Raw genomic sequence first — 452,105 nt, forward strand, 5'->3', positions numbered from 1 at the left:
TCTATATAAACAGTGGTTACTCTAGTGAAGTGGCTTCTCGACAGAAGGGTGACCGTGGGCACATAAGCTTATCTGCCCCTTAGTAAATTCCCGATGATGGTAGTAACTCCCGCCTGCAGTAGAGTGCAGGTTCAATGAGCTCATGTATATAAGCCCCTTAGTGCAGGGCTGTTCAACATAAAACACTGGAAGTACTAGCTATTATTAAATCTAACAAAGTGCAGTATTTGGCCCATTTTTAAAAGGGAGTTCCTTATGTTAGCAATAGAATGTGGCTTTTTCCTAGAATCCCTAAATGTTGCTAGAAGCCAGTCAGAAAAATAGTGTCTGGTGCTCTGTGGCCTTTTCTCCCATCCTCTAGTTGGTCCTTCTATGTCATTCATTTAAGTCTAGGGTTGCAAATTGTCAGATCCATGCTCTGTGGGACAAGAGACTAGCTGAGATATGGAACAGCGAAAAGCATTTTAAAATACCACTGTAGGGGTGCCTGGGTAGCTGAGTCAGTTAAGCGTTTGCCTTCAGCTCAGGTCATGATCCCGGGGTCCTGGGATTGAGTCCCATGTCAGTCTCCCTGCTCAGCGGAGAGTCTGCTTCTCTCCTTCTGTCCCTCTCCCCTGCTCATGTTCACTCACGCTCTCTCAAATAAGTAAAATCTTTAAAAATAAAAATAAATTTAAAAAATCAGTGTAATTCTGGGGGCTTCCCAGAATACTGTCCAATATCAATATGGACTGCAGGTCTCCCCTGCTTGTGCTGGTGACTGTCCACTTGGGGAGTCCCTCCAAGGGAGTTTAGCAGCCTCTCAACGTGGGGAGCAAGGTGGTGCCACGTTTCCATGTATTAGGGTTGCATGTGCCTGCAATACACTTCTGTTGGACTCCGGGCAGGCAGTCTCAAAAACTAACTTTACAGACTCTTGAAAGAAACTGATTTTAACACTTTTTTTTTTCTCCCAAATTCATGACTGTTAGAATTAACAAACTGGCTGCTTTTTTTAATATCCAAATGGGCAACACTATTATACCTCCGTCTCTTCCGCCTGGAAAACGCCTTCCGGGGAAGGAACTGGTGTTGCTGGGTCCCACTGTGCTGGGCGCAGGCCCTCCCTGTGCTTCGCTAGGCAGTCCTCACCCAAAGGTGAATGCCGGACTCCCCGCCACGTGACAGAGGAGGACCCGGGCTGGGGACTTGACCTCTGAGCCCCGAGTCCCAGGCGGGGCTGCCACTGCCCAGTTCCAGTCGGTACCAGTCCTGAAGCACCGGGGTGGCCTGCACCCCACGGCCCAGCCTGGCAGCCCTGGTCAGCTGCTGAATGGATTTAGGATTCGAGTACGTCAGTGACTCAGCCTTTCCCACCCCAGCTACCCCATGTTTCCTGTTTTAAGGGGAAAAAAAAATTCCAGTCAGCTTCTGTTCAGAGCTGTTCAGCCAGCAGGTACGGAGCAACGAGTCTGCGCTTTCACACCATTTCATCCTCACAACAGACAGCCTGTGAGGAAAATCCTGCCATCATCCATCCCAGTTGTAAAACGGCAGGGAGAAGTAAATGAGGTCCTCTAGAGGGAATGCCAAGAGTCTGCTTTTTTTATTTAAATGAAAATCGCTTTTGGTTCTAAAAATTATATATGCTCATTATAAGTAATTGAAACAGAAAAACACAAAGTCCCCGAATCCCACCACCCGGGACAACCGCAGTGAACTGGCGCATACCCCCCACCCCCCGGTCGTCTCCCGCACACGGATGATAAGTTCACATAAAATGTCCACGCTGCGCATGTTGCTTTGTAACCTTTGTGACTTGGACTGCAAACAAGCACCTGCCTGTGTCATACACACAGATGAGCCCCATCCTTTTTAACGACCACCTGTACTTAATCTGTGGACAGCGAACAGTCCGTGGTCTGCAGATGCCAGTTTATTTAGGCAGGGCTTGCAGATCGTGCATCCTCCTCATCACAATGGCTGGAATCATGTAGGACATGAGGGCTGCCCACGTACGTGGGTTCAAGCCTAAGATTGGCCTCTTTACACTTGTTTCCTAAAGCATTCCCTCCTCCAGGGCAGGCTGCTTCTGTGTCTACCGCAAGTCCTTCAATCCTTCATTCACAGGCCATCTTGCAGGAGCTGGGGAGGGAGCAAACCCGTCTGGAGCTTGCCCTTTCTCATTCAGAAAGCGGCAGCGCACTTGATTGTGAACAAGGCCCATGATGAAAAATGTCAGGCTGCCGGTTCACGGAAAGGCACTGGAGCGTGAACGGAGATTAGAGGTGACTGGGCCTTATCTTTTCTCCCCTGATGGAAGTTACGGCTTCGAGTCCGATTTCTTTGCCAGAAAAGGTTATCCTCTTGTCTCGGGCCGATCTTGTGTGTGAGGTTAGCGGCTATGAGGGCAAGAAGGTGACCGCTCCTGCTGTCCCAACCAGGGCAGGTGGAGGCGGGCTCAGCACCTGAACCTCTAGGAAAAGCCAGCCTGGCTTTTAGCTGCCTGGGTTCAAGGCTTGTTTCCACCTGTTGTCAAGCTTTACAAGAACTAGGGTCTCAGGCCACCATGTATCTGGGGTGCTGGGGCAGCAGCAAAGGATCCTTTACATCCATCTGGGGAAAGGAAAGGAATGCTAGGAGAGTGGGGGGAGAGCAGAGAAAGAGAAGTAGTACCTGTTGAACAGGTAGTCGTGGTGTTGCCCCCCACCCCCAACAACCTTTGGAGAAATTATGGCCTCCATTTTACAAACTACAAAACAAGGCCCCAAATAGTTAAGTAAGTTAACCAAGGCCACAAAACTAGGAAATGAAGGGCTGAACATAAAGACAACAAATTGGCATTCACCTAAGGACTCTGAAACCTATGAGCAGTGGTACCTGTAGAATTTCTAAAACAGGGTTTCAGGGGCGCCTGGGTGGCTCAATGGCTTAAGCATCTGACTTTTTTTTAAGGTTTTGTTTATTCATGAGAGATGCAGAGACACAGGCTGAGGGAGAAGCAGGCCCCTCACAGGGAACCTGATGTGAGACTCGATCCCAGATCCCAGGATCATGCCCTGAGCCACCCAGGTGTCCCAAGTGTCTGACTCTTGATTTCAGCTCAGGTTGTGATCTCAGAGTTGTGAGATTGAGCCGCATGTCAGGCTCCACACTCGGCAGGGAGTCTGCTTGAGATTTTCTCCCTCTGCCCTTCCCCCACCCCTCCACCTCCATGCTCACTCTCTCTAAAATAAATAAATAAATCTTTTTAAAAAATAAAAAAGGGCTTCAGGCTGGCAATTAGGTTAGACAGGGATTTTTTTTAAAGCTACATTTGCCTAGCAGATACTGTCTGCACTCACCCCACCTACCTCAGGCTATCTCTTGGCACAATTGCCAGTAAACTCTTCCTTAAAAAACAACTTGATGGGGCAGCCCGGGTGGCTCAGCGGTTTAGCACTGCCTTCAGTCCAGGGTGTGATCCTGGAGACCTGGGATCCAGTCTCATGTAAGGCTCCCTGCATGGAGCCTACTTCTCCCTCTGCCTGTGTCTTCTCTCTCTCTCTCTCTCTCTCTCTCTCTCTCTCTCTTCTCTTCTCTTTTTTTCTCTCTCTCTCTCTCTCAAATAAATAAAATCTTAAAAAAAAAAAACTTGATGAAGAAACATAGCCAAGAGATACATCCAAATAAAGAACCTGGGACTAGAGGCAATATGGAAAGAAAGAACCAGCAATAAGTAATCAATCTACTTAATTAGAGAATTGACACTAACTCTGAAAGTTATTGCTACAGAAAAGAATGGGAGCTTCTGGGTTAAAATGGAGGATTGAGCACACCGATCTAGTTTTGCTTCCACCTGGAAGCTCAAAACACAGAGTAAAGGGGATTTTTTTTAAAAAAAATCCATACCACAGAAATGACAGAAGAGACCAAAGTGATAAGATTTTAGAAGCTATAGAGCAGATCATAGTAACTCACTTAGTAGTTGAAACAGCAATGGAGAAAGTTCACAGCCAATACAGCTCATACCACAGAAACCAAAAGCCACAGGAACAGGCAGCTGCAAACACTGGAGAAGAAGGGAAGAGACCAAAATCAGGACTATGGAAATCATTTGATAGCAGATAGGTCCCTGGGTCCCTGTACCAGCTCCTTCCACGAAGCAGATGCTCTGTTCCCATGTCAGCAATAGTCTGGAGGTTTATTTTCTGAAGAGCATCAAACAGAGGATCTTTGAAAGAGAGAACCCTGACGAAGTCGAAGGTTGGGTAATATAATTGAAAACAGAATGATTAAGTGAACCCATGCACACCGAACAGTGAGCCCTAAGAGTTCCAGCCATCTTCTCCAACTCCAATTTTCAGAGCGCAAGCAGCTGAAACTTTTCCCTACAGACCAGAAATTGAAAGGCTCTTTTGGAGATTCTAACCAGCCCTAGACAAAAGACCTAAAAGAGACGTCGTTTGGAGTTCCTCAGGAAACAACTCAGATAGCTACTCCACAGCAAGATCAGTAAGCCCCAGTGTCAGGGGCTGAATGTTTGTATCCCACCCCCCCACAACCAAATGTATATATTGAAGCCTCAAACCCCAGTGTAACTATATTTGGAGATAGAGGCTTTTATTTATTTTTTTAAAACAATGATTTTTTTAAAAGATTCATTTATTTATTAGAGAGAGAGAGACAGAGATAGTTACAGAAATAATAAGCTAGGAAGAGAGGGAGAAGCAGGCTCCCCACTGAGCACGGAGCCCAATGTGGGGCTTGATCCCAGGATCCTGAGATCATGATTTGAGCTGAAGGCAGACACTTAACCAACTGAACCACTCAGGTGGCCTAGAGATAGAGCCTTTTAAGGAAGTAATTAAGGCAAAGTGAGGTCACAAAAGATAGAATCTTGATCCAATAATATTAGTGTCCTTACAAGTAAAGAAAACAGAGGAGAGTAACATCAACAAGATGGTAGGTTGTTCCTGATCCGCTCCCCCCTCACAAGGAGAACAGCTAACAATTATCCATAGACAAGACACCAATGAGAGATTCTAGAACATGGGGATGGGGCTGAAGCATCCCCCTGCACCACAAGTGACCAAGATAGACTGCATTAGAAGGGTGAGAGGAGTAGCCCATGTGAACGATATCGCCCCTCACCCAGGCTGGCGCAGCACTGCACCAAGAGGCCTGCCCTGAGCCTATGGTGCCTCCAGTGAGAAAAGAAAGCCTATGGCGGACCTTCAGCTCCCCAGCATTTTGGGTGGCTTCTTGGGAGCCCTACAGGGATTGCAGGGGAATGTGAGGAGCTCAACCACTGGAAATCCATCCAATGATGATGGAGAAAGGAGAGGAGTTTACAACTACTAGCACAAGGATCCTGACCCAGTTCATATCTGCAGCATCCTACTAATAGGACCAATGACTACAGCTGCTTTGTTTATTTGCAGAGCCAAGATGGCACAGTCTGACCAGGGAACTTGGCAGGATGCAGATCTACCTGATTTGGGTCCTCAAATGGAGAGTTTTGCTGGCCTTGGAGCCTGGTCTGCCTTCGCCCACACAGGGAAGCTAAGGTGTAGCCCAACCCATTACTGAGGGTAGCCCCGGGCCCTTCTCAGCCAGAAAGTCGCATCAGGAACACATGGAGGCTGCATAGCCCAACTTGCTGAAGCTGAGCAGAGAGAACGGAAGGCAGAGCTGATCTGTAAAGCCAAGCTGGTGGCACCATTCAGCCAGGGGACTTAGGGAGCAGGTTGGCTTGAGTCAAAACCACAAACAAAAAGTTTTGCCAGCCTCGGAGGGTTCCTCTGCTTTGCCCAGGCTGGCAAGCTGAATCATAGTCCAGTTCACTGCTGCATGTGGCTCCTGGGGCCTCCCGACCAGAAAGCCTGACAAGAACACCTGGAAGCTGTGTATCCCAACAATGCTCTAGCAGAGAGTATGACAGGCAGAATTGATCACAGAGCAAAGCCAGTAACACCATTGGGCCAGGAAACTCGGGACATAGGTTGGCATAAGCCAAGACCACAAAGATCCTTGTTGGACAGAGAAGCTAATTTATATCCCCACCTACTGCTAAGTACAGCCTTCAGCCACATTATCAGGATCCTAACCAGAGCATATGGGAAGCTACATAGCCTATTAATGGCCCTGCTGACAGAGGCACTTGAACAAAAAGTACCCTGTTACTTTCCCCATTTGCAGAACAAAACCAGTGGCCCCAGCAGGCCAGAAAACTCAGTGCACAATCTTGCCAAACAATTAGCCATGTAGGGCTTGGGGCCTATCCCTGTTTTAATGCCAGGGCAAGGAAGTAAATTCATAGCTCTACCTACTTCTGAGTATAGTATCCAGTCCTCACCATATAGTAAGCCTGACTAGAAAACCCAGGCAGCCACAGATCTCATCCTACACTACTAGTTGAGCTGGGAACCAGGCCAGCAGTCCTATCCAACTGTTCTAAACCAGTGACATATCCCCCAGCCTCAGAGGTTAGGCAGTGGCCTCCCCCGCAAAATAGACCCTGTTTAGCAAGCTCCACCTGCCCACCAGCACACACATTCAGAAACCCAAACTGAGCTAACCAGTAAGTAACTATGTCTGCCAAAGGGAACCTATAAAGGCTGGATGAGACCACTCACTTACCCAAATGTACAGGCACCAGTGTAAGGAATCAAGGATTATTAAAAAAAAAAAAAAAAAAAAAAAAAGACAAGTAAACATGACTCTACCAAAGGAAACTTAATAAAGCTCTAATAATTGACACTAAGAAAAATGGAGATCTACGAACTGTCAAAATATTCAGAACAATTCTCTTGAAGAAGCTTAGTGAACTATTAGGACACACAATGAAATTAGGGGAAAAAGCATTAAAAATAAGTTCAGTGAGGAAGTAGAAACCATCAAAAAATTTGTTTCAATCTGGAGCTAAAAAATTACAATGACTGAAGTGAAGAATTCAATTCAATAGTGAGCTTCAAAAGTAGATCTGACCATGTAGAAGAAAGAATCATTGACCTAGAACACAGAACATTTGAAATTATCCAGTCAGAAGATAAAAAGGAAAAATTTATGGAAAGAGAGTGAAGAAAGCCTATGGGATTTATGGAACACAATCAAAAGTAACAATACCCACATTGTGGGAATTCCATAAAGAGAAGGGTAAAAGGAAGAGACATAGCATATTGAAAGCAATAATGGCTGAAAACTTCCCAAACCTGGAGAGAGATATGGACATCAAATCCATGAGGCTCAAAAGGCCCCAAATAAGTTGAACCTGAATAGGGCTACACCAACACATACTGTAAATTGTCAAAAATCAAATGCAAAGAATTTTAAAATGGCAAGAGAAAAGAGAAAAGTTATGTATAAAAGGACCCCTCTAAGATTACTGGCAGACTTCTCTATAGAAGCTTTTCAGACCAGGAGAGAATAGGCTGAGATATTCAAAATATTGAAAGACAAAAACTGCCAACCAAGAATTCAAGGACCTGCCAAAGCTGTCCTTCAGAAATCAAAAAGAGATAAAAACTTTCCCAAACAAAAGCTGAGGGAGTTCATAACCACTAGACTTGCCTTATAATAAATGCTAAAGGGGGGTCTCTAACTTGAAGTAAAAGAATGTTAACTAATGTCATAAAAATATAAAATGGTACCATAAAACTCACTAATATTGGTAAATATACAAAGTTAGATTCTATAAAATGGTAATAGTGGTGCATAATTCACTTATAACTAGTTTAAAAGTTAAAAAACCAATGTAAAAATAAAACTATGATAATCTGTTATTGGTTGCACAATATAAAAGTATATGAACTGTGACATCAATAACATAGAATGTTAGGGGCAGGAGAAGTAAAATTATAAGGTTTAGGAATACCATTGAAGTTTTAATCAGTTCAAAATAAGCTGTTATAATTTCAAGTTAATGTAAGCCTCATGATAACCACAAGGGAAAAACTTGCAGTAATTACATATAAGAATATGATGAAGTAAAAGCATACTGATACCAAAAGACATCAAAACACAAAGACAACATGATTAGAAACAAGGAACAAGTTTACCAAATATCTGGTAAAAACAATTAATAAAATGACAGTAGGGAGTCCTTATCTATCAATAATTACTTAAAAAGACACAAAGTAGCTGAATGGATTTTAAAAACAACATTCAGTAGTATCCTGCCTATTAGAGACTCAGTTTAGCCTCAAAGACACACTTAGACAGAATGAAGGGATGGAAAAAGCTATTTCCAGGAAATGGTAACCAAAAAAGCAGGAACACGTATATTAGACAAAATAGACCTTAACTAAAAATGGTAAAAAGAGACAAAGCCATTATCTAATGACAAAGTGCTCAATCCATCAAGAAAATATAATTGTATATTCAAACATGCAGCAGCAGAGAATATATATATATATAAATGCAAAATTGGAATAGACTTAGGGAACTCAGGGACTTTATCAAACATAATGACATTTGTATAATAGGAGCCCAGAAGAAGAAGAGAGAAAGGGGGAAGAAAATTTATTTGAAGTGATACTAGTTGAAAACTTCTCTAATCTGGATAAGGAAATGGATATCCAGATCCAGGAAACAAAGAGAACCCCCCCAAAAAAATCAAAAGAAGTAGATTATACCAAGACATATTAATTCAATTGGAAAATACAGTGATAAAGAAAAAAGTATTAAAAGCAGTCAGACAGGGAAGCCCAAGTGGCTCAGCGGTTTAGCCCTGCCTTTGGCCCAGGGCATGATCCCGGAGTCCCAAGATCGAGTTCTGCATCGGGCTCCCTGCATGGAACCTACTTCTCCCTCTGCCTGCGTCTCTGCCTCTCTCTCTCTCTCTCTCTCTCTCTCTCCTTCTGTGTGTTTCTCATGAATAAATAAATAAATCTTTAAAAAAAAAAAAAGCAACCAGACAACAGAAGACAGTAATATAAATGGGAAGCCCCATAAGACCATCAGCAGATTTTTCAGCAGAAATTTTCCAAGCCAGAAGAGAACGGCATGATATATTCAAAGTGCTAAATGATAAAAATCTGCAGTCCAGATTATTCTATCCAGCAAGGCTATCATTCAGAAGAAAAAGAGAGATATAGAGTCTCAGACAAACAAAAACTAAAGGAGTTTGTGACCACTAAACCAGCTCCGTAAAAAATATTAGAGGGGCCTCTCTGAGTGAACATGAAAGAACAAAAGTAACAGTATGAAGGTAGGAAACACAAAAGCAGTAAAAATGAATATTTCTATTAAAAAAATCAGTCAAGTAGCCCACAAAATAAAAGGAGGTAAAAAAAAATGACACCGTATACCTAAAATGTGGGGAGGAAAGGAGTAAAGAATAACTTTTAAGTTTTCAAGTTAATATAAACTGCTATATGCAGAAGATGTTATATGGTAACCACAAATCAAAAACCACTTATATGCAAGGAGTAAAGAGAATGGAATCCAAATATATCATTAAAGAAAACCAGCAAACCATGTAAGAAAGCAAGACAAAGGACTGGAGAAAAACATCAGACACCACCACAAAACAAGGAAAAAATGGCAATAAATACATATCTATCAGTAATGCTTTGAATGTAAATGGATTAACTGCTCCAATCAAAAGACATGGGGTAACAGAATAGATAAATAAAACCCAACAAGACCAACCTATATACTGCCTACAAGAGACTCTTTTTAGACCTAAAGACACATGGGGATGGAGAAACATCTATCATACAAACGGATGTCAAAATAAAGCTGGCATAGCAATATTTATATTAGGGAAAATAAACTTTAAAACAAAGAACAGGGACACCTGGGTGGCTCAGCGATTGAGCATCTGCTTTCAGCTCAGGGCGTGATCCCGGGATCCGGGATCGAGTCCCACATTGGGCTCCCTGGGAAGAGCCTGCTTTTCCCTCTGCCTATGTCTGCCTTTCTCTCTCTGTCTCTCATAAATAAATAAATAAAATCTAAAAAAAAAAAAAAAAGACTATAACAAGAAACAACGAAGGACACTATATAACAATAAAGGGGACAATCCAACAAGAATATATAACATTTGTAAATATTCATGCACCCAACAAAGGAACACCCAAATACACAAAACAATGGATTATAAACATAAAGGAACTAATACAATAATAGTAAGAGATTTTAAAACCCCACTTACATTAATGGACAGATCACTGAAACAGAAAATCAACAAGAAAACAGTGGCTTTGAAGGACAAATTGGGCTCAATGGATTTAACAAATATATTCAGAACATTCCATCCTAAAATAGCAGAATATGCATTATTTTTAGGGGCATATGGAACATTCTTTAGAATAAATCTTGCATTGGGTCACAAAACAATCCTCAACAAACTCAAGAAGATAGAAGTCATGCCATATAGCTTTTCTGATCACAACAGTATAAAAAAAAAATCACATACAAGAAATCAACCACAAGAAAAAAATCTGGAAAGGGATGCCTGGGTGGCTCAGTGGTTGAGCATCTTCCTTCGGCTCAGGGTATGATCCTGGGGTCCAGGATTGAGTCCCACATTGGGCTCCTTGTGGGGAGCCTGCTTCTCCCTCTGCCTATGTCTCTGCCTCTTTGTGTTTCTCATTAATAAATAAATAAAATCTTAAAAAAAAATCTGGAAAGACCACAAATACATGGAGGTTAAATAACATGCTACTAAACAACAAATAGGTCAACAAGAAAATAAGTTAAAAAGTACATGAAACTAACGAAAATGAAAACACAACAGTTCAAAAATCTTTGGAATGCAGCAAAAGTGGTTCTAAGAGGGAAGTTTGTAACAATACACACCTACCTCAAGAAGCAAGAAAAATCTCAAACAACCTAACCTTACACCTGAAGGAGCTAGAAAAAAAAAGAATAAAATAAAATAAAAAGGAATGAAATCTTGCCATTTGCAATGACATGGATGGAGCTAAAGTATAATGCTAAGCAAAATAAGTCTATCAGAGAAAGACAAATACCCTATGATTTCACTCACATGTGGAAATTATGAAACAAAACAAATGAATAAAGGGAGGAGGAAAAAAGAGACAAATCCAGAAATAGGCTCTTAATTATAGAAAATAAACTGATGGTTACCAGAAGGGAGGGGGTGTAGGGTTACAGATTAAATAGATGATGAGATTAAAGGAGTGCACTTGTCCGTGATAAGTATTGGGTGACATATGGAATTATTAAATCACCATATTGCACACCTGAAACTAATATAACACTATGTTCATTAGTTGGAATTAAAAAGTTTAAAAAAATAAGAAGTTTCTCAAACAATTTAAATCTCTGCCTTAAGGAACTAGAAAAAGAACAACAAACTGAACTCCAAATTTGCAGAACAAAGGAAACAATAAAGATTAGAGCAGAAATAAATGAAATAGAGAACAGGAAAACAATTTTTAAAAATTAACAAAACTAAGAGTTAGTTCCATGAAAAGATAAACAAAATTGACAAACTTTTAGGTAAACTAACCAAGGAAAAGAGAGAGGACCCAAATAAAATTATAAGTGAAAAAGAAAATTTTACAACTGATACCACAAAAATACAAAGCTTCATCAAAGTTACTATGAAAAACTATATGCCAACAAACTGGACCACATAGAAGAAATGAAAATTCTTAGAAACATACAACCTACCCACAGCAAAGCAGGAAGAGAAATAGAAAACCTGGACAGACTAATTACTTTTAGGAGGATTAAATCAGTAATCAAAAATTTCTCAACCATGAAAATCTTAAGACCAAATGGCTTCATTGGTGAATTTTACCAAACATTTAAAGAAAAATTAACACCAATCCTTCTAAAACTTTTCAAAAAAAAAATCGAAGACAATTCCAAAATTCCTTTTTTGAGGCAGCATTACCCTGATACCAAAGCCAGAATAGGACACTTTTCAAAAAGAAAACTATAGGCCCTATTCCTGGGAATATAAATGTAAAAATCTCTATAAAATATTAAAGCAAACCAAAATTAGGATCTCATTAAGATGATTATCCACTGTAATCAAGTAGGATTTATCCATGGGATGCAAGGATGGTACACGATATATAATTTAACCAATATGATACATACCATTAATAAAATGAAAGAATAAAAGATGTAATGATCATCTCTATAGATGCAGAAAAATCATTTGACAAAACTCAATATTCTAAAAACTCAACAAATTAGGTATAGAAGGAGAATATATCGATAAGACCATATATGACACCTAACATTATATTCAATGGTGAATATAGAAATACATAGTCAATGGTGAATCAGATGCAGAAAAAAAATAAAGGCAACAGAATTAGAAAGAAAGAAGTAAAATTGTCTCTATTTGCAGATGACATGATTGTATATATAAAACATCCAAAAGATTCCCAAAAAACTGTTAGATGTAATCAACGAATTCAGTAAAGTTGCTGGATACAAAATTAATGTACAAAAAATCATTAGCATTTCTATACACTAACACATTATCAGAAAAAGAAATAAAACCATCCCATTTACAGTAGCATCAAAAGCAATAAAATACTTAGGAATAAATTTAACCAAGTAGGTGAAAGATCAGCAGACTGAAAACTAAAAGACACTGATGAAAGAAATCAAAGAAGATATAAATGGAAAGGTATTTCATGTTCATGTAGCAGAAGAATTAATATTGTTAAAATGTCCTTATTATCCAAAGCCATCTATAGCTGAATTCAATGCAATCCTTATCAAGATTCCAATGGCATTTTTTTTTACGGAAGTAGGAAAAACAATCCTAAAATTTATGTGGAATCACAAAAGACCCGAAACACCCAAATCAATCATAAGAAAGAATAAAGTAGGAGGCATCACACTTTGATTTCAAGCAATATTATAAACTTTTAGTAATCAAATAGAATGGTTCTGGCATGAAAATAGACACATTGACAAATGGAATAGAATTAAGAGTCCAGAAATAAACCATACAGTCAAGTAATATTTGACAAGGATGCCAAGAATACTCAATGGAGAAAAGATAGTCTCTTCAATGGTGCTGAAAAAATTGGATATTCATTTGTAAAGAATGAAACTAGACCCTTATCTTGCACCACTCACAAAAAGTAACTTGAAATGGATTAAAGACTTGAATGTAAGACCATAAATCATAAAACTCCTACAAGAAAACGTAGGGAATACCTCTATGACATGGATCTAGGCAATGATTTGAGGGATATGACACCTAAGGCACAAGTGACAAAATAAAAAAATAAACAAGTGGAACTAAAAAGCTCTACACGGCAAAAGAAATGATCAACAAAATAAAAAGACAACCTATGGAATGGGAAAAAAATATTTGCAAATGGTATATCTGATAAGAGGTTAATACCCAAAAAATCTAAAGAACTCATACAACTCAATAGCAGAAAAAAACCCCCAATAATCCAATTTTAAAATGGGCAAAGGATCTGAAGGACATTTTTCTGAAGAAAATACACAAATGGCCAACAGATACACAAAAAGATGCTCATCATGCCTTATTACTAAGGAAATGCAAATCAAAACCACAATGAAATATCACCTCATGCCTGTTAGAATCACTAAGAAGACAAGACAAAACAAATGCTAGTAAAGATATGGAGAAAAAGGACCTATGTGCACTGTTGGTGGGAATGTAAATTGCTGCAGCCACTATGAAAAAGAGTATGGAGTTTCCCAAAATATTAAAAATAGACCTGCCATATGTTCCAGTGATTCCATTTCTGGGGATATATCTGAAGGAAATGAAACCACTTTTGTCAAAGAGATATCTGTACCACTTCCATGTTCATAGCAGCATTACTTACAATAGCCAAGACATGGAAACAACCTAAATGCCCATCAACGGATGAGTGGTTAAAGAAGTTGTGGTGTGTGTGTGTACACACAATGCAATATTATTCAGCCATAATATAGAAGGAAACCCTGCCATTTGTGACAATGTGAATGGATCCTAAGGGCATTATCCTAAGTGAAATAAGTCAGAGAAAGACAAGTACTATATAATCTCATTTATATGTGGAATCTGAAAGAAAAGAAAAAAACCAAACTCATAGAAAAAGAGATCATATTTATGATTACCCAAAGCAGGAGATGAGAGGAGCAATTGGATAAAACCAGTCAAAAGGTACAATATAAATAAGTACTAGGGATGTTATGTACAACATGATGACTATAGCTAACACTGCTGTATGATAGTATAAATGAAAGTTCTTAGAATAAATTCCAAGAGTTCTCACACAAGGAAAAACAATTTTTTTCTTTCTTTTGTTTTTGAATCTATATGAGATGATGGATTTAACTAAGCATATTGAGGCAATCATTTCACAATATATGCAAACCAAATCATTACACTATACATCTTAAACTTCTATAGTGCTGTGTGTCAATTATATCTCAATAACAGGGATTGAGGGAGAAGAAACAATAGAAAACTCTCTCTCTCTCTCTCTCTCTCTCTCTCTCTCTCTCTCTAACACACACACACACACACACACATACACACACATACACACACATACACACAACCATGTTGAGATCACAATGAGATATGTGAGCCATTTGTAAGCCAGAGAGTTCTCATCAGGAACCAAGTCTTACCAGAACCTTAATCTTGAACTTCCCAGCTTCCAGAACTGCAAGAAAATAAATTTCTGTAATTTAAGCCACTCAGTCTTGTGGTATTCTGTTATAGCAGCTGAAGCAACAGAAACACCAGGAAAGAAAAGTATGGTGCTAAAATGAAAAGCTAAAAAAATTGGAAGACCAACTCATGTGGTCCGACAACTGAATAGGAGGTACAGATGACGGAACAGAGAGAAAAAGAGAAAAAGGACTCTTACAAAAGCATTCAAAATATTTTCCAAAATCTGAAGGATATGAATTTCCAGACAGAAATGGAATTGGGATTTTCAAGTGTGATAGTTTGAAAGCAGACCCATACCAAAGTACAGAACTGAAATTTTAGAACAGTGGAGAGTACAAGACAACCCAAAAGGTTTTGATGGGGCTGTAGAACAAGTTATAATATACAAAGGACCAAAAATCAAACTGGCTTTAGGCTTCTTAGCAGCAACACTGAAAACAAGATAGAAAGGAAGCAATAACTTCAACATTCTGAAGGGAAATTTTTCCAAATTCTATTCTCAGTCAGATTATCAATTCAATGTAAGGACAGAATAAAGACATTCTCAGATATTTAAGGAGTAAAAATATTTACTTCCCATGTACTCTTTCTCAAGAAGCTACTGAGGATTTGCTCTACCAAAGCAAAGAAGCTATTTTGCTACTCCAGAAAAAAGATGCCATTAGAGACAAGTTAAAGGATACCAAACATACGAGAATAGAGATGAAAATCTTCCACATGATGGCGAAGGGAAGGTCCCAGAATAATGGTTGTATCCAGTACAGAGAGAAACAAATTCTGACTGAAGTGGGATGACTTAAGACAATCATTTTGGGGTACCTGGGGAATTCAGTTGGGGGAGTGTGCAACTCTTGATCTCGGGGTTGTGAGTTTGAGACCCATGCAAGGTGTAGAGTTGCTTAAAAATAAAATCCTTCAAAAAAAAAAAAAAACAGTCCTATTGAGGAACATTGCCTTCAATTCTTCACTGCAATTATACCCTCTTTACAGTGGGAGGCCAGAATGCCCATAAGAGCCTGTTCCAGATTCTCTTCTGTACTGAGCTACTCTTTGCCACATACTGATGAGGTTTGTGCTCCCTCCTTGTCCTGCTGCCCAAATCCTCTGGGGTCAGTGGTGAAGACATTAGAAACAGAAAACACAGAGTAACCTCCTCTCCCTGGCTATGTTTATGCTAGTTCTCTAATACCTGTCTCAGACTACAATCCTGCCAGACACCCAACTATGGGAGTCCTAGATTTCCCAAGACTCATTCATAAACCTAACTCAATGACTTTTCCAGAAGAGACACCCATAAAGTCTCAAGGTGGCTACAGCCACACTATGGCTAGTCTCTGTTCAGCTTATCTTCTGGGAGCCTTTCTCTCAGAGTAGCAAATTTCCCTGTCTTTACACAGTTGGATAAAGCTATAAAAAGTACATACACACAGACACACAGATGTAAGGGATGATTAGCACAAAGTCAGAGAGATGGAGAATAGGGAATTGTGATTGGGGAAGGATGCAAAGGGTTCTTCTAAGGTTGTGGCAAGGTAAGAGCAGGCGTTTATTTATTTTTTTCCTCTTCATACTTTATATTTTTTATATACCCTAAAATATATTTCCCACTTATTAAAATGGATTAAAAAGAATCATACAATGTGAGAGAATTGTAATATAATCATAAAGGACTTAGTGTACTATGCAAAAAATTAGGAAAAAAAGAAACAAAGGGAAGGAAGATATAAATATGAGTGCGCTGATTTCCTCATATTTAATAACAAGAATCAATAGATTCAACTTCATTTTTTACCTTGACAAACCAAGAAATAGAGGTCAAAGTTATAATGGTCATTAACAGAAGAACTAAAAATAATCTATAGACTTCCAATGTGCAAGGAACACAGCAGGGGAGAAGGATATAGAAAAGACCATGAGCCTCTGGAAAGCAAGACTGAAGAGGAGGCCAGGAGACCTGAGGTGCATACAGACTTTTCTGAACTATTTTATTGTACTTGATTTTACTTGGAAAATAGAATTGTTAAAAAAAAAAAAAAGTAATAAAGGAGGGCACCTGGGTGGCTTAGTCCATTGAGCATCTGCCTTTAGCTCTGTCCTGATCCTGAGCCCCAAGTTGAGATCCCTGCTTGGTGAGGAGTCTGCTTCTCCCTCTCCCTCTGTCCACCCTTCCCCCTCACTCATGCAATCTCTCTCTTTCACTCAGTCTATCTCAAATAAATGAAATCTTTTTAAAAGTATTAAGGAAAATCACAAGGAAGTATTGAAGATAAAACAAAACAAAAAGATAACAGCATTAAGACCAACCACATATTTTAATGTTAATATATAAATGGAAAAAACTCATATTAAGTCAAATAATAAACCCCAAGTAAATGTTCAATAGGAGATATTTAAGATCAAGTGGCTCAGAAAGATGGAAATTAACAAGTTGTATTTAACCCATGATCTATTAAATATCAACCAAAAGCAGGTTTATGTTAATATCAGACAAAGCTCAATTTGAGACAAAAAGTATTAAACACATAAATGAAAACTTTATCATGAAAGAGCTGATATTCTACAATGAGGTCATAACTGACATAAATTATTATGTACCCAGAAGAATACCAAATAAATGGTTAAAGTATAATTTTCAAAACGGTAAAAATCTGAACACTCAGGTAAATATAAGAAGAAGATGTGTCAAAGATTTTATTTGACTAATTAATGAGAGAACCAGAAAAATGTAAAACTAATCAAAAGACCATCTGAGAAGCTAGATACATGCATACAGTTCATTTACTAGGTTATGAGTTAGACACAAAACTAGTTATATCCAGCAGGACCATAAGCTGTATGTAACCTTTGGTGTTATCCATTCCTCTGCAGAGAAGTGATTTCCATCTCCACCTGACAACCGGCTACAAGTTAACTTCTGCCCTGTCAGACTTAGAAAATATCTAGCAAATAGAGTCAAGCCCAGCATTGCACTGGAAAAACACCTAGTAACCTCTTTTGCCTCTTTCCAAGTTTCAGGTAACTTTTCTTGCAAAAGTACAAAAAGCCAGACCTGCAAGGAGAAATTAACAAAACACAATAGCAATGGGAGACAAATTCATCTTTGTCAGAGCAAGATCAAGCAATCTTTTTAAAACGAGTATAAATGCAGAGCAGAAGTGATAATTTCAAATGCTGTAGGGGCTGAGGGATTAACATAAATGAGTGAAGTCGGTTTAAGAAAAAGATCAACCATCAAAACTATAGTGTAAATATGTATTTCAAACAAGATGTGAGGATATTCTTCCTGTTGTCACAAAATTTTGCCCAAAGTCCCCAAGCTGAGTAGGATAGTGATAAATACCTCCACAGAAAGTGGACATTCAACAATCTAGAGGGGTTTAATAAACTAGAGTAGAACCAACCTAGCTAGACATCCTCAGCCTAAAAAGAGGAGGCTGGGATAGAAAAGGAGAGCTTTTGGAAGGGATTCATGGGAAAAGAGGGAGGCAGGGACCTTCCACAAGTGAAGGGTCTCTAAGAGAACCACTAGGTAAGATGAGGGTGTGCCTTGGAAAGGGGAGCCTCATGTTTCCCTCCAGCTGTAGAAACTAATGGGCTGATCTCTTTGCTGCCACCAGGGCATACATGGTGAGAGAGGGTTTAGGGAGAAATGGGATACATGTGACTATGAAGCCTGGTGCCTGCCTGGAAGGAGAATTCTCAAGTGGGAGCCAACTGGGGCAGCCAGGACAGCAGAGGGGAAGGGACAGCAGTGAGTACCAGTGTAGGGATGAATGTGCCCTCATGAAGTCACAGATCCAGGGAACACAGATGGCTTGAGACATCTTGAAGTTGGTCCTCCCAAGAGCAGTGTCTAGAGTGGTAAGGGGTCTCAGTAGGAAGAGACTGTTCTAGTCTATGTTACAAATACCACTGGGTGGCTTAAAACTAACAGACATTTATTCCCATTATAGACGCGGGGAAGTCTAAGATCAAGGTACCAGCAAATTTGGTGTCTGATGAGACCCTACATCCTGGATCATAGATAGCCATCTTCAACAGAAGAGGTAAGGGATCTCTCCAGGGTCTCTCTTATATGGGCACTACTCTCATTCATGAGGGCTCCATCCCCATGACCTAATCACCCCAGAGGCTCCACCTCCAGATATCAACCACAGTAAGGCTTAGAATTCCAACATATTCTAATATGGTTGGAGGGATACAACCTTCAGACCATAGCAGTAGCTCTATACAGATGGGTTGGGAGGATCAGGGTAGGAGATAATTTGCCAGATGGCAAGAAGCAGTGTGGCACAGAGGTCCTTATAAAAGTCTTCTCACAACCCAGAAATGCACATCATGCACTCAAAGGTGCCTGGTGGCCTGATTGCAGCATGTCTTCTGTCATTGAGAGCTTTACCCCTTCTTCTCTATGGCCCCTGCCCTCCCCACACCTTTAAGGAGCCTGCAACAGGGGGAGCAAGATGGAGCAAGAGTAGGAGGACAGCTAGGTCCCTTCCTCACAGCTAGCAGGGGGGACAGGTCTAGAACTGGAATTATAGTGCATTGCTGACTTAGACCATTTTTTAAATGTCTACAAAAGAGACTGCTCTTAGAAATAAAACAGGGAAACCATGCATCTGAGATGTCACTGGGGAGCAGGGAGGAAGAGGCTGGAACCATGTGAAGGTGGAAAAAAGAAAGAAAAGGAAAGCAAGCAAGCAAGCAAGCAAGAAAGCAAGCTGTTTCCTGACAGTGCTCACTGAGCTGGTCCATATAATAAAAGGTAAAACAGAAGCTACAGCAGAGTTCCTTAGAATGGAGCTTTCCAGATGAGATACTCAGCTTACATTGTTGGATATCATTACACTGATCTTGAACCTCTCATCCAGATCAGGAGTATGGAAAGTCAGATCGGAGACTAAGAGATTTTTTTTAAAGGATTTTTTTTTATAAGAGAGACCCACTCCTTTTCTCAAAGAAGAGAGGTAGAGGGTTGCCTCTCACTTGAATGAAACTTCAACAGAACCGTCTGAAAGCTAGCTATGTGCCTCTCCCCCACGAGCATAGTACCTCTCCCTTGGGAAATCCGGAAGGTTCTGGACCTCCAGGGAAAGTGGAAAGAATAGGAATAAGGAGATAGATGAGGGCTCTCAGGATGTGTCTGGATACAGGTGTTTGAATGTTCCCAGTAAGCAAGGCAAGCCACACAGGACAGGAAGCCAGCATGGGTTTCCCAGAAGCACAAATAGGTCTTAGCCAGGAGAAACTGAAAGCATCCCCAGATTCCAAAAACTGCAGAAAGAGCAAGTAGCCAATCAACATAGAAATGCATGACCTTCTGTCAAGTTGGCTTAACCCCCTGCTGGCCCAGGGAGCACAAAGCCTGGTCAAGACAAGCTTATCCTATTATAACCCCTCCCCCACACCTGACTTGTTTCTAGACCCAGCCATTCATCTTGCAGGGAGTAGAGCATGAGAAGGAGACATTGCATCCCGGTACAGTAGGCCACCACGAGGGAGAGGACAGAGGTCACACATTTGAAGTGTGGATATTGTATGGGATGGGACATTCTAATTGTTGAACTAAGATTGTATTGAGTGACTCAAATAAAAGGCAGGACATTTTATTACCTAAGCGAGGTCATAAAAATCATGGGTGTCCCTTGAGAGCCTTCCATCAACTGGGCTCCTTCAAGATAACTGCATCATTAGGGTCTTGCTCCATCTGCTCAGCCTATTTGATTAGCATAGACAACACTAGATTTCCACTTTAAATTGAAAATCGAAAGAAAATGAACAAATATTTACCTATCATTTTTTGTTTCATAATTCATTACCCCTATTGATGTTGTCTGGTGTAGAATTTGACATTGCTCTGTAACTACAGAATTCAGCCTTTAATCCTGTGACTGGGGTTATGTAATGTGTGAAATCATTTTTTAACAACAGAAAAGTTTATAATGAAATGAAATTCTTACTACCAATACTTTGGAGTTAAAGATAGTCTGTGTATTTAAAGTGTCATTTTTCAGACAATTTGACATTTTAGATTATATGACAGTTGAGCTTGTGATTCCAATTTAAAATGTGCAGTTGGTTTTTAGACATGATTTTAAGTTGGAAGGTGTGAGAAAATTTGACTAAATTTGTAAACAATCCTGAAATATTTAAATTGAGATTTGCTACATTCACATTTTTAGGTATTTAATTTATAAGATTGTTTAAAAATTGCTTGGGAAGTTGTTGCTTGTTGAGGTCATGAACTGACCAGTCTGGCACTGGAAGTGCATACAAAAAAATCAAGTTTACCAAATTTATATGAATTCTGACTGATTTACAATATTTAAGGAAATCTCATTAACTGAGTTCAAAATAGGATTTTGAATATCCATCCTTAAGCTGCACATCAAATATGAAACATCTTCTTATACTCTATAAACTCATTTAATACTCTTGCCTTCATCTAGAAACTATGTGGCAGGTTTAGCTACCTTGGGGAAGCCAACACTCTCAAACTGTCCTCTGGAGATCAGTTGATGACATCATTCATATATTACCAAGAACTGACTATAGCAGAAAGTCTACAGAACACGAGGGATTGCACTCAATGAGAAGAATCCAGAAAGCTTTCTATGGGGAGGGCCAGGAGGGTGAACAAGAGTTTGCCAGGGAAGCCGAGATGCAGAGACAATTCCAGGCTGAAGGAATCTCACAAGCCTGTAGCATGTACCCCAGAGGTGACTGGAGCTGGTGAGAGGATGAAAAGAAAAGACCAGTTTTAGACAAAAATAGGCCAAAGGCAAAGGAAAGAAGGCAGTTGAGAACTCAAAATACAGCAGCAAATGCACAAAGGGCAAGGGAGGAGGGGTGGCATGCACAGGGAGACATAGACCTGCAAATGCAAATTTACCCCCATTTACTCAGGCCCCATGACACCAGTGTTTTACAGTCCCACCAAGCAGGGCCTGGAGGCTCACTTGCTTTCCAGACCCGCAGGCTGTGAGCTGCTGCAGGCCTGGAGACCACACCACCTCCACCTTTGTATTCCCAGAGCCCCACAGGCACCCAGGAGGCCTCAGGAAGTGTTTGTGGAAGAATGGCAGTCAGTGTGTTCTGCTGCAGAATGAGAGAGGCTCTAGAAAGAAGCGGAGGGTATTGCGCTCAATCAAAATGGTGTTTCTCTGAAATCTTTTTGCATTGCCTTGCCAACCACAAAATTAACCACGGCTGCTGGAGATTTTGTAGCTTGCTTTTAACATTGTAAGCCAGGGAAATTCTACTTCAAATGCTTCTATGAAAAAGTTTTCTGTGCTTTAATGTGAACACTGATCTCCAACTTTGAACTCCAGTGGCCTTTCCTCCATGGTTATCCTCCTGGGCCTCTTTGCCCAGGATTACGATGGTCCTTCCCACTTTCCCTGGCCTTATTTGACATTATACATTTTACGACTGAACATCCACCACTGCCTTCCCCTCCGCCTCCTCCCATCCCCTTTCCACACTGACAGACAATGCATCCACTCTGGTCTAAGGTGCTATGTGACTCTATTAGTGACAATCATGTCACCTCCTCGTGAGCTCCAGTCACCCATTTCCAATTGCATACTTGACATTTCTACTGTAATGGCCCACTGTTACCTCAAAGTCATCTGAAATTAAACCTGACTCCATCTATCCCCATAAAAGTGCTGCCCTGCCTGACTTCAATTTCTGTTAATGGCTTCGATACTGTCCCAACAACCCAGACTAAGTCTGTGGTCACCATGGACTTCGCTCCTTGACTATCCTCCCTCCCCACTGCATAGGTAGCCAATTTCTGAGTCCTTTCCTCAACCTTTATCATTCATCTAAATTTTCACTGCCTTGACCACTTTCATATTAAAAAGAAAACCATAGGCCCAGAATGGTGTCACTTAGACCAGTCTCAAAACTGGGCCTTACCACATAATCTAATTGCAATTTCGACCTCCCCCAGAAATGTAGTCTCAACTCATCAGTCAAGAGTTTTTCTAACAGTGACAATGAATCCACCACAGGGCCCTCTCCAGACCTACACCACCCCCAGAATGATGAGGCAATCCGCGTGATGAGAGCCCTCGCCTTTCCCCCTCACAGAAAGACTTGCCTAGAACAATCCTTGTCTTTCACTAATAACTTTCTTGCAAAAAAAAAAAAAAAAAAGTTCTTGCCTAAAATCTTCCATTTTGTACGCATCCTCGGAGCCCCCCTAGTTACTAGATGAGATGCTGCCTCATTCATGAATCATTCAACAAAGCCAATTACATCTTAGAATATACTCAGTTGAATTTCTGTCCTTTAACCAGGGGTCTGTTATGCCCATGACTTGAATTTCTTTCTTCTCAGCTACTTTAATTTTTCTTATTAGGATATGCAAGCACACAGTACAAAATTCCAAAGCTATGAAGGGATAGATCATGAAAAATAAGCCTCCTTTACCACCCTGTCCCCCATAACCCATTCTCTTCCCAAAGCAACTATTTATCTTTTCAAAGATATCCAGGGAATATGAAAGCATATCAATGTATATGCTTGATATATTTTTAAAAGATTTTATTTATTTATTCATGAGAGACAAAGAGAGAGGCAGAGGGAGAAGCAGGCTCCCTACAGGGAGCCCAACACTGGACTCCATCCCAGGACCCCAGGATCACGCTCTGAGCCAAAGGCAGATGCTCAACCACTGAGCCACCCAGGCATCCCAATATGCTTGATATTTTTAAAGATGAAAGTTCAATTCTTTGTTTTCTGAAATTTTGGTGGTCAAGACACAGATATTAAAAACTGCCTGGATGTTGAGGGAATTTGTGTTTAAGGAGCATCACATTTCAGTGTTGCAAGATGAAAATCTTCTAAAGATCTGTCACATAACAATGTGAATATACCGTATGTCACTGAATTATACACTTAAAAATGGTTCATGGTAAAGTTTATGTTATATAGATTTTATTTCAATTCCAGTGTAGTTTACAGTATTATATTTGTTTCAGATGTTCTATATAGAGATTCAACAATTCCATGTATTTGTCAGTGCTCATCACAGTAAGTGTACTCTTAATCCCCTTCACCTATTTCACTCATCCCTCCATCTACTTCCCCTCTGTAACCCTCCTTTTTTTCCCTATAGATAAAAGTCTAGTTTTTGGTTTTTCTTTTTTTCTCTTTGTTCATTTGTTTCTTAAATTCCACATACGAGTGAAATCATTTGGTATTTTTCTTTCTCTATCTTATTTTGCTTAGCATTACACACTCTAGATCCATCCATGTCATTGGAAATGGCAAGATTTTATTCTTTTTTTATAGCTGAATAATATTCCATTGTATGTGTACACGTATATATATATTTATGTGTGTGTATGTGTGTACACATACAACCACCTCATCCTTATTCATTTATCAATCTATGGACCCTTGGGCTGCTTCCATAATTTGGCTATTGTAAATAATGCTGAAATAAATATAGGGGAATATGCTTCTCTACTAATTTGTGTTTCTGTATTTGGGTAAATATCCAGCAGTGCAAATACTGGATCGTAGGGTAATTCTATTTCTAACTTTTTGAGGAATCTCTATACTGTTTTCCACAGTGGCTGCACCAGTTTACATTCCCACCAACAGTGCAAAAGGGTTCTTTTTTTTCCACATCCTCACCAACACTTCTTATTTCTTATGTTTTTTATTTTAATCATTCTGACAAATGTGAGGTGATATTTCATTGTGGTTTTGATTTGCATTTCTCTTATCATGAGTGATGTTAGGCATCTTTTCACGTGTCTTTTGGCCATCTACTGTGTCTTCTTTGGAGAAGTGCCTATTCATGTCTTCTGCATACTTTTGAATGGAATTTTTTTCCTATTGAGTTAATATAAGTCATTTATATATTTTGGATACTAATCTTTTATTGGATATGTCATTTGCAAATATCTTCTCCCATTCAGTAGGCTGTTTTTTAGCTTTGTTGGTTGTTTCTTTGCTGTGCAGAAGTCTTTTATTTTGATGTAATTCCAACAGTTTATTTTTGCTTTTGTTTCCCTTGCCTCAGAAGACATATCTTGAAAGAGAGTACTACGGCTGATGTCAAAGAGGCTACGGCCTGTGCCTTCTTGGATTTTTATGGCTTTAGGTCTCATACTTAGGTCCTTAATCCATTTTGAGTTTATTTTTGTGTATGTTGAAAGTGGTCCAGTTTCATTATTTTGTATGTAGCTGTGTCCAGTCTTCCAAATACCATTTGTTCAAGAGACTTTTTCTCATTGCATATTCTTGCTTCCTTTGTCAAAGATAAATTGAGGGCAGCCCAGGTGGCTCAGTGGTTTAGCGCCTGCCTTCCGCCCAGGGCATGATCCTGCAGTCCAGGGATTGAGTCCCACATCAGGCTCCCTGCATGGAGCCTGCTTCTCCCTCTGCCTGTGTCTCTGCCTCTCTCTCTATCTCTCTTTCTCTCATTAATAAATAAATAAAATCTTAAAAAAAAAAGATAAATTGATCATATAATTGTGGGTTTATTTCTGGGCCTTTTATTCTGTTCCATTGATCTATGTCTGTTTCTGTGCCTGTACTGCTTTGATTACTACGACTGTAATATAACTTGAAGTCTGGAATTGTGATGCCTCCAAGTTTTGTTTTTCAAGATTGCTTCAGCTATTTGGGGTCTTTAGTGATTCAATACAAATTTTAGGATTGGTTTGTTTTAGTTCTGTGAAAAATACTGTTGGTATTTTGATAGAGATTGCATTACATCAGTAGATTGCTTTAGGTATTATAGAGATTTTAACAGTGTTTGGTCATCCAATCTATAAGCATGAAATGTCTTTCCATTTCTTTGTGTCCATCTCAATTTTTTTCATCAATGTTTTATAGTTTTCAGAGTTGAGGTCTTTTGCCTCCTTGGTTAAGTTTATTCCTAGGTATTTTATTATTTTTGGTATAATTGTAAATGGTATTTTTAAATTTTCACTTCTGCTACTTCATTATTAGTGTATAGAAATGCAAATGAAATAGATTTCTGTACATTGATTTTGTACCTGATATTTTACTGAATTCATTTATCAGTCCTGGGAGGGTTTTTTTGGTGGAGTCTTTTAGGTTTCCTATATACAGTATTGTGTCATCTGCAAATAGTGAAAATTTCACTTCTTTCTTATTTATTTGGATGCTTTCTATTTCTTTATATTTCTTTATATTGTCTGAGTTCTCTGATAGGACTTCCAGTACTAAAAAAAAAAAAAAAAAAAAAAAGGACTTCCAGTACTATGTTAATAATAGTGGTAAGAGTGAACATTCTTGCCTTATTCTGACCTTAGGAGGAAAGCTCTCAGTTTTTCCCTATTGAGGATATTATTAGCTGTGGATTTTTTATATATGTCCTTTATTATGTCGATGTATGTTTTCTGTAAACATACTTTGTTGAGGGTTTTTTTTTTTATCATGAATGGATGTTTTACTTTGTCAAATCCTTTCTTTGAATCTATTGAAGCAAATAATATGGTTTTTTATCCTTTATCTTATTGATGTGATGTATTGCTTTGCTAATATTGAACACCCTTGCAAACTGGGAATAAATCCCACTTGATCATGGTGCATGATGTTTTAATGTACTGTTGGATTTGGTTTGGCAATATATTTTTTTAAGATTTTATTTATTTATTCATGAGAGACACACACACACACAGAGAGAGAGAGAGAGGCAGAGACACAGGCAGAGGGAGAAGCAGGCTTCATGCAGGAAGCCTGATGTGGGACTTGATCCAGGGACCCCAGGATCACTCCCAGGGCCAAAGGCAGGTGTCAAACTGCTGAGCACCCAGGGATCCCTGCTTTGGCAATATTTTATTGAGAATTTTTACATCTATGTTCATCAGAGATATTGGCCTATAATTAGTTCTCTGTAATTTATGGAATCTTTATCTGCTTTTGGTATCAGAATAACGCTGGCCTCAAAGAATGGATTTAGAAGTTTTCCTTCCACTTAAGTTTTTGAGATAGTTTGAAGATAGGTATTATCTCTTCTTTAAATGTTTGGTAGAACTCATCTGCGAAACCATCTTGTCCTGGACTTTTGCTTGTGGGGAGTTTTTTGATTACTGATTCAATTTCATTGTGTCCAACTCTTGATTTGGGCTCAGGTCATAGGATCAAGTCCCACATTGGGCTCTGTGTTCAGTATGGAGTCCGGTGAGATCTCTCCTTCTCCTTCTACCCCTTTCCCCACTCAAGCTCTAAGATAAATAAATCATTTTAAAAAAATAAAGTCAGTTTTGTCTGATATAAGTATTGCTACCCCAGCTTTTTCTTCACATCCATTTGCATGACAGATGTTTCTTCATCCTCTCACCTTCAGTTTCCATGTGTCTTTAGGTCTGAAGTGAGTCTCTTGTAAGCAGCATGTAGATGGATCTTGTTTTTTTTATCCATTCCATTAATCTGTGTCTTTTGATTGGAGCATTTAATCCAATTACGTTCAAAGTAATTATTGATAGGTATTCATTGACATTTTGTTATTTGTTTTGCATTTGTTTTTGTGAATCTTCTCTGTTCCTTTCTTCTTCACTCTCTTCTCTCACAGTAGGTTGGCTTTAGTGATATACTTAGATTTCTTTCTCTTTATTTTTTGCATATCTATTTATTGGTTTTTGATTTGTGGTTACCATTATGTTTGTATATAAATATATAGCATATAGCAGTCTATATTAACTTGATGGTTACTTAAGAAGTTTGAACACATTCTTTACTCTTCTCCTCCCCATGTTTTAGGTATATGATGTCATACTTTACATCCTTTTATTCTGTGAATCCCTTGACTGATTTTTAAGATTTATTGATTTGAGAGAGAGGGTATGTGCACAGGGGAGAGGGAGATAGAAACCTAACCAGACTCCAGGCTCAGTGTGGAGCCTGACTTGGGCTCAATCTCATAACCCTGAGATCACAGCCTGAGCTGAAACCAAGAGTTGGCCTTCTAACCAAGTGTGTCACCAGGTGCCCCCCTTGACTAATTTTTTTTTTAAGATTCTATTTATTTGAGAGAGTGAGCAAGTGAGAGAAAGAGAGCATGAGCAGGGAGAGGGAGAAGCAGACTCCCCACTGAGCAGGGAGCCCAACAGGGGGCTTGATCTAGGACCCTGGGATCATGACCTGAGCCAAAGGTAAATGCTTAATCAATTGAGCCACCCAAGCATCCCCCCTGCCCCGACCCCAACTGATTTTTACAGATATACTTATTTTACTGCTTTTGTATTTCCCACCTTTCGTACTCTTATTTGGGGTCTTTCTTTCTCAAAGAGTCCCCTTTAATATTTCTTATAGGGCTAGTTTAGTGGTCATGAAATCCTTTAAGTTTTGTTTAGAAAACTCTCTCTCCTTCTATTCTGAATGATAGCTTTGTTTCATAAAGTATTCTTAGCTGCAGATTTTTCCCTTTCAGCACTTTGAATATATCATACCATGCTCTTCTGGTCTGCAAAGCTTTGCTGAAAAATCAGGTGATAGCTTTGTGAGATTTCCATTGTATATAACTGTTTTATTTTCTCTGGTTTTAAAATTTTTTATCACTGCTTTTTGCCATTTTAATTACTATGTGTCTTGATGTGGACATCTTTGGGTTGATTTCGTTAGGGGATCTCTGTGCCTCTTAGATGTGAATTTATGTTTTCTTCCCCAAATTCAGGATGCATTCAGCTATTGTTTCTTCAAATAAATTTTCTATCCCTTCTCTCTTTTTCTTCTGGGATCCCTATAAAGTGAATATTATTATGCTTGATTGAGTCACTGAGTTCCTTAAGTCTATTTTTATTTTACATAATTTTTTCTCTCTCCTACTCCAGCTTGATTACTTTCCATTACTCTGTCTTCCAGGTCACTGATTTGTTCTTTTGCTTCCTCTAGCTGGCTATTTATTCCATCTGTGTATTTTTACTTTCAATTATTGTGTTCTTCATCTCTGATTGGTTCTTTTATTATGCCTTTGTTAAACATCTAAGGTCTTCCACTCTTTTCTCAAATCCAGTGAGTATCTTTATAATCATTACCTTAAATTCTCTATTAGTTGTATTGGTTATCTCCATTTTCACTTATATCTTTGGCTGTGATTTTGTTCTGTTTTCTTTTATTCATTTAGGACATATTCCTCAGTTTCCTCACTTTGTCTAACTCTCTGTTTCTCTGTGTTAGGAAATTCATCTACATCTCTTGCTCTTGAAAGTTCTGGATGGGGCATGCAGTTTTATCAAGGCGCATGATCCCTTCACAGGATGTGATCAGCCCCCATGAGGACCAAGGCCCAAAGTGTGCAGTCAGGAAATACAATGTTGGTAAGGTTTCCAGTGGTCTTCTGGGGGAGGGAACCCACAGCACAGGGACTGAGGGAAGTTTGGCTGGAGGGGGCAGGGCATAGGGTAAACAAGTTAAGTAGGGAGTGTCTGCACAGTGCTGGTTTCTACAGTTTGTTTATGCTGGGGCTGAGGGAGGGAAATGGTCCTACCAACTCCTTTGTCCCTAGAGAGCTCCCTCAGCTAACTCTGAGATTAGTAAATAACTACCTCCTATATGTCTCAGGCATTTTTCAAACTATCGTTCCTACACTGTGTCTCTATGGGCTGTTTGTCGTGCTATCTCTTTAAGGGCAGGGACTCCATTTCCTATCATCCTCCCAGTTCTCCTAGAGCTGAGCCTGAACTTTTCTAATATTCCAGGCTTTAAGTACTGCTGGTTATAAGTACTCATGAAATTCCTGAAATTCGGCCCCTCTGGTTTTCAAAGCCAGATGTTATGTGGATTCACCTTCCCTTTGCAGACTCCCCAGGGTGTCTTTCTTTCCTCTCTATGCCAGTGGCTCCCTCCCTCTGATGATCACACCCATGGAATTTAGCTCCCCATTGTATCTCCATCCTTCCTACTCTCTTCGATGTGGTCCCTCCTCTATATTTAGGTTTGGAATTTGTTCTGCCAGTTTTGGGATCATTTTTTGGGGTTATTTACATTGATGTGGGTGTTTTCTAGTTGTATCCATGTGACAAGTGAGATTAAAATCCTTCTACTCTGCCATCTTCCCCAGAAATCTAATATATTTTTTACTATAATTTCAAGAAATTTTCCTGATATCAAATGGTGACATTGGTATGTCATACATCTGTAAAAAGTACTATGTCTTATAGAGTAGTCCTCCATTATCTACAGTTTTGCATTGCCTGGTTTGAGTGACCCTCAATCAACCATGCTCCAGAAGCAGAGGATTCTCTTTTCCGTGTATTGTCAGGTCAACAGTAACCTAATGCTACATCACAACACCTGAATCATTCACTTTACTTTCTTTCATCATATAGGCATTTTATCATTTCACATCATCACAAGAAGGAGTACAGAACAATAGAGAGTCATAGTCTTCATACAGCATATTCTTATAATCATTCTATTTTATCATTTTTATTGTTAATCTACCTTGCCTAATTTATAAAATAAACTTTATCATAGGTATGTATGCATAAGGAACAACATAGTATATTTAGGGGTCAGTACTATCTGTGGTTTCAAGCATCCACTGAGGGTCTCATCAACCCATGGATAAGGGGGTCATGTGATTTGGGGGGCCCAAGAGTGATTTGTCAAGAAAGAATTCTTGAGATATTTTTGGTGCAGAAAAATATGGTTTTATTAAAGCACAGGGACAGAACCTGTCTGCAGGAACAGCTCCCCTAGAATTACGAAGAGAGATTGGTTATATACTTTTTTTTAAAGATTTTATTTATTTATTCATGAGATATACACAGAGGGGGTGGGGGTGGGGGACACAGGCAGAGGGAGACGTAGGCTCCATGTAGGGAGCCTGACGTGGGACTTGATTCTGGGTTTCCAGGCCAAAGGCAGGGCTAAACTGCTGAGCCACCCGGGCTGCCCTGGTTATATACTTTTAAACTGGATGGGGAGGGTAGAGACAAAGGAAATTTCCAAAAGGATTTTCATATATTAAAGAAGACTTAACAGAATCCTGGAGGCCTGGCTATTGTCAAGGTAAGGTTGTTTGTTGTTGGGTTTGGTATTTTGTTTTGTTTTATTTTTGCCTCTAGCAAAACATTAAGACAGTTGGGAGTTCCTGGAGGTAGGGCATACTCTGCCTGTCTCAAGCATTTGTCAGTGGACTGCAAGATGTAAGGAAATTTAATTTTATCTACATTTCCTTTTGTCTTTGTTCTCCACATCAGGAAACACTACTATACATTTCTTTACCTCTGTTCCCATTTTTCTCAATACTCATAGCTGATCCAGTGTCTGGGCTCAGAGCATATACTCAATCTAATTTGAGTTGGGGGCTCAATGAAGACTCCAATCTACATCAAGGGAATGAAGTGAGAAGCAGAGTGGGAAGAGAGGGGCAGGAGAGAGGAAAGATGAAAGATAAACCCAGGAAAGAAACAGAGACATAAGAAAAGTAGGACTGGTGTAGAAAAGTGATTTCCATTGCTTGCTAGTACTTACCATACCATCTACAACTACACTGATGGGCCATGACAGTACACCATTCAAGAGGCCCCACAATACTTCCTGCTGAAATTTTATTCATCCACCCTGACCTCCTAAGGGAAAGGAACACCAGCATGGCCCACCTTCAATGTCATTTGTTCACTTTGCAGAACTGGGCTCAGCATGGCTTAACCAGGCCCCATTCCTCAAACACTCCTCAGGAATCCTTTGAGAAAATTGTTTCTGTGATGACTCACAGAGAAGGAGCCATACTGCACTGATTCACCAATGCCCCCTTCCTGCCCTGCTCAGTACCTTCTGCTTTATGTTTTCCCTTCCAGAGACAATTTAGGATCTGCTTCTGTGCTTTTGGCTCCATACAACATCTGCCACAGCTGGCTAAACGAAAATCAGCAGTAATCTTTTCCCCCACTCATTGTTTACCTGAAACTGGTTGTCACTGATAAATGCCCTGCCTTGCCTGGCTACTAACCAAGTTGAAATAGGAAGGAAAATCAGATCAACAGGAGAACAGATCTGTGCTTGGCTGATGCCCATGCTGTTTCTAAATGATAAGCAAGAAGTTCACGCCCCTGACTGAGACTCTGAAAAACCTTTCTCCGTATTTGAAAACTGTTTAAGAATTATTTGAATGATGTAACTTTGAAAAGGCCCACACTGAAGGGGAATGAAACATTCCTTTAAAACAAAATTTAAAAACAAATAAAATACAAAAGTAAAACAATTTTTTTCTAAAAATTGCCCAGCAATCTACATACACAAAAAACTAATCTAGACACAGATTTTAGAGCCTTCCCACAAATTAACTCAAAATGGATAAGAGACTTAAGTGTAAAATGCAAAACTACAAAAATCCTAGAAGATAACAGGAAAAAACCCAGATGACCTTGGATATGTGAGGAGTTTTTCGATATGACACCAAAGACACAATCCATGAAAGAAAGAATTAATAGAGTAGAATTCATTAAAATTAAAAACTTCTGCTCTGAGAAAAACACTAACAAGAGAATGAAAAGATAAGTCACAGACTGGAAAAAAATATTTGCAAAAGACACAACTAAGGGGAGTGAAGTCACAAAACAAAGAGTCTCCACTAAATGAGTGAAAAGGCTCTTTCCAGGGTTGGAGATGCTGGTGAGGACCTTTTTTTTATATTTCTCCCTCCACCTTGACAGCTCATGAAGAAGCAGGGTCCATGCACAATAGCAAGCTAGGGCTGCCCCAGCATACCCCAGCCCCTTGGCCTACATGACCTCTGGCTTCCCCCACAAGGCAGCCTTGTCACAGAATGCTCCATACCCCCAGGCTATGCCTGATCCAGCTATCCCACCAGGGCAGCATTAGCAGAGCATATCTAGGATCCCCCTACCCTGTACCTGCTCCAGCTCCAGCCATCCCCTCAAGGCAGCCCTGGCACCATATGCCCTGGGACAAACCTGATCTGCATCTGATCCAGCTGTCCAGCCAAGATGGCCCCAGCACAGGATCCTGCTGGCATGTATACCTGCTCAAGCAATCCCACCAAGGCAACCTCAATGTAAAGACCTCATAACACCCAGCCTATGTCTTCTCCACCTGCAGCTGACCTGCCAAAGCCACCAGGCACACAAACACACATGCATAATGAAATATTATTCAGCCATTTAAAAAAATACATTGCTATTTGTGACAATGAGGATGGACCTAGAGGTTATAACACAAAGTGAAATATGTCAGAGAAAGACAAATACCATAGGATTTCACGTATATGTGGAATCTAAAACAAATGAACAAAAATAGAAATAGACTCCTACATATAAAGAAAAATCTGGTGGTAGCCAGAGGGGACAAGTTGGGGGATGGACAAAATAGGGAAAAGATATTAAAAGGTACAAATTTCCAGTTTTAAAATAATTGAGACACGGAAATACATGTACCGCATAGTGAATACAGTTAACATGTAACAAGTTTGGTGACAGATAATAGCTAGATTTACTATGGTGATCACCTCATAACTTATATAAATGTTGAATCACTATGCTATACACCTGAAACTAATAATACAGTATGTGAACTACGCTTTAATTTTTAAAAAGAGAGAAATAATTGTAAAAGCAGCAAGAGAAAAAATAGTCTCATACGTGGGAGAAACCATTCTTGCTGAATTTCCAGCAGGGAGTGGCAGGATATATTTAAAATCCTGAAATGGGAAAACTTAAAACCAAGACTACTCTACCTAGCAAGATTATCATTCAAAATTGAAAGAGATATAAAAGTTTCTTAGACGAGCAAAAGATAAAGGAGATAATTACCACTAAACTGGTGTTATGAGAAATGTTAAGGGATTTCCATTAAAGAAAAGATAAGGCCAAAACTAGAAATAAGATATTTGTAAAAAAGTCTCACTAGTAAAGCAAATATATAGTAAAGGCAGTGGAATAGACACTTAAAAAACTAGTACAAAATTAAAAGGCAAATAGTAAAGTCAACTAATTAGGCAGAGGACTTGAAGACACATTTTCCAAAGACGACATACCTGTGGCTAATAGTCACATGGAAAGATGTTTAACATCAACAGTCAGGGAAACGCAAATCAAAACCACAATGAGATCACCTCACACCTGTCAGAATGGCTAGTATCTAAAAGACAAAAACAAATGTTGGCAAAAATGTGGAAAAAGAGAACTCTCATGCGCTAATGGTGAGACTGTAAATCACTGCAGCCACAATGAGAAACAATGTGAGAGTTCTTAAAAAAAAAAAAAAAAAAAAAGAACTACCATATAATGGCAACTTCATTTATAGGTATTTATTCAAAGAAAATTAAAACACCAAATCAAGGAGATATATGCACCCCTATATTTATTGTAGTGTTATTTACAAGAGCCAAGATATGGAAGCAGTCTAAGTGTTCATTGATAGATTAATGGATAAGTCATGGTATATGTGTATATATATATGTATTTATATATATAAATATGCATGTATGTATATATGTTTACATATATACACACACTTCTACACACACACAATCGAATATTACTCAGCCATAAAAAAATGAAATTTTGCCATTTAGGACAACATGGATGGACTTAGAGGGTATTAATAAGAAATCAGACATAGAAAGACAAATACCGTATGATTTCATTTATATGTGGAATCTTAAAAAAAAAAAAGACAAATTAGAAAACAAAGCAAAACAAAAACAACCTCAAAGATATAGGAAATGAACTGTTGGTTACCTGGGGTGGGTGGGGCAGGGGGATGGGCAAAATAAATGAGGGGTTTAAAAGGTTCAAATTTCAACTTATAAGTTATGGGAATGTAATATACAGCATAGGGAATATAGACAATAATAGTATAATAACTTTTATGGTGATGGATAATAACTAGACTTGTCATGGAGATCATTTCCTAATGCAGAAAAATATCAAATCACTATGTTGTATATCTGAAACATAGGGTATTGAATGTTGATTACACTTCAATTTTTAAAAAAGATATCTGATAAAGAACTTTTACCCAAAATATACAAAAAGAAACTATAAATCACCAAAAACCCAATTAGAAATAGGAAATGAGATCTAAACAGACACTTCACCAAAGAAGATATACAAATGGCAAGTAAGTATATAAAAAGATACTCAACATCATATTCATTCAGGAATTGTAAATTAAAAAACCAGTGAGGAGTGCCTGGCTGTTTCAGTTGGCGGAGCATGTGACTCTTGTTCTCAGGGTTGTAAGTTCAAGCTCCTCACTGGATGTAGAGATTACTTAAGAGCATGGGGACCAAATCCTGTCCAGTATGCTCACAGCAGGCAAAGCAGATCATTGCAGCTGACAGGACAGAAGACAAACACAGCTCAGCCACAACAATGAGCCATATGTGGCCCATAGGAGACTCTGGAGTTTCTGGTTCTGGTGATGAGGGGTAATGGTTCTACAGAGCACCACAGGAACTCTTATGGAAGCCCACTGCTTCAAGACCAAGAGACATGGCTGACCTCTCTAGCACACAGAAACAAACACAGAGTTAGACAAAAATAAATAGAGAGAAGTGTGGCCCAAATCACAGCAAATGAGCTAAATTAAACAGATATAAGCAATATGCCTGATAAAGAAATCACAGTAATGGTGATAAAGTTACTCACTAGACTTGAAAAAAGAATGAAGGATCCCAATGAAAATATCAACAAACAAAATATAAAAAAGAATCAGAGATGAAGGACAATAACTGAAATACACTAGAGGGAATCAATAGCAGATTAGAGGATGCAAAAGAACATATCAGTGATCTGGAAGACAGGGAAGGCAACAAAGCTGAGCAGCAAAAATAAAAGAAAATAATAAAAAATGAAAATATATTAAGGGAATTCAGTGACATAAGTGTAATAATATTCACATTATAGAGATTTCAGACAGAGAAGGGGGTGGGGGCAGAAAATATTTGAAGAAATAATAGCTGGATAATTGCCTAATCTGGGGACAGAAACAGGCATCCAGATCCAGGAGGCACAGAGTCCCTAACGAGATTAACCCAAGGAAGTCCACACAAAGACACATAATAATTAAAATGGCAAAAAGTAATGGTAAAGAGAAAATTTTAAAAGCAGCAAAAAAAAAAACAAAAAAAAAACAAAAAACAAAAACAAAAAAAAAAACGATTCCATACAATGGAAACCCCATAAGGCTATCAGCTGATTTTTCAGCAGGAATTTTACAGGCCAGAAAGAAGTAGCATGTATATTGAAAATGCTGAAAGGGAAAACCTGCAAGTCTGTGCAGAAAGTTTATCACTCAAAATAGAAGGAAAGACAAAGTCTCCCAACAAACGAAAGTCAAAAGAGTTTATCACCACTAAACCAGCATTACAATAAGTGTTAAAGGAAATTTGTGAGTGGAAAGAAAAAGCAATAGCTAGAAGTAAGAATACTATGAAAAGAAAAAATTCCATAGGTAAGTGTTAGCATATAATAAAGGTAGTAGAAAACCAGTACTGAAGTTAAAACACAAAAGAAGTAATGAATTATATCTACCATAATTAGTCAAGGGATACACAAAAGGGTGTAAAAAATAACATTGTATACATAAAACATGGAGGAATGGAGTAAAAATTTAGTGCTCTTAGAATGTACTTGAACTTAAATGACCATCAACCTAATATAGACTGCTATACACATAAGATGTTATATATCAACTTAATAGTAACCACAGATCAGAAACCTGTAATAGACACACAAAATATAAAGAGAGAGGAATCCAAGCATAATAGCACAAAACGCTGTCAAACCACAAGGAAATAGAACAAGAGAAGAGGAAAGGAACAAAGAAAAACTATAAAAATAATCAAAAAACAAATAACAAAATAGCAAGAAGTACATACCTATTAATAATTACTTTTCATGTAAATGGACTAAATGCTTCATTCAAAAGGCATAAATGGACTTTAAAAAGTAACACCCAGGGATTCCTGGGTGGCTCAGCGGTTTAGTGCCTGCGTTTGGCCCAGGGCGCGATCCTGGAGTCCCAGGATTGAGTCCCATGTCAGGCTCCTGGCATGGAGCCTGCTTCTCCCTCCTCCTGTGTCTCTGCCTCTCTCTATATATATATGTCTATAATAAATAAATAAATAAATAAATAAATAAATAAATAAATAAATAAATAAATATTTTTTTAAAAAAGTAACACCCATCTATATGCTGCGTAGAAGAGAGTCATTTCAGACCTAAAGACACCTGAAGACAGAAAGTGAAGGACTGAAAAAAAACATATACCATGCAAATAGAAGCAGAAAAAAGAAAGCTAGGGCAACAATACTTACATCAGACAAAATACAGAGTTAGACAAAAACTATGACAAGAGACAAGGGAGACCCCTATATAATAATTAAAAAGGCAATCCAATAAGAAGATATAACAATTGTAAATATTTATACCTCTAACATGGGAGCAGCCAATTATATAAACCAGGTAATAACAAAATTAAAGAAATACATTGATAATAATACAATAATAGTAGGGGGCTTTAACAGCCTGCTTTCCTCGATGGACAGACCATCCAACCAGAAAAATCAACAAGAAAACAATAGCTTTGAATAACACACTGGACCAGATGAATTTAGCAGATATATTCAGAACATTTGATCCTAAAATAGCAGAATACACATTCTTTTCAAGTACACTTGGAACATTTTCCAAAATAGATTACATATTACACTACAAAACAAGTCTCAACACATTCAAAAAGCCTGAAGCTATACCGTGCATCTTTTTTTTTTTTTTTTTTTTTTTTTTTTTTTTTTTTTTTTTTTTTTACCACAATGCTATGAAACTAGAAACCAACCACAAGGAAAAAATGTGGAAAGAGTACAAATGCATGGAAGTTAAATAACATGCTACTAAACAATGAATGGGTCAACCAAGAAAGCAAATAAGCATCCCAAAAGCATGTGGAAAGAAATGAAAATGAAAACACAACGGTCCAAACCCTTTGGGATGCAGCAAAAACTGTTCTAAGAGGGAAGATTATAACAATACAGGCATAATTCAAGAAGCAAGAAAAATCTCATACAACCTGACCACACACCTAAAGAAGCTAGAACAAACAAAACCCAAATCCAGCAGAAGGAAGAAAATAATGAAGATTAGAATGGAATTAAATAAATAATATAGAAATAAAAAAAGCAGAACTGATCAATGAAGCCAGGAGCTGGTTCTTTGAAAAGATAAACTTAACTGATAAACCTCTACCCAAACTCATTAAAAAAGAGGAGGAGGGGCAGGGAGAGAGAGGACTCAAAATCATAAGTGAAAGAGAACCAACACCATGAGAATACAAAGGATTGTAACAGAATGTTATAACAAATTATATGCTGACAAATTGGACAACCTAGAAGAAACGGGTAAATTCCTAGAAACATATAACCTATCAAAACTGAAACAGAAATAGAAACCTTGACAGACCATTACCAGCAATGAAATTGAATCAGTAATCAAAGAACTCCCAACAAATAAAAGTCTAGGGCCAGAGAGTTTCACGGGCAAATTCTACCAAACATTTAAGAAGAGTTAATAGCTATGTTTCTCCAACTATTCCAAAAAATAGAAGAGGAAGAAAAACTTCCCAATTCACTCTTTGAGGCCAGCATTATCCTGATATCCAAACTTGAAAAAGACTCCATAAATGAGAGAACTATACGCCAATATCCCTGATGACACAGAACCAAGAATCCTCAATAAAATGCTAGCAAATAAAATCCAACAATACATTAAAAAATAATTTACCACAATCAGGTGGGTTTTATTCCCAAAATGCAAGGGTGCTTTGATATTCACAAATCTATCTATATGATACATCACATCAACAAGAGAAAGGATAAAAACCATATGATCATTTCATAGATGCAGAAAAAGCATTTGACAAAGTACAACATCCATTCATACTAAAAATCCTTAGCAAAATAGGTTTAGAAGGAACATATCTCAACATAAAAAAAGGCCATATAGGAAAATCAGCAGGTAACATCATACTCAATGGTGAAAACCTGAGAGCTTTCCCCGAAGGTCAGGAACAAGACAAGTATATTGACTCTCACTACTTTTATTCAACATAGTACTGGAAGTCCCAGCCACTGCAATCAGACAACACAAAAAAACTAAAAGGGATCCAAATTGATAAAAAATAAAACATTCACTATCTAAAGATAGCATGATACTATATGTAGAAAACTCTAAAGACCTTATCCCAAAAAACTACTAGAACTGATTAATGAATTCAGTAAAGTTGCAGGATACAAAAATCAATGTATGGAAATCTGTCACGTTTCTATACTGTAATAATGAAGCTGCAAAGAGAAATTAAGAAAACAATTCCATTTACAGTTACACCAAAAATAAAATATCTAGGAATAAACTTAACCAAAGAGGTAAAAGACCTGTACTCTGAAAACTGCAAACATTATGAAAGAAAATGAAGATGACACAAAGATATTTCATGCTCACGGATTGGAAGAATATTGTTAAAATGTCCATAATACCAAAACAATCTACACATGTGATGCAATCCCTATCAAAATACCAACAGCATTTTTCACTGAACTTGAACAAATATTACTAAAATTCATATGAAACCACAAAAGACCCTGACCTGCCAATGCAATCTTGAGGAAGAAGAATAAAAACAGAGGTATTACAATCCCAGATTTTTAAAAAAAGATTTTATTTATTTAAACATGAGAGACACACACAGAGAGAGAGGCAGAGACACAGGCAGAGGGAGAAGAAGCAGGCTCCATGTGGGGACCCCGATGTGGGACTTGAACCCGGGACTCCAGGATCATGCCCAGAGCCAAAGGCAGACTCTCAACCACTGAGCCACCCAGGCATCCCATAATCCCAGATTTTAAAATATACTACACACCTGCAATAATCAAAACAGTATGGTGCTAACACAAATACAAACACATAGACCAAGAGAATAGAGAACCCAGAAAAAATCCATGTATATATGTTCAATTAATCTGTGACAAAGGAAGCAATCTATGACAATGGCAAAACGACAGTCTCTTCAATAAGTGGTGTTGGGAAAACTTGACAGCTACATGCAAAAGAAGGAAACTGAACCACTTTCTCCCACCATACGCAAAGAGAAACTCTAAGTGGATTAAAGACCTAACTGTAAGACATGAAACCATTAAACTCCCAGAAGAGAACATAGGCAGTAATTTGACATCGCTTTAGCAATATTTTTCTAGATACGTCTCCAGCAAAAATAAAAGCAAAACAAAACAAAACAAAACCCTATTGGGACTACACCAAATAGAAAGCTTTGGCACATTGAAGGAAACCATCAACAAGTCAGCCCTACTGGATGAGAGAAGATAATTGCAAATGATATTGTCAATAAGTTGTTAATATCTAAAATATATCAAGAACTTACAAAACTCAACTTCAGAAAAACAAATAATATGACAAAAGAATGAGCAGAGGACCTGAATAGATTTCTTTCCAAAAAAGACATAAGGTGTCCAACAGGCACATTAAAGGATGTTCAACATCACTTATCATCAGGGAAATGCGAATCAAAACCACAATGAAATATCATCTTGCACCTAGCAGAATGGCTCAAATCAAAACGAAATAAGTGTTGGCAAAAATTTGGAGAAAAAGCAACCCTCAAGCACTGCTGGTGGGAATGTAAATTGGTGTAGCCACTGTGGAAAACAATATGGTGGTTCCTCAAAAAAATAAAAATTGATCTCCTGGCAGGGTGATAATTAAAGGGTTCAGGATTTCTGTTTGTAGAGATGAAAACATTCTAAAGTTGTAATTCCACTACTGCGTATTTATCCAATGAAAATGAAACACTAATTCAAAAAGGTATGTGTGCCCCTATGTTTATTGCAGCATTATTTACAGTAAACAAGATATGGAAACAACCTAATTATTCATCATTGAATTAATGGATAAAGAAGATGTGGCATACCTATGATGGAAAGTTAACAATAAAAAAGAATGAGATCTTGTCATTTATAACAACACAATGGACCTAGACAGTATCATGTGAAGTGAAATAATTCAGAGTAAGAAAAGACCATATAATTTCATTTATATGTGGAGTCTAAAAAAGGAAATAAACTCTTTTTTTAATAATAAATTTATTTTTTATTGGTGTTCAATTTGCCAACATACAGAATAACACCCAGTGCTCATCCCGTCAAGTGCCCACCTCAAACTCTTAAATACAGAGAACAAACTAATGGCTGTCAGAGGGGAGGTGGTGAGGAGGATGGGTGAAATAGATAAAGGAGATTAAGAAGTACCAACTTCCAGTTATGAAATAAATAAGTCACAGAGCTGAAAAGTACAGCATAGGGAATATAGTCAATAATACTGTAATAGCATTTTGTTGACAGATGGTAACTACACTTAGTGCTCTTAAGCATTACATGTTGAGTTGTTGAAAATGATATACACCTGAAACCAACATAACGTATGTTCATTTTACTTGTATCAAAAAACTAAAAAAAACACACAAAACAAAAAATTATGGAGATAATAAAAAAGATCAGGGATTGGGGGGAGGAAGGGATAAATTTAGGTGGAGCACAGAGATTTTTAGGGTAGTGAAACTGTTCCGGATGGTACTAGAATGGTGGATACAAACTCCCCAACAGTGAACCCTACTGCAAACTAGAGACTCTAGGGGATAATGATGTGTTAATGTAGACCCACTGATGGTTAAAAATGTACCATTCTGGTGAGGCACATTGGTTGTGAAGAAGCTGTATATGGGACAGGGAATATAAGAAAACTGTACTTTCTGCTCAATTTTGTGGTGAACCTAAAACAGCTCTGAAAAAGAAAGGTATTTTTTTAAGATTTTATTTATTTGTTCATGAGAGACAGAGACAGAGAGAGAGGCAGAGACATATGCAGAGGGAGAAACAGGATCCATGCAGGGAGCCAGATGTGGGACTGGATCCCGGGACTCCAGGATCACTCCCTGAACCGAAGGCAGATGCTTAACCGGTGAGCCACCCAGGCATCCCAAGAAAGGGCATTTAAAAATAATAATAAGGGCAAAGATTTTTTAAGAATGCTACTCCAGGTCATGTGGATAAAAGTACATGCCTCTATGATAAAGGACCACAGGTATGATCACATGAAATTCTCAGGCCAAGAGGCACAGTATTCTTTACATACCTCAGGCTCTTTCTGGACCTGTTGAAACATGTGTGCTCTCATTCTGGCCTTTTAAGCCAAACTATGAAAATGCAGCAAAAAAATTTTTCTGAAAATTTGCTTTTCTCCTCATGTTTTTCCCTTTGATTCTTTCCCACTCTAATGGGCTCCATTCTAAGTCTCAGGATGTAAATTTCCATCACCAGTTTTTTGGCTGAAATAACAAATAGATTGGCCAGACTGTGAAAGACTTTAGGGAGACAGGAGCCGGAACCCAGAAGGAATTAGACACTGTGCATAGGAAGTTTCCACACAAGAATCACCAGTTGCTTATGATTATTCACTTAATCAAGAGCTTTCTGCACATAATGCAAGTAAAGAGAACCAGAGTAGCCACTAAGGAATTAAAAAGGATCTGTCCAGCAATTTGCATATCTCTGAGTATATCTAAAACATCTATAGAGCTTGCATGTATATGTATGCATCTTAGCTTATACATAAATTATATGCACAATATATGTAGATGTATACTCATGGGCACATACATATATGGAAGAGATCAGAAAATGTTCTCCTGGGGCACCTGGGTGGCTCAATGGTTGAGCCTTTGGCTCGGGTCGTGATCCTGGGGTCCTGGGATTGAGTGCCGCATCAGGCTCCCCGTGGGAAGCCTGCTTCTCTCTCTACCTATGTCTCTGCCTCTCTCATAAATAAATATATTAAAGTCTTTTTTTAAAAAAAGATAAGATAATATTCTCCTGAGTATGTACCTTTAGCCAAAAAGCAAAAGAAAATATTTCTAGTTTTCATCACCATCTAATTTTAACAAGCAAATTTATTGCAATTGAATGTTAGCTGGTAGGTTTTTTGGACAACAAGCTGTGCACTCATACACAGCTTTTTTGCTGCTTTGTTTTCTGCAGGTATTCTATTACTTTTTCTTTTAAAATTATAAGCAGAGTTCCACATCAATAATTATCTTGATTCTTTTTTAAGTTCCTCTGAATCTGGAATGTAAGCTATAAATGTATTTAGACTAATTACTTCTTTCTTTTTTAAAGCAGCTTATTGAAATATGATTTACATAATACAATTCACCCATTTAAAATATACAATTTAATGTTTTTCAGCATACTCACGAGTTGCACAACTACCACCACTAGTAATTTTAGAATGTTTTCATCTCCACAAACAGAAACTCTGAACCCTTTAGTTATCACCCTACCATATCCCTCCTCCCATCAACCCTCCGTAAACTATTCTATTTTCTGTATCTCTACATTTGCCTATTCTGGACATTTTATAGAAATGGTATCCTAGAATATTTGGCCTTTTATCACTGCCTTCTTTCTCTTAGCATAATTTTTTTAAGGTTCATCCGCATTGCAGCATGTGCCATTCGGCTGGATGTGTGTATATACCACTTTTTGTTTACCCACTCAATCGTTGATGGACACTTGTTTCCATCTTCTGGCTACTATAAATAATGCTGCCATGAACATTGGTGAACAAGTATCAGTTTGAATGTCTGTTTTCAATTCTTTGGAATTGCTAGGTTCTATGGTAGTTCTATGCTTTTTGAGAAACTGCCAAATAATTTTCCACAGTGGCTATACCATTTTATGTTCCCACCAGCAGTGAGCTATAATTTCTCCACATCCTCACCAGCACTTTTTAATTTCCAATAATAATGATGATGGTAGATCACTATAGCCATTTTAGTGAATATGAAATGGTATTTCACTGTGGTTTTAATCTAGATTTTCCTAATGAATAATGATGCTGATCATTTTTTCAAGTAGTTATCATCCATTCAGAAAAATGTCTATTCAAATCCTTTGCCCATTTCTTAGCATTATTTTTGTGGAGTCCAATTTTTTCTTAATGGCCATTGTTTTTAGTCCAACTGCCCATATCCATTAGTAAGGCCCTGATGTACAGGTTACATTTCATGTCTCCCACTGTGGTGACTTCAGTAAGATGAACAAGTCTATTTTGGACTGCGATGGCACAGTGCATTGCCCCATGGTAATTAACTACAAGTACTGCCTTTACATCATTTGAGGGCTCAGAGTAAAGACTATTTACTCTGTGCACCACTCTAAGACAGGTCTAGTCAAAGCATAATCATTGCTTGAAGAGGGTCCAACAGAAGACTATGGCTAATTTTGTGAAATAAAGTGTCGAATTCTCCTCTTTTAATGAACTGAAACTAAGAAAAAATTTTAATTTGTACCTTCCACAGAAGGGGTAGTCAGTAATATCTGCTATCATTCACAACTTAATCTTGATGTCAAATGGGAGCTTCCATGAAAGATAAGTTATATTTAAATGGGGGAACAAATCTGATTGACTCATCACTAACTGCTGAGGCATGGGAGAAATATTCCATGATGAATCGACTTGAACATGCAGGGCATGTACCCATCCATTTGGCAGAAGATACTCCATTAACAAACATAGTTCCCTGGAGTGGGTTCATGTCTGGCATGCCTTAGAAGCACCTGGGGTGCTAGATAAGAATGCATATTCCCAGGTCCCATCCTAATCTCACATCAGACTTTCTGCAGGTGGGCTCAGGAGTCTACATTTTAACATATTTCCTAGGTAATTCATTTGCAGAGGACAGTTTTACAACACGAGACTGTAAGGACTTTAACAGCCTCTAAGGAATCTTGCACATTTAATGTACAGGAAGAATGATCATTTTTTTAATCCTTAGATTGAATAGGTACCTTAAGAGTCCCTCCTTCAAACACATGCTCAAGACTTTAAGGATGTTGTCCGGTTAGAATTATCCTGATTATCTTATTTCGAGTTATTACTGATCTATTAAAGTGAAGTGCAGCCTCAGGCTAGGAATACATGTTAATCATGAAATATTGTTTCCACATTTCCAGCATATACATCCTTTAGAGGACCTTTTTCTTTCCCTGTCTGTATCTCATACAGTGAAAGAGTAGAAACAACCACATATTCAACAATAGGGGAATGCAAAACTGGCACATTAATACAATTACACGGCTATTAAAATTGTATTTATGAAGACTATGCGGTAACAAAGAATGAGTACAGTCTGGTAAGGAAAACAGCCTACACAGACTATTTTATAACTTTATATTTTAGAAATAACACCAAAAAACTAGAAATAAGTTACCTGAAATGTTAACATCTTTAGATAGATATCAGGACTACAGAAAAATTATTTTAGATATCAGGACTACAGAAAAATTATTTTCTTCCTACTCTTCAAAATGCCCAGCTTTCAGGACTATTATTTTTAAAATGTAAAAACTTTTTTCTAATAAAATGGACATTTTATTGCCATGAATAACTACTACTCCTCAGTTCAATTTCTCTGCGCATTGGTTTTAGCAGCAGCCACTATCTTGCCCGCAGGATAGTTCACCTAATCAAAATGTCATGGAAGTTGAGTCCACCAGATATTGAGAGCTTGAGTTTTTCTCTTTCATCTTTCACTGGGCTGGTTTCCCATGAGCAAAATACTAAAGACATTTACCCTGAATGGTGACTTTCACCAAACTGAAGAATATCACCTAGGCAGGGTGTAGTGCTTTGCAGAGATTAAATGAAACAGTTGAAGGGACTGCACTCAATTCATCTGAAAGCACAAATCCAGTGAAACTTGCATTCTGGGCCCTGATCAGTGCTCAGCTGGCTATGTCATGTTGGGGAATTACTTCCTCTCTCTTGGCCTTTGTTTATGTGAAAGTGATAAGGTTTGGCCGGATCTGTAAGGTCTTTCCAGCTTAAGCAATGTATGAACCCCACTTAGAGAAGTCAACAGTCCAAGCAGATCACTATTTTGTAGGAAATATCCTCTTGGGTGTATGGAAAAATGAGAGGGTGGCCAGGAGAATTCATCATTAAGAAATCATAGACATGGGGCACCTGGGAGGCTCAGTCAGTTAAGCATCCAACTCTTGACCTTAGCTCAGGTCTTGATCTCAGGGTTGTGAGTTCAAGCCCTATGGTTCAAGCCCAGTGTGGAGTCTACTTAAAAATCATAGACAAAGGGCACAGAGATATATGCAAGGATGTTTCTCAGTGTTGTTTGGAATAATGAAAATAGTGAGACACTATAATCTTCCAGTACTAGGGGAAGGATTAAAGAAGTTATGGTTGAGCCAAAAATATAATATTTGGTAATCATTCAAAATTATCCATATCTGTACCTTCTGACATAGAAAGATATTCATGATATATTAAGTGGAAAATATGTAAAATATACCTCTTTGAAATATGTATACCTACACACAGCTCTTGAAAGGTTAATAGTGATTATTTTACAATGGTGATAAAATTGCTGGTAAGATTTTCTTTTGATCTGTAGTTTTCTATACTAAACATGCCTCATCTACATAATTAAAATAAACAGGGTATATCAAAGTTCTCCAGAGAAATCGAATCAGTAGGATGTCGATAAAACCAATAGGAAAGAATAGGTAGATAGGAGATGTACATATATATAGCAGACATTCATATGTGTATATGTATCTCTGTGTGTGTATATATGTATAAGGATTTATTTTTAAGGGGTTGTGTCACATGATTGTGGGTCTGGCAAGTCCAAAATCTGTAGGGCAGGGCTGGCAGGCTGGAAACTCCAACAGTTAATGTTGCAATCTTTTTTATTTTTTTAAATTTATTTACTCATGAGAGACACAGGCAGAGGGAGAAGCAGGTTCCATGCAGGGAGCCCGACATAGGACTCGATCCCAGGACTCCAGGATCATGCCCTGGGCCGAAGGCAGCACTTAACCACGGAGCCACCCGGGCTGCCCAATGTTGCAGTCTTAAGGTAGAATTTCCTTTCAGGAAAAACCTCAGTTTTTGGTCTTAAAGCCTCCAACTGATTGTGTGGGGTCCACCCATATTGAGGGTCTCCATTTAGGTCAGCTGATGGTAGATGTTAGCCACACCTACAAAATCCTCACAGCAACACCTAGATTAGTGATGGATTAAATAATTGGGTACAGTAGCCCAGCCAAGGTGACATATAAAACCAGCCATCACATAAAAGCATTCTTTTCCAGTAATAAAGTGAAAAAACAAGTTGGAGACATTTTAATTTCCTGGGACCTCAGTGGGCTGAAGATAAGCAATCTGGTGTGCTGAGAACCACTGGGAGCCTGGAGGGGTTACCCTTTCCAAGGCCCTGCATGTGGGTGGTCAGGCAGGTGTGAGTGTGGGGAAGCATGGAGGGTGAGGTGGAGGGGAGACAAGACAGTGGGTGGTAGGTGAGTGATACATGGAAATGGTCCCTCCCTGTGAAACTTCAGTTACCAGTCGTCAAATGCCTGTGAATCAGCGCTGCTGATGTGAAGTGGGAACACAGAAGAAAGTCACAAAAAAATAAGGACAGGAAGTATAAGGAAGCCCAATGTCCTGGGCTGTGGAAAGGATTTTGGGTCAAGTTCCACCAGACCTTCAAGGGGTGCACAAGACCCTTGAAGACATCTGGTTTTCATTGATAAATCATGGGTCTAAATGGCTTTGCAGAATTCCTTTTCTCCCCATTGTGATGGCAATCAAGTGGCACAGACTGATGTAACATACATTGCATATAGATTTTTTTTTTATTTGAGAGAAGGAAGAATCCCAAGCAGACTCCCCCACTAAGTGCAGAGCTTAACATGGGGCTTGATTTCACAACCCAAGATCATGATCTGAGCGGAAAGCAAGAGTGGGATGCTTAACTGACTGAGCCACCTAGGTGCCTCTCATATAGGGTTTTTAGTTGTTAGCAGTTCTAAATGAACCAGCTGAATGATATCCCTGCATGAAAGAACAGGCATGGTCAGCGGGTTCCAGGGTATGGGCTGATTGTTTGGTAGCACTGCAAGGCCAAAGAAAGATACTGGGGAAAGTGAAATCGTAGGAGCACCAGTGATCACAGGAAAATACTCAAATAAACCTTGCTACTTCAGTTGGGAAAATTACCAAGCAAAACTGAATGATCCTGGCCTCTCAATATTTTTGGCAAACAAAAGGGAGAAAGAGGTGGTTTCTTTCCCATTTCTCAGTGCTGGCAGATGAGATACCAAGAAGGCTCCTCACCAACTCTCCATAGAACAGACTGCTCTGGCCAGGATGCTCCTATGTCTGGGCCTTTTCAAAAGCTCAGGTGTTTTCTCTTCACTTCACACTGTTTCTAGAATGAGTATGCATTACTTTTATAATTGGGAAAAAAATACCAATTTACATTTTTAAAAGCTGGTGGGGGCCTTCTGCTTTCAGGATGGTAATTTAAGGACATACACTTTACCACTCACCTAATACAAAAATAATTTGAGATATTCCAATAAATAGTAATAGACGGTGATCTATCTGGGGATAGGGCTGGAAAACAGAGAAGGATACCATAAACAAGTCAGAAATTCTGGGGATTTCCTAGAGCTGAAGCAGATAGGAGCAGGGACACATACTAGAGAGGATAAACTGGTACATTTTTCTGGATGGGGATTTAACCGTGTATTCATTCTAAGTGTGCACTCTTATTTGCAGCCACTCAGTCCCTGGGAATTTATCCTAAAGAAATAATGGGACATATGGACAAATACGTATATTATGAGGATAGCTGTAGAATTTTCACTTTTTAGAATATTTTTTCAAGCCTAATTAAACTTTACTTCTGTCCATCAACTAAGTGTTTCCCCATCCATATGCACACTCTAAAAGTCGAAATCCATAAAAGTGTTTTATTACTATGACTATGCAAATACTTTCCCATGTAGGGCTGCACAGTGTGATAGAATTACATTGATTCTCCTGTGGATTCAATTTTACAACACCAGACACTTGAAAGACAGTACCTCTAGCGTCAAGGGAAAACAAGATTCTCTATTTTTACACCCCATTAATTCCTTATAATTATGTTGCATTTTATGTTGGCTTATAGTTTTCTTGTGCAGTTTTATCCTTGACATTTTCACTTTTCTTTTTCTTGAACAATCTGCCTTTTTCCCCGCCAAGGTTTCAGCATACCCTCCATTTGGTGGACTACCTCCAATATTTTTTTCTAAAGAAGACCCCTGGTTCTCTTCTCCTGTGTGGGTTGAGAATTTGAAAGTCCCTCACACAGTTATCCCCCAGAACTTTCCTGCCCTACTCTTCAGGGCTACAGTCTACCAATTCCATGTTTTCCCTTTTCCTGGTTTACACTCTTGTTTTGCTGGAGAACATCCTCATCTACATTCCTAAGAAAAGTAGATAAATAATATTGGAAATGAAAAAGGAAACACTTCCCAGTGCTGCTGAAATAGAAGAAGACAGAACATATATTGTGAGCATATTTATTAAGTTTGAAAAATTCCTTGAAATGGATCAATTTCTTTAAAAAGTGGAGCCTACCAAAATTGCTGAGAAATAAAAATCCTGAATCATTCCATAGGCACTTAACAAATTGAATTAATAGTTAAAAATCCTTCTACCACGGAGCAGTGAGAAATCTACCAATTATTTTAAAAATAGGTAAATTTCAGTCTTACCCAAATGTTTCCAAGAAAAAAAAACTACTCCTCCCAATTTATATCCTTTTAGGACTGCATAACCTAGTCTAAACTTGAATGTCAAACACCAGATGAGAAACCTATGAAAAGGAAAGTTAAAAACCAATCTCATTCATGTAAACACTATGGTAAGGATGGCTGCCAGCCAACAAAATCTATGCTCCCTTTTCTTCCTGGGCACCAACATTATCCTATCCAGTTTCCCTTGCTGTTTGTGTGGCCAGGGGATTACATTCTAATCAATGAAATGTGAGTAATGTATGCAATTTCAGGCCAAGGCTTTGCAGCACTCATACTTTCCCTACACTTCCCCACCCCACCCCACACAATGGATGTCTGCAGAGGATTATAGGGCCCTAGGGGATATTGGATCCCCCAAACAGAAAGGAGCCTCATTCCCACCAGCTGGATTGTTATACGAGCAAGAAATAAATTTCAATCATAATTTGAGGGTGGGGGTGGGGGGATTATTAGAGCAGCTAATATCATCCCTTGTCAGAAATTCCTACTTTGAAGTGGGGTGCTGCAATACTAAAACCAAAATGTATAACCAAATCTTGGCAACTGAGGGTAAGCTGCAAGAAAACAGATTTCATAGGTCAAACCAACATTTGGTAAACCATTGGTGAAACCATCACCTAAATAACTTGGAAGGTTGACTGAGTGTCCACTCGAGCCTCTAGTCATAAGAAGAATTATTGGACAAGTCACAGCGCTAGTACATGTCAGTTTTTATTTGCTGCATTCAGCAAGGATTATGAGGGAGAGTTGAGGACAGATGACAACCTTTGGTTTGAGTACAGAGACAAGGAAAGAGCATAAAAATTTGGATTGGAAAAGCTGAACCAAGAATCTAAACCCTAAGAGCTTCACTAGTACATCCAGTTTCTTAATTACTCAGAGGGACTCAGCAATACAGCAAAATCAGATGAGGAAGCCACTATCCACACCACAGCTTACACGGTGGCCAGGTCAGTCTCAGTAAGTTGAAAGAGGCTGGGAGTAGGGGGTGAGGCAGCAAAAAAAGAACTTTTGAGATTTACATCTAGACCTATGTGGTCTCATACAGGTGGTGAACTCTAGAAAGGTGGCTAGTCAAAATAGTCAGTTTTAGATGTACTGAAAGCACGAAATAAACACCAGATTTCAAAGACTCGGTTAAAAAAAAAAAGCTAAAATATCTTAAGTTTTTATATTGGTTACATGTTGAAATGATAATATTTTAGAATAGTCTTGCCACCAGGAAAAAAATAATAATCAGGCCTAGCCTTATGAAGCCATGACTATACTGTTAAGTACCTGCCTTCTGCTCAGGTCATGATCTCAGGGTCCTTGGACCTGCCCCTCCCCCAACCCCATGCTTCCACTCTCCCTTTCAAATAAACAAATGAAATCTTAAAAAAAAAAAAAAAAAAAAAAAAGCATCACCAGCAGCTCTGACTATATAACAAACTCTAGACCTCTAAATTTACAACAGGAAGAAATCCCCATACACATGTACACATGTGGTTCTGTTTCTGGGCTGTCAAAAATGTCTTAAGGTGAAACTCCCAAATCATGTATGATTAGTCACCTTTGGTTTAGGCTAAAGAATATGAAACATATGAAGACATTAGGAACATGATACTGAAAAATGAGGTACCTATTTTGTGTTTCCTCATCAAATTCAGAATAGACTTCATAAGAATACTTTAAGAAGACAGTTCCCTATAGTGTGTGATCTAGAGAAGCTGAAATTTTAAAATAAAAGGTGTGTAAATATGGTCACTGGAGAATGCTGCCCGCAGGTAAAGATGAGGGGCTTTTAGATTGGCTCAAGCTATGACCCCTTGGTACCCAGTTACTTCTAGAAAACATGCTATTTAAAATACTATTTTCTGCTATGCCTTCGGCCTCTGAGCCATAAGTGGCCTCAACCACTTATGAGAACACACACCTTGTTTTAAGAAATACCTTCGTTCCAGAACAGGGCTTCCTGAGAGCCATCCTCTCAGAGTTCTGTGGATCAGGCCTAGAGGAAGCAGCATTTCGACAGCTGTACGGCCAACTCGTGACACTGTGCGGGATGGAGGGACCGTCGTGGCCTGCCATGTCAGAGACTGTGGCCATGTGCGCTCACCTGGGCTCCTGCCATTGCCTTCTCCTCACGGAGCCCAGAAGGAATGACCTGCTCCTTTCCATGAGGCTTAACATCAGCCCGGTTGCTGTGCTGTAAGCACTGAAGTAACACAGAGCTTCACAAGGAAGGCCTGTGATCTGCAATTTTTAAAGAGCAAAAGTTCCTTTTTCTAAGCACATGATAGCAAAGTATAGTGAATAGAAATGGCTGTCCTATATTTTAGAATTTTCCATGACATAATTTGCCTTTTCCAGGGGAAAAAATCCAAAACACGGTGATCCTTTTCTTGGTCAGTTGCTGCTATACCCAGTGACATACGGTCGGCACAGGTGTGGACCTTCTGGAAGGCCCTTCAGGGCTCTACAAGATGGTGCCAGCCCAGGTGGCACAGGCACAGGTATCTTCCAGAGCACCTTGTTTTTTCAGTTTTCTCATGGTTGTTGCTGAGGTACATCTTGCAATCCCGGGAATCACGCTGATGCAGCCACAACGTTGGCTCCAAAAGCAGAAATGTCTGTAAGGGCTCACCATAAAAGGATTCATTACATTTTTTTTGAAGTGCCATTAAAAGCCAGCACCTAATTGGTGTTGCCAATGCGCTGTGCAGCAATAAGAGGAAGGATGTAGGTGCTACATGTGAGGCAATATTATTACTCCTGCACTAGAGTGTTATACTTTTAGAATTTGAGTTTGAAATTTCCAGTAACAAAAATGTAATAATATTCATTTGTAGGCTTGGTCTTGAGGTTGTGGGGGCCAGTGTGGACACTTATCCTGAAGTCCTGGCAGAGATTCCTCCTGCAGCAATATTATGGACAAGCGACCTTGTATGTTCTGGGATTGTCCCTCCAGCAATGTTAATGCCAGTGCCCACTCAGATACAGGCCATTATGACAGTTCAGTCCCTTGCATTCTCAAACCTAAATGCCCTTAGATGGGGATATTTTGACATATTTAGTGTAGCTTTGAAAATATACCTTAGACATTTAATGACCCTAGGCAAGTTTTGGTTATAGGCTTTAGGCTGAAGCCTAAATCTCTGGCTTTGAACTAGAGATTAACTCAGAACCAGAGAAGTCTATAAACTCACAGCACCTTCACCACTGAAAAAAACACTAGGATTCTCACTGAGTTAATTAGAAAAATGATTATAATTTTTTATCCTTCCCTAGATTGTTTTAAAATTGAGGTATAACATTATAGTAGTTTTAGGTACACAACACATGATTCAATATCTGTATATATTGCAAATAATCACTGCAATTAGTTGTTGTTAACATCTGTCACCATATATAGTTAATACATCTCTTCTTATGATGAGAACTTTTAAAATTTGCTCTAGCAGCTTTTTTTTTTAAAAGATTTTATTTATTTATTCACAAGAGACACAAAGAGAGAGGCAGAGACATAGGCAGAGGAAGAAGCAGGCTCCCCTTGGGGAGCTTGTTGTGGGGCCCAATCCCAGGACCCCGGGATCATGCCCTGAGCCAAAGGCAGATGCTCAACCTCTGAGCCACCCAGGTGCCCCAGCTCTAGCAACTTTCAAATATGCAATATGGTATAATAACTATAGTTTCCATGCTGTACATTACATCCTTATGACACTTTATTTTTTTGTGGGTTTTTTTTTGACACTTTTTTTTAAAGATTTCATTTATTTATTCATGGTAGACATAGAGAAAGAGAGAGAGAGAGAGGCAGAGACACAGGCAGAGGGAGAAGCAGGCTCCATGCAGGGAGCCTGATGTGGGACTCGATCCCGGGACTCCAGGATCACGCCCTGGGCCAAAGGCAGGCACCAAACTGCTGAGCCACCCAGGGATCCCCTGACACTTATTTTGCAACTGCAAGTTTGTACCTTTGGATTCCCTTCACCTATTCTCCTGCCCTTTACCCCTCACTTGTGGTAACCACCAATCTGTTCTCTATAACCCTAAGCTTATTTTTTTGTCTTGTTTTGTTCTCTTGATTCCAAATATAAGTGAGATCATACTGTATTTGTCTTTCTCTGTCTGATTTATTTCACTTAGCATAATACCTTTATGGTCCATCCATATTGTAGCAAATGGCAAGATTTCATTCTTTTTTTATGGTTGCATAACATTTCAGTGTGTGTGTGTGTGTGTGTGTGTGTGTGTGTGTGTGATCTACTTTATCCTTTCATCCATCAATAGACACTTCAGTTGTTTCCATATGTGGGCTATTGTGAATAATGTTGCAGGGAACATGGGAGTACAAATATATTTTCAAGTTAGTGTTTTCATTTTCTTTGGATAAATACCCAGAAGTGGAATCACTGTATTTTATGGTGATCTATTACCAATTTTTTTGAGAAAACTCCATACTGTTTTCCAGTCGCTGCACCAATTCACATTCCCACCAACAGTGCTTGAACTTTCTCTTTTCTTCACATTCTTGCTAACACTCTTTATTTCTTGTCTTTTTTTATATTATCCATTCTGACAGGTGTGAGGTGACATTTCATTGTGATTTTGATTTGTATTTCCCTGATGATTAGTGATGTTGAACAGCTTTTCATGTGTAATTTTTTAATTAAATTTTTATTTTGGAGTAATTTTCACTTTACAGAAAAGTTGCAAAGATAGTTCAGAGTTCTTATATACCCTTCACCTAGATTCCCCTTATGTTAACATCTTACATAGCCATTATACACTTGTCAAAACTAAGAAATTAACACTAGCATAATACTATTAATTAAACTACAGACACTATGTGAATTCCACTAGTTTTTCCATGAATATCCCTCCTCTGTCTCAAGATCTCATCCTGAATTCAGTCACTATGCCCCCCCCCCTTTTTTTCAGGGCAATTCAATTTATTTAATTCTCTTAATTTAAATTCAGTTAGCCAACATAGAGTATATCAGTAGTTTGGGATGTAGAGTTCAATAATTCATCAGTTGTGTATAACACCCAGTGGTCATCATATTGCGTGCTCTTTAGTCTCCTCTGGTCTGTGACAGTTTTTCAATCTTGTTTTCATGACCTTGAAAGTTGAAATATATTATAGAAGTTCCTCAAGTTGGGTTTGTCTGTTTTCTCATTATTAGACTGGGGTTGTGGGTTTGGCAAGAATGCCACAGATAAAGGGCCGTTCTCATCATTTCATGTTGAAGGATACACATCAACATAATTTAACCAAAGTTAACACTTTGGTCATTTAGTTAAGGTCGTGCCTACCAGGTTTCTCTGCTGTCAAGTTACTAATTTTTCCTTTCCACACTATTCCACACTATTTTTTTTTTTTTGAAGCAAGTCACTAGGCCCACACTCAGGAGTAAGGGACTTAAGCTCTACTCTCGGAGGGAAGAGAATCCACATATATAATTTGATATTCTCTTTAAGGAAGATTTGTCCCTTCTCCCACATTTATTTCTTCAATAATTTATGTCAGTATGAATGTATGGATAGTTACTTTATTCTTTAGGTTATAATCCATTACTATTATCATTTCTTTTGTTCAAAGTTTTTTAGCTTTGGCCATTGGGAGTTCTTTCAGTTTGCTCCTATGTCCCTTTGACACTCCCCCATCCTTCCTCTCTTCCTCCTTTGCTTTTCTTTACTTTTTTCTTTTTCTCCTTACCTCTCTCCCTCCATTTCTGTTTCTCTGTCTCCCTTCCGCTCTTTTCATTCCTATTTCCTTATTTTATTTATTTAGTGAGAGCTTCCTTACTTCCCTGACTCAAGATGCTCCAAGCTCATCTTGCATTTCTCTGCTCAGTTCTATTGATAGTAATTTTGATATTAAGATTTTTAAATAAACAGAGAGCAGGATACAAAGCAGCCATAGTTCATAAGATTGATACTGATTAACTTAATTTATAGGGAATCCATATAATGTGTTTTATTGGGGAAAAAAGTGATATTCCTTCTGCCTTTATTGGGGAAGTATCAGAGAACTCTCTGAAAGATGAATTCACATATGAAGAAAGAGTTGGCCTTGTCTCAGTTCCAGAATTAAGCTGACTGAAATTTACCTTCTTTTTCATATCAGGCATTTATCTTATCTACACACTCATTTTCATAATCACACAATTTTTCCAGCACAGGCATCCAACTAGGAGAAATATTTTATAAAGATCATCTTAATAGACTTTGTCTATATAAATTCCAGGAAGGAGATGGGTATGATACATGTGCCATGTTCTTAGATGAATGTGGAGGTGGGACCAACAACTCAGCAACCTTCTCAATTTCCATGTTTATCACTGCAAACATGTAGTTGGGTAAACACATCCAAAAACAATTTGATCTGTAAACAAACAAAAAAAGTGTGCCTTCTCAGGGGAATTGATTCTGACACACAGTGGTCATGAACTTTCCAAGCAGGCCCCACAGACCTTTAACTTGGGTCAGAACCTAGCTGTGAGCTGAATTGTGTCATCCCGCAAACCACATGTTGAAGTCCTAACCCCATTACCCCAGAATGTGACTGTATTTGGAGATATTTTAAGGTGTAATTAGAGTGAAACGAGGTCATTAGAGTGGGCCCTAATCCAAAGACTGGTACCTTTATAAGAGGAGATTAGGACACAGACACTAAAAACACAGGGAGAAGACAGCCGTTGATAAGCCCAAGGAGAGAGGCCCCAGGAGAAACCAACCCTGATTTTGGACTTCAGCCTCCAGAACTGTGAGACAATAAGTCTCTGTTGTTGAAGCCACCTAGTCTGTGGTACTTTGTAAGGGCAGCCCAAGCAAACTAATATACTAGTCACCTGGGGCTCTGTGGGAATCCTGCTCCTAATGGAACATGACAGCATCTTCAGTCTATGAGGAAGATGATTTGTAGAATTCCAACAGTGTTGACACAACACAAAAGTAATAAACTCAATATCATGATCTAACCACAGCCCAGTGGGGGAACACGATGACAGCGTAGCAAACATTGACCTTCAGAAGCTGTTCAACTTATCTCTCTTTAAAATGTTATTTAGGGGGGCATCTGGGTGGTTTGGTCAGTTAAGCATCTGCCTTCTGCTCAGGTCATAATCTTGGGGTCCTGGGATCAAGCCCATGTCAGGCTCCCTGCTCAGTGGAGAGTCTGCTTTTCCCTCTCCCTCTGCCTCCTCCCGAGCTTGTGCTCCCTCTCCCTCTCCCCCCACCCCCAAATAAATAAATAAATAAATAAATAAATAAATAAAATCTTTTTAAAAATAAAAAATAAAATGCTATGTAGAAATATTATTTGAGGTACGCCTGGGTGGTTCAGCAGTTGAGCATCGGGCTCCCTGCATGGAGCCTGCTTTTCCCTCTGCCTATGTCTCTGCCTCTCTCTGTGTCTCTCATGAATAAATAAATGAAATCTTAAAAAAAAAAAGAAATATTATTTGATTTCCTTTCTCCTTTAAGTGTTTCTATAAAATAACTTACATTAGCATTCTATAGTTTAAACATATTATTGAAAGGAGAGCTTTACTTAGGTGTTTAAGAGTAGGACTATGGGGGCACCTGAGTGGCTCTGGTTGAGCATCTGCCTTTGGCTCAGGTCATGATCTTGGGGTCCTGGGATCGAGTCCTACATCAGGCTCCCCACAGGGAGCCTGCTTCTCCCTCTTCCTATGTCTTTGCCTCTCTCTCTGCATCTCTCATGAATAAATAAAATATTTTTTAAAAAGAGTGTGACTATGCTTCATTTCACTAGTAAGTATATTTTTGTCAAGTAGACTTTATTTTTTGAGTAGTTTTAGGTTCAAGAAAAACTGAGTAAAATGTACAGAGATTTCCCACATACCTCTGCCCCATGCATGCATAGCCTCCCCTATTATGAACATGTTTTCCAGTTGTACATTTATTACAACTGATGAACCTACATTGACACACTTAATCTACATTGATTACCCGAAGTCCACAGTTTACATTAGGGTTCACTCTTGGTGTACATTTTATGAGTTTGTGCCACCATGTATAATGACATATTCATCACTGTAGTATCATATGGAATAGTTTCCTTGCCCTGAAAATATTCTGTTTAATCTATTCATTCCTCCTCCTGCTTATACCTGGTAACCACTGATCTTTTTACCACCTCCATAGCTTTGCCTTTCCAGAATGCCATGTAGTTGGAAGCATATAGTATGCAGACTTTTCAGATTTCCTTCTTTCAGTAATATACATTTAAGTTTCCTCCACATCTATTCATGGCTTAATAGCTCATTTCTTTTTATTTTATTTCTATAACATTCTTAGTTTATTAATCGTCTCATGAAAAATTTACACAATCACCAAAGCTAAAGCCACTGCAAAATCTTTACTCCTTCTGTTGTCCAATCTCCAGCTCACTTTTTGCCAGCACCAACATTGGTTTTGCAGTCCCCCTGACTTTCTTCATTCTGTTCTTGCATTTCTTTTGCTGTTTTCTTGACATCTTTTTACCTTATTTGTTTTATTTAAATTCAATTTGCCAACGTATAGTATAACACCCACTGCTCATCACAGCATGTGCCCTCCTTAATGCCCATCACGCAGTTACCCCATCCCCCCACCCCCCTCCCCTTCTGCAACCCTTTGTTTCCCAGAATCAGGAGTCTTTCATGGTTTGTCTTCCTATCTAATTCCCTCCCCCTTCCTCATCTTCCCTTATGGTCCCTTTCACTATTTCTTATATTCTACATATGAGTGAAATAATATAATAATTGTCTTTCTCTGATTGACTCATTTTACTCAGCATTTTACTCAGCATGATACCCTCTAGTTCCATCTGCATCAGTGTAAATGGTAAGTATCCATCCTTTCTGATAACTGAATAATATTCCATTGTGTGTGTGTGTGTGTGTATATATATATCACATCTTTTTTTATAAATTAATTTTTATTGGTGTTCAATTTACCAATATACAGAAAAACACCCAGTGCTCATCCCATCAAGTGTCCGCCTCAGTGCCCGTCACCCATTCCCCCCCACCCCCCGCCCTCCTCCCCTTCCACCACCCCTAGTTCATTTCCCAGAGTTAGGAGTCTTTATGTTCTGTCTCCCTGATATTTCCCACACATTTCTTTTCCCTTCCTTTATATTCCCTTTGACTATTATTTATATTCCCCAAATGAATGAGAACATACACTGTTTTTCCATCTCTGATTGACTTACTTCACTCAGCATAATACCCTCCAGTTCCATCCACGTTGAAGAAAATGGTGGGTATTTGTCGTTTCTAATGGCTGAGTAATATTCCATTGTATACATAAACCACATCTTCTTTATCCATTCATCTTTCGATGGACACCGAGGCTCCTTCCACAGTTTGGCTATTGTGGACATTGCTGCTAGAAACATCGGGGTGCAGGTGTCTCGGCGTTTCATTGCATCTGAATCTTTGGGGTAAATCCCCAACAATGCAACTGCTGGGTCGTAGGGCAGGTCTATTTTTAACTCTTTGAGGAACCTCCGCACAGTTTTCCAGAGTGGCTGCACCAGTTCACATTCCCACCAACAGTGCAGGAGGGTTCCCCTTTCTCCACATCCTCTCCAACATTTGTGGTTTCCTGCCTTGTTAATTTCCCCCATTCTCACTGGTGTGAGGTGGTATCTCATTGTATCACATCTTTTTTATCCACTTGTCTGGATGGAACTGGAAGGTATTATGCTAAGCAAAACAAGTCAATCAGAGAAAGATAATTATCATATGATTTCACTCATATGTGGAATTTAAGAAACAAAACAGATGAACACAGGGGAAGAGAGGAAAACAATAAAACAAGGTAAAATCAGAGAGGAAGACAAACCATAATGGACTCTTATCATAGGAAACAAACTGAGAGTCGCTGGAGGGGAGTAGAGGTAGGAGGATGGGGTAACTAGGTGATGGACATTAAGAAGGAAATGTCTTAAATATAGATGGTTTAAAAATATTTCTTGGACATATGTCAAAGTTTTTGATGCTGTAAAATCCCCCCACCCCTTGAAAATTAAATGTTTGGTGTTAAAATAAAATTTTAAAAAAAGAAAGAAATGTGATGTAGACCACTGGATATTATACAAGACTGATCGGGACTCCTGGGTGGCTCAGTGGTTGCATGTCTGCCTTTGGCTCCAGACGTGATCCCAGGTCCAGGATCAAGTCCTTCATTGGGCTCCCTGCAGGAAGTCTGCTTCTTCCTCTACCTGTGTCTCTGCCTCTCTCGTGTTTTTCTCATGAATTAATAAATAAACTCTTAAAAAAAAAGACTGATGAATCACTCTGACCTCTACCTCTGAAACTAATAATACATTATATGTTAATTAACTGAACTTAAATTTTTAAAAATTAAAAATAAATTAAAATAAAATTCTCAGATAAACAAAATAAAGGATGTCCTCGTTGCTTTCAAGTTTTGGCCTTTGAGAATAAAGCTATTTTATACATCTGTGTGCTGTTATCTGTGTAGACATAAGTTTTCAACTACTTGAGTAAATACCAAGATGTATGATTGCTGTGTATCATATAGTAAGAATATGTTTAGTGTTGTAAGAAACTTCTAAACTGTACTAAGGATAATTTAAAGATGTGGTCCAATAAAATTTCTATTTGGAATGAAATGTAGCCAAAATGTGCTTGTAAATGCCTAGAGGAGCTTTCATATAAGACCTAGATCAGAGTACACAGAGGCGTTTTGCATATAGATCCATACAGCTTCCACTATGCATGGCCTAAGCCAACTCCCAGCACAATAAAAAAAAAAATCATCTGGATTCACTGAATTGGAAATTGTTTGTTCCAGGACTTCCTGAAATTGCCATCATTCAGGAAAGAAGGCAAACTAATTTTGTATTTTTCTTCAATGGAACACAAAAAAGAAAGAAAGAAAGAAAGAAAGAAAGAAAGAAAGAAAGAAAGAAAGAAAGAAAGAAAGAAAAGAGAGAAAGAAAGAGAAAGAAAGAAGAAAGAAAGAAAGAAAGAAAGAAAGAAAGAAAGAAAGAAAGAAAGAAAGAAAGAAAGAAAGAAAGAAAGAAAAAGAAAAAAGAAAAAGAAATATACTCAGCAAGTGTCTTTCTCTTTTCTGTTCCCAAAGCAAGAACAGGCTGTGTTGGGGCAGATCTTGAAATAGTAATTTAAAGAAACTTTTACGTATTACTGGATTATGCATGAGTTTGATTCAGCAGCTAAGTGAATACACTCTGGCCTTTATCACCTAAACTTCAGTATCCTGAAGCATTTTGTGGGTATCATCAAAGTGCAAGATGGAAACCCCATGGGGAAATTCAGAACTTCAGCAACTGAAGTTCTCACACTAAAGCATATGGGTCCATCAGCTTAACTATGTGCAAATTGTACACCTAGAGTATCAGATTTGAAAATGAGTGCTCAGGGATCCCTGGGTGGCTCAGCAGTTTGGCACCTGCCTTTTGCTCAGGGCGCAATCCTGGAGTCCCAGGACCAAGTCCCGCATTGGGCTCCCAGCATGGAGCCTGCTTCTCCCTCTGCCTGTGTCTCTGCCTCTCTCTCTCTCTCTGTGTCTATCATGAATAAGTAAATAAAATCTTTAAAAAAAAATGACTGCTCATGTATAACAGAACTTGTGATTTTTCTAAACAGCATATTACCAAAAGCTAAATTGTTATGCAAAATTGTAACTGTGCAAGCTATATAGACTTGTTTAACCAAAATGCCAAGAATTTTAACATGGTAGTAGTTTGTGGCTATATACAATAAATGCATGTTTTTCACTTTAAGTAGAAGTTTAAAATTTGCAATTTTTAATAAAATGTTAGATTCATTCTTATCTCCCATAAGCTCTTACTATGATAGTGATAACTGGCTTCTGCCTCAATGTTAGCTGAATGTTGAATTTTTGCCCTTAGTTATGTGAAAAGCAACCAAAATGACTCTTCAGTGCACCTCAGTGAAGTCCACTTAAGGCGCCCGTCCTCCTGCAGTATTAATTTAAAGAAGCTGGGACTTTCATTTCTATGTCAGTTCAACACCACAGAGCAGGGTATATGAACAGCCAGAGATGTTGTAGGGAGTCCAAATGCCCAGAGTTCTAGCCTCTGTTAGAATTATTCCCTACACCACAGGGAACAGGGTTTGTGGGGGCCCCCCCACCAGAAGCCAGGCCAGTTTTTCTGTCTCCCCTGCACCAGTGATGCACATAGGAAGAAGCCTCTAAAACTACAGAGACTGATGCCTGGGCTTTAGGGACCTAGACATACAATCTCTCTCCACATTCAAGCAAGCAGAACAGTATCTTATTGACTGAGCGGAAAGAGATTCAGGGGGCGCAATGGACTCTCCTGGGGTACTTTTGAAGTTCCTAAAATTGGGTGATTTTGTTTCTCACATGTGTGGTTGTGCAATTTCCCCCACAAAATAAAACCAAGAATAAATAGGGTGTAGAAACTAACAGAATCTTCTGTGTCTCTTCCTCAGGTAAGACAATAAAACTTGATTAAGGCAAAAGAAATTGTATGAGTCATCATTTTTGCAAGATGAGAGGTGATATGGTTAAGCAATATATGTTTTTTGTTTTGTTTTGTTTTGTTTTTATTGTCCTGCTATTACTTTAATTTGGGAAACTTTGCTTTGCAGACCAGGAAATTCCAGATTGACATTGCCCCGAAGGGAAAGGAGTGATGGAGAAACTGGAGGGAACATTTAGATTTACAAAACTCCAGGTAATTAAAAACAAAACAAAACAAAACAAAACAAAAAAACCACCTAGGTAAATTCTGCATACACTGAGTTATGCAGAACTCAACCCCTTCTGAAACAACAAAAACTGGACAAAATACATGAAAAATTATTTTTTAGACAATGGATGTCAGATAGGGAAGGAGTGATCCCTGAGACAGGAAATCTACAAGTGAGCCCTAAGACTGCTCCAGGTAAGGCCTTGGGACAGTTTCCGAGACATGGTACAGAGTAGGGGACCAAGTGAAAGCTAGCAGACTTCCTAAACCGGAAAGACAGATCTGAGAACCTAGAAAGATCAAGAAAGCTAGAGTGCAGGACATAGAACTGTACAGGAAGAGAACTCCGGAGCTCTGCAGAGGATCTCCCTCAAGTATTCAGCAGAGCACTGATAGTGCGCATCAGAGAGGAAACTCCACAGGCCACCAGACAGGATTAGAGGGAACAGTGCCCAGTGATTACACTGGGCTGGGAATAGGGCCTGGGATTAACGGCAAATTGAATACCAAAGCTTGACAATAATAATTTCAGATGATGGGGTACCCCCAAAACAGTACCCATTTTTAATCAAAATCCTTATATAGAGATGTGTCCCCCAAAGGAAGAATACATGGCCTGGGAACACTTTCTCTTTCTTTCCTTTCTTTCTTTCTTTTTTTTTTTTTTTTAATGAATATATATATATATATATATATATATATTTTTTTTTTTTTTTTTTTTTTTTTTTTACTGGAGTTCAATTTGCCAACATACAACATATAGCATATCACCCAGTGCTCATCCTGTCAGGTGCCCCCTCAGTGCCCATCACCCAGTCACCCCATCCCCCCACCCAGCTCCCCCCTTTCTTTCTTTCCTTTCTTTCCTTTTTCCTTTCTCTCTCTTTCTTTCTTTGTTTCTTTCTTTGTTTCTTTCTTTCTTTCTTTCTTTCTTTCTTTCTTTCTTTCTTTCAATGCTGAGCATGGAGCCCTACATGAGGCTTGAACTTAAGACACTGAGATCAAGACCTGAGCTGAGGGAATCCATGGGGGGATCAGCGGTTTAGTGTCTGCCTTCGGCCCAGGGTGTGATCCTGGAGTCCCAGGATCAAGTCCCACATCAAGCTCCCTGCATGGAGCCTGCTTCTCCCTCTGCCTGTGTCTCTGCCTCTCTCTCCCTCTCTCTCTCTCTCTCTCTCTCTCTCTGTGTGTGTCTCTCATGAATAAATCAATAAAATCTTTTAAAAAAAGACCTGAGCTGAAATCAAGAGTCCTGCTAGGGACTCCCTGCTTAACTGACTGAGATTACCCAGGTGCCATGGTCTGGAAACCCTTAGCTGGTGCTGTGCCCCCAAATAAAGAATACATGGCCTGGTAACATCACTTGCCATCATATCCAGTGACCCACATGGGAAATTTGTGCTTCCTGTCCTTGCAGCTCTGAGCTCTGCAACTCAAGGTTCCCAAAGGGAGAACACCTCTTCCAGGAGACATAGCAAAATTCCTTGTAAGTTTAAGCTGTGACTACCACCCGTGTAATTCAGATCCTTGACCCAAAGGACCACTAGGAAGGAGAGACACCAGCCTGGCAGGGCTAATTTTTTTTTTTTTGAGGTACAATTGATATATAAGATTATGTTGGTTTCAGGTGTACAATATAATGATTCTATATCTGTATATGCTGCAAAATGATCACCACAATTAGTCTAAATTACCATCCATTATCATACAAAGTCACAAAATTTTTTCTTGTGATGAGAGCTTTTAAGATTTACTCTCCCGGTAGATTTCAAATATGCAATACAATATTGTTGACTATCCTCACCATACTGTACATTACCATACATCTCCGTGACTTATTTATTCTATAAATGGAGGTTTGTATCTCTTGACTCTTCATCCATTTCACATACTCCCTAGCTCCCAGGGTCCTCTCTGCAAACTACCATTCTGTTCTCTGTACTTATGAGGGGTTTTTTAAATTTCTCATTTGTTTTTCAGAATCTACATATAAGTGAAATCATATGGTATTTTTCTTTCCCTGTTTGACTTATTTCACTTAGCATAATATCCTCTAGGTTCATCTATATTGTTTCAAATGGCAAGCTGTGATTTTTTTATAGCTAAGTATCTATACTTAACCATTGTATATATACCATGTCTTTATCCATTTATTTGTCAATGAACAATTAGATTGTTTCCATATCTTGACTATTGTAAATTATGCTGCAATGATCATACGGGTGCATATATCTTTTTGAACTAGTGTTTTCATTTTCTTTGGGAAAATGCCCAGAAGTGGAATTGTTGGATCATATGCTAGTTCTAGTTTTAATTTTTTAATTTTCCATAGTGACTGCACCAATTTACATTTCCACCAATAGTGCACAAGGATTCCCTTTTCTCCACATCCTCACCAACACTTGTTATTTCTTGTCTTTTTGATACTAGTCATTCGAACAGGTGTTAGTAACTAACACTGCAAGTAACATCTCATTGTGGTTTTGATTTGTATTTCCCTGATGATTAATGATGTTGAGCATCTTTTTATGTGCATGTTTGTAATTGTTGTCTTCTTTGAAAAAATGTCTATTCAGATCCTTTGCCCAATTTTTAATTGTTTGTGGTTGTTTGGGGTTTTTTGTTATTGAGTTGTATGAGTTCTTTATGTATTTTGGATATTAACTCACCAGATAAATTATTTGCAAGTATCTTCTCTCATTCAGTAGATTACTGTTTCATTTTACTGATGGTTTCTTTTGCTGTGCAGAAGATTTTTAGTTTAATATAACTACACTTGCTCACAGTTGACCCTTGAACAATGTGGGGGTTGGAGCACTGATACACAGTAGAAAATCTATGTATAACCTTTGGCTCCCTAAACACATAGCTACTAATAGCCTACTGTTGGCAGAAACCTTATTGATAACATAAACAGCTGATAATACTTATTCTGAAAAAAAAAATACTTATTCTGTATGTTTGTATACATAGTACATATGTACTGTATTCTTACAATAAAGCTAGAGAAAAGAAAATATTAAGAAAATTATAAGAAAGAAAAAATACATTTACAGTACTGTATTTATTGAGAAAAATCTACATGTAAGTGGAGCCATACAGTTCAGAGTCAACTGTACTTTTGCTTTTGCTGCCTTTGCTTTTAAAGTCAGATCCAAAAAGTCATCTCTAAAATCGATGTCAAGGATTCTACTGTCATTGTTTTCTTCTAAATGTTTTATGGTTCCTGGTCTTACATTCAAGTCTTTAGTCCATTTTGAGTTAATTTTTGTGTATGGCATAAGATAGTCTAGTTTTATTCTTTTGCATGTAGATGTTCAGTTTTCCCAACATCGTTTATTAAAGAAATTGTCTTTTCCACTCTGCATACTCTTGAATCCTTTGTTGTAAATTAATTGACCATATATACATGAGTTATTTCTGGGTTCTCTATTCTGTTCCATTAATCTATGTGATAATCTATAATGTCTATGATATTATGCCAATATCATACAGTTTTCACTGCTATAGTTTTGTCACATAGTTTAAAAAAAAAAAAAAAAACAAGTATCATGATGCCTCCAGCTTTGTTCTTTCTCAATATTGGTTTGGCTATTTGGGGTCTTTTCTGGTTTCATATAAATTATAAGATTGTTCTCATTCTATAGAAAGTGCCATTGGGATTTTGATAGGGATTGCATTGAATCTGTGGATTGCTTTGAGTAACATGGACATTTTAACAATATTAATTCTTCCAATCCATGAGCATGGACTATCTTTCCATTTATGTGTGTCCTCTTCAATTCTTTTCATCAATGTCATAATTTTCAGTGTATGGGTCTTTCATTTCCTTGATTAAATTTATTCTTAGGTATTTTATTCTTTTTGATGGAATTAAAATTGTTTTCTTAATTTCTCTTTCCGATGCCTAGCTCATGGCTACTGTATAGAAACAGCAGATTTTTATACATTGATTTTGTATCCTGCAACAGTACTGAATTTGTTTATTAGTTCTGACAGTTTTTTCATTGATTCTTTAGGGTTTTCTATGTATAAAATCTTGTCATCTGCAAGTAGTGGCAATTTTACTTCTTCATTTCTGATTTAGCTGCCTTTTTTTTTTTCTTGTCTAATTTCTCTGGCTAGGCTTTCCAATAAATACTATGTTAAATAAAAGTGGCAAAAGTGGGCATCCTTGTATTGTTCCTGATCTTAGAGGAAAAGCTTTCAGTTATTCACCATAGTGTATGTTAGGTGTGGGCTTATCATATATGGTTTTTATTATATTGAGGTACATTACCCCACATCCACTTTTATTGAGGATTTTTATCTTAAATGGATGTTGAATTTTGTCAAATGCTTTTTCTTCATCTACTGAGATGATCATATGATTTTTATCCTTCATTTTGTTAATGTGGTGTATCATGTTGATTGATTTGTGGATGTTGAACCATCTTTGCATCCCTGGAATAAATCCCACTTGATTATGGTGTATGAGACAATTAATGCTTTGTGGAATTCAGTTTGCTAATATTTTGTTGACAATTTTGCATCTATTTATATCAGAGAAATTAGCCTATAATTTTCTTTTTAGTGGTGTTCTTATCTGGTTTTGGTCTGGCAAGTTAACTGACACTGTATCTGCTGTGACAATATGTGGGGAGGAAGGATCCATTTAGGTACCTTTCTCAGCAGTCCCTTGTAATGGACAAGTACAGCCGGGAGCTAGGATGGCAGAGTAGTGGGTGGGCCCTGGCCTTGCCTCGTCCCTCAAACACAGCTACGTAAGTATCAACTCATTCTGAATACCCAAGAAATCTAACTGAAGACTGACAGAACAAACTGCACAACTAGAGGGAGAGGGGAAGCCACATCATGGAAGATAGGAGGTGCAGAGAGGTGGTTTGGGGGAGAAAGGGATCATGGATGATGTGGAGGGTTGGGAACCCTGGTCACAGAGAGAGGCGAGACAGAGAGAGCAGTGCACAGAAAATCACAAAAGGAAAACATTTCCCCAAAGCCATTGACTGGGAAAACAGAGGGGCTGATTTTCATGAGTTTTTGCAATCAGCAAGCCTCAAAGACTGGAGTTTTAGAGGTCTGCTGCATGTCCGATATAGAGCCCTAAAGGCACTACAGTGATCCTGTAGAGAAAGCAGGCAGGTAACCTGGGGGCAGAAGGCACAATCTGAGGATCACCTGAGACACAGCGGGAGAGATGGTTCCCCATTCTTGAAGTGCCTCTGAGTCAGGTGGCTTTGCTTCTCTGGGAACAAAGGAGCCAGCAGGGACCATTTTCCTTCCCCTCTCCTCAACATAGACACCAAGACACCTGCTGAGGGTGGCTAACTTGGACATTGTTTCTTTAGTGCTTTGCTCCAAACCCCACGCTCTTGTACGATGGTGCAATTCCCCTTCTGGGTCCAAACCACATCAATCCCACCACAGCAGACCCTAGAAGACCAGTGTGGGTCCCCGCAACAGGTTGTTAAAGTTTGGAGTCTAAATACTCAGGCAGCCTGGCTAGAGGAGAGCCCAAAGTTCACTGCACTGTCTCAAGCAAGCAAGCAATCTGGACACAGACAGTGTGGAAAAAGCAATCTGAAAAACACCTAGGACACAGGAGGAAAATTATTTGCTTTTCTGGGAGGGCTTCCTTGCCATCAGCAAGCACAAACTCCTCTCTCTAAGGACAAAGAAGCTAGTTGGTTCCATTTCCCTCCCCCACCCCTCAACATAAACTAACTTCAGTAAACAGCATAAGGCCAAAACTGGCTGCCTAATCTGCTCACACCACGCCTCGTTCCCTGCACTCTGCAGGTGCTACTTTTCTCAGACAAGTATGCTGAGGGCCAGTGCACTGGCCCTTCCCCCAGAAGACCAGCACAAACCCCCATACTCAGCATCTACTGACCATGGAGTTCTGCAAAGCTTCAGTTCTAATGGAAATAGTATCAGGCCTCTCTTAATAAGGAAACACAGCACACCTAGTTAAAACTTGCCACACTCTCGCCAAGGTCCAAACACTCCCCACTACAAGCGAGGAGAAACTCTGCAGAGGATTGAACTGAGGGAAAGAGCAACCATAACACAGCAGCAGTGTGCACTCAGCACACACCAGAGACACTTCCTGCAGTGCCAGGCCCTGGACGGTATATGACCTCTTTTTCATTAAGCTGTTACTCTGAAGAGCAGAAAACATAAAGAGCTTTTTTTTAATGCACAGAAGACAGAGACCTAGACAAAATGCCAAGACAGAGGAATTCATCCCAAAAGAAAGAAGAAAAGGTCAGAGCCAGGGATCTCATTGAAACAGATATAAATAATATGTCTGATCCAGAATGTAAAGCAACAATCAGGGCAGCCCAGGTGGCTCAGTGGTTTAGCACTGCCTTCAGCCCAGGGCCTGATCCTGGAGACCCAGGATCGAGTCCTACATCAGGTTCCCTGCATGGAGCCTGCTTCTCCCTCTGCCTGTGTCTCTACCTCTCTCTCTCTCTCTCTCTTAATCTCTCTCTCTCTATGTGTGTGTGTGTGTGTGTGTGTGTGTGTGTGTGTGTGTGTCATGAATAAATAAATAAATTCTTTAAAAAAATAAAGCAACAATCATAAGGATACTAACTGGACGTGAGAAAAGCACAGAAAACATCAGGAATACCTTTACTGCAGAGATAAAATACCTAAAAACCAAGAAGGCCAAAATGAAAAATGCAATAACCAAGATTTGAAACTGACTGGATGTAATCACCACAAAGATGGAAGAAGCAAAGGAATGAATAAGTGATATAGAAGATAAAATCATGGAAAATAATGAAGCTGATCAAAAGAAGGTAAGAAAAATCATGGATGATGAAAGTAGGTTTAGGGAGCTCAGTGACTCCACGAAACATAATTACATTCGTATCATAGGAGTCCCAGGAAAATAAAAGAGAGAAAGGGGGCAGAAGGTTTGTTTGAGGAAATTATAACTGAAAACTTCCCTAATCTGGGGAAGGAAACAGACTTCCAAATCCAGGAGACACAGAAAACTTCCATCAAAATCAACAGAAGCAGGCCAACATCAAGACATATTATAGTTAAATTCGCAAAATATAGAAATAAAGAAAAAATCCTAAGAGCAGCAAGACAAAAGAAGTCCCTAACTTACAAGGGAAGATCAGTAAGGCTAGCAACAGATCTCTCCAAGAAACTTGGCAAGCCAGAAATGAGTGGTGTGATATATTCAATGTGCTGAATGGGGACAATCTATAGCCAAGAATACTTAATCCAGCAAGGCTATCATTCATAATATAAGGAGAGATAGTTTCCCAGACAAATAAAACTAAAGGTGTTTGTGACCACTAAACCAGCCCTGCAAGAAATATTAAAGGGGACTCTTTGAGTGGGAAAGAAAGACCAAAAGTGACAAAGACTAGGAAAGAATAGAGAAAATCTCTAGAAGCAATAACTTTACCGCTAATGGAGTGGCACTAAATTCATATCTATCAATAATCACTCTGAATATAAATGGACTAAATGATCCAATCAAAATACATAGAGTGTCAGAATGGATAAAACAAACAAACAAAAACCACAAAAAACAAGACCCATCTATATGCTGCCTATAAGAGTCTCATTTTAGATCTAAAAACATCTGCAGATTGAAAGTGAGGGGATGGGGCAGCCTGGGTGGCTCCACGGTTTAGCACCTCCTTCAGCCTGGGGCCTGATCCTGGAGTCCCAGGATTGAGTCCCACGTCAAGCTCCCTGCATGGAACCTGCTTCTCCCTCTGCCTGTGTCTCTGCCTCTCTCTCTCTCTCTCTCTCTCTCTCTCTCTGTCTCTGTGTCTCTCATGAATGAATAAATAAAATCTTTTTTAAAAATTAAAAAAAAAGAAAGTGAGGGGATGGAAAACATTTACCATGCAGACGGACATCAAAAGAAAGCTAGAGTCACAATACTTGTATCAGACAAGCTAGATTTTAAGCCAAAGACTGTAACAAGAGATGAAGAAGGGTACTATATCAGAAAAAAGGGGTCTGTCCAACAAGAAGCTCTAGTAATTGTAAATATTTTTACCCCAACTGGGGAGCACCCAAATATATAAAATAATTAATAACAAACATAAAGGAACTACTTGATAATAATACAATAGTAGGGGACTTTAGCACACCACTTACATCAATGAACAGATCATCTAAGCAGAAAATCCACAAGGAAACAATGGCTTTGAATGACACACTGAACCAGATGGACTTAACAGATGCATATAGAACATTTCATCCTAAAGCAACAGGATACACATTCTTTCAAGTGCACATGTGACAATATCCAAAACAAATCACATACCAGGTCACAAATCAGGCCTCAACATGTACAAAAATATTGAGATCATGCCATGCATATTTTCAGACCACAGCACTATGAAACTTGAAGCTAACCACAAGAAAAAAATTTGGAAAGACCACAAACACATGGAGGTTAATGAACATCCTACTAAAGAATGAATGGGTCTACCAGGAAATTAAAGAAGAAATTAAAAAACACATAGAAACAAATGAAAATGAAAACACAATGGTCCAAAACCTTTGGGATACAGCAAAAGCAGTCTAAGAAGGAAGTGTATAGCTATATAGGCCTACTTCAAGGAGCAAGAAAAATCTCTCATAAACAACCTAACTTTACATCTAAAAGTGCTATAAAAAGCCACAAATGAAACTTAAAGTTATCAGAAGAAGGAAAATAATAAAGATTAGAACAGAAATAAATGATATAGAAACCAATAAAAACAATAGAACAGATCGATGAAATCTGGAACTGGTTCTTTGAAAAACACTGTAAAATTGATAAACCCCTAGACAAACTAATCAAAAAGAAAAGAGAAAGGACTCAAATAAATAAAATCACTAATGAGACAGGAGAAATAACCAATACCACAGAAATACAAACAATTATGAGAGAATATTATGAAAAATTTATGCCAACAAATTGGGCAATATGAAAGAAATGGATGCATTCCTAGAAACTTGTAAACTACAAAAACTGAAACAGGAAGAAATAGAAAATTTAAACAGACTGATAACCAAAAAAGAAATTACATCAGTACTCAAAAATCTCTCAAGAACAAAAGTCCAGGGCCAGTTGGCTTCACAGAGGAATTCTACCAAACATTTAAAGAAGAGTTAATATCTGTTCTTCTCAAGCTTTTCCAAGCTATTTCCAAAAATACAGAAATGGAAAGAAAACTTCCAAACTCATTCTACAAGGCCAACATTACCCTGATTCCAAAACCAAAGACTTCACCAAAAAAGAGAACTATATGCCAATATCCTGATGAACATGGATGCAAAAATTCTCAACAAAATACTAGCAAATCAAATCCAATAGTACATTAGAACAATCATTCACCACAATCAAATGGGATTTATTCCTGGGTTGAAAGGGTGGTTTAATATTTCCAAATTAATCAATGTGATACACCATATTAATAAAAGAAAGGATAAGAACCATATGATCTTCTCAACAGATGTAGTAAATTCATTTGACAAAGTACAGCATCCATTCTTGATTAAAAAAAAACTCTCAACAAAGTAGGGATAGGGGGAATATGCCTCAACATCATAAAGGCCATATATGAAAAATCCATAGCAAATATCATCTTCAATGGGGGAAAATTGAGAGCTTTTCCTCTGAGGTCAGGAACAAGATAGGGTTATCCACTCTCACCACTGTTATTACTGGAAGCACTAGAAGCCCTAGCCTCAGCAATCAGACAACAAAAAGAAACAAAAGAAAATGGAAAAGTCCAGGAATCTCAGCCTGAGAAGGGCTTAGTGACAATGTCTCAGATTCCCTCAGAGGTGGAAGTCTGTGTTATGCCATCAGGTTAGCCACTGGGACCAGCAAAAGTGCTAGCCGAGGTTGAGGGGAACCTCGAATGGAGAGTAGAGGAGGGAGATAATGAGTGTCAGTGAGGCCCAGAGGCCAGCTCAGAGGTAGCATTGTAGCTCATCCCAGAAACATTCCCTTTATAAATTTCCCCAGGAGGAAAAGTGCACTGGCATCCTGGAGTAACTGCTCCCAGAATATAGGTGGAAAAGTGGATCCAAGCCTGATGGACTATAATGGACACTGTAAGCACTGTAAAGCGCTGCCCAGTTCTGCAGCTACTGGGTGGGCTATTAGCAGATAGCCTTCAGTTGTCAGCCCCTGAAAAGACTGCCTCAACTGCAGAGACCTGCCTTGCCTAAGATCACATCACTTCCCAGGTCAGCCCACACCCAATGACCAGTCAATGAGAGTATAAAGATCTGGCCATCTGGGCCCAACTTGGGAAAACTCTGAAGGCTTTCCTAGCTCTAGAGCTCTCTGTGAGGTTGACCAAAGCTGGCATTGGGCTTGCATCTCATTTGGACATTTTCTTCTGTACACTCCTGCTCTCTACTCCTCCTTTAAGGGTATTGACCCTAAAGACACTCCTTAGCAAACATCTCATATCTCACAGTTTGATTGCACAGCTACTAAGTAAAGATGCTGGTTTTCAATGTAGGTAGAACAAGTTTGAAGGCTGACTCGTAACCATTATACTCTTTGGCCTGCCTAAGCTGGGAACTTAGAATCAATCCAGCAGAGAAGAAAGAGAAGTAGGAGAAATCCTTAATTAACTTTAAATCTAAAAGGACAGAGAAATCACTAAAGGGATTAAGTGTTTAGAAGTGGCTTGATTGAATTTTGGGCAAGTAAATAGAAATTATAGGGAAACAAAAAAATAAAAGAAATTATAGGGAAACAACTAAGGCCTTCTTTTTTGCATATTTTGAGTCCTAGAAATCATATGCATTACAAAATATTTAGAATCAGTGAGATTTCACTATTAGAATTGAAGAAATAATCAGAATTGCAGCACTTACAGAGTTACATAACTATTGTGTACTTTCTCAGGAACTATCTACTATGTTAGTCTATGAAGATCTTTCTGCCTCCCAAACATCAAGACATGGAGCTAATAAGAAAATATCTAGGGCAGCCCCTGTGGTGCAGCAGTTTAGCACCACCTGCAGCCTGGGGTGTGATCCTGGAGACCTGGGATCGAGTCCCACGTCAGGCTCCCTGCATGGAGCCTGCTTCTCCCTCTTCCTGTGTCTCTCTTCCTGTGTGTCTCTCATGAATAAAGTTTTTTTAAAAAAGAAAATATCTATAAGATATGCAAAGGTCATTATTAGTCCTCTGTGATAGGCTAATGCAGTGACCCTCCAAAAGATACCTACATCAGATCTGGAACCTGTGAATCTGATCTTATTTGGAACAAAGGCTTTTGCAGATATAATCAAGGATCTTGAAATGAGGATTATTCAGGTGGGCTCTAAATCCAAGCACAGGTGTTTTTATCAGAAAGAGGCAGAGGGAGACTTGAGACAGAAGAGAAAACACAAATACACAAAGGAGAGGACAACGTGAACATGGAACAGAGACTGGAGTGAGGCAGCCCCAAGCCCAGGAATGCAGGTAGACTCAGGGAATGGACTCTGCCAGGGTTTCTAGAGGAGCACCACCCTGGTAGATTTCAGACTTCCGGCCTCCAGAATTTTAAGAGAACGAAGTTATTTTAAGCTATCAAGCTTGCAGTAGTTTGTTACAGCAGCCACAGGACACCAACATACCCTCCCACCTTCTACGTCAGAATACATCCTTGACTGCTTGTGAAATATACAGCTTTATGTTCCTCAACTGGCCAAAGAAACAGCTGGAATAATAGGACTTTCCCCTAGGCATAAGTGCTATGGGTACAATCGTTGTGTAAAAAATGTGCACAGCTGAAGACACAGCAGTATTGATCTGCCTGTGGACATGAATTACAGTTCCTTTCCTGAGAGAATGTACAGGGCAGTGAGGGCAGGTAGATTTTTATATCTAGAGTCTATTTCAGCCAGAACTATGCTCAAGGTCAAACAATTTAAAAACCCATAGACAATCAGTCTTAGTTCCAAAGAATTGATCTTACTGGCATCCTGATAATAAAATAAAAAGTAAATCATTTATTATTCCATGACATGCAACCAATTAATGCCAGTCAGGGAATCAGACCTTCACTTTGATCCCATTTTCTACTGTAGAAAAAGTATTGATACACTAGTAAAGCTATTTGAATAAGGTAGAGGACACTTGGAAAGAAAGCCAAAGAGATATATTGTTCTTTCACTTAGAGTAACAAGGAGATTCATTCTACAATGCACCATTTTAACAGTGACATTGTATATTGAGCCTATTGTTATCTCTCCCTCTGGTTGCATACAGAAAGATTTGGCCTTATCTGTGAGGCTCAGGAACCTCTCAGGCATTGCTTAGGAGTCCCAAAGCTCAGCATCTTTTACTCCAAGGAGTGTGGGGGCAGGTGGAGGTGGGAGCAAATAACTAGTAAAGATTTTTTTTAAGGCCTTACATAAATTTTCCAAGTGATGGCAAATTATTTAGTGCAGAAGCACTAAATAAGAATTAAGTAACAAAAATAAATGAATCAGCATGAAAAAAGAAATAATATTTAACTCTCTGGACAATCCTGAGAGGTAAGTGTTATTGTTCACATTTTACATATGGGAAAAAAGAGGTCCTAAGAAACTGAGGGACTTGAAGTCACAGGAAGAGAGGAGGCCAGGTTAGAATGCAAACTTGTGTGATTCCAAAGGTCTTGGTCCTTGAATCCTACTACATCTATCCAAAGGCAAATATACACATAATGGGGTACATGGACCCGCCGCTGGTAGGGAAGATAGTCTACCTCACTGCATATAGGGTAGAGGATCAAATAAGATGATTAACTCATTTATATAACATAATGAGTTCTTCCCATGTTTAACTAGTAAGTACATGGGGCATAGAAAGATGAAAAGGAAAAAAAAATGATTAAAAGGCACAGTTGTCTCTACCTTTAAGGAATATGTAATCTAGAAGGGGAAATGTGAAATACAGAAACACATGTGTGAGTGCTAGAACACAGGTACAGATCTAACACAGAAGCTCAGAAGAGAGAGGTTACTTTTAGATAGAGGTGGCATTCTAACACCTGGGAGGAATTTGGTCACATGGGGAAAGAAATTTCATACTAAAGAAAGCATACACAAAGCTAGAAAGGCAAACTGGGCTATGAAAGTGCTTTGAAAATGTATAAAAGGTAAGTAATTATTTGGAGAGAAGCCCATAAGAAAATAAATATTGAACAGACTCCAACTTTTGAAATATCCCGGGACAGAGCTCATATATAGAAAAGTTTGGGTCATGAAGACAATGTTGAAATATAAACTATTGTGTGATATAATCTGCGGTACAGCTTTCCACTTCTGGAAAGATGAAGAAGACATACTTTTTCCTATCCTTCCTACTAAGTACAACTATAATTAGGAACATTATATATGAAAACACAACAAAACATAAAAAGACCCTGAAAGGTGGAGAGAAGATGGCCAAATACATAGGGATTTTGGTTACCAAGAAATCTAGAGGTGAACTCTCTGGGGTTTTCTTTTTGCCTCATATATCACAGACCCTGGAGCTAAGAAGCTGCCAACTCAGAAACACAAATGAGGGCAGACAAAAAAAGCCCAAACACAAGCTTGCTCTTTCTATCCAAAGGACCAGAAAAATAGCATCCTAGTATGATAGAAAACATTTAGACAACAATCACTCTTTTCCAGCCAAACATCCCATTTAAAAAAATGTGTGATCCCACCCCGACCCATGCCAGCAATGGCCAAGTGGAGAGCCTAGATTTCTACCTTGCCAGGCTGTTACAAAGCATTCCAACACATATCCTGTTCAACTGTAATGGTGTCAGAGAAGGCTGAGTACTGACCAGGGTGTTTAACCCTGCCAGGTGATAATGATCTTCACCACCATCACTTCTTCCCAGTGTGTCAATAGAGACTACACTGGGAGCCTGAACTTCTACTCCTACCTGGTAGCAAAGAGGCACCTTACCTCTGCTCTCTGGAATGCCATCGAGATATCCCAGTGGAGAATCAGGACTTTCATCACCTTTCAGCAAAAACAAAACCGGTTCCTCCAACAAAGAATCAGTGGAGACCACATGGGAAGCAGTAACAAGGCACTCTTGACCTCACAGCCAAGTTAGTATCAGTGGAAGCCTAGTAGAAAGATACAGCTCTTACATCTCTCCAGTAGCAGTAAGGAAGTCTCTATTGAGGTATCATCAGAAGCTGAAAGATGAATATGTGGACTTTTACCTCCACCCAGCAATAGTGACACAACATCTCCCCTTCACCTAATGGAGTGGCATCACAGTAAGACAACAAAAAACAGAAGGCTTAAAAAGATTCAGTCTCATAACATAATACCCAAGTGAAGGTTTCCATCAAAAATCACTTGTCTTGGGGTGCCTGGGAGTCTCAGTCAACTAAACATCTGCCTTCAATTCAAGTCATGGTCCTAAAGTCCTGGGATGAAGTCCTGTGTCAGGTTCCCTGCTAGGTGCCTGCCTATCCCTCTGCCCCCACCCTGGCTCATGCTCTCTCCCTCACTCTATCTCAAATAAATTTTTAAAAAATCGTTTTTAAAAAAAATCACTTGTCTTACCAAGAAACAAGAAGATCTCAAACTGAACTAAAAAAGAAAATGCATAGATGACCACAGAAAAATGACACTGATGTTAGAATTATCTGACAAAGGTTTTGAAAAAATTCAGCATGAAAATGCTTCAATAAGCAATTAAAAGCACACTTTAACAAACAAAATTTAATTTTGTTCAGGAAATAAGTAGAAGATACAAGGAAGAATCTAATAAAAAATTTAGAACTGAAAATTAAAATAACTGAATAAAAATTCAATGGGTGGAGCCACAATACAGAGGGCCTGTGTCCTGAGCCCTGGAACCACGATTGCTCCACACACACCCTCACTTTGGATTCTGTATGCATCTAATCTAAGCATACCACTACAGAAAATCATCAAATCATAAAGGAAGAGAGCAAGAGAAAAGAAAGAACAAAAGAATTACAAGGCATCCAGAAAACAATGAACAAAATAATGATAAGTCCATACCTATCAATAATTATCTTAAGTGTAAATGGACTAAATTCTTCATTCAAAAGACATAAAGTAGCTGAATGTATAAAAGGTAAGACCCATCTATATGCAACCTATGAGACAGTCACAGACTTTAAGGACACACACAGACTAAAAATGAAGATATAGAAAAAGATATGCCATGCAAATGGAAACCAAAAGAAATCTGGGGTAGCTATACTTATATCAAATAAAATAGACTTTAAGACAAAATCTGTAATAGAAGACAAAGAAGGTCATTATATAATGATAAAGGGGTTAATCCAATAAGAGGCTATAACATTTGTAAATATTTATGCACCCAACATAGGAGCACTTAAATATATAGAGCAAATATTAACAGAGCTAAAGAGAGAAATAGATAGCAATATAAAAATAATAGGGAATTTTAATATCTGACTTTCATCAATGGATTATTCAGACAGAAATCAATAAGGAAATATTGGATATAAACTATACCTTACCAAATGAACTTAGCAAATATGTGCAGAACAATTCATCAAAGAGCAGCAGAATACACATTTTTCTCAAGGGCACATGGAACATTTTCCGAGATAGATCATACATTAGGCCACGAAACAAGTCTTAATAAACTGAAGAAGATTGAAATCCTATGAAACATTTTTTTCCAATTATGAGAGTATGAAAGTAGAAATCGATTACAAAGAAAAAATTGGAAAATCCACACATACGTAAAGAGTAAACATGCTAGTGAACAACCAATGAATCAATGAATAAAGCAAAAGATAACTCAAAATCGAGACAAATAAAAATGGAAATATAATACCAAAACATATGAGATACAGCAAAAGCAGTTCTAAGTGGGAAATTTATAGATATGAATGCCTATATGAAGAAATAAAAAAGATCGTGGGGATTTTGGGTGGCTCAGTTTGTTGACTGTCCAACTCTTGATTTTGGCTTAGGTCATGATCCCAGGGTCATGAGACTGAGCCCCATATCAGGCTCCACATTCAGCATGGAGTCTGCTTGAGAGTCTCTCTCTCCTCCTCCTTCTGCTCTTCCTCCTCACTTACTCACTCTCCCTCTCTCTCTCATAAATAAATAAATAAATAAATAAATAAATAAATAAATAAATAAAATATTTTAGAAAAAAAGAAAGATCTCAAATAAACAACATAATTTAGCACCTGAAGGAACTACAAAATGGAGAACAGATGAAGCCCAAAGTTAGCAGAAGGAAGGAAATAACAAAGATCAGAGTGGAATAAATGAATAAAGACTTTAAAAAACAATAGAAAAGATCAATGAAAATAAGATCTGGCTCTCTGAAAAGGTGAACAAACTAGACAAACTTGAGCCAGACTCACCAAAGAGAGAGATAGAAAGGAGAAAAAGAACTTGAATACATAAAATTAGACATGAAAGAGAAGATTTTACAATTGATACCACAGAAAAGAACATGAAACTATTATGAACAATTACACACCAACTCATTGGAAACCCTAGAAGAAATAGACAAATTCCTAGAAACATGCAAGCTACCAAAACTGACTCATGAGGAAACAGAAAATCTGAACAGACTAATTACTAGTAAGGAGACTGAATCAGTAAAAAAAAAAAAACAAAAAAAAAAAAACAAAAAAAAAAAAACCTCCCAACAATGAAAATCCCAGAATCAAGTGGCTTCATTGGTGAATTTTACCAAACATTTAAAGAAAAAGTAACACCAATCCTTCTCAAGCTCTTCCAAAAGATCAAAGAGGAGAGAATATTCCAAACTCATTCTACAAGGCCAGTCTAACCCTGATACCAAAGCCAGATAAAAACACTAGCAGAATTAAAAAAAAAAACACTAGCAGAAAAGAAAGCTACAAGGATTGTTCAACATTCACAAATCAATCAATACAACATATTAACAAAATTAACAATTACCAAGAATGAAACACATGATCATCTCAATAGACTCAGAAAAAGCATTTGATAAATTTCATTATTCATGTATAATTAAAACTTTGAACAAAATAAGTATAGAAGGAACTTGTTTCAACATAATAAAAGCCATATATGAAAAATCCACAGATAACATGAAAATTGATAGGGAAAAACTGAAAGCTTTCCCCCTAATATCTGGTAAAAGGCAAAAATGCCCACTCTCAACATTTATTTCGAATGTGGTACTAGAAGTCCTAGCCAGAGCAATTAGATAGAAAAATAAATAAAGGCATCCAAGCCAGAAACAGCAGTTAAAAATTATCTTTTTTTCCAGATGATATGATTATATACATTGAAAATCCTAAGATTGAATCTTAAAAATTGTTAGAACTAACAAATCCAGTAAAGTTGCAGAATACAAATAAATATACAAAAATCAACCACATTTCCATAAACACGGACAACAAATTATAAGAAAAATAAATTTAGAAAACAATACCATTCACAATAGCAACAACAAAAAATAAATCTACGAATAAAAAAAGAGGTGAAAGATTTGTAAGCTAAAAATTAGAAACCATTAATGAAGGAAAGAAAAGAAGACATGGATAAATGGAAAGACATCCCATGTTCATGGACTGGGGGAATCAATTTTGTCAAAACATCCATACTACCGAAAGCAATCTACAGATTCAATGCAATCTCTATAAAAATTGCAATGGCATTCTTTATAGAAATAGAAAAAATAATCCTGAAATTTATGTGGAACCACAAAAGTCCCTGAATAACCAAAGCAATCTTGAGCAAAAAGGACAAAGCTGGAGACGTTACATTTCCTGATTTAACAATATATTACAAAGCTATGTTAATCAAAACAGTAAGGGTACTAGCACACACACAAAAAAAGGTATATTGCCCGATGGAACAGAATGGAGAGCCCAAAAATAGGTCCACACATTTATTATCAACTCTCTTCCACTTATATGTGGAATCTCGAAAACAAAACAAATGAATAAAAAAACAAAAATCAAAATTGGACCCGTAAATATAGAGAACAAACTGATGATGGCCAAAGGGGAGGAAGATGGGGAAATGGACATAATGAGTGAAGGAAAGTGGGAGATACAGTTATGGAATTAAGAATTCATGGAAATAAAATGTACAGCATAGGGAATATAGTCAATGGTATCACAATAGCATTGAATGGTGACAAAAGTTAACTATACTTTTGGTGAGAATGGCATAATGTATAGAGTTGTTGAATCACTATGGCATATACCTGAAACTAATATAACATTGTATATTAACTATACTTGAATTTTTAAAAATAATAATACTAAGAATATAGAATAGGAAAAAAAGATAGGCTCTTCAAAAAAATTTTGTTGTGAAACTGGATATCCACAAGCAGAAGAATGAAACTGGAATCCTATCTCACACCATACACAAAAATCAATTCAAGTTGGATTAAAGACTTAAATATGTGACCTGAAACTGTAAAAAAAAAAAAAAAAAAAAACTAGAAGAAAACATAGGGGGAAAGCTTCTTGACATTAGTCTGGCCAATAATCTTTTGGATATAACACCAAAAGCACAGGCAACAAAAGCAAAAATAGACAAATGGGATTGCATCAAACTAAAAAGTTTCTACTCAGCAAAGAAAACAATCAGCAGAGTATAAAAGAAAACTATGGGATAGGAAAAAATATTTGCATATTATATACCTGACAAGGGTTTTATATCCAAAATAGATATGGAACTCATATGGCTCAAAAGCAAAAATACAAATAACCCAATTTAAAAATGGGCAAAGAATTTGAATAGATACTTCTCCAAAGGAGACATACAAATAGCCATCAGGTATGTGAAAAAGTGTCCAGCTTCACTAATCATCAGGGAAATGCAAGGCGAAACGCATCATACCTGTTAGAATGGCTGTCATCAGAAAAATTGAAAGATAACAAGTGCTGATGAGGATGTAAGGAAAAGGGAACCCTTCTATACTGTTAATGTGAATGTAAGTTTGTACAGCCACTATGAAAAGCAATATAGAGGCTCCTCAAGAAAATAAAAAAATAGATCTATGATATGACCCAGCAATCTTACTTCTGTGTCTATATCCAAAATAAATAAAATTTGTATCTCAACGGTTTATCTGGACTCCCCATGTTCATGGAAACATTATGACAATAGCCATGATATTAAAAAAAAAAACCTAAATGCCATTAATAGATGAATGAATAAAGAATTTTAAATGATATTATATATATGATCACTATTATACATATGATAGATGATGATGATGATGATGATAGATGATAGATAGATGGATAGATAGATAAAATTCAGCCTTTAAAAAAGGAAATCCTCCCATTTGTGATATCATGGGTGGACCTGGAGGACATTCTGATAAGTAAACTAAGCTAGATGCAAAAAAATAAATACTGTGTGGTCTCACTTATATGTGGAATCTAAAACAGTCAAATTCATAGAAACAAAGAATAGAGTGGTGGTTATCAGGGGTTGAGGGGAGGGGAAAATGGGGAGGTGTTGGTCAAGAGGTACAAAGTGTGTTTTGCAAGATAAATAAGCTCTGGGGATCTAATGTACAATAATGTGACTATACTTAGTATCCTATTTTATACTTGGAATTTGCTAACAGGGTATACTTTAAGGGTTCTCATCACCAAAAGAAAAGAAAGAAGATGAAAAAGATAGGAGTAAAGGATATGTTAAGTCCCCTGATTGCAGTGAATATTTCATGATGTATATATACATCAAATCATCAAGTAGTACACCTTACATATATATAATTTTAAATTGTCAACTGTACCTCAATAAGGCCATGTAGGGGGAACTCGATAGATGGATTCAACAACAGAATGGAGGGCAGCCCCGGTGGCGCAGCGGTTTGGCGCCGCCTGCAGCCTGGTGTGTGATCCTGGAGACCCAGGATCGGGTCCCACGTCGAGCTTCCTGCATGGAGCCTGCTTTCTCCCTCTGCCTGTGTCTCTGCCTCTCTCTTCGCTCTCTCTGAATGAATAAATAAATAAATCTTTTAAAAAAGAAGTAAAAAAAAAAAAAAACAGAATGGAGAAACAGAAAAGAATCACTGAACATGAATATAGAACAATAGAAATTCCCCAGTCTGAACATCAAAGCAAAAATAGAGTAGTGAAAAATTAACAAAGTGTAGAACTAGAACAAAAGATCTAAGATTTGTGTCATTGAAGTCCCAGAAGAAGAGAAGTAAAAGGGCTGGGTTGGAAAATTACTTGGAGAAATAATGGCTGAAAACTCCCCAAATTTGGCAAAAGACCTAGGCCTAAAATTCAAGAAACTTAGCAAATCCCAAACAAAATAAAATTTAAGAAATCTATATCAAGACACATCATAGTCAAATTTCTAAAAACTAAAAATGAAGAATAAATCTTAAAAACAGTGAGAAAAAAATGACACCTTGTCTATAAAAGAGGAAACATTTCAAATTACAGTGGATTTCTCATGGCTAAAGAAAGTTTTCTAAATAGAAAGGAAACAAAAAAATAATAAATAAATAGAAAGGAAACAATGAAAAAAAGAAAAGAACTCTTGGAACACCAGGAAGTAAGAAAAAACACAATAAACAAAAATATTAGTAAATAGAGACTTCTCTTCTCTCCTAAGCTTTCCAAATTATATTTGATGGTTGAAGCAAAAATAATAACATTATCTGATGTGATTCTATATGTAAAGGAAATATTAAAGACAATTCTATGGTAAACAGGAAGGATAAAGGATAGTTAAGAGGGCTAAGTTTTCTATATTTTACTTGAACTGGTAATGTGTTAATACCAGAAGACTGTGATGAGTTGTGTATTATGTATACACATTACAAACAATATAGATAATAAAGATAAAACTCTAAAACATGTCCAAGGAAAAAGAAAACGGTGGGGGGGGGGGAGGAGACAAAGAGAACAAACAAAAAATAAAATGAAAAACGTTAAGACCAAAATCTCAATAATTACATTAAATATAAATGGTCTAGATAACCAATCAAAGGGCAAGACTGACAGAATGAATTAGAAAGCATGACTCAGGGACACCTGAATGGCTCAGTGGTTGAGCATCTGCCTTTGGCTTGGGTCATGATCCTGGAGACCCGGGATCGAGTTCCGCATTGGTGTCCCTGCATGGAGCCTGCTTTTCCCTCTGCCTGTGTCTCTGCCTGTCTCTCATAAATAAATAAATAAAATCCTAAAAAAATAGAAAACATGACCCAACTATATGATGAACTACAGGAAATATTTTAAATATAATGAAGCAAGCTGGTAGAAAGTAAAAAGTTGGGAAAAAATATATAACACAAACATTAATCAAAGGAAAGCAGGAGTGGCTATATTAATATCAGATAAAATATACTTCAAAGCAAGAAAATTAGTAGAGACAGAGACATTACATAATGACAAAAGGGTCAATCAAGACATAAAAACAAAACAAAATTTAAAAAAATACAATTAAAATAAATGAATCCACAATTATTGGAGATCTCAACAATTGAGAGAATAGCTACACAGAAAAATCAACAAGGTGATTAAAAAAAAAACCACCACCAATCAATGGGATCTGATCAACAGTAGAATACACCATCAAGCAACAGAATACACATTCTTTTCAAGTACCTATGGAACATATATCAAGATAGGCCATCTAGGGCAGCCCCAGTAGTGCAGCGGTTTAACACTGCCTGCTGCCCGGGGCGTGATCCTGGAGACCAGGAATTAAGTCCCATGTCGGGCTTCCTGAATGGAGCCTGCTTATCCCTCTGCCTGTCTCTCTCTCTCTCTCTCTCTCTCTCTCTCTGCATCTCTCATGAATAAATAAATAAAATGCTTAAAAAAAAAAAGATAGGTCATCTAGTAATCCAAGGGAGGAATGATATCTTTTTTAACAATCGATGTGGGAGCAACTGGACCACCTCAGGTTAAAAAATGAACTTTGAAAAGACAGGCAAAGCTGGGGTGGAGGAGAACTATTAAAAAGAATTACACAGTTTTTCACATAAAAACAGGAAGCCCAAAAGACCAATAATCATATGAAAAGAGATGCTAAGTTTCATTAACAAACAGAGAAGTTTTAATTAAATCACCGTGGGTACCCACTTCATCCCCAGCAGATAGACAAAAATTAGAATTCAGAGAATAAATATGAAGGCTTATAAAAAATGTGGAGCAACAGAAATTTATATTGTCAGTAGGAGTGTAAATTGGTGTAATCAATTTGGAAAGTAATTTGTTGCTATATAGTATAAGTAAAGATACACCTACTTTATCAATTCCACTCTTGGGTATATATTCCAGAGAGACACATGTACATGCGCAACAAAAAAGGATATACCAGAAAGTTATATACTGCATGAGCCATTTTTTATAGCATTCTTGAAACAACAAAATTAAAGAATCAGATCAAATTATAGAATGAAAATTATAGATCATATTAGTGGAAATGGCAGTGGCTATCAAAGAGCACCATGAGGGATCCTTGTGGTGATGAAAATGTTCTGTACTTTAATTATATAAATGCCAATATCCTAGTTGTTATCTTGTACTAGATTTTTATAAGAAGTGACCATTGCGGGAAAATGGAGAGTAAAAGGAATGAGTAAAAGGAACATGGAATTTCTCTGTATTATTTACAACAGCATGTGATTCTACAAATATCCCAAATAAAAAGTAAAACCAAAAATGCAGTGAAAATACAGATTATCTACACAATAATTGCAACAATTTAAAAATACATGCAAAGATTAGAAAAAAATACATAAAACTGAAAATAGTTGTAGTTGGAATAGAATCCCAGAGAATATTTTTCCAAAAATTATAAAACCGTTATTATTCCATATCTTTAATAATTTATCTAAGGTACATAGAACAGCACTCTGCTGAATGGTTCAATATTTTTTACCTTCACAAGCAACCATCAAGTTTTACTTTTTGTTGCGAGTATACCAAAAACTACACCCAACTTAATCTGTCCATGAATGAGTCATATGAAACCTCTAAGCCTTGTTTTCTTCAGAAGATTAATAACATCTCTCCTATATGCCTCACAGCATTGTTAAATGAGGCTCAAAATGGCAAGGTGTTTCCAATCTGTAAATTCACTGTAAATCTAATGTAGTATGCAATTACAAAGTAGTTCTGTTTCAGATAAATTCAATGTACACAATTCTGTTGACTAAAATTGACTGAAGCAAGGCATGAATTCATTCTGTCTACTGCTATGGGATGAATTTTGTCCCCTCCAAATTCCTCTGTTGAAATTCTAATCTCCAGGACCTCAGAATGGGACTGTATTTTGGAGATAGGTCTTTAAAGATGTATTAGGTCAAAATTAGTCATTAAAGTAGGCCCTATTCCCATATGACTGGTGTCCTTATAAGAAGATAATAGGACACAGACATACAGAGGAAAGACCAGGTGAGGACACAGGGAGAAGACAGCTATCTATAAGCCAAAGAGAGGGATCAGAGGAAACCAACCCTGCTGACACTCTGATCTCAGACTTCCAGCTTCCAGAACAATGAGAAAATAAATTTCTATTGTTTAACCCACCCAGTCAATAGCACTTTATAACGGTACCCTCCCAAACTAATACAACCTCCCTCCATTAAAAATTTTCAGATTTATTATTAGCTAGTGTTATACAGCAAAGGGTCCCAAGGATCCTGACCTGGATGTAGCCTGGACTCAGAATCAAACCAACCTGGGTTATAATTCTGTATCTGCCATTTCCTAGCTGTGTGACTTGGGGAAATGACTCACTGTCTCTGGATCTTAGTTCCTTCATGTATTAAAGGTGGGCTTCTAACTCACAAGGTCAAATTAGAATCCAATGAAGCTGGATTAAAGGAGGCAAAGTGTAAGAAGTGCCTGAGACCTTCAAGGCATATAATCACTTGCCTTTCCTAATCTTAAAGATTCTATATTCCCCAGGTAAATCTACCTTCACTTAGAGATTGCTTGGTACCTTTTACATAGGTTTTCATCTTGTGTACTACTTGATTTTCAGTTAAAATAGAAAGGGTGAACATAGAGAGGAAAAAATAAAGGATTTAGACAAAATACAGAGCTACATGGTAGAGACTACAACCCAGGCTTTCTGTTTTTCTGTGATAGAAAAATGCAGGTTCCAAATGTGAAAATGAACATCCTCATGTAAGATAGGAATTTCTACCATTGAAGTAAAGGGAAAAGGAGGCAATGACCATGTTTGCAAAATACTTCCAAACTACCCAGAAGTATCTAAAGTTCTATAAAAGTATTTGTATTCTTGGACCTAGTAATTCCACTTTGGGGAGCAGCCTCCAAGAAAATCCAAAAGAAAAAAGATAATTTGTACAAAGAGGTTCACAATGGTTTCATATAGACAACTGAAAGTTTGAAAATTATTCAAATAACCCCCTCAACATGTATCACCACTCCCCACTCCATACTCCCCACCTCTACCCCCATTGAAATTAGAGAAATTGTGGCACTGACAGACCCACGATGAAACTGGAGCAATAGAAAGAAAATGTTTGATTGATTAAGTTCTTTGATTCGTAAATTTGCTTAAATTTTTTTGAAAGAGAGAGAGGGCATGAACATAAGGGGAGGAAGAAGAAGGAGAGGGAGAGAGAGAATCTTAAGCAGTGCAGAGCCCAATGTGGACTTGATATCATGACCCTGAGATCTTGACCTGAGTGAAATCAAGAGTTGGATGCTTAAACGACTTAGCCACCCAGATGCCTCTAAACTTGCTTAAACTTTTAAATGTAAAAGCAAAGGAGTTCTCCCAATACACCGGGCAATAGCCACTATTTTAACGTTTTTTGTTTTTTTTTTTTTTTTTTTTTTTTTTGCTATAGCTGTGAGTGTAAAGAGTCCCTCACCATCTTTTGAGTATTAGATTTACCAATCTTCATAAAAGCAGGACACAAGCTTGAAAGAAAATGTTTCATTGATTAAGTTATTTGATTTGTAAATTTGCTTAAATTTTTTTGAGAGAGAGAGGGCATGCACATAAGGGCAGGGGGAAGAAGGAGAGGGAGAGAGAGAATCTTAAGCAGTGCAGAGCCCGATGTGGACTTGATATCATGACCCTGAGATCTTGACCTGAGCGAAATCAAGAGTTGGATGCTTAAATGACTTAGCCACTTGAAACGACTCCTTTCAAGTACAGGAGGTGTACTTCCATTCCTAAAGCTCTTGGAAGCCTGCCCTGCCTCTCTAGGTCTTTTGGCTAAAAGCTCCAGTGAGCACTGTCTCAGGAGCCCTAAGCAAACATAACCCTGTTCTCCAAAGCCCAAAATTCTATACTGAGTCTCTCCCTCACTTCTGTTCCACAGAACCTGCTCCTCTCCCAAAAAATATTTTGAAAAGAAGGAACATAAATACGATAAGACAAAGAATTTTCCCAGATATTTTTTTTTCTTTGTGTCGAGGTAAGGGGATCTTGAGAATCTGAATTCTGACTTTGAATCTTTACTTGCCTTGACTCAAGGGGAAGGATTCCAAGTTGACTCTGGACCAAGATATTTAAGTCTAATTTCTTCATATGCAAAAAGGAGGATACCGCCATCAACCATCAGCCTGACGGGGTAATGTGAGTATGTGTAAAAGACTGAGTCCATGAAGAAGAACAATCAATGCATGCTGCCCACCCGCACACACACCCTTTTTCTACTTGTGCTCAACAGTTCCTAATCCAGTTTTCAGTAGCTCCTCAATGGTGTTGCATTCCATAGAGATTTTAGATTTGCTGATGACAAAAGGAACCTGGGAATATGCTATCTCCCAGAAACATCTCTAATTCTTTAAAAGCTCCAGATGAAGGAAACTGTATCCCCAAACAGGGAACAATAAACGAGTCTTTCCCAGAACAAGGAAGGCAATAAATGACCATGCATTTCCTCTCACACATGCCTTGCTTAGAGGAGATGCCTGTCAAGTACCTGGAGACTGGTCTCTTTCTGCCAATCTTCTCACCCAGGAGAACCCAGACCAGGAGTCTAGAGACATGAGTTCAAGTCCTGGTTCTGGTGTGAGTGGAGTCTTTGGGCAGATTGCCAACAAGGCAATTTGTTCTTTGGGTGTTGAGTTTGATAAGTTCTTTACAGATTTTGGATACTAGCCCTTTATTTGATAAGACATTTTCAAATAGCTTCTCCCACTCTGTAGGTTGTCTTTTGTTTTTCCCAACTGTTTCCTTCACTGTGTAGAAGTTTTTATCTCGATGAAGTCCCAATCTTATTAGTTATTTCAAAGAACCAGCTCCTAGTTTCATTGATCTGTTTTACTGTTCTTTTGGTTTTTATTTCATTGATTTCTGCTCCAATCTTTATTAATTCTCTTCTTCTGCTAGGCTTAGGCTTTATTTGCTATTCTTTCTCCAGATCCTTGAGGTGTGAGGTTAGGTTGTGTATTTGAGGCTTTTCTTGTTTCTTGAGAAAGGCTTGTATTGCTATATACTTCCCTCTTAGGACCGCCTTTGCTGCATCCCAAAGGTTTTGAATACTTTTGTCTTCATTTTCATCTGTTTCCATGAATTTTTAAAATTCTTCTTTAATTTCCTAGTTGACCTATTCATTTGTTAGTAGGATGCTCTTTAATCTCCATGTATTTATGTTCCTTCCAAATTTCCTCTTGTGATTGAGTTCAAGCTTCAACACATTGTAGTCTAAAAATATGCAGGAAATAATCCCAATCTTTTGGTGCCAGTTGAGACCTGATTTGCAACCCAGTATATGATCTATTCTGGAGAATGTTCCATGTGCAATGGAGAAGAATATGTGTTCTGTTGCTTTAGGGTGGACTGCTCTGAATATATCTGTGAAATACATCCAATCCAGTGTGTCATTCAAAGCCCTTGTTTCCTTGTTGGTCTTCTGCCGAGTTGATCTGTCCATTATTGTGAGTGGGGTGTTAAAATCCCCTACTATTATTGTATTATCAATGCGTTTCTTTAATTTTATTATTAATTGGTTTATATAATTGGCTGCTCCCATGTTAGGGGCATAAATATTTATAATTTTTATATTATCTTTTTGGATAGACCCTTTAATTATGATACAGTATCTTTCTCCATCTCTTATTACAGTCTTTGGTTTAAAATCTAATTTGTCTGATACAAGGATTGCTACCCTGGCTTTCTTCTGATGTCCATTAGCATGATAAATGGACTCCACTCCAATACTTTCAGTCTCGAGGTGACTTTGGTCTAAAATGAGTCTCTTGTAGATAGTGTATCAATGGATCTTGCTTTTTTTTTTTACCTAATCTGATACCCTGTGTCTTTTGATTAGAGCATTTAGCCCATTTAGATTCAGAGTAACTCTTGAAAGATATTAATTTAGTGCCATTGTATTACTTGTAAGGTCACTGTTTCTATCTATTGTCTCTCTTCCTTTCTAGTCTATATTACTTTTGGTCTCTCCACTTAAAGGATCCCCTTCAATATTTCTTGCAGGGCTAGTTTAGCGATCACACATTCTTTTATTTTCTGTTTGTCCTGAAAACTCTTTATCTCTCCTTCTATTCTGAATGACAGCCTTGCTGGACAAAGTATTCTTGGCTGCATATTTTTCTGATTTACCACCCTGAATATATTTTGCCAGTCCTTTCTGGCTTACCAGGTCTCTGTGGATAGATCTGCCACCAGTCTTATGCTTCTACCCTTGTAGATTAAAGACTTCTTGTCCCAAGCTGCTTTCAGAATTTTCTCTTTGTCTCTGAAATTTGCAAGCTTCATTATTATATGTCGAGGTGTTGACCTATTTTTATTGATTTTTGAGGGGAGTTCTCTGCACCTCCTGGACATGAATGTCTATTTCCTTCCCCAGATTAGGAAAGTTCTAAGCTATAATTTGCTCAAATATACCTCCTGCCCTGCCTCCTCTTCCTCTAGGACCTTAATTATTCTAATATTGTTTTGCTTTATGGTATCATTTATCTCTCAAATTCTCCCCTTCTGACCCAGTAGTTGTCTCTTTTTCTCAGTGTCTTTATTCTCCATTTTTTGTCTTCTATATCACTGATTTTCTCTTTTGCCTCATTTATCCTAGAAGTTAGAGCCTCCATATTTTTAAAAAATAATTTATTTATTTATTCATGAGAGACACAGAGAAAGAAGCAGAGACATAGGCAGAGGAAGAAGCAGGCCCCTTGCAGGGAGCCTGATGTGGGACTCAATCCCTGGACCCTGGATCACGGCCTGAACTGAAGGATGATGCTCAAACACAGAGCCACCGAGGCACCCCTAGAGCCTCTGTTTTTATTGAATCTTATTAATAGCCTTTTTTATTTTCAACCTGATTAGATTTTAGTCCTTTTATTCCCCAGAAAAGGATTCTCTATTGTCTTCTATGCTTTTTTCAAGCCCAGCTAGTATCTTTTAAATGGTCATTCTGAATTCTTACATCTGTGCTCACCTCGGCAGCACATATACTGAATTCTTACATCTTATCGTGACATCTTATTTATATCCATACTGATTAGGTCCCTGTCAATGAGTACGGCTTCTTTTTCTCTTTTCTGAGGTGAGTTTTTCCTGTCTTGTCATTCTGTCCAGAGAAGAATAGATGAACAAGAAAGTAAAATACAAAATAGCAACAAAGACCCAGAAGAATATACACTAAACAAATCAGAAGAGATCAGAAACCAAAAAAGAAAAAAAGAGAGAATAAAAACAGAAAGTGAACAGAACACAACAATAAAGTAGATCCTGGGTGTATTTTGGTCTATTTGTTAGAAGAAAGTAGACCCCAAAATTATAAAGAAAAAAACCTTATATATATATATATATATATATACACACAAAAATAAAGTTAAAAAAATAAAGTTGAATACAATTAAAGGAAGCCAAAAATATGAAAATATATACAATATAAATGTAAAAATTAAAATTAAAAAAGACTTTTTTAAAAAATTTTAAAAAGGCTTTTAAAAAGAATTGATAAAATAAGAAATTAGTTGAAAAGGAAAACAATTTTACATTGAAAGACTAAAGAATCATGAGAATAAACCATGAATTCTATAGCCTATTTTCCCCTAGCGCTGGAGTTTTGCAGTTCTGTGTGTCTGATGAGCTTGGTATTAGCTGGAAGTTTCTGCTGGTCTTTAGGGGGTGGGGCCTGTTGTGCTGATTCTCAGGGGTCTTTGCTTCAGCCACATTTTACCCCCCTTGCCAGGGGACCAGGCTCAGTGCAAGCGGTTCTGCAGCTGGAGCCAATGTAGGGGTTAAAAATGACTGCACCCCAATCTCTAGCCCCAGAGCTGGAAGCTCACACCCCTCACTCCTCAGTGTGCTCTCAGGAAAAAGCAGCCAATTACTATTGTTTCTCTGGTTTTTGTCTGCACTCTGTTCACCCAGCCTGTGACCAAGCATTTCTATCTCAGACACCCGACCCCAATTCAGTCTCCAAACTCTGCAGACACCTGTGGTGGGAACCTGCCAATCCTCCTGGGAAGGAAAAGGAGTCTCCACAGTTCTGCTACCTGCCAGGGTTTGTGGTTTATGGCAACCCTCATAGAGGGTATCAAAAATCCAGGACAAACCACAGACATTTATTGCGAATTGAGCAGATGAATTTGGAAATAAGGTCAATTCACCTTGATGTCCTGTCACTACAAGATCCTGTCAGAGATCCTTCCATACTCCTTCCCAGGGTCAAGCACCAGGGACCATCAGGTAAGTGGTTTATTATCAATCCTCTTATTCGAGGTAAGCACAAGGGCTCCAGAGCCAGAGAACTTGGCACCATCATTTGCTGGCTCTGAGAAGGGACAAGGGATATGTTCTCATTTTTGAAATGAAGATATTACCAGACTTACAGGGTGACTGCAATGCTGTATGAAAGAAAGTGATACCAGCCGCTCACCCTAATTTAGCACTGTTTGCAAGACAACTCCTAGGACCCTTCATATGGGGAAAGAAAATCCCCTTTAGTTGTCACCACCAGCGTCCAATGTAGGGGTCCCCAGAACTGTGAGGAAGAGCTAATTTTCACATCCTAGAAAGCAGACCCCTTAGGGGAAAAATTGGCCAAGACATGGTGATCCACAGTAAAGTCTTTGAGGAAGACGAAATTGGATTCCAGCAGGTGAAGCAGTAGGGCTAGGGCAGAATGTTGCCATAGCACCCTCCCCACAAGGAACCCCACAATCCTTAAAAGGGGGCGGGAAGGGGAACTCAGCAGGCTCCAAGATAACAACAAGCCACTTCATAATTATTACCTTATTTGATTCTCACAGCAATCCTCCAAAGGGCAATTAGACCATCTTAATTTTTTCTTTTATAGATAAAGAAATTAAGGCTCCCAGAGGTTGAGCCTTGGCCAAGTTAAGATTGTAAGAGGTGACCTGGAACCTGCACACAGGCACAAGTGAATCTATCCTGGTCCCCTCTCCACAACACTTGTGTTCTCATTCACAACTTCAGAAAGTGCTTGTTCTGTGCTAGAGCCCTATTAGGCACTGCGGCACAATGATAAATGAGATGAACAAGACCCAAGACCCACAAAGACAACAATAAACAGGTAAACTATCTTTTTAACAAAAGATTTTTTTTTTCAAAGAATGATCAAGAGTGAATAAAACAGGGGCACCTGGGTGGCTCAGTCAGTTAAGCATCTGCCTTTGGCTCAGGATCCCAGGGTCCCAGGATAGAACCCCACACTGAGCTCCCAGCTCAGTGGGGAGTCTGCGTCTCCCTCTCCCTCTGTCTCTTCCCTTGCTCCTTCTTTCTCTCAATCTCTCTCTCTCTCTCTCTCTCTCTCTCAAATAAATAAATAAAATCTTTTTAAAAAACATTAAAAAACAATTTATTTTTAAAAAGTGAACAAAACATCTCACCCTTATGGACCTTCTACTGAACAAGGAAGATAGATGTTAAATAGAGATGTGTTAGGTCTTCAACGGAGAAGGGCAGGATGTTTGGGTGCACATGGTAGGCAGGAGTGTGTTGGGGTGTGGCAAAGGCTTCTGGAAAGAAGTGAGGTTAATCTGAGAGCTGGAAGATGAATAGGGGTTGTATGGACAAGGTCAAGGTGGGCGAGGAGTAGGTCTGTGTTCCAGGCTGTAGGAAGGATACCAAGGATGCCCCCAAGATAATAAAGGGTCTACAAAGAGAAGAAAGAATTTCACACTGAGGAATAAACCCCACGCAGCACCCATGTGGCAGGCCAGGTATATACAGCCAAAGGCTGACAGGGCCAGTCTTACCCTAGAGACCCAGCTTAAAGCATGTTTAAATTAAAACAAAACGAGGGCACGTGGATGGCTCAGTCAGCTGAGCATCCCACTCTTGATTTTGGCTCAGGTCATGATCGGTATTGAGACCAAGCCCCACGTCAGGCTCTGCACTGGGCATGGAGCCTGCTTAGGATTCTCTCTCTTACTCTCCATCTGCCTCTCCCCTGCTCCCCACTTGTATGCTCAATCTCTCTCTAAAAAACAAAAACAAAAACAAAGCTATGTTATGGCATGAAGTGTGAAAATCTGCACATATTTTAAATGCACTGTGAGCCCTCAGAGAAATCCCCAGCTTGGTACTGGCCCCTGGTGGCTCCCTGTTCACCCTCATCCACACTGTTGGGGGTCGCAAGTCCTACAGACCAAACCCAACCAAGCCCTCAAAGCAAATGGGTAAGATGCAAGAATTTCAACTTCAAAATGCTTTATTTCAAAGAACTAAGTCATTGGCCATTTTCTTCACAGGTACCTGCTTGATATAGCCCTGGAGTTAAATGTCACATAGCATTTCCTATGACAGAAGGCCCGCATACTGCAGGGAAATCTGAATTGCTCATCTGGCATTTCCTTTTTCTTACCTCCTAAAGGACTTTACACTGGGATTCTCAAGCCCTGCTGGACTAACCAGAATGAGTACACGCAAGTGCCTGAGTATAAAAGAGAAATGACTCAAAGTGATGTGCTTATATCAGAAGCAGCAGAAAATGTCAGTGATTAAAAAGTCAGTTTTAATTCTGGGAATATGTAACTCAAAGCCCATTTGATGTCAGATTGAGCTAATAGGTTAATAATTCAATCAGAAACTGTAAGGACTTGCCAATGTTCGAAGAAGGCCCCCTCCTAAGCCCTTCTGTGACAGTAGGCAAGTGAGGCTGGTAAAAATGCAAATCAGCTCTACTCACACCTCTGCTCGAAACCCTTCTGTGTGCACTTAAAATCCAAACGTCCCCCCTGCCTCTTTTCTTCCAGCTCACTGTCCACCAGGCACACTGACCTCTCAGCTCTATGCCACACCAAGCTCCTTTGTGCCTCTGAGCCCCCATGGAGGCTGTTCCCCCTGCCGGCAATGGACTTCCTTCAGGCTGTATGTTTTGCCTCTGAGCATCCATGTAGCCTCCTGAGAGAGGCCTTCCTGATGATGGCATGTAAGCACACTATTCCCTGTGTTGCTCTTTATCTCTACAACCTATTTATCAGCTTCAGAGCACTGAAGATAATCCGTTTCATTTGTGTATTTGTGACTTGTTTCCCTACTAAAACGTCCACTCATTGAGCACAGAGCTCTTGCCCCCTACCTTGTCTGCTGGTAAATTTCTGTTGAAAGACACTTATCTGTGGGTTTCTCACATTCCTGTGTGCCTTACAAGAAAGGCAATGATGGCTTTTTTGTGCCTATTTCTTTTTCCGACTATTTTTTCAAGGATATTCGCTTAGTGAATAGCCTTGGAAGATCTGGGAGTGCCTCCCTCCAGATCACAGTTTTGCTTCCTGTCCAGTGTGATAAAGATAATGTCTCCTTCTGGAGCAAAGTGCAGACCGACTTATGGCCCACTGGTTATTCAGCTCAAAGCAACCGAATCTAAACACATACTAAACAAAATCATCTTTAGGCTACATACATATGTAGTAAAAACTCTTTTTTAAAAAGCCAGGGACTAACCAACATGAAATTCATGATGACAGCTGCCTCCTGGAGCAGGTGATGAGGAAATGAAGAGCTGGGAGTGGTGAGAAGTTGCCAGTAGTTTCCAGACCCCTGAGGATTTATTGATAATGTTCTAGGTGTTGAGTGGTGGGCTGACAAGTGTTCATATTATTACCATGTGTCACAACCCATATATACTGACAAGTATTTTGCATTTTCAAATATTTTTTCATTAATATTTTATTATATAATATTAGAAGTGGCCATCTCAAGGTAGTAAGATTATGGGTGATTTCCTTCTTCTATATGATCTTCTGAATTTTCTAATTGTTTTTCAAATAATAGATATTATTTCTAGAAACAGAAAACATAAACCTTGTGAAATATATTATTTAAATATATTTAAATATTTAAATAATATATTATTTAAATATTATTTTAAATGTATTATTTAAAATAATATATTATTATTATATACTGACAAATTACAAGTGGAACTCTGAAATCTTTCCTATTTAGGAAGAACAATAATCAACGTTTCTCTGCTGGTTATGGAATAGAAGTCCAAAGAACCTCAAGATCCCTCTGTAACGTTGGCTTTCAGATTTCTCCTCCTACTATATACACTGTGTGTTCATGACACTGTTCTTATTTCCCAAATACATCATGAAATTTATTTTATATCTAGGTATATATGTGTATATATAAATAACACTGTATATGTATTATATAACAAAAATATATGATGTTTGCATTACATATAAATAATACTATATGTGGATTACATAATACATATATATTGCTATGGATTGAATTTTATCACCCAAAAAAGATGTGGAAATCCTAACCCCCCAGTACCTCACAACATCATCTTATTTGGAAAAGAGTGTCATTGTACATGTTAATTAAGATAAAGCCCTTACTAGATACTGGAATAGCATGAGCCTCTAATCCAATGTGACTGATGTCCTCTCATAATAGAATGTTGAACACAGACACTAACGGAGGGAAGACAATATGAAGGGACACACAGGGAGAAGATGGCATTGTGATGACAGATGCAGAGATTGGGTGATATATCTACAAGCCAAGGAAAACAAGGGCTTGCAGGCAATTACAAGAAGCCAGAAGAGGCAAGGAGGGATTCCACTTATAGTTTTCAGAGAGAGCATGGCCTTGCTGATACCTTGTTTTTAGACTTCCAGCCTCCCAAACTATGAGAACATAAATTTTTGTTGTTTCAAGTCACCCAATTTGTGGCACTTTGGAGGCAACCCTAAGAAACTAATACACATGCATAAATAACATACATAGTACTGATGTACATGAATAATATATATCATACATATACATGGCATATATTATCTAAATTATGTATAACATATATAGAAACACATACAATATGTAGTATATTACATATTATACATACATGTTAAACTATATATATGTATGTATGTAAAACACACAAGCACCTGGGAAAAGTTTAAGCCTTACAGAAATGTACAAAATAAATAAAAATCTCCCGCCCTTCTCAATCCCCAGCCCCACAGGAAACTACAATTAATAGTACCCTTCTGATACATTTTCAAAAATCCTTTATGTATATATTAGTATATGTACTGTATGTGTGTGGTAGGCAAAAGATGGCCCCCAAAAGATGTCCACATCCTAACCTCCAGAACCTGGGACTATGTTGTGGTATGGTAAAATGGACTTTGCAGGTGTCATTAGATTAAGGGTGTTGAGATAGAGAGATTGTCTTGGGATTATCCCTGTGTGCCCAGTGGAATTACAAGATTCTATCTAAGAGTGAAACAAAAGCATCGGGGTCAGGGGGAGACTTGAAGATGTTAAACTTTCAAGATAAAGGAACCAAGGAACGCAGGCAGCCTCTGAAACTTGAAAAAGAAGGAAACAGATTCTCCCCTAGAACCTCCAGAAACAATGCAGTCTTTCTTGGTTTTAGAGACCCATTTCAGATTTCTGACATCCAGAATAGTAAGAGAATAAATTTGTGTTTATTTAAGCCATTATATTTATGGCGATCTATGACAGCAGCAATGGGAAATTCATATGACTTGGGGGAAAAAACTTATTTGAGATGGGGAAAAGTTATTTCATATCTATAATCCATCACCAATTTGCACAGAATGATGGTTGCCATGATATAGCCTGGAGAAGCAGAGATGGTTTGCTTGAGGAAAGGAGAACATGAGAGAAGCCCCTGGAAGACCCTGGTGAAGGAGTTGGGAAGGGAAGAGACAAGGTGCAGATGAACAGCTTGGTAGTTCAAGAAGAACCAACAGCCTGGGGTGGAAGGGTGGAATGAAGTGATTATGTGGGATTTTTTTAAGTTAAATTTCATTATGCAGCAAATGTTATAACCATCTCTTCCATCTCTCCAGGACAATTTGAGTAAAATTTACATTATTTACTCATGTCTTGTGGAGTTAGAGTTGACTTAGTAAATGTGACAAAGCATGATCCTGTCTCAAGATGAGTTCAGGGTTTCAAAGTATGCCATAGGGGCTCAGAAACGGCATGGATTAAACAATCATTCTAGAACTAAGGCAAGAGTGTCCCTCAACCAGATGACCAGATGGAAAGTGTCAGGTCCAAGGGGAGTGGAGACCCTGTCTGTGTGAGCCACAGTGATCTTCAGAGAGAACCTAGAGCAACAAGTCTGAGGTCAGCATGACATAAAAAAAAAATGCCCTGCACATGCTGAAATATTTTTGGATGGACAGGCAGACATAAGGTGCATTGTGCAAACTTAGTAGAGTGAAAAAGTCTAAGAAACGCCTTTATGAAGCCCCAGATTGGAAGTAAATTGGTGTTTAATCATGCACCAATGGATGTTGTAATTCCCAGGAATTTGAATTCTTCTTTAGAAGGGAGAGGAGACCCCTGAAGATGCCATACACAGAGTCTCTATTCTGGACCCTGTCCCATCCACAGAGAGTATGGGCTGGGTGTCGAGCAAATGTGGGAGCCCAGGTTGAGGCTGCCTGCTTTAGAGCCTGGAGACTTTTTCTGGAAGGACAGGGCCAGGGATGCTAAAAGAAGCCCCTGGGAATGCTATTGGAAGTTCGGAAGCTTTGAAATCATGGCCACAGCATTTTTCAGCATCTCCCACCAAGAGGTGATGTCTATTTCCTCACCCCTTGAACCTGGGATGATCTTGCTATGTGCTTTGGTCAACTGAATGTGGTAGAAGGAACACGGCGGGGGGAGGGGGGCTCTAGATCTTAAGAGGCCTGCAGCTTCTAGTTTCTCTTTCTTTTTACACAACCACCATGTAAACAAATCCAGGCTCTCCTGCCAGAGGAAGACATATACAGCGAGAGACCCCCAAGGATGAGAGATCATAGAGTGAGGGAGGTCACATGAAAGAGCCCCAAGATTCCCCAGCTGACAGCCACACTGCCACTCCATCCATGTGAGGGAGGTATATGGGATCCCAAATGACATCACATGAAACAGACGAGCTGGACTCCCTGAGCTCTGCCCAAATTCCTGACCCACAGATTCATAAGTAACAAAATAGTTGTCTTTACCCACAGAGACTCAGCGTGCTCTGTTATAGCAATAGATAACTGACCTAGCGTCAGAAAACAAGAAAATGAATACATCTCAAATAATTGAAAGTTTTCAATTATTTGAGTGCCTGGGTGGCTCAGCTTGTTAAGCATCAGACTTTTGTTTTTGTTTTTTTTTTTTTTGCATCAGACTTTTGATTTCAACTTGGATTATGATCTCAAGACCCTGGGAATGAGCCCCAAGGCAGGCTCCATGATCATTGGAAAGTCACCTGTAGATTCTCTCCCTCTTCCTCTGCCTCTCCCCCCACTTGCTCTTACTCACACATGCACTCTCTCTCTCTAACAAATAAATAAATCTTTTTTTCAAAAAAAAAAAGAAAGAAAAAAAGTTTTCAGGACCCAATCTTAGAAAGCACATAGGAAATCAGACTATAATGGGCCACCTGACTCTGCATGTCAATTCATCCAAAAACAGCAATTATCTGACACCAAATTCTTGAAGGATAATCTTAAAGGTGAGAAAAAATGGTTTATGGATTTTGTGAGGTATGTCATACAGAAAGTTTCCTAGAACCCTCTTTAGAATATCTCTTTATCAAATATTTTTCACAACAGCAACTGCCAAAAATCAATCTCTCTCCCTCTCTCTTTCTGCTCATACACATACACCCATGCACACACATGTACACATGTGGATGCACACACATATACACATGTGGATGCACACACACAGTTTCCCACCTCCCTGCCATATCACTCTCCTTATATGTCCTTCTCCATCACTGGCTACCATCTCTGTGTCTAGGGACCCTCACTGCTTTCCAAAGCCCTGTGGGAAACATAACCTCTTCTCCTTCACTGCTCTTCTTTTTCTGTGGGGAGGAGCCACTTGGAATTCAGAGCGACCCTTCTCTTTTTCATTACTTACTCAAGCATGACAGCCATCCTTGCCAAGACCAGTATCATGTATTTTTCACATATTAGCTTTCCTTTCTTAGGATTACAGTTAATGCCAAGGTACGCTTTCAGTTCCAGCTCAACACCACTTCTCAAAAACCTCCTTCCTGGGATGCCTGGGTGGCTCAGTAAGTTGAGTAGCCAACTCTTAATCTCAGCTCGAGTCTTGATCTTGAGGGTCATGAGTTCAAGCTCCATTGAGCTCCATGCTGGACATGGAGCCTACTTTAAAACAATAACAACAACAACAACAAAACACCTGTCTGTGTACTTCACCCTCATCCTGCCCGTGAACATATCAACTGAAATTACCTTGTTTCTTTGTTGATCCCCATATTATCCTTCTTTCATGTTCTACACAGGTCTGGCTGTCTTACTAGTTTATAACCTGCTTAAGTCAAGTGCTGTGTCTTATTAATCTTTGTAACTACCATAGGATCTAACTCAATATCATGTATGTGGCAGGCATTCAAAAGATAACATCAAATTGAATGTAATCTACACTAGGTCATCAATTTAGTTCAAATTCAAAAAAAAGTCAGAGGTAAGCTTATCTCCACTTAGTTTAGCGAAAAGTCAACTTATCTTCGCTGAGATAAGCTGGGGACATTTGCGTACTGAGCCTGTCCAAACAGGAAACAACATCAAATAATAAATTATTTAAAATATAAACATTTTCAATTTTAAAACCAGAAAGTAATGGGCTATGTCTGGGAAGTAATAGGAATGACCTTTTAGTTCTGCTTTTCAGTGTTTTCCTAATTTACTTACAGAGGTGTGTGTTGGGGGTGCCCGGGTGCTCAGTGGTTGAGTGTTTACCTTTGGCTCAGGTCATGATCCTGGGGTCCTGGGATCGGGTCCCACACTGGGCTCCCTGCGGGGATGGGAGCCTGCTTCTCCCTCTGCCTATGTCTCTGCCCTCTATCTGTGTGTCTCTCATGAATAAATAAATAAAATCTCTAAAAAGAGAGAGAGAGAGACGTGTGCTTATTTATAACAAAAATTAACTTTTAAATGAGTAAATCTGAAAAGAGAAATTATATTATCTTTTATGTTTAATCCACTGGATGCTCCTTCTCAAAATGATACTAAGGCATATATATATTGTTTCTTGAGCCTGAAAGAATTGGTCACCAGTTTTCTGACTCAATCAACTGAAAATTCTACAGGAGTGAAAAATATATTTGGTCCAGCTCTATGATAGACAGAAGCCAAGCGTCTAAAAGCCAAGCAACCCAAATGCCCAGCCAGCCAGCTTTCCAGTCTCCAGCTGATCCTTGGAATTAAGCTCAGTCCCAGATTTATGGGTGAAATTCCCCCATCACATTTCCATCCAGATGAATTATCAAAATGGCTCTAGTTTCATTATTTGAAATCTCTTCAAAGTTAAACTTCAAGAAACTCCTCTATTCTTATTTGAGGAGCCTTCATCTTGATCTCTGTCCTTAGAGTCTAAAGTTGTCATTAGAATAAGATCTTAACTTCTCAATCTAGCATAAAAAGTCTTCACCACCTGATGCAGTCTGCCCTTTCAGCTTCATCTCCAGGTACTTTCTGGAACCAAGTTTCTCTACCAGACAGCTGGTAGACCATCTGTATCAGGATCACCTGGATGTTGCTCAAGATGCAGACTCCTAAGCCCATCGACGATGGTAAAATTGAAAACAACTTTCCCAGGTGATGTCCTGGTCTCCATAAGCTTGAGAGTCACTGTTCAGAGCCAGGAGACTGCTCATGTTCCTCCAGCATAGCACTTGGTTTTATGCTCTCCACCTATAACTCTCATTCTCCTTCCTTTGCTGATGCCTGCTTATTTTTCTAAACCTAGCTTATGGGACACTTGGGTGGCTCAGTGGTTGACCATCAGCCTTTGGCTCAGGTGATCCTGGGGTCGGGATCTAGTCCTGTATCGGGCTCCCTGCAGGGAGTCTGCTTCTCCCTCTGCCTATGTTTCTGCCTTTCTCTGTGTGTCTCTCATGAATAAATCAATAGTCTTTTAAAAATAATAAAAATTAAAAAAATAAACCTCGCTTAAATGTCACCTGCTCCATGAAGCCTTCACCATCTCTCTTATATGGACTGAATGTTTGTGCCCTCCCAAAATTCCTATGTTAAAGCCCTAATCGTCAGTGTGGCCACATTTAAAGAGGGGTTCTCTAAGGAAGTTGTTAAGGTTAAATGAGGTCATAAGGATGAGGCCCTGATCTGAAAGGATTCATGTCCCTTATGGGAAGAGAAACCAGAGAGTGCTCACGCTCTCTCTCTCTCTCTCTCCCCCTGTCTGCATGTGCACAAAGAATTGGTCATATGAGCTCAGAGTGAGGTGGTGACCACCTGCAAGCCAAAAGAGGCCTCAGAATGAACTTTACCTTGCTGGCAACTTGATCTTGAACTTCCCAACCTCCAAGACAGAAAGAAAACAAATTTCCATTGTTTTAACCACCCACTCTATGGTATTTTATTGGACAGAATAAATTATTTCCTCAACTGGTCCCCTCACTTTATCACTTTGTACTATAAGAAGCTGGATCCTTACCTGCCAACCCCCAACCCCCGAATGGGTGCTTCTTGAGGACAAGGATGCCCTGGCAGCCAGCAGAGTCCTGCTGGAGCTGAGCACAGGAGAGGTGAGGTAAGACTGGAGGGAAGTTAGCGCCAGGTCAGGAGGGTTCAAGGAGTAGTCTAAAGGATATAAACACAATATGCTGGCAAGATCATAAACTTGAAAGTCCAAAAGACTGTGTTTACATCCCATACTCGTCCACACTGGCTACATGACCCAAGGAGGTCACATAAGCCTCCCTAAATCTCCCATTTCCTCTTGTGGAAGATGAGGATGGTACCACCTACTTTTCAGTAGAGGTTACCAGATAAGACGCAGGATGCCTGGTTAAACTTGAATTTCAGATAAATAACATTCTTTTAGTATGAGTATGTTCTATGCAATATCGGGGACATGCTTTTATTATGGGAAAATATTTATCTGAAATTCAAGTTTAACCAGGCATGCTGTATTTTATTTACTAAATCCAGGAACCTTATCCAAGGGTATTGTGAGGTTTCAGTAAAATGATTACAAGGGCCTGTCAGCCTCGTGCCTGCAGTAGGCACTTGGTGGTAGCACTTATTAAACAAAAGAAACCATTAACATTACCTGAGTGAGAGCATGACAGAACTATCTATCTTAGGGGTTCTAAATTTAGCTCGGGCCAAAAACAATTATTTGAGATCCCTTAACATGCCTAGAAGCAGAAGGTCAAACTCATTTTAAATATATCACGTAAGTGGTTTTCAATTATAACTTTATCTTTTGCAGGTTCTACCCCAGCAACTTTGTAATCCAGAGGTTTTGAAGTATCTAAAATCTTTGCATATAATGAATGGGAATAATCATTCTCTTCCAAAACGCCTTGGCTTTGATGATACAGTGTGTCAGACATATGGTCTGACTTGAATGACAATTGACTAAGTCATTGTTTCCGCTCAATTAACTTACAGCCCCAGGTAGCATCCCGAGCTTTGGTCTCCTGACGAGCCCATCCCCATCAACAGCCTTGAATCTTACCCCAAGGCTTCACTCTAAGAATAGAATACATCTTCCTTCCACAGATGATTCCTGGAGCAAACAAAAAATTTAATCAATTAACAGAGAAATCATGTAAAACCTAATAGAGATATACTCTCCTCTAGCATCACTCAACAAGATGTGACAGATTCCACCAGGCCACTTGTCCCCACAGTTTTTCCCCCCTCTTTCCAAGATACATGGTTGGACAGCTAGAGTCACCATCTCCCAGTTTCCCTTACTGCCAGGTGTGCCCATGGGACTTGTCCTGGCCCAAGGGTTGTAGTTGAAAGTGATGTGTGCAACTTCCATGTCACTTATTGAGAATGACATCTGCTAGCCTGGGCTCCTGGATGAGGCCATGGTGCAAGGGCCTACCTACTTTGGACCTTAATATGAGAGAAGAATAAATGTCTGTGTTCTTGAAGCCACTAAGTGTGCTTGGGTTGCTTTGTTATGTCAGCCTAGCCTTTATGCTAACTATGACAAAGTTCACGTAATTCAGTTGCCTCAGATTAATTACTAGAACAAAATCCAAATGCCTTGACCATAGCCTTTAGGACTTGACATGATCAACAGCTCCTCCCTGACTCTGCAAATGAGATCCCGTGTTTGTTCTTCAACTGCCCCCCTCTGACTCCTCCCCTGGAAGGTCTTACCTGCTGCTGTGGACTCACTGTTTCTGTCCCCACCCCCCCACCCCACCCCTGCCAAATTCATATGTTGAGGCCCTAATCCCCAATATGGTTGTGTTTGGAGGTGGGGCCTTTGGGAGTAATTGGATTTGTTTTTTTGTTTTTTTTTTTAATAAATTAATTTTTTATTGGTGTTCAATTTACCAACATAGAGAACAACACCCAGTGCCCATCCCGTCAAGTGTCCCCCTCAGTGCCCGTCACCCACTCACCCCGACCCCCTGGGCCCTCCTCCCCTTCCACCACCCCTAGTTCGTTTCCCAGAGTTAGGAGTCTTTATGCTCTGTCTCCCTTTCTGATATTTGGATAAGGTCGTGGGGGTGAAGCCCTCTTGATAGGATTAGTATATTTATAAGACAATGAAGAGCTCTCTCTCCCCCATGTGAGAAGACAGCAAGAAGACATCTCTCTGCAAGCCAGGAAGAGGGACCTCACCAGAACCCAACCACAGTGGCACCCGGATCTCAAACTTCCAGGCTCCAGAACCATAAGAAATAAATGTTTATTGTTTAAGCCACCCAGTATATGGTTTATGTTACAGGAGCCCCAGCAAATGAAGCCACCTGGCCAGTCTAAGTTAGTGTCTTCTTGGCATGGATCAAACTCAGTAATTATCTTACTGACTTTTTCTTGTACTTGCCCATTGGCTCACTCTGCTACTAAGTAGGCTACCTGACAGCAGGAATGTTACCTTTCTTGTCCCTCTTGTATCCCAACATATAAAGTAATGCCTGACACATAAGGTTGCTCCCTAAGCATGTGTCAAAATAATGAATTGCTGATTATTTAGATTCAGAGATATACAAATACATCAAGAGAACTAGGATGGCTCAGCAGAAGACAATGTTGAGGGAAATAGTTTTTTTTTTTAAGATTTTATTTATTTATTCATGAGAGACAGAGAGAGAGAGGCAGAGACATAGACAGAGGGAGAAGCAGGCAGGGAAATGAGTCTTCTACTGCTTTGTAACAAATGACCACAAATGTAGTGGTGTAGAACAGCACATGTGTATTATCACAGTTTTTATAGGTCGGAATCCAGGTGTGGTGGTGCAGGGTCTCACCAGGTAAGGGTTGCCGTTCTCTTCCAAGGCTCAGGCTCTTCCTTCCAGTTCACTGACTGTTGGCAGAACAGCCATTGCCTTGCAACTAGAGAACTCAGGCCCCCATTTTCCTTCTAGCTGTTGACGGGATGGCTTTCAGATCCCGAGGCTCCCTGCAGTTTCTGCCACATACACTTTTCATGGGCAGTTCCCAATATCGAGGTTTGCTTTCTTCCAGACCAGTATGTTCCAGACTTTTTCTTTTATAGTCAGCTAGAGAAAACTCCTTGCTTGTAAAAGTTGCATAGGATTAGTTTGGGACTACAGATAATCTCCATTTTAAGGTCAATTGATTTGAGACTTTAATCATATCTGTAAAATCCCTTCACAATGGTACATAGGTTAGTGTTTACTAATACTACAGGAAAGTGTGTGTACACCAGGGCCTGGGAATTCTGCCCATAAGTGAGGGAACTTAGATTTCTGCCTACTACTGGGGGGGATGGGATTTGTATTTTGTGGCTTGCACACTATTCATGTGCTGTCTGCATTCAGATATAAGTACAGAGCGCTCCTGTTTCTATCTCGATCCATCATGGTTCCAGAGTGGATTTGTCTGAAATTGACATTGTATGAAATTAATATGCTCAATAGGAGAATACACAGGTCTTGCTAATAGTACTAGGCCAGCATCTGGATGTCAGGGGATGCTTTTTCTCTTTATCAGAGAGAAGGTGCTAATCACATCCAATAGCAAAAATGGGCAGAGGATGATAGACAGTTCCCAGTAGAGAAAACCCAAGTAGCCAACAGACACACGAAAAGATGTATAACACCGCTATCAATGAGGAAAATACAAAATAAAATAACAGTACCCTCCGCCCATCAGATTGGCAAAACATGTAAAATCTGATGATGAAGTGGTTAGCAAAGATAAAGAAAGCCAGGAAACACCATATACTGCACAGAGGAGTATAAATTATTCTGACTTTGGGGAGCTATCTGGCATTATCTAGCCCAGCTGAAAATGTGCATGCTCTTTGATCTGCAAGTTTAAAATCTATAAATGCCCTAAAGAAACTCTAACATATGTGCACAAAAGGACATGTGTAAGAATGCTGATTGTATGTAATAGAAACAAAACAACTCCAAAAAAATGTAAATAACCTAATGGCCACCCACAGGAGAATGAATGGGTAAATTATGTTATATTCAGACATTCCAACACCATCTGGCATTTAAAAATGAAAGCACTAGGGCTACATCTATCAACTCTGAATAAATCCAGAAACAATTTTGAGCAAAGGAACCAAGATACAGTGTGACATTTCCAATAAGACATCGTTTATATAAACTTTTACAACAAGCAAAACGTTTTATGATTTTTATGGTTATATAGCATATGTGGCAAAAATATAAAAACATAGATGGAAATGATAAAGGCTGAATTCATGAGTATGATCCCCTCTGGGAAGAGAGAGAAGGAAAGATCTGAAAAGGGTACACAGGAGGCCTCCATTATAGCTATAACATGTAACTTCTTTTAAAGAATTCTCCTGAAAATATAGCTTAATATAGAGATTTGATGAAGCTGGATAATGGGTATGTGGGTTTTCAATATATTATTCTGTATTTATATCTCTATGTTTGAAACAATAAAGTTGCTCTTTGAGTGGGAAGAGGCAAGTTCATTTTTTTTAAGTGGGACAAGAGCAGCAGAAAGAGCAATGAAGGAACCAGGAGAATGGTTCAGAAGCTATAGAACTGGGATTGTAGGGAAGAGGGATACTGGATACTAAAAGGATTTGGAGGTACAATCTAGACACTTGGCCTCATTAGGCATGTTGGCAAGAAGCAGCAGGAACCAAGTCAAAGCCCATAGGACATGACATGAGGAAGGCCACTTCCAAATACAGGGTAAATCTGTCTACACACTGCACAGGGTATGTGTGTAAGGTTCCATCTATGCTCATGGCTGCATGCCCCATACTGTCCGTTCATGCATGGGTGTGGGTGTGAACTGATCAGAATAAATTTCACTACTGCCTTAGACACAACTCTAATGTTAAAACCTAGAGAAACATCTGTCTGTGAACTGGCAGCTGAAGCTTCTATGCCTTGAGCCAAGTCTTTGTCAACACTGACAAAAAAGAATTTGAGACCCAGTTGAGAGGCAAAAGCTCTTCCTTGCTACCTTGAATTCCACATTCTTGCTCATTGACAACTTCCCTAAGATACCTCTATTTCATTCCCCAGTACCTTGGTCCATGCTTTTGTCAGTTTGGGGGGGCTAATTCATTCCAGGAGCCCAAGAAAATTCTATATTCATTTCACAATTCCAATGTATTAACCATGGGCTAAACAAATGACCACACAGGACCTCTAGAAAAACTAAACCATTTTTTTCTGTTGTTTCTTTTCCTTTCTGATACCATCTGCAGGGACATGCTACAGTGAAAAGTTAAGACTCCCTGAAATGAAGATTCTTCCCTCTGCTGAACTGCTCTCTGAGTTCCCCAAAATATAATCATATCTGAACAGCAAGGTCATACTGCTTACCCAGTAACTCCTTCTCAGGACCTACTTCCCTGAAAGTAACTCTCTCAGCCATAGCTCAGCATAATATCAAGGTAAAAGATATTCAGTGCAACAAGTCTTCTCTCACTCTTGCTGCCTTGTAAAAGATAAGAGAACCATGGCGCATATGGAAGAAAATGAATGGTGACTGATATTTGCTTTCTCCTGGCACACTCTACTCAAGACAAAATGTGTTCTTGCAGAAAAAAAGTATTCATTAGTTTGAGTATGAGCAACCATTTCAACAAAGAAAGATTTCCAAATCATCAAGTCTAAAGAGTAGTCTGGAGTCCCAACCATTATGCATCAGATAACATGCAGAAAAACACAAAATACGGAGACAAAAGGAAGAATGAGCCACAGACACAAAAGGAAAAAAGAGAAAAGAGAAAATATATCCAGGAAAGTAAAGTATAGTATGCACAGCAGCAGCAAAGGGCTTGGAGGAGAAATAAGGGAAGGGGGGAAATGAATGACAGGTAAGACCTGGAAATAAAAATGATAGTAAAAATCAACCAGAGACAGCCAATAGAGACAGACATGGGGAGACAAGTGCAAAAAACATACAAAAACTAATAAGCAAAACACCACTGGCAGAAGTTCACTGTCTTAGCCCAAAATCATTAGTCGAAAGCCCTTGGTGACAAGTATGTCATTGAAATGACTATCTTTCAGGAATGACTTCAAGTGAAAGTCTCTAAGGTATAATTGGATCTGCCCTGTGTCTTCAGTAAGCTACCCTTGTGGAGAAGGTTGGATAGAGAGCCCTTGGCCTCACACAGTCAAGTGAATCTTGCATAAGTCTTCATACTCTTGAGGAATAATGGGTAATTAGTCACAGGTAGCATCAGATGATTTCACTCCAAGGTAACGTCAGATGTTCTTTCCCACCCATCCTCTACCCTTTAAGCCAAGGATACGCCCAAGCACATATATGTATGTATATGTGAACATAGACGCAACAGGGAGCATATACACAGTATCCTCTGGAAGATTCCAAGGAGCACTATCGCGGATAGAGATGTGACAGTCCTGAAGGTGGTGTGTGGGTGGAATGTGGAACATAGGTGGAGTTTTAGGGATATTTTTCCTCAGTGATTGTTAGGTTTTCCCCGTATTTTTCTAAACATTCTGTTTTCTATGCCTAAACCCTGTACTGCTGATAAATACAGAGGTTGGATGCTATAACCAGGTTGCTAACCTCATTCTTTTTCTGGCTTAACCATAATATACTCTAAAGCTCTTACTGGTTGCTAAAAATCCCTCATTTGGAGAACTCTCAACAGTCTTCATAACGTATTCGTATACATATAAGATGTTCACAGAAACACTTTAAAGAAGTTATGGCTAAATATGACTTTCTCCATTCTACAAAAAGAAGAAATTCATCCAAGGTCTCACAACCTCACTATAGCAGAGACAAGACTTGGTTGGATTTCTGTCCCCCGCCCCCACATCATCCACTGCCTGCTCCACCCAGTTCCACTCACTTCTCACTGTCACCTTGGCTGTATCCATCCATAAGGTGAAAGAGCTTCTGTCCTCACACATTTTTCTTCCATTTGCTTCAAATCTTTGTTATTTTTAATTAAAGTATGATAATACTTGAGTCCCTTCCTAGATTTCATCATCCTTCCTTCCTTCTGGAATTAACTACTGTCCTGAATTCAGAATGTGTATTTCCATGTATTTTTGATAGTTTTCTTACTTGGGTATACACACATAAATATCATAAAGCATTGTATTGCAGATTTGAAAATCTTTTACATTATTCCACAACTTGCTTTTCCCATTCCACAATGATTTTGAGCTTTGTCCATATATTTGCTCTAATTCATTCATTTAAACTGTTTAGTATTACATGGCTTTACCTCTTTTCAACAGCTAAAGACTCGCTGGAAGTCCAATGTCTGTCTTCTTTTGACTTTCCTCCTCAGGACTGAGTGTCAGATTTTGGAGCCAGATGGGCTCAGCAATCCCTCCTGTGCTTCCGGTGGGCCAATCCCCTGCTACGTTATAGCCTTCACTAATTTCCATCCGGTTTATCTCAAGTGATTGTGTTAATGAGACTGTTGATATAGTAATTTCATTGCCATCTTCATAATTAGTTCTCAGTGGAAATTGTTACAGTCATGATCCTTCTCAGTAGGAAAAAGCTGAGATGAAACTCGGGAATAGAGCTTTTCAAAACTACATGAAGCAGGAAATTTGAGATGGGACCTGACTAATTCCTACTCAAGAAGATCAGGAGACAGGTAAATAGAAGTAAAGTGAAAGTTGTGGCTTGAGCATGCTGATAAAGCATGTGTAGGGATGTCATCTTCCAAAAATATTCTGATTAAATATTTAAATTAAACATCATTATCTGATCACTCATATTTTTGGAAAACCCCTAGGAATTACATAGCATAAAAATGGAATAAAATGTCATCTGTTGAACTCCTAGGACAGATGGCCATGAGAGCTGCTCATTGTCTGTGCTTACCTCTACTGCAGCACTTACTATTATACATTAGCAATTTACAAGCCCATCTCTCCTATTACAACTACACATTCCTTGATGGTAAGATTCATGTAATTCATCCCTAGAGCCTGGCACATATCTGGTGTTCCATTTGTCAAATGAGCTGTTTAGTAAATGAAGAAAAAGTAGCACCAGTGAGGTCCTTTTGGCGTGTAAAAACCTCCTTAAAGCTGTCATGAAAAAGGGAACTACACCAAACTACCAAAACTGCTACAGAGATCAGCTCAAATATGGTAGGAAGGAGTAGAAGCACACCTATAGATGTGATGAAGCTAAGTTCATTCATTCCACAAACACCAGTCAAGTGCTTTCTAAGCCCAGTGCAAGACCTCAGGAGGAAACAGAAAGGGCCTAAATAAAAGGTAATGAGAGAATACTTACTGAATATCTACTCTCTAATCCTACTTATATTGGGTATAATATTTACCAAACAGAAAAGTGGGTGCAATCTCCATTTTACTCACAAGGACACCAAGACTCAAGAATGGCTGCCTTATACAACCACTATCATTTAGCTAATCAGTAGACCCAGGATTCAAGCTCAGTTCCATCTGACTTGAATGCAAACTTTCCATAGCAAACATGATGTCCTCTCCCAGGCAAGGAATGCTCTTTGATTTTGAGGAGATTGGCCTAATAGGGGTTTAATTAAAAAAAAAAGTGATGATGACTAAACAGAAAAGAAACACAGAGAGATTGAGATTTCAATACTCCTTATAACCAGGTAAAGTTTAGACTATTAATTTTGCCTCCTACTATTCTTTCTACATTTTAGAACAATACCACTTAAATATTTTCATTTCTTCTATTTTCTTCTAAGATTTTTTGTTTGTTTGTTTTTTGTTTTGTTTTGTTTTTTACTAATTCTACCCAACCACATGTTTTGAAGATTTCTCATGGACATTTTGACTTGAGGAATTCCCAACTTTACAAATGTTAGTGAGAAGCAGAGCCCACCTCACACTATAGAGGCTAAAAATGCCAACTAGTAATGTTTTTAGCCCCCCATGCAACCGGAGCATGGCCATACAGCCTAAGCTCTGTCAATCAGCTATACTCACTCTAGACTTTGAAACAGGGGCAAATGAGGTAGAGACTCAAGGATCACAGACAAATCTGTCCGGAAGTTAAACAAGATTGAAGTTCTAGAGTAAGAGTGGTGCAGGGCTAGTGGTGGCTGCTCATGTCCAGAGTCATTTCTGGTGCTGCAACAGATGGCCCTGTGCTCAGAAGTCCAGCAGTGGTGCCCTCCTCAGGCCAGCTCTGTACTGGGATGTACTGGGGTCTCATCCTTTGGTCATGGCCTGGTGGCCTCAGAGCCCACATCTGTATTCCTCTACCACTCCAGTAAACTAACCAATATATTTCTTACAAAATTTTGATTTAGAAAGCAAAATGTAAGGCATAAAGGGTATAGAGAAGATAAACCTTAAAAGTAAAACTTTGAGGAGGAGGGGCAAGATGGCGGCGGAGTAGGGTCTCCAAGTCACTTGTCCTCAACAAATTACCTAGAAAACCATCCAATCATCCTGAAAATCTACGAATTCGGCCTGAGATTTAAAGAGAGACCAGCTGGAACGCTACAGTGAGAAGAGTTCGCGCTTCTATCAGGTAGGAAGACGGGGAAAAAGAAATAAAGACACAAAAGGCCTCCGAGGGGGAGGGGCCCCGAGGAGCCGGGCTGAGGCTGGGGCGAGTGTCCCCAGGACAGGGGAGCCCCGTCCCCGGAGGAGCAGGAGCTGCACCGACCTTCCCGGGGGAAAGGCCTCCCGGGGAATTGGAGCAGGATCCCCAGAAAGGCGGGGATGCCCTCGGGCTCCCTGGGACAGTAACAGAGGAACTGCGCCCCGGGAGAGTGCGCCGAGCTCCCTAAGGGCTGCAGCGCTCGGCGGGACCCGGAGCAGCTCGGAGGGGCTCGGGCGGCGGCTCCGCGGAGGGGGCTGCGCGGCTCCGGGAACAGCTCAGTGGCGGCGGCTCGGGCGGAGGAAGAAGCTCCGTGCGGAGGGGGCGGCGCGGCTCCGGGAACAGCTCGGAGGGGCTCGGGCGGCGGCTCCGCGGAGGGGGCTGCACCGCCAGGAGCGCGAATCCAACAGCGCAGCCCCGGAGCACAGGGCGCCGGGACACAGCCCAGGATCCGGCCTCCCCCGGAATAGGCAGAGGCCGGGAGGGCCCAGGACAGCAAGGACGCTCCTGCCTGGAGCTGAGCAGATCAGCGGCCCCGCCCCGGAGCCCCCAGGCCCTGCAGACGGAGAGCCCCGGAGCTACTGCGGGGGCTGACTCCAGGGCCCCAGAGCTGCCCCGGCCACTGTGGCTTCCTCCCGGGGCCTCACGGGGTGAACAACCCCCACTGAGCCCTGCACCAGGCAGGGGCAGAGCAGCTCCCCCAAGTGCTAACACCTGAGAATCAGCACAGCAGGCCCCTCCCCCAGAAGACCAGCGACACGGACCAGTTCCAAGGGAAGTCAAGGGACTTAAAGTACACAGAATCGGAAGATACGCCCCCGTGGTTTTTTTTTGTTTTGTTTTGTTTTTTTGTTTTTGTTTTTGTTTTTTTTGTTTTGTATTGTTTTGTGCTTTTTTTTTCTCTCTTCTTGATTTCTGATTGCTTCCCCCACCCCCCCTTTTTTTTTCTTTTTTCTCCTTTCTTTCTTTTTCTTTCTTTTTCTTCTCTTTTTCCCCTATTTTTTCTTCTTTCTCTTTTTTCTTTTTCTCTTTTATTTCCTTCTCTCTCTTTTTCTCCTTTTCCCAATACAACTTGTTTTTGGCAACTCTGCACTGAGCAAAATGACTAGAAGGAAAACCTCACCTCAAAAAAAAGAATCAGAAACAGCCCACTCTCCCACAGAGTTACAGAATATGGATTACAATTCAATGTCAGAAAGCCAATTCAGAAGCACTATTTTACAGCTACTGGTGGCTCTAGAAAAAACCATAAAGGACTCAAGAGACTTCATGACTGCAGAATTTAGATCCAATCAGGCAGAAATTAAAAATCAATTAAATGAGATGCAATCCAAGCTAGAAGTCCTAACGACGAGGCTTGACGAGGTGGAAGAACGAGTGAGTGACATAGAAGACAAGTTGATGGCAAAGAGGGAAACTGAGGAAAAAAGAGACAGGCAATTAAAAGACCATGAGGATAGATTAAGGGAAATAAATGATAGCCTGAGGAAGAAAAACCTACGTTTAATTGGGGTTCCTGAGGGCGCCGAAAGGGACAGAGGGCCAGAATATGTATTTGAACAAATCCTAGCTGAAAACTTTCCTAATCTGGGAAGGGAAACAGGCATTCAGATCCAGGAAATAGAGAGATCCCCCCCTAAAATCAACAAAAACCGTTCAACACCTCGACATTTAATAGTGAAGCTTGCAAATTCCAAAGATAAGGAGAAGATCCTTAAAGCAGCAAGAGAAAAAAAGTCCCTGACTTTTATGGGGAGGAATATTAGGGTAACAGCAGACCTCTCCACAGAGACCTGGCAGGCCAGAAAGGGCTGGCAGGATATATTCAGGGTCCTAAATGAAAAGAACATGCAACCAAGAATACTTTACCCAGCAAGGCTTTCATTCAAAATGGAAGGAGAGATAAAGAGCTTCCAAGACAGGCAGGAACTGAAAAAATATGTAACCTCCAAACCAGCTCTGCAAGAAATTTTAAGGGGGACTCTTAAAATTCCCCTTTAAGAAGAAGTTCAGTGGAACAATCCACAAAAACAAGGACTGAATAGATATGATGACACTAAACTCATATCTATCAATAGTAACTCTGAACGTGAACGGGCTTAATGACCCCATCAAAAGGCGCAGGGTTTCAGACTGGATAAAAAAGCAGGACCCATCTATTTGCTGTCTACAAGAGACTCATTTTAGACAGAAGGACACCTACAACCTGAAAATAAAAGGTTGGAGAACCATTTACCATTCAAATGGTCCTCAAAAGAAAGCAGGGGTTGCCATCCTTATATCAGATAAATTAAAATTTACCCCGAAGACTATAGTGAGAGATGAAGAGGGACACTATCTCATACTCAAAGGATCTATCCAACAAGAGGACTTAACACTCCTCAATATATATGCCCCGAATGTGGGAGCTGCCAAATATTTAAACCAATTAATAACCAAACTCAAGAAACACCTTGATAATAATACACTTATACTTGGTGACTTCAATCTAGCTCTTTCTACCCTGGATAGGTCTTCTAAGCACAACATCTCCAAAGAAATGAGAGCTTTAAATGATACACTGGACCAGATGGATTTCACAGATATCTACAGAACTTTACATCCAAACTCAACTGAATACACATTCTTCTCAAGTGCACATGGAACTTTCTCCAGAATAGACCACATACTGGGTCACAAATCGGGTCTGAACCGATACCAAAAGATCGGGATAGTCCCCTGTATATTCTCAGACCATAATGCCTTGAAATTAGAACTTAATCACAACAAGAAGTATGGAAGGACCACAAACACGTGGAGGTTAAGGACCATCCTGCTAAAAGATGAAAAGGTCAACCAGGAAATTAAGGAAGAATTAAAAAGATTCATGGAAACTAATGAGAATGAAGATACAACCGTTCAAAATCTTTGGGACGCAGCAAAAGCAGTCCTGAGGGGGAAATACATCGCAATACAAGCATCCATTCAAAAACTGGAAAGATCTCAAATTCAAAAGCTCACCTTACACATAAAGGAACTAGAGAAAAAGCAACAAATAGACCCCACCCCCAGCAGAAGAAGAGAGTTAATTAAAATTCGAGCAGAACTCAATGATATCGAGACCAAAAGAACTGTGGAACAGATCAACAAAACCAGGAGTTGGTTCTTTGAAAGAATTAATAAGATAGATAAACCATTAGCCAACCTTATTAAAAAGAAGAGAGAGAAGACTCAAATTAATAAAATCATGAATGAGAAAGGGGACATCACTACCAACACCAAGGAAATACAAACGATTTTAAAAACATATTATGAACAGCTGTATGCCAATAAATTAGGAAATCTAGAAGAAATGGACGCATTCCTGGAAAGCCACAAACTACCAAAACTGGAGCAGGAAGAAATAGAAAACCTGAACAGGCCAATAACCAGGGAGGAAATTGAAGCAGTCATCAAAAACCTCCCAAGACACAAAAGTCCAGGGCCAGATGGCTTCCCAGGGGAATTCTATCAAACGTTTAAAGAAGAAATCATACCTATTCTACTAAAGCTGTTTGGAAAGATAGAAAGAGATGGAGTACTTCCAAATTCGTTCTATGAGGCCAGCATCACCTTAATTCCGAAACCAGACAAAGACCCCACCAAAAAGGAGAATTACAGACCAATATCCCTGATGAACATGGATGCAAAAATTCTCAACAAGATACTAGCCAATAGGATCCAACAACACATTAAGAAAATTATTCACCATGACCAAGTAGGATTTATCCCTGGAACACAAGGCTGGTTCAACACTCGTAAAACCATCAATGTGATTCATCATATCAGCAAGAGAAAAACTAAGAACCATATGATACTCTCATTAGATGCAGAGAAAGCATTTGACAAAATACAGCATCCATTCCTGATCAAAACCCTTCAGAGTGTTGGGATAGAGGGAACTTTCCTCGACATCTTAAAAGCCATCTACGAAAAGCCCACAGCTAATATCATTCTCAATGGGGAAGCACTGGGAGCCTTTCCCCTAAGATCAGGAACAAGACAGGGATGTCCACTCTCACCACTGCTGTTCAACATAGTTCTAGAAGTCCTCGCCTCAGCAATCAGACAACAAAAAGACATTAAAGGCATTCAAATTGGCAAAGAAGAAGTCAAACTCTCCCTCTTCGCCGATGACATGATACTCTACATAGAAAACCCAAAAGCCTCCACCCCAAGATTGCTAGAACTCATACAGCAATTTGGTAGCGTGGCAGGATACAAAATCAATGCCCAGAAATCAATGGCATTTCTATACACTAACAATGAGACTGAAGAAAGAGAAATTAAGGAGTCAATCCCATTTACAATTGCACCCAAAAGCATAAGATACCTAGGAATAAACCTAACCAAAGAGGTAAAAGATCTATACCCTAAAAACTATAGAACACTTCTGAAAGAAATTGAGGAAGACACAAAGAGATGGAAAAATATTCCATGCTCATGGATTGGCAGAATTAATATTGTAAAAATGTCAATGTTACCCAGGGCAATTTATACGTTTAATGCAATCCCTATCAAAATACCATGGACTTTCTTCAGAGAGTTAGAACAAATTATTTTAAGATTTGTGTGGAATCAGAAAAGACCCCTAATAGCCAGGGGAATTTTAAAAAAGAAAACCATAGCTGGGGGCATCACAATGCCAGATTTCAGGTTGTACTACAAAGCTGTGGTCATCAAGACAGTGTGGTACTGGCACAAAAACAGACACATAGATCAATGGAACAGAATAGAGAACCCAGAAGTGGACCCTGAAATGTACGGTCATCTAATATTCGATAAAGGAGGAAAGACTATCCATTGGAAGAAAGACAGTCTCTTCAATAAATGGTGCTGGGAAAATTGGACATCCACATGCAGAAGAATGAAACTGGACCACTCTCTTTCACCATACACAAAGATAAACTCAAAATGGATGAGAGATCTAAATGTGAGACAAGATTCCATCAAAATCCTAGAGGAGAACACAGGCAACACCCTTTTTGAACTTGGCCACAGTAACTTCTTGCAAGATACATCCACAAAGGCAAAAGAAACAAAAGCAAAAATGAACTATTGGGACTTCATCAAGATAAGAAGCTTTTGCACAGCAAAGGATACAGTCAACAAAACTAAAAGACAACCTACAGAATGGGAGAAGATATTTGCAAATGACATATCAGATAAAGGGCTAGTTTCCAAAATCTATAAAGAACTTATTAAACTCAACACCAAAGAAACAAACAATCCAATCATGAAATGGGCAAAAGACATGAAGAGAAATCTCACAGAGGAAGACATGGACATGGCCAACAAGCACATGAGAAAATGCTCTGCATCACTTGCCATCAGGGAAATACAAATCAAAACCACAATGAGATACCACCTCACACCAGTGAGAATGGGGAAAATTAACAAGGCAGGAAACAACAAATGTTGGAGAGGATGCGGAGAAAAGGGAACCCTCTTACACTGTTGGTGGGAATGTGAACTGGTGCAGCCACTCTGGAAAACTGTGTGGAGGTTCCTCAAAGAGTTAAAAATAGACCTGCCCTACGACCCATCAATTGCACTGTTGGGGATTTACCCCAAAGATTCAGATGCAATGAAACGTCGGGACACCTGCACCCCGATGTTTCTATCAGCAATGGCCACAATAGCCAAACTGTGGAAGGAGCCTCGGTGTCCATCGAAAGATGAATGGATAAAGAAGATGTGGTTTATGTATACAATGGAATATTACTCAGCAATTAGAAACGACAAATACCCACCATTTGCTTCAACGTGGATGGAACTGGAGGGTATTATGCTGAGTGAAATAAGTCAATCGGAGAAGGACAAACAGTGTATGTTCTCATTCATTTGGGGAATATGAATAATAGTGAAAGGGAATATAAAGGAAGGGAAAAGAAATGTTGGGAAATATCAGGAAGGGAGACAGAACATAAAGACTCCTAACTCGGGGAAACGAACTAGGGGTGGTGGAAGGGGAGGAGGGCGGGTGTTGGAGGGGAATGGGTGACAGGCACTGAGGTGGACACTTGACGGGATGAGCACTGGGTGTTTTTCTGTATGTTGGTAAATTGAACACCAATAAAAGTTAATTAAAAATAAAAATAAAAATAAAAATAAAAAAATGGAAAAGAAAAAAAAAAAAGTAAAACTTTGACAAATCAATTTGATCCCACTTGGCTTTCCCTAGTGAGGCAGACACTGCTCTCAGGTGGTATTAGCCATTTCATGCATATTTAATACTTGACTACATATGTATGTAACCCTAAGTACTAGATAGTGATCATCTTAAATATTCTTTAACTTTTTATAAATGGTGTCTTACTTTCTGCAACTGGCTTTTTTCTCACTCAATGTTACAATTATGAAATTCTACTAGGATGATATATTTGGCTCTTAGTTCATTCATTTTTACTGCGACTTTATAGGATTCCACTGAATGAATATACAATTTATATATTCTCCTATAGGCAGACATTTAAGTTATTCTAATTTTATGCTAATATAAATAATACTGCTACAGACCTTCTTATATAGGTCTCCTAGTGTGTGTACAAGGGTTCCCAGAGGGTATAGTTCTAGAAGTTCTAGGTCATACCATATGAGCATTTCCAAGTCGACTATATACTGTCATATATCCAATCCTCTATAGTGGCTGCATTTTATATCACTTTAACAAGTTTATTCTGCTGCCGACACCATCCAGAGTCAACTTGTAACTAAGAATGTAGAATGAAAAAAAAAAAAAGAATGTAGAATGATGGTAAGGAACAATTATCCACGGGTTTCCCATATTTTTGCATGTCTTAGAGCAGAGAATTCTGACTTATTTCAAACTACTTGTCCAAGAATGTTTGTATAGTCAACAACCTTGGAAAACATAGGGTCTTCTTCAAGAGCAGAGGACAGGGCAGATTTATTATTGTCTGGTATAATGAAGACAATATCTCCCTCCAGGGCAAGTCAGGCAGACTCACATCCATTATAAAATATTAAGTTTACTGAAAGTTGGGATTCCTTTCTTGAAGTGCACCTCAATGTTTTTGCAGACATCATCTGGACCTCTTTACTTTATCCTATGAGAATTGAGGCTCAGAGAATTAGTGTAAATGTGGATATTCTGGATATTTCCACTACAGTGAATAGTAGTCCTCTGTCTATGACCCAGGAGTCTCATGTCCATGAAATGTGGGCAAACTGGCTTATTAGCTTATAATTAGGCAAAATCTCATACCTTTCAGAGTTTCTGACAACTGACACAAGAAGTAGGGTGGTTTGGGCAATAGGCCATTAGGGAAACCAGGAAAGGGAGCTGAGGGGTTGGTTATCCAGAATGGTCAGAACCAAAGGTAGTCCAAAAAAAAAAAAAAAAAGTCCTTCTATTATTAACGAATGGGACTTTGGCAGTACATACATATCCATTAGGAATGCTTTATAATGCTGGAAGTTATAGAATATTCATGTTAAGGGGATCCCTGGGTGGTTCAGTAGTTTAGCACCTGCCTTCAGCCCAGGGTGTGATCCTGGGGTTCCAGGATTGAGTCCCACACAGGCTCCCTGTGTAGAGCCTGCTTCTCCCTCTGCCTGTATCTCTGCCTCTCTCTCTCCCTCTCTGTGTCTCTCATGAATAAATACAATCTTTAAAAAAAAGAATATTCATGTCAATAGTAGCTTAAACAATAAAGGCTTTAACTATATCATATTTTAAAAACCTGGAAATAAGAATTACAGGGCTGATGTAGAAGTTCAGTGAGGCCAAAGACCCAAGCTTCTTTATCATGTTCTGGTCTATCATCCTTATTCATCACCTCACTGTTACAAGGTAGCTGTTGTAACACTATGCATCTTGTGTGCATCAAGGTAGGAGAGAGAAGGAAAGGACTTTACCAGTACATCTGTTCTATTTATCAGAAAAGCAAAACATTGCTCTGAGGTTCTCTGGATTATAGTGAATCCATCATGACTCATATTGGCAGTTGGGCAATCCCTACCATAACCCCTCAACCTCCTCAACAAAATTAGAGTTATAAAAGCAAGAATAAAAGACCAAAGGAAAGTGGGATAAATGTTTATCAAAGATCCACCAATATCTGCCACAGTCTATACATGAGACCAGCCAACTTCTCAATATCTGATCCAGTTACCAGCTCCAAGTCCAGGATCTTGAACCCAATTGTGCCTTCTCAAGGTCTAATGATCTATAAGCTAAAAAACGCATTATTGAACTCACCCAATAAGCAGTGATAATGAAGGAATAGGATAAGTGAATAATATTTTCCTGAAAAGAGGAGAATGGAAAACATAAAGCAATCACCACACTGCTATATCCATCACATGTGCTATAGTCCATCACATGTGCTATATTCTCCTGAAGAGGAATAGAATTGACACTCATTAGCAGAAGAGTGAGTTCCTTGGTCAGGTAACCTGGAAATCCCTGGTTCTGCTCTTAGGATAGTTCTCTTTGTCCATTGGCTTCTGTGACCCCTTTTCCTGGCCCCTGAGAGAAACTTCCCTGCCCATTCTCCTCCACAGTCCTCTCTGAGTTAGATGCTGAGGAAGATGGCTTTCTGGGAACTGCATGACTTTCACAGCCTTTTAAAGCTGCATGTGGGTTTTACTATTATGAGTAAGACTACTGTGTACATTCTTGTACAAGTCTTTCTGTGGTTATCAGAAACCATTTTTCACCTAACGGATTGGAAGAGACTAGAAATTTTGTGTGTGTGTGACACTAGAAACTTTGGTAACACACTGTGTGACAAGGCCATGCAGGCAGGCACTCTCATATATATGCTGATGGGAGCATAAACTCGACTACTTCCCTGAAGGGCAATTTGACTAAATATATTACTCATACATAGATATGAGTAATTTTGAGATATATATAGATATCTTTCTATATGCATTTGGTTATATACATATACATTACTCATGCAATATCTGTTGACTAATTCTACTTCTAGGAATTTATCGTACAAATGTATACACAAAATGACATTTGTACAAGATTATTCATTGCAGCTGTGTTTCCGAAGCACAGGATTGGAAACCACCTAAATGACAATCAATAAAGATTAGTTAAATAAAGTATGATATACAATGATATACCATATGACTATAAAAAAAGAATGGAAAAGCTCTTAATTTGGGACTTGAAGAAATCCAAATTTTCAAAAACAGGTGCAGAACAGTGCATATAGGATAGTTAAGTGTCATTTGTGTCAGAAAGAAAGTCATCTATCTCTGGAAGGACACACAAGAAACTGATAACAAAGACAGCCATGGGGAAGGGAACTGGGTGGCTGCAAGCATGAGTGAGAGCAAGACTTTTCATTGTGTACTCATTCTTTTGTACTTGAGCCATATGAATATATTAGCTATTTAAAATTCTAAAGCAGGCACTTAATAGGCCAATGTTTATAGCAGCATTATTCAAGTTGCCAAAAAGAGAAATTACCCAAAATTTCCAAATGAATGAACAATATATGAAATATCCATATAATGGGATATTATTCAGCCTTAAAAAGGAAGGGAATTCTAACACAGCTACAACATGGGTGAATCTGGGGATATTATGCTAAATGAAATAAGCCAGTCACAAAAGGATAAATACTATATGATTCCATTTACACAAGGTACCTAGGGTATTTAATTTGTAAAGACAGAGAGGTAGAGTGGAAGTTACCAGGGTCTAGGAGGGTTAATGGGATGTTGTTTTTCACCGCAGACAGAGTTTCAGTTGGGGAAAATGAAAAGTTCTGGAGATGGATGGTGATGATGATTACACAATAATGTGAATGTACTTAATGCCACTGAATTGTACACTAAAAATGATTAAAACCTCCAGTTTTATGTTATGTAAATTTTGTCACAATGAAAAGATTCTAACTTAGCAGGCCATACTACAAGCCATTGAATTATACACTTTAAATGGGTGAAATGTATGGTTTATGAGTTATATCTCAATAAAATCATTTTTTAAAAACTTAGATTCATCCAATTTATTTGCTTCTGATCAACCTTACATGGAAGTAACCACAAAGATGTTGTTTAAACAGAACCTATAAGATTGAAAATTCATGACTTTTATGTAATAGTTCCTATGTTCAAAAAAAAAATACTTCCTATGTTCCACCCATTCCTCTGGCCCAAGACTTCTCAAACTGTGGTCCTTGGACCAGCAATATCAGCATCACCTGGAAACTTCAGAAATGCACATTCTCAGGCCCCACCCAGATCTACTGAACCTGAAGCTCTGGGTAGGCGACCCAGTAATTTGGGTTTTAACAAACCCTCCAAGGGAGGCTAAAGTTTGAGAAGCACTGCCATGGCACAGGCTCTGAATAATAACCATTGAAATATGGGGCCTTGTATTAGTGAAGAAATGAACTCAGGTGCTAATAACTGAAACCAAGAATTAACAATGGCTTACACCATACAGTTTATATCTCTACCACATAAAACAAGTCCAAAGGTATGGTATGGTATGGTAGCTCTGACCACTCTGCTCTACCACACTTGATTCTTAACCCAAGGTTGCCTCATAGTCCAACATGGGTACTGGAGTGCCAGTCATCACATCTAAGTGCAGAGAGAATAAGCATGAAGAAAAGATAAAAGATAATAATTATTTCCCTTTAAAATAGCCTTTACAGAAATTCTCATATCTCATTGATAAAACCTAAATCCTAGCTTCATAACTATAAAGAGGGATGAGAAATGTAGCCCTTCAAAAAGCAATGTGCTCTGCAACACAACAGTAAAGAAGAGGGGCAAAATGGATTTGGGGATAAATAACTTTTAGTCTTCTTGCTAACTGGTAAGGCTACTGCTAATACTAGCTTCATCTTGGCCTAAAGAAGTTGGTTTTCCTAATCCCTCAAGGCTCCAAATGGTAGAAGTTTCAGTTAAGATAGATTTTAGGTAGCTGAAAATGAGAATCTCTCTTTAAAGAGTCATATTTTCTTTTCTCTACCTCTCCTTTACATTATTCCCTCTCTTGTAGGACTTTGCTGAAATCTATATGCAAACTAACACAATATAGTATCTTGATTTTCTCCTGATATTTGCCCCAATATTAGAGCCCCAGTGTTTAGAGGAAGAGGTCCCCTTACTTCACAGAAGCAACAATGCAACTTGGCCTATCTCATGACTCAGGGCATCCAATGGTGTTCCATGTGCTTATTCTCCCAAGACGGAGAATCTTAGCAGCAGCCCCAAAGTTGTGAGGCAAAGCTATATTCCCCTCTTTAGTATATAACACTTCTTTTTGAGGAATAAAACACCCGTAATGGAGCCCCAGGAGGCCATGAGAGCTGAAGGGCCTATGAACTAGACCTTCTCTCAACCGCCTAGAGGTGACCTTGGTTGAGCCCAGCATATCAGAGGAAAGGAGTAAATGCAGCACTAGACCAAGCCACTGGGAGCTGGATTTCTCAATGTTACATAAGGAAGTTACAGATTTAAAAAAAGGGGGGGAGGGCTAGAATGAAGATACTGGATTAGAGTTGAAGACATCAGTATGAACTCATGTCAACCTTATTACAGATACAAAAACAATTATATACTTATATATAATTGTGCACATATAATTATGTACACGTGAGCTAATATATAAACATGTATTTCCTGGCTTTGTCTGTAGAAGAGCCCAAAAGCAGTAACACCCAACTAGGAACAAGATCATCCAGCACCTAAATACCATTCTCCAGTAAAGGAACCAGGATTCCTTACTGAAATGGCTTATTCTAAGGCTGAGGCAAAGAAAACACAAGATGAACCTGGAATATCTTGCAGTGCCAGAAAGTAACAAAATGCCAAAAATAAATAAATAAATAAATAAATAAATAAATAAATAAATAAATAGGACATGCCAAGAGACACAAGAGCCAAGCTAAGGAAGCTCCCAAAGGCCAAAGCTGGAGCAATTTAAGCAATGAGATGAATATCAAAGTACTAGATTATAACCTAAAGTAAATCATTTTGGGCACCTGGGTGGCTCAGTTAAACATCTTCCTTTGGCTAGGTCATGATGTCAGGGTCCTGGAACTGAGTCCTGCATTTGGCTCCCTGCTGAGAGGGAAGTCTGCTTGTCCCTCTCCCTCTGCTGTTCCCCTCTGCTCAAGCTCTCTCTCTCTCTCTCTCTCTCCCTCTCTCTCTCTCTCAAATAAATAAATAAAATCTTAAATAAAGTAAATCATTTCATAAATAAATAAATGTGAAAAAAAAGAGCAAATCTTCCTTGCAGAAGAATTCTAAATAATTTATGTAGATACCTCCTCCCAGAGGTGGAGTTTAATTAACCACTCTCATCTTTGCCCTCCCAGACCCCAATGTGGACTGGATTTACAACTTGAGTTCAAAGATCAGAATGTGGAAAGGGGGAGAGGACAGCAACTCAATACTGAAGAAACCTGGCAGATATTACCTTGATCAAGGTTAACACCATCAGGGATAAGAGTCCGCGCTTCTATCAAGGTAGGAAGACGGGGGAAAAAGAAATAAAGAAACAAAAAGGCCTCCAAGGGGGAGGGGCCCCGCGAGGAGCCGGGCTGAGGCCGGGGCGAGTGTCCCAGGACAGGAGAGCCCCATCCCGGAGGAGCAGGAGCTGCACCAACCTTCCCGGGCGGAAAGGCGCGCAGGGAGTTAGAGCAGGACCCAGGAGGGCGGGGATGCCCTTGGGCTCCCTGGGACACTAACAGGCACCTGCGCCCCGGGAGAGTGCGCCGAGCTCCCTAAGGGCTGCAGCGTGCACGGCGGGACCCGGAGCAGCTCGGAGGGGCTCGGGCGGCAGCTCTGCGGAGGGGGCTGCGGGGCGGGAGCGCGAATCCAACAGCGCAAGCCCCTGAGCACTGGGCGCCGGGACACAGCCCAGGATCCCGCCTCCCCCCGGGACAGGCAGAGGCCTGGAGGGCCCAGGACAGCAAGGATGCTCCTGCCCCAGCTGAGCAGATCAGCGGCCCCACCCCGGAGCCCCCAGGCCCTGCAGACGGAGAGCCCGGAGTTACTGCAGGGGCTGACTCCAGGGCTCCAGAGCTGCCGCGGCCACTGCGGTTGTTCCTCCTGGGGCCTCACGGGGTAAACAACCCCCACTGAGGCCTGCACCAGGCAGGGGGCAGAGCAGCTCCCCCAAGTGCTAACACCTGAAAATCAGCACAACAGGCCCCTCCCCCAGAAGACCAGCTAGACCGACAAGTTGCAGGGGAAGTCAAGGGACTTAAAGTATACAGAATCAGAAGATACTCCCCCATGTTTTTTGGGGTTTTTTTTTTCCTTTTTGATTTGTTCGCTTCCCCCACCCTTTTTTTTCCTTTCTTTCTTTTTCTTTCTCTTTTTCTTCTCTTTTTTTCTTTTTTTCTTCTTTTTTTCTTTTTTCTTTTTCTCTTTTCTTTCCTTCTTTCTCTCCTTTCTTTTTCCCTTTTCCCAATACAACTTGTTTTTGGCCACTACACACTGAGCAAAATGACTAGAAGGAAAACCTCACCTCAAAAGAAAGAATTAGAAACAGTCCTCTCTCCCACAGAGTTACAAAATCTGGATTACAATTCAATGTCAGAAAGCCAATTCAGAAGCACTATTATACAGCTACTGGTGGCTCTAGAAAAAAGCATAAAGGACTCAAGAGACTTCATGACTGCAGAATTTAGATCCAATCAGGCAGAAATTAAAAATCAATTGAATGAGATGCAATCCAAACTAGAAGTCCTAACGACAAGGGTTAATGAGGTGGAAGAACGAGTGAGTGACATAGAAGACAAGTTGATGGCAAAGAGGGAAACTGAGGAAAAAAGAGACAAACAATTAAAAGACCATTAAGGTAGATTAAGGGAAATAAATGACAGCCTGAGGAAGAAAAACCTACATTTAATTGGGGTTCCCGGGGGTGCCGAAAGGGCCAGAGGGCCAGAATATGTACTTGAACAAATTCTAGCTGAAAACTTTCCTAATCTGGGAAGGGAAACAGGCATTCAGATCCAGGAAATAGAGACCCCCCCCTAAAATCAATAAAAACCGTTCAACACCTCGACATTTAATAGTGAAGCTTGCAAATTCCAAAGATAAAGAGAAGATCCTTAAAGCAGCAAGAGGACAAGAAATCCCTGACTTTTATGGGGAGGAGTATTAGGGTAACAGCAGACCTCTCCACAGAGACCTGGCAGGCCAGAAAGGGCTGGCAGGATATATTCAGGGTCTTAAATGAGAAGAACATGCAACCAAGAATACTTTATCCAGCAAGACTCTCATTCAAAATGGAAGGAGAGATAAAGAGCTTCCAAGACAGGCAGGAACTGAAAGAATATGTGACCTCCAAACCAGCTCTGCAAGAAATTTTAAGGGGGACTCTTAAAATTCCCCTTTAAGAAGAAGTTCAGTGGAACAATCCACAAAAACAATGACTGAATAGATATCATGATGACCCTAAACTCATATCTTTCAATAGTAACTCTGAACGTGAACAGGCTTAATGACCCCATCAAAAGGTGCAGGGTTTCAGACTGGATAAAAAAGCAAGACCCATCTATTTGCTGTCTACAAGAGACTCATTTTAGACAGAAGGACACCTACAACCTGAAAATAAAAGGTTGGAGAACCATTTACCATTCAAATGGTCCTCAAAAGAAAGCAGGGGTAGTCATCCTTACATCAGATAAACTAAAATTTACCCCGAAGACTGTAGTGAGAGATGAAGAGGGACACTATATCATACTTAAAGGATTTATCCAACAAGAGGACTTAACATTCCTCAATATATATGCCCCGAACGTGGGAGCTGCCAAATATTTAAATCAATTAATAACCAAAGTGAAGAAATACTTAGATAATAATACCCTTATACTTGGTGACTTCAATCTAGCTCTTTCTACCCTGGATAGGTCTTCTAAGCACAACATCTCCAAAGAAACGAGAGCTTTAAATGATACACTGGACCAGATGGATTTCACAGATATCTACAGAACTTTACATCCAAACTCAACTGAATACACATTCTTCTCAAGTGCACATGGAACTTTCTCCAGAATAGACCACATACTGGGTCACAAATCGGGTCTGAACTGATACCAAAAGATTGGGATTGTCCCCTGCATATTCTCAGACCATAATGCCTTGAAATTAGAACTTAATCACAACAAGAAGTTTGGAAGGACCTCAAACACGTGGAGGTTAAGGACCATCCTGCTAAAAGATGAAAGGGTCAACCAGGAAATTAAGGAAGAATTAAAAAGATTCATGGAAACTAATGAGAATGAAGATACAACCGTTCAAAATCTTTGGGATGCAGCAAAAGCAGTCCTGAGGGGGAAATACATCGCAATACAAGCATCCATTCAAAAACTGGAAAGAACTCAAATACAAAAGCTAACCTTACACATAAAGGAGCTAGAGAAAAAACAGCAAATAGATCCTACACCCAGCAGAAGAAGAGAGTTAATTAAGATTCAAGCAGAACTCAACGAAATCGAGACCAGAAGAACTGTGGAACAGATCAACAAAACCAGGAGTTGGTTCTTTGAAAGAATAAGATAGATAAACCATTAGCCAGCCTTATTAAAAAGAAGATAGAGAAGACTCAAATTAATAAAATCATGAATGAGAAAGGAGAGATCACTACCAACACCAAGGAAATACAAACGATTTTAAAAACATATTATGAACAGCTATACGCCAATAAATTAGGCAATCTAGAAGAAATGGACGCATTCCTGGAAAGCCACAAACTACCAAAACTGGAACAGGAAGAAATAGAAAACCTGAACAGGCCAATAACCAGGGAGGAAATTGAAGCAGTCATCAAAAACCTCCCAAGACACAAAAGTCCAGGGCCAGATGGCTTCCCAGGGGAATTCTATCAAACGTTTAAAGAAGAAACCATACCTATTCTACTAAAGCTGTTTGGAAAGATAGAAAGAGACGGAGTACTTCCAAACTCGTTCTCTGAGGCCAGCATCATCTTAATTCCAAAACCAGACAAAGACCCCACCAAAAAGGAGAATTACAGACCAATATCCCTGATGAACATGGATGCAAAAATTCTCAACAAGATACTAGCCAACAGGATCCACCACTACATTAAGAAAATTATTCACCATGACCAAGTAGGATTTAGCCCTGGGACACAAGGCTGGTTCAACACTCGTAAAACAATCAATGTGATTCATTATATGAGCAAGAGAAAAATGAAGAACCATATGATCCTCTCATTAGATGCAGAGAAAGCATTTGACAAAATACAGCATCCATTCCTGATCAAAACTCTTCAGAGTGTAGGGATACAGGGAACATTCCTTAACATCTTAAAAGCCATCTACGAAAAGCCCACAGCAAATATCATTCTCAATGGGGAAGCACCGGGAGCCTTTCCCCTAAGATCAGGAACAAGACAGGGATGTCCACTCTCACCACTGCTGTTCAACATAGTTCTGGAAGTCCTCGCCTCAGCAATCAGACAACAAAAAGGCATTAAAGGCATTCAAATTGGAAAAGAAGAAGTCAAACTCTCCCTCTTCGCCGATGACATGATACTCTACATAGAAAACCCAAAAGCCTCCACCCCAAGATTGCTAGAACTCATACAGCAATTTGGTAGCGTGGCAGGATACAAAATCAATGCCCAGGAATCAGTGGCATTTCTATACACTAACAATGAGCCTGAAGAAAGAGAAATTAAGGAGTCAATCCCATTTACAATTGCACCCAAAAGCATAAGATACCTAGGAATAAACCTAACCAAAGAGGGAAAGGATCTATACCCTAAAAACTATAGAACACTTCTGAAAGAAATTGAGGAAGACACAAAGAGATGGAAAAATATTCCATGCTCATGGATTGGCAGAATTAATATTGTGAAAATGTCAATGTTACCCAGGGCAATTTACACGTTTAATGCAACCCCTATCAAAATACCATGGACTTTCTTCAGAGAGTTAGAACAAATTATTTTAAGATTTGTGTGGAATCAGAAAAGACCCCGAATAGCCAGGGGAATTTTAAAAAAGAAAACCATAGCTGGGGGCATCACAATGCCAGATTTCAGGTTGTACTACAAAGCTGTGGTCATCAAGACAGTGTGGTACTGGCACAAAAACCGACACATAGATCAATGGAACAGAATAGAGAACCCAGAAGTGGACCCTGAACTTTATGGTCAACTAATATTTGATAAAGGAGGAAAGACTATCCACTGGAAGAAAGACAGTCTCTTCAATAAATGGTGCTGGGAAAATTGTACATCCACATGCAGAAGAATGAAACTAGGCCACTCTCTTTCACCATACACAAAGATAAACTCAAAATGGATGAAAGATCTAAATGTGAGACAAGATTCCATCAAAATCCTAGAGGAGAACACAGGCAACACCCTTTTTGAACTTAGCCATAGTAACTTCTTGCAAGATACATCCACGAAGGCAAAAGAAAGAAAAGCAAAAAGGAACTATTGGGACTTCATCAAGATAAGAAGCTTTTGCACAGCAAAGGATACAGTCAACAAAACTAAAAGACAACCTACAGAATGGGAGAAGATATTTGCAAATGACGTATCAGATAAAGGGCTAGTTTCCAAGATCTATAAAGAACTTCTTAAACTCAACACCAAAGAAACAAACAATCCAATCATGAAATGGGCAAAAGACATGAAGAGAAATCTCACAGAGGAAGACATAGACATGGCCAACTCGCACATGAGCAAATGCTCTGCATCACTTGCCATCAGGGAAATACAAATCAAAACCACAATGAGATACCACCTCACACCAGTGAGAATGGGGAAAATTAACAAGGCAGGAAACCACAAATGTTGGAGAGGATGCGGAGAAAGGGGAACCCTCTTACACTGTTGGTGGGAATGTGAACTGGTGCAGCCACTCTGGAAAACTGTGTGGAGGTTCCTCAAAGAGTTAAAAATAGACCTGCCCTACGACCCAGCAATTGCACTGTTGGGGATTTACCCCAAAGATTCAGAAACACCGGGACACCACCGAAAGATGAATGGATAAAGAAGATGTGGTCTATCTATACAATGGAATATTACTCAGCCATTAGAAACGACAAATACCCACCATTTGCTTCAACGTGGATGGAACTGGAGGGTATTATGCTGAGTGAAGTAAGTCAATCGGAGAAGGACAAACAGTGTATGTTCTCATTCATTTGGGGAATATAAATAATAGTGAAAGGGAATATAAGGGAAGGGAGAAGAAACGTGTGGGAAATATCAGAAAGGGAGACAGAACATAAAGACTCCTAACTGGGAAATGAACTAGGGGTGGTGGAAGGGGAGGAGGGCCGGGGGGTGGGGGTGAATGGGTGACGGGCACTGAGGGGGACCCTTGACGGGATGAGCACTGGGTGCTATTCTGTATGTTGGTAAATTGAACACCAATAAAAATAAATTTATTAAAAAAAAAACACCATCAGGGATAAGTCATGTTGATATTGTGTATCCTGTGATATGATGTGATAAGAAGAATGCTTTACCTCTCTGGTAGTCTTCCTCCAAACCAATAGCCCAGCCTAATCATAACAAAAATATCAGACAAAATCAAATTGAGAGGCATTCTACAAAATATCTAACCAGTGTTCCTCAAAACTGTCAAGGTAACGAAAAGGAAAGACTTTTATGAATCTGCTATAGACTGAATGTTTATGTCCCAAATTCATATGTTGAAATCCTAGATGGATGGCCCCTAGAGGATGGGGCCTTTGGGAGGTGACTAGATCATGAGTGGAGCCCTCATGATTGGGATTAATGCCGTTACAAAAGAGACCCCACAGAGCTCCCTTGCCCTGTGAGGACACAGCAAAAAGACAGCCATCTATGGAAAAGGAACTGGGTCCTAACCAGATATCAAATCTGCCAGTTCCTTGACCTTGAAAATCCCAACCTCCAGAACTATGAGAAATAAATTTCTGTTATTTATATTACCCAATCTATAGTAATCTGTCTCAGCCTGAGCAGACTGAGACAAGATCAGAAGGAGTCATAAGAACCAAATGCAATGTGGTATCCTGGATTGGATCCTGGAACAGAAATATGATATTAGTTTAAGACTAATGAGATCTGAATAATATCTAGAGCTTATTTAATCGTAATATGCCAATGCTGGATTCTAGTTTTGACAAATGGACCATTCTTATGTAAATTGTTAACAATAAGGGAAACTGGATGAGCAGCAAACGGGAACCCTCTGTACTAGCTTGGCAATTTTTTAAAAAAAATATTTTATTTATCTATTAGAGAGAGAGAGAGAATGACCGGGGGGGGGGGGGGCAGGGCAGAGGGAGAAGCAGACTCCTCACTGAGCAGGGAGCCTGATGCAAGACCCTATCCCAGGACCCCGGGATCATGACCTGAGCCAAAGGCAGACGCTTAACCATTTGAGCCTCCCAGGTGCCCCAAGCTTAGGCAATTTTTCTGTAAGCCTAAAACTATTTTAAAATGAAAAATTTATTTTAAAAAATTAATTCGACATTTTTATTTTCAGAAACAGAGTTTGTCAGAATAATTTAACTCACCTTAATATGAAAATGGTAGCTCTTCCCCCAGATATTCTCAGAACCCATTCCCTCATTGCCTTCAGGTCTCTGCTCACACATCACCTAATCAAGGAATCTTTCTTTGACCACACTATTAAAAATAGTGATCCTACCTCACTCAGTTACTCTAACCTGCTTTGTGTTTCTCCCTGGCCCATATCACTAGTTAAAACCCTATATATAGTTTATTGGTTTGTTTTCTTCCTTCCACCTCCTCCAACCAGAATTTTTTATGAAGGCAGGAAACTGTTCACTGCTAAATCCTCAGCGCCTGGATGTGTATCTAGTTTACAGTTAGCACCCAATCAACATTTTTCAAATGACTGAATGAATAAATGTCATCTTCTTTTAAGCCACTTAAGTGGACTTTCTATTACTTGCCAACAAAAGTATCCTAATGCACATGTACAGTGGCTTATAAGTTTTTTAGAATTATTTTTATTATTTATATTTTTTCTTTCTGTACTGAGGTATAATTGACATATTCATTTTAGGTATACAACATAATGATTTGATATATATAAATTCTTGCTTGCTTCGGCAGCACATATACTAAAAAAATGATAGATGTAAATTCTCACCATAATAAGTTTAGTTAACACCCATCACCACATATAATAATTTTTTTCTTATGCTGAGAACTTTTAAGATCTTCTGTCTTAGCAGTATTATTAACAGTACAGTATTATTAACTATAGTCACTAGGCAGTAGATTATATCTCCCGGACTTAGATCTATCTTATAAGTAAAGGAAGTTTGTATCTTCCAACAACTGTTACTCATTTCCCTCACCCCCACCCCAACCCTTTGCCTCTGGCAACTACCATCTGTCCTCTCAGATCTGTGAGTTCTAGTTGGTTTGTTTTTCAGATTCCACATACAAGTGAGATCACACAGTATTGTCTGGCTCTGTCTGAACTATATTTAGCATAATGCCCTCAAATTCCATTCATGTTTTCACAAATGGCAGGACTTCCTTTTTATGGCTAAGTAATACTCCATTATATGTATACACCACATCTTCTTTATCCATTCACCTATTAATGGACATTTAGGTTGCTTCCATGTCTTGGTTATTGTAAATAATGCTGCAATGAATATGGAAGTGCAGGTATCTTTTTGAGCTAGTGACCATTTTCTTTGGATAAATATCCAGAAGTAGAATTGCTGAATCATATAGTAGATCTATTTTTAATATTTTAAGAAACCTCAATACTGCTTTCCATAGTGACTGCACCAATTTACATTGCCACCAATAGTACACATGAATCCCCTTCCCAGTATCCTTTCAATAGGTGACTTTGCCATTAGCACAATCAGAATCAATTTCTTTTGATTGCCATTAAGAACCATGGTACATAAGTCCTTTTCTGAGGAGGAGAGATCCGGAAACATCTAGAGTCTAGGCACCCCTAGGAAGTTGATGGCATGGTCATGGCAAAGCCTATTAGTACAGTAATTATATAGGCTATGGTGCCTCTTGGAAAGAAATTTTAAGCTCTATTCCCTGCTGGATTTCATCATATCTTCTATAGCAGACTAATGGAATGGCCACACATAATCCTCTGTTCAGGAGGGCTGAGAACCTTGTGATGCTTAATTTTATGTATTAAACCTGACTGAGTCATGGGGAACCCTAATAGTTGGTTAAATATCATTCTGAGTTTGTCTGTGAGGGTGAATGGGGATAAAATTAGCATCTGAATCAGCAGACTGAGTAAAGCAGATTGTCCTCCCCAATGTGATGGGTCCCATCTAATCCATTGAGGGCCTGAATGGAACAAAAGGCTGAGTAAGATAGAATTTGCTTTCTATCTGATAGTCTTTATACTGGGACATCAGCCTTCTGCCTTTGGACTCAAATTGGAATTTACAACACTGATTCCCCTGGTTCTCAGGCCTTCAGACTGTAGATCTAGAGACTTCTCAGCCCCCATAATCACATGAGCCAATTCCTAAATACAAAAATACTCTATTTGTTCTGTTTCTCTGGAGAATCCTAATACAGACTCACTTGAAAGAAAAATGATCCTGGGGAATAAGGAAATGTACTTGACCCAGTAAAGAATGGAAGGGCAATTCTTTAGGAGCCATTACATTAAATCAGGATTTCTCTGACTTTGGGGATCCACATATCACTTAATGGGTCAAATTTTCAATCATTGCTGAAGAGATCGTCATAATTTTAATAATAAAAATTAACACTTTAAAATCAATACTGTTTATTCAGATCAATTGAAAAGGATGACAACTTGAAATCTTTCACTTTTTGGCTTTATAACATAGTTTGTGCCACCAGATTCTACTCTAATTGGTTTCTTCACTCTATTCCCACCTAATTACAAAATTCTAAGTTTCTATGATGTTATTGAGCACATAGTGCTAGGTATTTGGGTTGAATAGGGACACAGAAATCACGAAGAGATGACTCACTGAAGTCTTTCAGCTCTCCATCAGATGCTAAGTCAATAAGTACATCACACTCAAAAACTGGAGGGATGACTCTCAGCTTGGGAATTGGCACTGAATGGATTCCTAATCTACCCTTTGGAAAGTAGCTTTTCATGCTCCATTGCAGCCCTTGGAGGTAATTTTAAAATATACCAAATAATACATCATTGATTTCTTTCTCCCTGAGAAGAAAATCAGCAAGTGCTAGAAAAAAGACAAACCTTCTGCAACTGAGCTATTTTGCACCATGGACACATTCTGATATTTTATCCTCAATATTAAAATTCATGATCATTCAGCCCTTAGGCAATAGGCTCAAGCTTTAAAGACAATAAATACATTGCTGAGAAACAGTTGAGCAAAACACATGAAGTCTTAGAAATGGAGTTTATGACATTATCAGTGTCCTGAAGAAATGTTTTTATTTTATTCCTGATTTCAAAAACTCTTAAGAGCTGCTTTCTCTGACAGCTCGGGTACTTCAATGTGGAAAAAGTCCTGTAAGTAGAAGTCCATTTCTTGACACAGCACATTAAAAAGATATGCTGCCAGTGGGCATAATTTGGATGGATTTACCATTTTTGCTATTTCTATTAACCTTGAATCAAGGTCAAGTTGTGTTTGAAATGCAGGCTTTATTATTATTCAGGTACAGTGAAGCCAACAGATCAGGAGAAAATTGCCATTGAAAAGACAGACTGTTTTATAGATGGTGGGGAAGGATGGCACATGAAGAAGCACCAGGGCTGGTCATGAGGCAAAGGCACAGGGAGGAGAAATGTGGGCAAGAGCCTTTATTATGGCTTGCTTGGAAAGGAAGAGGTGTAAACCAGACAGGGATTGGCTAGTTTGAATAATTTCACCAGACTCTGGGGCATAGGGGCTGTCCCTAGTTATCTGCTACATGTTCCTAGAGTGATTAGCATGTAGATGGTGACCCCAGGGTGTGAGAGCCAGGTAAAGGAGGAGCTTGGAAATAAGGGCTTTGGATTGGTTGGTTTGCATATGGAAGTCATGCTCACAGGGAATCATTTCCTATCTCTAGGAATTGGCCAGCCCTGGGAGAGCAGGGGCAGTCCCTCCAGTGTTAGCAAGGCCTTAGATGTCAAAGCATCAGCAAAAAGAAAACAAAAGACATGCTTAACACAGGATGCAGACTGCTGGCCACCAATTGTTCTGAGTGAATAGGGCAATGTGTGGATGACATTACTGAGCAAACTTTTTGCAGAGCAAGAATCCCCCTTCTTGCTTTATACCTAGTTAAGCATGTTCAGAGAAGATCTCAACATTTCATTTCCAATCTAAACCATCACTGATGAACTAATTAGAAATGAAATGAAAAATCTCTTCTGCAGCATGTGCTTTTCAAAAGACAAAACGTCTCAAAGCACTTCTCCCTTATGTGTAACATCACACAGTAGTTTCACCCAACCATACACGATGGTAATCACTCTTTCATATTGCCTCTGCTGTCCAATAGCATCATTTTTTTCAACAGCAGCAATTTTTAAATAAATTTTTAATTAACTTGTTATTCTTTCTCTCCAACCATATTTACCATCAGCTTTTGTCTGGTTCTACAAATATCCCATCAATAATGTAACTAATACCTATTTTTTGCTATGAGGATTGCAATTCTGAAAGATGCAGCTAGATTTGGCCTATCTTCTGCCTTTTGCATCAAAATCAATCAGTTGAAGGTTTACTAAAGAGGTTTCTGATTTTCATTTACAAGAACTTTGGTGGCTCTGCACCTACTTGACAAAGTTTCATAGCAGTCAACATATTAGAGACTGGAGGGAAATGGATTACCTGTCCAACAAAATCCAATTTCTAATTTATTGTCATACTTTTTATTTGTACCTCCCTTCTAACAAATTGCGCGGTTTCACTTGTTCCAGCACATTCCACATTTGAATTGTAGTGTTTACATTATCATTTTCACCTCCGTTTTTATGCTTCATTGAACCATTTCCAAGCCATCTATCCTTCTTTGTAAACTAGGAAAATACCACAACACATTTTACAACATAAATATTCCTTTGAATGTTGGTTTCACTGTTTCTAATTGATTTTGATATAAAATGTTCTTCTGTTCTCCATTCCACTGGTTTTCCAGACATTATAATACAAATTAACTATAATGAATGCAAAATTCAACAAATGTATACAATAACATGTAAATATATAACCCTAGAAAAACTGAAATCTATTCACTGAAATATTACAGAAGATGACATCACAAAATGCAATCCAAACACAAATTTTGAGAAAGGAACAATAAAGCAGTAAGGTTTCATTTAAAATAACAATTGGACTTATAAACTTATAAAATGCATATGAATCATATGGCCCACTGGTTTTCCCCTTGAAAATCCCTTTTGATCACATGAAGGGTGAAGCAGGGAATCACAATAATTTATAGACCTGGTTCCCCTTTTGGTCTTCCAGATTACTAAATCAAACATGTTTGCTCCATTTTTTTAGGTATTATGTTCACTTTTTTCAGTTTAGAATAATTTTATATTTCCAGAAACTTCTTTTCAGCTCTTTGACCATTCCTTTGCAATATAGTCTAATATCTCCATAAGATTTATATAATTTTTTAATCTCTTGTTTCTTCCTGAGTTTTAATCAGAAACAAATCAGGTTTTGCTTAGATTTGTCTTCAAGCTACTGAGACCTTTAAGTAACTTAGGAGCTTTCTTTGCCTACTTGTGTCACTTAATGTAGGTTAGGATATTGGGCTCTTGCAGGTAATGGGGAGCCAGCTGCTTAGAAAGGAACCAATTATGTGTGTCAGAGCCAAATGGCATGGCATGCTGGGACCTGTTTTGTTTTTTTAAGATTTTATTTATTTATCTAGAGAGAGAGAGAGCATAAACAGGGAAAGAGGGAGAGGGAAAGAGAATCTTAAGCAGATTCCCTGCTGAGCACAAACCCTATCACAGGGTTCAATCTCACCACCCTGTGATCATGACCCAAGCTGAAATCAAGAGTCTGACGCTCAACCAGTTGAGCCACCCAGGCACCCCCATGCTGGACCTCTTGATTGAGGGACCTGAGAAAGCACTCAACTTCTTAGAAACTACAGGAAGAACAATCTCCTCACAACTACATGGAAAGAAAGCAGTTAAATGAGCAAAGAAGTTCCATTTGAAGAAGACAGGATGATGGAACCAGTAGTCCATGCCATTTGCATCAGTGGGCTCCAGCTTAGCATTGGCCAGAAAGACTGGCTTCCTCCCAAGTCCTTCAGCTTGTCCCCAATATTGCAAATAATAGTGCCCATACCTGCACTTTTTCCCGTACTCAGGGCTCCAGGTGTGTTTGTAATTCCCCTCCAGGATCCAGCAGTGAAACATAATTTTCTTACTAGTTGATGATCCCAGTAGAGGAAAGGGGACAGGAGGACACAAAAGGGCGCTCCAGCCAACATCTTTCCAGAGTCATCTGCACCCAGTCCTATTTCCATTGAACTTATCTTTTAGATGGTCTCCAAAGAGATTTATCTAACACATAAAAATATACCCTGATGAGAACCCTTCCTGATATCCCATCAGCCAAAGACAAGGTGCAAGCTCTACACCACAGTTTACTAGTTTTATTCTACCAATCATGGATGTACATTTTACACCTGAATAGGATACAATTTCTTATATTTCCAACATTTATGTATTATTGCTGATGCTGCCACATCTCACTTCCAAGTTGTCTTTTATCTCAAGATTAGCTCAGGTGTCACCTCCTTTAAGAAGTTGTCCCTAAACCCCCAGGTTGGGTTGCATACTCTTCATCAGTACTCCCATAGCACTTTGTGAAGCCTCTCTTATAATGTTTATCCTCCATTCGGAGGAGCAGAAGCCTTGGCTTTAGGTCCCTCCTTGGCCGCATGGGCAACGACTTCTTTAGGGACACGGTTTTCCTTCTTGGCTGGAGAAACAGCACCATTCATGCCCTTGGGGATGGTGGATTTTGAATTCTGACTCCCAGCTTTTGTTTTCCTGTGGGTCTCACCACCTTGTATTGATCTTCTGTTGCTTTGGCTCCTTCTAAGCCATTAGCTCCTCAAGGTGAAGGACTTTGTCTTATTCATTACATATTTCCAGTGCCTAGCATGGTGCTGGCCATTTGGCATATCCACAAAACATGTCAAATTATTTGTTGAGTTAAACAGTCTCCAAATGAACTGAAATTTCTACTTCCTTTTTTACAGTCCTTCCACAAGTGTTCCCTGATTACTACTATAGATTGAATATTTGTGTCCCCCAAAATTCATATATTTGAAACCTGATTCCCAATATAATAACATTAGGAGGTGGGGCCTTTGGGAGCTGATTAGTTCACAAGGGTGGAGCACTCATGAATGGGATTAGCACCCTTCTTAGAGAGATCCCAGTGAGTTTTCTTGCTCCTTCTGCCATATTAGGACACAGCAAGAAGATGGCCACCTATTAACCAGGAAACTGGCTCTCACCAGACAGTGGATCTACTGGTGCCTTGATCTTGAACTTCTAGCTTTCAGGACTGTGAAAAATAAATTTTTGTCATTTATAAGCCATCCAGTCTATGGCATTCTGTAATAGCAGCCCTGCAGGACTAAAACAATTACTTAATGAATTAAATCAAAGTATTTAATGTGAAACTCACATGATAATAAAGAATTTTCTATTATTTTACACGTAATGTTGGATTTCAAGAGCCATTTGAGATTGTAATATTACTCAGGTTTCTGCACATAAATATTTCAGCCAAAATGATGCCATACTGCATATCCAATATTTGACACTCTTCTTCATCTAGACCAGAAAACCTCATTCATATTGTCAATGTCACAAAATTCTATAACAAACCATGTGAAGTGGCCAATATGTGCTATCAGCAGTAAATGTTTCTCACTCCAGCAAAACACTTGGCTGCTTTGCCAGAGGATTCCTTAAACCAGACCACAGAATTAGTTTTTCTTTGAATATTCCACATTTTCCAGTCCATTTTGGCACATTATTTTCAAAACCTTTTTTCCCAGCCTGATTAACAACTGTCACATCACCACCATATAATTTCCATGACCTATCTCCTATAGGGAATTAGATTTGGCATTAATTCTCATTGTTCACTCATGCTGATGTGAAGGCAACTTTAAAAAAAAAAGAACACTTTGAAGAAGAACACTCATTTCCTAAGTTTGAAAGAGAGAAAGAAAGAGAAAAGCAACACAGAGTAAATTTTAAAACTTAACCAAGAGGATAGATTTTATATCAGCATGACACAGAGCCACCACATTATTACATGGTTTTTCAAAAGGTGAGGATTCACCAATTTAGATAGTCATCATCTTAATCTGCAATATAGACACCACCACTACAGGCCACTGTCAGAGAATATAAACTTGATTCACATATTCTGGCTGTTTTAGAAAGCCTTGTTAAGAGATGTGATATTTAAATAAGGCTTTGGAGTCATCCACTTCTAACTTCAATCTACCTATTGTCCAGGTCAAATCACCAAAAGGCCTTATACTTGGTACCCATTAGCCTGAGCTACAGAATCATCTTTACTAAAGTGCACTTAAGTGTTTTAACATCAACTCTTATTGAGCATCATTACAAGAAGTGTTATATGAAATGTGATTCTGTTTTTGTTAAAATCTTGTTACTAAGGAAATTATTCAACATTCCCAATCATAAAGGCAGCAGTAAAAACCCTATGTAAAGCCTGACAAATTCACAAACCAGAGATTAGAGAAACCAAATGACCAAATTCAATGTGGTATTCAGGATTGAACCATAGAACAGGAAAAAAAAGATATTACTGGGAAAACTGGAAAAAATCCAAATAAATTCTGGAGTTTAATTAATAGTTGTGTACTGTGAAAATGAATATAGGAAATCTCATTTAAAATGGAATCAGGAGACCAGGAAGGGGAGCTCATGCCTTTCCACGTGTTGCAGTTCTCTGCAGACCCAACAGGAGTCAGTCTGTGCTTTACTACACCAGCAGAAGGAAGGAAGATTTTCTCCTGCCCAGCAACAGCTCAGCCAGTGAGGAACTCTCACAACTCAGCCAATGAGAAGCCGCTATACTTCAAGATCCTAGTTTACACCAAGGGACTTTTTGTTTATAACAGCCCTCCCAACATTCCCCTTTCCTCTACTGATAAGCGTTCCTCTTGTTCACTGGACTTGCCTATCGCTTTTGCAATAGCTTGCTTGTCCTGAATTGTAATTCCTCTGCTATTCTTGAATAAACTCATTTTGCTGGTAAAATAACTGGCTGTTTTGCTTTAAAGGGTGACATTATTTGGTATCAGAGACTCCAGAGAAGACCCCCCCACACACAGCTCTGAGACTGGTGAGCAAATAGGTGCCAGTATCCACTGAGCCTATTGAGCTCACTTCTTTCTCACAGACTCTTGAATTTGAGGATCATTTTTCTCCTGGGCTGAGGCTTACTCTCTTACTCTCTTTGCATCTTGAGCTCTCCAGGTTTTACTTGGGACCTATTTTGGGGCCAGGGGAGGGTGGAGGATTAAAGACTTTGTCTTTTTTGTAAGTACTCATTTGGCATTGGCCCGACTCCTTTGGAATCAGGCTGTTCCCACTGGAACTGTGCTAGCATTTGGCCCAACTGCTTTGGAATCAGGCTGTTCCTATTGGAATTGTGCTAATATTTGGCTTCACTCCCTTGGAACCAAGCTGTTTAGTTTTTCTTTTGTTCTAGAGGACAACCCTGGGAAACCCTAGAGAAAAATCCCAGCCATCTAAATGCTCTGAGGGCACCCCCCCCCCTCAGGGACATTGGCCAACTTTATCTTTAAAAACTATGATCCCTTCTCATGTTCATTCTTAACTAAATGGACCAACTTGGCTAAAGATGATTTAAAACTTAAATGGCCATTATGGGGAACTTTTGATTTCCCCAAACTTCTTTTTCTCAAAATTAAATTAGAAAGCTCCAAAATTAAAAACAAAAACTGAATGGAATGCCTATTTTAATTGGTACATTGAGGCTTCAAATATTTCCCAGATTCTAAAATTGCCTCTTTGCAAAATACAATTTCTAAATTAACTGAGGCAAATAAGCAATCAAAAGAAATCAAGGGGGACCTGGTTGGTTAAGCACCTGACTCTTAATTTCGGCTCCAGTCATGATCTCAGGGTCCTGAGATTAAGCTCTGAGTTGTGTTCCATATTCAGTCTGCTTGAGACTCTCTCTCTCTCTCTCTCTCTCCTTCTCCCTCTGCCCCTTCTCTCTCTCTCTCTCTCTCTCTCTCTCTCTCTCTCTCTCTCTCTCTTCTCTCTCAAATAGAGGGATATCTGGGTGGCTCAGTGGTTGAGCAGCTGCCTTTGGCTCAGGTCATGATCACAGGGTCCTGGGATTGAGTCCTGTGTCAGGCTCCCTGCAGAGAGCCTGCTTCTCCCTCTGCCTATGTCTCTGCCTCTCCCTCTGTCTTTCATGAATAAATAAAATCTATTTTTAAAATAAATAAATAGATCTTTAAAAAAAGAAAGTCAAAATGGCTTCTGAAGTGTCTCCCCTTCCCTTGAAGCAGTCATTCTGTACTCAGGACCCATTTCTGGTGCCATTTCCTCTGTTCCCTCTGCTCTGTCCCACTTCCTCTATAACCCTCCTCCCTCATTCTAATCTTTTTGCCAAACTTCCCTTTTCCTCCAAAACTCTCCCTGCTCCCTCCTTTCCTGAACCTCTTAAAACCTCTCCCTTTAGAGTTAAGTCTTCTGAGGATCCAAATAAATCTCAAACTTCTTATGCTCCTCGGACTAAAGCTGAACTGTAAGTCATAAAGTGTGTCCTAAAGTAACTGAGGACACCCACAGGTTTGCAGAAGAATTCAATATAGTCATTCAAACTTACCAATATGGTTTCTTAGAGTATATTAATTAGTCCACATTCTTGTTTGTAAGGGTCAGGCCAAGATTGTATGAAACTAGCCCCAATGGGAACATCTCCAAAAAGATTTAGAGAAATGGATCCCTAACTTTGGCGAGAAGCTAGAACACTCACTGCAAATCTCCAACCAAGCAATTAACAGTAGCTTTCTCTAAGCCTGTTGATTGAAATAAAATTCAGGCTTGCACACATAAGCCTGATGAACGTCTTCATGACCATTATAAATCTGGTGTTCCTTTAGATGTTGAATCCACTCTGGTAGAACTCTGTTTATTGAGAGACTAAGGATCTTTCTGTCCAGGATCTTTCTGTTTTAGTTAAAAGGACCAGGGTAGAATGGGAAACTATAATCCACTCCAGATTTAGTTAATTTGGCAAATCGGCTCACCCACACCCTCCTTGAGTCAACTAAAAGGGAGACCCTCAAAATTCTTAATTTTCAACTCTGCTGAATGGAGGACCCAAAATAAAACCAAAAGCCTCATAGTCTCCACAATTGTTGCAAAAAGCCAGAACATTGGGGAAAAGATTTTTATAAACTTGTAGCCTTCAGCCCTCTAACCATCCTTTCCAACACCCTCCTAATTCCCAATGATGGGGTTTGAGGAACAACAGGAGCTTTTCCCAATATTCCCTCTTAATAAGCGTGGAGAAAATAACTCTCCAGATTGGGAATTAATCTCTCTCTTATCTCTTGGTGTCTTATTGACACCGGAGCTATACTCTTGATCTCAACCCAACTTCTATAAGGTGGCCCTGGATTTGGAGTACTAAAATGCCCAAATACTGGGGGTCTCTAATAAACCTCAATAATTTCCTGTCTCTGAACCTATGCCATTTGGTTAAGGCCCTTTGAGTGATACCCATCTTTTTCTCCTTAGTTCCTCTGCCACTATTCATTTATTGGGTCCAGATTTCTTAGAAAAATATTATGCTGGGATTTCTTTCTCCCAAAAGTGGGTAGCAATTCTAGAATTTTACAGTAATAATCAAAATAGCCAACAAGGTGAGTTAAATGACCCCTTCACGTCTTTTATTTGCTCCATTTCTGACAGCATTATGGCTAAGTCTGGGGATACCAGTCATTTATCCCTATGGGATCAGCTACTATCCTTTTTATGGGCAAAATCTTCAACTGATATTCATCTGAAACATCACTACCCCAGCAGAAGGAAAGAAGATTTCCTCCTTGCCCAGCAATAGCCCAGCCAATGAGAAACTACCACAACCCAGCCAATGAAAAGTCACTACACTTCAAACTTCTAGTTTGTGCCAATGGGCTTTTTGTGTATAATAGCCCCTCCCAACTTCCTGCTTTTGCTATAGACTGCTTGTCTCAAATTGCAATTCCTCTATTCCCAAATAAATCCATTTTCCTGGTAAAATAACTGGCTGCTTTACTATTAAGGCCAACAATACCAATGTTATCTCCTTACTTTGGGCAAATGTGCCATGGTTATGTAAAATGTTAACATTAGGAAAAATTAAGTGAAGAGTCTGCAGGAACACTGTACTATCTCTGCTAATTTTCTGTAAATCTAAAATTATTCCAAAATTAAGTTTACTTAGAAAGAAAAGGCTTGCATGATAAGCTTACAGTTAAAAAAAAATCTCCCAAGAGAGCTGTATATCCTTCCTTCTTTTTAAACAATAAATACAACTTATTGTCCTTTTGTTTTTACTTTTGCTGTTCAGATGCTCAAAGCCAAATTCTATGCTCGATTATATCAGCTACATTAATCCTTAGAGTTCTCATACTGTTTTCCTCATTTCCCCTTATCCTGGTTTCCCTTTAATATAAGGAATAAAGCCTAACCTTGTTGCATTTTTTGCTGTTGTCATCACAAACCATTTCTAATCCTTTCAGGAAGGATACTCTGCATTAATTACAGACCTGAAAATTGTTCAAAGGAAGGCAAGATTGTGAAGGCTCAGGAAGTCGTGGGTCAACCGAAGCGATCGGGCTCCTTTAGACAGAAAGATGACTCAGGGGGAAAACGATGGGTGTCTTCAAATACCTGAAAGATTGCTCTTGAGAAAGTAGGGAAGACCATGTTTGTGTGGCACCAAAGGGCAAACCCCAACCTAGGGACGCACATCACTAGAGGAAGACTTAGACTCAGCATAAGGAAGAACTAACAAAGCCAACCAATGGGGGAGTAGTTAGAACTGCTGCCCTACTTAAGGGTATGGTATCTAGATTGTTTTAACGGGATCTCCTATTTTTAGAAATCCTATTAAAATGCAATAGGTCTGATTCAATGGATAGCAAGACTCTAGACTGTCCGTCAGGAAGTCCTCTTTGAAGAGGTTAAACTAGATCTTGAAAGCTTCTTCCAGCTGTATATTCTGAGATGATATAAAAGTAGTTTATGCTACAGTTCTGGAATGTGGAGTGAATAAACATGACAACAGTGGGTGACATTTATTAAATGCTTCCTCTGTATTGGGAGCTGTGGAGTGCATTTTGCATCCACTATCTCTTAACCTTTCAACAACTCTCCAAGCTGGCTCAACAGGAGAGCTTATGTCTTCCTGGCCATGTCTTTTCACACGCTGTTGTCCATAGCAGCAGCATTTGTAAGCTAGCTGCAGCATGATACCCCAAAGGCTAGGTCTCAATTGTGTTCATTTGGAAAGATGTATGGGTGAGTCAGGTGACCCAGTTAGTCAATAGCCATGGCCTCAGCAATCAGCTTAATAACCTGTTGAGAAGATGCCAGGTCTAATTGTTCAGGAAGGAAATCTTGCCTTCAGCATTGCTAGCTTCAGTTAGAACTTCCTTCTCTCTGTATTTGGGTTAATGCTGTGTCATGTATATAGCAACACCCACTAGTTGTGTGACCTTGGGCCAGTCTCCTAACTTCTGTCCACCCCTCACACTCTCCAGGGGGTCAGACAATTCTTCTGAGGATGTAGAGTTCTAACATTATAGATGATAAATGGAGGTGAACTATATTTTCAACAGCATCCAAAAAATCAAATGATGAGCAAAGGATCATCTAAATGTTTTATCTTGAGGTTTAAACTTTTGTTTTTTTTTTTAAGATTTTATTTATTTAATCATGACAGAGAGAGAGAGAGAGAGAGAGAGAGGCAGAGACACAGGCAGAGGGAGAAGCTGGCTCCATGCAGGGAGCCCGACGTGGGACTCAATCCCGGGTCTCCAGGATCACACCCTGGGCTGAAGGCAGCGCCCAAACTGCTGGGCCATTGGGGCTGCCCTAAACTTTTATTTGTAAGTGCTTGTTTGCCCATGATTTTATTGTTATCCTTGACACCCCTCGAGAAGTAGTTATTAATGTCCATTTTTAATATTTTCAAAAGGGGATGGGGCCTTGCCCAGTGATTCAGCCCTTCTGATCCTAGTGGGTTACCATTTGGTCTTCAAAGACAGTGCAAATGAATCTTGTGTGAATTCACAGCTTCTGCCACAGTAGTGGGGCTGAAGATATAATCTGTTATCACACATACAAGGGAACATTGGAAGTAGAGTAGCACTGACCCTGTAGAGAATCAAAATCAGGACTTTGGGGAAGGGGCCTTGGTCCCCAAGAAGAATAGCATATAGGACAAGAATAAATGATGCCTGTGGTTTGAGGGAGAGAGTAGTAACACTTATAATGATTTGTCTCTGAGTCCCCAGGTACCATGCAGCATACACAGATCAATCTGATGCCGTCCTTGCCATCAATTACCAGCACTTCATGAAGGAGACAGAAAATAACCAATAAACAAGGAAAACTACATTACATGCTATTATAGTGCTATAGCAGCAGAGGAGATTAAAAAAAAAAAAAAAAACAGATTCTGCCCAGAAAAGTTGGTCAGCTTTTTAACAAAGTCACATTAGAACTCAGCTTTAGGAATAGTAAGAGTTCTATAGCTGAGGTCAGGGAGAGGGAAGAAAAAGGAGGTTCTAAACCAGAGGAAAGCTGTAAATAAGGACACAGAAGCAGCAAAATTAAAATTGTGACTTTCTATAAGATCAGGGGAAGGGGAGATTATAGGACATAAGCATAAAAAATCAAGCTAAGGACTTAGTGCTTGCTAAGGAAATCACCACACTGAGAGGGGTTGGTGGGATTCAAAGACATGGTCACCAGAGGGGGGATCACAGCTGTGTTTTAGTAGGACAGCTCCAGGCACAGTAAAGGAGTCATAAGCAGAATGAATTGAGGCAAGAAGCCCAGGTAGAAAGCTTGTATAAGAGTCCAAATTCACATTATTAATGGGCTCAATTAGGGCCAGGGCAGTGAAATTGGAAATGGTTCATTATGGAGCTCTTTGGGATATTATCAGGGTTTGAGGTCCAGGTTTCTGGAGGTATTGATGACATTATGCAAAAGAGGACACACTTATGTGGCTCCTCCCCTCCCCCTCTCTCCTACCTGGGCTCCATGGGTTTCCCTCAGGTGCCACTCCCCTACCCATCAGTCTTTTCCACAAGGTGATCCATTCCCAAGAGGCTACTAGAATCACACTGCAAATGAATGTACCCACTGGCTCAAGAACCTAAAATGGTTCCCACTTCAACCCCTCAGATTCCTAGCAGAAAATGGTCATTCTATTTCATCTATGTCCTGTGCCCCCTTGGGCCTTGCTGCCAACCAAGGTCTGTTTTCTGACATATATGAGTGACTGGCTGAGTCCTGCCACTGGTGCTTCTTTATGTCATTTGCCCGACTCCCCTCTATTCATCTATATCCCTCTCCTTCAAAATCCAGCCTGCAACCCATCCCCAGGAAACCTAGGATTCACATACAGATGACCATTATCAACTAGACATGCCCCCTATGGGTTCCCTATCTCCCCTCCCATCACTGAAGACCAGCAGCACTAGAGGTGGCCCTTTTACCAAAAGGGACCCTTTCTATTCTCCCCCAACCTGGCAGGAATCATAATTCTCTGAATCTCTCCCTAAGAGAATTCCACATGCTTCAGAGACGTACACCTCCCAAAGTCCCCAGTTTTCCCTTTATCTTCCACCTGTTCTCAGGGGAGTCAGGGGGCAAAATGTTCTAAGATGCTGGCCAGGGCTCCCACCTCACCCTCATTTAAACCTGACTATCCAGAAAGCTTGCAGGATGACCTGCCATCCTTCCTACCAGCAATCTGCCAGAAATACTGAAGGTGCCAACCTTTCTTCAGCTAGTGGAAAGAGGATATTCAGCTGCACAGAGAAAGATCAAAACTGTAGATAACTGGATAAAGCACTTGAAATCACTCAATGACACAGCCATCTTTTAATTACCTTGGGAACAGGAGATAAGAATAATGGTAAGCTACAGATAATCCATTTGCTTCCAAAAAAAAAAAACAAAACAAAACACTTCCACGTCAAATGTGCAATTTAAAGTTGATGCTTGCAAGACACAAAAGAGGCCAGTGACAGGTTTTCAGGAAGGAAGTAAAATCCAAAGGACAGGAAAAACACAAAAATGTTCTCCGTAAATGCTAAGGATGGCACACTGCAGTTATTAACCACAACTCTACACACTTTCCCATTAATGGAAAGGCTAAATCTTTCCCAAGTGTGACAAGTGGCATCTGATCACTCCCTAGGGATTCTGTTCTTTAGCCATTTAACAGTCACAATAAATTTTCTGTAGTTCCATTTAAAACATTATTCTCCGGGGAGTATTCTAGTTTACTTTGAACAGCCGGTGACAAATATCCCCAACCAAGAGCAAAAATGCTTAATTCAACCCACAGTAGGAATAGAAAATCCTTCCTAGCCCAGGTAACTTTGAGCTGGAAGTGCCTTGTTTGGAGGCAAGCTCCAACTCTAATTGGGTTTTCTCACTTTTACAGGTGAAAACTATGAATCTGGGGAGAGGCAAAGACATGCCTGGGGTCACATAATTAATTCGTAGTGAGTCTGCACCAGATCTGGGTCTCTTAAATCTGAGACCATGCCTACTTTAAAGTAGAAATTTCTTCCTTTCTTTTCTCTTTCTCCTAGAACAGCCAGGGTGGTCATGGACAAGTACCACCCAGAATTCCTCTCAGCAAGGACTGTGGTCCAGTTGTGGGAAGCATGGTCAGTACACAGCCTAAAGCTCTCAGTGCCTTCAGGGTCTGCCTCAACTGTAGAAGTCCATGCTACCCAAGGTCACAGTCTTCCCATGGCAGCCTGTATCCATTGACTATATGAGGCAGGGTATAAAGACCCAGACATTTCTGCCTAATGGGGGCAATGTTGGTGGGTGGTATTCACTCCAGAGCTTCCACTGGACTAGCCAGACCATTAGAAAATCCTATTTTATCAGACCTGCATCACACTGTGACTTCTTCCTCTGCCCAATCCAGTTTCCTTCCTTCTCTTTCATAGAGCTGGTTCCTAATAAACATCTTACATCCCAGATTCCTCCTCCTCAGCATCTGCTTCTGGAGCACCCAACCTGCCACACCTGCCTTTCCAGGCTATGCCACACCCACACTCAATTGGCAACCACCTTGTCGTCAATTTTTGTTCATCCCTGACTTGCCCACCCTAATTCTAGGCTGGCTTTTAGTTCTTACCCTTACCAACCAAGTCACCCCCTTCACCCTTAACTCTGGCTCTCGAGATTGTGGTCTTCCTGTCTCCCCAGCCAACAATGCAGCACAACAGAAGAGAAGTCCAGAACAACTGGACAGGCTCCCTATAGGCCCCTGTCCATTGATCCAAATCCATCCTGGGGCCTCCACTCATGTGGGATGAGCCAGGTATGGGGATCTGATCATGCAGTTGTGTAGAAGCAGTAGGTGCCCCTGTGCCTTATCTGGGGAGGCTGTAGATCACTCATATGCTGATGGCTCTCTTAGTTGTTGTGGGGTTTGCTTTAAGAAATGAGAAGTTTAAAAATTAAGACAAGATTTTGGTGGAAAAATACAGGATGTTTAGGTCCCAATGAAGTTTGACTATGTGGATAGGGTGACCATTTGTCCTGATTGCCTGGAACGTTTCTGATCTATGTCTGTCATCACAATATAGGGACCCCCGGGTGGTTCAGTGGTTGAGCATCTGCTTTCAGCTCAGGGCATGATCCTGGAGTTCTGGGATCAAGTCCCGCATCAGGCTCCCTTCATGGAGCCTCCTTCTTCCTCTACCTATGTCTGTTTGTGTGTGTGTGTGTGTGTGTGGTGTGTGTGTGTGTGTGTGTCATGAATAAATAAAATCTTTTTTTAAAAAAGCAATATAATTATTAGTAGCATTGCTTTCCACTCTCAGGTGTCCCTGTTTGGTGATAATGTAATCACCCAGTACATAGAACATATGACTTCAGAGCAAGCCTGGGCACCTCAATCTTAGACATTTTGAGAGAAAGGGATATGGTGGTGCTGTGGGTAGTAACTGGAAAGAACATGGTCCCAGGACAGACTTGGGTTGTTTTTTTTTAAAAGATTTTATTTATTTATTCATAAAGAGACAGAGAGAGAGAGAGGCAGAGACATAGGCAGAGGGAGAAGCAGGCTCCATACAGGGAGCCCGATGTGGGACTCGATCCCCGGTCTCCAGGATCACACCCTGGGCTGAAGGCGGCGCTAAACCGCTGGTCCACCGGGGCTGCCCAAACTTGGGTTTTAACGATCTCTGGACCAGGCATCAGCTAGGGACTATGGATGAGTTCCTTAGTCTCTTGCTTTATCTGAAAAAACTGAAGTAATAAAATATGCTCAGCCTATTATACATGACTGTTGAGAATATCAAGTGAAAGTGTAGATAATGCTTTGAAACAATAAAGCCCCATTGAGATGTCAAGTGTGGACAATATACCAACATAATAAATATTTGCTGAGTGAATGATTAAATGGCAAGAGAGAGATGTTAGGTATAATTATTATCAATATGTGGTAATGATAACCAGCATTTTTTTAAGTCAATGAGCCTCCTGTCAAGAGGTAGGGTCTAATTCCCCTGTCCTTGAATTGGGCTGGACTTAGAGACTCACTTCTAAGGAAGGGAATGGACAGAAGTGGCATTGTGTGACTTCCTAGGCTAGACCATAAAAGACCATCTTTTATGGTCTAGCCTGGCTCTCCCTTTCTTGGGATGCTCTTCAATCCCAGCCACGGTAATGTGAGAAAGCCTAGGCAAAAATGGAGAGGCCAAGTCCTTACTCCAATCTAGGTCCTAACAAACAGAGAGCATTAACAACCTTTGAGATAACTCCAGCTCCACTCACTATCTGATCGCAACCTCATGAGGAACCCCAAGTGAGAACCACTTCCTAAGCCCAGTTAAAAATAAATGATTGTTTTGGGAAGAAGGAAAGAAATGAAGGAAAGAGCCTGTGTTCTGAGTTACATCTCTTGATGAAGATTGCCTCCCAAGAATGTACGAAGGGCCATATTAGTTGTGACTCTGCCTAAGCAGCTGGAAATTACTGCCCTGACAATAGCTTCTAGGGGAGTGCCACTCAAGACACTTTGGTTTCTTTAATAGCCAATTATGACTGTCATCGTCACATTTCTTAATCTTTGAAATTACTTTGTCAGGCAGTACCATCACTTGGGATAATAGTTCCATAAGCTTCTTCCTTATGAAACTCTTCCAGAACTAGAAAAACAAATGTGTTTTCTTTTCTTTTTTTAAAGATTTTATTTATTCATGAGAGAGAAAGAAAGAGAGGCAGAGACACAGGCAGAGGGAGAAGCAGGCTCCATGCAGGGAGCCCAACATGGGACTCAATCCCCGGTCTCCAGGATCATGCCCTGGGCTGAAGGCAGCACTGAACCGCTGAGCCACCTGGGCTGCCCAACAAATATGTTTTCAATTTATCTACTGCTTTTACCATTTCAGAACTTACAATCACATTCACTCTTAAATTTTACCTTTCAGACTGCAAAGTCTAGAATCTCTCATCACATTCCCTACTGGCAAACCAGTTTGGCACCTGAAACATTCTAGGCCTTTGGAGTCAGTGCAAAGTCCCAAAGAAATGGGGTATAACTAAGAAATTTGTTAATATGTGTATGGTTTTAATTGGCTTGGAAGACAGCCTGTGGGTTTTTACTTTGTATAAAAGAAAAAAATACATACTGAAGGACTAGAAAAATAGATACATAAATGCTCTGAATTAAATATTAAGATTCTTATGTATGATTTTCTTACATGTTAAAAGTTATTTTTTACCTTGGGAATATAGCTTTACAATTATAGTAGAAAACAGCCAGAGAATATTTGCATGTTCTATGCCACCCCTGCTCAAGACCTTTTGAAATTACTGTGCCATGCCTTACAGAATAGAGTCCACACTGTTCAAGGTGATAGTAGCCATCAGCAGCCCCCTACTTTCCAACAAAACATCAGCTGTGATAAATCTCATCTACTCACTGGCTCCCATATACACACTGCTGTGTTGCCTCTCCCTGTTGTGTTTGCCAGCCCTGCCCCACACAGCTGGGAGTCCTCTTTTGTGTTTCTTTTCTCAATTCTAACTGTTTATGAGGATTGATAATTTGTGACTTCCTTTTTTCCTAAAGGTCTTCCAAAGAACAAAAAGGGAATTTACATATTTTTTAATTACACAGAACTTATTCTAGCTTGCAATTACCATATGAACCATTTTATCCAAGGGCAATGTGTCTAAGATACAATGTGAGATCTTAATGATCTTATTTTTTCCTATATCTTCAAACACGTTACTCTTCCATTACCTGGGATTATTGTTATTCATCATCCCTCATCATTACTCATCACCTGTTCCTAACTATACTAAAAAAAAATCATCATAATTTTTAAGTGGAAGAATGATGGAATTGTCTAGAAAGATGAACCTGTAGTGAAATAATCACCATCCTTTAGTTTTCTGACTGCTAAAAGAAATATATCATCTTTCAAGGGGCATGAAAGAAGGCAGTACACACCATATTCGTAGTCTGTGTTTAGCCTTCACAGAAAACAAATGACAATTCAGAATTTTTCATTTTCTACTCTTAAAGGCAAAGAAAAGAAAATGAACAGGGAAAGACCTTTCAAATTATTAGACAACCAGAAGATGAAATGAAAAGAGACAGCAGCACTCTAGACTCTAATGATGATGGTAAAATTTACCCTGTAAGTGAAATCTCAGACAGTGAGTCCTCGGATGACAATATTCTAATGATCTTTCTCAAATTTAAGAATCAACATATGAACAATGTACTTTTTCAAGATTTATTTATTTATTTGAGAGAAAGAGAGATAGGAAGGTGGGGAGGGGCAGAGGGAGAGAGAATCTTCAGCAGACTCCCCACTGAGCGCAGAGCCTGACTTGGGTCTCAATCCCAAAACCCCTGAGATCATGACCTGAGCCGAAATCAAGAGTCTGACCCTTAACCAACTGAGGCACCCAGGTGCACCTGAACAACGTATTTTTAAGGACAAGAAGAGAATACAGTATTTTTATCCAATTAGTCAAAGGAAAGCCTCTTCATGCAATCATTTGTGACAAGAACCTGACTTATCCCGTTTTGCTAAAAGGACATATGATAGCATTGTTTCATTTTCATTGATGTTTGTGCTCAAAATTTACTTGCTACAAAGAGGTTTATTATGTTTGAATTCTTATTAAAAATCTAATAAAGTTGTTTTTCACTATCTCTTTATTTTCACTTCTATATTTACAGGATGACTTAAAAATATAAAAGATAAATAGATAAGCCATTGAGCCTTCTCAATGGTAACTATTTTTCCTCATATTCTGAGAGTTCTGGTCCAGCTGGAGCTTCATCCACCTCCTGGACCTGTTTCTTCTGTTCCAGCCCACCCTGAACTTTCCCTCCCTAGAAGTATTGTTCTGAGAAGCTCTTCCATAACAGTAGTTTGATGTGAGTTATGCATTTGTTTCATTTCTTATCTAAACCAAATCATGAAGTTCCTTAGGGCAAGGATTATTTTGCCCACAAACACTTGAGTGCTGTGGCTAGTACTATAGCAGGCCATAGAGACACAGCAGTAAGCAAATTAAGCATCATCCTTGCCTTCTTGGCATGTCCTTCAACTGCGGCAGGGCCCAAACATGATCAAAGGAGAGTGAAGTGAAAAGAGTCATAGCTTCTGCTATGGGTCAGATAGACCTGGATTCGAATTCTGCTATCACTACTTCTTATTCACAGGAACTTAGGGAAGTTTCTTTGCCTCTCTGAACTTTGTTCTCTTAGTCTGAGACGTGGAGGTCTATATTAGCTTGCTAGGACTGCCCTAACAAAACACCGCAGACTGAATGCCTTAAAAAACAGAAATTCATTTTCTCACTGTTCTGGAGGCTGGAAGTGCAAGATCAGGGTGGCAGCAGGGTTGATTTCTCCTGAAGCCTCTCTCCTTGCCTTGCAGATGACTACCTTCTCCCTGTGTCTTCACCTGGCCTTTTTCTCCATAGGCACACATCCCTGAGGTCTCTTCCTCTTCTTACAGGAGCATCAGTCATATTAGACTAGGGCTTTACCCTTACAACCTCATTTAACTTGAATTATCTCTTTAAAGGCCTTACCTCCAAATATAGTTACGTTATGGGTCAAGGCTTCAACATATGAAGTCTGGAAAGATACGACCCAGTCTGTAGGACGGTGCCATGAGGGTTAGAGTGTATGCTGTATATAACATACCTGGTTGTAGTGTAAGCCCTGATGTTGCCTTTTCTTTTTTGCAATGCAAGTGCCTGACTTAGGCTTTGATTTTGGAGGTATCTTCAAAGAGGGTTATCTCAGATAAACACTTTACCATCCACATGAGTAGATAAAGAGCCAGACTACCACTCTCAACTGAGGCTACGTTGTTTTAGTGCTTTCAGTAACTGACCATTTGGACCACTTGTTCTTTTCTCTTCTTTCACTTTAAATCCCACTCTTATATTTTAGAATCACCAATAGAGAGTGAGCCTGTAAAACCCTAGGGCCCCACCATTTACCCCAATGAAAGCTAAACCCCAGACCCCACGCATTCTCTCTCTCTTTCTCTCTCTCCCTCCCTCCTTCCCCAAAATAATAAACCTGTATTTTTTTTAAGTTTCCTAATGTTTCTTGCTGAAGGGGATCTTGCAATCATAATGAGACTCTCAGGAGCTAGTCCAAATACAACACTGGTTATTGATAGGCTGAGATTGGCACACAACACTGTACACAGAAGAAGTTCAATTCAAAAGTATCCAGGGACAGCTGGGTGGCTCAGTTGGTTGAGCATCAAACTCTTGATTTCAGCTCAGGTCATGATATCAGGGTCATGATATGGAGTCCCTTGTCAGTCTCCATGATTAGCAGGGAGTCTGCTTGGATTCTCTCCCTCTGTCTCTCCCTCTGCCCCATTCCTCCCCTCTCTCCCAATAAATAAGTAAATCTTTAAGAAAAAAAATACAAGTATCAATAAATAAATAAATAAATCTAATTTATATATAACATCTTCTTTATGCATTCATCTATGGACAGACACTTGGGGGGTTTATCTACAATAGACAAGAGATAGAAGCAACCCAAGTGTCCATCTATACATGAATGAGTAACAAAAAAATGGTGTATATATATATATATATATATATATATATATATATATATATAAAATGGAATATTACTCAGCCATAAAAAAGAATGAGATCTTGCTATGTATGACAACAGGGAGAAACTAGAGGGTATGAAGCTAAGTGAAATAAGTCAGACAAGAGAAAGACAAATATCATATGATTTCACTCATATGTGGAACCTAAAAAAACAAGCACATAAACAAACAAAAATAAACTCAAATACAGAAAACAAACTGGAGGTTGCCAGAGAAGTGACTATGAGGATGAGCAAAAATATATATATATATATAATTTATTTATTATTTATTTATTTATTTATTTATTTATTTATTTATTTATAAAGAGGGTTAAGAGCTATAAACTTCCAGTTATATGTCACAGAGATGAAAAATACAGCATAGGAAATATAGTCAATAATATTGTAATAATGTTGCATGGTGACTACACTTATCATGTTGAGCACTGAGTTATATATAGAATTGTCAAATCAATATGTTGTACACCTGAAGCTAGCATTACACTGTATGTTAATTATATTTCAATTCAAAAGAGGGGGTTATCCAAGATGTATAAAGAACTTATCAAACTCAACACCCAAGAAAAAAACAATCCAGTCATGAAATGGGCAGAAGACATGAAGACATTTCTCCAAAGAAGACCTACACATGGCCAACAAGCACATGAAAAAATGTTCCACCTCAGTTGCCATCAGGGAAATACAAATCAAAACCACAATGAGATACCGCCTCACACCAGTGAGAATAGCTAAAATTAACAAGACGGGAAACAATATATTTTGGAGAGGATGTGGAGAAAGGGAAACCCTCTTGCACTGTTGGTGGGAATGCAAGCTGGTACAGCCACTCTGGAAAACAGTGCACAGTTTCCTCAAGAAGATAAAAATAGAGCTACCCTATGACCCAGCAATTGCACTAATGGGTATTTACCCCAAAGATACAGATGTAGTGAAATGCTGGGACACCTGCACCCCAATGTTCATAGCAGCAATGTCCACAATAGCCAAACTGTGGAAGGAGCCATGATGTCCTTTGACAGATGAATGGATAAAGAAGATGTGGTCTATATATACAATGGAATACTACTCAGCCATCAGAAAGGATGAATACCCACCATTTGCTTCAACGTGGAAGGAACTGGAGGGTATTATGCTGAGTGAAGTGAGTCAGTCAGAGAAAGACAATCATCATATGGTTTCACTCATATGAATATAAGAAATAGTGAAAGGGACTATAGGGTAAAGGAGGGAAATTGAATAAGGAAAAATTAGAGAGGAAGACAAACCATGAGAGACTCCTAACTCTGGGAAACAAAGGGTTGCAGAAGGGGAGGGGGGTGGAGGATTGGGGTGACTGGATGACAGGCACCAAGGGGAGCACTTAATGGGATGAGCACTGGGTGTGATACTATATGCTGGCAAATTGAATTTAAATAAAAAAAATTTAAAGAACATATCATACTAGACCATAGAAATTTAAAAAAAAAATAAAAAGAGTGGGATTTTCTAATTATCTTTAAAGTCTTTTGTCTCCTAGGTCAATACATTTTTTTTTTTTACAAAATTCTTCAAACAAGTTGAAATAACATATCATGGTTGTTCCAGAATCTACTCATTAGACATTCTTATGATACTTTTTCACATTGTCCAAGCTAACCTACACTTATTTCTTTATATAAGTCTTTCCATGTATGTCTCCCCTCACCCCAAAGTCAGAGTATAAAGTCCTGAATGATGGGAATCACACCTTCCATTCATTTGCTACATTAACAAATTTAATACTCTACACACAGTGCTTAATAAATGATATATCCTTGAACATGCCTGATACAGTGGTGAATACATAGTAGACATTCAGGTCATACTTGGTGATTGACTATATCAGAGCACAGGTTGTTTTCACATTCAGGCTTACAAGGAATAGGAGACCTCCACATTTGAGGTCTGAAGAATGGGTTCAAGCCTGGACTCTGCCATTTACCGGCATATGACCTTAAGCATGTTACTTAACCTGACACTCCTTCCCTCGTGTGTAAAATGAGAATAATAGTATGTATTTGGCAAGGTTGCCTTCAAGTCTAAAGAAATGATATCTGTGAAATCAGCTATCCTGGCACATAGTGAGAGAGTAGTAAATATTGGCTGAGGTTATGAGAGTCTGTTTGAATGTGGGTCTCTAGGGAGGTGAGGGACCCAAATAAATAAAACTGTTGTGCTTCCATCAACATTTTCAAACAGGTAAAATTTGGTCCAAATGAACATCAGAACTAGATGTGAAGTGGAAAGATAGGATGGAGATGTCCCAAAAGAGTAACATGAGAAAAGCTTGGGCGAGGCACCAGTCTCAATCTTGGTGTCCTGAAATATTAAACATACCAGATTTTTCCAGCACCCATGGGCATTCCAACTCCCACCAGACACTCACACACACCTAAACATATGCGCGCACACACACACACACACTCAACTCACTCACACACATACAGGCAGAAAGGTTTGTTCTATCGGACCCTTACCCCCTATCCCATGCCCTCGATAGCCAGTTAGGCCAAAGGTGAGGGGTAACAGATTCATCTTAAGCCATCTAGATTCTCTCTTTTGGTTGATTTTAGATCTGGGACAAGGAACTACAAGATAATTCTGGAACATATTGTGCACGAAAACATAAAGTGTTCAAAGATTAACAGCATCGGCTCAGGACACAGAAGCCAACTTGAAGGATTCTCACTAGCCAAATTTGGGAGCAGTCAGAGTATCAAAAAAGAAAAATTGTGGTGTTTACAATACTTTGAGGTTGGGGTTTTTTGAGATGTACATTCTATAATGCTCCTGAAGAAGAGGTGGGGGCAGAGAGAGGGAAGGAAAATGAGGAAAAATCTTCTTTACAACAATGCCATTTAAAAATAAAAAAGTAATGAGAGAGAAAATATATTATTTTGCAACCTCCAAAATAATAATTTATTCAGGTAAAGATCATCTGAAAATATTGAATAAAACTCTTAGGGACACAATCTCAAGGTTATTACACCACAGAGTTCTTATTGATTAGAAAATCAAAATATACCATTACAATGGAAAGACTTTGTGGTTATTGTATTGATAAGTCATCAAACCAAGTCATCAACTTGGTATTACCAGAAATTGCCCCCTGACATGATGAAATAAGGAATGTACATCACCTAGATAATTGTTTTATCAAAAAATATTTTTAATCTGAATCTAATCATGGAAAAATATCAGTCAAACCCAGAATGAAGTTCATTCTATATGACAACTGGCCAGAATATTTCAAAACAGTCAATATCAAGAAACACAAGAGAAGGCAGAATGACTGTTCTGGATTTTTTAAATGCCCGAAGATACGCAGTATAAAAACTTTGATTGGATCCTTGTTAAACAAAAAATTATAGGGGCACCTAGGTGGCTCAGTCAGTTAAGCATCCAACTCTTGATTTTGGCTCAGGTCATGATCTTGTGATCCTGCAATTGAGCCCTGAGTCAGGTTCCACATTCAGCTTTGGGATTCTCTTTTTCTCTCTCTCTGTCCCTCCCCTCACTTGCTCTCTAAAATAAATAAATAAATAAATAAATAAATAAATAAATAAATCTTTTTAAAAATTACAAAGGAAAATTTGGGACACTTTGGAAATTTTGAATATATACTGGACATTAAATGATGTTGTTGAATTGTGGTTAATTTTCTTAGGTGCAATAAGAGTATAGTGGTTCAAAAGACCATCTCTATGTTAGGAGATCATGCTGAAGGTTTCAGGAGAGAAGCATCATGGTATCTACAACTTACTTTCAAATGGTTCAGCCAGCCACAGCTGGTGATCTATGATCATACCACCCTGAGCACACCTGATCTCAAGTGTGTCATCCACAAAACAGTGTATGTGTGTGGAGAGAGAGAAAGCACATGAACATGGAAAAATGTTAACAATTGATTAATTTTGTGGAAGGTTTATTGTTCTGTTCTTCCAACGTTTCTATGGGTTTGAATTTTTTTTTAGAATAAACTTGAGAACAAATCATCTCTTTCTTGGGAACTCGCCATTGGGATTTAGAAATGTTAAGCCAAAAAAAAAAAAGACAGAAAGAAAGAAATGTCAAGCCATTCTAGGTTGATTACTGAAACCCAAAAATTGAGTTGTTGGTTTATTTTAAGGGAAAAAAAAAAGGTTAAAGGACAAGTCAACCCAGAAGCTGAGGGCAGTCACCTTCTTCTACTACATGCTTGGAAAAGCAGAGAAAACTAGCCCAGATGGAAAAATGGAAGAAACAGATGCCCAGAATGATGCAGAAAAGAGAGAGACCATGCAACCTCAGATGTAGAAAAGACAGAGAGCCTGAGAGCGGGGCTCCTTGTTTCTGAAGCTTTGGTTCTTGGTCCCATCCCAGTCCCTTAGAAAGCTAGCCACATGCCTACCATTAGGTTCTGGGAGATGTTCCTGTATCTGAACTCCTCCTCTTTGTTAAAACCAATTTGAGTGAGTTTTTCTGTTATTTGCAATCAAAGTGTGTGTGTGTCCCCACAGTTTCTCCTTTTCCAGAATGTCTTGTAGTTGGACTCATAAAGTAAATAGCCTTTTCAGATGGCCTTCTTTCATTTAGTATTAGGCATTTAAGCTTCCTCTGTGTCTTTTCATGGCTTGATAGCTCTTTTTTTTTTTTTTTTTTTTTTTTTTTTTTTTTTTTTTTTAGCACTGAATCATATTGATTGATTCATTCATTCACCTACTAGAAGACATGTTGGCTGCTTCCAGTTTTGGCAATAATGAATAAAGCTGCTATAAACATCCACATGCAGGTTTTTGTGTGGACATAAGTTTTCAGTTTCTCTGGAAAAATACCAAAGAACACAACTGCTGCATCATGTGATAAGAGTATGTTTAGTTTTATAAGAAACTACCAACCTGTCTTCCAAAGTGGCTGTACCATTTTGGATTCCCAACCAGCAATGAATGAGTTTCTGTGGCTTCACATCCTCACCAGCATTTGGTATGGTCAGTGTTCTGGATTTTGACCATCCTAATAAGTATATAGTGGCATCTCATTGTTGTTTTAATCTGCATTTCATTGATGACATATGTTATGGAGCATCTTCTCATGTACTTGTTTGCCATCTATATTTCTTCTTTGTTAGGTATCTATTAAAGCCTTCAGCTCATTTTTAATCAGGTTTTTTGTTTTCTTATTGTCGAGTTTTAAGAGTTTTATATGTTATGAGTAATAGCCCTTTATCAGATGTGACTTTTGCAAATATGTTCTTCCAGTCTGTCACTTGTCTTCTCGTTCTCTTGACATTGCCTTTTGCAGAAAAGAAGCTTTTAATTTTAATGAAGTCCAGTTTATCAGTTCTTTCTTTCATGAACTGTTCCTTTGGTACCATATCTAAAATGTTATCTCCATAGCCAAGATCATCTAAGTTTTCTCCTATGTCATTTCCTTGGAGTTTTATAGTTTTGTGTTTTACATTTAGGCCTACAATGGATTTTGAGTTAATTTTTGTAAAGGGTGTAAGGCCTCTGTCTACATTTATTTTTTGCATGTGGATGTCCAGTTTTTCCAGCACCATTTGTTGAAAACATTATCTTTGTTCCATTGTATTGCCTTTGCTTCTTTGTCAAAGATCAGTTGACTTATATCTGTATGGGTTTCCAGATGTATTTTTACTTTCGTTTTTATACTTTTTTGGGGTAGAGTCTATTTTTTGAACACACATTGCTTGTAGAGTCAGAAAAATGACTACATTCATTTTGGGGAAAAATACCATTTTCTATTCCATAAGTTGTCTTTCCATCTCTGCAAATGATTGAGATAATTGTTTGTCTGATGAAACAAATTCCTTTAGCAAATATTTCAGTATGAGAGAATACTGTGTTGCTTACAAAGGCCCTGGATACATCTTGAAGTTCTCATCTAACCTTAAGTGTTTTCTTCCTATTTTACAATGTAAATATTATTGTAACAACATGTAACAAAATTTTGAAAAGAAGGAAAAATCACCATGTCAATGATTTCTTTCTTTTTGTTTCCCACTAATCTGTATCCATATGATTTACCCAGTTGTCATCATCTGGACTTCCTTTTACTTCTCTCCTCTGAATCTTCAGTTCATTAATGTAAAATCCTCTGCAATCTATGAATATTTGGCATATAAGTGTTTTGCATTTATCCTAAATGTCTTTTTCAAGCTTCAGGGGCTACGGTGTGCTGCAGCCAGGATCCTGTCTCATTCTCATCTGTGTGCCCAGCACCTAGCACAGTGCTTGCCACTGAGTCTGTGTTTGTTGAATGAATTAATCAAAATCTCTGTACAGTTATGTTGGCGGGGAGAGTCTGTGTGTATTTAGACTATGCACACATACAAAGCTATGGAATGCAAATAAGAATGTTTCCACCCCAACCCTGAGCCCTGACTCAGAGCCCTCTGGTGCCTTTTGTCTCCAAGCAGCAAGGAAACCAAGCAGAAAATTCACTATTAATGCTTCAATAAAACATTCAGGTCCTGGATGCAGCACCATGGAGGCCTCATGGCAGCCTGGAATACAGATGTGCTACCTCAGAGGGGAGTCCCATTCTCATTTACTCTTATCTGTCATTAGGATAGGAGCCTGAACTCCCGGGGCCTAGGCCTGGATAACTCTTTTACATTGGTGGGCAACACGACAAAAAAAAAAAAAAAAAAAAAAAACAAAAAACAGAGCCAAGCTTTGGCAAGCACCAGTTAGCTTCTGAAAAAGTTCCTCTCCTGGTGATCTGCTCTCAGTTTTATTATTATGTGACACAAGAGGTTAATCACCTACCTTTCCCTCAGAGAAACAATTTCATTATCCTAAGCAACCAAGTAGCTTTGGATTTTTTTTAGGCACTGTGCTCTTGTGATTCAACGAGATACATTTTGCAAGCAATTCTAATGGCACCAGCTCATGTGGGTGCTGGTAAAAGCTCTTTGATTGTAATGATGGTAGACAGAGCTGGAAATACCAGCTGTGTGTGTGTGTGTGTGTGTGTGGCCAGCAGATACCCAGGGTGGGCAGAGGGCATGCAGGAGGGAGAAGATTACAACAAGTTCTTAGGAAATGTCTTTTAATTGATGCAGAAAAATTGGACTTGGAGATCCATTTTTTTATTTTACAAAGGACTAAAACAATTTTCTTTCTCAAAAAAAAAAAAAAATCTGTTTCCTATTTTGCCCTTCCAGAACCACAAAATGGCTTTGGAAAGGTAGTCATCTTGTGTGAACAACAACACAATTTCCTGAAATGGCATTCTATGATCCTTAAGCCAGCACTTGTTTGGAGAGAGGAAGGAGGGACCCTTCTTCATGAGGCACAGGTTCAGACTGTGTCTGGCTGTTAGGGCTCTGAGGATGGTGGTGAAGAGAGAGGTGAGTTGGTCTGGAAACTGGAAATGTCAAGAGATTAGGAGATTTTCATGTGGCATTATTTGCTGAAAAAATACTAAGCTTTCAGTGCAGTTGCTTGACTATTTGTCTATTTCTAGTGGGGTTTTGAGGCTGCAGTCATCCATAAGAACTAACTACACAGAGACTGATGAACACCTACACGGATAAATACCCTCCTGCTTTCTCTAATCAGTAAGTATTTAGTGTCAGCCTTAGCTTTGCAACCTCCAAAGACTGCCCTGAGCATATCACCCCTTGGGCAAAAATCTTTAATCTCTTCTAATTGCCAAGGTACTAATTACTGAGGCCATCATTCAAGGCCTTTCACTGTCTCATCCAGTCTGCATATCTAGCCCCTTCTCCTACCACTCCCTTCTGTTCCAGTTCACCCGGCCTGTCCACTGGCTCCTACACCCCCCCCCCATCTCCACCAATCCAGATATCACCCATCTTTCAAGTCCCAGCTTAAATCTTCCCTGTTGGCCAAGGCTTTCCTACCATCCCAGCCAGAGGGGAATTATCACCCTTGAATGTCTTTTGCTGACATTGTAACAGCCTGAACAATACAGATTGGAACTATGTAGGTCCATGAAAACATGGGTCCACTTATATGCAGATTTTGTTATAGTATAGTACCATAAATACATTTTTCTCTTATGATTTTCTTAAAAACATTTCCTTTTGGGGGACACCCAGGCGGTTCAGTGGTTGAACATCTGCCTTTGGCTCAGATCATGATCCCAGGGTCCTGGGATCAAGTCCTGCATCAGGCTCCCCACAGGGAGCCTGCTTCTCTCTCTGCCTATGTCTCTGCCTCTCTCATGAATTAAATAAAATCTTTTTTAAAAATGTTCCTTTTTCTATAGCTTACTTTGTTGAAAAGAATACTATATGTAATTAATATAACACATAAAATATGTGCTGTTTTTTCTATCAGGAAGGCTTCTGGTCAACAATAGGCAATCAGTAGTTTTGAGAGAGTCAAAAATTACATGTGGGTTTTCAATTCCAGAAAGGGGGATGGTTGGCACTCTTAGCACCCACGTTGTTCAAGGGTCAACTGTACATCCTTGTTGGTGCTTGCAGCCCATCTTCCAAGCTAGACGGTGAGCTCTTTGAGTGCTGGGATTTTTACCATATTTAATTTAGTCTCTTGCCTATAATATGTGCCTTGTGTGTATCACCAAAGAAGTGGTACTCAACCATGTGGGACTGGTTGACCTCAGCATGCTTGGCACTGTGCTCAAAGAGAAATAGGAGAGACTATAAATTGCTTCCATCGGGTGGTTTACAGTCCTCCTATGCAGGTAAGATGAGAACCACCACCCAGCAAAACTGCCTGGGTTTTCCAGGCACACTGTGATATGGCAAGGCAGGATGGACACTGTTGGCTTGGTGATACCAGTGCCTGGGCCTGGAGGCTAGAGGACAAAAGAAACCCACTGTGCTCACTAGTCACCCACCAATCCATAGTGATCTCTCATTCCCTTTCTGGGTTTTTATCCACATTACTTGATGGGCATAGTATCATTTTGCCCCTATTATAGGCTGAATTGGGCTCTCTGCACACTCACACACTCAAGAAAAATTGTATATTGTAGTCCTAATCCCCAGTACTTCAGAATATGACTGTATTTGGAGATAGGGTCTTTCCAGAGATGATTAAGGTTAAACAGTCACTAGGATGGGCCCTAATCCAATCTGGCCAGTGTCCTATACAAAGAGCACATTGGGACACAGACTCACAGAGGGAAAGCTGTGTGAGGACACAGGGAGGAAAAAGCCACCTGCAAGCTGAGGACAGAGGCCTCAGGAGGAACCAACCCTGCTGACACCTTGAGCTTAGATTTCCAGCTTCCAGAACTGTGAAAAACTAAGTGTCTGTTGCTAAGCACACACCCCCACCCAGTCCATGGCACTCTGCTGTGGCAGCCCAGGCAGACTGCAACCTCCCTAATCCTCATACTCTTATCGAAGCCCTGCAGTCACTTTTCTGCCCACTCAGATCCTGCTACTGATCCTCAACATCTTAACATTTCATCCAAAAAGAGAAGATAAACATCATGTCATCCTCCCTTCTCACTTGAACTCCTTAACCTCTAGTCTAATCTACAATTAGCACCTTACGTTATTGTGTGCTTTCTAATTCCTAAGTTCTCTGGGCCACTATAATATACACTGTCCAGGCCACCATTTATTAGCATATGTCTTATCCCCTGGGACAGCTCTTGAGGGCAAGGACCTGCATCCAAGTCTTTCCCTTGTTCTCACCTCACCTAGCACAGCACTAAGCTGGGTACTCTGAGTAGTCAAACCTATACTTGTTTGCTTTGAAATTGTATTTGATGAACTCTTCATTTAAAATTTATCTTTTGGAATCCCTGTGTGGCTCAGCAGTTTAGCGCCTGCCTTCGGCCCAGGGCATGATCCTGGAATCCCGGGATCGAGTACCATGTCGGGCTCCCTGCGTGGAGCCTCTTCTCCCTCTGCCTGTGTCTCTGCCTCTGTGTGTGTGTGTGTGTGTGTGTGTGTGTGTGACTATCATAAATAAATACATTTTTTAAAAAATAAAAATAAATAAAATAAAATCTATCTCTTACTGATCACTAAAATTCCACTTTCCCTCAATAACTCAAAGCCCATTCATGGTTGGAAGTAAAGTTGTGGAGAAATATGAGTGTCCCTTTATTTTAAAAATCCATTTCCCCAGGAGCACCTGGATGAAATGCATAGTTGGTTAAGCATCCAACTCTTGGTTTTGGCTCAGGTCAGAATCTCAGGGTCTTGAGATTAAGCCCCGAGTCAGGCTCTGGGCTCGGCACAGAGTTTACTTGACTTTCTCTCTCCCTCTGCTCCTCCTCCCTCCTTCTAAAATAAATTTTTAAAAATCCATTTGTCCACAGCAACATTTTTCTAGATATGTCTCCTAAAGGAAAAGAAACAAAAGCAAAAACAAACTATTGGGCATACACTAAAATACAAAGCTTTTGCACAATGAAGGAAATCATCAACAAATGAAAAGGTGACCTATTGAATGGGAGAAAATATGCAAAGGATATATCCAATAAGGGGTAGTATTCAAAGTATATAAATTATTTATACAACCAAACCAACATACACACACACACACACACACACACAAACAACAACAACAACAACAAACAATCCAATTAAAAATGGACAGAAAGGGGGATCCCTGGGTGGCTCAGCGGTTTAGTGCCTGGCTTTGGCCTAGGGCGTGATCCTGGAGTCCCAGGATCAAGTCCCACGTCAGGCTCCTGGCATGGAGCCTGCTTCTCCCTCTGCCTGTGCCTCTGCCTCTCTCTCTCTCTCTCTTTCTCTCTCTCTCTCTCTCTCTCTCTCTCTCTCTCATGAATCAATAAATAAAATAAATTTTAAAAATGGACAGAAAACCTGAATAGTTTCTCAAAGGAGACTGATGGCCAACAGATACATTAAAAGATGCTCAACATCACTCATCATCAGGGAAATGCATGGTCAGAATAAAAAAGATGAGAAATAACAAGTGTTAGTGAGGATATAGAGAAAAAGGAACCCACGTTGGTGGGAATGCAAACTGGTGCAGCCACTGGGGAAAAGAGCACAGAATTTCCTCAAAAAAATTAAAAATAGAAATACTCTATGATCCAGTAAATCCACTACTGGGTACTTACCCAAAGAAAACAAAAAGACTAATTCAAAGATATATATGCCCCCTAATGTTTTATTGCAGCATTATTTACCATAGCCAAGATATGGAAGCAACCCAAGTATCCATCCATAGGTGAATGAATTTAAAAAAAAAAAATGTGGGATTTATATTGTGTGTACTATTACTCAGCCATAAGAAAAGAATGAGATCGTGCCATTTGCAATAACATAGGTGGATCTAGAGGGTATTATACTAAGTGAAATAAGCCAAAGACAAATATTATATGATTTCACTTATATAGGGAATCTAAAAAAAAACAATAATGAATAAACTAACAAAACAGAAACAGACCCATAAATACAGAGAACAAACTGGTGATTGCCAGATGTAAGGAGGGTAGGCGGATAGGGAAAATGAGTGAAGAGGAGCGAGAAGTACAAACTTCCAGTTACAGAATAAATAAATCTCAGGGAGGAAAGGTATAGCTTAGGGAATATACCCAATGGTATTATAATAGTGTTGCACGATGACAGGTGGTGGCGACACTCGTAGTGAGCGCAGCAGAAAGTATAGACTAATCACTATGTTGTAGACTTGAAACTAATGTAACATTGTATGTCAACTATACTTTTAAAAAAAAGAAAAACATAGACAAAAATAAATTAAAATAAAATAAATAAAATAATAAAATAATATAAAATAAAAGCCTGTGTTCAGATTGGAGGTGTTTTAAACTGTGAAGAGGGAAATAAGAAGCAGCTTTTCCAGCTGGGACCCTGCTAGAGTGGTTACTAAGGAGACCAATTGGCTGTAGGTGCTGTAATTAATCAGTAAATTCTGAGCAGCCAAATACCTGATGGTGAGAGGCTCTTCACTTTGAGAGGGGAAAATTGCTGGGTGGGTGGAGGTTCCAGGAGTTCAACGTGGGAGCCCAGCCATGACTGCCTTCTTCCCTTTATACTTCTTCTACTGAAATTTTCTGGTGGCTGTTTAGAGGGTGTCTTTTTTTTTTTTTTTTAAGATTTTATATATTGATTCATGAGAGACACAGAGAGAAGCAGAGACATAGGCAGAGAGATAAGCAGGCTCCCTGCGGGGAGCCCGATGCAGGACTCGATCCCGAGATCCCGGGATCATGACCTGAGCCAAAGGCAGATGCTCAGCCACTCAGGCACCCAGGCACCCCTGTTTTAAGAGCTTCTAAAGCTGCCTCAAAATGTACCCATCTGAATGGAATAGAGTCTAATTCTTGTAGAATTAGATTGGGTGTCTTCACTGCAAGAGGATGGCAAGCTGGTATGAGCAGAAGTGAACAACCATCACCCCCTAATCACTAGAAATAGGCTATGTGACTTTCCTCCTCAAGGATTTTAATTAACGTATACTGTCAGAAGAACAGAGGGCAGCTTGCTTCCCTAGGACCAGTTATCACAGCCGAGGGAAGCCCGCAGACCTGGACATGCTGATTCAGGGGCAAAGTGCCCAGGAGAAAGCCTTTGCATGATTCCAAATACCAGGCAATTTGCACCCTTTCTAATTCGCTCTGGCTGTTCCAAGAGACAAGGTTCTTCTACCCCCAAACAGCAATTGGTTGTAAAGTCCCTTCCTAGATTCATCCCTGCCCTTCCCCTCCAGGCATTATAGGAGACAGCCCATCTGAATCCGAATCCATAGCTTTATTTACCCCGAAGAGAACGTCCAGGTCATTTGGCTCAACTCTTTCATTTGATGACTAAAGAAAGAAAAGTTCAGAGTTGTGACTTCTGTCTTGCTTTTTCTTTACCTCAGCTGCACGGGGATTAAAGCAGTTGGCTACCAAACACTCTGGGAACGATTAGGTGCTCCAAGGTGGGTGTCTCATTTAATATGATTTTCTTATGGGATGTAACAAAAAATCCAAATCGGCTTAAGCAAAACTTGGTAGATTAAAGTTACAAATGGCTCAGGGGCGCCTGGATGGCTACGTCGATTAAGCATCTGCCTTTGGCTCAGGTCATGATTCTTGGGGTCCTAGGTCAAACCCCATGTTGGGCTCCCTGCTCAGCAGGGAGTCTGCTTATCTCTCTTGCTCTGCCATTCTCCCCCCTCACCGCCCCATTCCTTTTTTCTTTCTCAGATAAATTTTTAAAAGAAAGAAAAGTGTCAATGGCTCCAGGGAATGGCCTCTCTCTAGCCACCTGCTTTGTCCTGTGACTTTGTAATCTCCACCCAACCTGACTCTGGACTGCCCTCGTGACTGCCTTAAGGCAGTAAATGCAGCAAAAGCAATGGAGCGCCAGTTCCGAACTTGGGCCTCCAGGGATACCTGATTCGGCTTGTTTCCCTGCTTGATTGTACTTGCTTGCGCTTGCACCTCAGCCTTGCTAGGAGACCATGCCAGACCAGCCTGTTGAAGGGATATAAGAGACATGTGAAGGATAAGACACATGCAGGAGAACCAAGTGCCCCCAGGTGACAGCAGCCAACTTCTTGAAGCCAACACATAGCTGACTGCAGATTCACGAGGAAGCCAAACTGAGCCAAAAGAATCTCCCTGCTGACCCCAGCCTGATATTGCCAATTTGCAGTGTCACAAGCCAAATAAAAGATTTGGTGTTTAAGCCTCTGGCTTTGGTGTGGTTTATTATGCAGCAACAGCTAACTGAACCCTGACTGATATTTGAAATTAAATACCTGAGGTTTTTCTCTTTTAAAAAAAAAAGTTGGAGTTTGGAAATCCAGGATTGGTGTGGCATTTTCATAGTCATGAGGGACCCAGAATCCTTCTGTCTCTATGCTTCATCATCTTTAGTCTATGGCTTTCACCCTCAAAGTTGTCTGATGACCCAAGATAGCTACTAGAGCCCCAGCTGTCATATCCATGTTCCAGGCAGGAAGGAAAGAGGGTAGAGAAGAGGCTTTTTCTGGTTGCACCAGCCCCCTTTAGAAGAGATTTCTTGGAAGCACCGCCCAATGACTAGCAGCTTGATTCTCATTGGCTACCCCTAGCTGCAAGGAAGGTTGGGAAATGTGGCCTTTTAGCACAGCACATTGCCCCCTGGAATAAATTCAAGGGTACTGTTTAGAAATGAAGAACAGAGGAACGGGTATCAGGGAGGCAACCGAGAACATCTGGCCCAGGATGAGTGAAATCATGCTCCAGGCCTAGGATCCCCACATAGGGCAGGATGCAAAAGTGACCACAGATCATGCTAATTTCTCAGTTCCTACTGGGGGCTTTGACCTATGGTAACAAAGTGTAAGTTTCTAGCAATCAAGATCTAAGTGGAAAATCATGGACATGTTGGTCTCCTGGATCCTTTTGCCGTTGAATACGAATGGAAGGGAAGTTTTATTCTTAGAACTTGTTGCTCTTCATTCGAGGCAAGTGCTTACTTGCTTGCTTTCTAGTTTTTTTATTGAGATGTAATTTACATAACATAAAACTCACTATTTTAAAGGATAGAATTCAGTGGCTTTTAGTATATCCACTATGCTGTGCAACCCTCAGCACTATCTAATTCCAGAACATTTCCATCAGCTCCTCCTCCCAGAAAAAAAGAAAAACACCATGCCATTAGCAGTCAAAGCAGATGCTTTCTTTCATTTTCCACCGCCATTCTCAGGTCCACGAGAGGGCCAGACTTGCCACAGGAGAGGGCCCAGCACAACATAGGCTCAAATCAGGATTCTGGAACATTTTTGCATCTTTATGGGAGGACCAAGGAGGAGGTCATGTTGCGATATGTGCAGGGCAAAGAGAGGAGGAGGGATGCACAGGACGCTGGGGATCGAAACCTTGCCTGCCTGGGCTGACCGTGAACCACCTCCCCATGGGCAAGGGAAGGAGGCTCCACACTGAGCAGTGGAGGCATCTTCCACAGCTTCTGACACTCCAAGGCCCTTGAGGGGTGACACCCTAAGGTTCGGCATCAGCTTTGAAAGTACTCTTCTGTGACACTAGATGTTGACAGGGGATTTTTAGATTCGGTGGGTGTTATTTAATGCGAAATGGATGGGGGGGTTGCAGAACACATTTATTAAGGGTCTCCTGTGTTCCAAATGCAAATGGAATCTCGTTTTTCTACTCAGGAGGCACCATACCCATTTCACAGAAGGAGGACCTGAGGTTCTCGAAGAGCAGTAACTTGCTGTGACAGTAGAGCCAGAGTTTCAGACACTTCATTCTGAGAGTAAGGGCTCAGCATCTTACATTGTGCCCTGCTGTGGGCACCTGTGAAAATGCCCCCGGACCTGACCGGTGGCAGGTCAGAGCCACTCCCTTGAGTGGCCTAGCTGTTGCTGCCTGTGGGGCAGTGACAAGAGCGGGGGCTTGGCTTTAGCTCGGCTCTGGGCTTCTCTGTGCCGGTGGGAGCTTGGCGTGAGATTCCCCTCCTTCTGCCCGCTTCCTCTTCCTTACTCTTCAGGCAAAAAAAAAAGAGGTTGTTCAAGGAGACTCCGGGATTGGGGTCTGCTTCGTTGCTGTCACCAGGAGTCTTTTTTTCCTCCCAGAGCTCCCCATCAGTGCTCGCCGTGCCTCTGGAAGCAAAGAGAAGGCAGCTGTGGGATCCTGGCTGAACAGAGTCCAGGTAAAGCAGGCTCGAGAATGGATGGATGGGGGGGCGGTAGGGGTGTCACAGGTCTGAGCTCAGAGCCAGGGGGGCGGGGAGCAGCCAGGGAGGATTGTAGGTTCTGCTGTTCGCTTGATGAAGGGGGTCAGCGTGTGTATGTGTCATCGAGGTGGGCAGGGAAGGGGAGGGCTGTGCGTGGGGGGGTGGGGGGAGGCTATATATATGCTGGTGTGGCTGGTACGGCGGACTGAGCCTCACATCCGAGGGAGCCGGGCTACTGACAGCTCTCAGGTAGGCAACTGCATGCGAACCCCAGCCCCGGATGCACAGCTGAGAGGCCGGGGAAGGAACACAGCAGCCAGGGGCTCTCCCCTCACCCTGTCTCCTTTGTCCAGGGTGGATGCTGCTGGCCTCCTGCAAAATTATTTCTCCATTCATCTTACTTTCAGCGCTCACATAGGGGGTGGGAGGCGAGGGCTGAGGTTTTCATCCTGAAGAGAGCTGCAGAAGAAGAAAGAGCTGAACTTGGAAATGAGAAAAAGTTTTGATTCCCCAGATGCGGCCCCCACTATGTCGTTGTTCTCTGTTGAGAAGAGGTGGATGCAGGCGTGAGATTAGGGGGGGAGCAGGTACCGGGGCAGGGGGCTGGCCTTTCGGGGCACCCTGGTGAATGATTTCTCTCTGTGGCTGACTTCCTTTCTTTCCTTCCCTCCGAGTGTGTTCGGGCTGGTTTTCAACATACCTCTGAACTTGATTTGGATTTGGGTTTCTCCGTCCTGAGGGAACCCTTCTCCCTGATGCACTGAATAGAAATTGCCAGTAATGACGTGGGGAAAAGTGGGACCCGGGGCGTTATGCTCGACCGGTGCTGATCGTGGCCACGGTGCGCGAAACCCATGTAGATTTCTGCAGGGCTGACCTTGGGCTCCCAGCCCCTGAATTATCTGGGGGTTTCTTCTCTTCCTCTGCATGTTTCTCCTCCTGCCCATCTCGCCCACTTAAAGGTCTCTGCTAGGTCCTGCTGAATATGACGTTCAGAAGTCATCCAAACTCTCGCTCTTTCTCAGCCTCCTTTTCTGTCTCCGTTGTGCATCCATCTCTCTCTCTCTCTCTCTCTCTCTCTCTCTCTCTGTCACTTTCTGCATGTGTCGTTTCCCCTCCCTTCATTATCCATCCCCTCCTCCCCCCATCTCACTCTGAACATGGGTAAGTTCTGGGGGAATTTCAAGTAAAGCAGGATGATTCGGGAAATGGACTATTTAAAGCAAGCTGCTTGGACTTGAATACCCTGATCCCGGGCTTAAACATCTGTGTTTCGCTTCCTCGAGCAGCCCATAATTGCCCCAATTATAACCAATAACATTGTTCGGCAGACTCACAAAAGATGAGCTTTGCATGGCATTTGCCAGCAAGCCTAAACCAGAGTTCTCAACATAGATGGGGGAAAGTAACTGCCTGGCTTCTTATCAAAACCTCCCAAAGAAATTGCTGTTCTTTCTCATTGCCTGTGGGTGGCTGCTGCACGCACACTCCTTTTTCACATTTACGAAGTGAGGCAGGGAAATATTCAATACACTTCCACTGATGCTGCGATACCTTTAACAGGAAGGATTAGTGTTCCTTTGGGCTTGCTGAGTCCTCTGTGGGCGAGGGTGCCTGGAAAGACTGTCCTTACCCACCACGTCAGTAAAAGGAGCAGCTTCCTTCCCTAGGCCATGTGTGCTGCCCCGTCGAGGGCACTGTGTGCGGTCCAGCCCCGGGGTTGCTGGGGGGGTGCTGTTCTGTTCTCCACGAGGCAGCAGCCTCTGCTTTATCAGCTGAGGGCTGAGGGTACTCGGGGGATTTAGAAAATGCAGGAGATTTTGCATTGTCAATGAAGGGAGTAATTGCAGGATTAGGCTCTACCCCGCGCTCTCTGGAGCCTGTGACGGGAGCTGTCACAAAGCCATTCTGTATTCCATCAATCAGGTATTTATCATCTACACTCCATCAGGCAGGGGAGACATGTGGGGGCTCCGGTGGATCCAACAGAGGTGATAATAACAGCCCTTTATGTTCGCACAACGATTTACATCTTCACGATTTCACACCCATTGTCCCCAGCAACAGCCCCGTGAGCTGGTGTCATCGTCTCCACGTTGCGAAACTGAAGCTGAGAGCTCAGCTAAATACTGTGTTAGGGACTGAACTGAACCAGGCCCTGTGAGGACCGAGTCCAGCCTTCCCGGCTTCTGCACACCACCCTCTGGTGTCAGGGGGGCTCACCAAGTAATGGGGGTGGGGGTAGGACAATGCAAACACAGTGTAACAATTAGAGGACGGATGCAAGGCTGGGGGTAATTAAGTCCTAAATTGTGTGGTCCACACAGCAAGTGCTGGACGAATTTGGAAGAAGGAGCACTTGCTCCAGAGATTCCAGGGATTCAGACTGAGCGGGCAAGGAGGTAGGATTGGGATGGGTGGAGGGCTTTGGAGAGGGAGGTGGCTCCCAGGACAAAGCCCAAAAGGAGGGCAAGGGAATTAACCTTTATTGAAATCCTCATTGCCCGGAAGTGAGCTAAGCTTGTCTACATGCTTGTTTCATGCTAACACACGCTCCCCACCCCCCCCCCCCCCCCCACACACACACAGTAGAGATGTGAGGTTTAGGGTGAGTGTTCTATGCTTTTATCAACAGAGCTCAGGGAGCCCCACCCCATGGACCCACAGCTCCTGAAGCCTGAGATGGAAACTTTGCAATCTACCCCTCCTGCGTCTGGGTGGAGCTACTCATCAGACATCCTAGGAAGGGGATGGGCCCTTCTCAGAAAACAGGAGTCCTTGTGACAGCATCTTGCAGTGGCTTCAATGGCTGACAACTCATTCATTACGCAAACTGGATTTTCTAAACGCTTTTATTTAAATGCCTGTAGGTGCTCCCAGTACCTAACATGAAGGTTTCCTATTGGCCACAAACCTTGAGATTTGGGGCATGTCAATTTGAGGGGCAAGCCAATTTTCTGGGCATCTCCCTAGACCAGCTACAATCACATTCAGTCTTGACTTTCAAATATTAGCTGCTACCTCAGCATTGCAGAAACAAGTGTTGCCAGCTCTGAAGGGCCTGGCTTGGCAGGCGAAGTGTAAAGCTTGCTTCCAAGAAGTCTAAGTCTTGGTGAAAATGTCAGTGAATCACCATACAGCCAAGCTCTCCTCTTCCCACACCGGGCCTGTGCTCCCTCTCCACCCCCCATCCCCATTCATCATTTCATTCATCCAGCCAAGAAACGTGTGTGACATTCTGATAGGATCCCGTAGTGCTTTGTGCCAGAGAAGACTGTCAGAATGTCCTCGGCTTCGTAGCAACTCACATCAATGTAGCTGAACGGCAATGAGTTTAGGCCAGGGGTCTCCAAAAGGGGTGTGTGCCCCACAATCCACTGGGCTTTGGGAAACTGAAGTCTTGCTTTTTATATTATCTTTCTTAATTTGCCCTTTAGTGGGCTTTATAATGTACCTAGCTTATAAGTCAATTGGGAATGTCTGCTTAAAACGGTTTGATTGCTGGAGATATAAAACTAAAGAAGTTTGAAGCTTATTGGTCTAGATTCATAGCCCTTTTGCTTACATGTACTTTCTAATCTTTTTGAAAGAACATTAGGTAATTCTAATATAAAAGTAAATGTAAGCTTTTAAAAATCCACTTATTTTGACAGCATCTGTGGAACTATGGGCCAGAATCCGGAAAATCAAAGTTCAGAGTGATACCTTTCCAACTTCCTGGCAGCCCTGACAGGGAATATGTCTGTTGCCCCCTCCCAGCCCTCTCCTGAGCTGGAGCTGGGCTGTTCGGCCTCTGTTCTGTGCTGCCCTGAAGCTGCTTCCTCATGAAACCCTCATCTTCACTCCTCCTTCCCTCCTTCCTTCTTGCTTCTCCTTATTAGAAGAGCCCAAATATCTGGCCACTTATAAAATAAAAAATATTAACCATCTAACCTAACTGACTCTTTCTGGAGAAGGAGAAACTGAGGCCCAGAGAAAGAAAGAGATTTGCTCCAGATCCCACAGGTAACGAGAGAGCCAAAGCTGGAATCCAGGACTCTCGTTTCTAAGCACAGGGCTCTTGCTCATTCATTGTTCACCAGCACCAGGCACGCTGGGGTGGGGGACCTGCTTTGCCCTCCACCTCCTCTCTGCTCATTCCCTCCTTCCAGGTGGAAATTTAGAGCAGAAGAAGGACCTTTTTGAACACGAGCATATTGGTGAGAGGACGAAAAGCCACTAAAGGAGGCTCTCTTAGTAACAGCTGGTGAACAAGCAAAAATCCAGTGGAGGAGTCCTCTGTCTACAAGGGGTCAAAGAGTGAGGCATGCAGAAGACAAACCCCCATGCCTGTGGGCAATGAAAAATTTCTCTATGAAGGAGAGACAACAATAAGGACGTTGCAATCAGAGGGAAAGCCCAGAGTCGGGATAAAAGGGAGTTCTTAGGGACACCTTGGTGGCTCAGTGGTTCAGGTCGTGGGATCAAGTCCCAGGGGGAGCCTGCTTCTCCTTCTGCCTGTGTCTCTGCCTCTGATGAATAAATAAATAAAAACTTAATAAAAGGGCAGGGGGCAATCCTTAGAATGAATCCACCTACCCAGAGACAGCTGCAGAGATCACTGAGTGGCCTAGTGAGAGCAGGAGCCTGGAAATCAGCTGGGCCTGAGGCTCACCTCTGGCACTCCCTTCAAGTCTCAGTCTTCTCAATGGTAAAATGGGGATAACACCACTTACCCCATAGGATGGATGCTTACAAAGCCATTAACACAATGCCTGGCACATCGTATTCTAAGTATAGCGGTAATGTGATTACTGTCAAATACAAATAGAGACTGGCCCAGTGAGATTCCACCAGAATTGGCCAACCCTTCCGAAGCAGAAGCAGTATATAAAGTTTACAGTTTCCCAGAACACACAGTTTGACGTCAAAACATCTGAGTTTAAGTCCTGGCTCTGCTATTTATAAGCTGGATGATCTTAGGCAAGTTGCTTAACCCCTATGAACTTACATTCTTCTCAAAAAGAGACATATTATTAACCCTCGGTTATAGGGTCGTATATGAATATAAAAATATTTTGTCAGCTCTAAAGAAGAATACCTACACACGTGGCTGATGAAAAGAACAGAGAAGTATGTGGCTCTCACAGAAAGGCTGCCCCTCCTCTTCTCCACTAAAAGCACCAAAATTACAGCCTTTCTCATAGGTCATAAGACAAAACTCAATTAACTTTTAGCTTCATACGTAATCCTCCAAACAGATAAGCACCTAATTATATTGCCCTGGGAAGCAAGATTACATGCAAATAGATTAAGACTAAAACACAGTGGTATTTTATCTTCATAAACAACGAGACACAATTATATTTATAAGGTGTCATTACTGAAATAAGAGGTAATTAAACATTCCTTTATTCAATAAGAGATGTCCAGATGATAGCATCATCACACGGAAGTGTTAACCAAGCTTGGTTCACCAAGTGAAATACAAGCCAGGTAAAATTCAAACATATTCCAGGCAGTTTTATTTACTGAGGGTCAGTATTCTTGCAATAAACAAAAACCACCACCTGTCATGTTCCCCATTTTGCAGTGAAGAAGACAAACTCTCTCAGATAAAGAGTTTGAGCTCACCCCAAATCAAACAAAGTATAAAACTTATAAATATAATCCATGAAAATAAATAAATAAATAAATAAAATCCATGAATTAACTAATTACTCACCTTCACTTACATGACATTAACTTATACACAGAGCTACAAGACAAAGCATAGCGATGTTGCTAAGATTTCTTAAAAATGAAAGTATTGATTTTTCAGTACAGTTCAAAATCTGACTTAACCTAGAACACAATGATGCTAGGTGTTGTGAGGAGTACCAAAAAGTACAAAATATGGTCCCCTCTGTAAGGATAATTAGATTTATTTTGAGCTTTCACTTATATTGGTCTCATTAAAATATCACTACCTTTGAGATAGACCTGCGTTGGTCCCATTTTAAGGACTCTTGGAATTGCAAAGAATAAATAGCTTCGTGTATGGATGTTTTTTTTTTATGGGTTTTAAATAATAGGTGGAGTTACTTGTTCAGAGCGAGGAGTAGGACACAGAGGGTAGGGAGGCTGGAGCCTGTAAGAGAGGTGTATGGTGGGCCACCCCAGAGGGGAGCAGGGGGGTGGGGGCAAGCTAATGCCAAGTGCATATGATAAGATTTTCCAAGTGCCAAACCAAGGACGGCTCACATTTTACATGTGGCAAGGCTATCAAATACATTTTCCATGCTAAATGTCCCAGGAGCTCATCTTCTTTCTTCACCTCATCCTAAAAACCCATTTACCCAGAATTTGAGATAACAAACATCAATCAATCCACCGGGCATTTCCTGAATGTGCAAGTAGCGACAGTTAATGAGGTTCATGAAAAACCTCAGCCAGAGAGCATTTCATTAACATCTGTCACAACTTATCAGCTCAGCCTATGCAAACGTTATGTATGGCAGTTGTGTATTAGGAAGGATCCGGTCCCTCTCCGCCGAGCCTTCTCTTTCCTTGGTGACATACAGCTACTGCCACCATGTGGCCATAGAGGGCACAACCATGCCATTCTGGACAAATTCTACAAAAACGTCTCCCAACTAGGACGAAAATGTATTTATTTTTTTAAGATTTCATTTATTCATTCATTAGAGACACACAGAGAGAGAGACAGACATATAGGCAGATAGAGAATCAGGTTTTCTGCGGGGAGCGCAAGGTGGGACTTGATCCCAGGACCCAGGGATCACCCAGGGATCACCACCTGAAGGGAAGGCAGTTGCTCAACCACTGAGCCACCCAGGTGCCCCTAGAAGGACTAAAATTTAAGAAAATAATAAATGTAAAGGCAAGTCTCAGAATAAACAAAGGCATATTCGAGCAGTCCTCAATTTGACATGTGCTTATGGGGTGGTTGTTTGGAACTCAAGGACACATTTTCTCTTCAAAAGAACTGGTGTGATGAGCTTCTATAGCTTGTGCACCAACAAGTATTTAACCTGCAGACTTAGCACGTGACACTATTCCAGCCACGCCTCACAGCCTTTTGCAACCATAGCAGAGCAGGCATGGGGCTACAGCTTAGGATGGTGTCTTGCCTCGCTCTGGAGTGACACAAGTCCCACTCCTGCCCCCATGAACTGAACAATTAGCTAACAGACATGCTGTCAGTTACACAGTCGAGAAGTGGCTCCTGTGCCATTAGCTTCTCAGACCCCAGCGAGGCAGATGCTCCTAGATGCTCTTCAACTCTACATTGGCTAAAAAGAAGGAATAATGCTCCAGAGATACTCTTCTGCCTCTTATCAAACATTCTGAGCACCTCTTAAGTGCCTCCTCACTCTGTGCTCAGGGCCAGAAATACAGAGAACCATATAACACGGTCTCAGCCCTTCAGGAAGTCACAGCCCAGTGGGACAAGTAGCCATAGAAATCCAAGCTTACAGTACAATGTCATAAGTGCCATGTGAGAGATGATGATAGCATTATAAAGTGAAGGCTATGTGCTGGCTTTTTTCTTTTATAAGCTTTTTTATAGCACTGGTTATGTGCCACGTGCCATTTTAACTTCTTAGAAACGTTACCACATTCATCGCCCTATGAGATAGGCACTATTATTGTCCAATTTTTACAGATGAGAAACTGAGAAGTTGAGTTTCAGATATAGGATCTGAACCTAGTCATTCTGTAGTGATGAGCGGATGAGAAAATGCAAATCAGAGCTCTGTGACACAGGTCTGTCATGTCTGTTTGACAGGCCCCCGAGGCTCTCTTCCTTTCCCACTGTGATGTGCTGCTTCATGATGGCATAGAAACAGAGGAGTTTCATCTAACTCAGACCATAGTTTGGAGATGACTTCCCAGAGGGGATAATTTTTGAGGTGCGTAGGAAGTATAAATTGGAGACAGGTAGTCTGGACAGAAGGAAGAGCATGTGCCAAGATTCAAAGGCATTGAGGACAGGATAGAAATGGGAACTGCATGATTCCCTACGACCAGAAGAGATGTCACTGTGAACAACAAGAGACAAAGCTAGAAAAAGTGGGCAGGAGCAGTACGAAGTCCCACTGGGGTTACAGATTCATTTTAAGTATGAAGTAATGTCATCAGATTTGGAGATGGCTTGGTGGGCAGCCAGATCATTAGGTGGACTAATTAGGAGGCCATCACAATAGCCAAGGCAGTAAGTCTCAGCTAAGGCACTGGCCTTTGGGATAGAGAAGAAAAAATGCATATAATATGTTTCTTTATTATATATAATATGTTTTTGTTCATTGTTCATTAGCCCTGGACACCCCATCACCTGTTGAGTAAAGCTTAAACACTTTGGATGGCAAGCAAGACCCAGTTCCAGGGAGCTTCCCATAGGAAGTGTGGGCAGGTGGCCTTGGTACCTCTCACAGGCTGTGGTCCCAACTCCTCCATGTCTTTCCAAAGGTTGTTCCCTGAGCCTCTCAGATGCCCTCTTCTGTGTCCTCTTGGCAAACCATTATTCATTCAAAACCCATCTCATATATCACCTCATTGACTTAGCAAGCACTGATTAAGCATCTTTTAGTGGACATCCTCTTAGTATAAGATGCTTGGATGACACGGGAGAAGAACTGGGAGAGTCTCCCAATATGGCCATTGGGTGAATTCAATTGCAGGATCCCCTTCCTTCTCTTATTGACTTGCTTCATTCCAGATCCATCTTCTAGCAGGGCTTCTCAGACTTTAGCATGTGTCTGGATCACCTGAGAATCTTGCTTAAAAAGTAGATCCAAATTCAGTAGCTCTGGCTTAGGGCCTGACATCCTGCACTTCTAAAAAGATCCCAGATGATGCCAATATTGGTCTGAAGACCGCATTTGAAGAGCAAGGCTTATACGTTTTCTCAGTATAGTCTGATGAGAAAGCAGTAATTTTTGTTTTTCTACACTGGGCTCTTTGTTGAAGTTAAAATTTATGTACGGTGAAATGCACAGGATTTAAAAGTACAATTCCCAGGGTTTCAGCAAGTGTATACACCCCTGCGACCTATACCTCAGCCAAGAACATTCCCAACATTGCCAGAAATTTCCCTTGTTCCCTATTCCATTTAATCCTCCAAGTAAAGATGTTTCTACAGGGACTTAAAATGATGCAGTCCAAGGAAACAGCATTTTGATTCAGGAGGCTTGATTGCCGGATAAATTTAAAGAGCAGCAGGAAAAACTGAACACCTTTTAGGCAATCCTACATAAAGAATATAAACGGCTGACCTAACTAATAGCTGGAGCTGTTATCTTCGTGTCTCTGTTCATTTTTCAATCAATCACTCCACTCCACATACCTGGTCCTGTGTTTTGTGTGGACTAAACACAGTGAACATATAGGCCCTGTGTTCAGGAAGCCAGCTCACACCTAGTGCGGGAAGCAGACAAGGAGCCTGGTGGAGGCTTCCTGGAAGAGCAAATTCCGGAACTCAGGTATTCCTGGCTGAGACAGGGAAGGCTAGGGAGGACAAGACAAAGTCCATGAGTCATTCATAAATCTCACTCTTGCAAGACCCTGTGCAAAACTCCCCTTATGGATCTCATCTCTTTGCATCGGCCCTGTGACAAGACAGGTACCACTATACCCCTTTTGTAGCTGTGAAAACTGAAGCTTGGCAAGATCGTCTTACGGTCACACATGGGTAAGCGGCTAAGTGAGGCCTTTAGCTCCCTGGAAATGCTCCTGCCTGTTGAGACAGCTAGGTGGCTAGAATCACAAGGGTGCTCTCCCCAGGAGCCCAGACCCCCAACCCCGGGCATGCAGGGTAGACCTGGCTGACAGGAGCAGGCCTCTTGTTTCCTGGATAACCCACTCCCTCCTGGAGGTGAATCTTAGGCTCTGGTGCTGTGACCTCTAGTGCATCCCCTGTGTGAGGCCCCCACAGAATGGCTGGTGTAATTGCCCCCCACCCTTCCTTGTGTTTTAGCATTTTAGCACCCTACTTCCTGCTCCTGCACCATGAAAATCCTGCTTTGTGACCTCCTGCTGCTCAGCCTCTTCTCCAGCGTGTCTGGAAGCTGCCAAAAGGACTGTCTGACCTGCAGAGAGAAGCTCCGCCCAGCTCTTGACAGCTTCAACCTTGAGGTAGGTCCTGGAGCATCCCTGCCTTCTCCTCCTTCTTCCCTCCAGACCCAGAAGGAGAAACTTAGGGCCTTGCCCAGAGGTCGGGTGACTCATCTGGTGTCACGTGGTCAGTAGGAAACAGATGCAGGGGACACCTGAGTGGCTCAGTGGTTGAGCATCTGCCCTTGGCTCAGGTCATGATCCCAGGGTCCTGGGATTAAGTCCCACATTGGGCTCCCTGTGGGGAAGGGAGTCTGCTTCTCCCTCTGCCTATGTCTCTGCCTCTCTCTCTCTGTGTGTGTCTCTCATGAATAAATCAACAAAATCTTTAAAAAAAAAAAAAAAAAAGGAAACAGATACGGGACTTCACATCTTCTAAGTATAAACCCTGACATCTTTCCACTTTTTCACATTCAGATAAAGGCCTGCCTGGGCCGCCATTTCATTCCCATTATTAAAATAATGCATACTCCTCTTAGAGAATTTGTCAAATTAAGAGAAGTCTGAAAAAAGAAAATTACCCTTAATCCCACCTGTCAGAGAAACAATTTTAGTTTTTTCACGTGCTATATTATACCAGGATAATTTCCCCATGTTATTTAACATTATTTTAAGTTCTTTATTTCTATGAATACAGTATAATTTGTTTAACTATGGTCCTCCTGTTGAACATGTACATTGCCCTCCATCTTTGGTATTAAAGTTAATTCTACAACAAATACCTAAATGCTCCCTTATATTTTAAATTTTGAATTTGAGGTGCAAATCTGGCATTAAATTTCTTTACATTAAATAAACTGCTTTCTTAACTGCTTTCATAGCAGTCTGAATGGTTATTCCTCTATTAAGCCCAATATAACTCAATTATTTTTTCTTTGTAGTCAAACTTCTTTGAAAAGGTGTCATATTCCAAACCCCTCAACCTTTATCTTTTTAAGGTTTATTTATTTATTTATTTATTTATTTATTTATTTATTTATTTACTTCTTTGAGAGAGAATGGGGGGAGAGGCAGAGGGAGAAGGAGAGAATCCTGAAACAGTCTCCCCACTGAGCATGGGGCCTGATGCAGGGCTCCATCCCAGAACCCTGAGATCATGACCTAAGCTGAAATCAGAAGTCAGCTGCTTAACCGACTGAGCCACCCAGGCACCCTTCAAACTCCTCAATCTTTAAAAATCAACCAAAAGTAACTAGTGCTCTTTAAGGCAAGTGTACAAATATGGAACATATATTCATATTGGGTTAGCTCACTAACCATGAGTGGACACAGCCCCTACAGACCCAAAAACCAACCTATCCCCACACCTGTTTTCTGAACAGTAATAACTACTGCATCATGAAGAGCATCCCCAGGTAACCCATCCAAAGTTTATCCATCCTTCTCATTGATCTGTTGTGGTTTTTCTGAGCATTTACTATATTCTGAGCCCAAGGCTTGGGCAAAGGATCCAAAGGTAGGTAACCAGATGGATGGAGTTTGTAACCTGTGGGAGAGAAGATCTCACAATCCCTCCAAGAGGGAGTGATTAATTATTGGGTGCTAGGGAAGCCCAGAGCAGTGGCCCCCAAACTAGACTAGAAACTAGACTAGATGCTTAGAAGCATCTAAGGAGACCTGAAAAGTGGGAGTGAAGAGGCAGGGAGAGTGCTCCCCATGGTGGAGGGAGGCCAGGCGCACATGTGCAAACGCCTGTGCCCAGAGGGAAATGTCATTTAAGGAACTGAGAAAACTGAGTTTGGCTGAAACATAGATGTCCCACAGGGCTTTGTTGTGCAGCACAAAGAGGTTTAAAGTTTATCTAAAAAACACCTTCCCCTGATCTTAGTAAACAGAGCAGACGACATAGTTTACATGTAAACCCATGATGAGCTGATAATCTGATAATCACCATGCTGCTAAATTCTCAATTTGTAGCTTAGACAAGACTGAAAGTTATGCACAATTCTGGAATCTCTAGCTTTCATGGTAAGTAACCCGTTATTTCCCACTCAAAAAAAAAAAAAAGGCATTAGGACTTAAACAGATATTTGTATACTCAGGAAGTCATCTACACTTGTGCCTTCACCCCCTTTGTACTGCATCACATCGAGCAAGGTCCAGGACCAGTTGGTAGGCTTCCTCCTCCTTATCCTCTCCTGATAAACTTGCCTGGTTCTCTTCTCCATTCAGACTCCTCTTTTTCTATGTCCTGTTGGGTTCCTGTTCCTCTCCCCACTCTGTAAACACAAGTGATCACCAAGATCGGGGGCTTCTCATCTCCCTATACTCTCTCCTTCTGAGATGCCATCCTGGATCCCAGGCCTTCAGCTCTCCCCAGGCTGCAGGTGTCTCCCCAGGGTACACTCCTTACCTCAATCACTTTTTACAGTTCCTTAAAAATCCCACTTTCCCTTCTTGGCCTTCCCAAGGTTTCAAGAACTTGCCCCACCATCCTGTGCCTTCTTCTCCCTCCTCCTTCATCCAGTACTCCTACTTCAAAACTCAGATTAAATTTCACCTATGAGAACACTATGCTGATTCTCCACCTGCCCCCAGTAGAGCCACAACCTCGCTCCTTTGTGTCCTGACAGGTACTTGTGTCTGCCAGTGTTTTACCATAACGTGTAAGGGTCCTTTTCTGATTGTGTTGGGGATCCCCATCGTGTAGCACAGAGCATGGCAGAGAGCAGTACTCCATGAACATGTTCCATGGAAATTGTAAGACAGCTAGACCCCTAGCCTCCTAATGGGTCCATCCAGTGCAAATGCTGCAGACTTTTCACATTGGCATCTTTCAAAGCCAGTAAAGAATCTGGAACATGTTTCCATTCCACCCTAGCATTTAAATATCTGGGATCCAGACAGCACCAGTTGATACTTCTTGGAAACAAGTTAGAATATAACCAGTTAGACCTTCACAGTGAAAGAGAAATCCTTCAAAGTGCCTGCTGACCCTCAGGGAACCTGACTGCCTGGTTGTTTTATTCCTAGTTTGTATTCACTTTTCACCTGTTTTTTAAAGTTTGATGAAATGCCTAGAACGTTGGCAACCACATCTCATTTCCAAATCTTGCAACTCTTTCCCAACTTTGTGAATTATGGGAGCTGGGGGAACTTAGATATTTCAGCAAGGATCACCTTCCCAATCCCTCCACTAAATTATGGAATTCTGAGCTATTCCCAGGACAATTTAAATCCTTGGCTTTATCAGGAAGTTCTGTATTTCTCACTCTAGATCAATGGTCCAAGGATGGCTGGCTTTGTGTAAGACTGTAGTTTTGGTCAGTAAATGACTCTCACACCCAAACCCATTGCAATGTCTTGGGCTTCTGCCTAATTATGAATGATACTTAGCCCATAAGCTTATGTAGAGAAAAAAAAAAAACTAGATTCACCAAGTTGTTTTAGAGACAAAGAAGAAGGCAACCATCAAGGTCTGGGGAAATGTATTTATAACTTCCTGAAACTTGAATAATAGCAAAAGAAATGAACTTCTAGTGCTTTCTACCTTCATTACATGAAAACTTACTGATTGATTTGCAGTAAGAGTTCCCAATATGTTTTCCTCTTGCACTATTTATCTGCTTCCCTACTAGTGTTAGCCCTAATATTCTAGCATAACTTATTAAAGCAAATAGCTCCTAAATGTCTTTTGGTCAAAAGTGATTTGATTCTTTAGTGGCAGAAACTTGACAATCTCAGTGAGCCTCTTCTTTTCCTTCCAATGGGCTCATGTGCCTATTTCCCTAATGTTTGATCCCAGACATCCAGATGGCCCTTTGCTCAGTTTCCCTCTAAACCCAGCTTTACAGATGAATTTGGCACCAGTCTGAGACTTTCCAGACGCTCATCCACACTCTGGCTTAATATAGCAATGTCATCGGTGTAGGCTGTGAAAATGTGTCCAGCTCCACTTAATAGTCCATTAACCAATCTCTGGAAAGAGGCTGGTGGGTCCCTTAGACCAGAGTGTTAGGCATTAAGCTCATATGCCCATCTGGTGCTACAAATGCTGTTGCGAATTTGGATTCCTCACATTTGCCCAAAACTTTCTCCTAAATCAAGGGTTGAGATGATTTTGTCAGCATCCAATTCATCTAACAGTATGTTGAGTCTCTGTACAGCCTATGCATCTGGTTTGATCATAGAACTGCATTTTCTCCGATTGACACCTAATCTAATTACCATCTGGGTTTAGCGACCCAGGGGCTCCCAGAAGATCTCATAGCCTCTAGGTTTAATAACCTCCACCTGTTCTTGTAAATGGATGGAGTAGAACTGTTCAACAAGCATTTGGGGTTCTATTCTGTAAGGAGTGGACCAAGTCTGCTCCAACTCCATGTTATCTCCAAAATTTTACACTTCTGGCTTTCCCAGTACTACCCATGCTTTCCTGCTTTCCTCTTGACCCTATAGAGTAGGATACCTCACACTCACCGCTATGGATATTGTAGACTGGATAATTCTTTGTCATGGGGTGGGGGTGGGGGGCTGTCTGTGCATTGTAGGATGTTTACCAGCATCCCGGCCTTACTCATTGGATAGCAGTAGCATCCCCCCCTTCCCCACCCACCATGTGACAACCAAAAATGGCTCCAGACATTTCCAAATGTTCCCTGGGGACAAAATTGCTCCCCACTAGATACCCACGGCTATAGAATAATAACTCAATGGGATGATGATCTGAAAAGAATGTACTACAAGTTGGTTGTGCCTGGTTTTCTTCAAAGTATTTCAGGAACAGCTAAATAAAGACCCAAGTAACCCTTTCTCCGACTACTATATTCCATGATGACACCTTCCTCCTCAAAGCAAGATCCAAAGCAGGATTTCTCAAATATAGTCCAGCCTCAGAATCACCGGGGCATTGGCTAAAAATGCAGATTCCTGGGCCATACCCTTGACATACTAAATCAGCATCTCTAGGAGTATAGGCTAAGAATCTGCATTCTAACAAACCAGTAGCAATTATTTTTTTTTAAGATTTTTTTTTAATTTATGTGAGAGATAAAGAGTGAGCACAAGCCGGGAGGAGGGACAGAGGCAGAGGAAGTAGCAGATTCCCAGCTGAGCAAGGACTCTGATGTGGAACTCAATCCCAGGACCCTGGGATCATGACCTGAGCTGAAGGCAGATGCTTAACCAGCTGAGCCACCCAAGCACCCTTAACCAGTAGCCATTCTTAAAGAGCACTCGGATTTGTAGCTACCACTGTGTTAAAGTCTACCCTCCCCCCACTATGGAAGCTGCCATTCATTCATACCCAGTGACTTTGAGGATGTGAAAAAGTGGCTTCTCTTTGTATCTCAGCTGAGTTGGCACTAATGATAATAGTTCTATCAGCATCTCTGAGGAAAATCTAAATGGAAAAGATATGCTCACTACTTGTGTATCAGCAGGGGCCACCGTCACTACCTATGGCTAGCAGGGGGGCCTGGCAAAGGGTGCACCTTGGAAATCTTATCAGGGAAGATAAGTGGCACTCCCACTGACTAGTCTCTTTCTTCTCTCTGGCCCAGAAAAAATTAGCAATTTTCCCATCAGAACTTTACCTTTCAGTCTCACAAGATTCTTACTCTTGTATTAATTTACACCAATTTGTATTGCAAGCACACAGGGCTCATTGAATAGGAGACATCCTGGATTGAAAGTCTTGGGTTCTCGTTCAGGTAATATCTTGTCTAACAGTGGAGTTTTGGACACATTAATTACTAAACCTCATGAGAACATGTGAACATGGACTATGTTAGCGGTTTCCAAACCCAGGTAGGTTTCACAATTACCTGATCTTTATAAAAGTGCATTTTAAAATCCTGGTTCTATTCCTCAGGAATTTAACTGGCTTTTGAATTCTGTCTTTTTAAAAGTGCTGAGGGGCACCTAGATGGCTCATTTGGTTGAGCGTCCGACTCTTGATCACCAATTCAGGTCGTGATCTCAGGGTCATGGGATCAAGTCCCCTCAGCTTCAGGTGCTGTGCTCAGTGGGGAGGCTGCTTCTCTCCCACTGTCTCTGCCCCCTCCTGAGCCCTCTCTCTAAAATAAATAAATTAAATAAATAAATAATTCTGAGATTATTTGGATTCCCACCCAGACCAAGCAGAAGAGCAGACGTAAGGTAGAGAAAGTATATCACCTGCTAGTAAGAAAGACCTAAAGTAACAATGGCTTAAATAAGACAGCGATTTGATTCCTCAAAGAAGTTGGGAGGTAGATAATCCAGGGCTGGTATGGCAGCTTTACCACATCGCCAATGTCCCAGGCTCCTTCTCTTTCTACTTTATCTGTATATGGGTGCCACTCCCACATGGCTTCCATCCTCTGAGTCACTTCATGTCTTCAAGATAGCCAATTGAGTTCCAGCCAATTCTAAGCAGGAGGCTGGAGGACGGGGAAAAAGAAGGAAGAAAGGATGCTCTCCCCTGATGAGTCAGCCTCCTACTTTCCCAGGAGCCCCACCTTGTCATTTCCAGTTTTATGTCATTGGCCACCTCTGGCTAAAAAGGAGTTTGAGGAACATACATGTGGCCTTCAGGAAGAAGACAAGTGTTCTGTTAAGAAGGAAGAGGCAAGATGGGTATGGAATGAGCAATTGGCAGTCTCTGCCCCAGAAGGGAATTCTTAACAACTTGCATTTAAAGTGCTAGTTAGATACTTTGATGGTGATACCAGACAGGGATCAGAGAAGTGTCTGGAGTTCAATGGATGTCAGGCGCTGAACCTATAGACCTCGGATGCTCTGAAAGTTATGACCAAAATCACAGAAATGAACAGTCACCAAGGGGAAGATTGTAAAGATAGATAAGAAGAATCTTAAAGAATCTTAAAGATAGAATCTTAGGAACCCAGAAGGAAGGAGTCTGAGAGGTGAGTGCAATGTCAGAAAGAGAATTTTCAGGAGGGTGTGGCCTGTGCTGCCAAATGCAGCATAGTCTGTGACAATGAGGCCCAAGTGGATCTGGTGACTGGGAATTCACTGGTGGTCCTCGAGAGGGCAATTAGTGGAAGAAGAGGGCAGAAAGCAGATTTCAAGGAGATGAGGCAAAAATGGAAGATGCAGAAATGGAGGCATGAGTACAAACCACATCTTGGAGAAGCTTGGCAGAGACAAAAGGGGGTCAGGGTCAAGAGTGGCAAAGGGTCGCAGAGAAGCGGGACTGGCAGAGCCATTTTTTCGAGTTCGGTGGGATGGCTATAAGGTATGTGATTTAGCTTCATGCATAAGGAGGGATCCTTGTTTAGGGATCCGGTGGGAAACCTTGCCTATATTAACATCTGTGCCACTCTGAACACCATGGGGAGGCTTTTGCTCCCCAGATAGGGGATACTGGGCACACACTCCTGTCTTCTGATGTCCCACAGCTGTCCAGACAGAGCAGTATCTCTTGATGCCCTGTAAGCCAGGCAAGAGCTCCAAGGTTTGATGAAGGGCTCCGCAGCTACTCAGTGACTGTGATGGCAAGGTCAAGTTGAAATGGGGTTTTCATCTGGCAGAGGACAGAAACACAGAGAAGCATTTGGGGTGAAGCAAAGACAGCAAATAGTAAAAGAAGTTGGAGGTTAGATGCTTCCAAAAGGCACAATTAAAGATAGGAGTGTGGGAAGCATGGCCAAGGCCAGGACAAGTCAGGAAGGGTATGGAAACCTCATGGCCAGGGTGTTGGTATAGACTAGAAGTGGAAGACACCTGGAGAGACAGAGCAGCAGCAGAAGTTCCCAGAGCCCTGGCAGGTCTACTGGATGGTATCTGATGGCCCCTCTTCCCCACCTAAACCCGACTCCAACCTGTCTACATTCCAAATAGTCTTGATCCTCATTTCCTATAACTGAGGCACAGGTAAGTGAGAACTAGTATATGTGGGATGAAAAATGAACCACACCAGGGTTCATCTCAACATGCAGATTTAAGTACATGCTTTGACATCCCCAGCCTCTTAAACCAAACTGATCTCTCCCAAGCCTGGGAAGAGAACAAAATAAGATTCTTTTTTATGGGTGACACTCGTGAGTCGTATTGGCTTCAAAAACTCAGCTAGTGCTCTGAGTGTGGTTTGGGGCACTCATTCTGCACTGACTTTCTGTGATACCTGTGGTAAATTAACTCACCTCTCTGGCCAGATAGTTTTTTGTGTCTTTGCAACTCTGAAATTCTACAAACCTGAGTAATTATGTGTAAAACTGCTACATGATACTTAATAAAGAGATGCTTCAGAAGCACTTGCATTGGTACCAATGTGGATTTTGTATGCAATAGAAGGACTTTATCTCATCACCTTGGACTAATAGACATTCCCAATCCTTCTCCTCCCTCCCTCCCCACCCTGCCTATATCTTTGCAGGTGTGCATCCTTGAGTGTGAAGGGAAGGTCTTCAGCAGCCCTCTCTGGACTCCATGCACCAAGGTCATGGCCAGGGGCTCCTGGCAGCTCAGCCCTGCTGACCCAGAGCACGTGGCAACTGTCCTTCACCAGCCAAGCACCTCTGAGATGCAGCTGAAGCGCATGCCTCGCATCAGGAGCCTAATCCAAGCCCAGGAAGGGACAGAGCCAGGCATGGATGAGGCTGGAGAGATAGAGCAGAAGCAGCTGCAGAAGAGATTTGGAGGCTTCACTGGGGCCCGGAAGTCGGCCCGGAAGTTGGCCAACCAAAAGCGGTTCAGTGAGTTTATGAGGCAGTACCTGGTCCTGAGCATGCAGTCCAGTCAGCGCCGGCGCACCTTGCATCAGAATGGTAATGTGTAGCCGGAAGGGGAGCCCCTCCCAGCTGCACCGTCCACTTCAACCCATGAGTGAGTTGGGCACGATTGAGCTGGGGGCAAAAGGAAACCTTATATACCCAACTGTCTTAGCCTTTCTCCTGGGCCTGGAAGCACATTAGCCCCCAGATACATGCACACACACATCCCAGACCTCCCCAAGGTATTCAGCTCCTGGGAGGCAGGGAAGGTCTATTCACCTTTCTGCCTCCTACCTATCCTTTCTCTAGGGAGCATTTTCCTCAGATTGTTCCTTAGGGCTGACCACTGCCATTTAGAGATTCGTTACCATGGGGATAATAGTAGCCTGTTAAGATAACTAATTCCTCTATCGCTCTCCAGGAGCTCAGTTACTATGGGGACAGTTAAGTGGACCAATCTACCTATCCAGTTGCCATAGTAACCATTCAGTTCACCTTTCCTCAGAGACTATCTAGGAACCCATAGCTAGACCTACTTCATCATCATCACTGAGCAAGGCTTAGAGAATCTGGGCCATCTTATGCCCAAGGGAATGCTTCTACATGTACTATAATACATATCAGATAATAAACATCAAACCCTCTAATTTATTGCCCCATCATTACAAATTCCACTTTCCTTGGTCCGTCACCCTGTACAGAACTTCTAGTGGAGTAGAAAACTAGCACAGTGGAATTTTTCTGAAAATCTAAGAAAATTCTACCCATCAAACATGTGCCTTAATTTATATATGGGAATCTGATTATCTGCAGAGCCTCATACCTCTTCGTTAACAGTAGAAACTTACCCTAATAGAAAGAACTAATCAATTGGTCATAAACATTTCCCCGAACACTACCCAAGTGAGGCTTTTCCCTGATTTAGGGACATTAAAAAAGTCTACATGTGCTGTTTTATTTTGTTCTCCATATGTCAAAGGTAGCCAGATCATTAATAATCCTCATTTCCAAAGTATATTAATACAACTGTTAATCTTTAGCACCCACACTTCAGCATGGGGGCAGCCCACATAGCTCTTTGCAGGTAAGCTGGTTGTAGAAGGTGTATTACCAAATACAGACGTAAGTATTAAATTGTGAGGAGAAGGCTGCCATGTGCATTTTAGCAGAATGACTAATCTCTAAAGGCCCTGAATTAATAACCCTCACGGTTTTTGAAGTCATACTCTTGGATCCTTAACAAGGATCCTATTCCTTCCTAAGCCATATTTGCATAGTACCTAACACAGCATATCTTTCAGAAATGGCATGGATTGAATTCTTTCCAATCTTAGACATTTATTCTTCTTAAAGTGGCTCTTAAGGGACACTGAGGCTCTTCTCTAATTCTGAACCACAGCTATTTTCTTTTCCTAAAAACAGTTTAAAATCAGTCACATTAGGGGCACCTGGGTGGCTCAGTGGTTGAATGTCTGCCTTCAGCTCAGGGTGTGATCCTCGGTCCTGGGATTGAGTCCTGCATTGGGCTCCCTACTCACTGGAGAGCCTGCTTCTCCCTCTGCCTATGTCTCTGCCTCTCTCTGTGTGTCTTTCATGGCTTTTAAAAATCTTTTTAAAAGTAAAAAATGAAAATAAAAAATAAAATCAGTCCTATTAGCAGAAATCAATTTATTTAAAAAAAAATTTTGAGCCCCTATTCAGACAATTGACTTTGCTAGTTTTCTATTAAGCTTCCAGCTGAGAGGCACTGAAACATAACTTGGTAACTAGCTTGTCTGCTGCTTTACTCAAGATGTAAAGTTCTTGACAGAACCACTGGAAATGTTAACCAGCTCATTTGACTATATTATTGTTCTCCTTCCTCTTTCTGCAGCCATGTCTCTTTTTGCACACATTCACGGTGGCTAAGTTCTAATATGGATATGTACTTATGAGTCCACACCAGGCAGCTGAGACCCTGTCTTCACTCACCCACACACACCCCAACCAGCCCTACACATGCCTCAGATGTCTCCATCGTGGGGAATCCTGTTGCCAGGGCTGTTCTGGACTTCTGAGATACCCAATACCAACCACCACTTGGAAGGCTGGAGGAAGTGGGGCCTCCTGACACTGAAATGGGATAAAGAACCCTATTTAGAAGGTGTAATGATGTCGGGAAGGAGGGACATTGAGATGCAAGTCCAGTCCTAGAAAGATCCGTGCAAAGGGTATCTGCCTCCTATCCCTTTCCCTGTTCCTATTCTACTCTCTTCTGCCCCACACCTTGATCTTTCTAGACAGTGGAAAGTGAGCAGATTCATTCGTGGTGAGGAATTGGTGAAATCAGGTGTAAAGAGCACTTGCAATATAAAAGCGCCATAAATGAGGACACTATTTAGCCTCAAAAAATGAATTACTACACTTGGATTCCAAACATCAAGGATAAGAGAGCTGCTTCTGGGCTCCAGGCCTCAGCTCTGCCTTTCAAGTCCCAGCCATTATTCTGTGAATCCTGTCAATAGACTTGAGGCCAGAAAAAAGCAGGTGTATGGAGGAAGTTAGGGAACTCTACTTGCTGCTTCAGGGGCTCTTTATTCAGTTGATAAGTTTTCCATTGCCTCCCTTCTATTGCTCAGTCACCAGGGCAAATAGCATTGAAAGGTCAAAGAAACTACTGTGTTTGCCATTTTAATCATTTCTGTCTCCCCAGGTGTCCAGGTGATCCCCAAAACAGCATGTCTCCAGCCCCAGACCTGTCGGCTGGGAATCGGGACTCCTTCCTTCCCAAGGCCCTGAGGCAAGCTCTGCCTTCAGGTCTCCACCCTCAAGGTGGAGAACCTCCCTGTCTGGTTGTCTTTCCCTCCCCACTCTCCCAGTCCCTCCCCCCGCCCCCCACCATGGCATGTTTCATGACAACCTTGTTGCTACATCAGAGTGTATTTTTGTAATTCCTCTGGCTAACATATAAACGGCCCCATCTGTCCTCACTCCACACTCTCTCCTCTTCTAGGGGTGGGTCAAAGGAACAGGAAATTAAGCCCGGGGTTTTGACCTGTCACTGCCATAACTTGTTTGTAAAAGAGCTGTTCTTTTTGACTGATTGTTTTAAACAGATATTTCTCCATTAAACTTCTACTGAGCAAATGGTTAATACATTGGGTGGCTGTTTTTTAAGTGAGGTCACCGAGAAGCCCAGACTCCAGACACACCATCAGAGCTGCCTCTCTTGGGAAGCAGAGGCAAAAAGCACCTGGCTCTGCTTTATATAAAACAAGACGGGCAAGAATACATAAGCATAAACACCCTGATTGCACTGCATCTCCAGATCCAAGTGCGTGAATGGATGAGCAGGCTGAGGGGGCAGGGTGCTCAGAACCTCCCAGCGCCCGGTCAACGGCACCCTTGGGGCAGCTCGCTGGTCTCCACCTCCAGTTTCTGACTCAGGAAGGATTTGCACTGTTAACAAATTCCAGGTGATACAGATCTTACTGGTTGCAGATCACTGGATTGAGACACGTGGAAAACGGGAGAGCCTAGACACACTTGTTGGTGTCATTTTTATCTCCAATTTAGCATGAAGCATGTTAAGGTGTAACTGTCAGGCGAGGAAACATATGGTGCACCCAGACAGGGTAACTGAGGAGCGTCAAACATCTACAGTGTAGACTGGGTGATGGGAAATCAATGAGGGGGTAAGGAGCTCTTCTGGGATGCTGGGGGATCGTTATTGGAACCCAGGGAGAACTATAGCTGTCCCCCCACCCACTCCCTGTAGCTCTCAGCAGGAAAATGCAGTCATTCAGACACTGTGGGGTACAGGAAGGGCCAGGAGATGAGCTATCCCAACGTGTCTCTCCCCCTACCCTTCAAACTCCAGTCTGGTCTCACCTGTTGATCAAACCCAGCTGGAAGCTGGAAACTTCAAGTCTGTGCATACAGCCAGCCATAAAGGTGAGGCTGGCAGGTACACATGGAGGATGTGCAGCCCAAAGTCACAACTGATGTAGAGGGATTTGGGCAAACCTCAGTGAAGCAGTGGATTCTACTGAGACTTTTCATGGGGGTGGGGAGCAAGGAAAAGGGGGCCGAGAGAAGCTCTCCACTCTACCACATAGTAAGGAAAAGGGCCAAAAGACCACCCCTGGGCCAGCTTTACTAGCCCTTGGGCTCGAGTGAGGTAATCCAACCCCCCACTGGGGGCACCTCACCCACACTGGCAGGCCCTGTTAGGAGCCCTAGATCCCACTCCCATATCCCACTCCCAGAGACATCCATAGTCCCGGAAGCTAAAATTACAGAAAGCAGTCCCAGCTCAGGAAGAATGGGATGTTTCTTTCTGCTTCCCACCACCTAGACCAGCATTCTCCAGTCATCCAGGCCACCACAGTACATGGAATTGGTGAACTCAAGGAGTGTCCCCAGCATGCTCCCTGAAGTCAGAACCATCCCATAAGCAGAATATGTACTTACTTTTTCCTAAGGCATTTGGCCACTCATCAAGAAACTCAGGAATAGAGCCAAAAGCATATTTCCCATTGTCAAGATAAGCAGTACTGAAAAATGCTTATTGCCTGGGTTGTAATCTTAGTGTCCTTATTTCCCAACAGATGCCCTTGGGTAGGTTCTTTAAACTCTGTGCTGCCTCCTTCTCATCTGTAAAATGGGAATAAGAGTAGTAACTTCATGGGGTTATTTAGGTAAGCACTTGGTTATTCACGTAAACACTTGGCCTGGCTCCTAACGGTCCCTATTATTACAAGCTAATGAATGCGTAGGCTTTGCCCAAATGCCATCATGTGTTTACCACCAAGAACAACAGTAATCTTAGCCTCTGTAGGGGGGAGGGAGTAGAGGGACAGGCACACATGAAATCAGACAATGTACCATTTTATTCCTTATAAAATATATTTCATATTGTCGCTGTAAAAACATTACATTTCACATTTTTAAAAAAATTTTTTTAACAGTAAAAATAATACTTGGAAGACAGCTGGGGGGAAAAGGCGCCAATAAGACAAATTCACAGATGGGATTTATCTCCCTCTTCTCTCTTTCCTTTTTTTTTTTTTTTAATTTTTTTAATTTTTGGCCCTGGTAAAGTCAGAACCTGGGAGGACCAGAAAGTAACAGGACAGATTTCTTCAAACAAATGAGTTTCTCACATCCAAATCAATGCTGTCCTCCAAGGAGTCAAGCTATAGGCTTACTATCAGAAAGTTGGTATCACTCAGAATGCTCTCTGAAATTACAAAATTGCTTTCACAGCCAGCTTAAAAGCCACATAATTAAATCCAAGCTATTTCCCTCGCTAGTCGGTCCATGAGCTTTGCCCCTGTGATCTCACTTGACCACAGACATCATTCACTGGACTCTGCACTGAATGAGCATGGGTGCAGATTGAGAATCATTAAGGCTGTCCGAAGCAGGCACCACAGACTCCAGAGGTAACCCCAAGAAATACTTTGAATAGGGGTGACATCCCTGGAATAAATGGTTTCCCCAAATCACTTCTTTTGAAAATCGGTCCTGTTAGTTTCCAGTGCACAGCTGTGGCACCTGCCCTCCTGTCAGATTCTGCTGCCCAGGTGGGCTGGGAAGTAGGGAGAGACGCGGAGATGCAGGAAACAGGCATAATCGCTGATCAGGTCACAAGCCACCCCCACCCTCCAAGAAGAAACAAATGGGGCAACCCCACGGACAGACCACATGTCAAGAACCAACACAACAGCCACAAGATGGGAGCGGAGGCTGCCACCGCCACCACCACCTATAAGGAGAGAGGAACAGATACAGACAGGGAAAGCTGCACCAAAATAAAACATTAAAAAAAAAAAAAAAAAAAAACACCTCAGTTTTTAAACTGTTTCATCCCTTTCTTCTTTCTCTCTGCCTCTTCTGCCCTGGGTACCAAGGACATGAGAAGCCTACCTCACTTAGAGGAAATCTTGATAGCCAGTTATATCTACATGGACCAAACTGAGGGAAAAATGAAAATAGCTTTTCTAAAGACGAGACTCAGCCAGAGCTGTGATTAAGAAGGGAAGGGAAGACGCTGCTAGGCAGAGTCCTCACGTCTCAAAAGCTCCCTCCCCTGGCTGGTAAGAGTTGAAGATGGACAACAAGCAACCACCTGCTGTCAGCTTTTAATTCTCTCAGAGGTGGAAGGGACGGGAAGGAGGACCCCTTGCTGGCCTCTTGCTGGCCTGGTTTTGAGCTTTAGGGACAGATTCCACATACTTTTTCTTTCTTATTTTTTTTTTTTTACTAAGTTATAAAAATATACCCCATCATCACCACAGACACCCATACATGGTTGTCTTTCCCTCCATCACCAAACCTGGGTCACTATCACCCTTTGCAACATCACAGCTCTAAGGTCAGCGGGTTTTCTCACACTCAGTGTGTCCCAGATTGACAAGCATCTGTGCAGCTCCCACGTGAAGTGGCCAAAGGAGCCTCGACAGCCAGGGATTTTCACCTGGGAGTAAGAGGACAACCTCAGTTACAGCCAGAGGATGGACTTGGTGGCGTTCCTGAACCCCTGACCTCTGGCGTGTAGGTGCAGTGCCCAGTGCCGGTACCCAAGGCAGGTGAGCAGCAGGGGGCCACACTCATGCAGGCCTGAAGAACTCCCAGACACATAGGCCTTAAAAGAAAGGAGATGCCCAAAACAAAATGTGTCCTGCTCCTCAGCTCATCTGGTCTCAATTAAGCACAGATGGGCAGGGTTCTAAACTCCCCACCCACATCTCCCTTCTTGTCAACAAAAATAGCTTTGCTTATTTACTCCACAAACAGTGCCATCCAGGCTCCCCTCCATTCCTGAGGGCTCCAGAAACAGCAAAGGCTAAAAAAGCACCAGGAGCTGCTCATCCAACACCCCCCCCCCCAGGAGTTCTTCCTCCACTCTTTTACCAGCCCCCTCCTATCTGCAGGGAAGAAATGGGTGTCCAGCAGGTCTCGGCCTCAAACTGACCTTCCCACCACAGGGACTGGACCAACATGGATAAAAATCCAGAGGCCGCTGACACTGATGGAAGACTCCTGTCCTACCTGTCACCTCAGGAAGATTGGATTCTCTCGGACCCTCTGAGCCAACAGAACAATCTGGAACCTGCCAACTCCCTCTCCATGGTGGGGGCAAGCTGCCACTTACTTTTCTGTCTCTTCTTTCCTCCCTCCGTCCCCCCACACCAGCCCTAACTGCAGCCTCAGGAAAGTATGAGAAAATCCCTGGTAAAACCAGAGACCGAGGAACCTGTGCAGAGTGTGCCGAAGGAGGGAGGCCTCTCACTCAAGTGGAAGGGAGCTTGAATCAGATAAAAGGCTTCTGAATACAGTGGAAAAGAATATAAAGTGTTTTAGAGGTGTCCTGTCCATAACTGGAGGGAGGAACATCAAGAGGGAGTTTACTCAGGTAACAGCAGAGGGCTTTCACAGATACTAAAACCCTCCAGCTTTTCCTCAAGGAAAGAGGGGAGAACGATCAAGGTAGTGTTTAATTGCCACATTTTTCAAAAAGTGAATTCGTATAGCCTTTTGGCTCAGCTATTTGGGGGACAATCTTTAAAAACCTACTAGTCTGGGCTTTGAGAAGAAGCCATACAATATTTGTTGGGATGTAACCCAACAGCTGAGTGACCCCAGATTCAAATCGTTGTCATCAAGAAAGGGTTTTCCTTTTACTTCCATGGAAGCTGCTCAGTGAGAACAGGCTCTCCCTTCTCCTGGATGCGGGTGGAGAAGAGGGGCCGGCTGTACCTTAAAAAGTGCACAGATTCCCCACTCCTCCCACCCTATCCACAGCAGGTCCTGCTCTCGGACTCATCAGCCAGAAACTTTTTTTTTTTTTTTTAAGAAAAGTAAATTCATCTTGCTCACCGTCCCTTCTGGAAGAGTTGAGAAAGCAAAGAATTCACCAACTCAGCAGGAAACAGAATGAGCTGTTCCGTCTTTTGAAACATGCAAACTAATCCCCTAGAGAGAGACTCAGGAAAGGGAGGGTAATTAATTCTTTGGTCTCTGGTTCACTGCAGACTACCCTTGGTCAGTTTTGGCTCTCTCTCCTATTCTGGGGGAGGGGGGATATTTTCCTTTCTTCTTTTAAAAACTAAACTGTTCCCCAAAGGGAGGGGGAAATGTGTTAAGTATTGAACCTTAGCCAATAGAGCCCAAACTCCCCATGTCCACTCTTTATGTTTTAGGTTTCTGCTGAGGGCTTGTGACACGTCTGTCTTTTGTCATCTGGCTGCCAGTCAGGGCAGGGAGCAAAGAGGAGGAGCCGGTGGGACAGGTTCAGTCCAGGAAGCGCTGGCAGGCCTTCTTCCAGCGGCAGGCTGTACACCACTGGTCCCGGTGCTCGATGCCATACACTTTACGGCACTTCTTAGCCTCCCCACGGGCTTTCCTGTCAAAAAGGAAGAATGAGGGTACAGACGTGCACTGGTAGTTAAGACGTGGAGCACAGCACAGCCTGGCATGAGGCGGAGCAAACCAGCAGAGGCTGAAAAGGTGGGAGCCAATGAGCCAAAGGAGCAAAGTCCCCTCCGCACCCCACCACCACCACCGCCCTCCTGCATCCAGCATGTCCTCAGCTGCCTCTTCCACCCCCCAACCAGGGAACTAACCCTGGAGACTAGGCTCGCTGGGCTATAGTTGACACCTAGAGTGGACATGGTGGGGACAGAGGCCACAGGGGAGGCCACAGGAGCAAACGGTCTCACCTGGCACTGCTCTGGGCCCGAGGCGGAGAAGTAACAATCAGGTGAGATTTCATTGCAGGCGGTGGCTGCTGGGGCTCGCTGAAGCTTAGCGACCGGCTCCGGACCTGGGCACAGAGAGAGGGGCCATCAGTACAGGCCGGGGACACCAGGACAGTAGTGAAAGGTTGCAGAGTGAGGGCAGGCCTTTAAGGCACACTTCCATGCCTAAAGCAGGTGCCTCTGGCAGGGGAGCCTCTTAACCTGGCCACTTGTAGGTTTAAGTGGAATCACTGCAGGTAGAACAAAGGAGGGGCTGTACTGCCTCAGTGGCTTCTGCAAGCACTCAGACTTGACAACATATGACACCTTCCCATAGGAGATATTTAAGACCAGGACCCACTGTGAGTGGCTCAAAAGGATTTCAGATTGATTTTAGTTCAGAGGTAAGCAACACCCTCACAAGCTCCCATCATCTGTCTTGCCTACCCTCATCCTCTCCACCTTCCTTTCTTCTCTCCCTTTTTCTCCTCTGCACACTGGAACCTTAACAAGCACCCACAGATAACTCAGGGCTCAGCAGGGCACCGACTCCACACTTGCCCAGTGACTTCCCTGGCACCAATCTTGCTTGATCTGGATGCTCCTTCTCACACACCTGCCCTAGCACCTCCTGAGAGGGGCTGTGACTACTAGGGAGTGCCAGGCAAGGGGGAGAGTGCATGTAGGCCATCTAGAAGTCTGGGGACTGGAAGCAAGTACAGGGGCTGGAGGGGGATGGCCTCCAGCACCAATAACATACAGAAGAGCCTTGGGCTGGCTCTGGGCCCACCAGAGGTGCCCAGGAGCTCAGACACAGACAAACTCACCGGAGAGAGGGAGGAGGCCGTGGAGGGGGCGGCAGCCCAGCTAATACTGGTGTAGATGTGTGGCGACACGGGGATCTGAAAGGACGGCAGGGCCTGCCAAAGACAAGAGCAGGTCGGCCTCAGGCCCACTTGTTCGGGCAGTGTGCAAGTCTACCCATGCTCCCTAGAACTTCTAGGTACTCATACCACAGCAGAGTATGGGCCTCCAAGCAGACAATACTGGGATGCACCCAAACACTCTGCCTGGGGGAGACACCAGCAAGCCCAAGTCTTCGAGTTACTCCTTAGTCCCAGGCTCCAATCCTTTTTTGGATCCCTTCTCTCAGAGCTGGTCTCTGTGCCAGCCTCACGACTGAATCATCACTGTGGATTAGCATCAATTGGCTCACCTTCCAAGAACATGCTAAAGGCAGTGCCCCCAAAGAAGTGCAAAACCCTTCTAAGCACAGGTGGTATTGCTATACTAAGTATATGGTGTCCCCAGGCAACCACTTGGAAGGAGGCAACACTCTCCTAGATGTTCGGGTTTAGGTCTGTTTGTAAAAACACCAATTGCCCTCTCTAGGGCCCAGCTTGAAGGTCAGCCAGCAGCCCAAAGGGCCCCCTGAAATTGGCCAAACATAAACTAGCCAAGCAGCCACTCATTCTAATGAGAAGGAGAGCTGGCTCATTTTGTAAAGTCTTTCTGATTGAAAGCACTGCTTTTTAATTACTGACTTGTAAGCCAGGCTGGAGTCTGATAAAACCAAGCTGTAGGCCTAAAAGGATGTTTTTAAAAAATGGCACAGAGCAAGTTGTGCATTCACTGAGTACTTATGTGTGGTAAAGATCAGCTTACGTGTCACCCCCTCCACAATAACTTGCCCAGCCACGTGGGCATAATAGCTTGGTTCTTCCTGTACCCACAACAATTTCTCCTGTCTCTCAAAAGGCATTTTGACTACTTATTATAATTAGTCAGACTTACATATTCATTTCTCTCTCCCGCTAAACCATGCACTTCACACCATCAGCGACTATGTCTTACTCTATTTGAAAAGCTTAGCCCAATGCTTGACACATAGTAGGTACTCAAAAACATGGGTGCCGGGTTGTTTGTAACGTCACACAATTTTAGGAGGTAGGGATTTACCGTGGGAAGCGCAAATCCACAACTCCATTCCCTGGTATAACCAGGGATATAACAATTCCCCAGTCCAAATCCATCGACCAGGTCACTCGGATTCAACCAGATTTCTAGTAACTACTCATGACAGCCACCGATGGAGAACTATGGAATTCCCACATTTATTGACCATGAAGTCATTTTTCTTTTCTTATTTGTAGAAGTTAGCAATTAGCAATCTAGCCAAAGGCCTCAGCCTTCGATCAGGCTGACCAGTGACAGGTCAGACACCGAACATCCTCATGGCCACAAGGCTGAGCTCCCAATGTCCGCCAGTCCCATACCTGGTACGCATGGTCGGCCTGAATGTGCCAGAAGGAGCCAGGAGCTGACTTGCTGAGAGCACCAGACGGCAGGTAAGACTCCAGGCCAGGGTGTTCTGGGCCTGAGGACTGGGTTTTGGGAGGAGGTGGTGGAAGGAGAGCAAGAGGAGGGCTGGTCATGCCGGGGGTGGGTGCTGGGTCAGCTGCAGGGGTGCCAGCAGCAGCGGCTTCCTCCTTCATCTGCACCTCTGTGTAGTAGAAATCCTCCTCCCGCTTGAACTGGTCAGAGTCCACAGTGTCTCTGTGAGGGAGGGAGATGTGGTGATGGTCAGGGACAAGTTGTCTCAGGTCAAACACAGGGACACTGTGGCACAAGAGGGAAGAGTGATGGCTCAGGCCAACCCAGCCAAGGCAGGGAAGGAGACCAAGAGAACCCTCAGAAGTCTCACTGCTGATACAAAGGATGATGTGCTTACACATTAGTGGGAACTGTTTTCCCTCGTACCTAAGGTTCCTCCTCTCAAGGGATGTGTGCACACCTCTCCTCCTGCAATAGTCATCTGACTGCAACAGGTCCCCTCTGAGCCCCACATACTGTGGTCACATCCTCTCCTTAAGGGAAAGGGCTGTGAGTCAGTTTCCACTGCCATAAGCAGCCCTGGCTCTGGGGAGTCAGAGCTGATGCAGCCCCAGCTCCCTGAGGGGAAGGGGGTGCAGAACCCACAATGAGGTCTCACCAAATCACCCAATTTCTACAAGAATTAAAACATCTTGCTTCCTACGGTGAGGCAGGAAGACAAGTCCACAGATGGACAGGGCTCCCTTCCCATGAACAGCATCAACATTCACCATGAGAGGAGGGCCCTTCTTTCCCAGCAAAGATCTCTTTCCAACAGGCTATTTTGCCGAACACAGGGGCCAGGGATAGGCACCAGGTGGTCTTCTCAGCAAGTCATTTTCTTGGAGCCATTCTTGGCTGTAGGTCATGGGGAATTGGCACAGTGGAGGAACACCTGAGTGGGTCCCCACGTAAATGGGCCCTGGGCTCCATACCTACCCCAGGTGGAGGGCTTTGACGTGTCGTTTGATGCCCACAATGGAGCGCAGAACTTTGCCACAGTTTGGCCACAGGCACTTATACATGACCTTCACGGAGTTCTGGGGGAAAGGAAGAGAAGATCATGGGGATATGCCCCTCCCTCTCACCACTCCTCATCCTCACCCAGTGGGGACTTCAGCTGCCCTCAAACAGAACTCAATGAAAAGCTCTAAGGAAGGGATTCTCTGGGACCAGAGAAACTGACAGGCAGAGGCAGAAAGCCCAGACCCAGGAGATGGTCCTGCTGCTAGCAGCAGTGCTGGGTGCTGGGGATAAGACCCCACAGGAGGCCCTCATGCATGGGCCCTATATGAGTGTAGTGAAGAAGGCAGGGATCAGGGCAGAGGTAAAAAGGAACCAGTGTGAAGGAGGAGGAGTGTGCCCCGGGGATATCATGAGGGAACACAGGAGCAAAGGAAAATGGAAATGGGATGGAGCCTGAGAACACTAAAGACCTAAGGACCCATGCCGCCACCACCACCACGCCCCGCCCCTCTACAGCTGGGCCTCAAGCCCATGTCAGCGCCACACCATACCACGTACCTTTCTTTTGCGTGGAGCTGGTTCATCCAACAGGAAAGCATCTGGATCGGTCTCAAATCCATTATCAGTTTGGGGAGAACCAAAGGCATCCCCCAAATACTTGGGGCTGGCCTGAGGGTGGGGAGGCGAGGGAGTAGAAATGCCACTGCTCGCACTCCAGTGCCCGCTGGTGGTGCTGCTGCCACTGTCAGACACATCACCGCTTTCCTTCCACGGATCACAGGCGGCTCGGGAAGCTGCCCAGAGAGAGAAGACAGGGGCATTCACATGCTATCCCCAGGCAGGGCTCCTGGCACAGCTCTGTCTACATCAGATTCGTCCCAGCAGCCCCAGTCAGAGGCCATGAAATTCTAGTTTGGAGTCTGGCTTCCTGAATCCAATTGCTGGCTCTGGCTCTGCCTGGCTTTGCCACTTCCTTGAGTGGGGGAGGACCCTAAAATCTTTCCTTTCTGAGCTTCCATGAAGTAGCCCGGCTCTGCACTAGTGGGCATTTCCTACCAGAGCCATGTTGATAATCATTAACCCACAGACACACACTGCAACTTTCTTTTATAGATTATTAATAGAAGGATAACCTAATTAAAATGTATTTCTCACTTTATATGTTTAAAAAAAAAAAAACGGCAGGGGGAGAGTAGGGTGTCCGGTGTGGGGAGGGGCAAGACCTTCCTCTGCATCTAGACATAAAAGGGTCGGTGAGAACTTGCACAAACCAGCATGCGGGGTCTCACTTGAGACCCTTTCTCCACAGCAAAGGCAGATGGAAAGGCCAACTGAAGGGTTCCTTGGTCAGGCTTTCTTGAAAAATGCCTTTCCATAATTTAAACCCAGGCAAGGACACCAAAACCTGCGTGTGAAAAACAATCCTACCCGCCCTTACAGCTACGGGAGGTGTAACATTTACCAGAGCTAACTACAGCCCAGGCGGCTCCTGCTTTTATTCACAAGTAACACGTCTGGAGAAGGAAAGAAACTCTGAGGGCAATTCAGACTGACCATGAGATGTCGGGGAGACCCTTCCACCTGCTACAGCCCTGAACTCACTGTCCTGCTCCCAGCTGTGTGTCTGGACAGGAAGAAGACTGCAGGGAGACAGGTGCATTCTTCAGTTTCTACACTGCCTTTCTTCAGGCTGCTTTCTTAGGTGCAACCCAGACCCTCCCTGCCTAGGCCATAAATCCAGATTGATTTATGGGACAGGAGAATCTGAAATTCTGATACACGGAAATAGCAAGAGAAGGAGGGGGAAAAAGCCAGGGACAAGGTATGGCAGCCATGTCCCCTAAAGTCCCAACTGCCAACGAGGGCAGGTGCTCCACAGAGCTGCCCTACCCTGGATTCTGAGATCCGCTACCACGTCCCTTGTGGCCGGGATAAAAATCCTACGGTTTTTCTCTCATCCTGCTCCAGATTCCCAACTGCTTCTAGGCTCATCTAGACATCTGAAATAGACTCTCAGCATTACATGTTTCCAATGCAGGCTCTCCTCCATATGAAGAGAAGCTCACCCAAAAAGAACAGGATGGAGGAACTCTTCCCTCCCCAAGTATCACTGTCAAGTCTCAAAGCTATGACTTCTTGAAAACCCAGAGTTTCAACATGTACACATAGGGCTCAAAACAGGGTAGCCCTTCATGATGCCTAGGTGACTCTGTCGGTTAAGCATCTGACTCTTGATTTCAGCTCAGGACATGATCTCAGGGTCCTGGGATCGAGCCTCTTGTTGGGCTCCATGCTTGACAAGGAGTCTGCTTGAGATTCTCTGTCTCTCCCTCTCCTCCCTCTCCCTCTGTCCCCCTCCCACCCCCAAGCTTGCTCTCTTTCTCCCTCTCTAAAATAAATAAATCTGAAAAGAAAAAAGAAAAAAACAGGATAGCCCTTTAGGGAAGAACTCAGGAGCCACCAACAGGCCAGTAGGTCCAGGGCCCACACATCTACTTAGGACACCTATCAGGGAAATAAGGGCCAGGGAACAGAATGCTACGTTTAGTGTGCTCAAGACTCTAGAGAAAAAAGGTAGGTCAAACAGTAGGCCAACCCTACAATACAGCAGCCTTCCACAGAGGAACCATTCAAACGGTTCAAATGTCAAAACTGGCAAATTGACATACAAAGGAAGAAAAACAGAAAACGAAATAACAAATGTTAATATCATAAATTAATCTATAAATTATAAGATAAACATAAATGACTCTACCTTAGGTTATGAGATTTTTTTTTTAAGATTTTATTTATTCATGAGAGACACAGAGAGGCAGAGATATAGACAGAGAGAGAAGCAGGCTCCCTGTAGGGAGCCTGATGCAGGACTCGATCCCAGGACCCTGGGATCATAATCTGAGCCAAAGGCAGATGCACAACCACTGAGCAACCCTGGTGCCCGATCATTAGATCTTCTAGGGTAAGGTTAATAGATGTTCTATACCATGAAAACAAAGTGTTCCTCTGCATAACTATGAGAGTTTACACTGAATTTCTAAGAAATATTTATAATTTCCTCTGTTCTACATACACACAGACACCCATCCTAACAATACAGAGAATAAAGAAAATAGGTGGCTTCTGTGCAAATATACCCACAAGTACAGCAAAGCATAGAGCTCACCTTGCAGAATACTTCAATATAATCAGCTGCCAAGAAAGACTTATTTTTCCACTGACTTTGACCATAGATTGGAAATACATTGTAATGAAAAAAGAATCTTTAATAGACAATGAAAAATGTTTGTCAAACAGGGACCTAAGATGTCAGGTTCAGGCATAGTATCAGGTGGGCATATGTTGGTGTCAGGGTGTGTGTGAACACGTATTGACGTACTAAACATACACATATAACCTGAAGGGAACAGAGTCAGTGATTTTTGTTTCCCTTTATGACACATTCCTGATTTTCCTCCTGTTGACAAACCTCCCAGATCTCCTAAACCTGCAGAATTTCTTAACAACGTAAGATTGATTCTTTTCCTCCCCGTTTTGCTTGTGCGGCTCCCAAGAGCTAACAGAGCAGGCCAGCGGTGCTGAGCTCCACAACTAGGTGCCATCTGACTGCCATGACTCGCACTAGCAGCGTCAGCCTTGATGACAGGCTCTGGGTGAAGAAAGTAAGCTTGCCTCATTGCTCCTTCAGATTTACCTTCCATCTAGGGAAATTCCTTATGACGGATACTTGTAAAGGCCACTTTCCTCCTGGCATGTGTTCTGAGTTAACTCATATTTTCCTATCAGCTTTTAAGTAGCTTGCAATTCAGTTAGATGTCACCAACGAAAAAAAGTTATTCCCTGGGAGTAAGTTAGGCCAGTTTTACAGTGAATTTCGAAAAGAACTTCAGGTTCACTACCGGTCTCGTCAAACTACTAGCATCCAGCAACCCTTCTTCCTCCCATATTAATGATAATGTGTTTAGGGGTCGCACCAGAAGGATTTTCTTTTAATCAAGAAATTGGCCATGAAGTCCTTTACTCTTGCTTTGCATTAAGCAGTTCGATTTGTTAGACTTCAGCTCATGTATTCCAGGTCCTTGGCCTGTAGGCCTGCTCTGATTTACAAGGCTGAAGTAGGCACTTGGATCGGGGGCGTGAATCTTCTGAGGCCACTAGGGGACCATTTGGTAAGCGTCCCCTTCGTGAACTAAAATATTGTTCGACTGGCCCTGTTCAGGCCCCCACCAAAGTGCCTCGCTCACTTACTCCCATAGAAGAACTTACTCGAGTGGCCAGTGTGGCTGAGCCTCGTGCTCAATCATCTTCACAAGGCACCGGGAAACTCCTCCCCAGCTGAGGAAGCTGAAGAAAAAGAATGGAAGCATCTAACTCAATGTCACTCAGTCAGTCTAAGGAGCCAGTGGGGAAGAGACTCCAGAAATCCTCCTACTGCCGCACAACGGGCTGGTCAAAGCAGAGGCAGTCAGTGGCGGGCCTGCACCACACCCAGAAGCTGCCAGGGGGCCCCCTTCCTCACCAGAGAAGTTGGCCTCGGCCCCAGGAGGGCTCTGCACGACAGGGCTGCAGGACAGGGATGTCAGGACCATGGCCGCCATCATCTCATCCATTTCCACTGCGTCCGACTTCCTGAATTCAAGTGGGTGAGTGCCAAAGGTTACTTCCTGACAGCGGGGCGCGTGATCAGCTCACACTTTTGGCCTGTCCCCTCCGTGCCCCCACTCCAATCAGCCAGTGTGTGCGTTAAATAAAGCATGAAGGTCTCTCCTCATTCTTGACGAAAAATACCCACTCTGAATGGCGTTCCTACTATCAGTCAACCCCAGTGCAAGCAGGTGGGTCCCCATGCCACTGCTGACACCTAGAGGCAGCTCCGTCCCCCGCTAAATTCACGTTGGCCCTCTAACTGCAGCTTAAAGTGGAGAATTTTATTTGGGGGCAAAGGAAGATGAGTGAAAGTCATAAAATCAACCATGAGCAAACAGATGCCTGCTGGGATTCGAAAGCACTAAAATTACCTTCCTTCCCCCCTCTTCTATTAAACTGAAGAGGAACCAATTACACTAACCAGTTGCTTTCCCCTCCCCTGAGAAAAATGATGAGGTATTCTGATAGCTTCTGAACCTAGTACACAAGCCAATGAGCAAGTAAACTGGAAACACTAAAATAAATCTCCTGGTACAAATCTCAATGCTTCAGACAGCAGAGTTCTATAATATTTTACATGTAACTTCTTTAAAAATCCACATAAAGTTACATTATGTGGAAGTAAACTTGGAGCTGTAAGCTAAGCTATGGCTAAAGTATGAAAAGTTATTCTGAAATAAATTTCTAGGTGGCTCATCTATTTCAAAGGATTGTATTAATTCGTTCTTTACCATTTAGACACTGAAATATGCAACAGGGTCTGAAAGTAACTAAATCGAGTATCATATTAAACAAATGTGCATCCCCTTTTTGTGTGATCTTTGAATATTTATTTCCATAGGACAGTAAAATAATTTATTTGCCAGCATTCCACTGAATTCACAATCAAATATTACTGCTCTGGTCTGGTGTAAAGACATTAGATATCCTGTAACAGTAGTACCCAGAGGCAAGCACAGCAGAAGATGTGAAAATGGGACCTAAGCGCTTATACATCCTATATATAAGGCCGTCTTCACTGGCAGATTTCCCTTCTTAATCTTAAAATATCAATGTATAACAGAGTACATAATACAGAAATTAGGATATTATATATGTATATTCTAGGGCAAAATTTGTATCATAAAATTCTAAAGCAAAATATACATTCTTCACTCATCAATGGTGTTGAGTATCTAAGCGAGGGGTCAGCAATCTGTGGGCCAACATGCTCTGCTGCCTGGTTTTTTCGTTTTGTTTTGTTTTTTTGTTTTCTTCGCTGCCTGTTTTTATACAACTCAAAAGGGAAGATTTTTATATGGCATTAAAAACCAAAAGAATTATCTCTTGATATGTGACACATGAAAATCATATAAAATTACAATCTGAGTGTCTGTAAGTAATGTTTTATTGGAGCACAACCATGCCCTGTGTTTCTGTATTGTCTGTGGCTGCTCTGACACTGCCACAGCAGAGCTGAGTAGCCAGGATGAAGACTATTTGGCTCCCAAACCTATGTGATTTACTTTCTGGCCCACTCAGAACAAGTTTGCAGACTCCTGATCTAAGCTATTTTTTCCTGCCTCTCATCATGAAAAACTACTCATTTTAATTTAAGGATGAAGAGGGGAAATAGCCCTTAACCACACCAAAGATATGCCACCCATAACAGAGCTACAAAGAAGAAAAGATGGTATTCTGAGGTGTTTTGTTTTTTTTTAAAGGACGCCCCCTCTCGGTATCCCATTTGTCCCAGATCTTGACAACTAGACACCTAGGACTTTAATATTTCTTCCCTATCACAAGACATCCCATAACCCCACACCACACCACCCATATGACTTTCAGAGCCCAGTTGCTCCCACACAAACCTCTTTGGGACATCAATGTTCCTAGAGACAGGCCTGTAGGCTGGTGTCTGGGTTCCCTGCTCCAGAGGTGGTGCCTGAGGGATGGGGCCCTGTAGCTCCGCCAGCCACACCTCCTCCGCTTTACAGCAGATTTGTAACTTCTGATCCAAAAGCCAGACCATCACTTTATCCTCTGCCCAACGATGCTGCTCCACCAGTCCTGTGCACTCTTGACCTCCATACCACACATAAACCTGAGGGGGTAAAAAAGAGCAATTGGTGGTCAGTACTTAGTAGTTCTTATGCCATAGGCCCCCTGTTCTGAGAGCCAGGATCCACCTACCACAAACTGCTTCACTAATTTTTAATTCAAATACATGTTCTCAGGTACCTGATTCCCACCTAAGTACCCAAATTATCCACAGTAGATCAGTTCTTCCCAAAACAGATTCTTATAAACTCTCTGAAGCAAACATGCCAGTTTCTGGAACTTCTGATTTTGGAATCTATATACCATTAAAGTTGTTATCATCTTGAAATAGACTGTTATAAACATAAGATGTTTTCTGTAAGCTTCACAGTAACCCAGAAAGAAAAACGCTCTAATAGATACACAAAAGAAGGGATCCCTGGGTGGCTCAGTGGTTTAGCGCCTGCCTTTGGCCCAGGGCACGATCCTGGAGTCCCGGGATCGAGTCCCATGTCGGGGTCCCGGTGCATGGAGCCTGCTTCGCCCTCTGCCTGTGTCTCTGCCTCCCTCTCTCTCTCTGTCTGTCATGAATAATTGAATAAGATCTCTTTAAAAAAAAAAAAAAACCTTAAGAAAAGTAATAATAATAGATACACAAAAGATAGAAAGGAATCAAAGCATTTAACTACAAAAAAATTAACAACTCACAAGGGAAGACAGCAAGAGGGGAAGAAATGAACTGTAAGTCAGAAAACAATTAACAAAAGAAGAAGTCCTTACCTATAAATAATTACTTTAAATGTAAATGGATTAAATTCTCTTACCAAATGAATTTGGAATCTGTATCCATTCTCTTGATGTCTTGCTTTGTCTTGCCTTTGAAGTCCTATATATCTGCTGTCTATATATATTCCCAACTCTACCTGGAACTGATCCGCCCTGCATATTTCCCTTCAGGGAATTCTAAGTCTACCTGGGGACAAGATAATGGCAGTGGAGAGGTAGACCTCTCTCAAGGGGTGCCTAGCAGTTGGCAGGTCACCTTACATTATGGGAAGAGAGGCCTGGACAACACAGGCCTCAGCAGGAGACAGAAGGTAGAGTCTCTATTTATGGGCCCTCAAGAAGGCAATGCACTTGGACCTAGTGGTTATATCAGGTACAGATGACGACTGGGCTCTGCCACAAGGGGAGGGAACACTAAAAAAGGAAATCCAGGGATCCCTGGGTGGCGCAGGGTTTGGCGCCTTCCTTTGGCCCAGGGCGCGATCCTGGAGACCTGGGATCGAATCCCACGTCGGGCTCCCGGTGCGTGGAGCCTGCTTCTCCTCCCTCTGCCTGTGTCTCTGCCTCTCTCTCTCTCTCTCTCTCTCTCTCTCTCTCTGTGACTATCATAAATAAAATAAAATAAAATTCTTTAAAAAAAAAAAAAAGGAAATCCAACTGTCACTCTGACTAAACCAACACCTTTGCCTCTTGAAAATGTCTAAAGGCAAGAGGCACCTGGGTGGCTCAGTAGTTGAGTGTCTGCCTTTGGCTCAGGTCATGATCCCAGGGTCCTGGGATCGAGTCCCACAATGGGCTCCCCAAAGGTAGCCTGCTTCTCCCTCTGCCTGTGCCTCTGCCTCTCTCTGTGTCTCTCATGAATAAATAAACAAAATTTTTAAAAAAGAAAGCGTCTAAAGGCAATTCAAGGGTGCAATATTATCTGTCTCTTACAAGCCTAAGAGTCTTGTTTTGTCAAGTTGGAAACTGAGGCAGATGGAGAAACTGAGCTCTTGCCGTGCTCTGAACTGAGGCTTTGAGTAGGCCTAAGTCCAGAATAACAGAGGCCAGACAGCGCTGTCATGGAGGAGCCCTGGGTCTGCTAATGATGGCTCATTCTCTAGGGATGCCTGCTGCCCAAGGGCCCACAGGGCTACAAGTAAAAGGTCTATGTACAAACTGGTACCCAGAGAGTTTCTGGCCGGGCACTCAGGGTGCTGCTGGCCTGCCAGCCCCAAGTCAGGGGAGATCAGACACCTGTCTACCAGGGGATCAACCTACCTTCTGCCCAGGCTGAAAGATCACTTGCTGGAGGCCTGAGGTACCAGGAACCTTGAGGATTTCCTTGGGCTGCTCCTGGCAGGAAATGTCCTTAGAGGCAAGGAAGGACTGGGGAGCCGCCCCTTCCAGCAGCTCAGTCTGAGGCTCTGAGGGTGGGGCAGCCCCGGGGGGCCCCAACACCCGGGCTCCCAGGAGGGACCGCTTGCCAAGGCGCCGGGACAGCACACTGGCCATGCTGCTGCCTTTCCTGAGGAGGCAAAGGGGACAGGGAGTCCTTTATCCATTATCTGGAGGAATTTGGAAGCCTTTAGTACAACGCCCTACATGCAGCAGGAGTCTGTAAGTATCCGTTAAAGTAGGTGAGACATTTTAAAGTAACTTCTACAATTTCTTTTCCTTTTACAAAAGTAACAGCCGTCCCCAGTAGGATACTTAGAAAATACTGATAAGCACAAAGAAAAAAACGAATCACTCATGATGCTGCCTCCCAGAGGTACCCAATACCTATATAACATTCCATGCTTTCTTCAATATATATGTTGATATACTTCTATCTCTACAGAAATGGGATCATGGTTAGGTAAACTGAATCCTCACTTAATAGCCTCTATAGGTTTTACTATAACACTAAATGTTATTCAATAAAAACAGTTTTAGGGACACCTGGGTGACTCAGTGGTTTGGCACCTGCCTTCAGCCCAGGATGTGATCCTGGAGTCCCAGGATCAAGTCCCGCATCGGGCTCCCTGCATGGAGCCTGCTTCTCCCTCTGCCTATGTCTCTGCCTCTCTCTCTCTCTCTCTCTCTCTCTCTCTCTCTCTCTCTCCGTGTGTGTGTGTGTGTGTGTGTGTCTCATGAATTAATAAAATCTTTTTAAAAAATAAATAATAAAAAATAAATAAGTAAATACTTTTAGAAACCACACGGTATTTTCTTAGGCAGATGCATTATTGCTAACTTAACAAGTCCTTTATCATTGTACCTGAGGGCTCTATCCCGCGTGGTGCTGTTTAATCTGCTCTGCCTGCAGGGCGCATCCTCTGAGCTCAACCCTCTGTACACACATACCAAGGATGCTTCCTTAGGTCAACTTCCCATATAGGATATCACTAAGTCAGAGTGTGAGGACGTTTGTCAGAGACTTGCACATTCTCTGGCTTAGCTGGATTCAGTTGCAAAGAGCCACAGAAATGAGTAGCTAACTCTCCTCTCCTCATTCTACACTTGAAGAAATTAATGCTGAGAGCTTAAGTGACTTGTTTGCAGCAATAAACCTGGTAGGTGCCAGGGCCTGAAGGAGATCTGGTTTCCCAACTCCAAATCCAGGTCCCCTCCATGAATCAGAGTGGCCAACACGCTTTCTCCAATAGCACCTGGTGTCAAGCTACTAACATATAAAGGGTGACCACAGGACCATAGGACCACAGCCCTGAAAAGGACCAAGGAAGACTATTCCAGGCCTTGGCACATTCATCCCGTGATGAACACTAGCTGCTGTGAAAAATGGCACATGTCATCTCAGGATACTCTGGGGGCATCCCTGTACCCCCATTTATCATACTGCAGAAAGCAGAGAACTGGGAGCACCTGCCTTCCACATCGTAGGGAAGAGGAAGCTAGGGAGGAGGTTGGAACTAGAAACTTTGCTCTGATGTTTCCCTACATCAGGCATCATGTCAAAATCCTCCTGAGAGGAGGGGTTCTGACCACCGTGGCACTCAGTGAGCCCCAGGGCTGTGTGGGGCCCTCAGGAGTTCTTTGGGCCACTCCTTGACCTTCATGCACCTACATCATTCCAGAAAACAAGAACTCTATCTTCCAGATACCTCGGTGATCTGAACCGGTTGGCTCTTGGGAAATCCTTTCCCTGACCTATAGCCTCCCTACTAAAGGAGATGCAGGGAAAACACAGATGCACCTCAGGCCAAAAGGGCAGTACCCACTCAGTCTGTTTCCTCATCTACAAATCACACCACCAAAACTCCCCTCACCAGTATCTTGAAGGAGCAAAGGAAAACATTCCTGTAGCAGCTCTTCCCAACCTGCTAAGCATGACAGAAATACAAAGTAGTATTGTTATAATGAAGTCCACTGTGCTTCCAGATTCAGAGAAATGAACATTCTGCACACAGATTTCTACAATAATTCTGCAATAGACTTAACTCTCATATTCTTAAAAAAGATGAATGGTCCTTTTTTTTCCCAGGTAACAAGTTCTAACCCCCAGGTCATTTGGACAGCTCACCTCCAAACACCTCTCATACATACATAGACATTACATTCATACCTAATGCTTGGGAGCATTTCCTATGTGCTAGACCCTATTCTAAGTGCTGTCATGGCATTCTCTTTTTTTCCACAGGTACCATTAGCATCCTCCTTGCTCAGCTCTCAAAAGAAAAACACGAAGGCTCAGAGAGATTGAGACTCAACTGAGGTCAAAGCTGGTGAAAGGCCAAGTCAGGGATCCCAAGACCTGCTGGCTTTAAAGTCTGTATTTCTTTTTTTTTTTAAATAAATTAATTTTTATTGGTGTTCAATTTACCAACATACAGAAAAACACCCAGCGCTCATCCCGTCAAGTGTCCCCCTCAGTGCCCGTCACCCATTCTCCCCCACCCCCCGCCCTCCTCCCCTTCCACCACCCCTAGTTCGTTTCCCAGAGTTAGGAGTCTTTATGTTCTGTCTCCCTTCCTGATATTTCCCACACATTTCTTCTCCCTTCCCTTATATTCCCTTTCACAAAGTCTGTATTTCTTAAGAGTACACCATGCACCATGCTCCCCCTCCTCTTTCCAAATATGCATTGCCTAGGACCCATGACCTGCAGCCTCTACTTCCCCATTCCTCACCTGCTTTGATTCCAAACCTCCATCTCCAGCACCTATGTCATGAACTGGCTTCATGAGGTATTGTCCAATTCCAAAAAGGTAAGCTTTGTGCTTACAACTCCCAACCACACCCTCCTCCTTGGTTTCCCCAGCCTAATAGCTGTCCTTTTCTCCAACTCCTGAGAACTGACTTCCATTGGTCACCTAACAACATGACAGACCTTTATAGTCCCTTTGCTCTTACACAGGGCTCAAGGGACAGGTGCCTACCAGGGGGTTCTCAGGGCTGTGTCCCCTGAAAGAAGAGGAAGAATCAGACCCAGCACTTTGCAAACTCAGGTTGCCGTCTTTCTCTACAGCACTCATGATTCTTCAGCCATCCTGGAGTTCATTTCCTCTGGGTCCTCTAGCACATTCCTAATCTCTACTGTTCCAGGTCCTCTGTTCCCTCCTACTCATTTATGCAGTTAATATTTAGTTGAGGAATTGATATGTGCGAAGCACATTCCCCAGGGCTGTGGTAAATATAAACTACAAGGATTTTCATGGACCTCTACACCAATGCTATTGCTACACCTGAAATGCCCCATCAGGCTCACTCCACCCCTGACTATTAGGCTTGGCATTGCTAGAGATTGTTTCATTGACATTTCTCCTCCCTCTCATCTCTTTTCCCCTGGCCACACTCACACCAGAAAAAAACTATCACCACAGCAAAGAATTCAGGCTTGCTTTGAACCATTCCAAAAACCTCCTCTACTTTTTACCCTTGTCTCAAAGTGCCTTGGGGCTTTGTCTAGTCCCATGCTATTTCCACATCTCTCAATCCTGGCTTCTTTCCAACCATTCCAGCAAATTATGCTAAGCAAACATTTCTACGGTAGCAAAACATGAATGGAAAAAATTAGTTTAAAAGATAGTAATAAAGTTGCAAATACTGAGGGGCACCTGGGGGGCTCAGTCGGTTGAACAACCGACTCTTGGTTTTGGCTCTGGTCGTGAGCTCAGGGTCGGGGGATGGAGCACAGAATCTGCTTCAGATTCTCTCTTTCCCTCTGCCCCTCCCCCAACTCATGCTCCAAATAAATAAGTAAGTAGAATCTTTAAAGTTGCAAATATTGAGAAAAAGTGCTTGGCTTGTTTTTAGAAATGCTTTTTACTCCAAGCTTCAGATAGCATGGTATCAGAATCAGATGGAATCAGATAGCATGGTATCCTCACCATTGTTTCCCTAGAAAGCAAAGAACAGATAAGAAAAGGTCAGAGCCACAGCATCCTATGGAGTTCCTGTTTAGCTGTCTGGTGACTTTACATTCAATAACACTATTAGGAAGCTTAACACTAAAAAGGAAGAAACATGTAAGCAGTAAATTCTTTACCACTACAAAAAAAAAAAAAAAAAAGTATATGGAAGCTAACTGGTTTTAGAAACTCAGTCACCTACCTTCATCTTTGAAGCCTCCAGCCTGAAACAAGAACCTCTCTAGACGTTCAGGTTAATTTCAATGGGTTCCTAAGAGCTAGAGGCGAAGCCGCAGTGCCACTTGCAGACATCAGATGGCAGCACCCATCCAGGGGGAGGGGTGAAAAACCCAACCCTTTCCTTAACCAAAACACACACACACACACACACTGGCCACCCCCACTTTCCACAGCAGGAAGTCTGAGGTTTCTACCACTGAAATGAAGAAAGGATAGTATTTCCAAAATTCCTGGGCTTCCAGTCTTCAGATGGGGCCTGAAATATTTGGCTGACAGACTCTGATGATGTTTTTGTGAGCCTTTTTCTTTTTAAGCTTAAAGAATAAACTTTTCCCTTGGTTTGTGAATCCCACGCCTTCCAAAGCCTGCAAAGTTGGTGAACCTGTCCACTCCCAGCTCGTCCCCACGTGCATCTGCTTTCATTCTCTGGCCTTTCTCCTTTAACTGGCCCAATTCCACTGAAATGCATTTTATTATTTGACTTATTTATAGGATGCCCACATTTTAATTTTTAAAAGCAGAAGAGAAACAAGAAAGGGAAACTGCCTTTATTAAGTAGCAAACAGGCACTAGCTTTCACAGACTGTACTTAGTTAAATCCTCAGAAATGACTTGAGATCAAAACTCTTCTATTTCTGATGAGGAAACTGAGCTCCGGTAAGGCTAGCTTGCAGAGGCTACACAAATAGGAACCAGTGCTCAGGGTGGGGGGTTTCTAGTAGGTGTGCAATCTCTCAAAATATAACAGTTAAGCTGCTTTTTATCTACATGGTATTTTTTTTCCTATATGAATGAACCCCAATAGAAAAAAAACTAGCTCCCAATCCTACAAGTCTCTCTTTTCCATTTCCTTGTGCACTTTTCTTTCCTTGAAAATTGTTTCACTACTTGGCCTCCTACCTACAAAATAAAGGTCAATGCTTTAGTGTGACCCTGTTAAACAGTCGAAGGCACTGTTAATCATTTAGTGGTTTGGGAGGACCTTTACACACATACTGCCCTCTCGGAGGGCACAGAGATAACATGACAGTCCCAAAAGTTAAGGAAAATTTTAGCCAAGTTTATACTAGGGATTGAGAGCATGGAAGTGAAGAATACAAATCGAGGCTAAATATAGACTGGGCAGCATGGCCAGCAGCGAATCAATGCCTCTCTTGTGTTCATCAGTATACTCATTATTTTATGGCATGGCTTTATGCACAACATAAACCACAGAGGCCTTCGGGGATCCAGAAATGAACGGTAGTGCCTCCAGAGGTCCATCATACAGGTGGGTGAAGGAGCCAGGGTAACTCTGGACCTAGAATGACTCGCCAGGATCACCCGTTACATTACACGAGGGGTAGGGGGTCTCACACGAGGGGTAGGGGGTCCCACCCTCCCTCCTACGTTGCTTCTATTAATCTAACTATAGCCTCCTTCAAACCCTTCTTTCCTCATCTCTACTTCTATTCATTCCGTGTTTGGTTTCTTTCTCAGGAGCTATCAGCCCTGCCCTATTATCTATAGGGTTCTAGTGAAGCAAAAAGAAATCAAGGAACCTCTATTTCAGGGTAATAGGAACAGTGTTTCAGCCTGTAACCCAATCCCACTTTATGAAGTTACTTACAGAATTCCTTGATTGAAGCATAAACGTATGCTAAAAATGCCTTCCCAGCAGACGGACAGTTTTAAGGGGGTCCTAAGCCTTCTTGTGTTTCTCACCCTTGCTGTTGTCACTAATAGGTAGGGTAGCTGCCCTTGTATTTTGGTCAACGTCCGAAAGGGGTTAACCTCAGCAAATATAGTCTGATGTACTAATAGCCCTTAATGAGGACATCTGCCATCAGTTAAATAACTGGAACAGATAGAATAGGAAAACAAATTCTTTCTGTGGTTCTGAGTTGCAAATTGGTATTTGACATGTGACTGTTGCTGGACAACCACCTGTCTCAGCACACGTACGTGTGTGTGCACATGCTCACGCACAATGGCTGCTCTCTCCTACCACCCAAGGACACTGCAGCAAGCCATGACATCACCTAGTGGCACTTCCAGGATGCAGGTCATAAGTCAATGTGATTCAACACACAACCAATGGGGTTTCTTGGGGGGTAGTGGGGTGCTGTTGTTGTTGAAGGAGAGTGGAGTTTGGAATAAGACTGCCATTTGCGAAATCCTGGGTGCCTGCTACCTCTCTAATGAATAATTATGGATCATGGCAAGGGACACCAACCCTCTACCAAGAGTTTCAGGTCCTCTACTAAACCTGTTTTCTATTTTATGACCTCCACCAGCTGACTACTGCACAGAATGACAGTTTGAGTTTTTAGTTCTTTGGCTAATATCTTGCATAGTATTCTTATTCTCTTATCAGAAAGCTAGTATTTTTTCTTTTAAATCTATAAAGTTTTAACTTAAAAATGTCCTTCAGGGTGATTTTCTAAGCTCATCCAAAGGCCAAAATACTGTAGCAAACCATACCTATTTTACAGCAAAACCCATTGGGGTATAGGATTCCCAAACAATTCATTTTCCAGCAATGTTTGGCCAGGGATAATCTCTGTTGAGAGATTCCATGTGCATTTACAGCATGCTTATGATTATATGCAAATATGCCTGTGGTCCTCTTAGTTCGCAGGTCACCATTTGAACCTTGGCAGAAGCAAGTGGCCATACCCATATGTTATCACCACCCAAATGCTACCTGGCAGTGCTCAAGCTTTATTTTTTTCTGGGATACCTGCTCCAGAAAAAGTTAAAAAATATTCACTTCACTGGGCATACATTGACCTTTCTTCCCAGAAGACTTTGCCCAGCCTGGCTTTTGATAGAAACCCTTCCAAGAGTGGCCAAGGGCCTAAGCTAAAACTTTCAGACCCCTCCAGTCATTTATCAGGCCCTATTATGCCATCTCAAAATGTATGGTGTGCATTTTAGATTTTCACAGTACAAGCTGAAGATATACAGCACTGAGCATATTAGTGACTGATTTGATACCAACATTTCTAAGTCAGCTGTTCGAAAAATGACTATTTGGATTCTCAGGGCATTGTAATTATCATCCTTTTCTGTAGGTTTTTAGAAGCTGGACTACACTGCATCAGTGTATAATGGTTTAGACTACCAGCAAAATTTAAATTACAGACGATCAAGATTGACAGGGGCCTTAAAGGGTGCCCATCTCCCATCCAGGGCTGGCATCCTCTCCACAGCATCCCCTATAAGTGAGTACCCAGCCTTCCCATTATTGTGAGTAATAGATGTAATAGAATAATGGAAGGAAAAAAATAAAGGTCCCAAATAGCAGTCCTATTTTCATATTCCAGCAGATGGGCCATAGAAATAGGTCATCTGATCTGGTTACACTGAATTTTCTCCAGCAAATAAAAAATGACCCTGGTCAACAAACACTTTTGTGGGTCTGATGGCACAGCCATCATTCAGTCAAGTAAAAGAGATCATTCTGTTTGCGCTGCCAGCAGGGAAGGAAAGCTGTTTTCACAGTTCTGCCCAGGAACAAGTGCACTTCCCCTTCCTTCACACCTAGCTCCCCAGTTGCTTTCAAAACCACCGCGGTGCCCTTTGTTCATTGCTCTATCCTGCATACACCACTCTGTATTAAACAAGACAATTCTGAGGCTAGTGCTTGGCACATGGGTAGGCTCAGTAATCTATAACTATTTTTACTAGTGCCAGTAGGACTGCACCTCCTTAGACTGTAAGCCCTTTGAGCACAGACCAAATCTTGCTCATCCCATCAGATTGATGATTTTTCTTTTAGATGTAGGATTTTAAATGGATGATATTCTTATGGGTGAGGAGAGCCCCAGATTCCAGAGATAATGTGTTATAAGAAATAATAAAAAGATAAATAAATAATATCTGCTGCTTGCCCTAAAATGAAGATAGGTTATCAAAAGCAAAGGTAGAGTTTTAGTGTTTAAACTCAGTTCTAAGACTAGTTCTAAGACTGTTTTCTTGAAAACAGGCAGAGAATTCTAGAAAAGGCAGCAGGCATAAGTAAAAACATGCTTGCAAATGTGCTGTGTGAGGTAGAGAGTTTATGTAGCACTGTTTTTGCACATGCACAGGGGAAGGGAGAGCACGCACACACATGTGTACGTGTGTGTGTGTGCACTGTGGTTAAACCTGATCTGCACTGTGCTAAAACTATGTGAGCGTTCCAGAAGGAGGTGGGGAGATGAGTGATTGCTGACTCGGCATTTCACCCAGAGCCCAGTGGGAGGGAGGAAACCTAGAGCTGAGGATCTCCTGGAGAACGAGCCCAGAGAACTAACAGTTCTCTCCAGCAGTTTTTAAGGTAAGCATACAAGAGGCCTGCTCATTAACTCAAACCACCGAGGGCTGTTTGAATGGCACTTGGGTTTACACTCACCATAATACACACATCTGGGGACTTCCTTTTCCTCACAATCTCCTGGCAACTCAAGAAAATAGAAAATATGGAGGGACAACATAATCCCCATTTCACAACTCAGAAAACTGAGGTTCCTCAAGGTCATTTATTGGTCTACGCTAACAAGCTGTGGCATTTGCAGATTTCCTGGATCCTCTCTGGTCTCATTCTGTCTTCTCCAAAAGTGGAGACCTAGCAGCAACAGGACAGGGGCTCAGGATAGAGAGCTCTGGAGTTCACAGCCCCCTCCTTCCCACCACCTTGTCTGATCCTCAGAGGACTGTGAGGAAGAAAGTGTGAGTTTCACTGTGAAAAAGGGATCTATTAGAAGCACTCACAGTAACAAAAAGCACAAAGCTAGCAACAAAAGAACCACCCCCAAAAATAGAAAACATGGAGGTGAGAATTTAAAAAGCCTAACAATCCATTAGCATAAGGCCCTGAGTACCACACGTGCCAGAAAGAGAAGTCTGTACAGTAATGATGCCCAAGGTGGCAATCCCAAGACCAAAAAAAAAAAAGTCTCTCTGATGTTCACCCTTAGGAAGGCAGAAAAATGTACTCTCTCTATATTTTTTTTCATTAAGTGGTTAAAGTAGAAACAATTTGGAATTCAACAGCTATTTGAATGAATAATCAATCACATTCCCTAAAGACAACCTACAGAATAGTGAAAAATATATTTGCAAACCATGTATCTGATAAGGCCTTAATATCCAAAACATATAAAGAACTCATACAACTCAATTGCAAACAAGCAAAATCCTCAAATTACCCAACTAAAAATGAGCAAAGGATCTGAATAGACATTTCTCCAAAGAAGATATAAGAAGAGGCCAATGGGTACATGGAGAGATGCTCAATGTCACTCATCATCAGGGAAACGCAAAGCTAAAGCACGAGGAGATCACCTCACATCTGTCAGAAGAGCCATCATCAAAAAAACGAGAGGACAAATGCTGGTAAAGATGGAGAGCAAAGGGAGCCCTCATACTCTGTTGGTGGGAATGTAAGCTGGTGCAGCCGCTGTAGAAAACAGTATGGAGAATCCTCAAAAATTAAAAACAGAACTACCTTATGATCCAGGAATTCCACTTCTAGGATCTTAATCAAAAGTAAAGAAAACATGAACTCAAATAGATATCTCCATCCTCATGATCACAGCAACATTTATAATAGCTAAGACATGGAAATAACCAAAGTGTCCATGGGTGAGTGAATAAAGATGATGTATGTATATACTATGGAATATTATTCAGTCGTGAAACATGAGGAAATCCCACCATTTACAACGACATGGATAGGCCCTGAAGGCATTTTGCTAAGTGAAATAAGTCAGACAAAGACAAATACTGTACGATCTCACTTACATGTGGACTCTAAAAAAACAAAAGCAAAACAAACAAGTAAACAAAAACTCATAGAAAAAGAGATCAGACCTGTGGTTAGCAGAGGCAGGGGGATGGCAGAGCAGGGAATCAAAGGAAGGTGGCCAAAAGACACAAACTTCCAGTGATAAGATAACTAAGTACTAGGGATGTGATGCCCAACATGCTGACTAGAGCTGCCACTGCTGTATGATCTATAGCAAAGGTGTTAAGAGAATAAATCCTGAGAGTACGCATCACAAGAACACTTCTCTCCCTTCTTTTCTTTTTATTGAATCTGTATAAGATAGATGTTGGCTGAATCTGTTGTGATAATCATTTCACAAAATATGTAAATCAACCCATCATGCTGTATGCTTTAAACTTATGCAGTGAAATATGTCAATTGCTTCTCAATAAAACTGGAAAAAATAACTATTACATTTCTTGACAATGCTAAATAAACAGACAGTGAGGCTTGTAAGGAGGGTGGGAGCCACCTGCCGACTTGCCTGGCTGGAATCAGCAGGTAATAAAAGAGCAGCAGCCCTTTCCTGTGGTGGATAATCAGGGCACACAGGGCTTTGAGTGCTCAAGAAAAGTGCCACCTGGTCTGGGGGTGGGTCAGGAGTGTGAGACCCCAAATTAAAGATAAGCCATGCACATGTACACAAGACTGGCCAACTGAGAGACACCTAACCAAGAAAGATAAATAGGTGAGGAAAGGGACCAGAGTGCAACCCAACTACCCCTCAGGAATCCAAGGGTCATCTGGGAGGCACTAGTCTAAAATCTAAGCTAATGGGAAGTAAACTGCAATTTTGGAAATTATAAATCACAAGAAGCATATGATGTTGGCATGACAAAATATTCTAGTGACTGGAAGCATTTAAATCTTTAAATTGGAGCCGGACACCAGAATTTGTTCTAAGACCAGAGTGGCTGACTGGCCAGTGGCTATAGATCTTACCCCCTGGCCAGAAGTGGGGGTGCCAGGCTTCCACAGACCAACTCTTAATCCAACTTTGCCCTTTATTCCTACTCCCCAATTAACTATACATGTTTTCTGTTTCCAGATGGGGGGGAGCCCCTCACCCTGTCGCTCTATCATCTCCTCCTAGGAGACTCTGCTCTGAGAGAAGAGTATTCCTCCGATACCAATGGGAATGCTTCCAATCCCCCAGGAATACCATGGCTGAGATGGGGGAAAGGCTGGGCAATGCTGAGGGGGCTGACCCTGGCTCATCAAAGTGGACAGCCAGCCTGTGCAGGTGAAGCTAAGCCAAAGCACAGCCACTACACTCACTGTAGAGGGCACTTCTCTAGGGAAAGAATGGACGGGGATAGGGATGTGAGCCAGTCACCTCCACTTGTGTGACTGGAGCCTCAATGTCCTACCTTACCTGTGAAAAATGAGAAATGTATCCAGCATCTAGAAGGAACTCAACAGATGTGTTTCCTTCCCTGACTCTGATACTCTAGACCAGTGCTGGAGAGCTAAGTAACACAACGGGCCACTCCAAAGGCTCAGTAGCCACTGTCATGCTGGCATCTGGGAACTACAGTTAGCAAAGGATATTCAACCAAAACCAGTAATACTACTACCGAAGGAAATCAAAAAGCAGACCAAGGGTGAGGCAGTAATGAATGGAAATTGCAACAAAACTGATCTCAGTAGGATTAGGGGAACTGGGAAGTCCAGCATATTCCATCTGGAGGCCTGTTGGCGACACTGAATCAGCCCCAGGGATCAGTGCTTAGAGTTCAATGCCAAGCCAGACAGCTTTGCCCCTGCAGTACAAAGTCAAGACCCAGGGGCCACTGCCTGTCTCCCACATGACCTGGCCCCTGTTCACACACAGGTCCAAATCGTGCTCTGCTCCCCCAAGCCAAAATCTCACTCTTGGTGCCCTGCCCAGGGTGGTTCAAGGCCTGCTGCCAAAGCTCCCTGAGGCGGAATCTGACCAGCCTCTCTGAGCAACCTCCAGTGACTGCCTCCCAATCTGTAACCCCACCCGCAGACACTCAGTCTCAGATTCCAGCTGTCCCAGATCCAGATCAGGCCCACAGCAGTGCAGACCCACACGGGAAACAAATTGGCACCCACTCACCAGAAACTCAGGGAAGGGGGCACCCCAGAACCAAAACACCAGCACTTTTAAAAACCTGCTGATATTCAACACATGTGCCAGACTCTCACCTAGGAACTGAACAGAATAATTAAGAAGCCTAAGCTTCAGACCCTGCCTGTAAAGAACGTTAGGCCAAACTGAGCTCCCACCTGGATCACACATCCAGCACTTGTTTATAAAAGCACTTAATATGCTCCAGAGCCACATTGATATATTTATGCTGTATAATTAGATGAATAAATCAGAATTTGCTTCTTTCAGGAAAATGCAAAGAACATCCAGCACTCTGACACTGAAGCCTGATAAAAGGATGGTTTTCAGGATTAACCTCATAAAGTTAAATGAGTGTGCATGTTAAAATTTTAAGTGTTTGACATAAGTTAATTAAGCCGAAATAAAGTATGAGCCTAAAAAAAAAAAAAAAATCTGCTGGGTGACTAAAGGGTAAAGAAGACAGACACATTTCCCCAGAAAACAGAAATTCAGCCTAAGTGAAGAGACAAATAGACACCATAAAGGAAGACTGTTTAAATAGAGTGAAAAATGAACACGGTGGGGGAGGTAAGGGCTTACCCAAAGCACAACCTCTAAGGAAGTATCTTTTTCTGGAGAAGGCTGTTTCAGGAATCCTCATGGCCTCACAACTGCAGGGCCGAGGCTGAGTTCAAAGACAAAAACAGAGATGGAGAAACTGGCTGAATGAGTGGTCACCCCCAGTCTTGGCTCAGGATATTGGGGTATCCACTCTTGAATGTTTTCCCTGAAATGGACAGGCTAATGGCATTGGGCAGAGAGTGCTCACTGGTAAGCATGTTCTAAGCCAAAGTGACAAAATAAATGTGGATCAATCACAGAGACCAGATGGCTCACGCCCCTGAGTTCTGAGAGAAGTGAAGGATGAAATCAGCGCTCAGGAAGCCAAGACACACAGGCCGTGGTTACACGGCACTGGTGAGCTCCTGCCTGCCTCAAGGACAATCAAGGAGGCCACCCACCCCCGTATCTGGTTGGCAGGTGGACTATACTTAGTTCAGAGCCAAAAGAGGACTAGAACCTTTTTAGAGGGAAAAGGCACTGCCATGTGCACAAGCAACAAAACTGCATCTAACTACTTCATTAGAACTGTTCCAGAGTAAAATAGCAAGAGAAAAATAGATCTTCTCTGTAAAGAAACAGCCTTTCAAAGACTGATGTTCCTTAAGGAATGTTCCAGTAGCCATTATTTGGCAAAGACATACGTGCCAGTCACTGGCTAAGCATTTTGTGTACTGTAACACCTTTCATCCCTCACAATAATCCCATGAGAGAAGGACCATCATCTTCCCCAGACTGTCGTCTTCCCTGTTTTACAGATGAGGACACTGAGACTCAGAGAGGCTAAATCATATGCCCGAGGCCACAGAGCCAGAAAGTGATGGAACTGAGATGTTAGCTCAGATAGGTCTGATTCCAAAAGCTATGCTCTTTCTACTATATTATGCAGGAAATCTATGCATCAAGGAAGAGGAGGAAGAAGCTAGACTAAATGACCTCTTACAGGCTCCTTGTTAGTAAAAACTCAGGTCACCGAGAGGTTAATGTGGTAGCGGTGGTTGGGGCACGGAAGAGGAAATGAAATGGGCATTCTGAGAGCAAAGTATCAAGCATGGGACTCACCCCAGGGTCAGGACTAAAATTATTCTGATTTAACACTTTTATAAATACCCCAAAGAGAATGCACAGTGAAAGAGTCAAGGTTGCAAATGAACTCTAACTTCCTAATGTGTGACTTCAGGCAGGTCACCTCATCTCTCTGTGCCTCAGCTTCCTCACCTATAAAATGAGGGAAACATTCGCTCCTGCTCAAAGGATAATTTGGGGCTTGGAGGAAGCAATGCGGCTTTTTCCCTTTCAACAGTGTCTTGGTTTTAAAGTGTCCCCGAGCTCCTCTTCCTAGAGATTCTGATTCCCTGGGTCTGACAGAGAAGTCTTGGGAAAAATGAAAAAATGCACCTCAAGTACTAAGCATCATCCCTTTCTCGCAGAGTACCTGATAAATGATAGCAAAGGAGGAGGAGGAAAAGGAGAAGGAAGAGAAGGAGGAGGAGGGGAGAAGGAGGGAAAGGCGGGGGAGGAGGGAGGAGGAGAAAAAAGAAAAAAAGATACAAAACTCTGGGTAGTGATGAGTCAAACTTATGAGAAGATTACAAGGGAAACTGAACAAATATGAGGAAAAGCAGCCAGTAAATGTTAACAATGACAAGGGCAATGTAAAATATTTAAAGAAAAAAAATCAAAACCGGGGCGCTGGGGCAGCTCAGTTGGTTGAGCTTCTTCTGCCTTTGGTTTGGGTCATGATCCCAGGGTCCTAGGATGGAGCCCCACATCAGGCTCCCTGCTCAGTGGGGAGTCTGCTTCTCCCTCTCCCCCTGCTTGTACTATTAAATAAATAAATAAAATCTTAAAAAACAAAAAAAATCAAGACCACGTAAAAGCTCTGGAGCAACAGTCCAAACCCCATAAAAGGACTTTGATGTCACTTTAGATCAGGCTATCCTACTATGCGGTCACAAAGGCCAAAAGACAGATGGACAAACCGTGTCATCTGGCACCACTGCAAGAACACTAAAAACAAACACACTGCCCACCAACACCACCCCCCATTAAATTAGAGATTCATCCACACTAAGAATACTGGTTGCTGCCCAATAAGAAAGACAACTTGTAAAACCAGAAGACAGTCGCCTAAATGGGGGTGTGTGACGGGGAAAGTATGCTAAGAAGGTCAGAAAGACCAAGGCCAGGAGGCCCTGAAATAAGGTGCCAACTCTGTCACCAAGTCCTGAAATGACAGAAAAGGGAACACCTATTAACACTGAAGGGAGACCAGAGTGGGAGATGCCTCAAACACCCCCAGAAGAAGACTATATCAATGCATCACTGGGTTTGGACAGGAGTTTTCATACAACCTGGGGCGGGGGAGGGGGGGAGTGGTACCCTGGGGTCAGAACCAGAACTGTTTGCATTAACGTCTTCATAAGGTATCTGAAGGCAAACAGATGTAAAATAATTACGGCTCCAAAAAGACTCTGCCTCTCGCCAGCTAGGTGACTGGCAGCACCAGCATGCGCCTTCAAGAGGGACAGAGCCAAGCCCTCCCTTGCCACACTGACTCCTAAAGGCATGGCTTTGGCCTGACATGATGAATTTTCACGATTTCTAGGAGTTCTCAGAAATCCAGAGATGATGGCACAAAGTGTAAATACGGAGAGACACACATCGTCCTTCACCAAATAAAATGAAACTGTTAATAAAAGTAACATGACAAAAAAAAATAATAAAATAAAATAAAAGTAACATGACAGTGTTCTAGATTTTTTTTTAAGAACACTAAATGCTTCCAAATGTGCCTCACCCTTGGCTTGAGCATTTCAGCCACACTTTGAATTCTCAAGATGTCACAGAAAAGAATTATAGATGCATTGAAGGTCTCTAGTTCGGAAATGAACTGGTTTAGAATTTTCCATCCAGAGTTCTCAATGTTCTCAATGTGTTGCTCATCCTGTGACTCTCTTCCACACAACCAGGACCAACATGCAGACCAAAGTCCTCAAGAAGACCACACAGAATGAACAATGGGGCTCAGCAGGGCTCTTCCTAACACCAAGTGTTATAGTCAATCAGCTCTAACTTACGGGGCACACACACCTAGCACAACCTAAACCCTGCTCTAGTCTTAGAAAACAATGGCTCCATCCTAGCCACGGCAATTATACCTGAGAGGGGAAAAAGGTACCCATACTTGTAAGGAAGAAGTTAAACTGTCACTATTTGCAGATGACATAATACTATACATAGAAAGCCCTAAGGCTCCATCAAAAAACTATTAGAAGTTATAAATGAACTCAGTATAGTTGCAGGATACAAAATTAATATCCAGAAATCAGATGTATTTCTATACACTAATAATGAAGTAGCAGAAGGAAAATCAAGAAAACAATTCCATTTATATCCACACCAAAAAGAGCATAATACCTAGGTATAAATTTACCCAAGGAGGTGAAAGACCTATACACTGACAACTATAAAACATCAATGAAAGAAATTGGAGATTTAAAAAAAAGAAAGAAAGAAAGAAAGAAATTGAAGATGACACAAATAGAAATTCCATGCTCATGGTTTGGAAGAATATTGTTAAAATGTCCATAGTACCCAAAGCAAACCCTACAAAATACCAACATTTTTTCACAGAACTAAAACAAATAATACTGAAATGTATATGGAACCATAAAAGGCCCTGAACAGCCAAAGCAATCTTGAGAAAGAACAAAGTTGGATGTATCACAATCCCAGATTTCAAGATACACTACAAAGCTGCAACAGACAAAACAGTATGGTACTGACACAAAAACTGACACATAGATCAACAGAATAGAATAGAGAGTCCAGAAATAAACCCATGCTTATATGGTCAATTAATCTATGACAAAGAAGGCAAGAATACACAATAGGGAAAAGACAGTCTCTTCAATAAATGGTGCTGGGAAGAAGGGACAGCTACATGTAAAAAGAATGACCACTTGTTTACACCATACACAAAAAGAAACTCAAAATGCTTTAAAGACCTAAATGTGGGGATCCCTGGGTGGCTCAACAGTTGAGAGCCTGCCTTGGGCCCAGGGCGTGATCCTGGAGTCCCGGGATCAAGTCCCACATCAGGCTCCCTGCATGGAGCTCTTTCTACTACAGGCTTCTCCCTCTGCCTGTGTCTCTGCTTCTCTCTCTCTCTCATGAATAAATAAATAAAATCTTAAAAAGAAAAAAAAAAAAAAAAAGACCTAAATGTGAGACCTGAAGCCATAAAAATCCTAGAAGAGAATGTGGATACTAATTTCTTTGACATTGGCCTTAGCAACATTTATCTAGATTTGTCTCCTGAGACAAGAGAAAGAAAAGCAAAAGTAAACTTTTGAGACTACATCAAAATAAATGTTTTGGCACAATAAAGGAAACTATTGACAAAACAAAAAGGCAACTCTATGAATGGGAGAAGGTATTTGGAAATGACATACCCACTAAGCGGTTAGTACCACACACAATATATGAAGAATTTACACAACTCAACACCTTCAAAATAAATAATCTGATTAAAATTAGGCAGAGAAACTGAAAAGACATTTCCCCAAGAAGACATACAGCTGACCAACAGACACATGAAAAGATGCTCAACATCACTCATCATCAAAGAAATGCAAACCAAAACCACAAAGAGCGATCACCTCACACCTGTCAGAATGCCTAAAATCAAAAAGAAATTTTTAAAATTTTAAATATTTTTTAAAAAGATTTTTAATTTAAAAAAAGAAATCACAAGTGTTGGTCAGGATGTGGAGAAAAAGGAACTCTCATGCACTGTCGGTAGGAACACAAACTGGTGCAGCCGCTGTGGAAACAGTATGCAGTTTCCTCAAAAAATTAAAAATAGAAATACCATATGATTTCCACTACTGGATATTTACCCAAAGAAAATTAAAGCACTAATTTGAAAAGATATATGCACCCCTATGTTTATTACAGAATTATTTACAGTAGTCAAGATATGGATGCAACCCAAGTGTCCACAGTTGCAGGGTAGGGCAGCCAGGGTGGCTCAGTGGTTTAGGGCCGCCTTCAGCCAGGGGCCTGATCCTGGAGTCCCGGGATCGAATCCAGCATTGGGCTCCCTGCATGGAGCCTGCTTCTCCCTCTGCCTGTGTCTCTGCCTGTTTCTATGTGTCTCTCATGAACAAATTAATAAAATCTTAAAAAAAAAAAAAAAAAAGATGCAGGGTACACATACAATTGAATATTACTCAGTCAACATTTTTTTTAAAATTTAGATCTTGCCATTTATGACAACATGGGCAGACTTACAGGGTATTATGCTATGTGAAAGCAGTCAGAGAAAGATAAATACCATATGATTTCACTCCATGGAATCTAAGAAAAAAGCAAATAAACAAAAAGGATCAGATTCATAAATACACAGAACTGATGGCTTCCAGAGGAGACAGGGGTGAGGGGAAAGACAAAATGAGTGAAGGGGAGTTAAGAGATACAGGTTTCCAGCTATAGAACAAGTAAGTCTTGGGGATGAAAGGTATGGAAAAGAGAATATAGTCAATGGTATTGTAATGGCATTGCATGGTGACAGATTGTAGCTACACTTGTGGTAGAGAGTTGTTGAATCACTATGCTGTATATCTGAAACTAATATTATATTGCGTGTCAACAAGAAGAAAAGAGGAGAGGAGGAGGAAGGGAAGGAGGGAAGAAAGGAAACAATTGCTTCATGTCTGAGCACACTTCAAATATGCCCTGGCCTACCTCAGGACTAAGCTAGGAACTGACCTTGTAACATATCTTATTTAAGATTTCAAACTGGGGGGGGGGGGGATCCCCAGGTGGCTCAGTGGTTTAGCACCTGCCTTTGGCCCAGGGTGTGATCCTGGAGTCCCGGGATCAAGTCCTGCATCGGGCTCCCTGCACGGAGCCTGCTCCTCCTTCTGCCTGTGTCTCTGCCTCTCTCTCTCTCTCTCTGTGTGTCTATCATGAATAAATAAATAAAATTAAAAAAAAAAAAGATTTCAAACTGGAAAACCCTATCACCCAGCAATTGCTTTTTCTCAGTATCTACCCTAGAGAAACAAACGCATTGCAAAGAGGCATGTGTGCAGCCAAGTTTACTGTAGCAGCTTTTGTAACAGTAGAGGATTTAGAAATAACTTAAATGTCCATCAGTTAGGTGAAGGTTCTCAGGAAAGCTATGTAGGAGTTGGACAAAATCAAGAAGTCTTAGATTTGCAGACAGGAAGCAGTCACCAAGATGTCCCATTGAGGGGGACAGGGGAACAACAGCATAGTGCTTGCAGTGCAATGCACTTACCTTGTCTTAAATTCTAAGGTATAAATACAAGTACGTAAAGCATCTGAACACCAACAAACTCCTAACAGAGGTTGATGTCTAGAGAAGGACTAGGATTAGGAGTGGTTGTTGAGGGAGATTTTGTTTCCTCTAGAAAGTTTGCATTTTTCCCCCTACAGAGAATGTATTCATGCATTACTTTAGTAATGAAAATTTCATGTAACCATTTAAGTTTTTTAAAAAAGAAAGAAAGAAACTGACTCTGTTCGATACATTTCAATTATGTGTTGGGGCAATTTCTATCTGAATCTGACACATGCTTTCCAGGAGGCTGAGAGCTCAGCAGTGGAGAGAGTAGGCTTTGCAACACAGATCTTGTTACAATATTACAAGCCTAACACTGTAACTCTGTGGATCGTTAAATTTATATGCTAGTTCTAGAAAGAGGCAGGAAAAGAAAGTATATCAGGCGGGCTTTCTGGGAAATCCACGCAGATGTCCTAGGAGCAATTGCAGGTCTTCTAGTTGAGCATTCTAGCTCCCTAACACTACCAACTAGTACACACGTGCCACAAATGGCAGCCCTGCCCAACCACCCATATTCCACACTAGGCCTAGCTGCTTGTGCCTCAGACTCTTACCAGAATTCCTAACATTAATCTGGATCCCATGGACTAATGAGAAGGAATAATCTGTATGCAAGAGCAGACAAGTGCCAAAAATTATTTATTTACCAGGGCCACCTAACCATATAGAACACTGATTTTTAACCACAGACTCTTCCATCTCTTCAAAGCACTATTCGGAAATACAATATTTTATTATTAAGAACCTAGTAGGCAATACTAAGCTGAGGTGATAGGAATCAGAGCTGTACTACTTCTAGTTGGGGGGAGGATAATCTGGAAATGGTCACAAGAAACATGTCTGGGGTGATGGAAATGTTCTGTCTCAAAATGCATTTGTCAAAACTGATTAAACAGCATACTTAAGATCTAAGCATTCCACTGTATGCAAATTATACTTCAATTAAAAAAAAAAAAAAAGAAAGCTACTCAAACACTGTTTCTCTGCTGGCTGCAGCAGAACTTTGAGCTGTCCTATCAGACATCTGAAATCTCTGTTGTGCTATGTAAAGAGCTCGAGTACCATGGCGACAGTCACCATAAAAATAGATAACAAGATTAAAATGGATAGAGGACACATGAATTTAAGAACGGCACACCAAGAGCAATTCATTTTCAGCAGAAGAAAAATAGAAAGAGGAGAGGGAGTTTTTCATTCCACCAGCACTTTGAAAAAAACAGCCACTGAAAGTGGTTGTTTTTACTAAAAGAGTTTTATGGCTTCCCTATACTCAAAGGACAAAAAAGGCTGTGAACGGTTATTTCTTATCATACTTTGCTTCAAAAAAAAAAAAAAAAAAGCATATGAGAGTCTAAGTGTTTCCCATACCTATGATACATGGCCTAAGGAACCAGTTCAAAGCAAGTAAACGAGCCCAGATGATGCACCATACTCTGTGAGGCCCAAGTGATACTGAGATAAAGGAGACCCAGGCCCTGTATCATTAAATGCACAAACATCTCCAACTTTAGTTCTAAATAACCAAGTTCCGCCTGTATTTTTATAAACATCTAAAACCCTTGTTTCCTACTTCATGAACCCCCAAACTGCTTTACTCCATGTAAAGAGAGCACTTTCTTGCCAAATACTGATTTTTCAAGTGCCAAAATGTGAGGCTGGATCACATGGACATGGAAATCATCTTGTGATATTCTCCAAAGATGAGATAAACCTTCGTTCTGTCTACAGAGCTAAGAAACTTTTGCAATGGGATATTTAGCCCTAGCACTGCCCCCTTACCTGCCAACAAAAAGTAATCCAAAAATATCTAAAATTGTTAAATAATCAGAGTAGATTCTAAATAGGCCATATATTTAAGTAAAATTTAGGCAAAATTAAACTAAAGCAAATTTTACAGAAAGAGAAATTTTATTTTCTATGTGTAAGCTATTAATAAATTGAAAAAGTAAACATTTTTTTTTTAAAGTAAACATTTTTAACTGGAACCACAAACTTATTGTCTGATATGAAACAAATATATGCACTCCTGGAAAATCCCACTCAAGTTTCTTTCAATTTGTCCCTTGAAATTCTTTGTCCCTAAACTGAGAAAGCCATCACGAGGCTCAGTCTTATCCCTGGCGTCAGGATAGTTTTTAATGTGCTATACCTAGTGATATAAATCTGCGGTGTGGGAAATGAAATAGGAAGGAGATGATCAAGGGCACTCCCAGGTCCTCCATAGCCAAGCCAAGGGTCCATTATTCAATTAAAGGGCTCCATCTTCATTCATTCATTATATTGAGTAAAACCACCCAATAACACATTGGTCTTCTACATGTTAATCTATTTTATTATTTGCCACTTTCACCCCGCCCCCATGTTCTTGCTTCTCTGAAAGACCAAATTAAGTTTTCAGCAGCTCTGGGGTCACCACCCTGACCAACCATGAAACAGTTCTCTTCATCCTTTCCAAAATGGCCCCAGAAGGGTCTCTCAAAAGTGTGGGGTCTCATTTATAAACATTTTTTTTTAAAGACACATGATGATGTTGACTCAAATACTACACAACCAAAGGTATAACCCCTATTCCACAGTATCTTTCAGCTTTGACAAATCACATAAGAACACTAAGAACTGGAAAGGACTTTGGAGGTCAGTCTAATTCCTGTCCTTCTCTTCTAGAGCATCCCTAATCAATAGCATTCAGCCCCAACTGAATACCTCTAACAAAGGGACGCTCACTACTCCATAGGCAGACATTTCCATTGTTGGACAGCTCTGCCAGCTTAAAAAACCCTTTTTCATCGTGACCTGAAGTCTGATCTCTCAGTATTTAGGGTTAAAAGGAAACTTAAAGCTCATAAACTTTGGTGTAATCATTCTACAGATAAGGGATCTTGTAATGTATAATCATTCTACAGATGAGAGACCTGAAACAAAGAGGATAAAGCAACTGTTCTATCCAATGGTCATATTCCAACACCACGACCAAAAATGAGTAAATCTACTCTTTCCTGTACCTGATAACCATGAAAGTACATGAAAGCACTATTGTATATCGACCACATGAGTATACTCACTACTCACTGCAGTCATTCCTGATCCTACATCATCCCAGGGTCCCTCCTGAGGATAAAGCCTTGCTTGTTCTTGTTTCCTTTATTTTTTTTAAAGATTTTATTTATTTATTGACACAGAGAGAGAGGCAGAGACACAGGCAGAGGAAGAGGAAGAGGGAGAGAAGCAGGCTCCACACAGGGAGCCCCATGCGGGACTTGATCCCAGGTCTCCAGGATCACACCCCAGGCTGCAGGCGGCGCCAAACCGCTGCGCCACCAGGGCTGCCCTCTTGTTTCCTTTAAATCATGCCTCCCCAAACCCCTCATGGCCCAAATGTCATTTGACCAGTAGAAGTCATTAAAATACATCCTGTGACTGGATGAATTTCTCATCCAGTTATGAACTAGATTCATTTTTTTAAAAGCCACATCCCACTCAGAGCTCACATTAAGCCATTAACAATAGAAAAATCTCAAAACTCTTTTTCCCACATGATTTCCCCCTCTTCAGCATACCTGGAGTACCACCAGGACTACAGTGTACTTGTCAGTTCACAAGACAATGTCTATTCACTTGTCTGACTTCCCCCTTTCAATTAGATTATCAACTGCAGGTCAGGGACTGAGTCTCATTTTGTGACTGCGGTGCTTGACATATAGTAGGTAGGTACTCAAGATACTGAATAAAAATCATCTGTCTTTACTCTATGCTGTCCTTAAACAATAAGACAGGGTTTTGTTTTTAACAGCAGTACTCAAGAGAGTGAAAAAAACAAGCCACAGACTGGGAAAAAATATTTGCAAAAGACACATCTGATAAAGGACTGTTACCCATAATATAAAAAGACCTCTTAAAACTCAACAATTAAGAAAACCAATAACTTGATTACAAAATGGGCCTTAACAGACACTTCACCAAAGAAGATATACAGATGCCAAAAAAGCACATGAAAAGATTTCATCACATGTCACTAGGTAAATGCAAATTAAAACGAGATACCACCACACACCTATTAGAATGGCCAAAATACAGCAATGACACCACCAAATGCTGGTGAGGATGTGGAGCAATATGAAATCTCATTCACTGCTGGTGGGAATACAAAACAATATAGTCACTTTGGAAGACAGTTTGGAAGTTCCTTACAAAACTAAACATACTCTTATCATAGGATCTGGCAATCACACTCCTTGGTATTAATCCAAACAAGTTCAACACTTGTGGCCACATGAAAACCTACAGCAGCTGCAGATGTTTACAGCAGCTTTATTCATAAAAAGTGCCAAAACCTGGAAGCAACTAAAGTGCCCTTTCAGTAGGTAAGTGGATAAACTGGCACATTCAGACAATGGAATATTCTTCAGTGCTATAAAGAAATGAGCTATCAAACCATTAAAAGACATGGAGGAAGTTTAATCACATGTTACTAAGTAAAAGAAGCCAATCTGCAAAAAACTATATGCTGTATGGTTCCCACTATATGACATCCTGGAAAAAGCAAAACTGTCCACAGTAACAAGTAAATGTGGTTGCCAAAGGTTGGAGAGCGGGAAGGATAAATAGGCAAACCACGGAGGATTTCAGGGCAGTAAAAGTACTCTGTAGGATATTTAATGGTGGATACACGTCCACCATTTATACATCTGTCCAAACTCACAGAATGTACAACACCAACAGTAAGCCCTAATGTAATCTATGGTCTTTAGGTGATTTGACATGTCAATATAGGTTCATCAGTCACAGCAAATGTACCACTCTGGTGGTATGTCAACAGTCAGGGAGGATATGTATGTGTGGGGGCAGGAGACAAATGGGAAATCTCTATACCTTCTCAATTTTGCTGTGAACACAAAACTGCTCTAAAAAGAATACATTAAAAAATATATAACAGCGTTTTTCCCCACTGTGTTATAAATACACATAGAAAATGCAAATAATAAACTTAAAATGTAAAAAAGTCATTCAACTCCACCCCCTATCCAGTATTAGTATTTTGGTATTAGAATTATTAGGATATTTACTTCCAGCCATTTCTTAGGCACTTTGTTTCTTTAAGATTTGAAATTACATTGCAGATGCACCTCAACTTTTAACAGAAACATTTGTCCATGTTATTTTTTTTAAGATTTTATTTATTTATTCATGAGAGAGAGAGAGAGAGGGGCACAGGCACAGGCAGAGGGAGAAGCAGGCTCCATGCAGGGAGCCCAACATCGGACTCAATCCCGGGTCTCCAGGATCAGGCCCTGGGCTGAAGGTGGCGCTGAACTGCTGAGCCACCCTGGCTGCCCTGTCCATGTTATTTTAAAGCTATTTCTAAACACTTTTTTTTTTTTAAGATTTGAGACAGAGTGTGTAAATGGGATGGGCCGAAGGAGAGGGAGAGAAAATCTCAAGGAGACTCTCCACTGAGTGCAGAGCCCAAAACCAGACTTGATCTCACAACCCTGAGATCACAACCTCAGCCAAAACCAAGAATTGCCCACTTAATCCATTGTGCCACCCAGGTGCCCCCTAAACATTATTTCTAATGGCTTCATAATATTCCATTATAATGACATATCTATCAGAATCACTTATAAATTACTTTCAGCCCAGTCACACCACTGGATGTTTAGGCTATTTCTAACTTCTAATCACTTTAGTAACAGTTAAAAAAAAAAACTTTGAATAATCTCTGTGCATAAACATCATCTAACATTTTGGATATGGTCTTAGCTGTACCTCCACCTCCAAAAGTGAAATAAACTTACCAGAATGTACGAACAATTCAAATTTTTAAAACTAAATCAGGCTTTCTATTTATCCCTTACTGAATTTCTTTTCTAATTTGGGCCTTCGTTCTGGATGACTGTGAACACTGATCTATCAACTAAATAAGCAACCTGTCCCAACTCTGTGCCATCAACAAAGCTGACAAACACACCTCTGTATCACGATCCACAACACTGGAAAAGATGTTGAGTAGCTCAAGGCCAAAAATAGAACCCTGCGACACTAATTTTCAGACCCCATTCCAGGTTGACTCAGTGCCACTAGTTAACAGTTTTTGCATATGACTGTCAAATTAATAACACCACCCAGCCCACATTCTACCGCTTATTTAATACGGACCATCACATCTTAAGAAACTGTTAAATATTTTACCAAAGCCAGAGTGCACCATAGCTACTGCCTCATTCCTCTGTTCTAGTAACAGAACCACCATATAAAACAGGAAATGGATTCAATTTGATACCGTTAGGCTGACTTTTGATTATCCTTACACCCTACCACCACACATTTTTAACCAAAGAGCACTTCAGCTCTGACTTCTATTACTGTCACAACAGCAACAGTTTAAGTAATCAGATTGTGCAACCTGTAGCTCACCTGGGGAAATGCTCAGAATCACTGGTGGTTGTGAACTTCCAGGGTAAACCAAACTGTCTCTAGACCAGAGAGTCCTGAATTTACTCACTTCAGCTGGTCCTAAAATAAGCCTAGTTTTCCAGGGGTCATTTGCACAAACACCTGGGTTTAAACCAATAATTCCAAGGTCATTTTGAATCCTGGATTATAAATCTCTGAACCCTAGAGGCCTACCCCCTGGGGGTTTCTTACGACTAGTGAAATAAGAAATGACAGAGCCCCTCTCTTTGCTCTTCCTTTACTACTGACTCATACAACCAAAGATCCTGAGAATCTAATGTCATATGGCATTTGACAGTGGTGACTCACATCTCCCCAAATTATTACCCCAACATCATTCTCAGAAGATACATGCCAGGAGCCACCATCTACTGATGCCAGCCAGAAGTAGAAAATGGGAGGGCTTGAGAAATCTTGAGGTCACTAGAAATTGGCCTCACAATACATAACACAGCCCAAAGCCCTAATTAGTACCATTCCAATCATCAGAAAAGTCTTTCAAAGTCCTAGCCAGCAGTAACTCAGAAAGTGCTGGCCTTTTGGCTTGCCTAAAACAAATTACTTGCACACAAATATCTCAGATTCCATCATGTCACACTCCTACCCAAATCCCCCAGTGGCCACTCAGAGCCAGGACAGCCATCCCAAATTCCCTAGGTTGGCATTTAAAGTCTCTTGAAAGATCAGGTCACAAACCCAAAGGCCTGCCGGACTAAACAAGAAATATAGAGCAACCACACTCGTGCAACAGGGAATGCTGGCACAATGACAACTGGCGACCATAGGACCTGTCTCCTGTCCACAGGGGTTCACCACTGCTCACTGCCTGATCTGATTCTTTAACGGAGTCCCAAATCCAGAGGTTTTCTGGATTGTTCCAATTCTTTCAAACCTTTGTGTTCTCCAAATTATAACACTTCTGTAGGTAGAACACGTTCTCTGGGTCTCTGGTTTACAACCCCTATACTTTGATCCTAACCAACCTTTCCAGACTGGCTTCTCCCCACTAACAAGAACCCTCTATTTCATCCTAACCCCAAGCCTTCGTCCAGGTTACACACACACACACACACACACACACACACACACCTGCAGGGCACCATGCAACACCTCACAGGGTTCATCCCAGACTTCCTTCTCTATTCCCAAAAGTTTTCCCAAGCCACTCCAGCCCAAGCTGCTTGCCCCCTCTTATGAACCTGACAGGTGCTTATTCTTCCCTTTGGCATTTAATCATCTTGCCTTGCTCCTTAATCATCGGTATACCTTATCTCTCCAACTAGCCTGTAAATGTTCAATCTCTTCCTCATGCTTCCTTCCACTTACAGCACTGGTAAGGGGAGCCCTGCACATGAGCAGCTTAATAAACATTTACTAGATGTGAAAACTCTCCATAACTGTGTTTTTCAAACTCTGGGTTATATCCATGACAGAGTGGTTAAGTCAACTTATTGGGAGACAATGAGCTTTTTTAAATGAAAAATAAAAGAATAGAAAATAAAAGCACCCATGGAGACTGCACCAAGCAAAAGAAAGGAGTACTTCAAGAACTTAAATTAGATTTTTACATACATGATTTCGTGTACCTGGGTCATGATGTCAATTTCATTTTTTAATGTAGGTCACAGACAAAAAAAAAAAAAACAGCGCAAAACACACACACACACACACACACACACACTACTGTTTGAAGAGTAAATTAGCTCAACCATCGCTCCGTGAAATTTTTTTGACAGTCATATATTCCCTATAAAGGAAAAATATCTGACGGCCGCCTCTGCCCACGCAAGGCAGCTTTCCCCTGCTAGTTCACTGATCCTGCGTCTCAGAGAAACAAGGAGGCTCAAGGACTGTAAGTACGTTCTCCACTCCATTCTGCAACTTTTTGCAATCATCCTTCAAATTCGCCAGCCCTCAGATGTTGCAAGTTGAGGCTTGGGGAATTTGCTCAGCAAATCACCCTAAGTCACCCTTGCAACAAGAAAGCGGAATTCAGAGCTCAGGAAAAAACCGGCACCAGCTCCCCCGCTGCAGGTCGCTCTGTTCCTGAGAACTGGCAATGGCACGGGTTAGGACAGATCTGGCCCTGGGAAGGGCAGTATCCCTTGCTGGTCACTGTGCAGCTCCCCTGTCTTGTGGCTTCCCCACACCCACACCACCACCCCCCAAACACACCTAGGAAGGGACACCTGGACTAGCCTGAAGGTCTCAGTGGAGAACATAATTCAACCGGTTTCAAAGCCCAATAATTTTTGTGTTTAAGCAAATTCCATCCTTCCCTCCAATCTCCAATCCCAAGTTACTTTGCCAACTTCAGGACCAAGCAATGTCATCTGAATGACAATCAGAACAGACGTTTCCAATGCAGACCCTTAGTCCCACTCACTAGCATCCTCTACTGCTGGGACCTATGACCTACGACCAAGACAACATCCCACTCAACGTGTCTTCCCTCTCCTGGCTTCGGCAGCCTGGTTTCCCACCAATCGCAGAGCTTCAGTTGCTTGCAAGACACCTATGTTTGGAGGTCTTGGCAAATACAAGAAACCTCTGCAGCCTGTCAATTGCTTCTCTCCAAAATACACATTTCCGATTTCTCGAGTTACCAACTACAGCAGTTCCAAGGCCCTGGCGTGTAATCAATTTCCACAAAGAATTAATTTCCATTCATCTCCTTCCTTCACCCTGCCCCTGTCAACAGATTATTTCAACAGTAATGCTTCTAAAATCCACCCTCTTTCCCATTTCCAGTTATCCCAGTCCAAACTCTGAGCACTCTACAACTGTAACTGTCTACTGATTTGTCTCTGAACACTACTTTTAAAAACCTTTCCAAATACCCTTTTATTACGTCACTCTCTGGCTCAAAAATCTTTAATGTCTCCCCAGTACACACAGGGTAAAGTGCAATTCCCCAGTCTGGCTTTCTAGGACTTTCACAATCTTAACCATTGTTCCTCTGCATCTTTATCTCCTGCTCAGGAAACGTTCCTCGTCTGGCCAAGCCCATCTCCTGTCTCTCAGGAAGGCCATGGTCAATCGCACCTCATGACCCATCCTCGAGGGTCTCATCCTCAGGAATACATTTCTAGTGATTCCTGTGCATAGCACTCTTCTCCGAGCTCCAACAGCACCTCTTCTATACCTCATATTTTGACAGCTAATTGTGTTTCATCTTTATTATTTTTTTTTTTATTTGAGAAAGGCAGAGGGAGAAGCAGGCTCCGTGCTGAGCAGGGAGCCCAACATGGGGCTCGATCCCAGGACCCAGGGATCATGACCTGAGCTAAAGGCAGACACTCAACCAACTGAGCCACCCAGGTGCCCCTGTGCCTTATCTCGAGGTCTTCTTTCACGTGCTCAAGGATTTGTCTTCTCCATTAGATTATAAACCCTGGAAGGAATCATCTCATGTATCTTTTGTATCCTCCCTCACTGAAATAACTGTTTGAACCTATTCTCCTCGGGCAATACCTCTGCAACCTCTGGCACCTGTTACTTCTCTCCCTCTCTTGCCTTTGGGCCTTGGCCAGTGGGTAATATATTCTCCAAGTGCCTAACTTTATTTCATAACTTAGTACCCTAAATCCATTCCCCAACTCTAACCTTTCCTTTGATATTCCTCTTCCCACCTCCCCACCCCCAGCATTTACAGTAATTTAGGCAGCCACAGCACATTAATTTGAACTTGAGCTCTCAAATCACTTCCACCTGGTCAGTAGGATTTCTGAGGCCTTAGATTTCTTGTGTGCCTCCTATCATCTCTCCCTAAGAGCCTGGCACAGTCCTGAGAACACAGCAGCCCCTCAAAAGTACCTGTGGAGTTGAACTTAACTGCTGTTTCCCTGTGTTTCAAATTCCTTGAGACCCAGAACCTCTGTTTACACAACACCTCAGGAGGGTGTCAAGAAAAAAAAAAGCCTTCAATACCTGTTGATCACTCACTTTCAGGCAAACTGCACCAGAGACACTTTAATAGAAAGAGTGTAAAGAAGACAGTGGTGGCCTGTAGGTAACCCTGCAGCCAGCGGCCTGACATCAAGAAAAAACGCCTGCCTGGTGGGAATGTGGCAAAGCCACCGACAGCTGCCCAGGACTGCCTGACCTCGAGGAGGCAGTGGCACCCCCACCGCCGGGCAGGTGGGCTTCCTGAGATTTCTGAGTCAATCCCAAAGTGAAGGCGCTGAACCCTTAACTCCAAGGCAGGGAGGAAAATCCTGCCTTTGAAATTGTTTGCACATGACAAACTCCCAGTCCAGGCCCCCACCCGAGCACCCCACATGCCCACAGCACCAGTTCCAAGGAGGGCCCCCCGCCCCCCCCGCGGCGAGGAGAGTCAGGGTTACACCGCCTGGAAGGAAGTGGGGGTGGACAAAGGGGGGCAGAGGGGCTGGGGCGGCCCCGAGGTGGAGGGTGTGTCGCGCCGCGCGTCCCGAGCCGGCACTCGCTCGGAGGGGTGGGCAGGGGCGCGGGGCGCCGCGAGGGCTGGGCTGGCGGCCCAGCCGGAAAGGGTCAGGGAGGGGGCAGGTCGGTCTCCGTCGGAGGCGACTCCGGACGGCCGCTCAAAGTTGGGGAGGGGGCGCCTGCGCGAGCGCCCGCGGCGGCCCAGATAAACAAGGCGGCGCGCGGCGGCGCGGGCGGCCACCCCCTGCCCCCCACCCCCTGCCCCCACCCCGCCCGCGCGGGCACCGGCGCTGCCGCAGCGCCCCCGCGCCCCGCCGGCCGCTGCCCCCGGCGCCCGCCTCCCGGGCCCTCCGGCCGCCGGCCCGGCCCCCGGGCGCGCGGAGCGTGGGAAGTTCCCGGGCCGCCCCCGTCCCCGCGCTGCAGCGCCGCGAGGTCCCCGCGCAGCTCACCTCGCCCCGCCACGAGCAGCAGCGCGGGCCGCTCGGACAGCTCGGCCTGGCTCGGGGCTGCAGCGGCCGCGGCCCCTGCGCGCCCACCCGGCGCGGCCCACCGCCCCGCTCCGCCCCGCTCCGCTCCGGCCGCCCGCCCGCCCGCCGAGGCTCCGTTCGCGCCCACCTGGCCGGCCTGCCCTCCCTCTCCGGGACACTGCGCTCACGTACGCGGCCGCGGCCACAACCCGGCCCGGATTCCCCGCCCGGGAAGGGAGCGGAGGAGCGCGCCAGCCAGCGAGCGAGCGAGCGAGCGAGGCTCGGGGACACACCCCCCCAGCGCCCGCCCCCCGCCCCCCTCCCCAGCCCCAGCCCCAGCCCCAGCCCAGCCCAGCCCCAGGCGCCGCGCGCGCACGCGGCCTGCGCGCCCCCTCCCCTCCCCCTCCCCTCCCCTCCCCTCCCCCTCCCCCGGCCGCGCGCGCCCTCCCCGCACCCCCCCCCCCGCCTCCCGTAGACAGTGGGCGCTCAATAAGTGCCCGAGCGACTCCTCACGCACATGCGCACTTGAACCTGACCGAGTTGTGACACCCCCTCCCACCCCCACCCCCACCCCCGCCCCCGGATCGGAACCGGCGGCTGCAGCCCCAAACCAAACTTGACTGTTTGCTTTTTTGCACTGAACCGCAAACCCGAGCCAAAGTTTCTTGCTGTTGTTTTTCCAGGCCTGGCTCCGGGATGGGCTTCTCCCGGAGAGGCCGCGCTCGCCCCGGGGCGGGAAAGGAAGCCGCAGAGCTGCGGGCGCCGGGGACCGCCGAGACCCAGGCCGCGCAGCCGGCGCCCGCTGCGGGCGCGAGCCAAAGCGCCTTCGCGGAGGGAGCCTGGGAGCCAGTCTTTCCATCTTCCTCTGGGGTCAATGTTTTCTTCTCCATTTTATGACATTTTACTCGATTTCACCCGTTCGCAGCTGTAAAGTGAGGCGTTATTTACTCTTTCTGGAATTAAATGAAAGAAAGTTAACTATTAGCTTTCGGCCCTTATGTAAACGATACCAGTTGCTTTTGGCACCGTTAGGCTCTGGCTTTTGTATAATTTGTAACAAGGAGAATTGAAGCTGTTCCATTGTGTTGCTTTATGTTTTTCAGAGATAAGACCACAGAGTCAAAACGGTAGTGAGGGGCCCCAAGTGTCTATAGGTATGGGTGACATACGTTTATAATCAAGTAAATGTAAGGAATGGAAGAAATGATTCCCCTCCCCCTCCAAAGAAAAGTTTTAAATCTTTTTGGACATACTTGTTGCACTTCTTCCACTTGAGGTATGCTGTTTTTCTTGCAGAGAGGCAGTGGGGTGTGTGCTGGCAAGGACTAAACTTTGCAGTCAGACAAGCCTGGTTTGCAATCCTGATTTTACTGCTTTATCTTTATGATCTTGAGCAGATTTTTATCTCTCTGAACCTCAGCTTCTTTATCTGTAAGATGAAATAGGAAACAGGTATAGTGCCTAGTTCATACCAAATAAGCAATAAATATTATTTCCTTTCCCCCTTCTCTCTCCATTAGTTACATAAGAAAAATATCTAAATAGAACCAAATCCTTATAGGACATATGTTTTCAACTGGGGATGAGTTTGCCCCCAGGAGACATTAGAAATGTTTGGGCAATGAATGGGGGGGGGGGGGGGGGCGGTGCACAGAGGAGGGGAGGATTGTACTAGCATCTAATAGGTATAGGCCAACTATGCTGCTAAACATCCTGCAATGGGCAGGACAGCCCCACACAACAAGAAATTACCTGGCCTAAAATGTTAGTGGTGCCGCTGTTGAGAAATCCTGCTATAGGATAATTCTGCTATCAGATAGTTCACCAAAGACTTCTACCTTTCAACTCTCATCCTCAAGGAAACATTCTTGCTTTGCATTAAATAGAACAAGAATGAAACCACTGTGGGGATCACAGCAATTCTACCAATGTACAAAGCCTTTTCTTAATGTGAAAATGCAGATTCAAATTTTATATTTTATTATTAAAGGAGTATTTTATAGTTAATTGACAATAATGTATGCTCCCTTATTATTAAGGTACTTTATATATTATGTATTACTGTGGCTTATAAATGGTTTTATGTTCTTTCTTCCCTTTCCCCTAAACGGTGGGTGTTTATTCACTTGTATGTTCACCTCTCTGCTAAGTTCCTCACCTATCCTGAAGTTTGTAATATAGTCCCTGCCCCCAAGGAACATACAGCGTAGTTGAAAGTGGATTCATACACATGGAACAATTAAGGAACAATACAAGAGAGCATATAATTAAGTTTTAATTGCTGCACCCAGACTAAGGTGGCCCAGAGGAGAGGGAAGTGAGTTCAGCAGCAACAGCCCAGCACTGCCTATGTGGCTGAGGTGTTCAGTAAATGTTTACTGAATACAAAATCAAGAAGGCTTTTTACATGGAGTAGGACTCCAACTAGTATATAAACTCCTTTACAGTGCTTAAACTGCTAGGTTTTGCAAATGGAGTTGGTGCTGGGCTATGAGTTTATTTTTCTTAAAACATCTAGTTCAAACTTGTAACCAAACCTCTCTATTTCCCCCAAATGATTGAACTTTAATAAAACGGAAACAATCATTCATTTGACAAATATGTGAGTTCCTGCTGTGTAGAGAGTGAACCAAAAAAATCTCTAAGTTTGAACAGAACTCATTGCTTATGCTGTTTGAGACTTTTGTGAACACAGGCCAGCAAAAGGCGTATGCGCTCTCTCTCTCTCTCTCTTTCTCTCTCCCTCTCTCTCTCTCTCAGTGTGTACTTCACACATACCCCTTTCCACTGCAGGTATATACTTGCACAGTATGCATTCCAGAGTCTTGCACATTAACACAGGCTCAGAGAAAACTTCCCATCACAAGCAGCCATTACCAAACACACACCCAGCACTTAGCACCCTCATAAAGAATCCAGGCCCTGTTCTAAAGACACATCGAATAGCACACACGTTACACAAAGCAAATCGTAGAAAGACTTTAACTTGCTGGTTTGCAGTCTTGGCTCTCCCATTACTAGAGCTTGCCCTTCGTGGAGGCTGTCCTAGAACTGCCCTTCACCTTGCTTCTTCCCATACTGTAGCCCCCTATTACAATGCAGGCATCTTCTACCTCTTTTCATAAAAGTTTTTAGCTTCTTGGAGAGCATTTCCCATTAGCTGAAGTTAAGCAAAGCAGACCCAAGCTCTGTCTCTCTCTCTTTTTTTTTAAGACTTTTTTTTTTAATTTTTATTTATTTATGATAGTCACAGAGAGAGAGAGAGAGAGGCAGAGACACAGGCAGAGGGAGAAGCAGGCTCCATGCACCGGGAGCCCGACGTGGGATTCGATCCCGGGTCTCCAGGATCGCGCCCTGGGCCAAAGGCAGGCGCCAAACCGCTGCGCCACCCAGGGATCCCAAGACTTTTTTTTTTAATTTATTCATGAGAGACACAGAGAGAGAGACAGAGACATAGGCAGAGGGAGAAGGAGGCTTCCTGTGGCTAGCCCGATGTGGGATTCAATCCCAGGACCCCAGGATCACACCCTGAGCCGAAGGTAGACGCTGAGCCACTCAGCCGTCCCTCTGCCTCTTATTATATGGACACATTTACAGGTGATTTTTAGGGCAATATGAGTCTAAGATTACCACCATCCCCAATCCCCTGATGTAACTACTTCCAGCCTTGGCTCCCTACTCAGCTTGAAACTCCTCCAAGGCTTCCCATAGCTTTTATAATAAAGTCCCAGCAATGCTCATTAAGATCCTTCATGGTGTGGCTCCTAATTACTTCTCCAGCCACTGCCTGCCTCTCTGCTTCTACCCCCTTCACTCTGTACTCCAGACATGCTACATAGAACTTTTGTCCTCTGCTTGAACAGACTTTTTCTTTACTTGATACTTGCTCTTTTCTCTGCCTAGAACACTCTTCACCGCATTCTCTCACCTCTTTACCTGGCTATTCCTACTCATTCTTCAGGAATCAGCTTAGATAGCACTTTCTCGAGCCTCCAAGACTGGATTAGGTGCCTCTCCTTTGTGTCCAATAGCATCCTGTACTTACCCCCATTACACTGTACTGAGATCTCCTTTCTCTTGTCCTAATCCCCTATGAGACTCAACATTCTATGTGGACAAGGAGCAGATCTTGTTCTCCATTGAATACCCAACATTTGGCACAGTGCCTGGCATGTGGTAGGTACTTACTAAACATTGATTAATAATGAATTGCTGGTTGGACTAGGGGACTGATGGGAGCCATTCTATTCATGGTCTGGGCAATCCCTGGTTCAAAGCATGCCTTAGATGCTCTGTAGATTCCAGGGCTGGTGAAGACTTTCCAACCACTTATTTAGAAGAGGATGGGGCCTATGAAATGAATGGAGTCCTCAGGTTCCACTCCCCACCAGAACCTAATTTTATACCTAACCCAGCCTCCTGAGCTCCAGATTCCTGTCACAAATTAATTACCTACTTGACATCTCCACTTGGATGTCTAATAAGATCTCAAATGTACCATGTCTGAAACCAGACTTCTGATTTCCCTCCAAAAATCTCCTTCTCCTCATCTCAGTAAATGCCAATTCCGTTTTTGTGGCTGCTCGGGAAACAAACAAGCAAAAACTTGGAGTCATCCTTAACTCCTTACTTTTTCTCACACTCCACATCCAATCCTCCAGAAAATCCTGTTGGTTCTATCTATGAAATATATCCAGAATCTGTCTATGTGCCCCCCCTCCCTTCCAATTTCCAGCACTACTTCCCCAGCCAGACCACTACCTTCCTGACCTGGACTCCTAACTGCTCTCCCTGCTTTTTCTGTTACCTCCTTATCCAACACCATGGGAGGCAGAGTGATCCTTTTAAAACCTAAGTCAGATGATATCACTATTCTGCTCAAAACCTTCAATGGCTACCTACCTCACTCACTACAAGGTCCTACCTAGTCTTGCCGCCAGTCAACTCTCTGGCCCCACTGCCCACCACTCTTCCCTGGCTCACTCAGTGCCAGCCACATTGGCTTCCTTGCTATTCTTAGACCCACTTCCAAATCAACCTTTCCAAGGCTATTCTTTTAGTTTGGAATGATCTACCTCCAGATATCCATATGATTGCTCCATCAGTTGATTCAGGTCCCTGTTCAAATGTACCCTTTTGAGAAAGACAGTCTCTAGCTAACCTATCTAAAATAGCACCACCCAACCATCCCTTGGCCCTGCTTTAGTTTTCTTTCTAGCACTTATCATCACCTGACAGCCTGTTTCTATCCACTCAACTATAGGCTTAAGGATAGGAGAGACTATATTTTGTTTACTGCTGTATCCCCACCTTCTAAAACAGTGTCTAGCATATAACAGACATTCAAGAAATAATCATGAATTCAGGGTCTGGTTAGACTACCAAAAAGTTACTCCTGAACCATGTCCCTCCTTATCCACTGCTTTAGCCCCAACTAATCCCCCCAGAATTTAAATGTCCTACAGTGGGGCACCAAGATCCCAGCTGCCCAATTGTTTGCCACCTGCTTCTCATCCACTTACACTAGGGAGTTCTACTAACTCTACGATACACAATTCTAAACACAGCTTCCATATCACAACCTCAAACCAGGCTTTGGAGTCAAACAAAAAGGATAATACTGCTGTTTTTGTAACATACTTTATGGTTTTCTTTTGATTGAGAAAAAGCACAATATATCCTCATGGACAAAAACAGGCCCAGCACCTATTTTAATCATTTTCATTCTAAAAGGCACAAGACTCAGAAACTCCAGAGAAAGTAGTGTTTGGGTATGCCTGAGGCAAATGTGTCCTGTCTCTGATCTATTCAATCTGTAAAGCTTTCCTGGAGAAGATGGGCTTTGCATTTCATTAAAGAGAAAGGATTGATAGGTTGCAAGTAGGTTGTTCAAAGCTTAAGGGTATCCCTGAAACAGCTTGCTCAGATCTGCATGGCCACAATTTCAAGCAAACGAGTCCTCACATGTGTGAAGATACCCACGGATACACTCCACCGCATAAATACCCAGAACTGTGCCTACTTCCTCCCAGCTCTAAAAGTTGGTGAATGTGAGCAAGAGTACATAATCAAAAGGGGGGAAAAATGAGCTGGCTTTGGGAACGTGGACCATAAAGCCCTATGACTCTGGGTATGAAAGAATGTGTAAGCCCAGGCAGGCTCTCTCTGCACATCTGGTTTTTCCTTTTATGCTTCTGTGATTTCTATGACACAGGAAATCCATTCTGGAACAGCCCTGTCTGCTTTCTAGTGAGCGCATTAAAAATGGGGATTAAAAGTATGTTTATCTCACTGTTCAGAGCAGGAAGATAAAATCCAGAACAGTACCATTTTGAGGATGGACCAACTCCAGCTTCATCCTACATTGCACCCCAGGGGAGATGCTAAGTAACTAAGACCAGAGGAGTGCAAGTCCAAGGAAAAAATTTCTCCACAGGCTTAAGACTATCTAGACACGGTTCTCACTCTGAAGCATACCAGGTACAGGAAAATACCACGTGGTAAAAATACCAGTTCAGCTCAACTCAACAAATACTATTAAACACTAAGTTCTAGGGCACCTGGGTGGCTCAGTGGTTGAGCATCTGCCTTCGGCTCAGGTCGTGATCGCAGGGTCCTGGGATGGCAGGGTGCCTGCTTCTCCCTCTGCCTATGTCTCTACCCTCTTTGTGTCTCTCATGAATGGATAAATAAACCTTTTTTAAAATAAAAATTAAAAAACACTAAATTCTAACAGAGGCCTCCTCCATTAGGCTTCCACATTATAACCTCTGTAATAACAATCTTCTCATAGAAAGTCCTTAAAATGGGCTGAAGCAGCCAGCTTTTCCCACCCATAGGAGAGACAGCAGAGCTATTTAAGAGATAAGCAACACTAAACATGGTGGGAAAGGACAGGAAACATTAGACTGTGAAAGTAAAGAGGACCTGGTTATACATGGGGGTTGCGGTAACCTAAAATCACCTCACCCCCTAGATTACAAAAGTTACCTTAAAAACAGATTGGAGACTATCCAAAGAGAGAGGGGAAAGATCAAGCAAAGGCAAGACAACCAGCCTCAAGCAAAGAATTGCCAGAAAAGTAGACACTGTGAATGCCCACCCATGCCATCTTCTATTTCATTTTCTTGGTTTCCAATCAACAATGATAATGACTTTCCTGCCCCATGTTTTTTCATGTAACTTCACCCTTAAGGCTTCTAGTCTTACTTTTCCTGCCATGGCAGAAAGACCCTCCCAGGCCCCTAGTGAAGAGGCTGCTGGCCATTTCTCTAGTGAACTTACCAGAGTTTCATTTTTGTCAAGTTCTTAAACTTCATCCTCTCAACTATATTCCATTTTGTTCACTAGCCTCAATAAGGATTCAGCCCTTCTTCTTTATTCTATAGGACCAACTCCTGCCCAAGGCAGATTTGCCTGCCACAATCCAGACCACCCAGATCACCAAGAATGGCCCGGACCCTATATATCTCCTACAGGGAGAAATGATCGTGCAGGAGTACCATAGTTCTTGACAAGCGAAACACAATGGGCACAGGATGATTTGTACCTACTCAATATACCATGGAATGGCACCCCATAAACACTGGGAAATGCTGACAGTTTCCACAGCGCCACACCAGTACCGAGCTAACTAACCACTGCCCAGGATGTGGGGTTGATCAACTGAATAACTTTTTGACAAACAAAATGAAAAGATGTTTTAAAACCCCATAAACCCATAAGCCAATCAGACAAGAGGCCCAAAAGCCTGTTTCCAAAGGCATTTTAAACGCTGCCAATTATTTTATGACAATTTCTGGCTCTTGCGAAATGAACATCAGGCACTATTCCTTATTTGTACCAAACATCTTATTGTATTTGCAGTCAGCACAATTTCTTACATCTCTCATAGATTGGCCTCCATCAACATCCAGTAGGATATTCAACTTCACAAGACCGGTTTATAAGATGCTAGAAGCAAAAAGGGATTGATACACATTGTTAATTCTCTCTTGTGTTTCAGTATAGATTGCAAGTCCTGAAACTTAGATTCTCCTTCCAAAGTTAATTTTTCCAAGTTCAAATCATTTACTGACAAAACTTTCTCTTTTCATAGACCAGCCTAAATTAATTTGTATGAAAAGAATAGAACTTCCTGATCTTTGGCTTTTTGAAGAAAGTCAATCAAACACTTCCTCATAATCCTACTTCAATTATGCAGTTCCTCACAGATTTTCTTAACCTACAATTCAGCTAGCTTTAGGCCACATTCTGCATTAATAATCCTTATAGTACATTGGGAGCAGAAATCATGTGCATTTACAAAATCCTGTTCAATTTCCTTTTTGCATTATCCACCTGGTAACACTCTGATTTCCTCATACTTGTTATATTCCTTTTTAAAATAGTTTTTAAAATAATGTATTTATTTGAGAGAGAGCAAGAGCAGAGGGAGGGACAGAAGGAGACGGAATCTCAAGCAGACTCTGCACTCGGCATGGAGCCTGATGCGGGGTTCGATCCCACCACCCAGAGATCACAATCTGAGCCAAAACTATGAGGGGACACTCAACCAACTGAGCCACCCAGGTGCCCCTCTCATACTTGTTTTAGACATGTCCAGTCTCATAATCTTCTCATAAACTGTTGAATCACCAAATCTCAAACTTCTCCTTCTGACAATATAATTGATTGCATCTCAGATTACCCCAACAAGCCTGCAGTGATTCCTGAGGGCAAGAGGAATGGCTAGCAACTGGGTTTTCAGTCATTTAGCACCCAAACATGGGAGTGAAATCTGCCATACACAAGAAGCAGGTTTCTATCCATGCCCAGACCACTCTAGGTTGTTATATCTTGCATATTTCTATTCTTTCTTCATGGCCTACCTCCTGATCTAACCAATCAAGAGGATCTTTGAAATACACTAGCCAGTTATCTGCCAGGCCTCTTTGACATGAATACTAGGAGTCAAAATGACTGGAAATCATTACTATCATTTACTTTAGCAACCACTGGCACCATTGCCAGTATGCTAATCCATCACTTGATAAATGGAAGGTATTATTGTTGCTCTGATTTCTTCTATGTTTCAGGAAAAGGTGCAGGAGGTGAGATGCTATAGCACCTTCAGTTAGCTGGAGGGGTTACAAAATGCTGATGGCAGACCTGTGAAATCCAGGTGACACAGCCAGGAGAAAAACTAATTCAATTCAAAAATGCCTTGAAAATAATGCAAGTCTTCACTGAGATTCTCTTTAGGTGGAATCCAACGAAGAATTTCATCTCACCACACACGACAAAGCTTCCAGAAATCCTCTTTTCGAATTTCTGTTCCCTACCTCTCACCAGCAGCTGTTTCTCTCCCCTTCTCTTCCTCTCTTGCACTGTCCTCAACGTTGTTCTCTTTGCTTCCTTATTACCACTTCCCCTCTCTCTCCTTCCTCCTCAAGTGGAGAAATAAGCCTCCTCCCCTCCTGACTTCTGTCTCTTAACTTTGTCAAAGACCTAGCAGCTGACTGAGCCAGCCAAGAATCCTTCCTCTGGAAGTCAAGGAATGGCAAGGGATTGGTATTGTATACATTTAAATTTTAATTTTATTCTTTTTTTTTCTTCTTCTCATGACAGCAGTATCAGACCAGATCCAGTCTCCCTGCTGAGTTCCCAAGGAATGCACACAGGGCCTCCACAGTTTTATCCCCAGACCCTTAGAATAGCTGACAAAGGATGTGAAGGACCATTCTTTCCCACTCTCCTTGGACCACTGACCACCTTTTGCTTGGTGACCTAGCTAGCTGTCCATCACCAGAATTGTTCAGGAGGAAGAAGAATGATCTGTCAGGGACTCCTTATGTCTCTAAGATTCTGTGATTCTAAATGCCCCTGCTCCTTGCAATTCAATGTCCTGTCCTCACTACCTCCTAAAACTGACTGCTCGCCTTCCTATCCTTTAGCTTTAAGCAGTAGAAGACAGTTGACCCTTGAACAATACGAGTTTGAACTGCATGGGTCCACTTATGAGCAGATTTTTTATCCATAAAGATATGTACAGTATCATAAATTTTCTCTTCCTGATGATTTTCTTAATAACCTGTTCTTTCGGGATCCCTGGGTGGCGCAGCGGTTTGGCGCCTGCCTTTGGCCCAGGGCGCGATCCTGGAGACCCGGGATCGAATCCCACGTCGGGCTCCCGGTGCATGGAGCCTGCTTCTCCCTCTGCCTGTGTCTCTGCCTCTCTCTCTCTCTCTCTCTGTGTGACTATCATAAATAAATAAAAATTAAAAAAAAAATAACCTGTTCTTTCTCTAGCTTACTTTATTGTAAGAATATACTATATGATAATGTAACATACAAAATACATGTTAATCAACTGTTTATGTTATAGGTAAGGCTTCCTAGGCAATTTGTAGTTTTCAGGAAGTCAAAAGTTACACATGGATTTTTTTACTTTGAGGGGCACCAGGTGGGGGTGAGCGGGTGGGGGCGTCGGCAGTCTCAACCCTCATGTTGTTCAGAGTCAACTGTTGTTATTGGTCCTTCTTTACCATTTCACTAAAAACTTCCTAATAATCTCATCTCAAAAATCTCAGACTTATCTTCTTCATGATACAGACCATCATAATGTTCCAAAGTTAAATGTTACCTGTCCAACTTCTAATTTGGGTTTGTCGAATTGTGTCCTGTTTATCATACAATAATATTGAAGAAGAATTCTATTTTCTTTTGTCTATCCACATCCATGGAACTCACACTTGGTATGACTCATGGGAACTAGCATACTTAAGAAGTGATAGTTGTGGCAAGCACCCAACTTCCATTATTTTCTGAGGGATAAATAAATAATACTGTGCCAAACTTATTAGACAGGCCTCTCTTTGGAGACAAGTGACAGGAACTCAATTCATGCTAGCTTAAGCAAAAAAATGAATTTGTTGGCTCACTTAACAGGGAAATCCAGGAGTTTGTACTGGCCACAGACACAGCTAGGCCCCAGGTTGCAACAAAGTTGCTAGGGTTTGTGCTCTAAACCTCTCATTTCTGTTTGCTCCTTCTTATTAGTCCGTTTCCTACTTCAAAAGAGCTCCTCACACATGCCCCCCCCCCCCAAGAAAAGAGCTTCTTTCATATGCTTGGGAAGACTGTTGCTGGCAGCTACCAACTATGACATCCCAATTTAGCAACACTAGCAGAACGCAAAATTTCTCCCTTGGTATTCATATACTAGTTCCAGGGAAAGACTCTAATTGATTCTGCTTAGTTAAAATGCCCACCCTTTGGACCACCATTGCCAGAGGAATAGGACACAACCGTTTTGAGCCTAAATAAAACCACAGGAAATAGAGGACTTATGTCCCAAAGGAATGAATGCTGGACAGAGAAAATGATATATGTCCACTACGGGAATGCAGGGAGGGAAGGACCCCATGGGAGTGAAAGGATCTGTGTTCCTGTGCTCTTAATCAGCTGTGCGATTGCTGACAAGCCACTTGGCCTTTTTGAGCCTCGATTCCTCACGTATAAAATGGTTACACGGTAGTTACTAGTACAATATTAAATTCCATGTTACAGATTCCCTATGCTGGTACCAACTGAATTTTCAGACAATGAAAAACTGAGTTAAGTGGAAGAAGGCATTGCAACATTGCTGGCTTGCCTCTCCTCTATTTTTATGCGAGTGCATTTCTGGAGCACTTTACATTTTACGAAAAGCTCTTTCATCTACCACACAAAGTGGAGAACGAAGCCCCAAGAAGCTGGAATGCTTAGAATACAGACTAAAATTAACTTATTTGTGTAACTGGAGCCACACGCAGACACGAAAAATATATGACGATACTGCAACTGAATCATTTCCTGGATTAAGAAAAGTATCAGAGACTCACTCAGGGACGACACGCACGCAGGCATGCACCTCACGAGGCAGGGCTCCCTGCGAGCACGTAGGCACAGCCCTCTCCCCTGGGGAGTCCACCCTAGGGTGGAGGAATTTCAGGGCCAGAGCCCTGCAGGCGAGCACCCTTCCCAACGTGTGTGTGCGAGAACAGAGAGAAGGGTGGAAGCGGGAGGTGGGAGGAGCACACTGCACAGGCTAGGAAATTTTAAAAACACACCCAAAAAAAAAAAAAAAAAAAAAAAAAACCATGCAAAAACTGTCCAGAGCGTCTGCTGCTGGACCCTTCCAGGAACGCAGCGGCCTTGGCACCTTCGCAGCCCTTCCCTCCTTCCGCCCACTCCTGCTCCAGCGGCTCGAAGCTCCGGCTCCGGGTTTTCCCTCTCTCCCTCCCGCCCTTCGGGTTAAAGCTCCCCCGCCAGGAGTAAACAAGCAGCCGAACCAGGCAGCCAGTAGGACCGGCCCCTGCTCCTCGTTTCCTGCGCCAGCCCCAGCAACAGGCCCCGCCCCTCGCGACAGGCCCCGCCCCCGCCCCGCGAGCCTCCCGCCTTCCCCTCCGCGGCGGCGGGCGCGGCCGACCCCGGCGGTGTCCCGGCTCCGTGCCGAGCCTTCGGCCGGGCGCCCAGTCCCCGGGCCCGCCCCCGGAGCTTCCTCCCTCGGGACCCCGCGGCCCGCCCGCCGGCCCCGCGCCCCCAGCCCGCGCCGAGGGAGGGTGCGTGGCGCACACGTGATATGTGTTGTGGGCGGGGCCTGCGCGGGCCGCGGCGGCGGCGGCCGGGGAGCGGGGGAGGGGCCCCGGGGGGCGGGCGCGGGCCTCGGCTCGCTCCCCCCCGGAGCCCGCGTAGGCCTCGGCCCGCCGGCCCCGCCCTCCTCCGGCCCGGCCGGGCCCAGCTCTGGCCCGTCGCCCGGCGAGCGCGGCGCTAGGCCTCCCGTCTGCTTTGCCACGGTTGCAGCTGCTCCGCTCGCAGCCTCCGCTCGCCGCCCGGCCTCGGGGCTCGCCCTCTGCTCCTCTCCCCCGAGCCCCGGCCGGCAGAGCCTCGTTCCTGAAGCCTCCCGCCTGGGTCCCAGGCCGTACGCGTTCACCGCCCCGGCCCCCGCTGCGTAAACACCTCCCCCGCCTCCTCCCGCGGAGACCTCCCCCTGCGCACAGCCCTACAGTGAACGGCCTTCCCACCCCTCTCTGCTCCCCTCCGTACCGGGATGTTGGAGGGACCCGGGAGCTCACCTGGCGCCACCCCCTTCCCTTGCTCTCACTTTTAGGGTTGGGAAACCTGCGGCTCTCAGAAAGGTCCAAATATTTTCTAGATCAGAACTAAGACCAGAACTCAGATCTCCCTTGGCCAGGGCCTTCTCTGTAGCCTGACCCTTCCCTGCAGTTCAGGGGCAGAGCGACTATTCCTGAAACCCGTAACTCCAGTCTTGGTTATCCAGTTTACATCTTGCAGATCTCCCCACCACACACGGGGGAAGGTGTATCGGCCTGTTACCTTCTGTCTCAGGGTGTATGGGCCTGTTACCTTCTTTCTGTTTCAGGGTAGCTCCAGGAAAGTATCACAGCTGACGGGGAAAAGAAAACCTTTACCGAGGACTGCAAAAGGGGCAGTTTTATCTAGAGGTTGGGAAAGTGCTCTGTGTGGAGCCGGACAGCCTGAACTCCAGGCCTAGCTTCTCCACCTACTAGCTATCTGGGCAGTTACTTGACTTCTCTCTGCTTTGGGTTCCTTGTTTGCAAATCGAAGATAATGATAGTACTACCTCACAGAAATGTGAGGATTGAATGCATTAATACAGGTAAAGTGTTCAGGACAGCACCTGTAGTATAACAACATCATCAAAGAAATCACTCCAGTGGGCCTGCTGCGCTGGGTTTCTTAATGTACTTCCCTCATGCCTGATGTTCTTCCTCTTGCCTGAAGCCTCTTACTCTGTATCGCAGCCAGATTAATTTCTCAGGTCAGGGGACACCTGGGTGGCTCAGTGGTTGAGCATCTGCCTTTGGCTCAGGGCATGATCCCAGCCGGAGGCCTAGGATGGAGTCTTGCATGAGGCTCTAGGCAGGGAGCCTGCTTCTCCCTCTGCCTATGTCTTTGCCTCTCTGTGTGTGTCTCTGTGTCTCTCATGAATAAATAAATAAAATATTTTTTAAAAAAATTAGGTCAGGCCCAGTTTTAGAGGACTACCTTCAGGTTCCAGATAGTTATGGAAGGGCAGAGGGCAGAGTAGCCATGCTGACTGGTGCATCCCCAAGTTGAGAGCAGCACAGCTAGTGACTTCGAAGCCAAGGAGAACAGGATGTGTGGCATCGTGAGGACAGAAGCAGGGAGCTCAGTCCCTTCTGAGCTCCCTGCTTCTGTAAGGTGAGCATGGTAGGGTGCTAGAACAGGAAGAAACACGAGGTTCAGAGGATGAGGGCAGCCAGGGAGGCAAACAGTGGAGAAGGGTGGACAAAGGCACCTACCAGGCATAATGTCAGACAGATGATCAGTCAGCTCCTGACCTTTTAGCTCTTGACCCTCATTCAGTAAATTCCACAAGTGAGTATATGTATCTAGTCCTCCCTTTTAAGTTCTTTGAGAGCAAGCTCTTTGTTGTTTGTCTTTAGTCATCCTTTAGCCAGTGCTTTGGGAATAAGTGATCAACAAATATTTGAGTGTTTTTCAAATGAAATTATATATACATGTCACCAAGCTGGACCCTGTGGAAAGGGTCCTAATTTTCAAGAAGGAATCTTAAAGTTTCCCTATCCAGCCCCCTCACTCCTGAGCTAAAGGAAGCTGCTTGCCTCGGGTTATACAGCAAGTTGGAAACAGAAGCCAAGTCTCTGTTTCAGTATGATGTTATTTCCATGACACTGCATTGAACTTACAATGCTATTGGAAGGAAAAATAAACTCCTTAAAAGCTGTAGAACAAAATAAGGCAGTGTGCAGTCAGGATCTGAATGCATGGCACAAATGCAAGGAGCAGTAAGAGTTGATGGGAGTGTAATCCCCAAGGACTGGGGTCCATCAGAAATTACTGCAAGAGACAGAATTCGTCCTGAAGGATGGGTAGGATTCAGGACTGTGGAAAAGAGAGAGAATTCCTGGCAGGGGCAGTAGTTTTCTGCTGTGGCCACCGTGGATACTTAAGGGTCATTAAGGAAGCCAGTTGGGTTAGAAAAGAGGTTTGGGTTGGGTCATAGTGGGAGAGAATGTTAGGATAAGTTGAGGCCAGATTTTGGAAATTTCCAGATACCAGAATAAGGAGGTTTGACTTTAGTCTGTGGATAATGGGGGAACCCCTGAAAGTAGACACCGAGCTAAGCACTGAACCAAGACAAGACACCAGGCAAGTATCTGCCAACTTGGTCTGATTTGCATCTTTTGTAGACAGCTGCTTGCCATATATGTGCATTTACTTAATTTACCCACACATGAAGGAAATTCTACCAGCTAGCTTGTGTATATTTATTTTGTCTCCAAATACGCATGATATCTGTGTGGGAGCAGAGGAAGGAGTGGGAGACTCACAGAGTTTGTGTGCCTGCTATAGACAAGGCACTTTCATTTGTGATAGCTCATTTAATCCTCACAATCTGGTGGAGTGTGGGCACTGCTGCTCCAGTAGCACCCAGAGATGGTAAGTCACTTTCCCAGATTGCAGAGTTTAGAAGCCCTGGGGCCAGAATTCTTTTTTTTTTTTTTTTTTTTTTTAAGATTTTATTTATTCACGATAGACATAGAGAGAGAGAGAGGCAGAGACACAGGCAGAGGGAGAAGCAGGCGCCACCCAGGGATCCCCCTGGGGCCAGAATTCAAACAGCTTTGACGCCAAAGCTCTCTCCAGTCCCCTGTCACAACTTTCCAATGAGAGGGTACAGGACTTGTGTTCCTCACTCTCAGTCAGGTTCCTTCTTGGGGAGGAGAGTGTCAAGTGTGGAGAAAACCCAGGTACGCTTACATCTCTAGGAGTATTTTCACATCCCTTGTTTTCTATTCTTCTCTTTAGGGAAAGAAAATTCCTTATTTTGTGTCTTTAGAGGTAGATAAAGCAGAGCTTGAAATCCATTTCCACCCCCTTACTAGCTGACAGCCAAGTGGACTTGCTACGAAGCTAATGAACCTTAAGCCTTAGGACTCCTCACTAGCTTAGGCCCCTGGCTAGCCCTCTATCCAAATTTGAAAACTAAAGGTGCATTATCATTCTTAAAGAGGACAAGTGTAAAGCTCCAACAATTGCAGAAGCTTCAGGCCCCTAATGCCTGTCTGGCCTAGCCGGTTAAGCAGCCGACTCCTGATTTCAGCTCTGGTCAGTGTGGTGTCAGGGTCCTGAGATCAAGCCCCAAGGCCAGAGTCCTGAGATCAAGCCCCAATACGGCAGAGGCGGCAGGCTCCTTGTACTGCAGGGAGTCAGCTTGAATTTCTTTTTCCTCCTCTCTCCTTATGTGCCTCCCCTTGCTCATGCCCTGGCAACTCTCTTTCTCTCTTTCTCTTTCTCTTTAAATAAATAAATATTTTAAAACATAATTTAAAAAATTTAAAAACCCTGGATCTGCCTTACCTGGATAATCTCCATTAATTTACTCTCTGAGACTTAGTTTCCTCATCTGAGTAAAATCACCCCAGACTCTGGATCTACCAGCTGAACACCCAATTGTGAAATAGTGCTAAAGAAGTGAAGTAACTTAAAGAAGCCGCTATCACCCAGCCTTATGCCTAAGGCAAAGGTTCACTGACTCCCTAGGCCAAAGGAAATACCTACCTAAAGGGTCCATTTATCAAGTAGTTAGGGCCAAACAATTCAGTAGTTGTTTGCAAAAATAATCCACCTACGCGGAAAGAAGTAGATATTTTTATTTTATTCTTAAATAACTACAATTACTTTCTGATGAAATTTGTGCACCTGCGGAGCACTGTACAACTTCTCAAACCTCGGAATCGGATTGCACACAGCCATGCCCATTTCCTTTTCCCCAACAATTTTCTTTTTAACACAGCATCCACCAAAAACCCAACTCCATAAAGGTAGGATGTCATCAAAAGCAACGTATGCAACCTAATTTCGAAACCATGGGTTTCCTTTAAGTAATAATTCATGCAGTTTGTGATGGATGTCAGGTATCACCATGTTTCCTTCAAAAATGTAAAAATAACTGAAGAGGTCTCTGTGAATTTTCTGCATCATCTGGGGGTGCCTCTGCTCACAATTTGTGTACCCTGGGGTTTCAGGACCCTGTTAGAGACTATTCCAGGCAGCAACCAGAGGGCAGCAGAGTTCTCTCTGGCAAAACCGAAGCCGGGGGAACCACCTCTACTCTCCATAGTAGGTTACAATGTTATTCCTCAGTTCTCCACAGGAAACTTTCCGGAAATCTATCTGGTACCTCTCTATTCTCAGTTGTGGCTATTTACATAGTATTAACAAAGCTAGGAAAGATGTGAGGAGGCCTGGGCTCCAGTTCCCGACTTGCCACTTGAGAGCTACACCACCTTGACCTCCTCTTTCCAAAGTCTCTTGAAGCTTATGAATCTATGAATCCACCCTCAAGTTTTCTCCTGTGATGCCAGAGTGTTTAATGAACTGGATTTTAAGTTGGCCTCATAACAGTAGGAAGGAAAGAAATGTTTCTTCTATTGTACACATTCTGCAGGCTAGGAAGCTGAGAAATGTGGCATCTTTAAATCAAAAATCCATTTTCACATCTGGCAAATTTCTGAAAGGAGAGAAGAACAACAACTAAAAAGCTCTGTACAGGAAGGCTTGGGATGATGGAAATGGTGCTTCTTGATCTGAACTGAATGTGTTCAGTTTGGGAAAATTCATCACTTTTGATACCAGCATCTCTGTATATATACAGGAAGAAAGCAAATTGCAGAATTGAAACAATATATAAATTACATAAAAATATGACCCAAACAATACTATTTTAAAAATCTGACAATGAGTTGCAAAGGTGTGAACATGCTATATGTTTGTGGTAATGTCTTAAAATAAATTTTAGATCATTTGAAAAACAAAATAAAGCTCTTTCTAGTTTTAAGGAAGCTTTAAGAGTTGGGCCAGGAGGAGGGATGATTGTCCCTTCTGTAGGATAGAGCAGGACTTTTTAAACATTTTCCTTTACACATGCTCTTCTCCCTGTTACACTACCAAGGGTCAGACACTTAACTGAAGCAGGCTGATAAAAGACAATTTATCAGGATATTTTGCAGAGTTAACATAGGCAAAATCCACATTGCTCAATAATTCAGGATTATCTAAGCAACCATGCTAACTAGCCAAGAGACAGAGGCCTCTGCTCTATCTAAGGGCATTGGTGGGTGACCTGCTCTCATCTGTGATGCTAGCTCCTGGAGCTAAGGAAACAGTCAGTGACCAGAGACTGCAGGAAAGAGTGCTGGACACCTGTTATCTGAGCACCTTCTCTGTAAGATGATAACTAGACAATGGATAAAGTCCCTCTTAGATTGAAAATTCAATTATTTGATGATTTAGTGATACTAAGAGAATGGTTAATAATCTAAAGAAACCTGAAAGCCCACCCTGGGAAGAAGAGTTAAAGCAGTCTTCAAGAACATCACAAGGCCAGCTGCCCAGATGGGAGATGCCAGGCAAACACATGAGCAGTACTGACTTCAAAGATAAGGTAAAACAAGAGGCTCCAGGTGCGGGCCCCAAGAGCAAGCTGCATTTATGGGGCTAGGGAAGCAGGCCAGCTTAATGGATAGAATATGGTAAAACCACGTGATGACAAATATGCAGCCAAATAGAAGTAAACATGAAAAGTGGTTGCTGCTGCTATGTTTTGATCCCATCAGGGCTGTGCTATGATTGCATGAGTATGGACAGTACATAAGGTTGAAAATATAAGAGAAAGTGTAGATCCTGTTCAGGTCACGCTCTCTCTCTGCAGGTGCAAAAGTGGGGAGGGGGAGCAACATGTGTTATTAGTTGCAGGTATCAAGGAGTCATATAAACTACTCTGAGCTACAGTTTCCTTATCTATAAAAGGAGCCACCCTCCTTCACAGGGTGGTTATGACCTGTTATAACACTCAAAGCAAGACAGGGCTCAACAGAGTGACCTTTTTTTTTAAGATTTTATTTATTTATTCATGAGAGACACAGGGAGAGAGGCAAAGACACAGGCAGAGGGAGAAGCAGGCTCCGTGCAGGGAGCCTGATGCAGGACACCATCCTGGGACCGGGGATCATGCCCTGACCCCAAGACAGACGCTCAACCGCTGAGCCACCCAGGCATCCCTAGAGTGACTATTATTATTCATTCTTATAATGCAATGCCACAGCTCTGGAAAGCTTCGTAGTCCCTTCAGCCACTAATTTGGGCACTAAATCTTCCAGGATCATGACTTGCCAAAGCATCCTGAGTGGGGGAGGCGGTCAGGTTTCCAGGGCTTTCTTCCCCACCCTTGGCATTTTGCACTTACCTTTATTACAGCACTTGTCCATTTAAATTTAATTTTTTGTGGAATAAGGCTGAGTGAGGTCATTTGTATATGGAATGTTGTTTCTTTTACGCTCCAGTTTATTCTCTAAGGTCCAAGCTATGTGGGAGCTTTTCTGTACTGAAATATATTTGATATAATATTTTTTTAGAGATTTTATTTATTTATTTATCCATGAGAGACAGAGAGACAGAGAGTCAGAGACACAGGCAGAGGGAGAAGCAGGCTCCATGCAGGGAGCTGGACGTGGGACTTGATCCTGGGACTCCAGGATCATGCCCTGAGCTGAAGGCAGATGCCCAACCACTGAGCCACCCAGGTGTCCCCTGACATATAATATTGTGTAAGTTTAAAGTGCACATGTTGAGGGAATCCCTGGGTGGCTCAGTGGTTTGGCGCCTGCCTTTGGCCCATGGCCCGGTCCTGGAGTTCCGATATTGAGTTCCGCACCGGGCTCCTTGCATGGAGCCTGCTTCTCCCTCTGCCTGTGTCTCTGCCTCTCTCTCTCTCTCTCTCTCTGTGTCTATCATGAATAAATAAATAAATAAGTCTTTTTTTTTTAAAGTGCACATGTTGACTTGATGCATCTATATATTACAATATGATCACTATTGTAGCATTAGCTAGACCTCTATCATGTCACCAAATGATTATTTCTTTTTTGTGGTGGGAATAATTAAGATCTAGTATCTTAGCAAGTTTGAGGTCTATACCACAGTATTATTGTCTATAATCACTATGTTAAACATTAGATCTCCAGGACTGTGTATCTACTAGTTGGAGCTCTTTTTTTTTTTTTTTTTTTTTAAGATTTATTTATTTATTTGAGAGAAAGAATGCAAGCATGAGGGGTACTGGTAAAGGGAAGAAAGAGAGAGAGTCATAAGCAGACTCCAGGCTGAGCCTAAAGCATGTAGCCTGACACGGGGCTCAAACTCACGACCCTGAGATCGTGACCTGAGTGGAAACCAAGAATCAGACTCTCAACCACTGTGCCACCCAGGTGCCCCTCTACTAGTTTGTACTCTTAAACAACATCTCTCCTACTTCCCTGCTTCCCCTATCCCCCAGCCCTTGGTAACCACCGTCTCACCCTTTTTCTTCTTTTTTTCTTTTGAATGAGTTTAGCTTTTCTTAGATTCCATATGTAAGTGATACCATTCAATATTTGTCTTTCTCTGTCTGATTTACCTCACTTAGTTTAATGTCCGCAAGTTTCATCCGTTATTGCAAATGGCAGGATTTCTTATTGCAAATGGCAGGATTTCCTTCCTTCTCATGACCAAATAATATTCCATGGTGTGTATGTATGTGTGTGTATATATGCACATATACCACACCTTCTTTCTGAATTATTCTTGATGGACAGTTAGGTTGTTTCTCCAGGGGATCTTTTCTTTTTTCCTCTCTTTCTTTTTTCTTTTTTTAGAGAGGCAGAAGGAGAGAGAATCTTAAATTATTTATTTATTTATTTATGATAGTCACACAGAGAGAGAGAGAGAGAGAGAGGCAGAGACACAGGCAGAGGGAGAAGCAGGCTCCATGCACCGGGAGCCCGACGTGGGATTCGATCCCCGGTCTCCAGGATCACGCCCTGGGTCAAAGGCAGGTGCTAAATCGCTGCGCCACCCAGGGATCCCAGGAGAGAGAATCTTAAGCAGGCTCCACACCCAGCATGCAGCCTGACGCAGGACTTGATCTCATGACCCTAAGATCATGACCTGAGTTGAAATCAAGAGTCAGAAGCTTGGGCACCTGGGTGGCTCAGCAGTTGAGCATCTGCCTTCAGCTCAGGTTGTGATCCTGGGGTCCTAGGATCGAGTCCCAGATGGAGGTCCCCCCGGGGAATCTGCTTCTCCCTCTGCCTGTGTCTCTGCTTCTCTCTGTGTCTCTCATGAATAAAATCTTTAAAAAGTCAGAAGCTTAACAGCCTGAGCCACACAGACACCCCTCCAGGGGATTCTTAATAGCAATAATTATTTAACACCTCAACCTTGACTTTATTGACCTGACTCCATGGGAGCCACCACATCTATTGGCCAGCTGAGGCTCCTGAGGAAACATGCTGAAGGAGTCTCATCTAGAGGCAGGGGAGGCCAGGGTTCTGGAAGAGAGATTTCTTTCTTTTTCTCTCTCTCTTTCTTTCTTTCAGATTTATTTATTCATGAGAGACACAGAGAGAGGCAGAGACATAGACAGAGGGAGAAGCGGGCTCCCTGAAAGGACCTCCATGTGGGAATCAATCCCGGAACCCCAGGATCACACCGTGAGCCAAAGGCAGATGCTCAACCACTGAGCCACCCAAGGCATCCTCCCTGGAAAAGAGATTTCTAACTTATTCCTCTTCCATCTCTAAGACACTGATTGGGTGATATTGTTGATAAGCTTTAAGGGAATAGAAAATGATGGGGAAACTGAAAAAGTGGCCAACGTTTCCAATAGTTTGAATGTCTTTTTTTTAAATTTTTTTTTAATTTACTAATGATAGTCACACACACACACAGAGAGAGAGAGAGGCAGGACACAGGCAGAGGGAGAAGCAGGCTCCATGCACCGGGAGCCCGACGTGGGATTCGATCCCGGGTCTCCAAGATCGCGCCCTGGGCCAAAGGCAGGCGCCAAACCGCTGCGCCACCCAGGGATCCCCCAATAGTTTGAATGTCTGAATCCCAAAGGCTCTGAATTTTTCTTTACATTTTTAATGTAAGGAGGAAGGTAGAGCAGAGGTGTGCTCAGAAGGACAGATGGGGATAACTATTCAAGGCCTGATGTCATTCTCTGATTGATAATGATAGGTATAGTAAGGGGCCATTCATTCAGTGAGACTGGAAATATAGATTAGTACAGACACTGTAGAGAACAATTTAATATGAAGAATAAAGAATTTTTAAAATATTTGCATCCTTTGGACCTTTAAAAACTGAAAATGGTTACATTTTGGTACAGCTATACAACGTTAGTATAGAACTATAACCAAAAAAAAAAAAAAAAAAAACTCGATGTGCTCAAGGAAATGAGAAATGTTTATATGAAGCAAAAAAAAAAAAAAAGGTACTAAATAATTTGCACAGAATTCGCAATTCTGTAAAAATATATATCCATAGCAACATGTGAAGAAGTATCCCAATATGTACGTGTCTGCTTGTGAGTAGTGAAATTGTGGGTGCTTTTTTTTTAAAAAAATTGGTCTAATTATTTACACTTTTCTGTCTTTGCCACAGTTTACACGGTAAGCACATACTGCATTGATTCGATGGTGGCGGAGGGAGGTTGAAACTGACCTCAAATCTCCCCAGTTTCCTTCCCAATTCTCTGCAGGTTGATTTCCTCCAAGACCCCTCTTGAAAGGTTTGAGGGTTGTCCCAGCCCGGGTGGCTCAGGGGTTGAGCATCTGCCTTTGGCTCAGGGCCTGATCCTGGGGTCCTGGGATCGAGTCCTCCCCCCTCCCCTGCATGGAGCCTGCTTCTCCCCCTGCCCAGGTCTCTGCCTCTCTCTCTCTCTCTCTCTCTCTCTCTCTCTCTCTCTCTGGGTTTCTCATGAATAAATAAATAAAATCTTAAAAGAAGAAGAAGTTTGGAGGGTCCCCGCGGAGGAGCGGGGCCGGCGCAGGAAGGTCGGAGAGGCCGAGGCCAGGCGGTCCGGCTCGTGGGGTGTCTGCGAGTCCGCAGGGAGCTGCACCCACGCTCCGCGCGCCCCGCCCCGCCCCGAGCGCAGGCCACGCGCGGCCCCAGCCCCGTCCCTCCCGGGGGCGCCTCGCCCTGGGGTGGCGGCCGGCGGAAGCGCCCGGGCCGGGGAGGCAGAGCCAGGCCCCTCCCCGCCAGCTCAGCCTCCCGGCGCGCGAGGCCCGAGGGCGGCGGCGCGGACGTGCCCGGGCCCACGGAGGCCTCCCTGCGCCGCCCCGGGCGCGCGGCCGGGGGCGGGCGGGGAGGGCGGCGGGCCCCAGGCCCGGGCCCCGCCGAGGGCGCGGGCGTTGGCGGGGGAGGGAGCGGCCCGCGCGCGGCCCCTTTGTCCCGCAGTCGCTCCGGGCCGGCGGGTCCGAGGGCTCCCGAGCGGGGCGCGCGCGTGGGCGCCGCTGCGGGGCGGCCTCGGGGCGGGGAGGGAGGCCGCGGGGGTGCGCGCTCGGCTGGGCCTGGCCGTGGGGCCTTTGCCCGGCTCCCCGCCCCTCCCGTGCTGCGTCTGACGCGCCGCGGCCCGGGGCCCCTGTCTCCACGTCTGGACCCCCACCCTCCCCGCCGCGGCCCGGGGCCCCCGTCTCCAGGGCCCCCGTCTCCACGTCTGGACCCCCACCCTCCCCGCCGCGGCCCGGGACCTCGCCGCCCCCCGCACCCTCCGCCAACACACGTGCGCAACACACTGCCCCTCTCACTGTCCTCCCCAAATGCTCCCCAAGGAAAAAAGAGTTTACGCTTGTTGCCTCAACCTGAACCAGCTACGCAATTTGCAGAGGCCAGAGGGCAAGACGAACACGCAGGACTCCCCCGGGTGGCCCAGCGGTTTGGAGCCTGCGGTCCGTCCAGCCTGTGGTCCTGGAGTCCAGGGGTCGGATCCCGCCGGGCTCCCTGCGTGGAGCCCGCTTCTCCCTCCTCCTGTGTCTCTGCCTCTGTCTCTCTGTGTGTGCGTGTCTCTCATGAATAAATAAATAAAATATTTTTTTAGAATGTTAAGAACTTCAAGAGCATTAAACCAAGCCAGGGGCCCTTAAGCGCAGGACCCTGTGAGTGATGGTACCCGGGAAGCCCGCCTTGCCAGCACATCTCTATCCTCAAGCCAATGCCCTAACCTACCTCCGCGAATGTCCCCTGTTAAAAGGACACACGAATAGTCGTAGTCTCTGCCTTGTGGCTAGTTATTAGAACCGGGGATCTTTCCTCTTGGTCAGCCATCTCCTTTAACTTCTTCACAGCTTTCACAAAGCTGGCTGGTCTTGTCCCTATAAAATCCCCGTTTCCTTTGGTTTCTGTAATGGGTCACTATTGCGTTTCCCTCACTCTCTAATGCAATCATTCCTCCAAGTCCTTGCCAGCTTCCCTTTCTCCCATTCTGCAACTGTGTGTGTTCCAAAGCTTAGGTCCTCATTCTTTCTAATGCCCTTGGAGAGACTGTCTTTTGTGTTTGGAAAGTTCCAGGCTGTCTCTGAAGCCCAGATTTCCTCCCAAGCCCTAGTCTCGCTTTCCTAAGTCTTAGGTGTCCTGGCAACCCCAAAGTAACAAGTCAAGAATTGAATATATGCTTCTTTGCCCTTTCCTTCCTTCCTTCTTTCCTTCTTTGTGGGAACTGAGCAAAAAATAAAATAAAATAAACCAAGCCTGGGACCTTTCTAAGTGCAGGACCCAATGCAGCTTCACAGGTGGTGGTGCCATGAAGCCAGTCTTGCCACCACCTTTCAAAGCATCTCCTCGTGAAATAGTTTAGTAATCAGGCAGGGAGATGGTGAGTAACTTTACCATAGAAAAAACTGTCAGGTACCGTCTTAAGTCATGAAAGTCAACATCACAAGCGATGAAATAAATCAGTACTGTGTGGGGCACCTGGGTGGCTCAGTGGTTGAGCATCTGCCTTTGGCTGAGTCCTGCAATCGGGCTCCCCATGGAGAGCCTGCTTCTCCTTCTGCCTATGTCTCTGCCTCTCTCTGTTTCTCTGAATAAATAAATACAATCCTTTAAAAAAAAAATCCGTACTGTGTGCCATCTGATGACACAGTGAGCTTGCAGTCATTTCTGTGGTATTCCAGTCAAAGATGCATAACCTGGTCTAATCATGAGGAAACACTGGACAAACCCAAACCAAGGGACAGCCTACAAAACGGTCTGTAAAAAAAGAAAAAAAAAAAAGTCAAGGCCATGAAAGTAAAGTCGAGGAATTTCTGTAGAATGAAGGAGATTTGAAAGACATGACAGTTGGGTGCAATCCATGATCCTATGTTGGATCCTTTTGGTATAAAGGACATTATTGAGATGACATGAGATGACAGGCAAAAGCTGAATGCAACTATGAGCAAAGGGACTATAATGTTTATTTTGCACTATTTTTTTAATATAACTTTTCTCAAAGTTTGAACTTACTGCAAGGCACCTGGCTGGCTCAGTCAGGGGAGCATTGGACTCTTGATCTCAGAAGTCATGGGTTCAAACCCTGCACTGGGTGTAGAGATTACTTATAGAAATAAATCTTTTTTAAAAAAGTTTGACATGAGTGCAGAAGAAAAAGAGAAAATTTACCTCCCTCCAAATTTGCTTTTCCCCTAGGCTTCTGTTAATAACATTCTCCGACTTGTCCAAGTTTAAAAACTTTGGGATCAGCTTTGATTCCTCTCCGCCCCCCAACTCCTTTCCCACGACTCTACCACTCTTTAAGTCCTGCCAGTTATCATTATTATTTTTAGTATTTCTCACATAGACACCTTTTAAATTAAACTTTCAGGTTGTTTGTTTTTTTTAAATGATACTTCCTGCCTCACATAATCATTTAAGGAGTGTTTGTGAAAAGAATTTGTATAACAAAGTACCAGGTAAACTTAAAGTCCTATCACTCCATCTCAAACTTGGATTACTGCTGCTTGCTGCTATAATTTTCTAACTGGTCTTCCTGTCTTTGGTCATTCCCTTCAGTAACCCATCCTGTATACAGTTACCAGAGTAATCTGCCTAAAAGCACACATTTATCCTTTTGGGACTTTGCTTCCCATGATGCACAGAGGGGCTTAATCCATACTCCCTGGGAAAACTGACTGCTCTGGGAGCTGCACCAAGGTGGTCTGCCCTCATATCAAATAACCATGGCCTTTGCCCAATCCACAGAGAAAAGAAAATGTAATAGACAAGATTTCCTCAACTTGTAAGGTTTTTTTTACCCCTATACTATTTTCCCATAGTGGTAGGGATACCAACTTTCATCTGCTAGCATTAGCAGATGACAAACTGAATGAAAAAGCAGCGAATAATAACACAGATTTGACAACAACAGATCGTATTTACTCCAACAGCTTGGTTTTCTCATGGCCACATGTGTTGGTAGCTGTGATTTTTTTTTTTAAGATTTTATTTATTTATTCATGAGAGACAGAGAGAGAGGGAGAGACACAGGCAGAGGGAGAAGCAGGCTCCATGCAGGGAGCCTGATGTGGGACTCGATCCGGGAGCATGGGATCATACCCGGACCCAAAGGCAGATGCTCAACCGCTGAGCCACCCAAGCTTCCCAGTAGCTGTGATTTTTATAACACATGTCAATTGTATAGTCATTTCTTTTCTTAAAAAATTGTGTTTCTTTTTTAGGACAAAATAAAATATATTAAAGTTTCATCATGAATGATTTAGAGAAAACATTGCACTCCCAATTAAATACCTTGATGTATCCACTACTACTCCCCTACACGAATTCTTGACTTCAGACAAAGTTGTCTAATCTCTGTTTGCTTTTGGTTTTTATTTCTTTTTAAAGATTTATTTATTTATTCATTCATGAGAGACATGGAGAGAGAGAGAGAGAGGTAGAGACACAGGCAGATGGAGAAGCAGGCTCCCTGTAGGGGCCAGATGTGGGACTCGATCCCGGAACTCTGGGATCTCGCCTTGAACTGAAGACAGACGCTCAACCACTGAACCACCCAGGCGTCCCTTATTTTTAGCTTTTGCTTTGCACAGACCATTCCATCTCCTTGGAACTCTGTCCTGGCTCCCGCCTGTCCAACTAACCCCATACAGCCTTAAAGGACCAAATCAACTCTCTACTTGGTGAAAACTCCTAAAATTGTGACTATCTCTCCTAACTCACTATGTTATGTGGAGATTTCATGAGAAAGAACAGAATGGTATGCAGCAGTGTTCTTCAAACATCAAAGGGCATAAGAAATTTAAGAAACACCTGGCAACCTTTATAAAATGCAGAGGTTTTGATTTGTTCCTGTAAGAACATTTTAAGTTCTATTCTCTTAGCAAATTTCAGTATACAAGACAGTGTTATCAAGTATAATCAAAATGTTTCATATTAGATTCTCAGACCTTTTTCATCTTACTGCTGAAAGTTTGCATCTTTTTTTAACCAATCTCTCCCTAACTCCCCTACCTCCCAGCCCCCCGCAACCACTTTTCTACTCTGTTTCTATGAGTCTGACTTTGGTGGTTGTTTTTTGTTTGTTTGTTTTTAAGATTCCACATATAAAGTGATACCATGCAGCATTTGTCTTTCTTTGTTTTCCTTATCTCACTTAGTATAAGGACTTCAAGTTCTATCCACATGGTCACAAAGGTCAGGATTTCTTTCTTTCTTATGGCTCAATAATATCTTCTTTATCCATTCATCTGTTGATGGACACTTTGTTTGTATCCTTATCTTGGCTATTGTGAATAATGCTGCAACTAACATGCAGATGTCTCTTCCATATCCTGTTTCATTTTCCTTCAATAAATACCCAGATGCGGGATTCCTGGATCATAGGGTAGTTCTATTTTCAATTTTCTGAGGAGCCTCCACACTTTTTCCTTAGAGCTTGCACCAGTTTGCATTCCCACCAACAGTGCACAAGGATTCCCTTTTCTCCACATATTGCCAGCTCTTGTTATAGCTTGTCTTTTTGAGGCAAGCCATTCTAACACGTGTGAGGTGATAATTCATTGTGGTTTGATTTGCATTTCCCTGGTGATAACTATGTTGAGGTCCACCTTTTTATGGACCTCTTGGCCATTTTGTATGTCTTCTTTGGAAAAATGTCTCTTCAGTTCTTCTGTCCAATTTAAATTCAGATTGTTTGGGTTTTTGCTTTTGAGTTGTATGAGTTCTTTGTATATTTTGGGTATTAATCCCTTATCAGATAGTTGACTTGTAAGTATTTTCTCCATTCTGTAGGTTACTTTTTTATTTTGCTGATGGTTCCTGCTTTTACTTTGGTGTCCTCCCAGTTGTTTATTTTTGTTTTTGTTACCTTTGTTTTTGGTGTCAAATCTAAAACATCATTCCCAAGACCAATGTCAAGGGACCTCTATGTTTTCTTTTAGGGGTTTCATGGTTTCAGGTCTTACATTCAAGCTTTTAATCTAGTTTGAGGTGATTTTTGTGCATGGTGTAACATAAAGGTCCAGTTCCATTTGTTTGCACCTGGCTGTCCACTTTTCCCAACACCATTTATTGAAGAAACTATCCTTTTTCCATTGTATATATTGGGCTTCTCTCTTGTAAGTTAATCTACCACAAATAAATGGGTTTATTTTTTGATTCTATGTTGTTTCATTGATATCTGTGTTTGTTTTATGCCAATATCATACTGGTTTTTTAAAGTTCTTTTTAACAAGATTTTATTTATTTATTTGAGAGAGAGAGAGTGACAGTACGAGCAGGGGGAGGGGTAGAGGGACAGGAAGGAGCAGACTCCTTGCTGAGGAGGGAGCCCAACTCGGGGCTCAATCTCAGGACCCTGGGATCATGACCTGAGCCCAAGGCAGATGCTTAAAAGACTGAGCCATCCAGGCATATAAATATATATACATATATTTACATTTATAGTATATATTAAGCTATATATTAATTACTGTAGCTTTATAATACAGTTTGACATCAGAAAGCATAATGCCGGGCAGCCCAGGTGGCTCAGCAGTTTAGTGTTGCCTTCAGCCCAGAGCGTGATCCTGGTGACCCGGGATTGAGTCCTGCGTTGGGCTCCCTGCATGGAGCCTGCTTCCCCTCTGCCTGTGTCTCTGCCCCTGTCTCTCTCTCTGTGTCTCTCATGAATGAATAAATAAAATCTTTTTTAAAAATTATAAGAAAAAAGAAAGCATAATGCCCCCATCTTTGCTCCTTCTCAGGATTGCTTCAGCTATTTGGGGTCTTGTGCAGGTCTACAAAAATTTTAGGATTTTTTTCTTTTTCTGTGAAAGGTGCTTTTGGAATTTTGATAGAGATTACATTGAATCTGTAGGTTGCTTTCGGTTTTATGGATATTTTAGCAATATTAACTCTTCCTATCCATGAGCACAGAATACCTTCTCATTTATTTGTGACTCCTTAAATTTCTTTCATCAGTGTTTTAAGGTTTCAGTGTACAGATTTTTCACCTCCTTATTCCTAGGTATTTTATTCTTTTTGATGTAATTGTTAATGGACTTTTCTTAATTTCTCTTTCTGATAGTTTATGAGCGTATAGAAACATAACAGATTTTTATATATTGGTTTTGTATCCTGTACCTTAACTAGTTTCATCTATTATTTCTAATAGTTTTTTGGAGGAGTCTTTAGAGTTTTCTATATATAATATTCTGTCATCTGCAAATAGAGAGGGGTTTTCTTTTTTGCTTTCCAATTTGGTTGCTTCTTATTTCTTTTTCGTGCCTAGGACCACCAATACAATGTTGAATGAAAGTGGTTCTTGCCACTGGGATGTTCTTGTCTTCCTTTTGATCTCAAAGCAAAGTTTTCACTTTTCACCATTGAATGCGATGTCATCTGTGGCCTTTATTATGACAAAGTGCATCCCCTCTATATCTAGTTCATTAAGTTTTTATCATGAATGGATTGGATTTTGTTAAATGCTTTTTCTTCATCCGCTGACATGACCATATGATTTTTCTCCTTCATTTTGTTAATGTGGTTTATGTATCATGTTGATTGATTTGTGGATACTGAGAAAGGCCGCCTATCATTTTAATCTAAAAATTTCTTTCCTCTCCCTTATCCAGTCCTTCATCATCTTATACCTGAATTCTTGCAGCAGTGGTCAATTCACCCACCTATTGTCTTTTACCTCTCAAATCTATCCTATTTCTCACTAATCTTCTGAAAATGGTTTTACCATATTATTTCTCAATGCAACAACCCACAAGTCTCCTTACTACACCCTGCTCAGGTGTTGTCTGCCCTTAGCCTTGCCCTCTCCACCTGCCCTTCCTGCTCTGCCCTCACAGGACACAAGTCAAGCCTTGACTCCTGTCCTAGTAGCAAACTTTTTCCTACAGTCTTCTTGCTCCTACTGTTATTTCCTTGCCTCTATCTATCCAAGTCTCCCCCTTCCTCCAGGGCTTGGGTCACCTTCACAACTGCTTTTCAATCACCCTTGCCTTTGTTCTTTGAACTACAACTATGCTTAACATCCTTAAAATGCAACAGTCTCCTGTCTAGAAGATACACCTTCCTGCTGCATCATAGTTTCCTTGACTGCAAGGATCCTCCTTGGCTGTAGAATCTTTTAAGGGGTCTGGAAAAGAAATAACTGAGTGCAATTGAGTACAAAAGGATAGTATCTTTGTTAAATACACTGATTACCAAGTGAATAGGGGCTCAGTTATTCAGTGTTTCAAGAATATTAACAGGGAATATTTATTGATAAAAGTAGTATTTATTGTATTTATTGATTCATGTTTTTCTGTAAGATTGCCTTGTAACAACTGTGATTCTCAGCTCTCTTGAGTTTGGTATCATATTACCCACCTGATATTTATATACCCCCATCATCACCATGGAGACTTATTAATACTAATTCCTAATAGGAAAGTCACTTCCCTCAGGTGTTTTGGGGTTAACATTCCCACCTGAAAGAAAAGTGAAACTCTTGGTGTTATTTATTAAAGTAATATTATTTCTGGCCACCTGGCTGGCTCGGTCAGTAAAAGCTTGGGATTCTTGATCTCAAGGTCATGAGTTGGAGCCCCACATTGGGCATGGAGCCTACTTAAAATAAATTAAAATTTTCTTTCACCTTTCTATCTACTGGGTTAGAATTGGACCTTTCTCAGAGTATATATCAGTTCTTAGTTCTTTGAGCATTAATGAGGAAGAGAGTCTGCTTGACAAAATGGGGTAGAAAATGCCACATGCAAGAATTACATGCACTTCTGCTCAGGCAGGCAGGGGGAGACCTGACAACTCACTTGCTCTTGCATAAACTTCTCTAGATTATCTTAGATTCCATTTGTGTGTGATGGTGCACTCATGCAGAGGCAGCAGTCACCAACATGGTGATAAGACTTCTAAAAAGAAAAGAATATTCATCTAGATCAAATGCTATGGATGGAGATGGAGAAATGGCCATTTGATTTGGCAGTTAGAAGGCTTCTGGGAACCTATGTGCTGTGGTATGAATGTTTGTGTCATCCCAAAATTCATATGTTGAAATCCTAACCCCCAAAGTGATGGGTATGGGGAGGTGGGGCCTTTAGGAGATGATTAGGTCATGAAGGTGGAGTCCTCATTAAAGGGATTAGTCTTCTTATAAAAGAGATCCCAGAGAGCTCCCTTACTTATTCTACTATGTGAGGACACAGGGAGAATGCTGTGGCCTATAAACCAGAGGGCAGGCACTTGCCAGACACCAAATATATCAGCAATTTGATCTTGGACTTCTCAGTCTCCAGAACTGGGAGACATAAATTTCAGTTGTTTATAAGCCACCCAATCTATGATATTTTGTTTTAGCAGCCCAAATAGACTAAGACACTGTGAGAAAGCAATTGCCATGAGTTAAGGCTGAGACCAGATTTCCTGATTTAAGGTGAGTAGATATTGAAGAACAGAAGGAAGATATGCATGTAACTTGCAAGAGAGTGTTGAGCAAAATGAAGGAGAGGAACAAGGCTGGGTCAAATCATGGCTTTTTTTAAAAAAGAATTTTAATATAATTATTTGAGAGAGAGAGCACAGGGAGTGGGGGGTAGGGGAGGGGCAGTGAGAGAGGGAGAAGGAGACTTCCTGCTGAGTAAGGAGCCCAACACAGGGCTCTATCCCAGGACCCTGAGATCATGACCTGAGCCAAAGGCAGACGCTAAACTGACTAAGCTACCCAGGTGCCCCCAAATCATGACATTTTTGAGAAGTTGTAAAGTGTGAGGTGAAGAATGTAAGACATCTGAAAAAAAGTTTAACTGAAAAAGCATGGTCCTAGGCACCAAAAGGAATGGAACCAGGAGTGTAGGTGGGTGGGGACATATCGCTTCAGTATTGGCCATTTTGTCAGAATCCTTGGCCCTCTCCCTTACAGACACAGCAATGTACAACTCTGAGGGTCTTCACTGTTGTATGAGATGAGGATGTATCTGACACTGGGGTTAAAGATACATCTCTCTCTTTCTCTTTGTTTATCCTTCCATTTTTATGTGTATGATTTAATAGAATTAAGTAGATTCACATTGCTGTGCAGCCATAAATACCATCTATCTCCAGAACTTTTTCATTTTCCCAAACTGAAATTAAACACGTGGTGCCCCTGGCAACCACCATTCTTTCTGTCTCTATGGATTTGACTACTCTAGGTCCCTCATCCAAGTGGAATCACACAGTATTTGTCCTTTGGTGCCTGATTTATTTTCCTTAGCATTATGTCCTCAAGATTCATCCACATTGTACCATGTGTCTGAATTTCCTTTTTTTTTTTAGATGGCAATAATAAATTTTATTTACCCAACAAATACATTTTTTGAGGACCTATTATACATTAGACATTATGTTATACTCTAGAAACAAAGTATTTAAAGGGGCACCTGGCTGGCTCAGTCGGTGGTGCATGTGACTCTTGATCTTGGGGTTGTGAGTTTAGGGTGTAGAGATTGGTGTAGAGATTGGGTGTAGAGATTACTGGGTGTAGAGATTACTTTAAAATAAAATCTTAAAAAAAAAATAGAAACATGATTAAGACGATACTCTAGTTTCCATGAGCTCACAGTCTGACTTAGAGTCTGTATTAACAATCACATGATGGTAGGAAGAATTTCCTTTGTTTTTAAGGCTGCATAATATCCCATTGTAGGGATAGACCACATTTGTTTATCTATTCATCCGTCAATGGACACTTGGGTTGCTTCCACCTTTTGGCTATCATGAATAATGCTGCTATGAATTTGCGCATAAAAGATACATTTCGTAAATACTTTTTTTTTGTCTTGCTAAAATTAGGGCTTCACAAGGTGATCTATTTCTTCTATGAGTAGAAAGTAGGAAGAATTAAGGATATTTCTTTTTTTTTTAATATTTTTTAAAATTTTTTCATTTATTCATGATAGTCACAGAGAGAGAGAGAGAGAGAGAGGCAGAGACATAGGCAGAGGGAGAAGCAGGCTCCATGCACCAGGAGCCCAACGTGGGATTCGATCCCAGGTCTCCAGGATCGCGCCCTGGGCCAAAGGCAGGCGCCAAACCGCTGCACCACCCAGGGATCCCAATTAAGGATATTTCTCAGCTGGGATCTTAAGAGTGGTGAGGGTGTAAGATGTAAGGAGGAAGGACAGAAATGCAAAGTGAGAGGAGAGAATGAAGCCTATTGGCTGAAAAACCACAGGAAGAAAGCCCATGGTCAGAGTGGGGCTGCTGACAGTAGTTGACCTCAGGGTGGATGCAGAGGATGGGGGTGGCCACCTGGTATTTAGAACCAATGCCAGGGAAAGGAAATACAGATCTAGTTCCTGCCCTGACTCTGTATTAACTGGAACACCCTTGCCAGGTTCATTAACATCTGTGAATCTTAGAATCTTCACGTGTATGTTGGTGATAGTAGTGTCTTGCATGTTTGTCTCATGAGATTGTCTAATGTGTTAATAGTGCAGGAGAAAGGTCACAATAATCTATCAAGTACTATAAAAAAAAATCTGGATTCTGATAAAACCAGTGCAGGGGCTAGAGAACCTAAATTATGGGAAGTAAACAAAATAAAAGAATAAGCTTGGGGAGAATGTAGGGTGTAGGAAAGACCATCATAACATAAAAACTATAATCTAGGGCATCAAGAAGAGCCTAAGACCTTATCTTGCTTTATCCACTATACATCCTTTAAGACCCAGATCACTGTTATCCCTGATTATAATTGTTCCCAGCCTCTCCCCACCATGTAGAATAAGCTGCTCCATATTCAGAACTTGCCTCTGTTTTAGTACTGATAACTATGCATTTTGAGTGTTTTCCCCCTTTATTCTTTTCTGGTGTAGTAAAATACACATAACATAATATTTACCATTTTAACCATTTTTCCCCAATTTTAACCATTTTTAAGTGTACAATTCAGTGGCATTAAGTACATTCGCATTGTTGTGCAACCATCACCACCACCCATCTTCCAAAATGGAAACTTTGTACCCACTAAACACTAACTCCCCATTTCTCCCTTCCACAGCCCCTAGAAACCTTTATTCTATTTTTATTTCTTTGAATTTGACTGCTCAAGGTACCTAATATAACTGGAATCATACAGTATCTTTGAAACTGGCTTCTTTTTAAAACATTTTTTATTTTTAAAAGTAATCTCTACACCCAACATGGGGCTCAAACTCACAATCCCAAGATCAAGAGATGCATGCTCTACTGACTGAGCCAGCCAGGCTGGCCTCTTTAATTTAGCATAATGTTGTAGCATGTGTCAGAATTTCCTTCCTTTCTAAGGTTAAATAATATTCCAGTGTATGTATAAACCACACTTTGTTTATCCATTCATCTGTCAATGGACACTTGTGTTGCTTCTACCTTTTGGCTATTATAAGTAATACTGCTATGAACACGGATATACTAATATCTTTTTGAGTCCCTGTTCTCAATTATATCTGAATTGCTGGATCATAAACTAATCCTATGTTTAATTTTTCCATAGCATCTGTCATTTTACAACCCCAGCAACAAAGGCACAAAGGTTCCAATTTCCCCACATCCTTGCCAACACTTGTTTTTGATGTTTTCGACAATAGCCATCTTAATGGGTGTAAAGTGGTAGGTTACTTTTTAAAACACAGGTTTCTTCCCCAGACTTTACGTTTTTCAAAAACTGACTTGGTGGGTCTTTGTTGGATTTGAATGAAATCAAAGACCTGGGCTGAACACATATTTCCCTAAGGGTGTCTGTATAAATATTCAAAATTTCCCCCAAACCTCTCCCCAATAGCAATACAAATATGTTTTCACTGAGGTCAGTCACGTCTGAATTTTCAAGAGTATGAAATAATAGAAGAGGAGCAGCTCGCTGGACTGAGATAGAGGGGAAGGAGCGCCCTCTTGCGTCTTTTCTCTGTCAATGTCGGTGGATCAAGGAGCCAGCTGAGAAATGAACATTTCAGACCCTCAGATGACATTCCCGTGACAACAAACTCCAGTTACACCCCTCCTGCATTAAGAAAATGTGGAAATACAGAGTGAGTGGAACTGGGGTCCTCTGAAAAGTTCCCAATCCATAAGGCGGGTGGATGGGCGGGTGGGAAGAGTAAAAGATAGGCAGAAATAACAACAGAATACTAGATGCAAGATGGATAGATTACTATGTAAATACAGGAAGATTAAAATCTCGAAGGAGATAAGTCAAGATTTATATCAGAATATATACCTCGCTGGTTAAGAAGGAGCTGGGGTTGGCACTGGAGTTTCTCCTAAGGCTCCAGGTACAGGGTGTCCCCGACCTGGGAAGGCAGCCTCGAGGTAGGGGCGGTATGGGTCCAGCTGTTAGGTTTCCAGAGACCCTGTAAGGTCTAGACAAGCTCACCTGTCTTTTGGAGGGAGGCCCTGGAAACCCATCACGTGTTCCTTTCTTCCCTTTTGTGTCCTTCTCCTAGCTCCTTATCTCTTGACTTTCATCTCCCGACACTTCTTCCCTCCCTAAATTGGCTGTTGACTGGGACACTGTCTCCATAGCTTCCCCTGGCCCTGATACTCACAAAGATAATCACGCAGGACCTTTGGCTTTAGAGTTTTTGCATGTATAACAAGTGTGGGGACCAGTTACAAAGGATTAAGAAGCGTTCTTGCAATGCTTGCTCCTGAAAGCAACCTCAGCTGGCCTCTTAGAGTAGATAGAGTCATTCCCTAGGTCTTCATCCTTTAATGCTGAGGGTAGATGAAGTCAAGGCATCACAGTAAATGTGCAAAATATCCAATCAGGTAGAAACTAGTGCTCATTAGGGAAACAGCGTGGTGTAAAAAATCAGGTATTTATGGCCCAACACATCTGGGTTGAAAGCCCAGCTATGCTGCTTGTAGCTGTGGCCACTTGTGCACATTACTTTGTTATCAATTTGGCAGCTGGTAAAATGAGAAAGACAACCTGCCTACCTCAAAATATTCTTGCAAAAATTAAGTAAGACCAAGTACATAAATCATTTAGGAAGTATCACGTGTAATAAATGCCCATCTTCTTCCCCCTCTTGCCCCCAGCCTCCTCCTGTTCCTGTAAGTCTAGTGGCTCTGGTTGAGATTTCTGGGTCACTGGTGTCACAATGGAGAATTTTTAGGTCAATAAGAGCTATATGGGAAGCCGAAGAATAGCTGCTTTGCTGGTATTCTTGTGTAGGGTGGTGTGGGGAAGGTCTTTCCAAACCATCCAAATTACTTCCCAAGACTTTTTGCAATTGCCCAAACCAGAAACCTGAGAGTCATGCTTGAATTCTCCTTGTCTCTCTTATTTGTATTTCTAAGTTCTATTACTTCTCCTTAAGATATTCTAAATCCTAGGGTTTTCTCTATCCCTGTGCAATGGCTTCTTGACCAGCCTATAGAATTGTCCCTCTTCTTAATTATGCAGCAGTTGGAGCTCTTCCTACATCTACGTCTTAGCCAGTTGCTCCCTTGCTTAAGGTCACCTATTGATTGCTCAACTTCTGTTTTTTCTTAAGGATTTTATTTGTTCACTTGACAGAAAGAGAGAGAGAAAGAGCGAGAGAGAGAACAAGCAGGGGGAGAGGCAGAGGGAGAGAGAGAAGCAGACTCCTTGTTGAGCTGAGCTGGGAGCCCAACAGGGGGCTCAATCCCAAGACCCTGGGATCATGATCTGAACCAAAGGCAGACACTTAACCATCTGAGCCACCCAGGTGCCCCCATTGTTCAACTTCTTTCAAGATGAAGTCTAAACTTAGCATGGCTTGGTTCCTGTTTGGACTCCTGCCTACTTTTTCAGCTTGCTCTTTCACCAACCCTGCTGCCACCCCACTTCCTCTATGTGCCAGCCATACCCAACTATTTACAGTGCCATAGACCAGGCACAGTGAGTGAGGTGTTGTTACATGTGGGACTTCAGCCCTAAGACCAGGCCAGCCCTGGGCAAACCAGGATGACAGTCACCCTAGTTTTGCATTGGGTCTCTGTATGGTTTATTCATTTCTCCCAAATGCTTCATCTGTCACACTTCCTATTTACTACTCAATACCATTTCCTCCATTTCTGCTTGGACACCACTTGTGCAGCTCCATGTGGAGTGGTTTATTTGTCCCTTCCCAAAGCTGTAGCAGCCTGTGCTCCTTGCAGCTACTGCTCTATATTAATGGCTGCTTTGTCTCCCTCATAAACTATAAATGGGTTATAAACCCATTAAAGGCAGGATGCCTCCTACCTTCCCTAGCAGAGCCTAGCAGAGAGTCTGGCACAAGGTTGGAGTTCAATCAAGTTTTCTCAAATTAAGAAATATCAAATCTATCTTTCTCCATTGTCATCTAATTCATATCACTCTGGGCGATGTTAAAAGTCCAATGCTTGCATCCCCATGCAAATTCATAGGCTGAACCCTTAGAGTGACTGTATTTGGAGATGAGGCCACTAAGGAAGTAATTAAGGTTAAATCAGGCCATAAGTGTGGGGTCCTGATCTCATATGACTGGTGTCTTTATAAGAAGAGAAACCACAGAAACCTCTCTCTCTCTCTTTCTCTCTCTCTGCACAGGTACCAAGGAAAGGGCATATGAGCACACAGAGAAGAGGTAACCCCAAAAGAGAGGTCTTGCAAGATGCCAACTGTGCCAACACCTTGATCTTGGACTTCCAGCCTCCAAAACTATGAGAAAATAAATATCTGTTGTTTAAGCCACCCAGTCAGTGGTATTTTGTTATAGCAGCCCAAGCAGACTAATACAGGGGATGTGCCTTGTTCATATAACTATGCTGTGGCCAATGACAAGTAAGGGTCACACAGGGAACCATCCTGAGGCAGTCTGTTCCAAAATAGTCACAATTATATTTCCTATCCCACATGTTCTTCCAGAACCTTACAATTCTGTAAAGTCTATGCCTGCTCTGCTTGAAACTGGATACGGCTCTGTGGTCATCAGGGCATAATGGAGAAACTTCTGAGGCTAGGGACAAAAGAGGTGATTCAGAGCCCACTTGTCTCTCTCTTGGGATACTCGTCCGTAGAACCCAGCCCCCATGCTATGAGAACCCTAGCCCAGATGAAGAGGAGCAGGGGCCCCTGCACTCATCCCTGGCTGAACGCCCAGTGAAAGGCTAGCATGCACTTCCCAGCCATGTCCCTAGACCATCTTGGGATTGGATCTTCCAGCCCTCTGTCAGGAGGACTCAGAGGATGATGTTGTACGGATCAGAGACAAGCTCCTCCCCAGAACGCTCCCAAACTGCTGATTTATGAAGGGAATGACAGACTGTTATTGTAAGCAACTAAATTTGGGGCTGGTTTGTTTTATAGAAATAGATAACCTAACTACAGCTTAAGACAAGATGTAGCCACTAGTACTAGACGAGCCCTTCCTTCTCTTGATAGGTCCTTGCCCCAGAAGATTCTGGTTTATTTCAGAAGAGACACAGACACACTCCAGACTGGCCCATTCAAATTTATGCCCACGATGTGACTGGATCCTGACATAATCCAGGGGGCTCACTGGGACAAAGCAGTGCAGAATCCTGGAGCTGTAGGCCTCCCAGCTACCCAGCTGCCCCTGACTCCTGGGAGCTGACCATGAGGGCTCAGCCTTCATGAAGAAGTAATCTTAACTAATAGTCATCTGCTTTGCCCATCGGAGGAATACCAGGTCTCATTCCAGGTATATATATTTTTTCTTCTCTGCCTCAGTGTCATGTTTAATATCACCTTGGGTGGTGCAAACTAATCAATTGTAAGTTGGGCATGTTTTGTCCTATACCAATCATTTGGGCACACAAACCACTGTATCCTGGGCCATCCTTCCAGGCCATCATTTTGAACCATTCAAAAACAAGTATGTATATATATGTATATATATACACATATATATTCAAAAACAAGTATATATAAATATGTGTATATATATAAAACAGTATGTAATATAGGAACATGAGTGTTCAACATTACATGATTGACAAACATTTGGTTTTCTATCATTATAGTTAACTAGGTAAGTAAGTATCCTAGAATGGTAACTTCTGGGACCTTGAAATGGTTACATGAGTAGGTGGTTTAGTTTAGAACATATAACTAATATTTTTGCAGCTAAGTAACATTTTCTGTTTTCCAATTACCCTTTGAAGCCCATTCACATTGCTTGAATATCAATTATAATTCCTTCTTCAGAAATTTTTACATTTCGCCCCATTGTGCTAGTTATTCCTCACTGTCTCACCCATATAATACCCCTTCTACCACACCTAGACACATTTCTCCCCAGGCTTCTTTGTGCTCTGACTTCTGGATGAGAGGCAAGTGCTGTTGGAGTGTCAAGGGGTAGGGAGAGAGGGGTTGGGACTTCTCCCTCTCCCTTCCCTGCTAGGCCTTGTTTTTAACAGTGACTATGTTCCTCCATCAGAGAGTATATATCTCACTGGGCAGCCCTTCTCCTGTGGCTACAGCTCTCATGGGTTCTAGGAACAACAGGACCTTTCCCTCTTGTCTTGCCTCTTCAGGCCACAGGATGATAGAGGCTTCCACTGTTGCTAGTTCCTAGGTGCTTCACCATCTCATCTTGATTCTCTTACTTCTCCCTACAGTGTTGTTGTGGGCTGAATTGTATCCCACCCCCTTAGCCTCAACCCCCCATCTAAACTCCTATATTGAAGTCTTAACCCCCAGGACCTCAGAATGTGACTATCTTTGGAGATGAAGTATTCAAAGAGGTAATTAAGGTTAAATGAGGTCATATGGGCAGGCCCTAATCTATTCTGACTTGTATCCTTATAATAAGAGATTAGGACACAGACCTGCCCAGAAGAAGACCATATGAAGACACAAGGAGAAGGTGGCCACTCACAAGCCAAGGAGAGAGGCCTCAGAAGTAACCAATCCTGCTGACATCTTGATCTTAGAGCTCCCAGCCTCTAGAACTGTGAGAAAATAAATGTATGTTGTTTATAAGCTACCCATCGATGGTATTTTTGTTATAGCAGGTGGAACAGATGAAGACAGTGGTATTTTGTGATGGCAGCCCTAGCCAGTGAGACACCATGGGAAACAGCCCCTTCATTAAACTGCTCAAGTAGCCTTGGGTGTATGCTGTCTGTATGCTTCTGGGACCCTGCCCCCTATACCCAATATTACCACTGTAGCTATTCTATGTCCCTTTATCAATCCCATGGTATCTATCCTCACATTTGTATCTAGGTTTGTAACTATATCAGCACTTATGCCATGAATACCTTTTATAGAGATACTGAGAACTCCCTTTGCCAAGTAGGTACCTAAGCTGAAAGTTTCTAATAGAGGACTCAAGTAACACCCAACTCTCCAGTGTGTAGAACACTCATTCTATCAAAATCCTTTCACATATCTAAATTGACTTCGTATCAGGAGCCTAGCTGGGTAAAGCCTGAAGTCCAGAGTGCCTCTGAAGATGCTGCATGAGGATTTTCGTTGCTGCTTCGGTGGCTGGGAGCCCTGCCCACCAATGAGGAGACCAAGCAAGATGAGTGGGAACTTGTAGAGGGGCGCTGGGTTCTGCACTTAGGGATATCTGGGGAGGAAAAAGACATCATTTGAGTGACAGCCACTAAAACATCAGAGAGGAAGCTATATAGTTAACTTATTTTAATGATACAAAACAACTTTATCAAATTGTAGGGCTGGATGGGATTTATTGAGGCTTTCTCAATGTCACCACCCCTAGCCCCCATGCAATCTTCACCTTGAGCTACCATCAGTTTTTTTTGTCTCCAGAGTGCTTTCACAACCATAATTTCATTTGAACCTCAAGAAAATTCTGCAAGGTAGGTAGGGAAGTATTAGCATCTCCATTTTACAAATAAATGGAACCCAAGAACGGGCAATTTAAGTGCCAGCTCAAGTTCACAGAGCAAAAAGGTGTCAGCCAGGTCTGGAGTCTTGCGGCTCTCAGGCCAGGTGAGTATTGGTAGAGTTTCCATATTTTACACTCTCAACTAATTTGTACATGCACACCTTCACTCTAAAAAGGAAAATGTTGCAGGTTGACATTCCAACCAAAACTCACAGCGAGAAAGGATTTCTCCTGGACATCTGGCCGGGAGCAGGAAAGGGAAGAAGGAAAGTTGGAGACGACAAGAGAAAGAAAGATCACAAGCTGAGCTTGCAGGGAGCATAAGCGATGGACTCTTGTAAGTTCACTTTTTTTTTTTTGTAAGTTCACTCTTAACATTGGCCCCTACTGTACAGAGAGACATAAGGAAGTGGGACAGATATGCAGATACTGTAACTTTCCCTGAACACAATCTTGGTCCCATGATTCCATATCCAGCTGGCATGTCCCAACCATCAGATCATGTATTATATCCTTCTCATGCTCTACTGGATATGTTCGAAACACACAGGGTTTCCATTAATCTGGGGAAATCCTACTTTAGACTTTCACTGAATCAGAAACCGCTTCATCCAATGACTGTTGTCTCCTGTCCTCTTGTCCAGGGAACTGGGTCCCTCATTATTCCACAAAGATGCCCCAAACAGACTGGTCTTACCTCACACCCTATACCAGCTTCACATACTCTATTCTTTATTTAAATCTAACCTGTCCTTTGAGGTCCACCTTCTCCAAGAAGCTTGAGTTTCTTGACCCTCAGGGATTTCTGCCTCAGCTGGATTCTGGAAGTCATTATTATGGACTTGGCATTGAACATATGTTCTTGGACATTAGCATTCACTCTTGACTATAATCATTTGTCCCCTGACAAAACCGCAAACTCTGAGAACAAAGCTGGGATCTTATACTTCAATGAATCTACGGGTTCCTATAGTATATCCATAGTTCACTGATGATTTTTCTGGGAAAAAGTAGGCAAAGCTGGGATTAAATGTAGCAAGTTGTTAGAATTGGAGAGGAAAAGGTGGAAGAAATGGGTGCAAATAATCTTCCCTCCTTTGAAGCTTTCAGGGTTGTTTCAAGATCAGTGTACAGTAAGCATTTTTGGTGTTGTTTTAAGATCAACCTAAGGTAAGAGAACAAACAGAGGTGTTCCCTTTGTGCTATCTTAGTAACAATAAAAATAGAATAATACCTGTTGAATGAAGAAAAGGCTTAGCTCTCTAGGATACAAGCACGGGCTAGTCACACATCACCTGTAACAGTTTTGAATTTAATCCTATTACTTTGCAAAGCTGATTTATCACTGCATTTGAGGAACCCCTTTTTCCTAAGTCCCCCCGGGGTGGGGGTGGGAGGGTGGGGAGTTCACATGCTCAGGCAGGTTCCTCTCAAGATCTCCTTTTTAGCCAAGACAGGTTGCAGGGATTCACCCTACCCCCCCACACACAGACGCCCCCCACCCTTGGTAATTGTCACCACCTATCCAGACTGTTGGGTTTCTCTTCCCTCTAAGATGGGCTCTGGGAAAATCATCTTGTTACATCCACCCTTTCTTTCTGTCTCTGAAAACAAATTTGCAGACCCTTTTCATTTTAAGGCTTTAATGTCCATCATTACAAGAGAAAAGATAAGATTTAAGAGGAAAACATGGGGAGGTTACATAAAAAAGGTATAAATCTGACAGTCTCAGATATTGATCTAAAGCATCTGATGATCTTGTTGAAATAACTGGGAATTTCTTGTATGCTAACACTGGGTATGAGATAATAGAAGAATACATATTAGTCTTGGTCTCATGTTCCTGGCACGAAGCTCCTCAAACCCTTGTAATTTCCTAAGTGATAAGAGCACTTAGGAGTATCTTTTTTTTCTATTGAGGTGACTCTGGATGGGCTCCTGGATAGGGGCTGATTACCAGAAAGCCCAAGCCATTATTAGAAGCTTAGAATTTTCAGCCCCACTCACCATCCTCTGGAGAGGGGAGAGGGGCTAGAAATGGACTTGATAATTGATCATGCCTCCATGATGGAGCCTCCATAAAAATCCCAGTAGGATGGGGTTGCTCTTACAAGCAATGTTGTTATAAATTATGTTTACTTATGTGCAGGTGTATCTGTTATAGCTTTTCCTTACTATTCCCACAAAGAAGGATGGAACCAGCCTACAGATCTTTCTCAACCTATGATGGGGTTATGTCCTGATAAACACATCATGAATTAAAAATATTTTAAGTAAAAAAGGCACTTAATATACCTAATCTACTGACCATTATAGCTCAGCCTAGCCTACGTTAAACATGCTCAGGACACTTACGTTGGCCTACAGGTGGGCAAAATCATCAAACACAAAGTCAATTTTATGATAAAGTATGGAATAGCTCATGTAATGTATTGAATATTGTACCAAAAGTGAGAAGCAGAATGGTTCTGTGGGTACAGACTGGTTTTAAGTGTATCAGTTGTTTACTCTTGTGACTGTGTGACTGACTGGAGCTGCAGTTGCCACCAACCTGCATCATGAGATGAGAGTGTCATACTGCCTATCACTAGCCTGGGAAAAGATCAAAATCCAAATCTCAAAGTATGGTTTTTACTGAATGTGTACTGCTTTTGTACCATCATAAAGCTGAAAAAGTGATAAGTTAAACCACTGAGAGGCAGGGACCATCTATAATTATTTTTCTCAGGGTTTCTGAGTGCCTCAGTTGGTTAAGTGTCTCACTTCTGATTTCAGCTCAGGTCATGATCTCAGGGTCATGGGATCAAGCCCCAACATCAGGCTCTGAGCTCAGCGCAGAGTCTGCTTGACATTCTCTTTCTCTCCCTCTGCCCCTCACTGCTCATGTGAGCTATAAATAAATAAATAAATAAATAAATAAATAAATAAATTTATTTTTCTCACTGTTGATCTTACTGTTTCCTTTTCTTTTAAAGATTTTATTTTATTTTTTCTTAAGATTTTATTTATTCATGAGAGACACAGAGAAAGAGAGAGAGAGAGAGAGGCAGAGACACAGGCAGAGGGAGAAGCAGGCTCCATGCAGGGAGCCAGATGTGGGACTAGATCCCAGGACTCCAGGATCACGCCCTGGGCTGAAGGCAGGCACTAAACCACTGAGCCACCCAGGGATCCCTAAAGATTTCATTTTTAAATAACTTCTACACTCAATGTGGGGCTTGAACCTATAACCTCGAGGTCAAGAGTCATGTGCTCTACCAACTAAGGCAGCAAGGTGCCCCTTTATTGTTTTTTTTCTAGAAATATTTACTCAATAATATCACCAATTGGTGTCAGCATGTCTTTAAATGCAAGGACATAGAAGAGAAATATAAGGCCATGCTTTACACAATAGAATTCTCCAGGCCCACCTCCTAGGCAATCAGTGCCTATGTCTTCAACTGCTAGATTTATATCTTTTGCCCCACTGTCTCTCCTGAACTCTTGGGTCATAAATTCAGCTCTCTTCTGAATACATATACTTGTTGTCCCACGGGTACCTCACACCTAGCATGTCCTGCTGCATTTCCAGTCTCAGTGGGTGGCATGAGCATTAACACAATTGCCCAACCCAGACACCTAGGAGACACCCTTCCTTGACAGGAAGCTTTCCTCCTCCAGCATGTAGCACCTGGAAGGCAGGGACTGTATCTTGTTATAGTTGTGTCCCTAGCACCCACTCTTGCACCTGTAAAGTACTTGTGGCATAAGTGAATAAATGGACCAATGATTCCTCTTTCATTTCAGGGCAGTGGCTGAAAGCACCTTGCAAGTGGACATTGAAGTAGGAATAGAAAATTCCTATCTTCAGGCTGGATGGTCATTTTATTAGGCACAGAAGAGTGAGAATGGGGAGAGGCTATTGAGGCTGAGCGTCCCAAGAAGGAGTAGGACCCTACAGCAGGTGAAGGCCCAAGAAGGGCTATCACCTGGAATAACTTGTGTTATACCAGCTTGAATATATCCCTGTATCTGTCACTCCCCAGTGAATTTCATTTTCTGATTCTCCATTCATGTTATTTGCAAAAATTTGCAAATGATCACTGATACAACACTATTGGATAAATGCACATAAAAGAATAGATTAGGTAAATGATTATGTGGATATGGAAAAGAGATAAATAGAGTAACAATAATGATAGTCCCTGAAGTGTGCCAATCACTCTTCTAGAAATACCACCCCACCAGCCCCAATTGCAAATATCTGATTGCTGGGCATTGTTTTAATGCCATACATTAAAAAAATGCCATACATTTATTATTTCTTTTTTTTAATGTGTTAAATTTTTAATTTTTTAAAATTATTTTTGTTATTGGAGTTCAATTTGCCAACATATAGCATATCACCCAGTGCTCATTCCATGAAGTGCCCCACTCTGTGCCCGTCACCCAGTCACCCCAACCCCCCCCCCCCCCACTTCCCCTTCCACTACCCCTGTTTGTTTCTTTTTTTTTATTGGAATTCAATTTGCCAACATATAGCATAACACCCAGTGCTCATCCCACCAAGTGCCCCCCTCAGTGCCCATCACCCAGTCACCCCAACCGCCCGCCCACTTCCCCTTCCACTACCCCTTGTTCATTTCCCAGAGTTAGGTGTCTCTCATGTTTTGTCACCCTCACTGACATTTACACTCCTTGTTTGTTTCCCAGAGTTAGGAGTCTCTCATGTTCTGTCATCCTTACTGATATTTCCACTCATTTTCTTTCCTTTCCCCTTTATTCCCTTTCACTAATTTTTTATATTCCCCAAATGAACGAGACCATATAATGTTTGTCCTTCTCTGATTGACTTAATTCACTCAGCATAATACCCTCCAGTCCCATCCACATTGAAGCAAATGGTGGGTATTTGTCGTTTCGAATGGCTGAGTAATATTCCATTGTATACATAAACCACATCTTCTTTATCCATTCATCTTTCGATGGACACCAAGGCTCCTTCCACAGTTTGGCTATTGTGGACATTGCTGCTATAAACATTGGGGTGCAGGTGTCCTGCCATTTCGTTGCATCTGTATCTTTGGGGTAAATACCCAGCAGTGCAATTGCTGGGTCATAGGGCAGTTCTATTTTTAACTCTGAGGAACCTCCACACAGTTTTCCAGAGTGGCTGTACCAGTTCACATTCCCACCAATCGAGCAAGAGGGGTACCCCTTTCTCCACATCCTCTCCAACATTTGTTGTTTCCTGTCTTGTTAACTTTCACCATTCTCACTGGTGTGAGGTGGTATTTGTGGTTTTGATTTGATGGCAAGTGATGCGGAGCATTTTCTCATGTGCTTGTTGGCCATGTCTATGTCTTCCTCTGTGAGATTTCTGTTCATGTCTTTTGCCCATTTCATGATTGGATTGTTTGTTTCTTTGCTGTTGAGTTTAATAAGTTCTTTTTTTTTTTTTTAAGATTTTGTTTATTTACTCATGAGAGACACAGAGAGAGGCAGAGACACAGGCAGAGGGAGAAGCAGACTCCATGCAGGGAGCTCAATGTGGGACTTGATCCCGGACTCCAGGATCATGTCCTGGGCTGAAGGCAGACACTCAACCACTGAGCTACCCAGGTGTCCCTAATAAGTTCTTTATAGATCTTGGATACTAGCCCTTTATCTGATATGTCATTTGCAAATATCTTCTCCCATTCTGTAGGTTGTCTTTTAGTTTTGTTGACTGTTTCCTTTGCTGTGCAGAAGCTTTTTATCTTGATTAAGTTCCAATAATTCATATTTGCTTTTGTTTCCCTTGCCTTCACAGATGTATCTTGCAAGAAGTTGCTGTGGCCAAGTTCAAAAAAGGGTGTTGCCTGTGTTCTCCTCTAGGATTTTGATGGGTTCTTGTCTCACATTTAGATATTTCATCCATTTTGAGTTTATCTTTGTGTATGGTGTAAAAGAATGGTCTAGTTTCATTCTTCTGCATGTGGCGGTCCAATTTTCCCAGCACCATTTAAGCGACTTTTTTCCAGTGGATGGTCTTTCCTGCTTTGTCGAATATTAGTTGACCATAGAGTTGAGGACCCATTTCTGGATTCTCTATTCTGTTCCATTGATCTATGGGTCTGTTTTTGTGCCAGTACCACACTGTCTTGATGATCACAGCTTTGTAGTATAACCTGAAATCTAGCATTGTGATGTCCCTGGCTCTGGTTTTCTTTTTTAATATTCCCCTGGCTATTCGGGGAAATTTTTAATTTTTTTTTAAGTAGGCTTTACACCCAGCATGGAGCCCGACTCAGGGCTTGAACTCACCACCCTGAGATCATGACCTGAGATCAAGAGTCGGATGCTGAACTGACTGAGCCACTCAGGTGACATTATTTCATGTAATCTTCTCAAGCCTGTGATATGGTAAAGTAAGGTAAAGAAGGTGACAATCTTCACTCTGTAGATTTTACCCACTTCCCCCCTTTTAAATATCTACCCTCAACATTTTATGACACTTAATTCAAGAGTAATATGGTAGTACTACATATAAATATGGACTATTGTGTTTGAAAATCATTTTAAAATCTGAAGTGTTTGTTTTAGTCAGCTTCAACTCATTCCTATAAATTGCCTCAACACAGGTTGGGGACTGAGCAATAAGTAAGGGTCACTGATGGGGATAAACCCACCTAGAGGGGTTTCCTTTTGGAAGAGATTTTAAAAGGAATGACTACTCATCCTGGCTTCACTTCAACTTTTGCTTAATCTCTAGGATGGGGCTGCTCCCTCGATTTTTCAATCTGGTAATTCTGAGAGGAGGATCCCTGCTGTTCTCTTGTCTGCTTAGGATCCCAGGTTGCTGCCCAGACCTGTGTGGTCAGTCTTCAAGGGGGCCCCTGCTTTGGTCAACACTATGGAGGAGGTGTTCCCTTTTCTTCCTAGCTCACTCTGCTTCTGTGAGAAACAGAGGGAACATGTTGGGGAAAAATCATCAACAGAATTTTAAAGAAGCCACAGGTCTGTCTTTGTTGTTGGTTTATCTTTTAAGTAATCTTGGGGTAAAGCTGTGAGCTGCGAAGGAAGGCTAAGCAACCCTAGGCCGGGTTTTAAATTTAAATCCAAGACTATGTGATGGCACCAATAGGCCTCCCAAATGAAGGAAGGCAGGAATATGTTGCAAAATGTGCACAGGCCATGAAGTTCAAAGGGTTATTTGTTAGCAATGATCGTGAACTCGGATTTCTAAACAGCTATGTCTTAGAAAATTGGCTTCTACTGTAGTTTGTGGTGAAATACTATATTACAAAATTATATATATATATAATACACATACACACATACACATATGTGTATTATATATATAATAAAAATTATTATATATATATATAATTTTTGTAAGCAAGCCCTGGTTCTAAAGTGGGGCTTAAACTCACAACCCTGAGGTCAAGAATCACATGCTCTACTGATTCAGCCAGCCAGCCAGCTCATATATTTTTAAAACCCCAGAAGTAACAGTGATTAAATATCTGTCATAACTAACATGTATGTAACTAATAATATTACATAACTCACAAACAATGTAGATCCCAAAGAGAAGCCAATTTGTGTCAAATATTTTGTATGTAACTCTTAAAAAGGAGTAGCCATGATGCCACATTCTAAATATTCAGTGAAAGAGAAGTAGGTAGAGTCATTCCTGTTGGATATACCAGGGTAATTCATTATACATAGCATCATAAAACAAGAGATAACAAGACAGAACAAGAAAACTATGCTCTCTTAGAGGTAAAGGATAAATGCAGATTCTAAATAGTGGTCCTGCCTGAGAGTTAATTTTGCCCCCAGGATTGTTAGCAATTAGGTCCTTTCTTCTCTTGGGTATCAAAAATTAACAACCACTAATATTGTAATTGACAAGCAGTGGAGTGTGTGTAGTACAGAATTTACAGCACTGAGTTCAACACGTGTGCTCTGTTCAGCCTGAGTGTGGAATAAAAAACCCAACACTGATGAGGAATGAGTGCATGAACATATGTGTAGGCACAAGACTGTACAGAGACCATGCAGGAAAAAAGAAATACGTGGCTCACATTTCAATATATAACTACGGATGCAACCATTTTTCATATAGTGGAAACTGTGAGAGGAAGAAAAGACAAAGGGAGATAAAGAAAACTGAGGGGAACCAAAAGTAAAAGCAAGAAAAATAAGCTTATTTCACAGGTTAGAGACTCGTGCCAAGGACCCCTGGCTGCCCGGCTGACCTCTCTTGCTATAGCTTCTTATCATCAGTGCTCTCCCTCCTGCGGCCTCAGGCTGTGCTATGGTGGGATTTAGACCTTGGTTATTGCTAGCTATTTACTGACTGCTTCTTTGAGCAAGGCCTATGCTAAATGCTTTACATCCCCCCTCCCAACTTTGTGAGGTTAGTGTCATTACTACTAACTCCATTTTGCCTATGAGGAAACAGAGCGTCCCAGAGGTTAATAAGTGGCCCAAATCACAATCCTGCAAGGGAGGAATCATTATTCCCATTTTACAGATGAAAAAAATGAAGGCTCGGAAAGGTCTAGTAACTTATCCAAAGTCACAACATTTAGTAAAAGAGCTCAAGTCTGTCTGACTGCAAAGCCCATGTTCTTTCTTTCTTTCTTTCTTTTTTTTTTTTAATTTTATTTATTTACTCATGAGAGACACACACAGAGAGAGAGAGAGAGAGGCAGAGACACAGGCAGAGGGAGAAGCAGGGTCCATGCAGGGAGCCCGATGTGGGACTCCATCCCAGGACTCCAGGGTCATGTCCTGGGCTGAAGGAAGGTGCTCAACCGCTGAGCCACCCAGGCGTCCCTCCTTTTTTTTTTTTTTTTTTTTAAATAAAGATTTTACTTATTCATTTGAGAGAGAAGCAGAAAGAGAAGCAGGAGAATGTGGGACTTGATCCCATGACCCCAGGATCACAACATGAGCTGAAGGCAGATGCCCAGCCAACTGAGCCACCCAAGTGTCCGCCCATGTTCTTTCATACTCTGCATTTCAAATGGAATTCTCAGGAATTTCACTGCTGGAGGTAAATGATTTAAAATCTCTTCTGTAGAGATTTCTAGTTCTATACATCCAAACCAAATATATGTTAGAAAACAAATACCGGGGAGTCATCAGAATTCTAAAGAAATCTATTAAAGACTGCCCACAGGAAACCAGAGCATACAATTGTTTGGTAAATACTTCTGTTTAGAATCAAATGTATTTTCTAAAGCTCCAAGTAAAAGACAGAGACAGAAACCGGTTTTGATTGATTGATAATCAGATTCACGAGTGTGATGGATTCTTTCTGAAATTTTATATAAAGTCACTTGAGGGATCCCTGGGTGGCTCAGCGGTTTGGTACCGCCTTCGGCCCAGGGTCTGATCCTGGAGTCCCGGGATGGAGTCCTGCATCGGGCTCCCTGCATGGAGCCTGCTTCTCCCTCTGCCTGTGTCTCTGCCTCTCTCTCTATCTGTGTCTCTCATGAATAAATAAACAAAATCTTAAAAAAAAAAAAAAAAAGAAGTCACTTGAGCTTCAGCTGTGTCCCTCAGGTATCAGAAGAGAGTGGGGAGAGAACATTTATAGGGGACTGTGAGGTCCCACTGCTCCAGACTGTAGGCTGGTATGGATTTTAAAGATGTTGGAATCCAAACTCTCATTTCATAAATGGGAAAATGAAAACTCATCGCCAGTTAATTATAGAGTGGAGGCCAGAACTCTGGGTTTTCTGATTCTTAAACCATTGTTCTTTCCATGACAAGAATCAGGTATCGATTTAGAGTCTATTCTTTTTTTCCTCCTCTTCTGACTCAGAGAAGGTGAGAAAGAAAAAGGTGAGGAAGCTTGCAGAAGCATTTTAAAAACCTTTAGTATTCTTAGAATACTAAGAATCAAGTTATCTTGGAAAGTGTTGAAGAAGGTAAGTGCAGAGGCTGGAATTAGCAGAGCACAGAAAACGATAAGGTCTTATCTAAAGCAATTAGAGTAAGCAGGCAATTAGAGGCTTTTGTTACTTGGATTTAGGTGAATGCCCTGAAACAGCAAGCTTTTTGAAATCTGTGGCCAAATCAGAACCTAGAAAGTGAAGACTTCTAATCTCCAAGCAAAAGTTCAAAGTGAGATAAAAGATATTAAAGGTTTTTATACTTCACTTGGTAGGAAAAAGAAAAAAAAAAAGAGATGAAACAAGATGTCAGGCAGGATCCTCTAAGTCTACCTCCAGGTCTGGGCAAGTCCAAAACCCACCTTTGGGTTTTTTGTGAATTGTCCCAGGGGCTTTTGTTTTCGTGGTCTTCTAGACTTTTGAGATCTTTCATGTGTAAATTGAGAATTTACTGGAAGGTGGGGTGGACATCCCAGCAACAGCAAATAAATTCAATCAGAATGGGTCCTAGCCCCACTCCCCTACATGTCTGAGCTTCTCTCCACCTGGCTAGCTCTTTCTCCACCACTTCTTTCTCTCCTACCCTCCACCTTCCCATTCCCAAGCAGGAGGAGAAACAACAAACTTCCTTAATCTCCTACAGAGCAGGTTTTCCCCTCCTCTGAAGTCCAGGTGCCTGTAGCATCTCAGCTACAGGATGCCCTCAAGAAGGCATCCCTCCTCACAAGCTCTTCAAGGCTTTCCCACAGGGAGACAGCTCCCACCTTCCCCTTCCTGAACAGGCAGTGTGGGTCTGGCTTTTGAGATGAAAAACAACTTTTTTTCTATGTCTTTATACAAGATGGGAAATTTCCTGAAGTTTAATTAAGATGGTAGTACTTGCTATACTGTGGTAGTGTTTATATTTTTCAATTGCTTTGTCCTGTATGGAATTTTATTTTAATAATGAAGAGTAATGGACCTTTCTTGATATGTATCTAATTTTAATAAATGGTCTTCAAAATTGTAAAGCGTTAGTGATCAGGTCTAGGCTTTATTCGCATCTTCTATCAAGGATTCACACCAAAGGTGGTTTAAATGAAGTAGCTGGAAAGAGGCAGCTATAGGGTTCCTGAGTGGCTCAGTGGTTTAGCACCACCTTCAGCTCAGGTTGGGGTCCTGGGATCGAGTCCCACGTTGGGCTCCCTGCATGGAGCCTGCTTCTCCCTCTGCCTGTGTCCCTGCCCTCTGTGTCTCTCATGAATAAATAAATAAAATATTTTTTTTTTTAAAAAAAGAAGCAGCTTTAGGGTGGCCTGGGTGGCTCAGTGGTTAAGTGTCTGCCTTTGGCTGAGGTCCTGGGATCAAGCCCTGTATCAGGCCCTCCGCTCAGCGGGAAGCCTCCTTCTCCCTTTCCCTCTACCTGCAGCTCTGCCTGCTTGTGCTCTTGCTCTCTGTTAGATAGATAGATAGATATCTAGATATCTAGATAGATAATCTTTTTTTTTTTTTTTAAAGAGGCAGCTTTAGAATTAAAAGCATTAAGAGGCAATCAGGTAGGTACCCTTTTACCCTAAGGGGATGATTTTGAAAACCAAAGCCCATTTAAAATAATAGAAAACATCACAAGCTCACTGTTTGGATTTGAACCTGTTTCCCCAAACAGGTTTCTCTTTCTAAAGACATCTCTCACATTGTTTTTTTGTTTTATTTTTTTAAAGATTTTATTTTATTTATTCATGAGAGACACACAGAGAAAGACAGAGACACAGACAGAGGGAGAAGCAGGCTCCCTGTGGGAAGCCCGATGCGGGACTCAATCCCAGGACCCTGGGATCGCACCACCTTCGATCCAAAGGCAGAGCCACCCAGGCATCCCCCTCTCACATCTGAAAGCTGTAAGTCACGATAGGCAAAGAATGAAGAAGCTGGGTCTCAGTGGCCTGATGCCCACAGTCCTGGAGAGATGGCTTAAGGAATTTTTCTCTGTACTTTCATGCTCCCAGGCTTTTTTTCTGTTCCAATCATTCCATTTCATGAAGCTCTACCTTTGCCAAGTATCCAAGTATTTTCTGCTTACAGGGGCCAAGGAATGAATTCTCAGTGTTCAGGTCTCAGGTACCTTCTGGGCGGCTTTGAGGGTCTGTTCTTCTCATCCTTACCTTTATAATGTGTTCCCCTGAATTTTGCCGCTCACCTGTATGCCCAGTTCCTCCTACATATCTCCATACATACACCTATCTAAAGGATGTGAGAACTTTCTATTGAATGAACATGGTGTTGTCTCCATTGCCATGGCACCAGGCTGCGTCTACCACCCTCTCTGCAGTGGCAAGTCTAGAGTTCTGCTCCTTTCTTTCCTGTCCCCTAATTGAATTTCCTCAAAACCCATTTTCTCTTCTCTCAGGTCCCACATCCAGCATTTCCTAATTTTCACAACTGTCTTGCATTACTGAGGAGGTTGCTTATTTCCTCTGAGCTAGGTGGCCCACAGTGAGGGCAAACTGCCACCACGTGGAGAGCGGGCCTGAGCCACACGCTGCCTCGCGGCCCCACACAACCAGGCTTGTCACAGGCATCCTTACCGAGAGAATGATCCTAGCACGCTTCTGGAGGGTTTAATGATGCCTTATGCTCCTTATCAAAACTACCAAGCATAAATAGTGATTATAATTAGTATATTTACATAAACAATACAAGTACATCAATACAACTGCACACTTCATTTTATTAATGGCTTCACCATTCTCTCTCGTTGTCTAATTTGTACTGGTCTCCCTTAATGAGCACAACTTTTAAAGTTTATAAATATAATGAATTTTTTAATGTACGCAAACCCTTCTAGTGTGTGACAGATGGTTAATGTCAAAAGCCCCTGGGGAAGGCTTCTGTGTAGCCTTTTATTTTGTCTTGTGTTTCAAGCCAGAGAAATGTTTGACTGTGCTGATAATTTGTAAGCATACATCAACCATCAACTTTTATCGTCCTTTAAATTCCCAGCTCTCCCCTGGATTTCTCTTCTACTCCTGGCCTAGAAAGGGCTGGGAAACTGGGCAGAAGCGTGCCTAAATGGCCTGTGTGATAAGCCTCATAAAGTTATTTTTCTCAATTAATCGTTTTCACTGACAATTTTACTGCTCTGCGTTCAGCTTCTCCATTCCCTTGGGCATCTGTACATATGTCTGTTATAAACCTCATCCAGTCCAACAAAATTGGCCCCTCAATACAGACTGCCCTATTTTTTAAAAAGCTCATTTTAAAAAGCTCTCTCTCTCTCTTTTTTTGAAACATAACACTTGAAAATACATTTAAACAGAAAGTAATAGCTTTAAAGCAGAGCTCTAAAAGTGATTTATTCATAAGTACATACTTATTCCTCTCCCAATTGACATCTATTTTATATTAATTTTCCTTGAGTGTGTATCTTCAGCTTATTTCTAAATCTTTACTACTAAAATGAACTTTTTATTCCACCCTTATTCTTTTCTACTTTGCTCCAAAGACTCTCATATGGGCTGAGAGGGATCCACTGGGTGTACGGAACCACAATTTGGAAAACTCTGCTATGAAATAATAATGCTCCCTAGTCACAATCACTGACTTTATTAGGTAGTCAATTAGCTATTTTTTAATTAGGGAAGGAAAAGTTCCTAATTCATTTTTTCTGAAGTGACTTGAAGTGCACTTTTATAATCATGCTCCACTGGTAACAGGAAAACTATGGAAAGTATACCTTTTTTCTTAGGTAAGTTGAACCTTCACTCTATCAGTTAGTAATTTCTTTTCTTTTTTTTTTTTAAGATTTTATTTCTTTATTTGAGAGAGTGAGTGAGGGAGAGAGAGCATGAGTGGGGAGAGAGAAAAAGGGAAAGCAGATTCCCCTCTGATCAGAGAGCTCGATGTGGGAGCTCCCAGGACCCTGGGATCTTGACCTGAGTAGTAGGCAGACACCCAGGGGCCCCTAGAGGTAAGTAATTTCTATAGAGAAATCTCTATAGCCCATTCTCCCTCACCCCAAAGGACTCACAGCAGAAGAAAGAATCAATGATAATAATGTTCCCTTTATATTGTATACTTTTTCACAGCAGATTCATATACTTCAGTTCATCCAGGTTTTTTTTTTTAAGATTTTATTTATTTTATTTATTTATTTGACACAGAGAGCACAAGAGGAGGAGCAACAGCAAGAGAGGGAGAAGCAGGTTCTTTGCTGAGCAGGAAGCCCAAGGCAGGGCTTGATCCCAGGACCCTAGGATGACCTGAGCTGAAGGCAGAGGCTTAACTGACTGAGCCATTGAAGGGTCCCCAGTTTTGTTTTTTTTAAATAGATGAGAAAATAGAGACTTAGAGTCTCATGGGAATAAAAAGTAGCACATAGGAAATACAGTCACAGATATTATGATAGTGTTGTGTGATGACAGATGTTAGCTCTACTTGTGGTGAGCAGAGCATAATGTATAGAGATGTTGAATTACAATGTTGTACACCTGAAACTAATGCAATACTGTATGTCAACTATACTCAAATATATATTTTTTTAAATAGACGCTTAGAGAAATTAAATAAAGGATGTCTTCCGGGTCACATAGCTTGTCAGTCAGAGACTAGAATTTAAATCACCACTTGATGATTCTGATTAAAAAAACAAAACAAACAAATTTCATTTCACAAATAGGATTAGAGATCTAGCAATTTTCATAAACATTATGGTACAGAAGCTTTTATAAGCAATACTTACCAGTGACTGCGCTTTTCTTAGCCTAGATCTGTCCTGCAATTTATTTTTCTTATCACGTGACTGTCGACTGAAATCTGGGTTCATTTCATGTCTTTTCCTCCTCCTGTAAATTCAAAGTCATTAGCACATTACAAACAATCACTCTAAATTTGTATAGCTATTTGTCTGTTTGATTTTGTTGTTCCTGTGGTTTAAATGATTGTCTTCATTCAACTGGAAAGGAGCCAAATATAATATCACTAGAAAACTGGTTGAATAAACTCTGGCAAATCCATGCAATGGAGCACAGCAAAAAGGAAAGCACGGTATTTCTACATACAGCTGTGGGGTGATCTCCAGGATATACTGTTATATGAAAAAAGAAAGGTGAATAAAATGGTACGCGTTGTGTGTATTTTATTTCAGAAACAGATGTATTTGCTTAAATTTTGTCGAATGGAAGGACTAGGGGCACCTGGGTGGCTCAGTTGGTTAAGCGTCTGCCTGAGGCTCAGGTCATGATCCCAGGGTCATGGGATCAACCTGGCATTGGGCTCCCTGATCAGCAGGGAGTCTGCTTCTCCCCCTGTCCCTCACTCCGCTTGTGCTCTCTCACACACTCTTTCTTTTCTTTTTTTCTTTTTTAAAAGATTTTATTTACTTATCCATGAGAGACACACAGAGAGAGGCAGAGACATAGGAGGCAGAGGGAGAAGTAGGCTCCCTCCTGGGAGCCCAATGTGGGACTCCGGGATAACGACCTGAGCCTAAGGCAGGCACTCAACCACTGAGGCACCCAGGTGCCCCAATTAATAAAAACTTAAAAATAAAGAAATATGGGATGCCTGGGTGGTTCAGCAGTTGAGCACCTGCCCTTGGCTCAGGGTGTGATCCACGGTCTCAGGATAGAGTCCCACACTAGGCTCCCTGCCTGGAGCCTGCTTCTCCCTCTGCCTATGTCTCTGCCTTTCTCTCTGTGTCTTTCATGAATAAATAAATAAAATCTTAAAAAAATAAAAATAAAGAAATATTTTTAAAAATGGAAGGACTGGGGATCCCTGGGTGGCGCAGCGGCTTGGCGCCTGCCTTTGGCCCAGGGCGCGATCCTGGAGACCCCGGATCGAATCCCACGTCGGGCTCCCGGTGCGTGGAGTCTGCTTCTCCCTCTGCCTGTGTCTCTGCCTCTCTCTCTCTCTCTGTATGACTATCATAAATAAATAATAATAATAAAAAAATATTTAAAAATGGAAGGACTGTAGCATAACATTTTGAAAACTGGTTACCTATAAGTAGGATTCTCATGTGATCCAATCAAGAACAAAGAACAGTATGGAGGAGTACGAACAGAAGCTAGACTTTTCCAAATATACTTTGTTTTATATATCTGACTTTGGAATCTTCAATTTTTCTCAAAGGGACAAAATCCCCAAAATTTAAGAACAAAATGAAAGGGCAGTCGGGGTGGCTCAGCGGTTTAGTGCCACCTTCAGCCCAGGGCCTGATCCTGGAGATCCGGGATCTAGTCCCATGTCGGGCTCCCTGCATGGAGCCTGCTTCTCCCTCTGCCTGTGTCTCTGCCCTCCGCCCCTCTGTGTGTGTGTGTGTGTCTCATGAATAAATAAATAAAATCTTTAAAAAAAAGAACAAAATGAACAAAAAAAGAAACAATCTTGTCTCTGGAATTGGTTGTATTACTACACTGAGGAACTAGGGACTTTAACACAGTAATTTGAATATTCTTAGTAGAACATAAGGACAAAAACACAGGCAAAGAAATCTTAAACTGTTTTTAGTAATCCTATTGTTTGAATCTTATTAGTATTGATTTTCTAAAACTATCATATATATTTGGATAAAGCAAGGATCAGGGGATCCCTGGGTGGCGCAGCGGTTTGGCGCCTGCCTTTGGCCCAGGGCGCGATCCTGGAGACCCGGGATCGAATCCCACATCAGGCTCCCGGTGCATGGAGCCTGCTTCTCCCTCCGCCTGTGTCTCTGCCTCTCTCTCTCTCTCTATGACTATAATAAAAAATTAAAAAAAAAAAAAAAGCAAGGATCAGCAAACTATAACTCTGAGGCCAACTTGGCCCAGTGCCTGTTTTTGTAAATAAAGCTATATTGGGACATACTCATGCTTATTTCTTGCATATTGTCTTTAACTATTTTCAGGCTACAATGGCAGAGCAGTTGTGACAGAGTGACGTCCTGTAAAGCCTAACATATTTATCATTTAGTGCTTTCTAAAAAAGTTTACCTGTAGTAATGGACCTAGGCAATGGTCCTCAAAACCACTAACATTACACCCAAAAAAGAGACAACCAGAAGTTATGTGCCTCATGATAGAAGTACATGATCTTATATACTCCAGCCTCGAGATCTGACTACCAGTATGGCCAAGTACAGGAGACAGAGGAACATGTTAAGCTGCATATTGGGAGTACAATCAGCAAAATTGAGAATGTGAAAAGTTCTACAGGTTGATCTCTATAACAAACAAATTACAAGGGAGAGAAAAAGACAGAGGGTAAGCCTATAGATCCAAAAAATATTTAAGTGACACATGGACTAAATACAATCCACAGACTTTGTGTGGAACTTGATTAAATAAACCAACTGTTTAAAAATACTATTTATGAGACATTCAAAGATACCTCAAAACTGACTTGATATTTGATTGATTATATTGTGGAGTCATCTATTGATTTCAATGTGATATATCATGATTTTTAGAAAGAGTTTATCTTTTGAGGATAGGCATTTATTGAAATATATATGAATGAAATAATGACATTTAGGTTTGTCTCCAAGGTGACCTAGGGGAAGGGCAGAGTGGGTGAAGGATAAATGAAACCAGATTGGTCATGAATTCAAAACTATTAATGCTAGCTGATGGTTACAAGTGGTTGTATTCTCTCTACTCTTACATATATTTATTTCCATTATAAAAATTATATTTAAAAGATCAGCTTTGCCCAAATATTTCTTGTTGCTTAATTTGCAAAACTTTCTCCCAACTTTTAATTAAGAAGTTTCAAACATACAAAATAGTTGAAAGAATAGCACAGTAATCACCCATACACTCTCCAACTAGATTCAACAATTAGTGACATTCAGTTATTTTTGCTTTCTCTCTATATATACATATGTATACATATGTATACATGCACAGGCCACATATATGTGCAGGTATGTATTTTTTGCTACACCACAGGAATATAAATTACAGACATTTCACCCCTAAATACTTCAATATTCATCTCCTAAGATAAAGACATTTGCCTCCTCAACCACATTAGTATCATGATATTTTGGAAAACGAACAGTAATTCTTTATTATCATTTAATATTCAGTCCATATTCAAATTTCTGCAATTGTCCCAAGAATGCCTTCTTTTTTGAAATATTAGAATTCTATCTAGATTCAAACTGTATTTGGTTATGTCTCTTATGTTAGAATATTTTCCCCACTTTTTTTTTTTTCCCCACGGCACTGACTCTTCGAAGAGTCCAAGCATCTGGTCTATGTCGGTGAATATAGCACATGCACTTAAAAAAAATGTGTTTGTGGAATTGTCTATCTTTTTAAAGCTGTCAATTTTTGTCTTATGCTCTTTGAGGCTTTGTAATTAGGTACATATGCATTTATAACAGTTACATGTTTTCGTTTAGTTAATATTTATATTATTATGAAGTGCTGCCCTTTATCTTTGGTAATACTTTATCTTAATGTCTATTTTATTTGATGTTAATGGCCATTCTAGCCTTCGTATGCTTATTTCTTTGCATGGTACATCTTTTTCCATCACTTCATTTTTATTTATTTTTATTTATTTTTAAGATTTTATTTATTTATTCATGATAGACATAGAGAAAAAGAGAGAGGCAGAGACACAGGCAGAGGGAGAAGAAGCAGGCTCCATGCCGGGAGGCCGACGCAGGACTCGATCCCAGGACCCTGGGATCATGCCCTGGGCCAAAGGCAGGCACTGAACCGCTGAGCCATCCAGGAATCCCGCATCACTTCATTTTTAAACTTATTTGTGTCTTTAAATTTAGGGTGTGTCTCTTGTAAAATATATACAGTTGGTTCTTGCCTTTTTACCTGTTCTGATAATGTCTGACTTTTAATTGGACGTTCAATACATTAACGTTTAATGTAATTATTGCTTTTCACAAAAAGTATTTGAGTTTCACAGAAAACTCAGGACAATAGCACTTAATGTACCATACATATGTCTGGGTATCTAAATTTGCCTCTCTTTTATTTACCACCATAGTTCAGACTAAGGGCCATATACATACTCTTAAATATTATCTTCATGGATATATTGATCAATACACAGTCAATACATTCACAATGATTCAAAATTCAAGAGTTCAAAAGGATGTGCAGTGAAATTTGTCCTATCTATCCTTGTCTCCAACTTACTGTTCTCTTCCTTGAAGGCAAGTGTATTATTGTGTATATTCCAGAGATATTTTATGTATAGATATTTATGAATATATACATATATTCTTTCTTCTCCATCTACTTTAATATAAATGGCAGAATGTCTTTTAAGCTTTGATTGTATCTTTTTTTTTTCTGCCCAATATTTTCTAAATTACCAGCAAACTAATTAGGCTTTTTCTGATACAACTAGATAGATTTAAAGTTCATGAATTCAAAGGCTATACTTCTCTCAAAATCATTTAATGAGTATTGCAAAGCTAATCAGTGGTGATATAAAAATGAGTAAGACATGGTCTGCATGCTCAAAGAGTTCAATTCTTGCCTAGTTAGGGATACCACTCTCATCTCACCTCCAAAAGGACTCCAATAGTCCTGAAAATACACATGTAATCTGAATGTCCCCAAGTCACCAAACTTTCTGGAATTACTCTTTCTTTTTAAAAAAAATTTTTTTAATTCAATTAATTAACATAAATGTATTATTAGTTTCAGAGGTAGAGGTCAGTGATTCATCTGTCTTATATAACACCCAGTGCTCATTACATCAAATATCCTTTCTTTTATTACCCAAATAATATAATTTTAGAAACTATCCTACAAAAGAGGTATTTACTTACTATGTGTCAGGCACTATCATAAGCATTTCACATACATGAGGATTACCTCACAGGGATCCTATGAGTTAGATATTACTTACTGCCATTTTATAGGTGTAGAAGTTAAGGAACTCCCCAGGATCACATTAGAAGTGTGGGAGTCTGGATTTGAACCCAAGTAATATGGCACCAGAGCTTGTATACTGCCACCATCTTATGCTGCCCTGATGTTAATCTGTTGAAATATCTTCTGAAAACATGGACATATGTGTTTCCTATATACATGCACATATGTGTGTCTATCAACAAATAAACATACGTATGTATATACAGATACAGATTTATATTTTTTTACTTTTTCCTCTTTCTGTACAATGGGTGGCAACTATAGATACTCTCTTAAAATTTGCTTTTCTGACTTAACAACCTACCCTCTCACTCCTTATCAGTTCATAGAGCGCTTCCTCATTTCTACTGTTGCCTAGTTTACCACTGTGTAAATGGACCATACATAGTTTATTCAACAGACACTATGTAGGAAAATTTAAGTTATTCACAATATTTAAAAGTTGTAAACAATCCTGCAGTAAAACCCCTGCACAAATATTCTTTCCATATTTTCAAGGTTGATTCCTAAAAGTGGGATTTGGGGGTCAAAATGTAAATGCATACGTATTTTTGCTAGATAACTGTCAAACACCCCTCCATAAGGTTATGCTAATTTATCTTCCCACCTGCAATGTATGAGGCTGTTTGCCCACAGCCTTACGAACAGAAAGTACTGTCAAACTTTTAAAGCTTTTGCCAATCGTATAATTGAAAAATGGTAAAATAATGAGATTTGTTAGTGGGAATGGGGGTGGAAAAGACAACAGGGTAAGAGTGGAGTAGAAGAGATGAGGATGTGAGTATATCTTTTGTGCACTTCTTGTATATTTTTATATAGTTTTAACTTTAGAACAATGTAACATACCTACACTCATAGTAAAAGGAGATATTTTAAAAAAAGAACCCAGAGACGCCTGGGTGGCTCAGCGGTTGAGCCTCTGCCTTCAGCTCAGGGCATGATCCTTGAGTCTGGGATGGAGTCCCACATTGGACTCCTTGCAGGGAGCCTGCTTCTCCCTTTGCCTATGTCTCTGCCTCTCTCTCTCTGTATCTCTCATGAATAAATAAATAAAATATTTTTAAAAAAGAACCCATATAACTTTGGAACACAGTATTATGAATATATGTCCTCAGACTAAAATCAAAAAGAATTATAAACAAATATTGAATTCTAGTTAGATTTTTTTCTTAGGATTTTATTTATTTATATGACACAGAGAGTGAGCACAAGCAGTGGGAGCAGCAGAGGGAGAGGGAGAAGCAGACTCCCCACTGAGCAGGGAGCCTGACAAAGATGTGGGGATTGATCCTAGGATCCCAGAATCATGACCTGAGCTGAAAACAGAAGTTTAACCAACTGAGCCACCCAGGTGTCTCAGCAGAGTTGTTTTAATAATGAAATGGGTTAGTTATATTGAAATTCCTTTCTGAATTTGTTTTTTTTAAGATTTTATTTATTTATTCATAAGAGACACACACACAGGAGAGAGAGAGACAGAGACACAAGCAGAGGGAGAAGCAGGCTCCATGCAGGGAGCCCGATGTGGGACTCGATCCCGGGCCTCCAGGATCATGCCCTGGGCTGTAGGCAGGTGTTAAACCACTGAGCCACCCAGGGATCCCCTCCTTTCTGAATTTGTAAGTAAATATATACTGTTTTTGTAAATGTGTATATATATTACATAGTATAGAATTTTTATATAAATTATATATGTACATATAATATATAATCAAACTCATATATGTGTATATATAACTTGTATAAATAAATATGAGAGCCCGATTTCTCACTGTCAGAGAAGGGAGGTGCAAATATGAAAAAGGAAAAGACCAGAACAAACTCTATGGTGCTAGACTGAAATTTGAAGTCTTAAATATTAAAAGAAGCTATAACATTAAGTCATTATAGCTACAAGATGCAAACAAATCCAAATGAACAGGGTAAACTTGCCAATAGTGGTTTATTTACCTTTCAATTACTTTTTGCTTCTATGTATTGAAAGGTATTTGCATTTCACAGTAAATTCTATTTTCCTCTTGTCATATAATTAAGTGCCAGCAAATTGTTTCTAACAGCAAATAAATAGAGAAGAGCATAGAGCTTCTCACCCTTGCCAGATTTGCTCAATGGGGTCACAGTTGTCCAGATAATTGAAGCGAATGATATCAGTTGGATGCTTATCAGAGGATCGCCAGGGTGGGAGTTCTTTCTCCGCTGTGTGAGTCTTCTTCCTCAAAGAGGAAGAGGACCGGAAAGCTGATGCAGGAGACTGCTTTTCCCCTGGAGACCTGCTTGTAACTGGTTGAACATTGGCAATGGCAAACCCATCTTTTGGAGGTGTCTAGAACAAGAAAATTAATTATTTCTGGTCTTAGAACATCATAAAAATCACAACAATAAAACAAAGCAGCAGCAGCAGCATCACCACAATTACAATGATAAAGGTGACAATAATGAAGCAGCCACCAACCCAGGAGTCCTTGTATATGCTAGGTACTGTCTCAGGAAGTTTTCATGTATTATTTTATTTAATTTTCATAATAACTCTAAAAGGTAATAGTTACTACTCCCATTTTACAGAAGAGGAAACTGAAGATAGGACAAGTCGATGAGCTTGTCCTCTACTACATAAGTAGTAAGACAGAAGGTCAGAATTTGAATCTAGGACTGTCTTGCTTCAAGCCTTTGCACTAAACCTCTTTATCCTGTACTGCCACCTCTTCCACCACATCATTGCATAATTTTTTCATGACTGCAGTTAATTGACTCATGAACACGTGCACATTCCAAAAATTAGTTCTCCAGGCTTAATTATCTGTAACACATAGGGACAACTTTGAGTTATACAGAGGTAGACTATAGATTTTGTCAGTTATCAAAACCTTAACTGCTCCCAAAGAATACTTTTGCTTTAATTTCCCAAATGGAAAGTCTATTTTTGTGTGTGAAATTCATAAGGTTTTTATGTGGTTGTAACCTAAGGGAAGTGGTTAATGGTATGTTGAGAAGCCATTAAAGGCTTAATTTTTGTTCTTTAAGAGATTAGGGAAGCTTTGTATGGTAAATTGGTTTGCTTGAATTGTTTGTGACAATTAAGAAATTCCCCAATCCATTCAAACAGAATCAGTTAGTTTCTTACCCTTGTTTCAAGTGTTCTTTGTATCTACTTCTGATACAGGACAGTACTTGGTACTGAGTGCTATAATTGGGTATTTGTCTTATGTCCTAGGCCACTAGACTAGACTCCTTGAAAGCAGGGTTAGGATCATTATACTCAGCATTGACCATATAACAGTATTTTTAAAAAGATTTTATTTATTTATTCATGAGAAACACAGAGAGAGAGAGAGAGAGAGAGAGAGAGAGAGAGAGAGAGAGGCAGAGACACAGGCAAAGGGAGAAGCAGGCTCCATGCAGGGAGCCCGATGCAGGACTCGATCCCGGGTCTCCAGGATCATGCCCTGGGCCGAAGGCAGGTGCTAAACCACTGAGCCACCCAGGGATCCCCATATAACAGTATTTAATAAGTATTTATTAATTTAATGAATGATTGTAGTTTGATAAATTAAGAAGAAATTTTATATTTATATAATAGTTCATTATTGGTTTAATATTTAATATTTTGTTCAGGTCTCATTTAGAATGGACATTCATTTAATTTCTCTGAGCTTATATTGAACAAAATCTGTTTTTGCTGAAGAAGGTCTAGTTTAATACTACTGGTAATAAATAATATATGATAATAAAAAATTTCAGGGGGGAAATTCAGGCATAAGTGCTAGTAATAATATATAAATAAACATTGTTCATTCTGAAAAGTAACAAAATGTTTGACACTTTAAAAATATAGGATATAATGAAAACTGATGAGTTTTCTATATTAAGTAAACAAAAGTTTTGTTCACCTAGGGTCTTTGAGAATTTTTAAAATCATGACATTGCACTTTTGTTTATGTTTTTGTCTGCATATACTGAGGTGATTATACACCTTTTCTCTTTTATTCTGTGAATTATATATATATATATTTTTAATATTATGCCAATTTTACTTCCCATGGATACTTCCCACTTGGTCATCATGTATTATCCTTTCTTTATATAGAACTTGATTTAATATACTAATATTTTTATATTTCTGTTCATAAGGAATATTAATCTGTGGTTTTGTTTTCTTGTAAAGGCTTTATCTGGTTTTGGTATAAAGGTAATGGGATGGGAAGTATTCCTTCATCTTTTATTTTATGAATTTCTGTAGACTTGGTATTTCTACTTTAAATGTGTGATAGAATTCACCAGTGGAAAAAAAAAAAAAAGAATTCACCAGTGAAGCTATCTGGTTCTGGAGCTTTGTGGAAAGTTATGAATTCAATTTTTATTTTTTATTTATTTTATTTTAAAAAATATTTTATTTTTATTTATTCATGAGAGACACAGAGAGAGGCAGAGACACAGGTAGAGAGGGAAGCAGGCTCCCCCAGGTGGAGCCCGTTGCAGGACTCATTCCCAGGACCCTGGGATCACGACCTGAGCCAAAGGCAGATTCTCAACCACTAAGCCACTCACGTGTCCCATGAATTCAATTTTTAAATTGGTAAAGATTTATTCATGTTTTCTATTTCCTTGTGAGACTGCTTTTGTAATCTGTATTTTAAAGAATTGCCCATTTTATCCAGGTGGTTGAATTTAGTGACATGGACTTGTTCATAATATGCTTCTTATGTTTATAGGATCTGTAGTGATGCCCCCTCTTTCATTCCTATTACTAGTAATTTATGCTTTCTCTCTTTTTTCCCATCATCAACCTAGCTAGATTGGCTCCTTCTATCTACTTTGGGTTAACTTACTCTTCTTTTTCTAGATGAAGTCTTTTTGAAATTACGTTCTTTGGATAGATAGCATAGCCTGACAGACAGTTATAAAGGTCATTCTAGTCCAGTCCTCTCATTTTAAAGTTGGGGAAACTAATATTAACCACAATCATTTGCTTGTAAAATGCTTTCAAAAGCTCTGCTGGAGCACCTGCCAGGTACAGAGTATTGAGGGAAGGTGCTTGAGTGAAAGTAAATTAGGCTCTAATCCAGTGGCTGCCTATGTTTGCCATCACTGGAGCAACCTCACAAGGAATCACACAAATTATTCAAGTACACATAGCGCTGATAGTTGACTTTTTATTTATTTTATTTTTAAAAAATATTTTATTTATTTATTCATGAGAGACACATACACACACAGAGAGAGGCAGACACAGGCAGAGGGAGAAGCAGGATCCCTGGTTTCCAGATCAGGCCCTGGGCTGAAGGTGGCGCTAAACCACTGAGCCATCCGGGCTGCCCGACAGTTGACTTTATAACCTTAGTCATATGACTTAGTCTTTCTGACTTAAGTCTATTTATTAACAGAAAAACTGGGGTGTCTGGGTAGCTCAGTTGGTTGAGCATCTGCCTTGATCCCAAGGTCCTGGGATGGAGTTCCTGCTCAGTGAGAAGTATGCTCCTCCCTGCTTATGCTCTCTTTCTTTTGCTCTCTCTCAAATAAATAAATAAAATCTTAAAAAACAAAACCCAGAAAAACTAAAGTTTGATATACCAAAGTGTTCCCTAAAGAAGTTTAATACTAAGCAATTTTCTTGCATCAGAATGATTCATCATTTTTAAATAAAGTTATGCACATTTTATAGAAAAGAATTACAACTAAAGACAAAGCTTTCAAGTCAGTTTTACAAATAATACTCAAAATGTCTTCTCCTTCTATAAGTTGGCTAATCACTTTTCTCTTCTCTGCCCAAGTATGGCCCAAGCTTCAGCTATTGAATGCCATTCTCTGCCTTCTAACTGAAAATGAAAGTTAAGAAAAGCCTTATCAGTTTTTGAAATCATAGCTATAGGGGACGCCTGGGTGGCTCAGCAGTGGGCATTTGCCTTCAGCTCGGGGTGTGATCCCAGAATCCAGGATTGAGTCCCACATCAGGCTCTCTATGGAGAGCCTGCTTCTCCCTCTGCCTGTGTCTCTGCCTCTCTCTGTGTGTCTCTCATGAATAAATAAATAAATATTAAAAAAAAAAGAAATCATAGCTATGGTAATTTTTAAAACAATTTTTTCTATCACTACAGTTTACATTTTTCTTTTTAAAAAAATCCTTATGGCACACACCAATTACTGAAATCAGAAAGGCTAGTTTTATCATTGCAATTGTAACAATATTAATTATGCATAGTTTATTACTATACTAAATGTAGATGGATTCTACTTTAAAACAATAAAGCTAAACCTAAATGAGCAAGTTAGGAGTTGACTATTCATCTTTCAAAAGGATTCTTCAATTTTAAAAGGATTCACTGCAATTTTTTCATAGAATATGATACCCCTGTGGTTTTAAAAATCATTAAAAAATTTAATTTACACATAATTTTTCAGGAACTCATCTATTGTACAAAACGATGCACAGCTCTGCATGTGTATAGATCACACCATAAAGAAAAGGCTCATAAAATTTTCCCATGAGTCATCTAATTAACTGTGACTATAAGAATGAACGTAAACATTGGTTATAATGTAGGGAAAACAACTAGAAAAATTATTCTCACATTATTTACTTTTTATGATTATATGTAAATGCTTTACATTGCTTAGTTTCTAGATTAAAAAGAACTTTAGTATACTTGTTATTCCCTTCCAAAATTATGGATTTATTGGAAAACTTTTCTTAGGAATGATATAAAAATAAACTTTACCTCACCTGGTAGAATCAGAAAATTTTAATTACTAAGGTAAAATTTGATGATCCATTGATAGCAAATGCTGCACATTGTCCACAGAGTCCTGATGTCAGAATTGCCTAGCGTGTGAGTCAGAGATATGAAAATCCAGGAATCTGAACAGAGTGAGGATCTCTCCTATCCTAACCTCCTGGGTGGAGCTGCAGTTTGGGAGTGTTCAATGAGGGCGGTCAGCTAACATGGGGATGTCTTGAAAAAGACTATCAAGTTTCAGAAAAGGAGAATTTTGAAGTAATAGTTTATTTCCTTTGAACCAAGTCCCTTCCCCAACTTCAAGTTTGATCAATTTAGTCTTAGTCCTAGAATTCTTTTTTTTTTTAAAGTTTTTATTTAAATTCTAGTTAGTTAATCGACAGTGTGGTATTAGTTTCAGGTGTACAATTTAGTTATTTAACACTTGCATACGACACCCTGGGCTCATTACAAGTGCACCCCTTAATCCTCATCACCTGTTTAACTCATTCCTCACTCCCACCCCCCATATTCCTAAACAGCTAATATTTGTATGCTTGTCGCTTTTTGCCCCAAATTTACCTTAGGCTTGGTAACATGAAGTTCTTTTACCATTTGAATGTAGTGCTTCTTCCATATACCCTGCTCAAAGGGAGTTGGAGAAAAATTGATGTACCAGTTAAATCGTAAACATTTGAGCATCCAGAGCTGATCCAACTCTGTTAAGTTCTTCCAATGCCAGCTCACCTGGAAAAACAACAGTTGGAAAAACAAACAACTACTCAGTCTACATGCCCATTTTCTCTGGGTCTTGAGCTGTCACCCTGGACCTGAGATCACTTCTTGTTCTTTTCTTCCAAATCAAAGCTTAGTTACCTGGAGTGCTTCCTACCCAGGCAGAAGGATTTTCTTTATTTTTCTTTTCTTAATTTTTTTTTTATTTATTTATGATAGTCACATACACACACACACACACACACAGAGGCAGAGACACAGGCAGAGGGAGAAGCAGGCTCCATGCACCGGGAGCCCGATGTGGGATTCGATCCCGGGTCTCCAGGATCGCGCCCTGGGCCAAAGGCAGGCGCCAAACCGCTGCGCCACCCAGGGATCCCAGGATTTTCTTTAAATGTTAAATCACACTTAGATTCAGAGTCAACCAATATTTCTTGATTACCTATTAACCATCCCCTCAAGGAGGTAGGTGTTATTATTACTCTCTTGCTGCAAATGAAAGGACTGTGGCTCAGATAAGACTTTGGAACTTCCTAGAAGTTCCTGAGCTTCATATGAAAGTTATATGAGGGTTATCGAAGCTCAGATCTGCATATTATGTACTCATTTTTTGGTATGCTTCCATTTTCTCTCCATTCTTGTGTTTTAACTGAATAGAAATGTTATAAGCAGAATGCAATTAGTAGTATCATATGGTGTGTCCTAGATAGTCTTTAAGATTCCATACAGCTCTGCTCATTCATTCCATTCCAATGGCATCATGGTCACTCTCGCACATCTAGCAAATGATGGAGGTGACCCTACTATGTGCAGCAGTATTTTCAATAACTTACTCCAGATTTTGAACAAGTCTTGCTGAAAACTAGGGTCAAGTTCATGTATAAAGTTCAGACTAGAGGTTCTGTGTCTTGGCTATAAGAGTCGCAAAGATGACATCTAACCTTCCAACCCAAATTTCATCCTTGAAAAACTGCTTCATTTTCAACATTAAAGCATTAATGACTTTTGAACAAAAGAAAGAAAGAAAGAAAGAAAGAAATACAGGCACGGTGGGTGAAACACTGTAATATACATCCATTTTTCTGGCCCTCCTATTCTCCCTCCTTCTATCTATCAAGTGCTGAGTTCCAGTATATTTAGCATTGTTTTCTGTGCTGAAGAGGAGACATTACAGAATAGGGGAGGACACAATTACAAGAAATAACAGGTTCAGGAACTGAAGGGATGAAAAAGGGTAGAGAATCTGACAGAGCCCTGCAGGCAGGAACAGAAATCACATCTACCTTGTTCAATGCAGAAATAAAACAACATCAACCTTAATCCCTATATGGTTAATTAACTCAGAATTCCATGGAGAGGTGAGGTTTCAGAGGGAGGGGATGAGGAGAAAGGTTTCTCATTTCTCATTTTTTCCTCATTTTCCTTACATCTTGTTTTAACCTGGGTATTAAGTTGTTTTTATTCCCCCAGGGTAGATAAGGGTTTGTATGTTTGTGTTTTTGCTTTTTAGTGTTGTTTGTTTTAAGGTAGACAGGAACAAGGAGAATTGAAGAGTAGGTAAGAGCTTTTTAAAATTATCAGACCCACCCCTCCATCTTTTTAAACGGTTCAAAGTTCATTTTATTGCAATGACAGTATTGTTTAAATCTAGCTGAAGAACAACTGTCTGTGTCATTCCTCCCTGTCAATACTGGGAACAAATGTAATGCTGAGATCTTGCAAAACAGACATATGGTACACATATATGATAGGATTAGTGATTTCAAATAATACTTCCCTTAAATGATAACATTCACATTGTGCAAAACTTGGAAAATTCTGAGAAGTTAAAGGAAAACAATACCCATAACTGTATCAATCAGAGATAACCTTTATTAATAACCTGAGAGAGTTCTTTTCTTTTTTCTAGGCATGTATGAAACAAAATTGGGAGATTCTATATATAAAATTTTAAATTGTGCTTTCTTCATTTTACATATTATAAGCATCTTTGTTCTTCAAAAACATATTTTCTAATGGCCATTCAGTAATTCATCATATGACTATATGATAGTCTCTTATTATTGGACATGTAGAATGCTATGCTTTTTAAAGAAATGTTTCACTTTTGGAATATGTAATTAGTGTACATTAATACTAAATTTAAAGATCCAAAAGGACATGAGGTAAAAGTCTCTCTCTCATCCCCATCCTCTGGTCACTCATTCCCCTCACTGGATGCAACCACTGCTATAGCTCCTGTGTATCATTCCAGAAACATCCTAGGCCTATTTAATAAATATGTGTATATTCTTTTTCCTTTCAAAAGTAGTAGGACAGTTCTGTACCTTTGCTTTTTTCACTGATGATACATCTTAAAGATTGTTGCAATTTATTTAACCAGTCCCCTAATGATGGACATTTCCATTGTTTCCAAACTTTAGCTATTACAAACGATGCTACAATATTCTTATACAGACAGGTTTTATATATTAAAGCATTCCAAGAAGTGGAACTGCTGAATCAAAGGAAAACGTTATTGGTTGTACCAATTTATCTACCAACCATATATGAACTTTCTTATTACCTCACACCCTCATCAATACAGAATGTGATCATTAAAAAAAAAAAAAACCTCAGTTAATTTGAGTCATGAAAAATGGCATCACACAATAAGGTTTAGCATTTTATCTCTTTAAAAACATCTATAGGGACGCTGGGTGGCGCAGCGGTTTAGCATCTGCCTTCCACCAGGGCATGATCCTGGAGTCCTGGGATTGAGTCCCACATTGGGCTCCCTGCATGGACCCTGCTTCTCTCTCTGCCTACTGTCTCTGCCACTCTTGCTCTCTCCCTGTCTCTCTCATTAATAAATAAATAAAATCTTTAAAGATAATAACATTAAAAATTTTTTAAAAATAAAAACTTCTAAAAAAAACTTCTACATTTCTTTATGTGAACTACTTGTTCATTTCCTTTGCTCATTTTTCTGTTGTGTTGTTCATCTTTTTTATTTGTTCTTAATACAGATTTATAGGAATTCGTTAAAACAGTAGGAAATTATCCACTCACTGGCAATATGTTTTTTCCTTGTTTATTGTTTGGGGATTTATTAATGAAGTTCTTTTTTATGAAGAAAATTTTAATGTTTATAGTTACAACTTAAAATCTAATATATATATAATGAATAAAGCAAGATTTTAAATTGTGTATTTTCTTTTAAGACTTCTGGGTATAATAGAATATTCACAAAGGCCTCCTTCCCTATGTTTTCTTTGAGTACTTCAATGGTTTCCTTTTATTTCATACCAATCTTTTACCTTATTGGAATTTTTTTTCAGATAGCTGCCCAATTGTCCCAACACCATTTACTGAGTAACTCCCTTCTTACTACATTCATTTTCTTAATTTTATATTTTATGTATGTATGTATGTATGTATGTCTGAGAGAGACAGAGAGAGAAAGAGAGCATGAGCACATGCCAGAGTGAGAGAGAGAGAGCACTAGTAGTGGGGAGAGAGAGAAGCAGACTCCCCAGTGAACTGGGAGCCTGATGTGGGGCTCAATTCTAGGACCTGGGTTCATGACCTGAGCTGAAGGCAGATGCTTAACCTATTGAGCCACCCAGGCGCCTCATCATTTTAATTTTAAAGACTAAAATTAAGTTACACATACATGAATATATGGTAACAAGTAATTTCTGGGGTTACCAGACTCTACAAAAATTCTCAATAAAATGGCTATCAGTTTCATCTTGTAAGTAATAGAAGTATACTTCAACAACAGTCCCTTTTCCAAGGCTGCTGGAAGCAAGTCTACTCACTCTGAACTCTGAATCTTGTATTCTTTGTGCATACCTCTCTAGGACCTCATTTTGAGCTTTTCCGTTTACAAGTGGCCTGCATTATACAATTCAGAATTGTATTCTTTTCCTATGTTCTGCAACATGAAACTATCCTGCTGATGAACCATTTTATATATATGCATTTGTCTCCTCAGCAGTGAATACTATTCTGTTGTCACTAGTGATGCCTTACATCATTTTATATGTATTTTTGAGCACTAAATACAGAGGCACAAAGAAGACAGGGGATAATTCAAACTATATGGACTACACATATAGACCATCTCATCTATTTCTTGGTTTTACATATGTGCTTTTTCTCCCCCCTCATTTTAGAATTTTCTAGGCTATCAGTACAAAACGTTGTATACTTATTGTTTGCCTTTACCTGTGCACAACGACAAAGGCTTCGGGGGTCCAGGAAAGAAAAGATGTATAAAGATAACACCCTTGGAAGCTTGGTAGTAAAATCCAGAGCTTCTGCTGGAATTTTTTCCTGAAGCTTTTGACAGCAGAACTTCTGCTGTGACAGGGAGCAACGTTCTAACAGGCCTGTCAAGATTCTTCTCCGTTGAGAGTCTGTCCATTTGTCAAACTGGAAAAAAGAAAGATAAAAAAACCCTGCAGGTTCAGTCAGATACCAGAGATTCATTAGAGGAAGGGGTAAGAATGGCATAGAAAGTGAGCTTAATATTTTATTCCTAATGAATAGCATGTATACCTTCCCCCAGTTAATAAATTTGATATTTTGCCACTTACCTGTCCTTTCTCACATTGATACATATGAGCATGTGCAAGACCTGAGTAGGTACACAGAAGTGCATTTGACCTCAGAGCTTGTAGTTACATAAGCACAGTAAGTTGGAAGCTGGCCATATTCATGAACTGAGAAAACATATACTTAAAAATATAACTTCAAGAGAAGGCATCTGGGCAATCTCTCTGGCCAGAGTTTCTGTACTAGCTCATAAGTGCTTAACTCCAGGACCAGAAACAAAGGTTTGCATTCACAATTGGAGATAAGGTGTACTACACAAATATCCCTGAGAAGGGGAGTATGTTGGGTTAAAGTCTCTCTAATGTGTAAATGATTGATTGGAGAGAAAATGTCAATAGGAAGACCTGAAAAAAAAAAAAAAAAAAAAGAGTGCCAGGGACAGGAAGTAGATGCCAGGGTAGACTGGGGCATGCTGAACAAAAGCTTTGGTCACTTCACAATTTGCCCCAGAGAGAACTCTCGATCAGTCCCAAGATCAATGACTGATCAAAGATAAGAATTTGAGAACTGGACAAAACCAAAAGAAAGGCCTTTATGGGAACACCTACCAATTGAGTGAGCCATTTTACTGGAAGTCTAAACCTTTCTTGTTCCCTTAGCTCATTTTAGAGAAGGGAAATTTTAGAGAAGAGTTTGGGGCTACCTGTATTTTGTATACTATTACATTTCACATATAGATTTTTTCTATGGTTGTCATAAAGTAATGAGAATTATAAGGAACTTTATTTTTATTTTTTTAATAAATTTATTTTTTATTGGTGTTCAATTTACCAACATACAGAATAACACCCAGTGCTCATCCCGTCAAGTGCCCCCCTCAGTGCCCGTCACCCATTCACCCCCACCCCCGCCCTCCTCCCCTTCCACCACCCCTAGTTCGTTTCCCAGAGTTAGGAGTCTTTATGTTCTGTCTCTGCTTCTGATATTTCCCACACATTTCTTCTCCCTTCCCTTATATTCCTATAAGGAACTTTAGTTATAATCATAAAATATACTGAGTACCTAAAAAGCACGACAAGTCAGCTTCACTAGAGTCATATGATGTGTTTTTCTTTTTAATTGGCAACAATACTTCATGATCAAAACTATTCACTATTATAGATCTATTTAATGGCCCAGGAATCTCAGTTTGGAAACTATAATTCAAGGGGAAATGTAGGGAGCAAGATGGAGTCACTCACATCAAGCAGTGACATAAGCAGCCAAGGAAGGATGTTGCAGCTAAGACCAGATATCACCCAAACCAGCACAGACTGGCAGTACTAAAGACTAATAATCAGGAAGGCCATGGGTTTCTGGAAGAACCAAGAGCTGATCATTACTGGAACCAGGAGAGGCCTGCAAAGGCCCAAGACTGATTAAGCTCCTTTAAACAGAGGATTTCTGGATCAAACTGTCAGACTCTGCAGACACTGACCCTTCCACTTCTGACGGTCTTTGAAAGGCAATTGTCGCTCCAGGCCTGGCCTGATTGATCTTAAACATAACAGAGATATTCCACTGCTTGAACATAATAAGCAGTATGAGCTGAGAGCTGACCTAGACTGGACCGAGGCCTCACCTTAACTGTGCTCTCAGGGACTGACCTCCATTTGGTTCGTTAACTTCTTGCCCCCTGTTATAGCTTCTCTGCTGTGTGACTTTGTGTTGTACTTTGTTTTGTGTGATGTGTGTAAAGCTAAGTTAAATGTGTGATGACAAATGTCATTCTGTTTGGAATCCTGACATTGTGGAAAGACAGAACTCATGTAGAGAACTTTATAGTGTGCTTGTGGCAGGGAAGAAAAAAAACAAAACCTCAACTTACAAATAAATGAAGAAAATCTATTCATGTGTGAGTATTCCCTGATTTCTCCTATCCCTATTTCTGCACAATTCATATTTCCAGCTTTCACAATGGGGGATTTCTTTCTTTTTGGGATGGATTGTTAGAATGAAGAGAGAAGCCAGATCAGAATGACTGGGGCCAAGGGAAAAACCATGCCAGAAAAAGTGCACTGATCTATAAAGAGCCCAGGGGAGAGTGTGAAGAGAGAGAAAAGCAGTTAGGTTTTGGCGTGTTGGGAGTTTGGGAGTTCAGAATGTCATTGCCTCGACAGCAATTAGAGACTGTGAGAGAATTGAGGTATAAAGGAAGGTATTAAAAAGAAAACCACTGTACAATGGAGTCACTTATGTTAAGGGCCCATGTCAGCAAACCAAGATTTAATACTAACCTAATTGTATATTATATACCCCCAGGAATATAACCTTTAACCAGTCAATGCGGAATTTCCTGGTCAGCACTAGGAAATTTACCAACAGATCCCTTCCATTTCCCTTAGGAAAGCAACCTTGCCTAAAACAATGCATTCTTTGCTAATAATTTCTGCTGTTAGGCTCCCTCTCTACTTTTTTTGAAAAGAGATTTTATTTATTTATTCATGAGAGATGCAGAGAGAGAGAGAGACAGAGCCATAGGCAGAGGAAGAAGCAGGCTCCATACCAGGGAGCCCGATGTGGGACTGGATCAGACACTCAACCACTGAGCCACCCAGGTGTCCCTTCCTCTCTACTTTTAAAAACCTTTCCTTTTCTGTAGCTCGAGGGAGCTCTTCTCTATTTGCTAGATGGTATGCTGCCTGATTCACAAATTGCTTAATAGAGTCAATTTGATCTTTTAAATTACTCAGTTGACTTTTTGTTGTTTAACAAAAGGAGACCTGAGAACTATTGTCAAGAGTTTTGAACTGGTTCTGCTGTGATTTTTTTTTGAAACACAAAGTGAAAATTGGAATTATTTTAAAAGTTACTTGTAGGTGGCATTCTGTGGTTCTGTAGAAACTGAGCTACATGGGGACCCAGGGTGATTATGGTCACAAAAAAATTTTCATGAGATATTATCATCACTGCAAGAAAACAGAAATAACCAAAAATGCCTAACAATAGGGGATCAGATATGCAAACTATAATATATAAACATGATAAGAGAAAGTAAGGGATTACAGATTGATGGTGGGTTTGGGAAGGAGGCCATTAGAGGTCTCACTTCCAGTATTCTCCTATTTCTAATACTCTTTAGAAATAAATCACTAAATCCCAGCTCTGCCACTAAAAACCTCTCAATTTCCTCATTTATACATTAAGAATAATTATATCTAAATTGTAGGGTTGTTGTGAGGATTAAATAAAATAACATATGTAAAATTCTTAATGAGGTGCATGACTCATTGTAGACATAGTAGCCATCATTATACAATATTATCATTAAAAATAATAAGTACGGGGATATCTGGGTGGCTCAGCGGTTTAGCGCCTGCCTTCGGCCCAGGGCGTGATCCTGGAGTCCCGCGATCGAGTCCCACGTAGGGCTCCCTGCATGGAGCCTGCTTCTCCTTCTGCCTGTGTCTCTGCTTCTCTCTATATATATCTCTCATGAATAAATAAAATCTTTTAATAATAAAAAAAATAATAAGTACGGGGACACCTGGGTTGCTCAGCAGTTGAGTGTCTGCCTTTGGTCCAGGGCGTGATCCCAGGATCGGAGATTAAGTCCCACATCGCGCTCCTTGCAGGTAGCCTGCTTCTCCTTCAGCCTATGTCTCTGCCTCTCTCTCACTGTGTCTCTCATGATAAATAAATAAAATCTTTAGTAAAAAAAATAATAAGTATGTGTGTTAAATCAGTGTGAAAAGAATATATATGCAAGCAATTAAATTAAAAAACATAAAATTCTCATGTTTGCAGATTGGCAAGGTTGTAAAGTACATTTAGAATGATTGAGGTTAGCTCATCTACTTTCATTGCTGCCCACAAAAAAAGAGTGAGCTCAGGTGGAAGAACAGTGATTTAAAATGAATATAAAAGAACCTAGCATTATAAAATGCCAAAGAAATCTATAAAAAAAATTAAAACATTTTCCACTAGAGATTAAAAAGATAATTACGTTGGTTTCTCATTTATTTCCTTGATTACCATGATGGTCAAAGGCAATTTATATCTGGCTTTGATAGGTGTTCTTTGCCTCGAGGGATTTTTCCTTTCTAATTGTGTTTGTTTAGGTTAATAGAAAATGAATTTGCATTCCTTGAACTCCTACCAATTGAAGGTGAGTTGATGACTCAGAAGAATGCTTCACAGTTGGGGAAAATCCCTTTGGAATTTAAAAGACGCTAGGAATAATCCAAAAAGTAAATAATCCGTGGAAGAGTTAACTGTCCAGGAATTCGATAATCTCCTACATCTTTCCCATCACCTTTCAAGTAAAAATACCCATAACATAGGAGCCAGGGATCCAATATGTGAAATTTGGGGAAGATACCACTCTTCCATCCTGGTATCACATATGGTACCTTTCTTCACAGTTTCTTTTTTATATTATATTACATTATACCAAGTGTATTATCTTATATCACAATTAAGATAGGATTATATTTTATAATTATTTTAATGCCTTTTTATTTTTTTTTAATTTATTTTTTTATTTTTTTTATTTATGATAGGCACACAGTGAGAGAGAGAGAAGCAGAGACACAGGCAGAGGGAGAAGCAGGCTCCATGCACCGGGAGCCCGACGTGGGATTCGATCCCGGGTCTCCAGGATCGCGCCCTGGGCCAAAGGCAGGCGCTAAACCGCTGCGCCACCCAGGGATCCCTTTTAATGCCTTTTTATATGGCTTTCTGGACTCAATAGAATTGTGAAAATCCTATGTTTGGAGTAGATGTTCCAAGGATTCTTGCTGCAGTTGCAGAAAGTGAGGACATTTGCTAGAGCCTTCAGGTTCCTCTCATCTCACACTAAATGGCAAGGAAAAGTTCACAGCAAGTGAGGGACAATAGAAGAGGAAGACTTGTTATTTTTTGCTTCTTGGTTATTTATCTCAATCTGGTTAAGTTTCTGAGTCCTATTATCAAAAAACACAGGGGCGCCTGGGTGGTTCAGTCAGTTGAGCATCTGCTTTCAGCTCAGGTCATGATCCCAAGGTCCTGGGATCTAGCCCTGCATCAGGCTTTTTGTTTGGCGGGGAGCCTGCTTCTCCCTCTCCCTCTGCCTACTGCTCCACCTACTTCTGATCTCTCTGTCAAATAAATAAATAAATAAATAAATAAATAAATAAATAAATAAATAAAATCTTAAAAAAAATAAAGTATGGACATATTATTTAAAAGTTTCAAAGAGGTATGAATACAGTTAGACATGAAAATCCTCTGTGACTGCTCCTCCCCATCCAATTTCATTCCATTCTCCAGAAATAACCACTATGCACAATTTGATGTTATACATTTCTATGCATTTGCATACATGTAGAGCCATCAATAAGGAAACAGTTAAATAAATTACAATACACCCATCCTGCAAGATACTGCATAGCAGTTTTTTTTTTTCTTAAGATTTTATTTATTTATTCATGAGAGACACACAGAGAGAGAGACAGATATAGGCAGAGGGAGAAGCAGGTTCCATGCGGAAGCCTGATGTGGGACTTGATCCTGGGACTCCAGGATCATGGCCTGAGCCAAAGGGAGACGCTCAACTGCTGAGCCAACCAGGCGTTCCAACATAGCAGTTTAAAAAAACAAACAAAACATAGCCATAAATGACCTGATATGTAATAAACCCAGAGTATATTATTTTCTCATTCATTCATGGCTTATTCATTTTCTCATTCATTCCTTCATCATGGCTATACTGCGATCTACTTACTATTGACACCATTTATGATACAAAAAAAAAAAAAAAACAACTGCAATATTCTGAAACATGCCTTTTCATGTCCTGTGTGAATACTTCTCTAGTACAGATAAGCAGAAGTGGAATTACAGGTTCAAAGGACATTTGCATTGAAAAGTTTAATCAATCCTGTCAAATTGCCTTTTAAAAGTCTTTACCATTTTACAGTCCCTCCAATTGTATTTAAGCATATCCTCTTACTCTCCAATAAATCCTTACTTACGTTGGATATTATCTAGTTCTTCAATTTTTGTTACATCTCACTGTTTGGGAATCTCATTGTTTTAATTTGTATTTCTCTAATTTTAGTGAAACGGATGATATTTTATATGTTCATTGGTCATTTATATATTTTTGTATATTTCTCATTCTTCTACATAGAGGAGGGGCTGTATTTTTCTTTTTGATTTGAAGGAACTCTTTTTTTTTTTTTAAAGATTTGATTTATTCATGAGAGACACAGAGAGAGCACAGAGAGAGAGGCAGAGACATAGGCAGAGGCAGGTTCCCCACAGAGAGCCTGATGTGGGACACCATCCAGGAACTCCGGGATCTTGACCTGAGCCAAAGGCAGACACTCAACCTTTGAGTACCTAGGTGGCCCTGTAGAAAGTCTTTATAATCCTAAATATTAATCTTTACCTATCATGCAACTTGCAAAATATTTTCTCCTGTTTCCCTTTTGAAATTTAGCTCTGTTTATGGTTGTTGCCAGCAAATTAAAAGTAATGCCCTCTACTTTTTTCAAATTCCTTATAACACTATTATTATTATTATTTTACATTTTATTCTTAAGTAATCTTTATACCCAATGTGGGGCTTGAACCCACAACCCTGAGATTAAGAGTTGCATGCTCTACCAACTGAGCCAGCCAGGCATCCCCACTATTACTTCTGTTAACAACATAGAAGGTGAGAAAAAGTTTGAGGTGCTTTCTTTTCAATTAAGGTATTTCAGCTATTGTTTTCTGGGAGTTGTCTTTCTTAGAAGCAATTGCCTTTTCTAACAAGGATTAAAGGGCAGAGAAGATTCAAGAGATAAGGAATTAAGCATGGAACAGGAAAGTAGAGGAGCTTTTTAGTTCCTTTTATTTATTTTGTTACTGTACAGAACGTCAGACAAGACCATGTGCTAATATATAAACAAAAAAGACATTCTATGGCCAATTATCTTTTGGATTGCCTATAATTGGATAGGTTTTATATCTTACTGCATAATGTCCAGATTATTTTTAAAAATTACTTTACTTGTAATAGTAGATTGAGCTTTTTTAAATCGATACTTGATCCCTATAATAAAAAGGTGGTATAGTCATCACTGCTGTCTAATTCCAGAACATTTTCATTATCCCCCAGAAGAAACCCTATACCCATTATCCATCAATTCCCCAGCCCCTGGAAACCACTAATCTATTTTGTGCCTCTATGTATTTGCCTATTCTAGACATTGCAAATAAATGAGATCATATGATACATGGCCTCTGTGTCTGGTTTCTTTCACTTAACAACATATTTTTAAAAGATTTTATTTATTTATTTGAGAGACCGAGAGACAGAGACAGAGAGGAGGGGGGCGGGCAGAGGCAGAGGGAGAAGCAGATTTCCTGCTGAGCAATGAGCCAGATGCAGGTCTCTATCCCAGGACCCTGGGATCATGATCTGAGCCAAAGAAAGATGCTTAACTGACTGAGACATCCATGAACCCCTCACTTAGCATATTATTTTTAGGGTTCATCCATGTTGTAGCATGTATCAATACTTTATTCCTTTCTCTTCCCTTTAAAAATTTTTCTTACCTTTAAAAAATTTTAGTATAATATACGTAACATAAAATTTATCAATTTAAAATTTATTTATTTATTTATTCATGACAGACACACAGAGAGAGAGGCAGAGACATAGGCAGAGGGAGAAGCAGGCTCGATCCAGGGTCTCCAGGATCAGACCCCAGGCCGAAGGCACTAAACCACTGGACCACCAGGGCTGCCCAAAATTTATCATTTTAACCTTTTTTTTTTTTTTTTTTTAGATTTTATTTATTTATTCATGAGAGACACACAGAGAGAGAGGCAGAGACACAGGCAGAGGGAGAAGCAGGCTCCATGCAGGAAGCCCGACGTGGGACTCAATCTCGGGTCTTCAGGATCACGCCCTGGGCCGAAGGCGGTGCTAAACTGCTGAGCCACCCGGGCTGCCCATTAACCATTTTTAAGTGTACAGGTCAAGGGCATTAAGTACATTCACAATGTTGCACAATCATCATCCCCATTCCTCTGCAGAACTTTTTCATCATCCCAAACTGAATCTCTGTCCCTATTAAACAATAATTACACATCCCTTAAATCTCTATTCTACTTTGTCTCTATGAATTTGACTACTCTCGGTACATCATATAAATGGAATCATACAATAGTTGTCCTTTTGTTTCTGCCTTATTTCACTTAGCATCTTGCCTTCAAAGTTCATCTGCACTTTGCTTATATCAGAATGTCATTTTTTATGGCTGACTAATATTCCATTGTATGGCTAAACCACATTGTATTTATCCATTCATCTGTTGATGGATATTTGGGTGTTCACACTTTTTGAGTATTATGAATAATGCTGCTATTAACATTCATGTACACATTTTTGCATGACCATATGTTTTCAATTCTCTTAGGTAGTAGAGACAGGTGGGGCTGTAGAGGAATTTGATGAGTAGTCAACATTGCTCAGCAATTGATCATGACTGAGAGAAGGACAATGATCACTGGGACTCTGTGTCTCCTTTGAGGAAAGCTTGAGGATGTTTTTAGTTGTGTAGAGGATGCTTGTATCTTGTTAAATAAAAGCATAAAGTTGTTACAGTCTTCCTTTGGAAATTTAAGTATAGGTAGAAGGGTGCAAATGGATGCTAAATGGCCAAGTGGATGAACTGTGCTGGTTACCAAGCTGTTGTCTCAGATTCAACTCACCTTTCTAAACTCTACTTTGTAAGAGATAGAAACCTACTTTGTGAGTATAGAACCCTAATTGATATACATAGAGATTATCAGTCAAATTTCTCAGGCAATGAGTGATCATTTATAACTTTATGTTCAAACTGAATTATTTGGGCTCTATGATAATTAAACATAACATAATAGAGAAGAAATTATGTTTTAAATGGTTACCCATTTTCCAAGCAGAGCTCTTCTTTCTTCAAATACCTACAATAAATAAAAAGAACAGAATGATTTTATATTACATGGTTCAAAATACCCATTATAAGAAAGATATCATTAAAGTATCAATAAATAAAAACTGACAGTCTTGGCATTGTACCAGCTGAGTATAAAAAGACAGATGTCATTCCTGAGAGGGTACGTTGGAGGTGATATTGTTTTTGTTTCTCCATGTGGAATTATTCATCTTAAAGAAAAAATAACACTTTTTTTAAAGGCAAGAAATAAGAAAAGAAAGGAATTGTAAAGTGAAATCAATTTTAGAATTTGAAAGAAGGTGAAAAAAACTGACAAAGGAAAAACAGGAAAATGGAGATCCTCTTCCCCCAAATATCAATACTCTGAGAACTTGTGAAATTTATGAATGAGCAGCTCTGTTTTTATATTTCGATGTGTATTTATATCATGGGTGCATCACTGATATGTTTGTAGGATTAGAAATTTATATATGTGTACCTCTGGACATACAACTCAGTGTTTATCTGTATAGGTTTGTTATTATATACAGGTTAGAACAGAAACCATGTCTTATTCATTTTTACATCTTCACTGTACAATATAACGCATATTACAGGTACTCACGTTTGCTAGATTGAATGAATGGGGCTGTGATAAGGAATATCCTTATGAATGTATTGGCGCAATGTGACTAAATTTATGTATTAGTGCAGAGGTGTTTTTCTGAGCATCAGTCATATGTGTGTTTGAATGAATGAGGAAAGGAGACTGATGTGAGAATTTTTTGGCAGAGGAGGGAGTTATGAGGAGAGGAAGCAAGAGAGAGTCAGGAACAGATGTGACTGTCTCTCTCACGCCCACATTCACCCCCTCTGTCAGCTTTCACAATTGGGATTGATGTTTTTTCCCTTCCTTTTAGCACTGCCTAAGTGCTCTAGTGCTGTAAGAATGTTCCCACTTGGAGAGTTGCTTAGGCCCAATTCTTCTCTTTTTTGTGGAGGAGGATGAGGAGCTGGTTTTATGCTTCTAACAGATAATGCTTTCCTTCCTTTTTTAGACTCTCAAACTCTAGTTTCAAAGGGCATACAAGGGATGTCTAGGTGGCTCAGTGGCTGAGCACCTGCCTTCAGCCCAGGGTGTGATCCTGAAGTCCTGAGATCAAGTCCTGCATCAGGCCTCCTGCATGGAGCCTGCTTCTCTCTCTGCCTATGTCTCTGCCTCTCTCTCTCTGTCTCTCATGAATAAATAAAATCTTTTTTAAAAAAGCTATTTAAAAAGGCATACAAAATGGGAATTGAAATAATTGCTTCAACAACCATCTAAGGCCATGAAATGGCTTTTTTGCTCCCGGCCAGAGAATCTCATATATCACAGGTAGACACTTGATAGACTTTAGAGAAGAAAAATGCCCTTCTCCCTTTCCCCCTATTAGTCCTCCCCTGGGCTATTAGGACCCTCAAATAATGGCAACAGATAAACTTGGGATTTCTGAATGAAAACAGAAGATAACCTATAGAACACAGAAGATTTTAAAATCTGGATTCAAATATTTCCTCAACTCTTGCCCTCTAACCAAAGCCTATCAATCATCTGTTGCCTGACTCCAGTCAACAGCACCAGCACTTCTCTGATACCCAGGGATCCAGCTCCTCCCAACTCATATTCCATTTATAGCCCGCATTCCTCTTGGGCTTTACAGGGTTTACCATGGCTCTTTAGTTGTTTCTAGTCATTTTATTTTCCCATGCGGATTACAACCACTTTCTCCATAATCTGTCCAGGTTGCAAGGCAGGCCCTCAATAAACACCTGCTGATTGAACAACAACAAAAAAGCTTCAAAAGTCATAGAATTTTAGAGCTAAAAGGAATTCTTGAGATCTTTTCAATTTCCTTATTTTAGAGAGGACAAGCAGAGGCTCAAAGGCTTACATTTATAAATTTTATTTTACTTTTTAAAAGATTTTATTTATTCACAAGAGACACAGAGAGGAAAAAAAAGAGAGAGAGAGAGAGAGAGACAGAGAAAGAGGCAGAGACACAGGCAGAGGAAGAAGCTGGCTCCAAGCAGGAAGTCCAGCGTGGGACTTGATCCTGGGTCTCCAGGATCACACCCTGGGCTGAAGGCGGCGATACACCGATGAGCCATCCGGGCTGCCCTAAATTTTAAAAATCACTGGTTCAGTTGGCTGTCTGTTCAGCTCAACCCTACCTGGTTCCTCACTATAACTGTGGTCTTCCCTATTCTGACTTCCAGCCCTACATTTGAACTGCTGGGAAGAAGAAAATGTTACCACAACCTCCTTTCAAAAGGCAGATAAGGTGACCATCATAGTGCCCAGTGACAATATGGGGCATTGGAAACAAAGGGGCACTGATTTGAAGGGGAGAGAAGATAGTCAGCAAGAAGGTAGCAGGAAGGGGCACCTTTGGCTCAGGTCATGATCCTGGGGTCCTGGGATTGAGTCCTGCATCCAGCTCCCTGCAGGGAGCCTGCTTCTCCCTCTAACTATGTCTCTGCCTCTTTCTCTGTGTCTCTCATGAATAAATAAATAAAATCTTAAAAAAAAAAAAAAAAGAAGGTGGCAGGAAAGGAATGGAGTGGGAGGTGGGGAGTGTTACTTAGGCTAACACAGTAGTCTTTTTTTTTTTTTTTTTTTAGAGGACAGAGTCAGGGAGAGGGAGAGAGAGAATCTTAAACAGGCTCCATGCCCAGTGCAGAGCTTGACATGGAGCTCGCTCTCATATCCCTGAGACAATGATCTGAACCAAAACCAAGAGTCAGATGTTTAACCAACTAAGCCACCCAGGCACCCGTAAACAATAGTCTTTAGAGGGCCAATGACCAAGTCTAAGCAAGTCTAAGCAAATCCACTTCTTACAAAGGCATCTAGATCCAAATAGAAACTGATGGAAGTCAGGGGGAGAGGAATACCACTAGACAAGCTCAGTTCTGGCTCTGACTCGACCCTTGCAAGAAATAGAATTTGGGACACACTATTTGTCAGGTGTTCAGTCAGTCTTATATTCTCTGGTTTAGAGTTAGTCTTCATTCCAAAGACTTGCAATGAGGTTTGTCCTCTTAAAGAGCTGAAAAACAAAGTATTGATTCAAAATAGAAATATTAAAATGGATCATCTTTCCTCCCAGAGCCCTGCAGTTTGTTTATATCACAGTTTATTCAGAGCCTGCTGTTAAGTCAAAATCCTACGGTTGTTATTTTAGTCTGTTGACACTGCAGTTACATATTTCACCATGCGACATCATTACAGTGTAGGAGTGAAACATTTAGGGGCTCCTAAATTATGAGTGATGGATGGTAACTAGGTGCTTTTTCTCAGAACACCTTTTAACATGTAACTGTACTACATCTTGAAAAAGAAATGTTGGCTACTTTCAATTAAAACACTAGATGACGGGCCACCTAGGTGGCTCAGTGGTTGAGCCTCTGCCTTTGGGTCAGGGCATGATCCCGGAGTCCTGGGATTGAGTCCCACACTGGGCTTCCTACATGGAGCCTGCTTCTCCCTTTGCCTATGTCTCTGCCTCTCTCTCTATGTCTCTCATGAATAAATAAATAAAATCTTAAAAAAAATAAAACACTAGATGGCAAAGAAATGCATACTTTAAAAACACTCTTCTCTCAAAATTCATAATGCCCAAGTTATTTTGAAATCTGTCACATTTGGCTATGCTGATCATACTATCTTTTAAGGCATCTGAATTTGAATTCAATCTCTGTGCTAAAGGCCTGCTGCAAAGTTAAATTCCTGTACCCGGTGAAGCATCAAATGTTGTATGGAAGTGTTGAATCACTACATTGTACACCTGAAACGAATATTACCCTCTATGTTAACTAACTAGAACTTAAGTAAAAACTTAAAATACTGTGACCCTTTTTAAATCTAAAATAGTTGCATAGTTTACATTTTACTACAGAATCGAACAAAGACACAATTGAAATGAGAACAGAAAACAGGACCTCAAAATTACACCAATCATTGGTGACATTTAAATGCCCTGTTTTACAAGTATAGAAAAACCCTTGACATTATTTATGCATAGACACCTTCTGGCCAGCTGCATCCTTGGCATCTATTTTTAATACATTTTACACAGAATGTTAGATCTGGAAGCAACCTCCAAGGTAATCTGATCCAACATAACTCATTTTATAAAGGAGGATGGTAAAGCCCAGAGAAAGGAAGTGACTTATTCAAGTCATGTAGGAAATTATCAGTGTTCTGGAACCAGAGTTTTCAATCCCCAGAATTATTGTTCTCTCCTTACTCTTATTTGTATCATTTTTAGATTGTTTTAAGATTTGGAGTTTTAGAAATTTTATTGCACTATGTAAAGTAAAAAATGAAAGCTTTCTTCTTACAGGACCACCTCCCCCAATGCCATCTAACTCTTTGGGGAAAACCATGATTAATAGTTTGGCATTGGGGCACCTGACTGGTTCAGTCAGTAGAGCATGTGACTCTTGATCTGGAGGTTGTGAGTTTGAGCCTCACATTAAGTAGAGATTACTTAAAAAAATAATTTGGTCTACCCATATACAAATTTTATGTGTGTCTATGTATATCTACACATTTATATGTATGTATGTGTTCTCTCTCTGGCCCTCCCTTACTCCTTCTCTAAAAAGAGAAATGTTAATTATTAAAAAAAAAAAAAGGGGATCCCTGGGTGGCACAGCGGTTTAGCGCCTGCCTTTGGCCCAGGGCGCGATCCTGGAGACCCGGGATCGAATCCCATGTCGGGCTCCCAGTGCATGGAGCCTGCTTCTCCCTCTGCCTATGTCTCTGCCTCTCTCTCTCTCTCTCTGTGTGACTATCATAAATAAATAAAAATTAAAAAAAAAAAAAGATTCTCTCTCTGGCCCTCCCTTACTCCTTCTCTAAAAAGAGAAATGTTAATTATTAAAAAAAAAAAAAAAAACAAACCATCAGCTTTTGAATGATCGGGTAAGTGACTAGAGCCACTTGTGTGTGTATGTGTGTGTGTGTGTGTGTATACATGCAGATATTTAAATGTTAAACATATGATTCTTGATTTCAGCTCAAGTCATGATCTCAGGGTTGTGGGATCATGCCCTAGGTCAGGCTCCTCACTCAGCAGGGAGCCGAGTTAAGATTCCCTCTCTCTCTGCCTACCCCATAACAAATAAATCTTTTTTAAAAATAGAGAGGTCTAAAGAACAAAATAAATATTATCTCAAGAGATTATCATTTTGAGACAAAAACTATTAAAAAACCAAGATGAGATAATGTAATGCTTGCTGTGATCTATTGCCCAGGATTTACTCACCCACCTGTTGGGAGTGATGTTGACTGTCAGCTATGAGCTTGAGAGCTCTGCTTTGTTCCAGGTTAGGCCCTTCCATGGGACAGCTAACATCTACTGAATAGTCAGCATAGAAGTATATTTTTTATTATTTACTTATTTATTTAAATAATCTCTACACCCAGTGTGGGGCTCAAACTCACAACCCTGAGATCAAGAGTCAGATGCTACACCAACTAAGCCAGCCAGATCCGCCAATGTAGAAGTATACAGGCAGGTGGCTACAGGGCCAGGCCTCAGACCTATGGCCTTCTCTCTTCCTCCCTCCTTCTCCCCTCACCCACCTCCCCTTTTTTCCCTTCCTTTCCCTGGTGCTGATCCAGAGAGCCCTCCACAATCAATGCTCTACACACTAATCTCAAAGTCTGAGTCTCTAGTAAGCCAACCTGCAATGGGCAATCAGGCAATTAAGATACTTTTTTTCTCCGCAGCTGCTAAATCGACCAAGGCTTCTAATTTTTCAAAGATAATTTCTGAAAATCAAGGCACCCAACAAATATGTATTTTGATTCAAGTCACTTTTTCACATATGTGTAAAACCTTCACAATTCTCTGAGAAAACAGATTTCAAAACCAAACACTGAAGCTTTTTGGTAGGGGAAAGCAGAGAAGCTGTTAGATAAACTGTTGTGAGTGCCAAGAACATTAACAAACAGGTACTCAATAAACAGTTGTTGAGCTGAATAAAAAAAGACTTTCTCAATAAACTTGCAGCGTTTGCGCTCATGGCCAGATGAAGGCTGAATTTGTCTCTCATTCTCTGCCTTTCCTTTTGTTTCTCCTGGTCCCTCCTCTTAGTCTATGTATCATTCTTCTTTTCTCATTTCTTTTATCTTTTTCCTTTTCAGTCTCTCTCCCTTTTATTTCTCACTATTACGAGGGCTACACTAATATCTCTCTCCTCAAAATTGCTAATGTTTCATATCAGAGAGTAGAAACAGAAAAGTGCTGAACAGGAGGGGTCAGGACTGATGCTCTTGTTTTGCCAGGGTGGTTAGCATATCTACTCACTTTCAAGGCCAACGTTCAAATTCAGACTAAGGAAGGAGGGATTTAGAGACTGGAAGGAGAGAGACAGTGAAGGAGGTCCCAGGGAGGATGGCTGAATTCTGACTCCATCTTTTGGAACTATGTCAGGCATGGAAAATGCAGAGAGAAAAGATAGAATCACAGCTCTTAACACATTACAGTCGAGTAGGAAAGTTGGTAAACAGTGATGAGAGCAAAGAGAAGCAAGCAGGAGGAGGCTCTCCCAAGAAAATGACATTTGAGTTGGCTAGTAGGGGAGGCAGCAAGGGGAGCAAAAGAGTGGAGGTGTGAGAGACCATGGCTCATCTGGAAGCCACTTAATTGGCCTGAGCATAGGACAGAAGGAAGCAGTGGCAGGGCTTGGAACTGAGAGGTTAGTTGAGGTCAACTTACAAAAGATCCTCATTGCTAGGTGTAGTGATTTGGAATTTACTCTGTGGAGCAGGGTCTGTTATCAGTTTCACACTGTAGGATTCACTTGGTATTTTATTTTTAAATTTTATTTGTTACTTTTTTAAAATTTTGATATTTTAGAAAAATCATTCTGGGGCCAGACTAGAAGATGGATTGGTAGGAATTGAGGCAATGAAACCAGTTGGGGATTACAGCAGTGCATCAGGCAAAGCGTTATGAGAGTATATGAACCAATGATGTGAAGCTGGAGGCATATGTAAATGAATGCAGGAAAGGGGCCCAGATGAAGAGGAAGACTTCTAGAACTTGAAAATGAATTAGATGGGGACACCCGGGTGGCTCAATTGGTTAAGTATCTGCATTTGCTCAGGTCATGATCTTGGAGTCCTGGGATCGAACCCCACATCCCTAGTCAGCAAGAAATCTACTTCTCCCTCTGCCACTCCCCCTACTTGTACTCTCTTGCTCTCTCTCTGTCAAATAAATAAAATCTTTAAAAAAATGAATTGGATGTGGAAGTGAGGAGTGAGGGGGTACTGGTAGACACACCTCTTTGGGCCTCCCTCTTATACTCCTACTAAATATCTTGGAATACTAAGGGTGCAAGGTTTTCATTGTTCTTTCCTTGGGACCATTTTTCCAAGGTACATTTGGAGTAAGACAACCTTGAGTAATGAGATACTATCACTCTTTGGGGCCAAGGGCGGGCTTGCTTACTGCTTAGTATAAAAGCAGTGGATTCCCTGGGCTCACTGTTTCTTAGTTGTGATGTAAACCCATGGTGTGTGTAGTATTTTTTTGGGCCTTCTGGAGCACTCTTGTGAGAAAAGGCAGGCAAGAAGAACCAATGCAAATGTGGTGCTCCTGCTGCTTGCTGCACTGTAACAGAGATTTTTGTCTCTGACCCAAGAATCTTGTGTTTTCCTGTGAAAGAGTAGTGTCTTCTATGCCATAAGTAACAGACTAAGTTATTAGCATGTAAATTGGGGAAAACCAATCCAGAGCTGGCATGGAGAAGGATAATTTCTGGCTTGAGTGACTTGGTGTAAAGTGATGCCTTTTACCAGAAGGAGGAACTTGGTGTAAAGTGATGCCTTTTACCAATAGGAGCAAAATAATCAAGTCAGTTTTATTGATGTTGATTGTATTTTACTGACAACTAGGTGTGGTCCTTGTAATAGGTATTGACTATAGGAGCTCACTGACCTGTTGGTAAATTCTGCCCTTAAGTGAAGTAGGAATAGAAATCCCCAGAGGTTGGCCAGTCTCACACACCAGCATGATACTCAGCTTCCCATCTCTGCAGTCCTTTGGTTCATTCCATTAGTGATTTCCCGGAATGCAGGTAGGAAATAAACTTCTTAGGAGTAGCTGAGTAATGTTAGTATCAATTGAGATTTATTCATTTTATTTGGTTAAATATGCAGCATTATCCAGTAACTGAAACTCTAGCAAGAAAATCTTTTTTGAGAACTCCTCACAGACAACCCTTTCCTCTCTCATTCCTGATGGTTCCAACAGAGAATCAGTGATGGAAGAGAAAAGCATTTGGGATGAAAGAGAGAAGAGCAGTAACAGTAGATATGGATGAGGAAAGTACAAATCTAACACATTTTCTTCATGGGCAGGGATCCTGTCTACTGCCAGCCTTGCCCACATAGCAAGGACTCAACTAAGTTTTTTTTTTTTTTAATTCTCCATTTGCTTCTTTTTTCCCCGAAGATTTTATTTATTTTTTCATGAGGGACACTGGGAAAGGCAGAGACACAGACAGAGGGAGAAACAGTTTCCTCAAGGGGAGCCCGATGTGGGACTTTATCCTGGGACTCTGGGACCACGCCCTGAGCCGAAGACAGATGCTCAACCACTGAGCCACCCAGGCATCCCTCCATTTGCTTTTTAATCAATTACAACAATCCTAAACAATTCTTGTTCATATTTTGATAAATAACATTTTAATACTTTTTTTTTCTTTAAGGCATGGATGCAATGGATAAAATGGCTCCAGTCACTTACCCGATCATTCAAAAGCTGATGGTTTAGGGGTGTCCAGGTACTCATCTTTGTCTGCATTTTGGGACCATCTATGCATTTTGGAGGTGCAAATGCCATCATAAAATAACTGAATATCCTTCCATAAGAAAAATCATACCTATCAGAAGAAATGAATCATGTAATCTTCAGAATATTCAAAGCACTAACACCACACCATCTTTTAGCATGTTGACAGAGAGAATTGGGGGGAAGAACATTTACTGGGAGCATTTTATAGGTCAGGCACTTTATATCCATGCTAAAAGCTCATAACAATTTGAAGAGTTGGTAGGTTTTAGCTCATTTTATGTATGGAAAAAAGAAGCTCATTGAGCTTCTTACATACCCTGCCTAAGTTTATACTGACAGTAGGTTGTGGAATTAGAAATCATACCAGATCTGTTTAAATCACTCCTGCCTAGAATATACTGTACTGGCCAGAAAGAAGTATTTTAATTTATAAAATCATAGTGCGACAGAAAGTACTCTATCCCAGTCCCTTGTGTCTTTCTTCCTCCCCTCTTTCTGATATCTAAGTCATAAGGGTTCTAGCTTGATACCATATTTAAGAAGTAGAATGGTGTAATGGACAAAGCTAAGCCTTTAGAGATGGATAGATTTGGTTTTACTAGGGGAAATGTGCTGTTTTTTAAATGCCCACTATAGGTCTACATTCATTTAATTAAAACACTTTAATTCTCATGAAGAATTACTTTGCCCTCAGTGCTTAAAATCTACTCATTTGGTTAATCAAGGTGGCCTCCTCTTCCTCAGCCAAGACATGGTTATGAGACCAAGCTAGGCCAGTTGGACTGACACTGGCTCATCCTTATTGGACGGCTGAGGTCGTTGTTCACAGCAGCACTGATGTTCTGTCAAATTGCTCCTGCTGCCTTACCCCTCAGAAGCACCTTGTCCCTTCTTGCTCATTTCGTGAGCTACCTGACATCCTTGCAATAAATTTCCTCTTTCTGCTTATTTATTTACATTGCAAACATTACATTTGCTAACATTAAAAATTATAAAACTTTTAACCTTATACAGGTTTGATCTTGGCTCTAAAACCTACTAGCTGTATAATGTTTTGCAAATTATTCAGTCTATCTGAGCATTTAATCTATTTGCATCTACCTCCAACCACTGTTTCAAAGACTGGAGAAAATGGGTCCAGCAGAATGCCTGACAAATGGATGGTCTCAATAACTAGTAACTTCCCTGTAACCTTTCCTAGAACTTTCTGTCATTTACAGGGTGCCTCAAAACCTATTAGAGAGCCATAACAAAATATTTAAAGTGGAAAACATTTAAAACGGGTTGATGATAGTTTCAATATATATCTTCAGAGTATCTGCTTTCTTCTGCCTTCCTTCCTCTCTGAAGGTGGGTTTCTATCAGAAGGCAGTGGTTGTGACCAAGAGAGCCAGGGCTTGCCTGCCTGTTCTTTCTTTTTTTTAAGATTTTATTTATTCATTCATGAGAGACAGAGAGAGAGAGAGGCAGAGACATAGGCAGAGGGAGAAGCAGGCTCCTTGCGGGGAGCCCCATGCAAGACTCAATCCCAGAACCTGGGGATCACAACCTGAGCCAAAGACAGACGTTCAACCACTGAGACGTTCAACCTTGCCTGCCTGTTCTATGGGCTCCAAAGACTACTCTACAGAAAAGACTAGACAATTAAACACACACACACACACACACACACACACACACACACACACACACATTACTTTTTGGCTGATATGGGATTTCCCCGAAAGCTAGATCTGAAATCTTTGAGGCTCTCACTTGACAGGCAATATTCTCTCTTGGGTTTGAGTTATAGCAGAAGATAAAGCCAATGTTTGAAAACTACAGGGGCATCATTACACAATTCCTTCTTGGCAGTTGCCTCCTGCCACCACTCCACTGGTATAAAGAAGACTCACATCAGCACTCACATTTTCCCCAACCTCTAACAGTTAATTATCTGAGTCACATGTGAGCCAACTTGCAAAAGGTATAAGAAATTATTTCATTACAGTTTTGTTAATTGGCAGCTATAAAAGTATGTGCGAGTGGGCAAGTTAAAGATACAAAGCATGGTCTTTGAGCCTAGATCTGCTCAGTTAAAAAACCACCTATTTCTTTTTGTTTTGTATTGTTCTTACTTATGTTTGACCTTTTTTCTCTTTAAACCAGTTGTTTTTAATCTTTTTTTTTTTGAGGGTCATAAAGCTCTTGGAGAACATGATGAAAGCTATAAATCCTTTCCCTAGAAAAATGCACATTAACACAAAATTTTGCTTAGGCCAGGTGAAAAACTCCTGCTGTAAGCTGAGAACTTTTCAGTTTGTGTAGGAAACAAGCTAGGCACAATTTCTGAATGAAGACAAAATAGCTTCTCTTGAGCTTCCCTAAGGTCCTGCACTGGCTGTTTTCCTTTTCCTGGTTCCTAAAAGCTAGAAATTATTTGATTAGCCTTTCTTCAATCAACTTGGTTTTCAGGAGATGGGGCTGGCCAGGAGAAACAGCTCTCTTGGTAATACAGTTCTGCTGAAGCATTCAAATGGGGCTGTCCTGCCCTTGCCTTCATCATTATTCTTTTGTGGGTTTTTTTCCTCCTCTTCCCATTCCAGAAGATGCGCAGTGTACATACCTGCATGTACACACATGTTCACAGCACAAACACTCAGGATTATTACAAAGACAGACATTTTTATATAACATACACAAGAAATAACTGTCCCCACTTTTTGTCACCAAGACAAAGCAAGCTGTCTTCCTCTCCTTCCACACAGAAAGCTTGCTCCTCTTTTTTGTGTGACCTCTTTCCACTTTATTTTTTTTTTAATTTTTTTTTAAATTTATTTATGATAGTCACACAGAGAGAGAGAGAGAGAGAAGCAGAGACACAGGCAGAGGGAGAAGCAGGCTCCATGCACCGGGAGCCTGACGTGGGATTCGATCCCGGGTCTCCAGGATCGCGCCCTGGGCCAAAGGCAGGCGCCAAACCGCTGCGCCACCCAGGGATCCCCCTCTTTCCACTTTAATGGCTGTCCCTGAATGCTGATCTTTAATTTTCCTTTAAATGAAAAGGAAAAAAGAGGGTCTTTGGCCTTAACCCCCAAGGTATGGTTCTAGTTCCACATTCAACAGCAAGGATGGGTCCTCTGGTGAAGTTTCAGGGGTTACAAACCTCCAATCTCATTTTCAGACCCACACTGTCACCATTATTTGACTTTACTAAGGACCTACTAGTCCTGTGTTAGGGGTACAAATATAAGAGTCTTTGCTTTAATAAAGCATGCAGTCTACTGGAAGAAAGGTTTCTTTTTTAAAAAAAAGATTTTATTTATTTATTCGTAGAGACACAGAGAGAGAGGCAGAGACACAGGCAGAGGGAGAAGCAGGCATCATACAGAAAGCCTGACGTGGGACTCGATCCAGGGTCTCCAGGATCAAGCCCTGGGCTGCAGGCAGCGCTAAACCGCTGTGCCACCGGGGCTGCCCTTTTTTTTTTTTTTTTACAAAAAATGTATATATTTAAGGTGTACAATTTGATGTTTTGATATATGTATCAATTTGATATATGTATCAATGTAATCATTGTGAAATTATTACAATCAAGGTATTTAACAGATCATCACCTCTCATAGTTAGCATTTGTGTATGTTGAACACATGAGAGCTACTCTTAGTTTTCTTTGTTTTTTTTTTTTAAGATTTTATTTATTTATTTATTTGGCAGAGAGTGAGAGGGCACAAGCAGGGGGAATAGCAAAATGAGAGGGGGAAGCAGACTCCCCTCTGAGCAGGGAGCCCAATGTGTAGTTTGATCCTAGGATCATGCCCTGAGCTGAAGGCAGATGCTTAACTGCCTGAGCCACCCAGGCACTCCTCGCTCTTATTAGTTTTCAAGTATAAAACATATTATTAATTACAGTTCACCATGCTAGACATTAGATCTCCAGAACTTATTCATCTTATAACTGAAAGTTTGTACCCTTTAATCAATGTCTCCCGACATCCCCTAGCCCCTGGAAACCACCATTCTACTAAGGGAAATATTTTTTTTAAAGACCAGTTGAGAGCAGCCCAGGTGGCTCAGCGGGTTAGCACCGCCTTCAGCCCAGGGCGTGATCCTGGAGACCCGAGATTGAGTCCCATGTCAGGCTCCCTGCATGGAGCCTGCTTCTCCCTCTGCCTGTGTCTCTCATGAATAAATAGATAAAATCTTAAAAAAAAAAAAAAAAAAAAAGAACAAGTTGAGGGATGCTTGGGTGGCTCAGTCGGTTAAGCATCTGCTTTCAGCTGCTTTTATGATCTCACAGTCCTAGGATCAGGGTTCCTTCTTAGCAGGGAATGTGCTTCTCCTTCTTCCTCTTTCTCTGCCCCAACCCTGCTTGTGCTCTCTCTCTCTCTCTCTCATAAATAAATAGAATCTTAAAAAAAAAAAAAAAGACCAGTTGATTGTACCACTTTTCAGCTCAAAAACCTTCAGAGGCTCTCTGATGGCTACAACATAACTAGACTCCTTAGCATGGAAGTCTAGGTCCACTATGAGTTTACCTCAATCTACCTTTTCAGCCTCATCCCCCTTTTTCTCCCTTCACGCACTATCCACCCAGACACACGGAACTTTGGTACAAAACAACTAGTACAGAACTCTGATGCTTCTTTGCTCATGTGGTTTTCTTACATTGCTCACCTGAATCCTAATCCCAGCACTACATAATGGCTGCTCAATTATTTGTTAAATCAACTGACTGAATGAACACAATAGTGGAGAAGAAGCAGTTTAAAGATTAAAGCTAATACAAATGTAGAATAAAACTCAGAACATTATGAATTGAACACTGGAATTAAACTCAGGATTATTGGATTTTCATTTGGAATTAACAGACCAAAACAGGATTGAGTTTCTCTGCCAACACACATTGTGCATTGCTGTATCATCAGAGAAGGAAATAATATTATCAAAAAATTATCAGGAAACAAGGTATGGTTAGATTTCAACATGAATTCATCTTATATTCAACTAATTAGAGCAAAGCAAAAACTACACTAGATCCAAAGAGCTAGTGTCTGATAGGCACAGAAATAATTAACTGTTGTTAATTTCGTAAGTATGAAGCATCTGGCACTTAAACTGCAGCTGAAAGGGAGCAAAATGTAATCCCCAGGAGCGCTAACAAGATTTGTGAGAGGCCCAGGAGAATCTCAGAGTGGAGCTCTGTAAAGAGTCTCCATCTTTTTCATGCACTGCCCACTGCTCTCACCTCTTTCAGCTCACCTCCCTCTTCAAGCCTCAAGCGCTGGTGTTGCCATGGCAGCTTTTTCTTTGACTCTGTCCAGCCCCCACCCTTCCTTCCAGTAGTCCAATCACCATCTATAGAGCCTTTCTCTGGCATCCGGGGTCTCTTAGGCAACAATGTGTGGTCTCTTGATTGGTCAAGAGATTCAGGAGGGCTGGCTCCAAAATTGGGCACACGGAGAAAATTAAAAAAGCCCAAGTGCCAAGAGGGTGGGAGGGGCTGCAATCTCCCAATATAATGCCGCAAGAAAGATGCGTCCAATCCGGACACTAGAAGCACTGACAAACACTCAAGACATATTTGTGTTCCAAATGAGGGCAACCTACTGAGCATGCCCAATTACATTTCTCTGGCCATTCCCGAGCTCCAAAATGTAAATTCCACTTTTCCGGGTTTTAAGAGTGGCCAACAGGTAAAAGAGGGTGGGAGGGAAAAAAACAACAACTCGCGACTAGTTCAATAAAAGAATAGCACCTGCAGCAGGAAGTGGAAGGACGTGGAGAAATTGCCTAACTGACAAACTCACAAATGCTTCAACGTGAATTTCAGCAGGAATTCGGGCTGACTGACAGATACACCAGGGAACCAGCAGATGGCATGGCTTAATAAGAATAACTCCAAATTTGGAAAATTTTACAGACCGGGCTCATTTAAAATTCTTGAGCACCCATCATATAATTAGGGGCAGAGTGAGAACATAAGGATAAAAAAGATGAGAAAGACTGGAAAATGCAATGTGTAAATAACTAATATAAGACCCACATTGTTAACTGTTGTTGATAGAACTACAAACAAGTACTGGAGAACCACCAAAAATTCAAAATTCCAGACGGAGCTTCTTTGGTACATATAAAGGAGTTCCTGTGGGCAGCAGGTAACAACGAAAAGAAAAAAAAAAAAACAAAAAATCCCCAAATTTCACTATCTTATGCTTCCAAAAATAGATAAGAATATGCTCTCCTCCCAACTTCAGTGTAAACCTATGTTTCATAGTTTTGAGATAGGCAGCATTTGTATATCTCCAACTTGAAAAAGGAAAGTGAAGCTCATGGAGATTGTTGCTTTCCTTGAGTTAACAAAGGATCTGTACTTGGCCAAACTGAAATTGGAACCTAGGTTGTCTGAATTCCAGCCCAGTGGTTTTTCCACATGATCAGGTTGTATGTAAACGAATAAACAAAGCCTTTGGTGGGGGATGGGGACCTGAGGGAGGTAGCAGATACAACGCTAAATTACCATGTACAGTATTACCAGTTAACATTTATGCTTTCAAAACGAGTTCATCCAGAAAGAGACCTGTTTTAACAACATGCTGCTTGAGTGCTATGTCTCTCTGTGAAGTTCCCACTCATTAAAGACTTTCTATTGGGGGTTATAACATGAAATGAAAGGGATATGGGATAAAAGAAACCATCTCACTTTATCCCTGTTGAATTTCAGTAATTTTATACCTGAAAATAAGTGCCCTGTCGACTCTCCTCTCAACCAGCACCCTCTGGGTGTCCTCTGGTCCAGCACCTCATCCATCTAACTGCAGATGCTCCCTTTGCCCTGATCTGAATGACATCAGTCAATGTTCATAGTGAGCACACCAGCTTATTTTTTTTAATATTTTATTTATTTATTCATAGAGACAGAGAGAGAGAGGCAGAGACACAGGCAGAGGGAGAAGCAGGCTCCACGCAGAGAGCCGGACGTGGGACTCGATCCGGGGTCTCCAGGATCACGCCCTGGGCTGAAGGCGGCGCTAAACTGCTGCGCCACCAGGGCTACCCGCACACCAGCTTAAAGTCTGAAATACTTCAAACATAACAATTTAGAGACTACATAAGAAATACCCTTTATCCCCATCAAAAATTAAAAAAAAATATTAACATTTGCTTTGTGTGTGATTAACGGTTGACGCCCCTTTTGTACACTTTCCAGATCTCATTATCCTCCCTGCCTTTCTAGAGATAACCACTATCTACGGATTGGTGTGTAGCCTACTTGCCCATTTTTTATGCTTTCTATATATACATGTTTGGTCTCATAAACAATACAGTCAGGTGTTTTTAAAGAGATACCATAATTTACCTATCTCATAGTTTGTTTTTTTTTCTTTGTAGTTCGCTTTTTTCAATGTTATATTTCTGAGATATAAACATGTTGATACATGCACTGATAATTTCTACATCACTCCCACCTTTCCATGTGAGAGCTATGATATGTCCTATGTCTGACAGTTTTCACAGAATGGTGTGTAAAGTGTGTAAAAATACATCTAGCTGCATATCTTTAGGTTCTGCAGGTATAAGGGATCTGGAACTACATAACGAACACATGCAGATTTTCATATATGCTATTTGCTTCCTCACCCACCCTCAGTGGAGGCAGTGTTGGCTCAACATGACACTTAGAATCAGCTGAAGGATCAGTGTTATTCAAACAAAAACAAAAACAAAAAACAAAAACAAAAAAACAAGGGACGCCTGGGTGGCTCAGCTGTTCAGGGCGTGATCCTCGGTCTGGGATTGAGTTCCACATCGGACTCCAGCATGGAGCCTGCTTCTCCCTCTGCCTATAGCTCTCTCCATCACTCAAGAATAAATAAATAAATCTTAACAAAAAAACACCACCAACAAACTATTACTGCATAGGTATTTACTAAGAAAATTGAGAGCTCACTTCAGAGCTCATTATGCTTTTCCCCATACCTCACCATCCGACCTTAAACTGTGACTATCAAAGCTCCATACTCATTATTTAACACTTATGGAGTGCCTTTTAAAAATTGTGATAAAATACACTTAACATAAAATTCACCATTTTAACCATTGTTTAAGTGTATAGTTGAGTAGTGGCAGGTACATTCATGCTGTTGTGCAACAGGATCAATATTCCTTTAGGTCCGATGTAGCTATCAACAAAGCAAAATGATGCCTGTGAATTCTAGCTTGCAAAGAGAGAAAGAGAAAGAAAGGCAGGTAAAACAGGATAATAATAATAATAATAATAAATAAAAATAATAAATAAAAATAAATATATAAAAATATAATAAAAATAATTAAATAATTTTTAAAAAAGTTTTAGGGTTTTTTTTTTAAATTTTTATTTATTTATGATAGGCACACAGTGAGAGAGAGATTGGCAGACACAGGCGGAGGGAGAAGCAGGCTCCATGCACCGGGAGCCCGACGTGGGATTCGATCCCGGGTCTCCAGGATCGCGCCCTGGGCCAAAGGCAGGCGCCAAACCACTGCACCACCCAGGGATCCCTTAAGTAGTGATTTTAAAAAGCCTTGGCTTTGAACGAATCCAGACTCCCACTAAAAAGCTGCGTGAGTCTGGGTAAGTCATTTCACCTTTCTGAGCATTCTTTTCCTCGTCTGAAAAAATGAGTGATTGGGTTTAGATCATCTTTAAGAACTCTTTCAGCTCTGAAATGGTTTAGGTAGAGGAAGAGAGGGAAAACATTTCCTAATGGAGAAAAAGATGGGGGAATGCTACCAATGACCACAAGCTCCCCCTGTGCACTGTGCTGACAACGTGGATGAAGCTGTTCCCAGGCAGGTATCCCGTCTGTTGCTCAAGCGTGAAGACCTGCAACAGGCCAGATGCCTACTCCTATCTGCACCCGAGGTCACCCTCGACATATGTAACCCGATTCTTGACCACTTCCAATCCCTTCTCTTGCAATGAGAGCATCCCAGGCTTTAAGATAGACTTAGAGGCAGAGAGATAAGCAGGCTCCAAGCCGGGAGCCCGACGTGGGATTCGATCCCGAGTCTGCAGGATCGCGCCCTGGGCCAAAGGCAGGCGCCAAACCGCTGCGCCACCCAGGGACCCCCCACCCCAGGCTTTAAAGAGGAGAGTCGCCGCGCTATCTCAGCAGGGCAGGGAGGGCTTTGCAAACAGGGCTGCGTGCATTTTAGAATAACATTTCCAGAACTCGGAAGGCCTCCGCCGGGGCAGGGCGGCGCGAGGTGTCACCGAACGCCCGAGGCGGAGAAGAGCCCGGCGGAGGGAGCGCCGGCACCTCGCAGCTGGCCTCAAAATGGGAGCGTTCGGCCAAGGGTGCGCAGCGCGCCTGCGCCGTGAGTGTGCGCGCGCACGCGCGCTCGCTCCCCGCGCCGCGCGCCCCGGCGCTCCCGAACGCTCGCGGTCGCTCGGAGGCGGCGCGCGCTGTTGGTCCGCGCTGGCTGGGGTTTACCTGAGGGACTCGCGGCCGCCCCGGGGGCCGGCCCTGCAGCACCCTCCCGCCCCGCCGCGCTCGGAGCCCGGCCCTGAGGTGTGAGGTGAGCGACGAGACGTGCGGCTCCCCGTCCGGCTTAGCTGGAAAAGGGGCGCGGGCCGTGTGGGGAAGGAGGAGGCGCCGCGGCGGCTGCCCGCTCCGCTGCCGAGCCCAGCGCCGAGGAGCCACCAGCAGCTCCGGCACCTCCTCCTCAGGGATCGTGATTCTCGTCGCGGCCAAAACAAAAGCCTTCGGCGCCAGGCTGCGGCGGGTGGTCGGAGGGGCTCCTCGGGAGCCGCGGCGGGCCGACGGGGTGCGGAGGACCCGAGTTTGCGGTGCGGGCTGAGGTGGGCAGACGCCGGGGAGGGTGTTAACCCTCTGCATCCTAAACCCGCGCCGGGCAACCTGTGCGAGTGTGGACCGCGGCTCCCTCGCCGGCCGGCTCACCCCCCACCCCCGGCCCAACCCGAGGCGAGCGACGGGGTGTGGGGTGGGCGCCCACTCCCTCGGGCCGGCGCCGCGGGGGCGTGTGGCGCTCGCCGGAGCGGGGGCGGAGGACTCGGCGCCGGCGGCGGCGGGAGGACAATGCGTCCAGGGCTCCGGGGCGCGTGGGGCCGGCTCGGGACCCACGTTAGGGTCGCCGCTGGCCTGGCTGTCGTGTGAGCATTTGACCGACCTCTTCTTTCCAGTGCCCAAAAGTTGTCCCCTCAGTCCTGTCAGTTTCCAAAGTGTGCACACCCGCCCGGAGGCTTTCCCCGCGCTGCCCCCGTTTATGCTAATGTGTATTTGCCGTGAGGGTACTGCTGGGTAATTAATAGACGGCCTCTCCTAAAGGCGCTGTAAAAACGCTTCAAGACATTCTAAAATCTTCCCAGAAGCTCGTTAAATTTCAGGAGTCTTGGAGTTAGGTGCCTCCTTCTGTAGGAGAAAGAGGGTTGTTGTTGTTGTTGTTTTTAATTCACCCCCCCCCCTCTTTTTCTTATTTTTTTGAGAACAAAAGCGCAGGCCATGAATTTACATATGGGATAGATTTGAAGTTGAAAGATATCTACCCAATAAAAGGGGTCCTTTTTTTTTTTTTTTTTTTTTTGCCCAGAATTAAAATCAAATTTTGAATTTTGGTTCCCTTCTGAATTGGGGCAGAGGCAGCAGCAGAGCAAGACCCACAGCTCTAAAAATGACTGTTGTAAAAAAAAAAAGTATCCAGACAAAAATCTTATTTTATGAAAAGTAGTTTTGATAGACCTGTTAGGTTTATTGGTAGGAATCGGGTGACTTTGCAAAGCCGATACCACAAGAGCAAGGGAACAAAGACCCTGACTGACATGAGGGATGGTTTACCTCCTTGCTTTTCAGGCTGCTTCTGGGCTTCAGTGGTGTGCTGTCAGTCTGAGGAATAGATAAATCTTTAGTTCTGTTATTAGGAAGCAAGATAATGCTTTCCCTCCATACTTTTAAGCAAATCAATACTATTTTTTTTTTCCTGGAGGAAAAAAAAAAGCATTTACATGAACCACCAAGCCACAACGTAAGAGTAGAAAGATTCAGAGTTAGGGAAAGTAGGAAAGACTCGTGAAAGCTTAAGGGCAGGTTTGAAAGGATGGTGCTGAAGATAAAATATAATTAAGATACAGCCCTTTTCTTATCTTTTGCCTTTTATTTAGTGAAATCCATGTACCTCTACCCCCCACCCCCACCCCAAGTGTTTTGAAACTGTCAGGAGAATAAGTGAATAATAAAATCTACCATCCTACTTTCACTTTTCTACTATTTTTAAATTTTATTTTTATTTATTTTTTAAAGATTTTATTTATTTATTCATGAGAGACACACAGAGAGAGGCAGAGAAGCAGGCTCCATTCCACGCGGGGAGCCCAATGTGGGACTCGATCCCGGGACTCCAGGATCACGCCCTGGGCCAAAGGCAGGCGCTAAACCGCTGAGCCACCCAGGCGTCCTTATTTTTTATTTTTTAAAAATATTTTATTTATTCATGAGAGACAGAAAGAGAGGCAGAGACACAGGCAGAGGGAGAAGCAGGCTTCCTGGGGATAGACTGATGTGGGACTTGACCCAGGACCCCAGGATCACAGCCTGGGCCAAAGACAGATGCTCAACCACTGAGCCACCCAGGTGCCCTTTCCTACTATTTTTTAAAATCTCATCTGCTTACTGATATTTTCTACGTGTACACCTCTTTGAAATCTCAGTGTCCCATTAATACTAGAAAAAATGATGGTTGGATTCTTTCATTCTTTTCCCCATCCTAGCTACGGTATTCTTTTGAGCTTTATTTTGTGCTTTGAACACTTAGGTAGATTTTTCTTGGGAGTTCCATGATTGAGATATTTGAAGTAGAGAAGGGTGAGAGAAATTTAATAAAGTACACATTCTTCCTTTGTATAGTATGGTGCAGAAGGCTTTGTCATTGGGGAAGGAAAAAGGAGTTTTTAGCTCATAATAAGTCCTCTCTTTCCTGCTTCAGGAAAAACTCTCTACTCATTTTAAATTTCATATTAGTTTGTTAGTAAAACTGTAAGATTTTTTTTTGTAAAGTTTTTTTTAAATTTTTATTTATTTATGATAGTCACACAGAGAGAGAGAGAGAGAGAGAGAGAGAGACAGGCAGAGAGACAGGCAGAGAGAGAAGCAGGCTCCATGCACTGGGAGCCCAATGTGGGATTCGATCCCGGGTCTCCAGGATTGCGCCCTGGGCCAAAGGCAGGCGCTAAACCGCTGCGCCACCCAGGGATCCCCTAAAACTGTAAGATTGTATATTCAAAAGTAATTCTGAGCATATTAATTTGTTGGTAATAGGCTTCTGTTGACTTTATTTTCTTTAGGAAACATGGTAGGAAACAGCTCTTGTATCTTTACTTTTCACAGAGGAGAGTGATGTTGGCCTCATGTTCTGTTTTGTTTTTTGTTTTTTAACTCCTAAAACTCTAGAACTATGTCTGGTTAAAGCTACCCACAAAAAGAGCAATAATGCAAATAAAAAGACTGATTTGGAAAATGTCTGTTGAAATTATTCAATATAGATTTGAGAAAAGAGTAACAAGTCTTTACTGGCTAGGAAAGAAAGAGTTTTAACTGATGATTGCATCAAAAATACTTTTCACTTCTTTATACTGAGAACTTTTGACACTTGATGGATCTAAGGAATGAAGTATTAACTAGGCTAGTGAACTTAAAAAAAATCCTGGTTTCTAAATTTTATCTCCTTGAAATAATTTTATTGTCAAAGCACACACACCATTCAAACCTTGGTAAGGGAAAAAGTTGGGCTTGATATTATGGGATTTTCTGATGAGTAGATTTTTAATTAGAAGGGGAAACTGGGCTAGAATTTCAATCCAAAGCTTTTTTTTTTTTTTTTTTACGTTCAGAATCTTTTAACTCCCCCCCCCCCCTTTTTTTTTTAAGATTTTCTTTTTTTAAGTAATCCCTACACCCGGGTTGGAACTCACAACTCCAAGATTAAGAGTCGCATACTCCACCCACTGAGCCAGTCCGAGGCACCATTAACTTTTCATTTTTCTTTTCAGGTTAGTTTGAAAAGATCTTCTACTTTCTTTAGTCTTAAAAGTAATTTTTAATTGTAAAATGGATTGGATTTTGATGCCTATCATTCATTTTAATTTTGAACCTAGGTGTATTTGTTTTTCCTGTTTCTTTTTTTAAAGCCCTATCATCACCCAGCACATTGGATGATTAAGTTATTTGTGGTAATAGATAGATGCGCTGATAGACTTTAAAAATTAGAGAGATGAAGTAGAGCAGAAAAGAGTACCTCATTCTGAGATCAATAGGAATCTAGGCCCTCTGAATTGAATATGAAGCTATAGGGGGATCCCTGGGTGGCTCAGCAGTTTAACGCCTGCCTACCGCCCAGGGCATGATCCTGGAGTCCTGGGATCAAGTCCCACATCGGGCTCCATGCATGGAGCCTGCTTTTCCCTCTGCTTTTGTCTCTGCCTCTCTCTCTCTCTCTCTCTATCTCTCATGAATGAATAAAATCTTTAAAAAAATATGAAGGTATATAAATTTAGCAATCAGAAAACAAAATTTGAGAATGAATTTATTTTTTAAATAATAAGATGTGGAAAATAAAAGACCAGAGAACACGTGGATTTTAGGAAAACAACACTCAGAAGTGTAATATGCTCTGAGTACGTATTTTGTTTATCTTACAATACATTACTTTCCCTTAGAGGAGAAACTTCATTAGAGTAGTCATTGCTAATCCTTGCAATGCATTCTTGGAAAACTGAAAGAAGACAAAGAATATCTCTCCTGTTTCCACAGTAGCCACTGTGTGTGAGGCAACCTTTGGATAGTGTTTCTGAGTTGGAAAGGCAAAATGTTGTTTATAAGGTGTCAAGAAAATGAAATCTAAACAGAATGATGAAATCGATCACTTTCTGTACAGCAAATGTGAATTGGAATAGAATTACTGAACCTGATCTTTTGCAGGACCCTATTGACAGCCCTCAAGACCTACTTTGTCAGTATTTCCTCAGGATTCAGCCTGCTTTCCTCTTCACAGTTGCCACTTTCCGCTTTTCTCACCTAAGTTGAGTCTGGTTTTGCAGCTAGCCTGGAAACACAGTTTTCTAAGATTAAATCTCCAAGATTAAATCGCTGTTTTTCAGGACAAATACTCAGCTTATTTTATCTTGAAGGCTTTTATAATTTATAATCAAAAGAAAAACTGGTAATTAGGAAGTATCAAATTCCTATTGTTACACATTCATAAATATTAGATGTATCTAATCCTTTTGTTTTCCGATGGGATGGTAATCAGGTAACTTAATCAGTTTTCCAGGTATCTTACGTTGGTCCTTGGAGAAGTGAGTGTGCCTCTTTTCTCACAGGTAGGGTGTGAACAGCTGTTGCCATATCACTCACTTTTTGATGGTCCCTGGCCCCTGAAGCTATTCTCTCTAGTTATGTTAACTCAGCAGATCCCTTTATTTATTTGAAATATTGTAGATTCCTGTAGTAATCTGTATAATATCAATAAGAATACCAAAATGACTGTTTACTTTTGTTTAATGAGTTACTGTATTTTGGCAGAAACGTTTTGGGTCCAGGATCTTCTCTTTTTCCTGCAGGTCTGGAACTTCAACTTACAGGTTTTCCATAGATGACTCTACCTTAGGAAAAATGACTTTTGCTACCCACACAATCCTGTTTAGAAGCGGTATCTCATTGTTATTGAAGAGCAATTTGGACTATATATATCAAAAATTCTTTTAAAATGTGCATACCATTTGATTCGGCTGATAGGTGACCTGGTTTTTTTCAATATTGAAAATCAGTTTTTACTCAAACTAAATTGATCATCACTTTTTGCTTTTCTTACTGCCTGCAGTAGGTACTAGAGTATCCCTTGGCTGGTTGCTTAATTAGCATCCAATAAATCAGTGATTCAACTAGTATTTATTCTTCTTGTTAGCTAGTCAGCACACATGGGAGGTTTAGCAAAGTTAATTATTCTATACACAGAATAGTATACCACAGGTTCTTTTATAAAATCTCAGAGCCTTTATAATATTTTATTTTTAAGCAATTGAAATAGTTTTATTCTGTGCATATGTTTTTTGACAAAAATGGGATATATGTGCTGTTTAGGAAATTGTTTTTTGTTTTTTACTTATTGTATTATTACTGTCTTACCCTGTCAGTAAATAGAGATCTTGCTCATCATTATTAGTGACTATATAATACTCCACTGTGTGGTTGTACCATAGTTTTGTTTTTTAATGAATCCCTTATTGATAGACTTTTGGGTTTCTAGTTTTTTATTATTGTGCACATTTTAAGGGCTTTTAAGGTAAGTAGCCATTCCTAAAAATACCAACCAGTTTACAGTAGTATTTCAAATTGTTGGAATGTTGAAAATATTCTTTTTTTCTGCACCCTCTCCTATACTGTGTTCTTTCACTGTTATTTTTGCCTGATTGGCAAAAATGTTCTCTTACATTTGCATTTTTTTATTAGTAGTAAAGTTGAATACCTTTTGGTGTGTTTATTGGTTATTTGTAGTTCATTTATAAATTTATGTCCTTTTCCCATTTTTCTATTGAAGTATTATTCCTTGTCTGCTTTTTTAAAAAATTTGTTTTATGTATTCCGCTAAGCATATAAGTATATTTAAATATACCTATACTCTTTTAAATTACTATATTTTAGGATAGCATTCTCAAAACATAACTTATAAACTGTTTGTAATAGTACCTGAAGTAATTGTTAGAACGTAGTTCATTCTCCAGAAATTCAGATTTTTAAAAAAAAATTTTTTTTAAAGATGTTATTTATTCCTGAGAGACACAGAGACAGAGAGAGAGGCAGAGACACAGGCAGAGGGAGAAGACGACTGTGCAGGGAGCCCGACGTGGGACTGGATCCCAGGTCTCCATGATCACGCCCTGGGCTGAAGGCGGCACTAACCACTGAGCCACCTGGGCTGCTCTCAGATTTTTTTTTTTTAAGATTGTATTTATTTATTCATGAGAGACATAGGCAGAGAGAAGCAGGCTGGTGGGGAGGCCAATACGGGACTCGATCCCAGGACCCTGAGCCAAAGGATCACGACCCTAGCCAAAGGCGAATGCTTAACTGCTGAGCCACCCAGGTGTCTCCAGAAATTCAGATTTCTTAGACTTCTGTAAGGTGATCTGTAAATCTGCTACACATTAAAATTAGAGAATCTCTTATTTGGAGGAAAAAGAAACTGTTTTAAGATTTTTACTTTCTTTTTGTCTTGAATTCACTTTTATTTCAATAATCATAAACTGTAGTCTTAAAATAATAAGATTTTCATCTGACTTGAGAGAAGAGTTTTGATATGTGATAATTTGGGTGTTGTAGTACATAAAGGAAACACTTCTATAAGACTGTGGGAAGCTTCATTTGTACATGAGGCCAAAGGAATTATTGAGAGGAAATAAGGTAAAATAAAGTAGGTATAAGTATAAGGGGATGTCTTCTAGTTTTAAAAATCCAGGGAGGTATTCACATTCCTTCTTTTATATGGTAGTCTTTGAACCATAAATTTGAAACACTTAATTGTTTGAAAAATTAGCCTAAGTGAAATTTGAAAAATTCTTTAGTCTAAATGAAATTTTAAAAATTCTTGATATTGCTATAAATATATTTTAAAAAGGAACAGTGTTCTCTTTTGTTTAATTGCAAGCTGATGAGCATGCTGCATGAGCAACAAACTACAAAGATTGAACTTTTACACAGATATTTTAATACTGTAACCAGATAAAGCTTTCAGTAATTTTTTGACACATATTTAATGATATGCATAATTGTTACTGTGTTGCACATAATTAAGCTTAAATATAAACGACTGTGTTTACTACCAGTTTTTTATAGCCAGACCTCACAATTTTGGGGCCAGCTTGAAGGAGGAAAAAAATATGGCAGGCCAAGAAGCTGTGGCAAAGATCTCTGACTTAGAGATTTTGCATAGAGAGAATAGTCATTTAGGGCAAAGATTGCTCATAACTATAATATTCCTAATTTTAATTCTTAGTATTCCTAATTTATAGACCTTGTCCCTTCCACCACTTAATACCATGTACTACAGGAAGAAATTGGAAAGGTTTAGCCACTGCTTTATTTTCTCCAAATATTTTTTTTTTCTACTTAGTAACTAAAGCTTGGGATGTAGAGGTCCCAAGCATTGATAGTGAACAAAGAACAGTTTCTTTTCTTGCTTCAGTGAAACCAGTACAGGTCTCAAAGTCTAAGCTGTCATGGGTCCTGGTATTTAAGTTGTCCTGTTTATGTGGGTCTCTCAGAATTTCTGAACCTGAACTTCTCATGTTTTCTGAACAAAGGCTTTTCACAGCAAACACAGAAATAGCCAATGCATATATAAAACAAAATGAAATTAAATTTAACCATTATTAAGCCAAATGAAGCCATGATAGCTTAGTAAATGCTGTTTTCCTACCAGACCTACCTTTCATTCTACCCACACCCTCTCAGCCCCAAATAAGATATGTATTCTTGCCCCTGGAAAAGTAGGAGCAAATCAAAAGAATCTAAAGCTTAGTGGAAACTGTAACTGGGAATCATTCCTATTCCTGCTGTGATTTTTCTTTTTAGGAATGATTTTTATTCTCTGCAGCCTGGCTGTGCTGTGAAACATTTGTTAGTCAGATATTTCTACATCTAGATACTGTTTCTGCACTATCTAAAAAGATGATGTAATGTTGGAAAAATTTCTTGATAATACTTTTAGAACCTTCTGTTTGCCAGTTCAGTATTGGTTGATGGAGATAGCCTTTGTATAACTGTACTTCAGTAATAAAATTACTTAATGTTTAATGCTGCTTTACTATTTTATAAAGTACTTTTACATATATTATCTCATAATTCATTCGTATATCATACTTGTAAGAGAGAGAGTATTTTCAGGAAGAAAAATTCTGAGTTCAGAGAAGTTAAATGATATGTTTACACTTAACACCGCTAGTAAGGGACTTGAATTCATCCAATTTATTTATATTTCAACTTTTTCACAGATACCTTCTGCCAAATCAGTTAATGTAGAAATGCATTATTAATGATTAAAACACATATAATACATTTTTTAAATTCAGTAGTTTTGGTTATAAATATGGCAGATATTTAAATTTAGTACAACAGCATAAGAATGTTTCAAAATGGATCAATTATATCTTGTAACAAATGAGAAACTGCCATTCTAGATAAGGAATTAAACCATATGTTATATAAGCAACTGAGGGAAGAAAATTGCCTTTAAATTCTGGTTAAGGATATCTACAGAATAAATGATAAAGGAGAAAAACTATACTATGTCTCTGTGAAATACTGATGTATTTTGTCTATTAAGTCAGTATGATATCTCTCATCAAAGATTGTTTTATTTCTCTTTCTCATAGTTCATTGTTGGTGTGTGGAAACACAACTGATTTTTGTATATTGATTTGTATCCAGCAACTTTACTGAACTCATCAAAGGCTTTAATATCAAGTCTACAATATTTTGAGAAGAAATTACTAATATTGCCCATTAAAAAAAATACTTTGCAGATATTTCAACCAAAGGAAGAAATAGCTCTCCTAAGATGGAATCTGTTGTTTGGGAATGTGGTTGATCAACTTGATATGTTGGCCAGATATGCCCTATGTAATAAAATGAAGAGACAAGATGATGTCATTTTCCCGTATTGTGAAACCAAAAACAAATGCCTTTTGTGAGACCAAGCTAACAAACCTCTGATGGTCAAAGAGTATTTAACTGTTTGAAGAACTTAACAGTAAGATATAGAAGAAATACTTTCAAGCTGAGACCTGCAGGTGTATAATGATCTAAAATACATATTGAGTAGGCCTGATCATCCAAATCTCATTCAGATCCAGGAAGGATGGCTATGAGTTGGATTGTCTTCTACTTTTGGCCCTTGACTATGTTTGTGGGGCATATAGGTGGGCACAGTTTGTTTTCTTGTGAACCCATTACCTTGAGGATGTGCCAAGATTTGCCTTATAATACTACCTTTATGCCTAATCTTCTGAATCACTATGACCAACAGACAGCAGCTTTAGCAATGGAGGTAAGACTTGATCTATTATTTGATGTATCTTAATGGTGATTCTTATAATGTCTTGTTAACTACTCTAATGAATGTGTTTGATTAAAATAAAAACAGAAGAATGTTATTTTTAACTATATCTTATACATTAAAAAGTTATATGTTTAGGTTCAAACTGTAATAGATTGAAGAATTCATGTTTGGGGAATGTTACTCTCGACTTATTTTTAGATGTGTTTTTATAAAGAAATATGAAACATTGGAACATGGAAGTTAATAGCCATTGAGAAGTTTAAAATTGTCCAAGTTATGATATTACATTTTTTCTGTTTGACTGATAATAAAACCTCAGATAAAGAGTAGAATATAATAATAGTCACACTTCATTTCTTAAGTATTGAAGGTAACATGATCTTGTAAAATAAGTTCTTTGTTCAGCCCTTAGGCTGATGGTTTATGGTATTTAAATTTTCTTAAAATTTTAAAAAAATGTTTATGATTTTACCATCACATCAGTTTAAGGATGATAACTCCTGATGAACAAAAAAGGTTTAAGGTTTGGTTGTATAAATTTTAACTGTTCTTGACCTCTCAGAATTTTATAAAAATGTGTTGCCTTTCTTGAATATTTCTAATAGTTCTTCAGATAACTTTTTAATGATTTTACTTTAGAAACTATGACAAATTAATGAACATAGTTAACAATAGGTTTAAATAACCGTGCATTTCTACAGAGATTTAAGAATTGTGGACAAGGATAATATGCTTACCAGATAGGAGCCAGGCGGCCCCCGACGGTGGCAATAGGAAGCATAGGCTTTGGAGTTATGCAAATGGGCTTGAATTCTAGCTTTATCATTTTCTAGCTTTATTACTTTGGGAAAATTATGTGAACTTTCTTACCATAGCTTCTTTGCTTGTAAGGTGGAATTAATAATAATTATACAGAGAATGTTTTGTACTTTAGTCTGTAATCTAATTATTATAGTGCTTTCAGCACATTGAAGCCTATATGTTTTGGAGTGCTTCATTTTATGGAAAAACCCAAAGATTCATTACTTCCAAGTAGACTAACATAAATGTTCCTGGGAAAATTTATAGAAAGACTATTATTTGCAGATTTTGAAATGTGGAGGACATCTTATATATTCCAAATATTTGAAAATATTACAGAGATTGAGCATTTTCTGCTCTTCTGACTATGTAAGGTCTAACTGATACAGGGAGATTTGGTATATACTATCAGATTATGATATGAAAATGGATAGTGTCTTTTTTTTTTTTTTTTTTGGATAGTGTCTTAATACATTATTTTGGTTCCAGGCATAGTGTTCCTTGCTGTGTATTAAAACCATCAATTCTCTTATCAAAAAAATTGGAGTAGAAATACCTTTGTTTTGGGATCCCTGGGTGGCGCAAAAGTTTGGCGCCTGCCTTTGGCCCAGGGCACGATCCTGGAGACCCGGGATCGAATCCCACGTCGGGCTCCCGGTGCATGGAGCCTGCTTCTCCCTCTGCCTGTGTCTCTACCTCTCTCTCTCTCTCTCTCTCTCTCTCTCTCTCTCTCTGTGTGTGTGACTATCATAAATAAATAAAAAATTAAAAACGAAAAGAAATACCTTTGTTTTTAGTATCATTATAAGTCAGTATAACTCCTTTGGAAAGCAAATAGTGTAATAAGAAGCAAGTAATCAAGATGTTTGAACTGATATGGGCTCAACTTTTGGCTCTGCTTTGTAGTAGCTTTAAGACTTTGAATAGTCACTTAGCCTTGGTTTCTTCATTTGTGAAAAGGCAGTAATAACAAAAAACCTTGAAGGGCTGTTAGGATTAAACTTAGAAAGTAGCTAGTACAGGGAATGGCACACAGTAGGTTAACTGCAAATGTTAATTCTATTCCAATTCCGTTTCTAAATGATCCTAAAGAGAAAGTACCAGAAAGATAATGTATTCTAAATGAACTTGCATTCCTACGTGTAGGCTTTTGGGACATTCATAATAATGGCATAGTAAGCTATCACTACCTTCTTCTCACAGTTGCCTGTGTAGTCTAGATTGTTTATTGGCAATAAGGTTGCTTCTTTTTAAATTTCATACATTCTGGGGAGAGCACCTAAGTGGGCAGTATTTTCTAAGAGAAGGCTCCAGTTCTTTGACTTAAATAATATTGCAGATAGTTGTTACGTGGTTGTTATATCAAGACAATGATGCCACTGACAGAATTGTCAGTTTGAGAGTGTAAAGTTTCTGTAATAGCAAAGGAAATTGAAACTCAGCAGTCAACAAAACATCCTTCTAGATGGAAGTAGGGATTCTTGGGCCCTTATAAGGACAAGAATCTATCTCTGATTCTAGAATGTGTCTGTCAACTTTTAACAGGAGCAAGTAGTTGGAGCAAACAGTGGGAGCACATTTTTGAGTGTTCACTGTGGGTCAGAGTGAATTGAAAGATAATTTCTTAGGTGCAGGCCCATGTTTCAGGTCTGCCTTAGGTTCATTCTTGTATGATTTGCTGAGTCAGAATGAGTGCCTGGAATAGAATAGTATAGGACAGTAAGCTAGGGATACCACAGATGAGAGGAAGTACAGAATCTGGGTTATTTCACATATGATTATTCAGAGTTAATAAATTGGCTGTTCTTTCATTGTAGGTATAAGATTCTTAGTCTATACTTTCATTGAATTTGGGACATATTTAAATAAATGGGATAGTGTAAGTATCAAGTCATTAAGTTGGAAAAGAAGATCTTTACTAATATGTTTATTTCTCTATCCCCCCCTTCTAAAACATACTCATCTGTACAGAAACACTAAATTTTTATAAGTTCTTGACTTGATGTTTTTTCCTCATCAGTGGCTTTTGACAGAGAAAAAAATTTCTCATTCCTGAGTTTCAAACCATTTGGACTGTCTGAATTGCTAAGTAAATTTTTGGGAGCTGTCCAGCACAGTCAAGAAAGTGTTAGCAAATTGTTGGTAACTATCTTTACCAACCGCATGTTATCAGGTATTTATGACTGCAGTGGTAATAAAAGAGATCTGAACAGCCTTCCCCCCCATACTAGATAATTAAATGCAGTTGAATAGGAAGAGACAGTTTAGTGGAAAAAGCACTAAATGAGGGATAGGGAATTTGTTATTTTGCCACTAAATAGTTTTCTAACTTCTTTGTGTTAGTTTCCTCTAGGAAGTGAATTTTTTTTCCCTGTCCATTTTACAAGGTTAAGATTAAATGATGTAAGTGATGTGTATATTTAAAAACTTTGAAAAGTTAAAGCGCTGTATAAATGCAAAGCAGTACTCCTTGTTGCCTGTCACCCTATTTAACTTCAGTTAATATGTGGAACAAGCATTCTTACCTTTTTATGAGGTTGATAACTTGTCTACTCCTTTTTTTTTTTTTTTTTTTTTTGGGAGAGAGAAAGAGCATGTGCAAGTGGAGTGTGGGGGGTGGGGAGAGGGAGAGAATGTTAAGCAGGCTCCATGCCCAGTATAGAGCCCAATGTGAGGCTTGATTCCACGACCCTAAGATCATGACCTGAACCGAAATCAGGAGTCAGATATTTAACCTACTAAGCCACACAGGTGCCCCTTGTCTTTTTTTTGTTTTGTTTTTTAAGAGAAACTAGACCACTCTTAGAATAATCAGAGGATAAACTCTTGGGATTGTTTGTGTTTGCCTCCCATTTCCTGTTTTCTTTTGTCATTCTCAAAGATTTTCTGTAGCATGGAAAGTTGGCAGTGAGATAGATTCTGCTGGGAACACAGAACCTAAAAGGTCAAAATCCTGGTATCCTTTATGATTCATTAAGAACAAAGCATGTTTAAAAAAAAAAGAACAAAGCATGTTTGAACCAATCTTCATGTTATCCAGACTCAAACTGTAACTTAAAAAAAGCTTTATTATAGATAATTTCAGTTATATAGAAATATAGATAATAGTATAATGGACACCATATACCCATTACTTACCATCTAGCTTCAAAAATTATCAACTCAAAATCTTAAAAAAAAAAAAAAAAAAAAAAAAAAAAAGGCAGCCCGGGTCCGGGTGGCTCAGCAGTTTAACGCAGCCTTCGGCCCAGGGCATGATTCCGGAGATCCAGGATGGAGTCCCATATCGGGCTCCCTTCATGGAGCCTGCTTCTGCCACTGCCTCTTTTTCTCTCTGTGTCTCTCATGAATAAATAAACAAAACCTTTATCACAGCTAGTTTTGTTTCATTTATGACTGCATATCCCAACTGGGTTACTTTGAAGCAAATTTCAAACACCATAATTCCATCTACAAATATTTCTGTATATATCTCTAAGAAAAAGTAAGAACTCTTAAAAAATATATAAACACCTTACCTTTATTACTTCCTCAGTATCATTAACTATCCAGTTAAATGTTCACATTACTCTGACCATTTCACAGTTTTTTATATAGTTGGCTTTTCAAATCAGGATTCATATATTGCATTCAATTGATATGTCTTTCTTTTATAATTTCTCCTTTTCATCTCTTTTTTTCTAGTAATATGTTTGCCTTATAGAGTTTCCCATTGTCTTTATTTGGTTGATTGCATCCCTGTGGTTTTATTTCCCATGGTCTTTTGTCTCCTTTTTTTTTTTTTTTTAATTTTTATTTATTTATGATAGTCACACAGGGAGGGAGAGAGAGAGAGAGAGAGGCAGAGAGAGAAGCAGGCTCCATGCACTGGGAGCCTGACGTGGGATTCGATCCCGGGTTTCCAGGATCGCGCCCTGGGCCAAAGGCAAGCGCCAAACCGCTGCGCCACCCAGGGATCCCTTGTCTCCTTTTTTGATTTTTTTTTTAAGGAAAATACTTCATGGGCGTATAATATCTGGTTGTCACTTTTTGTAATTTTGGAATCCATTTATGATCATCTCTTAGATTGATAATTTCATTAAAGTTTTACAAAAATGGTTATAATTTAATTCTGTCATTCTTCACTTCTCAGCTGGAATGCTTCATAAACAGAAAATTCTACTCATTGACTGTTGGGCTGCTAAGTTACTCTCATGTACAGTCTATATAAGAAAGACAAGATAAATACTTGGTTATTCTCAAATATTTATCAGTATTTATTCGTTTTTCAGATAATGACTTGATTCCCAAACATCCTTCAAAGGTGAACAATGAAGTCCTTTTTTTTTTTTAAGGTTTCATTATAAACTTATAGATTTAACATATTTGGTTTGTTTCAAGTCCATTACAGTTATTAATCCTACTTGGACTCTAACTGTACTTGCTATCTTTGGTAGTGGGAGCCTCTTCAAGGTAGCTTCTAGGTTTTGACGCTACCCTAGTAGTCTGTCATAGGTTCCTTGCTTTCTGGTATGATCCAAACCCTTTTCTTAAAATTCTGCCTCAAACTTAAAAAAAAAAAAAAAAAAAGTTATTTTTAGGCCTATTCGTGGACAAAACTAGGGAACTTAAAAAAAATTTTTTTTTATTAAAGATTTTATTTACTTATTCATGAGAGACACAGAGAGAGAGAGAGAGAGAGAGAGAGGCAGAGACACAGGCAGAGGGAGAAGCAGGCTCCATGCAGGGTGCTTGATGTGGGACTCGATCCTGGGTTGAGGCGGTGCTAAACTGCTGAGCCACCCCAGCTGCCCAGAAACTTTTTTTAAAAGAAAGTACATCCTAAGTTTACACTGATACTTTCAATTCAAATAATATTGCAGAGTTTTTAACATTATAAAATCTTATTTTTTCTTTTTTCTTATATTGAAGCTTTATGATACGCATACATTATATAAGAACAATTATTACTGGAAGCTGTTTGTTTGTTTTGTACTTCTTTTTGTCTTTAGGCATGTAACTCACCAAAGATATACTGGCAGATTACAGTGTTTTAAAGCTAAATACTTCTCTGTGTGGTTAAACTCAATACACATTTAGATTCATATGTTTCATTTATTGAGAAATGACTTTAAAAATTTTTTTTTAAAGTTTCTTTCTTTCTTAAGGACTTTACTTATTCATGAGAAACAGAGGGAGAGAGGCAGAGACATAGGCAGATGGCAATGCAGGCTCCCTGCGAAGAGCCTGATGTGGGGACTGGATCCCGGGACCTTGGGATCAGGCCTTGAGCTGAAGGCAGCTGCTCAATCGCTGAGCCACGTAGGGGTCCCAAAACTTTCCTTCTTTCTAATTGTGTTTTAAAACTGTATATAGGGAAAAATGAATTAGACAAACAGGGATCCCTGGGTGGCGCAGCGGTTTGGCGCCTGCCTTTGGCCCAGGGCGCGATCCTGGAGACCCGGGATCGAATCCCACGTCGGGCTTCCGGTGCATGGAGCCTGCTTCTCCCTCTGCCTGTGTCTCTGCCTCTCTCTCTATCTCTCTGTGACTATCATAAATAAATAAAAATTAAAAAACAAACAAACAAAAAAACTGTATATAGGGGCAGCCTCTGAGGCGCAGCAGTTTAGCGCTGCCTGCAGCCCAGGGTGTGATCCTGAGACCTAGTATTGAGTTCCACGTCGGGCTCCCTGCATGGCGCCTGCTTCTCCCTCTGCCTGTGTCTCGGCCTCTCTCTGTCTCTGTCTCTCATGAATGAATAAATAAATAAGATCTTAAAAAGAAAAACTGTATATACAGGGACGCCTGGATGGCTCAGCAGTTGAGTGTCTGCCTTTGGCTCATCAAGTCCCACATCAGGCTCCCTGTATGAAGCCTGCTTCTCCCTCTGCCTGTGTCTCTGCCTCTCTCTCTGTCTCTCATGAATAAATAAAATCTTTAAAAAAAAAAACTATATATACAGAACAAGATACATTCAGAAAAGTAGTTTCTGGGCCTTTCCCACTCTATCTTGTTCTTTCCTCTTAAATGTCATTGAAAGAGTTTTATTTTTCTATTACAAAATTTTAAATATAATTTAATATTTATATAAGATGTTCAATATTTGTTCATGTATATTCTTTTGCCTTTCTTTGATAATAGTGTCATATTTGTCTTTTCTGTCTTGTTTCATTTAACAATATATCATGGATATTCCATAGTAGTATTTATAGATATTGGTTATTAAAATGTTTTTTTGGACTGGTAAAAATACATACAAAGTTCACCATTCCAACCCTTCCAACTTTAGGTATACAGCTTGGTGATATGAAGTATATTCATCTTGTTATACAATTATCATCTCTATTCATCTCTAGCACTTTTTAATTTAACAAAACTGAAACTCTGTACGAAGTAAACAATAATTCCCCGTTTTCCACTCCTCCAAGCCCCTAGCAACCACCATTCTTCTTTCACTCTGAATTTAATTATGGTAGGTACCTAATATATGAGGAACCATACAATATTTGTCCTTTTGTGACTGGCTTATTTCACTTAACATATTGTCTTCAAGGTTCATCCATGTAGCAAATGCCAGAATTTCCTTTCTGTTTAAAGCCAAATGATACTTCATTGTATGTGTATACCACATTTTGTTTATCTACTCATCCATCAAACACTTGAGTTGCTTCTACCTTTTGGCTGTTATGAATAATGCTGCTATGAACATGGCTGTAAAATACTTGTTTGAGTCCCTACTTTCAATTTTTGGGGCTATATACCCAGAAGAGGAATTACTGAGACATATGATAATTTTATATTTAACATTTTGAGGAACCGCGATACTGTTTTCCATAGCAGCTGCTTCCATTTTACATTCCCATCAGCAGTGCAACAGAGGTTCCAATTTCTCCACATCCTTGCCAGCACTTGTTATTTTCTGGTTTTGTTTTTGTTATAATAGTCATCCTAGTGGGTATTAAGTTATCCTCATTTTTTTTCATTCCGTTCCTATTGATGGACATTTGGGTTGTTACTGTCTTTTGCTTTTGAAATCAAAGCTTGTCCTTATTCATCTTCGTATGTCCAGCACCCCACATAGTGACTCACAATAGGAACTAGTAAATAAATTGCTAAAAAATAAAATGCTTGAATTAATTAACGAACTTTACAAAGTCTTTTTTTTTTTTTTTAAGATTATTTATTTATTTATTCATGAGAGAGACAGAGAGGCAGAGACACAGGCAGAGGGAGAAGCAGGCTCCATGCAGGGAGCCCGATGTGGGACTTGATCCCAGAATTCCAGGATCACGCCCTGGGCCGAGGCAGGCGCTAAACCACTGAGCCACCCAGGCATCCCCTACAAAGTCTTTTAAGAGATGATAGTAGTCTTGGTCTAAGCACTTAATCTGCCGTTGTAAATAGAAGGTGCTTGATGGGGATGGTAATCCCAATCCCAAGGGTACCATATAACTGTGAACACTGGTATTTTACTTTGCCTTTTGAGAGGTGGGGAGCAGCTAATCAAAGTGGCTCAGAGCTTTGGGCATCATGTGTTTGTACTTGTAAGTGTTGTAATTAAGTAAAAGAAAAGAGCAACCTGTCTTTCTCATCTCTAGGCCTTTAATGTTCCTTATGCCTTATTCTTTTCTTGATCTTTGTCAAAATTCTGATGGTTGTACTTTTCCTATGTTATGTAGGAAAAAGAAGATAGGAGTGGATATCATTATATGTGGTATCATCCCATTTTTCTTAAAAAATATATGTGTGTGTGTGTGTTTATGCAGAGTAAGTGAGCTGGAAGGATTTTCACCAAGGCCAACAGTGGTTTTCCTGAATTAGCACAATTTATTTGTGTTTTCTGTGTCTTATTTAATGTTTATATTTTTAAAATTTTCTGTAAGAATCATATTATGCTTTTAAAATAGTAAAATTAGTGAAGAAACTTTATTTTTAATAATCCCACCAGTTCTTTTTTGTTTAGTTCTCAGTTACAGTGCCCAGGAGTTAGTATATATTAAATATATTTTGATTGAATGAGTGAAACACAAGAACTTGGTAAGTACCACCAAAAGAAGGCATAAAGTGCTAAGGGGATTTGAAAGAGAGAATCTTTTGTGGAAGGAATCAGTTGTAGATGGTATTTGAATGAAAGACAGGGTTTCTTTTTGTTTTTTTGTGAGAGAATAGTGTAATATACTCCTATATGATAGTAATTATTAACATTTTGTGGATAGGCCTTTTAGAAAATGAATTTGATTGCAATTCATGGTTTTTATCTTCAGAATACATGCATTATCAGATTTGCTTCTCTTATTGTCTTTTGTTAGTTTACTGTTTAGATGTTATGCTCAAAACAAACAACAGTCTAGTGAAACGGCTTAAGAAGTCAGGAATTAAGAATCTTGTAAATTGAAAAATGTACGTACAGGTATTGGAGAATTAATCGCATTTAGTTATTTCTGACTTTAAGGAAAAAATAGTATTTTAAGTTTTTTCTTTGATTTTCTTGTGTGACAAATCACTTTAAAGGAATACCTTTAAAATACTTATTTTCAATTAAATTATGAAGTATGATAGAATTTTGATCATCAGGTTTTACTTTTGAGAGCGATCATAGTTCAGAACTGTTCATGGTATTTGAAATATTAAAATTTACTTCCTTAAAGAAAAGTCAAATTTATGGGCTCTTCTGGGAATTCCCCTTTGACTTAAGAATATATATCTGTTCCTCTCATAATGGCAAATTTCTATAAACCAACTTACTGAAATACTGTTGAAAAGTATTTAGTACACTGTCCTCAAGGCATTTTTTAAAATTAAGATTTGCAAAAGAAAAAAATCTGTAGGATTAAAGGTATTTTTCAAACCTAGAATTTTTTAATACAAAATAATTCTTAAAGTTTTAGATCTCTTTTCCTATGAGAATTTATTTTTACAGAAAATGAGTTTTTTAAAGATCTAATTTTAAATCACTTGAAATTATTCTGAAAAGTTGTTTTTGAATAACTTCTTATTCTAGTTTGGATCTGAAATAAAATGAGTACCATTTTTGAGTTTCCAGGGCCACTCCACATTTGGTTTCGCTTTTAGTGAATTTAGTCAAATATTCCCGAACGCAGTAGGATACAGTTTCTATGGTTACCAGACACTTTGTAGAGTGACAAAGATCGGAATTCTGATTCTCATGAGTCAAAATTTGGCCTTTGACTCTGTCCCCTTTTCATACCCCTTGCTAAGCTTGGGCTGTTGCTGTGCTTGAAGGCTTGTCAGCTAGCAGGTTCCTATGGTAACAGGAATGGAAATTTGAAAGAAGAAAGAGAATGGGAGCACAAAGGCTTGGTTGATTTGAATTTGAACAAAGAATGGAAGGTTCCGTGTAGTGCACCTTTGTTATAGAAACCAGAAATTTAATTTTAGGAAAGTTACTTTTCAGTTTGTAAACTTCTATACCCTGGTCTTGATTTAGTGAACAAAAAGTATTACTGTTTAAGGAGGTATGCAGTAGGAATCTTTAAAAAATTAATCTTTAAAAAATTAAAAATTAAATTGTTTTTCTATTTGATAAAGCTTTAATAGTATTCCTAATCTAATATTTCTCAACTTTACCATATGCAGACTACCTCATTTAATTTTGATTTTGCTTAGGTTAAAAAATTGTTAAAGCAATTTGCTCATTTGAAAAATATTAGTATTTTTGTTTTTATATAACTGCTTTATTGAGGTATAATTAGTGTACAGCAAACGACCCATTTGAAATGTTCAGTGTTTTGACAAATGTGTATGTCCATGAAACCATTAATACAATCAAAATATAGAACATTTCCATTACCCCAGAAGCTTTCTTGTGTGCCTTTGTAGTCTACCCTCCCTCTTCACTCCCTGCTCCAACCTGTTTTCTGTCACTGGATTAGTTTTCATTTTCTAGAGTTTTATATACATGTAATCATATGTTATCTATTTTTTATGTCTGGTTTCCATCACCCAGCATAATGATTATGATATTCATCCATGTTCTTTTTTGCTTTTTAATCACATCATTCCAATTGACTTTCACTTGTTAGTGACAAGGGAATTCAAATTTAGCCGGGTTCTTTAGGCCCACCGTGTAGGAAGGACAGCTATAGCTCTGTTAACTTGCAGCTCTTTCCTAATCCCCTTTTAAGCTTTACTGGGTTCTGTATGCTATTTTATATACTGTTATTTATATGTTATTAAAACCATCTTAAAGAGGAGAAAACTGAAGTTGAGAGATGTAGAACAAATTGCTTAAATTCAGGGGCTCTAGATAGGAATGCCAGGGTCTTGACTCTTGGGTCTGTCTTTGTAGCTCTGTGATTTTGGGCAAATTACTTAATTTCAGGTCTCATTTTCTTCATATGTATTATAAAATGTGATCAATAATTATAGTACCTACCTTATGGGATTATCAAGAAGATTAAATGAGGTAATATGTGTAAGGCACTTAATTTACTGCCACTTTACTGTCAGTAAATGCTAGCTGAGATACACAGCAGAGGGTACTTACAGCTAATAAGTGGCAGGAGCATAAACTTACAGCTTTAGGCTTATTGCAGGCAGCACAAAATAATCACTTAAATCAGTTTTATAATTCATCAGTAATTCACAGATGGAGGTTTTACTAACATAGTAACATAATATCAAATTGGTTGATATTTTATGTGTTGCTAAGTACCAAGCAAGTTTTGAGACTTAAGACATACATAAAAATAAGGGTGCTTGGGTGGCTCAGTTGGTTAAGTGTCTGCCTTTGGCTCAGGTCATAATCTCAGGGTCCTGGAACCAAACTCCACGTTGGGCTCCGTGCTCAGCAGGGAGTCTGCTCCTCCCCATGCTCATGCTTGAGTGCTCTCTCTCAAATAAGTAAAGACCTACGTGTGTGTATGAGATGTATGTACATACATCAACGTGAATATAATAACGTTTTTAACTTTTAATTTAAAAATAATTAGAAACTCATGGAAAGTTGCAAAAAGAGTACAGAGAAATTCTGTGTACCCTACCTAGCCCCCACCTTCAACCCCCAGTCTTCATATCTTATATAACTGTCATACAGCATCAAAACTAGGAAGTTAACTTTGGTACTATCTATAGAACTTATCATATTTCACCAGTTTTTACATGTACTCATTTTGTGTGTGTATATGCATACATCTGTGTGTGTAGTCTTTGCAGTTCTTTTTCAATAAGCTCTATGCCCAAAGTGGTGCTTCAGCTCACAACCCCTAGATCAAGAGTCACATGCTCCACCAACTGAGCCAACCATATGCGCTCCTAGTCTTTGCAATTTTATCACATATATAGATGTGTATAGCCACTGCTACAATTAAAGAACTGTTTTATCACCACTAAGGGATTCCCTTATGTTTCCTTTCTACCTCCTTTCTTTTCCCAATACTAAGCAACTACCACTTTGTTCTCTTATCCATAATTTTGTCATTTCAAGAATTTTATATAAATGGAATCATACAGTATGTAGTCTTTTGAGTTTTTTCACTTAGCATAATGCCGTTTGAGATCTATACAAGTTCTGTGTATTAATAGTTACTGTTTTCAATTTCTGAATATTTTGTTATAGAGTTATGCCACATTTTGTTTAATCAGCCACCCATTGAAGAACATTAGGTTGTTTCAGCTCTTTGCTATTACAAATAAAGCTGCTATGAACATTGATGTAAAGGTTTTTGTGCAGACATAAATTTTTATTTTGGAGGGATAAATGCCCAGGAGAGTGATTGCTGTGTCATTTGATAAGCATATGTTTGGAATTTTAAGAAACTGCCATTTTCCCTAGTGGTTGTACCATTTTACATTCTCACCAGCAATGTAAGTGAGATTTACTTTCTCTACATTCTCACTACCAGTTAGTATTATCATAATTTTTTAATTTCAGTTTTTCTGATACATATATAACAATATCTCATGTGGTTTTAATTTGCATTTCCCTTATAGCTAATGATATTGAACATCTTTTCATATGCTTATTTGCCATTCATATGTCCTTTTGGTAAAATATCTGTTATGTCTTTTGTTCATATTGCAATTGAATTGTTTCTTATTTTTGTGTTGTTAGAGTTCTATATATAGTCTGGTTACAAATCCGTTGTTGGATATATGGTTTACAAATAGTTTATCCTACTCTGTAGTGTGTCTTTACCTTTTAACAAGGTCTTTAAGAGAACAGAAGTTCTAAATTTTAAATAAGTCTAAAACTTCCAGGCTTTTTTTTTTTCCTTTGGTGTAATTTCTAAGAAATTCACCTAATTCTTAGTCTGGAAGATTTTTTTCTTGTTTGGTTCTCTTGGTTCATTTTCTTATCTATAAATATCCACCTCTTCCAGCACCATTTGTTGAAAAAACTATCCTTTCACCATTGAATTGCTTTTGCTTCTTTTTCAGAAATCGATTGTCCATCCTTGTATAGGTTTAATTCTAGGTTCTCTGTTACATTCTATTGATCTTTTGTATCTGTGTCTCCACTGATATTGCACTGTCTTGACTACTGTTAGCTGTAAAGTAAGTCCTTAGAATTGGATAGCATGATTCTTCACACTTTTTTTTTTTCAAAGTCTATTCCTTTGGGGTTTCTTTTCATATAATTTTAGAATAAACTCATCTTTACTAAAAGTCATGCTGAGTTTTGATACAAATTTCATTAAATCTGAAATCATTTAGGGGAGAATTGGCATCTTTACTGTTGAATCTTCAACCCAGAAATAGTGTTATTATGGGTTGAATTGAGTTGCCCTAAAATGCGTATGTTGAAGTTCTAACCCCTAGTACCTCAAAATGTGACCGTATTTGGAAATAGGATCATTACAAATGTAATTAGCAAAGATGAGCTCATACTGGAGTGGGGAGGAGCCCTAATTCAACATGACTGGTGTCCTTAGGGAAAGGGAAATTTGGGGGCACCTGGGTGGCTCAGTCGTTTAAGCATCTGCTTTTCGGTTTGGGTCAGGTTCGGGTCATGATCCCAAGGTGCTGGGATCGATCCTCATGTCAAGTTGCCCTGCTCAGTGGGGAGACTGTTTCTCCCTTTCTTTTTTTTTTTTTTTTAAAGATTTTATTTATTTATTCATGAGAGACAGAGAGAGAGAAAGAGAGAGATGCATAGACACAGGCAGAGGGAGAAGCAGGCTCCATGCAGGGAGCCCGACGCAGGACTTGATCCTGAGTCTCGAGGATCACACTCCAGGCTTCAGGTGTTGCTAAACTGCTGCGCCACCGGGGCTGCCCTTTTTTTTTTTCTTTTTTTTTTTTAAGTGTTTCTCCCTTTCTGCCCCTCTTCCTGTTTATGCTTTTTGTCTCTCTCGCTCTCTGTCTCTATTTATTTATTTATTTTTTTAATTTATTTATGATAGTCACAGAGAGAGAGAGAGAGAGAGAGAGAGAGAGAGAGGCACAGACACAGGCAGAGGGAGAAGCAGGCTCCATGCACCAGGAGCCCGACGTGGGGATTCGATCCCGGGTCTCCAGGATCGCGCCCTGGGCCAAAGGCAGGCGCTAATCCGCTGCGCCACCCAGGGATCCCTCTGGCTCACTTTAATACATAAAATCTTAAAAAAGAAAGAAAAGGGAAATTTGGACACAGACCTACTAGAGGGAAGATCCCATGAAGAGGCACAGGGAGAATGCAATGTGAAGATCGGATTTATGCTATCACAATCCAAGGAACTGCCAGAAACTAGGAGAGAGACCAGGAGCAGATCCTTCTCTTGCACCTTCAGAGGGAACATACATGGTTCTGCCAACATCTTGATCTCAGACTTCTAGCTTCCATAAATGTGAAACAGTGAATTTCTGTTGGTTAAGCCCCTCTGTTTATGGTACTTTGTTACAGCACTTCTAGCAAACTAATACACTGTGTGTTTGTTCATTTATTTATATTCCTTCTTTTTTTTTTTGTCATCATTTTATATTTTTCTGCGTACAGGTTCTAAACCTGTTTTGTCAAATTTAGACCTAGGTGTTTCTTTTTTCTTTCTTTCTTTTTTTTTTTAGTGGTTGTAAGTATTGCTTTAGTTTTCTTATGCTTTTAATATTTAGAATGCAATTTTACATAGAAGTAGAATTAAGCCAGGGTGCCTGAGTGGCTCAGTCATTTGAGTCTGATTTTGGCTTAGATCGTGATCTTGGGGTACTGGGATCGAGCCCTGCGTGTGGCTCCCAGCTCAGTGGTGAGTCTGCTTCTCTCTCTCCCTCTGCCCCTCCCCCTGCTTGTGCTCTCTTGTCTCTCAAATAAATAAATAGAATCTTAAAAAAAGAAAACACCCTAGTTAGGGGCGCCTGCATGCCTCGGTCGGTTAAGCATCTGACTCTTGTTTTTAGTTCAGGTTGTGATCTCCTGGTCATGGGATCGAGCTCCACAACTGGCTCTGTGCTTAGTGGGGAGTCTGCTTGGGATTCTTTCCATCTGCCCTTCCCCATAGCTTATGTGTGTTCTCTCCCTTAGTCTCTCAAAAAGGACAAATAAATTAAAAAAAAAAAAAGAATTTTTTTTTTTTTGTATGTTTTTCTTATGTCTTGCAACCTTGCTGAACTCACTAGTTCAAGGAGCTATTCTTTGTAGATGCCTTGGGATTTTCTATGTAGATGTTAATGTTAACTGCAAATAGGAACAGTTTTATTTCTTTTTCTTACATCTATACCTTTTCCCCCCTTTTCTTGCTTTATTGGGTTGGCAGGATTTCCATTACCATATTGCATAATAGTGGTAAGAGCAGGGACACCTGGGTCAGTGGTTGAGGATCTGCCTTTGGCTCAGGGTATGATCCTGGGGCTAAGGATCGAATCCTGCATTGGGCTACCTGTGAGGGGTGCGCTTCTGCCTCTGTCTATGTCTCTGCCTCTCTGCCTCTTGTGAATAAATACATAAAACTTAAAAAAAAAAGGAGTGGTAAGAACAGACATCCTTCCCTTATTTCTAATCTTAGGGGTAAGCAACTATGTTTCACCGTTAATTATGATAGCTATGTTTGTAGATGCTCTTTATCAAGTTAAGGAAGTTACCCTCTGTTTCTAGTTTGTTGAAAACTTCTGCATCATTTGGCATTATAATGTATTTTTCTGTTAGCCTGTTAATTTGGGATTTCATTAATTGATTTTTGAATATTGAACCAGCTGTGAATTTCTAAAGCAAATCCTACTAGGTTGTGGTATAGAATACTTATATTTTTGGATTTGCTTTGCTGTTACTTTGTTAAGGACTTTACATTTTGTTTCTGAGGAATATTGGTTTGTAGATATATGAAAGCATTCTATTTTGATGAAGTCTGATATATCTATATTCTTTTGTATTATCTTTATTTGATTTTAATATTAAGCACCTCTTGCTTTGTAGAATTAGTTGGAATATGTTCTCTTCTTTGCTGTTTTCTGGAAGAGATTGTGTAGAATTGGTGTTAATTATTCTTTAAATGTTGTTAGATTTTATCTAGGAAACCATCTGACTTGGACATTTCATTTTCTGGATGTTTTTAGCCACAAATTCAAATTCTTAGTAGTTACAGGTTTCTTCAGATTATCACTTTAATTTTGGGAGAGTTTTTGTAGTGTAGCTTTGAGGAATTTGTCTACTTCTTCTAAGGCACCTAGTTTATGTGCATAGAGTTGTTTGTAATATTCCCTTATTGTCTTTTTAATGCCTACAGAGCCTCAGTGACATCTTCTCTTTTATTCTTGATATTAGTAATTTGTACTTTTCCTTTTTCTTTAATTGTCTTTTCAGAACCTTGCCAATTTTATTGGTAGTTTCAAAGAACCAGCTCTTATTTGAGAATTTCTCTTTATTTTCTGTTTTCAGTTTCATTGATTTTTCTAATTTATTATTTCCTTCCCTTTGCTTTATTTTGTTCTCTGGGCTATTATGAATAATGCTGTTCTGCTGTGAAAATTCATATACAAGTTTTGCCTTGGGGATGCCTGGGTGGCTCAGTGGTTAAGCGTCTGCCTTCAGCTCAGGGCGTGATCCTGGAGTCCCAGGATCAAGTCTCCCATTGCGCTCCCTGCATGGAGCCTGCTTCTCCCTCTGCCTATATCTTTGCCTTTCTCTGTGTGTGTGTCTCTCATGAATAAATAAAATCTTTAAAAAAAGAAAAGTTTTGCCTTGAATACCATTTTTAATTTATTTTTACTTTTAACTTATACTGAATATCATTTAATAATTAATATACCTAGGACTGGAATTGCTGGATCATATGATAATTTATGTTTAACTTTTTTTTTTTTTTTTTTTAGGATTTTATTTATTTTAGAGAGAAAGAGATAGTGAGAGAGGAGAGCATGAGCAGGGAGGAAATGGAGAAGCAGGCTCCCCACTGAGCAGGGAGTCAGACTGGGGATCCCTGGTTTATGACCTGAGCCCAAGGCAGACAGTTAACTGACTGAGCCACCCAGGTGCCCCTCTGTTTAACTTCTTAAGGAATCACCAAATTTTTTTCTGTAGTGGTTCACATGATTTACATTACCATAGCAACACATAAGGGTTCTGATTTCTTCACATCCTTCTCAACACTTGTTATTTTCTGTTTGTTTGTTTTTTTATTTTCTGTTTTTTAGATCACAGCCATCTTAGTGGGTGTAATATAGTATCTCATTGTGGTTTTGATTTGTATTTCCCTAATGATCAGTGACATTGAACATCTTTTTATGTGTTTATTAGCCATGGTATAACTTCTTTGGAGAAATGTCTATTGAAGTTTTTTTGTCCAAAAAATTGGGTTGTCTTTTTGTTGAGTTGTGGGAGTTTTTTGTTTTCTGTATACTAGACACTTACCAGATGTGTTTTATAAATATTTTTTTCCAGTTTGTGGATTGTCTATGTACTCTCCTGATAATGTCCTTAGATACATGAAGCATTTTATTTTGATGAAGTCTAATATGTCTGTTTTTTCTTTTGTACTTGTGCTTTTATTGTCAAATCTAAAACCATTGCCATCCAAGATCTTGAAGATTACCTCTGTTTTCTTCTACAAGTTCTATAGATTTAGCTCTTAAATGTAGATGTTTATCCATTTTTAGTTAATTTTTGTATGTGGTATAATGCAAGGGTCTCCAGCTTTATTCTTTTGCATGTTTAGACTTATGCCAGTACCAGAGTGTTTTGATTACTATAGCTTGTATTAAGTTTTGAAATTGGAAAGTATGAGTAGTCCAATTTTGTTCTTTTTTATTCAAGGTGGTTTTGATCAGTTCAGACGCTCTTGCAATTCCATATGAATTTTGGGATCAGCTTTTCCATTTCTGCAAAAAAAAAAAAAGGCGATTGGGATTTCTGAAGGGATTAGATTGAATCTGTAGATCATATTAGGGAGTATCACCATCCTTTTTTTTTTTTTTTTTAAGACTATTTATTCATAGAGAGAGAGAGACAGGCAGAGTCACAGGCAGAGGGAGAAGCAGGCTCCATGCAGGGAGCCCGACACGGGACTCGATCCTGGGTCTCCAGGATCACACCCTGGGCTGCAGGCGGCACTAAACCACTGCGCCACTGGGGCTGCCCGGAATATTACCATCGTAACAGCATTATCATTTAATCCATGAATACAGGATGTCTATTTATTAGGTCTTCTTCAGTTTCTTTCAGTAACACTTTATAGTTTTCTGTCTTGTACCACACTGGTTAACTTTCTTCTTAAGTATAGGATGCTATACTTTCTTTTTGATGCTCTTAAAAATGGATTTTTTCTTAGTTTCCTTTTCTATTGGTGATTTTTTAAAATTTCCTTTTTAATATATTCCTGGAATGTAGAAATATGACTTTTATCTCAGTTGATTTTTGTATAAAGTGTTTGTAATAAATTCATTTATTCTAATGGTTTATAGATAATCTTGGATTTTCTTTGTAACAGGTTTTATTAGTCTAATTCTGTTAGAAGACGGAAGCACTCAATGATTTAAACAAGGGAAGAATAATATAAAGAATAAGTAGTATAGGAGAGTATAAGATAGCTCAACAGGGTTCTCTGGGGCAGAGGGACAATCTTGGAAGGGACTACCAGACCCCAAGGCTCAGACCTTAATTATAGATGATGTAGTTGCTGCTCAATGGGTGGCAGAGAAATTCACTGGGTTAGTTGGGCCAGAGCTGGTCCACAGTTGCTGGGCAAGCAGGAAGCAAGTCTTAAGGTCATGGGGAAAAGTTAGCTGATGATTCAGCAAGAAGAGGGAGTCAGAGCACTGCTACAGGTAGGAGGCCTTGAGCATGCAGTGTCTTTATTGGAAGGGCTGCAGGAAGGGGGTCAACAGGCTACACAGTGATTGTGAGGCTACTCAGAGACCTTTCTGGGTACATGGTGGGACAGACCACCATAGATTTCTTTACATTTCCACTGCTGCCTGACTGTGCAGCAACCACAACCAACAAGGAAGCCTCTTTGTTCTGCAGTATTCCTCCAACATTCTTTATTGAGAAAATTTAAATTCATGTTTAATGTAAAGGAGAAGTGGTGAAATGAATCCCATCTATTATCATCATTCAGCTGATATTGAAGGGTGAATTTGGAACTGATAGGTAGAAGTTTGGTAACTGGAACACTAATATATGAATAATGATAGTTTCTATCTGATCCACCTTTAATTTTTATATTTCTTTCCTTCTAATTCTTTTACATTTTTTTCTTTTTCTTTTCGTACTGTCCTAGTGAGGACTTTAAATACAATAAGATGGTGATAAGAGATATTTTTGCCTCATCTTTGATCTTGGGAAGCTTTCAGGAATTTACCACCAAGTATGAGGTTTGCTGTAATTTGATGTATATACTCTCCATAAGATTTGAGGAAATTTCATCTTACTCTGCAAAGAGTCTTCATCATAAATGAGTATTGAATTTCATCTAATACTTTTACTACATCTATATTATTAATGGATCATGTGATTCGCCCATTCTTCTATTAATGCTATTAATTACATTAACGGGTTTTTAAGATGTTAATCAGTGGTGTATCCTTAGGAAAAAAGTTCACTTGGTGAACTTTAAGATTTTATTTATTTATTTATCAGAGAGAGAGAGAGAGAGAGAGAGAGAGCATAAACAGGGGGAGCAGCAGGTAGAGGGAGAGGGAGAAGCAGGCACCCCGCTGAGCAGGGAGCCTGATGTAGGGGCCTGATCCCAGGACCCTAGATCATGACCTGAGCCGAAGGCAGATGCTTTAACCAATTGAGCCACCCAGGCGCCCTTATTATTTCTTTTTTACATATTCTGGATTAATTTACTGACATTGGGACATGATTTTTTTTTTTAAGATTTTTTTATTTATATATTCATGATAGAGAGTCAGAGACAGGCAGAGGGAGAAGCAGGCTCCATGCCAGGAGCCCAACGTGGGACTGGATCCCAGGACTCCAGGACCATGCCCTGGCCCAAAGGCAGGTGCTAAACCGCTGAGCCACCTAGGGATCCCCGGGACATGATTTTTATATCTATAATCATGAGGAATAATTTTCCTTCTTAGATAGTTCCTTTTAGGTTTTATTATAAAAATGAGGGTGATTTCATAAGATCAATTAGGAAAGGTTCCTTTTTCCCCCTTTTTAGGAAGAGTTTGTGTGTGATTACTGTGACTTCTTGCTTTGACGTTTGACAAATTTTTCTAGTGAAGCCATCTTAACCTAGAGTTTTCTTTAGGGGGTATCATTTCTAATAATGCATTAAGTTTCTTTGTAGATAGAGGATAGATTTTCTTTTATGAGTTTTGGTGAATTATGAATTTTTTTCCCCAAGGCATTTGTTCATCATGTCAGATTTATTATTTATGGTTATCTACATTACTCTCCTTCATTCTTGATATTGATAATTCACATTGCTGGTTGTTGTTATTGTTGTTATTGTTATTGCCTGTACCTTCTCTAAGTTTGGCCACTCTTTTTCTAGCTTCTTGAGATGGAGTTTATGTCATTGATTGTTTTTAGGCTTTCTTATTTTCTGATATGTGTATATCAGGTTGTAAATTTCCTCTGAGTACAGCTTTTGCTGATATTTTATTGTCTTTATTTACTTTTATATATAGACTATATAACCTATATAATTATATATGTAATTTAAATTTCAGTTATGATTCCCTTTGGTGATTATGGGTATTTAGAAGTTTGTTGTCCAATTTACAAATTTTTGAGCAATTGGGTTTGAGTTCTTTATTTATAAGATTTTATTTATTTATTCATGAGCGACAGAGTGAGAGAGGCAGGGATGTAGGTAGAGGTAGAAGCAGGCTCCCCGCAGGAAGCCCAAAATGGGACTCGATCCAAGGACCCCAGGATCATGACCCGAACCAAAGGCAGACACTCAACCACTGAGCCACCCACGAGCTCCAATCCAGTCATTGTTGGGCATCATGATTATAAATGTTATTTAGATCAAATTTGTAATTGGCTTGGTTAGATTTTTGCATTCTTACAGAATTTTTGTCTTCCTCTTCTGTCACTTACTGAGAGGTGTATCAGTCTTTCCTCTCAGTGTGGGTTTGTACATTTTCCCTTTTGGTTTTGTCTTCTGTTTTTTATTAAAATAATTTGAAGCTGTATTAAGTGGTACATATAGGTTTAGATTTGCTTTTTGGTATTAATGTATTGATTCTATTCTCTTAGGAAATGCCCTTAACTCTGGGAATACTTCTGTCAAAATCTACTCTGTTTTGGTTGGTTCTGGCATTACAACTTGCCTTTCCTCTACTTTTAACCTGTTTCTTTCTTTCTATTTTTTTTTAAACATGTTTCTTTATATTGAAAAATGTGTTTGGGGCTCCTGAGTGGCTCAGTCAATTAAACATCAGCCTTCAGCTCAGGTTATGATCCCAGAGGTTCTAGAATGAAGCCCCCATATCAGGCTGCTCAGCGGGGAGCCTGCTTCTCCCTCTCCCTCTGCCTGCCACTCTCCCTGCATGTGCTCTCTCTCTCCCTCTGTCAAATAAACAAAATCTTTCAAAAAAGATTTTGTAAACAGCAATTTTTTTTTTACCTGGTCCAAAACTCTTAGTCCTTTACTTAGAGTTTTTAGTCCATGTGTATCTAATTATTGGTGTATTTGAGCTAATATTTACTGTTTTACTCTTTGACTTCAATATGTCCAAACTGTTTTGCATTTTTTTCTTTCCAGTATTGCCTTCTTTTGTGTTATATTATTTCCCTCTTATTTACTTCATTATGCATTCTTTTATTGTTTACCCTAGAAATTATGATATGTACTCTGATACTCAATACTCTAATAAAATCGTTATTTTAACCACTACCCATTAATGTTCTTCTGGCCTCCCATCTTTTCCATTTTATTATTATGCATATTAATATACCTGTGTTTTGTATGTATTTTAAGACATTATTTTGTAACAGAACAGAGAGTATTCATTTAAATTTTTCGCATATTCACCCCTTTTTATGCTTTTAAAACTTTTGAGTTTTCATCTTTGATCATGTTCCTTTTGTCAGAAGAACTCTGAAGTATTCCTTGTAGTGTAGATTTCCTGCTGACTAATTTTCTCCCATTTTTTTGTCTGTCTGAAAATGTCTTGTCTTTGCCTTCATTTATGAAGGATTTTTTTTTTAAAGATTTTATTTATTTATTCATGAGAGACACAGAGAGAGGCAGAGACATAGGCAAAGGGAGAAGCAGGTTCCCTGTGGGAAGCCCAATGCGGGACTCAATCCTGGACCATGGGATCACACCCTGAGCTGAAGGCAGACGCTCAACCACTGACCCACCCTGGGACCCTATGAAGGATATTTTTGTTGGCTATAGACTTGTAAGTTTGCAGTTACTTTCCCTTAGTTCTTTAAGTCATTCTATTGTTTCATGGTTTTCTGAAGTCAGCTCTGAGTGTTAACTGTTGCTCTGTTAAAGATAAGTTGTCTTCTCTGTCTGTCCCGCCCTCCCCAGGGGCTGCTTTTTAGGTATTTTTTCTTCAGTTTTCAACAATTTAAATAACATTTTCCTAGGTGTGATATTCTTATATTTAACCTTCCTGGGGTTTGCAGAAGATTTTGAATCTGTATATTGTTGTCTTCAATTAGTTTTGGAAAATTCTCAGTCATTATCTTTTTATATATTGCCTTTGCCCATTCTCTTTCTCCTCCCCTTTTGAGATTACAGTTATGCATATCTTAGACTTTTCCACATCTTTTACATGTGTGTTATGTTCTTTTATGTATTTTTCAGTATTTTTTGGTCTGTGTGCTTCTGTTTGGGTATTTCCTATTGCCTTGTGTTTTCTATTTTGCCGATTCTGTCTTCTGATAAATCCAATGAGTTCTTAGTTCCAGATCGTATATTTCAGTTATAAAATTTCCACTTGATTCTTTTTATAATAGATTTTATATATATATATAATAAAGATTTTATATATATAATGTAATAGATATTATAATTTCAATTTCTGGTTGAAATTCTTCATTTTTATTTTCTTGAACGTATTTGACGTAGCTATATACAGTCTTGTGTATTAGGTCCAATAGCTGGATCACTAAAACACCATAAAATTTTTCCTTGGTTTTAATCATATGGCCCTATCTCTCTCTCTCTCTCTTCTTAAGATTTTATTTATTAATTTGAGAAAGCCACAAGAGGGGAGAGAGAGAGAGAGAGAGAGAGAGAGTGCACAGAAGCAGGGTGGGGAGGGGCAGAGGGAGAGGGAGAAGTAGGAGATTCCCTGCTGAGTAGGGGGCCCCACACAGGGCTCACTGATCCCAGGACCCGAAGATCATGATCTGAGCCAAAGCCAACAGCTTAACTGACTGAGCCACCCAGGCACCCCATATGGTCCTGTCTTTTGAAATGCCCAGTAATTTTTTGTTGAGTGTTAGACATTACAAAATGGTGAAGTTCTAGATGATGCTATATTACTACAGAGGTTCACCCTTTCTTCTGATTAACAGATAAATGGTGGATCACCTTAATTCCATCAGAAGGGTCTGAATTGAGGCTGGGTTGCAGTGTTGGTAGGTCTCTGCCTCCTTTGATTTGCCCCTGCAACTGGAGTGTAGCCATTCAGAGGCTTCCAGCTAAGAGTCTACTTAATTCACATCCCCTGGCAGGACTTGAACTTTAATCCATGTTTCCATGGTAAAACTGCCAAAATCTCCACTCTCCCTTTCAGAAGTTTTCTGCTTAGCTTCTTAGCTCCTACAGAATTTTCAGATATCTTGAAGGGAAAATTGGCTGTGTCAGACTCAGTCCTTGGCACTTTCCCTTCTCACCTACATCTTACTCCTTTCATTTTGAATTTTGTTTGTAGCCTTGTAGACCACCAAAGCTGTGCTGTTTTCTAGTACCAGCCTAGTCAAAGCCTGATTCTCAGCCTCTTGCCTCATGCTCAGATATAATAAATGCCTCCTTGGAAAAGTAGTGGCACTTATCTGGCCACCTTTCCATATTTCCCTGCTCTCTGTATTCTTGGTCCCTCCAGTTCTTTTGCTTCAACCATTCTTCAGTAGCTTTAAATAGATATTTTAAAACTTTTTTCCTATATTTTAAAATTGTTCTTGATGGAAACATTGTTTTAACACAAGCTGCTCCTTCATTCTTGGGAGTGATGGTCACATATAGTTTATTGTTACATATTGAATACCATATCCATTATACAGTTAATGTCTCAGTTTCTTTAAGTAACTCTTGGTTTTCTGACTGGATCTTGTATAGGAGGCCTTAAGAAAACACTACATATCAATGTAAAAACTGATTGATTCTTATTCAGTAGAAAGGCTTAGTAGTGAGAATATTTATTATCAGATCAAAATCAGCAATGACTCTGTAACTTATATAAATAAGTGGAGGGGATCCCTGGGTGGCGCAGCGGTTTAGCGCCTGCCTTTGGCCCAGGGCGCGATCCTGGAGACCCGGGATCGAGTCCCACGTCGGGCTCCTGGTGCATGGAGCCTGCTTCTCCCTCTGCCTGTGTCTTTGCCTCTCTTTCTCTCTCTCACTGTGTGCCTATCATAAATAAATAAAATAAAATAAAAATTTTTTTAAAAAGTGGAAAAATAGGAGCACCTAGGTGGCTCAGTGGGCTAAGCATCTGCCTTCAACTAAGGTTATGATCTCAGGGTCCTGAAATTAAGCCCTGAGTTGGGCTCCCTGCTCAGCGGGGAGTCTGCTTCTTCCTCTCCCTCTGCCCTTTCCCCTGCTCATGCGCTCTCTCTCTCTCTCTCTCTCTCTGTCGCAAATCAATAAAATCTTAAAAAAAAAAAAAAAGTGGAAAAGTATTTGATAGTCAAAAACTCAGGTGCATATTTATTGGGATATTTGATGTGTTCCTGTGGTTTTAATGATTATTTTAGCATGGTTTTATGTCTGGGGCCACTTTTTTCTTTTTGTTTTTCTTAATATCAGCTTACAGTGTCCTATTTACATTATGCGATATCAGAGTTAAAAATTTTTTTTAATGTAACAAGGACAAGAAAATATGAGACAAATGTGAGAGATCCTTCCCTCTCCCTCACTCTCAAAATAACTACTGCTATGTATAACTACTTCTCTTCCTACACCCCCACTCCCTTTCCTCTTTTAGCATTTTGTCTGCTCTCTTCTGTTGATACTTGTTAGTTGAAGAAAATGTAGAAATCAAAATACATAAGAAGAAGAAAATTAAAATCTCTTAAAGTTCTGTCACCAAGCAGTAATCACTTTTTGAGCATTTGGAACATATCTTTTATGGGTTTTTTCCCAATGTGATTCTCAGCACTGTCTCTTCATTAATATCACCTCTAACAATTAAAATATACATATAGGTTCTGAAATAAACCTCAGTTTTAACCAATTCAGAAGCTTTAGGGATATAGCTGAGAGGATTTTGTTTCAAAAAAACAAAAAGTTGCCTTCAGAAATTTTTAAACTGGACAAAAAGAATATTATTCTATATAGGAAGTTTTAACTTGTATACAATTCTTTCTCTAATTATTCCATTTTAACTTCTTCCTAGCCATTCCACCCAATGGTGAATCTGGATTGTTCTCGGGATTTTCGGCCATTTCTTTGTGCACTCTATGCTCCTATTTGTATGGAATATGGACGTGTCACACTTCCTTGTCGTAGGCTGTGTCAGCGGGCTTACAGTGAGTGCTCGGAGCTCATGGAGATGTTTGGTGTTCCTTGGCCTGAAGATATGGAATGCAGTAGGTGCGAAAATCATAGATTTTCATGGATCATTGCTATATAGTATGTTTAAAATTATTTGTCTTCTAGTTCATCAGTTTGAAAAACTTTTTTGAAGTATTTCTTACCATTAATTTTGAAAAGCAGTTTCATGACCTCAAAATTGTTCATTTCCTTAGAAACTTGAAATCACAAAATGAAAAGATGGAAAAGAGAAAAACATTTGTGTGAAGAAATTTTTAAAAGAATTAAAAAACAATGAAGACATACAGTTGATTTTTCTTCCTCAAAAAATTTCTTTTCTGGTTATATAAGCAATGCAATTAGAAAATAGAAGAAAATAATCATTCATTACCTCATCATTAAATGTCTTTAATGATGACTTAATGGAAGTTACATATCTGTATGATTTAAATGTGTTAATGACTAAAGTAGTTCTCTTTCTTTTTTTGTCGTGTATTAACAAACCAGAATTAGAAAATGAGAGATACTTTTCAGATCACTTCCAGTATATAGATTATAAGCATTTCCTAAAGACTTGAGGATGTTTACTAGATAATCTTATAGATTTATATGAGAGAATATTATCGTTAGTAATAATGTGTATGGTAATACTGTATTTTTTTACCTTTTTGTATTGTGAAATATTTCTAGAATAAGGAACAATAAGATAAATGCATATGTGCCAGTTGTCTAGCTTGATCCAGTCTTAACATTTTGGGATACTTGCTTTAGTCACTTTTTTTCTTTTTAAGAAATAATACAGAGAGAGTTGAAAGTTCCTTCCTTGGTATCCATCTTGATTTCAATCCCTTCTTTCCTCCCCAGAGATGAGGTAATAATTATGTTGACCATGTTGTTAATCATTCTTATATTTGTTTTTATATTCTTACTACATATATATATCTATAAACAACATTGAATTTTTAAAAATGTATTTATATCTGTAGATTTGGTTCATTCCTCTTAATTACTACATAATGAGCTATTAATATTCTGTAGTTATTTAGCCATTTCCTACTGATGGTCATTTAAATTATTTCTGGGTGTTCTCTGTTATCAGTAATGCTGCAGTGAACATTCTTCTTCACGTTTAAGATTAATTTTGTCCTCTAAAAATAGCCCTTGGGGGTAGGTGAAAGCAGGTGCTATTCTCATTTGGCAGTTGGAAGAACTTCAGAAATAAAACATAATAGTTTTGGGACACCTGGGTGGCTCAGTGGTTGAGTGTCTGCCTTTGGCTCAGGTTGTGATCCCAGGGTTCCAGGATCAAATCCCACATTGGGCTCCCTATGTGGAGCCTGCCTCTCCCCCTGCCTGTATCTCTGCCTCTCTTTCTGTGTCTCTCATTAATAAATAAATAAAATCTTAAAAATTTTTTTTTCTTAGAGTCAGTTTACTGACATTTTGCTTTCTCCATTTTGTCCACTTTACTTCTCACCTGTTCAAAGGTTTTCTTATCTGGTCCCATATAACCATCCACTTTCTCCCCTAACACATGGTAGTGTTTACATCCCTCTTTTAGAAGTCTGTTAATTTCTTGATGTTTGTAACAACAGCTAGAATTGCTTGGGCAGGAACTCTATTTTATGTTTCTTGTAGCTAACTCCCATTATTTAGTGGTCTTTTTATAGTAATAGTTTATATGCAAGTATAGAAATCTCATTATCATCTTTATTTCTTTATTTTGATGGGATTAAATCTATTTTATGTCCTCACTTATTGCCTAGCACTAAGTAACTATGAAACCTTAAATTCTGGCAAACTAGTCTTTCATAACAACCTTTCATTCTTCCATTCCACATCTCTTTCACGTGTCTCCTATACTTCTTTAACTTCATAGAAGTGGTTAGACTTTGGGTTTGTTTGTTTTTTATAGGCTCCTAATAACTCTCTTCCTAATCTCATTTGTTTCCTTACTTACTAAGCTTTGTGGTCTGTCACTTGAAATGACACTCTTGCTGGCAATTTCAACTCATTCCTTCTATTGCACTTGTTCAGATTTCCAACTGGATTGATTCAACCCATTTCTTACAAATTAATTATGCTTTATATTTAATGATGCCAACCATAGCAGTTCCTTTTTTAAATGATATTTATTTATTTATTTATTTATTTATTTATTTATGAAACAGAATAGAGGGAGAGGGAGAGGCAGACTCCCCACTGAGCAGAGAGCCTGACATGGGGCTCAATCCCAGGACCCCAGAATCATGACCTGAGCCAAAGTGAGATGCTTAACCAGCTAAGCTACCCAGGCACCTCTACTGTAGCAATTCTTTTTTTTTTTTTTTTTTACTGTAGCAATTCTATTTGCTGTTTGTCTTTGGCACATTTCCAGTTTTGTCAACAAATAATTTGTTTATTCCTCTCAGTACTTCTGCCAAATCTATATCACTCACTTCAAACCCATATTTCACCCTTATTCTGTATTACATCCTATTCCCCTTATCTCATCTTGTCTTCTTTTCATGAAAATCATTTAAGCCATCATATGTGAACTATTGTGGTTTGCTACATCTCACACCAGTTATTCTCAATTTCTTTTTTTGGATCCTTTTCCTCTTTTACCTCTTGAGTATTGGTGCTTTCCAGAGTTCTTTTCCTATTCTTTTTCATTCTGTGTGCTTTCCCAGGATGATATCATCTCACTCATTTTAACTCTTACTCATCTGCTGCTGACTCCTACACCTAAATCTGTAGCCTTGACATCTTTTTTTTTAAAGATTTATTTATTTATTTATTTATTCATTCATTCATTCATTCATTCATTCATTCATGATAGACACACACACACACAGAGAGAGAGAGAGAGAGAGAGAGAGAGAGAGAGAGGCAGAGACACAGGCAGAGGGAGAAACAGGCTCCATGCCAGGAGCCTGATGCGGGACTCGATCCCGGGACTCCAGGGTTGTGCCCTGGGCCAAAGGCAGGTGCCAAACCACTGAGCCACCCAGGGATCCCCCTGTAGCCTTGACATCTTCTTGCTGCATTCTGAATCTGCATATCTAGCAACTATTGGAAATCATAGCCTGCATTTGTCTCAAATGCCTTAATTTCAACATGTCTAAAATTGATTTATTCTGTTTCTCATTTTTTAATTCTCTATAAGTCAATTTCTGTTCCTCCTTCATTGAACTTAGCTCCCACATCCAATCAGTTATAAAATCTATTGTTTTTATCTAATTTTGTATCTGTCTCATTCCACCTGCCTTACATGGTTTTTATTTTACTTTTTAAAGATTTATTTTATTTTTTTTATTTTTAAGTAATCTCTAGACCCAACATGGGGCTCAGACTTAGAACCCCAAGATCAGGAGTCACATGTTCTACTAGTCAAGCCACCCAGGCACTCCGCCTTATCTAGTTTTAGTTCTTATTCAGCTAATATCTCTGCTCCCATTTTTGCCCAAGTCTGTCCTCCACACTGCTCCTTGTCATCTTTCTAATTACTTGGGTTGGATCTGTATGAATATTTTATTTAACAACCATTAACTCAACAGCTATTAATTGGATGTGCTAGGCATACTAGTCTAGATGCTGAAGATAAGCAGCGAACAAAGTATAGTCTTGGTTCTTATGGAACTAAAATTCTAGTGGTGGGAGATAAATAGATAATGTCAGATGGTAATGAATGCTAATAAGAAAAGAATAGGTTTGGGTGATAGTGATAAAATATGGGGAAGCAGAAGGACTCTTTTCTATGGAAATGTTGAGGAAGGCCTTTTGATAAAGTGGCATTGGAATAGGGACCCGAATGAAATAAGAGAACAAATAATGCAGGTATCTAGGGAAGAACGACCTAGGCATAGGAAACAGCAGTTAATGCAAATGCTCGTAAATGGAAGCATGCTTGGGATAGTGAAAGAACAAGGGAACCAGAGAATCTGGAACCAAGTAAGTTAGGAACTGAAGGACATCAGATCAGAAAGTACTGGCAGTAGGTTGTTTGTAGCTCCGAAACAGAGTTTGGATTTGACTCTGCATGAGATAGGAAACCATTTAGAGGACTTTGAACAGAAGAGACATGATCATGAGCACAGGAGTGGCATGTCTGTAAAGGATCACTGACTGCTGTGTAGATATGGAGATCAATTGGAAGATACTCCAGAAGTCCAGGAGAGAGGTATTAATGGCTCAGACGGGACAGAGGCAGTAGAGGAAATGAGAAGATATAAAGTGCAGTGATAGAAATTGCTGATAGATTGAAAGGGAAAAGATTTCAAGTATGACCCCAAGGTTTTCGGCCATAACTAGAGGAATTTAATTAACCAATGGGGAAATTGAAGGAGTAGAAATCAAGAGTTTGGTTTTTGGAAAGGGTATATAGAATGAAGTGTATATATGTTGAGTGGTGGTTGGATATATAAATATAGCCATAAAAACATAAAGCATAACTTTGCATGGTTTTAAATTTTATATCACTGTTTACACATTCATGCACTTGCTCACTCACTTGCTCTCTTCTGCAATATGCTTGTCTCTTCAATCTCATCTCCTGTCACAAGTCATGCACACGTCATGCTCCAGCAATATTAAACCACCCTGTTCAAATCTCTTTGCCAGTGCTTGCATTTCTTGCTAGAATACTGATTGGCATATTACCAGAATTGTCAAATACTGATTCAAAATCTTGTATTTGTCCTTTACCTTATGAAGTTTTTCATAATCATGTCTTTTGGAAGAATTAATCCTTTTTATTATTTTTATACTTTATATAAATTTTGTTTGCTTTGTATATCCTACTGTCGAATTTTGTGTTTACAAGTTTGTATCTCCTTTTAGACTGCAGGATGGAAAGCCTGCATCTTTTTATGTTTAATCCCTGACATACTGCAGGATACAAACAAATGCTTAAATGTAATAAGTTTCTCTCATTTGGATTTATAATTCTAAGTCCAGTGAAGAAAATGGATTATATTAGAAAATAAAAGATTAATCAGCTACAGCAAAGGTTATGCATGTATTTGTCAAACTTAATATCAACAATGATTTCTTGGAAACTATTTGATGCATATGAACTAGTAACTATCTAGTTACTGGGACCCTGAAGGCTTAGAAACTCATACCAGCAAGAAAGTTAAAGATGTAGGAAGTTCATGAGAATAGTGTCCTTACTCATGCCTATACCATAAATCTGTTTTATTTATCCTGTGGCTATCACACTTTCTCAAGTCTGCAGATCTTGTCCCTCTGGAAACTTGCTAAAATGCAAATTTCTGAGCCCTACCAGAAGTATACTGTAATATGATTTATGGTGGTGGGAACCAAGAATTTCCTTATTTATTTATTTTAAAGATTGTATTTATTTATTTATTAGAGAGCACAAACAGGGGGAGTGGCAGAGGGAGAGGGAGAAGCAGGTTCTCCCCTGCTGACCAGGGAGCCCAACATGGGGCTGGATCCTAGGACCCTGGGATCATGACCTGAGCCAAAGGCAGACCTTCAACTGACTGAGCCACCCAGACGCCCCAAGAATTTTCATTTTTAAAACAACATTAAGTTTTTCATATATACACCACAGTTTGGGAATAACTGAGTTAGAGAATGTAATCGACTGGAGAGAAAATAGGGATGGTAAAAAAGAAAAAAGAAGTAGTTGATGTTAGAGATCTTTGAAGGACTGTAATTAACCAATATTTTAAGCAGAAAGTGAATATAAAATGGGAAGAAAAGACCTAAAAACTAAACCACTTACAAGGATTTTTGATACTAATGTAATTCAAAACACCTTGGGCTAAGCATTTAGGAAAGATTTTTAACATTTACTAAGTAAATTCCATTGAATCTAGGGTAACTGTAGTTAAAGACAGGGAAAAAAAGCTACTGTTCTATTACAGATGTGTATTTATTTCTTTTATAATAATGTATGTTTATATTTTGAAATCTTTTTTTAAACTGTGTGTCCTGGGCAGCCCCGGTGGCGCAGCGGTTTAGTGCCGCCTGCAGCCCAGAGCGTGATCCTGGAGACCCTGGATCAAGTCCCACGTCAGGCTCTCTGCATGGAGCCTGCTTCTCCCTCTGCCTGTGTCTCTATCTTTCTCTCTCTCTCTCTCTCTCTCTGCATCTCTATGAATAAACAAATAAAATCTTTAAAAAAAAAATAAACTGTGTCCCCTAAGTAAATACTCTCTATGTATAGTGTTACTTATTGATGGCTATTTAGACTGTTTTAATAAGGAGCACTCTTTGGGGCATCTGGCTGGTTCAGGCAAAAGAGCATGCAACTTTTGATCTCAGGGGTTGTAAGTTCAAGCCCCATATTGAGTGCAGAGATGACAGATAAATAAATATTTTTTAAAAAGGTACTGTTTTTGAAGCCAAAACAAAATTAAGTATAAAACCATATCATTTTTTGGTCAGCAATGGAAAACCTAGTTGTATGGCCCATAAACAAGATATCAACATTACTTTGTTCCTGCTTAATGTAATTTTACTCCAGGGATATAAGAATGAATAAAGTCACGAGTACTAAATTTGGAAATCCAAATTGTCAGGTATCCATAGATTTCCCAAAGAGTGAAAATGGTTCTCGTCTTGTATTTTTTTTAGGTTCCCAGATTGTGATGAGCCATATCCTCGACTTGTGGATCTGAATTTAGCTGGTGATCCTACCGAAGGAGCTCCAGTGGCAGTGCAGAGGGACTATGGTTTTTGGTGTCCTCGAGAGTTGAAAATTGATCCTGATCTTGGTTATTCTTTTTTACACGTGCGTGATTGTTCACCTCCTTGTCCAAATATGTACTTTAGAAGAGAAGAACTTTCATTTGCTCGATACTTCATAGGATTGATTTCAATCATTTGCCTCTCTGCCACATTGTTTACTTTTTTAACTTTTTTGATTGATGTCACAAGATTCCGTTATCCTGAAAGACCTATTATATTTTATGCAGTCTGCTACATGATGGTATCATTAATTTTCTTCATTGGGTTTTTGCTTGAGGACCGAGTAGCCTGCAATGCATCTAGCCCTGCACAGTATAAGGCTTCCACAGTGACACAAGGATCTCATAATAAAGCCTGTACCATGCTTTTTATGGTACTCTATTTTTTTACTATGGCTGGCAGTGTTTGGTGGGTAATTCTTACCATCACATGGTTCTTGGCAGCTGTGCCAAAGTGGGGTAGTGAAGCAATTGAGAAGAAAGCATTGCTATTTCACGCCAGTGCATGGGGCATCCCCGGAACTCTAACTATCATCCTTTTAGCGATGAATAAAATTGAAGGTGACAATATCAGTGGCGTGTGTTTTGTTGGCCTCTACGATGTTGATGCATTGAGATATTTTGTTCTTGCTCCCCTCTGCCTGTATGTGGTAGTTGGAGTTTCTCTCCTCTTAGCTGGCATTATATCCCTAAACAGAGTTCGAATTGAAATTCCATTAGAAAAGGAGAATCAAGATAAATTGGTGAAGTTTATGATCCGGATTGGTGTTTTCAGCATTCTTTATCTCGTACCACTCTTGGTTGTAATTGGATGCTACTTTTATGAGCAAGCTTACCGTGGCATCTGGGAAACAACATGGATACAAGAACGCTGCAGAGAATATCACATTCCATGTCCATATCAGGTAAGGGAAACCTTGTTCTAAATTTCAGAATGTGTAATAGTGAAAAGAAGGCATAGAACTGTGAAGACCTAATCTTAGCTAGTTTTTTTTTAAACTGTGTATGAACTTCAACCTGTACATTAAAATTTTAAAGTAAAGATAATGAACAAATACATTGTAGAAAGAATGTAATACACATGTTTCTATAAACCTCTTCCATTTAAAAAGATGACTTTTAAAGTATATGCTATGGGCTTTTAAGCAAATTACTTCTGTTGTCACAAAACAATTTGCTTGGTTATTATTTAGAAGTCTACAGGTTTGAGGGCAAGAAGCACCTTACCAGCTGTCTTTTGTGAAAATTTTACTGATGGTTGAAAGAGGAATTCATTGTTGTAACAGTTTTGCAAAAGTAATAGAATGCAGTTGTACAAACCAACTCATCTCTTAATTGGCCCTGATTTTTCTTTTTTTCCATACTGAATATTTTATGATTTACTTTTGAATTTAAACAGTTCAGATTATCATAGTCACAGAACCATAGAATTTTAAGTCTAGAAAGAACTTTAGAGGTCATTTATTCAAGTTTCCTTAGTAATTTAAAGTTCTTGAACATCTATCTCATTTGAGGCTTAGAAATGTTAAGGGACTTGCTTATATCCAGACTGGGATGTAGTGTTAGGAGAGGAATATAGCAAAGAAAGTAGTTCAGAATAGTTGATGCTAAGTATTTCTCTATCTGAAACCTTCTCTAGAACCCATGCCCCTAGCTGTCATCCTCTTTTCTTTGTAAGGCAAGTTTTCTTGAAAGACCAGTCTCCATTGCTGTCTCCTGTTTATCATGTTCCAAGTTAGCTGTTAAAAGCCATCAGCCACTCTTTCATCTCCCCTGACCTTAATGTTTTAATTACCCTATTAAATTACTTATGTGTTATAATTTTTCTCTTTCTCCTGCTACACAGTGAACTCTTTGAAAGCAAGGACTTCTTTTTCATATTTTTATATTTTTGAACACATATTCTGTAGGTTAGTAGATGATAACATTGAGAATGTGACTGTATAGATGGAGAAAAGACTTTTTTTTTTAAAGATTTATTTATTTATTCATGAGAGACAGAGAGAGAGAGAGAGAGAGAGGCAGAGACACAGGCAGAGGGAGAAGCAGGCCTCCATGCTGGGAGCCCGATGCAGGACCCAGTCCTGGGTCTCCAGGATCACGCTCTGGGCTGAAGGTGGCGCCAAACGCTGAACCACCTGGGCTGCCCAGAAAAGACACTTTTAAGAAATGGTAGCCACTTGGGTGGCTCAGTCGGTTGAGTGTCCAACTCTTGGTTTTGGCTTAGGTCATATACTCAGAGTCCTGAGATTGAGCCCCCCTGTGGGGCTCTGTGATCAGTGGGGAGTCTGCTTGAATTCTTTCCTTCTCTCTCTTACTCTGCTGCTGTCCGCCATCCCTCCCTACCTCTACCCCTGTCCCAACTCTCTCTCTTTCTCTCTTTAAAAATCTTCTCTTGAGATTAATCTTTTTTAAAAAATGGTAACAGTGGTACCAGGGACAAGGAGTGTGTGTCATTAGCACATAATCAGTGCTCATAAATATTTGACTGAAAATGCCAATTCTCTTTCTTTTGTTTTGTGGTATAAATAGACCTATACAAAATGATATTTTTATTATATAAGTATTAGCTATGGGCTTTTTAAAAAAACATCTCATATTGAGAGACCAGAATAAATGAATAATCGAAATTGAATTTCTTGACAGAATGACTTACTAAAAACTCTTAATATGAGTTTCCAGACCTGAAGCTAAGTAATGGAATTTTGCCTCTAATGAGAGAGAAAGAGATGGTTGAATTACATCATGCTTCTTTATATAAGTTATCTAAGATTCCAGATATATATTACCTTAGAACTATTGAAGAAATGATATTTGGTTACAAAATAATGATCTAAAAAATACCAAACCTCAAATATAGAAAAGGATGAATTAGAGTGGTTGGGATGCCACTATTTTTAGGACATTCCTAGGATTCTTTCAGCATCTTTAGAACCAGTTTGAGCTGCACAGAAATCTGTGTGTGTGTATGTGCATTTTTTTTGTGGTCATGGGTTAGAAAGTGTTTTTCATTTCCAACATGCAGAAATAACATTGGAAATGAATTATTTACGATATACTGAAACGAACAGAGACGTGGTTATTAAGCTGTAAACTCTGGAACACAAATCCTGGCTTCATATCTTACTTTCATTTTTTACTAGCTTTGAAACATTAGGCCAACTCCATCCACCTCTCTCTGCTTTAGTTCCTTGTCTGTAAAATAAGTAACAGAATCTAATACTAATACGATAGTAATAGATAGTATTAGATAGAAGCAGAATCTCCCTCCTCAGGTTGTTCTCAAGAGTATACATGCATGGACTTGGAAGAGTGCCTACCACATAAGTGCTCAGATGTTAGCTCTCATTCATTTTCTTCATTTCTTATTGTTTGTGCTGTTGTTATTTACATACATACATCTATATAAATACGGGTTTTTAAAAATCATCCAGTACCAAGTTTTACCAAATGCCATATTTGCTTCAGACATACATTTATTTATTTAAAAAAAAAATTTTTTTTAATTAAGTAAACTCTGCGCCTAGCTAGTGTGGGGCTTGAACTCACTACCCTGAGATCAAGAGTCTGATGCTTTACTGACAGAGCCAGTCAGGTGCCGCTTGCATCAGGGATTCATTTTCATTCATTCATTCATTTTATTTATTTTTAAAGATTTCATTTATTTATTCATGAGAGACACACACAGAGAGAGGTGGAGACATAGGCAGAGGGAGAAGCAGACTCCAAGCAGGGAGCCCAATGTGGGACTCAGTCCTGGGACTCCACGATCACGCCGTGAGCCAAAGCCAGACGCTTAACTGCTGAGCCACCCAGGCATCCCTGCTTTAGACTTTTAAGAGAAATCTTTACAGATTTGGCTGAAGCTTCCTGTGTACCCTTCCGCAGTCCTGTTACTCTGTGCCCAGAGGTAACCATCATCCTAAATGGATATATACCATTCCCATGAAAGTCTACACAACTACCAATATGTATGTAGTTGTGAAAAAACTTGGTTTTACCAAATAATACAATGATACCATACTATACATGCTTCTATAACTTGTTTTTTAACTTAAGATTTAGTTTTTGAGATGTATTTATATTAATGCTGTAGCTCTAGTTGATTTTTATTTATTTTTGAGATTTTTTAATTTATTTGAGAGGGAGAGAGTATGAGTAGGGGTGAGGGAGAAGCAGATTCCCCAGTGGGCAGAGAACCCGATGGAGGGCTCAATCCTGGAACTCTGAGATATGACCTTAGCCAAACGCAGATGCTTAACCAACTGAGCCACCTAGGTACCCCTCTAGTTCATTTTTTAAAATGTGTTTTCTTTTAAGGAAGTTTATATTATAAAGTGTTTTAAATATATAGAAGATACAAATAACATAACAAACACCTGTGCACTCATAGCCAAACTGCCTTGAAATCTTAACATTGTATCATATTTAGCTGGCTGGCTGGCTGGCTGGCTAGCTATCATTAAAGACACAGAAGATGCCTGTCTGTTCCCTTAGGTATTCCTGTTCCTCTTCCTTTTCCTTTTCCTTCTCCAGAGGTAATCCTTTTCATAAAGATGGTATTTATTATCCTTCCCAGTATTTTTATATTGTGGTTGAATACTTACAAATCTATAAAACTTGCTGTTTGCAACTTTTAAAAATCCATTAAGTGAAATCATTCTGTAGCTTGCTTTCTCCAATTCAGTTTTATGTGTATACCACTAATTTGTTCATTTTAACTGCAGTAATCTAATGTATAAATAAACTGCAATTTATTCACTCGTTCTTTTATGGACATGTAGTTTCCAATTTTTTTTTGCTGTTATAAACCATTTTACAGTGAACCTTCTTATAATACCTATCTTCCTTGCACATCACCAAGAATTTCTATGAGGTATATACCAGAAAGTGAAATTGTTGCATTGTAAGATACAGATATCATCAAACCAGATGGTTATTTTGGGGGCTTGCTTAAGTAATAGTATATGTGCTGCCGAAGCGAGCACTTGCTTAAGTAATAGATATTGAATGAAATCTGGCTTGTTAAAAAATACTGTAGGTGTGCCTGGGTGGCTCAGTCAGTTGGATATCCTCCAACTCTTGATTTCAACTCAGGTCATGATCTCAGGGTTGTGAGATGGAGCCCTGTGTTGGGCTCTGCAGCAGGCATGGAGTCTGCTTAAGATTCTCTCCCTCTCCTTCCTTTCCCCACCCTAAAAAAAAAAAAAATGGAAGAAGAAGAAAGTGCTGTAAATATGAACTCATTGTGGTTAAAATCTATTATCTTACTTGATATCCACAACAGTCTTATGAAATAGTATGGCTTCATTTCTGCCACTTTAATGGGGAAAAAATTGAAGCAATAAGAAATAATGTGGCTTACACATTAACAAACTGTATCAGGGGAGCCTAATTTGGGGCTCAATCCCAGAACCCTGAGATCATGACATGAGCCAAAGGCAGATCCTTAACCAACTGAGCCACCCGGGCACCCCCCCAATTTAAACCATTTTTAAGTGTACACTTCTGTGGCATTAAGTACATTCACAATGTTGTGCAACCATCTCCATCTCCAGAAACCTTTTCATCTTCTTAACCTGAAACTCTGTACCCATCACTCAATATCTCCCATTCTTCCCTACCTTCCAGCCGCTGGCAGTCATCATGCTACTTTTGTCCCTATGAATTTGACTATTCTAGGTACTTTGTATGAGTGGAATCATACAATATTCTACTTTATGATTCTTTAATATTCAAGTACTAGAATTTTTGTATCAGTTTTAATTCACAATTTTACTTTAGGGGAATCTTCTACAGACTTGTGAATTGAGCACCAGAGATATTAAATTCCTTTTTAAAGTCCTATCCACACATAATTGAACAAGATTTGCCATCACTGAGCATACCTGAAAGAATCCCTAGCAGGCTCTGATAATAATTCCTAATGAGAAGTTTTTTAAGTATATTAAATCATGATGTTATCCTTGGAGTAGCCTCCTCAGGTGACCTAAAGAACATAGTATTTCAATATGTTTGCTTTAAAATCAGTAAGGTTACTTAATAGTCATTTTGCACATTATTGAAGTTTTCACATATTTGAAAAAAGGGTTTGTGAAATAGTTAATCACATTGTTTCAGAGTACTAATTGGATTTAATGCAAAATGCATGTATTTAATTAATTTGAAGAAAAATGGGCTCATGTAAAGTCTTCTAAAATACTCAGAATACTTTATACTAAGTGTTTATTAGCAAGAACACTTTAAAATGTATTATAATAATGCTTGAGAAAGTAATATTTAATGCCTGAATCTAGAATTAATTATAAAATATAGCCTGAGTTGTCAGAATAATGAATATTTTACAGTTTAATATCAGTAGAGTTTATTCCTAGAATATATTTCCATCTTATGTATTATTTAAAGATAAACATAGTAATTTTCCAGATGCTCAGGGTGTTTTTTTTTCTTTAAAAATAATTCCCTATATTTATTCAGTGCCTTCTAAGAGTCTTAAAGCATTTTATAAAGGAGTTAAAGTCTCAAAGATTGTTAATATTTCTAGAAAATGGTTTGAATACAATATATTGGTTATAAATATGGGTCTTAAAATCATATAGACTGGGTTTATGTCCTGCCTCTAATAATCTGAGCTTCAATTCCTTATGTAAAATACAAGAAATAATAGGTTAAATATAGTAATATCTATGTCATGGGTGGCTATGAAGATTAAATTGCGATGATGAATTTAAACCTTGTTGGGATCCCTGGGTGGCTCAGCAGTTTAGCTCCTGCCTTTGGCCCAGGGCGTGATCTTGGGGTTCTGGGATCGAGTCCCACATCGGGCTCCCTGCATGGAGCCTGCTTCTCCCTCTGCCTGTGTCTCTGCCTTCTCTCTCTGGGTCTCTCATGAATAAATAAATAAAATCTTTTTTTAAAAAAAAAAACAAAACAAAAAACCTCGTGGTAGAGTGCTTTGCACAAAGAAAATTTTCAATACTCTGTTGTTACGAGTTCATAATTATTGAGGTCTGAAGGATTATCCCTGTCCTTCATTTTTTCTTCTAAATATTGATTTTCAGAAGAACATGCCTTTCCTAAAGTACCTCTTCACTTTTCTCATCTCTTTTGTCCATCTAATTCAGTGCTCTATGTCCCATGGAATTTTGATACTAATACCTGTGGTTCGGTACTAAATATGTGTTATCATAATACAAACAGCTTAGCTGAGACTGTCACATTATATTAGAGCCATTTGTAGAATTCTGAAAAAAATTTTTATAGAAAACAAACAAAAAATATTATTTGTATTCTTTCAGTCACACAAGGGAACCCATCTGTTATTTATCTAGTCTTGATCCAGAAAAATACAAAAATAGCAGAATAATGTCAAATCTAACTTCTTATGATTTTAGCTTCATTTTCTGGTAAGAGTGCTTTCCTTTACCATGCAGTTCCAGAAGGGATCAGCAATGTGAATGAAAGGACCATGGGACAAAATGGGTATGTTCTACCCTTCCCATATAGGCAGCAGTGAGTAATTCTGTATATAGTACTACTAATCTTTCTTTTTCTGCTCCTAATTTTTAAAGTGGTAAATATGTAGCCTGTGACTTGTTAGCACCAAATTAGTTTTTCCTCAGATTTGTTCAGTACCTATAATAGAGGAAAAGAGTGAGAATTCTCTGGAAAAAAATATATTCTAAATCAGGGGTGCCTGGGTGGCACAGTAGGTTAAGTATTCAACTCTTAGTTTTGGCTCAGGTTGTGATCTCAGTGTTGTGAGATCAAGCCCTGTGTCAGACTCCATGCTTGGCTTGGAGTCCACTGAAGACTCTCTCCTCCTTCTGCCCCTCCCCCACCACACATACTCTCTAAAAATAAATAAATCTTTAAAATATATATGTTCTAAATCTCTTGTAGGAAAATATATAGATATTATATAAACAACATTAAATAATATTAATAAAAATACTGTTATGTTCAGGTTATAAAGTGCTGTCACATGGCATTTTTGGATAAATACATTAAAACCTACAAGTTGTTATTATTCTGGCTTCTGTTACACAGAATAGCCTAAAGCCATTAGTTGAATGTTAAGTCTTACTTGCAGATATATCTGGTGTACAAATGGTAACACTTTTTTAGGAAAAATTCAGTGTACTTGCCACAATATATAGCAGGGCACAGTAAACTTTCAGTAAAAGTCAAATAGTAAATATTTTAGGCTTTGCTTGCTATAGGATGTTGTGTTTTTTTAAGCTACTCAACTCTGCTGGTATAGTACATAGACACTATATAAACAAATGAAGTTCTAGTAAAGCGTTATTTACAAAAACAGAATTGTGGCAAATTTGGTCTGCAGACTATAGTTTACAAACTCTTGATCTACAGCAAGCATTATTCTATATTGCCTTTGATAACTCTTTCATAATAGGGAATGGTGACCTGTGGTACTTTTCTGTCCCGTGTCAATTGTCACTGTTTCATTCTTATTACTCCTTTTGAGAATTATTATTTTACTGAACTGCAAAATGGCATTAAAAATATTCAGTGTAGGAGTACTTGGCTTGCTCAGTTGGTACAGCATGTGACTCCTGATCTCAGGGTCATGAGTTTGAGTGCCATGTTGAATGTAGTTTCCTTAAAAAAAAGAAAAATCAATACAGTCTAGTGCTATTTTATCACTGTAACAAACACAAATAAATTCTAGTATGTCACTATAAAAAAGATATGCCAATAAATCTTATTTCCAATAGTCTTTGAAGGCATCATCATACCAATTTAAGGAAATAATTTCAGTAGTTTATGGGAATAGTAAAACAAAAAGCAACATAACGTAGTAACCATAAAAGCTTCTAGTTATTAGAAGCTTCTAGTTATCACCAGATCCTGTATTCAGCAAATTTATACACGTATTTAATCCTCAGAATAGCCCAGTACGTTAGATTGTACTCAATTTTACAAATGCAGAAATTGAGTCTCATGTAATTATACAACTTACCCAAATTCATATAGTGATAGAACTGGGATGTAAATTGTCTTTCTGATTCCAAAGCCCACAGTTTTGCATCACTTTACACTTCTTCTGCAAAAAAACAAAAACACAAACAAAACACTTTTATGATGAGTATTTGGTAGACACATTCCAGTTCTGGCTGCATATCTGGTTAACTTTGTATCTTTAGACAATTTATAATTTCTTCATCTCTAAAGTTAGGAGATTGGATTGAATAATGTCTAATCTAGTATTAAATGAATGTAGAAACTTATCTCTCATAAACCAGTTTCTTTTTTGCCTTCCTATATAAAATTCATTAATGCAACAACCACTTATTACTTATATCTACATTCGGGGATATTGATAGTTGCTGAGGAAGCAACAGGGCTAAGATACATCTCCTACCCTGAAGGAAGTCATTAGCCCAGTAGGAGAAAATCAATATGAAAATCAGATAATTTTGTGACTAAAGTGAGTTCTTACTCTTCTATTCCTTTAAAAAAAATATGGAGCGATCTAGTGAAAATACCTTACATATGATATGGATTATTTTACAGCTAAAAATACAAAGTTGTTTAGTATACAAAAATTAATTTAGAAGAGTACATTTACTCTTCCAGCATGTCCAATGAAAATTTTTCATAGCCAAGTTAAAAGTATGTCTGTTTATAAGTTGAGTAGGGAAAAGCTTCCTGAGATCCTAAAACCTAAAAGTGACCAGATAATCACTTTGTTTTTTAGATAAATGTTTTCCCAAATTAACTCCAATAAAATAAAGCATTTGAGTCTCAAAGGGTAACTATGGAAAAAATTAAAATAAGTAATGTCTTAAATTTATCACCAAATATAAGCACTGACATGCAAATACATAATCTTATGTGAACATTACAGTATATTTTGCATAGCTGATAGAATGGTGGCTATAATTTGAAAGCCCAGATTCTTGATTAGCTGCTTATACAGTGATGTTTTTTGCAAAGGGATGTGGGTGTGTCCATTTATCTATCTAGAGGATTTCCTCTTGCCCTTTTTAACAAGAGAAAGGCCAAAAGAACTGCTTTGTAAATTTTTGTCCTGGATTGACTTCTGGTCTTGGCCTTATCTGAGATTTACCACTTGTACCTCATAATTAGAGAAAGTGAGTAAAGACCTGAAAATGATAACTCTACTCCCTCAGGCCTAAAGCTGAGCCTTCATAAACTGCCCTTCTCTGTGCTTATTTTCTTCCAGATCCCTTCCTAATTCTAATAGCCTAATGGATGTATCCAATGGAAGGGATACATCAGCAAAGGAAAAAAGAGAGGATTATTAGAATTTTCATCCAATCTTTTTCAGTTATTTTTCTCTTCCTACAAAATGTCCATCCATTGGTACCATGACTTATTTGTCCTCTCCAAGGATTCCATTTTGTTCTTGGCCCATATCAGACACCCTTTTTTAGGGGTAGAACCAGGAGTTAAAACTTGAGCTCCCTCAAAAATTAGGAAGTGTCATGTGCAGATACCACTTATTCTCAAAATAACTGACTTCTCAGATTAGCTCTCTTGCTAGGTTGGAAGATATTTCCCAAGCCTTTTATAAAATAAGCTGATGACCAGTGCATAGTGGGTGCTTTGGCTGGAAGGCTATTTTCTGGAATACGTGTAGACTTCTCTTCCTTACCAATAGTTATGTGTTAATGGTGTTTACTATGTCTGTTCTAAATTTATTGTTTATTCTAGAACCTGTTGTGTTAAGTACTATGTGTTACTTCAATTTGGAATTGAATTAAATATTAGGTAAATCAGTGAAGAATGGACTGGAAAAGAAAGTTTTGTTTTTTTTTTTACGATTTATTTTAGAAACAGCGTGAGTAGTGGGGAGGGGTAGAGGGAGAGGAAGAGGGAATCCTTATGTAGACCCCCTCCCCCCATAACTAGGGAGCCCACTGCGGGGCTCCATCCCAGGACCCTAACTAAGATCATGACCTGAGCCCAAATCAAGAGTTGACTAATAAAGCCACCCAGGTGCCCCAAGAAAGCATTATTTTCATGAAAACTAAGTTGATTGCTTTGGAAAGACTTGATGAAGTCAAGTTTTTTAGAAGGGCTATTATTGAAGTTAATATAGGCAAGATGAACTGTTAAAGATTGGGTTAAGGAGACTAAAAATCTAGGATTTGCACATAGATTGCTTTATGAGTATTTGAGTTCTCTATTCACTTTAAAGAAATAGAAACTGGAAATCATGGATGATGATAAGCTTGTATCATGTAAGAAAAAATTGAAATATTAATTAGCAGGTGAGCAATTGATGAAAAAGCCTTGACCTTACATCAGATGTTTATTTTAGATTGAATAAATATTTGGTGTGTGTGTGATTTTTTTTTCAATACTAACAACCTGCTTGATCATGTCTGATACGAAATCTTCCATTTTATGTCCTTTAGTGAATCATTAATATTCTGTCAGTGATGTCATAGACTATGTTAACATCATTGGGTATACTAAAATTTTGTAAGCTTGCTAAAGAAAGAGCTAAGAAGTTTGTCCTAAAGTAGAGCATTAGCAAAATGAAAAATACACACCACTTCCTAATGACAATAAGACTTCTGACAATATGTCTGAATGGAAGCATCAGCAATTAAAGACTGATCCAATAAAATCTGGAAATAACACATTATTTGAGATAGCACAAATCTTACATGATTTAGGAGAGCTCTCCCAGTGGTCCCCCACTTCAAAAATAATTATGAATTGAAGCCAGCACAGTAAGGAGTTAGGGCTGGTCAAACAAGGGCTCTCAAGCAGATGGGAGGGGAAGGGTTGCCTGAATGTGGTGGTGGTATGGGAAATTGAGACCTGGGTCAGCTGGGAAGTTAAGAAAGTTGTCCCTTGTGAGCCTAGATCACCAGTCAGAGGTTAAAGTGTTTGCAAGTTATACTTCTTGGCAATCAGCAGAAGCAGATTCTTTCAGCAAGATCCCCACTGATTAACCAAATAGCTCACATATAATGCTACCAAACACATGAGAAAACAACCCCCTATGACTTTGACTTAGAGTCATTGGATAGAACAACATCAAATATAGATCAGAATATAGATACTGAAATTGTGAGATACTGAATATGTAATATTTATAGAAAGAACAGATATAGTCACAAAAATTAGTCACAATTTTTGAGAAACTACTTGGAATAAAGTTTTTTTATTTTTTATTTTTTGGAATAAAGTTTTTTTAAATTAGATGTCTAAAAACACAATTTTTGATTTAGAAACTCAGTGAATTGGGGATCCCTGGGTGGCGCAGCGGTTTGGCGCCTGCCTTTGGCCCAGGGCATGATCCTGGAGACCCGGGATCGAATCCCACATCGGGCTCCCTGCGTGGAGCCTGCTTCTCCCTCTGCCTGTGTCTCTGCCTCTCTCTCTCTCTCTCTCTCTGTGTGTGTGTGTGTGACTATCATAAATAAATAAAAATTAAAAAAAAAACTCAGTGAATTTCTGAAATGCAAAATGTAGACTGCTGTTTGAAGAGAGATTTAATGAACTATGTAGGTGAAAATAAAGTTATCTAGGATGCAGCAAGAGAGAAAAGGAAAATATAAAAGTGATATTAAGAGAAATAGAGGCCAGGGGCACCTGGTTGGCTCAGTTGGTTAAGCGTTGGGCTTCAGCTCAGGTCATGATCAAGGTCCTGGGTTGGAGCCGAAGTTAGGCTCCCTGCTCAGTGGGGAGTCTGCTTCTCCCTCTGCCCCTCCCCTCCCCACTTGTGTGTATGCACTCTCTCTCTCTCAAATAAATAAATATCTAAAAAGAGAGAAATGGAGGGCAGAATGAGAAGTCCTAAAAAGAGGCTAATTAGAGTCCTAGGGGTGAGTTCCAAAAGGAGAAAACAGATAACGCAGAAGAGACAATATTTAAGGAGGTAATGGCTCCCAGTTTTCCAAACTACTACATGTGAATCCACAGATCAAGGAGCTACTGAATACCCCTACCAGGATAAATAAGAAGAAATCAACACTTCTGTGAAATTTGAGGGAAACAATAGAGACAAAAATCTTGAAAATAATCACAAAGAAAGGACATCATCAAAAACAATGACAAAGACCAATAGAACGGTAGCAGAGTCCTTCACAGCAATGAAAGCTAGAAGATAGCAGTATAATCTTTTAAAAATGGAGAGGAAAAAAAAGTTGAACCAAAATTTTGCACCTGGTGAAACGTGCTACGCATGGAGATGCACTGCCAGATCCCCTTCAAAGAAAGACTTGCTGCTCAGTTGCAGGAAGTGTGGTGAGCAGACACCCTTCAGCTGCAGAGAGCTGCCTTATCTGACCTCATGCCCTTCTTGGGATGGCCTGCAACTAGCAATTGTTAAGTGGGCTAGGAGGGCCTGGCTGTTGGCCCAACATGGGACCTTTTGAAGGTCATTATTTGTTCCAGGGCTCCCTACTAGTTTGTGGAGGCTTCTCTGAGAATTCACAGCAGGTCACTCGTTCCTTTGCCCAGTCCTGCTTCTACCCTTTTCCTTCACAGATCTCTTCCTCCTAAATGTCTTGTACTCCAAAATTCATTTCATCTTCTGAAGATTTCAACCTGTTCAAGAAACAAGGATGAAATCAAGCTATTTCCATATACACAAAAACTGACAGTTTAACACAAAGAGTCTTGTACTAAAGGCATTTCTAAAGGTTATATTTCAAGATTTTTGAAAATGATCTCTGAAGGATGGGAGATGAAAGGATGATTAGGAAATAAAATTGTATATAAAGCTAAACAATACTGTTTCTTTCTTTTTTTTTTTAACAATACTGTTTCTATAAAATATTAGTAATGATACATAATTTGGGGTTTTAAAATATATGCCTAAAATCCAGTAGAAAAAAAGGACAGAATGTATTTGTATATACAGAAAAGAATTAATGCTTCAGTCAATGAATTGCATCAGAAATCAATTATTGAGGACACCTGTGTGGCTCAGTCAGTTAAGTAGCTGACTCTTGATTTTGGCTCAGGTCATGATCTCAGGGTCATGAGATTGAGCCCATGTCGTGCTCCGTGCTGGGTATGGAGCCTGCCTAAGATTCTCTCTCCGTCTCCCCCTCCCCACCCGACCCCATATGCTCTCTCTCAGAAAAATAAATCAGTTAATGATGATCTAGAATCCCTGATGAAATGCCTTTCTTCCTCCACCCCCCCCCCTTTTTTTTTCTTTCTCCTCATCATAGGCCTCTTGTTCTTTAGGATTTTGGTTTTTTTCTGATTAGGGTTTTTAATTTAATTTTTTGAATAGGTGATGTCTTGATGTCATGATTCATAATGTTAAAATATAAAATATAGTGAAAAGCAATATTCCTGCTTATATTCTTCATATTCTTAATTTTCACCCCCTCCCCATAGTTTCTTGTATATAGTTCCAGAATTTCTTTTTCCACGAGACTGTTTTGAGAAATAACAGTCATAAAATACTTAAAAACTCAGCACACAGTAAGAAGTCACTAAATTTAATTCCCTTTTTTCCTTAACCATTTTATGACCTTAAGACCCAAAAGCATAATTAACCATATATATTGCTGCTGGGTGTCATAAACTTTTGTTTTATACCTGTAAACAAATTAGAACCATAAAACCATGTTTCATGCATGACATAGTCTTAATGAAAACTTCCAAGAGCTTTCCTAGCTTTGGCCTAAAACTAATTAAAAAGGAAAAATATTTTTTAAGTGAATATGATTAATAGAAACTTATGTGCTTTTTGAAAAGCGATTCTGGAGTTTCAGAATATATTCATGAAATTAAAAAGTTTAAGTATCAAATGTGAGATCAGGGCACCTGGCTGGCTCAGTCAGTGAAGAGCACAACTCTTGATCCCAGTGTTGTGGGTTCGAGCCCCACATTGGGTGTAGAGATTACTTAAAACCAAAATATTTTAAAAATATGTGAGATCAGGGGATCCCTGGTTGGCTCAGCGGTTTAGCGCCTGCCTTTGGCCCAGGGCGCGATCTTGGAGTCCCAGGATCGAGTCCCGAGTTGGACTCCCAGCATGGAGCCTGCTTCTCCCTCCTCCTGTGTCTTTGCCTCTCTCTCTCTCTATCATAAATAAATAAATAAATAAATAATAAATTAATAAATAAATAAATCTTTTAAAAATATGTGAAATCAGTATTTTTAAATTGAGGTATAACTGACATATTAATTTCAAATGAACAACATAATGTTTCAATGTTTGTATATATTGTGAAAGGATCACCACAATAAGTCTAGTTAACTTTCATCACCATACATAATTATAAAACATTTGTGATGAGAATTTTTAAGATTTACTCTGTTAGCTTCCAAATATTTAGCACCATATTATTAACTACAGTCACCGTGCTGTATATTACATCCCCAAGACTTTTTTATTTTATAACTAAGTTTGTACCTTTTTACCCCCTTCATCCATTTCTTAACTACCAGTCTCTTTGTATCTGTGAGCTTGGTTTGTTGTTGTTGTTTGGATTACACATACAAGTGAGATTGTATGTCATTTGTCTTCCTCTGTTTGACTTTTTTTTTTCTTTTTTAGCATAATGTTCTCAAGGTCCATCCATACTGTCACAAATGGCAAGATTTCATCCTTTTTTATGGCTAATTTTCTTTATCCATTCATCCGTCAATGGACTTTGGTTGTTTCTATATCTTGGTATTGGAAATAATGCTGCAGTGAATGTGGGGGTGCATATATCTTTTGAAGTTAGTGTTTTTGTGTTCTTTTGAGAAATGCCCAGAAATGAAATTGCTGGATCATATGGTAGTTCTATTTTTAAGTTTTTTGAGGAACTTCCATACTGTTTTCCATAGTGTCTGCTCCACTTTCTACCAGCAGTGAACAAGGGTTCCCTTTTCTCCCTCCTTACTGACACATTCTTATCTTGGTAATAGTCCTTCTAACAGGTGGGAGGTATTGTGGTTTTGATTTGCATTTCCCTGGTATCAGTGATGTTGAACATCTTTTCATTGCCTGTTGGCCATCTGTAGGTCTTTAGGAAACTGTCTACTCAGATATTCTGCCCATTTTTAAATTAGATGGATAGTTTTGCTCTTAAGTCATATGAGTTCTTTAGGTATTTTGGACATTAATCCTTATCAGCTATATGATTCACAAATATTTTTTCCCATTTAATAGGTTGCCTTTTCCTTTTGTTGATGGTTTCCTTTGCTGTGCAGAAGCTTTTTAGTTTGATGTAGCACAACTTGTTTAGTTTCGCTATTTTTACTTTGCTTTTGATTTCTGATCCCCAAATTCATCTCTAAGACCAATATCAAGGAGCTTACTGCCTAGGTTTTCTCCTAGGCCTTTAGGGTGTCGGATCTTACATTAAAGTCTTTTGAAAGTAAGAGTTAAATTTTGAGTTAATTTTTTCAATTATTTATTTATTAGAGAGAGTGAGAGAGATCACAGAGGGAGAGGGAAAAGCAGACTCCCTGCTGAACAGGGAGCCTGACACAAAACCCTGAGATCACGACCTGGGCCAAAAGGAGAGGACTGAGCCACCCAGTCAGCCCCCATTTTGAGTTAATTTTTGTGTATGGTTTAAGATAGTGGTCTAGTTTCATTCTTTTGTATGTGACTGTCTAGTTTTCCTGACACTGTTTATTGAAGAGACTATCCTTTCCCCATTGTATGTTCTTAACTCCTCTGTTGTAAGTTAATTGACCATGGATGAGTCAGTGGGATGTATGCATGGTTTTTTTTTAAGATTTTATTTATTTATTCATGATAGACACACAGAGAGAGAGAGACAGAGACAGGCAGAGGGAGAAGCAGGCTCCACGCAGGGAGCCTGACACAGGACTTGATCCCGGGTCTCCAGGATTGCGCCCTGGGCCAAAGGCAGTATGCATGGGTTTTTTTCTGGGCTCTCTACTCTCTTCCATTGATCTATGTGTCTTTTTGGTTTTTGTTTTTTTTAAAGATTTTATTTATTCACAAGAGACAGAAAGAGAGAGAGAAAGAGAGGCAAAGACACTTGCAGAGGGAGAAGCAGGCTTCATGTAGGGAGCCTGATGTGGGACTCAATCCGGGACTCCAGGATCACTCCCTGGGCCAGAGGCAGGCACTAAACCGCTGAGCCACCTAGGGATCCCCATCTATGTGTCTGTTTTTATGTCAATACTATACTGTTTTGATTGCTGTAGCTTTGTAATATAGTTTGAAATCAGGAAGCATGATTCCTCTAGCCTTGTCCTTTCTCAAGATTGCTTTGGCTATGCAGGGTCTTTTGTGGTTCCAAACAAATTTTAGGGTTATTTGTTCTATTTCTGTGAAAAATGCCATGGAATTTTGATAGGGATTGCATGTCCATAGGTTTCTTTGGCAATATGGACATTTTAACAATATTAATTTTTCCAATACGTGAGCACAAAATACCTTCCCGTTTATTTGTATCTTGTATTTCTTTCATTAATACCTTATTTTCTTTATCTATAAATCATGAGATTGCAGAACAATTTTGAGGAGTTTCAGAGAACTCATTTCTGAATATGGTCTATTGCCTCAAGATTTTTTATAAGGCTGGGGAAACTGATCTGCTGTGGTAATGCTTGGCAAAGTCTAAGCCCTGTTTTCTGTTACATTATTTTATACTTAATGACAAACTAATTTATTTTCTTCAGTTCATATTTGGAAGAGAGGATGAAACTTTTCAGAATGATTTACCCTTTATCTTTTTTGGGGGGGAAAAAGACTAGTTTATTTTTTAATCTAAAAGAGAAAGATAATGCTTTTCACAAGATGAACGAACATCATTATATATTGTGAATGAAGATTAGAATTCTTTATGTGCATCAAGATTAAGTATAAATTCTTATAACAAAGCTTTTAATTGTTTCCCAGTTACTGTTATTACATACATATTGTAAAGTATATGTATGTAGTATACATTTCCATTTTCTAGTTATATCTAATTTGTAAGACTGAAGTGACATCAGAGTGGTGATTATTTTTTCCCTCAGGTAAAATTTGGATGAAAATTCCTTTGTAGTGATGTCCTTTGTTAATCAAATGTAACTTCTGAAGAAGTGAAATTTTCTGTTTCATAATGCCATCAAAACAGAAATAGTAGAATAGAATGAAATAACTATAATTTTAGTTTTCATTTTAAGTTCTTAAATTTTGGCTTTCAGCCTTTTCTCACATTGTTTGTGAGTTTCTATGAGGTTAGGTAATAGGCCCTATAAAATCCAGATGTCATGATTTTTGAGATAATAATATTCTATGGTTTTCTGAGCACTTACCAGTTAATTCCTTCCTAATCAGCTTATTGTACATATTTTTCACAGTATTACAATTAAATTGATAGGCCTAGGATGAAAGAAGATAAACTTAGAAAGTAAAAGAAAGATATATAGATACAGATCTAGTGAAAAATGTTAATTACTGACTAGCTCTCTATCCTACATATGCTACTTTCATTTTAAAACTATTGCCCTCCTAAGAGGAACAAAGTATTGTAATTACAGGATCTTTGACTTTCTTTTTTGTCTTTTCTTTTTAAAAGATATTATAAATGTGTCTGACTTACAGATATATGTAAGTAATAATACATCAAATACCAGTAGATTTGCCAGCCATTTAATAAATAAAACACTAACAAATCCTCAGGTCTTGAGGACTGAACCTCTCTTCTAAGCTCTCATTATTTAGAACTTTGTGTTTTTGTGTTTTTACTTATATATTTATTCACATGTGGTTTTTTTTAAATTATATATAGTATTAGTTTATTTTCAAACTTTATAAAGTGTCAAAACTGTAAACAGCCTTTGTAGTACATGGTTGTGAGACCTGGTAATATGTATGTTTATTTGCTTTCTTTACTGTTCAATATGAATACATCACATTATCTGTTTTACTCAGTGGATATTTAGATTGTATCTTACTTTTCCTCTTTTATAAATAATGCTGCTGTGAATATCTTTGTTCATCCATTTGAGCTTCTCTAGACTATATACCTAAAAATGGAATTGTTGGGTCATAAGATATGTGATCCTTCAGCTTTACTAGGATGTTGCCAAATTGCTTTCCAAAATGGTTGTACCAATTTAGAACCCCTTATGAAGATACAGAGAGTTCTCATTGTTCTACATCCTCCATTGCTTGGTGTCATCAGACTTTTTAATTTTTGCCAATCTTATTGGCAATTGTCACCCTATTTTAATTTGTATTTCCCTAATGTGGGAATTTTCCAAATTCCCAAATTTGTATTGCTACTGAGATTGAACTTCTTTTCTTATGTTTATTAGCTATTTAGATTTCCTCTTCTGTGAATTGCTTTTTTTTTTAATAGACACACACAAATATGCACACATATATTTCTGGATTACACTTGTCAGTTTATATGTCACAGATATCTAGCTTGACTTTTTACTTTCTTAATGGTGTCCTTTGTTGAGCTGAAGTTTAAAAATTTAATATATGTATTTTTTCTTTGTTTTTAAAAAATGTATTTTAAGAACTCTCCATCCGATGGTTATAAAAAAATATTCATCTGTGTTTTCATCCAGCAGTTTTAAAGTTTTGCTTCCCAGATTTGGATTTTTAAACTATAGAATTTATTTTTATATCTGGTGTTCAGGGGAAATACCATTTTTAAATATGTATATATCCAGTTAGTGCTATATATTGACTAGTCTTACCTACTGATCTGTAATGTGCCTTTGTCATATGTCAAGTTTCCATATGTGAAACTTGTTTCACTATTCCATAGTTTGTTTTCTGTCCTTAATGTCAAGTTTCCATGTGTGAAACTTGTTTCACTATTCCATAGTTTTCTGTCCTTAATTTTCTACCATTGTCTCAAATTACTATAGCTTACCATAAGTCTTTATATATGATGGGGCAAGTAGGTGACCTTTCAAAGCAAAATAAAAGGCAGATAAAGCAATGTAGTATAATCAGTGTGCAAAATTTGGAGTCTGACCTCCCTTCTAAAACTGTTGTCACTTACCAACATGATAGATTCCACATGAGCCTGATCAACAGTTTATTTTTATGTGGGCTTTAGGGAACCACAGGCTTAATATAAGCCAACATTTGTAATGAATCTTTTAAAAAAGAAAGCAAACCAGACAGAAAATAATGTAAAAGAAGGTTATATAAGATGACGTTAAATAAATAATAAATACAATGAAAGCAAACCTAATGCAATATGTGTATCCACCAGTATAGATTCCATTTGATAGGGAAAATGGCCAAGGACTCTGCAACCTGATTCAGAGCCAAAGTCTCAGAAACAATAATTGAATTTAGGTTAGTACAAAAGCCAAAAATACACCCTTGGTGGTTTTTTTCTTTGGAAGGCTTTTTTCTCCCTTAGGATGAATATTTTTTTCTATATAATTAAAAAGAATTTAAGTCCCAGGGTCTTTGGTGGATTAGGATCTAATTTTGGAAAAACAAAATATGGAAAAATACCTTCCTATTATGGTTGAGTAAAGTCATATTGCAAAATTCTATTGATTAAAATTAGATAGCTTTAGAGGAGATCAGTTATTCAGTAGAGTGTATGTAGGCTTTTCACAGCTAGCTAGACTGTTGTAGAAAAAATTACAGTAATTAAGGAGCTTAGAGTGGATGGTGATTGTTTCCCTTCTTTTCTGGGACTCTCTTTTAGTTCCCAGTAAATAGATCAAAGAAATATATCAGGTGAGGTTTTTTTGCATTGTTAAGGTGTTTTAAAAGGACAATTATAAATGAGAGAATAAAGTTTCTCCTTTGTCCATTTTAATTGTATGAGGAACTAAGGTATTTGGTGGGTTTTTTCCTCAGAAAAAAAAAATCCATGGTCATGCAATTCATTATAGGCCTATTTTTATTTATTTATTTTTAAAGATTTATTTATTTTAGAAGGAGGGAGAGAGAATGAGCTGGGAGGGGTAGAGGAAGAGGGAGAATCTAAGCAGACTCCATGCTGAGTGCATGGAGGGGCTCGATCTCACAGGCCTGAAATCATGTGATCATGTGATCAAGAGTGGCCAGGGTGAACTTTTTAAAACATAAATGGGAGGATGTTGTGCCTTCAAACAAAACCCACCAATGACTCTTAGAATAAAATTTATCATTTTTACCATTGCCTGCAGGGTCATATATAATGTGGTTCCTGCCTACTTCTTTGACTTACACTGTCTACTCTTCTCCTTGCTTGCTTAGCTCTAGCTACGCTGGTCTCCTTGTTACTGTTCTTAAGAAACAACAGATTTGTTTTCTCAGGATTATTGTCATTGCTGTTCCTTCTGCTTAAAACACTCATAGTGCAGAGTATACTCCAAATCCCTGTTTAAATGTGTTTTTGGAGATACCTTTTCTCACAATTTTGATCCAAAATATATGGCCCATGCACTGCACTATCTCCCAAACCCCATTCCCTACCCTGCTTTAGTTCTGAGTTAATTACTCCATGATATTATATATATTTTTTTATTTCCTTGTCAATTGGCAACACTCTGACCTCACTCTGTTGCCACCTCTCTCGAGAATGTATGCTCAGTGGGGCAGAGAATTTTCTGACTCACTTACTGTTGTATGTCTTGTACCAGAACACAGTAGGCACTCAGTATTTAAGTGACTGAATTAGTGACCTTGAACAAATCCATTCACCTCCCTCGACTTTGATTCCACATATATATATAAAAGGGATTAGACTGTATAAGATCTCTGAAGAAAAGCATTTTAGGCAGATGACCAGTCATCTGTAATTGAAGGCAACCTCAAAGTCATTAAGTTCAAGCCTGCTATTCTTTAAATTATTTTTTAAAGATTTTATTCATTTATTCATGAGAGACATAAAGAGAAAGGCAGAGACACAGGCAGAGGGAAAAGCAGGCTCCCCTTAGGGAGCCCTATGTGGGACCCCATCCCTGAACTCCAGGATCACGCCCTGAACTGAAAGCAGAGCCCAACCACTGAGCCATCCAGGCATCCCTGTTCTTTAAATTATTTGACCAAGGTCACATTGCTCCGGCCAGTGCTCTTTTCACATTACATAACACCTCTGATTCTGAGCTCAACTCTGATTAAATCTCCCTCCATACTTTACAGTTTGACTAGTTTTAATTTTTATGTTTTTGGCCTTCTTCCTCACATTTACAAATGGTTGTTTTTCTTCAGTCATTGTTTTTTCACCATTCACCAAATACAAGCTGGCGTGATTTGAAACATGCCTCTCAATAGCCTCATTCTTCCCCTTATCTCCCTCCATTTTTATAGGAACTTGCTTTCTCTTTGTTGTGAGTCAGAAATGTATAGAATTATGGTTAAAATGTATGTGTTAACTAGTATGATAGATTTTTAAATAATAGAGAATAGCTTTTGGAGCAAAATAAGATAGACATAATAAAAAATTAGAGGCTAGGCTCTAATTCCCCTAGAAAAATTTTCAAGCTTAATGGGGTTATAGATTATTAGGATAAATTTAGGATTTACCTATTCTAACCTCTTTAGTTTTCAGGTGGGGTAATTTAAATGTATATAATAGCATGAGAAACACTAGGATGAATGAAAATAAACAGTTGCTTACTTCAGGACTTCTCAGAGCCCTAATTATCTGAATGTGCATGTGAATCTCCAAGGAGGGATTATAATATCAAAATTTTATTTTACCGTGGACTATCTTATTATGGACCTTTTAGTATCTTTTGGGATAATAGTACTCCATATTCCACGTTTGAGTATTTATTAGGTGTCAAATACAGTTCTAAGTACCTTACATGTTTTAACTCATTTTATATACTACCTATAGTCATTTGTTCTTATTACTATGTGAAAATCTGTGTTTAAGAAATAATGTGCCATGGTGGAAAATGCAGGGAAGTCACAAAAAGGGGTGTGTGTGTGTGTGTGTGTGTGTGTGTGTGTGTATACAAATGCAGAATATAAATCCTGGGCATTGAGTCCTATACAGTTCATCATCATGTTTTCAATGTAGTTGATCATTGATCTGTTTATCTGAAGCTTAAATATTCACTATATACTTTATTAAATATGAATATAATTTTTATATTTTCCTTAGAGAATTCATATATAAAACATTTACTGATACTACCATAATCCAGATTTATGTTATATGGCATGAGTTTTTGGCATTCCATTAATATGATGAAAAGTTTTCCTGGTTAATATGTTTTATAATGTTTATTATATACATATTGTTTTCTCCACTTAATAAACAATTCCAGAATATCAGGAAAAAATTATTGTAAAACATATTCAGAGAAAAAACACACCTCCCCATCAATATAACCAGTATTTATATTTTTCTAACACTTTGATAGCTTCTCTAGAGATATACATTCTCTTGCCTCCAGCCAATGAACTACACATTTTGCTCTTGTGTAGTTCTTTTCCTTGAATTGGACTTGCTTTGTGACTTGCTTTTGATTAGTAGAATGCAGCAGAAGTGATTCTGTATGACCCTGAAGCTAAGTTATAAGAAGCTTTGCCATTTTTTCCAAGTTTTCTTGGAATGCTTGCTGTGGGAGGAAGCAGCCTCTAGTAAGAAGCCAACCTGCTCTGAAATCACAAAGTGTGGAATTCCAAACTAGTCATGAGATATACGGTAAGGCTGTGTGAAGTGAGGAGGAGAAGGAGAGTGGGAGAGATATCCCATCCAGCTCCCACCTTTTCCAGCAATCCTAGATGAGATTCCAAGTATTTCAGTGAAGAAATACTTATATATATGTTCATTTTAATATTACATTTAGATGATTCCAGTCCCATCTGTCATCCAACTGCAACTATGTGACAACCCAGATGAGAGTTACCCAAATAAACCCAGTCAACTCAGAGATGATAAGTTTCTGTTTTAAGCTATTAAGTTTTGGTGTGGTTTCTTACTCACTAATAGATAACTAGAACAATCTATAGTGGTATTTTACAAAAACACCAAAAAGTCATATTTGACATGTATATAAATAATAGATATTATATAGAATTTTAAAATTATAAATGTGATCATATTTGACGCTTTCATCTACCCTTAGTAGTGTACTAGAGCTGGCTTACACAGACTCACAAGAGATAGTTGTGCTTATCTCTTCATGACTTCACAGTAAGTGATGTCACACTGGTAACTTGCAAGTGGCATGGTTGGTGAACTTACACTACAAAATTTGTAGATGCTGCAAAACAGGACTCTCCATCCAGAGAACCAGTTAAACATTTACAAGCATATCACTATATCTTCCTTTTTCCACTTTATGTTACCATTATTGAATGGCTACTTATTTGGTTATTTGAATCATCTTAATTTATTTGAACAATCTCTTAGTATTAACCTATTTCTTTAGAATATATTTTTAAAAAAAGACTTTGTGGCTCAAATGTACACATTTCACTTTTTAGTAAGTATTATGAGATTGTCTATCAGAAATATTATACCAATTTATATACTGCCCTCCAATGGGGATTTTTCCTCATATCCCATCCAGCTCTTATTTTTATTTTTGGAATGCTCAGACTTAGAAAAATGAAGTTCTCTATTTTTTTATTCTTAAAAACATGGGTCAAAACCTAAAAGTAGAGTATATGGGAAAAGGTCTCGCATTTATGCCTGTCTCCCACCTGCCTAGTGCCCTTCCCAAGATGACTTGAATGTCACAGGGAATTTATATGTACTTTCAGAGATGATTATACATGTGCAAACAAGTATATTCCTTTTTCTTTTTTACTTGAATGGTAACAACTATACACACTTTTCCATCCTGCTTTTGTCATTTAACAATATACTTTGGAGGTTAATACCTAAAGTGAAAAGGTTCCCTCAGTATTTGTTATGACCTCATAATATACCATGTGCTGGATAAACCACATTGTCTCTAATATTTCACTATTTCAAACAGTTTTTGTATATCATTTCACATATATGTGAATAGATCTGCAGCATAAATTTTTAAAATAATTCCTTGATCAAAGGGTATAATTTTTTAGATATGATTGATATATGACATTATACTAGCTTCATAAAGGATATAATTTTGATAAATATTGCTAAATTGTGATTTACAGATGTGACATGAATTTATATTTTCATCTCCAATATATGAGAGTATACCTCTCCACACATTTGCAAATACAACATACTATCAGACTTCGATCTTACCTAATTGGTAAGATTACCATCATAATTTTTAATTTTTTAAACTATAAGTGAGCTTGAGCTCTTATATTTGTATTTCATTTTCTATAAATGTTCATATCTTTTGCCAGTTTTCTTTAAGTAGTAGACTTTTATTTATAGAACTTATTTATTAACAAAATTAGCCCCTTTATCTGCCATAAATTTGTAACAATTTTATACTAGCTTTTTGTCTTTTGACTGTTCAGGAAGTTTTAGCCATGCAGAAATGTTGGGGTTTTATGTAGTCAGATTTATCTATCTTTACTTTTATGGCTTCTAGGTTTTGTGTTATAACTAGAAAGTCATTCTTTACCCTGAGAATATGAAAGTTTTCATCTTGAACTTTGTGGTTTTTTGTTGTCATTTAATTTTTTCTTTTACATTAGAATTTTTGATCTATTAGAAATTTATCTTGTTATGACATGTTATGGCTTCAGTGCTATTTTTTTCTAGATACCTATCTAGCATCCACTTTTTGAATAATTTCTCTTTTTTCTGAACAATTTGGAATATCATTTAAATACTCAAACTGTGCCTGTTATTAATTACACAATTATAGCTCAATTTTACATATTTCTATTCTCTTTCAGCATTTTCCTGTTTAGACGGACTTGTTTGTTCTTCTGTATGAACTTTAAAATCATCCTGTTTAATACCCAGATAACTCTGTTGGTATTTTAATGAAATTGTGTTCAATTTAATGGCTAAATCAAGGAGAATTTGCATTTTTATAATAGTGATTCCTTCTAGCCAAGAGCATGTTTTAAGGGGAGTACATTTTAAAACTTCTTCCAAAAATAAAAAAATAAAAAATAAATAAAACTTCTTCTAGTACATCACTCATTTATCTTATTAAGTTTATTCCTTACTAGGTGTTTATCTTTTTTGTTACTGTGATTGTATTAGTTTCCTAAGGCTGCCATAACAAAATACCACAGAGTAGGTGGTTTAAACACAGAAACTTATTTTCTCAAAGTTGTGAAGGCTGGAAGCCAAAGATCAGGGTGTCACCATAGTTGGTTTCCTCAAAAGCCTCTCTCTTTGTTTTATGAGTAGTCATCTCTATTTCCTCACATGATCTTTTCTAGTGTTTTTTTTTTCTTCATATGGTCTTTTTTCACATGGTGAATCCTTGGTGTCTAGGTGTCTAAATTTCTTTTCTAAGGACACCAGTCAGATTGGTTTATGACTCACCCATATAACCTCATTTAACCTTAATTACCTCTTTAAAGTCTCTATCTCCAAATAAGTCACCTTTTGAGGGACTTCAACATATGAATTTTAGTATGGCACAGTTAAGCTCATGCAATGGCAAATGAAGCCCTTTTTTGCCTACTGTTTTTATATATATGAAAGTGATTTCTGTATTTTACTTTGTACCTCACCACCTTGCTTATGATATGTAATAGTTTTTATCTTATCTCTTAGATTTTCCAAGTATAAAATTATATTACTTATAAATTAAAGTAATTTTATCTCCTTTCTATATTCATAATCTATTTCTTTTGTCTAACTTCAGTCTGTTAGAACTATTGAAACAAGGTTAATTAAGAGTGGTGCTGGTACATATTATTGTATTCCTGACCTTAATGAGAATATTTAGTGGCTCCTGGTATTCCCATTAAGCATGATACTTTTGGATTGAGGGAGAATTATTTTGTCACTTTAAGAACTTATTCACCGTCTATTTGTATGTTTTTTACAACTCTTAAAAAAACAAAAATAGGTGTTTAGTTTATCAAATGCCTTTTGGCATACGTGAAAATGATTATATATATATTTTTCCCTTTGATCCAGCAGTGTATGGAATTTATAAATTGGTTTCTTAATATTGAACCATCTTTGTATTTTGGGTTTTGGTCATGGCATATCTTTTAAATTTGCTGTTCAATTCTATTTGAATAAAAATTCATAAATGAGACATATAGTTTTATTTATATAATTAATTTTGTTTATATTTTACTACCATTTGTTTTTGTTTTCAGGTTTATTTGAATGGAATTGAGCAAAGTAATCTCTTAAAGCTATTTTAGTTTTGTTAACTTTGTTGATATGTATATCCTTGTATGTGTGTGTATTTGCTGTTTTCTTCCCTTTGTTCTATTTTACTCAGTTTGTTTCTTAATTTGCTTTATTGACAGATAATATAGTTAATATTCCTACTTAGTCATTAACCTATTGATTTAATATTTCTTGTTCTGCAGAAGTTTTAAGTTTTTAGCATTCAAAACTATTAGTCTTTTCCTTTTATGTCTTTTTTTGCTTCATGTTACTTTTTTAAAAAGGCCTTCTGCACCGCCATTATAAAAATGTTCTTCATTCTTTTCATACTTTTATGATTTATTATTATCTGTCTAGAGTTTATTTCTTTTCTTGTGAGAGGTGGCATCTAAATTACTGTTTCCAGGTGGATTGCCAACCATACTAACATCATTTATTAAACAATCTATGATATTTTCCCCATTTGAAATACTTTCATCATATACTTTTAATATTCCATGAAAAAATCCTATTGCTCTTTTTTGGATTGTACCAAGCTTATAGGATTAATTTGGGGGATAATTGAATTGACATCTTTAAAACATTAAATCTTTGCATGTAGAAAGATGGACTGTATCTCTAGTATTTCAGTTTTTCTCTGTGTTCTCTAATAGCATTTTATCATTTTCTTGTATTTCTTGCTGGGTTTATTCCTAGATATTTCTTGCTTTTGTTTGTTATTATAAATGAAATTGTTTTCATTATGTTTCTTCTCTGGTTACTGATACGTAAGAAAACATTTGATTTTTTTATATTAATCTTGCCCAACTTACTGAACCCTTTGATTGTTTCCTTTTTCTATTGATTTTATTGGATTTTCTGGATATCATTTTGTCTCATGGTTCCCAATACTTACACCATGTTTTAAGTTTTGCTTCTGGCAGGGCATCTTATCGAATTGACTGGGACTTTTGGAATGGTAGCCTTGTCCTTGGCAGCAAAAAAGTAGGATACATGGGGAGAATAGCTAAAGCTACTTGAACATGGAAGAGGCATACTTGTATTATTTTATCAATACCACCATACTAATTATATTCACAGAACAACTATATTGAAAGCAAATTAGGTAAAGAATATGAGTAGATGGGGCAGCCCTGGTGGCTCAGTGGTTTAGTGCCACCTTCGGCCGAGGGTCTGGTCCTGGAGACCAGGGATCGAGTCCCGCGTCGGGCTCCCTGCATGGAGCCTGCTTCTCCCTCTGCCTGTGCCTCTGCCTCTCTCTCTTTCTCTGTGTCTATCATGAATAAATAAATAAAATTAAAAAAAAAAAAGAATATGAGTAGATAACTTCTAAGTTTAAATGATTAGTTGAAAGTGTAAAGAGAGGGATCCCTGGGTGGCGCAGTGGTTTGGCGCTTGCCTTTGGCCCAGGGCGCGATCCTGGAGACCCGGGATGGAATCCCACATCAGGTTCCCGGTGCATGGAGCCTGCTTCTCCCTCTGCCTATGTCTCTGCCTCTCTCTCTCTCTATGTGTGACTATCATAAATAAATAAAAATTAAAAAAAAAAAAAGAAAGTGTAAAGAGAGAATCGAGGAGTGACTTTAAGAACTCTTGTATAGAGGGTAGTGGGGAAGCAAAGGGTAGAAGAGCAGGAGTAGGAAGTCAAGAGAAAAAGTAATGAAGTAAGAAAATAATGCCTCATTAGGAGAGTAATCTGACTATGCAGTGTTATAGAAGCTGGGGGGAGGGGATAAAAAGTTTTGTAGTGTATGAGATCATCAATAAATGATGCTATATATAGAAGTATTTTTTAAAAAATGTGAAACAGGGGCACCTGTCTGGCTCACTCAGTAGAGTATGTGACTCCTGATCTCGGGGTTATGAGTTCGAGCCCAATTTTGGGTATAGAGATTACTTAAGAATAAAATTTTTTAGAAAATGAAACAATAGGAAGCTTTTGTACTTTTTAATGGGGAGGTTATTTATGATCTGCCTTAGTATCTCTTCACTTGCTTCTTAACTATAGTTCTTAACTATTCAGTGGTTTTTTAAATTTGCATTTTCATTTAGATTATCAGCTTGGTAGGAACATTAATCAAACCTTACATCTGTTTTATAAGTCACGGGGTTTTGAACAGAATTATTCTTAGAGTAGTGGATGATCTATAAATATTTGCTTTTTGATTTTTAGGTAAATTCTAAAGGAATTACACCTTAATTCTAGGTTATAAGTATAATTTAAGTTTTATGTTTTGAGCTTACAGGCTAACTCTAATCATGTGCAGTTATAGATAAAACATAAAATCAGTTATATATAAACCATAATAAAAGTTTTAAAATGTAATCAGTCTAAAAGACAAAAGAAACTTATTTGTATAATAGAAATGCAAATTGAGGGATCCCTGGGTGGCGCAGCGGTTTAGCGCCTGCCTTTGGCCCAGGGCGCGATCCTGGAGACCCGGGATCGAATCCCACGTCGGGCTCCCGGTGCATGGAGCCTGCTTCTCCCTCTGCCTGTGTCTCTGCCTCTCTCTCTCTCTCTCTCTCTCTCTCTCTCTGTGTGTGTGTGTGTGTGTGTGACTATCATAAATAAATAAAAAGAAAAAAAAAGAAAAAAAAGAAATGCAAATTGATGACTGGGATGAAAAACATGGGCCTCTTGAACTCCAGCAAAGGTGATTGGACATCCAGTTTCTGGGGTATAATGGGAAGTGTGTCATCCGGAAGTCAGAGGGCCAGAATTAGCCTCATTGGTTAAAAGTAGAAATTGGAAATGAGGCTCCCTTGCTCCCTGCTCCTGAAAGGAAGTTTGTGTAAAAAGTAATAGCAACTGTTCCCTGAAGCTGTAGTTAATATAAAAATATTTATCTAGAGATGTGAGGTCGCCAGCACAGCTGTAAGACCAATACTTAAGCCAAACTGCAATGATTCAGTACTGAGTCCCCAGTAACCAATAACGTCTGAAGCTCACAGTCACCAATATGGAACCTGGTTTGTTTGTTTGGTTGGTTTTTTTTTTTGGAACCTAGTTTTTGAAGATGTACCTGTGTGCACTGGTGAAGACAAAAAGTCATGAGACAGGCTAAGATAAATGGAGGGAGGAAGGGAGAGAAAGAGAGAGAAAGGAGAAGAGGAGAGGAGGGAAAATTCTCAAACCTGCAAACTAAAATTCCAACGCACAATTCAAAAAAGAAAAAAGCCAAACCTAGAAAGCATACAACAAAATCAACAGTCAGAAGATGGATTTGCTCCCAGATGAAATGAAAGTAGTAAACGAATTTTTTAAAGACTTATTTAAAAATAAGTATGTTTAGGGACACCTGGGTGGCTCAACAGTTGGGTGCCTGCCTTCAGCTGAGGGTGTGATCCTGGAGACCCAGAATTGAGTCCCACATCAGGTTCCCTGCATGGAACCTGTTCTCCCTTGCCTGTGTCTCTGCCTCTTCTTTCTGTGTCTCTCATGAATAAAATAAAATCTTAAAAACAAGGTATGTTTAGGATTCTCCAAAAGATAAATAATAAAAACCATTTTAAAAGAATAAGAAATAATGATACATTAGCAGAAATGAAATAAGAATACACAAATATAAGAACTAATTAGACATCTTAGAATTGAAGTTATGGAACTTAAATCAGTAGATAGAATGAATCCTAACATAGACATGATTGAAGAGGGAATTAGTAAAGTAGAAAATTCCTCTAAAGGGTTCACCCGGAATGCAGAATATAGAGAGACATAGAATGCTAAAAATTATGTAATTATGTAGTTAAGAGACATAAAAAATAAGGATTGAGGAACTTCAGTATACACATCTAATGGGAGTTATAGAACAAAAAGCTGTAATAATGACTAAAAGACCTAATGTCTGAGAATTTTCCAGAATTGAAAACTTGGGTCCTTAGATAAAAGTACACTCTGTATGCTAAGCAGGAGAAATAAAAATCAATCATAATGAGAGACATTCAATGGGAATATAAGGTGAAAAGGATAAAGAAAAATTTTAAAGCTACCAGAAAGGAAATAAATCTCCAAAATATTATCAATTAGACTTCTTAACAGAAACAACAGAAACTCGAAGATAATGAACTAATGTTTTTAAAATGCTGAGAGATAACTTTACCCATCTATACTATCATTCAAGACTGAGGGGAAAATAAAGACATTGTCAAAGACTAAAATAATTTATGTCTGGCATACCTTATTTGTAAGAATTTCTAAAGATCATCCTTTAGCAAGAAGTGAAGGGAACCCAAAGGTAGGCATAGGGTGTACTTTTTAACAAAGTTATAGATAATAAAGATAACTATTTTTACAAAGGTTGTTTTGAATTTCTGGAAAATAATAAAGAATATAGGTAGCTAAAGTATGCTAGGAGTATTTTCTTACTCAAAAAGATGGAGATGCTGATCATTTTAACTAATTTTTTAAAATAAAACCAAGTAGGGGGATCTCTGGGTGGCACAGCGGTTTAGCGCCTGCCTTTGGCCCAGGGCGCGATCCTGGAGACCCGGGATCAAATCCCACATCGGGCTCCCGGTGCATGGAGCCTGCTTCTCCCTCTGCCTGTGTCTCTGCCTCTCTCTCTCTCTCATTCTGTGACTATCATGAATGAATGAATGAATGAATGAATGAATAAATAAATAAATAAATAAATAAATAAATAATTTTTTAAAAAGATTTAAAAAATAAAATAAAACCAAGTATATTTTAAATGTATGTATTTATTGAGTACCTACTACATGCTGGCACTGGTCTAGATGGTAGGGATAAAACAGTGGGGAAAGGGCAGCCTGGGTGGCTCAGTGGTTTAGTGCTGCCTTCAGCCCAGGGCCTGATCCTGGAGACTCAGGATCGAGTCCCACGTCGGGCTCCCTGCATGGAGCCTGCTTCTCCCTCTGCCTGTGTCTCTGCCCCTCTGTGTGTGTGTGTGTGTGTGTGTGTGTGTGTGTCTTTCATGAATAAATGAATAAAATCTTAAAAAAAAAAAAGGGGAAAATAACCTTTTCATGGGGTATACGTTTTAGTGGGAGTAAACCATATACTACTTAAAAGCAGTATAACCAAAAGAGACAGACTTGAAAGAAATACATTGGCAAATAGGAAAAGATACACCTTGAAAATATGCTGCCATGATGAAGTGAAAAGCTGATTTGGCTTTGGTAATGTCAGATAAAAATACAGTTTAAGGTGAAGAGCATTAATAAGCAAAATGAGCAGCTAGAGCATTATTGAATTTAAACACCTAACATAGGCTTGAAAGTGAAAACTGACAGGATTAGAAGGAAAACTGACAAGTCCCTAGTTATGTGAGAGATTTTGCCATGCCTCTATTAAAACAGATTGGTAGGAAAAAAAATAATAAAAATAAAATAAAACAGATTGGTAGGGACACTTGGGTGTCTCAGTTGGTTAAGCATCTGCCCTTGGCTCAGGTTATGATCCCAGGGTCCTAGGATCAAGCCCTGCATTAGGCTTCCCTGCTCAATGGGGAGTCTGCTTCTCCCTCTCCCTCTGCAACCCCCTCCTTGCTCGTGCATGCTCTCTCAAACGAATAAGTAAAATCTTTTAAAAAATAAAACAGGTAAAATTAATTGAGAATACAGAAAATTTGAACGACAGAACTAATAAAGTTGATCTAATACATATAGAAAATTTTGTACCCAATAGAAAGTATGTGCTATTTTTTTAAAAGATTTTATTTATTCATGAGAGACAGAGAGAGAGAGAGAGAGAGGCAGAGACACAGGCAGAAGGAGAAGCAGGCTCCATGCAGGGAACCTGATGCGGGACTCAATCCCAGGACCCCAGGGTCACACCCTGGGCCAAAGGCAGGTGCTAAACCACTTAGCCACCCAGGGATCCCCAAATATATGCTATTTTATTTTATTTTATATATATATTTTTAGTATATGCTATTTTAAAGTTCACAAGAAATACTTACAAAAATTCATAGTGTCTTAAATCAAAAGGAAGTCTTCAAAGTTTAAGGTAACCAGAATGAAATAGACCACATTTTCTGACCACAATAATTAAACTTGAAACCAACAATAAAAAGCAACTTTTAAAAACTCATCTGACTAGAAACTAGAAAATGTACTTATAAATAACTCATAGGTTAAAAAGAAAGCTTGAAAACACCCAGCAGAGTAAAATAAATAGGCGGGAGGAAGGACTATAAAAGATAAGAACAGAAATTAATAAAATGGGAAAAGATTACTACTTTCCTACTCTTACATTGTAATGACCAATGATAGGACTAACAGAATTAGCCAAGAAGAATATAGGTATTATTTGAGTCTCTCTATCCCTATTCATGGCTTGTATTCTACGTTAATAATCTTTTTCTTTAGAAGATAGCATTGTGGGCAGCCCGGGTGGCTCAGTGGTTTAGCGCCGTCTTCAACCCAGGACGTGATCCTGGAGACCTGGGATCGAGTCCCATGTCGGGCTCCCTGCATGGAGCCTGCTTCTCCCTCTGCCTGTGTCTCTGCCTCTCTCTCTCTCTCTCTCTTTCTCATGAATAAATAAATAAAATCTTTAAAAAAAAGCATTGTGAGCTAAGAAGAAAAATATAAGATTCAAAACATGAAATAGAAACTTATGTCAAATTTTCAAAGTGTGTATCTTTTCCATATAATGAGAAAATTAACTCTGGAACTCTGTAAGTGAAAATATCAAGTCTGTAGAATTACTATTTTTAAAAAATATTGATAATGGCCTTTGATAGAAAGTTCTTTTTACATATTTAAAATATTTTTCTTTCCCTTCTTGTAGGTTACTCAAATGAGTCGTCCAGACCTGATTCTCTTTCTGATGAAATACCTGATGGCTCTCATAGTTGGTATTCCCTCCATTTTTTGGGTTGGAAGCAAAAAGACATGCTTTGAATGGGCCAGTTTTTTTCACGGTCGTAGGAAAAAAGAGTAAGTTGAAATAATCAAATCACAATGTTCACAAGCCTCATATTCACATAAAATGTGTTGCTTATGTGAAAATAATTTGGATTTGGGGGATGTGTTTCAAAGTGATTGTAACCTCAGCTGCTACCAGTTATAATCTGATTAGCAGAGTAGCATGTATTAATGAAAGTTTATCTAAGAAGAGAACCAGGTAGAACCAGGCTTAAGATCTACACCTCACTAATTCAGAATATTTGAGGGAAATCTAGTCTCTTATTTTCAAAAACTTAAATTACAATTTTCTTAAAAACAAATTAATGCTTTTATATATATTATTACTTGATCTTCTCAATATTCCTGGGAGGACTGGTATGTATTATTTCTGTTTTATGGATCAAAAACTAAGACACAGAGGTTAAATGCTTTGACTGAAATCATACAAGTATTAGGTTAGACTTCCTTTCCAATTGCCCATTGTTCTTCCAAATATACCAGAAATTATATGGATAACATGTTATTCCATTATGATAAAGTATACATTAAAGCCAAAATAGAAAAATGATATTGAATATATTATAAAATGATAATGAAGTGAATCAAAGAAATTATTATAATTCATCTTTGGCCACACTGTGTATTAGAGTGTCATGGTAAAAATATAAAACTTGCCAAAGCAATCTCTTGAGGACATATTTATGGAATCTTTAGTCATGAAGCAAAAGAAAGCAAGCCCCTGGAATATTCATAAAGGAATAAAAGATTTCAAACTTTTTACTCCGTTTAAATCTTATGTGGATATAATACCTGAATTATCTCAAATTCTAAGTTAATGGAGTCTATATGCTTATGATTTTACTTAAGCTAAGTCCGTGGAAAATAGGTTTGAGAGATAGTCCATAAAACTCTTCAGGTTGTATTTTAAATTGTGCCTTATATGGGTTACTGTACTTTTCCCATACAACTTAAAATGCCTCATTAACAAAATCTGTATTTTCTAAAGTACGAGTAATTATCCATTTCTGTTACACAGATTAGACTGACACAAAATAATCCCAATTTTTAAATATACATTTCTTACTACTGTATCTGAGGCTGCTACTAGGGGTACCAGATAATGCATTTCTCCTTTAAGTAACAGTTTCATTGAGCACAGAAGGAAAGAAGGGAATAAGAGTTATTTAACAACAACAAAATGTGTTTCCTGGGCATTCATTTTTTAAGAATGTCTTGATAGAATGCTTACTATGTACCACGAACTATGTTGTGATACCAGGGATGCCAAGTCCCTGCCTTCATGGAAAAATCCTTGTGGGATTTACTGTGACTTATCTGTGTATTCTTTGAAATATTTACATTTTAATCACAGTAAAAGAAAATACTGAGGAAAATGGCTTGTATTAAACATTCCTGGTCATCTCTGGACCATACACAAACAATTCTTTAATAGCATTATATTGATAATTCTAGATAGAACTAATCCCACTCTTACGGGGCTACTCCTAGTTATTTGCTGGATGCTGGTTGGGCCAGAATCCTTTTGAAATTGGTTAGAATTCCCAAGACCCTTCTATTTGGTTTTCTGTGACCATGGATCCCCACCTAACAAAGTCATTGTGGTCCTACAAGCCAGGACTATGCCTTAGACTAGAGTGGCAGTTCTTTATCCTGGAGCTTGAGTGTGAGCATCCAATAGCTATCTCTAGCATTTGTCTGCTTTAGGCTTTGAGAAATAGCTATAAGGTAATTGTGATAATGGTTACCAATTAATTGAACACATTCAATTCTCCAAGTACTGTTCTAAGCATTTTATATATTATTAAACCATTTAATCCTTCAAACAGCCTTGTAAGAGAGATCATCATTTTATAGAGAAGGAAACTGAGGCATGGAATCAGGGTTTCATAGTGAATGCTGAATTGAGATTCAGACTCAAGTAGTCTGACTCTAGACTCTCATCTTTGCTCTTATCCCTTTTGTTATGTACTATGCTATAAAGAGACTAGTTTCTAAAATTGTGCTAATTGAATTAGTGTTTTCCCCCTAAGTGAAGCCACATTTAAGATTGTGTTTAGTAATTCTGACACTGAAATATTTTTAGAAGTCTTATTTTGGAATTATCTAGATCGTATCATTTAATTTCTCTATTTTCTTATCTATGAAATGAGGGGACAAAACTTTACCATTTGAAGATGGAGTAAATTTTTGGCATGACCAGACGTCAGTCTGAACTAAATTAAAAAAAATAAGTTTAGAAAATAACGTTAGCAACCAAGACTGACTTGGGATGTATGATTATATGATTAGGGCCATTGATGACCAGAGAAACATATACTTGTTTGGTTGTTTTTTTTTAAACTGTCTTTGACTTGTTCTTTCTTCTATCTAGTTTTTGAAACTTTGATTTGAGGAGATATGTGTGTATATATGTGTGTGTGTATTATATATATGTTATGTGTCATATACAGATATGTTATATAAAATATTTTATCATTATAAATATATTTTATCATTGCCTTACATTTAGCTTTTAAGTTATTTAGAGTGCAAGAGTGTGAGGGAGGGGCAAAGGGAGAGGAAGAGAGAGAATCTCAAGCAGGCTTCACACCCAGTGTGAAGGGCTTGATCTCACAACTCTGAGATTATTTTCAGAGCTGAAATCAAGAGTCAGACACTTAACCAACTGAGCCACCTAAGCATCGCTTCTTGGCCTTTTGGCTAAGATCAAGTGTGAGCCATCCAAGTACCACCAAGCTATTTAAACTTAAGTTTGACTGTTGATTTTGTTGTGTGACTTTGGAAAGTTCTTTAATCCTTTAGGACCTCAGTTTTTTCATCTATGACATGGAGATGACAGTATTTATACTTAATAGAGATCTATTCACAATAGATATATAATATCCTCTTAGAGATACCCTCTTAGAACATTGATCTCCATAATAAAAACATTAAGAAGGATCAAAGGAGACTTTATGTAAAACGCCTGGCACAATGTGGGTACCCAACAAGTATTAACCATTCTTTAGCCCTTCTACCTCACCACTAAAAACAATAATAGTAACAACAATCCTTTTGTAATCTGAAAATTTAGAATATATACACTTTCTCAATGTATGATCAAATCCTTATATGTCAGAGCTTTATTTTTTCATTTAATTGTTTTTCTGATTCTAGCTTTAACCCCTGATTCTCAGTCGTTTATTTACATAAACTGAGTCTCTGATCTTTGCTACTATTTAACTGACTCTTCTATCAGTTTAATTGCTGCATTGTTCATTATCATAAACATTTATCTGCTTTTAACCTTTTCATAGCAGTTAAAAGCTTTTGTTCTTAACAATAATTCATCTCCTTAAATTATACACACACACACACACACACACACACACACTACAGTGAGGCCTCTAATACATCCATAAACTTCAAGAAAATATTTCTCTACTTTATTGTAGTATCTTTATAATATTTCATTGTACTTGAAGGGCAGTGGGGTGGCCCAGTGGGTTAAATGTCTGCCTTTGGCTCAGGTCCTGATCTTGGGGTCCTGGGATCAAGCCCCAGCGGGGCTCCATGTGTCTGTTGGCCCAGTGGGTTAAATGTCTGCCTTTGGCTCAGGTCCTGATCTTGGGGTCCTGGGATCAAGCCCCAGCGGGGCTCTTCAGTGAAGAATCTGTTTCCCCCTCCCCCTCTGCTTCTCCCCCTACTTGTGCTTGCTCTCTCTCTCTCAAATAAATAAAATCTTTAAAAAAAATTTCAAAGTCCTTGAGAATCATAAATTTCTTTAATTGAAAGTGACTTTTTAGAAATGATGAAATTGTAGAGCTTCATCTTATAGATGAGGAAAATGAAGGAAAGGGGATAATGACCTGCATGAGATCATGTATTTAATGAACTAAAATCCAGACTTTCTTACTCTAATACAGGCATCTTTCCATCATGCCACTTTAGAATACAGATTCTTTCCTCTGTCAACAATATTATATCTCTCCTAAAGACATTTGAAGAGCAATTAATTTCAAGAATAATGTCATTGTGTCACATTTATTGGTCTACAGGGATGTTATTCTGTACCTTTAACTTAGTATTTTGTTTTCTAGGATAGTAAATGAAAGCCGACAGGTACTACAGGAACCTGATTTTGCTCAGTCTCTTCTGAGGGATCCAAATACTCCTATTATAAGAAAATCAAGAGGAACTTCCACTCAAGGAACGTCCACACATGCTTCTTCAACTCAGCTTGCTATGGTGGATGATCAGAGAAGCAAAGCAGGGAGTGTCCACAGCAAAGTAAGCAGCTACCACGGCAGTCTCCACAGGTCCCGTGATGGCAGGTGAGTTTCATTGGTAGCTTACTTTATTTTATATATTGAATTAGAGTCACACAGCTTAAGAAGGAAGAGTAGCCAATTCTGAAAAAGAAGCTGAACATTATTTGTATTTAAAAATGTTTTTAAATTGAAGTATAATTAACATAGTATTATTACTTTCAGGTATACAATATAATGATTCAACAATTCTATGTATTATTACTCAGTGCTCATCATAAAAAATGTACTTTTAATGTCCTTTATCTGTTTTAGCCATGCCCCCTACCTACTTCCCCTCTGGCAACCACCCATTTGTTCTCTGTATTTAGGAGTCTTTGTTTGTGGCTCTTTTTTCATTTATTCATTTATTTTGCTTCTTAAATTCCACATGTGAATGAAATCATATGGTATTTATCTTTTTCCATCTGACTCATTTCACTTAGTGTTATACCCTCTAAGTTTATCCATGTTGTCACCAGTGGCAAGATCTCATTCTTTCTATGGCTGAGTAATAGTCCATTGTTTATATATACCCCATCTTCTTTATCCATAATGCCTCAGTAAACATAGGAGTGCATATATCTTTTCAAGCTAGTATCTTTGTGTTCTTTGGGTAAATACCCTAGAGTGGAATTACTGGATCATATGGTAATTCTATTTTTAATTTTTTGAGGAAACTCCATACTGTTTTCCACAAAGGCTCCACCAGTTTGCATTCCTACTAATAATGCACTAGAGTTCCTTTTTCTCCACATCCTCATCAACATTTGTTATTTTTTTGTCTATTTTATTTTAGCCATTTGATGGGTATGCAGTAATATCTCATTGTGGTTTTGATTTGTACTTCCTAATAATTAGTGATGTTAAGCATCTTTTCATGTGTCTGTTGGCCATCTGTATATCTTGTTTGGAAAAATGTTGAGCTAGGTCCTCTGCTTATCTTTTAATTGGATTATTTGTTTTCCTAGTGTTGAGTTGTATATAAATATTTATATATTTTGATATTAACCTCTTATTGAATATATCATTTGCAAATATCTTCTCCCATTCTGTGGGTTGCCTTGTTTGTTGACAGTTTACTTCACTGTGCAAAAGTCTTTTATTTTGGTATAGTCCTAAAGTTTAATTTTGCTTTTGTTTCTTTTGCCTGAGGAGACATATCTAGAAAAATGTTTCTATGGCTGATGTCAGAGAGATTACTGCCTATGCTCAAAGGCATCCAAATTGGTACTAAAGAAGTAAAACCTTCACTATTTGCAGATGACATGATACCATATATAGAAAACCCTAAAGACTCCACCAGAAAATTGTTAGAACTGATAAATGAATTCAGTAAAGTCATAAGATACAAAATTAATATACAGAAATCTGTTGCATTTCTTTACACTCATAATAAAATAGCAGAAAAAGAATTTCAGGAAACAGTCTCATTTACAACTGCACCAAAAATAATAAAATACCAAAGAATAAACTTAACCAAAGAGGCAAAAGACCTATTCTCTGAAAACTATAAAACACTGATGAAATAAATTAAAAATTACACAACAAATGGAAAGATAGTCCATGCTTAAGAACTGAAAAAATCAATATTGTTAAAATGTCCGTACTACCCAAAACAATCTACAGATTTAATTCAGTCTCTGTCAAAATACCAATAGCAGTTTCCACAGAACTAGAACAAGTAATCCTGAAATTTGTATGGAACTACAAAGGCCCCAAATAGCAAAGCTACCTTGAGAAAGAACAAAGTTGGAGGCATCATAATCTCAGATTTCACTACAAAGCTGTAGTAATCAAAACAAGATGGTGCTAGCACAGAAATAGACACGTGAATCAATGGAACAGAACAGAGAGTCCAAAAATAACACCACACACATAGGCTCAATTAATCTATGACAAGGGAGACAAGAATATACAATGGATAAAAAACCATCTTTTCAATGAGCAGCATTGGGAAAACTGGACAGTAACATGCAAGAGAATGAAACTGGGCCACTTCCTTGCACCATATACAAAAATTAATTCAAAATGGGTTAAAGACCTAAATGTAAGACCCAAAACCATAAAACTCCTAGAAGTTGGACATTTTTAAGTTTTTTGAACTTTGCTAAGTATAGTTGCCTTGGATTATGGTCAGACTTAAAGCCATTCAGAGCAGTTTATGGTTTAGACCTGATGCAGTAAGCAAACATGGAGGCATTGAAGGGTACCAAGCAGGAAGAAGGCCAGGGTGAAAATGGATGTTAGTAAGATTAATTTAGTAAACAATTATGGAATATATACTATATCAAGCACTATGCTAGGCTCTGGGAATAAGAAGATTTAGGCATGATCTTTGTTCTTAACAAATTCAAGAAAGAAAATATAGACAGTATTACTGTTGTTTAAAACATAGAGTCTAGAATGAAGATCCTCAGTCTCCTCATCTGTACAGTGGAAATAGTAGGGAGGCCTGGGTGGGTCAGCGGTTGAGTGTCTACCTCTGGTTCAGGGCCTGGTCCCAGAGTCCCAGGATCAAGTCCCACATCGGGCTCCTTGCATGGAGCCTGCTTCTCCTCCCTCTGCCTCTCTCTGTCTCTCATGAATAAAGAAAATCTTTTTTAAAAAATGGAAATAGGAATATCTGCCCCTTTAGGAGTGTTTTGAAGAGTAAATGAGATAATATGTGTAATTGCTGGGAATGGTGCTTATCTCAGTAAGTACCTGATAGCAACTTCTATTATTATTGTAAGTGAACAAGTAAAGTAAAATATAAGTATGGTTATAGAGTCTAGAAGTTGGCAAACTTTTTCTATGAAAAGCCACATAGTAAATATTTTAGACAAATGGTCACTGTTGTACCTATTCATTTCTGCTGTTGTAGCATGAAAGCAGCCATAAATATATACAGTCAGAATGGGAGTGGCTTTTCTAATTAAACTTTATTTATTTATCAAATAAACTTTATTTATAAAAATAGGAAGGGGCCAGAGTTGACTGTGAGCCAGAGTTTGCCAACCCCTGTTGTATAGGAGCAATAGTAGCATGGAAGGGGGAGTAAATCTGGTCAGGGACAGGGTCAGAGAAAGCTTCACAGAGAATGTTTGAGAGAAGTCTGGATATGTATTCTTGTTAAATTTGATGATAGAGACACTAGAATTAGAAACCTGTTAGGAGCTTCGTAGTAATTCAGTTGAGAGTTGATGAGGGCTTATTAGGTAGTAGAGTAGTGGCAGGGGTAAGAGAGAGCTGATTTGAAAGATGTGTAGAAAGAAGAAATGAAAGTAGTTGGTTATAGATTAATAACAGCTGGATAGAAGGAATGTGCCAAAAGTTTTTTGTTTGTTTGGTTTTGGGGTTTTTTGTTTTTAAGATTTCTAGTTTGGGAAACTAAAGGAATGAAATGCCTTTGAAACTAAAGGAATCCTAATGCCTGAAATGGAAAGTATTCTATGCTCACTTTAAAACATCGGTGTCCACAACTGTCTTACATTCACCTTTTACTCTCTCTTCTCTGTCCTCTGAGTGTAGGATATAATTTCTATACTTACTCTTTTAAACCTGCTGTTTTTTTCTCTCAAATTGCTTTCTTTTGCCTTAGAACTTGGTCAGCTTTCTGTGTTTTTTAAAAAAAAAAAAATAGTGATATTTTTTATTTTATCCATTTCTTTTTTCTTTTTTTTGCCAGATTTTTAAAATGAATATTTTTAATATTTTCTTTCTACCTATTCCATCCTTCATTTCACATATACCTAGTCTTTTTTTTTTTTTTTTTTTGCCTTCTTACCCACCTAAACTGTACTTTCTACAATCACCAGTGGCCTGTTTTTAACCACATTCAAAGATCCTTTCATTTTTTTTGCCTTTTCCCTTCCATTCGACACTCTTGTATGAGAAACGCTCTTCTGAGTGTTAGGGACACAGAGATGGAAGACAGAAGAGTAAACAATTGTAATATACTTTAACGGATATAATAAAACCATATACAAAATACTTTGAGATCCCAGAGAATACCATTTAATTTATTACTGAAAGTCAAAGAAAACTCCACAAGCAGGATTTCTACTTGAATAGGAACAGAGGAGGCAGTTGAAATTAAAGACAAGGAAACCACATGAATGGAGGCAAGGAGGACAAACAGGCAGTTAGATAGTATATATATATGTTTGGACAGATGAAACATGCTGAAGAGTTTAGATTTTTTTCCAGACAGTAGTAAGAACCTATTAAAGGACTTGGAGCCTTGAGGTAATAAAATCAGATTTGTATTTTAGAAAGATCACTTTGGCAACAACATAGGAGAAAAGATTGTAAGTAATCCCAGTTAGGAAGTTTCTGCAGTAATTTATGGGTCCTATCTTAAGATACTCAAGGAGAAAGGGGATTTGAGAGTCTTTAAGAATATGGTTTGTCAACACCACCCTCTGTGAACTAATTCTCAGCATTATTTTACATTTGACATTTTTAATCTCATACTTTTCAATAAGGAATGAACAATTATTTATAGTATACCTCCTGTGCATATGGCATTCTGTGTATAAAGAGATATATAGGAGACAGGTAAGGTATAATTTCTGCATTCCTGGAGCATAATCTTATAGGAAAGGTAAGACATTTACCTAAGAGCCAATTATATAATAGTACAAGTCAGCACATAATTTAAACAGTGAGTGCTAGAAATGATTGATGTTATAGAACTTAAGAAAAGGGAAAGATCATGCCGCCTTCAGCCCAGGGCCTGATCCTGGAGACCCAGGATCGAGTCCCTCGTTGGGCTCCCTGCATGGAACCTGCTTTTCCCTCTGCCTGTGTCTCTGCCTCTCTCTCTCTCTCTCTCTCTGTGTCTGTCATGGATAAATAAATAAAATCTTTAAAAAACAAAGGGAAAGATCAGATGGCCCATGAAAATAGCTTAGAGGAAATATATAGGATGAATGAATGGTAATAAAAGATAAATTCATATTGAGTAGAGAATTTCTGAAGGCAATAAAATACAGGGTATTTCAGCCTCTGTAATCTGAGTGGAACTGGAGCGTTAGGTAAGAAAGTTTATAATCCTTAATATAAGGTAATTGATAATTAAAATTATGAGATGGAATTACTTGAAACATAGAATAGATCAAGAATGAGACCTTGGTATAAATACTTACAGTAATAATAATACAAGAAGAATAGTCAGAAAGTGATTCAGAGAAAGTGCTGTTGACGTATGAAGGAATCTATAAAAGTATAGTGTCATAAAAAACAAAAGATAGATTATGACTCCTATAATGCTGTTTCCTACCTCTCTGCATAATCAAAATCATACCCATCCTTTAAGGACTGCTTAATTCCCATATCCATGGCAGTTAATTGCTTTTTAATCATTTTTTGGAATATGACCTATTTTCCATACAGCTATCTTTCCTCACCTACGTTTGTAACTTCTGGAGAATGAGAATTAGGTGATAGACATCTCTCTACCCCACAGTACCTAGCAGAGTGCTAAGCATATATCTCCATCTGCATATCTGTTTATCTATCTGTATGTTTGTCTATCTACCTATTTATCCATAGACCAATCTATTAAATAACTAATGACTTTAGAAATAATATGGGCATTTAGGGGTGCCTGGCTGGCTCAGTTGGTAGAATATGTAACTTTTAATCTTGAGTTCGTCAGTTTGAGCCCCAAGTCGGGTGTAGAGATTACTTTTTTTTTTTTTTTTTTTAAGATTTCACTTATTTATTCATGAGAGACACAGAGAGAGAGAGAGAGGCAGAGACATAGGCAGAGGGAAAGCAGGCTCCATGCAGGGAGCCCAGTGTGGGACTCGATCCCAGGTCTCCAGGATCAGGCCCTGGGCTGAAGGCAGCGCTAAACTGCTGAGCCACCCGGGCTGCCCGAGATTACTTTTTAAAAAAAGAAAAAAAAAGAAATGATGCGGGTGTTTCCCAGAAATTCAGACCCCAGAACTTAAAATGACAGCCTATGAAGGGTGTTCTCTGTGGTACACAGATACTCCTACTATAAGGCATTCTTCCATAGCCAGAACATAAGAGCAGATCTGAAAGATTCTGAGACCGTGTTGGACTTAAGAGTCTAAATAGGGGTTTTCATAATTCCAGAAGTCATCTCATGGAGATTTCTTTCTTAAATGTCAGTTTTTAAGTTTGCATATTAACACTATCTTTTAGCCATTGTTCTCATCATTTAATAGTATCTGGTTATGAAATCTCACACACACACACACCTGCTTCTCAATATTCACTCTAGTCCAGACTCCTTGATGGGTAATTATTGATCTCATTGCTACATGAAATACAGTAGACTAAGGTAAATACACCTACACATGTATGTCAACTTCAAAGAATAAGTAATTGTTGGTTAGATGAGATGATGTGTAGAAAAGGAAGTAGATGAGTAGGTAGGTGGAGGTTTGGGAATGAGTGATTAGGTGATAGGTAGGTGACATGACAAGGGAAAGCTAGGGAATGAATAATGAGACACTGGTTAAACCAAAATGAATTCAATTATTTATATTAATGGCAGTACTTAGTATAGAGAATGAAAAAGACTAAGTTATCTTATGTTTCTTTCATTTTGATGTTGGAATATACCGTATTATCTTTTCAGCAAATTAACCTTTCCTATCATTTTTCCTAAGCTTATATTAAAATTAATGTACGTTTTTATATTGCATAGTAGAGTAGATGGTCACAGTGTTGTGGTTTTATGTGGGGTTTTTTTTTTAGATTTTATTTATTTATTCATGAGAGACAGAGAGGCAGAGACACAGGCAGAGGGAGAAGCAGGCTGCTCCAGGGAGCCTGATGTGGGACTTGATCCCCAAACTGGGATCACGCCCTGAGCAAAAGGCAGACACTCAACCATCCAGGCATCCTGTGTTGTGGTTTTTTTAAGATTGAGAAATCTAAAAAAAGAAAAGAAAGAAAAGAAAAGAAAAGAAAAAAGAAAGAAAGAAAGAAAGAAAGAAAGAAAGAAAGAAAGAAAGAAAGAAAGAAAGAAAGAAAGAAAGAAAGAAAGAAAGAAAGAAAGAAAGAAAGAAAGAAAGAAAGAAAGAAAGAAAAGAAAGAAATCTTAAGGGAACAGAAAGAGAGGGGAAGGAAGGACAGAGGGGGAGTGAGCTAGAGAGACTTAAGCAGAGAGCAGAGTCCATGCTGAGTGTGGAGCCTGAGGCAGGGCTGGATCTCATAACTCTGAGATCATGACCTGAGCTGAAACCAAGAGTTGGACGCTTAGCCAGTTGTACCACTCAAGCACCCCAGTCACAGTGGTTTAAATGACTGGCAAAAGATAAATAAATCTGGTAATTCCCATATATATGATTGAGATTAAACTCTATAATTAAATTTATTTTTCTGTGTAGTTGATTCCTAATTATCCATAGGCAGGTTGTTCATATTCTAGAATTTTGTGGATAACCTTAATATTTCACTTAAATAAATAAACATAAGAACTCAGCATAGTAATTTTTTCTATGGAAAATATATTTTTGAGTCTTATTTGTTAGACCCAAAGATTTAGGTTTTATTTTAGAAAATACCCAATTCATATTTTTAAATAATGATTTGTTTTTATTTTTAAATTATTTTGATATCATTCATTAAACTGTATCATACTTTGCTTTTTTTCCATTTGCCATATTCATTTTAAATAGATACTTATGAAGTCATTTGAGAGGTTTAAGATCTCAAAATTACCTGGCAAATTTTATTTGGAAATATCTTTCACTCACTTTAGGACAAGAATTATGATGCAGAATAGTAATTATTAGTTAGAATAACAAGCTCATTCTGAAATATTTTCATTTGCAAACAGTGTAATTTTACCAAAATATACAAATCAAATTTAAAACTATTTGTCCTGAATGTGAAATATCTTTTAATAGAAAAGAATTAAATACTTTTACCTACTTAACATAAAAGATTTTTTAAATATTTAAAATGCATTTTTTCATTCTTAGATTTTCTTTTTTGCTTTATTCAAACTGGAAACAAAAGACGTGCTTTCTTTTATCATTTTAAAAGGACTTCTGGGGCACCCTGCTGGCTTACTTGGTGGAACATGCAACTCTTGGTCTCAGGGTGGGAAGTTCAAGTCTCACACTGGATGTAGAGCTTACTTAAAAATAAAATCTTAAAAAAAATAAAAAATAGGGGCGCCTAAGTGGCTGCAGCGATTGGGCTTCCAACTTCTGATTTTGGCTCAAGTCATTATCTCCGGTTGGTGGGATCAACCCCGTGGGGGCTCCGCACTCAGTGGAGAGTCTGCTTCTCTCCCTCTGCACCCCCTCCCACTCATGTGCTCTCTCATTCTTTCTCTCTAAAATGAATGGATAAATCTTTTAATAAAAATAAATAGAAATAAAAGAACTCAACTTCTTGAGAAAATATTTATTTATTTGAGAGAGAGAGATCATGAGCCGGGAGGAAGGGCAGAGGGAGATGGCGAAGCAGACTCTCCACTGAGCAGGGAGCCTATAACCTAATGGCTGCATCCCAGTACCTCAGGATCATGACCTGAGCCACCCAGGCACCCCAGGACTCCTCAATCTAAACTCTTGTGATCTGACACAAACATTATTTGACACGCACTTCTATAAAACTAGATCACCTCAGTAGTGTATGAATAAGTCTTTAAAATCTTTAAATTGGGACACCTGGGTGGCTCAGCAGTTGAGTGTCTGCCTTCGGCTCAGGGTGTGATCCTGGGGTCGGAGATCAGGCCCACATCAGGCTCCATGTGTGGAGCCTACTCCTCCCTCTGCCTGTGTCCCTGCCTCTCTTTCTCCGTCTCTCATGAATAAATAAATAAAACATTTTTTTAAATTGATCTAGATCTTAATAAATAAATAATAAAATCTTAAATTTTATAAATGATTCATATTGAGTCATGAAATTTGTAATTATTGTGAAAACATGATGAATGATTTTTGACAGTCAGTAGGTCTTCAGCTCCTAATGATTCATTCTTTTGATGAATTTTTAAAAAATTATTTGTTTAGAGAACAAGTATACATGTAAGCAGGGGGCGGGGTTGGGGGAGGGGCAGGGGGAGGGAGAGAGAGAGAGAGAGAGAGAGAGAGAATCCAGCATGGAGCCCCACAAAGGGCTGATCTCACAACCCTGAAATGATGACCTGAGCCTAAACCAAAAGTCAGATGCTTAACCACCTGTGCCACCCAGGTATCCCTGATGACTACTTTAAAAAGGAATGACCTGCTTTTTAATTTTAAAAAATCCTTTTTAATTTTAGAAATAAGATATATATATATATTAATCAAAGGTATAAATTATATTCAGTTACATTTTCTTTGAGCTTGATTATCCTAAATTAAATACTTTTTTACAAAGAGGTGTATACAAATGTATGTTTTCTTATCTTTGATGCTCCCACTGTTGCGTTTCAAGATAAGCACAATGATGGAGAGAAAACTGCCTGCCTGCAATAAGCATTGCAGCCCAGTTCACATACATTGTACTTCTCAAAGGCTGAGTCTTGGGCTACACATAGAGAATTTGCAGAACACCTGGGTGCCTCAGCGGTTGGGCGTCTGCCTTCAGCTCAGGGTGTGATCCCGGTCTGGGGATAGAGTCCCGTATCGGGATCCCTGTGAGGAGCCTGCTTCTCCCTCTGCCTATGTCTCTGCTCTCTCTGTGTTTCTCATGAATAAATAAATAAAAGATCTTAAAAAAAAGAATTTTCTTTATCTGGAATATAGGGTACAAATGTTTTGAGGATGTTCCTAGAATACTTAAGTAGATGTAGCTTCTATGAAATAGCATCTTCACAGCCCCAAGCCCTAATGAAAAATAATTAAGACATTTACAGGTAGGTAGTTGGTTAGCTGTTAACTGGGCTATCTAGAAAGAAGCTGTCAGCACATACTGTCATCATTGCTTGCTAATTCATTCTTTTTTTTTTTTTTTAGAAATACACTAATTTCTCCGCTAATTTCATATGCTCCCTCTTTCAACCCTAGTCTTTCAGTAAAATTTGAGTATGTTGTACTACTGATCTAACCAGCCTTATAGACTTCCTGGGACAATGCTGTATTTCTTCTACTATTGTTCTCCTCTGCCAGAACCCACCCCATAACCCAAAATTCATTTGAATGAGCAAAGTATCCATACTTCGCACATAGCTGTTTATCAGCCAACTCTGTTTAATCTTAGCTTCTGTCCCTTTGCAAGGAATAAGACCTTAATTCTGAATTGAATGAGATGATTGAATTTCTCCCTTTCTGGTCAACCATGTGAATAAATCTACTTTCTGAAATTACTGTAAATCATAAGTTGGTAGTAACTTGTTGGTTTCCTAATCATTTTACTTAATGAGGCATTTTCATGACAATTCTTAGTTTTATTGTCTCGTGTGTTGTTACCTGCTTCAAAATAAACTCTTGTATGTTAGGTACACTCCCTGCAGTTACAGAGGAATGGAAGAGAGACTACCTCATGGCAGCATGTCACGACTGACGGATCACTCCAGGCACAGTAGTTCTCATCGGCTCAATGAACAGTCACGACATAGCAGCATCAGAGACCTCAGTAGTAATCCCATGACTCACATCACACATGGTACTAGCATGAATCGAGTTATTGAAGAAGATGGAACCAGTGCTTAACTTGTCTGAAGGTAGAAAACCTGTGCTGTTTAAAAAGCAGATTTTATTCTTTGCCTTTGCATGACTGATTGCTGTAACTCACTGTTATCATGCTTTCAGTCAGGTACAGATTGTGTCCACTGGAAAAATAAATTTATGCTTTTTATATTGCATCAAATTTGGAACATCAAGGCATCAAAAATGCTAATAATTATATCATCACATAAATAATTCTTATTTCTAGGTTGTGAAAAGATAATTATTTGTCTGGTAAGCATTTTTATAAACCCACTTATCTTTATATTTAGAAAAACCCTAAACATGTGGTGACTGCTTTGTAGTGAACTTTCATATGATATCAACTAGCTGTGAGATAACATTCTGGTAGTTGTATTAAAAAAACAAAATTTCAGAATTAAGGAAATTTTCTATGCAAGGTTTATTTCTCAGATGAATAGTTGGACTTTGTAGTTTTCTTTCCACTAAGTTGAAAAAGAACTATGTTTTTAAACTGTAGGAGAATTTGATAAATCAGCAAGGGTATTTTAGCTAATAAGATATAAGATCAACAGAAGAATCTGAATAGTCCATTGAAGTCTCTTCAAAAAAAATCCTATCAAAATAATCTTCATCCAGAGACATACAGGATTAGGATTAGCAGTGGAATAAAAGTGGAGATGGACATTTTTTTCTCTATAATTGTGCTGTCTTTACTACTTTTGTAAATATTACTTTTACTGGCTGTGTTTTTATAACTTAACCATATGCATGGTGGAAGAAGTTTAATTTGTAGCCATCTTTTCCCATGTAGTAGTATTGATTCACAGAGAACACCATGTTCAGATCTGTTCCATGGAGGCATGTAATTAGATTAGCATCATTCATTATAAGCTTTTTTGTGGAAACCACAATTACAAATGGCAAAATGTTTTCTCTATATTCATTGTTTGTATTTTTCTACAGTGAGATGTGATCTTGCCAAAGCCACCAGATCTTGGTACCCAGGCCCCTCCTATTAGTGACTTGTTTGTATTCGCATTTCCCAGTAGCCATGAGGCTATAGCTTTTTGCCCCACATTCTTGTTTCAGATTCTAGATCTTTTTTTTTTTACAGTTGAAATATATATAACCTAAGTCCAAAGTGGTGATTAATTTGAGATATTTGAAAAATCATTGTAACTAAATGAAGCATGATTAGTCTTGCTGTAAAGTATCTTTTAGTCTTACCAATATCAATTCAAAAATGTTTGACATTTTGTCATGTAATCTTTAAATAATTTACAGTAAAAACTATCAACTTTATTAGGCATGAAATTGATCATAAGGGAAAGAAAAATTATGGAAAATGCTGGATGTGTTTTATAGAATACCATATTTAAATAAGTGGTCCTCAGTCCTGCCTACAGATAAGAATTACTTGGGGAACTTCTAATGTTCAACACCTTCCTCTCATTCAGAGGAGAATTGTGTTTTTTTTTTTCTTTTTAAAGCTTTCTAGGTGGTTCTAATCTGCAATCAAGCTGCAGGCTGTTTCAAACTAATTTGCCCCCTGATAATGAGCTGATGGCATCATATTATATCACATAAATATCTAGCTGGACTCAATGTTGTGCTTTTATATCATTACCTGATATGCAATTGTTCTTCACTTTATTGTCCATTATAAAATGTGGAATTTGGGGCACCACTCTTAAAGATTCTTACTCAGTAAGTCAAAGATGGTAGGACTTTAAAGTCTGTAGTTGTAAGAATACTACAGGTGATTCTTAATGCAGGTAATACAAGAATCACACTTTGAAAAATATTCTAGACTCTAGAGAGGCCTGGCTTTCCCATATGCCAATTTTTGACCTTTATCAAGTAAACTTCTCTGAGCCTCAGTTCCCTTGTTTATAAATGAAGATAGAAGATAAGTACCTACCTCACAAAGTTGTTGAATGGGAGTCAAATGAAAAATCATATGAAAGCTCTTTGAAAACTGTAAAGCATTGTGAAATATAAGGGATTAAGATTATTAAGGATTTAAGAGATTTATTTGAAGGTTACTATAGTACATTCCTTGACATGTGTTTAATTCATGTGTACTTTTTTCTTTTCTTTTGAAAAATACTAAGAAATTGCGTGTTGCAAAAAAAGTTTTCTGATGATTTGTATATCATATTTTTCAAAGTACATATATCTTATGTTTATTATTAACTCTTTATAGAACATATTTGAACAGTTAGCCCCGAAGCATTTTTCTTTTTCCTCTGTCTTCATTGTCTTTGTCCTTGGAACTAACTGGAGTTAGTACTGGATAAGCAAGGTCTGAATTCCCTCATAACTGACAATTAGTAAGTAAACCTTTCCTCTGAAGGCCAAACTTACAACTCATTTATATAATAACTCAGTAATTCATAGGCTTTTTTCTGAGAATCTCTCCTGAGAACAGCATGAGAGGAACAAAACAAACATTCAGAAACAAAAATAAGAAGTTAAAATAGAAGGTACCAGTTTGAGCTCAAAGATGTTGTCATCCGTTACCATCTGCATTATATTATCAATTGCCAAAATGTTAATTGATTTTCTTGTACAAGTAGGCCAAGTGTAGACAGTTATGTGCACATCCCTGTGAAAATCTTAACTTTGTGCTGTTTTTTATATATTCATTACAAGTTCTTTATTAAACTTGCTGTTGTCATATATATAAATGCTATGTTGACCTTTTAGTTACTCTCAGTATCTTAATTTTGCTCCACAAAATTTACTTAATATCATCAATGCATTGTTTTAAATAACAATATGTAGTTTGGGTCGCATTATTTATCAAACTGATGTTTAAATTAATTTTTTTTTTAAGAAACTGTTAATTATGTCAAACCAGTAATTGCAAAGTCTCAGTTCTCTTAAACCAACTTGAACAAATTGGGACAGCTTTCTTACCATATGTTTAACTTTAATTTGTGTTTTGATTGGCATGTGATAATGTTTAGTATTTGTTCAGCTGACAACTGAGAAAATAATAGTTGTCTCTAAAATGTTAATATATAATCAAGAGGCTTTCAAAAAGTACTTCGATTTCACCAATACTGTTTAATTTACTTTATTCAATAATCAAAGCAAAGGGTAATATAAACTCAAAACAATAATTGGTTTCAAGGAACAATTGATTAGTAACAGCTAGCACAGAGCTTAGTACATTGTAGGTCTTTCAATAAATATATTTTTTCAATAAATATTTATATATGAACTACTCATGTCATAAAACTCCCTCTTTAGCCTTAATAGTGAGAATCTCACCTAAAACGAATTTGAAGGATGTAAATGTAAATTGAGTGAAATAATGTCTCTATCAGAATAACATGTGGCAAGTAATAAATATGTAACTTGCACAAGAAATATATACACAAACTTGTATCAATACTTTATATTAACTTAAAAGGTGAAGAGCAATTCTTAGAAGTATTTATGTGCTTGTTGGGTGAAGTTAGATCTTTGTATACTAGTAGGGTAAGTGAATATTCAGACAAACCTGTATTAAGAATGATTTTCTTTTTCTGCTTCTTAGAGCAGATATGTGAAAATTCTAAGAATCTCTTTAAATTAGAAAAATATACTACATTTTATCCTACTTCATTAGTTTATTTGTGATAAGAGCTGGGTATAACAAATTGTAACTATCTTGCTTGAGGCTATATCCCTGTGATATAAAAGGAACTACTTAAAAAAATTTTTAGTGGATCACTGACCAGAGCTTAGAAAACAATAACATACCAAAATTTCATTATGATAATGTTTATACTGCTTTTGACATGCCAAAGATACATTTACGTATTATCACTTGGATGACTTACATCAAGTGCAGTGAAATTCTGTTAGGCTTGGAATTCAAAGACCCATAATTATGATGTGAGCAGGACAAGTCATTTAGTCTCCATTTCTTCAGTATAGAATGAGGATAAGGTAATTTTTGGTCCCAAAACCTATCTCACTGGAATTTGGTCATAAGGATCAAATGAGACAACATGTATTATTGTGCTCTGTATCCTGTAAATTGCTCTATGGATATTATTAGTTTTTGTTAGAATTTGGAGGTTATAGAAAACAAAGTTATGGTCTTTAGTAGTATTTAGCAACAACAACAAAATAGGCCATTAGACCAGTATTTATTTGGTATAATCTTTAAATCAACAATCCAATTAACCTTTTAAAAAGAGTAGCTATGCCCTTAAACCGTGTTAGCTCTTTAATATATGTATACCAGAGTATGCTCTCAAATAATATACAGTTAAATTTGTAGTTCACTCTCAACAGAAATTTGGGGATCTCCATTATATTTTTCTTTTGACATGGAATTATATAAAAACATTAGCTTGATTTCATTGAAACATAAGAAAAATATAGAGGAGGGATGCCTGGGTGGCTCAGTGGTTGAGCATCTGTCTTTGGCTCAGGGCATGATCCCAGGGTCCTAGAATTGAGTCCCACATCAGGCTCCCTGGGAGGAACCTGCTTCTCCCTCTGCCTGTGTCTCTACCTCTCTCTCTGTGTCTCTTATGAATAAATAATAAATAAAATCGTTAAAAAAAAGAAAGAAAAATATAGAGGAGTATAGGCCCTATAACTTTTTTTTCTTTGAGAACTTTCATGTGCTTAATTCTGATAAAGAAAAAGTTTTAAAAAGGTAGTAACTGTAGCTTGATATTAATCATGGCAGACCTTTAAATTTTAAGCTGTAACATTATCTTAATTGTATGTTTGTATATATAATTTTTAACCAACATAAAATAAGGAGTTCTCCATTCTTTTCCACAAATCAACACACAAAAGAGCATTTTATGGAACCTAGATTTACAAAGGAATTAATGACTCTTTTAAACTTCTTTTATGCCATTTTACAACTGATTAAAATAAGAAGAAGTGTTTACATTCAATTCATGTTTCCCAGTAGCTGCCTTTATACATTATTATGTCATTTCTATTTTATATGAAAAGAATTACATTGACCTCTCTTCATAATTTACTTCTCTTCCTTTTTTGTTCCAGTGATACGAGAGGGAAAGGAATAGGAGACTAAGCAACCCTTATCCTTCATCTAATTGTTTGAAGTCTTCTGGGATTTTTTCTAATTTAATTTTAATCCTATACTTCTTTAATAGTCAAATTGATAAAGGATTATAGTTTTCTCCCAGGATCCAAAATCTTCTAGGAAAGAAAATGTTATACTCTACCTAAAATCAGCCATTTCTTAAACATTCCTATTTGGTTGATTTGCAGAGATTTAATATAATAAGTTAATGAACATGGTTTCTATTCTGTGATCTCTAATTAGAAAATAAAATTTTGTTGCCATAAAGATAAAAGAAAGTAAAGCATCACTTATATTTTAGTCAAATCCCATACCAATACATTACTTCCTACAAAAGAGAGTAGTTCAGTCTATTTAAATGCATTAAAAGAATAGTTCCCTTCAGATTTTTTTTTTTTTAATAATCATTTATCTCAAGAAATCTATTGTGTCCTTTCTTGGAGATTTTCATTGGTACGCTAGCATTGCTCTAAATTTATTCTAATTTTATTGGCTACTGTCACCAGTTTTTCCTGATAAATAAGTTTTTACTTTGTAATAATTCAGAATTTGAAGATTCAGTGTTCCATTATTTTGATGATTACCATTTACTAGTAACCTCAGTATTTATAAGACAGTGATATTTCTAAGCTTGTTATTTTGTCATATTTCCTGATGTAAGGTGAACTACTTTATTATTATTGTTTTTGCTGTAGCAGCCCTCGGGTTTTTGTTATGTAAGTCAGTTTGTTTATATTGCTAACTTGCAAATATTACTTTAATTGTGTTGTGCTTATTGGCTTAAAAGAAAAAGCTTTAGAGCTTCATAATTTCTGTTTTCTGAATTGGCAGATTTCTTTCCCTATTGCTTAGTAAAAATGCATTATGTTATTTTTTAAGTACCACAGAATTTTGTATCAGGAAGCCTGATTTCTAGTATTGCCTCTGTTTTCAAAGAGCTTTGTAACTTTAAAGTTTTGCCTTTTAGGACCTCCGGTTTTCTGATCTGAAAATGAAAAAAACAAGGGTATTAGATTAGGTAGTGTCTCAAATTCCACTTGCCTGTAATTTGGTTGTCCCTTGACCATTTTGTAATCACTATTTAGGCTTGCTTTTATTCTTGTTATTCTTCCCATGAACTATATTTACTTGGTCAGCCTGTACTGTTAATGCAATCTATACTTAAATTGTAGGATTCAGATATGTTAACTTTGTTTTCCAGTTATGATTTTGAGTAATTTTAAGGAGGAAATTATATTACAGATAATAAAAGTTTAAGGAAATGAAAATGAAAGAAAGATTACAAATAATTGACATGACCTTTTTTTTCCCATAGGAAGAGTCTCCTAAAGCACCAACATAAGCACCTTAAAACTGACATATAGGAGAAAAATGATATAAAATTCTGTGGTCTCTGTTCTCTTAAATACAAATATAGCTAGTTAGCTAAATTTTAAACAAAAAATATTCACAATAAAATTAGCAAACAAAGCAGTGATAGTGTTGGCCCGTATAGCTAATTAAAAAGCTTCTGGTTTTATCTACATTAAAATAATTATAAAATGTAAAAATAATTTCAGAGGAGTGGATTGAAATTTTTCTATTCAATAATTATTCTTAAAATGTTCTTAGATTCATTGAATAAGTATAGTTGCCAGATTGCCATAAGCAGTTCCCGCTTTAATATATTAGAGATAAATGTGTTTCTTTTTTTTCTGGTTACACAGAAGATGTTTTCATAAAACCTTCTTGACTATCTAATAAAATCTAGAGATTCCATTAGTACAATCTCTCAGCAGAGTTCTCTTGTAGATTTGTGTTCTCTGAGAACTAGGCCAAAGACGTTCCTGTTACTTTTAAAGATGATTGCCTTTCTCTAATTGTCTGCATTAGTTCATATCAATTTGTTGAACACATTGACCTGTAGGTTTATAATCTAGGTATTGGGTTCAGTGTCTGATGGGTTGAGAAGAATAATGGAAAGTTGATGTAGGAAGATGTACTGGTTTCTGGTGTGATTTCTTTGGTTATACTTGATTCCTGTCTTTGGTCAGTTCACTGTATCAGGCAACTTTCCTGGCTTCCAGAAATTAAATTAGATGATCAGCTTCTCTCATTCAGGCATAGCTATGTTACAATATTATTTTGATTGCTTGTAAAGAAGAAACAAGCCTTTATTTTCAGTTCTTTAGCTCTGCATGTTTCATTATTACATTTATTAAACTTGAATCTGAGGTCCAGACATTTCATTGAAGATTTTCTGGGTTTTGATAATGGGATAATTTGTAAGATAAAGCAGATAATCCTAGTGTGATTTAATTTGTATTTATCCATTGACCATTTTTCTATTTCTCTTACTACTCCCCTCCTCGGTTTTGAAAACAACACTTATAGTTGTCTTTCTTTACTCCCTTACCCTGCCTCAGATCATTTTTCCCTACACTACTCTTGTCAGCAGAAATAGGAAATAATTCTGTATTTCTGAAATAAAAACACAGAAGTTCTTTACATTGAACTGAGGTGAATATGTACTTGAAGATACTGTATTTTCTTTATATGTGAATTTAAAATTATTTTTTTAATCATAAAAAGTCTCACTTGAAAATATTAGTCTGGAAGTTCTCGTCATCAGGTGCTACTTCTACCTTTGCTGTGAGTTATCAGAGTAAATCTGAATTCTTTATCATTTATCTTTTTTAAAAAATCAGTTCTCTAGCATTATTCCATTTCACATGTCTTCAGCACCAACTTCAACTTTTCTGCTTTTGTTTTCAAATGCCAAATTTTATTTTTGAGAGTTTTATTTTTTCATTGAAGTTTCAAAGTATTGCATATGTGAAGGAGTGACTGCAGTTTAAACATTTACTTTGGTATTATAAAGATACTACCACCACTATTGCTTTCCCCCAGCCCCAAAAAGAAAAGTTCATTTGACACTCAAAAGTTATTAAATTGTCTTATTTTTGTTATTTGAAAGAGCTATGGAAACTGTTTCTTCTAATTTAAAAATCGTTTAATTTAGAAAATAATGACTTGCTGTATTTTAAGCTGATATTGAAATTAGGGGATTGTTTATGTAAATATATGTTACAATTAATAATAGTTATGAGTTGTTTTACTTTCTATATATGTGATACCTGAAGCTTACATTTATTTAATGTGAGCTTTTGTGTATGTCTGTGAGCCTTTGTTTTGTCTTAGTGTATATTAGGTTATTGTGGTCATCTCAGCAGATAATCCTTTGTAGATGGCCTGATTCTCAGAAAGAACAGTTTAAAGAGATTATACTGTATCATCATAGTTGGATAGTATTATTCTGAACTCTGTGAAATTGCCAGTTTTGCCAAAAATGGTGTTTCCAATTTCATAATACATATTCAAGAAACAAGCAGAAAAAATATCTTTTAGAACAAATATATTGACTCCTTATTCCAACTCTTCTTATCAACCTACCAGTGGCTTTATGAAGGAGATTCAAACCATAGATAACCACAGGTCTATCAGGAAAATTCTCCATTTTGTAGTTAAATTGCTTAGTTTTAAGAATATTTAAACAAAATAATCTTAGTAATTGAACAAATACCTTTTGGGAATACGTAAGTTACATAAAAACTTTCATAACCTGGGATATCATCATATATCAGATGATTAGTCTATAAATATTTAGAGGCAAAATAAGTATCCATACATACACACAATGTGTAGTATGGACTCAAATTTTGCGAGCCATAGAATTTTACCTTCTTGGTAGGCATTCTAAAATAATGAATACTACAATGTTATAGAGTCAACAGATTTGCCTTACAATGCCATGTAAAGATTTTCTTTATACCTATGTTTCAGGTTCTAAGAATAACAGTATATGAGTTTTAAAATGCATGTAAAAAATATGAAGCTCCTACACAGAAAATCCAGAATTTTAGAAGAGCTGTTATCTAAGAGATTGTAAATTGGATTGTTCTAAGCTCACATTATATTTCCTCATATAAATAATACTGTTATGAATAATGAGGGTAACAGATTAGACAACAAGACTGACCTAGAGCACTTCATATTAATTAGGTGTCTCAATTTAGGTATACTTTATGGTGGAGAAACTTGACTTGGGTCTTTCAATAATCGCTGGGTACACTTCTTTCTAGGTGATACCCTGAACCTTGTGCCATCTGGCCTATTCCTCAAATGCTACATTCCTCAAGATCTTCCTACCTGCCTTCTCTCCCCAGTCTTCCTTATCAATACTCCTGAAGTATAATCTATCTTCAAGTGTTAAGAAGATAGAAATTTTCTTTAATTCACATTCAAGTATTAGTGACTATCCCCCCCTTTTATCCTTCTTAAATATAAATCTGCATTAAAGACAAACACAATGCTATTAGCACAAATTACTATCAATTAGAATATTAAGCTTTAAAATAAAAATGGAAATAATTAGTGTTGGTGGGACTCCTGAGGTGAGAAATATCATTAAGTAACCTAATTTGGGAATCTCTTTCTCTTTCCCTGAACCTATGTGATGTCTGAAAGTGCTGTATATTTTGAGGGACCTTGAAGAGGGAGCTAGTCATTTGTATCTATGGGTCATTGAAGTCAGGGCCTTGCTGATCCTCTGTTTTTCAGTTCAAGAAATATGTCAGGAGCATTTTAGATATCGGTCACAAACACTCTTTTAAGACTTTGTATTTCAGTCTCAGTTTTCCTGCTGTCCAGCTAAGCCTAACTATCTTCCATCTCTGCTCATTTGGTATAGAACTATCTTTCCTCAGTTTATGTTACCAACATGACCACCACCTTCTCCTCTTTTCAAGAGATACAAAGGTAGAAACAATATTCCTTTTTTCATTATTTAAAAAAAAACTATTATTCTTAAACACCTAGCACTTGGCAATTTAGTTTTCAAACCGTATTCTGAATTAAATTTAGAAGGTGATTCTACAATTAATTCTAAAATCTTAATCTTGCTTTTATCATATAAGCATCTAGTTAGAAAGTGTTTATGCTAAAGACTTGTATTTTGTGGCATTAGTTCTTCATGTTTCTTTTTTATGTGTTTAAAATTGTTCATTCATTTCCGAGTGAGTGGGAAAGTTACTGTTGTTGAGATATGTATAGGGCAAGTGCACTTGATTAGAGCATGAACTGTACTTTTACATTAGCTGGATGTGCTTTGCACTCTGCTCTTGTAGATTTATTTTGTTTACAGTAGACTGATGTCAGTTTTTGTAAATGTTTTTACTTAGCACTTTAACTGTGAGTGTATAAACTGATTTTAAATGTAGTGGTTGTATATTTTGGTTATAAATTGGAAATTTTTAATAAAACTAAATAATTTGTTCTCTATTTTGTCATTAGTACCTGATTGCATGTAATTTTCTTACATCATCTCCTAGACTACTTAACATATTATACTGCTATTTTTTAACTAGGTTTCATATTTTATATCCTAATATTACTAACATTTTTCATTTTTAATAACATATATTGGTACTGTTCTATAGATATACAATAATTCTTTCACAGGATTATTTTCTAGACATTTGAGAAAAGGTATTCTGTTCCCTCCAAATCTTTTCCATAGGCAAAACATGTCCAATTATCAGGGCTCATGGGGGTCTCAGGCATTTGAGCGTCTGCCTTCAGCTTAGGTCATGATCTCAGGGTCAGATCAAGCCCTGCTTTGGGATCCGTGCTCAGCAGGGAGTCTACTTCACCTTCTCCCTTTGCCCTTCCCCCGACTCATGCTGGTACACACTCTCTCTCAAATAAATAAAATTTTTTAAAAAACAAAACATGTCCAATTTTTCAGTTTGTGTCCTATTTTCCAATTTTCCAGGACTTCCTGTCAGACCCTAGTTCTCTTCCAAAATACTCCAGTTGTCAGTATTCCTCTTAAAATTTCCATAGTGCTGAGCATGTATCTCCAGATTCTGTAAAACCAACATATCCAGGGATCCCTGGGTGGCTCAGCAGTTTAGAGCCTGCCTTTGGCCCAGGGCCTGATCCTGGAGACCAGGGATCGAGTCCCACATCAGGCTCCCTGCATGGAGCCTGTTTCTCCCTCTGCCTCTCTCTCTCTCTCTCTCTCTCTCTCTGTCTCTCAGGAATAAACAAAATCTTAAAAAAAAAAAAAGGCTTAAAAAAAGAAACCAACATATCCTGTATACTATTACTTCTGTTCACAGAAGTATGGGATAGGGATAACTCTTCTTCTTTTTTTTTTTTTTTTATTGGAGTTCAATTTGCCAACATATAGTATAACACCCAGTGCTCATCCTGTCAAGTGCCCCCCTCAGTGCCCGTCACCCAGTCATCCCATCCCCCCACCTAACTCCCCTTCTACTACCCTTTGTTTGTTTCCCAGAGTTAGGAGGCTCTCATGGTTTGTCACCCTCTCTACTATTTCCCACTCATTTTCTCTCCTTTCCCCTTTAATCTCTTTCACTATTTTTTATATTCCCTGAATGAATGAAACCACATAATGTTTGTCCTTCTCCCATTGACTTACTTCACTCAGCATAATGCCCTTCAGTTCTATCCATGCTATAGGGTAACTCTTATTGATCTCCTGACAAATTATTTCTAAGGTGAACCAAACATTTAATAAAGATGGGAAAATATCCTAAATTATAGTTTTATGGCTGCTAAATTGGGAAATTTTTTTGAGTGTTTTGTTTTATGTTGATAACTATACAAAATTTTAATCATTTACAGTTTGAGTACTCATCATAGTGTGTGCTGGGTTACATAGATACAGTTGCATACACTCTTTTCATCTGTAAAATGAAACTGTTGGACTAAGCCATTGGTTTTTAGCCATGGGATCTTTTTGTCAAATAGTATATGTAGTCTCAGTACATAAAATAGAAAAAAACCAGACTGCTGTTTAAAGAGAAAGTGCCTGAAATAGTAACTATTTGACCTAGGCCTTTTATCTCTCTTTTCACTACAGCATCCTTGAATCACCTAGATGGAACTCTTAAGAGTTCAAAGAACCCACTTTGTAAATTGCATAGTCATTCTACATCTTGACTGTGGTTGTGTCACATAACTCTACACATGTAATAAAATTGTGTAGAACTATACACACACACAAATGAGTGCTTATAAAACTGGTGAAATCTATATAAAATGGATTGTATCTATGCCAATTTCTTGATTTTGATATTACAATATTAAGTTACAAAAAATGCTACCATTGGGGGAAACTGAATATAGGTTTTATTTCTTAAAGCTGCATGTAAATCTCTAATTATCTCAAAAAGTTTAACATTTTAAAAATAAGTGATCTGTAGGTACCTTCTAAAATTCTACTATTAATGCCCCATTTATCTTTTAGCTGTCTTTTTCTTTCTGTTAATCCTGAAGAACCTATTAGAACTTATTTTGAGCACACTCAGTGAACGAATGTCACTTACCCAGGAATCCTTCAGTTCTTGATTGGCTCTTCTAATTTAATGTTCTCACATGAAACAAGACCCTACTAATGTGCTTCATGCATTTTATTGTTCCCATTCCTCTTCTTCCTCTAAGGTTTCTAGGAGCAATAGTCAGAAATCAAATTGCGCAGTATCCCATGCTTTGAATGTGGTGAACAGAATAATGGTCCCCAAAGAAACCGTGAATGTATTATTTTCGTGGCAAAAGGGACTTTGCAGATGTATTTAAGGTTATAGACCTTGAGATGAAGAGATTATCCTGGATTATTCATGGGGGCCCAATCTAATTACATGAGTTCTTAGAAGCAGAGAAATCTTCCCAGCTGTGGTCAGGGAGGTGACAAGGGATGAAGGGTAAGAGCAATGCAAATGAAAAGGACTTAACTCACCATTGCTGGCTTTATTAAAGATGGAAGAAGGAGGCCATGAGTGAGGAAATGTGAGTGGCCTCTCGAAGTTGGGAATGGCTTTGAGCTGACAGCCAACAAGAAAACATAGATCTCAGTCCTACAGTAGCATGGGACTAAATTCTGCCAACAACTAGAATGAGCAAGAAAATTAATATTCCTGTAAAGTCTCCAGAAACTACTGACATCTTCATTTTAGCCCTATGAGACCTATGTCAGACTTCTGACCTACAGAGATAATAAATTTGTGTTGCTTAAGCCCCAAATTAGGGTAATTTGTTACAGCAGGATTGAAGAACTAATAAACTGAGCCTCATATCCCCACATCTGCAGAGTGTAGGCAGTGAACAAATAAGTAATGGAAAATGGCCCAAGGAGTCCATTAAGAATCAGAAGCATTTCAGGGAGCTGGCAAGTTGCCTGAAACAAACTGTTGGGGGTGGAGACAGATTGGAGGTTTTGAGTAATAAGAGCAATCAGTCCCTGGTGCCTTTCTTCCTAGTCTCTTTTCTTCTTCACATTTCTCACCATTTTCAGTTTTCATTTATTCCCATTCCTGCTCCTACCCTCTCTTCCACCCATTCCTGCTCTTTACAACTGTGACTGTGTTATTTTCACATCCATTCTACCCTGCTCTTTATAACTCTGCTCTTAATTTCTGTCTGTTAATAGAGTATATATTTTTATAGGGGCCCCTGGGTGGCCCAGTCGATTGAGCATCTGCCTTTGGCTTGGGTCATGATTCTAGAGACCTGGGATTGAGCCCTATATTGGGCTGTCTGCTTGGCAGGGAGTCTTGCTTCTCCCTCTCCCTCTGCCTGCCACTCTCTCTGCTTGTGTATACTCGCTTGCTTTCTCTCTCTCTCTCTCTCTATCTCTCTGTTAATAAATAAAACCTTAAAAAAAAAGTATATGTTTTTATAAACCACATTCCCACCAGCATACCCACTCATTTGTCAGAAAGAGATAAGCAGAATATGCCTTGGGAAAATATCAAGATTTTCAAGTGTGCCAAGTAGTCAAAAGGTCAAAAGAAATAAAGCTTTATCACCTAGTCTCTGGGTACTCCAGAGCAACACACATACACAAAAGAGGGTTATATACAGATTCACTTTTTCTAAACAAAAGAAAACGAAATTAAGGCATTCACAAATATTTGAAAATAACAAAAGCGTTTTTCTAAGATACTGATTAGTCACTCTCTTCTATTGTGCCGCTGAAGAATTATGCTGAGTGCTTTTCACTTATCTCTGTAGATAGCTCAAAACTAAAGACAGTAAGGGGCTAACAGAAAGCTCATCAACTTCAAATAATATTAGATGAGCTACTGTACAGTAATAAATATAATAGAAGCATTTAACATCACCTGAGGTTAATCAATGAAGGATGTATATTTTTATTTTAAGAATTTTCTAACCAGATTTATTAGAAAGTATTTGTTGGAGGGGTGCCTGGGTGGCTGAGGTTGTTAAGCATCAGGCTCTTGATTTTGGCTCAGGTCATGACCTCAGGATCGTGAGATCGAGTCTGCATCCAGATGGAGCCCAGCATCAGTATTGGGCTCTGCGCTTAGCAAGAAGTCTGCTGGAGATTCTGTCTGTCTCTCTCTGCCCCTTCCCTCCCCTGACTCTCTCAAATAAATAAATCGTTTTTAAAAACTGATGTTTCATGTTTCTGGTAGCATTCAATAGATGCATTCATTCATTCATTTATTCAGTAAATACTCATTTATTTACCTACTCCTTCCCAGGTAGTAAGATCCCAGGAATTCAAAGAAGAAAATGACACGATTATACTCTTGCAAAATTCACACTGCAGTTTTTAAACACCTGAGTACTATAACACTGGTGTGTCCAAAGTGTTACGCAAATGTAGAAGTTAACCTCTGCCATGAAGACTGTGCATACAGACAACTTGACGGAATATGAAAGAATTAATTGATAGGTATTTATTGGTCACATAATTGCTAAGGTTATGGTAGGGAACAAAACACACAATTGTTCTGTTGCAGTTCTGTAACCAGAATGTAGAGTATAAAAGGACACAGACAATAAGAAATTAACAGATTAGGTAGTAAGTGCTATAACTATCCTATTGGGAGGGGCTTAAAGGTCTTAGTAAAGATTACAAATTTTCAAAATGCAAAAGGATGCATTAAAGCATTTTAATTGGGATCCCTGGGTGGCGCAGCGGTTTGGCGCCTGCCTTTGGCCCAGGGCGCGATCCTGGAGACCCGGGATCGAATCCCACATCAGGCTCCCGGTGCATGGAGCCTGCTTCTCCCTCCGCCTGTGTCTCTGCCTCTCTCTCTCTCTGTGTAACTATCATAAATAAAAAAAAAAAAAAAAAAAAAAAAAAATTTAAAAAAAAAAATAAAGCATTTTAATTAAAGAATTAACATCACATAATTTTCCCTTAAGAAATTATTCTGGTAGTATATGAAAATGGATTATAAGGATTGAGAATGCACACAGGGAAACCAATAAAAAAAGGAGTTTAGTTAGTATAGGTTAGAGATAATAATAACTTACCCACAGATGGTATTGTAGAGGTAGACAAAAAAGGGAAGACTTAGGATGTCTTTTGAAGACTTAGGATGTCTTTATTAGGACCAATATACTGGGGGCACCTGGGTGGCTCAGTTGGTTAAGTGGCTAACTCTTGATTTCAGCTCAGGTTTGTGAGCTTCAGCCCTGCATTGGGCTCTCGCTGGACGTGGAGCCTGCTTAAGGTTCTCTTCCCCCCCCTCCCCCCCCCGCTGTTCCTCCTCCACACACACTCTCTCTTAAAAACAAAAACTGGGGATCTCGGGGTGGCTCAGTGGTTTGGTGCTTGCCTTTGCCCCAGGGCATGATCCTGGAGACCCGAGATTGAGTCCCATGTCGGGCTCCCTGCATGGAGCCTGCTTCTCCCTCTGCCTGTGTCTCTGCCTCTCTCTCTCTCTCTCTCTCCCCGTCTCTGTGTCTTTCATGAATGAATAAATAAATTTTAAAAATCTTTTCAAAAAATCTCTCTCGTCTCTGTGTCTTTCATGAATGAATAAATAAATTTTTAAAATCTTAAAAAAAAAGAACCCCAATATACTAGGTGTTATAGATGAGGAAAAGAGAATGGATCAAAGATAATTCTTAGTTTTTTAGCCAGAGCAGCTAGGTGGATTATGGTGTCACTGAGGTGAAGACTGGAGGAAGAATAAATGTTAGAGGGATAAATCAAATGTTCTGTTTTGGACAGGTTAGGTTTAAGGTCACTATCAGTGATTCAAGTGAAGATGCCATGTAAGCAGTTAGATATGAGTCTGGAGTTTCAGTTGAGATTTTGGCCTGTGATAGAAATTTGAGACTCATCAAGATGTAGATGGATTTAAAGCCATCAGGCTATATGAGATCATCTTGGAGAAAAGTGGATAGAGAAGAGAAGTTGTGTAGGGGACAGAAAGTCATAAAAGGAGACCAAGAAAGAGAGGCCAGTGAGATAAGAAGAAAATCAAGGGAATATGTTAGGGAAGCCAAAGAGAAAAGTGTTCTAAAGGAGGATACAGTTCAACTTCAAGTAATGGATAAAAATCAAACAAGATGATGACTGAGGAAGACCATGTGATTTTACAACATGGAGGTCATTGAAAAGTGTGTGAGAAACCAGTATGGAGTGGATTGGAGAGTAAATGCATTTCCAGCAGTTGGAAAACTTTGTACGTACTTTGAATGACCCTCCGAATGAAAGCAGTCAAAATGCTGGATTATATAAAAAAATCATACTAAAGGAAGTCCATTAGGCTGAAAGGAAATGACACCAGGTAGTTACTTAAGTACACAGGAAAAAAAAGGGTAAATGGTAAAAATGTGGGTTAATATGTTTTTTAAGTTTCCCAAATCCAATTCCAATAGGGTTGGGAAATGGGGTGGGGAGGCTATTTTCCACATAAACCACCAAGTAATTCTCAGTCATTAGCAGGATGTCCAAGAGTTCAACTCAATTCTGAAACGATCTACCCAGAGATAGCATCAGATTCCATGGGTTAAGGGTTCAGTCCTATAAAACTACCCCCCAACCACACTGTTGTTACCTGTGATTCTGACATACCAGCTACACATTAGAGGCTCCAATGACCTCCATCTTAGGTTTGATTAATTTGTCAGGGCAGCTCACAGAACTCAGGGGAACACTTTCTTGTGTTTACCAGTTTATTAAAGGATCTCATAAACGATTACAAAATAACAGCCAGATAAAGAGATGCATAGGCCAACATCCCAAACACAGGGGCTTCTGTCCTTATGGACACCAAGCTCAGCTTGGTGGCACATGAAAGTGTTTCGGTTCCAGAAGCATAGAATCTCTCTGAAAAGGGCTAAAAATCTGTCCTCTTGGATTTTTATGGAGGCTTTATTACAGTTTATTTCAAATCTTATAAAGCCACAAGAAACAAGATTGTGTGGTACTGCTACAAAATAGGCAAAAGCAATAGAACAGAACTGAGAGTCTTAAAAAAAATCTTTAATTATGGTTGATCGGTGCTCAACAATGGTTCTAAGAAAATTCAAGACAGGAAAAGATAGTTTTTTTCAACAAATATGTTGGGACAAGTAGATATCCACATGCAAAAAATAATGAACTTAAACCCTAACCTCGTGCTATACACAAATGTTTAGCTAAAATACAGTGTTCACTAATATGTAAGAACAAAACTAAAAAGCTTCTTGAAAAAACATAGGTATAAGTCTTTATGACCTTAGTCAAAGAGTTCTTAGCTATGACACTAGAAGCTCAATCCATAAAAATAAAATTGATAAGTTGGCCTTGCCACAATTAAAAACTTTTGTGTTTCAAAAGACACCACTAAGTACATTAGAAGACAAACCACAGGGTGGGAGAAAATATTTGAAAATCATATAAAGGCCTTGTGTCAAGAACATAAAAAGAGCTCTCACAATTCAGTAATGAGAAACAGCCCAATTTTGTAAATGGCAAAACATTTAAATAGATATTTCCCCAAAGAAGATATATGCTTGGCTAATAAGCACATAAAAAAGTGCCTAATCTCATTAGTTATTAGGAAAATTCCATTTAAACTACAAATTAAATGCTACCCTAGCAAAAATGGCTATGCTCAAAAAGACAGATAATAGCAAGTGTTGATGAAGCTATGGCAAAACTGGAAACCTCATATGTTGCTGGTGAGAACATAAAATGGTATATATACTTTGGAGAACAGTTGGGCAGTTCCTTAAAAAGCTAAACACAGGGATGCCTGGGTGGTTCAGTGGTTGAGCATCTGTCTTCAGCTCAGGGTGTGATCCTGGAGTTCCAAGATCAAGTCCCACATCTGGCTCCCTGTACAGAGCCTGCTTCTCCCTCTGCCTGTGTCTCTGCCTCTCTCTCTCTGTCTCTCATGAATAAATAAATAAAAGCTTTAAAATAAAAAAACTAAACATAAATTTATCATACAACCCAGCAATTCCACTCCTGGGTATTTGCCCATGAAAAATTAAAACATATGTCTACACAAAGACTTACATATGAATGTTCATAGCAGCATTATTCATAATAGCCCCCAAAATGGAAACCATCCAAATGCCCATTAACTGGTGAACAGATCAACAAAATGTGGCAGATCCATACAATGAGATTCTATTCAGAATAAAAATTCAGAAAAAAATAAAGATTCTATTGCTCTATATTATAATGTAAACGAACCTCAAAGACGTTATGTTAAGTGAAAGCAGCAAAATACAAGAGGTTACATTTTGTATGATTCCCTTTACATGCAATGTCCAGAAATGACAAATCTATAGATACAGAAGATAGATCAGTGAAATAGGCATAAGAGATTTTGGCTATGATGAAAATGCTCTAAGATTGTATTGTGATGGTTGCGTAACTTTGTATAACTTTACTATAAATCATTGAATTACATACTAAACAGGTGACTTTTTGAGGTAAATGATACCTCAATAAAGCTAAGGAAAAAAAAAAGATTGACTTTAATTGTGGAGCCAATACCTACAAAGTCATCACTGAAAATAAAGTCATTATTCAATAAAAATAAATTGATGGAAATTCCGGGGATGTAATGGACAGCATGGTGACTATAGTTAACAATACTGTACATTTTCAAGTTATTAAGAGAGTAAATCTTAAAAGTTCTCATCACAAGAAAAAAATTTGTAACTGCAGGAGGTGATGGATGTTGATCATTTCACTATATATATATATATATATATATATATATATATATATATATTCTTTTGTTCCTGATCATCTATTGCAGGGAATGTGTTAAGGAGGAGGGTTCCCCCCACACCAACCAATTCTCCTGATACCAGCTGGGTGTCCTACATTCAACTCAATTCCGACACTATCTATCCAGGGATAGCAGGGAAAGGTTCACCCAGACATTGCAACATTTGGAAGTTGGGAAGATAAGAGGAAACCAGCAAGAGGGATCAGAGAGTGGCCATAAAGGTGAGCAATGTGTTACTCTGGAAAACAAGGAAGGAAGTTTTTCCAGGTTAGTTGTATGCTCAGCTCTCCCGTCGAAAAGTGCTGCTATGTCGATTAAGAAGAGGACTGAGAAAACGCCATTGATTTAGCAACTGGAAGTCAGTTTCAGATAAATGCTTTTGGTGGAGGAATGAGGCAGAAAACCTATTTCAGGTGAGAGAAAGAGTGGAGATAAGAAGTCTGGGTATGTCCATGAGAGTAGATGGCCAAGGAGGAGCACCGGAATTGGTTACTGGACATGAAGTAACTGAGGCTTATTAATAGTTTGGAGTCTAACAGATAACAAAGAGTTGCAATTAAGATGTCCTTTTTCTACTTGAGAGGGGGCTTCTGCAATCATTAGTTCATCAGCATGGATTCACTGGATGGATTCACTGGATTCCTTTATAGCTGAACATCTCTATTTCTGATTAGGTGAGCTAAAGATAGGAAATTCTGTAAGGTAGAAGGAAATAGAGTGATTTAGCCTGGGGATGTAAGCCCTGTGCTAGGAAAAGCTTTCAATGTGGACAGGCCAAAGGCTATAGGCACCCAAACCAGCTTCATCTACTTCACTGTTTTAGACTTTGCCAGTTTAAAACAAGGGAACAAACAGACTGAGCAAGGAACCCTGCCTTCTCCGGAATTCCCTTTTTACTTGTCTTTTCTTTGATACTAATCACTTAGTGCTCAGTCTCCAACGTTGTCTTCTTCCTCTTTTATGTCTGGCTTTCCTAAGTTTCCCCAATCGTGCCAAAAATAAAAGAAATTATTGAGACAGAAACAAGATAAATATGTCTGTGGAAGGGGCGATTAACTCTCTTTTAAAGAATGTCAGGGGGATCCCTGGGTGGCGCAGCGGTTTGGCGCCTGCCTTTGACCCAGGGCGCGATCCTGGAGACCCGGGATCGAATCCCACGTTGGGCTCCCGGTGCATGGAGCCTGCTTCTCCCTCTGCCTATGTCTCTGCCTCTCTCTCTCTCTCTCTCTCTGTGTGACTATAATAAATAAATAAATAATTAAAAAACAAAACAAAACAAAAAAAAAAGAATGTCAGGGTCAGAAAAGGCCTTAGAAATTTTCTGACTTGGGACACCTGGGTGGCTCTGCAGTTGAGTGTCTGCCTTTGGCTCAGGGCGTGATCCCACACCTGGGATCAAGTCCCACATCGGTTTCCCTGAGAGGAGCCTGCTTCTCCCTCTGCCTCTGTCTCTGCCTCTTTCTGTGTCTCTCATGAATAAATAAATAAAATCTTAAAAAAAAAAAAAAGAAATGATCAGACTAAGGACAAGCAGACTTGTTCTATAAAGGGCCAGACAGTAAATGTTTTAGGCTCTCAAATTACAATAATCCACATCACAACCACTCAACTCTGCTGTTTTAGCACAAAAGCAGCCAGAGACAACACATAAACAGGTTCCAATAGAACTTTATTTACAAAACCAGGCAGGGGGCTAGATTTGGTCCAAGGGTTGTAATTTGCTGACCCCTGATCTAACCCAAGAGATGATAAAACAGACCCAGTGAGCATGAGGGAAAGCCAGGACTAGGAATCTACCTTTCTTGGGTCTCAGAGAAGAGCTCATCTTACTAGAACAGAGATTCTCAAATTTTTCTTTGCATAAAAATCACTTGGGGAGAGAAGTATGGAATTGTGAAAAAACAGATTCTCAGGCCCACTCCTCAGGGGTCTAGATTCAGTTGGTCTGAAGTAGGACCCAGGAATCTGAATTTATCTTTTTTTTTAAAAAAAGATTGTATTTATTTATTTAGAAAGAGTGTGTTCAGGAGCATGAGCGGGCGGGGTGGGGTGGCGGGGGAGGCGGGAACAGAGGGAGAATCCCAAGTAGATTCCACGCTGAGCGTGGCGCCCAACACCAGGTTCAGTCCTACCATGGAGGATTATGACCTGACCCAAAACTCAAGAATCCATTGCTTAATGGACTCAGCTACCCAAGTGCCCCCAGGGAATCTAA

At 39.8% G+C, this 452,105-nt stretch overlaps 4 protein-coding genes and 1 non-coding gene across 23 annotated transcripts; 3 read left to right on the top strand and 2 right to left on the bottom strand.

The window, feature by feature from the left end:
- Window positions 1-169,056: 169,056 nt before the first annotated feature.
- Window positions 169,057-191,401, top strand: PNOC (prepronociceptin). Of its 4 annotated transcripts, none has more exons than XM_072719570.1 (4): window positions 169,057-169,492; window positions 179,475-179,632; window positions 187,932-188,380; window positions 190,961-191,401. In XM_072719570.1, exons 2-3 carry the CDS (start codon window positions 179,507-179,509, stop codon window positions 188,331-188,333), a joined length of 528 nt encoding a protein of 175 aa, XP_072575671.1. In that variant the 5' UTR covers window positions 169,057-169,492; window positions 179,475-179,506; the 3' UTR covers window positions 188,334-188,380; window positions 190,961-191,401. The 4 variants fall into 4 exon arrangements, with proteins under 4 accessions (XP_072575671.1, XP_025863645.1, XP_025863646.1 ...); XM_026007860.2 differs by having other exon boundaries at window positions 169,362-169,492; window positions 187,932-188,322; window positions 190,961-191,189; XM_026007861.2 differs by lacking the exon at window positions 169,057-169,492 and adding an exon at window positions 169,675-169,765.
- Window positions 191,402-193,121: 1,720 nt separating this feature from the next.
- On the bottom strand, window positions 193,122-251,556 carry ZNF395 (zinc finger protein 395). Of its 4 annotated transcripts, XM_072719574.1 has the most exons (11): window positions 251,409-251,556; window positions 240,798-240,973; window positions 209,040-209,286; window positions 206,825-207,057; window positions 204,847-204,956; window positions 200,889-201,124; window positions 200,304-200,404; window positions 199,268-199,547; window positions 197,819-197,911; window positions 196,974-197,077; window positions 196,345-196,657 (listed from the first exon to the last, which is right to left on the bottom strand). In XM_072719574.1, exons 3-11 carry the CDS (start codon window positions 209,271-209,273, stop codon window positions 196,546-196,548), a joined length of 1,503 nt encoding a protein of 500 aa, XP_072575675.1. In that variant the 5' UTR covers window positions 209,274-209,286; window positions 240,798-240,973; window positions 251,409-251,556; the 3' UTR covers window positions 196,345-196,545. The 4 variants fall into 4 exon arrangements, with proteins under 4 accessions (XP_025863641.2, XP_072575675.1, XP_072575674.1 ...); XM_026007856.2 differs by lacking the exons at window positions 240,798-240,973; window positions 251,409-251,556 and adding an exon at window positions 239,693-239,844 and having other exon boundaries at window positions 193,122-196,657; XM_072719573.1 differs by lacking the exons at window positions 240,798-240,973; window positions 251,409-251,556 and adding an exon at window positions 239,527-239,675.
- Window positions 251,557-257,010: 5,454 nt separating this feature from the next.
- FBXO16 (F-box protein 16) lies at window positions 257,011-335,583 on the bottom strand. 7 transcript variants are annotated; one of them, XM_026007852.2, is made up of 9 exons: window positions 335,480-335,583; window positions 330,205-330,340; window positions 321,390-321,425; window positions 312,135-312,341; window positions 307,770-307,934; window positions 302,568-302,800; window positions 295,323-295,425; window positions 280,947-280,972; window positions 277,424-280,451 (listed from the first exon to the last, which is right to left on the bottom strand). In XM_026007852.2, the coding sequence occupies exons 2-9, from the start codon at window positions 330,301-330,303 to the stop codon at window positions 280,442-280,444; spliced, it is 879 nt and encodes a 292-aa protein (XP_025863637.1). In that variant the 5' UTR covers window positions 330,304-330,340; window positions 335,480-335,583; the 3' UTR covers window positions 277,424-280,441. The 7 variants fall into 7 exon arrangements, with proteins under 7 accessions (XP_072575676.1, XP_025863637.1, XP_025863635.1 ...); XM_072719576.1 differs by having other exon boundaries at window positions 280,225-280,451; window positions 307,770-307,829; XM_072719575.1 differs by lacking the exons at window positions 277,424-280,451; window positions 280,947-280,972 and adding an exon at window positions 257,011-257,110.
- A 3,948-nt stretch (window positions 335,584-339,531) lies between these two features.
- Window positions 339,532-433,443, top strand: FZD3 (frizzled class receptor 3). Of its 7 annotated transcripts, none has more exons than XM_026007846.2 (7): window positions 339,532-339,792; window positions 348,656-349,329; window positions 375,034-375,230; window positions 381,759-382,776; window positions 415,742-415,890; window positions 419,961-420,194; window positions 430,567-433,443. In XM_026007846.2, exons 2-7 carry the CDS (start codon window positions 349,141-349,143, stop codon window positions 430,778-430,780), a joined length of 2,001 nt encoding a protein of 666 aa, XP_025863631.1. In that variant the 5' UTR covers window positions 339,532-339,792; window positions 348,656-349,140; the 3' UTR covers window positions 430,781-433,443. The 7 variants fall into 7 exon arrangements, with proteins under 7 accessions (XP_025863631.1, XP_025863634.1, XP_072575680.1 ...); XM_026007849.2 differs by having other exon boundaries at window positions 339,634-339,792; window positions 348,806-349,329; XM_026007848.2 differs by having other exon boundaries at window positions 339,783-340,075.
- Window positions 418,562-418,743, top strand: LOC112926842 (U2 spliceosomal RNA). Its single transcript, XR_003236417.1, has one exon. It is a non-coding gene; the product is annotated as a U2 spliceosomal RNA (small nuclear RNA).
- Window positions 433,444-452,105: the final 18,662 nt, after the last annotated feature.

This window comes from Vulpes vulpes, chromosome 9 (assembly GCF_048418805.1).
Source record: "Vulpes vulpes isolate BD-2025 chromosome 9, VulVul3, whole genome shotgun sequence".
NCBI lineage: Eukaryota > Metazoa > Chordata > Mammalia > Carnivora > Canidae > Vulpes > Vulpes vulpes.

What these genes read in the sequence shown, in the direction of transcription:
- PNOC (XM_026007860.2), top strand. Translation starts at nt 179,507, where the DNA reads ATGAAAATCCTGCTTTGTGACCTCCTGCTGCTCAGCCTCTTCTCCAGC. An exon ending in TTGACAGCTTCAACCTTGAG is followed by an intron (nt 179,633 to 187,931) that starts GTAGGTCCTGGA and finishes ATATCTTTGCAG; the next exon opens with GTGTGCATCCTTGAGTGTGA. An exon ending in GCGCACCTTGCATCAGAATG is followed by an intron (nt 188,323 to 190,960) that starts GTAATGTGTAGC and finishes CTGTCTCCCCAG; the next exon opens with GTGTCCAGGTGATCCCCAAA.
- FBXO16 (XM_026007850.2), bottom strand. Translation starts at nt 330,303, where the DNA reads ATGATGGCATTTGCACCTCCAAAATGCATAGATGGTCCCAAAATGCAG. An exon ending in ATCAGCTTTTGAATGATCGG is followed by an intron (nt 321,426 to 330,204) that starts GTAAGTGACTGG and finishes TATTTATTGTAG; the next exon opens with GTATTTGAAGAAAGAAGAGC. An exon ending in TAAGAAAAGCGCAGTCACTG is followed by an intron (nt 280,452 to 295,322) that starts GTAAGTATTGCT and finishes TTTCCTCCCCAG; the next exon opens with ATATCCCTAAGTGCAGAACC.
- FZD3 (XM_026007846.2), top strand. Translation starts at nt 349,141, where the DNA reads ATGGCTATGAGTTGGATTGTCTTCTACTTTTGGCCCTTGACTATGTTT. An exon ending in ACATTCCATGTCCATATCAG is followed by an intron (nt 382,777 to 415,741) that starts GTAAGGGAAACC and finishes CCCTTCTTGTAG; the next exon opens with GTTACTCAAATGAGTCGTCC. An exon ending in CACGGTCGTAGGAAAAAAGA is followed by an intron (nt 415,891 to 419,960) that starts GTAAGTTGAAAT and finishes TTTGTTTTCTAG; the next exon opens with GATAGTAAATGAAAGCCGAC.
- ZNF395 (XM_072719571.1), bottom strand. Translation starts at nt 232,345, where the DNA reads ATGAGATTTCATATTGCTCCACATCCTCACCAGCATTTGGTGGTGTCA. An exon ending in TATTTTGGCCATTCTAATAG is followed by an intron (nt 209,287 to 232,271) that starts GTGTGTGGTGGT and finishes TTGCCTCCTCAG; the next exon opens with GAAAGGCAGCAGCATGGCCA. An exon ending in CGGCCTCCTCCCTCTCTCCG is followed by an intron (nt 197,078 to 197,818) that starts GTGAGTTTGTCT and finishes CTCTGTGCCCAG; the next exon opens with GTCCGGAGCCGGTCGCTAAG.